Raw genomic sequence first — 523,163 nt, forward strand, 5'->3', positions numbered from 1 at the left:
CCTCTTCCCTGTTTGTGATCAAGCCATACAGGATGATGTCATCAGCAAACTTCAGCAATTTAATAGATGAGTCACTGGGAATGCAGTCATTGGTGTACACAGAACAAAAGAGAGGGGACAGAACACAGCTGTGAGGTGACCCTGCGATTATGGTCAGGGACCCTGACAGATGTTCACCCATCTTCACTGTATGATTAGTAGTCCACATTCATACTGAGGAGTTTGCTGAGGAGAAGCTCTGATCTTTTGCACAGATGAGTTATGGTGAATGGTAAACAAAACCTTTTATGTACACATTTGAAACTTTATTCACAATTTTTTTATACAGAGGAACAAAGGAAATGAAAAAGGTTTGGGGCTCTAGCCTGGAGACCCCCGTTTAATGTGAGGTATCACAAAATATTTTTTTTTTAAAAGAAAGTACAGTAGTTTGTTTTTCCTCAAAATGGAGTTTTGGCACTCTCTTGTGGGTGATTTGAAGAATGTCAAGACCATATTGTTAGCGTAAGCTCATCTGGTCAGAAAAGATGAACAGAATATTTTCTGAAGGAATACAGAATGGCCTCTCTGTGTGTTTATTGTGGTGCAGGGACTAGGGGTATTGCGGTTTTGCAATGATTTATACCAACACATTTACACTGCTCATCACAAGTGGAAAATGTACTAAAGAAATCTGCACAAGCGGAAATATTGCTAAGTAGACAAAAATTTACTCAGGCAAAAGTGTCTGACATGGAAACTACTGAAGTAAAAGAAAAAAGTAGACAAGGAAAAACTGCTCAAGTAAAAGTTGTGGCCACCACGGGATGCTTCAGCTGCAAACCCCAACACAGACAGACTCTATGCAGTCTCTGTAACACACACACTTTATTTCCAAGTGGGGAAGCACTTTTCCATCATTCCCTACAGCAGCACAGTAAGCCAACACTTTCTTTCCTTCTTCCTTTACTCTTCCTCTTCCTCCCCATCCTCCTCCTCTGCCAAGCATTGTCCCGTCCCTCCCGACTCTGGCTTCTCGAGTGTAGTGAGGCAGCTCCTTTTATGTTACACCTGGGAGAACTTCAGGTTGCTCATCAGTGTTATCTGGAAGTACTCCCAGGTGAGGTGTAAACCCAAAGTAGAGCTCTGCAGCTCCCCCTGGCAGCCCCCTTAGAATACACAACAGGGCTGTGCCAAACTGCAACTCCCATGGACCCTGCGTAAATCCAAGGTGCCACTGCAACCAAGGGGGGGGGTCTGCTATCTAAAGCTCTGGGGGAGGCAGTGCCCTGTGCACGTCTGCTCCCCCGGTCCTTTCAGCCTCCTGGCTGGGAAAAGGCTGTCAGCCGTCCAACACAAAGTACAATTTAGTTACTATAGAAAAAAATCAATTTGCAAATATTCACAAATCATGCTGTGCATTAGAAAGCATAAACAAATATGCATAGTAATAAGATAGATGGACAAAAAGTGTGTAAATAGTGTACTGTACTTTAAATGGTAATTACGTAAAATAAAAAATTGGCTGCAAATTTATGAAATACAAAACATTCCTAGAAAATCTGAAAAAAGCACATGGCAGCCTTGTACACTTCATTTAATCAGTTGTGCAGCACATTGTACTCCCCTCTACTGGAATGAGATTTAAAGTTATGGAAGCAGGCCATGTGTTTTTACTAATAGAATTTTACAAGAATAATTAAAATATGAATTTAATGAGGCTGCCATGTTTTTTATTTATCCATCCATCCATCCATTTTCCAACCCGCTGAATCCGAACACAGGGTCACGGGGGTCTGCTGGAGCCAATCCCAGCCAACACAGGGCACAAGGCAGGGAACCAATCCTGGGCAGGGTGCCAACCCACCGCAGGACACACACAAACACACCCACACACCAAGCACACACTAGGGCCAATTTAGAATCGCCAATCCACCTAACCTGCATGTCTTTGGACTGTGGGAGGAAACCGGAGCGCCCGGAGGAAACCCACGCAGACACGGGGAGAACATGCAAACTCCATGCAGGGAGGACCCGGGAAGCGAACCCAGGTCCCCAGATCTCCCAACTGCGAGGCAGCAGCGCTACCGACTGCGCCACCGTGCCGTGTACCTTAGCAGAACTAAGCAGAAAATCTTACACACAAAACTGCAACTGTCAGTTTTTTTTATTAAATGTCAAAAGTGGCTGAATTCTCAAACATAGACCAAAAATGACAGAAAAATCTAGTGTCATCTGAATTTGCACATATAAAAACGTTTTGATTTTTAAACTGAAATCCAAATAAACAGCACAGCAGCCGGAGTGGTTTCAAACTGTATTTATTATTGTCTGCTTCTTGGAAACTGAGCCCTTCATCAACTGCAAATCTCATATACTCCCCACCCGGAATTAATTTTAAAGTTATGAAAACATGTCAATATATTTTTATTACTACATGTGCACTATACTAATTACAATTTGAAATTAATAAGGATGCTATATTATTTAGCTTATTAAAAAGTTATTGGCCACACTCGTCTTCCCCTATTACAATACCGGTGCACATCACTGAAGAAACATATATTTCATATATATAAACATAAGAAATTTGTCCTGGAAACATTTTGGATAATTTTAAGCGAGACAGATGTGCTCGATATATAATTTTTAGTTGAATAATTGTATGCTTTGCACATATGGAGCTCAAGTGAATTCTCTGCATTGCTACCTTCCACTCCTTTTCTGATATGTTGAGGGAGAGATTCTTTTCCCATTGTCCTCTTGGATCTTTGAAAGGGAGGGACTGTAAAATGGTTTTATATATTGCAGAGATTCTGTCTAAGTCCTTGAAACTGATGAGTATTGCTTCCAGCATAGAGGAAGGTGGGAGATGAGGGAAATCAGGCAGGTTATGTTTAACAAAGTTTCTAATTTGAAGATAGTGAAAGAAATGTGTTGCTGGAAAGTTACATTTAGAATGTAATTGTTCATAGGATGCAAAGACGTTGTCTATGTACAGATCTCTAAGTGATTTAATCCCAAATGTTTTCCAGATATTAAAAACTGCAAATGTTTGTGATGGTTGAAAAAGGTGGTTCTCGTGCAGTGGTGCCACCGATAAAAGATTCTCCATCTTAAATTGTTTCCTACATTGGTTCTATATTCTGAGTGAGTGAAGCACATTTGGGTTATTAGTATATTGGCAGTAATTTGCATTTATTGGGGCGCAAAGCAAGGAATATAAAGATGAACTGCAGGATTCTACAGTATTTCTATTGCAGACCAAGCCTGCATATGTTCATCTATTTGTGTCAATGTCCAGGTTTTTATATGTTGTATGTTTGCTGCCCAGTAGTAAAATTGAAAGTTAGGCAGAGCCATGCCACCTTCTGCCTTTGGCCTTTGTAGGGTTGCTCTTTGGATACGTGGATGTCTTGAATTCCAAATAAATGTGGTTATGGTTGAATCTAATTTCTTAAAGAACAATTTATTGATGTATATTGGAATATTTTGAAATAAAAAGAGAAACTTAGGGAGGATATTCATCTTAATAATGTTAATTCTTCCAGCTAAAGTGAGATGAAGGGTTGACCATCTATGCAAGTCTTGCTTGATTTTTTCAATACAGACAGCAAAATTTTGTTGATAAAGAAGCTATATGTTTACTTGTGATGTTTACCCCTAGATATTTGAACTGATCTGCGATGATAAAAGGGAAGGTGTCCAGTCTAATATTAATTCTGAGACCAGAAATCTTTTGGAATTCTGTTAGTGCTGTTAGGACCTTAGGCACAGTATTTTGTGGGTCTGATATATACAGTACCATATCATCTGCATATAAAGAAATTGTCTGTTCAAGTCCTTCTCTGATAATCCCCTTCATCTCATAAGCATTTTGAAAGTGAACTGCCAGTGGCTCAATGGCGATTGCAAAAAGTGGTGGTGACAAGGGGCATCCTTGTCTGGTACCACATTCTAGTTTAAAGTAGTCTGAATTGATGTTATTAATACAAACTGAATCTTCTGTATTGGTATACAGTAGTTTAATCCCAGCACAAATGTTTGGGCCAAACCCAAATTTCTCCTATGTATTGAAAAAGTAGTTCCATTCAATCATATCAAATGCTTTTTCTGCATCCAAGGAAAATACAATCTCTGGGATATTTGACTTTGAGTATATTACATTAAACAGGAGTCGAAGATTGGACGCTAAATGTCGGCCTTTAATAAATCCAGTTTGATCTTGTGATATTACTGAAGGCAGCACTTTCTCCATCCTTCTAGCTAGGACTTTGGAGAGTATTTTAACATCATTATTCAGAAGTGAAATTGGTCTGTATGATGCACATTGTAATGCATCCTTATTTTGTTTAGGAAAGACGGTGATTGATGCTTGACAAAAAGTTTGAGGTAGAATTTTATTGTCTCTAGCTTCTGTTAATGTTGCTAATAGAAGGGGAGCTAGCTGAGTGGAGAACTTCTTATTAAATTCGCCAGGGTAGCCATCGGGGCCTGCTGCTTTCCCACTCTGAAGTGTCTTTATAGCATCTAGTAATTCTGGTAGTTTTATTTTAATTGGCCACCGGGATATCCAGATGTTGAACAAATAATTGAACTTTGTAATGACCCGCCTTGGAAATGTAATGAAGTAGGGTCGTTGTTGAATAAATATACACTTTTTAAAAGAGTACAGTTAAGATTTAAACATACTTTAAAAAGTACAATTCCCTATAAAATCTACTCAAGTATAGTAATGAAAGTTAGTGTAATTCCTTACTTTCTACCTTAGTTACTCATACTCACAAGATTAAAGAATAAAGCTAAACAAATCTAGCCTTCAGAGCCACACATACAATAAGGTATAATATTTTCTCTGTACTTTAAACAAAACTTTATGCACTTACTGGGGAGGTGTATTGCTATGTTACAATACTATGTACAACCACTTTAACACTACTCAATTAAATTATAAAACCCTATGGCCATTCAAATTATATTTTATTTATGCTGCTGAATTATATGCATATAGCCTTATGCTTGCATAAATTGTACCTGCTTCAAGTCCTGGCCAACTTGGGAGGCTTACTCTTGTATGCTATCTTTATGTTTTTTGGTATTTTTATGCTGAATAATATCTCTGCTTCCCCCAGAAAAGATCTACCACCACATCTTTGGCATATCAGTTTGTTGTTCTTGGAACCAAACACATAATTTTTTCAGAAATTTAAATCTCTATGAAATTCTTCATTAAATGCTCACAAAGATGTAATCATATTGGCCATCGGCCACTCAGATTTTATTTTATTTATGCTGCTGAATGATATGTGAACAGCCCTAGGGTTGAATAAAATGAAACCAATTGAACATCTGAATTTTCACCATCTCAAATCAGTCACAAGTTCTCTCCTTGACATACCCCAATTTACTTATTGTGCCATTAAACATGACTCACCACTACATCTTACAGCATTTACATAGACTCTCCAGGTACTTCTATTAGGATCTCATTTGTGATCTTCATTTCTGCATTTAACACAAGCATACCAGATCTTCTACATAGCAAACTTCTCAGTATGAATGTGGACTGTGCCACATGTCTCTGGATCCCTGACTTTGTAAGGAACAGATTTCAGACAGTGAAGATGGGGCACTATCAATCTGGGCCCTGGACTCTGAACACAGGTTCCCCTCAGGGCTGTGTTTTATATTCTTTCGTTTTCTCTCTGTACGCTTATGGTAGCTCCTCCAGTGATTCATCTGTTAAAACTTATCAGCAGGCCAGTTGGTGCGCATTCAACAGTCTTAACTTGAATTCCCTGAAAACAATGGAAATGTTTGTGGACTTTATGAGACACTCCTCTCCTCCTACACCCTAGTTATAAATGGTGTAATTCTGAATAGGATGGAATCGTTTGTATTTTTGGCACAAGTATCATTCATAGTCTGAGCTTGGATATAAACATAACTGTTCTTATCAGAAAACTTCTTCAGTGTTGTTTCTTTATCCATCAAATTAAAAACTTTACCTTGTTTTAGTTAGTGCTGGTATAGTTTTGCAGAGCTGCTATTTAAAGCATCCTTACTTTCTCTATAACAGTCTGGCCTGGCAATGCTCACTTGAAATGTAAACTTCAGCATGTTGTTTAAACAGCAGAAAAGACTGTAGACCCGAAACTGCACTTCACTGAGGTCCTGTATACATCATAGGCCAGGAAACTTGCTGGAAATACTATAAAGAAAGACTATACTCACATGGGTTTCCATCTTCTTCAGTTGTTTACCATCAAAGAAACATGATCACTGAATCACTGAAAGCAAAAACTATGGAACATATAAACAGTTTCTTTCCTACTGCAGTCACTATGTTTAAACATAGTCTCTTATTCATCTCTGTCCTTTCCGATATCTAAATTCCTCCATACCATCTAAATCATGTCTATTTTAAGACTTACTTGATATTTAATGGGTGGAAGTGCAATTTGATTTTTCTATATTGTTTTATATATTTGTGTTTTCTGCAATATAGTTTTATTTTTATTACTACCGTATTTAATGTGTGGGTTTCCTCCGGGCACTCCAGTTTCCTCCCACGGTCCAAAGACATGGTGGATTGGCAATTCTAAATTGGCCCTAGTGTGTGCTTGGTGTGTTTGTGTGTGTCCTGCGGTGGGTTGGCACCCTGCCCGGGATTGGTTCCTGCCTTGTGCCCTGTGTTGGCTGGGATTGGCTCCAGCAGACCCCCGTGACCCTGTGTTCGGATTCAACAGGTTGGAAAATGGATGGATATAATGTTGTGTTTTTAATTGCATTTTTCTTGTTGTATGTACAGTATGTATGAATGTAACACCAGGAGAAAGGTCCTAGAGACTATGTTGGCTGAAATTAATAAATAAACCTGCTAACCTGGTGACGGATTACGCATGTGGCTAAAGCAAGCTGTCTCAGAAGTAAGTAGCTTGATATTGAATTTCAGAGGTTCAGAATTGATGTGATTGGTGATTTTTATGGACAAAACTCTAAATCACCAAAGTACTGTGAGGACACTGACAAGCACTGATGTCATAGTCCCACCTGTTCTGGACTGACTATGATATAAACACTACCATCACAGAATGCTAGCATCATTCCAATTATCTGCACTTGTAGAAGTCACACTTACATATAACTTATTGCCTTGATTTACCATTGGCAAATAAACATGCTCCAACTCCTTATTATCTCCTGTTTATTCATTTAAACTCTGCTAGTATGAACTTCAGGGTTGCAACTGAATATACATCTGATATTCAAATATACACTATGGCTATAAAAACCAGTGATGGGACTGCCCATTTCTCCTTACTAACATGCCTCTTTAGTTACTTTTGTTCCTTTCCTTTTTTTCTTAATTAAATATTTTTGTCTCTCTTCCCAAACAAAGAGTGTAATGTGTTTCTTCCACAGTAAATACTTGTAATCAACAATTTGACTTGTTTTTGGTTCAAATCCATTTGGTTTAAGAAAACTGTTTTAAGATTGAGTAATTGAAAAAGTTCATTAACTCACTTTACTAAACTTAATTTAACGTAACTAATATTGCTTGGGTTAGATTACCTACTATAGCTACATTTACCCTAAATTACCAAAATTCTGCAGCTCCAGCTTGTAAATGGGATTCAGCAAAAGCCTGACGCATCAAAATGATTCCACAGGCAAAATATCTTCATTTTTAAAAGTTTTAGTTAAGATTCAAAGTAAAACAGGTCACACAAAAAAGAAAAAAGAAAATAGCAAAAAATAGAAAAGTTCTTATTTAAGTGAGGTTCTGTTCAAAGCTTATAAAACTTGCTACATTTCCAGTCTTTACTAATCACTTCTAAATGTTTCTGAACCATTGAAGAACAGTCAGAAAATTTCATGCTTATCCTATTTCTATGTTGAAAATGGGTCTTTTAAGTTCCTGTGCACTGGGACCTATTCAAAACAACACCTGACTCAATTAACTCAGTTATACTAAGAAAGTTCTATTTCATACTACGTTACAGGGTGAAAAGACTATACCATTGTCTATGACTATGTAAGAAATTTATATTCTATTTAAATTAAACAAACACTGATATGGTTTTATCTCAAAACTTTAACTTTCTAAGACTGGCTCTTACAACTACAATGAACTAAATGTGAGTTACTTATTTATATGAAATGTTTACACAAAAATGACTTACAATCTTCCAAAAAAATCACACTTTGAGTGTATTGGGCCTGGTCTGTAAATCTGTCCTGGCAACACGTGGGTTTCTCTGTTTTTCACAGTCTCTATCCCTCTTCCTGTTTATAGCTGAAAACATAAAATTCCCTGGAGAAATCCTAAAAATATCTGCCCCTCTAGCCTCACTGATTCAGATTCTGGTCCTTCCTTTTCACTTTCCATCCTATCTACAGGAGAACATTCTTTATATTTTTTATTTATAGATCAAAAACTCATTCAAAAAATACAATCCAATCAAAAAAAAAGTAGAATAAAGTCAGCAATCAGACCCCATCTGACTTAGAGAGTGATATGACAAGAAAATCTCATCTAAAGTGTCATTTCATAAAGAAAAAACAGCAAATAAAATAAAATGCTTCATCACAGGTGTTTTCTTTAGAATTATATTAATAAATTCTTGACAAATTTTGAACAGAACCTCATAAAGAAAATTAGATTTTGTCCACTTATACAGTAAAAGTGTTAACCACTATAATTCTGTGTTCCCTATGCTCAATTTTAGACAAAACATTGCTTTTAAAAACACAGAGAAGTCTCATTTAGGCATTCTATGATTTTATGTTACAATCTGTCAAAGTAGTTGGTCCCTGTCTCAAGATACTATGGCAAAAAACTGCCCTCACTTTGCATAGCTGGGCTCTTTGTGACCATTGTTTAATCTCATTATTAAAATGTATGTTTATATTGACAGTGTGATTGTCTATGATGTTTTTCTACTTAGTATTTAAGGCACTTTAAATGACGGTGTTTCTCATTTACTTAAATGGGCTGTGTACCTAATAGGTTTTAATTATTTGCAGCTGTAAAAGTAACTTGATCTGTCTCCTTTTTTTCTTCAAATGTCAAATTAATTTATTGAGAATGGCCTTGGCCATTGGATATGCTTATCTTCACCCTTTCTCTACACAAGGGAGGATCCTTTATCTTGTGTATATGATTAACTGCAACAGCTTTGTATATCTGAGATTTTTAAAAGCATTACACTGTCCTTGGATCTCCTATATATTCAGTCTGAATAAAGACTGATTTGCTGTGCTAAACCATAAATTAGTTATTGGCCTCTACACCATCAAACAGTTTACAGTGATGCACTAACCACGGTGAAATGTACATTTGAAGACAAAGAGACAGATGTACAGGATACTCTTGAAAATAATGGTTCTTTAATGACATTTTATGGTTCTTTACTGGGTTGTGTGGTTCCTCATAGACCCATTTCTTAACAAAGCACCATTTCATTATGGGAAGGGTTCCTTGCATATGAAGTTGGTTCTTTGGGCTTTGAAAAAGTTCCTAATATATGGAAAAAGTTGAAATCTTTAATGTACGGTAGGCTGCCTAGCAGGACACTAATAGACTAAGAAAATCTGAAATTAGCCTGTGGTCTTGTATGGAGCGAGAGTCCTTTGCAAACCACCACCCTTTGGTATTTCACAAATTTGTTACCATCTATCCATGGTGTTTTACTGTATGATTCCTGTGATTAATCTAAATAAAAAAAGATTCTACCTAGAACCTTCATGTGGATGGATCATTTGGAAAACAAAAATTGGTTTCCCTTTGGAGTCACTCTGAAGAACCACTCTGGCTCCTTTACTTTTAAGAGCGTACACTGTGGTGGTAGACCCAATTTTGCAGAGCAATATGTTATTCAATGAAGCACGATTAGCATGTAAGCCTCACTTAAATGAAGACACAGAGCTTATCTGAGCCAGTTTCGGTTCCACCAAAGAGGATTAGGGAAAGTCATGCACGGTAACTGAGGCAACTAAACTTCATGTCTTAACCTGGTCCATACCAGGATGAAAGTGAAACTTAGCGTAAAGTCATAGATTGGGAGTTCATGAAATTCCTGTTTTTTTGACCACCATCATGAGTTATTTTTGTTTAAGAACCTTAAGTAAATGGAGAAGGCTGGGTTGGCTCCCCAAAATTTAAATGCGTATCAGCCTTTCATTCCATCGGATGACCACAATATACTGTATATAGAAATTCTGAAATATGCTCTTTGTACATAATTTTTATTTGCTGCCAGATGTGCTTGATATTGCTGATAAATACCTGTTTTAAGAGTTTCTTGTATGATCAGTACTGTGCAAAAGTTTTAGGCAGGTGTGAAAAAATGCTGTAAACAAAGAATGCTTCAAAAATGGAAGTGTTAATCATTTATTTTCATCAATCAACAAAATGCAGTGAATGAACAAAAGAGAAATCTAAATCAAATCAATATTTGGTGTGACCACCCTTTGCCTTCAAAACAGCATCAATTCTTCTAGGTACACTTGCATACAACTCAGCTGGTAGGTTGTTCCAAACATCTGGGAGAACTAACCACAGATCTTCTGTAGATGTAGGCTTCCTCACATCCTTCTGTCTCTTCATGTAATCCCAGACACACTCGATGATGTTGAGATCAGGGCTCTGTGGGGGCCATACCATCACTTCCAGGACTTCTTGTTCTTCTTTACGCTGAAGATAGTTCTTAATAACTTTGGCTGTATGTTTGGGATCGTTGTCCTGCTGCAGAATAAATTTGGCGCCAGTCATATGCCTCCCTGATGGTAGTGCATGATGGATAAGTATCTGCCTGTATTTCTGAGCATTGAGAACACCATTAATCCTGACCAAATCTCCCACTCCATTTGCAGAAATGCAGCCCCAAATGTTTAAGGAACCTCCACCATGCTTCACTGTTGCCTACAGACACTCATTATTGTACTGCTCTCCAGCCCTTCGACGAACAAACTGCCTTCTGCTACAACCAAATATTTCAAATTTTGACTCATCAGTCCAGAGCACCTGCTGCCATTTTTCTGCACCCCAGTTCCTATGTTTTCGTGCATACTTGAGTCGCTTGGCCTTGTTTCCACGATGGAGCTGTGGCTTTTTGGCTGCAACTCTTCCATGAAGACCACTTCTGGCCAGACTTCTCCGGACAGTAGATGGGTGTACCTGGGTCCCACTGGTTTTTGCCAGTTCTGAGCTGATGGCACTGCTGGACATCTTCCGATTTCGAAGGGTAATAAGCTTAATGTGTCTTTCATCTGCTGCACTAAGTTTCCTTGGCCGACCACTGCGTCTACGATCCTCAGCGTTGCCAGTTTCTTTGTGCTTCTTAAAAAGAGCTTGAACAGCACATCTTGAAACCCCAGTCTGCTTTGAAATCTTTGTCTGGGAGAGACCTTGCTGATGCAGTAGAACTACCTTGTGTCTTGTTGCTGTGCTCAATCTTGCCATGACATGAAACTGTCTTCCACAACCTCACCTTGGTAGCAGAGTTTGGCTGTTCCTCACCCAGTTTTAAGCCTCCTACACAGCTGTTTCTGTTTCAGTTAATGACTGTGTTTCAACCTACGTGTGACATTGATGATCATTAGCACCTGTTTGGTAGAATTGTTTGATCAAACACCTGACTAGAATCCTACAAAATCCCTGACTTTGTGCAAGTGTACCTGTAAGAATTGATGCTGGTTTGAAGGCAAAAGGTAGTAACACTAAATATTCATTTGATTTAGATTTTTTTTTTGTTCGCTCACTTTGCATTTTGTAAATTGATAACAATAAACAATCATTATTTATATTTCTGAAAGCATTCTTTGTTTACAGCATTTTTTCACACCTGCCTAAAACTTTTGCATAATACTGATGTTTACAAATTAATATTTACATTTTTATGTGAATAATGCTATTAATAGTTAATTATGCAATGCATAAATTCAGAACCATAATGTTAGGCATTTGTCTAGCTTCCCTTGTAGCTTCTCTAGCTTTCTTAATAGCAGATAAATTTTCTTTTTGTGCTATTATTGATCAAGAATTATTTCATGATCAACCGGTGAAAGGACCATCGCTGCCACTGTTACATATTCTTCTATTTTATGACAATTAAATAAAACATAACTTTCCAAAGCTATCCCATAATACACCATACAACGCAACAGTCATGCTTAAAATCACAAGTACCCAATTGGTTGATTTTTCAAAATTCTCTATGCTCTTTGAGCCCTGAAAGACATTACTGACAATCAGTTCTTAAATCTTGTAAGTGCATGCATAATCATGGATTGCCAAAGACTAACTTGAATTAAGGAGAAACACTTGGCATTCAAGAAACCAACGGAGTTTCGATTGGAAAATGAAGCTTATTCAAGCTAGGACTCCAGAGCCAAGTCTCAATTTCTTTGGAAATGCTTCATGTAATACCCTCTAAGGTCATTAATGGCAGAAGATAAAATTGCTGAAAATTAGGTAAAGGAAATGGAAAGAGAGGAAGTACAGGGAAGAATTTAAGAGGATACATGTGTGTGAATGAGAGGAAGGTCAGTGGAATGGTGAGGATGCAGGGAGTAGAGTTGGCGAAGGTGGATGAGTTTAAATACTTGGGATCAACAGTACAGAGTAATGGGGATTGTGGAAGAGAGGTGAAAAAGAGAGTGCAGACAGGGTGGAATGGGTGCAGAAGAGTGTCAGGAGTAATTTGTGACAGACGGATATCAGCAAGAGTGAAAGGGAAGGTCTACAGGACAGTAGTGAGACCAGCTATGTTATATGGGCTGGAGACGGTGGCACTGACCAGAAAGCAGGAGAACGAGCTGGAGGTGGCAGAGTTAAAGATGCTAAGATTTTCATTGGGTGTGACAAGGATGGATAGGATTAGAAATGAGGACATTAGAGGGTCAGCTCAAGTTGGATGGCTGGGAGATAACGTCAGAGAGGCGAGATTGTGTTGGTTTGGACATTTGCAGAAGAGAGATGCTGGTGTATTGGGAAAAAGGATGCTAAGAATTGAGCTGCCAGGAAAGAGGAAAAGAGGACGGCCTAAGATAAGGTTTATGGATGTAGTGAGAGAAGACATGCAGGTGACGGGTGTGACGAAGCAAGATGTAGAGGACAACCCCTAACAGAGCATCTGTAAGACGAAGAAGAAGACGAACTGGTATTAGTAGAATATTTAAGTTTTTAATTTTGTCACAGAAAACATGAAGGAGTTTTTTACATCCTGCAATGGAACAGTTCGGAATTAATATGACTTGGGCCACTTTGTTAATGTTTGTTGATCTAGGAGATTTTTTCTGCTGCCTTGTGGATTCTTGGAGGATTTATGTATCAGGGAATATTAATACATGAATGTTTTGCATTAATAGTTTACCTACAAATCTTTTTTGTTTTATATTTTTGAGTGTGTCAGCATTTTGTAGCTTCAATATTCTGTGACTATGTTGCTAAGATGTGATTAACTGTTGCTAAGGATTGCCATCCAGAAGGCACTATGCACCATACCACAGATGCTTCCCAGCATCTAAGATTCTGGGTCCAATAGTCAAATGGTTTTGCTATCACTGAGATACAGAAAAATTTATGAAAAAAGATCAGAAGGATGAAATGTGGTCAAAAATATGTGCAAGAGTTCCATCCATCCATCCATTTTCCAACCCACTGAATCTGAACTCAGGGTCATGGGGGTCTGCTGGAGCCAATCCAGGGCACAAGGCAGGAACCAATCCCGGGCAGGGTACCAACCCACCGCAGGACACACACAAACACACACTAGGGCCAATTTAGAATCGCCAATCCACCTAACCTGCATGTCTTTGGACTGTGGGATGAAACCGGAGTGCCCGGAGGAAACCCACGCAGACACGGGGAGAACATGCAAACTCCACACAGGGAGGACCCGGGAAGCGAACCCAGGTCTCCTAACTGAAAGGCAGCAGCGCTACCCACTGTGCCACCATGCCACCCTATGCAAGAGTTTGAAAATTTAAAAGTCTAATCAATTTTGCATCAGTCCTAATCGCTAATCTGATAATCCCTCAAGATGGCAACAACCATACCAAAAGAAAAATGGCATCAGGGAACAATTTGAAAAAGTATGAAACGTTCAAATTATAATTAAAAAAAAATCTAATAATGGTAAATTTGAATTCTTTGGGGTTAAAAACAAAACCAAAGTATTCCTTGCATGAAAGGACTAAAGAAAACTGAGTAAAAATTAAAGAAAGGAAGCCAATCATAAAACAAACAAGTTTAGTGTGAGCCCTCAGAGATGAACGCCTTTTGAATTTTGATTTACAGAAGTTCTCGTTTCAGCTTCTGTAACAGTCTTGCCTCTAGGTTTTGATGGCTTTATACTATCCGACACTTGTATTGTTTCACATCTAGATTCTGTTGGCAGCTTCAGATAATTACAGCATTTACATCTATATTTAGATGTTAGCATACTTTCTGATTATTATACAGTTTCAAGTGTAGATTTTGTTGATTTTGCAATGTCCCTTCTGGTTTCAACTTCTACCACTTCTCATTTTGGCATTAATCATTTCCTCACACTTTGGCTTTGACTTATTCGTCCCTGGTTTAAAGACTCAAGCCTTATTTTAAGTGTGTGTACTCATAGTATTAAATGTCACTTGGTTTTCAGCTCTTAGTAATACAAAGTTTGACTGTTCACTGTTAGCTTTGCTGTTAGATTTTGTAACAGTACATCTTTTGTTCATCAACTTCTGTCCATTCATCTTTTGGCTGTATCCACGGTTTTATTGCTTTGACATCGACAATAGTTTCTCTGTCTTTGTGAGTAAACACACATCTCCCATTGTGGTTACCATGCCTCTGCGGGTGGCCACTTTCCCTTTGGCCATCAGGTAATTCAGTAGTCAGCTGGAACTAAAAAAATCAGGTGATCTTTATCTAGAGTACATGTAGTCCAGTAGATTATCTTGGATTATGTGCCTTGATAATGTAATCCCATATATTTACTAACATTACTGTTTCATCTGCCACAAATCTTTGATTTGATCAAAGATCTGATATTATCTCTACTAAAATCATGTTCTTCTGCGGTGGGTTGGCACCCTGCCCTGGATTGGTTCCCTGCCTTGTGCCCTTTGTTCGCTGGGATTGGCTCCAGCAGACCCCCATGACCCTGTGTTCGGATTCAGCGGGTTGGAAAATGGATGGATGGATGGATGGAAATCATGTTCTTTAAAACAGCATACTTTTCAATTATGAAAATCCACTTTCTACAGAAATCAATATAGGTGGACAAAGATTTTTAAGTTATGCTGATGGAGAAAAATGAAACAAAACATCTTTTATTACATTGCTTTCTAACCTTGAAGATACTTTATATATAGCTTTTCAAAATACATGGATCAAAAAAGATGCAAAAAAATGCTTATCGTTGTCTACTTATAACGTTTATACTTTAAAAATGTCTGCTTTTTTAATTCCAGAGTTCTCAAATATAATGTGGTGTTTCAAATTTGCTTTAGTACTTAACCCAGCATGTCTTATCACATAGTTGTTTTTCTGGGAACTTTAATATGCCTGAACTGTGCAAATGTGATCATTAATGTTCAAAATATATGCAAGGTGCCCTTCCACTACCCTGCTCAGGTTAAAACAGTATGGTATGATCTGGTATATATGCAAGGCAATGTCTGTATTTCCGAACGCACACTAAATTTTATCTTCTAAAATTATTTTATAAAGATTAGTAGGACTGAATCACAGTCAACTGAATTTACCACAGGTGGACTCCAATTAAGCTGCAGAAACATCTCAAGGATGACCAGGGGAAACAGGATGCACCTGAGTTCAATTTCGAGCTTCACGGCAAAGGCTGTGAATACTTATGTACATGTGCTTTCTCAGTTTTTTTATTTTTAATAAATTTGCAAAAATCTCAAGTAAACTTTTTTCACATTGTCATTATAGGGTGTTGTGTGCAGAATTCTGAGGAAAAAATGAATTTAATCCATTTTGGAATAAGGCTGTAACATAACAAAATGTGGAAAAAGTGATGCGCTGTGAATACTTTCTGGATGCACTATATATGTGAAATTGCTGAAGCTCAGCAGAGAGATTAGTGTTCAAGTCCTCTGGGTAAGCATCAATTAGCTTTTGAGAATACTGAGAGTACCTTTTGATATATATGGGGAAAATAACTACAATGTATATATTGAAACCTTTTTGGTTATGTTAAATATAATGATTACAGAAATGTCTCTTTTTGCTTACCTGTGTTGTATATCTATATATTGTCACGCACAAGCGCATGGGGAGCAGTTTAAGGACCCAACACGCACCTCGACAAGTTGTGCCAGGGGACAACAGCAGCGTACTAACCTCTCTCTTCTTATTTTCTCAGAAAGAACGAGGCACCGGCGCCGTAATACCACCTGGACGATCAAAAGAGTCGCAGCTCTTCCGGGTTCCTTTCTTCACTCTGGTCCCCATTTGATAACGTCAACCACCCATCCATCACCACGGTATTCCCTGAATCCCACTGTTTAATTTCCAGTCCGTCTACCTATCCTTCTGTGTCTTATGAGTTTTGGAAAAACAATTGATCAATTTGTGTTACAGTATATGGGGTTAAAAACCCCAAACCTTTATGCTTGTCTTTGCTTGTTTATTACAGTGACGTAGTCGGCAGGATCTTAATACAGTCCTCACAACGTTGGCATACAAGCTCCAGGCCGTTATGATGGACCAGGCGGTCACGAAGACGGAGCTCGCCGAAACCAAGAGGTGGTTGGCGGTGGCGGAAGCGGTAAAGCCAGAGCCCACATGGCTTCCACCACCTCCTATCGTCCTTCTCACAGAAGTGGATGATATTGAGTCGTACCTGTCCATCTTTGAGAGGACGGTGACTCGGAACCAATGGCCACGAATGGAGTGGGTATTCATCTTGGCACCATATCTGAAGGGCCCTGCGCAGCGGGCCTATCATGATCTTCCCGAGGAGATAGCCGCCCAATATGACCTTCTGAAAGCCAAAATATAGAAGCACTACGGCGTAAACTCCGGCCAGCAGGTGAGGGTATGGCGGCATTGGAAATTCGACCCTGACCGCCTGGCCAGAGCCCAGGCGTTCGAGTTCTGGGGCAAGCTCGGTTAGGGGTGGGGCATATGCTTCCCACCTGTCCCTTCAACGTTGAGCTGATGGACTGCAGCTGGGCAAAGGGAGAGAGGTACTGTGCTCTTTCGAACCCTCTGGCAGTCACATATATGGGAGTGGTGTTGTTAAATGGGCACTCGGTTGTGGCATTGTTTGTCTCCGGGAGTAACATCACCATTGTTGCTCGCTGTTATGTTCTACCGCGACTCTGGGTCGCTCAAAGAATGAGCGTAACTTGTGTGCATGGGCAGACCAGATCTTACAGGTCCGCAAAAAGTGTGTTATAACCTGGGAGGGGAGTTCTAAAAACTGCTCATCGCTGTACTGCCCAAGCCCCCCTATCCAGTTATACTGGGACAAGACTGGTTGGAAAGTAAATGCGGTAGAGCTGTCACCACTCCTACACCTAAGTTGGGTCTGGTTATGGAGGGTCAAGGGACTCTCCCAGCTGCTCTCACGCCATGCTCCTCAGCAACTAATGATGACGTGCGTGGAAGGCCCGGGGGAGCTCTCTTCGGCGGTGGACCTCAACCCGAAAGTTCAACCGGGCGGAGTTTCGGGGCAGATGAACGCTACCCCGGACCAGACACCTGACCCGCTCGCCAGCATAGACTATCAGTTTCGGTCTACGCCGGCGTCATTTAAAAGAGAGCAGTGGACTAATGATTCCCTGAAGTTTGCCTGGAATGCCATTGTGTCTGCAGACGACATATCGTCAGTAGATTCCACACCACCGGGACCCTACTTTGTTTTGGAAAATGAACTGTTGTATCAAGTTGTGGACCACGAAGGTGAGGTACGGAAGTTGTTGTTATGCAAGCCGCCCAATATGACCTCCTGAAGGCCGAAATATACAACTCTATACCCAGAAGTGGTTCCCCTGCGAGCTGCTAATACAAAGAATTTCGCATGGGAATTAGTAGGGCTTTTTTCACGAGTGGGCATACCTAAAGAAGACCTTATGGACCAAGGTACACCCTTTACATCGGATACGTTCAGGAAGGTTTCCAAGTTGCTCCGTATTAAGCATCTCAAAACGTCCGTCTATCATCCACAGACGGATGGACTGGTGGAAAGGTTAAACCAGACACTTAAGTAGATGCTCCGCAAGGTAGTCAGCGCGGACGGTAGGAACTGGGATCAATTTTTACCCCTAGTGCCTTTCACTTATCGAGAAGTGCCACAAGCCTCCACAGGGTTTTCCCCTTTTGAGCTTCTGTATGGGGGCCAACCCCGGGGCATTTTGGACATACTAAAAGAAGGTTGGGAAGGGGAGGCACTTCCCTCCACTAACATATTAGAATATATCACGCAGTTACTTGATAGATTAGATAAAATTCGGTCTCTGCTTAAAGAACACATGTCCAGGGCTCAAGCAGCACAGGCCTGGAATTACAACATAAACTCCTCCCTGTGTGAATTTCAGCCAGGAGATTGTGTAATGGTGAATGTGTCCACTTCCCTCTCAAAATTGCTGGCCCATTGGCAAAGCCCATATGAGGTTAAAGAGAGCAAAGGGCTCGTTGACTATTTGGTGAGCCAACCAAACCGGCGACCAAGCGAGAGGGTCTATCATATTAACTTACTGAAGCCGTGGAAGGACAAGGAAGAACGCCCTCCTTCCGGCCCCACCCTCTCCCTTTTCTCAGAAAAAAACAAACTTAACCTCGGCTACAATTTGACTTCCCACCAGCAACGGGAGCTCGAAAATGCGATCCTGTCTGTCCCGGAAGTGGTCAGTGAATCACCAGGCAGACCTCACTGATTCAGCATGACATCATGACGGACCCAGGGGTGGTAATCAGGGAACGGCCCTATCGTCTCCCAGAGACAAAACATGCTGAGGTGAAGCTAGAGGTTCAACGAATGTTGGACATGAAAATCATTGAGGAAAGCCATAGCCCCTGGTCCAGTCCTATCGTCCTCGTGTCTAAACCAGACAGGTCGTGGAGATTCTGTAATGACTTTAGGCATCTTAATCAGGTCTCCAAATTCGATGCCTATCCCATGCCCCAAGTAGACGAGCTCCTCGAGAGGCTGGGGAATGCCCATTATTTGACAACTCTTGACATGAGGAAGGGTTACTGGCAAATTCCCTTAACGGCATCTGCAAGAGAAAAAAATGCATTTAGCACCCCTAGTGGACACTGGCAGTACAAGGTACTTCCATTTGGTCTGCACGGGGCACAAGCAACTTTCCAACGTCTGGTAAACAGAGTGCTACGGCCCCACCAGTCCTATTGTGCTGCCTACCTTGATGACGTAGTCATCTTTTCCAGCACCTGGGAGGAACATGTATTGCAGGTTTACGCTGTCCTCCTGACGCTAGCGAAAGCTGGGCTGCGCATCAATCCCCGGAAGTGGCCATCAAGCGTGAGCGGTAACTCACCTATTGTACTACCCGCTGGGCCGGGAGTTCACCCTGGTAACGAACCATGCCACTCTCCAGTGGATGGCCCTTCACAGGGACTTGAACCCTTGGGTTACCAGGTGGTTTTTGGACTAGCAGCAGTACAAGTTCACCGTAACTTATCGCTGGGGTAACCTCCAAGTAAACGCTGATGCCCTCTCACGGGTTCAGGCCCTCTCACGGTTCGGGCCGCTCGACCCAATGGGTCTGGGCTGAAGGGGGGGTCATGTCACACACAAGTGCATGGGGAGCAGATTTTAGAACCCAACACGCACCTCGACAAGTTGTGCCAGGGGACAACAGCAGCGTACTAACCTCTCTTATTTTCTCAGAAAGAACGCGGCATCGCCGCCGTAATACCGCCCGTACGACCAAAAGAGCCGGAGCACTTCCAGGTTCATCTCTACCCTCTAGTCCCCATTTGATGACATCGACCACCCATCCATCACCACAGTTTTCCCAGCATCCCACTGTTTAATTTCTGGTCCGAACCTATAAGTTGTCCGTCTACCTATCCTTTTGTGTCTCTTGAGTTTTGGAAAAACAATTAACCAATTTCTGTTACAGTATACGGGGCTAAAAACCCCAAACCTTTATGCATGTCTTTGCTTGTTTATTACAATATATAAAAACCAAATACCACTGACACACTCATCACAAAATCTCCCAAACCATGAGGACTTGGGACTTGAAATTTGGGATGTAGGTTACCCTTGGCCCATAGGTCCTTGCTAAGAAACAGTTTTAAAAATTTCGTGGTCCAAGCGCAAAATTTCTTATAGTTTTTTAGACCTGTTTGAATGTCTGTCCGCTTAACGAATTTAGATCGTTTTTTTTTTTTTCTATAATTTGCTTGAACATTCCGTTGATTTTGCGACTTCATCATTACGCTAAGTATCATAGTTCGCTTGTGGTACCAATTTATTAGCGTGAATCTGAGAGAGACTCCTCAGGCTGCGGGGAGGGGGGGCGGGACCCTCCTGACTCACGTGTCTGCCTTGGGACATAACCTTAACTCCGCTTAGTTAGCAAATGAGAAAACTACTTAACAGATTTAGATTTTTTTTTCACTATAATTTGCTTGAATGTTCTGGTTGATTTTGCGACTTCTTTCATTGCACTAAGAATCATAGTTCGCTTGCAGGAGCGATATAGTCACGCTAATCTGAGACAGAGGTGGGCAGGGTCCTCCTCACTGTCCTGTTTCACTAATTTGCGGGTGAAGCCGAGAGGGATGGCTAGTATCATATAAGGAAAAGTTCAGTTTAAGCAAAGTTTTTTTGCAAAGATTAAAAAGTCCAAATATGGGATATAAAAGAGGAAAATGCATCAGATTAGATCTGGAGATGAGATGAGATCAATTCAGTTCAGATGAGAATGGTGTGATCCAGAGAAGGATTGTACAGTAGAATGCTCAATTCTTGTTCATGTTTTATTTGAATAAAGGAAAACAACACCTGTTGTTAATCTGAATTTGTGCAAAGATACAACACCTTTCAGTTTCAGTAGGTGAAGTGACATTTTTCGACACATCACAGAAAAGAATGTCCATCTGTTATTTCTTTGTACATCTATCCTTAATTCTCATCTGCTTTTTCAGTTTGTCAATAAACTGTGTAAAAGGTAGTGATACAAAATGTATCTCTAACATTCAGATTTACTGTTCTTCTGATTCATTTCCAATTTGGGTACCTTCTAAGTCATACGTTGGCAAGTTTGAGGGCATTGTAGTCAATAATCATTAGTATTTCAACAGACAAGGACAATTACAACAAACTCAGCTAAAGTTGAGTGTAGCAATGAAAGATTTCAGGGCTTGGTAGCAAGGGGAAAAATCTCTACAGTGACCCCCCTGCCACCCCAAACCGATGCTCTAAGCTTGTGTCTTATTTGGCTTAATTAGTAATCCAGGACTATGCAACTGCCATTTAAGATCCCAGATATCAGTCTCAAGACTCTTCAGCAGCTGCTCAGAAGAGCATAGCAAGTCTAATTTAGGTCTCCAGAGCATTCATCGCTTTACTACACGGTCCCCAGTGGCTTCAGGTTTTCATTCTAACCCTTTTCTTAATTAGTGCACTGTTTTTGCTGCTAATTAACGTCTTTTGAATTCATTTTAATGGACTTGTTTTTTTTAGGATTTGTTCCTCTGAATTGCTTCATTTTTTTTTCGTAAATGGCATCCAAAAAGAAATGAAATGTGAAGTGAGTGATCTAACAGAAGACCATCTAAGTCAGGGCCCGAAACTCCAACCCATTTCACTCCAACCAGTTGCTTAATTAGCTGCAGAGTCTTGTTAATTAAACACGCTCTTTAATTGCTTGTTGCTGCTCTCATTGTGAAATAGCAGACATTTCCTAAATTGTTGATTTTTTCTTTTCAAAGAGCACTGCTAAAATGTTTTGAGGACCTGAGCAGATCAAACCTTTCTTTATTTTCAGATAGTGTATGATGGACAATGTTGGTCATGTTTTGCTGGTCCTGTTTTGATTCATTTTGTATCTCATTATTGTTTGGCTGCTAATTAAGGAAAAAGAAAAAAATAAGGGGTCTGAGTCTTCAGGATCAAGTCAAATAAAATTATTTCAAAAGAAGTAAATTAGGAGCAAAAACGGGTCACTAATTAAGAAAAGGGTTAGAATGAAAACCTGTAGTCACTGCGGTCCTCAAGGACGGGAATTGGGAAACCCTGCATTACTAGGTTGGACTGTCTGACTTTTCTTTGTTCCAATTCTCACACCGGCTAATAATGTTGGTGATTTATCCCCATCTATCCATCTTCTCAACCTGCGTGTCCAGGTAGGGCCGGATTTTCCTATAGGCTAACTAGGCTTCAGCCTAGGGCCTCAAGATCAAGAGGGGCCTACATTCAAATTGTTAGCAAAATTAAAATTACACTATTCTAAAAACAGTGAACACTAAAACACTGAACTGAAAATAAGGAGAAATTCTACGCATATGACTAATAAACAAACATAAAAATGTATTGGTTAATCACAGTAATGATGTATTTTATTATCTCTCATGTAATTTACAAACTTAAAAATGGAAGGTGAAAGGGCCTCATAAGTGGAATAGCCTAGGGCCTCTTTTCATATAAATTCGGCCCTGTGTCCAGGGCAGGATTATGTGAAAGCTGGATCCCATCCCAGGAAGATATGCAGGTTAGGTGAATTGGCATTGTGAAATTGGCCTTAGTGAGTGTGTGTGTGTGTGTGTGTGTGTGCGCTAACCCTGAGATGGACCCATCCCCAATCCTGATTCAACTTGTCAGTGCTGTTACAATATGCTTTTACTGTATTATGAATAATTGATAAAATACATATTTGTTCTTTCTGCATTAGTAATCTCTAAAACCGTTGTAAAAATGATGGCATGCAAAAATTAAAAAAAAAAAAAAAAAACTCCAGTCCTGTTTTTTTCGTTTAATCCTTGCTGTCTCGGCACTACGTTTTTTTCTTCTTTTACTTTTGGTGTCAACTGTAAAACGGTTAAATGCAATGAGCGGGTTACAAAAATAGATGGCCAGATAGATAGTTTCAATTTCATGCGCTTAGGAGTTTTGCCATTTGGGGAAAGAGTCGCCTTATTTTCCCCGATACCTTGGACGAAGCGGGGTTATACCACATGAGGAGGGGATCTGAAAGCTTGTGCACAACAGCTCGTTTGGCCCAGAAACGTCACTGGCCCACCAGGAAATCTAACGGTGTTCCCGGTGGCCATTCCGCCTATGGACGTGAATTTTGCTAGTATGAATTCAGCTTAGATGCCAAAGCAATATTTGCCCTCGCACGTCTGTCTGTGCCGTGATGATGACGTCACGGCAGTATTTGACAGGCGAGGGGCGGAGTCGTCCTCCACTTGTGTGATGCACAAGGCTGCATAACAGTCCCGCAAGTAGATCCTCTGAGGTTGGGAATTTTCAATTTTCTTGGAACTGTGTCCTTGACCTGAAGTGATGGGAGCCGTTCTTGGTGCCACTTTGATGAGCTGGGTAAGCGAATTTGTTAAAAGTTGATATGGAAGTTGTTACTGTGTTTGGAAGCGAGTTAGAGGGCGATTTACGTACAATTCGGTCCCCAAACTTTCAAACTGCGCCCATCTCGTAATAATTTTTGGCTTCGCGGCGCACCCTTTCTTCAGGCTTTCATATAACCCGAACCGATATTATGCTTGTAAGTGCGCTTGAGCGACGTGTCGAATTACACCATAAGAAATGAAACCGATTAGCGGTGACGGCAAATCGAAACTTGGAACTGTGGGCTTCGTGCTGCCCACTTCCGAATCCGTCGCTTTGTTAAAAACAACTTGCTAAAATCAAATTTTATTTGAAATCTGAAAGCAACAGAGTAATTTCTTTTAATAATATTGTGTTTATTGTGGTATCTTCGTGTAGTAATATGATTTCATGTATAAAACGACGGTTTAGTGAAAAAGTGCATTAGGTACTAAAAAAAATCTAACGTATGATGGGAATGGTAATTTCAAAGATTTAGAGTCTTTCTTTTTTCAAGCTGTGACCTTGAAGCTGTAGCTTAAGTATTAAGTTGTTTACTGTCCGAAGGCTTACTACGGAGGTTTTTTTTCCATTGCACGTCTTAATAATGCCGAAGACTTGGGAGCAAGGGTCTTTGCCGGCTGTTGTCTTAACGACAAAGATTTTAATGTTCAGATGTCAGCCACAAAAATGAGCAGGGCATATATTTTGTAATTTTAGTTAGTCTTTTGCAAGTGCTAAAAATGAAACACATAGAATAATTCAGTGGTAAATGATGATAACGTAAAATTAATAGTTGGGTGCCATGGTGGCACAGTTGTTAACAACATTGCCTCACATCGCCAGAGTCTTTGCAGTGGCTATATTGAGTTTGCCTGCTGTGCCCGTCTCTGTTGGATTTTTTTTTTCTCCTAGTACTGCAGTTTTCCTCCCACATCTGAAAGATATGCATATTTGATACATTTCCTGAGTTTGACATCCTGCGTGCATTGGAGATTCATGCCTTGCACCTGATGCTGCATGGATAGGTTTCAAGCCCCCATAATTTTAAACTGGATTAAAAGTCTTCGATATTGGGGGTGTGAGGTTGACTGTGATTTTAATCTGGTCTGGTGCTTGGATGTGTTTTCAGTTTGATTGCCATTCCACCATAGACTGATTTCTGCATTGCACTTAATATGCAAATCAAAGTACAGAATGGCAATGACATCATGAAATGTAAAAGTGCTTATGTTGAAAAAGGACAACAACCTAGACTCAGCCTCCATATTACAATTTTTAAACAGTCGTTCATTTGATAGATTTATTTATGTATGTATTTTTGTTTATTTTACATCTGGCCTGGATGAAGGTACAGTAATCCTGAAATGCATCGGTGTAAGAGTCCAGGGAGAAAAGTTTTTAAGACTTCATTTTTAAAAGTTTTATATTGACATGGGGACCTGACACCTAGGCATATTGAAATACAGCATTTATATAGAATTATGAACAATTACCTGTGCAATTTGTTGTCTGGGTGTGAAATCTAAAATTCCTGATTGTCTCACAGGCAGGAAATGTTTGGCTATTTCTGGACAACCGAAGGAAAAAAAAATTTCTCTAATGGATCGATCCTGTGTCCCTGAGGCCCAGAAAATGATCAAACTTAAATTTATCCATCCATCCATTTTTCCAACCCGCTATATTCCTAACTACAGGGTCACAGGGGTCTGCTGGAGCCAATCCAAGCCAACACAGGGCACAAGGCAGGAACCAATCCTGGGCAGGGTGCCAACCCACCGCAGGACACACACACAAACACACCAAGCACACGCTAGGGCCAATTTAGAATCGCCAATCCACCTAACCTGCATGTCTTTGGACTGTGGGAGGAAATTGGAGCGCCCGGAGGAAACCCACGCAGACACGGGGAGAACATGCAAACTCCACGCAGGGTAGACCCGGGAAGCGAACCCAGGTCCCCAGATCTCCCAACTGCGAGGCAGCAGTGATACCCACTGCGCCACCGTGCCACCCACTTAAATTTATTTGTGAAAAAAATAAAAAATAAAAACCAATGATTTTTCACATGTAATGGATGGGAAGGTCTGCCCTAGTTCCATTCTGTGGCAGTTGCAGAATAAGACAGATAGTAGCTTGTCTGTTTGCAAGTCCGCAGCATTGTGGCTGTAGTCCCAACTTTTTTTTTTATCTTATGATTTTTAAACAAAATATATGCAGAAGAATAAATCTAATTCACTATTCTACATACAGTGCATCCGGAAAGTATTCACAGCGCATCACTTTTTCCACATTTTGTTATGTTACAACCTTATTCCAAAATAGATTAAATTCATTTTTTTCCTCAGAATTCTACACACAACACCCCATAATGACAACATGAAAAAAGTTTACTTGAGATTTTTGCAAATTTATTAAAAATAAAAAAACTGAGAAAGCACATGTACATAAGTATTCACAGCCTTTGCCATGAAGCTCAAAACTGAGCTCAGGTGCAAACAGGGACACACTTGGGGGGTCTGCTGGAGCCAATCCCAGTCAACACAGGGCGCAAGGCAGGAACAAACCCTGGGCAGGGCTCCAGCCCACCACAGTGCTTTAAACATGCATTTTGTTATTTCAATTTACATAGGTAAGGCTGTACTGTAAAATAAGGATTTATGTATATAGTCGTTGACATTTTTACATTTATACCATCATTAGTTTCATACCTAGTTTCATTTCAAGCAGCTCAGTCTCACTGCACCACAAGAGCTGTTTGTCTGAAGATCGAGAGGGTGACATGCTGCCATGAGAGTAAACAGCAAGGCGAAAGGTTTTAGAACTGGTCTACCATCCATTGTATTCGGCATTGTTCGATTGCTGTCAAGTAGGACAGATGAACTGTCTGTTCTTATAGAAGGTCATGGCACATTCAAATACAGTGGCATTTTTTTGTTTTACGGAGAGATGGATTAAACCTGATATATCTGATACTGTTTTAATAAAATGGAAATCTGAAATGAAGTAATAATAATCTTAAAATGAAGTTTGATTTCACAAAAGTATTGTTATGGTTGGGACACATCTTTAAAAAAAAAAAAAAAAAAAAAAGAGCGGTGAGATGTGAAAAATGAGAGCATCCAGTGGTGGATATTTGAAATTTCAATTAATTTGACTTGACGAGTAAATATTACTCTTCAGAATTGTTACAGCTAATGTCTCCCCCATATACAGTTGTAAACATACTGTACAAATCTCACAACAGAAAATGTCACAGACTTAACAAAATTATTTTTGTTTCTTTTTTTCTGGCTAACCTGTTATGAAAGTGTAATGTTACAAATGAGTTTGCGTAAATTAAAACATCCTGAATTATCTTGGTATTTGGTCAGTTGTATGGCAATAATATAATAGTGTTTGATGTTTTATATTTGGTGGTTATTTTTAAATTACTTGAACAGCTTATTATGATAAATAAGGTAGTACTGTACGTGATGATCAAGTCATTCTTTATAATCCCTATGCCAAAATTCCCCCTTACTCAATTCAATGTTGTTGTACACTGGGGTGGAAAATCCCTTTCTTTGTCACACATTAAATTCAAGATAGGCTGTAAGATGCGTGAACTCCTCTTGGTGAACAGATACACCCCTTACCTGCACAGAATAAACCACCCTTTTCTGGAAGAGAGCCAGGACCTCAGATTTTTGAAGTGGTAATTTTCTTCCCAGCTGTATGCACTCATCTGTACAAAAGGGTTTGAAACAAAAAAGCAAGAGTCTGAAGCCAAGAGAACTGTATAATCTGTAAACCACAGAGATGCAACACTTAGGTGCTCAAATGGGATGCCATTCAAATTTGGCTGCGCCTTGATGTTTATCCCATGAAAATTATGAACCAGGAGAGAAGTCAAGATATACCCTTGATATTAATTACTGTATATACTCGCGTATAAATCGGGTCTTGAAACCCGAAAAATCGATCATAAAATTAGACCCCAAATTATACACCCGTTCAAAAATACGACACTTGAGGTTTTTTTTTTTTTTTTTACATCTTCTTGCCTCCTTCAATCTCGCATCAGTTTCTCAGATGCATCGAATTTTTTTGCAACAGCGCAGTTACCAATTTCTTTCGCTACAATGATGTTTAGTATAGCAACACAATTTTTGGCCTAATAATACAGGGACCAAATGTCATGCAGAAGTGTCCCTCAAACCCCATGAACTTGGAGCATCTTCCAAAATATACCATTGTGTAACATGGCCATTAACTATTTCCACAAAGCATATGCAGACAAGATTGGCAAATCACATCAATCCTTCAAATATCTGTGCATGGGCAAAGCGATGGTCTAGTGTTCCAAAGGCAAGATAAAATTCATATTGTCTGACGGCTAAACCTCAGATTCAGGAGAGCAGACTGTCTTTTCCAGTACCCTGACGTAGGCTTTCTCAAGTGTAGTTAGGAGTGTGCATTCCATGCAACACTGAAGATGCAAAGTAACCAAAACACCCCCATAATATTCAGGGTTTTTTGTTCAGATTACATTCATTGCTTTGTCTTTGTCACTGCAGAGTTTTGTTTAAACTTAAATGATCTCATTCACATGGCCAAATATTCTCTCTCTGTCTCCTTCTCAATTTGTTCCTTCTACCTTACAGGAATATCTCGGGTTGACATCAGTGTTCTGTACAAGTTAAATTTTACGATACTCAATACCTTTTGTATACCACAGCACAGAAATCCCATTCAACGGCTTTTTATTAAAGTACAGTCTTTCTGTAATATAACAAAAAATACTGTGTTCTGCGCCACATTTTGTTACATGTTACTGTTATCTGTTCAACTGTACATCCCCTTTGTCTTATCATTTATGAAAACACCTGATAGTCACGTCCCACACTCACAGTGGTGTTAAAAACGTCCATGAAGCTCATGTAAATCATATAGATCCCATAAGGCAGGGGTAGGCAACGTCGGACCTGGTGAGCCGCAGTGGCTACAGGTTTTCATTCCAACCCAATTGCTTAATTAGAAACCAATCATTGCCAATCTCAGACCTTATTTAATTTTATGGCTTGTTAGTCTGTGCAATGTAAGGCTCTTATATCGTAGATTTTTTTCCTTTCCAAGGATATCATCCAAATGATATGAAGCCTAAAACAGATCATTTTCAGTCTGTCAGTGTTTTATTAAATCAAACAGTGCATGACGAACACACAAAGATGTAATTGGAAAAAAGCTAGCTGGAGAACTGCTGGCTGCTTTGTCTTTTACATCTTATTGCTAATAAGGAGCAATTAAAACACTGAATGCAGCAGTTTAAGATTGAAATAAGCAATTAAGGTTGGAGAACCTTAACAAGCGAGACCACTAAAAGGAAGCATCAAAATGTCACTTAAGCAATATGTGCTTCATCAGCAATAATTGAGTTCTCGTTAAGGAACTGGGTTGGAACAAAAACCTGCACATACTGCGGCTCACCAGGACCGACGTTGCCTACCCCTGCCATAAGGAATATTTCAATACAATGCACCCCTTTTGGCTCATGTAGTCACCCCCTTTATCTCTTGTTTCAGTCGCATCCAAAACATATCTTTAAGCTATATAAACCTCTGGGTTTGGTTCGTTGTAGTACACAGCAATCTGAATCTTTGTCTACAACAGGGGTGGGCAGATTCAGTCCTGGAGGGCCGCAGTGGTTGCAGGTTTTTGTTCCAACCCAGTTGCTTAATTAAAAACCAATCCTTGCCAATTATTTAATTAACTCTGCCATGTCAGGTCATTCTCATATCCTAGATTTATTTTCCTTTCTAAGGATATCATCCAAATGATTTGAAGTCTAAAACAGATGAGTAATTCTCAGTGCTTCACTTTTTTCTCTTCACTTTCCTTCCAAGTATTTAATTAAACCAAATAGTGCATGATAAATACACACAGGTGTAAATGAAAACAAGCTAAATGGAGAAACGCTGATCTCTGTTGTCATTTGCATGGTATTGCTAATTAGGAGCAATTAAAAACCAAGAATACAGCTGCTTAAGACTAAAATAAGCAGTAAAGGTTCAAAATCTTAACGAGTGAGACAACTAAAGTGAAGCTGAAGTGTTACTTGAGCAATAAGGGCTTATTATTAAGCAATTGCGTTGGAGCAAAAACCTGCAGCCACTGCGGCCCTCCAGGACTGAATCTGCCCACCCCTGGTCTACACATATCTCTTGTCACGATCTGGCCCTGGAAATCACTCGCCTTCTAAGTGTCTTGTATCTTAAAGCTTTATTGTTTTATGTATACTGTCTGCTATGCACTGCTTTGTACATCATTACTTCTTAATTTGTTTTTGGTTGTACACCTGCTGCACAATGACATGGAGTGGGCAGAAACAACAGGTAATTCCAGCTTTAAAATACTGTTACTTCCATGAAATAGTTACCCAACTATAGTGTAGATAAACAGGTATTGACTTTTATAATTATCACAATACAAGGCAGGGCTTAAACTTTAACGTGTTTCTGAGCTGGAGATCCCCACTGTATAACAACAAATCCATCCATCCATCCATTTTCCAACCCGCTGAATCCGAACACTGGGTCACAGGGGTCTACTGGAGCCAATCCCAGCCAAAACAGGGCACAAGGCAGGAACCAATCCCGGGCAGGGTGCCAACCCACCACAGGACACACACAAACACGAAGCACACACTAGGGCCAATTTAGAATCGCCAATCCACCTAACCTGCATGTCTTTGGACTGTGGGAGGAAACCGGAGCGCCCAGAGGAAACCCACGCAGACACGGGGGAGAACATGCAAACTCCACGCAGGGAGGACCTGGGAAGCGAACCCAGGTCCCCAGGTCTCCCAACTGTGAGGCAGTAGCGCTACCCACTGCGCCACCCTACATGAATCATTTAATTCAGAAATCCTGTTTAAGCATCTTTTGTTCTGTTGTTTTCAAGGTGTCATAAGTGAGTGCTCAGACTTTGTTAGATAGATAGATAGATAGATAGATAGATAGATAGATAGATAGATAGATAGATAGATAGATAGATAGATAGATACTTTATTAATCCCAATGGGAAATGCCTGTCTAAAAATCCAGAATTTCAAAATTACTTGTGCTGTCATTACCTGTACTCGATGAATTTAACTGTGACGCAGCATTACACTCTTCAATGTACCATTCAAATACATGATGAAAGTTTTCACTTATTGGTTATACTCATGAATGTTAGTTTGCCTTTAAAAGCCAAATGAAAGACACAAATTCATTGCAGATTCTTATTTAGCAATAAAGTATGCTGTTTAGCGATTATGCCTTTCTGTTAACACAGTACATGTCGTAATAATGGGAAGATATGCCTTGTCCTTCAAAGCATTGAAACTGTAAATAAATTTTATTTTGGTATTAACAATTGGAGAAACTTGTGTCACTGGTGTAAACAAGCCAAGTAGCCACTTTGTTTGAATCTTCCTCGCTGTCTGCTAACTACAGTTATTTGCACTGGAAGCACACCGGATCTCATGGTTCTATATGCCTAACTATTGGATGCATGTGAGTCTCGCCCAGCGTGATCCAGAACTGTGTACCCCAGTTAGAAAATAAATGGATGCTTTGACTGATGGACATCTGTAGAAGTGCTCATTACAATCAGAGGATGAATGGCAATTCTCATTTCATTTATTGTGGCTGTGTAGAACACTATTTAAAAGCGATTAATCATATTATCTTTTGATCTCCAACTACAAATGTGTAACAATAGAAGTTAAACGATTACACTTATTTGATCTGCAATATTATTTCGCTTTCAAAGTGCACAAATACCTGTGTCTGAATTAATTCCATAACAGGATAAAAGTAGCCGTAATGCAAGCCTTTATGCATGCAGTTTTTACTGTTTTTTTTTTTTTTTTTCTGCACTCACGTGTTGAAATTCTCTTATGAAAACAGAAAAGCATTTACAGACATAACCTCAGCTTTCATTCTTTTCGACATGTGTTAATGTGTTGCTGTATCATCTCCACAGTCAGAAATTTTTATGTGTGATTTTTACTTCATTTTTATTGTGTGTTATTTTGCCTTCTGGAGTAACTAGTCCACTTGCAGTCATGCATGAATGTAGTTTTGATCTTCTTGGTATAACAGATACTGGGGAAAAAAAGCTTATATCATTGATGTTTTTTGGAACTTTGGTACCAACTTAGTATTGAAATATCTGTTCTTGTAACATCGCTGGTGTTTTTCCAATCTTGTTGAGAAGAACCTGAGCAACACTCCACATATCCTGCCTTAATCTTTATTCTCCATGGCCTCTCCATACTCCACAAATACATCAGCCCACACTTTGACCACTAATGTGGGTGCCACTTTTTTGTTTTGCCAGTACTACTCACTCAAATCTAGAAACTCTGCTTGCCAATAATGCATAGAATGACTGTTTCATAAAGTTGACAATTTCCCTTCATGCTTGTGTCCTTTTTTTCTCATATGGGTCCTCCAGGTTTGTCCCACAGGCACTCGATGAATTGCTAGCTCAGCATCAAATGGTGATCAGTGGAGGGGTTGGTACCTCTGTTTGGCCATGTGGCCGCATCATTACAATTACCATGTGGATCATTGAACTTTGGCACCAAGTTACTGATACTAGGTACATGTACACTTACAAACTTGCGCGGGAACATAGTGCTCTTTATGGACAATCCATAACTAGCATAAAAGTCTAATAACAATTTACTACTTGGATTCAGAATAGGTAGGCTGTTTCTCTTCAGGTATTTCTGCTATTCCATACATGAGTGTTGAAGTTTCCAGGTAACACTATAGAGTTGGTAGATGGTACCCTTTCAAGCACTGAAACAAGAGTAACTTCAGAGTACATGAGTGACTACTCTTGATGTAGAAGTTCTGGATCCATAGCTAATGCTGTGTATGGAGGAGAGTCCATATATTGTACAGGTGCTGGTCATAAAATTAGAATATCATGACAAAGTTGATTTATTTCAGTAATTCCATTCGAAAAGTGAAACTTGTATATTTGATTCATTCATTACACACAGACTGATGTATTTCAAATGTTTATTTCTTTTAATGTTGATGATTATAACTGACAACTAATGAAAGTCCCAAATTCAGTATCTCGGAAAATTAGAATATCAATTAAGACCAATGCAAAAAAAGGATTTTTAGAAATGTTGGCCAACTGAAAGGTATGAACATGAAAAGTTTGAGCATGTACAGCACTCAATATTTAGTTGGGGCTCCTTTGGCAAGGATTACTGCAGCAATGCGGCATGGCATGGAGTTGATCAGTCTGTGGCACTGCTCAGGTGTTATGAGAGCCCATGTTGCTCTGATAGTGGCCTTCAGCTCTTCTGAATTGTTGGGTCTGGCGTATTGCATCTTCCTCTTCACAATACCCCATAGATTTTCTATGGGGTTAAGGTCAGGCGAGTTTGCTGGCCAATCAAGAACAGGGATACCATGGTCTTTAAACCAGGTACTGGTAGCTTTGGCACTGTGTGCAGGTGCCAGGTCCTGTTGGAAAATGAAATCTACATCTCCATAAAGTTCATTAGCAGCATGAAGTGCTCTAAAACTTCCTGGTAGACGGCTGCATTGACCTTGGACCTCAGAAAACACAATGGACCAACACCAGCAGATGACATGGCACCTCAAACCATCACTGACTGTGGAAACTTTACACTGGACCTCACGCAACGTGGATTCTGTGCCTCTCCTCTCTTCCTCCAGACTCTGGGACCTTGATTTCCAAAGGAAATGCAAAATTTACTTTCATCAGAGACATAACTTTGGACCACTCAGCAGCAGTCCAAAGGCGAGACGCTTCTGATGCCGTCTCTTGTTCAAGAGTGACTTGACACAAGGAATGCGACAGCTGAAACCCATGTCTTGCATACGTCTGTGTGTGGTGGTTCTTGAAGCACTGACTCCAGCTGCGGTCCACTCTTTGTGAATCTCCCCCACATTTTTAAATGGGTTTTGTTTCACAATCCTTTCCAGGGTGCGGTTATCCCTATTGCTTGTACACTTTTTTCTACCACATCTTGTCCTTCCCTTCGCCTCTCTATTAATGTGCTTGGACACAGAGCTCTGTGAACAGCCAGCCTCTTTAGCAATGACCTTTTGTGTCTTGCCCTCCTTGTGCAAGGTATCAATGGTCGTCTTTTGGACAACTGTCAAGTCAGCAGTCTTCCCCATGATTGTGTAGCCTACAGAACTAGACTGAGAGACCATTTAAAGGCTTTTGCAGGTGTTTTGAGTTAATTAGCTGATTAGAGTGTGGCACCAGGTGTCTTCAATATTGAACCTTTTCACAATATTCTAATTTTCTGAGATACTGAATTTGGGACTTTCATTAGTTGTCAGTTATAATCATCAACATTAAAAGAAATAAACATTTGAAATACATCAGTCTGTGTGTAATGAATGAATCTAATATACAAGTTTCACTTTTTGAATGGAATTACTGAAATAAATCAACTTTGTCATGATATTCTAATTTTATGACCAGCACCTGTATATCTAAAGACATCCTTTGTTGCCAGAGAAGTTCAATTCTGTGTGACAAAAGCCAGTTTCTGTTGTCAAGATCAGTTACGTTTGGCTCTGCCACAGCACAGCCTGTCACCTGACTGTCGTTGAACTTCACACTTTGCTTTGTGGGCGGCATGAACCCACATTATGACTCCACACAGTTTTCTTTGGCTGAGACTGACTGGGTTTTGTGAGTCATTCAACCACCAGGTGCTCGCCAGTGAAAATAACCTTGAGGCCTAACTACATGAGTGGGTCTTAGATAACCTTGTTCTGGGTGAGTATTTCCACCATTTAATTAGAATATTCTTGAGGGTTAGTTAGGAATTGTCCTTTGTCTGACCTATGATTGCAAATCCCACCTCCACCACCCCAATGACCAGTGTAAAAACCTGGTGCTGATCCTACTAATTTCAATAATTTTCGCCCCATTTCTAACTTGCCCTTTATCTCCAAAATTCTTGAAAAAATAGTAGCTATCCAACTTCATACCCATTTATCTCACAATAATCTATATGAAAAGTTCCAGTCTGGTTTTCGCCCCCTTCATAGTACAGAAACGGCACTTGTTAAAATTACTAATGACCTCCTTATGGCTGCTGATTCTGGTCTAATCACTATTCTCATCCTCCTTGATCTGAGTGCGGCCTTTGATACTATTTGTCATACCACTCTCCTTAATAGATTATCTCTGATTGGCATTACCCACACTCCACTTGATTGGTTTAGATCCTACCTCTTAGGCCGCACTCAGTTCATACAACTTAAAACCTTCACATCCCAACCCACCGCTGTTACTTCTGGTGTGCCCCAGGGCTCTGTCCTGGGGCCTCTTCTTTTTATTATTTACCTTCTTCCCCTTGGCAATATTTTTCGCAAATATAACATTAATTTTCACTGTTATGCTGATGACACCCAGCTCTACCTTGCTGGTAATCCCACCTCCTCTTTTCCACCACCCTCGCTTATTGACTGCATTGCTGAAATTAAATCCTGGTTTTCTTCGAATTTTCTTAAATTAAACAGTGACAAATCTGAGATTCTCCTCATTGGTTCAAAATCATCTTTATCCCAAAACCAATAATCTTTCTCTTATTATTGATAACTCTGTTGTTTCCCCATCATCTCAGGTCAAGAGTCTGGGTGTCATCCTCGACAGTACTCTATCTTTCCAATCTCACATTAATAACATCACCCGGTCTGCTTACTTCCACCTACGTAATATTAATCGTATTCGCCCCTCCCTCACTCCTCATACTACTGCCATTCTTGTTCATAGTCTTGTCACTTCCCGGCTGGACTACTGCAATTCACTCCTCTTTGGTCTCCCGAATAAATCTCTTCATAAGCTTCAGTTAGTCCAGAATTCTGCAGCACGTATCATCACTCAAATCCCATCTATTCACCATATTACTCCGGTCTTGCAGCAGCTTCATTGGCTCCCGATTAAGTTTCGTATTGATTTTAAGATTCTACTATTAACATTTAAGGCCATCCATAACCTCGCCCCTCCAAATCTGTCTGACCTTCTTCATGTTGCCATTCCATCCCGTAATCTTAGATCCTCTTCCTCCACCCATCTGACTGTCCCTCCCGCCCGTCTAACCACCATGGGGAGCAGAGCTTTCAGTCGTTCTGCTCCCAAGCTCTGGAATTCATTGCCTGCGGATCTCCGAAATATCAAATCATATTCATCCTTCAAATGTAAACTTAAAACGCATCTGTTTAAAATGGCTTTTTTCTTTTTCATCCTGATTATAATGGTTTTGTTTGGTTTTAATTTCTAGATTTTCTGATGTTTTAAGTTTTTTATAATTGTGTCTTTTATTTAATTATTTATTTATTTATTGTTGTTCGGTGTCCTTGAGCTCCCTGAAAGGCGCCTTGTATAAATAAAATGTATTATTATTATTATTATTATTAGTCTTTAACAGGAACACGTATCTATAGACAACATTTCTCTAAGGATGATTAAGGGGCACAAGTCCTGCCACCATGCATAGGTTACCAGCTTAGAAGGATTTGACTGGGTTTGTGCTTGGATGGCAGGCCGCCTGGAAATGCAGAGTACAGTTGACATTTAGCCCTTCAAAACTTTTATTCAGTCGCAGCTGGCAAAAACCTTGGCAGAAAACTTTTGTTTTTGCAGTACACTGAGATAAAAGTTGAGAGCAAAACCATTATCTAATTTTCCATACTTCCTATACCCAAGTAAATGTTTTGGGAGGATAACGGATTTAAATAAAAAATACATGAGAAATATTTTGTGGTCTTATTATTATAGATTAACTAGACTAGACTTAAGACTCTTGTTAGAGCCATTTGCCAGTTATTTAGGTCATGTTAAGTTAATAGAAGTATTGTCTTAGTTATGTTAAATGTTTGCCTGTAAATTAGTGCATTGTATATGTGAGGTTCTTATAACCCCCACAAGCTGAATTGAAATGCAATATTCTAACTATTCCTTGTCCCCCCTGATTACTGATTAGTCTCAGTTAGTAACCTGCCTTGCCCTGGGTAAGGCATGGAGGGCACACGGTTTCAAACTGGGCCTTAACGTGCTCAGTTGTATGTGCAAAGCCATACGTTTAGAACGTACTGAATGTGAATTAAAGCATAGAGAAATAACTCATCCAATTGAAGTTTAACAAGAAGAAACATTTTTCTTTTTTGCCTTTTATTCTACATGTGTAATAACTTTTCACTATTCTTGTATGGACTGTTTGCTTTGAAATTTCACTAAACCTTTTGGTGTTTGGGTCATGCTTGATTCTGCCTTACTCACCAGCAGCTACAACTCTGAAACAGAGACTATTGAGTATTTTCAGTTAGTTAAAAATGAATAAAACTAAATATAAACTTTTATAGCTAACCAATTTAATGATGTGACATTCTGTCATCTATTTTTTTTTTTTTTTGAGAAGTGGTAATGGTTAGCAGTGCTGACTCACAGTTCCAGAGAGCTGGGTTTAAATAACCCTCTCTATTAAGCTTACCTTGTGGGTTTTACTCAGGCACTCAGGCTTCCTCCTTCATTCTAAAGATGTACATGTTAAGTGAGGCATGTGTTTGTGTAGGTATATATGTGTGTGTTTGTGTTCTCTACAATCATCATTCATCTTGTCAAAGGCAGGTTTACTGCTTTGTCCCCAGTGTCACTGGGATTCCGGGAATTCTAGTGGACGGACTAGATAGATAGATAGATAGATAGATAGATAGATACTTTATTAATCCCAGGGGGAAATTCACAAAAAATAGGGACGCAGACTTATGGCCAACAGTTCGATGTCCCTGCAGCAAGTGGAGATTTTGACGTTAACATGTCCAGAGTTACACCACCGTGTACCAACATAGAGAGCGAGTCCTCCTCCTTTGTGCTTCCCACAGGTACTTGCGTCTCTGTCCGCTCTAACGGTGCTAAACCCGGGTAGCTCCACATTAGCATCTGGGATGGTGTTAGTTAGCCACGTTTCGCAGAAACACAACAAACTACATTCTCTGTAGGTTCTGACATTTTTCACCAGCGCAGCCAGTTCGTCGATCTTATTGAGATTGAGTTCACATTCCCAAGAATAACAGAAGGCACCGAAGGCTTGAAAACGCCACTTTCTCGCAAGCCGCTTCATTTTTAGCTTAGTGCCGGCTCTGCTGCCACGATACCGCCTTCTTACCTCGTCAGGTAAATAGGGAACCACACCGGCACTGGCACTTGTTCTCAGCGCTCGAAGTTGAGTACTTGAATAGGCGAGTCTCGGCGTGTAAAAATCCATGCCCATGTTGTAAAAGTAAGTGTATTTGTATAGTTAGGATGAATACTTTTAAAATGCACAAGATCTTTTTGTTAGCTTGTGGAATACAACATTTTAATTTTCCAAAATTTTAATTTTACTTGTTTACTGTAGCATCAGTGTATTTCATTCTGGAATTTTGCAGTGTTTGTAGGCTTACTCTGTCGATAAGAGAGACTTTGCAGAAAAAAAAATTGTGTTATTTCCTAGTTCAAGATAAATATCTACCAATGGGTTATTCGTTAGGTCAAGTGTGTTAATAGTGAAAAGTCCTAATATATGAGCATACCGGCAATGGACCATGCCACTTGGCAGTTCTGAATTGGGTAATGTAATGAGTATGGGAATGTGTTCTGTGATGAACTGGCAATCTTCTTGCATTTTGTACCTGCCTTGGATGCAGTACTCTCTGTACAGGTTTGGACTATGTGGAGTTAAATACCTGGCTTCTTCTTACTGGTTTTTAGCGCAGGTCACGGCAGAGAATGGATAATTAACTTCTATCACTTTTATATTAACCTCCATATCGGTATTTTTAACTCCAGGAAAAACAACTCAAAAACTAAAGTTTTTAGCAGGAAAAAAATTCCATGTAGCGCCAACATAAATACCATAGGAAAGGTATGTCTAGTGGTCACTGCTGCAGTGATGGAGATTTAGTACATGTCTATCATGTGACATGTTTTGAAACGGTCAACAACACATAGCCCAATGTTAAATTTGGAACAGTAGAAGCATGTTTTTATTGCATTCTTATTTTTTTCTATTGCTTCATCATGAGAAAGAAGAATGATGGTGATTGATCCACACAATTGATGGGCTACTTGCGTTATTGTAGGCTACTACAGTGCAAGGCTTAGTGACTCATATTTCCCCTGACAAGAACAACAATTCTTACATTGTAAACAGGACTTCATTGCAATCATTTAGCTTTCAGCACCTACTTGCAGTGAACATTCAGGCAACCAAATCTACCAGGAATATAACAACAGTTTTGAGGTATACCGGTACTGATAAGTATCAATAAACCCAAGTTTTAAAGTAGTGTGATACCAGAATTTGATAAATTTTGTACTGGAAGTAAATGGCAGTTTTCAAATAGCTAACGCTTAGTCATTTATAATCTACCAGTAACGGCGCACTGCACTTGACTTGAGTATTTCTAGTTTTCTTCCTCTTTCTCTGCACGTTTAGCATTCGTTTGCTCAGAGGTTGATGTGCTTGCTACTTCCTGAGCAGATCTTCTTTTAGCGGCCCACTTCTTCTCCTCTTTCGTCAGCATCTTTTTGCATTAAAACTGATTAAGTCAGTGTTTGTGTTGCAGTTACTTAGTACGTTTTCTTTAATTTGTCACTTAAGTCTTCAATCTGCCTCAGGAATGATTTAAGATATGAAGAGGTAGGGAAAGTGGCAGCGAAGGTGGTAGTGATGAGAACGGCGCCTGTATGAATGCCCTGCACGGCCACCCTGCTGGCCGCTGCCGAGAGTTGATTCTACAATAAAATTTAAATAAAAAGAGGAATAACCTTGAAGGTCAATTATCACCCCATATGTGGACAGTAGAGGTCACGTAGTATATGTTTACCAGATTTCAGGTCAGTAGGTCAAACGGTTTGCGAGCTACAGGTGATTTAAAATCCTGGACAGACAAACGGACATCCATGGTAGTATATTATAGATAAAGATAGTGGATTGTCCGCAGCGCTGGTAACATTACAGCATGTGGTGTGAGCTCCCATGTCTCAGGGTGATGCTGCTGATATCTTTCTTTCTTGACTTAAAATTCTATTTCTTTTCCTTTCACAAGAGAGCTATGTGTGTGTTCATCCTTGTAGTTATGTCATCTGGAGGGTATTCCACAAGCAAGCATAGCGAGTTTGCCTTCCTTAAATCGAGAAACCAGGCTTGTCCTCACAGGTGGCGCAGTGGTAGTGCTGCTGCTTTGCAGTAAGGAGACTGTGGAAGATTGTGGGTTCGCTTCCCGGTTCCTCCCTGTGTGGATAGCGCTTTGAGCACTGAGAAAAGCGCTATATAAATGTAATGAATTATTATTATTATTTTATCCAAGCTGGTTTTAGTTCTACCAAAGAGAATTAGCCAAGGCAACTGAGCATCTTCTCTTGGCCTTCTCTCTTCTCAGTTGCTGGCTAAAGGTGAAGCTTTGTGTAGTATAGAAGATTGAGAGCTCATTGATGTGAAACAAAAGCTTGAAGAAATATTCCAACACACGCTTTTTTTTAAACCATATTTGATGTTACTAAATTCTCAATTAAAATAATCTTCCCTGCTCATTACACAATGGTAAAAGTATTATAACCTAAACTATTCGTCTCTCTCTCTCCTCTCTGTCTCTCTCTCCTCTCTCTCGTTCCCTGTCTCTGTCTCTCTCTTCCCCTCTGTCTCTCTCTTCTCCTCTCTCTCTCTCTCCTCTCTCTCTCTCTCTCTCTCTCTCTCTCTCTCTCCTCTCCTCTCCTCTCTCTCTCTCTCTCTCTATATATATATATATATATATATATATATATATATAATATTGTTGTGATTCTGAATTACCTCTTGAACCCTCAGGTACCACTCCAAACACCAGGTAAAAGTCCAAGACTTCTTTATTTTCTTATAATACAGTGCCCCAAGCACCCTCCACTCCACACTACTCGTATAAACAATAAACACTATCACAAATACCAATCCTCCTCTCCCAGACACTTCGCCACCCTACCTCCCAGCTCAGCTCAGTGTCTGGGCTTTCCCAGAGTCCTCTTATACCCCCTGACCCGGAGGTGTTCCTGCCCAACAGTCCACAAATCCTTATTACTTCCGGGTCAGGGTAAAAGTCCTTTTCTTCAACCTGGAAGTACATCATCTCTCCTGTTCACGTGACTAGGACATACTTCCAGGTTATAGGGCACATATGAGTCCATGAGCCTCCCTACAGCGACTCCCGGTGGTCCCCAAGGTATCCAGCAGGGCCCCTATAGGGTTGAGCTTCCAAGCTCAGTTCCTGTGGTCCCCAAAGCCACCAGGGCGGTCACCCCCTCGTGGTCTGGAGGAGGCGTAATCCCTCCTTCTGTCCTTCCGGGCATCCCGGCTGGGTTCCACACCCAGCCGCCTGTGACAATAAATATATATATATATATTTATTTATATGGCCGGCAGTTTATCCCAGCCAATACCCCCAAATCGCTAGATGGAGCTCTCCCTGCAACATGGAGGGGCCCCGAATTCCAGCAGGTCATCATGGATGTTGGAGTTGTTCTTCACAGCCCTGCTGGATACCGTGGGGGCCGCCGGGGCCGCTGCAGGGAGGTCCAACGTCCTGTACTTTCTGTATAGCCCGGAAGTACTTCCCAGTCACGGGAACAGAAGAAATGATGTACTTCCAGGCTGAAGAAAAGAAGAGTTTTGATCTGATCTGGAAGTGCTAGGAAGTCACGTGGACTGAGGAACAGAAGCACTTCCGGGTCAAGGAGTTTAAAAGGACTGTGGGAGGTCCCAGCAGTGAGCCGAGTTGGGAGGAAGGGTGACTGACATGCTGGGAAAAGAGGATTTGTTTATTGATTAGGAATTGTGTAGTATTGATTATTGGGTATTGTGGAGTGTAGGTGCTTTGTGCACATTGTTATTATAATAAACTAGCAAAATACCCGCGCTTCGCAGCGGAGAAGTAGTGTGTTAAAGAGGTTATGAAAAGTAAAGGAAGCATTTTAAAAATAACGTAACATGATTGTCAAGGTAATTGTGTTGTCATTGTTATGAGTGTTGCTGTCATATATATATATACATATACATATACACTGTGAGAGATTAAGGCCTCCGTGAGCCCTTGAACCCTCTGAGCAGACGTCAGACACCATATAAACGTCCAAATATCACGTTTATTTAGACTTATATGTGCACCTAGCACCCTATATACTACAACACTCATATATAACTAATCAATAATCAATACAATACACAATACCACCACTCCCAGACACGTTGCCACCCTACCTCCCATCTCAGCTCGGCGTACTGGGCTTTCCCATAGTTCTTTATACTCCCTGACCCGGAAGGGGTTCCTGGCACAACCCACAAGTCCGTATTCCTTCCGGGTCAGGGTAAACAGTCGTTTTCTTTAACCCGGAAGTACATCGTTTCCTCCTGTCCTGGGATTATGACGTACTTCCGGATCATAGGGCATATAAGAGTCCCCGGGTTTCCCTACAGCGACTCCTGGTGGTCCCCAAGGCATCCAGCAGGGCTGCGCATAAAAACTACATAGTCCATGAGTCCCTGCTGGAACTCGGGGCATGTCCATGCTGCAGGGAAAGCTCCACCTGGCGGCCTGGGGGTATTGGCCGGAATGCCAAGCCGGCCACATATCACAACACATATAATATATATATATATACAGGTACTTGTCGACATACGACCGCGATTGGTTCCGACTGACTGGTTGTAAGTTGATCTGGACGTAAGTCGGCCTATGTTAATTTAAGGTAAGAATATTAGACTGGGTAATAATATTGTAATCATCTTAAAGTAATATTTTATCAACATTTTCTTACTTTCTAAGACAAACACAGCATACTACAGTACAATTTGTTTAATATGTGGAAAACGTACAAAACAAGAAATACTGTACTGTACATTTAATTCCTGGCACCACTGGTGCTTGGCTGCGGGTTGTCGATATCGCCTTCATCAGATCAGGCGAGGCTGCGGACGGGGTGATGGGAGGAGTTGCTCTTTTCATAAACATAGTGAGCTTCGTCTGAATTGTTTGTTTTTTTTTCTTCATAAATTTCGCAATAAGGACGAAATGTGTTGCGTGCCATCCGTTCAATCCTCGCAAATCGTTCAATATTTGGGTCCATTTTTTCAAAATGAGCGAGGAGTTTATTCAGTAGAGATAAATCTTCTGACAATCCCTTTGTGGTGAACATTCTTTGTGGCACCTCCTCCTCTTCGTCTTCGTCTTACTCCAATTCTCTTGTTTCTTCTTCCGCCACTCTTTCTTCTTCCAATTCTATCAGCTCTTCATTCATAAGTTCACCTGATTCCCGGTCTAGCAACTCCTCGACATCTTCCATTTCACATGCCAATGAAAGGTCTTTTGACAGTTTCACTATTTCTTCACGAATCTCATCAAGTTCTTGTTCACTGTTAAATCCAGCAAAAGTATTTACATAACGCTTAACACACTTCTTCCATATGCCATTCATACACTGTGAGTCGACATTTCTTGCGGGGAGGGCTTCTGTTTTCTCTGATCTGAGTTCACCTCTGTTATAGCGCGTCTTTATTTGAAAAGAGCAGTGTCATATCGGGGCGAGTGTGAACGCTAACTTTGACAAGCACTATAAATTTACAGCGGTTGTTACAGACGTAAATCAAATGTATGTTTTTATTGTATAATATTAACAATTACAGCAGCTCTCTACTCAAAGCGGTAAACTCGAGAAGCTGCTAGCATCGAACCCAGAAGCTCTTGATTGGGAGTCAGCAGTTGTGTGTGGGAACTGTTAACATTTGAATGTGATGATTGTATATAAAACTTGTGCACGAACGAGACTGGGATAACTGTGGATGTGGATGTGAGTGGTGTGTGTGACTGAGAATGACTGGTGTGAAGCCTGAAGTCCAAATATCAAATAAACACTTTTACAAGTACAAGTATAACAGAACAAGTGCGCTTTTATTCAAGAAGAAAAAAGAAAGCAGGTTGCGGTAAGCAGTTGATGCGACTGCTTGCGTAGTGCAATCCTAAGAACTGCCCAATCAAGAGCTTCTGGGTTTGATGCTGGCAGCTTCTCAAGTTTGCCGTTTTGAGTAGAAAGCTGCTATTAGTGTTAATATTATAGGGTTATATGTTAGGGTTATATTATTATCGAAAATTGCCAAAACAACAAGACACAAACACACGTGGGGCAACACTGCTGCATATATTTTTACTGCTGCGTAGCGAGATTTGAGAGTGCGGGAAACTGGCGCTGCCAACAGCTGGCGGGGGAAACAGTCAAACGCGTCGTAAAGTCGAACAGTCGTAACTTGCATAGGTCGTATGTCGACGAGTACCTGTGTATATATATATATATATATATATATATATATATATATATATATATATACATATACACACATATTTATATATACATATACATACACACATATACTATATATATATATATATATATACACACACACATATATATTATATATATATATATATATATATATATATATATATATACATATATTATATATACATATACACATATATTTTATATATATACATATTTTATATAATACTAGCAAAATACCCGCGCTTCGCAGCGGAGAAGTAGTGTGTTAAAGAGGTTATGTAAACATATATATACATATACATATATACACATATCTACATATACATATATATACATATATACATATATATATATATATATATATATATATATATATATATATACACACATGTCAACATATATATATACACATACATAAACACACATACATAAACACACACATATACATCCATCCATCCATCCATCCTGTTCATATATACATATATACATACATACATACATAGTGCGTAATAACACGGGCTGTGATTGTTACATGGGAGGGAGACGACAAATCACAGCTTCCCGCTTTCTAATCGGGCCTGTGATTGGTGCTTTGACTGATGCCTAAATCCCACAGTATGTCCCCTTAGGAGAGGCGTTAGGCAAGTGTAATTGAATAGCGGTGCTGCAAGTTTAGCTTTACACCTGTTTTTAAGGCTTATTGACTGAAAGGGGCTTTCATGAAAAAACTTAGGGCTTTGCTACAGGATACACCCTCCACAAGTTAAGGAAGTAAAAATAAAGGTATATATTTCTGTTTTATTTAAACCTTTTAAGTTTGTATGCGGGCGGCATGGTGGCGCAGTGAAAGGTGCCAGTTAGGAGACCCGGATTCGCTTCCCTGCGTGGAGTTTGAATGTTCTCCCCATGTCTGTCTGGGTTTCCTCCGGGTACTCCGGTTTCCTCCCACAGTCCAAAGACATGCAGGTTAGGTGCATTGGCGATTCTAAATTGTCCCTGGTGTGTGGGTGTGTGACATTGCCCGGGGTTTGTTTCCTGCCTTGTGCCCTGTGTTGGCAGGGATTGGCTGCTGTATTTAGGATATAGCGGGTTGCATAATGGATGGATGGATATCTGTATGCATAGCCCTATTTGCCCGTTTTCGTTTTTTTCCTTTCTTCAGTAATATTTCAGCAAACCCGGAGCTTGTCAGTTCAAATCCTGGTACTGACACCACTGTGTGACCCTGAGGAAGTCACTTCACCTGCCTGTGCTGCAGAAAACAAAAGTAATGTAACAAATTGTACCTCAGATGTTGCAAGTTGCTGGAATAAAGGCATAAGTAAAATAGATAAATATGTATTATACACATAGGAACTATTAATTTATTTTCAGTTAAGTCATCTGCAGCAAACCTTTATAAATGAGGGTTTCTCCTTTTTAGATAGTGCAAACTGTTTCTTCTTCATTGACGTTTTCTCTTGGAGAGCTTTTTTCATTTCATTGAAAATGAAAGCAGCAGCTGCCAAAATATGTAGCTTTCTTATTAATTTTTCAACATTGTGTAAAATAAATTTATAAAGTAACATAAAAGGTTTAAATACTGGTTATCCTTTTACACTAAAATATTACTAAAGAGATACAAAAAAAATTTAAATGCATATGTTCTTTTTCTTTAAGGAGATTAAATATTACTGAAGAAAGAAAAAAAAAACTAAAACAGCCAAATGGGGCTATGCATATGAACTTAAAAGGTTTAAATAAAACAGAAATATATACTTTTATTTTTACTTCCTTAACTTGTGGAGGGTGTATCCTGTAGCAAAGCCCTAACTTTTTTCGTGAAAGCCTGTTTCAGTCAATAAGTCTTAAAAACAGGTGTAAAGATATTGACAATAAGCTACGCAAACCTACCAAGACATGGAATCGTTTAAATCAAGTATCATTACATCTTCCTTTCTTAAAGAGAAGTAAGGCAGTACTTATAAGCTTACATATATATATATATAGACATACATACATATATATATGTATATCTATATCTATATATATCTATATCTCTATATGTATATCTATATATAGCAAAATACCCGCGCTTCGCAGCAGAGAAGTAGTGTGTTAAAGAGGTTATGAAAAAAAAAAGGAAACATTTTAAAAATAACGTAACATGATTGTCAATGTAATTGTGTTGTCATTGTTATGAGTGTTGCTGTCTTTTATATATATAATATACACACACACACACACATAAACATATATATGCAAATCTACATATACACATATCTACATATATATATATACATATACACATCCACATATATATACATATATATACACATATCAACATATATATACACACATACATAAACACACACATATACATACACACACACACATATATATATATACATACATATATATATACATATATACTGTAACAGATATAGCGCTTGTCCACCTCTTGAACCCTCAGGTACCACTCTTCAGACCAGGTGAAAGTACAACAATATTTTATTTTATTATTGTACAGTGCACAAAGCACTCCACACACCACACTATTCATATAACCAATAACTCTTCAATAAACACAATCCTCCACTCCCAGACACTTCGCCCTCCTACCTCCCAGCTCAGCTCAGTGTTCTGGGCTTCCCAGAGTCCTTTTATAGCTCCTGACCCGGAAGTGGTTCTAAGCACAACCCACAAGTCCATTTCCTTCCGGGTCAGGGCAAACAGTCCTCTTCTTTATCCCGGGAGCACGCCACTTCCTCCAGTCACGTGACTGATACGCACTCCTGGGTTATAGGGCATGCCAGAGCCCACTAGCCCCCCTACAGCGACTCCTGGCGGCCCCCAAGGTATCCAGCAGGGCTGGGTCACAACACTACAAAGTCCATGAGGCCCTGCTGGAACTCGGGGCACAAATATGCTGTCCGGAGGGCTCCTCCTAGCGGCCTGGGGGTGGCGACCGGAGTCCATAGCCGGTCGTCTGTCACAATACATATATATATACACACACAGACACATATATACATATATATATAAATATTTACATATCTACACATATACACATCTAGATATATATACACATATATATACATATGTACATATATATATGTAATTGTGTTGTCATTGTTATGAGTGTTGCTGTCATATATATATCTATATATATATATATATATATATATATATATATATATATATATATATACATATATATATATATAGCAAAATACCTGCGCTTCGCAGCGGAGAAGTAGTGTGTTAAAGAGGTTATGTAACTATATATATACATAAACATATATACATATATATATACATATCTACATATACACATATCTACATATACATACGTATATACACATATACACATCCACATAAACATATATATATACATATACAAATTTACATATCTACATATATATTTATAAATATAGACATACATATATACATACATACATTCACACATATATATATATATATATATATATATATATATATATATATATATATCTATACTAATTAATAAAAGGCAAAGCCCTCACTGACTGACTGACTGACTGACTCACTCATCACTAATTGTCCAACTTCCCGTGTAGGTGGAAGGCTAAAATTTGGCAGGCTGATTCCTTACAGCTTACTTACAAAAGTTAGGCAGGTTTCATTTCGAAATTCAACGCGTAATGGTCATAACTGGAACCTCATTTTTGACAATATACTGTAATGGACGGCAGCTTGATGGCCGTGGGAGGCGGAGTTGAGTGTCACGTCATCACGCCTCCCACGTAATCACGTGAAAAGACTGAACTCAGTACGGAGAAATGAAGGAAGAGCCGCAAACAGCGAAGAACAAAAAATTAATTAAACAATTGAGAAGGGAGCGAGTGAAGCATACAAGCATCTTCATAAGGGAAACAAAGCACGGTGTAAAACGTAAGTTTAAATTAAGTTTATTGAAACGCTCCCGTTGCAGATTGCAATAACATATTCGCGAGATAAAAGAATGCAGTAGGGAGAAATGAAGGAAGAGCCGCAAACAGCGAAGAACAAAAAATTCATTAAACAATTGAGAAGGGAGCGAAACAATAAGAAGCCAGCGAGTGAAGCATACAAGCATGTTCATAAGGGAAACAAAGCACGGTGTAAAACGTAAGTTTAAATTAAGTTTATAGAAACGCTCCCGCTGCGGATTGCAATAACATATTCGCGAGATAAAAGTTTAATGAGAAGACACGAGGTATAAACGAACCACACGCCGTAGCGCAACGTTAGGGGCAACAGTTTCAACCATTCTATGATCTGCTTCTCGCAACTGAAAGACGGCACATGGCGGATGTTAGCTGACTTGCTGACCGCAACGTTAGGGGCTTCAACTCTGGCGCTGACGATAGAGATTCGATTCCCGAGAGGGGATGAAGTGAGTGTGTATGCCTGATGAGCCCAGAATTAGGGAGAAACACGTGTCGCATACTCTTTGCATTATTTGAAAGTAAACTATTAAAACCATTCTATGATCAGCTTCTGGGAACAGAAAGAGGGCACGTGGCGGATGTAAGGCGACTTCCTGACCAACCACAAGCGTTACCTGGCAGGTAACCACCCATACAGTCAGATTGTGATTCAGAAAACGAATGCCATGAATGCAATTACCACGATCTACATACTGTCAATTAAACGAAACATACGCCGTAGCGCGACAGCTGTGAAAAGCGAGGTTCAGAAAAAAACAGATCCTTAACAAATTGTTATTGGTATACTGTATTTTCGATCCGTTTAAAAAGGTTTTCTTTTCTTAAAAAATGAAAAGCAGTACTTCGCCGCAACGAAGTGCGAGAATTTGGCTATATATATCTGCTTCTCACAATTAAAAGAGGGCACGTGGCGGATTTTAGACGACTTCATGACCAAACATAACTGTTACCTGCCAGGTGGGGTTACCACTTTTAATACAAAAAAATAAGGGACGCATACTGCAGCAGGTGCCACATCCCAGTGCCAACACTTTGCAGACTCTACTTAAAAGACCCGCCCTCCTCACTGGACAGTTAAAAAGACCAATCAAACTAACGATGACGTCAAGTATTACCCAATCAAAAGTATGAAAGGAGGCATCTTCATAAAATGTGTGTGGGATGATTTGCATGAGACGCTGCTTTAAAAAAAATGATAAAAAAAATACGGGATAAATCCCGTCCCGTATTGATTCAAAATGGGACGCGCAATTTCATTCTGAAATACGGGACGATTCCGTATTTTAAAGGACGGGTGGCAACCCTACAGTGCCAAGTAACCACCCATACAATCAGATTGTGATTCAGACTAGGAATGCAATGAATGTAATTACCCCGATCTACATACAAGGCGAAAGTCTTGCAACATTCAAAGATGATGGTTTGGGATAAGTACACCATAGAACATAAAAGAGCTTATGAAGCCTTGAACCGATAAGAGCAAGATCTCAGAGATCGTAAAAAAAATAGGAGGTAATGTCGTTTTACTCGCTGTAGATTTTAGTCAAACATTACCAGTTATTCCACGAGGGAGACCAGCAGATGAACTCAACGCGTTTTTAAAATCCATGCTTCTCCCACGCTCGGTTATATGTTGCGTGTTCTCGGGTGGGTACACCAAAAAATGTATACATTTAAGCATGTAATGGGCAAACAAAAAATGAGGTATACCCGAAGGCACTGCAGTAGTACTTAATGTAACTTTACTTCTTAAATGTTAATGTTTTACTGTTTAATAATTTATACGCTTCTTATATGTTGTTCAAATTCTTTTATCAAAATACCAGTGACAGCGCAATGCACGATAACATGGAGTGAATACACCATACGCATCCGCCCACGGCCGCACTGGTGTGCGCAGATAGGAGTTGATTCTACAATAAAATAAAATAAAGAAAAAAACCCAGGATTGTTTCCTGCCTTGTGCCCTGTGTTGGCTGGGATTGGCTCCAGCAGACCCCCGTGACCCTGTGTTCGGATTCAGCGGGTTGGAAAATAGATGGATGGATGGATGGATGGATTTTACTGCTTAATAATTTATATTTATATGAAATGTGCTTCTTATATATTACTTCATATTCTCATATGATAATAATGTTAATGTTGTTTATATTGATTTCTATGTTATTGAAACTGCATGTATGTGTGTATATGTATGTATGTATATATATATATATATATGATATATCTGTATATGTGTGTATATATATATATATATATATATATATATGTATATATATGTGGATGTGTATATGTGTATATATATATGTAGATATGTGTATATATATGTATATGTATATATATGTTTATGTGTGTGTGTGTGTGTGTATATTATATATATAAAAGACAGCAACACTCATAACAATGAAAACAAAATTACATTGACAATCATGTTACGTTTTTTTTAAAATGTTTCCTTTTCTTTTTCATAACCTCTTTAACACACTACTTCTCTGCTGCGAAGCGCGGGTATTTTGCTATTTATCTATATATATAAATGAGAGTTGGGATCCGAGAGACTGTGTTTGTGTGTTTGTGGAGGGATGGAGAGTTAAGGCGGGTGTTGGAGTCACGTGATCATCTCCCCTCCCATTCACCTCATTTCATTCACTTCATTTCGCTCCAAGCTGAGCTCCGCAGCTGGCGCGGTCTTGCTATTCTTCATTTGCTTTTCACATGGCCAAGTATACGTTGCATGCTCAAGAGTAAGCTCAGCGCACAACTTGGTCATATTACAACCGGAGGGGTGAACTGACAACATGGTATACAAAGAGATCCTTAACAAATAATTATTTGTATAATTTCCCTCAGTTTATTATTTAAAATTTTAAAGCAGTACTTCGCCGCTGCGAAGCGCGGGCATTTTGCTATATATATATATATATACATATATATATATATATATATATATATATATATATATATATATATATGTATATATAATATGTATGTGAATGTATGTATGTATGTATATATGTATGTCTATATATATATATATATATATATATATATATATATATATATATATATATATATATATATATATATATATATATATATATTTATATAAATATATATATATATATATATATATATATATATATATATGTATATATATATATATATATATATATATATGTATATATATATATATATATATATATATATATATATATATATATGTTTATATGTATATATATATATATATATATATATATATATATATATATATATATACAGTGATCCCTCGCTATATCGCGCTTCGCCTTTCGCGGCTTCACTCCATCGCGGATTTTATATGTAAGCATATTTAAATATATATCGCGGATTTTTCGCTGCTTCGCGGGTTTCTGCGGACAATAGGTCTTTTAATTTCTGGTACATGCTTCCTCAGTTGGTTTGCCCAGTTGATTTCATTGGCAGATGGCTGAGAAGCTATCCAGCTTACTTTCTCTCTTCCTCTCTCTCTCTCTTGCGCTGACGTAGGGGGGTGTGAGCAGGGGGGCTGTGTGCAGCTGCTTCCTGAAGGACAGGCTGCACGGAGCTTCGCATACTTAAAAGCTCAAAGGGCACGTATTGATTTTCTGTGGCTCTCTCTCTCTCTCTTCCTGCTCCTGACAGAGGGGGTGTGAGCTGCCGCCTTCAACAGCTTTGTACCGGCGGTGCTTCGCATACTTAAAAGCCAAAAAGCCCTATTGATTTTTTTTTTGACTGCTTCCTTTGCACTCCTTTGAAAAGGAAGATATGTTTGCATTCTTTTAATTGTGAGACAGAACTGTCATCTCTGTCTTGTCAAGGAGCACAGTTTAAACTTTTGAAAAAGAGACAGATGTTTGTTTGCAGTGTTTGAATAACGTTCCTGTCTCTCTACAACCTCCTGTGTTTCTGGGCAAATCTGTGACCCAAGCATGACAATATAAAAATCACCATATAAACATATGGTTTCTACTTCGCGGATTTTCCTATTTCGCGGGTGGCTCTGGAACGCAACCCTCGCGATGGAGGAGGGATTACTGTATATATATATATATATATGTAGATATGTAAATTTGTATATGTGTATATATATATATATAGGTATATGTAGATATGTGTATATGTAGATATGTATATATATGTATATATGTTTATGTATATATACGGTTACATAACCTCTTTAACACACTACTTCTCCGTTGCAAAGCGCGGGTATTTTGCTATATGTATATATATATATGTGTCTGTATGTGTATATATATATATACATATATTATATATATATATATATATATATATATATATATATATATATATATATATATATATATATATATATATATATATATATATATATATGTGTATGTGTGTATATGTATGTGTATATATATGTTGATATATGTATATATATGTGGATGTCTATATGTATATATATATATATGTATATATGTTGATATGTGTATATGTAGATATGTATATAAGTATATATGTTTATGTATATATATGTTTACATAACCTCTTTAACACACTACTTCTCCGCTGCGAAGCGCGGGTATTTTGCTAGTATATATATATATCTATATCCGAAGCCGTGCAAGCACACTCTTGAGAATGCAACGTATAGTTGTACAGAAGAAAAGCAATCTTGCCTCAAATGAATGGCAACCTTTTGTAGGTCTATGAACTTAATTTAAACTTTAGGTTTACATGGTGCTTTCTTTCCGAAGTACCTGCACTCATGAATATGTCTGTATGTGTCAGTCGGTCAAATCCACACGCTACGCACCGGCAAAGTACCGCTTTTAAATTTTTATTAAGAAGAAAATAAAACCTTTTTAAATTGAGGGAAAATATACTAATAACAGTTTGTTAAGGATCTGTTTTGTTGTGAAGCTGCCTTTACTCGAGTGATCACTTCGACCTGACTTGGTGGCCATCTATAAGCGTTACCTGGTAGGTAACCACCCATACAATCAGATTGTGAATCAGACTACGAATGCCGTGAATGTAATTACACACTCACTGCACTTGCTTACGGTAATCGAACCTCGGACGTCAGCGCTAGAGGGGCTTAGCAGCGGTGAAGTATTGCTTTTAAATTTTAATTAAGAACAAAAGAAAACCTCAGAGGTTCGATTCCCATAAGGGAGTGAAGTGAGTGGCCGGTTACCTACCAGGTAACGCTTATGGTTGGACAGCAAGTGACGTAACATCAGCCACGGTGCCTTCAGTTGTGAGAAGCAGATCATAGAATGATTGAAAATAGTTTTGCATTTACCTTTTTAGTAAAAGGCGAGCTTTTAAGCCTGAGAAATCACCCCGTAAATGCACATGTTTAATTGCACATGTGTTAATATGTATGCTTACACAGTATTAAAAGACAGTCAAAAATTAACGTCATTTACCTTCATTCCCGCGTTTGACTCGTGCTGTAAGTCTCTTCCTTGTTTTTAGTTCACGTGATTACGTAGGAGGCGTGATGACGCGATACGTGACTCTGCCTCCTCCATTAGAGTATATGGACAAAAAACATGTTCCAGTTATGACCATTACACGTAGAATTTCGAAATGAAACCTGCCTAACTTTTGTAAGTAAGCTGTAAGGAATGAGCCTGCCAAATTTCAGCCTTCCACCTACACGGGAAGTTCGAGAATTAGTGATGAGTCAGTCAGTCAGTCAGTCAGTCAGTCAGTGAGTCAATGAGGGCTTTACCTTTTATTAATATGTATAGATATACATATACACACATACATGCAGTTACAATAACATAGAAATCAATATAAACAACATTAACATCATTATCATATGAGAATATGAAGTAATACATAAGAAGCACATTTCATATAAATATCAATTATTAAACAGTAAAATCTTCTTCTATAATTTGCTACCGTGGCTATTTGTTTGTCTGTCCAGGATTTTAAATCACTTGTAGCTCGCCAACCGTTTCACGTATTGACTTGAAATCTGGTACACGTATAGTACGTCACGTCTGCTATCCGCTTTATGGGTGATGATTGTTTTACTCTTTTTATCCGAAAAAAGCAAGATCTCAGAGATCGTAAAAAAAAAAAAAAATAGGAGGTAATGTCGTTTTACTCGCTGTAGATTTTAGTCAAACATTACCAGTTATTCCATGAGGGAGACCAGCAGATGAAGTCAACGCATGTTTAAAATCCATGCTTCTCCCACGGTCGGTTATATGTCGCGTGTTCTCGGGTAGGTACACCAAAAAATGTATACATTTAAGCATGTAATGGGCAAACAAAAAATGAGGTATACCCGAAGGCACTGCAGTAGTACTCAATGTAACTTTACTTCTTAAATGCTAATGTTTTACTGTTTAATAATTTATACGCTTCTTATATGTTGCACGATAACATGGAGTGAATACACCATACGCATCTGCCCACGGCCGCCCTGGTGTGCGCAGATAGGAGTTGATTCTACAATAAAATATAATAAAGATAAAAAGAGTAATACAATCATCACCCATAAAGCAGATAGTAGACGTGACGTACTATATATGTGTGCCAGATTTCAAGTCAATAGGTGAAACGGTTTGCGAGCTACAAGTGATTTAAAATCCTGGACAGACAAACGAATAGCCACGGTAGCAAATTATAGAAGATTTTATTTTATATTGTTCTTATACAGTATTTAATTATTTGGATCTAACTGCACAGTAATAACTTTGTTTGATTTACTTTATAATAGCATAGGCATGAACAAAATATACAGATTATTGCAAGAAACGCGTATAAACATTAACACAAGAAAACCAATTTTCTGATTGTACTTAGGTCGTTTAGGAGTAGGTGCTTTAACTACATTAGTAGATGTGCCATAAAAAAAAAAAACAGTTAAAAAGAGCATATTGAAACATTTTTATTTTTAAGTTTTGTACAGCAAACAAACCATGGCAAGTACAAGCATTTAAGCAACTTCACAATTTTTGTGCAAGAAAAAAGTCTATCAACTGCTTCTGGCTTTAGATGCTCTGTGGCAGTTCACTTTATTGCCACCTGTGCTAATGTGCTAAGCGAGATACTCCAGGCATTGGTATACAAACCCTGGAGTGGTTTACATGAGATCTGAATGTGAACTGACTTGAGACCGATTTAGCTGCATGAAATACTGTGCATTATGGGTGATTTTTTGTGAGCCACGGTAGACACGCTCTGTCTGCCGTTTTGTAATTGGGGAATTTCATTCATGGAGCAGTTGACCACATTATTTTATTTATTTATTTTTTTTAATTTTAAATTTACTTGTGATCGGGTCAACCAGAACACATACAGTGGTGGCAAGAAACTAACAGCAGTGCCCTGTGAGACCACTGATCAGGCATCCTAATCTTACTACATGAATACACCATGTGCACAGGTAGGTTGCCCCCACAATGTGCACATAATCAAGCATTCCAAAATAAACATTAATAACAAATATGTGCAAGAGTAAGATGGTAAATGTGTGATTTGCGATAAACTAATTTGAGGTTATGTTCATATTGTGCCTTCTGGTGAGTAAATATGCAACTTCATGCAGTTAAATGAAAATTACGTGACAAGTCTACCATTATCAAAGTGAAGCACATCAGGGTATGCTAAGCTTTTATTCTGTTGTACAATTGGCTATTTGAAATGTTTCCTCGAGCGCATAAACTTAGTAACACATTATTTTCAAATAGTCTTCTAGTTAATAATAATTATGGAAAATACAGCTGTGCACAAATACCCGCCATGATATTTTTTCACAAGGGAAAAAATTATTTCTGCTCAATGAAAGGAGTCCACAATACACCCATGACATGTTTATTGATATGTTTGGTTTGCTTGAAAATTTACTGTGTGAAATTAAATTAAATTAACTGGAAATTGAAACAAAGTAACAACGCACCCCCAGATTTGAAACAAATCAAACGGACTGTGAGTGTGAAAATGCCTTTTAGTTTATCTGACTTATAGCTTGGTTGTCAGTATTTAAAAAATGACTCGACTTGCTTATTACTTACAACTTGACTTACACTTTGAGATAAATGACTTACAGAGTCTCTTGTTATAGCACCACAACTATCCATCCATCCATTTTCCAACCTGCTGAATCCGAACACAGGGTCACGGGGGTCTGCTGGAGCCATTCCCAGCCAACACAGGGCACAAGGCAGGAACCAATCCTGGGCAGGGTGCCATCCCACCGCAGGGCACACACAAACACACCCACACACCATGCACACACTAGGGCCAATTTAGAATTGCCAATCCACCTAACCAGCATGTCTTTGGACTGTGGGAGGAAACTGGAGCGCCCGGAGGAAACCCACGCAGACACGGGGAGAACATGCAAACTCCACGCAGGGAGGACCCGGGAAGCAAACCCAGGTCCCCAGGTCTCCCAACTGCGAGGCAGCAGCGCTACCCACTGCGCCACCGTGCTGCCCGCACCACAACTATTATTTTCCAAATTGCATTCTTTTAATTTACATTCCATTACTATAGTGTTCTCTACTTGAGTCACATCAATTAGTATCTAAACATCTTAGCCATTTAACATGATCTAAGTGACATCAGAGATAACATTACCGTGGAGATCTGGCTCTCGCAAATCCTCGTGACTTTTCATTGTTTTATGGGAGATTAGAAAATAACAAACATTAAACCAGCTAAACACTGCCAAAGTTGCACAGTGAAATCTACAGCTGGCATGTCATTACATTTTTATGATGTTAGGTGCCTTGTTTTATTTCAAATCTTTTATTTCTATTTCTTTTACCATGAGAAGTCAATCAAAATGACACCTATTACTGGCTAAGTAAAAAGATTACAATGTGCAAACTTTCGAGCAGGCAACTCAGTCCCCTTCTGTATTACATGTTGCCTGAAGAAGTGGCCTGAGTTGCCTCCTTGAAAGCTTGCATATTGTAATCTTTTTACTTAGCCAATAAAAGGTGTCATTTTGCTTGACTTCTCACTCCATTCATAATGGCTAACACAGTACAACACCCTAGTATTATTTTTACCTTAAATTAACTGTATATTCTTTTGTTTAATTGGGATGGTTGTGGTTAAATGAAGAACAGGACACAAGAAAGGTAGTAGTGAATTAGAGCCGGTTTGTATTATAACACAAAAAAGAGCAGGAATGCAGGGAAGATGGAGCCTAACCTTACAAGAATCGGATGCAAAGCAGGAACAATCCCTGGACAGGATGCCATCCCATCGTAGGGTAAACACACTCAGACTTACACTAGGGCCATTTTAACAAAACCAGTTCACTTAATCTGCATGTTTTTGGACTGTGTTATTAATTTAAAGAAACAGAGATTTGAAAGTGGAAGCCACCGCTACACTGGGAGAGTCTTGAAAGTCTCTGCATAAGGATGATAGCAGGTTGTGGAGTTAAAATTGGTTTCCTGAAGCTGTGAGGGATCCTCATTAAAAAGTTCCCAATCTCCGAAGTACAAGTATCTGCCGTGCCAATAGTGCAGCTGCAAGGGAGTCACAATTCTCTGGAATTTCTGAGTACATTTACTCTGTAAATGGAGTATGTCATTGCTGGTCAATGAATTAATGTTGATTAATGGTTGTTTTTTTATGTCATTATTATGCCTCTTCCTGGACTGCAGGGTACAATGACATAATCAAAAACTGTGGCATGTTTAAGAATAAGCCTGACATACTGGACATAACCTAGGCTCATATGAGTTGTGTATTAATCTAGACCCAGCGAGGACTAATAGATTTACTTTCTACTCGAGTGACTTCCCTCTGCCACATTTGCACTGCACTATTACCTGCTTCATTCTTCTTTGTTGCGTGCTAACTGACCAAACTTAAATATAGAAATACTAGGGGGCTTTGCCCCCTGCTCGCTTCGCTCACCAACCCTTGGGCAGCGCTACACGCTAGCCTCTTTGTGGTTCTGCCACTTGCGTATGGGGATGCGGATGTACAATTTAAACTGATTGTTATTTTCATGGGAATTGGTACATATGCATAATAGAACTAACTATTTTACATTACAGTGAGTAATCAACCTATTTTAAAAAATAGTAAAACGTAATAATTTGAAAGTAAATTGTTTTATGTTACGTTAGAGTTACTTATTGAGTAATATGATTTGGTTCTATTTGGATTTGAAATTAACACGGAAATACTTTTTAAACTTTCACTTTCACTGTAAAACTTCAGTAAAAACAATTTTTTGAATTACATTTTGCATTGAATTTTGATTCTGTGTTTGGACTTGCATCATGACAACGCAACGTATAACTGCTTGAATTTTTGATTGAATTTCGTTTCTTTCTCTCTATTAAATAAAATGACTTTTTCGAATGTTTGGCTTTGTGATTTGCTAATTGTCTTTGCAAAAGCTATTTTAACAGGAAACTGTTAATGTTTTAATTCAAATGGCATATCAAGATCTCCTTTGTTGTCTAATGTTATCCATGGGAGATGTACTACATTACCTTTCTTGGATGCATCCTTCTTTCAACAATAATTCAGGTGGTGGAAGACCAGACGGTTTTAATGGTTGTAGATATTCTTCGGGATATTGCAAGTTGATGTTTTCATCTTCCGGTCGATCACCACCAACTGTTTCAGCATAGTCTATCGATACGCTTTTAACCAAATTGCCGTGTAACCAATCAACATTTTTGGCGTTAATTTGTTTGACTTCATCATTTCTCTGTGCTGATTGCCCTTGTTCTCGTTTTTTCTGTTGATAACCCTTCGGAATGAAATTCTTCAATAAGATTTGGACATAATAAATCTTCTTTTATTGGGAACTTAAAGTGAGGAAAATGTAAAAATTTATAAGAGCTGAGAGAGCAGGAACTGTGTCTGATAAAAGCATTCACACAAATGAGATGGCCGTGTGTGTGGTTGAATATGGTTGAGAAGAGGGCGTGACCTGAAAAAATCTCACGGCCAAAGTCTTGTCTAGCGGGACTTGAAATTATTTCTTTGAAAATGTCTTGTCTCAGGATTTCCTTTTATAATAGAGAGACATACATCTTGTGACATGTAAAGCACAGTTGCCTTTATCAGAACAAAGTTTGACTTGGAATCAAGCACATGTGTTTAGTTGAAGGCAGATGAAACATGTTATTTGTAATTTCCAGCCTCCAAAGTACTCCTACTTTCTCGGGGGTAGAGCTGCTGAGAAATGCCATAATCCTTCATCACCCCACAGGAAATGATGACAAATAAGATTAAGATGCACTTTCTTATTGTGTCTCACATGGAATGAGTATTTCCCCAGTAAGCTCTCAGTTGCCAGAGTTTGAAAACCAGAATTCAATTTTTGTAGAAAAAAAATGTTCTTCCCTGTGACGGACTGACGTCCTGTCCAAGTATCCCTGCCTTGCACGGGATGCTTGCTGGGATAGGCTTCAGCTTTCCTGTGACCCTGTTCTAGCTAAGCAGCTTTAGAAAATTTGGCATTTTGAAGAAACTATTAATCATATTTTCTCACTGCAGAGTTGTGGAACAGCTGACGCATATCCAGGCAATCATCGGGTGCGAAGCAGTAACAATCCCTGGACAGGGTGGGCACACATACACACCAAAGCACACAATAGGGCCAATTCAATTTTACCAGTTCATCTAACCTGCATGTTTTTGGACTGTGGGAGGAAATCGGAACACCCAGAGGAAGCCCATGCTGACCCACATGCAAACTCCACACAGGGAGCACAAGGGATTCCTTACTACGAGGCAGGTCACCAGCCAGGGTTTGCCAGAGATGTTTATTGAAAAGGATTTCCATTCCTGCAGTAGACTGACACCCTGTGCAGAGATTGCTGCCTTGTGCATGATTCTTGCTGGAATAGGCCCTGGCTTTCTCTTGACTGTGTTCGAGATAAAGAGGGTTTAGAAGATGGATGAAAGGATTTCCTTCCCTTAATGTGCAAATCATCTGAGACTTCAACATTGATGAGGAAAAATCTTGAAAAAATGAGGAAGCAGGGCTTTTCACATCCAAATGTTGTGCAGGAGTTTCTTGGAAAGACTCACACCCCAGTGCACACACACCTACCGTATTGGCATTACTGGTGTAGGCAAATAGATGAATATCCTAGATCATTTTGCTTTATGGACATGTGAAATATAAATTGGGTGTGTGGAGTCTCTCTTGGGGTATACAGTAATGTAAGCACCCGCTGCATGCTGAGTAATATTTCCCCTGTTATTTGTAACAACCCCACTTTTTGATAAATTGCCTGGTTCTGAACAACTCAGTATTCCACCCACCCATTTATTTCTTGAACCACCACAAATCTGTTTTATGGGTGCAGAGAGCGTGACCGAATTGGCGTTGAGTGAAGAAGCAGGAGCATACCCCCAAACCAAAAAAAAAAAAAAAATCCCCAAGAGAAAACTAGATGTTGAAAGTCCTCAAATGAATTCAGTCCCATTAAGAGAAACACCAGTAAAACTAAAGTTTTACTTTTAAACATAACTCCTTTTCTGTGTCACTTACTTGGTTATGCAACAAATTCACTATTACTGGTCAGCATTGTGACTGATGTGGCACACGTGCGAGTTTTTGGCAGCAATGTGCAAAAGTAAAATTGAGTCCTAAGGATTATTTGTTTGTTTGTGAAGCGGAGGCAGAGTGGTGTCTCACTTGGGTTTAATTTCTACTGAATGCTTTTAGGAAGGGAGTGGGAGGGTTGTATAAACTTGCAAAGAAAATTCTTTGTATCGCCACAGCAAGTGTTAGTAGTGATCCCAACATTGGCACAGCAGGTTGTGCTCTAGGATCAACACATAGTCGTTTCAGTCCTTAGTACAGTGGACTAATTTTACTTTTTCACATTGCTGCCAAAACTCAGGTACGTGCCACCTCACTGCTAAAATGAAAGTGAATTTACTGTAAACCATTAAATTTACTCCACCATAGGTAACTTTAATTTGTTTAAGTCAAAACATGCATGCTGTTGAGTTGTTTCCAGCCTTGTAGCCATGTGTTGGTCCCCCATGAGCCCAAATTGAATTCAGCAGGTTTGAGGCTGAATATTAATTGTATGTAACTGACCAAACTGTTAAAAATTACAAAAGAAAACTTGGGTGGATATATATTCAAATATGGTATGTTACTATTTTAAAGTGTATACCAAGTCTGATTTCTTAATTTTCTCTTCACAACTTACCATATAAGATTTGGTTTAGTTTGATTTTTATGACCCAAAAAGGCCCACACAGAGGGCACAGCAATCTGACTTTGTCAACAGCGAGTGTGCTTGTGGCAGTTAAGCAACAGGTCTGTCAACAAGTAATCATCTCACTGATGCTATGATCCTAGCAGATATTTGCTGCTATTCACTGCATAGGAGGGAGAGTAAGGTGACAATGGCTCAGATGCTTAAAACCTGCTGTAAAATGTTCAATTCTCGTCATTAAGTGCCAGTCAGTGGCTCAACCATGAGGACATTTTCATAAAGCTCAGTTGGTTGTCTTGGCAGATTTTTACCTTTCCACAGGGAAGGCTTTGCAAATTTTACAGCCCATTGCCCTGCTGGAGGTGCATGATCGCTAAAGCTGCACAGCAGTAAAGATAATTAAGATGGTGAATATTAAAACAATAGTATGATATTATAATCTACAAGTATACATTTTAATTGATTTGATACTTAATCAAAGTAAAATCACATCATGTGGCCTTGTGCTCCTGCCACATCTTTTTTTCACCTAGCTTTAGTGGAGCATACTGTATGTATCACTGCTTTTTCTGTTTCATACAACACAATGCAAAATGAGCTTCACACTCAAGCTTGAAATGATCAGCTGGGTCAAAACTTGAGAAAGGGGAACTTGAACCAAAGGTATAGGGGGAAGGAGCACAGGCTTCAGTCATGGCAGTCAACTTTTTGAGTGCATACCTAGTTTGTTCCATTCCAAATAAAATACGCTACTCTGGGTTATGTAAATCACCATTGCCTTTACCAGAATGAACCGTGACTTAGAGTCTAGCTGCAAACACAGTGGTGTTCAATGAAAATGCATTCTATTAAAAACAATAAATTGTTACTTCTTATCCAGCATGACATGTTCCTAAACATTTGAAATACTAAGCTTTATAATTTAGATTATACGAGAGACTTTCAAAACGTTGCCGCTCTTTATTTTAACTCGAATTTCAAAAACAAATGACATCACTTTCTACATAGTTACCTTCCATTGCTATGCAATTTTCCCAGCGTCGTACCAACTTTTTAATGCCCAATTACTACTCCCCCCTCCTTCACTGTTTCCAACGGAAATATAAATGTGCGGAAACTTTTTGCACACCCCTCGTATTATTTTAATGATGAAATGGTAATTTGTCACCCTCCATCTGACTTCCAACTTTCCGTTCTCTTAATCCTCCCTCTTTCTAACTCCACCAACATCTCCCTAGTTTAATGAGTGTAGCTCTTATTCTGTTTATCATGCTTGCTTGACATGCCCTGTCTCTGCCAAGTACTTTCCTAGTGCTCTCAATCATTATTTCAGCTTGAAAGTTTACATTTACCATCTGGAAGAGGGGAGTTTATCTTTTAGTCCCTCGTTACATACCTAACCTTTTGACTTGTACAATATTGGTGGTTTCTAGCTTCCTCAGAAGAATAAAAAATATATAGACATAAGCCTTTAAAGTTTAACCTTTACAATACCAGTGCTCAGTGATACAATACTTGTCTTCTTATGCGCTTGTAATTTCTTTTGAATACGTACAGTTTATCAATTTTATCAATATATTTTTCTATACAATTTATATGGAGAAGCAGGAAGCAAGGAAAGGGAAAGCCTAGAGCCCAGTGTCAAAGAACAATACAAACCAGCATATCATATGCAAAACATAATGGAATTTATTTACTTCATTTAATGATTGTGAAAAAATAACATTATGTAAATATATACACAAAGAATTTACAAATTACCACCAGGCTGGCCAGGTGGTAAAACTTGTATGTATAAATCATTAGAAAGCAGCTATAAGACACACACATACACATACAGGCAAAGCATAGGAAGTGGTCAGACTAATAACACTCCCCAACGTGGCGATTGATTTTCTAATCCAACTCTGCATTTAAAATGTGCGCTGCTTTGCACACACGCTTTCAAAATGATGTATTTTGCTTAAGTTTATTCATGCCACTGGGTTCGAAAGTGCCATTTGCTGGTGAAAGGGGTGCACATTGAGAGAACGTAGAGATGCCCGAGTCTTTCAAGCTGGCAGCGCTACTCGACAGACCGCACTTTTTCAAATATCTAGTATGTATGTGTGAACCAGCTGAATAGTCCAAAGAGGAAGGCTCCTCTTATCAATTTACAAAGGGAGGCACGTGATTGTGCGACATAATAGCAAGGTGTATATGACTTAAGATTTTTCTTTCACAAAAAATATTGTTGAAAATTTACAGTGTAAGATGTAAGATTATTTTGTAGTGTTGACAATTTGACAGTGTTTAGGGGGTAAAAAAAATCAAGTTAAAAAGAAAAGTCTTGAATTATTTAAAAAAAAACAAAACACTGAACTATGTACACATGCCAGTTAGAATTTCACAGTATTCCGTATATAGATTTTGTTTGCAATTTATGAATATTCAAACAACTAAATATTCCAAATTTTAAATGTGCATTTCGTAGTATGTTTAAGTGTTCCATAAATGTTACAAAAATGTATTATTTGTATTTCCACAAACTGACATTAAGATAAGAGGTTTGCTCTTGTAAGTGTTGAATATATAACATGTAATCTTTCAGCATATTATAATACACAATTTTAGATACTGTATCTGGGTGTCACGACAGGGTTTTGAACAGGGTTAAAAAGGTGGCATTTTTGATCTGGGATTGTTAAAGATATTGTTGTTATTGATCTGAATGTTAGATTATTGCAATACTCATTTGAGGTCATATCACCCAGCCCTATGAAAAATTATACAAATATTTAATGGTAGTTAATGTTGATTTTTAGTATCAATATAATACTGAGAATCTGTGCTAATTTAAAAAATAAAAGTTTTGTTTTTAGAAAGGTCAGTGTGTCAGGAAAACAGAATTAACTACAGCTCTGTGTAACAGATACTTTCATGGTTGAGTATCAGGACCTTGCAGATGTTAAAGAATTCTGTAGAGCTCCCTCAATTTGTAAAATCTGTTGGAATGATGTAACAGTCTTGTCTTAAAAGATACAGAAACACGGCCATTTCTGGCTGAGCACTTAACCCTTCAAACTGAGTAATTACACACTCGGAAGAGCTACATTTATTTATTTATATATATATATATATATATATATATATATATATATATATATATATATATATATAATATATATATATATATATAATATAAATATATAAATACTGTATAGAGAAAAGCAGGTTCAACCTACGTTATAAATGGCTTATTTATAAAAGGAAGAATATAACTGCGGGAAAGATTTGAGGTTTGCCTCTGCTTGCCTGAAAAATTGTCTAATAAGGTTATTACCCTAAGAGTGAATTTCAGTTTCTGCTTCTAGTAATGTTTCCACAGATGTTTGTCTGCACTGTAGTGTCCTTGATGCAAGATATTCAATTAGACCAATGCTGTCTTGGCCCTGTTGTTATAATACAACAGCATTTCTAATTGAGCCCCAAAAAATGAAAAGAGAAATTGTAGCTATTGCCTTTCTGGGATAGTGTTGAGATTCAGTAACAGTGGTGCCTTCAATCACCATTTTTAGTATCTCCAACTTTACTGCCCCTGCTACTTCCAAAGCACATTTAGACCTTATGAGGAAATTTCAAGGTGTAAGCAGTAGTTCTCTGGGTCAAAAAACCAAAGATGATGCAGAAAGATGCACTCAAAATCTATCCAGTCATGACTCCTTTAGCGGATATCTATTTATATAATTTCCTGTTTGTTTAACTTGGGTGGTAGCAGCGTTTCAGAGCATGGGGGAAGAAAATCTTGTTACACTTTCTTTTTCACAATTTAAAATAACATGTAACTTAACAGTCTTGTTAGTTTTGCATGAACAAATGGATGAACAGCATGCCATTTCTCATTTTCATTCTGTCTTCTGAATTGACATGTTTCTTTGTAAAAACTGTGTGCTGCAAAAAGAAAAAAGTTATAATTTCATTGATTTGTCGTAACCTAGCTCCAACTTTAACCACCTTTGAAGATGAGGCATAATCAACAAAATCATATATACAGTATATATAATATATATATATATATATATATATATATATATATATGGTTGAATTAGTTTACTGTCAAATAATGCAAAGAGTACACAACACGTGTTTCGCCCTAATTCTGGGCTCATCAGGCGTACACACATTAATGCCACAAGCGTTACCTGGTAGGTAACCACCCATATAATCAGATTGTGACACAGACTACGAATGCCGTGAATGTAATTACCCCGATCTACATGCTGTCAAATAAACGAACCACACACCGTGGCGCAACGTTAGGGGCATCGCCTCTGGCGCTGACGTCCGAGGTTCGATTCCCGAGAGGGAGTGCATTAGAGTGTGTACGACTGATGAGCCCAGAATTAGGGCGAAACACGTGTCGCGTACTCTTTGCATTATTTGACAGTAAACTATTTCAACCATTCTATGATCTGCTTCTCACAACTGAGGGCACCGTGGCGGATGTTAGCAGGCTTGCTGGCCAACCACAAGCGTTACCTGGTAGGTAACCACCCATATAATCAGATTGTGACACAGACTACGAATGCTGTGAATATATATATATATATATATATATATAAATTTTATTATTATTTTTTTTTTTACTAAATTTTTTTTTACATTCATGGTGATTTGATTGCTGAAGGTCATTCCAAGCATTTGCTTGACTTTGATATGTTTTGATATATTTTTTTTTTCTTCGCATACTGTATAGTTTAATAGAGCTAGTGTGTTTAATTTCATATCATGTAATTTGCAAAACCACTGTCCTTAAAATCTTGTTGTTTTCAATTGTATACATTTACATTTACATTTACATCATTTAGCAGACGCTCTTATCCAGAGCGACTTACAACAGTATACTAGTCTGCAGGGTAGAAGGGTGCAATAGGTTATATCTGAACCGGAGGGGCACCAGTATACTGAAGAGATGTATGAGTAGGTTAGTCGAGGATTGTTTAGAGAATGGTGGGGGGGTTATGGGGACCGTGTTTAGGACAGGCCAGATTTAGAGCTATACATGGAGGAACAAACAACAGTGTAGAAAGAAAAATGCATAGTAATGTAAATTCTAACCCAACGCTTAAATGTAGAAGGAGTAACACATTAAAAATGGCTTGCCTTAATGCTAGAAGTATCAAAAAATAAAGCAAATGAGTTGGAGTTGTATGTATCAGAGCATAACATAAAGGGATACACACTTTTTAGGAAAGATAGACAGAACCAAAAAGGAGGTGGGGTTGCTGTTTTCCTCTTCAGTTGGACGATGAGCCCCATCTTAGTGAGGACATGTGGCTTTGCCTGGAAAGCATTAGGGAAAGAGGCCTTATTTTAGGAGTGTGTTATAGACCACCCAATGCAGACAGTAATTTTAACACACATCTCTTTAGGAATATTAAAAAGGCAAGTTTACAGGGGGATATTATAGTTATGGGGGACTTTAATTATCAGAATACCAGTAACGGCGTACTGCACAATAACGTGCAGTGAATACACTTGTCTTATAGGTTTCATCCTCTTTCTCTGTAGGTTTAGCATTTGTTTGCTCTGATGTTGATGTGTTTGCTGCTTCGTCAGCAGCTCTTGTTTTCTCCACTCTAGCGGCCCGCTTCTTCTCTTCTTCACGGTAAAACTGATTAAGTAAGTTTTTGTGTTGCAGTTACTTAGATATGAATAAGTAGCGGAAGTGATGGCGAAGGTGGTAGGGTGTGCGCTGCCGAGAGTTGATTTAAGTCAAGTCAAGTTGGGGAGCATGCACTGATACAAGGCATTGCCGCATCCACTACACAACTCGGGATCCCGGTTTGCAACCCCCCAGGCAGAGTCCAGTCCCAACCTCCGGAAATGACCCTCTATCTGCCGCAGCCAGGTGTTACGTGGGCGACCACTTGGTCTGGTCCAGCCACTCGGGTCCCCAACAATGAGGATCTCACCCTTGGCGGGGAAACGCGCCACATGGCCGTAGTGCTGTAACTGACACTCCCTCACAATGTAGGTAATGTGCCTCATTTTGGACTCCATGAGCAACCCCTCATTTGATACAAAGTCAAACCAACGAACGGTACCCAAGGATTTTCTGGAGAGACACAGTATCAAAGGAGTCCAGTCTTCGTCTCACGTCACTGGATAGCGTCCATGTCTCACAACCATATAACAAGATAGGAAGCACCAGGACTCTAAAGACTTGGACCTTTGTCCTTTTGCATAGATATCGGTAGCGCCATACACCCCTTTCCAGCGATCTCATGACCCCCCCCCCCATGCTCTCCCAGTCCGTCTACTGACTTCATAAGAAGAGTCCCCAGAGACATGAATGTCACTGCCAAGGTAAGTAAGCCTCTCAACAAGATCAGCACTCTCTCTGCAAACACATACTGCTGATGGCTGTGCCCAAGAGATCATTAAAGGCCTGGAACTTGCTTTTTATCCAGGTCACTCGCAAGCCCAGGCACTCAGACTCCTCGTTCAGCCTCTCGAGCACCCCGATCAGAGCCTCCATTGACCCCGCGAAGATCACAGCATCGTCGGCAAAGTCGAGATCCGTGAACCTTTCTTCACCAACAGATGTCCCACAACCGCTGGACCCCACGACCTTGCCCAACACCTAGTCCATACAAGCATTGAACAGAGTAGGAGCAAGAACACACCCCTGACGAACCCCAAAATCAACTGGGAAAAATACAGAGGTCCTGCCTCCACTCTGTACAGCACTCACAGTACCAGTGTACAGGCCGGCCATGATATCCAGTAACCTCAAGGGGTTCCCGCGAATCCTCAGGTTGTCCCACAGAGCAGCTCGAGTTGAACTCTTTGCGAAAATCAACAAAGGCTGCAAAGAAACTGACGATTATTTGCGTTTGCGCTCCATGAGAACCCTCAGTGTCAGCATGCGGTCGATGATAGACTTCTTCAGTGTAAAACCAGACTGTTCCTGTCGCTGTCAGATCCTATTGAGGACGACCCTAGCAAGGACCTTACCCGGCACTGAGAGCAGTGTTAATCCACCTGTAGTTGCTGCAGTCCAGGCAATCGCCCTTCCCTTTCCAGATAGGGACGACAAGTCTCGTTTTCCAGTCAGTTGGGATGATGCCAGTCTCCCAAATGGAAGCACAGATTGCTTGCAATGCCAGGAGGACAGACTTGCCACCAGCCTGGAGAAGTTCATTCCGGATACCACAGATCCCTGCAGCCTTTCTCCCCCTCAGATGGTTCACCACCTGTGTAATCTCAGTGAGATTGGGTGGTTCACAGCTAATTTGAGGATCAGCCTTAAGAACCTTGGACCCAGAGAAATCCTACCCGCAGGATCAGCTTTGAACAACTGCTCAAAGTAGCCAGCCCAGCGGGTCACAACTGCAGTGTCATCAGTAAGGACCATTCCATCAGTTGCCCTGACTGCGACTCTCCAAGGAACAGATTCAGATGTGCGTAATGCTTCGATTCCTCTGTAAGCAGGACGTGGGTTGCTAGACCACAGATGGTGTGTCACTTGCTCACAGATTCCTCTAACAAACGCTTCTTTATCTGCCCTCAGAGCCCTCGCAGCCATCCCTCTCAGTTCCCGGTACAGACCAGAGTTGCCATTGAGCCGTGCGCTGCGACTCCTCTCAATGATATCCAGGGTGCCCTGCGAGATGAAACACCTCCTTCTGGGAACACTGGTAACACCAACACAACCCTCAGCAACCTTCAGTTGATTCTACAATAAAATAAAATAAAAATAAAAAGAGTCATAAAAATTATCACCCCAAAAGCAGACAGTAGAGGTCACGTAGTATATGTGTACCAAATTTAAGGTCAATAGTTCAGATGGTTTGCGAGCTACAGGTGATTTTTAAATCCTGGACAGACAAACGAACAGCTATGGTAGCGTATTATATAAGATGATTAACTGATAACCTTGTAAATAGCGGAGCATTAGAGCAGACGTTTTTAGAAGTAACCAGTGAGTGTTTCATGACACAGTACAGTATGTTAAAGCAACAATGTGGGGTGAAGCTTGTCTGGATTTAGTATTTTTTATTAATCAGGACAGAATTGAGGGTGTAGAGGTGATTGAACCACTAGTATCAAGTGACAATAATATAATGCAATTCTCAGTGTTTTGTAAGAGTGCGGATGCGAAGACTAAAATTTTTAAGTTTAGCTTTGGTAGGGCAATTTTGAGCAGATGCTGCAGAGTCTAAGGAGGATAGACTTTGATAAACTTTTAAGTGTGGAAACAGTTGAGGAAAAGTGGAACAGCGTTAAAAATGTTTTTCATATAATGTAGGACAGGTACATACCTAAATTTGGAATTAATAGGTAATTTAAAAAAACTCCACAGTGGGTTAATAAAGAGTTAAAAAAGAAGCTGCAAAGGAAAAAACAGCTGTATAAGGCATATATGATTAATAACTCCAAAGTGAATCATAAGGCTTATGAGAACATGAGGGTAACCATTAAGAAAGATATATTAGGGAGGCTAAAAGACTGTTGGAGAGGAATATAGCAGATACGATGACCTGAAGAGATACTTTCAGTGTTTTTGTAGTAAGAGAACAGTCAAGGAGGAGGTGAAGTGCATCAGGAATGGTAAAGGAGAATTAAAAGATAGACAGTGAAATAGCAGACGCTCTGAACTTGCATTTTTTTTAGGTTTTCACAAGTGAGGAAAGTGGATAACCTCCCAGACGTAAATGGGACTATTAAGGAGGTTCTGAGTGATTTAGAAATTGTAGAGGGAGAAGAGCTTCTCAGATTAAATCGGCTGAAATCAAACAAATCACCAGGACCAGATAATATTTACCCTTGAGTTCTTAAGGAGGCTAGCGAGTACAGATATAAACCTTTTACACATATTTTTAAGAAGTCACTGTGCACTGGATAGATTCTGAAGGATTGGAAAATGGCAAATATTATCCAGTTATATAAAAAAGGTGACTGGCAGAATTGTTAAGGATAAGATTGAGCAGCCCATGGCATGTACGGGAGTTTTTTCTGAATGGTCAGCATGAGTTCAGAAGAGGGAGGTCGTGTTTTATCAACATTCTGGAATTCTATGAGGAAGCAACAAAAGAATATGATCAAAGTGGAGCATATGATATTATTTATCTTGACTTTCAGAAAGCATTTGGTAAGGTGCCACATGAGAGGTTGGGCATCAAACTAAAAAGTGGAAGTTTATGGTGATGTTTGTAGATGGGTGCAGAATTGGCTCAGACACAGGAAGCAGAGGCTGATGGTGCGAGGAACCTTATTAGAATTGGCTGATGTTAAGAGTGGTGCTCCACACAGGTCAGTGCTAGGGCTGCTGGTATTTTTAATATATATGAATGATTTAGATAGGAATATACGTAACAAGCTAATTAAGTTTGCAGATGATACCAAGATAGGTGGATTGGTAGATAATTTGAAATCCTTTAAATCATTACAGAAGGACTTGGACAGCATACAGGCTTGGGCAGATTTTGTGGTAGATGAAATTTCAAGTGAGTAAATCTAAAGTATTACACATAGGAAGAAAAATGTTAGGTTTGAATACACAATGGGAGGTCTGAAAATTGAGAGCACACCTTAAGAGAAGGATTTAGGAGTCATAGTGGACTCTATGCTATCAACTTCCAGACAGTGTTCAGAAGCCATTAAGAAGGCAAACTGAATTTTAGTTTATATACCACGATGTGTGGTACAAGTCACAGGAGGTTCTAACGCAAGTTTTATAATGCATTGGTAAGGCCTCCTCTGGAGTACTGTGTGCAGTTTTAATCTCCAGGCTACAAAAAGGTCATAGCGGCACCAGGAAAGGTCCAGAGAAGAGCAACTACATTCATTCCAGGGCTGCAGGGGATGAATTATGAAGAAAGATTAAAAAAGCTGAGCCTTTTCAGTTTAAGCAAAAGAAAATTAGGTGAAATGATTGAAGTGTTTAAAATTATGAAGGGAATTAGTACAGCGGATCGAGACTGTTATTTTAAATTGACTTCACCAAGAACACAGTTGGAAACCTGTTAAAGGTAAATTTCACACAAAGGAAGGAAGTTTTCTTTACATAGAGAACCATAGACACTTGGGATAAGCTACCAAGTAGTGTGGTAGACAGTAAGACTTTAGGGACTTTCAAAACTATACTTGATGTTTTTTTAAAAGAATCAAGTGCATAGGACTGTTGAGCTTTGTTGGACTGAATGGCCTGTTCTGGTCTAGATTCTTCTAATGTTCTATTTTGGTAACAGTCTTGCAACTAGGACTGTAACTTCAGTTAATACATTTTTTCAGTTTTAAAAAGCACTGTTATTTTCAGGTGTACAGTGCTATTCTTCATCATCCACTATAAACACCTTCAAACAAGGATGTCTATTTATGTTTGACAAATATATAATGATTGTTATTAACTGCACCATAAAGGTCTTATTGATAATTACTTACAAGGAAGAACAGAAAGCTAGCTGAATGACTATGAAAACTAAATACAGTTACAAGTGCTTTAATTAATGTGAACTGTATTATTTTGCTATAAACAAGCATTACATTTAAGCTTTGATGTTTGACCTAGTTTTGCCCTGAGCTCTGCTGTGCTACCATGTACAAGGCTAACCAGATAAATTTCTAGCTCCAGCATGGAAGAGAGATTTTGGCCTCATAGCCTGGTTTATTAGTAACTCACAAGGACAATAAAAGTTAGCTGGAAGAAATTACATCATACTGTATTCAGTTAAGAGTGTTTAAAAAGGTAATCAGCAGCTGTTAAAGGAGTCATTGCTTTATTTGCAATGTATGGCTTCATGCATGAAATAAAGGCTCTCATTCCACTATGACAATGGCTTGTTACATTTATGTTTGACAATAGCAATGCAAAAACTGTTATATTTCCAAATAACTGGTCTCTTCTTAGTAGCTGTGCTGCTTGCTGCACAGTGTGGCTTCTCTGAAACCGTCCATAACTGCCCAGTTCTATCCTGAACTAGCTATGGATTCTTTCCCCAATTTGTATTCATATAATAATAATAATAGTAGGCATTTTATTTCTAAGATCACAACCACAATATCTAAATTGATCCGCAGCCTACCTTTCTTTTTCCCATCACCAAAATTCAAAAGACAGAGATTAAGTTTTGAATATAATAATGTATATGAAAGATTTCATGAGCCAAAATAGATTCAGAAACTAAAGCCTTAGATGAAGCATTTACCTTTAAAACAGTGCCATTGCTGCCTCCATCTTCGTCCATTACATTTTTTCTGTCCGTTACTTCTTAGAATTAGTTTTATTTGCATATTTTAGTGATATGTACATTTGATCTAAATATATCAGAGAACATCATCAAGAGAAAAATAACATTAAGATCAAAAAATAAATAGATAAAATTAAAAACAGATGCAAATTATTTCTTTTCAAGTAATTCCATATTATTTTAATAAAATGTGGTTAAAATTTCCTAAGTTTGAACATAAAGTTCAACGGCCTAAAATTCTTCATTTGGTGTGTTAAGATTTTGATCAGCAATTAAGTAAATACAGTAGATGAAAACAGTGTTACACAAATATTCTTTGAACAAACATTCTTATCTGCATACATTTTCTTTTAAGGTATCTATCTTGGAGAGGCAAAATAGTGCACCATACAACTGCAGAATCCTATACAGTAGAAGAGTGTCCACAATGGGACGGACTGTGAGATGATCAAATCTGGTGATAATTACAAACAAGCTGGATATCATCGAGCTTTTAACACAAAATTAGTGCATTTTGTATAACTAAAGCTTACCTTTAGCAAATGCATTTTAATTTATGTATAGCATATTGCAAAAGATACTGTCACTTGTGTATCAAAAGTCTTGAGAGGTTAGCTCTAATCAGAGTTAAACACCCTGGTTATAACTTTGTTTTTGTAGTAAACAGTACTAATTAATCAAAATCCATAGGTAACAGTGTAAAAGTCAAATTAGTACTACAAATTTACTTCAAGTGCCAGATAGCCCACTGTCTGACAAAGCATTTACCATATATTAACAATAAAACCAACTTTATAATGTTACTAGCAAAATACCCACGCTTCGCAGCGGAGAAGTAGTGTGTTAAAGAGGTTATGTAAACATATATATACATAAACATATATACTTATATATACATATCTACATATATACATATATATATATATATATATATATATATATATATATATACACATCCACATATATATACATATATCAACATATATATACACATACATATACACACATACATACATACACACATATATATATATATATATATATATATATATATATATACATATATATATACATATATACATATACATATATACATATCTACATACATACACATATCTATCTATCTATCTATCTATCTATCTATCTATCTATCTATCTATCTATCTATCTATCTATCTATCTATATATATATATATATATATATATATATATATATATATATATATATATATATATATATATATATATAGTTGTTTCTATAACTGCTTAAACCAACAAGTAGTATATTTTTTCTTTGCCTCCACTTGGCATTCGCTGATATTCTGTATTCCCCGTGCTTTTGCCATTGTCTTTTCACGGAACGCTAAACTTAAGGGAATATTTTTATTGATGTATATTGATTTGCATATTCAAAGAGGCGTAATTCTGGGATGGAGTCTGGGAGGGGCGGCAGGCACGTGCGCGAGTGTTACATTTCACGCAGACCGGGATTTATGTAGCTGAAGTGCGTGGAAGTTGGCTTAAGCACAGTTTTCTGCATCTGAATTTTTTTGTGTGTATGCACATTTCGACTTTTGTCCATACACCATGTTTTAGTGTGAATTCTGCACATAGCGTTATACATGAAGCCCCAGGTGTCTCCACCATTAACCACATGGGTGCTAAAGTCGCCCAGCACAATTATGGTGTCTGCAGCAGGGAACTTTTCCAGGATCTCCTCAAGGCACTCCAGGAAGGTCTGGTACTCTGATCTTCCATTTGGTGCATAAGCACCTATGGCAGTCAGATTCTTCCCCTCTGCATCCTCCAGCTGCCCAGAGGCAGCTGTCTTGTTCTAACACCTAACATGGTGTCAATCAGGCAGGGGCTCAGCGACCCAAGAGTCAGTGTGTCTTTGTTCCAGTCCGCCAAGACCTCTTCTTTTGACCGCTGCACACCTGTGCGGGTGGGCCATCAGGAGGGCAGTCTCACATCGCTCTTTCTGACAGTGCCCAACTGGACTCCATGGTAGGCTCAGCCACCAGGCTGTTGCCCATGGACACTCCTTCCAGGTGGAAGTAATCCCATAATGGGGCAGGGTGCTCTTTTTAAATTTGTGCATCTGGATCATTAGGGGCATTTGGATCACACATTGTTTGACCCCTCACCTGGGACCAATTTGCCTTAGGAGGCCATACCAGGAACTTCTGCTCAGAACATATCTTCCAGGGTCACAGGGGAAAACGAACCTCTCTACAATGATAAGGTGGTGATTTCCAGAGAGGTTCAAAGAAGATTGAATGAACAGAAATGAATCAGAGCAAAAAAAAAACAAAAACTGAAGCCCAATAACAACTCAAATATCTCACATTTGTTTGTTGTTTAAGTACTTGTAATTTGCATTGAAATAGTACAGCTTGAAGATGAAAAACCAGTCTCCCATCAACTTTCAAATCTAGATAATAGTATCACCACCACAACACTGGCTTCCTTTAAACTTGAAGATGTACAAATGTCTTCGAGGCTTATGTGCTCAAAGTAACTGAGGAAAATGCAATAATTCATAGAAGAGGAACAGTTAATGGCTTACAGGTAGAACAAGAAATGATTGGGCCTCTGACTGAAACAGTAGACATATTAAAAGCAGCCCCTGAAGAGGATATTCAGAGCCACACTATCAGATAATAATAAGCCCTATCTTGGAGCTCAGTGCACACAATAACCAAACCACAAGCTATAACCTCTGCCCTATGTGCTTTTAGCCTCATCTTTTATTTTTGTAAATGGTTATGTTTTGGTTGCTGTGCTTTTTTTTTCTCTTTTCATTCTGTCTAACCAAGTGGTCCTCTCTTCTAAGGAGAATTTTCTTAATAAAGCTGGATTTTTCATATATATTGTACTGCAAGTTTTTACAATAAAAAATGTTACCAGCACACAACTAATCTGATAGGAATCTTTTAGCCACAGATTAGCAAAATTCAAACATTTATAAGTCCTGTAAATGTAACAGCTGTAAATGTTACAATGTTCAGGCTTTTCTTGAGTTTAAATGCAGATACGTAAAGCAAAGTAAAACAATGTTTTATGCCATCTATCCATACATTTCTAGAACCAACTTAATCCATTTCAGAGTCTCAGGGGGTCCAGAGCTTATCCTATCAGTCAATCACAAGACAGGAATTAGTCATTGTGGTTAGTGCTGCAGCCTCATGGATAACATGCCCTCAGTTACGAATTCTTGCCTAGTCACTGTGGATGGTTTTTATAAATTTTGCATGTTTCCCTTCATCATCACCTACAGGTTAGGTAAAGTAGCCAATGAGTGAATCCTACAATAGACTGGCACCCTATTAGGGCTTGTTCCTGCCTTATTCTAAATGCTGCTGAGATAGGCTTCCAGTTCTCTGCACCTCTGCATTATGCGGGTTTAATAATATCACATGTTACATTGTCATTTTTAAATTAAATGTTGGAATAATGAAATTAAATGGTCCTTGTAACTGAGCGTTGCACTGTACTATATATTTGCTTGTTGATTAGAGGGATTTAGTCTTTTTCTGCTCCTCACCTTCTTGGCTTAAACATATATTTGCACATGACAGCTTCATTTCAGCTTGCTCAATTATGTTTTATTTCTTATTTATACATGTAAAAAATATGTATTTTTTTTCTATGTACTGCAAGAGATAACACTAATATGCCTACGTAACATAGTTGTCAAAAGGCAACTATGTCTTAGCCTTCAGCATTAACGAAAAATGTGATAACTTTTGCCATATTTTTGTTTTTTTGCATGTTTTAAATTTGCATTTCATTTACTTTAAAAGCAATAAATGAAAACAAACAAACTGAAATTTTCTTAGTTTGTTATATTCTTTGTTATTTAATCTATCAGTAGTAATATTATATATATGTGTGTATTTACATGTGCATGTGTGTATGTATATATAAGTATATCTATCTAGACAATTTTGCATCCCGTGAGACAACATTTAAAACAAGTTCACAGACATCTAACCAAGCAGTTGTTGGAATGCTTTTGGCAGACAGACATCATGTTCACCCAGCTCTTAAAACAACGACAAGCAGGAAGCTAGCAGATGATCCGACTGCTTCTCCTTAGCATACGTTCAGCCCCCCTTAATACCCCCTCCCCCTTTCAGAACGTGAGCGGCAGAGACATGAGATGGCAAAAGGACAGCTGCTGTACAGGCTTTGAAATGATTGATGTGCAGCGTGACAAAAAGAACATGCAGCTCGCAACTCGCAACAGCAGCAGAAAGATGGCAGATGATCCGATGGCATCTCCTTAGTGTGCATTCAGCCGCCCCCCTTCACAACACGAGCAGCATTATACGTCCTGCGAGAAAGATTTAATCACACCCGGGGCCGGAAATAAAGGACAAGTATTGTATTTACAAAAGTTTTATAGTAAAAGTGAAAAAAGCATATGTAACAATTCCCATAAAAATAACAATCTCTTTAAATTGTATATCCGGTAAACCAAACCCCGGGGTGGGCGAGCGAAGCAAGCAGGGGGCGGACCCCCCTAGACTATCTATCTGTGGGCAAAAGTAAGTATACAGTTATGAGTACATGAAGCACAGTTTATTCTTGTTTTAGTATTTATTAATTAGTTATTATTTGTTTATGACATTCTTTTAAGTTAATAAAGCTATTGTTATATCATGACCTGCATGTTTTTTCCATATGAACAACTGTAAACCTACTTTTGCCCAACCCCTGTATATATGTTCTGCAGGAATTAAAGTAAATTAAGCCTTGCAAGTAGAAGCAAACAATTTGCACAGGTGTTCCAACTTCTGTTGATTACTTGAAAACCCTCTGTGTGTCTTAAAGCAGAGTTGTAACAGACTGTGTTACTGCACTCTTGGAAGTACTAGTTGGACAATATTACATTGCAGAAATTTGTAAATTCCAGTGATAATGGCAAGAAAACAGCAATTAACAAATTAAATGAGACAGAACATTATTACTCTTGTAAGCCTTTCATTTAGAGAAATTTAAAAAAAAAAATCAAAAGTGTCAGTAAGTACGGTGTCCTACACAATCCAGAGGCAATTTGAAACTGGAAGAAATTCTAGTAGAAAGACCCAAAGTCATAACCCAGTTAGGAGATAAGTTTCTGAGGATCACCAGCTTGCTTGATAGGCACCTCACAGCTCAACAGCTTCAAGCACAGCTTAACAGTGGTCGAAAAAAGCAAGTGTTAGTTTCTACTGCAAGTTTGACAGGGTGAGCGGCAGTAAGAAAGCCATTTCTTAAAGGACAAAATAGGGCCTTGAAATACCAGCTGTGGACTACTGCAGACTGAAGGAAAGTTTTATGGACCGATAAAGCAAAATTTGAAGATCATGCAGGGTGTTTGTACGCCATCAAGTTAGAGAAAGGATAGTTCCTCAATGTGTGATACCAGCTGTCAAACATGGAGAAGTGTGATGGTCTGGGGTTCTTTTGCGGCAGAGTTGGTGACTTGTACGGAGTGATTGGCATTCTGAATCAAAAGGGTTACCACAGTTTGGCTGTTCTATCAGCAAAAGGTGGCTACTTTGAATCAAAAATCTGAATACAATTTTGTACACTTAATGATTCCATAACTGATTTTTTTATTTGCCATTGTTATTTGTTCCATGCCTTGATTTCATGAAACATTAAGACATTAAACTAGATACATTTTTGGGGTGTGAGTATGCCTGTTTACTTAACTTAAAAATAAAAAGTAAATGTGTTTCAAACATACTCATTAAGGTTTATTATAATGTATAACAATACATATTTTTAAGTTAAAATTATTTTGAATTGGATTTACTTCCATCATTAAATGTAAGCACACAGAGAGCAGATAGCAGGTTTTTTTACATACGTCTTTTTGTAATTCTGCAGGTGCCATGTTTGTGCTGCAGTGCCACATGCTTGCAGTGCAGCTGTTGCCCTAACATCAAAAATTCAACTGTGACTCGCCTTATATATGCTTCTCTTGTACTTCTTGGGACCATTCTTTCTGGCATTTTGCTTGCACCGGGTATGGAGAAACAACTTAAAAAGGTGAGTTAACTATCTGTGGCACAGTGTAACACATGGAGATGCAATTTCCAGCAATATAATGTGACTGTCATAGTTCGGAAAACACATTGAAGTCAGTCTGTGAACATTTTTAAAGTTTGAACACTACACCCATTAATCTTTACAACTCTATTTTTAATTTCCTTTGTGATTAAGTTGCTAAGGCAGAGTATTATACTTTATCTTTGCTTCTGTTGTTTTTATTGAGTTAGTTCGGTTCACAATGTAATTTGTTACATTTGTGCTGATTCAAACAACCTGAAACAAAAATACACCTTTTATTAATCTAAAAGAGGTTGACTCTTAGCAACAATTTACTCAGTGATGGTCCTCATAGACATTACTGTATTTACCACTGCTTTTAATAACATACAATAAATCATTTCTTGAAGCCAGGCTTATATACTTGTTTAAGCTGATAAACATCTTAAACCTAGACCTCTTTGAACAATCCATGGACAGCACATAGCATGTAAAAGAAGTGTTTGACTTAAATGTGGACAGGGAATTTGGTGTAGGAATATGTGGGTTGATGTACTACTATTTGTGGAAAAGTACAAGAAATGTATTGTCTTATGTATGTAACAATAAAATGCATTGTTTTTACTTCAATGCTGATGGTGTGCCATAAAAATTAGTACTGCTGCAAACATTTCAATTCAAGGTGCAAAACGAAAAAAACATTCAGATTCTTCTTCTCAACGTAATGATGATAGATTTCATTTTCATTTTCCAACCAGCTATATCCTAACACAGGGTCACGGTTGTCTGCTGGAGCCAATCCCAACCAGCACAGGGCGCAAGGCAGGAACAAATCCCAGCCCACCACAGGGCGCGCACACACGGCACCCAGCACACACTAAGGACAATTTAGGATCGCCAAGGCACTTAACCTGCATGTCTTTGGACTGTGGGAGGAAACCGGAGCACCTGGAGGAAACCCACAACGACACGGGGAGAACATGCAAACTCCACACAGGGAGAACCTGGGAAGCAAACCCAGGTCTCCTTACTGCGAGGCAGCAGCGCTACCACTGCGCCACTGTGCCACCCTAATGATAGATTGCAATTGCAAAATGTATTAATGTTCTGTACTTATTTTCCATCACCTCTTCCACATAGAATATATGTAAACGTAAATCGAGTGTGTGTATGTTTATACATGTGCAGTATGTACAAGGAACATTCAAAAAGTTTCCGTGCTTTGTTTTTAACTCTATTTATTAAGAATTTCAAACATTTTTCTACATAGTTGCTTTCCTTTGTGACGCAATTTTTCCAGTCACATGATACTCTCAGACACCACCAACTACTACTCCTCCCGCCTTCAACTGTTTCCCACAAAAATATGAAAGTGCGGAAACTTTTTGAACATCCCTCATTTGCACAATATATGTTAACATACAGAGAGGAAGAAAAAGATGTATATTCACAGTGATCAAAAAGTGTTTTAGTGGTTAACTTATACTGCTGGTTACATGGTGTAGGATGTATTTATGTTAGAAAACAAAGAATAAAGGATCATACATATGTCAAAAGATGTTTATTAAACAATAACTCATGAAAAACAAAATTTGTATTAGAAAAGTAAATTAAAAACTAAGGTATGTAAATAAAAAGTACTCATTTTTGAGTGATGTAAAGGCAGTTTAATTAAAATGGAATGACCCAAGTTAAATTTTATATTGTATATATGAAAAACCTCTAAGCTTATATTGTCAGATAGCTAGCCCAAGCGAACAAGTTGTATCTAGGCTAAATGTTTGTTTTTCTAGTTTTGCAAAAAATAATGGTAGCATTATCAATTTTAATGTGTTGAGACCCTTGCTCATCTAACATATGTTTTAATTTCAAAGAGCTGAAAAGATTATAAAAGTTTTTATCAATAGTTTATATTACAATACAATTTATGGCGTAATACTTTTTTTTTTTCTTCTTCTTCTTCTTCTTTTTAACCAATAGATCCCTGGCTTCTGTGAACGGGACTATGGGATTGTAGACTGCGAAATCTTCTTAGGCTATGAAGCTGTGTACCGGGTTTGCTTTGGGTTGACAGCTTTCTTTGCTCTCTTTGCTGTACTAATGATCAATGTAAAAACTAGCTTAGCTTTAAGAGCTTATTTACATAATGGGTAAGTTCCTTTTTTTTTCAAATATTTAGTATTTACTGTATACTTTATTTAGTATTTACTGTACAAGATAAATTATAAATGTAGTGCATGGCACCTTTTTTTCTTCTGACTTCATCAGGTACATCCTAATATATTAAGATTTGTTCTGTAAACTCTAAAGAAAATTTTTGCTATATGTGATTTGTTAAAATCATTAAAAGAAATTTTGATCAGTAAAATATTCAACACAGGCACTAAATGTTACTACTGTAGTATATGGATATATTTACCTAATAAATACCTTTTAGCCACATAATGTCAATTCAGTCTCTGACTGTTGTGTACTGTGCTATAGTTGAGGTGTGCAGTCTGTATTTGTGAATTAGTGCTTCATACTTCTTTCTGTTTTCTCCTTTTCTAAATCAAACATCAATATACACATGAAATGCAAGGATAAGAATAATTGTCACACTGGAAAAAAATCGAAAACACCACCTGCCTATGCTGCCAACTGTGCCTTTCTCCCTCCGTTTAGCCTTTTGTCCTGTTCAGTTAATGACATTATACTTATTATTACTGAAAACACCTTCTGCCATAATTCGTGAATTATGTCTAGGGACAGTGCAGCTCTTATTCTCCACCAGGAATCACAGGCTAGAATTTCTTTTAGCAGCTCCTGGTTGTTGTCCCTTTAATTTCTGCATTTCCAGACTAATAGGAGGCTTTGAAATGAAGAAAGTGAGGAAAGATGGGTAGAGTTGATTGTATACCAAGAATGAAATGAAGTAATCCATCACTAGAAATAATTACTTTCAAGTAGTCAAGGTAGCAGCGAGAGGGGCAAACCATTACCATTTACTCTTGGTACTTTAATACATTGTAAATAGTAGGGCTGAAGTGATGGATTTTCTGTCCACATTGTCAATGGGGTCCAAACATTGGCAGAAATTTCATCAAAGTGCCAAACTGCGGCTGTCGTTTTTATTTAAATCTTGTGTGCGTCACAAGTAGACTTTATTTTCATCTCATGTGCAACGTTGTAGCAGTACTGATGAAAGGATTACACTTCCCATTAGGCACTGGAGGTGTGCTGAGCGATACTTGAGGAGAGAGAGCCTGAAAGTTTGAATGGGATGAGTGCAGCCATATTTGTAGCGCCATGCCCATAGTTTCTCTCTGTACATAGCTCTTTTAGAATCTTAATATCCTTGAAGTGACTGATGGTTGTTGTCCCATTTAAAGCATCCCCTGAAGCTGGTTAGTTGTATTATGAAATGCCAGTTAGTACGGTGGGTGCCTGATCCCCAGCATAATGCAGCTTGATAGTGATGTTACACAATTTTTTGCGGCATTTAATTTGTACTCATGATAAGAAAGGCAAAATATGCGTTATAGTCAACAACAACAAAACAGAACAAAGTAGTTTTTTTTTTTTTTTCTATAACACACACAGAGCCTCTTTTTTATTTAGAAGATGGTGGAAAGAAAACTGAGGATGCCATGTTTGAATTACTAACTTCTACAGTTTTCTATTGGAGGACATTTATTCAAATCCATTTTATGATGTAGTGGATCTAATTTTAGAGTTTAGTGCCAATATGGCAGCCAAATTTGTCACAATTTCCAATGATCTTGGAATGAATCACCTTTGAATCATCATCATAATAATATTACCGAATGCCACTATTTGTTCTGAGCTGCAGAAATGTCTGTGAGACAACGTTACTAACTCTGTCATTCCAGGTTAAAATACTTGCGGCTCATTAAGCCCCCCTCATTATTGACACTTGCTGAGGTACACATGTAAAACAGCTAATTATTCATAATTCCCAAGCATTTCTTCATGTCCTCTGAGGTCCAAGAGAAAGGTATCGTACATCTGCAGTGTTTTGAAATAACAATGTGAACTTCTAAGACATCGCACAGTCCTAGGATGCAGTCAGCAGGATCTAGAAATGGCCTCTCCACTAGGGCCTCCTTTTGTACTTAGGTGTAGGCATGGACATCTCGAGGAAAGGAATACAGAAGGAAGGGCAGCTTCTATCATGGAATAAAAAGAGCTAGCTAATCTTGTAAGGGAAATACAATATTTATGCATATTCTCAGAATGTGAGTGCATGTACATTTCTTTCTCACAGTAAGCAGAGCTTACCAAGGCCACATTCCAGACATTCTAGCAGGCATCAAAACAATAAAGACATCAAAACAAAGTAAGGCCTTGGGTCTTTACAGTCCAGTACCTGGACAGTGTTCAGTCATGTTTTTTTATTAATGTTACTGTTCACTAAGCTGGCTAATTTAAGATGGTATGCATGATGAAAGTGCTTCATGCACAGACCTTTGCATATGTCCTGAATTATCTTTCCTGCAATACAGTATGTGATTGTCTACTATTAGTCAAATGCAGGGGAATACCATATTCTGGAATAATTCTCTTATAAAGGACTTTTATAATAGTCACTAAGCCAGATTCAGTGCATTTAGAAAGCATATCGGTTATTACTAAGATATGCTTATATGTAAATACTGTATCTGTTTGAATAAAGTACATGCACAAAATATTCCCTCAGTTTATTGTATATACTGAAGTTTGTGTTACCGACATTGTATTGATGACAAATCACCCATTATTAACACAAATCTGTAGTCACTTGTAAAAAGCCAGGTGCAAACCAGGTTTTTCCAGACAGTACTATTATTTCTCATTTAGAAAAGTGCAAATACTTGAATGAAAGCAGGGTTTACCATTGAAGGATGGACAGGAGAACTACTAAGCTGCCATCCCAGGGCTGCCATAGTCAGGTGAGAGGAATTAAAAACAAACAGAGGAGGACAACATCTGAAAAAGCATTATGCTTGTTATCGGTTAAGGAGAACAGCAAGAATGTAACATCCAAAATATTTACAAGAAGGTAATAATGAATGAAAATGAATATGGTCTTTCAAAACTATATATGATGTAGGGCTGGGTGATATGGCAAATAAAACCTTGATTTTTTTTAAAAAAAATTTTTAACTTATGGACGATTTCAATATTTATTTAAACACTATCCTCAGTACCTTTCAAAGACAGTGAGAAAGAAGAAAAACATTATTAACTGTAATGATTATAAGTAGTTACCATTATTGGGGTGCCTCTCCCTTCACTACAGGACATATTTTACAAATGCAGTGTCCGCAAGGCCTGCAGCATTGTGCAGGACCCCTTACACCCCTCACATGGACTTTTCACACTTCTGCCATCCAAGAGAAGATACTGCAGCATCAAAGCCAGATCTGCAAGGATGCAGGAGAGTTTTTAACCCTCAAGCTGTTAGACTCCTTAACACCAGGCTGCACCCTGGGACCTTCCACACGGCCTTAACCACCGCTAAAAACAGAACTTTTATACATGCGAGCCACTTTCCTGCAAAGACGAGTGTGTATGTAGTAAAGAACTGAAAATCTCATACTGACCTTTAAGTATTTTGACACTCTTGTTATCCTTCTGCTGTGAAACATTCTGACCTGTCATTGTTTACACACGTCTTAAACAACTATTATCATACACTGATAATTTCTGTATTATCTATAATTTATTATATTACATATCTTACACATCAATATTGCTGCTACTTCTTTGCCCTATCTTTGCACAATGTCTTGTCTTGTTTGTGTTTTAACTTTTAATTTTTAAATTTTAATTCTATTTTTAATTTATTTATTGCACGTCATGTTGTTACACTGTGGACCCAGAGCTTCGTAATTTCGTCTATCTGTATACTTGTATGGTTGAGACAGATGAGATGGTTGAGATGACAATATAGTTCACTTCGACTTTGACTGTATTTTGTATTAATCATGCTGCAGAGAGCTCTATGATTTATTACTTCTATATGAATTTGTTCTTCATTTAGGTAGAAAAAGAATTAAGCTTGTGCACAGAATTATGTGATTAACTTGCATTCTTTTATTAGAAAATTCTGACCTCTTGATAGTAACAGAACACCCTGTGATATTATAAATCAATGTGATCATTTTCTGAATTCTTGCTTAAAAATATGAGAAAACATGTCACTTATGAATTAATAAATAAGGATTATTAATCTAACCAAACAAATATAATCTAATGAAGATATTAAAGCTATAAGAATGTAATCTCACTTTAACTAATGTAATGAGCTATAAGAAACTGCTTAAATTGGTCTTGTATGTTGTGGACGAAAAAGGCACACTGAAAAACAGGCAGATAATATTTCTCAATTCTCGTGTTTATTCATTCGGAGTCACAGTAAGTAGAGATTCAAAAGAGCATAACTTATTGCCGCAAAGCTCAATTGAACCCTGATCAAAAGCCAGGAGGGGTTTTTTATACTTCAGCATCTCATGATTAATAAGACAGAAAGAACATCCTTATCAAAACAGTAAAGTTAAACAATATGTCTGTTGAGCTAAGCATTATCTGTGTTCTCAAAGCTAAGCACAGGAGAGACGCCTTTGCATAAACTACATGTACTTTCTGCGGCCTTGTGACCTTGTCCCTGAAACATTCACTCTGAGAAAGGGAAAACAAGAAACAGCTTAGATTTTATTCATGTGGACACTATTTCTCCTGAACCCTGGAATAACATTTTTTTGTTAGTTCATAAGCCAAAGCGTCTCTCACTGGCAAGTTAGAAAAATAGTTATTATAAAAATTCTAATTTACTAAACACACAAAATACATGGTGCTGAGGAGAACATTCTTCTTCTACAATGTGTATACTGAGAAGGGTGTATTTCTTAGGAATGTGAGTGCCTGATAACTCTTTATTTTGGTATACTCCTGTATGTAATAAATCAGGATGTAACCGTAACTTACAGCAATCTAGGTATGACCTCAAAATGAACTGCTGTTTTTTTTTTCTCTCTTTGGCTAGTGAACAACCTAGGTAAAAAAGAGAGGAATTTTTTTCTTTTTAAGCAGTCTGTCTGATCCCAAATCAGTTGCACTGAGCTTGGTTGGGCAGTCTCTCAGTCTCATTAACTCACCAAGAATAAAGAAATTGCTTTTTATTTTAAATTGGTTTTAGTCACCCATTGTTTTGTCCGACTTCAGCGTCCACAACAGCTAATATAAAAATTTGTTAATTCATGCACTGCATGTACCTTCAGCGCCCTTGCTCTGTATTTGCATGTCTCTGAACCTGTCCTCACCAGTGTGCTTCCTTTCTTGAACACGGTCCTGTACAGCCTGCTTCTCAGACTCTGTCATTATTTATGAGGTGCCTTTCTCATTTCCTATCCGGTTTTATAATTTCCTTCTTTAATGGTGACTCTCGGCATGTGCCTTTTACTCCTCCTCATACAACCAATCAGCATCAACAATTTGGGAAAGAGGTGTATCACTTCTAAACATTTCTTTATTCACATTTAGTCAGTATGGTGGAGTGGTAACTGATACAGCGAATGTACAGTATGCTTTAGGTCTCCCTGAAAAAGTGTTCTCATATGTTGTCTAAAATTGTTTTCTTTTTATACATGTTAAATTAAGCAAGTGTAGTCTTGAATTGAAATGCAACACACACGGATCTGCCCCTAAGCAAATTGATATGAATTAAAATGAAATATGCTTTTGTATTGTATTTTAAACTGAAACGAATATTGTGTGTCATAGTGGAGGAAAAAAAAATCGATCATTTTGTTGATGTGTTTTTAATTATGACACAATAAAACCATGCCAAAATTAAATGGTTAAATGGTCACTTACAGTATATATGTATTGCATTTCAACATAGTTAACACGTTGGATTGCATTTTATCCATCCATCCATCCATCCATCCATTATCCAACCAGCTATATCCTAACTACAGGGTTACGGGGGTCTGCTGGAGCCAATCCCAGCCAACACAGGGCTCAAGGCAGGAAAACCCCGGGCAGGGCGCTAGCCCACCGCAGCGCAAACACACACACACCCACACACCAAGAACACACTAGGGACAATTTAGAATCGCCTGTGCACCTAACCTGCATGTCTTTGGACTGTGGGAGGAAACCCACACAGACACGGGAAGAACATACAAACTCCATGCAGGGAGGACCCGGGAAGCAAACCTGGCTCTCCTAACTGTGAGGCAGCAGTGCTACCCACTGCGCCACCGTGCCGCCCATTGCGTTTAATTTTGGCATAAATAATCATCCATACCAGACAAGCTCTGTCTCTAACATAATCACGCTGTCTAACATAACATGAGGAACGTGCCTTAAGCAGGGCAAGCTGTCAGCTGGGGACAGGCTTTACCTGCTTTTTCACACTAGTTTCATTCTGCTGGGATTTGCTGTTTTAAGTGCAAAAATAAATTGGATGTGCTGCCAACTTTAACTGCTATTGTCTTTTTGTAAAAAAAAAAAAAAAAATAGCATTTTACATTAGTTTGTTCGAGGTCAATGTTTCATATCCAAACCAATTTTAGAGAATCAATGCTAGAGCTAGCTCATTCATAAGAGAAGCACCACTTCTTAAATTCTTTCCATAATGTTTTGACTGTACACACATGACCAGCTGATTAAACTAAAGTGTTTCCTCGATTGTTTAAACATACCATTTCGTAATAAAAAAAAAAACAACAAAAATGTGATTGTCATATTTGAACATTGCTGTAATATAGTATTTCAAATGAAATAATTGAATCAAAAAATGCCCTAGATGGCATCATATAAGCAACAGAGGAGTGGTCCCAGAACTAAATTTTGAAGGGGGTACCGTGTTTAACAACAAAGTATGAGTATTGTCTTCAAAGTTCCTCATAATTTGAAAATTATTTAATAAACATGAAGTAAAAGTTAAAAACAAACAGTGCCCCATTATAGACCAAATAAAGTATCAGGGCAGTATAGGTAATGAGCAGTAGTACCAAAAACTCCATTTAAGTCTGAAAGCATCCTAACAGTGTCTATTCATTTATAACCCAAGCAAAAGCAGTTTCTGTGTTGTGACCAGTGTGAAAGACAGACTGAAATTTATTATAAGGACTGTATTTTTTAAATAAGATTTCATTTATAAGATTAAAGTTTTCCTATAACTCTAGATGGAGCAGCTTAACATTGGTACGTGATTCTTATTAAAATAGTAATGGATACCTACCATGAAGGAATTAGGAACAAAGCCATTTCAATAAGATATATACAGAGTCCCAATAAAAAGTAATCGCCTCCTTGGAACTTTTCCTATTTTATTATTATGCAACATTGAAACAGGTGTCTGCAAAGTGATCTAAATTAATTTCAAATGCAAAAAACAAAATAACTAATCATAGAAGTATCCATCCCTTTTAAAATGATACACCTAAATCATCAGTAGGGCTGCCAAGTAGTTTTAGAAGTCACAGAATTAGTTAATTGGTGGTCACCTTTCTGTAGACACGGTGTGACACCATGTTGAACTCTTACTTGTCTAAATGCAATCAAATGTTGCTATGGAACATTTACTGGAAGGCAAACCATTCTGATGTCTCTTACTGCGACAGTATTTAAAAACCCTGCTATGTTCCCAAGATCATCTGAATTTCTAAAAGCAATGATAATTTATATTTTTTGCTTTGTACTTACAGTTCTCCGTTTTATGGCCTTGTGCTCCTTTTGACTTGCATTCCTCAATTTTTATTTTGGCTTTGTTGTCTCTCTGAGGTCTGTCTTTCTGATTACTGGCTTATGTCAGTTTCCTGACTATACACTTTCCTTCCCCTTTTCACTGTCCTTTTCTTTTCTGACACTAATTTTTTCTGGCAGTATACAGTTTTTGGCCACAGGTCATAAGGTTACTGAACAGCCACTCGTAATGAATATTGTAAGAAACATTGTTAACATTGTTTCAGAGTGTGTATGTGTGTGTGTTTGTGTATGGTCATGTGAAAAAGAAAGTACACCCTCATAATTATATGGTTTTATGTATTAGAACATAATAAAAGAACATCTGGTCCTTACCAGGTTCTAAAATTATTTAAATCTAACCTCAGGTGTAAAACAAACACACAACAGATTCCACCATGTCATTATTTATTAAACATAAATTAAAGCAAAATGGAGAAGCCATGTATGGAAAACTAAATGCATCCTGTGATTCAATAGCTTACAGTAATAACTTGTAATCGTTTTCTGTATGACTATTATCTCTCACAGGAGGAATTGTTGTGGAGGAATTTTGTCCCACTCTTCTTTACAGTGTTGCTTCAGTTCATTGACATTAGTGGGCATTTGTTTATGCACAGCTTTGTTATGGTCCTTCCATAGCATTTCAATCAGATTGAGATCTAGACTTGACTGGGCCACTGCAACACCTTGTTTTGTTTTCTTCTTCAGCCATTCTGTTGTAGATTTGCTAGTGTTGAGGATCTTTATCCTGTTGCATGACCCAGTTTCAGCGAAGCTTTAGCTGTCAGACAGATGGCCTCATATTTGACTTCAGAATACTTTAGTATACAGAGGGGTTTGTGGTCGACTCAATGACTGCAAGGTGCCCAGGTCCTGTAATTGCAATACAAGCCCAAATCTTTACGTCTCTGCCTGACATTTGGTATGAAGTGGTTGTTTTGATATGCTGTATTTGGTCTTCGCCAAACATGGCACTGTGCATCATGGCCAGACATCTCCACTTTTGTCTCATCTGTCCAAAAGACATTGTTCCAGAAGTCTTGTGGTTTGTTCAGATGCAACTTTTCAAAACTAAGCCATGCTGCTATGTTCTTTTTAGAGAGAAGAGGCTTTCTCCTGGCAACCCTTCCAAACATGCCATACTTGCTCAGCATTTTTCTAACTGTACTGTCATGAATGGTAGCTCTTGGGTTTTTTGCAATTTCACTGAGCATTGCACGGTCTGACCCAGTAACGTAGCCAAAGGTGGGTGTGGATGAGCGATCGCCCACCTGCCCAATCAATTTTTCAGTTTATCCTCATTCGCCCACCTAGTTTCATATATGCCCATTCACCAACAAATGTATGCCTATGCTACTGTTCTGGCCTTAGGATTAATTTGTTGAGCTGTCCACTCCTGGGAAGATTGTGAATGTTTTCCACTGTGAATAGTCTTTCTCACTGTAGAATAATGCATTTCTAAATGTTTGGAAATGGCCTTATAACCCTTCCCAGATTGATGGGCAGCAACAATTGCTTCTCTGAGATGATTGCTGATGGACTTCCTCCTTGGCATTGTGTTAACAAACACCTGAATTCTCCAAACCAGCAAACTGCCAAAACCTCTGCTTTTATTGAGGTGGTCACACTTGCCGATGAACAACTAAAGTGCATTTGATTAGCAGCACCTGGCTGCTACTTACTCTCTTAAGTCCTATGGAAGCAGTAAGGGTGTACTTAATTTTTTTAAAACACTGCTTAGTTTTTGGTAAGTAAATGACACAATGTAATATGTCCTTTGTTGTTGTTCATCTGAGGTTGCATTTATCTAATTTTAAGACCTGTCAAGTACCAGATTTTCTTTTATTATGTCATGATACGTAAAAACTTTGAATTGAAAGAGGGTGTAATTTCTTTTTCAATATATATATATATATATATATATATATATAATATAATATAATATAATATAATACACAGTACTGTGCAAAAGTTTTAGGCAGGTGTGAGAAAATGCTGTAAACAAAGAATTCTTTCAGAAATATAAATGATTTATTGTTATCAATTTACAAAATGCAAAGTGAGCGAACAAAAGAAAAATCTAAATCAAATCAATATTTGATGTTACTTCTTTTTGCCTTCAAACCAGCATCAATTCTTATAGGTACACTTGCACAAAGTCAGGGATTTTGTAGGATTCTAGTCAGGTGTATGATCAACCAATTCTACCAAACAGGTGCTAATGATCATCAATGTCACACGTAAGTTGAAACACAGTCATTAACTGAAACAGAAACAGCTGTGTAGGAGGCTTAAAACTGGGTGAGGAACAGCCAAACTCTGCTACCAAGGTGAGGCTGTGTAAGACAGTGTCATGTCATGGTAAGATTGAGCACAGCAACAAGACACAAGGTAGTTCTACTGCATCAGCAAGGTCTCTTCCAGACAAAGATTTCAAAGCAGACTGGGGTTTCAAGATGTGCTGTTCAAGCTCTTTTGAAGAAGCACAAAGAAACGGGCAACGTTGAGGATTGTAGATGCAGTGGTCGGCCAAGATGAAAGACACATCAAGCTTATTACCCTTTGAAATCGGAAGATGTCCAGCAGTGCCATCAGCTCAGAACTGGCAGAAACCAGTGGGACCCAGGTACACCCATCTACTGTCCGGAGAAGTCTGGCCAGAAGTGGTCTTCATGGAAGAGTTGCAGCCAAAAAGCCATACCTCCGACGTGGAAACAAGGCCAAGCGACTCAAGTATGCATGAAAACATAGGAACTGGGGTGCAGAAAAATGGCAGCAGGTGCTCTGGACTGATGAGTCAAAATTTGAAATATTTGGCTGTAGCAGAAGGCAGTTTGTTCGTCGAAGGGCTGGAGAGCGGTACAATAATGAGTGTCTGCAGGCAACAGTGAAGCATGGTGGAGGTTCTTTGAACGTTTGGGGCTGCATTTCTGTAAATGGAGTTGGAGATTTGGTCAGGATTAATGGTGTTCTCAATGCTGAGAAATACAGGCAGATACTTATCCATCATGCAATACCATCAGGGAGGCATATGATTGGCCCCAAATTTATTCTACAGCAGGACAACGACCCCAAACATACAGCCAAAGTCATTAAGAACTGTCTTCAGCGTAAAGAAGAACAAGAAGTCCTGGAAGTGATGGTATGGCCCCCACAGAGCCCTGATCTCAACATCATCGAGTGTGTCTGGGATTACATGAAGAGACAGAAGGATGTGAGGAAGCCTACATCCACAGAAAATCTGTGGTTAATTCTCCAAGATGTTTGGAACAACCTACCAGCCGAGTTCCTTCAAAAACTGTGCAAGTGTACCTAGAAGAATTGATGCGGTTTTGAAGGCAAAGGGTGATCACACCAAATATTGATTTGATTTAGATTTTTCTTTTGTTCATTCACTGCATTTTATTGATTGATGAAAATAAATGATTAACACTTCCATTTTTGAAAGCATTCTTTGTTTACAGCATTTTTTTACACCTGCCTAAAACTTCTGCACAGTACTGTATATATTTACAATAATATATAGAGAGAGATAGATAGATATATTTGTGTGTGTGTGTCTTGTTGGTATTTTACAATTTTCAATGTTCCCGAGACATGCAAGTAAGAATTTTATTTTGTTATACATGTGGTGCTTGCACATGACATCAGTCTAAAAAATCCATAATAGTTTGGCATTGATTTGCTTGTAGACTCCTTTACAGAGGCCATTATTACATATTTATTATAGATATCTGATGTAGATTTAAATTCTGAAGAATTATGGTTGATGTTTTAAATTTATCTTTTTTGTCTTCAGTCTTATGAGTGAGTGTAATCTTAAATCTTGTCTTAAAAACATAACGTTTCATAAAAGTAATATAAATAAACAAAGTCTGGCTTAAGACTGAGTTATAACACATATTATAATATTCACAAATATTTTCCTGGTCATGAAACAGGCACCTGAGAGTGAAGAATATACTAGCAATTGACTTTACTCGTCTTACTAGTTCAACAAACATGTTTTTAGCTGCTCACTTTGGCTGATGTGAATTCCATAATAAGTGTCCAGTCATAGAGTTAATTTCACTTAATTTCACCAGCCTAAGAGGTGACAGGAATGTTTTAATCGTGAAAACAAATGGAAGCAGTGCCATTCTGTGCTACATTATAAAACTCGTTGTTACCAGAGAGAGATTTTTTCTCGCTTAGTGCATTGTTGTATTTTTCTTTTTTACTCTGTCCTTGTTATGCATTTGGAAATGAAAGTTTTGTCTTAGAAGATAATATATTTCAGTGTGATCAAAACTATATAGCCTAATTTTCTTGCAAATTTTTTGTAGATATTCAATTTCATAAGTGCGAGATAGAGTTTTCTATTCTGAGTTTCTGAACTTTATTAATACTGAAATATAGAGACCATTATGACCTTCATAGGACTGATTATTGGTAATTTATTTTTCAGGTTCTGGTGTATTAAGATTGCTGCAGTTATTAGCCTGTTAGTAGGTGCTTTTTTCATCCCAGATGGACATTTTACTCAAGGTACATTTCTTAACACTTAACTGTCTAACTTGCAAAAACTGAAGTCACTGAATAATGATGGGTTATGGAGATATAAAGAACTGTATTGTGTACTGTATACTATATACTATCTTTTCCAATAAATATACTGCTGACAGAGTATGCTTTTGTGGCTGCCTTGACTTTAAAAGAAATGGGCAAGATAAAAATTAATTACTGTATTGTAATTATTGAATCTGTGTGTTGAAATTGACTTAACCATGTGTACTAGACTTAAAACCATAAAAATACAAGTACATGTGTAATGTAAGTAATTGTATTTGTTTAAATTTCCATTGCTCTTTTTCCAAACAGATTCTTTATTTACACATAGCTTCCACAGGATATATTTATATTTTGGGTGGGGTGTTGTGAATCCTAGAATGCCAAATAAGATATTTAACAAAATGGGTCAAATATTCCCTTTTTTCTTTTTGATAGCCAATACTTTAATGCATATAGCTGGCTTATTTTATAAATACATTTCATTAATATCACATTGTTTAAACACTAACAAAAGAATGTTTTCATCTATAAATATACATATTTGTCCCGTTTGGTCGCAATCTTAATATACTGCAATGACATACAGTACATAGGAAATACACTGCATAAAAAAAGTTTACTGTGTTAGCAAACAGGTGTAGTAAATTTTGTTAATGACTTTTATCAAGAGCTTTCCAAACAGTGTTAGCTCTACATTACCACACCATATTAGTTGAATTTTAGTTATTTTTTTCTTTGGTGAAATAAAAAATATTAAAATTAATTATGTAAATGCACTTTTGTCTTCCTAGTTTGGTTTGGTTTTGGCGTAGCTGGTGCTGTCTTATATATCTTAATTCAGTTGTACTTCTTGGTGACCTTTGCTCACAACTTGAATACATCCTGGGTTCAGAAAGTGGAAGATGGAAATTCTAAGCTTTGGAAAGCAGGTATGTACCTGAGTATTGAAGTTCACAAAAGAGAGTATAAATTATGAATTTGGCAAGTGCAAAAGTCTGATCACCTTTTCAGAGGATTCATTACATTTTAAGGTCTCAAATCTTAATTGACATGTTAGCCTTTGAAATGAAAACCGATGAAGAACATTCCATATTTGAAAACATACTCAGACTACACTTACCTCTCAAATATTGAACCTGTTATCAGCCACTCTGGTTTCTACAAGAACCTGACTGAGAACTTAAAAATAAAAACAACTGTCTCTTACAGACCAAGAGATAACCATAGTAAGTTATCTGGCATCTACCAGCTTGGAATTTCTATTTTAAAAGCATCAATAAGAAACTGGTTAATAAGGGACTGTTGAAGCCATAGCAAGATCTGGAATACCCAGAAACAACTCCCTGATAGAAATAGTCTTAATCTAGTCAGATGGATTCTGCCTCACACATTTATCACTGCAGAAGAGCAAAATAAGTGATTGCATTCACCCATAGGTAAGCATTGTAAGTAAGTATTCACCCCTGTCAAGTCAGTATTTAGTAGGTACACCTTTTATGCCAATAGGTCTCTGTCAGCTTTACACATCTGGACACTGCAGATTTTCCTCATTCTTCTTTACAAAACTTACATGGGAATCGTGGGTGAACGGGCTTTTCAAGTGCAGCTACAAATTCTCATTTGGGTTGAGATCTGGACTCAGCCTCTCCTGAATATTAACATTGTTGTTTTGAAGCCATTCTTTATAGCTTCGGCTTTATGCTTGGGTCGTTGTCTTGCTGAAAAAGACACATTTTCTCAGAAGGTTACAAATTTCTATCTTACTGCACCAGGTTTTCTTCCTGAATTTCTTTATATTTTACTGCATTAATTTTACACGGTACCCTCATAAGTCTTCCAGGGCCTACTGCTGAGAGGCATCCCCACAGTATGATTACTGCCACCACCATACTTCACTGTGGGAATGGTGTGTTTTTGATAATGTGTGTTTGACTTGTGCCATACATGGCACTTAGCCTGATGGACAGATAACTCAGTTTTGTTCTCAACAAGTACATAGAACCTTGTTACAGATGACTTTAGATTCTTCCATGTGATTTCTGGCAAACACTAGCCAAAATGCCATGTGCTTTTTTTATGAGTGGCTTTCTCTTTGCCACTCTTCCATAAAGCTGTGACTTTGAAGCATCTGGGCTTCACGCCATCAGATTTCTCTTAGGTCTCTTGGTGGCTTCCCTCACTTCTTCTTCTTATACTGTCACTCAGTTGTTGTGGATAGTCTGCTTTAGGCAGACTTACAGCTGTGTTTTAGAATGCTATAAATATATAAATGTATTCTTAGGAAGCAGATATTCTTAAAAGGTAAAGCAGGATGGTTCTCAACCTTTATAATGGGGACTATTTATGGTGCTTAGAATCAATGTCAGAGGCTACAGTCTAGCAAAAGTTCCAGCATATTTTAAAGCAGATGGACAAAAATCAGTATAAGGTCCCTTTGTTATATGGTGATCTTATGGCACTCTTGGATACGTTCAAGCCAGCTGCATCCTTAAGAATATCATTGCTTATTTAAAACAATTTATAAAACCTTGTGAGCCTACGAGTACAAGATGCTAAAGGGTTATAGAAGTGCCATACTCTTCTCATGATTTATTTAACCTGATTCCAAGGTATACAGGTTGTCACTGACGGCCGGGGTCCTTGTCCGGATGGGACGCCTCTTCATGGGAGCAAGCATGGATAGAACAGTACCTCCCCCGGGGCGTTAGATGGCAGCCTTCATGGGTTGCAGTGGTGCCTCGGATTTCCGTAGGGCTTCATAGTAGTTGGAATTATGTACAGCCATGTTGGGATTCAGGGGTGCTGCAACAGCAGCTGAGCCCTCTTGGGTGGGTTTTCTGCCACACCTCGAAGTGCTGCCAGAAGTAGGTCAACAAGCACCTGGAGCACTTCTGGGGGCATTATAAAAGAAGCCAGCAGTCACCACTCCAGGAGCCAGAGTCGGAAGGAGGGAAACAAAGCTTGCCAGAGAGGAGTGGTGGAGAAAAGGAAGAGAAAAGAATTACTATTGTGTGGTATTGTACTTGCAGGACTGTGCTCTGCCTGTGGGAAACGGGGAAGGCATGTTCACATGTCTGACCTTTTAGCTTATAAAATATTGGTGGTTTCCAGCTTTCACAGGATAATAAAAAATATATATAGGCATAAGCCTTTTCAATCATAACTCTAATATTTCTAATGCATAGTGAAATACAATACTTATTTTCTCATATTGTTATAATTCTTTTCTCATGCGTGTATATTATCAATTTTAAGAATACACTTTTCTATATGGGTACCAGAAACAATTATGTACATAAAATAATTCTCCTTCCAGGAATAATCATACATTATATATTAGAACTCTGAAATCAGGGTGTCTGCCACCTACTGTATTTTATTTCCCTTAAATCCCTTCTGCAACGTCATCATTGTAGCCTTTTAAACAGAGACTGAAGGTGATGGTTCTGACTTCTGATTATTAGCCAAGAGGAGTTTCCACCAAAGAAACCATATATTAATGTGCTCATTTTAAATTCTGTTAGTCATTGTGATAAACCTTATTTATAGTAATAAAAATTTTAAATTGTTTGCTGTCTTTGGTAGCTGAGAATATATTTCAGGACAGTTCCCTTTCTAACACTAAATGAAAAATTTATTTTTTGATTCCAGTATTAATATGTGTGACGATGATATGCTATGGCATCTCCATTGCTGGAGTTGTGGTTCTGTGGATATATTACACCACTCCAGAAGGTTGCATCCGAAATAAGTGCTTCATCGTCTTCAACTTCATTTTTTGCATTGCAGCATCTATCATCTCAGTTTTACCTAAAGTGCAGGTAATTTTTAGATTATATATATTCCAACTGTATTCTGAAATGATTACATAATATAAAATCATAGGTGTTGTCTGTCTGTCTCACACCCCAGGCTTTTGAAGCTTGATTTTGGTCTAAATCAACATCTTACACTGTGATACACACGACCTGACCCATTAATTGAGCAATCAGGGCACAACAGGATTAAAATGGGGCTTTTATTCAAATTCATTGCTGGCACAGCCTCTACAGTACATTTCTGGGTATGTGGTCTGACAGGATATGCACTGCAACACATCCTGCTGATGTGCAACATACTGTACATGTGTTATCTTTGACAGTAACCTCTCTTTTGAGAAACAAGTTAATTCTGTAGTCAAGAGTTGCTTTTTCCAGCTTCGTCTATTAGGTAAGATCAAGCCCTTTTTATCTTCTAGGGATCTTGAGAAAGCTACTCATGCTTTTATCTTTTCTCGCCTTGATTTCTGCAACTCGCTGTATTCTGGGATTAGCAAATCCCTGATACGCAGGTTACAGTTGGTCCAGAATGCTGCCGCTCGCTTTCTGGTTGGGGCAAGAAAGTATGACTCTGTTTCTCCAATATTAGCTTCTTTACACTGGCTGCCTGTCAGTTTTTGAATTGATTTTAAAAACTTGTTGCTAGTTTTTAAATCTTTACATGGGCTTGCTCCTGCCTATTTATCTGAATTGTGTGTTTTACACCAGCCATCTAGAGTGCTTAGATCTTCTGGTCAGTTGTCTCTTGTTGTCCCTCGTACCAAGTGTAAAAACTAAGGAGGACAGGGCTTTTGCAGCTGCTGCTCCTCGCCTGTGGAACTCTTTACCTCATCACATAAAGGAGTCGTCTACAATTGAACTGTTTAAAACAATATTAAAGACTCATTTCTATTCACTTGCATTCCGTGACCTTCAGTAATACTGATGGTTTCCTCATTGTGATTATGTAACATTACTTCTATTTATTTAATTCATTTATTTTATTTCTATTTGTTATTCATGTCAATTGTGTGTTTTTCTTTAATTCTATTATTGTAAAGCACTTTGGCCACAGCATTCCGATGTTTTAAATGTGCTATACAGGTGCTGGTCGTAAAATTAGAATATTATGACAAAGTTGATTTATTTCAGTAATTCCATTCAAAAAGTGAAACTTGTATATTAGATTCACTCATTACACACAGACTGATGTATTTCAAATGTTTCTTTCTTTTAATGTTGATGATTATAACTGACAACTAATAAAAGTCCCAAATTCAGTATCTTGAAAAATTAGAATATTGTGAAAAGGTTCAATATTGAAGACACCTGGTGCCACACTCTAATCATCTAATTAACTCAAAACACCTGCAAAAGCCTTTAAATGGTCTCTCAGTCTAGTTCTGTAGGCTACACAATCATGGGGAAGACTGCTGACTTGACAGTTGTCCAAAAGACGACCATTGACACCTTACACAAGGAGGGCAAGACACAAAAGGTCATTGCTAAAGAGGCTGGCTGTTCACAGAGCTCTGTGTCCAAGCACATTAATAGAGAGGCGAAGGGAAGGACAAGATGTGGTAGAAAAAAGTGTACAAGCAATAGGGATAACGGCACCCTGGAGAGGATTGTGAAACAAAACCTATTCAAAAATGTGGGGGAGATTCACAAAGAGTGGACTGCAGCTGGAGTCAGTGCTTCAAGAACCACCACACACAGACGTATGCAAGACATGGGTTTCAACTGTTGCATTCCTTGTGTCAAGCCACTCTTGAACAAGAGACAGCGTCAGAAGCGTCTCGTCTCGCCTGGGCTAAAGACAAAAAGGACTGGACTGCTGCTTTCTGATGAAAGTAAATTTTGCATTTCCTTTGGAAATCAAGGTCCCAGAGTCTGGAGGAAGAGAGGAGAGGCACAGAATCCACGTTGCGTGAGGTCCAGTGTAAAGTTTCCACAGTCAGTGATGGTTTGGGGTGCCATGTCATCTGCTGGTGTTGGTCCATTGTGTTTTCTGAGGTCCAAGGTCAACACAGCCGTCTACCAGGAAGTTTTAGAGCACTTCATGCTTCCTGCTGCTGACGAAATTTATGGAGATGCAGATTTCATTTTCCAACAGGACCTGGCACCTGCACACAGTGCCAAAGCTACCAGTACCTGGTTTAAGGAATATGGTATCTCTGTTCTTGATTGGCCAGCAAACTCGCCTGACCTTAACCCCATAGAAAATCTATGGGGTATTGTGAAGAGGAAGATGCAATACGCCATACCTAACAATTCAGAAGAGCTGAAGGCCACTATCAGAGCAACATGGGCTCTCATAATACCTGAGCAGTGCCACAGACTGATCAACTCCATGCCACGCTGCATTGCTGCAGTAATCCAGGCCAAAGGAGCCCCAACTAAATATTGAGTGTTGTACATGCTCATACTTTTCATGTTCATACCTTTCAGTTGGCCAACATTTCTAAAAATCCTTTTTTTGCATTGGTCTTAATTGATATTCTAATTTTCCGAGATACTGAATTTGGGACTTTCATTAGTTGTCAGTTATAATCATCAACATTAAAAGAAATAAACATTTGAAATACATCAGTCTGTGTGTAATGAATGAATCTAATATACAAGTTTCAGTTTTTGAATGGAATTACTGAAATAAATCAACTTTGTCATGATATTCAAATTTTATGACCAGCACCTGTATAAATAAAGTTGACATTAACAATGACAACCCAGATGCTCACAGCACTGATAGAAGACACTACTGCTGCGAGGCGTTATGCATAGCTTATACCAGTACATACATCTAACTGATCACACCCCAGGTCTGACACAAAGGCAACCTATGAATTCTAGGTGTGGCCCACAGCCACAATTTAAAGGTTCAACACAAGATGCACATCCCCACACACAACTGACAGGAAAGGCCAATGGTACACAAAATGCAACAATGCTGACACATCAACTACAGCCAAGTGATCCTGCTTCATGTCTGATACAAAAGCAACCTCTGCAACAGAACTCCATTGCACACATCTTAACAGAGTGCCTGGGAATGCTGTGTTTTGTAAGAGGTGCCTGCATCACCTGCTTAAACATGCATTCACACCACATACCTGACATTAAAAGAAATGGGCTGACACTGATGGAGAACTGCGTAACACAGGCTAGCTGATCTTCTTCATCGTTCTTGGCATTGAACATGGAACTTGGGGGACCACACAGGCCCATGCCCAAGCTATTATCCTATGGTGATGTGCCAGCAATTTCAGCGAAACTGATTCTGCAGGAGAACTTAGAATTTCAGTTTGCAAAATGAATTACTAAACTATTCCATTTCTTGGTTAGTCAAATTCATGAAATTCATCCAAGAAGAAAGTTATTTAAGATGCATAAAATCCACCTACCCAAAGTTGTTCTACTGTTGTTTGTTTTAATCTGGACCGTTTTCTGAAAAATGTATGCGTCCAAAAGTGGCTTATGCAGTGTTACCAATTCCTTACAGAGCTGTATCATTCTCTCTATCAAAAAAAAAAACCTCCTTTCGGTGAGCTTCTCTATTTCAGAATTGCATGCTAAACGCAGCATAACCAAAAGGACCATCAGCTGTTTTGCTTATCACTACTTGATGTTCTATTTGACATAATCCACAAAACGCATAATGCACTTGGTCAATTTCTGAATAATTATACTACTGGTTTTTTTTTTTTTTTTTTTTAATCCATGCACATAGTTATATTTTTGAAAGCACCTGCATAACACCATTAAGTTCTTTAAATCAATCAACAAGCCCGCATTACACACCTTTTGAAATAGGAAAAAATACAAAAGCACGTTTTCAAAATAGAAAAAAAAAAATCAATGAACCTAACTAACAATGGAACAGAATGAACAGCGATTTCCCATAATCCACTTGATCATTATGCTCATGGACATTCCCTTTTATTTCAGGACCATTTTGTCTGCGAGTTCAACTAGTCCAGGCATAAAATATCTAAAAATGTACATTTCTTAGTGTTCCCCCATTTTTATGCACAAGTGTGGTTTGCAGTGGATATTCGGGATGAGTTCTGGCATTGGGTATAATTTTACTGGAATATGATCCGTCTCTCTGCAACCCTGAATTAAATAAGCATGTTCATTAAAATAATAAATTGATGAAAAGATGTTTATTTAAAAAGAGAGATTTTTCTCCAACATGCTGTTCCAGCTCACTAAAAAGACAATATATTACAAATATTATTGGGTTAATATATAACAGGAATACAGACTACTGTATAATCTAGTGTGCACTAAATAAGAACACCCAATAGTCAAATGAAATGCAGTACTGAATCATATTAAGGAAAGCATTTCATAAACAGGAATGTACAGAAGCAGTTGTATTAGTAACATTTAGAGTTGTGAGGTTACAGGATTTTTCTTCTTAAGTTAAAAAGAGTGTTTAGGTTTGTTTCTTCTGATCAAAAGTCAAATTAAAAACTATTTCAAACAAGTTGTGAGACATATTTTTATCAAAAGAAGAAATGCATTCAGGTCTACAAATTATTTATAGTTGCTTTGTATATGGTGTATTCTGCATAGTTTTAAGTGACTGAACCATCACACTTCTAACCTCTCCAAGAGAGACTATATCCATTTATTTTAAATGTACTTAATCTATTTCAGGTTTGCAAGGTTGAAAAGAGGCTGTCTCTCTGAAACACTGAGCTCCATAGTGTGACTCGTAAAGTTCACTCATGAAAGTTTTTTTTTTTTAAATTAGCCAACACTAATTTATTGATAAGGAAATAAAATTATATTTACAGCTGGAATGTGGCTACGCATCTTTTGGAAATTTAAAGTTACATTAAATACAGTAGTAACAAGGGTGTTAATCTAGATTGTTAAAATTGAATGTCAAAATTCATACTTGACCCATATTAAAACCAATGTTGGCAGTAATTTATTAAATGTAAATGCTTAGATTACAGTTAATTTGAACTTCAATATGTTGTTTGCTTCATTTTTTTGTGTTCTCATATTATAATGAGAGCAACATCTTTTGCAATAGCCATGTATGCCTGTCCACATGAAACAACCCAGACCCCATTGATCAATTTTGTTGAAATGTTGCACATATCTTCAAAATCATTTGTGAATATAGTTCAATTTTTTGTTGATATATCTCAAAACAGGTAGCGCTCTGCAAAGTTTTGAAATTTGAACATCTCCAATTGAAAGTCATTGGCAAATATGTAAACTCGCCTACCTTAAAACAGAGAAATATTCTGCGGGACTTGAACTACAAATTGTTTTACTCTTTTCGAGTTTACTTTGGTAGCAGTTACACAACTGGGGTATCAGCATTTCACTCCTCTCAATGCTTCAAGTCATAACAGGTAAATTTAAATTATCTTCCTAACCGTAAAAATTTATAAACTGCTAGCAAGAAAAACAAAAAGTTATCTAGATATGAATGAAGTTCAATGTGGCATGTCAGCCATTAGGCGCAGATTAAATAAACATTTATTCAGTATTTATCTCACAATAAACCGCCAGATGTCCCGTTGAGAGGCAGAGTCCCGATTTCAGGGTATGCGTCCTGATAAATAATTGAAAAGTACCAGCGCCGCAAGCATTGCTCAGCCAAGGCCAACATTGTCGCAGTATATTTAGAACAGCATTCACAAGACTCTAAGGTGATCCAACTCTTCGATGAAATGTACTGTACTTGTAACAGCATGGTTGAAACTCTGAGGAGAACCGTTTGATTAGAAACTTATGTTAAATTTTGAACAGCATTATAAGGAGGACCAAGAAGCAGACAAAAAGGAAAGCACAGGCATTTATTTGGTTCCACTTCAAACATTGTGGAATCGTATGTATGTATTTGTGAAAGGGTTTTTTCCCCCCGTTTCCTGATCTCTCCCTAATAATGATGAGACAAAGCTGGCATTAAGTAAATGTGGATGAGCTTTATGCTTGGGTACATATGCTACACAATGGTCTCAGTTTCTGGCTTTGATGGTAAATTATAGTGTGACCAGATTTTCAGAGTGCCATATTCACCCGATATCCATAATGGTCAGTCAATGTAATAAAGGTTACCTTTCACTTATGTTATACACTAATATTTATCATAGCTGAATAGCTTTTCAAATCTCATTTCATGAACATTACCTTGGGCAGACATGCTCAAGCCAAAAAGAAATTACTGTTTTTGTTTGTTGTTTTTATTTAGGTGGTTAATTGGCAATTGCAAGTTGCCACTGTTTGTAAACATGAGATTTGTGTGTTTGTATGTTTAAGTGTGTGTAGTATGTTTAAGTGTGTGTATTAGTGAGAGAGTCCTAGTCTATTTTCAGCTTTTTGCCCAATCCTAGTGAGACAGCCTTTGGCCCTCACAACCCTGAAATAGACTGAAATGTTTCTAGAACCTATCTACCAAACTCAGTCCATTGAGGGCTACGTTGCCTGCACAGCCCTCAAGCACACCTGTATATTATGCTATGTGTATATTTTAGAATTTATTATCTGTTTTGCTTTCCCACGGTTTTACTATATATTGCATTCATTACATGACAGTTAATGAATATGTACAACAACAACAACAACATTTATTTATATAGCACATTTTCATACAAAAAGTAGCTCAAAGTGCTTTACATAATGAAGAAAAGAAAAATAAAAGACAAAATAAGAAATTAAAATAAGGCAACATTAGTTAACACAGAAAAGGAGTAAGGTCCAATGGCCAAGGTGGACAGAAAAAAAAAAAAAAAAAAACTCCAGAAAGCTGGAGAAAAAAATAAAATCTGTAGGGGTTCCAGGCCACGAGACTGCCCAGTCCCCTCTGGGCATTCTACCTAACATAAATGAAATAGTCCTCTTTGTAGTTGGGGTTCTCACGGAGTCACTTGATGCTGATGGTCATACAGACTTCTGGCTTTTAATCCATCCATCATTTTTGGAACATCATGGTACTTTGAGTAGATGGTGGTGGCGCAAGCCACCATGAAAAGGACACCGGAAAAGGAAACAGAAGAGAGAGTAGGGGTTAGTACAGATTTTAGAGCCACCATGAATGGTTATTATAATGAATTGGATATACAGAGTATCAGGATTAAATTACAGTGAAGTTATGAGAAGGCCATGTTAAAGTAATGTGTTTTCAGCAGTTTTTTAAAAGTGCTCCACTGTATTAGCCTGGCGAATTCCTACTGGTAAGCTATTCCAGATTTTAGGTACATAACAGCAGAAGGCCGCCTCACCACTTCTTTTAAGTTTTACTCTTGGAATTCTAAGGAGACACTCATTTGAGGATCTGAGGTTGTGATTTGGAATATAAGACGACAGACATTCCGATATATAGGATGGGGCGAGATTATTTAAGGCTTTATAAACCATAAGCAAAATTTTAAAGTCAATCCTGAATGACACAGGTAACCAGTGTAGTGACATCAAAACTGGAGAGATGTGCTCGGATTTTCTTTTCCTGGTAAGGATTCTAGCAGCTGCATTCTGCACTAGTTGCAAACGATTTATGTTTTTTTTGGGTATTCCTGAGAGGATTGCGTTACAGTAATCTAGTCGACTGAAAACAAACGCGTGAAGTAATTTCTCTGCATCTTTCAATGATATAAGAGGTCTAAGTTTTGCTATGTTTCTTAAGTGAAAAAATGCTGTCCTAGTGATCTGATTAATATGCGATTTAAAATTTAGATTACAGTCAACAGTTACAATGTGACAGTGTCCTTCAGTAATGTAGATCAATGCTTATGATACATGTGACTATTATAATAAGAAGGCCAATTGTTTTTAATGATTATACAGTTAGGTCCATAAATATTTGGACAGAGACAACTTTTTTCTAATTTTGGTTCTGTTCATTACCACAATGAATTTTAAATGAAACAACTCAGATGCAGTTGAAGTGCAGACTTTCAGCTTTAATTCAGTGGGGTGAACAAAACGATTGCATAAAAATGTGAGGCAACTAAAGCATTTTTTGAACACAATCCCTTCATTTCAGGGGCTCAAAAGTAATTGGACAATTGACTCAAAGGCTATTTCATGGGCAGGTGTGGGCAAGTCCGTCGTTATGTCATTATCAATTAAGCAGATAAAAGGCCTGGAGTTGATTTGAGGTGTGGTGCTTGCATGTGGAAGATTTTGCTGTGAACAGACAACATGCGGTCAAAGGAGCTCTCCATGCGGGTGAAAGAAGCCATCCTTAAGCTGCGAAAACAGAAAAAACCCATCTGAGAAACTGCTACAATATTACGAGTGGCAAAATCTACAGTTTGGTACATCCTGAGAAAGAAAGCAAGCACTGGTGAACTCAGCAACACAAAAAGACCTGGACGTCCACGGAAGACAATAGTTGTGGATGATCGCAGAATCATTTCCATGGTGAAGAGAAACCCCTTCACAACAGCTAACCAAGTGAACAACACTCTCCAGGGGGTATGCGTATCGATATCCAAGTCTACCATAAAGAGAAGACTGCATGAAAGTAAATACAGAGGGTGCACTGCAAGGTGCAAGCCACTCATAAGCCTCAAGAATAGAAAGGCTAGATTGGACTTTGCTAAAGAACATCTAAAAATGCCAGCACAGTTCTGGAAAAACATTCTTTGGACAGATGAAACCAAGATCAACCTCTACCAGAATGACGGCAAGAAAAAAGTATGGAGAAAGCGTGGAACAGCTTATTATCCAAAGCATACCACATCATCTATAAAACACGGTGTAGGCAGTGTGATGGCTTGGGCGTGCATGGCTGCCAGTGGCACTGGGACACTAGTGTTTATTGATGATGTGACACAGGACAGAAGCAGCCGAATGAATTCTGCCGTGTTCAGAGACATGTCTGCTCAAATCCAGCTAAATGCAATCAAATTGATTGGGCGGCTTTTCATGATACAGATGGACAATGACCCAAAGCAACCCAGGAGTTTATTAAAGCAAAGAAGTGGAAAATTCTTGAATGGCCAAGTCAGTCCCCTGATCTTAACCCAACTGAGCAGGCATTTCACTTGTTGAAGACTAAACTTCAGACAGAAAGGCCCACAAACAAACAGCAACTGAAAGCCGCTGCAGTAAAGGCCTGGCAGAGCATTAAAAAGGAGGAAACCCAGCATCTGGTGATGTCCATGAGTTCAAGGCTTCAGGCTGTCATTGCCAGCAAAGGGTTTTCGACCAAGTATTAGAAATTAACATTTTATTGCCAGTTATTTAATTTGTCCAATTACTTTTGAGCCCCTGAAATGAAGGGATTGTGTTAAAAAAATGCTTTAGTTGCCTCACATTTTTATGCAATCGTTTTGTTCACCCCACTGAATTAAAGCTGAATGTCTGCACTTCAACTGCATCTGAGTTGTTTCATTTAAAATTCATTGTGGTAATGTACAGAACCAAAATTAGAAAAAAAGATGTGTCTGTCCAAATATCTATGGACCTAACTGTATGTTAAACTACTCTTTACAGGAAAAACAATCTTATTCTGGTTTACTGCAGTCCTCTTTCATCACCATGTATACAGTGTATCTCACCTGGTCTGCCATGACAAATGAACCAGGTAAGTACTTTTTTGCTTAAACATAAAATATTTGAAAAACTTAAAAATACCTGCCACAACCACATTTCTCCATTGGAAACAATGTACTGATCATAACAATCATTTAAAAAACACTTTAGAAATTAGGCAAACAGGCTAGATTGTATGATGCCAATTCTTATTTTTCTTAAATTAACAACAGTTTGTGTGTCTTTCACAAAGTACCTAAATTCTGTCTATATGTATTTTTTTTTCTTTCAATTATACAGATAAAAGATGTAATCCAAGTTTGCTTAGCATTATAGGACAGTCACCTTCTACTATGCCAGCAAATTCCACCCAAGAAGATAATGATATCAAGAAACCTTCACTTCACTGGATGGATTCTCAAAACATCACAGGAGTTGTCATCTTTGTGTTGTGCATTGTCTACTCAGCGTAAGAATATAACACTTTAAGAATACTATGAAAATGAAATTGATCAATAGTGTCAAATTTTCAACTATATTTTTTGAATGTATAAATACAATATATCACTGTCATTTACTCTATATGCACTATTAGCTGTAAACACAAGATATCTGAGATATTTGTGCATAGCACACTTTCATACAGCATGTAGCCCATAGATTTAAGATTCTTTATTTGTCACATACACAGTTATGCAATTACAACATTTAGTGAAATGTGCCCTGAATTGGCAATGAGACTGTGCAATGAAGTTAACAAATAGATAATTAAGTTAAATTTAAATTAAAAAAATTAGTTAAAGAAAATTTAAAGGGTATAACTAAGGTGAGACAATAAAGTTTATAACCAAAGCATTACAATTTTAAACAAGATCTGAGCTGTGTGCAAATGTAACAGAATAGAAGTGCAGTGTACCAGTTTGCTGGTTAAAATAGACTTAAATGACATGGCGGTAGCTAAGAAACAATGAGGTAGAGAATTCACTTTGTGTTCATGAACAGTTGAAAAAATTTATGGTGGCATGTCCAGTTTAAGAAATCTTATGGCCTGTGGATTAAAGCTCCTTCAGAGCCTTTCCGTTCTGGCCATAATACTCCTAAAACTGTTTGCCTGATTTCAGCATGTTGGACAGATAGTTACTGGGATGAAATGAGTTTCTGATGATCCTAGTTGCTCTGGTCCTGCATCTCCTAGTATATGCTGCAAAGATGGTAGATTATATTTGGTGCAGCGTTCCACTACCCGGTTCATTCTCTGTAAGTCCTTAATGTTCCGTATATAGCTGTTCCCAAACCAGGAGGTGATGCTTTGAGTCAAGACACTTTCTGCAACACCAGAGTCAGAAGTACTTAGGATCACTGGAGGAATCCATAACGTCCTCAACTGTCTAAGATGGTAAAGACACTGCCTTGTCTTTTTGGGTTGGGCTTGAGTATGATCAGTCCATGTCAAATCCCCTGTTGTCCGAATGGCCATATATTTGATGCTCATCCTCTCCACTGCGATCGCGTTGATGTTGGGTGGGGGTTGGGTCGGGGGGAGGGGTGTAGGACCGTTGCTGTCTGCTACTGAAGTCCACCACCAACTCCTTGATTTTGTTGACATTCATTTGGTGGCAGTTCTTCTGACACCGTGATACCAAGTTCTCCACTTCCTCCATGTATGCTGTGTCATTATGGTTTGAGATGAAGCCCAACACCACTGTGTCATCAGTGCATTTGACGATGGAAATGGAAGCATGTGTGGCCACGCTGTTGTGAATATAGAGGGTGTAGAGCAGAGGGCCGAGTACACAGCCTTGTGGCACTCTCATATTGAGTGTGATGATGCTGGAGGCATCTCACCACCTGTGGTCTCCCAGTGAGAAAGATGAAAACCCAGGCACACAGGCAGCTGTTCAGTCCCAGGTCTCTCAGCTTAGTCAACAGTCTATGGGGGACCATTGTATTGAAAACTGAACTGTAATCAATGAACAGCAATCTCACATAATTCCCCTGCTTTATGTCCATGTGGCTGAGAATGGTATACAGGATGTGGAAGATGGCATCCTCCGTTGATCTATTGGAACGGTAGGTAAATTGGAGTGGGTCTGTGGAGCTGGAGATGTATACTGCAATTAACCTTTCATGACTACCAAGGTCAGTGCAACAGGTCGGTAGTCATTCAGGCACAAAGGTTTGTTGTTCTTTGGTACCAGTACAATAGTGACCTTTTAAAGCATGTAAGGATCATAGACTGAGCCAGAGGCATGTTGAAGATGGAGGTGAAGGCTCCAGTCTGCTGGTCGACGAAGCAGGCACCCATAAATGCTGTACAGCCCTGGCACTTTCCTGATGTTGACCTGCTGCACAGTCCTGCGTATGTTGTGCTCTGCTATGGTGATGATGTCACCACACTCTGTCAGCAGGTTGTGGCTGTCACTAACTTTGAATAATGTTAACGTTAATCTTCCAAGGGGTGGAATTGAAGAGTCGCATAGTTTGGGGGAGGAACGATCTCCTCAGTCTGTCAGTGGAGCAGGACAGTGACAGCAGTCTTTCACTGAAGCTGCTCTTCTGTCTAGAGATGACACTGTTTAGTGGATGCATTGGATTCTCCATAATTGATAGGAGCCTTTTGAGCGCCCGTTGCTCTGCCACGGATGTCAAGCTGTCTAGCTCTGTGCCTACAATAGAGCCTGCTTTCCTCACCAGTTTGTCCAGGCGTGAGGCGTCCTTCTTCTTAATGCTGCCTCCCCAGCACACCACGGCGTAGAAGAGGGCACTCGCCACAACCGTCTGATAGAACATCTACAGCATCTTATTGCAGATGTTGAAGGACGCCAGTCTTCTAAGGAAGTATAGCCAGCTCTGTCCTCTCTTGCACAGAGAATCAATATTGGCAGTCCAGTCCAATTTATCATCCAGCTGCACTCCTAGGTATTTATAGGTCAGTACCCTCTGCACACAGTCACCTCTGATGATCACAGGGTCCAGGAGGGGTCTAGGCCTCCTAAAATTCACCACCAGCTCCTTGGTTTTGCTGGTGTTCAGGTGTAGGTGGTTTGAGTCGCACCATTTAACAAAGTCATTGATTAGGTCCCTATACTCCTCCTCCAGCCCATTCCTGATGCAGCCCACGATAGCAGTGTCGTCAGCGAACTTTTGCACGTGGCAGGACTCCAAGTTGTATTGGAAGTCCGATGTATATAGGCTGAACAGGACCAGAGAAAGTACAGTCCCCTGTGGCGCTCCTGTGTTGCTGACCACAATGTCAGACGTGCAGTTCCCAAGACGCACATACTGAGGTCTGTTTGTAAGATAGTCCACGATCCATGCCTCCAGGTATGAATCTACTCCCATCTCTGTCAGCTTGTCCCTAAGGAGCAGAGGTTGGATGGTGTTGAAGGCGCTAGAGAAGTCCAGAAACATAATTCTTACAGGAACACTGCTCCCTATCCAAGTGGGAGAGGGATTGGTGTAGCATATAGATGATGGCATCCTCCGCTCCCACCTTCTCCTGATATGCAAACTGCAGAGGGTCGAGGGCATGTTGAACCTGTGGCCTCAGGTGGTGAAGCAGCAGCCTCTCCATGGTCTTCATCACATGTGACGTCAGAGCAACAGGCCGGAAGTCGTTCAGGTCACTATGACATGATACCTTTGGGACTGGGGTGATACAAGATGTTTTCCAAAGTCTTGGGACACTCCCCTGTTCCAGGTGCAGGTTGAAGATGCGCTGTAGAGGACACCCCAGCTCCAGAGCACAGGCCTTCAGCAGTCGTGGCGATACCTCATGTGGACCCGCTGCTTTGCTGCCATGAAGTTTCCTCAGCTCTCTGCTCATCTGCGCTGTTGTAATTGTGGGTGGGGATGTCTCTCCTATGCTGGTATCAGTAGAAGGATGGGTGGAGGGTGCAGTACTCTGAGGTGAGAGTGGGTTAGGGTGATCAAACCTGTTAAAGAAGTTGTTCATTTGGTTTGCTCTTCCCACGTCTCTCTCGATGGTGGCACCCCGCTTCGAGCTACAGCCAGTGATGATCTACATCCCATCCCACACTTCCTTCATGCTGTTATTCTGCAACTTCTGCTCCAGCTTTCTCCTGTACTGCTCCTTCGCCACCCTGAGCTGGACTTGGAGTTCCTTCTGCACGTGCTTGAGCTCATGCTGATCAAACTTTTAAAGGCCCTTTTCTTCTGGTTCAAAAGGCCCTTGATGTCACTTGTAATCCATGGCTTGTTGTTAGCATAGCAGCGCACTGTTCTTACTGGAACTACAATGTCCATACAGAAGTTGATGTAGTCAGTAGTGCAGTCAACAACCTCCTCAATGTTCTCACTATAAGATCCCTGCAGGATATCCCAGTCCGTAGTTTCAAAGCAGTCTCTCAGAGCCTGCTCTGCCTGAGGGGACCACTTCCTGAATGAGCGTGTGGTTGTAGGTAGGACCCTCACTCTTGGTTTGTAGTGAGGCTGAAGCAGAACCAGGTTATGATCTGCTTTCCCAAGCGCAGGCAACGGGGTGGCGCTGTATGCATCTTTAACGTTTGCATACAGTAAATTAATAGTCTTATTTCCCCGGGTGTTACAGTCCACATACTGGGAGAAGGCAGGTAATGTTTTGTCCAGCGTCACATGGTTAAAATCTCCAGCGATTAGCACAAGTGCCTCAGGGTGCTGCGTTTGTAACTTGGCGAGTGACATCATCCATTCTGCTGTTGCTATCTCCATGTCCGCCCTAGGAGTTTGTTGGCAAACACAGAGTTGTCACTCTAAGCCACTTTGGATTTGCTTTTAAAGTCTGTAAATGTGTGCAGTCCATGTCACATTCGGCACATGGTGCCTTGGTGGAAGAACGACTCCATGTGCTCCCGGTACCAGTGTTTTGTGTTCTTTACAGTATGCCATATGAAGCAGCTTTGTAAGCACTCATATCGCCAGTGGCAAGTCCTGCTTCATACACAGCGGTAGGGGTGTTCACTACATTATGGCTAGTTCCATCAACCCCCAGTTTTTGGTTAGTAAAAGTCTTTATTATTACCATAGGGATGATGTCGTTTTTCAAGCATGCTAACAAAGTTGACAACTACTTCTGCAAATTCATTGACGTCATCTGCGCATGACTGGAACATGTCCCAGTCTATGCCATTGAGCGCGTCCTGTAGCATGGCTTCTGATTGTACAGATCTGTGCTTTACTTCCCTTGTGACTTGGGCTTCCTGACAAAATCTTTGCTTACATTCTGACATGAGGAAAACGGCATTATGATCTGATCTTCCATATGAAACATTTTTTTTTTATATTTTTATGGAAAGACCTGCTAAAGACAGAGAATATTACTGGGCTGTTCTAAGTACAAAGTCTTAATAAGGTTTGAGAAACCTGTATCCTGAAAGCCATGAGGTGCAATCAGAAATGTTTTAAATACACTGTACTTAGGGGAAATGTAGAAATTAGCCCACTAGCAAAGAATGGAAAATCATTGTGACATGACACACTTGGTGTCTCCTACTGTTTTTCACTGACGAAAGAGCGAGCTAGAAATGGGCTTAGTCTGAATTAAAGAGTGAAAAAATCAGATATTGGGGAACGGTCACAATACCCTCTCTAAACAGCGTACATTTCATGACTAATTTTTAAGATATTAGTGATAAGAGCATATTGTTTTGACAGCCTTTGGTGGTGGTTTTATAAAGATAATCAAGTACAAACACACAGTATTTTTTTAAATTTGAAATTGTCAAGAGTGATTCATGGACAATATTGATTTAAAGTTAGGAGCTGCATGTTAACATTCAATTACTTTTTATTATTGCAGTTTCTGGTCTACATACTTGTTTAAACTTTCACTGTTAAATTCCAAAAACATTATATATGCAACTAGTAATATTGGCTGAATATTTGGTCCTTGACATATATCAGTATCATAGCAGTAATCTATATATATAAAAGTCAATGTGTGTGTGTGTATGTATGTAGGTATGTTCCAGCATCACTTCTGAATGGCTGGAGCGATTTTCATGAAACTTGGTACACGTTTCTCATTGGTCGACTAAAAATACTGTAGGGTGAAATCAACCCTAACCCACCCCCTTCTGGGTAGGGAGGGGGGTGATCTTGCAGTCCTATATGCATGTTATCATCCAGTTGACACTTGGAACGACCACCAGAGGGTGAACTGGAGGTGACGGCCAGCATTTGTTTATTTGTTTAGCGCCCCCGTCGCTTTAGAAATTAGAGTTGGCCGGGGCCGAGCGTCAACTGGATGATAACATACATACAAGACCGCAAGACAAGCACATTAGTGAGTCTTCATTGTTTGTTAATTTATTTTTATTTTTCAAGTTGGGTGTTTTTTAATTATATTTTTCTTAAATAATTAAAAAAAAAACTCCGGGTATTTCAGCTATGCTAGTACTCCGTAAATTGAAAGATGTCTCTAAAGAACATTTAGAAAAGATCATATCAAAGCCTGGCATTTCTCCCTTTATCTATATATATATATATATATATATATATATATATATATATATATATATATATATAAAATATTTTTTGCATTTGAAATGGAAATTATGTATGACCACGTGATATGGAAATTGCGTATGAAACGGAAATTACGTATGACCACACAATATGGAAATTACCTATGACCACAGAACATATTACAATACAGGAACTAGCCAGGCGTATTCTGACAGAGAAGTTTTATTTATTCGTCCACGTGACTGTCGCTGAAACTGCCACATTGTAACTTTTTTTTAGTTGGCAGTACTTGATAGTAGAAGAGATGAGGAAAACAGCTTTGTGTCTTTCTACTTTTTAACTGCGCCGAGCTGTAAACAATGTGAAGACGAGACCGCCTTCAGCTGCGAGGGGTCGTGAGAACAAAGTGGATGCTGGGAGGCGCGGAATGTCGGGCTGCTCCGCCGAGTCGAGAGCTTCGCAGTTTCGCGCAGCGTCCTCTCTTCTCGCACTGTTTGTGACATTTCAAGTGCCCCGTCGGCTCCTGGGTGTGTGGAAATCTTTGCAAATTAGTGTAATCTGCGCCATCAAAGCAGGACTCTGTTTGTAAATTGCCCTGCACAACTACTTACTGTCCCTTACGGTAAGTTCGGGTCACTAAAACCCCACAACATTCAAGGTTCCTTTTGTGATTAATTAAATTAACAAGTAAATCACAGGCATGTAGTTCAAGGTTGTCCGGAAAAAATTTGGACGATCACATAGAAAATGTAATTTCTATACCACATCGGTCGTGTAGCGCCTTTCACAAGGGATCTACTACTTACCTGTTGTGTTATAGCGCCTTTAAAATGTAGTTTACCCGAAACCACTCCAGTAGTACTCAATGTATCTTTACTTCTTAAATGTTAATGTTTTACTGTTTAATAACTTATAGACTACATTTTATTTTTTTCCCTTGTACTCAGTGAGCGAAGCCACTGGGTAATCAACTAGTCAAAAATAAAAAAAGAATTCTGACTTTACCAAGTAAGTCTGAACCATGATCAAAAAAAATTAGTGTCAGTCATATACTGTAAGAGGCATGATCGACTCAAAATGAATTTCTAATAAAAAGAAAAGAATTTCAAGATAAAATAATGGAAATGTCAGTATCACTTAATAATAATAACAACACTGGTCTACAAAAAACATTTTTTGTTTGCTTCTGGGAACTTCAGAGCATCTCTTTATTAAGTTTTTTACACTGATTTCATAAATGAAATCGGAATTAAGCTAGCACATCACATTTTTCAGATACACATCATTGCTGTTTTGACACTTTTGAATACCAATATAATATATCAACACAATATCTAGAGTTTGAACTCTGTCCCACCAAAATTGTTTGAATGTGTTTATTCTGAAAACAAACCAGAAGACGATACCAGAGACACTTTAAAACATGTTTCTGTCAATTTACCTCGAGGTCAGTGTTCTCAAAATTGTCTGAGGCAATTGCTTTTGCTGTTGTACTGCATATCCATCTCTCTTTCCATGAACCAACAGTAGTCACCCATCATGCTCGGAGTACATTTTCCTTGATATCGGTTTTCCATCACCTTTGTATCTTGATGAAATCTTTCCCTATGATCATCTCAGACATCGCTTAGATTTGGTGGAAAAAAGTCGAGATGAGAATGTAAAAAATGCGTCTTCAGTGACATTCTGGCTCCCATAAGCTAACGTACTTTCAGCATATTCTCCACAAGCTCAGTATAATTCTCTGCTCTGTGACAGTCAAGAACATTCTGGACAACGTGCACAAATGAGGGTGCTGATTCAGTTGGCTTCAGTTTTCCTTTGAAACTCATCGTCAAGCACCAGTTCACGGATTTCAGGGCCAACAAAAACACCTTCCTTAATTTTGGCTTCACTTTTCTCGAGACCAAACTTATTTCTTAAATGCTGAAGGCATCACCTTTACTGTCCAGTCACCCTAGTTGTCCAAGACCTGGAACATCATAACTAAAAAATGGTACGTGCTGGACGAAAACGGTTTTCAGATTTGGAGTCAGCAAGTGAAACCTGTTAAAGTAAATGTGAAAGAATTACCAGTGTAATAATAATAATTCAGAAAACGGAAGACCATAATAAACAGTTAAAATAAAATTTTAGCATAAAGGAAGGCTGTATGATTTAAGTCACATTAAAAATACAATGCATTTGTTTAACTCATTCGTTATCACATTTTTTTCTTTGTCAAATTGTCATTGTTTGCTGAATCATCCTCCTTTTCTGCATACTGTCTTTCTTTCATTTTATGCTATTAACTGCTTCTACTGGAAAATTCTTTGAAGAATCTGTTTATGAATACGCAATCTTTGGTGCTTATTTTTATTAAACTCACTTCTGATATCATACTCAAGCTTTACGTTGTTCTTTTTCATCATTCCTAAGTTGTATATTTTAGGTATGCATTAGCATCATTATTATTTATTTGACTGATTTGTGCTGGCTTGTATTATTGATGTATGAGGTACACTTGACTTCTTCAGTAGACTGCGCAAAGTAAATAAGGCCAATCACAATAACATTATTGGGACTGTAAAGTGCACATTCTAGAATTAGCACTTTTTGGATAATCCTGTCCAGTATTCATGAAATTACATTAAAAACAGTCCTCTCCAATTCTGTTTAAGCTAAAGTTAGTAGACACTACATGTTCTTTAGTGCAGTGTACATCAGAAGCTCAGTAAAGAGGACTGCAGTTTGGAGCAGTATTTTTTTTTTTGTCCATGTCTTTAGTTGTGAATGATGCTAGATAAATGCTATTAATAGATTTGACCATTATAGTTATATAAAAGTAATGCTTAGTTTAGATATCTACGGCTACCCAGACATGCTGATCAAAATTTAAAAAGCTAACATTAATGAGTACTTTGTTGATTCTGTGTTGTACATTATCAATTGATAGTATGTGGTGTTAAGGTTTATGAATGAAGATCATCATGTAAAAACTAAAATATAAAATTATGTCATTTCAAGTAAAAAAAACTTAAATTCCGGTTTGAAATATGACATTCTTGTTAAAATGCTTTTTTATATAATACTTATGATTCTTTTATTTAATTTTTTTCTCAACAGCATTAAATCATCAAACAATTCTCAAATCAGCAAGCTGACAATCTTTGCTTCTGAAACAGTCATCCTAAACGACACCTCAGTAGAAGCTCAAGGCTTGGGAAGTAGAGATGATCCAAAGCGAGTTGAGGACAATGAAAAGCAAGGTGTTCAGTACAGCTACACAGCCTTCCATATTATGATGTGTCTGGCATCCCTTTACATAATGATGACCATAACCAACTGGTACAGGTTAGTACTGTTGTTGTGCACAGTGTGCATATTTTAAGTTGTCAATACAGAGATATTGTTCTGCCTTGACTCTAAAAGCATCTAATGTCATTTTTTTTTAAAGACAACATTGTTTCATATATAATGCAGTGTTTATTATTTTTAAATTGTTCTTATTGGATGACAAAACATCATGAAACACAGAAAAGTGCTGCTTTTATTATTTCTGTTAAATTGGTCATATCTGCTAGACACATTAATTGTGCATTTTTGTTGAATTTTATTAACCTTCTGCTATTTTCGCAAACTACTAAAATTGTATATATCTCAGGGGGTGTGGGAATCATGCCTTTTGTTTAAAAATCCTTAGTTAAGTAAAAACATCCTGCTTCTCATTCAAGACAAACAATAAAATAATAGTAGTAATAAGTTTTCATTATTGCCAGCTTTTTCCAATTATGAGGTGAATGTAAAAATAAAAATACATTATTCATCTATACTTTGAAACCAGCTAGGAGTTGAAACCATATTAACTTTTAGTCTCTCTCACAGTCAGCAAGGTGAATCATTCTTTAATGAAACACTTTATATAGTCTTGATAACTAAACTGAGTCGTCACATTTACTCTATTCAGTGTATCTTGTTAGGATGGGGCCATTTTAAGGTTGTAAATGGACGAGTAGTCTGAGGAAAGTGCAGATTTCTCTCCTCTTGCATATTACCCTGGTAAAACACCTGCCCAGCTCAAGATCACAAAACACAGCGAGGGTGGTGAAGGCACTGCAGAAAATAACCAGCACCCAGCTTCAGTCTGTTCAGAACATACAGGTGCTGGTCATAAAATTAGAATATCATGACAAAGTTGATTTATTTAAGTAATTCCATTCAAAAAGTGAAACTTGTATATTAGATTCATTCATTACACACAGACTGATGTATTTCAAATGTTTATTTCTTTTAATGTTGATGATTATAACTGACAACTAATGAAAGTCCCAAATTCAGTATCTCGGAAAATTAGAATATCAATTAAGACCAATGCAAAAAAAGGATTTTTAGAAATGTTGGCCAACTGAAAGGTATGAACATGAAAAGTATGAGCATGTACAGCACTCAATATTTAGTTGGGGCTCCTCTGGCCTGGATTACTGCAGCAATGCGGCGTGGCATGGAGTCGATCAGTCTGTGGCACTGCTCAGGTGTTATGAGAGCCCATGTTGCTCTGATAGTGGCCTTCAGCTCTTCTGAATTGTTGGGTCTTGCGAATTGCATCTTCCTCTTCACAATACCCCATAGATTTTCTATGGGGTTAAGGTCAGGCGAGTTTGCTGGCCAATCAAGAACAGGGATACCATGGTCCTTAAACCAGGTATTGGTAGCTTTGGCACTATGTGCAGGTGCCAGGTCCTGTTGGAAAATGAAATCTGCATCTCCATAAAGTTCGTCAGCAGCAGGAAGCATGAAGTGCTCTAAAACTTCCTGGTAGATGGCTGCGTTGACCTTGGACCTCAGAAAACACAATGGACCAACACCAGCAGATGACATGGCACCCCAAACCATCACTGACTGTGGAAACTTTACACTGGACCTCACGCAACGTGGATTCTGTGCCTCTCCTCTCTTCCTCCAAACTCTGGGACCTTGATTTCCAAAGGAAATACAAAATTTACTTTCATCAGAGAACATAACTTTGGACCACTCAGTAGCAGTCCAGTCCTTTTTGTCTTTAGCCCAGGCGAGACGCTTCTGATGCTGTCTCTTGTTCAAGAGTGGCTTGACACAAGGAATGCGACAGCTGAAACCCATGTCTTGCATACGTCTGTGCGTGGTGGTTCTTGAAGCACTGACTCCAGCTGCAGTCCACTCTTTGTGAATCTCCCCCACATTTTTGAATGGGTTTTGTTTCACAATCCTCTCCAGGGTGCGGTTATCCTTATTGCTTGTACACTTTTTTCTACCACATCTTGTCCTTCCCTTCGCCTCTCTATTAATGTGCTTGGACACAGAGCTCTGTGAACAGCCAGCCTCTTTAGCAATGACCTTTTGTGTCTTGCCCTCCTTGTGCAAGGTGTCAATGGTCATCTTTTGGACAACTGTCAAGTCAGCAGTCTTCCCCATGATTGTGTAGCCTACAGAACTAGACTGAGAGACCATTTAAAGGCTTTTGCAGGTGTTTTGAGTTAATTAGCTGATTAGAGTGTGGCACCAGGTGTCTTCAATATTGAACCTTTTCACAATATTCTAATTTTCCGAGATACTGAATTTTGGACTTTCATTAGTTGTCAGTTATAATCATCAACATTAAAAGAAATAAACATTTGAAATACATCAGTCTGTGTGTAATGAATGAATCTAATATACACGTTTCACTTTTTGAATGGAATTACTGAAATCAACTTTGTCATGATATTCTAATTTTATGACCAGCACCTGTATATAACACATGCTGCCTTAGAAAGGCAAATGGTATTATTCGTATTATTAAAGCACACAGCCATCCTGTCTTTTGTAAAACAGTGCAGAACCTTTGGTACACCGACAGTATCTATTCATGGGTCATAAGGTTACTGAAAACCCCGTCATAATAATAATAAAAAAAAAATGATGCTGCATATATTGTGTATATGTATGTATGTGTACCGCTCTCAGCTCCGGCACGATTATAATAATTAAATAATCCGGGGCGCGAGTGACCAACACTACTTTCTACTACACCACTTCAAATTATAGAGACACACCAGCAGGAGCAGGATAAAGTTGAAATGATTATTGATAGACAATACAAATTATCACCGGGACAACAACAACAACAGAAAACCTTATATGTATAATATCGCGCTGCAGCGCTCCCCCTCCCCGCACAAAATCACAACACAAACCCTAGAAAACATACATTACTAATTAGGACTTTAGCAGATGGAAAACACAAAAAAAAGAACAATGAATTTATAGTTTTTTAAAGTCTTATCTGAACCGTAGCGTTGAGCTCCGTCTAGCGTGGGGAAATGAGGCGCCGACCATATATCATATTCCGGGAAAAGTATTTGATTAACAGTTCCTAGTGCTGGTCCGTCAAGTCCTCTCCCGTATGTCGAAAGAAAAAATTATTTGGCTTTCAATGAACCCGGGTTCACCTGACAATATCCACGAGTGTTAATCCTTTCCCTTGTGCCTTTTCCTGTTATGGCTTCCTCCTCCTCTCTCCTTGCCCTCTTCTTTTTTCCCGCCACCTATTTACAAACGGATAGCTCCTCCCCGTACAGTCTGTTGGCCCTCCAAGCCAGGAGCTCCCCTCCCTCTGTATCAAGGGCTGGCCTTGCACATAAAGGCGAACCACTAAAACAGGTATGGGAAAAGGTACAAACTTACAGGTACATAACACATATTCCGGTCGACCGTTACATATGTATGTATGTATGTATGGTCTTGGAAGGGGGTGGGTGGGCGAGTGAACCGAGCAGGGATATATAATAGAGTGACAAACTCCACAAAGAGACATAGCAAGGTTTGGGGCAGCCACCCGTATATTTGGTTCCCAGGCTGCAAATTGCAAATAAATGATAGCACTGATGTGCGCAAAACCGAGTCCAAAACAGAGCTGAGGGAATAGGGAAAAGGTGGAGGCTTTTAAAGGGGATGACAGGAAGTGAGGTCAAAGGGGTCAGGCTCATAAGGGTCTCTAACCATAGGCTCGAGCCCTCACAGGGGTCCGGAGCCGGAATTGTCTTCTTCCATACGCTCAGACCCGGAAGTGACGTCAACAGGGCAAGGTGGAATCTCCCGTGAATGGTCTGCAGAAAAGGGAGTAAAAGAGTCGGTGCACTCTGCCACATCCCGGTCTGATTCGGAATTGCCCTTACTCAAGCCCTTTAGCTGCCTCCCATGCGCACATGTGTGACAAGATATATATATTTATATTTATAATATTGTAAATGCTAGGGGTCACTGTTGCCTCATTAACCCCAACAGACAGATGCTGTGGACACTGAGTAAAATTCCCAAGAAGTATTTTTAATATTCTTCCTTCTTAGCGACAGTGCCTTAAGCACCACAGCCACAAATAAACAGAAGTAAATCATACAATAAACACAATTCTCTCTCTAACTCTCCTCCATACCTCTCAGCAAGCTTTGTCCACCTCCACCCGACTCTGGCTCCCTTGCTGGGTTTACAGCAGTCCTTTTTATAGTCTTTGAGCCGGAAGTGCTTCTGTCCTTCCGAACACGTGACTTGCTTAGCACTTCCAGGTCTAATGAAGAAATGGATGTTTTCTTCAGCCTGGAAGTACTTCAGGGCTTCTGTCCTTGTGACTTGGGAGTACTTCCAGGCTATGGATGAGGCATGGCTCCTCCGGTCCTCTCACACAGCTCATCCTGGCGGCACCCACTGTACCCAACAGGGTTGAGAAACCAAACTCCAAGTCCCAGCGTGCTCTGCAGGAATCCGGGGCACCGCTACACTCCAGGGGAGCTGCCATCTAGTGTTTTGGGGGAGGCAGTGTCCAACAGTAGCTGCCCTCCCCCATCCTTCCATCCTTTGGGCATCCCGACTAGGTTAAGCTGCCGGATGTCCATCACAAAATAAAATATCCATATATATATATAAATTATATAACCAGTCAGAACACCTCAGTTTTTCTTCAGACTTAATTAGTTGAAATGCAATGAATGACCTAAAATGGTGAAAAGGTAAGCAGTAAACTGTTAGAGGATTAAATTTAAAGTTTAGGGTTAGCAAAACCTGAAAAAATGACATTTCAGAATATTACAAATGGGCCTTCGTCAGGGAACAACTAATAGGGTACAACCTACAGCTGTTCTGCAGCAATTAAACTAAATTAAGCCTAACAAGTTGAAGCAAACAGTTTGCACAGGTGTCCCAACTTCTGTTAATTTCTTAAAAACCCTCCATCTGTCTTAAAGAAGAGTTGAAACAGACGCTCATTCTTTGCATTTCACCTGATTAAATTTGAAGAAAAACTTTTGGTGTTCTAAAACTTTTTACCGGTAGTGTACTTAGAAGTAGGTTTATAATTAGTGTTCATAAGAAAAAAGACATGCAGGTTTTGATTATTACAAGAGCTTTATTAACTTAAAAGAATACTACAGTGGCACAGTGTACTTGGGTATAATCTCAGAAGTGCTCAATTTGCCAGCCTTCATTATTTACACATTCTCGTAGTCTACTTGCTACACTCAAGCACACTTTGGCACAGAGTTCTTTGAAGACAAATAAGAAGACAAATAATGCACATAAATAATAACAATAATTAATAAATAAATAACTACAAGAATAAACTCTGTGCTTCACATACTAATAACTGTAAATCTACTTTTGCCCACCCCTGTATATTTACAGTACCCTTTATTCTGTTTGAGACAAAGACACACAGATTTACCCCTCTGCTCCACAGTTTAAAATTACAAATCCAACAGTTTTAAAGTGCACATTGAAAACTTTCATTTAAGGGTATTAACACTTTTTGTCTGTGGTGGGTTGGCACCCTGCCCGGAATTGGTTTCTGCCTTGTGCCCTGTGTTGGCTGGGATTGGCTCCAGCAGACCCCTGCGACCCTGTGCTTGGATTCAGCGGGTTGGAAAATGGATGGCTGGATGGAACACTTTTTGTACATGGTCCCCACATTTCATGGCACCATAATGTTTGGGAAACAGCAATGGCAAATATATTAAAGAATCATTTTTAGTACTTTGTTGCATATTCCTTGTGTGAAGTCAGCAATTCATAGACATCACCAGTGATACTCTGCCATGGCTCTGATGCAGCCATCTTCATCTCCTGCATGTTTTGGGGTCTTGTCCCCTTAAATTTTGTCTTCAGTATATTGGAAGGCATGCTGACATGGATTTTAATCCGGTGACTGGCTTGGTCATTCAAGAAGTTTCCATTTTTTAGCTTTTTCAAAAATCAATATGTACTTTTGCAGCTGGCATTGTGTAAATCTAATTGAGGGGGTCCTTTGAGTCAAGTCGTGTGAGGCATTGCAGTGGATGCAGGGCATCCCCTACACCAGTCGACCAAGGCATTCTCCGCATCTGGATATACTAGCAAGATTGTCGTTCAACTGTTATTGTTTATCTCTTACAATAACATGAGATGTAGATGTGGCATACAAGAAAGTCAGAGAGAGACTGAGAGGTGGCTACAGTATGCATTTGATGTTAAGTTTCAGTCAAAGGCTGCAACTTGGGCCTAAAGCTGGAGCTACATGTGAAGTTGTTAATTAAGTTAATCTGCTAAACAGCAAGGGAAGTAAAATCTGACCACTTAAAGTTGCTGGTCTGAGTTTTTCTGAGGCCTCTTTACCAGGTTACCTTTTTTGTTTCTCAGTATTTTATTTCATGACACCATTTTTCCACATTATACCATTACCGGAAAGCAGAAAAACCACATCAGTATTTTAAAGAGTGCAACATGTATACAAAATTCACCATTTTAGTTAGGCTGGCCTCATTGCCATTACAGATGCCAAGGTCACTTGCTTGAATAACAAATGACAAATGGACAAATGTATGAAAAGCAATATAAGAAAGATGAATGGAATGTTCATTAAGTAAATGGATAAAACTCTGCTGCCTGTTTTAACGACATAGTAAAGTGTGTGGCTTGTCCACTAAGATGAACTTTCTTTAGCTTCCATATCATTTTCTGGAATAAGCTTTATGGAGGAGGCTATAAGAGGAAGAAAACATAATCCACATACCAGCTCCCCAATTTGTATGTTCAAGTAATGCAAAGCACATGTTTTTGTACTAAAATAATCCAGAATGATCAGTGCAGGTCATAAATAGGAAATTAAAGACTGAATTGAATTGAAGACAGGACTCTTGACCAATGAATGAGGGGAGGAGATGGGTCATCAATTAAAAGTTTTGTTTTTTTTCTCCGTTTGTCTTTAGTTTCTGATTTAAGGATCACAGATTGAATTTGTTAGCCTTGGATTGCCTTTTTAGGCAAACCCTTTTTCCTCCTGTTTTGCCTTTTATTTAATAATTTCTTTGGATTTAAAGAACATAGTCAGTCCAGAAGGTTTTGCAATTTTTCACTCCTTTTGAAGTGCATTTTTGTGTTTTGGGACATTTAATGGTATTACTTTTAAAGCAAGTGCCATATTTTGTGCGTATGCTGGTCTGAATGCTTGCCTATTGAGTTTGGGGTCTGGGGTGTTTGTGTTTTTTGAGGATGACCAGTGAAGACTTAGTAAGGTTTTCATTTATTTTGAGGCTTGTTTTTGCCATTTTGTGTTGTTGTGTCACACCATCAGTCATCTAAGGAGCTGGAGGTTTTTACTTTGTTTCCCGCCAATATTCTCCATTAAAGAGGGCTATGGTATGTTGTTTCCTTACCTGGAACCTTTCCTTAGCTAAATTGCACACTCCACCCAGGATCTGTTTCTCACTTGTGCTTCTCTTTCTGCCTGTTGTCTTTCTAGGATATCAGGATCACATACTGTAAAGGGGATATACAGGGCCGGATTTTCCTATAGGCTAACTAGGCTTCAGCCTAGGGCCTCAAGATCAAGAGGGGCCTACATTCAAATTGTTAGCAAAATTTTATTATCTCTCATGTAATTTACAAACTTAAAAATGGAAGGTGAAAGGGCCTCATAAGTGGAATAGCCTAGGGCCTCTTTTCATATAAATCCAGCCCTGGGGATATACCGATCAGCCATAACATTAAAAGTGAATAACTTAAGTGAATAATATTGATTATTTCATTACAATGGCACCTGTCAAGGCAACAGTCAGTTCTTGAAGGTGATGTGTTGGAAACAGAAACATGGGCATACATAAGGATCTGAGTAACTATGACAAGGGTCAAATTGTGATGGCTAGACCACTGGGTTAGAGCATTTCCAAAATGGCAGGTCTTCTGGGATGTTCCTGATATGCAGTGGTTAGTACCTACCAAGAGCTACTGTAGCACAAATTATTTTAAAAAACTCAGTGCTGGCCATGATAGAATGGTGTCAGAACACACAGAGCGCACAGCTTGCTGTGAATGGGGCTGCATAGCCACAGACTGGTCAGTGTGCCCATACTGATCCCTGTCCACCACTGAAAGCATCTACAATGGGCAGAGAACTGGACCCTGGAGCAATGGAAGATGTGGTCAATCACATTTTCTTTTAGATCACATGGATGGCTAGCTGCATGTATATCGTTTTACCTGGGGAAGAGATGGTAGCAGGATGCGCCATGAGAAGATCACAAGTCGATGGAGGCAGTGTGATGCTCTGGGCAAAGTTCTGCTGGGAAACCTTGCTTGCTGGCATTCATGTGGATGTTGCTGTGACACATAACAAAACCTAAAGATTGTTGCAGACCACATAACACACCTTCAGGACAACGGTATTTCTTGAAGAGTTCAAACTGTTAACTTAGCCTCCAAATTCCCCAAGTATCAATCTAATCAAGCAATTGTGGGATTTCCTAGGAAAAAAAGTCCAATCCATGGAGGCCCCACCTCATATCAAACAGGACTTGTATATGCTGTTATCGTCTTGGTGCCAGATACCACAGGACACCTTCAGAGGTCTTGCGGAGTTATACCACCGAAACAGCTCTGATCCATCCAGACATGGACGTGCGGCCTACACAATATCAGGCAGGTGGTTTAAATATAATGACTGATTTCTCTACATTTGCTGAACCTGGGTGTCTCTCTGGCTGCTTTGAATCATCCTATTAGTGACCCAAATCCTGCCCATCCTGCCAGCCAGGAGCCCCTTACATACAATTCATAAGTTGATAGAATTACATAATAAATAGATATACATAATAAATTTGAAAAGGAATGAAAAAAACTGAAGCTAGAAATTTAATTTTTGTGGGCTTTTCCTTAAGGAACAGACAAAGTCAAAGTCCTGTTGACCTAGACCAGGGGTGGGCAAATTCATTCCTGGAGGGCCGCAGTAGCTGCAGGTTTTTGTTCCAACCCAATTGCTTAATAAGAAGCAGTTATTGCTCTAGAAACACTAATGCTTCATTTTAGTTATCTCCCTCGTTAAGATTATGAACCCTTATTGCTTATTTAAGTCTTAAACAGCTGCATTCTCGGTTTTTAATTGCTCCTTATTAGCAATAAGCTGTAAATGACAAAAGAAACCAGCAGTTATCCATTTTGCTTGTTACCCTTTACACCTGTGTGTATTTATCGTGCACTATTTGGTTTATTGAAATACTTGGAAGGAAAGAGAAGAGAAAAAAGTGAAGGATTGAGGATTACCCATCCGTTTTACACTTCAGAGTATTTGGATGATATCCTTAGAATGGAAAATAAAATCTAGAATATGAGAATGACTTGACATAGCAGAGTTAAAGCACTAACAAGCCATGAAATGTAATTATTGGCAAGGATTGTTTTCTAATTAAGCAACTGGGTTGGAACAAAAACCCGCAGCCACTGCGGCCCTCCAGGAATGACTTTGCCCACCCCTGACCTAGACCAGTGTTTCCCAAACTCGGTCCTGGGGACCCCCTGTGGCTGAAGGTTTTTGTTCCACCAAGCTTCTGTTTTTAATTGAACTCCTGGGCTAATTAAGTGAACTGATATTTCCCAAGTTCTGTGTTTAGGGAAAAATATAGAAATTAGAAAACAAAGTTTGCTAAAAAAAAAAAATATTAAAATGTACCAAGCAGTTATATAGGAAAAATGTATATTCATCTTGATTTTCATTCTACTTTTCTAGGTGTTCTAATTGTTTAATTAATCCATTATTGACTAATTAGTTGGTCTGACGCTAAAGTAGTTGCAGCCTTTGATTATCCAGTGTTGTTTGCCTGGGTGTCTGCTCTGCTCGCTTTAAATTGTCATTATTAAGATACAACAAATGTGGAAAAACTGCACAGAGAGAGTCTATAGCAAAAGCAGAAATATTTATAAATGTCTTTATAAATGTAAAAATCATGCTGCTGTGCTTTTCTGAATGTCAAATAAAAGAAAAAAAAATCCTAGCTAATCAAATGAGCTTAGGGCTATCAGGTGTTGTCACTGATTTGGAATCTGGTTGGAACAAAAAACTGCAGCCACTGTGTGCCCCCAGGACCGAGGTTGGGAAACACTGACCTAGACCATCGGGCCCTTTCTGGACGTTAAACACAGTCGAGTACAATTAAAGACATCTCTATGCACACAAGTATACTGTAGGACAGGGGTGTCAAACTCCAGGCCTGGAGGGCCGCAGTGGCTGCAGGTTTTCATTCTAACCCTTTTCCTAATCAGTGACCAGTTTTCACTGCTAATTAACTTCTTTCACATTAATTTTAATAGCCCTGTTTATAAGAATTCAGTCCTCTGAATTTATTCCTTTCTTCATTAAATGGCAGCCAAACAGAAATGAGATGTGAAACGAGCCAACAGATGACCAGCTAAACTGGGATTTCAAACTCCAACCAATCTTTTAATGACAGGCTGATTCTTGCTGTTAATTAAACTCGTTATTTAATTCCATGGCCTGTTGCTTCTCTTATTCTGCCACAGCAGACATTTCTAAAACTGTTGATTTTTCTGTTTTTTCTAAGAACGTCGTCAAAATGTTTTGCTGACCTGAGAGTTTAACCTTACTGAGACCATCACCTTTATTTTCAGAAATTGTGTGATTGGCACAGCTGGTCATGTGGCGGCTTGTTTCGTGTCTCATTATTGTTTGGCTGCTAATTAAAGAAAAAGTGACAACTAAGGGGCCTGATTCATGCTAATTAAAACTAAGGCAACAGAAGTTAATTAGCAGCAAAAACTGGTCACTAATGAAGAAGATGGTTAGAATGAAAACCTGCAGCCACTGCAGCCCTCGAGGACTGGAGTTCAACACCCATGCTGTAGGAAGTCTGATTCCTGTCAATGCGTGGTACTGTTGAGATGGACAACTGTCTTTTGCATCCCTATAATAGAAAAGATTGATTACTATGTTATTAGAGTAAGTGCATTAGAACCTTAAAGCTACTACTGTAACATGGTACTGTAGAGGTGCACATTATTTTAAAGATGAAAACAATTTGCCTACCTGATATCCCAGGTTGAAGACCTACTGAGCTGTGTGGACAGTTCACTCATCAAAAGACACTTTAGAATGAATGGCATAGAAATGCAGACAATAGGTTGTGAAAAACGAAATCAATTTCATGTTATAGTGAAAGCTTAAAATTTAAGGTGTAAAACGCTGCATTTAGAAAGCAGAACACAATAGCATTTTATGATTTACCAATACTGCAGGGTTAATTTTTAATTAATCCACATCTCTCTCACCTGCGGTGGGTTGGCGCTGTGAGCGCTGAAGTCGAAATCAACAACGGGAGTCTAAAACCATCCATCCATCCATTTTCCAACCCGCTGAATCCGAACACAGGGTCACGGGGGTCTGCTGGAGCCAATCCCAGCCAACACAGGGCACAAGGCAGGAAACAATCCTGGGCAGGGTGCCAACCCACTGCAGGACACACACAAACACACCCACACACCAAGCACACACTAGGGCCAATGTAGAATCACCAATCCACCTAACCTGCATGTCTTTGGACTGTGGGAGGAAACCGGAGCGCCCGGAGGAAACCCACGCAGACACGGGGAGAACATGCAAACTCCACGTAGGGAGGACCCGGGAAGCGAAGAGTCTAAAACCAATTTTTAATAAAAAACAATTTCTTTATTCTTTTGTTCTTTATTCTTGGTGAGTAAAAAACCTGTGAGACTGCCCTGTTGGAGAATGTGGGCAGACTGCAAAAGAAAAAAGTGTTTTCCCTTTTATCACCTAGCTTGTTCATTTAGCTAAAGAGAGAACAGAAAAAAAAACATAACAGTTCATTTTGAGGTCATCCATAGATTAGGGAACATCTTAAATTTATGACATAGGAGTACAGAAAAACAAACAGCAGTACCAGGCACCTACATTATCTAAAGAATGTGCCCGTCTTAGTACAAACCCATTTTAAGCAGTTTTCTTAAAGTTCATTGCATTAGTTATAAAGAGATTACATTCTTTTAATTTTAATATCTTCATTAGATTATATTTGTTTGATTAGATTAATAATTCTTATTTATTAATTCATAAGTAACTTGTTTTCTTATAATATTAAACAAGAGCAAAGAAAGATCACATTGAATTATAATATCACAGGGTGTTCTGTTAATATCAAGAGGTTAGCACTTTCACACAGAAAAATTAAATCAGTCTCATATTCTGTGTATAAACATAATTCATTTCCTACCTAAATGCAGATAAAATCATATAGAATTATAAAATCATATAGTTCTCTGCAGCATGATTAATACAAAATTCAGTCATTGGTATTTTGTGAGTTAAATACTTATAATCATCTGCGGTGGGCTGGCTCTCTGCCCGGGGTCTGCTTCCTGCCTTGTGCCCTGTGTTGGCTGGGATTGGCTCCAGCAGACCCCCGCAACCCTGCAGTTAGGATATAGTAGGTTGGATAATGGATGGATAGATGGATACTTATAAACATTACAGTTAATAATGTTTTTTCTGTGTTCTCAGCGCCCTGCCCAGGGATTTGTTCCTGCCTTGTGCCCTGTGTTTGCTGAGATTGGCTCCAACAGACCCCCCGTGACCCTGTGTTAGGATATAGCAGGATGGACAATGACTGACTGACTGACTGACTGCCATCTCTCTCAATGTTGCAGTCACTGCCTTAGCAGTCCTTTTCTCTACCATTCAGTCAGCATTTTTCAATTTCATTTTCAAAAAAAGTCTACTCAGTATCTAGTTTTGTGGTACACCATCTGTCATTAGGTATTTAGGTCATGTTTGGGTGCGTCATAGACCATCTGTTTATTTGTAGCTGATCTTAAGCAGAAGGCACTTCAGTGCTCAAATTAAAAAAAAAAAAAAAAACATAGCGCTTCCTGAATTGGAGGAATTGCAAAGTTATAAACTGTGAAACCGTAAAAAGGAATGGTCTATTGTACATCACAGACTAGTCTATAATTCTCAGGAGTAGTTGGGATTTCATTTGATTTATTCAATGAAGTTCTGGCATTGGCCACAATGAAGGAATGAAGTACAGTGCTGTGCGTTAATTATACTGTAGATGGTGCTGTTCATTCGAAATGGTTAATAAACAACCTCACTGGAAGTAGAGATTAAAAGAGCGGCCGTAGAATTTTATTATAGAAATGCAGCAGGTCATTTGTTGTTCTGTTGAAATAAAAATTTATTAAAGTGATATGCGTAAAAGGTGATGATGTTTCTCGTGTCCTGGAACCCCTACAGATTTTATTTTTTTCTCCAGCAGCCGTCTGGAGTTTTTTTTGTTTGTTTTTTCTGTCCCCCCTGGCCATCCTTACTCTTTTTCTATGTTAACTAATGTTGTCTTATTTTAAATTTCTTATTTTGTCTTTTATTTTTCTTCATTATGTAAAGCACTTTGAGCTACTTTTTTGTATGAAAATGTGCTATATAAATAAATGTTGTTGTTGATGATCTACTAGTATGTGATTTTTGTATGCACAGTCTTTTATTAGTAAAGACATCAGTTCTGCCATTGCTATTAAAATTTGGTGAAATTGTGTTTTATTATTTGTCAAATCAGCTATTATTCTAAATAATTTATTGTTTCTGTTAATTTGCCAAGTTAATCAATGTGGGTCTTGTTGAGGAATTTCTTATTCAGCACTGCTTTGTACTTTCTGTTTATGACTCTTATGTTTTAGTCATTGTGGAACTCATTTAGCTCCAATCTGAATTTGTACCATATATTTCTGAGGCATTCATGATTTTGATTAGTTTTACTGGTGACATCATTTCAGCGTCATCTTGGATGATACTTTGCCACACTGGCACCACTGTTTTGTGCACAGGTTTATGGCTGAGACCATGTTGTTGTTGGCAGTGGTGCCCTGTTACTGTTTACATGTTCCCATTCCCGAAGATCAAGAGATCTGTATTTAGGGCAGATACACAGTTGTTCTTGCATCAGGTTGTTGGATTGTAGTTTAGATCTCTCACTTTACAATCCTTTATTTTCCTTTTGGTGTTTCAAGTAGCGTGTGTTTGTGTGTGTCCTGTGGTGGGTTGGCACCCTGTCCGGGATTGGTTCCTGCCTTGTGCCCCGTGTTGGCTGGGATTGGCTCCAGCAGACCCCCGTGACCCTGTGTTCGGATTCAGCGGGTTGGAAAATGGATGGATGTTTCAAGTAGCTTCAAAATGTTAGGAGGAAGAAATTTATTTTTTGTGGATTTTATTTCTGACTAGCTGAAGCACCTGGGGCTACCTGGGTATATTTATATAATGAGTTAGGGTAAGAAAGCAAATATTTGTGTTTTTTAAATGTTGACACTCTTGTCATTGCTGGCTGAAATGCAAGTTTCCCATCGGTCATCTCTACTACCTCTCTATCAGTTTCTCTGCTCTCATGTATTGAAATTTGTTCTTTTTCTGTATGGCTGGATTTCATAATTGAGGTAACTCCTTGCTAGGTTGGGACAATGAATTCCACTTCTTTGTATTTCCTGGTGTAGTTTCAGGAATAGATGGTTAATCCCATACTACTGAACTTCATTGTTTGATTGTTAAGATGGGCAAAACTGTTTTTTGTGTTGTTCCCCAATCCATGATGAAACATTTGAAACACCATAAATCTTGTATGTTAAGTCTTGTTAATCTCTACATATACAAGGCAAAGCCCTCACTGACTCATCACTAATTCTCCCACTTTAGATATAGGTAGGAAGCTGAAATTTTGCGTGCTCATTCCTTGCAGTGTACTTACAAAAGTTAGGTATGTTTCATGTGCTATTGCAACACCCCCGCGTGTACCCCCTAAACTGTATATATAGATAGGGGAACCCCCTCCTCACTATTTCTGTGACTTTCAATATACATAGGAAGCCCAAATTTCCCATGCTCATCCTTTACACTGTATATATACTATATACCTTGACGTATATGTAATCGATTGCATTACATGCGATACTGGGAGTGGTTTCCATTTTCTCCCAGACGCATTTTGACGCAGTGCGCCACGTTCCTCAACGTATCGGCAAACATCTTTGGGGGGAATAGCAATTTCACGTTGAATGTTTTCCTTCAAATCTTCCACAGTGCGAGGCTTGTTCCGATAGACTTTTCCTTTGAGCATACCCCAAAGGAAGAAATCAGGTGGTGTCAGATCTGGCAACCGTGGTGGCCAAAAGCCCCTTTGAAACTACCCTATTGCTGTAGAAGAACTCAATTTCTGCCGTGCTCCTTGCCGACGTCTGAAACATTGCTCCATCTTGCTGGAAGTAACCTTCCATTAACTCATGATCATCCAGTTGATTCTGACATCGCTTAAACGAACTGTTGACCCAATAGGTTCGCACCATGAAGATACATTGCTCAGTACTGTACACCACTATCCTAATGAGACGTCGAGTAACTGTGTGAAGGGGTACAGGTGGTATGCACCCAGAACTGGCAAACAGAGGTTAAACGTTGTAACGGCTGTCCAGCACCTACCTCATTGCTCTGACGCAGGGGCATTCCCACTTGATCGAAGCTCCATATACTGAGGAACACATTGCACATTGTTTCATTCAGATTGCTTCGTCTTAGCGAGAGTTATTACAGAATATTTGGGGCCTCTTTTGAGTGAATCACCCTGTATTATGAAGCTATCACCTTTCACTTGAATTACTTTGTTTTTGAGGAGCTACTATTATATAAGGTCTGTTTACCACACAGCGAAAGTATTAATCTGGTACTTGGTGCTCTATGCCAAAAGAATTTTCCTAGTGAATACAACTAATAAAACATAATCAAATAAAATGTTTTCATTAAAATTATTTGTTTCTTAGGATTGTGCACTAAAGGACATGCCAATTTGAAAATGTGCCATTCTTGAATCTCACGATAGCTTGCTTTGATTAAGGATGGTTGGTCCATGAGAAGACTGGAAAAATGAAGTGTGCTGCATCACATTGAGCTTTTTCTTGTAGTGTGACACATTTAAACAAAAGTTTATTATGAATTGTTTACCAATGTCGTTTGTCTAAATACATATTGCTTTTTTTTTTCAATTTACAGCCCTTCTGCCAACTACACGACGATGACCAGTAAGGAGCCTGTAGTGTGGTTGAAGATAGCATCAAGTTGGCTGTGCCTGCTTCTTTATATATGGACAATGATTGCACCGCTTGTGATCCCCACTCGGGATTTCAGCTAGATCTGCTTTCTTTTTGCCTGCTTTGCCTAAACAAAACTACCATACAAGGTATATGCCAAAGGCAATCTGACCAAATTTTCCTACATTTCTAATATGTTTTTACACAGCTCTGCCATTCATATAAATACCAAATGCATTTTACTGACTTTCATACCTTCTATCAAAACGATCCTGTAGTCCATTTTCTGCAGTTTTCTCGCTTCACTTACCACAGGGAAATGCCTGGCTCAACCTGCAAAATTAATTAATCTGTGACTCTCCGCCCTACATGTGTGTCAGTTGTCATTTAGTCAAAATCACATTTAACATTTAGTAAAAAAATAATGCAGAAACAGCAGACCAGCAATCTGTTATTTATTCTGAAACAATTGTGACAGCCTTGAAAACATGTTAGCTCCGTCATACTAGACCAGTGTATCCCACCTCGGGCTTGTCCTTTACCTGCTCTGCTGCCTTTATAATTTTGAGCAACCTTTCAAATGATGAACAGGAGAGCCAGTGGTCGCCATGTGCAGCTCCATTTGGTCAGGATTAGGAGAAGAACATCTTTGGGACAAAAAAATAAGTCATTAGTGTGTCATATTCTTAGAAAAACTGGAGGACTCATTTACCAGTGTAGAGCCATCTCACCTTTCTTAAAAAAAGGCTAAAGTCAGTTTGATGTAGATCAACGTAACAGCTTTATTTAAGGACAGCATCAGACACCATGGCGGTCTTGATAACCATTCTGAGCAATCAATTAAAAGCATTTTTTACACATAACAGGCCCTAAGAAAAATTATTTTTTTAAAAAATTCTCAAAATCAAACTGAAATTTACTAGACTACCTCATTAGTGGATCAAATAAAATAAGGATCCATTTGTTTATGTCTAACCTCGGACTGACCTATCTTAATTAACTGGAACATTCTCACCTTGTACTGGCCAATCTGTCTTAGCTGGAGAGCTGGTTGCGTGCACTTCTTAGCAGTAAACAATTCCATAAATCAGAGGTCAGCAACCTATGGCACTCATGTGGCATGCGGAATGATTTTCAATGGCACCAGAATTGAAATACAGTGATCCCTCGCTATATCGCGCTTCGCCTTTCGCGGCTTCACTCCATCGCGGATTTTATATGTAAGCATATTTAAATATATATCGCGGATTTTTCGCTGCTTCGCGGGTTTCTGCGGACAATGGGTCTTTTAATTTCTGGTACATGCTTCCTCAGTTGGTTTGCCCAGTTGATTTCATACAAGGGACGCTATTGGCAGATGGCTGAGAAGCTACCCGACTTACTTTTCTCTTTCTCTCGCTTGCGCTGACGTAGGGGGGTGTGAGCAGGGGGGCTGTGTGCAGCTGCTTCCTGAAGGACGTGCTGCACGGAGCTTCGCATACTTAAAAGCTCAAAGGGCACGTATTGATTTTTTATCTCTCTCTCTATCTCTCTCTAACTCTCTCTCTGCTCCTGACAGAGGGGGTGTGAGCTGCCGCCTTCAACAGCTTTGTACCGGCGGTGCTTCGCATACTTAAAAGCCAAAAAGCCCTATTGATTTTTTTTTTTGACTGCTTGCTTTGCACTCCTTTGAAAAGGAAGATATGTTTGCATTCTTTTAATTGTGAGACGGAACTGTCATCTCTGTCTTGTCATGGAGCACAGTTTAAACTTTTGAAAAAGAGACAAATGTTTGTTTGCAGTGTTTGAATAACGTTCCTGTCTCTCTACAACCTCCTGTGTTTCTGCGCAAATCTGTGACCCAAGCATGACAATATAAAAATAACCATATAAACATATGGTTTCTACTTCGCGGATTTTCCTATTTCGCGGGTGGCTCTGGAACGCAACCCCCGCGATGGAGGAGGGATTACTGTATAGTAAAAAAATTATATTTCAATTACAGCGCACACATTCACGTCCTCACCTACATTTTGCGTATGTGACTCACATGTAAAGGGAAACCATGTGTTCAGTGCAGGCCGTGGTACGTTAAAATGTGTACGTTATGCTGTGAGGGTGTTGTGTGTCGTACGTCAAGTGTACAAAGACATTATCAGACTAAACATTAGTCCACATTTAAAAACTCGGATGAGAAAAGTGAGGCTATAAAAAGGGTTATTTCTGGTTTTAAGAAACAAACTGCTTATTTTAGTCAAATAATTGGAACCAAAAATAAAGCCACCGAATGTAGTAATAAAAAAATTTGACAAAACATTCTTTTGACGTATGATCCTATGTATTTTAAAATATTGAATGACCAATAATATAAGTTCCGGTTATAATGGGCTTCAAAAGTATAAATACCCATTATAACCTGACCAGTTTTTATACTATATAAAACAAAGTGGTAGAATTATGTCAGCATGCTTAATATTGTAATATAGGTTAGCCCTGACACCACTGAAAGGTTACCGACCCCTGCCATAAATCATTGTATCCTTAGTATCCTTATTTTTCTTGACATAATGTAAGTCAATTTTAACTTTTTTAATTTAAGGCAGTTGCAGGAATAATAATAAAAAAAACACATTTTCCTCCACACTAACAAGAACTAATGCTACTGCACATTGGTATACAGTATGTGTTTAAAATCATTGTAAAAGCCCAGGGTGTAAGAAAAAGAGAGACATTGACTGTGTAATGCTATTAGTAACTGGCCATTAAAGACAGTTGGTTTTCTCTGTAGCTCCACACACCTCACTCAGGGTCAGAGGCAACTCGTCTGCCATACTTTCCCCCCAGCTCTGAGAGCTGACCCCAAAACAGATTCCCAACACCAGGCATTACACCCTGGTGCATGAACTCTTAACAGTGGGAATACGTGTCAGAAGACCCGTATCTGAAGCACCATTTTCAGCTCTCTCAGGAGCTGCTTCTATTGCCAGCTTCTCCAGGTATCTTCACCCCACCTGATAGTTATATATAAACATCTACCCGTGTGTGTCTGTCTGTCTGTCTGTCTGGCCCAGAAGTGTGAGGCTACAGCATGAAGCTCAAAGAAAGCAACTCTGTTGCCAAAGTGAAACCACCGAGGAAAGACAGAAGCTCGCTTAGCCGCTTATAGACAATGGAGGCGAGCACGTTGGCAAAACGAAACCACCAAGCAAAGAGAACCTTAACCACTAATGCACAACCGATGCGACTGATTGAAGTGCCAGAATCCATGGTTTCTAGGAGCCCAGGATTTTTACAGCATGGGTTTACACAGCTAGTTATTTAACAATATTTCAGAAAAAAACACGTTTGGGACATTGTGACCTGGATATCCGACACTAGGAATTTTCAATATGACTAATCTGAGACTTTTTCCACAATGGTTTGATATTTTCTGCTGTTCTATTTGGATCACCATTTATGCTTCACGTGTCGTAAAATTTGTTTTCTTCATTCTTCCTGAAAACATGACATTGAATTTTTTCTCAACAATCACTACAAACAACACAGGGTGATTAAAAGGTAGAAAAATCAATCCACATAAGATATAAACTACAGAAGCATGTTTAACGTTTTCTGTCAGCTAGCCAAGTGCAATTGATGTTTGCAAGTTGCAAGAAATTTCTTTACAGTTGAGGAAAACTTTCCACAATCAGCTTCTCACAATTTCTAATCTTTGTGATTCAAATGACACATACTGACATTTTTGTGTGATAGATGCACTAACAGACATTATGTAAATGTTGTGTTTTACACCAGTGGCTATTGGCCGTGTTCACTGTTTGATTTCTGACTATTTCTCATAAATATGCTGGACATGAATTTCAGATTGGATATTCTAATCAGCCATAGTTATCAACACAGATGATTATTTTAAAAGTGGCACTTTAATATACTTCAGTATATTGTTTCACATTTCATTCACTAGAGCAGTTTTCAATAATCCAAAGATGATGCCTTACAGAGAATCTCTAATTTCAGCAATTATCACATGTGCTTTAATGATAACACCTTACCACAGTAAAGACAAAAACATTTTGTGAATTTATTTTCAGAGAGCACTGCTTTGAATATAAGAAAATATTGATGAAGACTAAGCAGATTATTGTGAAAAAGAAATGTGGAATTTGTGTACCAAAGGACCAATACTTTTTGAGCCCTGCACTGTATATTTACACAAGTTAATTGCTAAATGCCACCTTTTATATTTATATGAAATGTTACAAAAATAACAATTTATTAAAAAAAATTTGAAAATGAAAATGCTGTTTGTTTTTTATACCTTCTTTTAAAAAAAATTACATAAATGATTGTTGTAAATGGGTAGCAGAGTATTTTATAGAATAGTCAGGTTTTCCTTCCACAGATTAGGCTCATTAGGATTCCAAAATGGCCTTTGCAGTGGACTTGTGCCTTGTCCAGAGGTGTTCCTGCCCAATGCCCACTACTGCTTGGTTGACACCAGAATTCCAAATTACAGTTTTTCTCAATCGCTTGACACACACTATTACCAAACTTATTAAATGAAAATCCCAGACCATACTGCCATCTACCAAAATGCAAACTCATTTCCAGAAACTATAAACACTCTTCCCCCTCAGATTCGTTTCACTTCTTGTGTAAAACCTTACACACAAATCCCTTCAATAAAATCTACTCAAGTTAGCAAAGCTGGAACGCATTTAGTACACAAATCCCAAGATGCAAACACAAAGTCAAAATTGTTCACACACCAATTTTCACGAAGTACTCTTTAATTCAAAAACTGACTAAAACACATTGTGGCCATGAAACCTAAATATATAACACAATATTGGCTTTGGTTTTATTGCAACCTTCTTCTATTCAGTTATAATACTGTAATAGTGTTCAACATTTAAGCATGTCACACTTGGGAATGCACAAACTGCACTGAGTGAACTTCGACGTAATTTTGGCAAAACTGAGTTAACGAACTTCAACACATTGGCAAGTTCAGCAAAAATTGCTGAAATCAATGGGTAAGGAAAAACTGAACCATTTTTGGGAGGGTTATAATGGTGCAAAGATCTTTTAAGTGTCCCTGAGAGCTAAGGACCAATTATTGTGGGCAGAAATGTGATGTGAGCCGTGAGGCAGAAATGCTAACTATTACCCCACTGTGTCTCAAACAACAAGACGCAGATTGAACAATAACCCCTATGGTATTTTTAATTCACATAAAAATTACTTTTACACACTAATAAGTAGTGAGAAGTCAAGCAAAATGGCACCTTTTATTGGCTAACTAAAAAGATTACAACATGCAAGCTTTTGAGGCAAAACAGGCCCCCCTTCAGGCAAGACGTAATCAATCAAGTGTAATGATTACATCTTGAATGAAGAAGGGGCCTGAGTTGCCTCGAAAGCCTGCATATTGTAATGTTTCTAGTTAGCCAATAAAAGGTGTCATTTTGCTTGACTTCTCATTACATTCATAATGGATAACACGGTACAATAACCTAGTAGTACAATCAAATAAGTAAAAATACAGCTCATGGTATTAAGCATAATGAAAAAATAGCCTTAAACTTAAACTTGCGTTTGCATGCTGTGACCTGGCCCTGCTTTTTCACTTGCTAATGAATGTCAAGGACAGTGTGTACTGTGAAAAAAACAAGCAGGCCATTGTTTTAGAAATGCAGCTAATTAAGATTTCAACCTTGAGAAATGTTTATACATAAAGTGCCTTTAGTTTTGAGTGGCCTGGTGTTCCACATATGGGTCTTTCAGACTTAAAAAGGCCATATGCACACTCTTCTGGATTCTGCATCAGCCAGCTGCTGCACTTGCGGCATTAGTATCAAAGCTAACTTGCTATGACATTCTTCCACCCAATCGTTTCAAGATGTGCCCAGACTTACAGTAAACAACATAATTTGCCTTATTCAAACACTGTGCCAAACTTCAGGAGCTAAAAAGGAGAGGGGCTTCAAACTATACGTTTCAAGCTACATCCACAATTATGAAGGTATGATCCAGACATTTTAAAAACTTGTGTCTACTATGAACTTAGATGGGACAAATATGTCATTACATTAAGCTTCTTTATAAAAAAATCAGAATTTCAAGAACTAGTCATTAAACCTTACAGGCGAATAAGTACTGTATGGAAGCTTAATACTGCATCTGGAGAAGTTACATCAGCCAGGGATGAATCACCTAAAGAATGAGCTGGCATTACATCATCAATAGCTGTAGGAGCACCTATAAAAACAGCAACTCTGCACAGTCACATGCACATTTCTGCTGCTGGAGTATGTGAACTTCCCCTTGGGATTAATAAAGTATCTATCTATCTATCTATCTATTTCCAGCTGGTGTGGCAAAAGGCAAGCAGTCCTATTAAGGATAGCGAGTCACCTCAAAGAGCCATGCAAAGAGCAGAGAATCCATCCATTGCGGCACTCGGTGCTGATGCTACAATACATAATAATATGAGCCTGCTGAACATCTTACCTTATAGAAAAAGCGAATGTCTCCATCTGTGCCTGCAAAATGGTGAATACCTAACTGCTATGTCATTGGAAGGGTCTCAATTTGTTTCCTCAGCTAGAGGATCTCCTCTCCGACAGACATGTTTTCGTCAGGCACTAGGTCGACAGCTGCTGGATGCGGAGCCGAAGCGTTGTTGTGGTCCTCAAGAATTTTATCATCTTCCTTCTCGCCCGGTGTGTCATCTTCTGTATTATGTTATTTTCACCACCATCTGTACAATTTGAGCCATTACTGGAAGATGTCCACATTTTTCCAGTCTCTTGCATAGAAGGAAGATGGCTTTGCTCATAAGTATACTCGTATAAATGATGCAGCAGAAAATGAGATGGAAGGAGCTTCTTGTGTGTCTGCTGTACGATTCCTGTGAAGCTACATTACCTATACGAGCTCATCCTCCGCTTGGCCATGTTACATAAGCACTGTCACCACATCAACAAGAAGACATGACAAACAAAAACTATTATAATGATCAATTCATAAATTTTATTTTCTTTTAAACATTCAAAAACTGGAAATCACTTTTAAAAAAATGTTATTGCATTATGAATATTCCTGCTGAAACAGAATACAAAAAAAAAAAAATGAATACCCAGACAATGGCTCATGGTGTGGCAGTTTTCACAACAGGACTTTTAAGTTCAGCAGCGTCTTTAGGGTTTTGTAAGTAAATGATGTTTAGTTCTTCATACGTAATCTTTAAGAAACATTTAAGTTAATGCACACAGGACATTTCTGCAGACACAGCTGTAGACTTTCATTGGGTGCTAATTTGAAATTCAGGTTGGGGTCCTGTTTATTTATGTGCTAAATAAAAGTGTAAGTCAATGGCTCTCAGGTTCAGGCCAGTGGACCACTATGGCTGCAGGTGACCACCATCAACCAATGTTCTGCTTTTAACTGGACGTATGCCACTGGAGAATGGAGGTCAAGTTTTTGTTTGAATAGGTGTCTATGGTGACCAATACTGGACGACAACAGATGGTATTAAAAATGTCCATAAAAAAAAACAAAAAATCTTCCGTTTCTCACGTAAATCCAATGCACGTGTCAAGTCATTCGGTCATATGGGCACCACTTTTCCAAATGTGATTTTTTGCTAAAATATTATTAAAAGAGGTAACTGCGGAAGGGATTCTTAAATCAATGAATGAGGGCCGGAGACAGGTCCCTCAACATCAAAGCACAATTCTTTGTGAAGACTTTCTGTTTGTGAACTACTTCCTTTGCCTGAAGTTATTCATTGAACAACATTTTAGCAAAAACCGCATGTGCTTTGCATGTTATGTGCATACAAGTAGATGATGTGACATGTGGATTATAACAAGTGTTCTGAAGTCTGGATTGCCAGGGCAGCTCTTTTGGGTTTAGGGCTTCCCACCCAGACATACAGTGATCCCTCGCTATATCGCGCTTCGCCTTTCGCGGATTTTATATGTAAGCATATTTAAATATATATCGCGGATTTCTGTGGACAATGGGTCTTTTAATTTCTGGTACATGCTTCCTCAGTTGGTTTGCCCAGTTGATTTCATACAAGGGACGCTATTGGCAGATGGCTGAGAAGCTACCCAACTTACTTTTCTCTTTCTCTTGCGCTGACTTTCTCTGATCCTGATGTAGGGGGATTGAGCAGGGGGGCTGTTCGCGCACCTAGACGATAGGGACGCTAGTCTAAAAATGCTAAAAGATTATCTTCATGTTGCTACCTTCTGTGCAGCTGCTTCCTGAAGCGACATGCTGCACGGTGCTTCGCATACTTAAAAGCTCAAAGGGCACGTATTGATTTTTGATGTTTGTTTTTCTCTCTCTCTCTCTCTCTCTCCCTGCTCCTGACGGAGGGGGGTGTGAGCTGCCGCCTTCAACAGCTTTGTGCCGCGGTGCTTCGCATACTTAAAAGCCAAACAGCCCTATTGATTTGTTTGCTTTCCTCTCTATCTTTCTGACAGTCTCTGCTCCTGACGCACACTCCTTTGAAAAGGAAGATATGTTTGCATTCTTTTAATTGTGAGACAGAACTGTCATCTCTGTCTTGTCATGGAGCACAGTTTAAACTTTTGAAAAAGAGACAAATGTTTGTTTGCAGTGTTTGAATAACGTTCCTGTCTCTCTACAACCTCCCGTGTTTCTGCGCAAATCTGTGACCCAAGCATGACAATATAAAAATAACCATATAAACAAATGCTTTCTACTTCGCGGATTTTCTTATTTCGCGGGTGGCTCTGGAATGCAACCCCCACGATGGAGGAGGGATTAATGTATTCTGAGTTGGGATTTTGCTGCCATTATTTATTAAGCAAATAAGCTAATTTTGTTATTTTCCTACTGATATTTTTGTGGTTTGATGACAAAAGTAACATACCTAAGAGATTTAATACTAAAAAATATAAAAAACTAATAATTACAGGGATAGCAGATCATATGAAATTATGGTGTATTTTAACTTTGTTTCAAGTTAAAAACATATAAAATACAAGGGTCCTCTGATGCAACGACGAAACTACATTCATGTACTAGGGCACAGCCCTTGGGTGAACTGGCGCCCTTCCAAGACAGGTTGCTGCCTTGTCATCAGGATAGGTGCGGGCCTATTGCATGCCAGACGCTTGCTATTTTGTTTCAAATGCCTTCATTTACTAACATGGGAGCACAGGTTAAGTAAAACCTCGCTTTGCTTAGAGGAATTAGAAAAGCTAAAGCCAAAGATTCCGCGTGGAAAGATGCACGAGGAATCATACTAAAAACTGGCTCACAGGATACATTAGAACGTAAAACTTGAAGCTGTAAGCCAATCATTTGGTTATATTCAGCAGGGCTATTGCCACTATAAAGTTTGTCAACTCCTATTAAAATTCAATTTTTTTTTTTTTTTAAGAAAAACATTTAATCAAAATTGGTAACTGCATTTACAAATTAATGAATTGATATCCACCGTTTATGTACTGTATAGTTTAAAAGAACAATATTTAAAACAGAGTGGAATAGGAAAGGAAATACTAGCACTGAGGTGTACATGAACATGAACTACAAAGGCCGTGAGGTTATTCAGAAAGGCAAGTATAAGGAGAGGCTCCAATATCTGGGTACAAAGTTAGCCTATGAAAAGGCCTATCGCCAGGACAATGTCAGAGAGGCCCTCTCCTCAACTATATAAAAGTAAGAAATCAAGTCATTTGGTTCAACTCATATGGGTTAGAGACAAGTGACCTCCTGTGACTCCATAAGGAGTGCTATAGGACTATAAAACCCTATCAAATGTTTTGGATTCCTAATGGAAAAAATAAGATCAAAAATGGCATCTGCAGACCTCTTTCACCATGGCTGCTGTCCACTTTCATTGCTTGCATCATATTGCTGAGCTATGATATAAAAGACACCACACCACCCGACAAACTGTAGATTTTTATAAAGGGGTATACTTTGTTCAGACAAGTGTAAAATATTAATTTCTGCTGTAACAAAAATATGTTCATCAACGCCCAACCATCAAAATAACAGGATCCTTGCCATAAAAGTGGAGGTATGACAGTTTGGGACTGTCTTGCTCATGGACCTGCACTAAAGGAATCCACATTTAAGCAATACAGTAATCCCTCGCTATATCGCGCTTCGCCTTTCACGGCTTCACTCCATCGCGGATTTTATATGCAAGCATATTTAAATATATATCGCGGATTTTTTGCTGGTTCGCGGATTTCTGCGGACAATGGGTCTTTTAATTTCTGGTACATGCTTCCTCAGTTGGTTTGCCCAGTTGATTTCATACAAGGGACGCTATTGGCAGATGGCTGAGAAGCTACCCAACTTACTTTTCTCTTTCTCTTGCGCTGACTTTCTCTGATCCTGATGTAGGGGGATTGAGCAGGGGGGCTGTTCGCGCACCTAGACGATAGGGACGCTAGTCTAAAAATGCTAAAAGATTATCTTCATGTTGCTACCTTCTGTGCAGCTGCTTCCTGAAGCGACATGCTGCACGGTGCTTCGCATACTTAAAAGCTCAAAGGGCACGTATTGATTTTTGATGTTTGTTTTTCTCTCTCTCTCTCTCTCTCTCCCTGCTCCTGACGGAGGGGGTGTGAGCTGCCGCCTTCAACAGCTTTGTGCCGCGGTGCTTCGCATACTTAAAAGCCAAACAGCCCTATTGATTTGTTTGCTTTCCTCTCTATCTTTCTGACAGTCTCTGCTCCTGACGCACACTCCTTTGAAAAGGAAGATATGTTTGCATTCTTTTAATTGTGAGACAGAACTGTCATCTCTGTCTTGTCATGGAGCACAGTTTAAACTTTTGAAAAAGAGACAAATGTTTGTTTGCAGTGTTTGAATAACGTTCCTGTCTCTCTACAACCTCCCGTGTTTCTGCGCAAATCTGTGACCCAAGCATGACAATATAAAAATAACCATATAAACAAATGCTTTCTACTTCGCGGATTTTCTTATTTCGCGGGTGGCTCTGGAATGCAACCCCCACGATGGAGGAGGGATTAATGTATTCTGAGTTGGGATTTTGCTGCCATTATTTATTAAGCAAATAAGCTAATTTTGTTATTTTCCTACTGATATTTTTGTGGTTTGATGACAAAAGTAACATACCTAAGAGATTTAATACTAAAAAATATAAAAAACTAATAATTACAGGGATAGCAGATCATATGAAATTATGGTGAATTTTAACTTTGTTTCAAGTTAAAAACATATAAAATACAAGGGTCCTCTGATGCAACGACGAAACTACATTCATGTACTAGGGCACAGCCCTTGGGTGAACTGGCGCCCTTCCAAGACAGGTTGCTGCCTTGTCATCAGGATAGGTGCGGGCCTATTGCATGCCAGACGCTTGCTATTTTGTTTCAAATGCCTTCATTTACTAACATGGGAGCACAGGTTAAGTAAAACCTCGCTTTGCTTAGAGGAATTAGAAAAGCTAAAGCCAAAGATTCCGCGTGGAAAGATGCACGAGGAATCATACTAAAAACTGGCTCACAGGATACATTAGAACGTAAAACTTGAGGCTGTAAGCCAATCATTTGGTTATATTCAGCAGGGCTATTGCCACTATAAAGTTTGTCAACTCCTATTAAAATTCAATTTTTTTTTTTTTTTTAAGAAAAACATTTAATCAAAATTGGTAACTGCATTTACAAATTAATGAATTGATATCCACCGTTTATGTACTGTATAGTTTAAAAGAACAATATTTAAAACAGAGTGGAATAGGAAAGGAAATACTAGCACTGAGGTGTACATGAACATGAACTACAAAGGCCGTGAGGTTATTCAGAAAGGCAAGTATAAGGAGAGGCTCCAATATCTGGGTACAAAGTTAGCCTATGAAAAGGCCTATCGCCAGGACAATGTCAGAGAGGCCCTCTCCTCAACTATATAAAAGTAAGAAATCAAGTCATTTGGTTCAACTCATATGGGTTAGAGACAAGTGACCTCCTGTGACTCCATAAGGAGTGCTATAGGACTATAAAACCCTATCAAATGTTTTGGATTCCTAATGGAAAAAATAAGATCAAAAATGGCATCTGCAGACCTCTTTCACCATGGCTGCTGTCCACTTTCATTGCTTGCATCATATTGCTGAGCTATGATATAAAAGACACCACACCACCCGACAAACTGTAGATTTTTATAAAGGGGTATACTTTGTTCAGACAAGTGTAAAATATTAATTTCTGCTGTAACAAAAATATGTTCATCAACGCCCAACCATCAAAATAACAGGATCCTTGCCATAAAAGTGGAGGTATGACAGTTTGGGACTGTCTTGCTCATGGACCTGCACTAAAGGAATCCACATTTAAGCAATACAGTAATCCCTCGCTATATCGCGCTTCGCCTTTCACGGCTTCACTCCATCGCGGATTTTATATGCAAGCATATTTAAATATATATCGCGGATTTTTTGCTGGTTCGCGGATTTCTGCGGACAATGGGTCTTTTAATTTCTGGTACATGCTTCCTCAGTTGGTTTGCCCAGTTGATTTCATACAAGGGACGCTATTGGCAGATGGCTGAGAAGCTACCCAACTCACTTTTCTCTCTCTCTCTCTTGCGCTGACTTTCTCTGATCCTGACGCAGGGGGATTGAGCAGGGGGGCTGTTCGCACACCTAGACAATACGGACGCTCATCTAAAAATGCTGAACGATTATCTTTGCATTGCTACCTTCTGTGCAGCTGCTTCCTGAAGCGACATGCTGCACGGTGCTTCGCATACTTAAAAGCTCGAAGGGCACGTATTGATTTTTGATTGAAAAACAAACTCTGTCTCTCTCTATCTATCTCTCTCTCTGCTCCTGACGGAGGGGGTGTGAGCTGCCACCTTCAACAGCTTTGTGCCGCGGTGCTTTGCATACTTAAAAGCCAAACAGCCCTATTGATTTGTTTGCTTTTCTCTATCTTTCTGACAGTCACTGCTCCTGACGCGCACTCCTTTGAAGAGGAAGATATGTTTGCATTCTTTTAATTGTGAGACGGAACTGTCATCTCTGTCTTGTCATGGAGCACAGTTTAAACTTTTGAAAAAGAGACAAATGTTTGTTTGCAGTGTTTGAATAACGTTCCTGTCTCTCTACAACCTCCTGTGTTTCTGCGCAAATCTGTGACCCAAGCATGACAATATAAAAATAACCATATAAACATATGGTTTCTACTTCGCGGATTTTCTTATTTCGCGGGTGGCTCTGGAACGCAACCCCCACGATGGAGGAGGGATTACTGTATTGCAAAATGTTTTGATACGGTAAACATTGCATCTAAGCATTCCAAGTATGGCAAAAATATATATCAATCAGGTCTTTTAGCACAATAATGATCACAAATATTCCACCAAATATTAAAATATTAGATCAATTGTGATGACAACAGGTACTGAGTCTATTCTGCCAGGTCATCCAAAATAGCATCAAGTCGAGATCTGAAAGTCACTAAAGTCCTACTTTTCACCACAGTACTTGCTAATTTATTCCACGTGTCTAGGACTCTTTGAATGAATGAAAACTAACATTTGCATGACTATCAAATAATAGATTAACAAGAAGCAGATGCACAAGTTTGATTAGTGGCTCGAGGACACCCTGTTTTCTGCCATAGATGCTAAGGGGTGCATTGTACTAGCACTCATTAAATGAAAACCTTCAGCAGCTTTTGTGCAGGACTTAACTATAACTCACCTATATCATTTTTTCTATTGCAGGTATTAGTTCCTGTAAAAAAAAATAAATGAAATTTATTTTCTTTTATAAAAATGAGGACTAGTTTGATTAAACAAGGATTTCACAGTGAAAATTCAACTCTTGAAAAAAATAAAAAAAAAACCATCGCAGGGTACAATTTAAGGTTAGAAATTATCCCTGAATAATAAACAATGGTTACAGCTAATTAATCACATATGATATTGTTGAACTCTAGTGATAGCAATATACAAGAACAATGAATGAGACAATTGTGCTTAATTAATAAACAGCCAACCAAAGCAAACTAATGAAATAAAGATAATACATAAAATTACAAAAGTATAAAGGTAAACAAAGTGCCTACAAAGCAGAACTGTCCACATAAGAGTATATGAATAAAGTACACACAAAACTCTTGATGGTGATCAAAATTGTCAAGGTCCAATTACCATTGTCCAAGATATGGTTATATAAAATAACCAACAATAAAGAAATTCCAGAGGTTTGAGTGATGTTCCCGCAGAGGTGTTTCTTATTGATCGTGTACATGTCCCCAAGCATTTGTAGGATAACACAGAGTTCAGAATAACATGTGAGAACCTCAGCACACATACACAGAACAGAGTGGTTATTACCCAGTGTAGGAGATCCAAAGCATGGACGCAGCATCACTTGCAGAGAGAAGAGTCCTATTTATAGTATTAGAAAGGCAACAAAGATATGATTACGATGTCTGAAGTCAAATGCCCGCTTTCACAACCTATCACAGCATTAAAATGCTGGAGCTTCTTGTGCACACTGCAATAACATGAGACAGTTCAGAATTACATTAAGGATAATGAAATCATAATCATTCCAACATTTGTACAGAATACTTTAATATGCAAACTACTTAAATGTAAAAAAAACAAAAAACACAACATTATATTGTCACACACACAAGCATACAGTAGTCTGTCCATTTCAGGGTTTGATGCCAGTTGTACAATGGCTGTTACAGCAGCCTGATACGTTTTCACTTCTGTCCTCAGCCAGGAAGACACCAACCACGAGGTCACCCAAGACCCCCTTCCTCCACTCCTTCCAGTATCTAATAGCATCACTACACCCCACCACGATCAGCTGTGTCAAAGAGCTTCACAGGTCACACAGACCAGCAAGCTTCCGTTTTTGTTATTTTGTTTTGCCAGATTTAAAAAAACAATACTCCATCATTTAATGATCCAACATTCTCAACAACTTATCTTTGGTTAGCAAATTACGATTATATACAATCATGTGGTAAATTAAGTATAATTACTTACTAAATTACGAATGTTTTTTCTTTTTTAATATGTGTGGACATAAAGATTTTATCTTTACTTAAGTGGTATTTTTAGATAAAAGGTGATACAATTGGATCACAGGTCCAGTGATGAAGTTGTGGGGTTCTTTTACAATCTTGTGCTCTACTCTCAGGCTGAACTCACTGTGCCTGGAGAAGTTGGCAGTTGTTTGAAGCTTTCTCTAATTATAGATAATCTTCTGGACCCTGCAAGGGTTGATTTCCAGTTGTTTGGAGATCCATTTAAATCCTTTCCCAGACTCAAAGGTGCATGAAGCCTTCTTTCTCTTTCCATGTCGGCATGGAAGTAACCCACACTTAAATAACAAGCAGCAAACTAAACTAAATATCTGGGGTTTAAATAAGACGGGTTCAGGCAAAATCTTCCCTAAAAGATGTTCTAATCATATTACTAGATTCTAATTTTGGGTATTTGAGGTAATGATGAATATAGGGGGTATGCTTATTTTTAACACATGTGAAATTTGCATTTATAGATAAAACTTTATTTGTCCCCGGGTTTATTTTATTTATACACTGGACTACAAAATATATATGTGAGAGATTTGTTATCTCACCTTTATCTAAGATACTGTTTAAATGAAGAGTAAACCTTGATACATCCACATATGTTAAAAAAGACAAAACATCCATCCATCCATCCATTTTCCAACCCGCTGAATCCTAACTACAGGGTCACGGGGGTCTGCTGGAGCCAATCCCAGCCAACACAGGGCACAAGGCAGGAAACAATCCTGGGCAGGGTGCTAACCCACCACAGGACAAACACAAACACACCAAGCACACACTAGGGCCAATTTAGAATCGCCAATCCACCTAACCTGCATGTCTTTGGACTGTGGGAGGAAACCCACGCAGACACGGGGAGAACATGCAAACTCCATGCAGGGAGGACCCGGGAAGCGAACCCAGGTCCCCAGATCTCCCAACTGCGAGGCAGCAGCGCTACCCACTGCGCCACCGTGCCGCCCAAGACAAAACATCTTAATGAGAATACTTAATTTTTCAAATGACAATATGCTACTGTATATAAAAAGAATGGTCCTTTTTTGAAAAAAGAAAAAAAAAAAAACTTAACTCTGGTAGTTTCGGTTTATACTGAGTGAACACACACACACACACACACACACACACACACACACACACACACAAATAGCAGAATATGGTGGAATAAAACTATAACAGTAAACTACTTGACATTTTGCAGGGTCTAACTGTACTAGTTTAAAAAATGCTTTGTAAGAAAAGCAAAATGCCCATCACTTAAACAGCGCAACAATGGTAAATTTTACTGTGCAAAAATAAGAGTCCTAGCTTATAAAAGCCCATTACATGTTCTAAAAATTTTTAATGAATGTTTAGATGGTATTTAGTATTGTGACTTATTTACACTACTAATCTGTGCCTTATTATTTTTAATGAAACCAATGCATACACTTTCACAAGTTAATTTGTTGTTGAATTTGCTTAATCTCTCTCTCTCTCTTTTATAAACCACTAAAAATAACGTGATGTGCAAATCAATGCAATATACAAATCTGAACTTCACCTAATCCATACAAGTTCTGTGACTTATCTCTTACTTATAAAAAAAAGAAATAGTGCTTAAAGAGAGTCCTTAAATACTGGGACAATTTACCTAATGTTTATTCATCTTTTCTTTTAAGCATTGCCAATTTGTATACCATGCGGCCCAAAACTCCCAGTTAAAAAAAACAATTACCAATACCCTTCACTGGTTTTATCTGGGTATATGAGATTCAAGTGAGTCACCGCAAAATATGAACACTTTTGAGAACAGCACAAAATAAAGCTGGGCTGTTAGTAACAGTAATATAGCTGTGACCTTAATCCCCTGTAAGAATCCTCAGAATGAGATTGGGTAGGTTCCCCTTCAAAAATGAACGGGTCATTGGAATCGGTGTTCCCAAGTGGGAATGACTGGCAGAACTCGGCAACAAACTCCTCTTCTGAACTCAGCAAGGTACTCCACCATTCTGAAGGATCTAGTTTTCCAGCTGTGCCACCATACTCTTCGGGAAGAATGTCCCGGGGAAGCCTTTGGTGAAGAGAGATTAGGTCTGAACCATGAAGAATAAACTGTAAAGAACACAGAGAAGGGATGTATTATGAGTAAAACCTGAATATGTACATTGCTATTCTTGGGTTAATAATTTCTTCTGAATGTTACAACATATGTAAACATTAAAGATTATGCGAAAAAAAAAGTGTCTCATACAATAAATATGTAACTAAACTCCTGCAATTCTTGATATTTTATCTAGTATATGCAGTACTGGGCAGAAGATGAAGAATAACTCTGTATTGTACATCAGTTAAATAAAAGGCACAAATACAAACATGCATACCAGGCCAAAACAAAAATCAAAAATTAATGTACACACTAAAATTATACATTGTCGGAATTCAGGAAGAAACTGCATTACACAGAGGACACTCACACAGACACTATATATGCACAGAGATTTGACCCTAGGAACTCACACTGGCACTAATTACTGTTTTTCTGTCCACAAGCAAAAGCTAAATATAAAATGTGGAGGGTTGAACCTTGTAGATGTATTTGTTACATATCATTAATGTGTACTTCTGAATTTACTCCAAGTATGCAAATAATTAGAACTTAAATGAAGAACTCAAATTCAGGTTTAAAAGACAGCTTTTGGGCGGCACGGTGGCACAGTGGGTAGCGCTGCTGCCTCGCAGTTGGGAGACCTGAGGACCTGGGTTCACTTCCCGGGTCCTCCCTGCGTGGAGTTTGCATGTTCTCCCCGTGTCTACGTGGGTTTCCTCCGGGCGCTCCGGTTTCCTCCCACATTCCAAAGACATGCAGGTTAGGTGGATTGGCGATTCTAAATTGGCCCTAGTGTGTGCTTGGTGTGTGGGTGTGTTTGTGTGTGTCCTGCGGTGGGTTGACACCCTGCCCGGGATTGGTTCCTGCCTTGTGCCCTGTGTTGGCTGGGATTGGCTCCAGCAGACCCCCGTGACCCTGTGTTCGGATTCAGCGGGTTGGACAATGGATGGATGGATGGAAGACAGCTTTTTTTATATGTTTTTTATGTTTAATTTAAGTTTAATCAGATGAAGCCGCCCTCATAAATATTTAGCATTTTCTCAATTTAATGTATTAAGGTGTTTATAGATTTTAACTTTATTACATTTCCTAAGTGAAAAACTCAAATTCAGGTTTAAAAGGCAGCTTTTTAAATTTTTAATTTAAACAGATGAAGCAGTTATCTCATAAATATATTTTTTTTTCAACTTAATGCATTAAGGTGTTAACAGATTTTAACTTTATTACATTTCCTTTTATTTACTAAACTGTGACCGCATTAACATGGTCAAAATCTAAAGAAGTGAAAAATGCTGTGCACTGCAACACAAAGCCATAATGTCAAGTTACATCACTTCCACGGGCACATGATGAAAACATTAAATTATGATGACATACTGCATACTAAATACTGCAGTGTGTAAATTCAAAAAATCAATACTGTATATTATTACTTTATATGGAAACTAAAAACACATTGTAATCCTTAAAATTGAACTTATTTGACTTACTTCCTAGAAGCTTTCCTTTGTATTCATGGAGATAACAAGGCAATCAACCTTGATTTTTATATAGTTCAATAGAGGAAAACCATCACAAAGTACTCAGTACAACTGCTTATGTTTTTTAAATTGTCAGAGATGGGAAATGAGCCATCAACCTTGTGACGTAGAGCACAGCTACTTTTTCAATGTGCAACACAAATGGACAAACAATCCGACGCTGCTCTAGGAAAAAAAAACTGACCAAACCAAAGAGACCAGTTTACTGCATAGAAACTGCCATGTGATCAAATGATGTCAACTTACCCTCTGAGCCATCTTTTCTTTCAGAAATGGCTTAATAATGGCAAATACTCCCTTGAATATTCTAGGCTCATTAATAACATTTACAGCTTTTATTCGAATTGGAAATCCATCCTGAAATATAAGAAACTAGTAAAATGGACAAGAATATGATATGGTTTAAAACTTTTGTTTTTTATATTTTATAAAAATTTATCGTTTACTTTTAATATATTTATGTAATTTATAACATACAGACCAATTAAGCTTTTTTTCTTCATTTCATTTAAGGAAATATACACAAGATAAATAAATAAACAGTTTTTCACTACCAAAATGGATGCATAGCCGTCATTTTCTGATATCTGATATAAACCTACAAAGCTGCACTTGGCTGTCCAACAGAAAGCTTCTTTTATATAAATACAAGAAAAACAGCTCTAAGCTACTTTTTACATTTATAAACTACTAGCCAACCCGCGGCGTAGCATACGTCACATAATTATTTATTGATGGGTGCACACTTCCTGAACGACACAGTTGTCCAAATGGGGTGGGTTTGAGGATACGACTGTGAGTGAATGAAAAGATGGAACTCTTTGATTCCACCTTAGAATTTGTTGTGCGACTGTCGTCATCAGTTTCATCGTCAATGAAGCCAAGCCATAACTCTCCCAACACCATGTTTAACTGATGAGGTGGTCTGCTTTGGATCTTGGGACAGTTACTTTCTGTCTCCACACTTTGCTCTTCCCATCATTCTGATGAGATTCATCTTTGTCTCATCTGTCCACAAGATTTTTTTCCAGAATTCTTTAAACCCCTTTTTCACAAATTGTAATCTGACCATCCTGTTTTTGTGGCTAACTAGTGGTTTGCATCTTGCAGTGTGGCCTCTGTATTTCTGTTCATCAAGTTTTTTGTTGGTAGTCGTCACATCTTCCTCTTGAATACTGTGTCATATCTGTCGGACAGGTGTTTGGGGCTTTTTCTTTACCATAGTTAGGATTCTTCTGTCAGCAGCAATGGAGGTCTTTTGTGGCCTACCAGTTCCTTTGTGATTACTGAGCTCACCAGTGTGTTCTTTCTTCTTAATATTATTCCAGACTGCTGACTTAAGTCTTACCTAAGGTTTTACCAGAGTCTTGAATGGTTTAATCCTTGTTTTTAAGCCTCATAATGGGTTATTTGACTTTCATTGGCACAGCTCTTGTCCTCATGTTGAACAATGGCAACTACAGACTCCAAAGGATAGAAGCACACAAAGGTTTCTTATGCCTGCACTAATGAAGCAATGAAACACACCTGAGTAATCACAAACATCTGTGACGCCAATTGTCCCAAACATTATGGTGCCGACATGTGGGAACCATATATAATATGTGTTATAATTTCCACATGGTGTTAAATGTTTGGAAATAACCTGAAATAAAAGTCTGCAACACACACTTTAATCATCTCTGAATTGTGTGATTTGCAATTTTAAACTGTGGAGCAGAGGGGTAAACCAAGGAAAAATGTGTCTTTGTCGCAAACATTATGGAGGGCGCTGTATATTCAAAACAGTCCTGTTCATTTGAAATAATAATCAGAATATTTGGCTGTCCATGTTTTTTCTTTACATACGGTCTTTATTGTGAAACCAGCAAATTGCACAACAACACTACTGATTCCCATGCACCACACAGAAACACATATTTGAGGCAAAAAGCATTTAAGGAAATTTTAAAGCATGACTTACCTGGAGAATGCCTACCACTTTTTTGGCTAGAAAAGGCCCCAGATGGGATGCTTGTGATAGACCAACACCATTGTAATCTGCAAGAATAACAATCCCATTGACCTGAGTCTCTTCTGACTGAATTAATTTCTCCAAAGTCAAGTACATAGCACGAATATTATCTACAAATGGGTAATCATTTGGTCTCCACTTTCCTGCAAAAAGCAAGCAGAATTTTAGAACGTAGGTAAGTACAATTCAAAGCCTTAGGCTTTGTATACTAATATAACAATTTTAATTTGTAAAGCAGTCCACACAAAATGCGTCTCTGTACACACGTTCAAGTCGGCTTAATCCAGTTCAAGATTCTGGGGACAGCACTAGACAAGGTACCAGTCTATTGCAGGGCACACATAAGCATAACCAAATTCACTCAGACAATAAGAATTTTTTAATTACCATGACAATATTAAAAAAATGTTACAAAAATGGCCAACATCTGAGAATATAAAGGCATTTTTAAAAATATAAATTCTTTAGCATAGTGGTTGTCAACCTTTATATATACTAGGGGGCTCTGGGCCTTGCTCGCCCACCCCCGGGTTTGGTTTACCGGATATACAATTTAAAGAGATTGTTATTTTCATAGGAATTGTTACATATGCATTATTTTCACTTTTACTTTAAAACTTTTGTAAAAACAATATCTGTCCTTTATTTCCAGCCTTGGGCGTGGTTAAATCTTTCTCGCAGGACGTATAACGCTGCTTGTGTTGTGAAGGGAGGTGGCTGAACACACGCTAAGGAGAAGTGGTTGTATCATCTGCTGGTTTTCTGCTGCTAGTGAGCTGCGTGTTTTGTTTGTCACGCTGCGCGTCGATCATTTACAAGCCTGTACAGCAGCTGTCCTTTTACCACTTCGCATCTCTGCCGCTCGCGTTGTGAAGGGGGGGGCTTAACACACGCTAAGGAGAAGCGGTCGGATCATCTGCTGGCTCGCTGAGAGTTCTGCTTGTCGTTGTTTTAAGAGCTGGGAGCACATAAAGTGTGTCTGCCAAAAGCATTCCAACAACTGCTAGGTTAGATGTCGGTGAACTTGTTTTAAATGTTGTCTCACTGCCTTGTCTCACGTGACGTTATAGTGTCTCTCGCAGGACGTCAGATTGTCTTCTGAGAAGATCATGCCTCGTCTCCCTAGTCTCTCTCCCAAGATTTTTTTTTTTTATAATAGAGAGATATGCATACTAGTCCTGTTACACTGCCTGTGGTTTTTAAAATGCAACACAAAGTTAACAGACCATTTAAATAATAACCAATATATTTTTATTAAAGCTATTTCTACTAGTGCCTGAATTTTTTAATCACAACATAAAATGAGTAGACATTATTTATGGATAAATAGTAACCAATAATTACCAAGGTTCAAAACTTGTCATTGCAGATATTTTCTATATAACAACAAAGCTGCTTATTATTCACTGGGAATTATGAAAATGTAATCACCCCCTTACTGTACTTACTTAAAGAGCAGACCAAGTTAATTAATAGCTAGAGTCAGATAACTGAACACAGATACACCCAATTACAGCCAGCTCTATTGAATCTTAACCTCGCCTATTTTTATCCTTAACCATGACAGTGAAGTTGTCACCCGAAGGTTTCTAGATGAACACACTGCCTTGGTCAAAGGAAATTGCAGAAGAGATGAGGAAATTTACCAATGAGGAAAGATACAGTATTACAAGGTCATGTCTAAGGATATGGGGACTTCACTGCACCAAAGTAGGAGCCATTATCACCAAATGGAGAACATCTGGTAAAGTGGTGAATCTTCCCAGGAAAGGCTGACTTGCCTAAATTACCCCAAATGCATGGTGACAACTCATTCAAGAAGTCAAAGGATCTCTGAAAAACACATAGAACTGTAGGTCTGTCTAGCCTCAGCCAAGTTCAGTGCTCATGACTCTATGGTAAGAAAAACATTGAGTGAAAAATTGATTCATGGGAGAGTAGCAAGGTGTGACTCTCTGTTATCCAAAAATAAAATTGTGTTCGTCTTGTATTTGCAAAGACCAACCTGGATGATACACAAGCATCTTTATATATAATACACTACCATGGCTGTCCGTTTGTCGGTCCAGGATTTTAAATCACCTGTAGCTCGCAAACCGTTTCACCTATTGCCCCAAGTGCAGGAGTTCAAGTATCTTGGGGTCTTGTTCACGAGTGAAGGGAAGAATAGAGCGGGAGATCAAAAGGCGGATCGGTGCGGTGATGGTGAAAAAGGAGCTGAGCCACAAGGCAAAGTGCTCAATTTACCAGTCGATCTACGTTCCTACCCTCACCTATGGTCATGAGCTATGGGTAGTGACCGAAAGAACGAGATTACGAATACAAGCGGCTGAAATGAGTTTCCTCTGTAGGGTGTCTGGATTTTCCATTAAAGATAGGGTGAGAAGCTCAGTCATCCAGGAGGGGCTCAGAGTAAAGCCGCTGCTCCTCCGCATCGAGAGGAGTCACATGAGGTGGCTCGGGCATCTAATCAGGATGCCTCCAGGATGCCTCCCTGGTAAGGTGTTCCGGGCACGTCTAACTGGGAGGAGGCCCCGGGGAAGACCCAGGACATGCTGGAGGGACTATGTCTCTCGGCTGGCCTGGGAACACCTTGGGATTCTCCCGGAAGAGCTAGAAGAAGTGGCCAGGGAGAGGGAAGTCTGGGCATCTCTGCTCAAGCTGCTGCCCCCGCAACCCAATCTCGGACAAGCAGAAGAGGATGGATGGATGGATGGATGGATGAAGATGCTGACGAAAGAAGGGAAGAAGCGGGCCGCTAGAGTGGAGGAAATAAGAGCTGCTCAGGAAGCAGCAAGTGCATCAACCTCTGAGCAACCAAATGCTAAACGTTCAGAGAAAGAGTATGAAAACTATGAATGAACAAGTTAGGTGTGTTCACTGCACATTTATCGTGCACTGCGCCGTTATTGGTTATCAAATAATTCTCAATGGACAGACAAGTCTAAAGAATGTCTGGCATAAAACTAAGACAGCATGCAACAGCAAGTATATCATACAGTAAATAGCATGAATGAGTACACCACTTCTGAAACCGAACCCTAATTAATCCAGTTATCTCTTCACAAGTAAAAACTTTGGATTCCTATAATATGATGGTAGTGTGTCAGCAACACTGGTTTATCAGTTATCAATGAAACCAAACATACCAATACTGATTAGAAAAGTATGACTTTTTTTGCAATGATAAAAGGCTATGTTGTTAAAAAAATAAATAAAATTGGTTTGTTAAGGCTAGTTAGGGGTAGCCAGTTCACCTTAAGAGTTTTACTTTTCCCATCGAATGACTCCTAGATTATTGCCTATAGACTTAAAAAGGTAAATTATTTCAGTACACAAAAGAGGACAAGGGTACAATAACATTAGAATATCACCCTTATTAAGCCAAATACAATAGCAAAAGTGATGCAGAAATTCAAAAAGTATGGATTTGTATCAAACACCCTGACATTTTCCAGGCCATCGTTTTCCTAACAGAGAAAAAAAGCCTCAGAGCTGGCAAAATGTTATGTAAAGCCAAACAGGAGTGACTGTTTTGCATACAGTAAGACTCGCACTCCTCAGAGGTGGATGGTTGTTGTACATGCAGGAAACCACTGTTGATACCAAAGCACAAGGCAGCCTGTTTCAGCCTTTGCAAAGAAACCTATTAAGTAAGGTAAAGGCTTTTAAGAACCTATTCCACAGTCTTTTTAGACCAAAATCAATGTTTTTGGATGTGATAATTGTCCAAAATGTATGGCATTGTGTTTGAGGTGTATAGTAAGAAGTTTATGGTTCTCATAAGTGAAGCATCACAGTGGCAGAGTTCTTGCATAGGGATGTTTGAGTCCTGAAGGTGTGGAAGAAATGTGCTTCATTGAAAGCATCATGATTTCATAAACATATTGCAAAATCTTTAAAGAAAAGATGCCGTCCTCTCTCAAAACCTTGGTTAATGGCCAATTTTTCAACATGACAATGAACCCAATCATTCTTACAAGGCCACTGCCAAATTCTTAAGGAAGCACAAAGTGAACATGCTGGACTTACCCGACATTAACCCCACTGAGCACTTGTGGAAAATTTTGAAAACACAAGTTCTGTAGAATTCCCCATTAAAACTCTAAGCACTCAAGGAGCTCATTCTCCAGGAATGGAACAGGATAAACATGGAATTATGATGTAAACTTGTATATTCAATGCTATGAAGGATCAATGCTGTACTAAAAAGTAATTTAATGCAAACTAAGTACTATAACACTACATATTAGTAGAATTTTACTTAAGGATATACTCATTTTTCTGCGGTGGGTTGGCACCCTGCCCGGGATTGGTTCCCTGCCTTGTGCCCTGTGTTGGCTGGGATTGGCTCCAGCGGACCCCCGTGGCCCTGTGTTCGGATTCTGCGGGTTGGAAAATGGATGGATGGATATACTCATTTTTACCATTCTTGATTTATGCAAAGCTGTCTAATTTACTTATTATATTGATATTGAGGACATAACTTTTGGTGTTATTTAAATTTTGCAGGGAATTATAATGGTCCGTTTCTGACAGAGATATATTTCTATGTTCAGAGTAAGGTGTACTCATTTATGTTGTGTACTGTCTCTACAGTGAAGCATGAGGATAGTAGCTTGATGGACTATCTTAAAGACAGACCTCAGTATGTGCGTCTTGGGAACTGCACGTCTGACATTGTGGTCAGCAACACAGGAGCGCCACAGGGGACTGTACTTTCTCCGGTCCTGTTCAGCCTATATACATCGGACTTCCAAAACAACTCGGAGTCCTGCCACGTGCAAAAGTTCGCTGATACACTGCTATCGTGGGCTGCATCAGGAGTGGGCTGGAGGAGGAGTATAGGGACCTAATCAATGACTTTGTTAAATGGTGCGACTCAAACCACCTACACCTGAACACCAGCAAAACCAAGGAGCTGGTGGTGGATTTTAGGAGGCCCAGACCCCTCATGGACCCTGTGATCATCAGAGGTGACTGTGTGCAGATGGTGCAGACCTATAAATATCTGGGAGTGCAGCTGGATGATAAATTAGACTGGACTGCCAATACTGATGCGCTGTGCAAGAAAGGACAGAGCCGGTTATACTTTCTTAGAAGGCTGGCGTCCTTCAACATCTGCAATAAGATGCTGCAGATGTTCTATCAGACGGTTGTGGCGAGCACCCTCTCCTACGCGGTGGTGTGCTGGGGAGGCAGCATTAAGAAGAAAGACGCCTCACGCCTGAACAAACTGGTGAGGAAGGCAAGCTCTATTGTAGGCACGGAGCTGGACAGTTTAACATCTGTGGCAGAGCGATGGGCGCTCAGCAGGCTCCTATCAATTATGGAGAATCCACTGCATCCACTAAATAGTATCATCTCCAGACAGAAGAGCAGCTTCAGCGACAGACTGCTGTCACTGTCCTGCTCCACTGACAGACTGAGGAGATCGTTCCTCCCCCAAACTATGCGACTCTTCAATTCCACCCAGGGGGGTAAACGTTAACATTTAACATTATACAAAGATATTGTCTGTTTTTTACCAGCATTATTATCAATCTTTAATTTAATATTGTTTATTGTATCAGTATGCTGCTGCTGGAGAATGTGAATTTCCCCTTGGGATTAATAAAGTATCTATCTGTCTATCTGATGTGTAGGAATGCTTTGCTTCCTCAGGGCCTGGAAGACTTGCAGTTACTGAGAGAACCATGAATTCTGCACTTCCAACAGTCCACAATTTGATAGAGCAGAACACAGACACAAAATACAACATCACATTGTGTCTACTACTGTCTATAACTGAATGGCTCTGAAGAAACAAAATGAAAGTTTCAGAGTGGCCTAGTCAAAATCCTGACTTGAACCCAATTAAGATAGTGTGGTAGGACATGAATAAAAGCATGTCACGTTCACAAAAATACCAAGGATTTTTTTTTAAGTTGCAAGCGAAACAAGAAAAAAAAAAAGGTCTGACGGCCATAATACTACCCTACGGTGTTCCCCGAGTACTCTTGTTTTTATTTTATTTTGTCTGTATGGGTTTGAACATGTCCTTTTTAATCTGAATATTCAAACCTTGTTTTTTAGCTAATTTGACAGCCCTAGTACATGTAGGGCAAGAGGTATTACATTAAATACATTTTAAAAATACATTTTAAAAATATTTGATACTGCCTGTCTTCAACAGGTAACGTAATAAAGATGAATGCTGTATACAGCCATGGATCAAGTGTCACAGACATCACTAAATACTGCAGATTAAATGTATAGGTGATCAGCAGCCTTTACATTAAAAACGAGCTGGTCTATATTCTACCTGAAAGGTTTATAAAACCACTTAATCTTATTTTCAATTACTGTTCAAAATATTTAAAAAACAAATCAGTATAATTTTAATTAATAAATGGCTAATTTACATAAGCCCATTCATCTCTTTGAAAAGTGCAGCTACATGAATCAGACTTTGTTGGCAGTGTAAAGAGGTACTCTGGCTGAACACTAAACTCTCACTTTCCTTCTTTATAAAGGCTGTATATAGGAATACATAAACACCAATCAGTCACAACATTAAAACCACCAGCCTAATACAGTGCATCCCGCCGCCCGTGTGCTGCAAAACAACATTGACACATCGGGACATGGACTCAACAAGACTTTAGGACTAGACCCTTTAAGTTGTGAGGTGGAGTTCCACTGATTGGACTTGTTTTACCAATACATCCCACAGATGCTGGATTAGATTGACTGCTTGTCATGTTCTTCAAACCATTTCTGAACAATGTCTGCACATTGCTCTGCTGAAAGAAGCCACTGGCATCAGGTAATACCATTATCATAAAGAAGTGTACATGGTCTAACACAATATTTCGGTAGGTGGTATGAGTCAAAGTAATATCCACATGAATGCCAGGACTCATGCTTCTCAGCAGAACATTACTCAGAGCGGCACACTGCCTAGGCCAGCATGCACCCTTCCCATTGTGCATCCTGCTGCCATCTCTTCCTCAGATATAAACAGCACACGCACATCCTGCCATCTACATGATCAAAACAAAAAGGAGATTCATCAGAACAGGCCACGTTCTTCCATTGCTCCATTCAAGACAGGCCATTCCGGAGATGCTCCGACCCAGTTGTCTAGCAATAACAATTTGGACTTGGCAAAATCACTCAGATTCTCATACTTGCCCATCTCTCCTGCTTCCAACACATCACCTTCAAGAACTGACCATTCACTTGTTTCCTATTACAGTATATCCTATTTCTTGACGGATGCCATTGTTAAGAGATAATCAATGTTACTCACTTCACCTGTCAGTGGTTTTAACTTTGTGGTTTACTGGTATATTTGCACATTTACATAGCTAAAATATATTTACTGGGATGAACAAACCACATTATTGATCCAGAATTCCTTTTTTCTCCATTTAATGAAATATTTCCTTTGCGTGAATTAAATCTACTGATGCCATTAATTAACAGACACATTTAGCACTGCAGGCATTTTCAACACCTGCTATAATTAAGGTACTCAATGTTTTTGACCAAGTGAACCTAACAAACAGAATTGTGAGGAATCTACAAACAGCACATACTTAACATATCAGGGTGTACAGTGCATCCGGAAAGTATTCATAGCGCATCACTTTTTCCACATTTTGTTATGTTACAGCCTCATTCCAAAATGGATTAAATTCATTTTTTTCCTCAGAATTCTACACACAACACCCCATAATGACAATGTGAAAAAAGTTTACTTGAGGTTTTTGCAAATTTATTAAAAATAAAAAAATTGAGAAAGCACATGTTCATAAGTATTCACAGCCTTTGCAGTGAAGCTCGAAATTGAGCTCAGGTGCATCCTGTTTCCCCTGATCATCCTTGAGATGTTTCTACAACTTAATTGGAACTCACCTGTGGTAAATTCAGTTGACTGGACATGATCTGGAAAGGCACACATCTGTCTCTATAAGGTCCCACAGTTGACAGTTCATGTCAGAGCACAAACCAAGCATGAAGTCAAAGGAATTGTCTGAAGACCTCCGAGACAGGATTGTCTCGAGGCACATATCTGGGGAAGGTTACAGAAACATTTCTGCTGCTTTGAAGGTCCCAATGAGCACAGTGGCCTCCATCATCCGTAAGTGGAAGAAGTTTGAAACCACCAGGACTCTTCCTAGAGCTGGCCGGCCATCTAAACTGAGTGATCGGGGGAGAAGGGCCTTAGTCAGGGAGGTGACCAAGAACCCGATGGTCACTCTGTCAGAGCTCCAGAGGTCCTCTGTGGAGAGAGGAGAACCTTCCAGAAGGACAACCATCTCTGCAGCAATCCACCAATCAGGCCTGTATGGTAGAGTGGCCAGACGGAAGCCACTCCTTAGAAAAAGGCATATGGCAGCCTGCCTGGAGTTTGCCAAAAGGCACCTGAAGGACTCTCAGACCATGAAAAAGAAAATTCTCTGGACTGTTGAGACAAAGATTGAACTCTTTGGTGTGAATGCCAGGCGTCACGTTTGGAGGAAACCAGGCACCATCCTTAAAGTGAAGCATGGTGGTGGCAACATCATGCTGTGGGGATGTTTTTCAGTGGCAGGAACTGGAAGACTAGTTAGGATAAAGGGAAAGATGACTGCAGCAATGTACAGAGACATCCTGGATGAAAACCTGCTCCAGAGCGCTCTTGACCTCAGACTGGGGCGACGGTTCATCTTTCAGCAGGACAACGACCCTAAGCACACAGCCAAGATATCAAAGGAGTGGCTTCAGGACAACTCTGTGAATGTCCTTGAGTGGCCCAGCCAGAGCCCAGAAATGAATACGATTGAACATCTCTGGAGAGATCTTAAAATGGCTGTGCACCGACGCTTCCCATCCAACCTGATGGAGCTTGAGAGGTGCTGCAAAAAGGAATGGGCGAAACTGGCCAAGGATAGGTGTGCCAAGCTGGTGGCATCATATTCAACAAGACTTGAGGCTGGAATTGCTGCCAAAGGTGCATCGACAAAGTATTGAGCAAAGGCTGTGAATACTTATGAACATGGGATTTCTCAGTTTTTTTATTTTTAATAAATTTGCAAAAACCTCAAGTAAACTTTTTTCACGTTGTCATTATGGGGAGTTGTGTGCAGAATTCTGAGGAAAAAAATTGAATTTAATCCATTTTGGAATAAGCCTGTAACATAACAAAAGGTGGAAAAAGTGATGCGCTGTGAATACTTTCTGGATGCACTGTAAGACGAGTCAGCAAGGGCTGGATGGTTGATAGGCTACAACTTCATAAACAATTTTTCTTTGACAATATTTTCTCAGGGGCGGCACGGTGGTGCAGTGGGTAGCGCTGCTGCCTCGCAGGTGGGAGACCTGGGGACCTGGGTTCACTTCCCGGGTCCTCCCTGCGTGGAGTTTGCATGTTCTCCCCGTGTCTGCGTGGGTTTCCTCCGGGCGCTTCGGTTTCCTCCCACAGTCCAAAGACATGCAGGTTAGGTGGATTGGCGATTCTAAATTGGCCCTAGTGTGTGCTTGGTGTGTGGGTGTGTTTGTGTGTGTCCTGCGGTGGGTTGGCACCCTGCCCGGGATTGGTTCCTGCCTTGTGCCCTGTGTTGGCTGGGATTGGCTCCAGCAGACCCCCGTGACCCTGTGTTCGGATTCAGCGGGTTGGAAAATGGATGGATGGATGGATGGATATTTTTTCAGTCTCTGTGATAGTACAAATTTAGCTTATACCATATATAAGCAACAGGTGTGGCAAGTCTATATTATGTAAAATATCAAGCAGAGAATGGCTTCTTTGTTCATTTTGGTTACTTGTGTTTTCCTACACTGAATACTTCAGCCAAGCCAAACATTGATGAGGTACACAGATCCTGTAGTGGAAAGAAATTAGTTAGTTACACTGACATACTAAAAACAGTTTAGCCAGATATCTTTCTGAGATGCAGTATAAACTAATTTTTCTGCCATCTTCTGTGAGCAGCCATTGCTTGGTGTTGCCCATATTCTCGTTCAAAATGACCTAATGAAACAAAACTGTTAATACTTGGCTTTTACTCAGTTTACAGCCCATATAATCCCAGAATGAAACATACAGTAGATGTGCCTGTCTGCCAATTATTCATAAAAGAATTGTTGACTAATCTTAACTAAATAAAGTTAATTATTTCTTGCTGTCAACATTTAGAATTATGTTGTGAACGGTGCATTTCATATATCGAAAAATAAATGTTTTGTGAACCCTAGAAATATCAGCAGCTTCTAATACTAACAGTATAGTATAATAAAACATAATACAATGAGATTTGTAAAGACTAGAAGTGTCCAACATTTTGCAACTAAAACAAAAATAAATTATCCAATTAATTTCTTTTAGCCACAGATTAGAAGTTTATAATAACTAAGTAGCTAAAGCACCACATTGCTTGGCATGCTCCATTTACTTCCAGCACACGAAGTAAAAGCTTCAGACCTTTCAGAAATGCTTATTGTAATTAATTGAGGTTAAATTGCATCAATTGATTGAAATACAATTAAGCACTTAATTACCCTTGAATATTTTTAACAAAAGACCAATAAAAAGTTACCTGGTCGAAGACACAAAACAAATCGGCCATCAGGATCAGGCTGTGAAAGGACTGTTAAGAAGCCAGAATCCAATACATGTTTCACATTTGATGGTCTAAGATTTTGGAACACTTCAGGCCAACTGCGGCGGCTTGCATAATAATTCACAAGAAGTTTCAGAGATCTGTCATAATCAAACTTTCTGGCACGAAGAAATCGCAAAAGGAAAGAATCATCAATGCGAGTTCTAAGATGTGGGTGTTCTTTAAGGATCATGTCACGTAGAGCCTGAACATCTCGAAGTCTCCATTCTGGTTTTTCTTGGAGCTCCTCTCTTGCTTTGGCAATGAGCTCGGGTGTTAATGTACATGTGTAGTTATTTCTAGATGAGGAAAAGTCGTGGCTTTCCATGGCAGGATCTCTAAATAGTCCATTATTAGTCAAGCATTGTTCTTCTTCCATCAGCTTATTTTTCTACAACAGAAAAGATAGATTAGATATATTCTGAAAATTAACCATTGTATTAGTAATGAGCTTTTACGATATTAGTCATCTTCTTCCATATCATTCATGGTGGCTTCCAAATCCGTACTAACCCCTACTTTCTTTGCTGTTCTTTTCCTGGTTTTCTGTGGTGGCGATCTGCACCACTACCACCTGATCAAAGCACCATGTGGTCCCTGCATTGATGGATTAAAGGCCAGAAGTCCACACGACCATCATCATCAAGCTCTTCCATGTGAAGCCTGAAAACCATGAGGACTGATTGAGGTCATTTATAGGTATAGGTAGAATGCCTAGGGGCTGGGTGGTCTTGTGGCCTCGGAACCCCTGCAGATTTTGTGTTTTTTTTTTCTCCAGCCGTCTGGAGTTTTTTTTTTTTTTTTGTCCTTCCTGGCCATCAGACCTTACTTTTATTCTATGTTAATTAGTGTTCCATAATTTTTCTTTTTATATTTTGTCTTCTTTTCTCTTTCTTCATCCTGTAAAGCACTTTGAGCTACATCATTTGTATGAAAATGTGCTATATAAATAAACTAGACAAAGAGCCCGTTCAGACAAACGTAAGATGAAACGGGCACAAGTTTGTGTCAGCAGTGTATGAAGAACAAATGATAAGTAACGAAGAAGTTGTTTTGTAATGATTGTAGTCCGCTTTACTCATTACTGTACAGGCTTGTACTGTTAGTTGATGAATTTTCCTGGCCTATAGTATAATACTGAATGATGAATGTTCCAGTACAATATGGAATAGTAATAAGTATAAGCACCACAAACCTGATATCGGTGTATTGAATGAATGCATAATTGAATCAGAATGCGTAATTAGGCCTCAAGCTGTAGTCGAAATCACCTTTCAGGCCTCTAGAGCTTTAATCGAAGTCGTCTTTCTCTTTGAATTTTTGCGGCCGTAAATCCGCTGCCTGCCGCAATGTTGGGGTTGGATGTCGGTCTTGTAAGGTTTTTCGGGCAGCTGCGCAGAAGGCGACTGCACATTCGGTATCGGACGTGCGCAGAAGGCGACTGAGCATTCGGCTTTGGATGGACGTGAGTGTATGAGTGAGTGAGTGAGTGAGTGAGTGAAGAGGCAGGCGAATTATGTATTAAGATATTGTTATTGTACCTAAACAAATGTTTAATCTAGCATATGTACAGTTATACATAAGTATATTTACAGACACTTTTTGAAAGTTTGAAAACCTATACTATACTTCTTTAAATATTACATTTTTACTATAAAACTAGTCTATTAGCATTGTCATATTTCTAAACGTTTTACTATTGAACAATTATACATATAACATTTAGAAGAACTGATGCATGCAAAAAAAACAAACAAGGGTAGGTTTGTGTGCAAAATGTTGTGAATCCCTAGCTTCATTACACATTTTACGGATTACTTTATATTTCAGCTACAACAAAAGCAGTGAAAACAACTGGTAAACAATTAAAGCATAGAGAAAAATGCCCTGTAAAAGTGTGAAGATTTTATTTATTTTATTGGAAAAAATCACATGTAAAGAATAAAAATTTGCCAGCAGACATTTCTCTGCTAAATACTGAAATATGCTGCTTGCATAGACATTCAGATTCCTGCACAGCTATAAGTTTTCACAAGCTCTAAAGATGACATAATTTACCTTCCCGTTTGTCCCTATATGTCCATCATGGAAGAATTTACGATCACTGGATTAAAAATGCCAGTCTATTTAGAACATACTTGTCATACATTCAACCTAAAAGTAAAAAAGAATAAAAATAAAGGCAAAAGTAAATAAAAAATGTAAACCTTACAAAAACATACACATTTTTATCAAACTGTTTAGAGACTCCTTCAATTACCTTTATTTCACAATCCAAGGAAAGGGAATATGCATCATGCTGCACACATAATGTTAAAAAAATGGAAAAATCTATCAAAACTTAGCATTCAGCCCAGCAGTAGAAACTACTGAGATGCCATCAGTCACCTTGAAAGACCTACAGAATTCAGAGGCCAAGAAGGGAGAAAATATTCACCAGTAAACTATGTCAATAGCACCAAAACAGACTGCATTACTCAAAAAGAATTGTTCAGTTGCCCATCTTTAATTTCAACACAAACCATGAGAATAAATCAAAACTATATTTAAGCTAAAATTTAGAGAAATTTTGAGGGGAAGATTCAAAATTCTATGTTCTATATCAGGAAAAAAAAAAACCTATTTAGGAAAAAAATGTATTAGCAATAACATGATATGGGGATGTATCTTATCAACAGACTATGCAAGAATTTCAATGGAGCTTAAGTTAGTCTGTTGTTCTTTTTTAAGCTTGGGAGAAGAGCAACCCTTCAACAGTCCTAAAAGGAACAATGGAGTGATTCAAAAACAAAACTGAGAATGCCCTTCAGTGACCCAGTAAAAGTCCATACCTTAAACCCTGCAAGCACAATATGAACATAATGCTGTACACGCATTGTTATAAAAACTTGAATGAACAGAACAAAGCCAGAAAAAAGAGGGGAAAAAAGAATCTATGCATCTAACACAAATGACTTAAACAATTATTACAGCAAATGGCGGCTCAATCAAATATCATGCGATATCCAAATAGTTATAGCAAAAGCAAACCTCAGCCTTTAAGCACAAGTATCCAACATCAAGTAACTATTTTTTTTCTTTCTTTAATCTCACCAGCTTGGAACTAAACAAATAAATGAGCATCATTTATACTCAAGTGACAACTGAAACTTCTTAAAATGTCTAAATAGCTCTATAAATCAGTGTGTATTTTACACAAACATTTTTCTGGACAAATGATCTAACATTCACATGCAACTGCTACAATTAACCATTAAAAATGAATTACTAACTTTCTACATATGTTGAATGTTCAGTTTTTCTTACCGTTAAATACTTCACATTACAATGGATTACACCAAGCTTTGAGTTTTCGCATGTCTGCCTACCTAGTCTTGTATTACTTTCTAGCTTTGACATGCCCTGGTGTGTTTGTGTGTGTCCTGTGGTGGGTTGGCACCCTGCCCGGGATTGGTTCCTGCCTTGTGCCCTGTGTTGGCTGGGATTGGCTCCAGCAGACCCCCGTGACCCTGTAGTTAGGATTCAGTGGGTTGGAAAATGGATGGATGGACTTGCCTAGAATGAATGTTCTTTTGTAACTTTCTTTTGAAAATTTCATATGTGGGACCTTACAGAGAGGCAATATCAAATAAATTAATTTGAAAACTAAGACCAAAATGGGCAACTTGTTAAGGTTATATACAAATATCAGAGCAAATCTAGACTTGGGTTCATAACGCAGATATACATTTTTCTACTCTGAACATTGCTTCCTGCCTTTTCTTCAATGTTGCCAGGATGGGATCCTGCCCCACACAACCGTGAAACAGATTAAACAGGCTGGAGAATGCAAAGTTATTTTACAATTGCAATATACTTCCATAACATAAAGCACCATGGGATAGTGGCTATCAAAATAAGAGTAATATGAAGATTACCAATTGTCTGCCAACAGTTAAAATTTAAAATCTTTTCCACATTTTTTACTGAGGCTAAGCTGTTATTACATGGAATTATTACCCTTTTCCACGCTCACTGTAGTATATTTCTACTATCAATCCTACAACAGAAGTAAACATAGCAACATTACTAATACATCATTCTGTGCAATTCCTTTGGTGGACACAACAAGCTGGACGTGCTCTAATCAAATGTTAATGTTTTAAATGTAAACCTGCATTACAACAGAGCAGATCTCATTACATGTTACTGTCACATACGAGTGTATTATTGACAGCAGCAGCTCTCTTATCACCCAAGCCAGAATTTCTCAAGTGTGTATGGGGGGAGGGGGGGTTGTGGTTTATTATTAATATTTACATTTTATGTCAGATTCTCTTAAGTGACACACTAAAATTGCATGTGACAAATTAAATTTTATGCGAAAATTTTCATGCTAGTTTACAGGTATCTGTGTTTTCTTGTGGGTTTTCTTCAATACGTTTCAGCAAAGCACCTTCAAACACTCTGCTGCAGAAGTCTTTATTAATGTATCATTTTACTATTTTTTAACTTGGGACATTGTTTTATGCCACACTCTGACTGATGTAACGTTGTATTTTGGGTAATATGTGAATATCCTACCCTTTGGATAACTTTGTACTACAAGATACTGAACATCAGATGTTTTCAAATACCACCCTCCATGTCCAGTGTTTTCTTCTAAAAGAAAAATTGCGAAATCTAGCGTGAAAAATACTATGTTTAAATGTTTGCTATTTCATGCTGTTTATAAAACACAAGACAGCACTATCAAAATTGCTCCATCTAATCCCAGTCTGTAGGAGCCTAACCCAGCAGCATCAGGAATACACGCGAATGTTTGGCCCACCCTAGAATCACCAATCAACTTAACACATATGTCCTGGGCCTGTGTTGTGGAAAAAAAAAACATGCAGACATGTGGGGGAACGCGTAAAAAAATCGTATTTATACCACGAGACATTAAGGGCAATACTGCCTTACAGATCATGCCTTGTTTCTCAAGATGCTTATTCAAGCCCTAGCCATTTCCTTTTGAATTCTTTCTCTTCCATTATGTACAGTAAAAATGTTTTCTTCGGACTGTTGGCTTAAAAGCAAATTGTTTTTTAAAAGTTATATCGAGATATTTCTGGACAGGTTTAATTAATGCAGTTAATTTTTTCAGTTCTTCCCATCGGTCTCCAAATGAGACGACTACAAGGTGAACGTCAACTTTGTCATAGTATGACTCTGAACAATATAGAATTCCAATAAGCAACGACTTGCAACTCTCAAGTTATTTACTGCTTCACCAAAAGTCTAATGATTAATACAGCCCATCGAGTTTGTTGCAGTGCCAGATTACCACCTTTGCGACAAGGTCTTGCCTGTCACTGCTTTTTGTCACTGCGTAAATATGCACAACATCGCAAAACGTACAACAAGGGGTGTATTACTCAAAACGGCCCGAAAATGTGTCAGACACGTTAACCATTTCAAAAAACATAAACCAAGGTTGTCATCAGAAGTACCGGCTCGTACGAGGTGTACGCCCATCAACGCGATTAAAGTCACCAGGTACTGCTGAGCAATGACTCGGGCCCGGCTTTGCTCGATCATTTGAATCTGTTTGAGAGCAGATTTAAAAAATGTAATTCTGAAAAGATATTCATTTACACAAACGAACCTAGAATTCCACACAATAATAATACTGTTGTGATCAACAAAAAATTAAGAGTACTTACCTACAACTTAAACCCACCTATACAAATCATACTATGTAAGTTAGTCCTGAATTATGTCGAAAAACATTATCGAAAATGGATAACAAAGCAATCGGTTAAAAATATGAAGTTGTTTATTGAGGTTGTTCTCACTGCCATTTCAGCTGCACCTTTAAAACCACTTTCAAAAATTACCTCGACATCCTAGTGCCGACCACAGACACTTGCAAAGATTCCACAACACTGGACTATCCTTCTTACTTCCGGGTTGGGAGGCAGAGAATATGAGTGTGACGTCGACGGTCACGTGCTATAGAGTGACGTGAGTAAGAAAGTCAAGAGAGAGGTGTGGTTAGGCACGACTTCAATGAAAATGATTGCGGTGCTCCTCCTACATAGTTAATTTTTTGAGTAGCCTTATAGTAATTCCTATACAAAGTGGGGGGAACCGAAGTCACTGGCAAGATTTTCTGTCAATCATCATTTTACCCAACAATTCATTGAAGGAGCCGCTCATCAATCATTTCAACATAACCAAATGTTTTCTTTGCCGTGTTGCCAGGTTAGTGGTTTTCCACTCAATCTGTCAATTTTTGATCGGGGTCCATGAGGAAAAATTGTCTTTTTTTATCAAAAATAACCAGGTATTTCTAGCTATTTTTGAAACCCCTTTCATCATTCTAGCGTTGCGTTTTTCCGTATACAGTACTTCTATATCTCTACAGGAGGTGGCGCTGACTCCAATGCCATGCAACGTACTGTACAGTAATCTTGTCGATCTTCACAACCCTGACCAATAACTAGGAATTAAAAATAAGTTCAAGTTTCTATTTGGCAAGACTGTGCCTATTCTATCACCACTCCCTTCTAAAAACCTGAGCTATTCTATCTCTCACAAATCTCTGAGGGGGACTCGCCGTCCGATTTTCGATCCGTTAATTCATTTACGTCAGCTGCTGGGCTGTTTTCTTGGCGCTACAAGGCAGATTTTAAGCTGTCTTTGGGCTGGAATATTTTTTCAGGACCTGATAAACCCTCGCGTTTTAGTCAACCAGAGCATTCCACCTTTGCAATCAGCACAACCGTGACTTAAAATTGGTAGTTAAAAATAAATCTTACTGGCAACCTTGTTTTGGTTAAACATATACAGTAAAATACATACCATATACCCCATATTTTATACACAATTATATTTCCTCAAAAATCTATCTGTCTATCTATCTATTATATAGTGCCTTTCATATCTATCTATCTATCTATCTATCTATCTATCTATCTATCTATCTATCTATCTATCTATCTATCTATCTATCTATCTATCTATCTACACAAGCAATTTCCATATATTTTATAAAATAGTATTTCATTATTAACGTTTTGAAGTGGTATGATGTTTACATTTACAATGTTTAGAAATCTTTCTGGTTTTGGTATAGCTTTAAATACTTAACTCTCTTTTATTGTTTTCCTATTATTTTCATCATTTTTCTGTGTACATTATTCTCCCTTAATAACAATTTTAAAACAAGCAGAGCAGACACCCAGGCACAAACAACACTGAATGATAAAAGGAGGCAACTTCCTCAATGTCAGACCCACTAATTAGTAAATAATAGATTAAACAACCAGAACGACTGGGATAGGAGAAGTAAAATCAGGATGAAAATGTTGTTAAAAAGCAGACAAAAATTTACAGTATCTGCATATAACTGCCTAGTATATTTTAATAAAAAAAATACTAAATTTAGCTTTGTAATTTGTACATTGATCTCATTAGACAGAAACTGTGAAAGAATAATTCACATTATTAGGCTAGGAGTCAAAAGAAAACCAGAAGATTGTTGAAATAAAAACCTGCAGCCACAGTGGATCCCCAGGACCGAGTTTAGGAACCACTGATATAGGAAAAGCTGGGGTCACTGCTGGAAGAGGTGTGGTGAGGCTATCAGGGGGTGCTTACCCTGTGGCCTGTGAGAGGATCCCAATGCCCCAGTTTAGTGACGGGAACACTGTATTGTAAAAATGATGCCATTCTTTGGATGAGAAGTAAATGTAAAGTCATTTAAGATTCCTAGGTATCTTTTAAAATGAGTAGGGCTTATCCCAATGTCCTGGCTAAATTGCCAACCATAGCCTGGCCAATCTGGCCCTCTAATATTCCCCTGTCCCTAATTTGCTAACTACCTCTCTCACCCCTTCGCCACCTAATAGGTAATGTGTGGTGTCTGTAGCAGTACAATAATGGCTGCCATCACTTCATCCATATGAGTGCATCAAGTGGCTTCCCACTGTCTATGTAAAGCTCTTGGAATAGTAAGAACATTTTTTGTTTTCTTTAAACTGCAAACCTATTTAAATAGCTATTAATTATTACTAAGAATAATAGCTGATTTCTTTATGTTTTGACAATGAAAATGTTTTTAAAAATATCTCATGCTGCACATTTAAGAAAATAAAACTGTTCATATATTTTTGGATTGGTGGCACATGGAGTATAGTCAATAACTAAGATTCAGATTACATTTCAATGCACAGTTCAATGTCTTTGCTTAGTAACCTCCCAACACCAGAAATTTAGGTGTTCACTTTTAGCTCTTAATGTTTAATCTTTTGGGTCTTCAGTTATTTGATAAACCTATGGGCTTACATGGAACATTGAAAACAGAACACGGTAACTGTAGAATTGTTACAAATAAATGCAAAAATTCAGAGAAAATCAACATCGGGAAGCAAAGAGTTTGAGGATGGAACACATACAAAAGTGAACAAGAGCACTGACACTATACAAGAATTAAGTTTGCTTGTAAAAGTGTGAGCTTGAAAGACTAGCATGGCAAAAAAGAAGTGAAGGACAGACAGAGTTACTATCAATATTAGTATAGCAAATGTTAAGGCTACAAATTTTTGTTTTTCTTAAATTAGCCCTTATTTCTCCATTACAGTAATTCTAAAACTCATTACTATCTCCACCTTCAGGATCCAGTTCAAACCAGTACAAAATGGCATAAGTGGTTATTGTTGTTGTTCTTCTTCTTTCGGCTGCTCCTGTTAGGGGTTGCCACAACGGATCATCTTCTTCCATATCGTTCTGTCCTCTGCATCTTGTTCTGTTACTGTGAACCCATCACCTGCATGTCCTCTCTCACCACATCCATAAACCTTCACTTAGGCCTTCCTCTTTTCCTCTTCCCCTCTTCCCTGGCAGCTCTACCCTTAGCATCCTTCTCCCAATATACCCATCATCACTCCTCTGCACATGTCCAAACCAATGGAATCTCGCCTCTCTGACTTTGTCTCCCAATCGTCCAACTTGAGCTGACCCTCTAATGTACTCATTTCTAATCCTATCCATCCTCGTCGCACCCAGTTCAAATCTTAACATCTTTAACTTTGCTACCTCCAGCTCTGTCTCCTGCTTTCTGGTCAGTGCCACCGTCTCCAAACCATATAACATAGCTGGTCTCACTACCGTCCTGTAGACCTTCCCTTTTACTCTTGCTGATACCCGTCTGTCACAAATTACTCCTGACACTCTTTTCCACCCATTCCACCCTGCCTGCACTCTCTTCTTCACCTCTCTTCCACAATCCCTGTTACTCTGTACTGTTGATCCCAAGTATTTAAACTCATCCACCTTTGCCAACTCTACTCCCTGCATCCTCACCATTCCACTGACCTCCCTCTTATTTACACACATGTATTCTGTCTTGTTCCTACTGACCTTCATTCCTCTCCTCTCTAGAGCATATCTCCACCTCTCCAGGGTCTCCTCAAACTGCTCACTACTATCGCAACAGATCACAATGTCATCAGCAAACATCATAGTCCACGGGTACACTTGTCTAATCTCGTCTGTCAACCTGTCTGTCAGCATTGCAAATAAAAAAGGGCTCAGAGCCGATCCCTGATGTAATCCCACCTCCAACTTGAATGCATCCGTCACTCCTACCGCAGACCTCACCACTGTCACACTTCCCTCGTACATATCCTGTACAACTCTTATGTATTTCTCTGCCACTCCCGACTTCCTCATACAATACCACAGCTCCTCTCGAGGCACCCTGTCATATGCTTTCTCCAGGTCCACAAAGACGCAATGCAACTCCTTCTGGCCTTCTCTAAACTTCTCCATCAACATCCTCAGAGCAAACATTGCATCTGTGGTGTTCTTTCTTGGCATGAAACCATACTGCTGCTCACTAATCATCACCTCACTTCTTAACCTAGCTTCCACTACTCTTTCCCATAACTTCATGCTGTGGCTCATCAATTTTATTCCCCTGTAGTTACTGCAGTCCTGCACATCCCCCTTATTCTTAAATATCGGCACCACTACACTTCTTCTCCACTCCTCAGGCATCCTCTCACTTTCCAAGATTCCATTAAACAATCTGGTTTAAAAACTCCACTGCCATCTCTCCTAAACACCTCCATGCTTCCATAGGTATTTCATCTGGACCAACGGCCTTTCCATTTTTCATTCTCTTCATAGCTGTCCTTACTTCCTCCTTGCTAATCCATTGCACTTCCTGATTCACTATCTCCACATCATCCAACCTCTTCTCTCTCTCGTTCTCTTCATTCATCAGCCTCTCAAAGTACTCTTTCCATCTGCTCAACACACTCTCCTCACTTGTGAGTACGTTTCCATCTTTATCCTTTATCACCCTAACCTGCTGCACATCTTTCCCAGCTCGGTCCCTCTGTCTAGCCAATCGGTACAGGTCCTTTTCTCCCTCCTTAGTGTCCAAACTCTCATACAACTCATCATACGCCTTTTCTTTAGCCTTCGCCACCTCTCTCTTCATCTTGCGCCTGATCTCCTTGTATCCTTGTCTACTTTCTGCATCTCTCTTACTATCCCACTTCTTCTTTGCCATCCTCTTCCTCTGTATACTCTTGTGTATTTCCTCATTCCACCACCAGGTTTCCTTTTCCTCCTTCCTCTTTCTAGATGTCACGCCAAGCACCCTTCTTGCTGTCACCCTTACTACATCTGCTGTAGTTTCCCAGCTGTCTGGTAATTCTTCACTGCCACCCAGTGCCTGTCTCACCTCCTCCCTAAACTCAACCTTGCAGTCTTATTTTTCAGCTTCCACCATTTGATCCTTGGCTCTGCCCTCACTCTCTTCCTCTCTTTGATCTCCAACGTCATCCTACAGACCACCATCCTATGCTGCTTAACTTCACTTTCCCCTGGCACCACTTTGCAGTCTTCAATCTCCTTCAGATCAACTCTTCTGCATAGGTTGTAATCTACCTGTGTGCATTTTCCTCCACTCTTGTATGTCACCCTATGTTCCTCCCTCTTTTTAAAATACGTATTCACCACAGCCATGTCCATCCTTTTGGCAAAATCCGCTATGCTCTGACCTTCTTCATTCCTCTCCTTGACACTATACCTACCCATCACCTCCTCGTTTCCACTGTTCCCTTCACCAACATGCCCATTGAAATCCGCTCCAATCACCACTTTCTGTCCCATGGGTACACTGCTTATCACTTCATCCAACTCACTCCAAAAATCTTCTTTCTCACCCATTGCACACCCAACTTGCGGTGCATATGCACTAACAACGTTCATCATCACATCTCCAATTTCCAGCTTCATAATCATTACTCTGCCTGACACTCTTTTCACCTCCAAAACACTCTTGACATACTGTTCCTTCAGAATAACTCCTACCCCATTTCTCCTCCCATCCACACCATGATAAAACAATTTGAATCCACCTCCAATCCACCTGGCCTTACTCCCCTTCTATTTAGTCTCTTGCACGCACAATATATCAACCTTCCTTCTCTCCATAATATCTGCTAACTCTCTCCCCTTACCAGTCATACTGCCAACATTCAAAATTCCTACCGTCAGTTCCACTCTCTTTACTTTCCTCCTCTCCTCCTGCCTCCGGACACGACTACCCCCTCTTCTTCTCCTTCTTCTTCTTCGGTTATTGGTTATGGTTATTGTTACAGCATCCAAATAGTCCACATCTATTCTTTATTCCTCATTTTAACAAAACAACAAGTCATTTAATTACCAAGCTAGACTCATGGTTTTATTATATTGCAATTATAATTTTTTTAGACAAAAAGTTAGTATAAATAAATAGTTGATGTGACAGAGACATTTTGTAAAATGCTAAAAAAAAAGGCAACTTTATATTGACCAGTGTGGACGAAAAAGGCACACTGGAAAGCAGACAGATAATATTTTCTCAATTCACTTTATTTATTCATTCGGAGTCGCAGTAAGTAGAGATTCAAAAGAGTATAACTTATTGCCGCAAAGCTCAATTGAACCCTGATCAAAAGCCAGGAGGGGTTTTTTATACTTCAGCATCTCATGATTAATAAGACAGAAAGAACATCCTTATCAAAACAGTAAAGTTAAACAATATGTCTGTTGAGCTAAGCATTATCTGTGTTTTGGAAGCTAAGCACAGGAGAGACGCCTTGCATAAACTTCATGTACTTTCTGCAGCCTTGTGACCTTGTCCCTGAAACATTCACTCTGAGAAAGGGAAAAACAAGAAACAGCTTACATTTTATTCATGTGGACACTATTTCTCCTGAACCCTGGAATAACATATTTTTGTTAGTTCATAAGCCAAAGTGTCTCTCACTGGCAAGTTACAAAATAGTTAGTTATTATAAAGATTCTAATTTACTAAACACACAAAATACATGGTGCTGAGGAGAACATTCTTCTTCTACACCAGTTACAACCAATATGAATTTTACAGTAGTTTCCTTAAAGCATTATGTAAGGTACAACTTGAAAACCTGTTTAAATACCCATTTTGTAATTATTTTTGATTTGTAATAAACTTTAAATATCGTCTAATTTGTCTTGGTAGTTCATAGTTTCTCAAAAACTATGGACTTACGTTAGGTGACATTTGACATTAACACAATAAGTAGAGCAAGGTTAATTATTATTTTGTTAATTAACAAGTCTTGCTAACCAGACATAATTCTTTTCCCCAACATATCCTTTTCAAAATATGCAACAGAATGTTTTTACAGAACAACACAAGATAAGAATTGTGAAAGGTGAATAAAAAGTATTGATCCTGGTTTTCTAAACAGCCAAAGATGAGCTCCCAAGTACTAAAATATATGAATTACAAGTTTTCAGCATCTGATGGGCAATGTCTTTCCAGCTGGGCAGATAAGTGTCTGATGGATAAAGGATCAATTTGTCCAGAGTTTGGAGAGGAGTGCAGGTAGGCTGAAGAGGCTACTTTGAAGCTTTCGGGTAGACAATGGAGTAAGACAGTGTTTGAGATTGGACCAAGAAAGAGAGTGCCAACAGAGTCAGCATTCAAAAGGGTGTGTTTTTTTTTTTACAGAATCTCCTGAAGCTGAAAGAATGGGTGCTGGTTAGGATCTTTAAGGTACCGTTTGGTTTTATTAAATAAACTGTTCTTTTCAAAGCTAAAATCACCTCTGGTGTTGTGTGTACCCGCCTGTCATTCCTCCTCATGTGAAATGCCATAGTATATTGTTTGTTTGTTTCACGTCAAATTAAGATTATTGTTATGTATACATAGTAAAATGAAATACAATACAAAACAATAAAAAATAAGTAAATAAATTAAAAGTATACAAAGCATTCAAATATATACTGTATATTTTTTAGAGTAATCATCAAGGGGGTGCAAGAGACGGAGAATGGTTTCAGCCACCTTATGCCAGACCACTGGTGTGGCCCTGAAAAGAACTATTGGTTGCTTCAGTGCACCTCTACTATGCCACCAGGTCTTCAGCAGCACCATGTGTTCCCTGCTGCTTCATCTCTATAATACTGTATATAAAATCCAGAGTTTGTCTGTCTGTATGTCTGTCCACTTTTCACGAGAGAGCTACTTAACGGATTTAGATTTAGATTCTGGTTGATATTGCGACTTCTCTCATCGCATTAAGTATCATAGTTCACTTGCAGAAGTAATTTTTTTGCACTCATCCGAGACAGAGGCTGTGGGCCGAACGGGGTGGGGGGAAGCGTGACGTTAGGAGTGGAGAACCGGACGGGGCCCTCCTCACTCACGCACCACTCTCCATTTCATTTGGTCTACCTCTTACCACGTTTTGGAGCATACCTTGCCTCCGTTTAGCTAGCGATACCTGTTTGTTTATTGATTTTTAAAGTTTATCCTGTTTCACTACTACGCAGGCAGAACCACGGGGCACAGCTAGTATATACAGGGTGAGTCAAAATTATGTTAATACTAATGGATTATTTTAATCTCGAACACACCTTTCACAGGTTGATGGATAGGCCGTGTTAGAGCATTGCCATAGCCTTCACACTCCCCCGATTTGATACCCTGTGATTTCTGGTTATGGGGTATGGTGAAGGAGTGCGTGTATAGCAGGAAAGTTTGTGATGTCAATGACCTGAAGGACAGAATATGGACTGTGGTATCATCTTTTCCCAGCGAAATGTGTGTCCAGGCTTTAATTGGTACTGTTGCTTATTGGTTTTTGTGTGTTGAACATGATGGCGAACAGGTTGAAACATTCCTGTAAATCATCTTACACATATGAAGTATGTTTAATGAATAAATTGTTTCCGCCATTCAAATATTAACATAATTTTGACCCCTCCTGTATATATATAGTCACACATATGTGCTTAGGAGATCATTTCAGAGCTTATCAACTTATAATTCCAACCCGACCCACAGGTTGGTGCTGCCTTTAAAGGCTTCTCCTCTCCTTCCCCCCGCAGATCTAGAAAGCAACAAGTCAAGGGCAAATGGCATCACTTATGATTCTGAGGCTCCTGGACATGCCGCCTCTTACTCACCGCCTTCATAACTGGCACCACCACCATTTTTCTTCTGTCTAATGATGGACTCATGTCTGGAAAGATGTGTCGCACATCACACATTAAATTCATTTGTTTTATTTTGTCTTATAATATACAGGATTTGCCTGAGGCTGCCCCAAATCTTCATCTTTGTGCTGTGCTTCATTTACAGTATATACACAGTATAGCAGACTTGTCTCCTTCTTCCCTCACAGACCAGAGAAGTCACCCCTTGAGAGCACCAAACCGAAAGAAGCCCCTTCACCTTCTGGTCCACAGCATATAAAGGCAGAGCAGCCACAGAGGATGGTATCGAATTTTGATATGGACCTGGCTTCTGTGATGATTCCAGCCTGATACACTTTTTTTTTTCAATGTCCATCTAGGAGGATCAATCTTTATTTAGAACTACCTATGAAAGAACTTAATTATCATTGTTTTTTGGCAGTTTTGTTTTAATCACACAATTAATCCCAGTTGGTATCCCAAACATCTTATCTTGTCCTGCATTATATTTTTTCCCTGGTAACAATATATATGTTTGCTGTATATTGTGAGTGCCATAGAGGACAGACAGGAATTCTAGGCTGGACAACAGCATGATATCTTACCATGATGGAAGGTGCCAGAGGATCAACAAGCAGAAGCTGGAGGCCGGGAACAGTTCCATCCCCTATATGTTAGGTGGCAGTAGTTCACTGGAAGCGTTCTAGCTTAAACACCTGCAGGCGTTCATGGGAATTGGAGTCTGGAAGTGAAGTTCTGTCGGGGTCCCTGAGTGGCACTATTGGGTGCTGCCAGGGAAGGACTGCCCTGGTTCCCAAACAACCTGGAAGTGCTTCCTACTTGTCATGCCTAATCACTGGAAAACTTTCCGGGTCCATCATAAAAAGAACCTACAGCCTTACCTCAAGAAATCAAAGTCAGATGGCAGCAGGCAATACTCAACTGGAGCTGGAAGGAAAGGAAAGGATTTAATTGGTTTTGTGTATATGTATGTTATATATATTGTGATAGAAACCGGGGGCGTCAGCGAGCCCCAAATCCCCGAACACAAACACACATCCACAAAGTTACAAAAGCACAATTAATTTCTCTCCACAATACCTCTCCTCATAATTTCTCTCACCATTGCATTGCCCTCCTCCAGTCAAGTGTTGCTCCACATCCTCCCAGCTCCGACTTGCTTGGACAAGGGAGTGCGGTCCCTTTTATTTAGGACCCGAGAGTACTTCCGGTGGCAGGGCGACTGCCCGATTCCAGTACTTCAAAGTCATGCAGAAGTCCCATAAATTGGGGAGTGCATCTCCTGACAGCACCCCCGGCAACACCCATTGTCCCCAGCACGGCTGTGTTGCTGGACTACATCTCCCAGCATTCCCTGCTGATTTCCAGCTGAGCACAGATACGGATGGCTGCTGGCAACTCATGTCCTAGGGGAATAAATTCCCATGTTGCATCTTTCACAACTGATGGGCTGTCCATTCATCCCTTCTGGCCATCTCTCCTGGGTCTGGCTCCTTCCTCTTCCCTTGGCCAGGGTGCCTTTCTGTTCAGAGCCCCCTGTCCGGGTAAGGAACTATCTCCTTTTCTGGTTGGGATGCCCGTCTAACCCTTGTGACACTGACAATAAATACAGTATGTATATATGGGTAAAAAACATTCCTGAATCTGGTGTGAGGGTCAGTGGTCCAGTATCATATACCAGATAGGAAAAGTAAGAAAAGTGGCTTTGTAAGATGGCTGAGGTTTTTAGTAATCCTATTTGTCTTTCTAAGGCAGTGAAAGTTGTACGTGTCCTGAACAGAAGGCATCTCGGTGCCAGTAATATTCAGTGTTGCCTTTACCAGGATGTTATGCTGCCTGTGAGGATGGACTCTACTCTGCACCTGTAGAAGTTTGTGACAACAGATGGAGAAATGCAAACTACCCTTAGACATCTGAGGAAGTAGAGGTGCTGGTGAACCTTTTTGGCAAAAGATAAAATGTCTCATGCTCACCACAGTTTATCAGTTATAGTCACTCCCAGAGATTTAAAACTGCTCACTCTTTCAACAGCATCATCTCCCCTATAGACAGAAATGTAGTCTGCCTTCCTATTTCTGAAGTCTATGAACAGCTCGTTGGTTTTGCAGACTTTAAGGGTGAGATTGTTGCAATGGCACCACTGAGTCAGCAGTGTAAGCTGTCTCTTGATTTTCGGTGGTCAGGCCTATAATGTTGGTGTCATCTGCAGATTTAATGATGGAGTTTAAGCTTTGTCTGTCCACACCATCAGAGGTAAAGAAGATGTACAAAAGGAGGCCCAGCACACTACCGTGTGATGTGCCTGTGTTGAAGGTCAGCATGGAGGATGTGATGATGTCAGTCCACACATACTAAGATCTGTTGATTAAGAAATCCAAAATCGAAATGCAGAGGGGTGTGCTGAGTTCTAAATTTAGGAGTTTGGTGGCCTGCTTTCATGGTACAACAATGTTAAATGTTGAGCTGTTATCTTTAAAACGTACTCTGGCATAACAGTTTGTATTATTCTTTGAATGTGTATAAAGTGCAAGAGATATGGCATTCTCTGTGAAGTGGTTGTAACAATATGTAAACAGCAGGTGATCATGATAATCTGGAATGTTGTTTTTAATGTGTTCCAGCACCAGTCTCTAAAATAACTTCATCAAGATTGGAATGAGTGCAACTGGTCTGTTGTCAGTTAAACAGTTTGTAGCAATCGCCCGATACGGGAACGTGATTCCTACACTTCACCACCCGAGAGGGAAGTGGACAATATTTGAAGGTTAAAATAGCATTACCATATTTGGTCCTCGGCCCCTCTTGTCCCTATGTGCACCCTGAAATAACTGGTAAAAACAAATCAGAAGAAAGTGGGACTGGTAAATATATTGAAATCTGCTGATTACATTTATTTGCCCGGTGCCTGAGTGCTCATTTGTGAACCCCCTTCCCCAGACGCCCTCCCCAGCGGCCAAATCCTAACCCCCGGTTTTATACAGACAATAAAGAAAAATAAAAAAAAAACTGTTCTCAGAGAAAGCAAAAAGAAAGGTTTAATGTAGTCCATATATACGGAGAAGAAACCTGCAGTTCAGTTCCTACCGTAGGATGGCATGAGGAAACACAACAGTACTCTGGCGAAAACAGCTTCTCCGCTGGCTATCATGAAGAAACTCACTCACGAGTCCGACTCACTAAACGGGAGCACCCGGAGAACACCAGACCTTGGCCTCTTCTCCGGGATTCATCACACTGATTATTACTTCGGGGTGGCCACCCACAAACAGCAGACGTTCCTGGGTGTAGTCAGATCCTGATCATTCTTAAAGCGTAGATAGTCGTCACCTTGCATTCAGCCCTTTCCTTCCTTTTTTCTCCTCCTTTCCTCAATCCACCATTCCCCTTAAAAACAAAAGTTTCCCGCCGAAACATCTTTTCCCCGCTTGGTTGTCATATGGTAACATGACGCTGGCAAATGGCAGCTGGAATGTTTACAGGGCAGGGTCCTCCCAGCACTGGGTCGTCCTCACAAGTGCCTGAAAGGCTATCCGTAAACACCCTCCCAGCCACATTATAAAGTGACGGACAGTCCAGAAGGCCAACTCGAATGACAAGTTATGTAGCCTTGCTGCAACTTCACTTTTGTTTTCTTAGACACAATGATGTTGTCCTTTTAAAGCAGGTAGAGACCACAGATTGAAATATTTAAGATGTCACGGAACACATCAGTTAAGCGTTTGCTGCAGGGTTTGGAAACACACCTTTAAATTCCATCTGGATTGAATGCCTTATAAACAATAATATGTTTAAAAGTTTTCTTTATGTCATGTACCGAAGCAGAGAAGGATCACTAATGTGATGCTGCAAGCAATCGAATGGCGGGCTGCTTGTTGTCACAATCAAAATGGAAATAGAAACATTAAATTGGTCTGGAAGGAAAAGTAAAGATAATATCTGATTAGGTTTCACTTTGTAGTCAATAAGCATCACTAAACCCTGCCCTCAGAATCTCTAGGTAATGTATCCAGACTGGGAGAAAATGAAGGATCGTTTCATATAGTAACTTTGGATAAAACTTGGATACACCAGTATGACCTAGAGTCCAAACAACAATTAAAACACTGGGGGTAGGGTAATTCTCCAACACTAGAGATGAGATTGTACCCTATATTGATTATACATGGACCTCACAAGGTCCACATAACTGATCGAAATAACATTATTTCCTTTGGTGTTTATGCCAGTTAGTCTGAGAAGAACTGTTGGCTGTCTCTCTACCTCCTCATTTTGGTTCACTCAAAATGAAAGGTTGTAAATAGACTGCCCTGAGAAACTGTGGATTCAAATAGATGCCACACCCACCTGTTCTTCAGAGCTTGCCTCATGTGGCTACCTCCATGGGACACACTATGCTAATGACCAAGCCAGCTACAGAAAATCTTTGCAAATATTATAACCAACATTATGATCATGGGGATTATTGTTAAAAATGAAAATGTATTTAGTTTGACTGTGATTCTTTTAATAGCTGACGCTCAAATTTTGTGCTTACCCTTCATAACTTCCATCACTGTTCAGGTTTAGTAATCGTAGTAGGAGTAGTAGCATTTTCAGAAGACCGGAGCAATTTGTTATCTTCAGAGTACTTCACAAAATTCAGAAACCCCTGCTTTATACTAAGTAGGTTCACAGGGAAGCTGTAGCCTATTTTGGCAAGCACAAGGATAAGGACAGTCCCTTGACAAGACGCTAGTCCATCAATTGTTGCAAATATAAAGGGTCTTCAGACTTAATTTAGATAGATAGATAGATAGATAGATAGATAGATAGATAGATAGATAGATAGATAGATAGATAGATAGATAGATAGATAGATAGATAGATAGATAGATAGATAGATAGATAGATAGATAGATAGATTTGAAAGGCACTATATGATAGATAGATAGATAGATAGATAGATAGATAGATAGATAGATAGATAGATAGATAGATAGATAGATAGATAGATAGATAGATAGATAGATAGATAGATAGATAGAACTTTTCTTGCCCTCAGGCTTTTTACAGTAGCACTTTAAATACAGTAAATAAATAAACACCAACACTTTGGTCTGAGCAGAAATCAGAATGACTGTAAAGGATGAAAATTAAAAAGAAAGAAAAGTTCTAACTGGCTGTCACAATCACACTGAGGCATTATGCAGACGTATTGCTGTTGGTATAAAGGAGCCCCCAGTAGTGTTTCTTCACGCACTCCTGCTGAATTATTTGTTGGCTGAAAGTCCTCAGAGTTAGTGTGTCAGAGAGAGGATGGGCAACATTGTACATAATGGCACTCAGTTTTGTTTTAATTCTGTCCTTTGCTACTACCTCCAGGGGGTCTAGAGTGAGTCCTATAATTGAGATTGCCCTTTTAATTAGTTTGTTGATTCCTTGAGATCTATTGAAGTGATGTTACCAGCCCAGCACACCACAGTGTTGAAAATCATACTGGCCATCACTGAGTTATAGAAGAAAAAAGAGCCTGCTCTGTCCTTTCTTATACAGTTCCTCTGTGTTAGAAGACCAGTCCAACCTGTCATTGATGTGGACCCCAGGTACCTGTAGGAGAGGGCCACCTCTATGTCCACTCCTTGAATAGTGACTGGATATAGAGGCACTTTGCTGCAGACAAAGTCAATAACCAGTGCTTTGGTTTTTCTGATGTTAAGATGCAGGCAATTCTCTTTGCACCAAGAAACAAAGTTCTCCACCTGACTCCTCTCTTCTGTCTCATCCCCTTTATCTATGCACCCCATAAGTGCAGAATCATCTGAGAATTTCTGCGGGAGACATGACCTGCTGTAATATTTAAAGTCTGAGGTCTACAGAGTAAAGAGAAAAAGAGACAGGACTGTTCCTTGTGGTGCTCCAGTGTTGCTCACATTCATACCAGAAACACAGTCTTCAAGTTTGACATTTTTCGCACAGAATTTGCTGAGTTTACTTGTTCACTTAATTCTTCTCTGAAAAGTCTCAGTGTGGCTGGCTTAGACAAATATTTTTTTCTCCGCATGCAATGATAAGCTTTGGGAGGCTAGTGTGACATCACAAAGCTATAGCAGCCAATGTTTGATTGGAATGTCACCACCTGATCTGCACTACCAGGACAATTTGTGTAGCGCTTGTGTCACACTTTTACTTATGTGTACCATAAGAGTACTCCGCCTCACCCTTTAAGGCTCTGCATGATCTGCTTGAATAACTTACGGTGCATACTGTACATGTATGCGTGCTGTCACTAACCAATTGGTACTCCAGCTAGATTTGTGCCCTACCTGTGTTTAAAAACATTTTCATTTGAGGAATAAATTAGATAACCATAATGAGAATATTATGAAAATACTTTGTTCTGCATAGATTCATTGAACATTGTGCCTTCACTGCTGGATTAAGCATGTTATGCTCCTCACTACAGACAGACGAAACAATGCAGCACTGGCTGTCATTCATTTTGTCATTTTTCTTTGGCCAAATATTTCTGTTCAGCGCCCAAACTCTTTATCATTGTTGCTTGATTTCTTTACAATGTATTCATTCATTTTCCAAATTCAATTTTTCTAATATGGGAGATGTATGATGTTGGATTCTAGCTGGACAACATCAGTTTTAAGGTGCAGGAACCAACATTGTGCAGGATTCTGGTGCATCACAGGAATTTATTCAATTTCCCAAGTGGCCTCTTTTAATACACGGGCAAAGGGGGGGAGAAGCCTAAATAGCAGGAACTAAATCTGGATGGGAAGCTTCATCGGGCATCACAATACATTATGCTTATCAGTCCATTCTTTCATTTGTTTGTTCACTCATTTTCCAAGTACAGTTATTTTTGCAAAGAAGGTGCAAGATGGGCAGCACAGTGGTGCAGTGGGTAGCGCTGCTGCCTCGCAGTTGGGAGACCCGTCTGGATTCACTTCCCGGGTCCTCCCTGTGTGGAGTTTGCATGTTCTCCCCGTGTCTGCGTGGGTTTCCTCCGGGCGCTCCAGTTTCCTCCCACAGTCCGAAGACATGCAGGTTAGGTGGATTGGCGATTCTAAATTGGCCCTAGTGTGTGTGTTTGTGTGTGTCCTGCGGTGGGTTGGCACCCTGCCCGGGATTGGTTCCTGCCTTGTGCCCTGTGTTGGTTGGGATTGGCTCCAGCAGACCCTCGTGACCCTGTGTTCGGATTCAGCGGGTTGGAAAATGGATGGATGGAGGTGCAAGATGTTGGAGTCATCAAGTACAAGGTAGCTAAATCTGGATATGGAGCCAGTCTGCTCAAACAATGTATGATTGTTCATTCATTAAGGAAACACAGACACTTTTTTTAAAAAGTGTTAAAAAGGACTGTTCTTTTATTACATAATTTGAATCATTACATTTTTATTGTACTTTTAGAAGAGTTTAATTAACATTTATTAAACCTTACTTCTTGGTAAAATTGTTCAAGCAAGTTTTCTATATGAACTGAAACTGCTTGAGAAAAGAAAGCATTTATGATTATTTAAAAAATAATAATAATAATATAAAAAGTATTCTCCCTTTCGAGAAACTTGCTGTTCTGGATAATGGCAATATTGGACAGTTGTTATTAACAGTTGAACACAAACAAAATGGAAAAGGCAGATTTGCATTATACAAGTATAATATTACTTTATACTCTAGAATCTGTTGGATTAAAGCTGATGTGAAGTATAAAAAAAACTAAACTTTTTAGTAGGTTTACTTGCAGTTTTCCTTGACATCATTACAATTTTTAAAAAGAGCTTTCATTTGAGATATGTTCACAAGTGTTACTTTCCCTTTTACTAGGAAAAGTGATATAATACAATATACCTTTGAAAGTCTTGGAAATCTAAGACTTTCTATTTTTTTCCAATTACATCCATTCAAGCTTTTGCTTTAACAATTTAAAGTCTCATAAAAAAGTTCATTTCATACTATCAATGTGAGCTCCTGAGTTATGATTCTGCAGTAGGAACAGATAAATATTTTTTCTTTAGTATTTTTACAAAATGTCTCTTGTCACATAAATTATTTATACAACTTTTTTTGTCTAACTTAAAAAAATACTGATTATATTTGCCATGTTTATGCAAGCACAGGTCCAGTTTGGTAGTTAAATCACTTCTTGTTTAGTTATGGCAGAATGAGGAATAGATGTGGACTGTTTCGGTACAGTAGCAATGACCCCTTGTGTCATTTTGTATTGGTCTGAGCTGGATCCTGTAGGTGGAGATGGTAATGGAGTTTCAGGTGTAGCTGAAAAAGAGAAAAAGGGCTGGTTAATGAAATACAAAAATTTGACATGGGGGAGGATTGAGAAAACCTGATACTGTTATAAATTTTATTAGGAAATTTAATGTTCAGTGTTCAAAATTTTCCTTCTATACCCTCCATCCTATGCCCCCCCCCCCCCCCCCCCCAAATTAATGCCCGGGTGCTCACAGTGCCAACTTAGCAGCCTTATTGAGACTCAACACTCAAAACTACTCCTCCATTCAAACAGTTTCCCCCTGATGTCATAATCAAATCGAATCAAATCAAAATCTTTATTGTCATTGTAGCAATGAGACATTGTACAACAAAATTAAGGTGCAATTTTCCAATGCAAAAATAAAATAAAAACAAAACACAATTACTCAAGTTAAAACTAAAATTATCCATTCATACATACGTCATATTGCACTTGTCCCATAGCCAATGTTGACTTAGGGCTGTATTGTAAACATGAGAGTGTATTGTATTGTAAACATGAAGGTGCACATAGCAACATTCAGCATGGTGATGGCTGAAGGATGGAAACTGTTTCTCAGTCTATTTGTCTTAGTCTTTATGGATCTGAAACGTCTGCCTGAAGGCAGGCGTTCAAACAATGCATGCCCTGGGTGTGATGGGTCCTGAAGAATTTTCTTGATGTTCCCGAGACAACAGGAACAATGTAGTTCTTCTAGTAAGGGGAGAAAACAGCCGACTATCCACTGGGCAACCTTAATGATCCTGTGGAGCTCTTTCCTCTGTGCTACTGTGCAGCTGGAGAACCACGCACAGAGAAAGTAGGCCAGGATACTCTCTTAAGGACACCAGCAGTTTTTCAGAGATGTTGTTCTTCCTGAGAATCCTCATGAAGTAGAGTCTCTTTTGGGCTTTCTTCACTACCTCAGCAGTGTGTGTTCCCCAGGTCAAGTCTTCCCTAATGGTGACTCCCAAGAAGCGGAAGTCTGAGACCCTCTCCACACAGTCCCCGTTGATGATGAGTGGCTGGATGTTGTCTGTGTTCTTCCTGAAGTCCACGATGAGCTCCTTGGTCTTGGCTATATTTAGGAGCAAGTTGTTATTCCTACACCACGTTGTCAGCCACTCCACCTCATCCCTGTAAACAGACTCATCCCCCCCCAGAGATGAATGATGAGCCCTACTACAGTGGTATCATCAGCGAACTTAAAAATTGTGTTACTGTAGTGGGCAGGAATGCAATCGTGGGTGTAGAGGGTATAGAGCAGGTGGCTCAGCACACAGCCCTGTGGGGAGCCAGTGCTGAGGCTGATGGGTGTGGAGAAGTAGGGGCTCCTCTAACCCTCTACGTGCGATCACTCAAGAAGTCCTTGATCCAAAGGCAGGTGGAGTGTGGAAGTCCTATGTCTGACAGTTTGGTCACCAGTCTGAGGGGTAAGATGGTATTAAAGGCAGAGCTGAAGTCTATGAAGAGCAGCCGTGTGTAGCTACCCTGCTGCTCCAGATGGGACAGAACAACATGGAGAACAGTGGCCACAGCGTCCTCTGTAGACCTGTCTGCTCTGTAGGCAAACTGGTGCGGATCAAGCATGGGAGGAATGAATGACATGATGTGGTTCCTGATGAGCTTCTTGAAGCACTTCATAACCACAGGGGTCAGTGCAACTGGCCTGTAGTCATTAAGACTGGTGATGGTCTGTTTCTTGGCCAGAGGCACTATGACAGAGGATTTCATGCAGGATGGCACAGTGGACTGAGACAGAGACTGGTTGAATATCCTGGTGAAGACCCCAGCCAGTTGGTCTGCACAGTCTTTCAGATGCCTTCAGGTCCAGCTGCCTTCCGTGGGTTGACATCTCGCAGTGTGCATCTCATCTTGTGCTCCCCCACTGTAAAGATGGGGCTGTTGTTGGTTTCTGGATTGGGTCTGGCTGTCTCTGGTGGTTCCACTTCAAACCGGGCAAAGTAGTGGTTCAGTTCCTCAGTCAGTGATAAATCACCTCCCACAGCTCCGGGACTGGTCCTGTAGTTGGTCATATGCTGGACACCCATCCACACTTGCCTGCCGTTGTTGCTGTCCAGGTGTTCCCCGATCTTCCTTTTATAATCTAACTTGGCCTCTCGGATACCCCTCTTTAGGCTGGCATGGGCTGTGCTGTAGAGGACCTTGTCACCAGACTTAAAGGCAGTGTTCCTCTCTTTCATCAGCCTGCGGACTTCCCTGGTCATCCAGGTCTTCTGATTGGGGTAGACCATTGGGGTATGTTTATCCACTGTGACAATGTCTGTGCAGTTCTTAATATAACACAGTACGCTGTCACTAAACACTTCAAGGTCTGGGTGTTCAAAGATGTCCCATTTGGTCCTACTGAAACAGTCCTGCAGCTGCTGAGAGGCTCCATCTGGCCAAGATTTAACTGTCCTTGTGCTGTTAGGGGCAATTTTCCTGATTGGGATGTATGCCGGAATTAAAAACAGTGACGTGTGGTCAGAGTGGCCCAGGTGAGGTAGTGGTGTAGCCCTGTAGCCCTGTTTAATGTTTGTGTAGACTTTATCCAAAGTGTTAGCTCCTCTGGTGGCACACTTGACATGCTGATGGAATTTAGGGAGCACAGGTTTTAAATCCACATTGTTAAAGTCTCCAGCAAGAATATACACAGCATCAGCTCTTATCTATAATATGTTAAATCATTGGAATTTGTGTGTGCTGTGTGCATTATGATGTGGAGAGGAGGGATGGGAGCTGCTTGATGGGAGGCTTGCAAAGTTCAAAATGTTTGTTCTGTCACTGTTTCATCCTCACACTTTTACAAGCAGACTCTAATGTTATTACTCTTGTTTGCTCTTATATGTTTTCCATACTCAAAATGTTTACTTGTCAAAATTGGTTGTCCCAGATTTATTTAATTTGTCTAAAACAATTCCATATTTAGCTTGTTCTGTTTCCAATGTCCTCTGTGAGCCCAGAGATTTGTGAAATATGTGAAAACCGAAAGGATTAAACATAAGAGCTCAATGTGAAGACCCCAATTTCTCGTGTGTGAAGTTGCCTAGCAAAGGAACTGAAATCCAACTGCATTTTAGACTCTGGCTCTACTTTATGAGTCACCAAGTCAAAATATACTAACAATTTTATTTTTAAACTGTGCAGCATAAGCTATTTTTAAAAGTGTTCTCATTAAAAAAAAATAGAAAAAAATAACGGTTGTCCCTGATAATAATGAAGAGATGAAGACTCACAGATCTTTTTGGATAAAAAAAAGTAAAGAACATAGTGTAACACTAAGCATTTCGGTAAAAGACTCAAACCTGAGGCATTGAAATGATCAGCTTTCCTAAACTACTTAATCTTACATAATTAAAACATTAATAATGGAAGACTATTCTTTTATAATACCTATGAAAATGATAGATAGATAGATAGATAGATAGATAGATAGATAGATAGATAGATAGATAGATAGATAGATAGATAGATAGATAGATAGATAGATAGATAGATAGATAGATAGATAGATAGATAGATAGATAGATAGATATTCAAGTTACAGCATATATCTTTCTGAGTATAAAATTATTTATCCTAACAAAGTGTGCATTAATTTATAAAATACTTACATATTTGTCCATTATGAATCTGGGCTGGCATGGTGTTGGTTACTATAACATTACTGCTCAAATGCTCTTGTACCAGATGAGGATGCAATGTGTGTGGGGTGTGAGGAGCTTCATTTGCTGTACCTTTGGAAGAAATCAGAGGAGATTTAAATTAATATGGACATAGTTACTGTATAAACACAGTACCATATTGCATAACCTAACGATTCTAAAGCAATATTCCTAACAATATGGAGCCTGTGCATTTTCACCATGTTGTTTAATCAATTTACTCCAGTTTCCTCCCTTATGTAAAACACGTGTAGGTAAGGTAAATTGGCCACTTTGGTAGTATAGTATCTGTCTCTCGGTAGTCACACAAAATGAGACAGATGCCACTTGTGGTTGTTTAGTGTGTTAGTTTAGATGGCTGAGGAATTAGAACTTGAGACAGTGCAGGAAATACGTGTGAATGTGGGTATGTGTGAGAGTGTTCCCTGCAGTGGACTAGAATCACACCCATGGGCTCTTGCCTTGTGATTAATTGTAACTATGTGTGAAACTATCTCGTTCAGACACTTGATTGTTTTTTAGTCTGTTCATTTAATTCATTCCACAATAAGTTTCTGCTCTTCAAAATGTTTTTTGTATTCTACAAGATAAGAGTTTCAATGTAATATTAAAATATCAACTGCTTATCATGTTATTCTTTCCACACTGTGTGGGTATAGCAGGTCCACGGCTCAGAAGAAAAGCCCAGATTTTAAATAAATAATGGCCGCAGCTTAAAGAGGGGGCATGGTAGTGTGGCCAGAGCGGTTCTCAGATGCTACGTGATGTGGATGTTTCCTCGCTTAAGTGCACAGGTGGGGAATTGTCCGTATCCGTAATTGATGCCGGGAGCTGCTAATCACTGCACATGTGCCACGTCCCCATTATAAATAGGCGAACCACGAGTGCGGACGGAAGAGGAAAAAAATCAGAAAGTGAATGGAGGTTAGTGGAAGAAGAAAAAGGAAGCTGGAAGCCCGTGTGTGCAAGCATGAATGAGCGAGCAGGTGAAGGCAGGCTCGCTAGAGAGAGCAGACAGCTGAGAGAAGAGCCCCTCGGGAGTGTTAAGCCGACACTCTGGGGCAGCTAGAAGTGGTCACTCCTGCTGAGCGCTTTGGAGGAGCAGGAGTTACCGGAAGGTGGTTGGCTCACCGCAAAAGGTAGCGGGAGTCAGTAGGCTTGGGAGGTAGCAGCCCCAGCATGAGCGTCCTGGTCACTGGGGAACCCAAGTCATAGTCTAGAGAGTCCTATGGAGCCAGGGACTGCCAGGGTACAGACTAGAAGGAGAAGGTCAGCTGCAGGTAGGGCAACTCCCCTGGTGCAGAGCCCGGATGGGAGAAGCAGGGGAGCCGCCCGGTAGAAGAAGGCACCGGGCTTTATTTTAAAGGACTGCTTCCAGCCGTAGTATTTTAACTTCGGTTTTATGGATTTATTCATTGGATTTTAACCTCCACCTTTTCACTGGTTTTTAATGGATTATTTATTTATTGACTTTTTGAATCACTACACTATTTATTTTGAACACTGTTTTTGGCTCTGTTATTTAAGAAAAGCATTTGCACCTTTTTGCGCCATCCTCTTGCTTTGTTGTGTCCTCACTGTCCAGCTCATCAGGTTACATTACCAACGGTGTCGGGTTCAAAAGCTCCCATAAGGGAGATAGGAGTATGGAGTAAGAACCTGCATCGTCACACACTGATAAAATCATGAATTGTCACATTTCTATTCTGCACTAATAGACTCCTGACTCCAAAGCATTGTATGAAGCATGCATACATGCTGAAAATAATAAAATACTCCACACCCACACTGAGAACTGAATGTCCACACATTCACATTCCACAAAGTTAGAAAATGACTACAAAACGTCGAATCTAGGGTGATCTATAACCTTAAATTTTGTGATGTTTTTCTGACTCCTTGCCATTCAAAAATTAATGAATCGGCTTGAAGATATTAAGCTGGATTCAGAAAGAACTCAGACCCGTTCACTTTCTGCACACTTTGTTGTGTTATTGATTTAATTTTCAATAGAAATTGCTATGTTTGCCAAGCAATCTACACTTAATAATCCATAATGACAAAGTGAAAACATTTTCAGAAAAGTTTGCAAATTTATTAAAAATCAAAAACTGAAATATCTCATTAGTCAAACCTCATTGCTGCAGATTGGTGAAGCAATTTTAAAATTGTATTGTACGATCAAACAGATTATATTTGGCCATCAAAGACAGTTTGACTAAAGCACGGCCAATGACCTAGATGTAAAATCCTGCTGCTCCCTTAACCAGGGCCAATGACCGATACATAAAGTCTTCCCCCCAACCCCACAGATAGCTGGGTGTGCTCTTCTATCTATTCATTAACCAGACACCAACAACTTCACAGACAGCAACTATATGATAACCTTTGTCCCGAAAAGTTAATGAATAGCTTAACTTCAATCAGCGGAGTTGATGACTTTTCTACTAAGCAATTGGGTTATATTATAAGTAAGCTTCAAATTTTCAAAATATGTTTTGTGTAAGGCTAAATATCTAGAAATTCAATGCTGCATATTCATAGCTGACGTGTAATACTTTTGCTTAATTAATATTTAAATTAGTCAGGAATTGAGGCACAGAAGGTGGAGTCAAGCAAACTCCTGTTATATTTCAGTGGCAAAAGGGTTAAACAATCCAAAAAAAAAAAAAAAAAGTTCAAGCAGATTATAAATTTATTTCATTTCTCATAATTTCAAGACCAGAATGTAAATGATGATTAATATTAACTGTTACTAATGGTTATAAAAATATTATTTAGTTTAAGTGAAATTCCACTGTGGTGGGTTGGCGCCCTGCCTGGGATTGGTTCCCTGCCTTGTGCCCTGTGTTGGCTGGGATTGGCTCCAGCAGACCCCCGTGACCCTGTGTTCGGATTCAGCGGGTTGGAAAATGAATGGATGGATGGATGAAATTCCATTTGCTCCTTTTATGTACCTGTATCTTAGCCTAAACAGTCTTTATTATGTTAAAAGGTGGAGGCTGAACTGTTAAAAATGTATTTGTTTACAGAGATAAGCTGCTTCTTTTTTAAAAAATAAAAAGAAAGACAGGTGCAGACTTAAGAACTTTATTTTAATTGTGCATAGAATAACAAGTATATGACTCTCATAACAAAAGAGAATTTATTATTTCTGCATGTGTACTGTAGTAGAAATCCCCATAAACGTTTTGGTTTTTTACCAGCTAATATCTAAAATTATGATATATACTATAATATTTTCATCTTATAATTTTACAGTGTAAAACTTGACTTTTTAAGTTTGGTGACTGTAACGCGTGCTTATAAAATGATCAGCAAATGCTTCTACGAAACTAAGTTTGCAGCTTGGTTGCACACCTACAGCAGTAGACGCTCTGTGGCTGCTCCAACCTGTAGGACCATAGCATTGTATCACAGTATAATTAACAAAAGAGTATTTTTAAATAATAAATTGTGACATTGTGTCATGGAAATATTATAGTATTGTAGCAGTGAACTGATTGCCCTGAAGATGAGAATAAGTAGATGCCTGATTGACACACAGAGTGCTGCACATACAGTAAGACGAGCCTTGGGATGTTTGCGCTACAATCTACAAGACCAGAAAGATTCAAGAATGCAGCTAGAGATTTTCAGAGGAGAGAATAAATAGCAGCCCCCTTACAGACAAGGATGTCTTTTAGAGGATTGCAAGAACAGTCCTTGACTATGGGAAGGCACATACGCAGGGCTAACTTGAAATTCACCTAACCTGCTTGTCTTTAGGATTTGGAGAAAAGCTGGAGTACTTGGAAGCATTAGAAGGGTAACCAAACATAGCAGCACTAACCACTGTGTTGGTATGAAATGAATATATTACTAAATTTTTCAATCAAGAATAATTTAAGCAAGGACAGAAATAATAATGACTTTATCCATTTTTCAAACCTGCCCTGGAGAGATGATAGCATACCTGGATCTCAGAGTGGGCCTGTTAGGCCCAGGCCCAGAGGTATAAAGTACAGGGGGCCCTCACGAAAATTAAAATAAACTAAATATTTGAAGTTACTCTCTATAATGGCCATAAAGAGTCAAGTTACTCATAACTTGAATTTTGATGATATTGTGACTGAATCTACAAGGAAAAAAACAGGACAGAGGTCTCTGAAAGATAAAACTTCTGTAGTTGTCTTTTCTGGTGTATTTAGGCCTGATAACAGACTGTACTGGTTTATTGGTTAGAATATTATTTCGATGGCTATAAGGTTATTACTCATAGGTCAGGTACACCTCACTGCTGCCACAGCACAGAATGTTTAGAACACGGCTTGTGAGTGCCAGCAGTTTTATGTCACACATCAGCAAAATCCGTTGCTGGACCATTGGTTTGACTTTAGAGAGTACAGTCTCCGTATGAGCAAACTAATGACTGCGATTTTTGTGATCACGTGTGGAAAAGATGAAAATGATGATCACTTTATTTCTCAATTTATGTGGTTGTGGGGTTTTACTGTATTTGTATTTTACTATTGAATATAAGCCTAATAGGAGATGGTACTTTCTTCAATTGCCAGTTTATCATATTTAGGCCCAGGATCTATGAAGCAGCAATGCCAAGAACTGGGAAAACATGCAGCTAAAATGACCAAAATAACAACAGTCAGTGCACATAAAACTTCAGAATGTAATCATTACTAACTCTAATATAATACACATTCAAATTTTCACATCCCAGCAATTATGCTATTCAGAAAATGCAATGAATACAAGTTTTGTCATTTCAGGTTTGGTCTCAGAGTTCTCTCACTGTCTCTCTCTTTCTCTCGCTCTTATCTATTTATTTATAATAATAATACATTTTATTTATATAGTGCCTTTCCCATATTCGTCTATCTATCTATTGAATGCAGTGTCTCTTGTGTCTGTCTAAGGTATAAGAAACTTGATAACTAACCCTGACTTGTTTTAAATTTGAACTTGCCCAGAATTCTTTGTTCATCATATGTGCTGCTCCTACCTCCTAGTAACATCTCTTGCAGCAAGTTGTCAATTTTGGCCATTCCGAAGAGCTTTACGAATTGAATTTGTTCAATCATCTGCCAAGTAATACTCTGCAAAGTTGGCAGCAGAAGGAGAAGCTCCCCAAACCTTCCCCGTGAATCATATTGCCGGTCATTGATATAGTCCTCAAGGCTGACTTGCACTTGGTACCGCATACGTTTGATTTTCGCTGGGTCACTGAGACCTTTGGCATCTATAATAGAGCAAAAAAGAAAAAAAAAGGTTATTGTATACCTAATCACCATGCTGTTAAGAAACTTTCTATCCTTGGTCATTAAAATGATATACATTTAAATATTACATTTCTGATGAAGGAAAACAAAAACAACAATGTATTGTGATTTAGATTTGGTAAATTTATGTGACAGCTCCCAGCAGTAGAATGGCAGATTAAGTTTCTAAGGGTATTACAGACGGAACTCTATGATATAAGGAAGAAACAACAGGTGGGTTTAGAAAATGGACGGATGGATGGACGGAAGGTGGGTCATTTGAGATACTAAGAGTAATTTAATGGAGGCATCCTAACCTAATCTTCAGATAAGATGGTTGTGCAGGATTCTAATTCTAGTACAGCAATGGAGGATTTAAGAGTCTCAAAAGAGCACCTGCAAGCTTGGTCCTTCAGATGACAAGTTATTGTAGTGAGAGCAACAAGCAACTGAATATATACGTATGTAATCCATAAGTCAGTCAGTCTATCTATCTATCTATCTATCTATCTATCTATCTATCTATCTATCTATCTATCTATCTATCTATCTATCTATCTATCTATCTATCTATCTATCTATCTATCTATCTATCTATCTATCTATCTATCTATCTATCTATCTATCTATCTATCTATCTATCTATCTATCTATCTGAGTCCAGTTAATCCATGGCATGGTTGCCACAGGCCATACCTCTGTATGTGGCATTGTGCACAGTGCAGGACACACCTCTGTCCATTAAAGAGGACATTCATGCACACTCCCAAACAGATGTGGTGCCAATTTAAAATCATTGGGATGTGAGAGTAAACCAGAGTGCCTGCAGAAAAGCCACATAGACACAGGGAGAATCTGGGACCGCCACATAGACAGCGATTTAGACATTGATTTAGTTGGACTTTGAACCTGTGACTGTCCTTTATTTAATCTGTCTTCTATAATATTTAAGCAACACCCCATCTGTAGCATTTATCAGCCAGAGATACTTCTGTTGTTATTGTTGTTACAACAGACACCTAGATCATGAGAATGGGTGTATGATTTACTGTAAGCTAAAAAGAATTTATTCAGAATATAAGAGGTAATTATAGTTATAACATGGCAATAATTTCACTTTGACCCATGATGCAGTCTTCTTCAATTAGATTCATCAAACCATTCTAAATTGCTATAAATTTATGGTAGTGGATCTGATAACAAATGAATGGATATTAAATACTGCACTGAAATTATTTAATTGACTCATCATGTGTTATTGGGATGGGAAGACATCTTCTCTTGAGATGAAGTTGTGCTGATGAATGTCAGGCTACAGCTCCTGTATATACTCTATGATCATGTTTACTAACACCAGTAATAAATTAAATTATTGTTCTTTAGCTCAGTTATTGTGAACTGTTGTTAGAATGGACTTCTTTCTGAGGGATTAAATGCTAGAGATTATTGATGTTCAAAGTTATGTACACCTAATTTTGTGAGAACCTTAAAATGAGACACTAGATGGCAGTGTAGGACTGTAATGTAATGTTATTTACCTTGAAAGTAATTCAGTAACAAGAACGGAGGCTGCCAGTGATATCTTCAATTTCGTAAAAGGTTAAAGAAAATCAATGAAGCCAAAACTTTGAGGTTACCCTTTTAATTATATCCATTGCTTGTTTAAGGTTGAACTAAACAAATACAGAAAAAAAAAAAAAAAAAACAATCCTCGCATACTAATATAAAGAGACTTGTTTAGGGATAAGAAAATTGAATTGAATTGAAATGAATGGAAGGAATGAACTTCATTCAGAAAATGGATTAATTCATCCGTCCTTCTTGTAGCAAGAAAAGTTTCTTTTCCATCTATTAACTGAACTCCTCCATCTATTCAGGTCAGCACCTAAACCAAATCACATAGCTTTTAAATGTTACTCACTTCTCCCCTTTATCCATGATGTCTAAAGCATACACTGTCTTGGAAAAGAAAGTGGCATTTTTAAAGACTACAACCATCCTGCACAGACACTTTCCCTTTCCTCCATTCTGGCAAACCGTACACATTATTACTTACACCAATAGAAACGGGAGCTGCTTTTATCCTTAGGCTATAAGGTTACTCAAAAGTCACTCATAATGACCAACCCAAAGTATGAAGGTTAGCATGTACAGCGAGTTCAGCTGCAAAATTTGTCTTTTTTTTTCACATTGAATATTAGCATTCAAATCATTTTCAACATATTTTGCTTAAGTTACTCAGTATGATTACAGGGTTTCCAGATGACACACATCACTATATGTTGTCTCCTGCTGAAACCTTTTAGGGTGTTAGCTTTGTTTTAGCACAGAGCAAGTGAATAATACATTTGTCAAACAATTTTAGAAACAAAACCACTGAAAAAGCCTGTCGAACCTTTAATTCTTCAGGTGTCTGTTATCTACCATAAACAATCTGCTTTAAATATTTACATTTAAAATTCTCCACTGTTGTATATGCAAAAAAAAAAAAAAATTAGTATATACCTGGGTCAAAGAAAACAATAGCTTTTAGGCAAGCATATTCATTATCATCTATCTGTAGCTCTTGGAATGGCAGCACTAATTCATCAAGGATTCTTACTGTCACCCGGCCAACTTCTAACTCTGGGCAGTTGCGTGGAATGATGTGGTCATTTCCTTTGAGGGGAAAAAAACAAACAAACAAACAAATAACAAAAGCCCAAATCTGGAATGTGTCTACTTAGTACGTAATGCTTGCTGATCCTGAGTTAGCTCCTCAATGTTTTTTCCATAACATTTTTTTCATTACAAATTATTACTTTATTTAAAGACACAAGTGAAAAAAAACGTTTTTCTTTTCAGATCTTCAGTTTATCTTACCTAATAAAAGAATATCCTTGAACAACATAGACCTCTTTGTGGCACCAAGCAATAAATGTTCCCCAGCATGAGCACGTAATAAAGCCACCTGTAATGCATAAAAACAACCTGGTTATGCTATTATCATATTATGATTGTGTGGGGGTGAAAACTGTTTATTGTACTCTTTTTTTTTTGTAACATGCAAAATTCCATTGAGTTTTATTCACGGCATATGCTGATCAGCTGCTTTTGTCTGCTTGAGTTTGTGCTGCAATGTATATCCCATTGACAAGATGACTGGGGGGCTATTACGAAGGTATCACAATTTTACTGTATATAAACATGTTTCCACTGCACATACACAGAACATCTCTAAAAAATAAAGACAAACAAACACAGCCTTCAAAGACACTCCTAAAACAAGGTACTTTGTTACTGGTGTACTTTAAACCAGGGTCCCCAACCACCGGTCCGCGGCCCACTACCAGTCTGCAGCCATCTGACAGCCGGGCCGCGAGAGAACTGCCGGCAACGGCGACTCACTCAGACTTTTCAGAACGCTTGGTGGGCGGGGCTTTGCAGCGGCGCAGAGAGAGGAGAGAGACCGAGGTGAGAGACTATTACAACAAAGTATTGTTACGGTCCCGACAGTTTCCCCATATGACATGAGTCTATAGAAATCACGTTACTACGAAGTACATTCAACAGATGCTTTCATTACAACGAAGTGACCTTGAAATGCTTGAACGAATCATCCACAGAGCAGTTAGATCTGTGGTCACAGCTCAGATGTGCACGTTTGCACAACGATCCCCAAACAGAAACATTGTAAAAAAATCTCTTTCTTCGAACTTTCCTCGTACTGTTTTTTTTTTTTTGCTGTTTTTGTTGTCTGTGGTTTTCATTGATTCCTTTTGCTTATTGCTTGTCAACATTTGAAAAACATCCATTGGAATTTAACTCATTGTCACCCTCCTATAGAAACGGCAGACACGAAAAAAAGATTGCAGTGTTAATGTTTGTGATGTGCAATCTGTTGGATTGGCAAATGTAAAGCATATGTCTTTGTTATATGCAAAAAAAGAAGAAAAATCTCAGATTGCAAACGTATGCAAACTGCTTAATAACTTTAATAATAATAGAAATGTTATGTAAATTGTGTATAAAACTGCCCCCTCCCAACCAACCCCCCCCGACCGGTCCGTGGAAAAATTTGCATCTAATAAAGTGGTCCTTGCTGTTAAAAAGGTTGGGGACCACTGCTTTAAACAACGCCTTATACACTTGCTTTGGGGGTACTGGTATGTTACAATGCCACTTTGAAACTGCTTGCATATGATAACTCAATTATAGTAAATTACAAATCCCTAAAGAGTCCCTCAGATTTTATTTTGTTTACGCTGCTGCTGCATGATATGCAAATAGCTCCACATTTGTATAAAGTATATCTGCTTCAAGTCCTGGCCTGCCTGGAATGCTTACTTTTTTTTTGGTCTTTTTGTTTTTTGGCATTGATAGGCTGAGAAATACTTCTGCATCCTCCACAAGAAATAGAACATCTACCTCCACATGTTAGGAATATCTGTTTGTTGTTCTCAGAAACAAATACATCTTTGTTTCAGAAATTTAAACTCTCTCTGTAGTTCTGCGTTAAACAAGCACAAACGAGTAGTCATATTGACGGACGAAGCACGTGGCTAAAGCAGGCCATCACAAGATCCCTGATGTCATATTTGTGCAGTTCATAAGCTTCACTGCATTAATACAGAGTATCTGATTGCTCTGATGTTGCCTGTTGTAAACAGAATTGTTAGGAAGTTCACTCCTAAGTGCTATATCTACAATGACTTCTACTGGTCTGTCGATGAAATGAGAAATGTCATGTTTCAACTATATATATAAAAAAATACTTTTTAAAAACCACTCTTATGTTAAGTTAAAAAGTGTACTAAAATGTAAAAAATAAGTCTCTCACACATCACTCGTAAAATAAAAGGTGAGCGCTTTTGCTAAGATTTTAAGAAGCGTGGGCACATTACACACTTCTTAAAATCTTAGCAAAAGCGTCCACCTTTTATTTTACAAGTGATGTGTGAGATACTTATTTTTTACTTTTTAGTACACTTTTTAACTTAATCAAAGCGTGATTTTTAAAAAAGCATTTTTTCATATATATTATTTTCAACTTTTTAGTCTTGGGTTTGTTTTAGTATAATTTTGTAATCAATATTTTAACACTTCCTTTAATATTTCTATCCGTTACTAGCGCCATCTATTGGTGTAATCTTTAACTATTCTTCATATGAACATTTAATTTCTTAATTAGCATGGATTAATTGATCAATTAGTGAAACTGATTATTGATTCATATATTGTCATCGAAAGTGAGTAAGTATGCAAAATTTCAAGTCATTTGCACAATAGGAAGTGGGTTAAATATTGATTACAAGATTTGTACCCGACAACAAACAGGCGAAGTTAAAATAATCGTGGTAATAATAATAATAATAATAAAAATATGGGACAAAACAGGATTTTAGAAAAATTAATCCTGGACACTAGAAATGGGCAAGAAATACATGATTGCATGATGTCTGTTACCCTTACCCGTGTGAGCACTGTGTGAGCATGAGCAAGTCACTTTACCTGCCTGTGCTCCAACTGGAAAACAAAAATGAAATGTAACCAATTATATGATAAATGTTGTAAGTTACCTTGGATAAAGGCGTGAGCCAAATAAATAAATGTGCATGTAAGCGTCACTTTCTTACTATCCTAGTATCCTAATACATAACATTTATTGACTACTGGATGGCAGTGGCAATGGCAGACATATTGTAGCTCTAGGCTGGCGTAGTACAGTGGAAGGGTGAGCACCGTCTGTGAAAAGGGCGGTTCAGTGGAAATTTTTATATGAGCACCAGGCAAACCACCAAAAGGTCTTGAATATTCATCCTGGGTGCTTACTGGCAACAGATGAGCCCCCCAAGGGGCAGCCGTCCCACTGCTACTAATAAACAAGAGCAGTTAGCCTAGTAACTCTTGTGGGAGCCTTGCATTTTAATGAGTTAGGATTCAGGAGTGCAGTGTTTTTAGGGATCACCGCAGTGTGCTGTGACTGTACAGTGCCACGTAGATTCATCCTTAACCCTGAAGCAATTCAGATAATGACCCAGAAGTAACTACAGTGTGGGTTGAAAGGCAAGGTGACCTGAGCAGGATGAAACAAAAGCTACAAGATGGAGGTGACTGGAGAATGTCAATGAAAAGTCACTCGGGCACATTTGGCTGGCAAGTGCTTTCTATTAATTTTTTTGAAATTGTATGTTTTTTTTTCATCCCTCCTTCATGTTTTGTATAATCATATGTTTTATTTGGAGATAATTTGGAACTCCACTGATATTTTTATATAGGGGATGCTTCTGTTAATTAAGTAACTTTATTTTGATGCTCGTTATCAGGATCTAATGTGCTCAAAGGCAAAACGTCTAAAGGCTCTGCACCATTTAATAATAATTGATTGTTTCATCAAAATTAGTTTTTGCTTACATTTTACTCACGCATATGTCCAAATATTTAGTGTATTGTTTAAATTGTCAGATGCTTGTAATGCATGTAAGACATTCTGTATGCAGTAGTTTGTCAATTAATAATTTAGATACACTGCTGTTGCATTTTGGAAGTGGTATTAACTTTGGGTTGTGGCAGGCTTTATCAGAAGCATGAGTACAAGAATATGATGATTCCATTTAAGAACTACAATACTAAGTAAACAGCCATTTCAAGAATTAGTTTAATTCAAAGAGCAAAACGGTGTCACAGCCAAGGTTACATATAATGCATTCCCAGCCTGGTAACTCATGTGTGATGTTTGCTTGTTCTCCCTTTCTTTGTATTGCTTTATTCTATAAGTATTGTATTTTCATTCTCCCAGTATATAAATATAGGGAAAGTATTGTGACAGGGCCAGACTTTTGACTACACGTTTCACCACTTTCTCCGTGTGTCTGGATGTGAATATGAGGATATCTTAACTCAAAAATGAATCACTCCATCCAAATGAAACTTGGTAAATTTATTAGGATTGTGAAATACAAGAGGCCGACTGATTTCGATTGCTCCAGTAGATTTGGTCTAAAGTGGCGATGTATAATAGATGAAGGAAAATCTATTTATTCAAAAATTCACAATTCTTCCATTTCCATTATAAATTACTGGCATGTGAAAATTACAACTTTATGTGAGGAAATCATGTATTGATTTAATGCCACATCTCTGTCTGAGTGACTGTGCCATACGATCAACTGGCACCCCATCCTGGGCCTGGTCCTTGCCTTGCTCCCCAAGCTGCTTCTTATTCTTTGGCCCCATGACCCTGAACTGAATGGATGGATGGATGCACTTACAGATTCATCAGGCCAGATTTTAGATTACATTATCTAGAAATCAGTTACCAGTCCTGCCTAATGGGTGTTAATGATTCAATGGTTTCTGACTTCTTTAAGTTTTAAGACTGATGAAATGTTGTGCCAAGCGGAAAGAAAAAATTAACCAAAAGTTAAAGAATGGTTTGGAGAATTACGAAGAAACAAGTCAGCCTTTTAAATACACAGAAAAGAGCAAAATCATAAACAAGTTTTAGTTTATATGGAGCCGCACTATAATAAAGTACCATCCAAAGCACAGAGATCAAATGCACTTGTTTTGATGCTTTTTTTTCTTTACAATTGGCATATTACGATTACACCATACTGACTCCCAAGTAGAATCCTATAAGCTTGCCTTTAACATTTCCTTTAAAAATTCCTTAATAAAAAGTAAATCTATTTTGTGAAGACAGAAATACTTTTAAAATACAATTTAACAATCAATTATGCTTTATTATGGGATTCACTTGTAAAATAATTCCTTTACAGCACTTCATTCTCCTCACCCTTGATTAACTGTGCAGCACAGCAGGCACCTAAACCATAATGGTGAACGTACTAAATGACCCTCAAATAAGCAAATTAAGCACATAATGTGCTCTACCCCTTGCTTCAGTTTTAATGAAAGACTAAGCTCATCAAATGTTCTTGATCTGTTTAGTTGTGACTACTAACATTACCACTTATATATAGTATAGTAAAATGATTTTGTCCTTTTATAATTTGGCATATCACACAACAGAATTTGCTCCGTCTTTATAAGTATTTAGCCTACCTGATCATCTAAAGGCAGCTCACAAAATGCAGGGATGTATTTTGCCCACTCTACCAAGACAAGTAATTGCTGTTTCATTGATTCACAGACATCAATGATGCTGGCGATCTTTTTTGCTCGAATGTCTCCATTTAGCACTGGAACCGGAGAAGAGATCTGCAATAACAAAAAATATGAAATTGTGATCTAATATACCTAAATCCATTCCAAAATGTCAGTGCATAATAAACAAAAAGATTACACATTTTTAACTGATTCAAAACAAAATGAAAAGTAAAAAAAATATAAGAGTAGAAATTAATTTTCCATAAGCCACTGCCAATAAAGGCAGATAATAATGTACATAATTACTAAAGTTGGGCTTGAAATAAAATAAAAACACCACAACAGCATAACACTGACAGATCTTAAGTGTATAAGTGTCTGTATGTGTGTGCTTTACTTGATTGATTTACAACTGTTATTCAAAAACTACAGTTGGCCTTTTCCAGCTGCTATTCTGACTGGAACAGGCAGTTAAGAATGTGGATGGCTGAATAATTGCAGGTTCGTTAGTAGTTCAGCATTGAGTCTTTCACAAACGATTAAGTCGATTTTCAGAATTTTTGCAGTACCTGTCTTGACAGAACTTCTGCCTGGATAAGCACATTGATTGATGGCAAACCACTGTCTTCATAACTAGATCTTCTGGTGCTTATTCTGTCTCGTTCATTTTGAACAGCTGTAAGAAAAAGCCAGTATGCAATTAGTATTCTTGCCAAGAAGGAAGTTCTTGTACATTCCTTGTGTGCATTATTATAAATATTTTATAAATACAGTGGATTTTCATAGTATAGAACATACTAGGAATACTGAATACTGAACCTGAGACTATCCTGCCAGGTGCAGGGCATAGGACAGGAATCCACCTTGGCATGATTATGAACATGCCAGGAATATCCCACCCTGGGGCCAGTTGAGACTCACTAATTAACTTAATATGAATGTGTTTGGAATATGTGAGGAAACCAAATAAAAGTCCTTATGGACACAGAATAACATGCAGAGCTGAACAAACAGTCACAGGATCTAAATCCAGTCTGCTTAATCTGTTATACAGTAAAGCTTATCATTGTACCACTGTGCCACCCCAGGAAATTTCAGATTCAAATTTATAAGTTCTCTATCAAAAATAATTAGTGTATTATGCAAAAGAAGCTGAATGGATAAATAAATATTTAGTGACAGCAAAGTGAGAGAAACAACAGAAAGGAAAGGAAAAGAACAAGCAGAAAGGAAAATATGGCTACCACTCTGTGCCTCACTAAACTGATTTGGGACCCTGCATACAAAATAGAGTGGCATCAACCAGTGGCCTACTATGCAATAATACTGTGCTTCAAGCACCAAAGCACTTTCCCAACAATTTGCAAAAAATGCTCTGTTTCTCAAAGCGTTCTTTGGCCACACTAACTCTCTTCCAGTTAAGCACTTCACATAACTCATCACCAAAACCTGCAGTAGTGGTTCTCAAGTTCAACCCTGTTGGCCTAATGTGGCTGCAGGTTTTTATCAATAAGAACCTTTTGCTGTTAATATGACTCCAATATTGGACTGCAAAGCAAACTTTTATTTCCCAAGTTTTATCATTTTGGTATAAATCCAGAAATTAAAAAGCTGTGTTTTCTAAACTTTAATTGGGATATAGCAAGTCTTTATGTATGTTACAAGGAAATATTTTAGCATTTTTTGTCTTATCTTTTAAGATCATTATGATCATCGACATGCTTTTTATTTTTTCCTTTCTAGATGCTCTGGTTAAAAACTCATAATTTACTAATTAGCACAACCAAGGTAGCTGCTGGCCATGCTTACTTTGCTCTTTGTCGTTTGCTATTTATTAAGTTAAAATTACAGTAGCATACATTACAGAAAAGATACATAAATTAATATGAACAATGCAAAACAGAGTTATGCTTTTAAAGTTTGGCAAAAATACAAATATTTCTAAACTTCATAAATGTGAAAATCTCACTCTACTGTGCTTTTCTGAATACAGAATAGGAGAAAAAATTGAGCTAACTAAACATTTAGATCAGGGGTAGGCAACGTCAGTCCTGGAGTGCCACAGTATGTGCAGGTTTTTGTTCCAACCCAGTTTCTTAACGAGAACTCAATTATTGCTGATGAAGCACATATTGCTTAAGTGACATTTTAATGCTTCATTTTAGTGGTCTCGCTTGTTAAGGTTCTCCAACCTTAATTGCTTATTTCAATCTTAAACTGCTGCATTCAGTGTTTTAATTGCTCCTTATTAGCAATAAGATGTAAAACAGGGGTAGGCAATGTCGGTCCTGGTGAGCCGCAGTGGCTACAGGTTTTCATTCCAACCCAATTGCTTAATTAGAAACAATCATTGCCAATCTCAGACCTTATTTTATTTTATGGCTTGTTAGTCTGTGCATTGTAAGGCTTTTATATCGTAGATTTTTTTTCCTTTCCAAGGATATCATCCAAATGATTTGAAGCCTAAAACAGATCTTTTTCAGTCTGTCACATTTTCTATTAAGTGTTTTACAGATGTAATTGGAAAAAAGCTAGCTGGAGAACTGCTGGCTGCTTTGTCTTTTACATCTTATTGCTAATAAGGAGCAATTAAAACACTGAATGCAGCAGTTTAAGATTGAAATAAGCAATTAAGGTTGGAGAACCTTAACAAGCGAGACCACTAAAATTAAGCATTAAAATGTCACTTAAGCAATATGTGCTTCATCAGCAATAATTGAGTTCTCGTTAAGGAAACTGGGTTGGAACAAAAACCTGCACATACTGCGGCTCACCAGGACCGACATTGCCTACCCCTGATTTAGATAGCCCCTCCCCCCCCCCCACCCCCCCCCCCCCCCCAGGACTGAAGCCGAGAACCACTACTCTACCCTCAGTACATGAAAGGCAAAAAGGAAATCCCATGAATCCCCAAAATGACTAGAGTGAAACTTAAGAAGCATATTAACAAATTACCAAAAGCAGAAAACATTTATTAAAATTAACAAAATTTCACAAATGGAGTGAAAAGCAACATTCAAAAAAGACAAATACCAAGATATATAATATTCTAAAAGTAGTGACACAAAATGGTGAAAGGGGGTGCAGGCCAACAAAATACACAAAAAGGCCAGACAAGGGCCTCACTTTTCAGCCCAAGTAGGCCTTACCCTGGGCAGCCTGGCCCTAAATTAAACAGGCAGACATCAAGGTCTGCATGCGCTCAAAATAGGGATTAGGCTTTAAAAGTTGAAAAAATATGTTTTAAATTTTTGAAATCTACAAATCTACCACAAATCCTTTGGTTTAAACAACAACAATAAACTACTGTATCTTTAAAAATAAAGAATTAGTTTTATGTCTATCATAAACAGAACAAAAACTGAAAAAGTCAAAATATGGGCAAAAAGGATTTACTTAAAAAGGCAATCCAAGGCAAACATATTCACAATCCTACAGCAAAATTCAATAAACAGTAGCAAAAATTCACAGATCCCAAAAAAAGCCAGTAAAATTCTTGTGCTAATCCTTACTTCACCAGCCTCAATGAATCTCTGATGGACTCAACTCCACCACCTGAAAATAAAGGCAGCAGGTGTTCCCTCAGTAATGACATTATGGTGGCCCCTTCCCCTGTCACTCTATTTTAATGGAACAGGATACATAACTAAACACATTTTTTTTTTTTGTTCTTTATTTCGCCTTATACAATTTCATTAAAAATACAATAAGTTGTCATATCGCAGCAAGTGTTCTTTCTGTAGCTGGGGCTCAAATGCTTGTTTTGTGTTTTTGTTTTATATGTTTGATTAATTTTTATGTGTTACTGTTTCTTTGATTTATAATGTGTGGTATTCTTTCTGTTTTACATATCTGTATCTAAGCCTGTATTGTCCATGTATTTTGCAGGTGGTTCCCAAGAGTCGGAGGCCCCTGCAAATCATCACCTGGAACTGTCCTCACACTATAAATATGGAGGGTCTTCTACAGTTTCTGACAATTAATTTCAAATGTGCCTAGGAGTGTTTAGATAGATAGATAGATAGATACTTTATTAATCCCAATATGTTTAGTGGGTTACTGTGACTTTTCTGTGCTTGAGCTTTTTTGGATATTTTGAATATGTGATCTTCAGAGATTCATAATGTAACAAAACATTTTGTGAGAACAAACTTTTAATTTTTTTAAGATCTAACTGGGGTTTGATGGGAAATACCCCAGAGTGGGTATTTTTGGAAGTGGTTTTGGTACTTTCATGCTTTAGGACTCCTAGTTCATGACACAAATAATCAAAACAATATAAATGTTTAACACAATTTCAAAAACATGATTAATAGCATAATTTACAAAATCACATATAACAAACATCTAATAAATCTAAAACGTGAAATTATATTTAACATGTAAAACATAAAATTAAATTTGATACTGTAACACATAAAAGGCTAAAATACAAATATTAACAAGAGAAGGCCAAGGAATATAAAAACAACAACATTTATTTCTATAGCACGTTTTCATACAAATGATGTAGCTCAAAGTGCTTTACAAGATGAAGAAAGAAAAATATATATAAAAATAAAATTAGGCAATATTAATTAACAAAGAATAAAATAAGGTCAGATGGCCAAGGAGGACAGAAAAAACAAACAATAAAACTCCACAGGGCTGGAGAAAAAAACAAAATCTGCAGGGGTCCCAAGGCCATGAGACCACCCAGCCCCCACTGTTGTTGTTGTTGAATATAAAAAGCCAAAATACAAAAACTATCAAGAGCAAAAGGCTGAGAAATAAAATAAAGGAAAATATGAGACCTTTAAATGAATATGAAGCCAAACAATACAAAAGGTCAAAATACAAAAAATACTATGATTAGCAAAATACCATTATACAACAAAATGATATAAAAAGCTCAAAGTAATTCAACAGGCCAAACAACACTTTAAGCCCATGGTTTACAAAAAGGTTAAACAAGGAGCAATTTAAAAAAAATCAAACAACAAATACTAATTTTCCAGTAATGCAAATCAGAATTTTTAGAGAAGACATGGATACAAAACAACTCATTCACATGTGTACAAAAAAAACCTTAAGTATTGGCTTAGGTGGCAGCTGAAGGCCTGCAGCATTGAGAGGCCCTGGTCCCTTGGGCTCCACATAGCAAGGAGAAAGTAAGAAACAAAAAAAAAACACAAAACTTAATCCAAAGAAAGGAAATTACAAACTGATTTGCGCAAATGAAGATACATAGCCAGAAACAATTAAATAATATGAAACAAAATGATTTACAGCGACAAAGAGAATACACTGAAAATAACAAGCAAGACCATAACACTTGGGGTTACTTCTGGGTCAATTCCTCTGCAACAGGATACTCTCTGAAAGTCCTGAGTCCTGGCACCATCTCTCCAGAACTCATTCTAGCAAATCTGGACATTCCTTCACTCCTGATTCTCAATCTATATGTTCATGACATGGCACCCCTAGTTTCTAATTTTCTGTTTGTTCTCCTGAACAGAACATAAGACTCCACTAATCACATATCAGGGACCCACGTAGTTTGTTTCAATCAATATCTCAACCCTGGCTTAAGTATATTTTCTTTTTGTTGGGCATTTTTGTTTATTAATTATTTTTCATATTATGTTAGAAATTTATCTCAGCATTTAACTATGTATTGTATTGTATGTATACAGTATTTTGTATGTGACAAATAAAATGTGACTTAAAATTTTTTTTATACTTTATGTTTTAAGTATTGTTTTGTTCAATAATGTTGTAGTAGTTTTACATATTGTGTTTGTATTAATGTATTTGAACACTTAACCTGTGTCTTGTGGGTGATACTGCAGGGATGGGGCCATCATTATGGCTTTATTTGAAGCACAACCTTCTCACTTCATATATAATCCTGGCAGAGAGTGGAACACTTTAGTTTGCCATTACTGTTCCTGTGGTAAAGTTTCTCTTTAAGTATTGGAGTTTCTGATTTTTGATTTTTGTGGCTCTGTTACTTGAATAAGGATTTGGATTTTAGACTGTGTGGCGAGTGGCTGGGGGCGGTACCCAGCTGGGATGCCTGGAAGGACCGGAAGAAGGGATTACACCTCCTCCGCACCACGAGGGGGCAGCCGCCCTGGTTGGTATGGGGACCACGGGAACAGAGCATGGAAGTTCAACCCTATAGGGGCCCGTGGTCACTGCCAGGGGGCGCCCAGATGCCTGAAAAGCCCTGAACATCAGCACTTCCACCAGGATTACCAGGGACACCTGGAGTGCTTCCGGGTGCTCAGCCGGCACTTCCACCATACCAGGAAGTGCCAGCAGAAGTTCATCAAGGGGCACTTGGAGCATATCCGGGGCAGCATAAGAGGGGCCACCTCCCTCCATTCGTCGGCTGGAGTCGGGTGGAAGAGGACAGAGCTCGGAGGAGAGTAGTGGAGGCGGTGAAGAGAGAGGCATTTGTGAGAGGCCTGGACTGAGGGTGCTTGGTGCAGGGGCACTGGGCTGTGCAGTGTTGTAAATAATAATAATGTATAATAAACGTGTGTGTGGTTTGAAACCATCGGTGTCTGCCTGTCTGTGTCCGGGCTGTTTCCCACAACTGTCAATGTTTATTTATGGGTTGCCTTTGGGCACATCCTTTGCTTCTTATTGCTTTTTTGTGTGCCTTTTTGAAAATATTTATGGTTTGCAAATAAATCGTCCTCATTTTTAAGAAATTACTGTTTGGTTGTATTGAAACCAGAGGTTTTTAACAGCCTTCCATCATTCCTTCTAATCTTTTTATGGAGCAACCTTAACATTGTTTTCCATTAGTGTATCTCTGTTTAAAGAGAGGCACCGCCAAATATTTGTCTGGGGCAACTTTCCTGTTTTTCAAGTCATCCCCCATAACCTCTTTCTTATCTTAAAGTAGTAATGGGACAGCAATGATGGGCTGACATCCTGACTGGGATAGATTATCAATTATCTTGCTGGAATGGTTAGTGTTCCGTTTACGTGGTTGGGATAACATAATGGAAGGACACAGGGCCATTTGCTCCCCCAGTATGCCAGATGGCAGCATCCCTCTGCTGTGCCTCTTATGTGCACACCTGTAGGACTCGCCGTGAGTTCTAAGAACAGCCCTGCTGGGCTCCTTGGGTACCGCCAGGGGGAGCTGCCAGGAGAGAGCTTTAATCATGGCACTGGAAGTACTTCTGAGTGTGGCGTAAAAGAAGCTTCTCTGCCCACCGCTCCAATGAGCTGGATTGGGAGAAGAGGAGGAGGAGGAAATTAGCTGCCTGGGAAGAATTGTAAGAATAAGAAGAATTGTGCCTTTGTAGAGGAAACCTGGTTGTCACAAGTTATCTCTCTATTATAAAAAAATCCTGTGGGAGGGAATGACTAGGAAACGATACGTAATCTTCATGTTAAAGTCATGGAAGACAAATAAAAGACCCGCAAGAAGCACGGCCAGCAAAAAAAATCAGTAGTGTAAAGGCACGCAGCACACACAGATACAGGGGTCTCAGTGAATATAAAGCGTATAAAGGACAATACGTTGTAAATGAAACGTCAACGACTAAAAGATCGCATTAGCGCAAACAAAAGGAAATTAATCATCAGGACCAGGTGTAATTGAAAAAATAGCAGGACAAAGCGAGGTCAGAAATAAAAGGCAAAGAGCAGAAAACAACGTCTTTTCGCATTCGCATCATTCAATGCACAAAACGTAGATTTACACAATAATGGACCATATGCTATGAGAATCTGTGGTACCGCAACAGTTAAAGCAACAACAAGTTTAATTTCAAAGAAAACACAATTGAGTCAGGTGTATATTTATGATCGCGGAGAAGCGATCACAACGCGAGCAGCAGAGACACGAAGTGGCAAAAAGGACAGCGGCTGTGCAGGCTTTAAAATGATCGAAGGCCAGTCGTGCTGCCCCCCCCCCCCCTTCAAAACACAAGCAGCGTTATATGTCCTGCAAGAAAGAGATTTAACCATGCCCGGGGCTGGAAATAAAGGACAAGTATTGGTTTTACAATGTCACGCGAGACAAGGCAGTGAGCCATCATTTAAAACAAGTCCACAGACATTTAACCTAGCAGTTGTTGGATTGCCTTTGGCAGACACTCATCATGTTCTCCCAGCTCTTAAAACAGCGACATGCGACAAGCAGAACAGGTAGCTCATAAGCAGCAAAAAGACAGCAGACAATCTGACGGCATATCCTTAGTGTGCGTTCAGCCGCCCCCCCCTTCACAATGCGAGCAGCATTATGCATCTGGCAAGAAAGAGATGTAAAAGAGATTATACACGCCGCGAGCAGCAGAGACACGAAGTGGCAAAAACGGACAGCGGCTGTGCAGGCTTTAAAATGATCGAAGGGCAGTCGTGCTGCCCCAAACCCCCCCCCCCCCCCCTTCAAAACGCATAGAAAGCGTTATACGTCCTGCAAGAAAGAGATTTAACCATGCCCGGGGCTGGAAATAATAGAAAAGTATCGTTTTTACAAAAGTTTTTAAAGTAAAAGTGAAAATAATGCATATGTAACAATCCCCATGACAATAACAATCTCTTTAAATTGTATATCCAGTAAACCAAACACGGGGGTGAGCGAGCAAAGCGAGCACGGGGCAGAGCCCCCTAGTATTACTAAAATAAAACTCTTCTGAACCTGTGATTGGCGTGGCTGTGGATCTGGAGCATCCCCTACTGGAGACAGTGCCCACAGAATAATTACTACATTTCCCTCAATGTATGACAGTTCTCTTTTGGCTGTCATCATGGTTACAGCTGGTCCTCTCTTGTATGTGAATGTGTACTGAATGTGTATGTCGCCCAACCATATTCACACTTGGGTGGTATGACAGCTCAGTAGTAGAGCTGCTATTTCACAGTAACAACAACAACAACATTTATTTATATAGCTCATTTTCATACAAAAAGTAGCTCAAAGTGCTTTACATAATGAAGAAAATAAAAATAAAAGACAAAATAAGAAATTAAAATAAGACAACATTAGTTAACATAGAAAAGGAGTAAGGTTCGATGGTCAGGGTGGACAGAAAAAACAAAAAAAAAACTCCAGAAGGCTGGAGAAAAAAATAAAATCTGTAGGGGTTCCAGGCCACGAGACCGCCCAGTCCCCTTTGGGCATTCTACCTAACATAAATGAAATAGTCCTCTTTGTAGTTAGGGTTCTCACGGAGTCACTTGATGCTGATGGTCATACAGACTTCTGGCTTTTAATCCATCCATCATTGTTGGAACATCATGGTGCTTTGAGTAGATGGTAGTGGCGCAAGCCACCACCAAAAGGACACCAGAAAAGGAAACAGAAAAGAGAACAAGGCATGTGTCCTGGGTCCATGCATGTTCCCCTGTGTCTGTGTGAGTTTCCTGTACAGAGACATGCAGATTAGGTGAACTGGTGATGCTGAATTGGCACTAGCGTGAGTGTGTTTGGTGCGTAGTGATATGTGTGTATTCACCCTGTGATGGAATGGTGCCCTGTCCAGGATTTGTTCCTGTCTTGTGCCCTATGCTAGCAGGAATTGGCTCCTGCCCATACAACAACACTGGTCAGAATTAGAAAATAACATGACATTTTACAATATATTAGGAGAATGTTTGAAATGCAGTTATAAAAAAAAGACTTCTATAACTGCATTTATACATTGAGATACTTTGCAAATTCATTATCCTAAAAATCAGTTACATGAACACACACACACACATAATTCCAGCATACTGTCTGCATTAAAAGTGGCAAAAATAAACAAGCACTTCAGATTTAAGAAAAAACGGCCACACCAGCCCCTCAGAACAAAAACAGTTACTCTAACCCCGAAAACTGCCTTCCAAGGTTAGAACATTTTTATCAGCAAAGATGCACTGTTTAATCACACAGTGATGCTTTAGAAATGTTTGCTCAGCAGAAGCAGGCCATATACCCCAAAGCAGTTTCTATTTAACATTAACAGATTTTGGCATGCCTTCCAAGGCAGCATAGGTATCTATATCAGTATGACTCCTGTGCTTTTCTGCTCGCTTTAATCTTCGCTTATCAGGAGGTGACTTGTAATCACTTATAATAAAACATTTTCTATCTTATAACAGTATTGAAGTCCAATTCCCCAGGTAGTACACTGAGACACGCAAGGGTACTTACAGCGTTATAATACAACTCTCTTTGAGACCTAGTTATGCATTTCAACATATTTTGGAATTTTTATTACAAAACTTCTGGTTTTCACAAAATGGCAAATGTTCTAGGTCAATGTATTTCACATTGGCAGACAATAACCTGTACTTGTTTTTCTTTTACTTACCTGCAATGAACTAGTAGAGTTAGTTCATATCTGGCGAGAGTTAGAGTTAGTTCATACCATAGGCAAGTTTGTATTAAATTAAACAGGGTAGGAATGCAGATGAATGGTTAGAAGGAGGGTTACAATAGTAGATGAATGAATGAATGAATGAATAAATGAATGGGTGGGTGGGTGGGTATGTAGCTAAATGTCTTATATTTATGCAAATATGTGAAGTGATGCTGCCTTTGAAGTTCACTGGTTACCTTCAGAGTGTTTCTTTTTTGTGTCCTTTTAACAGCTCATTCAGGGTTACTTTAGCAAATCACAGCATATGAGGTAAGACACAAAAATAACTGGATTAGCAAAAAAAGATATATTTATTGATGAATTACAGCATTCTAAACATTGTCACCTTCTATATACTCCCCTTCCCGATCTCTTCACTGCTCCATACATATCTTCCATTGACTGAAACAGTGCTGGAAGTCTTCTTGCTTGAGGCTCATCAACAGTCTTCACTTCATCCATTGACGAAAAATGTGTTCCCTTCACTTTTGATTTTAGGAAACAAGTAAATGTCACAGGGAGCTAAATAGGGAGGATGATCGAGGACAGGAATGTTCTTGTCAGTCAAAAACTGCTTTGTGGAAAAAGCATTGTGTGCAGGATCGTTGTCTTGTCTCGCTGTTCGATTTTTTCACGTGACATTATTGCGGCAACTCGTGTAGCGATTGTTGTGCAAATACTGACTGGGCTATTCACAGGATATACCTAGCCGGTCGGCAGTTTGAGAGGGAGTGTAGGAGGGCATATAGTTCTATGATTCACGTCCAGCTGGCCTCCAGACGGTTTTCCAGGAAAGCCCCAAGCCCAGTCCAGTTATTTTTGTGTCACACTTCGTACATACATTTCAGCTTGGATGCTTTGATTTCTAAAGTCCTGTGACGAAACAACTCAGGATCCTGGTTGGCAACCCCCCCCAGGCAGACCGCAGTCCAGTCCAACCCTCTATCTGCCGCAGCCAGGTGTTACGTGGACATCCCCTTGGCCTGGTCCAGCCACTTGGCTCCTCAATAATGAGGATCCTGTGAGCCGGATCACCATTGGGGAATCGCGCCACATGGCCATAGTGCCGTAACTGACGCTCCCTCAGAATGCAGGTAATGTGCCTCATTCTGGACTCCGTGACACAAAGTCAAACCAGCAGTACCCAAGGATTCTTTGAAGAGACACAGTACCAACAATTTGATGATATGAAGGAAAGAGATGGATTCCCCTGTGATGCTGACATAACATTCACTGTCACAGCACATCAACTACAAGTGTTGAATTTCAGTGTCTGATGTTATTTTTTGATTATAGCACAAAACAGAGCTAATCAACTAGTACCCCATGGACCATATGCTGCCCACAAGGCTTCTTTCCACAGAGCAGCAGTGAAACTATAGGATGTTCTCTCTCTCTAAAAAATCCCAGTTTCCAGCATTACTTTCTCTTCCACTCCTCCAATCATAAAAGCTCTTGAATGGCACAATAATGACTGTTAGAAAGGGGAAGCAAACCCCTGTAAGCCATGCCCATTTTGTTCACCAAATTTCCAGGGCAAAGTCAACCTACATAAAGAGAAGGAAAAAGTTTGCATTCTTAATGTCCCCACAAGAAGAAGGTTGAATGACCCTGGCACACAATTTTAAGATGGCTTAATACAGAATGAAGCCATGAAAGCAATATAACACAATGTGCCACACCAAATTCCTTTATAAATCTCAAATAGGCTTAAAAACTATGTATGCATGCATTTAGCTACTCCCCCTCACTGCATGTCAATAACCATATGGCATAAAAATGCCTTTTTTGAATATTCATGAAATATTACCATATAAATTTACCTATGTTTCTGTATGACCTCTATGGAAGAATGGAGGAAAAAAAGGCAGAAAATGAAACTTAAGTGAAAGTGAACTTGAGGTATTACTCAGGTTTATGCTGGTCTCTCTGCAGGAATCACAAAGAAAAGAAAAAACAAGAGTTGGAGCAGCTGAGTGGAAAGAACAATAGCATTATGCTATCATGTAGTGGCCAGACCACTGCCAGTGCAGAGTGTGAATTAATGAAGACTGTATGTGCAGAACTGTGAGATATTAAGAATATTCTTATTAAAGTTATAAAAAAATAAAATACTGTAAGTTTTCCAAGTAAATGTCAATGTTGCAATATAATCCCGTTACAGGTTAATTTAATATACAACACCCAAACGTCTGTATATTGCCATTTCATTGATCTTCTGATGTCCTTCATGCTTCTGCACTGTGTTGTATGGTACAGCACCAGCCAGCACAATGCAGCACATTTTGCAGGACCTTACAGTATTGTGTCATCCGTTGAGTCCAAACACCGCCGTTTAACCTTTAATGAACCAAAGATTTGTTCTTTATTCAATTGTGTACAGGAGTGCCTTATATCTCCTCTCTTGTGGTGTACCCACTGTCACCTGAATGAAAGATTTTACAAGTTGCTTGTAATGTAGCAAACTTAATTGCAATCCTATCAATCAGACTTACTTACCAAGAAACATGACTCTGAAACGTGTTGTCCACACTACTGTTTGATAAAATAAAGGAAACGTGATTTGAGACATGTAAAATCTTTAGTCAGACACATTTGAGCATCACATATTAGTTGTATATAAATTGAATGAAAGTTCATTCAGTATAAGAAAGCAAATTAATTCTGCAAAAATGCTGTTTTTCCAACAGGTGTGCAGTCAATTGCACCAATTACATTAGGAAAAGCAGCAACCACCTCAAATTGCCTTTTGATGTCGGCTTGCTCAACCTGATGGTAAGGATATTGAATGTATCTGGGTAACATCTTAATTGTACCATCCATACAGATGGCATGACATGGCTCAGGGATAAATACCAGATTCCTGATCCATCAGCCTGTTCACAATGAAAAGCTCCCATCACCAAATACTTTGCAGTTGTTAAAATCTATAACGGAACAGGGGCTGAGTGATTTGTACATGTTGGTCTCTGTAATGTAGGCTACAATTCAGCACACAACTCCAAGAGGACCGATCTAGGAAGTTTAAATCAGCTTATAAGTCAGTCATCATTATGCACCAAAAAAGTCATCATTTTTGACAGGCTAAAGCAGGGGTCCTCCATCACAATCCTGGAGGGCCACAGTGGCTGCAGGTTTTCCTTCCAACTAATTTCCTAATTAGAGGATGGTCCTTGCTGACAATGAAACTTGGGATTTAACTGTTTGGCTTATTAGTGCTTTCATTCATCTATGTGACGTTTTAATTGCACTGTAGAGTTTCCTTCTCTGAGAACAGTATCCAAGTGTTTTGTGGACAAGAAAAGATTTAAAATTAATTCTCCTTCCAATTCACCTATAAATAGACCTATAAATACCTGGGAGTGCAGCTGGGTGATAAATTAGACTGGACTGCCAATACTGATGCTCTGTGTAAGAAAGGACAGAGCCGGTTATACTTCCTTAGAAGGCTGGCGTCCTTCAACATCTGCAATAAGATGCTGCAGATGTTCTATCAGACGGTTGTGGTGAGCGCCCTCTTCTACGCGGTGGTGTGCTGGGGAGGCAGCATTAAGAAGAAAGACGCCTCACGCCTGAACAAACTGGTGAGGAAGGCAGGCTCTGTTGTTGGCATGGAGCTGGACAGCTTGACATCTGTGGCAGAGTGACGGGCGCTCAGCAGGCTCCTATCAATTATGGAGAATCCACTGCATCCACTGAACAGGATCATCTCCAGACAGAAGAGCAGCTTCAGTGACAGACTGCTGTCACCGTCCTGCTCCACTGATAGACTGAGAAGATCGTTGCTCCCCCAAACTATGTGACTCTTCAATTCCACCCGGGGGTAAACATTAACATTATACAAAGATGTTGTCTGTTTTTTACCTGCATTATTATCAATCTTTAATTTAATATTGTTTTTTGTATCAGTATGCTGCTGCTGGAGTATGTGAATTTCCCCTTGGGATTAATAAAGTATCTATCTATCTATCTATCTATCTATCTATCTATCTATCTATCTATCTATCTATCTATCTATCTATCTATCTATCTATCTATCTATCTATCTATCTATCTATCTATCTATCTATCTATCTATCTATCTATCTCTAAACATTTTTAACACTGATTCTTCATGGTGCATACACACGTTTAAAAGGAAGCATATTAGCTGGAGAGCTGCTGGTTTATTGGTTATCTGCTTTTCATTTTGAAATGATGCCTGGTTAAAAAACAGGCAACAATTAAAACTTAAACTAAAATAGGCAATTAAAGGTTCAGAATTGTAACAGGCAAGATAACTATAATTAAGCCCATATACTTTAGTAGTAAATAAATGGGTTCTAATTAAGAAGCGAAAACCTGCAGCCATTGCGGGCCTCCAGGACTGTAATTGAGGACCTCTAATCTACAAATTAACTAACATTTTTCTTTGATGAATAAAAGTGCTAACACATCATATAGTTAAATCCCAAGTTTCATTATCAGCAAGGACTGAGTTCTAATTAAGAAACTGGCTGGAATGAAAACCTGTAGCCACTGTGGCCCTCCAGGACTGTGATTGAGGACCCCTGGGCTAAAGCAACCTGAAAACTTGCTGTCATTGGCGATATCCTCCAAAAGAGGTAATGCTGCTATTGTCACGTATGTCGTTCAAAATACACGGTACACCCTTTTAATAGACAAAATAGATAGACTACACCTTAAAAACAACTAATATTCCACACATGCATTTGCTTTTATTTCCAACACTGAAAAAAGCTGTATTGAAAGAACACATTGTGGTATAGCGGGTCCCCAGCTTTTAAAAAAAAAAAGGGCCAGGTTTTAAATCCGTATAGCTGTGTCATTCTCTGTGGGCGCGATTGCACGAGGTAATGAGGTAGTTGGAGTGAGTCGCACCTGCATGTGTGGGTGCGATCATTCTCAATTGCTTCATTGGCTTCCTGCGGCATGTGATTAAGGCGCTGTGCTCACGGAGACGGGGCTATATATACGGGTCGGCAGCAGGAATGGATTGATAGATGGATCGGGGAGAAAGAAAGCAAGCAGGAGGTTAAAGGACATGAATGGTGGTTTTGGAAGTACAATCTAGCCACCTGTAAGGAGGAGACAGCACGAGCTGGGGCCCTACGAAGAAGCGTCAGGTTGTGGCGCTCTAGGGACTAGTTCGCCCCACTGAATGTTCTATTGGAGTGGGGTGAGCATGGCAGGTGTCCTCCCGAGGGATCTGAGGAGCGACTACATGAGAGCGAAGGATGAAGGGAGGAGAGCCGACCTCGAACGGTCTGGCAGTGATGTCCTTATGGAAGCCAAGATGGAGGTTGGCTGAAAGGAGCTCGTGGCTGTTGGTTCTCCGCCAGCTGCGGAAGTTATGGGTGAGCCGGGGAGAAAGAGAGACTGCATTTTTAACCTCTGATTTTAAAAGATTTATTTATTGTTTTTATCCCACTGAACACTTGTTTTTATGGATTATTTATTGGAACTGAGGAGCACTGCACTAACTGTTTTTGTTTATTGATTTTTAATAAAAGCACCTTTGAACTGATTGCACTATCCCCTGGCTTCATTTGAGAATTGTCCTCATTTGTCAGCTCATCTTGGTGACATTACCGATGGTGCCAGGTTCTGGGCTCCCATAAGGATGATGGGAGCGTAGAGTGGACCCCCATCATCACACACATCAATAACTTGTGATGTAATTAGTTGAAGAACACCAGAATGTGACATTGAAATGTGCAATGAAATGAGATTTTCTGTTCACTTTTTTTGTCCTGCTGCCTGAAGTCACTAAAACAACAGCAACAAAAAAGTCTATGTAAGACTTATAGACAGTTGAAGCTTTAAGCCAGTGTCCACACAAAGTTCATGTTTTATAAATCCAAACTGTTATGTAAGAAATGGCCTTAGCACATTTCTGAGCATAATTAAGTTTGTACGTGAGGCCCTAGGGCCTCATTTGCAGCCAATATAGTGTTTGTTCATTATTCCATGTAGTTTGTGATTGGATGGTGTTCCATGTGAGGCTATCAGAAAAGCTCAGGCTCCCTGGAACTCAGTAATTGACAATACAGATGGATTTGTGTCTAATATACAATTATAGGTTTTTCTGATGTAGTCAAGTGTGCTTAGTAAAAGTTAGACCTCTTATAACATTGCAAGATGCTGAAAAATTAGTTCACGCTTTTGTTTTCAGTCGGCTAGATTACTGTAACGCACTCCTCTCAGGACTACCCAAACAAGACATAAATCGAATCCAACTAGTGCAGAATGCAGCTGCTAGAATCTTAACTCGGAAACGAAAATCCAAGCACATCACCCCAGTTTTGATGTCACTACACTGGTTACCTGTGTCATTTAGGAATGACTTTATGATTTACAAAGCCTTAAATAATCTCGCTCCATCTTATATTTCGGAATGTCTTACACCTTACACTCCATATCGTAATCTTAGATCTTCAAATGAGTGTCTGCTTATTATTCCAAGAGCTAAACTTAAAAGAAGTGGTGAGGCGGCCTTCTGCTGTTATACACCTAAAGTCTGGAATAGCCTGCCAATAGGAATTCGCCAGGCTAATATAGTGGAGCACTTTAAAACACTGCTGAAAACACATTACTTTAACATGGCTTTCTCATAACTTCATCTTAGTTAAATCCTGATGCTCTGTATATTCAATTAATTATCATTATTATTCATGGTGGCTCCAAAATCCGTACTAACCCCTACTTTCTCTTCTGTTCTTTTTCTAGTTTTCTGTGGTGGCGATCTGCACCACCACCACCTGATCAAAGCACCGTGATGTCCCTACATTGATGGATTAAAGGCCAGAAGTACACATGACCATCATCATCAAATTCTTCCATGAGAACCCTGAATACCATGAGGACTGATTGAGGTCATTTATGTTAGGTAGAATGCCTAGAGGGGGGCTGGCCAGTGTCGTGGCCTGGAACCCCTGCAGATTTTATTTTTTTCTCCAGCCGTCTGGAGTTTTTTTTTCGTTTTTTCTGTCCTCCTTGGCCATCGGACCTTACTTTTATTCAATGTTAATTAGTGTTCCCTAATTTTAATTATTTATTTTGTCTTTTTTCTCTTTCTTCATCATGTAAAGCACTTTGAGCTACATTGTTTGTATGAAAATGAGCTATAGAAATAAATGTTGTTGTTGTAGTAGAGAACCTTCTTTACAATATTGCATTGTTTATATGAATGGCCGTTATGAGAGTTGTTATCATTAAAAAAAAAACTATAATTCTTTCTTCAACCTGCTAAGTCCAATTCAGAGTCATAGGGGGCTGGCTCCATTCCCAGCAGCACTGGGAGCAAGAAAGAAATTGGCCACATTCAGGGCACAAGGCTGATTCACCCATTCACACTCATTCTGAGACCAATTTGGAGTTGCGAATTTATCTAACCTATACATCTTTGGAGATGAGGGTAGAAAACAAGATTAGTAAAAAGAAAACCCACAAAGGTGTGAGGAAAATATGGAAACTCCACACAGACAATGGGACACTGGATGCATCTGAAGTACTGCATGCACTTCTGATTATCACAGCACAAACAAGAAATAGCAGCTCTGGGAGATATGAAGATGAGAGCAAACACGTACATTCAGACCTAAAGGGAATGTCCTACCCTGACAGGTTAAGTTAGTTAAACTCCTTTTGCCAAATCAAGGTCTTGAAATTTTTTTTTAACTGGTGACATGTTGCATGCTGACTATGAATGTACTGTAGGTAGGAGTTTCACTGCACTCTGTTCACATGATAGTTCTTCTACTACTATTACTAAAGTAGGTCCAGCAGAGTTCTTTTGATTAAATGGTGAGTCAAACACTGTGGACATTAAGGAGAAATGTGTTTAAGGCTGGAAGCACATTTTCACTCAAAGAGTCGTGGGAACCTGAAAGAAACTACTGAGTCATGACAATTTATAAAAAAGTACCTGGATTAATATCTGGACAGCTGGTGTAGCTATTAAGTAAACAAACAAGCTTACAGATTGAATGACCTGCTCTTGTTTGACAAAGTTCTAACATTTTGATACTAATATGATGCACTTGTGTGCTACTGTACTGGTGGAGGTGAAAAAATATTACCAGAGGTTTAAAAAAAACAGGTGTACAGAACGCAGTCGTGAAACAGGCAAAGATCAGAACTAAGAGGACAATAATTTGTCAAAAACACATGAACCACGAATAAAAGTCAAAAAGTCAAGAAGAATACTTTATTAAACTATGTCACACACGTGTGCTTAGGAGGCATTCTAAGGGCTTAACTGAGGGCAGAAAACGAGGGCAGGGATTGACAAAGAGCACTGACCTTTCTTCTCCCTCTTCTGCAGATCATCTGAACATAAAGCTCCTCCAGTTCCTGCACTCCCTTCCTAGCCACACCTCCTTCTGACCTCACTTCTGGCTTGAACCCTCACAGACCCGCCTCTCCAACTATAAAAGCCTAGCACCTTCTCTTCCTATCCTGTACCTATTTGGATGCTGACCCAGAAAGTTCTCTGGAGCTAATAATTTTTTAGCTTAAAATTGTCTACAATATACAGGGTGGATCCCCAGCTCTTTTTCTGTCTTTTCTCATGCTTTACACCAGGAAAGCAAAACCTAAAGAATGGATGCGCTAAAGATTTATTACTATCTGCAATCTTGGATGAGAAATGGTTATCTAGGACAACCTTATATTCCTTTGACCCGCTAAACATACAATTTTGGGGAAACAAGATAAGAAATGGCAGTGCCCATGAATAATAATAAATGACACAAATAAATAAATAATACAGAATTCAAAATAACTGTAGCATAATGAAGCTACACAAAAAAGCAATCTCCATAAGCAAAAAACCCTAAATGGGTGAGAACAGATATACACAAAAAAGGTCAAGAAAATACCAAATAGGAAACAACATCATGACAGCTATCCACTGTGCTGTCCTTGCTGTCATTGTGTGTCTTGAAAATATCAGTTCCACCCACTAAGTACAGCAGAGAGCTATAAGTATATATTCACAGTCACTTCTTCATTACTTTGGCAGCAATGCTTCATGATGTAGACAAAAAGAATAGAGTGATCAGAAACAGTGTCCAGTTTGTGAAACAATGTCGATGCATTGCCCTTAGAACTGCATCATAATGCAATAGGTTTTTGATCTATTTACTCTCTTTCTCTCATCTTTCATAATCTCTAGTATCACCAGGTGTTCCTGCACACCTCATAAATTTCTATGCATTCCTGTGGTTCTTCATTCTTTAGGGAGAATTGAATTCCATTTGTGAAACATGGAATATGCCATGGGCTTGTCAAAGAAACATCAAGGAAGGATGGTGCCCATCTGATGACCCCCAGTGATGTACCAATCCTGCCCTCATGCTCCAATCTGATTATTAATACTAAGAAGAGTACCGTTCTGCCAGAGATTGAAACATCAAGTCTTATAAATTTAAAAAGACTTCTCATGGCAGATGAAATTCATTGTAAATAAAGGTATGTTATTACACATAGGATGTTAAAATGTTAGTTTTGAACAACCAATGGGGTATTTAAAAGTTGAACTTATGCCTTATAAAACAATATAAGACGTGCTAGTGGACTATTCTCTGTCCACATCTAGACTGTATAGTAGCCATTAAGAAGGCTAATAGGATATTGGATTACAAGGCACAATGTTTTGAAGGCAAATCAAGGGAAGGTGTTCTTAAGGTATACAATGCACTTTTGAAGCCTCATCTACATTATAATGCTGTGTAGTTGTGGTGTGGCGCATGGGGTGAGATGACGAGGCAATTACCTCAGATTGCACTTTGGTCAGAATGGCATTTTCATATCAGAGAATTTTTTTTCACATTACAAAATAATAACACATGTATAATATGAACAACAAAACTTATATGCAGTACGTACCAACTGCCTCATTTATAAATTGCCTTTAGAAATTGTAAGAAATATTCTGATTATAAAAGTTTCCGTTCACAGCAGTCTCAGGACGGTGCATGCATATCTTGAAGCTCTATGTCTGAAACTGATACTGCAGTTCATTTTCCTGATTTTTAAATATCCTGTTTTGTTGGTATTGATTGTCATTTTGTGAAATTTTGGTAATCTATTAAATGTCATTAAGGCTTCAGTCACAGGTATAATGTCTCTTAAATGTCTCTCAAGGTTTGCAACATGCATGCCTAGTTAAAAAGCGCAAGTAACCTTTAACTTGCAGGACAGAATTTGGAAACTGCACATGTATTTAGAGTAGCATAAGTGGCACAGATGAGATTTTTTGATATTCAATATTGCCATTAAAAAAAACAATAAAAACAGATACTTGGGTCAAACAGAAGAAGAATTTATACATTTGTATTTTTTCAGTGTTCATTTTGTGTGTTTTATTTTTAAGCTAATCTCTTTTCTTGTTTTCCATCTCTTTTTTCAAAATAATATTTATTATTTTGTCCATTGTTCAAGAGGTTTCTTGATAGATGTGTTTAAAATTAAAACTGAAATGAGTACAATGCATTCAACCTGTTACTTTAAACAGAGAAAATGGTGGAACAGAGGCTGGTTAAGGGTTAAATTTCATACAATATTTGGAAGAATTGCTTCACACAAATAATTCTACACATATTGAAGAAATTAAAAAGTTATAAGGTAGACAAGTAGTATTTTGGGGGCTGTTACAGCTTGACTGTTTGATTTTTTGTAAAAGTCAGCTACAGTATACTGGGCTGAATGGCCTGTTCAACACTGCTCCCATGCTCACCTTGTATGGCCCTGCCACTTTCATGTGACATATTGTCCTGGCTATACTTTTCACCATGACCAGCGTCCCTATTACATGTAAGTGAGTATTCTTCTCTAGTATTTACATTGCAGAGGTTTGCTCTATAGTTGATGTTAAGGCTGACATATTCAGAAATTAGGAAAGAGCTAAGTAATCAATTTGTGACTGCTCTCTCTAAGTGAGAATAGCAGTATATCAGAGTATGTTATCATTTGCAGATGTGTCTAAGAAATAAAATTATCTCTATAGAGTAATCGGTGAATTAATAAGAACGAATGCACAAAATCTGAAAGTCTAGAAAATGATTAAAAAATGATATATTGCTAGTTATGTAAGCCTGTGCTGTAAAAAGCCTGGGTTCCTAGAAACTATTGAAATCGTCAGAAAAAAAATTGAAACGTAGAGATGTCAGGTAAATGAAAATAACTACTCTGGGCATCTCTCTCCTAGGAGGATTAATTTTGCCGATGTGCTTGCATCGCTTGTGCATTAACGGCTAAGTGACTTTGTCTTTCTTTGGAGGTTTCGTTTTGCAGATGTGCTCGCCTCGCTTGTGTATTAGCGGCGGGAGAAAAAGTAAAAGGGATACCGCTTTGCCGATGTTAGCGGTTGTGGGAGATGGCCGGCTGTTCATCCCGGCCAATACCCCCAGGCCGCTAGATGGAGCCCTCCCTGTAGCATGGAAGTGCCCCGAAGACCAGCAGGGAATTATGGACAATGGAGTTTTTATTCCCAACCCTGCTGGACACCATGGGGCCCACCAGAGCACGCTGAAGGGAGGCTCAAGGACTTATATGTGCCCTATAACCCGGAAGCACGTCATAATCATATGACCAGAGGGAACAACGTGTTTCCGGGTTGAAGAGAATGACTTTTTATCAGACCCGGAAGTGATAAGAAATCACATGGACTGTGGGATGGGAAACACTTCCGGGTCAGGGAATATAAAAGGACTCTGAGAAAGCCAGACATTGAGCTGAGCTGGGAGGTAGGGTGGTGAAGTGTCTGGGAGAGGAGGATTGGTATTGTGATTGTAGAGAAAAGTGTGTATTGATTATATGAGTAGTGTGGAGTGGAGGGTGCTTAGTGCACGTTATTATTATATAATAAATAATAATTGTACTTTTACCTGGTGTTTTGAGTGGTACCTGAGGGTTCAACGGAGCACTAATACGCTCTACTGCTACACGGTTAAGCGACTATGTCTTTCTTCTGAGGTTTCGTTTTGTTGACATGCTCACCTCACTTGTGTTATTAGTATCTAAGCGAGTTTTCTGTTTCCTCGGTTGTACAGCCCTTACCCCAACTCCACCTCTCACTTCCGGGCCGGGCAGACACACACACTTCCACGTGTAGACATTTATATATAAGATAAATTATTGGGTATAGAACAATTTGCTAGGGATCATCCAGGTGATCAAAATACGTTCAGAAGTGGCAAACCATGAACAGCAGTGCCCTGTGTGATCAAATTTTCAAATACTCTTCTGATTATCATATAATTAGCATTCTGTTCACAGAGGTGTGTTTGGTAAACAAACCATTATTGCAAATGCGGTGGCGCACAAACACAGCTGGTGTTGATCCTCGATGATGACTTTTCCTGGAAAAAACTGTTTTTGCCCAATAGATAGATAGATAGATAGATAATAGCAGAAGTCCATGACATGCCCATGCAGCGTTTATTCTTATGCTCTTGTTTGTGTAAGTTTTCCATGTGAAATGCAACTGAACCAACTGGAGATTGAGACAAAATAAAGAATCATCTCCTGGTTCAGCACAAAGCAATGGACTATGCATGCCAAAACACTTTAACTGCTGTAGCAGGAAAGCTGGCATCCTGGCCAGAAAAGAGTAGAATCCACTACCCAGATGAGAGGCCAGCACGACAACACACACAAATTGGCTGACGGATAAATAACTCTACTCAGCTGTTGTAAATTAATGGATGGATCAGTAATAGCCAAGAGATGGGAGCAGTTCAAACCCCCATACAATAGGTGGCAGTGTTCCTCACATAGGTAACCACAGTTGGGATGCTTGGGAGTTGGAGTCCGGAAGTGCAAACTTGTCAGAGTACATGGGTATCATTAGAGGGTGCTGTTGGGGGAAGACCTCTCTATTTTTTCAATGACCTGGAAGCACTTCCCACAAGACATGATGTGTGACCAGAAGCATTCCCGGATCAGACATAAAAGGGCTCCGCTGCCTAAATTCAGTTGATTCAGAGCTGGAAGGATGGGAGGCTTCACTCAACTAGAGGAGAAGGAGGACAAATTGATTTATATAGCGTATTCTTGTGTATTGTGGCTAATAACTGGTGAGAAGATTGTGTAAAGGGGCTTTTGTGGAAGAAATATCAGTTATTTTATTCATTATTTTATTCTGTGTTATTGTGGTTTGGGGTTCTCTGGTGCCCCCTTGTAGTTACAGAACAGACATGCATGATCATTAGCTGCACATCTGTCTGCTTGATTAGACGTTTGTCCAGGTCACTTGCTTACTGAATATGAAAATACCACTAAATCTCTTCCATTGGTCTCCATTTATGTTTCTTGTAACTTCTGACAACAGTACATCCAAAAGTAACCTGAATTCCAGACTCACATCCTGAGGTCTGCTCCAAGGACTTTTTTGGGACCATTTTAAAAATAAGAGATTTCTACCTGCAACATCACAGATGTATGGAGCCTGTAGTTCTGTTATATTTTTATGTAACAAGTCCAAAAATACACATTTGAAAGTATAGCATGCAACTCCATCAGTCTTATGACCCTTAACCTGATTCCTTCCAGAAAATTCCTTTCTTGAGCACCTGCTACAATGCATTCTATAGTTTTAATGTCCAGAAGTTGTGCTTGCTTGGTGTAGGTCATTTATAAGGCTACTTGTGCAGAAGCAAATAAAAGAGCCGCCTTTCTTTTCTTTGTTGTTATTATTTTTGCATCTGTTTATTTTGGCTTCTAATGATCAGCTTAGGTGAGTTTTTCTATAATGAACTATAGTTGGGTTATGGGGGGCACAGCATCATTCAACACCCCTTTGTTTTTCTGGTAAATGTACTTTGAAATGAAAACTAATCATAAAAAATAAGACTATACAGTATGTATAGTGGTTAGAATAATCTCATCATTCCTTACGTATATTGTAAAAGGCAACTAAAGGAGGTTGTCATCAGCAAGGGCATCCCACCATAGAACCTTCTGTTTCCATGCCACCAAAACTGGTGAGGCAACTGGACAGCCTTGGTAAACCTAGAAAATGGCTATTAAACTTACAAGAGAGAGAGAATATGAGGTAGGGGATGTTGTCTGGTGGCCCACAATGTTACAATGTTTTTACCTGCATTATTATTAATCTTTAATTTAATATTGTTTTTTGTATCAGTAAGGTGCTGCTGGAGTATGTGAATTTCCCCTTGGGATTAATAAAGTATCTATCTATCTATCTATCTATCTATCTATCTATCTATCTATCTATCTATCTATCTATCTATCTATCTATCTATCTATCTATCTATCTATCTATCTATCTATCTATCTATCTATCTATCTATCTATCTATCTATCTATCTATCTATCTATAACAAGCAAGAGTCCAACAATTATTGTAAGGAAGGAGAATAATAACCAGGGGATGAATTACGTGAGCCATGAATATGGATGGCAGTGTGACCCAAGGTCATAGCCAAAGCAGACAAAAGATTAAAACACAAAGGCAAGACAGAAAGCAGTAGGTGAAGACAGAAAGGATTCCAACCCACTGACACAAAACCTGCCACTAGGGCCTACTTGTTTTGAAGCGAACTATTGCTAATAAGAGTTCAAGGATTGTATCTAACCTAGAGATAAAGTGCCATGGAACTGTGGCCATAATTATTGTTACTTTCAACGACATAAGTGACGCGGCAATCACACATGATGCATCCTAGTGTGTCGTGTAAAAACAAGAAATGAGATGTAAACAAAAAATAAACTTTCTTAAAAATATATTAAAAAGACCCAAAAACCTCCAAAGCAGAATCTACAAAAAAATTAAAAATATATGTGAAAAAATCTTCATCATTACACACAGTTTAAACAATCTAGATAACCACACCCATTTAGACCAGAAATGTTGAGAATGATCCTGCTAATCCCAGAAAGCAGTTGCTTGCACAAAGAGAGAAGCATAAAGACAAATCTTCCCATGTTTAAGTGCTAATAGCCTCCAATGCCCCACAGGCCCTTTTCAATATTGGAAGGTTTTGGAAGGTTTGCAAAAGGATAAAATTATGTTCAATACTTAGTTACCCACTTAGATATTAACTCGTATCACTAGCATAGATCCATTGTGCAAACGGCTCATTATTGGGCACCTCCTCTATCTTTTCCACTGTTGTTACCAAGCCAGGAAACATGCCATACAGGTAGTTAAACAAATACATAATTTGAAGGAACAGATTTAGATTGGCTTCAAACAAAAAAAAAAAAATCAGACATTGTGGCTCTGCAGAATCTAATCCTGTATTGAGAAATAAGTAACCATATTCTCAAGATGATGTTATTGCAGTGAGCTAATTCCATTGCCTCCTGCCTACTCTGTCAGAGAAAATGCTGACTCATATCTAAAACTGGAATGTTCTTAAATTGGAGTGCATTTGTCCTTGGCAAGATTATGATAGAATATCTAATCTAAACTTCAATTTTCTTGATTGCACTAAATATGGGCAAGTATACAATAATAAAAAGTAATGGGATGGTTTAAATCAGAAGTACTTTGCTAGAGAAGCTAGTTGCTACAGGCTTTTGTGGGAAATATGTTTCCCACCTGGCTGTGAATCGATAACTTTGAGAAAAGTTTTTTTTTGGAAAAGTGCTAATTGAGAATCAGTCAAATGCAGCCATACAATAACAATTACCCCACTCAAACAAAAAATTTGCATTATATAAAAAGAAAAAATAAAATAAAAAACCTTGTGATGCTTCTCCACCTCCAAACTGACCCTGTTCCTTCGAGGTATATACACACTTGTTGTTGAAGATCAAGATGCCTGATTTGACTAAAGAAAAGAAAAGAGGTGCTGCTAGCCCAGGTGACCCCACGTCCCATGGAATACAGGTTCAGTTACCAACAAGGATGACCTCATAGTTGGTGCTGTACCACCTGATAACGTTGGTCCCATGTGACCCATTAATCCTAGCTGCTCAAAGTGCTCTAATTGGGTTAGATTGAAAAAAGACGCCATCCATGCATTAAGAAAAAGAGAGTCTATGGTTTGCAATGGGTAGCCAGAACTGATTTGACAGCACCAAAGGGTAAATGACTTTTGTTGCACATAATTGAAACAGAGGGGTGTAAAGTGTAGCAACAAAAATATCTGAGATAATAGAGGTAGATCCATAAAAAAGTCAAAAGACGTAAAGGTAGCAACATTTCCTAAATATATGAAGGAGGGGATCTGAGGCCAGCCCCATATCGAATGGTCTTCTAGGGGTCAGGTATAGCCTGTCTACTAATTTGAACTGCACATTTTGAAGAACTGGAAATATTTTTGGAGAAGGAGGGTCATGAAAATGATAGACCTATAGGAAAATCATTTTGCTGAATACATAGATCTGCGGTGGGTTGGCACCCTGCCCGGGATTGGTTCCTGCCTTGTGCCCTGTGTTGGCTGGGATTGGCTCCAGCAGACCCCCGTGACCCTGTGTTCGGATTCAGCGGGTTGGAAAATGGATGGATGAATACATAGATGTAATGAGCAGGGGACTGTGGGAGGTTAAATTTGAGAAATGTTAGCCATGTTTAATTTTCTTAATTATTTTCTTCCAGTTAACTATTTTCCAATATATAGACGTCTCGTCTTGAATTTCAAAGCTTAAATTTCATAAGAATGATACTGATATCATGTAGATTTTAGTGTCAAAGTGGGAAAATTGAGAAGAGATGGGGAAAACTAGATAAATGATAGGCTAGAGGGTCAAGTAAGCTGATTTAACGATTTTTAGTGGGATTCTAACCTTTCACTAATGGCAACAGTGCGTAAAGAGTTTAGAGCATCACCATGATATTAGTGACATTAATGTGTCACCAGACAAGGCAAGAGACGATTAAGGACTATATGAAGACACACTGTCAACACCTACAGTGGAGACTGGAAGGCATCTCTGCAGAAGAGGATCCTCTGGAAGACCCCCAGACAAACTGACAGATTCAGATAGATACTGGAGGGCAGAGACCACAGTACATACTTTGTACTTAAGCATCATTTCTTCGGAGCTGTAGGTGACAGGTTTTGGTCATTAGCAAAATGAACACTGACAGTATAAGAGGTGCCTTGGGGACATGGGTCATTTTGAAGGGTGGGTTTACCTGAACACTGTCTATGTAGGGTTTGAACAATATCCTATGCACATGTACATCAGTTTATTCAATGGGATCCAGTTTCTTCCAATACCCCAAATAAGTGGGTGGTTTATTATTTGGAAACCTTAAATTGGCCTAGCATGAAAATCTCACAATGGGCTGGTGTTTTTTAACTTGTGCCCAATTCTGTAGTGATGCACTCTAGCAGTCCCAGACATTTTTTGAAATAAGACGATTGGGAAAATGAATGAATAAGTGAGTTTATGCTAAGAAGCTTAAGTAAGTTAATAAGAACACTGGTAAATGCTCTTCTTCAGCATACATTGCCATTTGTACCTGTGTCTGCTTCAGTTTTTGTTGATTGTCACTATTTGCAAACAATTAAGGAAGAAAACAGCTGTATAAATGGTGAACTATTAAAAAAAGCAAGTTAGAAAATATACATATAGTGTAATATTTGTGTACGTTCAGCAAATTAGGCAACTGTTTCATACTGAGTATTTTGAATTTTTTCTTTTTTATTTAGGGATGGTTATAAATGTCCATCTATTCATTTACCTAACCCACTTTTCCAGAGGAGGTTTATAGGGAAGCTGGAGCTTATCAGAGCAAACATTGGGTTCACTCACAATTACAGCATTTACCTGTTTAACTTCAATAACCCAATTACTCACAGAAACCTAATTTCCAAAATGCCATGTAAAACCTCATTCTGATTAGAGAAGTTGGGTTATTGGCCTCTGAGAAATCTGATTAACAGAGGTAGATTTCACCATGAACAATCTGATTATGTGGCCATGTAAACCCATAACCGGGTTACTGTTAAAGATTTTGTAGTCTGTACACATCCGTAGCACTCAGTCAGCCTGGACATGTATTTGCTTTCCACACACTTTCAGCAGACAAGAAGCGTCCACAAAATACATTTCCTGAGGCAAACTTCACTTGGCTGAAAAAATCTGTCTCAAAATTTCAGAAATCGCTAAATTTATGTCAATGAGTTGAACGTACAGTGCTAAACTCAGCAGCACAGTAACAACAGCAGTAGGGTAGCACACTAACAGTAACATCCGTTACATAGTGCGATCACTCTCTAAAGTAATGACTAACCTAACGTATATCTTACTGAAATAAAAATACTCGCTTTGTTGTTATTCCAGCATCACTAAGTGTTAGGCAAGAAGCACACATACTGGTCCTTTGCAGGGCTCAATCACATAGCCAAGCAAAAAAGAATTTGCCACATGCAATCCAGTAAAAGAAACCAATAAATAAATTGTCAATTTGACTAAACATATTTACAAATCATAAGAAAATCATCACAAGCATTATGCTCATTTTCAGATTCACAGTGGCTGATGATGACATTTAACTCTTTTTTGTGCACTTTAATGACGTCGGAGGGTTTTGCCAAAGGAGAATGTATATAAATGTGGATTATTCAGGAACCAGGTTTCTGCCTTAATTGGAGTTATTCACCTTAACCTGATTACGTGTGTGAATGAAAATGCACTCATTTACACCTAACATGAAAAGACTAAAATTCTGTGGGAGATCATCTGTACCCGAAACATCTGCCTGTCACCTTACAAATCAATGCACAGCAATGCTGAAAGCTGCCCAAAGCTCTCATTCCACCAAGCAAATTCAGAAATGGTGTCAGAGTTTAAAGTTCATGTAAAATCATCAGCTTCATATGTTTCAATTTGACTAGAACAAGAACCTGTAAAGCTATCAATGGTCATTACTGAACAACTGTCATAATTATAGCATCACAAATCACTTCCTTTTGCATACACCTTCCTTTCCCAAAGCTCATATTTGACTCGCTCTGCTGCTGCAAGTGCTGTTGGATAGCTGCTCTCCAGTGCACTTCACTGGAGATGCATTTACTTGGGAATAACAGTCTGCAGTTAAGAGGACTGGATTATCCAGCCTAGTGGAAGGACTATTACTTTGAAAAACAAAGAATGCATATTTTTTCATGCAACTTGGGTAATTTAAGGACCCCTGTAGCCTACAGGGCCCTGTAATGCAACCCAGGTTAGCCTATGCAGAAGTCCGACCATGCTTGGCAACTATAATTTGCCTTGGTATGAGTTAGTGTAACTGTATGCATAAAAGTGTCCAATGTTTGTCCTGGTATCTGGTGCATGCTGATTCACTGCATTGAGCAACTAAGATAGATTAAAACCAAATTCAAGAAATGAATTGAAAGTAAGAAAGTGATTTCCAATAGGGAAAAGTTCCCCATAAATGATTTTAGTAAGCATACTACATCTAAGTTAGTAAAATTCGAGGACTGTATAATATAAATGTGAATTTCCCCCTGGGATTAATAAAGTATCTATCTATCTATCTATCTATCTATCTATCTATCTATCTATCTATCTATCTATCTATCTATCTATCTATCTATCTATCTATCTATCTATCTATCTATCTATCTATCTATCTATCTATCTATCTATCTATCTATCTATCTATCTATCTATCTATCTAAAGTTTACAGGCCTTGCAGACAATTACAAAGAATGATCTTCATGCTCTTGCCCTGTTACCACTCTGTGTTGGAATAGGCAAGTATGGAAAATGAAAGAGTGAACGTTTCATGAAAGTGAGCACATAGAAACACAGTAGGCAATATTGGCAATACCAGCAGTTTCACAATGAAATGTATGATTTGAGCATTATGTATTGGTTTGTCTACTTCATGTTTTAGCTTTGTCTCCACACATCACATTCCAAAGTCTACCAAATTAGGTAGCAAGATGAAGAAGACAAATACAAAGATACTCCAGCTGAGGAATAAGGAACTTCTCATAGACAAAAACATTACAAATATTGCTTTATTTAACTGAATTTATTCAAGCAACTTGAGGTGAAGTATAAGTGATGCTGTACAAAATTTGCAAATACTCCGGTGGACAGTATTTACTCTTATATATCAAAGGGAAAGAATCTCTATATACGGTATAAAAGTCAATGTATGTGTGTGTGTATGTATGTATGTTCCAGCATCACTTCTGAACGGCTGGAGTGATTTTCATGAAACATGGTACACATGTTTCTCATTGATCGACTATAAATACTGTAGGGTGAAATCAACCCTAACTCACCCCCTTCTGGGTAGGGTGGATCTTGCAGTCATGTATGTACAGTGCATCCGGAAAGTATTCACAGCGCATCACTTTTTCCACATTTTGTTATGTTACAGCCTTATTCCAAAATGGATTAAATTCATTTTTTTCCTCAGAATTCTACACACAACACCCCATAAAGACAATGTGAAAAAAGTTTACTTTTTTACAAATTTATTAAAAATAAAAAAATTGAGAAAGCACATGTACATAAGTATTCACAGCCTTTGCCATGGAGCTCAAAATTGAGCTCAGATGCATCCTGTTTCCCCTGATCATCCTTGAGATGTTTCTCCAGATTAATTGGAGTCCATCTGTGGTAAATTCAGTTGATTGGACATGATTTGGAAAGGCACACACCTGTCTATATAAGGTCCCACAGTTGACAGTTCATGTCAGAGCACAAACCAAGCATGAAGTCAAAGGAATTGTCTGTAGACCTTCGAGACAGGATTGTCTTGAGGCACAAATCTGGGGAAGGTTACAGAAAAATTTCTGATGCTTTGAAGGTCCCAGTGAGCACAGTGGCCTCCATCATCTGTAAGTGGAAGAAGTTCGAAACAACCAGGACTCTTCCTAGAGCTGGCCGGCCATCTAAACTGAGCGATCGGGGGAGAAGAGCCTTAGTCAGGGATGTGACCAACAACCCGATGGTCACTCTGTCAGATCTCCAGAGGTCCTCTGTGGAGAGAGGAGAACCTTCCAGAAGGACAACCATCTCTGCAGCAATCCACCAATCAGGCCTGTATGGTAGAGTGGCCAGACGGAAGCCACTCCTTAGTAAAAGGCACATGGCAGCCCGCCTGGAGTTTGCCAAAAGGCACCTGAAGGACTCTCAGACCATGAGAAAGACAATTCTCTGGTCTGATGAGACAATGATTGAACTCTTTGGTGTGAATGCCAGGCGTCACATTTGGAGGAAATCAGGCACCGCTCATCACCAGGCCAATACCATCCCTAAAGTGAAGCATGGTGGTGGCAGCATCATGCTGTGAGGATGTTTTTCAGTGGCAGGGACTGGGAGACTAGTCAGGATAAAGGGAAAGATGACTGCAGCAATGTACAGAGACATCCTGGATGAAAACCTGCTCCAGAGCGCTCTTGACCTCAGACTGGGGTGACAGTTCATCTTTCAGCAGGACAACGACCCTAAGCACACAGCCAAGATATCAAAGGAGTGGCTTCAGGACAACTCTGTGAATGTCCTTGAGTGGCCCAGCCAGAGCCCAGACTTGAATCCGATTGAACATCTCTGGAGAGATCTTAAAATGGCTGTGCACCGACGCTTCCCATCCAAACTGATGGAGTTTGAGAGGTGCTGCAAAGAGGAATGGGCGAAACTGGCCAAAGATAGGTGTGCCAAGCTTGTGGCATCATATTCAAAAAGACTTGAGGCTGTAATTGCTGCCAAAGGTGCATCGACAAAGTATTGAGCAAAGGCTGTGAATACTTATGTACATGGGATTTCTCAGTTTTTTTATTTTTAATAAATTTTCAAAAACCTCACGTAAACTTTTTTCACGTTGTCATTATGGGGTGTTGTGTGTAGAATTCTGAGGAAAAAAATGAATTTAATCCATTTTGGAATAAGGCTGTAACATAATAAAATGTTGAAAAAGTGATGTGCTGTGAATACTTTCTGGATGCACTGTATGTTATCATCCAGTTGATACCCAGAATGACCACCAGAGGGCGAACTGCAGGGGACTGCCAGCATTCTTTATGTTTGAGCACCACCGCACTCCCCTGTTGCTTTAGAAATTAAATAGAGTTGGCCGGTTCTGAGTGTCAACTGGATGATAACATACATACAAGACCGCAAGACAAGCACATTAGTGAGTCTTCATTGTTTGTTAATTTACTTTTATTTTTAAAATTGTGGGGGTTTTTTTAATTATATTTTTCTCAAACAATTTAAAAAAAAAAAACCTTTATTTTCCTCCTGGGTAACACCAGATATTTCAGCTTTGCTAGTAAGACATGATGCTTACCTTCTTTTTTCATGCCGGCCCGAAAGCATTTCTTCAGTCGACAGTACCGACACTGGTTTCTCTTGTCTTTGTCCACAATACATTGTCGATTAAACCTAAAACATTGAGAAAAAATCCCTTAGATTACATTGCTGTTTCAAGGACTCTTAAAAATATTTACACAGAAATCTAATCCTAGCCTTAACCTTTACTGAAGCATCACTCATTTTATATAGTATTTCACAAATAGGGTTTTGAAAAAGAAAAAAAAAACAATATATATTTCTGTAACGGCACATGCTTCTATGTGCATTTTTGCGTTATTTTGTTTTTTCCAGAATGAAGAAATTTTATTATGGAAATTTTAATTTATTTTAAAATGTTTTTACATAGTTTAATTTTGATTTTGTTTGGCCATTTTTTTTTTGCTTATGTGACCAGGAGGACTAGTCCCGTGACGTGACATTATCGCTCTCCTTGCATCAGAGGTAGTGACAGTACAAAGATGGCAGCATTTATGTATTTTAGCACCCCACAGTTGGATAAACAAATAAAAGACTTCAGAGTAGTTAGGTTTTAAACAAGTAGCCCAAGTAGTAGGTTTCATTTTGGTTTCTGAATTCCCTTTGTGCCCTTGACTTTCGATTCTCTGGTTGGCCTTTGTGTCTTGTTTGCTTACTCTTTCTGAATGTTCTGGATTTGACCTTGTATTTAGCCACACATTTTCATCTCCTGGTAAACTATTCTGTTTTCACAATAATAACTGGAGATAAATGTCTCACTACATAAGTATATACAGTATAACAATAATAGAGTGTCAGAACAACTAGAGAAACAACAGCAGCTTAACTACCATTTTCAAAGGAACAGACATGCATAAAAAAACTAATAAAGCTCAGTAAGCCTGGCCCTTTTATGCATCTAGAGCCCTTCTTGTGGGGAAGAGTAAATTGAGATATTGTCACCTCATGCTTTGGCTTTGGATGTCCAAGGACGCCATCCCTCAAACTTCAAGGCTAGGCCTTCAGATCCCTGACTGGGCCCAGTACGTTTAAGCAACAGATCTTTTTGCTTGGAATAACTTTGATATCCTTGTCATTGAGAGTTATTGCACCAAACATTTAAGACTACACCATCCCATCCACATACAATAAACAGCCTATGGTAGTTATGGCATACCAAAATACTGTATGTGGTATCAGATAACAAGCCCCAATATATGAAATCTGATATGAATATTGTGGAAGACATGGGGTGCTCTCATGATATCTCTCAACCCAGAATAAAACAGAGAGGCCAAAGTTAAACAAAATAATTCATAAATTTTTGTAACAATAATATAAACAAGGTAAGGGTGAACAGAGAGAGAAACTAAAAGTATTAATAAAGTAGATAACAATAAACCTGTTGTTTTCAGGCCCTATCTACTCAAGCTAATTCCCTGCCTGTTTAGCGTGGTGGCCGATCCACCATCACCATATTGCTATTATAGGTTGTGGGTAGAAAAATCCAGGGTGAAATGTTGGAAAGAAATATCTCAGACAGGGAGTTAATGGACCAATGGAATTAACAAAAGAATTTTCACTTTAATAACAAGCAAAAGTAAGATGTGAATCAAAAAATCATTAAGTAAAAAAAGGAGCCAAAGTTGACAGTAAGTAAATTGCCTTTCTCTAATCAAAATATATCACATAACCCTTTATTTTTTAATCCAAATGTTTTGGATACTGAATAATGTGAAATCCTATTTTATATTATTATCTTTTTGTAAAGGCACCACACACAATGCAACGTCATGTCAAATGTCTATCAACCAGCACCAGTGCCGCAAACAGTTTAGTTATGTCCATGCAGACATGTTGATTCATGTGTAAAATAATTTTTTTCTGAAAAGTAACAATTTTCAAAAATGAAAATAATAAGTAAATAGAACCATTAACCAAAAATCTACTAAGGACCTAAGAAATAAACTTAATAAAGTAATATCAACACATATAAATAGTTCTACAGTAAAATAATGTCAAAAGGGGGAGAAAAAATTAATAATTTACCTAGGAAACAGCAAGTGAACTAATAGAGGGTGTAATTCATGTCTTTATTAAAATGTATTTAAATTCAAGAGGCAAATATATTACTGACACTGATTTGTTAAAGAAAAACAAAACTCTCAGGCTGCATGTCATTTTACTGGCAGGGTTTTAAAAAATGCAATCAAGTTTTTTATTAAAATTGGGCAGGACAGTGGTTAGTTAGCACAACTCCCTAATCGTTCATTGTTTTAAATCCAAGCCCAGTTATTATCCCTCCAGGGGGATTGCATACTCTTTTCAATTCTGCTTGGGATTTTTCTTTAAGTTATTGTGTTTTTTCTCCCACAACACAAACGATCTTCATCTTAGGTAAAATTGTCTAAATTCATGCTATCTGTGTTCTTCAAAGGATTGTCACACCATCCAGGTTTGGTTTGTGCTATGTACTCATTGCTGCTGGGATAGACTCAGGCTGAACTGTGTTAAGAGTGTTCAGCAATGGATTAGTGTAGACAGATGGCTTAAAGGACTAGTACACCTTATCGACTTTTTATATACAGTGGTGTGAAAAACTATTTGCCCCCTTCCTGATTTCTTATTCTTTTGCATGTTTGTCACACAAAATGTTTCTGATCATCAAACACATTTAACCATTAGTCAAATATAACACAAGTAAACACAAAATGCAGTTTGTAAATGGTGGTTTTTATTATTTAGGGAGAAAAAAAAATCCAAACCTACATGGCCCTGTGTGAAAAAGTAATTGCCCCCTGAACCTAATAACTGGTTGGACCACCCTTAGCAGCAATAACTGCAATCAAGCGTTTGCGATAACTTGCAATGAGTCTTTTACAGCGCTCTGGAGGAATTTTGGCCCACTCATCTTTGCAAAATTGTTGTAATTCAGCTTTATTTGAGGGTTTTCTAGCATGAACCGCCTTTTTAAGGTCATGCCATAGCATCTCAATTGGATTCAGGTCAGGACTTTGACTAGGCCACTCCAAAGTCTTCATTTTGTTTTTCTTCAGCCATTCACAGGTTGATTTGCTAGTGTGTTTTGGGTCATTGTCCTGTTGCAGCACCCAAGATCGCTTCAGCTTGAGTTGACGAACAGATGGCCGGACATTCTCCTTCAGGATTTTTTGGTAGACAATAGAATTCATGGTTCCATCTATCACAGCAAGCCTTCCAGGTCCTGAAGCAGCAAAACAACCCCAGACCATCACACTACCACCACCATATTTTACTGTTGGTATGATGTTCTTTCTCTGAAATGCTGTGTTCCTTTTACGCCAGATGTAACGGGACATTTGCCTTCCAAAAAGTTCAACTTTTGACTCATCAGTCCACAAGGTATTTTCCCAAAAGTCTTGGCAATCATTGAGATGTTTCTTAGCAAAATTGAGACGAGCCCTAATGTTCTTTTTGCTTAACAGTGGTTTGCGTCTTGGAAATCTGCCATGCAGGCCGTTTTTGCCCAGTCTCTTTCTTATGGTGGAGTCGTGAACACTGACCTTAATTGAGGCAAGTGAGGCCTGCAGTTCTTTAGACGTTGTCCTGGGGTCTTTTGTGACCTCTCGGATGAGTCGTCTCTGCGCTCTTGGGGTAATTTTGGTCGGCTGGCCACTCCTTGGAAGGTTCACCACTGTTCCATGTTTTTGCCATTTGTGGATAATGGCTCTCACTGTGGTTCGCTGGAGTCCCAAAGCTTTAGAAATGGCTTTATAACCTTTACCAGACTGATAGATCTCAATTACTTCTGTTCTCATTTGTTCCTGAATTTCTTTGGATCTTGGCATGATGTCTAGCTTTTGAGGTGCTTTTGGTCTACTTCTCTGTGTCAGGCAGCTCCAATTTAAGTGATTTCTTGATTGAAACAGGTGTGGCAGTAATCAGGCCTGGGGGTGGCTACGGAAATTGAACTCAGGTGTGATACACCACAGTTAGGTTATTTTTTAACAATTACTTTTTCACACAGGGCCATGTAGGTTTGGATTTTTTTTCTCCCTAAATAATAAACACCATCATTTAAAAACTGCATTTTGTGTTTACTTGTGTTATATTTGACTAATGGTTAAATGTGTTTGATGATCAGAAACATTTTGTGTGACAAACATGCAAAAGAATAAGAAATCAGGAAGAGGGCAAATAGTTTTTCACACCACTGTATACAATAATCTAAAGTCAGTAAAGAAATATTCTAAAGAACAGCCAACACAGAAATGTATTTCTTCCTAAATTACTAGAAGTGTTCATTTCACTTCTTACAGGAGCAGCAAATGCATTTAGCTGAGCATACAGTCTTTGACGGCTTGCAGCTTTTTAGACAAAATACAGTTAGGGCCGGCATCAAGGAAAAATCTACAGTCTGTGTCTGAAATTATTGCGGATTGGTGACATTTCAGTTAAAACCGAGCCGTTGAAACTACCTAAATGAAACTTTACTTTCACTTTCAGGCCCAGGAAACACTGAAGTAATACATTAAGAGGGAAAAGGCAGGGATGGTTTTTAAATAGAGATCGGGAGTGTAAACGTAAGTCACAAAATAAGCAAAGGTCAAAACTGTGAATCTTTTCTATCTGTTATTGCTGCAAAATCAATTAACAAAGACGTAGTCAAAAAAATGTTATTTATTTATTTTTTCTTTTGTGGATGTATGGTGGGTCAGCCATTCATTAACTACATAAAGGCTAACAAGAAGAAAATAGGAAAAGTTTTTTAAAGAAAGAGTCTCATATCGAAATATGAGGATGACTGTCACAGAAAAATGGAATTAGGGAGAGCCCTGAATTCACCTTTGGGCAGAACAGTCATGATGAACATTTGGAGGTTTCTGTTCAGTTACTGGGATGGGCAACCCTGTTACCAAGAAAGTTGGGTAATGGTAGAAAGACAGAGTTCAGCAAGGACACAAAAGAGAAAAGAAAATTAGCCCTTTTAATGTACCTGATTCCCCAAAAAGAAATTAGATAGGAGCAAATAAGAAATAAAGACAGAGTTTTGGACTTAGATGATAACTTGTAGCATTGCCCAGGATATTAAACAGCAGTGTTCAGGAATGCCTAACCCTTTAACACACTCACATACTACATAACTCAATACATACATATATATATATGGTTGAAATAGTTTACTGTCAAATAAATGCAAAGAGTACGCGACACGTGTTTCGCCCTCATTCTGGGCTCATCAGGTGTACACACTCCACTGCACTCCCTCTCGGGAATCGAACTTCAGACATCAGCGTCAGAGGCGATGCCCCTAACGTTGTGCCACGGCGTGTGGTTTGTTTGGTGGCGGATGTTAGCAGATTGCTGGCCAACCACAAGCGTTACCTGGTAGGTAACCACCCATACAATCAGATTGTGACACAGACTACGAATGCCGTGAATATATATATATATATATGGAGTGCTCTCAGACAAACTCAGAGGGGGAATACAAACTTCACAAAGTCAATGACTAGGGCTAGGGTTAAGATTACCCGCCATCATAGTGTCCCTGTTGCACCATTCCTTGGCTAATCAATTATCAAGTTTAAAAACTACAAAGAAAGAGAAAGGGAGGCAGAGGAGGTTAGATGAGAGGGCACCTTTTGTACTGTACTTTAAAGTGGGCACATATTTTTATATATGTTGACTTCATTTGGCATCTGGGTAGGAGTGTTGTAAATGCCCTTTTTTTGACATCAACTGTTACAATGTAACTTTCCAAGATAATTAAATGTCGGTGTATTTATAATGGAATATACTGTATTTATGAAAAAAACATTCTTGTCCGAAGTGACTTGCAAATGATAATACACTGGCTGGAGAACTATAAGAGTACTAAATCATCGATCCAGCCCTCTTATTTTAAACTCTCCTAATCAAATTCAGGGTCACAGGCGGGCAATAACCAAAGCTGGATTCGGCACAAGTCCATCTCAAAGCACTCCCACCCATGGGTGCATTATGCTTGTCAGGGACCCAGAACAGCACTGTCCTGATGGGCCGCATTTCAGCCTCATAACCATTTAACTAAATTGTAACTAACATAACTTTATAACTGCGGTGGGTTGGCACCCTGCCCTGGATTGCTTCCTGCCTTGTGCCCTGTGTTGGCTGGGATTGGCTCCAGCAGACCCCCGTGACCCTGTGTTCGGATTCAGCGGGTTGGAAAATGGATGGATGGATAACTTTATAAATGTGTATTTTGTACCATTTCAAGCCAAATACAAGTAGTACTAGGGTGCTGTACCGTGTTAGCCATTATGAATGTAGAGAAAAGCCAAGCAAAATGACACCTTTTATTGGCTAACTAGAAAGATTACAATATGCAAGCTTTCGAGGCAACTCAGGCCCCTTCTTCAGGCAAGATGATTACATCTTGCCTGAAGAAGGGGCCTGAGTTGCCTCGAAAGCTTGCATATTGTAATCTTTCTAGTAAGCCAAATACAAAAAATTTGCAAATACTTTGTGTATTTTTATACCCATCCATCCATTATCCAACCCGCTATATCCTAACACAGGGTCACGGGAGTCTGCTGGAGCCAATCCCAGCCAACACAGGGCGCAAGGCAGGATACAAACCCCGGGCAGGGCGCCAGCCCACCACATGGCACACACACACATACCCACACACCAAGCACACACTGGGGCCAATTTAGAATCGCTAATGCACCTAACCTGCATGTCTTTGGACAGTGGGAGGAAACCGGAGCACCCGGAGAAAACCTACACGGGGAGAACATGCAAACTCCACACAGAGAGGACCCGGGATGCAAAAGATTTTAAGTGCATATTTTGTAACAATTATGAACAAACAAATTCATATAAAGCAAATATAATAAATAACAGGCCCTACCTAACTCAAGTAAGTTCTACAGATTCCACTTTCAAGCTTTTGCAGCTGCAAAGTCATTAATTATACTTGTAAAATTCACTTAACATACAAGCTCCCATTTGATGTGCAGGATCTGGTACATTGTTGAGCGTAAGTCATTTTAATCAGTTTTAGTTAATTGAAATAATGCTTAGCCAGTTATGAATGAAACATGAAGTTTTGATTCATATACAGGTTTGTGAAACGCTAAACGCTAAAATTAATTTCTCAAATGATTTTGGAATTGTGAAACATAAAACTCAGTTTTGGGGGGTTAAAGCTTTGTTTTTGGGTGGAAAGTAAGAAATTCTATCCCCTTAAGCCTTGTTCTGTGTTTATCTGTGTTCTTTTCTGCAGTTGTGTAAAGTATGTAACCCATACCACATTGGCAAAATCAATTTTGTTTTTGTCTCTTCTTCACATTAGTGGTGCAGTATGTCTGTTAAATTTGAGACATGCTACATATTTTCCACATGAAGAAACACTAAGTTACACCATCATGCACATAAGTGTGTTGTCTCCACAGAAAATTTCAGTACCAAGAAAGTCGGCAATGCCAACCACCCTCCATTGTGACCACCTTATCCTAGTTGAGGATATGCACACCTTTGGTGTTTTTTTTTTATGTTGGTAAGATTTGAACTGAGACCTCTGTAACTGTGAGACCACCCTGTCACCGTGCAGCCCTCAGTTTTAAGTGACAGTGTAAGAGCTCCCTTATGCTCACCTGCAGGAGTACATGTGGTTTTTTCTGACACTCCTTCGAAAGAAGCCCTTGCACCCATCACAACTGGAGGCACCATAATGCTTCCCTGTTGCGCGGTCCCCACAAATGGCACACAAAGAGCCTGTACCCAGGAGACTGGAGTTATTCATATTAGAACTTTCTGTGGGTGAGGAATCTGGAAGTAAAAAAAGAACAAAATTTGGGTAATTCATCTTATATTATTTTGAACAAGAGATAAAACATTTAGTTAAAATGTAGAATTATGGACACCAAGACCTGAGGAAGTTCATTGTTTACTGTGACTTAACTAAAAATGTTTAAAGGTGTTTAAGCCTGCTACTCCAAAATGCTCAAGCTCAACGGAAATCCGAAACATCTTTAATTTGCAATAATTTTGAAGTGTACATAAATATTTATTCTGTACAGTGTCTTTTTACAGCAAACACTACTGTAACCCTAGGCATATCACTAGCACAAAGCTATGGCAGAACAGTTTAGATCCAATTGGTGGATAGGTTTGTCACATGACTCTGGCAGAAGTAAAGAGTGAGGCACTGAGGCTTGAAACACATGGAGGAATATTTGAGAAATAAATACATGTAAAATATGACAATAAATAAATACATACATACAGAGTGATATGTGAGCATAAATAGTTAAAAGTTTCATGAAATATGTATGTGGTTGACTTTTTCATGTATTTATTTATTACTTCATTTAGTTAGCTCAGTGGTGCTGCATTCAACATGAAATGCACAATGAAATGAAAAACTCTGATTTTCACCCGTCAAAATTGAGATAGTGGGCTCTAAAGTAGAGTAAAGCAGACATAAATCTTTGACAACCTAGAGCCATATTTACAGCAGGCACTTGAGATGCAAACTCCCAATGATGAATTCAGAACATCTCAAATGAACATAGCTGGTTCATGCAGTAATTCTGGAAACTTTTCCTGCACTAATATCTTCCATAGATGCCCACAGTCGCAGCTCTTCAGTGACAATTCACCAATCATAAGACAGCTCTCATTAGATCCTACCCTCTAAACTTTGATGGATGAAGTTGACACTTTTAATTTTACTGTGCGTTTCATGTTGCATGCAATGTCACTGAAATAAATAAGAAAGTAGGATGGAATGACACCTTTTAGGGGGCCTTAGCTGCCTCAAAAGCTTGCATTTGTAATCTATTTAGTTAGCCAATAAAAGGTGTCATTTCACCCTACTTTCTCCTGTATCAATCTATGGCTAACACAGTAGATTAGATAGATAGATAGATAGATAGATAGATAGATAGATAGATAGATAGATAGATAGATAGATAGATAGATAGATAGATAGATAGATACTTTATTAATCCCAATGGGAAATTCACAATACAATACAATACACAGTACAACACTCTACTGCTATGAAATAAATAAGTGAAGAAATAATTACATAAGTGCATATTGTTCAGAAGTGGGTCCCAAGTGGAGAGAATTATTTGCTGACTAAGCTCAAGTTACAGGACACTGCAAGGTTAAGCTGGCCCAGATGTGAGACATCAGTCATTTTGTCTGAATGTTTTTCTTATTTTGTCTTCATTAAATGGAGTATGTAGTTAGTCCTCAACCCTTTATGATCACCTCGATTGCAGGGACTAGCACCCACCAGAATACTATCCTAACATTAATAGAAATTCATTTAAATTTACTTTTAATTTGCAATTATGTTTTAAACATGTTCTTGACGTTTACTACTTTCAAGATTTCACTTTATGTTAATTCATAGCAAGTTTTACTTTATGTCACTCAATTAAACCAAACTTTACTGTAAATATAGCACTTTTAGATTGTTGCACCTATTTTATCTACAAAAGCTGTTACAAATTCTTGGTACATGGAAAGAAAAAGTTTAAAATTTGCACATGAAAGCATCTAAAAAGACAATATGAATAAATTTAATTGCGTAAGCAGAGAGCACATGATATCAATTGCTGTTCTTTCAGGGCTGTTGTGTCTGCCAACTTTCAGCTATATCATTAATCAGAAAACTTGCTCCTTTTTGTCCAAAGACACTCAGACTGAGGAGCACAACAAGGGGGCAGTAAAAGCAGACATTCTAAAGGAGCACCAGACCAGAAAGATATCTGGTTAGTAAAAGATGAACAAGAAAAAGTAGCTGAGGACAAACTATTATCTTATTGAATTGATCAAGCAGAACACAGTCAACCACTTTAAAGATAGATGAGGACATGCAGGGAGCTCTGAGGCTTAGAATCTTGGGTGATCTTTGACCAATGTTGTTTGTCCCAATACTTACACCTAAAACAACTCCAAGAAAAGATTTAAGGGCTTGTAAGTTGCTTTGGAGTATTAAGTCCAAAGTCAAGTGTTGAGTTATGCAAAGGTTCACTGGCATGGAGGGACAAGGTCAGGCATATTGAGGGAACACTTCCTATCTGGTCTACACTTATCTACACTGGTTACCTGTGTCATTCAGGATTGACTTTAAAATTCTGCTCATGGTTTATAAAGCCTTAAATAATCTCGCCTCATCTTATATATCGGAATGTCTGATGTCTTATATTCCAAATCGTAACCTCAGATCCTCAACTGAGTGTCTCCTTAGAATTCCGAGAGCAAAACTTAAAAGAAGTGGCGAGGCGGCCTTCTGCTGTTATGAACCTAACATCTGGAATAGCCTGCCAGTAGGAATTCGCCAGGCTAATACAGTGGAGCACTTTAAAAAAACTGCTGAAAACACATTATTTTAACATGGCCTTCTCATAACTTCACTGTAATTTAAATCCTGATACTCTGTATATCCAATTCATTATAATAACTATTCATGGTGGCTCTAAAATCTGTACTAACCCCTACTCTCTCTTCTGTTTCCTTTTCCGGTGTCCTTTTGGTGGTGGCTACCCAAAGCACCGTGATGTTCCAACAATGATGGATGGATTAAAAGCCAGAAGTCTGTATGACCATCAGCATCAAGTGACTCTGTGAGAACCCCAACTACAAAGAGGACTATTTCATTTATGTTAATTAGAATGCCCAGAGGGGACTGGGCGGTCTCGTGGCCTGGAACCCCTACAGATTTTATTTTTTTCTCCAGCTTTCTGGAGTTTTTTTTTTTTGTTTTTTCTGTCCATCCTGGCCATCGGACCTTACTCCTTTCTATGTTAACTAATGTTGTCTTATTTTAATTTCTTATTTTGTCTTTTATTTTTCTTTTCTTCATTATGTAAAGCACTTTGAGCTACTTTTTGTATGAAAATGTGCTATATAAATAAATGTTGTTGTTGTTGTTATCTATCTGTTGTTGTTGTTATCTATCTATCTATCTATCTATCTATCTATCTATCTATCTATCTATCTATCTATCTATCTATCTATCTATCTATCCATCCATCCATCCATCCATCCATCCATCCATCCATCCATCTATCTATCTATCTATCTATCTATCTATCTATCTATCTATCTATCTATCTATCTATCTATCTATCTATCTATCTATCTGTCTATCTGTCTATCTATCTATCTATCTATCTATCTATCTATCTATCTATCTATCTATCTATCTATCTATCTATCTATCTTGTGAATTTCCCATTGGGATTAATAAAGTATCTATCTATCTATCTATCTATCTATCTATCTATCTATCTATCTATCTATCTATCTATCTATCTATCTATCTATCTATCTACAGTAGATGTACTTTATAAGTTGTGGCATAAAGTTTTGAGTATGAACTTCAAAGAAGTATTAAAGTATTTTTTATGTTTTATATCATCTATAGCATCCGTAAGCTTAGCTTTAAATATAAAAAAAATCACTACTCTAAAGAAAAAAGAAAAAATCATCATCATTTTCATATTAGAAGAATGGGTGTCGGATATATATACATCTGTAAATGTGCACAGCCCTGTGAGCCTGTTAATTGGAATTCAGGTATATAAAAACATAAAACTTTATTTAACTTGACATTCCTGGCATTAGGCTGATGCACAGATAAATATAAACTATGAAATGTAAGCTTTCAAGGTAACTCAGGCCCTTTCTTCAGGCAAGATGTAAGAAGGGGCCTGAGTTGCCTCGAAAGCTTGCATATTGTAATCTTTTTAGTTAGCCAATAAAAGGTGTCATTTTGCTTGGCTTTACACTCCATTCGTAATGGCTAACACGGTACAACACACTAGTACTACAAACTATGAAATGTGAAGGAGCAATTTTCCTGAATTGTTTACGTCCAGCTGCCCTTATAAACCCCATAATTGATTTCAAGCTCATGGAGGCCTGAGGCTTTCCTAGCAGCAATGTAGGAGTCTGGGGAGTGTTAGATGTGTGCTGCATGCAGAACATTCACAAACCCACTTAACCCAATTCAGGGATAAAGGAGACTGGAGCGTCTCAGCCGTATCCAGCAAAAAGCATGAACCTTTGTTCAGTTTAGGGCTACAGTTGGCCAGAATGTATCCCTGTAGTGCTGAGCATAGAGCCAGAAGTAACATTAGACAGATCACCACTCCACAGCAGGACACACGCTTACACACATTTAATCACACTGGGTCAGTTCAGTGCCTCCATTAAACTCTAACTCACATGTCTTTATGAAGAAAAACCCACAAAAGCAATGGCAGAATGTGTAAAACCCCTGGAGAATGGACGACCTGGCAGTGAGGTAGTTTTTATTAAACTGTGGGCCCCACGTTAACAGCAGTAGGACACATGCTAAGCATAATGTAAGACCTGTTCTAACAGACAGACAGAATGTTTTAGACCAGTGACACACAGAGAAGGCAAAAGGGCATGAAAATTGTGCCAAGGTTTAAATGAGATTTAAAACCACAGGTGAATACCCATCACCTAAATAACCTATAAATAACTTAATGGTAAAATTTAAAATCCAGAGTCTAACTCAATCATACAATGCACAATAAATCTGGCACATTATCCCTTTTCATACAAACCAATACCTTCTCATATACAGTAGCTCAAAAAGTAATTTTTGATCATTTGCACAGCAAAAAAAGTTCACTTTCAACAGCCATTTTCATAGAAGGACACAGATGCCTGACACAGTTGATTTAATACTAACCAAGGTCATGGCCTCAAGTCTGGGGGGTCAGAACAGAACTTTCACAATGTGTTTTACAAAAGTAAGTTTACCCGGTTGCACAATGGTGTAGACAGACTGTGTCGGCTTAAAAAACAGTGGAAAAAAACCACTCCAGAAGGACAATTTAAATTAACACTGCTTTAAAGATGTCCTACACATTCTTAAAGTTTCCTCCATGCATTAGAAAATTTCCATCCTTTGTGCTGCCTAAGCCCAAAAAGCAAAGATGTGCAGAAAACATAGAGACAGACATACAGCCATTTAACAAATTTTGACAATTGTCAATCAACCTAACAATGAGTATCGTTTTCTTTTTATATGTTTAAGTGAGAACAATAGTTTTTCTCATGTGATTTAAAGTCCAAAGGCATTGCAGATGCCCAGTGGCAGAGAACAGCATGAAGCTTGAATTTGAATAACTTCATGTTACAAAATAAAAGTCAGACAAGGCATTGTAGTGTCAAATGGATGTAATATTTGTCAGTTGGTTGTACCTATTTCTAAAAAAGAGTAACCCCAACATTTTTTCCATCATATGTCTTAGGAGAACTTCTTTTCATGGGACAATACAGTTAGGAATATACAGTTAGGTCCATAAATATTTGGACAGGGACAACTTTTTTCTAATTTTGGTTCTGTATATTACCCCAATGAATTTTAAATGAAACAACTCAGATGTAGTTGAAGTGCAGACGTTCACCCCACTGAATTAAAGCTGAAAGTCTGCACTTCAACTGCATCCGACTTGTTTCATCTAAAATTCATTGGGGTAATATACAGAAGCATAATTAGAAAAAAGTTGTCTCTGTCCAAATATTTATGGACCTAACTGTATTTTCATTTTGTTTAGTTACTTACAAGTACACCCATCATGTTAATTTTCTTCACTTTCAGATTTTTGTATATTTTTGTCTTAGAATCAAGCCAGATCTTAATGTGTGTGCCCTTATGATTACCACAGGACATCTAAGTGAACCCTGACACAAAAGTGGAGTGTCATTGTATCTGTTTGGTATGTGGAGTAAATCAAACACGTGGTCTAAATTAGGCCAAGCTGGGGCAATTAATAATCAGCTTTGAATGAAAATACATAAGAGAAGTAAATATTCTGTGTGGTGGGCACGGGTCGAAAATGTAAGCACAAACAATTACCACTTGGTTGATATTCAATCAGAGGCACTAGGAACCCTGGACCAATATCAGGAAAGAAAAAAAAAGGAAATTGGTGGGTGGAATGGGAACAGGTAATGCTCAGCCTTAATGCCAGGTGGCAAGCATCTCAATATAATAGAATTATTTGCATTTTCACCTTGAAACCCATGTACATTTAGTTTTTTTTCTCCCACCTTTCTAAAGTTTTTTTTTTGTTTGTTTTGTTTTGTTTTTCTGTCCCCCTGGCCATCACACCTTATCATGGTACTCTTTAGAGACTTTAAAAAACAATTCAGTCTATAAGGACTCCACTTCTTCATCCCCACCAGGAGGCACTCTCTTGGAGTACTTTTAGCCACAGGCTCATTCCACCACGGTGTGCTAAGAAGTGCCTCTGGGGGTCTTTACTGCCCACTGCTGTCAGGCAATTCAATGTTTCCTGCCAACATACTCTGTAAGTTCATCTTGAAATTTTTGCTTAAAATTCATCCATCCATCCATTTTCCAACCCGCTGAATCCGAACACAGGGTCACGGGGGTCTGCTGGAGCCAATCCCAGCCAACACAGGGCACAAGGCAGGAACCAATCCCGGGCAGGGTGCCAACCCACCGCAGGACACACACAAACACACCAAGCACACATTAGGGCCAATTTAGAATCGCCTATCCACCTAACCTGCATGTCTTTGGACTGTGGGAGGAAACCGGAGCGCCCGGAGAAAACCCATGCAGACATGGAGAGAACATGCAAACTCCACGCAGGGAGGACCCGGGAAGCGAACCCGGGTCCCCAGGTCTCCCAACTGCGAGGCAGCAGCGCTACCCACTGCGCCACCGTGCCGCCCTAAAATTCATTCATTCGTTTATTTATTTATTTATTTTTAATTTATTAATTTATTAAACTCTTCAATAATTATTTATCCTACGAGTCTGTGTCCTTGTTTTTTATGTTTGCACTGCTGTATGCATGGAAATTTACCCTTGGGATTAATAAAGTTTATCTGATCTAATCTAATCTAATTACATATATCTCTATATATATGAAATCCAACGTCTGTCTGTCTGTCCACTTTTCACAAGAGAACTGCTTAATGGATTTAGATTGGGCTTTTTTCTATACTTTGCTTGAACATTCCGGTTGATATTGTGACTTCTCTCATCACGCTAAGTATCATAGTTCGCTTGCCATACTGATTTATTTGCGCGAATCCAAGAGAGATGCACTGGACCGAGGGGATGGGAACGAGGCCCTCCTCAATCACACGCCAGCCTCGTGGCGTATCTTACATCCACTTAGCTAGCGAACGAGAGAACTACTTAACAGATTTCGATTGTTTTTTTTTTCTAGAATTTGCTTGAACATTCTGGTTGTTTTTGTGACTTCTCCCATCGTGCTAAATATCATAGTTTACTTGCAGGAGCTATATATTTGCTGTAATCTGAGACAGAGGCTGCGGGCCGAGGGAAGGTGGAAGAGTGACGTCAGGAGTAGGCAGGCAGGCAGTGCCCGCCTCGCTGTCCTCTTTCACCACTGCAGTATGTGGGCAGAGCCACGAGGGACATCTAGTCTTAAATAAGTGTACAATAGTTAATTTTATGTTATTTATTCATTTTTATCTCTCTATTATAAAAAAGAATCTTGCAACGAGATGTGATCTTTGGAAGAGAGATCTTTTGAAGAGATACAGAGAGACACTTTCACTTTCTGCAACACGGACAAGTCACGTCATACTTACAACCTTTGGAAGCAAGTCCCGTGATATACATGCAGAGCAGGTTAGAGATAATGGAAGTAGGAAAATTCGAAAGACTCAAAAAAATAATATTAAAGATCGCATTACTGGAACGGAAAATATTATTAAGTGAAATAACGGAACAGCGAAAAGAGATCGTAGACAAGGCAGTGAGACAAAAGGACAGGTGCTTTTAAACATTGGAAGCACCGCATGAAATGCAGATCACGCGGCACAGCATCAGCAGCAAGCCAGCAACTGATCGAGCAAAGAGGAGGTTAAAAAAACATTGTATTTGTTTCCCATTGTATCACCGTTTAAGAGGGGTTTCGGAGGAGCGGCCGTGTCTCCTCTTGACAATGGTGAATAGCGCTAGCAGGTTGGGGGGAAGAGTCTTACATAGTTTTAAATAATTTTTCTTAGTAATTATTTTCTTGACATCTTGTAAAGCATTTGGAACTATATTCTGTGTATAAAAATGTGCTATAGAAATGAATGTTGCTACTGTTTTTGTACAGGCCACAGATAAGGTGACAGAAACACCTCCTGGCCACTGGAGGACAAGTGACCAATTAATCTTTAGGCCATCTTGATCTTCTGTTAAAGGAAAAGGGATAATGCAAGGACAAACATCTTCAGGATACTACAGGACACCCATCCTGGTATAAAGATACACTGTGCTGTGATGTTTCCTATGTGAATGGGCAACCCAGGATTTGCCTGTAATGTTCAACAATTTAAGACCCCTTGAATTTACAGAAGTTCAGGGGTTTCTAAGATGTTAGCATTGAGTGGTGTACTTCACTTGGAAGTGACATATCCCCTTTATATACACCCAAGGTACTGTACGTGCAACTCTCTAATAAACCCATGACCTCACAGCGAGACTCAAAATTGAAATTATGGAAAAAAGTTTTGGAAAACCTGTCACACTGTTATAAATCAATCAGTGTCCATTATTGGGTTTGCTAGAAAAAAAGACTGAAATATGAAATCTGAGGAAAAATTTTGCTAGAGTGTTCCCTTCCGTTTCAGCCTTGACATGGCGTGCTTCTGCCAGCCCTACTCTGAACTAACTAGAGCTTCAGTGTCGGTCTGTGGTGGGGTGGTGTTAATGACGTTTACGTTAGCATAAGCTGACTCTGTAATGGAGAAAGGAAAACAAAGTTCTCTGCTGGAAAAAATTTAATTTGCTTTTAAAAGGTTCAAAAAGAACAATATAAATGTGCCAAAATGTTACAATTTATTCAAGGCTTTTCTTTTTTTGCTAAACTTTTATATTCTTCAGGTCTTTCTCTAGGTTTCTAGGCATGTGGGAACATGCTAAATTTTATTAGGTTGACTCCACAGTAATCTTATTTTACTTTCAGTTTCATTTTTAAAGTGTTACTTTTTTAATATTTTATATTTTTGTTGTTCCCACTCAGATATTGTCTTTCATGGGCACCACCATCTTGATTCTTGGAATAATCATTTCATTTTTAGCAACAGCCCCCATAGCCACCATGAGACAACCAGAAGTCATGATGTAAGGCATCATTAGGTCACCAGGACCAGGTTGTCCAAGATTGTGGATTCAAAATAAAATTCTCAGTGTGTATAATTTGAATTGAAAGGCTAGAGTTAAGACCTTTTGTAACTAATTTCAGATTCAGAGTTTTGGATAGTGCTAGGGATTTGGTGCACAGTTCAGTGCCTTTTGGGTTAAGAAGTATTGACCTGGTTTTAAGTTATGCATTTAGCTCTTACAAAGCATTTTTGTTTATTTTCATTTGGGTTTTCTTTTTATTTTTAACTCTTGTTTGTTTGACTTTGAGTTTCATTTCTCATTCTCCTGATCCCAACTTTTTCAGACATTTCTTCTTCTGTTGTTGATGGATGTGGCACACTTATTTTTCATCTGCTGTGTGTTTGTCATGTCTTTTTTAGATTAAAAAAAAAAAAAACTTTGCTAAACATCATGAATATTTCTTGTCACTTGTGTTCCTGACTTTGCTTTTGTCCTTCTAACTTTTGATTTTCATCCTGCTCTTTGGCTTTGTTTTGGCACTCATCAATCTCTCGGTTTTGACAAATTTCTGTTTCTAGTCTCTCCTCCAGTTTGCATCTTAAAACTTTTGCTGGTTTCCAGACAGAACAGTAATGAATAATTCTCTGTAATACCAGTTAGAATTATGAAGTAATGTGGCTTTCAATTGTAGGTTAAGCATTCGTGTGTGATGTTATTTTCCTACTTAAAATATGCACATCTGAATTGAGGGCACTCTTTATAGCAAATTGTATATTCAATAGTACTAGAATTTGTACAATGATAAGATTTTTGTATTAGGCCAACAAGAAAACACTAACAGGACCTCTCGATTACCACAATGTATTTTGCACACTCTATATACTCTTCTCAGCAGATGTTAAGCAAGTGAAGGGTTGTAAGTGTAGTAGGAACAAACATTCAGGTGGCAGAAGAAAGAGAGGTAAGACAGTGAGAATGAGAATGTGAATGTGAAGGGGGCAGTCCAGTGCTGCTACAATGTTAGAAATGTTCTTTTTTTTGTGTACACTTCAACTCTTTTTTTGTATCCAATAAAATACATTCTGACATCATATTTCATTCCTCTTGGGACGTTTCCAAACTGATCACATCTGGTCTATTTATTGCAATTGTGTCCTATAAAATATTATGAACTTTTCTCTCATCCTTATTGTAAAAGCATTTCCTGACAGATTCCCAAATGCGTCACACCCTATTCCTAGAAATCACAAAGGGAAAACGTCCTTAATAACAATGAATATAAGAAAGATTACAAACTATTTCTAAGATTGGATAACCTATCAAAAGCCACTCTACAAACAAAGCATGGAAGAATCAATGAAAGTGCAAATCCCTGCCAAACAATAGTCTTGGATCAGCAAGCCTATGGCTAAAGTTAAGCTTCACCACTATACCATTAGAAAAAAACGCTTTGTGGAAATAAAACTGACAGGAACCACTAAGAAGGATATACCAATGTTTGCCAAAAAGTACTTGACTGGTTGGTAAGCAGTGCTCTACTGACAAATAAATGGAATGTTTCAGGCTATTTGAAAACTGTTTGGATGAAAAATAATTAGTAAACTAAATAAGAACCGTCAGACACCTGTCGTGTGTAACGACAGCACTTTGCTAAATGATCCACCATCACTGAAAATTTACATGCCTTCTGCCTTCTGTCTGAAAATTCTAAAGGTGACATGTCTATCAGATAAAGCTGACACAAATACATCATATAGCAAAATGACAATCTAAAACATACAACATATTGTCCATTAGACAGGCCCAGATTGTTAGGATGTAAATATTGTTTGTAGCATTTGATTTATTTCTTATTTTACTTATTTATGTTTTTTTTTAATTTAATGTGATTGCTGTCAATATTGCTGTGATGCTGTTGAGTTGATGCTTACATGCTTAGCCATGATCATAAATACTGTAAAAACATTATTCTATATTAAGGACATACTCATTCATTAATGAGACCAATCCAGCTTCTTGGGTTTCCGGCATTAGGTTTTGGTTTTGATCTGATGACGTGTGGTCTACAGGACTGTTTGTTTAGTATATAGCAGCTGTGCTGCATCTGACTACTCTTCTCAATTCCCTTTAAAAATCTTTGCCTTAAAGTTGTGCAGATCATTTGCTTTGTTACCTTGAAGATGAAATTGTCTTGACATCGAGATATTTTCCATGATCTGCAGTGAGCAGAAAAACCTTCAACTACTAATTGCAATGATGATGAATACATTTTATATACATATATTTTTTATTATTTTATGGTTTTTACTTTGTACATTCTGTTTTGAAAGTTTTCTAATTATTTTGCTTTATTTCGTTTGTTTTTTGTTCCAGTCTCGTTTTATTTACATGAAGTGGTAGGATGTGTCATGTGCAGGGCCGGATTTATATGAAAAGAGGCCCTAGGCTATTCCACTTATGAGGCCCTTTCACCTTCCATTTTTAAGTTTGTAAATTACATGAGAGATAATAACATTTTGCTAACAATTTGAATGTAGGCCCCTCTTGATCTTGAGGCCCTAGGCTGAAGCCTAGTTAGCCTATAGGAAAATCCGGCCCTGGTCATGTGACCGTGATTGTTGCATTAATTACGTCATAGGATGTTTTCTCCAGCAGGGGGTGCTTGCTCCGTGGGAATGTGAACTACTTTAGAAATGCAGGACACATTTGAACTGGTATATATATACAGTGGAACCTCTAGATACGAGTTTAATTCGTTCCAGCACTGAGCTTGTATAGCGAATTTCTCGTATCTAGAACAAACTTCCCCATTGAAAATAATGGAAATCCAGTTAATCCGTTCCGCACCCCAAAAATATTAACATAAAAATCAATTTTCCTAACAAATAACACTGATAAATAACATATACTGTAGTCTACCTTTAATAAATAACACTGGTAAATAATATAACTGATTATTAAAAGAATCAAAACAGGTGTCCAAAGTGCAGTAGAGCATTCAATAAATCTTTAAATAAATAATCCTTAAAACAGTTGTGAAGTGGAGGTTTAAAATACACAAGAATAACAATCCTTCAACACGACGTTAAAACGTCAACAGGAAGCAGTCTTTAAAAAACAGATGACAATCCCCGGTGCTTCTTCTCTGTTAGCCTCAGCATCTCATCTGCTTCTCCCATGCGGGCTCTGCAACAGGCGAGACACTTAATGCAGCTGACCTTCTCTACACCGTCCTACTTCAGCTGTTTGGCTCGCCTGTTCAGCTACACGCGAGCCTGCACTCGCTCGCTCTCCCACACCGACTTCCTACTGCTGCTGCTTCCTGCCTCCTCCTGCAACCTCCGTTCGTTCTCTCTCCTCTTCTCTCCTCTCCTCTCCTCTCCCCTCCTCTCCTCTCCTCTCTTTTCTTTTACTTCTTCTCCCCCTTAACCGGCTCGCGCTTCTCTATATATGCGGGGAGGACATGGCAGCTGTAGCCCATCAGCCACAGGAACAATCATGGATGTGGGCAGTTTCCCACCTGTGCACTTAGGTGAGCAATGCAGACACCGCAGATCGCCCTGCGGCTCGCTACTGCTACCACGCCCCCTCGCTAAGCCGCGAGCTATACCCACAGCCTGGCTCGTGGCTCGTTACACGAGCCAATGCTCGTATTTAGATCTGAATTTTTCGCTCATACTTTCCTCTTATCTTGAATTTCTCGTATACAGAGGTGATCGTATCTCAAGGTTCCACTGTATATATATATATATATACTGTACATATATATATATGATTGAAATAGTTTTTTACTGTCAAATAATGCAAAGAGTATGCAACACGTGTTTTGCCCTAATTCTGGGCTCATCAGGCGTACACACTCACTGCACACCCCTCTTGGGGAATCGAACCTCGGCGCTAGAGGAAAAGCCTCTAACATTGCGCCACAGCATGTGGTTCGTTCATTTGACAGCATGTAGATCGGGGTAATTACATTCATGGCATTCGTAGTCTAAATCACAATCTGATTGCATGGGTGGTTACCTACCAGGTAACGCTTGTGGTTGGTCAGCAAGTGGGTTAACATCCGCCACGGTGCCCTCTTTCAGTTGCGAGAAGCAGATCATAGAATGGTGGAAATAGGGCGAAACATGTGTCATGTACTCTTTGCATTATTTGACAGTAAAAAACTATTTTCAACCATTCTATGATCTGCTTCTCGCAACTGAAAGAGGGCACCATGGTGGATGTTTGCCGACTTGCTGACCAATCACAAACGTTACCTGGTAGGTAACCACCCATACAATCAGATTGTGATTCAGACTACGAATGCCATGAATATATATATATATATATATATCCCTTCAGTAACTATGGCAGAAAATATCAGACGAGAAAAATATGGTACAGGATATAATGTATATATTTATATTTGTTTACATTTGTGATGGTATACATTTGATGTCGGTTCTGTGGCACTTTTTCTTTTGGTTGGATAAATTCTCTGAACGTCTTCCTAGAGATAATTAGCTTCAAAATAAGTAGGCCATAGTGTCAGACTTTGTTATGGTTTATTGAACTACTACCTTCTGTCTTGCCTTTTTTGTTTTAGTTGTCTGATCATTTTCCTGTTTTGGTCTCGAACTGGTCTCATTCTCATTACAATTCTTGAGTCATTTAATAATTTCCTGCTTATAAGCAATAATCCTTGATCTATGTGTTCATCATGACATTAAACATCAGAAGCAGTTTAACATTAACTGAGGGGCTGAAATGTGTTCACAGCAATATGTCACGTTTAACTGCAAGCATTGTAGTTACAGGTGGTGCAACCAGAACCTGCAACCAAAGAGGGAGATTACCTTGGATGCTGGATGACTTTCCATTGCAAAATAAATAATATTATTCTTGAAACTTCAAAGTTGAAAATTCAAAGTGGAGGTGGGATTACATCAGGGATTGGCTCTGAGCCCTTTCTTATATGCAATGGTGATGGACAGGACAGGAGTCCCCATGTTTGCTGATGATATTGTGTTCTGTAACGAGAGTAGGGAGCAGATTGAGGAGACCCTGGAGAGGTGGAGATATGCTTGAGAGAGGAGAGGAATGAAGGTCAGTAGGAATAAGACAGAATACATGTGTGTGAATGAGAGGGAGGTCAGTGGAATGGTTAGGATGCAGGGAGTAGAGTTGGTGAAGGTGGATGAGTTCAGGAGTACAGAGTAACAGGCAGTGTGGAAGAGAAGTGAAGAAGAGAGTGCAGGCAGGGTGGAATGGGTGGAGAAGAGTGTCAGGAGTGATTTATGACAGACGGAAATCATCAAGAGAGAAAGTAAAGGTCTACAGGACAGTAGTGAGACCAGCTATGTTATATGGGCTGGAGACGGTGGCACTGACCAGAAAGCAGGAGACAGAGCTGGAGGTTGGAGAGTTAAAGATGCTAGGATTTGCATTGGGTGTGATGAGGACGGATAGGATTAGGAACGAGTACATTAGAGGGTCAGCTCAAGTTGAACGGTTGGGAGACAAAGTCAGAGATGCTAAGGACAGAGGTGCCAGGCAAAAGGAAAAGAGGAAGGCCTAAGAGAAGTTTTATGGATGTGGTGAGATAGGACATACAGGTGATGGGTGTAACAGAGCAAGATGAAGATGACAGGAAGTGATGGAAAAAGATGATCCTCTATGGCAACCCCTAATGGGAGCAGTGGAAAGTAGAAGAAGATTCTCGAAACTGAATGTTATATGTTCATTTAAGTATTGTATATCTATTAGTAAAATCTGAAGATTTGATAAATCATCAAAGTCAAAAATTTAAAAAACAAATTTGAGAAAAGTTGAATATTATTTCTTTAATGACATGTTGAACAGATGTGTAAATACTAATTTTGGCTCAAATAGACATCATCATTTATACTGGATGTCAAGTAATGGAAGCTGATTTCAGTACTTGTTGTCCATCAATTGAAAATTAAAGCTGCCACATTTTTAGTGTTCATTGATTAAGTCAACGTTACCGCAGCTGCAAAGTGGGATTTCTTTTGAAATCCCCACCCAGTCCCTATTCAGACAGTGTCTGCATATTCACCTCATTAAGAATTAAGGTTTTGGCAATTCTGTATTGGCTAAAACTAAATCACTGTGTCAGTAATGCTCTGATGTCCCAACCAGGACTGGCTGTTTTCTTGCACCACTTGCTGCCATGATAAGCTGCGTCTCTCTGCAAACCTATAATACATAAAGATGGAGTTCAGATTATGAGTGGAAACTATTTTAATAATTACACATTTGTCATGTTTATAACCATCTTTTTTTCTCCAAAAATCAGCCAGACAAAAAAATTTAAAAGGTGATATGACACGCAGTATGAGATTTGAACTGTAAGGTAAAAAAGACGTCAAAAGACGGGAGGTGTTTGAGAGGTGACTCATGGGAAACTCCTGCAAATGATATGTTCAACTAACAATGGAGTGCTAAAAAGGACCGAGGAAGGAAGAACTTTTATACAACTGGAGAGGGCTTTACTTTCAAGGTGGGTCAATACCAAACAATTCTGGATACCTTACTATAAGGAAAGAAGTCAAAAGGAAAGCTAAGAATGATGATGGATTACATTGTACAGCAGAAGAGACAGGGGCAACTAAATCTGAAAGCAATGGACCAAAAAGGCTGGTGCTACTAGAAACCAGAGCCTAAATGCATATAGAAGGTACCACTACAGTTAAAGAGAGTAAAATATGTGCTTGTTTAATTAAATAATAGAGTCTTAAAAGGGTCCATCAAAGGCAAAGCAGAAATTCTGTAATAAACAAAACTGGAAAAAACTCGATATATCCTACAGGTCCTGACGACACAGGCTATGGGCCCTAACTATCAAATGGTGTGGCAAGCCTAGAGTCTTAGACACCATAAAAACACCCCATTCACCCCCAACTCTGTATCTTTCTCTATCTCTGATCACAGGTGAGAGATACAGAGTAGCAGAACAACTACAAGAACACTGGGACACAATTGGAAACTTAAGTGCATATTTGACACAAATGTTAGAATTTTCCTCCATGCAAAGAACCATAGACACAGTGAATAAATTACAGATGAGCTGCAGTGGAGAGCAGAACTTTAGGAACTTTCAAATCTCAAGTTGATGTTATTTTGAACAATCTAGGTGAATCGCGTGGATGAATATGTTGGATTGAATGGCCTGTTTTCATCACAGTTGTTCTAATTTTCTATTGTTCAATCTCTGTGTATACACAGAGGGGTCACAAGAATCTGTCAGTTCAGACTATATATGCTGTCTGAATTTGGTAAAGTGTATGCCTGTGTACCCTGTGTTATCCTGGTGAAGGTGCTACAAGAATGGAGTTGTGGAGTAGCAGCTCAGGTCTTTTGCTTGACATTAAGTGTGAGCACTGAACTCTACTAAGACTGTGATTGTCTGCTATTAAAGTTTTGATTTTCATGGACAGGTTATCAAGGTGCATCTAAGAACTGGAACCTTGTAGCTCTGCTGTTTGCAGATAACGTTATCCTCATGGTCTCACAAGACTGTGACCTGTAGTGCTTATTTGAAAGAATGCAACCCTGTTAGCAACCCTGTTATGGTTCTCTCCTTGAAGTGATTGGCTTGTACCCTAAAGGTGAATGGTGAACAGCTGTCACATACAGAGGAGTTTAAGTACTTCAGAGTCATCTTCACAAATGGGAGCAGAGGTAACTGTGAGATTGACCAATGCAATTAATTTGTCCTGTGGCGGTTTAACAGATGTTGCACAGAACTGTGGTGGTGAAGTTAAATCTTGTGACAAAGCTTTTGATTTACTAGACAGTCTGCATCCTGACTTTCACTTGCAGTGCCTATGAAAAGTTTTTACCTTCTTTTGCATTTTTAAATGTGATTGTTATACAACTTTGAATTACAGTGGAATAAATCTGGCTTTTTGACATTGATCAACAGATAAAGACTATTTCAAAATAGTCTAAATTAAATACAAATATAAAGCACAAAATTATCAATTGCATTAAGTAATTCATATACTTTAGTATGACACCAGTCATCACTGGTGCAGCCCACATGGTTTTACAAATCACAGAATTAATTAAATGGAGATCATTGGTCTGGGGTTTCAGCTGACTGTCATATAAATGCACTTGAATGTGCCAGGGCCAGTCTGTGGTGAGACCGTATAGTGGCCCACCCAAGACAATGAAGACACAAGGATGCTCCATGAAAGTCCAAGAAAATGCAATTGAAAAGCACAATGTAGGGCACAGAGTGGATTTAGGACATTTATGTTATATTACGTAAGATGCAGTAAAAGAATCATACACTGAAGCATGTTTTTGCTAATAAAATACATAAACCACAAAAGCAGCTGATAATCGGTGTCTGATTGCTAAAGAAGCCAATATGCAAGGCATTTAAGTAAAATGTATTTACTTGTAACTGTATCTTTAGAAATGACCAGCAAATTTTAAAATCAAGTACAATTGTCTGGTTTATATGAAATAATAATACATGTGGGGATCTTCAAAAAGATGACAGGGTCAGGTTGGCATTACAGTACTTAGGATTTTAGTATTGTCCTTTAGTCAGTTTTAGAAATGAAACTGGCCAGATATGAAAGTCTAAACTTTCTCTACACGCCACAGGCTGTGATAATGCAACAACTTACATTTTCACATCCACTAATCTATTATACAAATCCATCTTAATCCATTTTTTAAGTGAAGGGGAGCTGGTGCCTAGGCAGAAACCAACCCTAAAGAGGGTGCTAGTGAACTTCAGCGCATACTCATACCCTATCTTCATCATACTGCACATGGACAATTTAGTAAAGCAAATTAACCTAACACACTGACTTGAGATTCAAGAGGAAAAATAGGAATACCCTGAGGATAAATAACACAGACACGGAGAAAACACGCAGGTAATGACCAGAATTCAAACCTGGGACTGAATTTTGTATGTGAAATAGAAATATAAGTGAAGTCTGTGATGGTCTTAGGAGGCACGCTCTATCTATCTATCTATCTATCTATCTATCTATCTATCTATCTATCTATCTATCTATCTATCTATCTATCTATCTATCTATCTATCTATCTATCTATCTATCTATCTATCTATTAGGATCCAGCCTTGAATCAAATGCCAACCTATCAATGGACACATTCACACACATCCTCAACCCTCATTCATTCTAGGCCAGTATGGAGTTGCCAACCAACCTAATTTACACATCTTTGATATTTATCTATCTGAAAAAAAAAACAAATTCCAACTCAAAATTACAAAGTGGCCAAGTTCCAACCCCATATTCAAGCTTTAGATGTGAAGCAGCAGCAGTTCTATCTATATATCTATCTATTTATCTAACTATCTATGGAGGTAAAGAGCAGGGGCATAACAGAAACAATCAAAAAACCTCTTGATCTTACTAGGTGTAAAAAACAAAAAGTTCATACAGTATGACCCACTCACCGCTGCCCATTGCAAGCACTTGCATGTTTTCAAACTCCAGAGTCGTATATGCAGGGTCTAAGGCTTCGCTGTAATCTGGCATGTCCATGTCAATCAGGGCCTTTGAGAGACGCATTATCCCGTCGGCACACTCAGTTTGGAGCGGTCTCTTATGGAGGCGACTGTAGTCAGTTGCTTCAGGTGTCTCTTTTTCACTCTCTCTGGACCTGACTGTGCGGACAGGCTGTCCACTGAATTCTGACTCAGGAGATCAGCTGGTTCTTAGGCCTATAATCTTTAGAGGTGGAGGGATCTGCTTGTTAATATTTAACCCTGCCTCAGTTTGGTACATCAGCTTGTTTTTGAGAGATAGCAGAACTGAGTTTTTTTTTTGATGTTTATTGTTTTAATGACATGTAGTTCAGTAATGCCTTGTTTGCTGATATCAGCTACTGAATGTTTAATATTTGTCAAAGTAATCCAACTTTTTGAACAAACAGGGACAGTGCTTACAAATTCATCCCGCCTTGTTCCTTTTTCCACAAAAGCACACCAGCCAAAGCAGATACATTGAATGTTGGATAAGCTTTCCGGGGATGTTAAATGTAGCACTAATTTTACTTTTTGATGGCCTACCTTCTGAGCATTTTGTCCAATACACAACTGTCCAGCAACATCCATCTATTTTCCAACCCGCTGAATCCGAACACAGGGTCACGGGGGTCTGCTGGAGCCAATCCCAGCCAACACAGGGCACAAGGCAGGAACCAATCCACAACCACTTTGTAATAGATTTTTACAGATTTTTCAGGTTTGTTTGCTTGATTTAAATCCAATAATAATATGAAAAGTCTTTAAAAACTGTCAGATTACCTTCAGAGGCTTTTAAGTTTATATTCGTAGTATATGTTATTTTCATCGTTTAGATTTCTTTTATTAAAGTTTACTAGCCATGAAGTTGATAAGTTCACTCACACTGTGACCAGTCTCAAGATGTAAGTTTTGAAAAAAAAAAAAGAAAAAACTTACACACACAAAACTATTATTAGCCAAAAACAAGTGGTGCCATGGTTAGAGCTGATTCAAGAACTCAGCATCGTGGGTTAAAATCCTCCATGTTAACTCTGTGGACTTTGCATGTTTTACTTTAACTTGAGTGGATTCTGATTCTGGTGATTCCAAACTGGCTGCTTTGTGATTGTGTGTGTGTGTGTGGGTGTGTGTGTGTGTGTGTGCGTGTGCGTGTGTGTGTGTGTGGGTGTGTGTGCGTGTGTGTGCGTGTGCGTGTGTGTGTGCTCTGCAATGGACTGGCACACTGTTTCCTGCCTTGTACTAAGTGCTTCTAGGATAGTCTTGTGACCTTAACTGAATTTCGTGTGTTTCAGAATGATATGATAAGTTGGTGCAAAGGCCAGAAACAAACATTTCCTGGGAAATAAATTGAATCAGTCACTCTAAAATGTGTGTGGTTAGCAATGGACTGTCCAGGAATGATCCAGTAAGGAAAGGAAGTGATCTAGTCCCAGAGATCCTGAAATGTATTAATGAGGTTTGAGAATTCATGCATGCATTCAGCAATGTGTAAAACTGTCAGACAGCTACAGCTTCATTGATCCCACTCAGGATTTAGTGAGCTTAGAAAATATCATGCTGTGGTATAGTATGGTGTTAATTTCTGCATTGCTTGATTAAAAAAACAAAAAGAATGATTTCATTAATACAAAGGAAGCACAAAAGGGAATGACTATAGGGAAAGCACAAAATATCAAAGTAAACAAAACATAAATCTATCAGACATTTGTCCACCAGACCATACATTGTCAGTCAGAGGGGGAAAGCGTGCCCTTCCATTTTTCTCCCTCTTTCTCTGCCTTTTTTAATAGATAGATAGATAGATAGATAGATAGATAGATAGATAGATAGATAGATAGATAGATAGATAGATAGATAGATAGATAGATAGATAGATAGATAGATAGATAGATAGATAGTGTTCCCCTTAATATGCCTGGCCTTGTTCCTCCATGCAAGTGAACCTTTGCATAACTCACCACTTGATTTTGGACTTAATACTCCAAAGCAACTTACAAGCCCTTAAATCTTTTCTTGGAGTTGCTTTAGGTGTAAGAATTAGGACAAATACCATTGGACAAAGAACACCCAAGATTCTAAGTCTCAGAATATTATAGATAGATAGATAGATAGATGCCCTCAGGGTGGCACGGTGGCGCAGTGGGTAGCGCTGCTGCCTCGCAGTTGGGAGATCTGGGGACCCGGGTTCACTTCCCGGGTCCACCCTGCGTGGAGTTTGCATGTTCTCCCCGTGTCTCTGTGGGTTTCCTCCAGGCGCTCCGGTTTCCTCCCACAGTCCAAAGACATGCAGGTTAGGTGGATTGGTGATTCTAAATTGACCCTAATGTGTGCTGGGTGTGTTTGTGTGTGTCCTGTGGTGGGTTGGCACCCTGCCCAGGATTGGTTCCTGCCTTGTGCCCTGTGTTGGCTGGGATTGGCTCCAGCAGACCCCTGTGACCCTGTGTTCGGATTCAGCAGGTTGGAAAATGGATGGATGGATGGATAGATGTTCTCATCTATCTTTAAAGTGGTTGACTACGTTCTGCTTGATCAATTCAATAAGATGACAGTTTGTCCAACTGCCGCAGCTATCTACTTTGCAGCTTGGTGGTTTCTTGTTCATCTCCTGCTAACTAAATATCTTATTGTCCTGGTGCTCCTTTAGAATTTCTGCTTTTACTGCCTCTTGGTTGTGCCCCTCAGTCTGAGTGTCTTTCTCTGTAATGAAGTGGAGTAAAAGTTGAATAAAAAGGAGCAAGTTTTCTTATTAATGATATAGCTGAAAGTTCGCAGACACAACAGCCCTCAAAGAACAGTAATTGATATCATGTGCTTTCTGCTTATGCAATTATATTTATTCATATTGTCTTTTTAGCTGCTTTCACATGAAAATTTTAAAGTTTTTCTTTCCATGTACCAAGAATTTGTAATGGCTTTTGTAGATAAAATAGGTGCCACAATCTAAAAGTGCTATATTTACAGTAAAGTTTGGCTTTAATGAATGACATAAAAAAAAAACTTGCTATGAATTAACATGAACTCACATTTTGAAAGTATTATATGTCAAGAACATGTTTAATAGATAATTGCAAATTGAAAGTAAATTTAAATTAATTTCTATTAAGGGAAGCATAGTATTCTGGCGGGTGCTGCTTCCTGCTCCTCTTCTTTGTGTAGGTTTATCTCCAGGTATGCTGATTTTCCTTCCACAGCACCAAACAGGTTTTGGTTAGGTTAGGTTTGGTGTTGATGAGTGTGTGAGTGGGCCTTGCAAAGGCTTTCTCCTGTCTTCTGCCCAGTGTTGCTGTGTATGGCTTCAACTTCTCTAAAACCCTGAATTAGATAAAGCAAGGGTTGCATGCACAGTTGTATGTTTGGATATTCATTTCTATTGAGGTAAGCACTTCAAGTATAAACAAATCTAGTCAAGCAGGGCAGTTAATGATGTCTCAGTTTGTTCGTTGACACAGTCACACCATGTTGCCCTTTAGTGGTCACACACACTTAGCCTGGCTAATTGTCCCTTCCCATCCAATCTACACCACCCAGCAGTTGCTTAAAATGCCTGAAAATGAGGAGGCAAATGTAGCGTCCAAAATCGCCTCATTGTTTTTTGAATAAGGGTCCAATTAGGCGAGGCAAGCACTCAACAGTTATTTTACACACACTTAAAATGGATTTACTGTCTCACAACTTTCTTTTAATTACTGTGAAAACCAAACTGAGAGTAGAAGTGTATGTGTACATCCAGATTATCAGAATAAAATGAGGGTAAAATTTGTAATCTCATAAACATAACACTAAAAAGCTGAAATCAGCTCTGATGTAGGATCATGTGGATTAAGAAATTATGAATGATTTGTTAAAGGTGTGTTTCCAATTTTGAATATGCAATAATTTAGCCTTGATGAGTACACAGTTACTTCAGGGTGTTTTCTGTGTCTAATTCCTAAATGACTGCACCTCAGGTGACCATTCCATAAAATGGCAGATGTTTTCTGATGACGCTGGCCTGATCAGCCTGATCCTTTTGCTATGGAGTGATTCTTTATTTTTTCTTTATGGGCTTTTTTGGTATATTTTACTGTGGATTTTGCAACCTATTTGGGGTTTTGATATGTGTTGATTACAAATCCATGAACAGTTTTTGAATATAATTGTAACTGTAATTATTATTTAAATCAATTATAAATATTTTTGTACCGTTTTAGGTTGCACAAATGCTGCAATTTGTTAATTTTTTCTTTGGAGATGTTTGGAGGTAGGCAGCATGTGAAATCATTAATCTATTTTTCATCGGAAATTACAGATCTTTCTTTATAAAACTGTACCTGTTAATAGTCTTCAAGCTAGATTTCCCTAATTCATGTTTGCTTCACATTATGGTTTCTAGTTTCTCCCAGTAACAACCTCTATTTTTGTTTTCAACTAAGTCTCTTTTTCTAGTAACATGGAACAACACCCTAGTACTGTTCCTTACATATTGAATTCTACCTGAGTACAACAGGGTTGAAGTTCTGTTTCAGTATGTGGGGAAGGATGAATCTGATGATCCATAAAATTTTAATTCACAACTGTCCTTAAGCGTAGATGGTTATTAACTCATGCACATATTCCAATTGTTTTTTGTGCATTGATACACCTTTTTAACATACATTTATGCTCATCGGTTCATGCATTTTTCCTAAGTTAATTCTGCATTCATCTGTCTATTATTTTGTAATTAAATAAAGGTCTCTAATGAAAAAGAAAAAATTTAAATAATTTTCTAATACTTGCAGACATTTTGTTGAACTATGTGATATGTGTTGTGTTTGTACTGGTAGTACGATGCCCACTTTATTATGCTCTTCATGATGATTGCAGTCTTAAGATGGGGATTTACTTAACATGGGATATACAGGTGGCAGGATGAGAAATCATCACAGTGAGAAAACAATGTCTGGTTTCGCTGTGTTGTGAGTTGAGGTAAGAAAGAAATTTTTGCATTCTGATGCTGTCGTAAGGTGCAAAAAAAAAAAAAAGACGGCAACAGTGACACAGATGATGTTATATGAGACCTTTAAATGTATCGCGTCATTACAAAGGGGAATATTCAACGCTTGTATTACCTATGCAAGAAATGGATGAAGAAAAGCACCATGAATACATTCACATGCTAGCATTTAAGTTTGATAAGTTGCTTCACCGCATCGAACCATAAATCAAACATCAAAGCACACACATTGATTCTGTTGGAGCTGCGATACAGCTTTCCATCACACTGCGTTATCTTGCAACTAACTGAATCCCCACTTCTTTTCTCAGACATTTTCAGCTTTGCTCTAATTTATCTGTCTAAAATTTGCTTTCTTTTAGTTTTGCAGATTTCCACATCCACTTTCAAAGAGCTGGCGATTTGATACCAGTTGTTCTGACAGGCATGTCTGCCACTATGGAGACGTTGATAGTAAATAATGAAGCTAGCATCACGTTGAACCAAGTGTGCCCGACAGATTTTTCCTGGTATTGCAACTGGCACACAAATCGTGTTAATTTCTGATTATGTGCTCATAGGACGCATCAAAAGAGAGCAGGAAATGCGTGGCAGCCATGATGTGTGCACGTAAGCATTCTGAGAGTCAAGTATAAATCCAGCTTTACAGGTGCTTCGGAGATAGAGTCAATTTTGTGTACATTCCTACCTGTGTATATTCAGATGCATTTGAAGAAGATAGGAAGACTCGATCGCCTGGGAACAGTTAGGGTGGGTTTTCTGTGCTTACATCTATAATAATAATAATTCTTTACATTTATATAGCACTTTTCTCACTACTCAAAGCGCACTCCACACAGGGAGGACCCAGGAAGCGAACCCACAGTCTCCTTACTGCAAAGCAGCAGCACTACCACTGTGCCACCTGCGTGGTACATAATGCTGCATTTTCAGGAGTCTTTGTACGGGAAATATGCTGAATGTAATATTTAAAAAAATGAACAGTGGCCTTAGAATATACATTAATTGATTTTATGGACTGTTGCAAAAGTGCCTTTTGAGGGTCAGATATTCAAGAATTTACTAGAACAAATCATCTGGTACCATAGCTCACCATTTGTTTTTGTGCATTAAACATTCAGTAAAGAAAGTAATTTTTTTATGATCCAGAACCCTAAAATGCATCACAACTACCCCCAATGCTCTAAGATCATGTAAATAAAGCCTACTACTGAAAATCAATGGAAAATTCATATAATGAGATGAAGGCTTACGTAAAAAGAAAAATAATAAAAACTAAAAGCAATTTTTAAGCCCGACAGCCACACACGGCTTTTAGGTAATGGTTGGCACATCCATTGTTCCAAGCACTAGCTCAAAAATAAGCATTAACTCTACACTATGAGTAATTTATGTTCCTTTTTTTGCGATTTTCCTAAAAAAAAACCTAACCAGAAGCAAGGACATTAATGCAATAAATTAGTATTTTTAAAATTACAATAGAGAAGATTCTCCAAACACCAGCTGCACCTCACTCTCTCCAGATTATGTGCAGTATAATCATTCACACTTGTGGAAACCAAGGACAGAGATATGACAGACATAGCTGACCTAAGAGAAGAAGAAGACTTACAAAAAGGGAGAGATTACAGATTAAGGTTTAGAGTGCGCTAACATGAATACATTTGAATACACTGTTTTCATTATAAAAATGTTTTGTCTATACTAGCATTTTTATATGGTTTTTGGAGAAGTTTAGCATCCACACTGAAACATGAGAAATGTTTCTTATTGGATATATGTGGATTATCACCTTTTATTAACTATTAACCACCTACACCTGAACACCAGCAAAACCAAGGAGCTGGTGGTGGATTTTAGGAGGCCCAGACCCCTAATGGACCCCGTGATCATCAGAGGTGACTGTGTACAGACCTATAAATACCTGGGAGTGCAGCTGGATGATAAATTAGACTGGACTGCCAATACTAAGATGTTGCAGATGTTCTATCAGACGGTTGTGACGAGCGCCCTCTTCTACGCAGTGGTGTGCTGGGGAGGCAGCATTAAGAAGAAAGACGCCTCTCGCCTGGACAAACTGGTGAGGAAGGCATGCTCTATTGTAGACACGGAGCTGGACAGTTTGAAATCTGTGGCAGAGCGACGGGCGCTGAGCAGGCACCTATCAATTATGGAAAATCCACTGCATCCACTAAACAGTGTCATCTCCAGACAGAGGAGCTGCTTCAGCGACAGACTGCTGTCACCGTCCTGCTCCTCTGATAGACTGAGAAGATCGTTTCTGCCCCAAACTATGCGACTCTTCAATTCCTCCCGGGGGGGTAAACGTTAACATTTAACATTATACAAAGATATTGTCTGTTTTTACATGCATTATTATCAATCTTTAATTTAATATAGTTTTTTTTATCAGTAAGGTGCTGCTGGAGTATGTGAATTTCCCCTTGGGATTAATAAAGTATCTATCTATCTATCTATCTATCTATCTATCTATCTATCTATCTATCTATCTATCTATCTATCTATCTATCTATCTATCTATCTATCTATCTATCTATCTATCTATCTATCTATCTATCTATCTATCTATCTATCTATCTATCTATCTATCTATCTATCTATCTATCTATCTATCTATCTATCTATCAGACAAAAGTGCTGTGTGTGTAGTTAAGGAGCAAATCCAAAGTGAAGCAAAATGCTGAAAGAACAAAGAAGAAACAAACTGAACTGCTTTGTGAGGACAGACGATAAAGTTCAACTGCTTTTCAAGGTTACAAACAATTATAAAATTGATAAAATCTTGCAAAATATACAGTGCACTAAAAGTCCTGTTGAAATAAATAGAGAGAACATTTGAGCATTTCAAGACACATTACCTGTGAAAGGACAATCTGGACAGTAAAGAATATAACACGGGGGCCAAAGCTGACGTCAGTGTCTGATCACATGACAGTATTGTCAGCAATTTCCCATTCACACTGTTATATGAGACCTGTCATTTTCAAATTTACACACATTTGAAAATATTTTCAGTGGTTGTTTTCAGTGTGGAGGGAAGGTAACAAAAATTAAAAAGATGTAATTTCAAAGGTATTCATTTTAGTGTGGATCTAGATCTCAGACTAGGATCTAGGCACCAAACATCAGCTCCCAATCTGCTGTGTAGCACCTTGCCATTTACATATACAGGAGCCAAATGACCTAAAAATCCTCACTACAGAAAGCTCAAGCAAAAATTGATTAAAGTAAGAGGTGTGATGAATGGCCAGGTCCCATGCTGTGTATGTTCAGCCATGGACAGCTCAGTACCTCCCCCGGGGTACTTGGTGGCAGCCTCCCTGGCCAACGCTGATTCCCCAACCTCCCGCAGGGCTCCATGGGAGATGGAGTCCTCCACAGCTTGGCTGGGGCCCAAGGTGGCCGCTAGGGGGGGGTTTCTGTCTACTTCCAACAGCCCGGCTGGAAGAATCTACAGCCTCACCCGGAAGTGCAATTAGGACCAGGTGGTCAAGCACCTGGAACGCTTCCGGGTGGGTTATAAAAAGGGCCAGCCACCACCACTCGAGAGCCAGAGTCCGGAGGAGCAGGACTAAGCCTGAGGAGGAGTGGTGGTGCCAGAAGAAGGGTTGTTGTGATTACTGTGAGTGTTTTGGGACTGTGTGGGGCCTGTGGGATACGGGGAAGGCGTGCCCCATGGCTGAATAGAAATAAAAATCTGTTTATTTAAGTACGTGCCTCTGCGTCAGTCTGTGCCGGGTCAGGCGCTATATAGCGCCTTTCACAGAGGTTTTCCAAAAATTAAAGGAAAACCTCTATTGCTGGATTGATTTGAACTAGAACTTCAATAGCGTAAAATGCTCTAGTTGACTTTTCATTGTGCAGAAATCGTTAAATCAGCATACAGAATGCTAACTTATATAGTACATTGTCTGCATACGAGTCAAGAGCATATTGGATTAAGGTGTACAACGGGCTTAATGTAAAGTCAACGCAAAGTGCCTGAGGACTATCACGAGTGAGAGATGAAAGGACAGCAAGAAAATATAGTCAAAAAGACCAGAAACAAGAACAAGGGCAAAACCAAGAAACAAACAAAAGAAACAAACAAACTTAGCACTAGGGTTCACTTGAATTAGAAATTAACTATCACTGAAGAGAATGAGAGTATTTTTGTATCCACCTTAGGATAACGCAGTATGCATCTGCCATCCTATTTATTATGCTATGATTATGGTCACATGATCACAGCAAACAGTTTAATAAATATGGGAAAACACTTTTTTATTACACAAAAAAACACAAAACAAATGACAGATTAATATTCTGGATCCATCACAGCCCCAAATAATTTAAAAATATCCAAAGGATGGTGGCTAGACTGATTCCAACATGATTGGAGGAGCTACAAGGAAAGACTATAGGAGCTGCATGGTGCTTAACAGGACACATGCCAGAACTGCTTATAATCATGACAAGACTCAGTGTGGTTAATGCCAGCCAGTCCTTATTATTTTCAAGAAGGCTGGGGTTACAGAGAAAGCTGAGCTAGTGAAGGTTCCTTCATACCGAAAATTGTAACGTAAATTAGTTACCTAGTAATTTAAGTAAAAGAAGGAATCTGAGCCATTTAAATCCATTTTGGAAAACTCTATGCGATTAGTGTCTGAGTCGCTCGTGTGCTCATTTGACCTTCCCAGGTTGTTAAAGGCAGAGTCATTATTTGGAAAAGCCCTTTGCAGATCAATTAAGTTATCATCAGACAATGAATTATGCCTGCATTATGTGCTTCAAGAATGTAAATATAATAAAAGTGTGTGTAAAACAAAGACAAATAGCTGCTTCATCAATCACCCATCCATCCATCTATCCATTTTCACCGTGTTACAAATAATAGACCTTTATTTTATACTGGAGATTATATGGGGAAAGTTATCCTAAAATGCTTTCCAAAACAAATAACTTAAAAAATTTATGAAATGTAGTCAACATAACAGAGCCAGAGAGTTGAGTCAATAGGACAAACACTCAGTGAAGAATATAAAAGTGCTGCACCTTTAGGCACGTCACTTTTATAACAGGGTATATAGAGGGTTCATTTCTTTCTGGCTGCTCTATCATTAAAGAGAGAAAATGGCAGTTCATGTTAAGTCTTTGCTGATATTATAATTCATCTATATCTCCAGTTCGCTAAACCACCCTTTGTCATTCCACTGTTGTGGTCAGGTAGAGGCTATCCCTGCAGTACTGGGCAAAAAGTAGGTACCAGTGTTGGATGGGATACTTATTATACATGCTGCCCAACTCCCTCAGACTGAGCCAATTAAGAATCAGCAATCAGTCCTGGACTGGACCCTTCAGTTCATTCTCACTTATTATGGCGCCAGAGAATGAACAAGTTTTACATGTTGGTTGGGCATTCAATTAAGAATTTTTGCTACATTCTGTATGCGTGACAACAATACTTCTACTACTACGGCTGCAATCAAACTCATTCTCTCTAGGCCAAAGTAGAAGCATCATTTTAATTAACCTAGAGATCTTTAAGGAGTAAAAAGTAACAATGCACGATGAATAAAAGTTAATGTTCTGACATTAAACCAAGATCCTCGCAGGCACAAGAAAGACAGCAGCGCATTAGTGTGCTGTTCCATAACATAATATAGCATAATATTTCCTCAGACCCAGTAAACCCAATTCAGGATTGAAAGGAGACACAGGAGTTTATCCTATCAGCAGTGAGTGCAAGGCAGTAATCAGCACCAGAAGTGGAATCAGTCCTTTACAGATCCATAACACTAATAATAAGAATGATAATTCCCCAGCATCCTAAAGATTTCCAGATTACCTTCATCAGTTTAGTGCATGTGAGAATGTTCTTCCCACCCAGGGTTGGTTTCTGCACAGGCTTCACTCCAGTGGGTCTAATAAATGACATGATTTTAACAGACCTGCTTAATAAAAGGGGAAGCATCAGGTACACAGAAGCAACCAACCCTATGTGAGATGCCAGTCCATCACATAGTCCATTTGCACATATACAGTTACTATAAAATGAATTCACCCCCTCAGAAGTTGGATTTAATTTGGATTTTTTGACACTGACAAACAGAAAAAGACACTTTAATGTCAAAGAGAAAACAGCTCTCTACTGAGTGATCTAAATTAATTACAAATAGAAAACACAAACTCATTGATTGCATAAATGTTCACCGTCTTGACTCAGTATGTAATAGATGCCCCTTTGTCATCCGTGACAGCCCTGAGTCTACCTCTTGAGTTTACACCTCTAAACTCTGCCTTATTTTCCAATTCGCCTTTGCAAATCCATTCAGGCTCTGTCAGGTTGCATGGACATCCTGAGTGAACTGTCAATTTCAAGATTCTGAGTTTGATTGAGATCTGGACTCTGATTTGGCCATTCTTGGACAATAACATTGCTGTTTTGAAGCCATGTGCAGAATTGGCTTTATGCTTGGGGTTGTTGCCATGCTAGAAAAGAAATCCGTGCCCAAGGTGCAGGTTTCTTGCAAACTGCCTCAGTTTTTTTTTTTCCAGACTTTCCTCATATTTGGTAGCATTTATTATACCTTCTTCCAGCTGACTTCAGAGTCTCCCATGTGCCTTCTGTCGAGATGTACTGTGCATTTTAAATCTTGGTGTCATTTTTGATTCCTCCCTCACTTATTCTGCCCACATAAATCACATTAAGAAACTTTCTTACTTTCACCTCCGTAACATATCCCGTGTTCGCTCCTTCCTCTCCTTCTCTAATGCTGAGAAACTTGTCCATGCTTTTATCACACCCCGCATCGATTATTGTAATTCCCTACTGGCAGGTGCCCCTTCTAATCTTATATCACAGCTCCAGCTTATTCAAAACTCAGCTGCAAGAGTCCTTACTCGAACCAGCAGCAGCGAGCACATCACACCCATCCTGCTCCATCTTCACTGGCTCCCTGTGTCCTACACAATCGAATATAAAATCCTACTAATAACCTACAAAGCTTTAAATAACCTCGCACCAAACTACATCAGTGACCTTCTCCATCACTATGTGCCTGCCCGCCCACTAAGGTCCTCTGATTCTGGCAATCTTGTTGTACCCCACACTAATCTACACTCCATGGATGACAGGGCCTTCAGCTGTATAGCGCCCAGACTCTGGAATGACCTACCGAAATTAATCAGGTCAGCTGACTCCATGAATTCTTTTAAAAAAACAACTCAAAACTCATCTGTTCAGGAAGGCTTTTAGCTCTACTTGACTTTATTACCTTTCTCTCAGTTTACTTCTCTGTCAAGATGCTCATGTAACCTGTATGTGTGTGCGAGACCATCAATTATGTTGTCTGTTTTTTTTTTCAGAATTTTCTGTCTTAATCTTCTTTATTTATTTATCTGGTTTGTACAATGCTATATACGGTATATTCTGCCGTTCTTTATTATATTCTGCTTGAGCATGGGAAAGGCGCTATATAAATAAAATGTATTACAATGGCTTTTGCTTTGCCACTCTCCCATAAAGCTGTGACTGGTGAAGCAACTATGCAACAGTTATTGTCTGCTTAGCCTCTCCAATGTCATTCACAGTAGCTTGTGACTTCTTAGAGTTCTCATAGAACTCTTGGTGGCCTCCCTCACCAGTCTTCTTCTTGCATGGTCACTCAGTTTTTGTGGACAACCTGCTCTAAAAGATTTACAGCCGTGCCATACCCTTTCTATTTCTTAATGATTGGTTGAACGGGATGTTCAGTAATTTTCTTATTTCCATCCCCTAACTTCTGTTTTTCAAACATCTTTTCTCAGAGTTGTTTGGGATGTTTTTTTGTCCTTATTTTGTTTTCATTGCTACAATCTGAACCTTCCAGATGCAGTGAAGTGTATTTAAATTACAATCTATTGAAACCCCTTAATTACAGACAGGAACTAATTAAGTGACATCTAAAACCAATTGGCTGCACCAGTGATGATTTACGGGTGTCAAACTTATGCAGTTATTTTGGATTTTATATTTGTAATTAAGTTAGATCACTTTTCAAAGACCTTTGTTCTCTTTGATATTAAAGAGTTTGTTTCTCTTGTTCGGTGTCATTAAAAGCCTAATTAGGTTAATTGTAATTCAATGTTGTACAACCATAAAATGTAAAATCTTCCAAGTGGTTGAATACTTCTTACAGGCACTTTACTGACACAGTGGCAAATTAGAATGGTCTGATAACCTAATATGTACATCTTCAGGGTGTGGGAGGAAAACAAGAATATCTGTGGAAATCCACCCAGACAGAAGATGAACAAGTCAATTATAAGAACTAAAAAAGCATCCTGTTAAATGTTGGATTCTTGTGCCTGATGCTACCTTGATAATTTCCGGCCAATGTATTTCTAAAGTGGGTCAGAATGTTCATCAATTAATTATATTCAAAAATCGAGTCCCAACCAGGCTTGGTTCTTGCTCTGCAAGTCTTGGTGCTGAGGGTCTGCTCTGGTCTTGTTGTCAAAATAAGTGGGCTTGGATCACTAATACCTGTGAGAGTGCAATCCATAAGACCATTTATAGGTTAAATAAATTAGACAAGAAATTACACAGATTGCTAACGCACAAATGCGTCATTATTTTCAGTGATTTAAACAGGGTTAATGAAGCTTGACCGTCATTGCTGTGTGGCTGATATTGATTTCACCCAACTCAATAGAGAGCGCACTCAGTCATAAAATAAGGTCATATCCACAGCAGAACGGACACTAAAATGAAATCAAAATTCCTAAAAAATAATGTAATTAGAAGGTTCCAGGAGCCCAAACCAGTTTAGTAATGGAAATAAAAAAGTGTTACCAGGATAGACTCTGACCCCGTAAAATGGATAAAATGGGTTCAGTAGTGGATGGACATCTTCCCTTTCTCTTGTCTTTCGTAATACGTGACAGCAATTTATTTGAAAATGCATTCAATTTCCTTGAAAGAGTAGCAGTGATTGTTCAAAAATACAGGGTGGCACAGGGAAACAGGAAATTTTCAATTGACATTCAATGCATGAATAAATACATTACAAAATACATTTAATGATGAAATGTATTGTACAGGATATGTAATTAATGATGGTAATCAATATTCATTTTATGTTTTGAAGAAAACATCATGAAGGCATTGTCCATTTCTCTGTACACATTCTGACAGCCTGTTGTGGAAATTCTGCATCCCTCAATGTAACATGGCTAGAAGAATGCCAGCAGTTTCTTCTTCAATCCTCCTTTTTAGTTCAGCAATAGTTGCAGGACATGTGTGGTACACTTGGCTTTTAAGATGTCCTCACAGAAAAAAATCACAAACAGTGAGATCTGGGGATCTCGGAGGCCATGGAATGTCACCGTTGCATGAAATGGCACACCTTCCTAACAATTGTCGAATAGCTACCATCGATTGTCGGGCAGTATGTGAAGTGGCTCCACCTGGGGACTTCTTTTTTAAGGCTGACCCCAATTTCTTTGAAATTACGTACCCATGTTGTAATCGCATGAGCAGACGGGACACGATCATGATGTCCTAACTGGTAATGGCGCTGAAATTCCTTTGCACAGCAGTCACACTATCATCATTCTTATAAAAGGCTTTCACAGTGAATGGTCGTTACGCACCACTCCACTGCTCCATTATAACTAATGGCAAGGGGTTCTAAACAAGGTCACATTGGTCCCAAACAACTGCAGACGCCCCAGGGTCGCCAACATCTTGTTCCAAAATTTCCCATTTACCTGTTCCAACCCTGCATTTCCCAAAAGAGTGAAAAATGTATTTCAAAACTTTCAATTAATTTTCAATGGTTTAAATATTTTTTATTGGTTTCTAATCCCAGATATGCTTCTTTTATACTGACAAAAATTTGAATGGTTGCTGCTTATCCATTGCAATCGATGAGTTAGAGGACCCGATGACATAATGACATTCGTCAAATCTCCACAATAGCATCATACAGTACTTAGCAGTATTATGGTGAAAGCAATTGTGGGATAGTGGAGGAAAAAGAGTGCAAACAGAGAAAAACGCACACAGACATGGAAAGAACATGAAAATCTCACTCTGATGGTGCTAACAATAGAACAAAGCTTTAGGTAACTATAAATTGTCCTAGCATTGGTGAGTTGATGGGCATTAATGTGCTATTCTCTTCTAATGTGATGAGAGACAGTATATTTTTTATGGAAAGGACCAGGCGATACACTAAGTTAAAAAACAAGCTGAGGTCAAAAACTGAGAGTCACCAGATCTATCAATGGATCGAGCAGGGGAATAAATTTAAAAGTCACGAACAACAGCAAAAGATTCAAAATCCAGGAAATAAGAAATAAAGATCGCAAAACCAGATAGGTTTGTTACCCACAAACTCAAATGCAAAATGGCTGTTGAGATGACCTTTTAACCAAATGACCCCTCAAAGGATCCACATCATGACGACACAATATAGAAAATGGCAGTGCATAATGAAAAACAAAATGGCATTGAGGTAAAAAGTGAATAAGTTGTAAGTTCCTCAAAAATTAATTAAACGTTCTGAAAAAAGTGATAAAATTTGCCAATCACAGCACATTTGATGAATAAACAACTTATCATATATTATTTCTGGCCTTGTGCCCAAAGCTGCTGGAAAATAATCTGATTTCCCTAAACCACTGAATTTTATTATGGGTAAGACAAAAATTAACTCATAATAACCTATTTGGTGAGAAAAAAATCTTTAAGGCTATCCAAGACATTTCTTCACTTTACATTCCCAGACATGGTATCTTAACATAACGTGGTAGATTTTTAACAAGTGAATGAAAGTGTGGGATTTGCACATTCTCCCAGTGACTGAAAGGATTTTCGTCCTAAATGTGTGCATGTTTGGCTGGTTCTAAATTTGCCAAGGGTTATAGTGTGTGTGTGTGTGTGTGTGTGAACAGGCGCTGTGACAGACTGCTACCCCATCACAAGTCTGCTACCTGCCTTGTGCCCAGTGCTTCCAGGATAGGCCCCAGCCACACATGGCCCATAAGTGAATTAATCAGGCTTAGGAATGTTATATTACATTAAAATGCATCCAGACAGCAATCAGATTTTTTTGTGTTTAGAAAAAACTGTCCAGTCACCCACCCCACCAACTCTAAAACAGTGCAAGGCACTCTCATTGCAACATAGACAGATTCCCTGCTGATTTAGGATTTGACTGCGCTGGGCAATATTTAAGCTTTCATATCGTTCAACTTACAATGGAAATCTTCCCTGGTAATTGCTGCTTTTGATCATTAGGGGTTCATTAATTCAAAGGCAGCTGAGGATGACCCTTTTTAACCCTTTCTCTGCCAAACTCACCCAGCTGTATCAAGTGACTGTCGCGGGAAGTTTATTCGATGAACATAGAAGGACTCAGGCTGTCACTCATTTAAAGGAAATTACTTCATTATTACTTCCTTCCCTGAGTGAGTGTGGGCCGCTAACACAATAACTTAGTAGTATAAAGGCAGACTATACTATTAGAAGGTGTTTTTTTTTTAGATAGACAAGACTCATGTGCGCCCTGATTTTTATTTATTTATCAATTAAAGAGATTACCAACCAAAAAAGATGAAATATTAATGTTTTCATGTACATACAACCTACACATTACTATCTGTTAGTTCAAATCATTTGCTGTACCAGCTTGCTTCTGAATGGTTGAAAAATCAAAATTGTGGGCCCAAAAATGGGAACATTCCAGGATCCAATGATGAGAGACCCACTCCAGTCACAAATACCTAACAGATGAAACAATAGGGACTGTGAGAGGAGTGCTTGAAGGCAGCATGGAGATGCCTCACACATCCCATAACCTCCAACTCAACTTCCAGCCCAGTTGTGCAATGTGGATGTAGTTTCTGTGTCTAATTAATTTTCTTTCGGTACACCCACATCTCATAGGCGCTAGACCAAGGACTCAGTGAGGCTGTTAAAATAGCCATGAATTTGTACCGGAGCAGTTATTGTCTGTCTTGTGCCTGACCATACCAGGATAGGCCTCCACAACTTTGAATTGGGCCAGGGGTTCAGAAAGTGAATGCGTGGATATGTGACGGTGGGCATTTGTGTGAACTTGATTGCATAAGTTTCTTAGGTTTCTGGCTTGAATTCTAGTGGGTTTCAAAAACTAGTACAGTCTATTATACACCATGTACAGTCGACCCTTGATATACGACCGGCCTGACATGCGAACAACTTGCTTTACGACCAAAATTTTTGCTTTGAATTACGACCAACATCTCGCGTTACAACCCGAATGTGGTCACGTTTATCCGCTTGTACGATACATGTGTTTGTGGACGTAATTTCGGTCAGTGCAGTGATTTATATAATTTATTTCGATAATTGCTAAGGAAGGAAGCGAAGGTAACGAAGGTAAAGAAAGCGATCACAATCGAAACAAAGAAGGAAATTGTTTGGAAATATGAGAGTGGCGTTTGTGTGACTGATCTCGCTAATATGTACAGCATGTCAAAATCCACCATCTCGACAATTTTATAAAGAAAAGATTTGTATAAGGAAACTCCTTCCAAACAATAACCACCTTCCATTTCATTCTCCTCCTCCTTCCTTCCTGCAAGCCAAAGATGTCAACTTAAATGGTGAGTACAGTATGAAATTGTTGTTTCTGGTAGGCTAGGCACTTTTTATAACTCTTTGGTTAATACATTAGAAAAATTATTGGTGTTGTTGGTAAATTATGTACATTATACAACCCTTTTCTATTAAAAAAAGTTAAGTAAGTGTTGCTGTGGGCAGTTCGGAACACATTAAGGGCATTTCCAGTATTTCTTATGGGAAAAATAGTCTTGACTTACAACCAACTTGAGTTACAACCAGCCGAATTGAGTTCGTAAGTCAAGGGTCCACTGTATGAGGAAAGGAGGAGGAGAAGGTTAGGAGCATGTGCTGATACAGTGCACCCACAACATGAGAAACCAACTCTTTATCCCAGATTAGGACCCGAGTGCAGCCATGCAACGTGTGACACCTCAGCACCACACTACTTCAGATGGAGTGGAACAGTGTGAGGTTTTTTATGGTGGCTGGAGTGCCAATTCTGCCACCAACCCCCCAGTCCACCACTTAACAAAACTTGGGGGTCACAGGGTGCAGCAAACCTTGAAATGCTGGTCCAACACAAGGTTTATCTGATAATATGTGGCAAATTTAGAATTGCCAATTAACTTAGTGCACCCAGAGGGAAAACACACACAGGGAAAAAATACAAAACACAATTAAATTAATTTCACTTTTTGTATAACTATTTTGCTTGAGTAGTACCTCAAAACACATACTATATTTACAACTATAATACACTAACAGTAAATTATTAGATCGATCTATCTATCTATCTATCTATCTATCTATCTATCTATCTATCTATCTATCTATCTATCTATCTATCTATCTATCTATCTATCTATCTATCTATCTATCTATCTATCTATCTATCTATCTATTAAATTACACATTTAAATAAAATAACCAGGGGTGCTGTACAATGGTTGACCCTGTGCTCTGACCTCCAAAGGTCATGCGAAAAGACAATTTCCCTTTGGGAATTAATAAAGTATATCAAATCAAACTCAAATCAAAATAATGTGCATATTATATTAAGGATACAGTGAAACAGGATTGGTGTCATTAATAAAAAAAAAAAAATCATGAGAATAAGTGTCCTGTTTAACATTATAATTGAGATATAGGTAGCAGGAAATTAAAGCAAATATCTCCACTTAACATTATTCCTGAAGTTAACATTCGAAACCCAGGAATCAGGAGCTGAATGGCAACAGAACTAACACGTGCATCAGTGTGTCATCTCATTTGATTAACAGGCCACACAAACAATGTAAGAATGTACTAGAAGAGATCAGGGTGGTAGATCAGGGATTAGGGTTGCTGTCTGACAACATGTTCTGAGTGAGTCCTTTCCATGTCCTGTGTCACCCTGATGCACCAATGGGTAATGGTAAAACTTTATGAGATTTATATACAGCACTGTGCAAAAGTCTTAAGGGTACTTCAGATAGTTCATAGTATTTGTCTCGTATTTTATGTCTTCAGGTCTAGTATGTCAATAGAAAAAGAGTGTATACTGCATCAGCAAAGTCTCTCCCAAACAGAAACTTCGAATCAGGCGTGTGTTTTCATATGTGCTGTCAAGACTTTGTGTTAAGATTTAGTTTTGGATTGTTGTAGTTCTGAATTTATTTTTACTTTCTTTATTTTCCGGTGGATGTTTACAATATCACAGAATTCATTTCTGCACTTTAATTTCACATATGAGCAACACTGACATATGTCATAATACTGTATACAATTTTTCTGAGGTCTTCACATGTGAGGAAGTGTATAACCTCCCAGAGGCGAATGGAACTACAAAGAAGGTACTGAGTGATTTGGAAATTGTAGAGGGAGAAATACTGCTCAGATTAAATAGGCTGAAATCAAAACAAATCACCAGGACCAGATAATATTTACCCTCAAGTTCTTAAGGAGGTTAATGAGTACATATATAAACCCTTGACGCATATTTTTAGGAAGTCACTGCACACTGAACAACTGGAAAATGGCAAATATTATTCTGTTATATAAAAATGTTGACTTGGCAGATCCAAGAAACTATAGGCCAGTAAGCTCTCCCAACACTCAGAAGAGACTGCTGCATACCCAACACCCATTGAGCACATTATATTTCTTATTTGGCCTGGGAACACTTTGCCCAAAGAAGATGGAAACTAATGTTAAAGTTAGGGAATCCTGATATACACAGTCTGCGACCACCGTGATCCTGACCAGGATTTGTGTACTGAGAATGAGAAGAAAAGTGGTAGGTTTTGCTGACACTATTTCTTTCTTCATTTGTATTTTCTTTTTTTTCCAAATTGATGAACACTATAATGGTATTTGATGGATGTTAAGGTGTTTTGGGACAGCTTTATCCCAAAAAATCTCCAGCACAAACCTTCATTGATGAATTAGGACACAATTAAAACTCAATACTAAATCACTGAAACCTGAGATTAGGCGACTTGAGATATAAATTCATTTCAGAGTGAAGTTTAGAATTATGCAGCCACTATACATTTCACGTTTTGTCCTGGGTTTTCATTTTAACCTCATAGTTCTGCTTTAGAAGCTGCTATTCATTATTTTTGGTACAGTAGATTGTCTTCTACGTCTTCACTATCATAAACATAAAAGTAGTACTCAATAGCGTTTAGCAAAATTTATTATTAGTATGGAATAGTAGGGAATACCACTTGATTAATAAATGCATGTCACTGAAAAGTCTTTATTCCTAAAGAAACCACGTACACAAAAATAAAAGTATTAGTTTTTGGATAATTTGAAATCATCTTAAAAAGACATGCTAATTTTATCAAATTTCACAGTCTTGCTTTATCCTTGCATTAGGTGCCAAATCATTACTTTTATGCAAGTCTTGACTTTATTGTCTGAGACTCTCTTGTGAAACTTCCTTGAGACATTGATGTTTGCTTAAGCAAAATTCTCACCAGTAAAACTATTGGCTTAAAATGTCTAAAAATAGACATTGAGGAATGACAAGTAATACTATGGACAGATATCTTATCAGCTCTCCCATTAGGCCTTCTATCTCCTTTTCATTTTCAAAGAATCCTTAGGAACAGCAATATAAAATGACAATAAAACATAATCTACAAGGTTAAGGCTTTCATCCAGGAACAGGCTAAACATTATACATTCATTATACAAATTAAACTATGTGAACTCACGGTACACATGTTCTACACACACTGTTCACAAATACTGTATATGGGTTGTGCCCATAAGTGGTGGGCTGCCTAGGATATTTAACTTCAAATCATAAAATTGTCAGTTCACTGCTGCCATTGGCTCACTGTGTGACCCTAAGAAATCTACATTCACTCTACCTATAAAAAGAAGACATTTCAATGTACCTTGATCTTTAAACTATCCTATTTAAATATACTGTATTTGCCCAATATATTTTAATAGTAACAATAAAAGAGTATATACACACACACACATATATATATACGAGGGGGGACCCAAAAATAACCGGAATTTTGTTGTTGTTAGGTTGGTACTTGTAGTACGTGGTTGGGCCGCTAGGGCGATCTAGTTACACTCCTCACAAGTCAGTCTGCCAAGTGCCATCAGTCTGGAAGGTTGTGCTTGTGTTCAGTGAATTTTTTTGTAAAAGTAGGTTGCGCAACAGTGTGAGAAGGAAATGCCCTGATTTGTGGGAGTTGGGCAATTGGTTCTTTCATCATGACAACGCTCCATCTCACACTGCTCTCAGCATTCGCCAATTTTTGGCAAGAAACGGTATGACAACCCTGAACCACCCACCCTACTCACCGGATTTAGCTCCGTGTGATTTCTTTTTGTTCCCTCAGATGAAAAAGGACTTGAAAGGAAGGCGTTTTGCTGACGTCGAAGAGGTAAAACAAGAAACAACCAGAGTATTAATGGGCATTACTTCAGACGAATTTATGTTTTGAACAATGGAACAAACGGTTAGATAAGTGTATTTCCACCAATGAAGAGTACTTTGAAGGAGACTAATTGTAGTTTGTACAGAAAATTAAATTAAACACGTTTTAAAAATATTTCCGGTTATTTTTGGGTCCCCCCTCATATATATATATATATATAGCATTCATAGTCTGAATCACAATCTGATTGTATGGGTGGTTACCTACCAGGTAATGCATGTGGTTGGTCTGCAAGTCGGCAAACATCTGCCACGCCCTCTGACTCTGACGTCCGAGGTTCGATCCCTGCGAGAGGATGCAGTAAGTGTGTACACCTGATGAGTCCAAATAAAGGCGAAACATGTGTCACGTACTCTTTGCATTATTTGACAGTAAACTATGCAACATTCTATGATCTGCTTCTTGCAACTGAGAGGGCACTGTGGCGGATGTTTTCCGACTTGTAGACCAACCACAAGCGTTACCTGGTAGGTAACCACTCATACAATCAGATTGTGATTCAGACTACGAATGCTATGAATGTAATTAACCCGCTCTCCAGGCTGTCAAATAAACGAACCACATGCCGTGGCGCAACGTAAAGAGGCTTCGCCTCTGACGCTGACGTCCGAGGTTTGATACCCAAGAGGGGTGCAGTGAGTGTGTACGCCTGATAAGCACAAAATAAGGGCGAAACACATGTCGCATACTCTTTGCATTATTTGACAGTAAACTATGTAACATTCTATGAACCTGCTTCTCGCAACTGAGAGGGCATGGCAGATGTTTGCCGACTTGCAGACCAACCACATGCGTTACCTGGTAGGTAAACACCCATACAATCGGATCGTGATTCAGACTACGAATACTATGAATGTAATTACTCCGATCTCCAGGCTGTCAAATAAATTAACCACACACTGTGGCGCAACGTAAAGGGGCATTGCCGTTGACATCCCAGGTTCGATCCCCGCAAGGGGATGCAGTGGAGTGTGTACGCCTGATGAGCCCAAATAAGGGCGAAACACGTGTCGCGTACTCTTTGCATTATTTGACAGTAAACTATGTAACATATATATATATATATATATATATTCACGGCATTCGTAGTCTGTGTCACAATCTGATTGTATGGGTGGTCACCTACCAGGTAATGCTTGTGGTTGGCCAGCAATCTGCTAACATCCGTCACGGTGCCCTCAGTTTGTGAGGAGCAGATCATAGAATGGTTGAAATAGTTTACTGTCAAATAAATGCAAAGAGTACACGACACGTGTTTCGCCCTCATTCTGGGCTCATCAGGTGTACACACTCCACTGCACTCCCTCTCGGGAATCGAACCTCGAACGTCAGCGTCAGAGGCGATGCCCCTAACGTTGCACCATGGCGTGTGGTAACCATTCTATGATCTGCTCCTCACAAACTGAGGGCACCGTGGTGAATGTTAGCAGATTGCTGGCCAACTACAAGCGTTACCTGGTAGGTAACCACCCATACAATCAGATTGTGACACAGACTACGAATGCCGTGAATGTAATTACCCCGATCTACATGCTGTCAAATAAACGAACCACACGCCGTGGCGCAACGTTAGGGGCATCGCCTCTGACGCTGACATCCGAGGTTCGATTCCCGAGAGGGAGTGTAGTGGAGTGTGTACACCTGATGAGCCCAGAATGAGGGCGAAACACGTGTCGTGTACTCTTTGCATTTATTTGACAGTAAACTATTTCAACCATATATATATATATATATATATATATATATACAGTATATGTTATACAACATCTACCAAATAATACAAAGAGTACATGACACATGTTTCACCCTTTTTGGGGCTCTTCAGGTGTACGCACTTTTGCATCCCCTTATAGGGATTGAACCTTGGACATCAGCACCTGAAAGAAAGCCATTGATGCTGCTCCACGGCAGCTGTTTTGCTTATTTGGCAGCGTGAAGATCGGAGTATTACATTCTTTTTTAAGTCTGAATTACAATCTGATTATTAGGTGGTTACCTATCAGATAACGTTTGTGGTTGGTCAGCCAGTCAGCAAACATCTGCCATGCCCTCTTCAGTTAAATATCTACAGAAATGATTTATTTTGACTTTGGAAATGTATTGTTACAGCATAAGAGTTCACATTACAAGTATTGAATGGATAAATATGTGTACAGACCTTTTGTCATGCAGAAAATAATAGCAAGAAGGAATTTAATCAGGAGCCAAAAGAAGTAACATGAGTCAGAAGCCAAGACAATTTTGTAAACAAATAAGGAAACCAATCGATCATCAACCCTGAAACAAAACTCTATAAACTTAGTCATAAAATCAAATCAAAGTTTAATAACCAGAGGAACTTTAATAATACACTTGCAAAGCTCTTTAGCTTTTGTCCAAATCTTGCTTTGTCCAAGAAATGCACATTTAAATTCTTTCCTTAGTAATGCTGGGGTTTGGGGTCAGTGAAAAGGGGCCATAAAAGAAAGAAAGATTAGGAGATGCTGGGAAGTGGGAAGGCAGCACCCCATACCAGTGGCATTTAATCAGGCCAAAAGACTCACATATTTATTATTCTACTATCCTGTTTTTGTGTTACACTTTATTAACCTGCTCAATTTTGTATTTTGCTGTTGCCTTTGATTACAATAAAATATATATATATATGTGAGTCTATATAATAGAAGTACAGTGCCAAATAAAGGTTTTCACTCTCTTGAAAGAGTTCACATTTTATTATTATACAACACTGAATTAAAGTGGAATAAATCTGACATCGATGAACAGAAAAATAATCTTTAATGTCAAAGTAAAAACTTTCTCTTCATAATGATCTAAGCTGAAATCTCCAAGGGGACGAATACTTTTTATAGGCATTATCTTATATATATATATAAACATCTCCACGTGGAAGTGTGTGTGTCTGTCTGTCTGGCCCGGAAGTGCAAGGCTACAGCATGAAACTGAAAGAAAGCGACTCTATAGCCAAAGTGAAACCGTCAAGAAAAGAGAAACTCGCTTAGCTGCTAATACAAAAGAGAGGCAAGCACATCGGCAAAACAAAACTTCAGAGGAGAGAGAAACTTGATTAGACACTGATAGACAATGGAGGCGAGCAAGTCTGCAAAACGAGGAGAGAGAAACTTGCTTAGCCACTAATACATGCGATGCGATTGATTGATTGATTGATTGATTGATTGATTGATTGATGGATTGATTGATTGATTGAACGACCAGAATCCATGGTTTCTAGGAGCCTGGGCTTTTTACAACACGGGCTTACATAGCTAGTATATTAATAAACAACATGGTTTTTGACATTTTCAGTTCACACTTCCACTTTCCCACTCTAACCAGGAAAATGACAGAGTTTATTGGTTGTGAACCTGCAGAACTGGGTAGAGACAACACTCTGTGAATCAGAGTAATCAATTAGAACAATAAATTCATTATGTATTCAAAGAAATAATTGAAAGTGATCAACTGTGCTGTGCACTGTATTTGTACACTAGTCAGTGCTGGTCATTATTGAATTAGTATCTTATCTTTATAGACTTTTCATAGGGGAAGGGGAACCCTCAATGAAGGAATAAGCCTCACCTATTAAAAACAGTTGGAGCTGACAGTCCTTTCCTTGGTCGAATTAAACCTGCAGTGGATTCAGAAAGTATTCAGTCCCCTTCAATGCTAAAATCATTTTAATTAATTTTTTCCTCACATCAAGCAACACTCAATATCCCAGAATGACAAAGTGAAAACAGGATTTTTTAATCTTTTGAAAATTTATTGAAAATAAATAACTGAAACTGCAACTAGTTGTAGGCTTAGCTAAACGCATGGCTAACAAATGGCACACAATAATCATCTTATCCCATTACTGAGGGAGAGAAAAAAACTATTTTGGCAACAGCAAGAAAAAGGCAGTTATCAACCCCAGGATTGAATTGCAGTTTACACACAGTAATCATCTCTATTAAGATACCAATGCATAGCTCATATATGAGGGGAACCCAGAATAATGCAAAATATTGAGACAGAGGCCCAACCTAAGAACCTGAACCCTAGTCCTGAAGCTGTGTTTCTGCACTGCTAAGAACTAGACTTCCCACTTAGATACAAAACAAATTGGTCAAAACTCTTGTCAATATTTTCAATACATCGAGAGGAATATCACAAACATTTTATTTTAAAAAACCTAGCTTAGATTTAAGGAAAAATGGGACATGTCTCAGTCTGGCCAAAATACCAGTCGCTCACCATTAGAGATGAGCATAACAATTCATGCCAAATTGGATTTGCAGTGAAATTCAGTCCTTTACGTTGCAAAAAAAATATTACACAATTATGTTTTGCTTCAAGAAAAAAACACATTTATTTCCTATCCGGAAGTATTCACATGTATTAATTCAACATGTGTCTGCCTGTCATTTACTATTTAAGAGTCAGTATAAAGATATGCTGTCACATGTAGACATTTTGTTGAGCCTCCATTTTGTCAATTGTTATGATAGCACTCTTGGTGATCCGAAATACAGAAAAGAAACTAGAAAATCCAAGGTGTTTGGAGAGTGCAAGTTCTCAACATGAAAAGGCAGTTGGCGGCTAATGATGGGTACTTGGGAGTGCCAATTTGGAGCTGCCAATTAACCTAACCTCCATATCCTTGGGAGGAAGACAGAAGTAAATACAAGGAGAATATGCAGGCTCCACAACCAGCAACAACTAGTTGGGATATTCAAACCCAGCTAAATAAAAGCCAATATCATGCTTCGATCTGTAGCTTTAAAATGTGCATGAGTCCTTTTGATTCTTAGAAGCTTGTGGAAAGATAAGGCAGTTTAAACTCTTGTTATGTGAAAAGTAGAAAGAATAAATATATTCTATGCAGTTTTTAAAGGTTGTACAGTGTATAAAGGGCTGTATATTAAGTCTACTTTCTGTTCTGTATAGTACCGTACGTTGTGACGTGTGAGTCCATGTCTTGCACCCCAAAACACGAAGCTGAGTCTCAGTACTTTAGTAAAGCTAGCTTTATTCAGCTTGAAACAGGAACAGCACGCGGTTATTTATTGTCGCGGGATCTATCACTCGTCTATACACAGACACAGCAGTCAGGCAGGATCGTGGCCAGGTTAGTAATACTGTTCCCTGCATTTATAATGTTCCTTGCATCACCCATCGATGGCAGATGGTGCTCATAGTGTGACCGTGATCTTTTCGGATTTGTTTTCGCAGCGAACCGCCACAGCGGTGGGAGCCCGCAGTTGCCCCGGCATCCGACAGGCTATCTTCCATAGAAGCGGCAATCGCACTTTGGGACGCTCTTCGGCATGTCATCCCGTTGGGGGGAGCCCCAAACAAGTTTAGAAACCTTACAACTTAAACACAAACATTAATACATAAATTACATTGAGCTTTTTTAGAAGTATGAAGATATTACACAATTTGTGTACCTCAGCTATTAAGGCTGACAAAGAACCAAACCATCCATCCATCCATCCATTATCCAACCTGCCATATCCTAACTACAGGGTCATGGGGGTCTGCTGGAGCCAATCCCAGCCAACACAGGGTGCAAGGCAGGAAACAAACCCCGGGCAGGGCGCCAGCCCACCGCAGGGCACACACACACACACCAAGCACAATTTAGGATTGCCAATGCACCTAACCTGCATGTCTTTGGACTGTGGGAGGAAACCCACGCAGACACGGGGGGAACATGCAAACTCCACGCAGGGAGGACCAAGAACCAAACCAGAGCTGGGATATATAAAGTGGAAATGGTATCCAATAAACTACAATGTATGAGTTCAGATTGAGGTCTCATATATCATATCTGCAAATGTCCACTAGTCAGTCTGTCTGGTCAGTGATAGCATATTGATGTAGCTATGTGACACACAATGGAAAGAAATTCTCTGAAAAAGTATATTCATTATCTAGCAAAGATAAACACTGCCAGTTAAGTCAAACGGCACTGAACTCCGAAAGCCGCAGTCCCAGCCCTAAGTTCCAGCATACCACATGAGCTGTAGTAAAAGTGCTGATCATAAGTCAGCAATTAATGTACTCTGTTCACTGTTGGAAAAAAAATCCAAATCTCTGAAGCTCTCAAAAGCCACGTCATGCAGGCACATTCAGGCACATCTTCTAATTAGAACAGTACGGACAGAAAACACAAAAATGTGAACTAAGTACGATATTAAATAGAGGTTTCTATGGGACATACGCAGAGTTTGGAGAGAAATGATGCAGTCAATAAGATCCAGGTACAAAGAAAGAAACACTTTGAAGTGATCTAACTTAGGACCCCCCAGACAGGAAGGTAGACCTATTACTGTAATTTAGCCACTTCCATGGTTCCAATAGTTGCTGACCCTTCAGAAATTCTTGAACGTCTATTATAAAATAACATAATTTTTGATCCAATTTAGGGTCATGGGCCCAAAGCATACCCCATTTCAGGAAACCAACCCTGGGTGGTCCGTTACAAGGTTCATTCTTGTAGACACACTAATTACTCACAATAAATTGAATTAAGGAAAGTTACTTGAAGTGAATCTCATGAACAGAAATCTTCCATAATAAACACCATTGGGCAAATTAAGGGTGAACTTTTGTTGCCCATCTCAAGCCAGCGCTTCCTGTCTCAAAGTCTGAAGTATGGAAAAATGATGTCTGTTTACTTAAGGTTCAATATACCTCTTTAGACTGGTGTGGTGGTTCAAGCCGTTCAAGCCTCACAGTCCCAGAGTTTTAGGTTCAAATCCCAGCCCCATTGCTCTGTGTTTGGAGACTTTTCTCTGGTATTTTTCATAAATACTTGAATGTAAGGCTAAGTAATGATTCTGAATGGGTGTGGGTATGAGTGTTTAAGTGTGGCTAGCTTTGGTACCCACTTCACCTGACCCTGAACTGAAATGGAATAGGAATGTGTGTTGGTATTGAAGCACAGATGTTATTGAAATGCATCATTGAACATCCACTGTCTATTGAAAGTTTTTCACAGAATCAGGTGAAGTCTAGTGAGCCGTGGAAATGGAAACACAGTTCTAGTTTAAGTTTTACTGTGGATTGTTACAGCTGTGTTTATTGCTAATTAGACAGATTAGCTTTGTCCACAGCTCTATTGTTCCAGAATTTAAACAATTTTAGCCTCTTTTTAGGAGGAACAAGGACCAAAAACTGTAGGCAGTGGAATGGCTAAGGTAAAAAATTTACTGAGATCAATACTCAAATCAAAAATCAAGTGGAAAAAAACACATGAAAAGTATTTTCCGTTGTATATTCTTTAAGAGAACTAATTCCTAACGCTACAAACAGTTGTTCGTCTTGGGAATCCAAAATCATGAATACCAGGAGAAGCACACAGTCTCTTATACTTCTTGGAAGTAACATCATAAAGTTGCTATCCACAAAATGGCTGCCAAATCCAAAAACAATATACAAGATGGTGGCTGCCGCGATATATAAAATGGTGGGTAAAACTGTAGTATAAACAAAATAATGAAATAATAACATTAAAATAATAATAAAGTCACATATATGTGAATTTAAGAAATAAATACCAAAACTCTCAAAAATCATAACAGTTAAAGTCTCTGGTTAGCACTACCATATGAGCTTTCCCCAGTTTTTATGGGTTTCCTTCAACATCCTGAAGGTGCACAGACTAGTTTTGCTGGTGATTCTAGGACTGGCCGAGTATGAGTAAGATGAAGTGTGAAGCTGTCCCCTCATGATAAACTGCCTTCCTGTTCAGAATGAGCCAATTTAGAATCACCCATACAGTAACACACAGAATTTGGGGATTAGTCAGAACATCGAATGAATTGGAGAATTAATGAATCCATTCATTGATTTAAAAACACATTTATCCAGTTTATGGTCACGCAAACCAGGAATCCTACTCCTGAAGCAGTGTGGAACAGTCTTGATGAATGGGACCCCAAACCCACTCAACTAGGGTTTATCTGTATAGGAAAGGGGTATTTTCCATGATATAGGAATAGAACAAGATAAAGGAGGTCTGAAGTCGATATCAAAGAGACCCATTTGTAGAAGTTTGTATTTGAGGACTGCGGTGGGCTGGCGCCCTACCCGGGGTTTGTTTCCTGCCTTGCACCCTGTGTTGGCTGGGATTGGCTCCAGCAGACCCCCATGACCCTGTAGTTAGGATATAGCAGGTTGGATAATGGATGGATGGATGTATTTGAGGGTATGTGGCAAGGACAAGGTGGGGGTTATGGGACTGGCTGATAAATTCTTTAGATTAAATGTCTCCCTTTGGTCTTCCCAATTTTTAATTATTCCTAAAATGTTATTTTAATGTATTGCAAAAATTAACAATAAACACAATTCACAATGCCCTATGCAAAGATGTTTCTTTGTAGCAGATAATATTGTCATTTTATATTTTCAATTTTATTTTTCATTGCAAGTTCACTTTTCCCCTTGTTGTAATTTGACACATGATATAGTATTGTTAATATATTATGGGAGATTATATTTATTCACTAAATGTCCATCAGGATTTATCTTTGAGAGTTGTTTTTAATATTTTGAAAAAGAACCTATTATAATGGAGTCCTCACTTCTCCTGGTACAGACTAATAACTATTTGTGTATTGCAATGCCGTATTAGTGTTGCTGGTAGAGTAAACCATCAGTTTGACTCTTTGAGGGCTGAATATGTTTTCCAGAAAATACAGTTTTCTGAAAAGTACACAAAGCAATGCTTTCACAAAGAAATCAACATAAAACGTCTGTTGCTGTGTGCTGTTTGTCAGGAATGTGCGACAGGCTGGCTGCCATACTGTCTTCACGTGTTGAAGGGGTGGGGGCAGCGGTTGCAGTGCACTGCAATCTGGTTTATACCTCGTCATTGTAAGTGGCTATCCTCTGTGACAAGTGGCCAGGACGGCCCATCTGTATATGTTCCGGGGGAGCAGCTATGGACATCTCACTACCTGCCTCGGGACGCTTGGTGGCAGCCTCCCTGGCTGACGATGGCGCCTCAATTTCCCGCAGGGTTTCCTAGTAGATGGAGTTCTCCACAACCATGTGGGGAGCTGGGGTGGCCGCCAGGGGGTGCTGCATGGAGCCAGGAACCCACCTGGACATCTCTGCAGCCCCACCCAGAAGTGCAATTAGCCACAGGTGATCAAGCACCTGAAGCACTTCCGGGTGGGCTATATAAAGGGCCAGCATCCACCACTCATTAGCCAGAATCGGGAGGAAGAGGACAAGGTTGCCTGGGAGGAGTGGTGGTGCCAAGGTGGGAGAAGAGAAAGGATTGTTGTTGTGTGGAAAGAGTGCTTTTGGGACTGTGTATTGCCTGTGGGTCATGGGGAAGACGTGCGCCCACGGATGAAGAAGAAAATAAAAAGTCCTTGTTTTATATGTGCCTCTGTGTCCTTCTGTGCCGGGTCGGGCAACTGTATAGCGCCTTTTCTACACGCCCCAGGTGAACGTTGCCACAGGTGCTTCAGCTACACAAACCTGTTCAACACCATGATCAGCTGCAGACTGATCAGCTGGTGCCGGTACCTTACATTCGTTTTCGATCACTTGTATCAAAATCAGAGTCCAACAAGTCAGACACCAATTCAGCGATAATATGCAAAATGTCGTCAGCCATGTTTGCCATTGTTTGCTCCTCACTACTCATGCGAGTGCAGGGAATCTCGGTCAAACCAATGAAGCTAACTTTACATCTAGCAAATAGAGTTCAACTAAAATGTAGATGTGGGTTTTGTGACCTTTTACAGTTGATTACCACCGTCAACACCCTCTTTTTGACAAAAGTCGACATCTGCTCTGAAAGGGCTAAATTCCCTTTGCACACAGTTGTTTACATAGTTTTCCATCATGGGAGAAGACAAATTAAAGTTAGCAGTTAATCACACTGGAAATAAAAATGTACCCCATTTAATATCAAACTAATAACTACATAAAAAAAAGGCAGAGCAGAGCCATCCTTCTTAGGAGACGGTGTTCTTTTAATGTGGGTAATGTCTTCCTTTACATGTTCTATAACTCTCTGATGGCTAGAGTCATTTTCTAAACTGGGCTGGTAACATTGCTTCAAAAGAGGCCTACCATATCAACACGCTCATTAAGAAGGCTGGCACTCTGGACTTGCCGGAGATAGTGGTGGAGGAGAGAACGAACACAAAACTGATGGCCTTTATGAACAATACTGCACATCTTCTGTCTTGACACACTAACATTAAATACATTTAGTCAAGCAACTATTCAGAAGAAGTGTGTCAAGAAACACTTGATTCATACCACAATATGCCTCATTGTGACTGCTCTCTTATCATTATGCATACTAGGAGTGTTCTTCTTTTTAGTAATTTTGGTGTGTATTTGAGGGGGGCTTTTATTTTTATTTCTGTTTGTTACAAAACTTCTCCCTTTGGACACATAAAGTACTATCTTTTTATCTATATCAATGGTCAATATTATTGCTAGTGCTGGCAAAATACTGCTTTTTCCATTACAGGGATATGATAAATTGGAGAGCTGCCAATCAGCTTTAGCTTACATGTCTTGGGGATGTGGGAAAAGTTCAGAGTACCTGAAAGAAAGCCATGCAGACACAAGAAAAAAAATGAAGATCACACCAGACCAGGCATTGAACCCAGATTCATGTAGCAGTAAAATAGTTGTGAAAACCTCTTTGCCATCCCACATTTTTTGAAACAATCTTCAGCAAAAAAAGACACCCTAATCAGGTTTTGCTAAGGTAAAATGGTAATTCTTTAAGCGGACCATTTAATGATGTTAGAAATCTAATCTAATGTGTGAAGCCTGGCTGCCACATACATTCACATAACCAGGTTTGGGATCCCCTGCTTTAATAACACTTTGTTAGTCTGAGCAGCTGCTACAAAAATCTGTCACTTTGGCAGCTCTTTGACTTTACCTTAATTCGAGAAACAAAAGAAACCTCTAAAGAGAGAAAACTCCAGTGTTTAATTCTCCTTTGAAATTTCAAATTCCACTTTGTGGACAAAGTCCTGTCTAGCCTCAGAATACAGATCTCCGACCACTGACCAAACTCCATTTCAATGAAACCACTGCCTATTTGTACTTTCTCCTGAAAGTTTTCTTTTCATTTCAGTGGCTGGATCAGTCATGACAAAATGTCACCAATGCTAAAAGGGAAATAATGTATTTAAAAAATGTAAAGCAGCCAGTAGGATGCATTGGAGGCTTCAGACTGTTGAGTGAAAAAGGAAGTTATGGCTTACAAGAACAATGAAGTAAGTTGCATTTTTATTTCCAGTATTTATAGTGCTGATAATGGAAGAGCGCTATGATATTAATATATCTCTCATGTCACAAATCTAGAGGACTCATTCGGGGGTATGGTGTGTCACAGCTGCCTGATAGGCCAGGACCTTTCAGTAGGTAAAATTCAGCTTATGGTTACAACTGGCTACGTGCAGGCTGACCACCAGTGAACTGCATCAGTGAGAAGTGCCATCTCACACCACCTGGTGAAGTTTCTGAAGGATATTAAGAAGTGGAAAATATGCACTGTAACATGCCAATTTAACAATAAATATAATTTATAAAAAATGGTGGGCTGTTAGTATAGGATTGTTCCTACCTTCCCTTAAACAACCCCAGAACTCAGCTGGGTTATTTGGAGAAATAGAATGGGCTGGGTGTCAAGTATATTTAACTGCACAGCATTTATAAAAGTTTTTGCTTACATTTGCTATCCAACTGGATTTTTTGGGGTACTTTGCCCCCAAACTAAAGTTAGTTTTAAATTGGCTGCATGTACATGGGCTTGTGTCGCCCATTTGAGGTTATTTCTTCCTTAAGCTTGAGTTTGCCAGGATAGATGGCAAATTCCCAGATCTTTGAATTGGATTAGATTTGAAAATGGACAGATGTTTTAACATTTATTGCAGACATACTCATAAATCTAAAATACGGATTTCCATAAAAATGGGTTTAAATACAAAATACAGTAGAAAATTTAAGAAAAGCTGATGAAAAGTTAATCTATAAAACTGAAAACCCCTGCTTTATTCACTTATCACATGTGAAGATTTAAGGTAATTAATAAATGATTAGATCTACTGACAATAAGTAATTCATAACATTTTCCCATTAGAAGACAATAGACATGGATTGAACAAAAGCTCAAGAAATTTGACAAACGAAAGTTGGCCATTCAGCCCATCATGCTTGCTTTTAAAACTAATAGTTAAGCTGTCTCAAAATCTTATTCAGATATCTCTTAAAGGTTGTTAACCATGATGCACGAGAACATCTAACCAACAGAACTTGTGTTTCTAAGTCGTTAGGCTTTAGCTAATTATCACATCTTGCACAAACCAGCTTGCCGCCACCTCTAAAAATGTATTGGCTTAACTTTTAATAATGACGACGTTGCAATGATAGGTCTTGGATTTGAATCCTATTTCCAGCTACAGAGGCTTATTCTCCCGATGTTTATAAGGATCTTTCTTTTAGGCGTTCATCCACAAAGATGTGTGCACTAGGGGAATTAGTGATTCTAAAAGGGCCCCAGGTAAGGGAGGCCTAATGTTTTTGTGGTCGGCTCTTGTTCCCACCTAAAATGGATTAAGTGGATCTGAGAAAATAATGTTAATATTTTATAATGGCCACAAGTAATAATAGTAATAATACAATTTATTTATATAATACCTCTTCCATTCAGGGACCCTTAAGTGCTCTACTGATCTGTCCCTTTTTATTAATTAGAGTATAATGCATGCAAATCCTAAGGCTCACATATTGTAGAAATATTTATGTGAATAGTGTAAAAACATAGCTTTAGCTGTACAGTAGCAGAAGAGAACAAACTATGAAATGGATTTCTTCTATTCTGATCATTTTAACAGTTGTATTTTATGACCGAATGATGATTACCCTTTTGGGACACAAGACATGAGAGCCGTTCTATGTAAATAATTGTACAGTAGGAAAAGCTGCAGGAGGTAGAGCGGGACGTTTGTTGAGGTTTGCTGTTTGGCCTGATCTTAAGAGTGTGACAATAGACACAGGATGATGGGATACAGCCAGTGTGAAAGGAAACAACATTTAATGACTTACTCACCTTCTTACTTGACTAATTATAATTCATTATAAATTAGCTATTAATAGTCAATGAAATCTTTATTAAATTTGCCATTAACAGTTGTAATAGTCATTAAAAATTAGAAGACACTTCAAATATGGTCCTGTCATTATTCACTGTTTTATACCATGTTAACGACTGTTAATGCAACTGCTTGTAATGGATGCCTAAACTAAAGTATTACTGATGCTGATGACAAGACAGTTCAGTTGTTCTGTGTTCTCAGGTGTGTCCCTAAAGTGGACTAAGCAGGTTAAGCATTTATCTTCTGCCCTTTCCATCCCCTCTGATGTTTTTGTTTTCCTACTCATTTCATCCCTTTCTCTCCTTTCTACCATTTCTGCTTACTCTTCTTCAAGCGTAAGTCCAATAAAAGCTCAACCATTCCTAATCTTTAGTGTTTTTGTATAGCAGAATGACATTGAGATTTGCAGAGGTATGTGTGAAAGACGTGCAAGTGGATAAGAGATAGGGAGCCTTTATTATAAGCTGAAGCAGATGATGGTAGCATTGCCCCCATGAAACTGGTTTTGATGGTCAGCCCATTGTCCTTGTAGATTTTGTACATTGTCCCCCTCTTCATGTGACTTTTCCTCAGTGTCTGTGGGTTTACCTGCTTATAAAGGTGTAAGTTAAATGAAGTGACAGCTATAAATTGTGAAAAAGTTGATGTATGCATGAGTGTGCCCTACAAAAATCTGGTGCACCATCATCATCTGTTACTGATTTGGGCCAGATGCTGCTAAAATAGCCTCTGGACACCTGTGACCCTAGCTACATTAAGCAGGATTAAAAAGTGGATAGGTGAAGCAAATGAATATGTTGGAATTTCCAGTATCTTGATCTCCTGTAGTCAAAGATTAGCCTGATTTTTCATTGTTTTTAAAATATCTGCATGTTCTGATCTTCCTATAACAAGTTAAGAGTTATGGGGAGATGATGTCTACTGCTGTAGCATTAGATAGAAGGTAGGAAGCAGACCTGGAGATATATATCCATCTGTTCATTTCTGGAGCTCACTTAGTCAATGAGCAGGATAAAGAGAACTCAGCGCTGTTCCAGAAGTAAGCAAACACCCACACTCACTCATTCACTCACACCAAGACACGTTAGAGCCACTAATTAGGCTAACCTGCATTTCTTTGAGAACTGGGAACAAACCAAAGTACCTGCAGAAAGTCCATGTGGATGGTGGAGGAACAGGCAAAATCCAAACAGGATTTGAACCTAAGTTCCTGAGGATGCGTGTGATGGTCACTGCTCCAGTGACCTGCTCCACCATACCAGCCATACCTAACTGTCAGAAACTCTTCAGTTTTAATGAGTAATTATTTAAATCCCTTCACAACATGAATATAGCTATTGCAACAGATTTCTTATCAAATGTAATGTGATTGACAGAATATTGTGGTAAAATTAGGACTGCCTCACTACACTAGAAAAAAATGTAAAAACACTACTTAAGGCAGACCATATAGCAATATTACCTCCACCCACCATTGACCTTTGAGACTGCTGTCAGATGCTTGGAAATGATTTTGAATTTTTTATGTGGTAGCCTTGCAGGGAGGCTGTTTCTAGTATGGATTGCACCACTGGTGTAGATGTTAGATATGATCTTAATATACCTTAAGTTTGATATATTGCCCATGAGAAATAATAAAGACAGCATCACTCAGAAGAAAGTGCCAAGCAACATGGCCATGACAAGTGACTAGAAGTAATCCAGTGATGGGAGTCAAAGGAATGATAGAAACATTTATTATGGGAAAATTGCAGCCTTTAATTTACTTCTTTAGTAGCCCATAATATGGAGGCACAGTGGGTAGCACTGGCATCTCACTGTGCTTGAAGCCCGAGTGGTGTGACCTTAGTGACAGTTTTGCCCATTTTTCTTGTGTTCACATGGGTTTCCTTTACAGATTCCAGTTTCCAGATTGGCTTGATGTAAATAAATGCAAAGAAAAATGTTAAGTGTACCTTACAATCAGATGGCATCTTTGTGTCTGTTGCTTTTAGTCTCTGTTGCTTTGCACAACAATAAAGAACTAAAAATGGACAGATAGATGGATGGATGAGTGAGGTTAAAACCTATGGATGCAGCTGCTAAAATGTTTTTCCATCCACTTTGCCTGAACTACTGTAAAACTTAAATTATTAAACTTTTTGCAATCCCAGAGGTCCTTGTATATTAAATTATTAGTAAATGTGCCTATTTTTCAACATTTGTGAAATAAACACAAGTTTTTAAGTAACTTTTTTGCCTGAGTCGGAACCTTTAGAAATCACTGCAAAACAAAAACTATAAACTCTCCCAAATCTGATGTGCTAGACATTTTTCTTCACATATCTTCTGTTCCTGCTATAAACTCATAAAATCTATGACAGGTCTCTGTACACTAAATAAGTAAACAATTGCATCAATAACCATTTAAGTCAAATCTTTTTGTAAATCAGTCACATCTCTTGATAAAACAGATTAATTATTAACAGGTGCTTTGCTGAGAACACAAGTTAGTGAAGTTTAAAGAGCTGTTTTCTATCTGGATGTCTTTCGGTAGATGTCTGTGTCAGTCGGAATCCTCTCTATTGAAATAAGTTACTTTTCAATTGAATCATTTGCTGTACTGCAGTAAAATTTCTCTCGAGAGGTTTAGAAGTGGATGTTCCACAACCTGAACTCTGTGGGAAAACATTTTGTGAAAACTTTATGTTAACAAAGTGGGAAGCATTTTATACCAGGGAGCAATTTAATGGACAACCCGTTTTTATTAGGTTATTTTTATTTTTACATATTTAATTTGTTTTCAATTTGGCTTTATGTTTTATTTAAACAAGTTAGAATTATTTTGGAGTTAAACACTGTACTGTAGATTCAGAACATGTGCAACTCTATTCAGCTAATTTTTCCTAAGTAACATTGAATCTAAATTTGGAGGATCTTAAAGTCCTACTCTCTACCACACTACTTGGTAATTTATTCCACGTGTCTATGATTGTTACATGAAGAAACATTTTCTAATATTTCCATAAAATTTACCCTTAACAATTTTCTGACTGTGTCCCCATTTTCTTGTTGAAGAATTTATTGCAAAGGAATGGCAGGGATTCACTGTACATGGCATTAAAATGTAATCTCAGAGTATCCTCTACAGTTGTGCTTTATTAAAGGTGACACCAATATTCAATGTTAAGGAGGTTTTAGTGAAGATCTGCATGCTAAGATTAGCTTAACTAAAGAGCGTAAGTCCATTACGTTGGCAATGAAAAAACAATGTCTGCCATTGTTATGTCTTACAAATTTGGGAGGCTAAACAAAAGTGCCCAACCAAAGTCTGCGTGGAGTCAAAACCGTAGATAGATAGATAGATAGATAGATAGATAGATAGATAGATAGATAGATAGATAGATAGATAGATAGATAGATAGATAGATAGATAGATAGATAGATAGACTTATGGGTTACATACATATATATTCAGTTGCTTGTTGCTCTCACTACAATAACTTGTCTTCTGAAGGACCAAGCTTGCAGGTGCTCTTTTGAGACTCTTAAATCCTCCATTGCTGTACTAGAATCAGAATCCTGCACAACCATCTTATCTGAAGATTAGGTTAGGATGCCTCCATTAAATTACTCCTAGTATCTCAAATGAGCCACCTTTCGTCCATCCATTTTCTAAACTCACCTGTTATTTCTTCCTTATATCATAGAGTTCCGTCTGTAATGCCCTTAGAAACTTAATCTGCCATTCTACTGCTGGGAGTAGTAGTCAGCTGTCACATAAATTTACCAAATCTAAATCACAATACATTGTTATTTTGTTTTCCTTCATCAGATAGATAGATGTTATTTCTACCAATAATATGACGGCATTCATGAAAGTAGTGGGGAAACCACAAAAATAACAATAAAAATAAATAACAACTGAAAAACAAAATTAACAAAACTAAAAATTATACAGAATAATTCAGGAAGTGACCAAACATGCCTTTAAAATAAACAAGGCAAAATAAAATGTTAATATTAATTACATTTTCTCTGAAAAACTGGCTCTTGCTGTAATACTGTGGGTAGAGTTTGACCTCAATAGGATGAGAAACTCTTGTGAGCAGATCGAAATACTCTGAGCGCACACTAATTGTGTTGATGGCTATGGAGAAACTGAGCCTCAGAATGAGGATGAGAATGGGGTTATGTCTCATTTTGCCAAACTGGCTGCTTAAGTCAAGTTTGTGGTGGGCATCAGGTAAAATATGGAGCCTGGACAAAACAAATATCAAAATTATGAAAAAGATAAAAGACATAATATACATACAATAATTCATTGTTCTTTTGTTATCCAAAAAAGAGTGAATCAAAACAAGCAGTGCTGAACACTGATATATACTCTCCAGATATGGTGTCAAAAGCCAACACTATTAGAAAAACACAAAAGTCAGGTGAAGTACCATAAAATCCTAAAAACTGGACAAAACAACACTTGAATAAAGCCCTCAGTCTTGTGGCCAGGCATCAGAACCAGATGGAGTGTAGTAAGAAGCAAAAACCCTATGAAATCAGGGACTTGGGCTCTTGACAGCAAAGTAATAAAAAGCGGGAATCCAACTGATTTGGTTGTGCTTGATTTATTTCAATAAATGCTCAATTGTATTACACCCTAGTTGTTGTGAGCATTGAGCGGCACGGTGGTGCAGTGGTAGTGCTGCTGCCTTGCAGTTAGGAGACCTGGGTTCACTTCCCTCCCTGCGTGGAGTTTGCATGTGTGTCTGCGTGGGTTTCCTCTGGGTACTCCACTTTCCTCCCACAGTCCAAAGACATGTAGGTTATGTGCATTGGCGATCCTAAATTGTCCTTGGTGTGTGCTTGGTGTGTGTGTGCCTTGCGGTGGGCTTGCACCCTGCCTGGGAATTGTTCCTGCCTTGCGCCCTGTGTTGGCTGGGATTGGCTCCAGCAGACCCCCATGACCCTGTGTTAGGATATAGCGGGTTGGACAGTGACTGACTGACTGTTTTGAGCGTGTGTTCTTACTTTCTGCATGATTGTTCTTATTGTTAGTCATTTATAAAATGATTTTGTTTACATCATTGTGGTGCCATTTTGTTTAGCAGTTTTATTATGGCTGCTGCAATTTTCTGAGTGTTTCTCATGGCCATAGCATTGTTATTATAAGGGTACAATTGTCACTTCACTGTAAGAAGCCTGTTTAAGATGGCGGAAGACAGCATTTCATATCTAAGTTTTTGGATAAAATCATAAGCAAACAAAAATGCTTCATAGTAGTTATAGTTGGTTGTCTCTTCTCTTTTTGAGCTTTGGGAATTAATTTTGGTATTGCTGCTAGTGTTCTTTAAGACTTTCTGGATGCTGAACACCTATTGATGGATAATTTATATTAATGAAGGCTCCTTATCTACCATTCCATGCAATATGTTGTTTTTTCATATTGGACCTGACATGCCAAATATAATCTTGGCTGCAATACCAACAAATTGTACTAATTTCCAAAGCTTCCATGTTTTACCATGCTCATGAAAAAAGATATCCACATACATTAAAGATAGTACTTCTTGAGCTAGTTGATCTTCTTTAGAGCTGTTCTAGTAGGTGGGCAGATTAGGTTTGACGTTTTGACTAAATCGATGTTCTGTTTATAGCAATCCTCAAGAGCAAAATATCACAGTAAATGCTATGGAGTGCACAGGTAACGCCAGAAGAGTGGCTGTGGATCAGGTTATAGGGCAAATGCAATTTTGAGGTATTTGTTTGAGACTGAACTTGTCATAAACATGATTATTGTTTCACAAGCTGTAAATGTGATTTAGGTTCTTCAATCCAGCTAGGATTTGCAGCTTGGGTTGAGTTTGGTATGCTTTGATCAATGATCAGAAGTAGACTGAGCCATCTGGAGCAGAAGCAGAGCTACGTCTGGATGCTCTTTGTGGATTATAGCTCAGCTTTCAATACAATCATTTCTGACATCCTCATCACCAAACTGGTCACTCTTGGCCTCCCCCCTCTCACATGTGTCTGGATAAAAGACTTTCTTACCAACAGGCTCCAGACTTGGCCCCCACCTCTCCTCCATTCGCACACTGAACACCGGTACCCCACAAGGCTGTGTGCTGAACCCCCTCCTGTACTGTCTCTACACCCACGACTGCAGTCCGGCCCACAACAATAACCTCATCGTCAAGTTTGCTGATGACACCACAGTGGTCGGACTCATCTTAAAGGGAGACGAGGCAGCTTAAAGAGAGGAGGTCCTGAAGTTGGCAGCCTGGTGTTCAAAGAACAATCTGGCTCTGAACACAAGGAAAACCAAGGAGCTCATTGTCGACTTCAGGAGGCACAGTACCGACTTAGCCCCGCTTTACATCAACGGCGAGTGTGTGGAGAGGGTTCATACCTTCCAGTTTCTCGGCATCCTTATCTCCACTGACATCTCCTGGACAGACAACATTATAGCAGTCATCAAGAAGGCTCAGCAGCGGTTACACTTCCTGTGGGTCCTCAGAAAGCACAACCTGGACTCCAACCTGCTACTGACCTTCTACCGCTCATCCATTGATAGCCTGCTGACATACTGTATCACAGTATGGTACGGCAGCTGCACCATGGCAGACAGGGAGAGGCTTCAGAGAGTAGTAAAGGCAGCACAGAAGATCATCGGCTGCCCTCTCCCCTTCCTGATGGACATTTACACCTCCTGCTGCCTCAGCAGAGCAATAAACAGCTCCAACCTTGGCTCTGATCTGTTTGACCTGTTGCCCTCAGGGAGGCGCTACAGGTGCATCACAACAAGGACAAACAGACTCAAGAACAGTTTTTTCCCAAACGCCATAACCATTCTAAACTCACACATGCACTGACTACACAGTATAACCTGGACTTCCTTCTATCCATCAAATGTGCAATATCCAATATCTAAATGGTATTGATAATAACTGTGCAATATCTGTATACTGTATAATATCATTACTCTCAGGGTCCAACATCCACTACTCACTGCACATGATCATCATTATTGTGCAATATTTAAATTATGCGCAATAACCCAATAGTGCAATAGTTATTTATTCTTTCCATATGTATATAGCGTCGCAGAACTTTTGTTTTGCAACTTTTTTTTGCAACTTTTTGCACCATTTGTTTATTTATTTGTTGTGTTCTACATATATGTCTGCACTGGAGGAGCTGCTTTTAATCTAATTGTACATGTTGTGACAGATAGAGGGAGCTGTCGTCCTCTTGAACCCTCTGACTTGACTCCAGACACCAGGTAAAAGTCCAATAATTATATATATTCGGACAATACAGTGCACAAAGCACCCTCCTCTCCACAATACTCATATAATACACAAATAATCAATCTATACAATCCTCCACACTCCCAGACGCGTTGCCACCCTTCCACCCAGCTCAGCTCCACATCTGGGATTTCCCATAGTCCTTTTATAGTCCTTGCCCCGGAAGTGTTTCGCCCTCTCTGTCCACATGACTAGGAACACTTCCGGGTCATATAAAAACTCTTCTTCTTCACCCTGGAAGCACATCATTCTTCCTGTCGCTATGACTACGACGTACGTACGGGTTATAGGGCACATAATAGTCTCTGGACCTTCCTGCATCGTCCCCTGGAGGTTCCCCTGGTATCCAGCAGGGCTGGGATGAAAAACTCCACTGTCCATGATGCCCTGCTGGAACTCGGGGCACCACTATGTTGCATGAAGGGCTCCACCTGGCAGACTGGGGGTATTGGCCAGGATAAAAGGCCGGCCATGTCCCACAATGTGTATAGTGACAATAAAAGACATTCTATTCTATTCCAGCTGACATGTTTTAATTTTTCTGTGATTTTCTGTTGTATTAAAAATAATGTATATGTTTTTCCTAAGAGGTTTTCAAGCCAACAATTTAATTTTGACATTTGGTTTTTGTTGCAAAGCTTCCTTCAAAAGTTACTGTTTTAATATTATTTTCAACATTGTCCTTTGTTTTGTTATAATGGGCTTTTGCGTGGTCCAATTCCATGGCAATCTATTCCATAATACACTGGGAATGTGTGACTGGTGACTTCAGCAGTGGGACCACATAAATGTTACAGTCTCCATTTTTCTTTGAGCTTTGTGGCTTATCATGATTGGACTCTTATGATTTATGTGTCTTTTCTGGGATTTTCATACTCAGATGCTGAAGCTAAAATTGAGGTTCAGCACAAATTTGAGAAACATATTATCTTATTAGCATTATTCTGCAACACTATTTTTATTTTCTTTGGGCGCCACCATTTTATAAATCCTGTTGTCATGATGATGGTCCATGTTGCCAGTGGTGTGAACTTCGGCGTTGTGACTTCAAAGCATCACTTGGTGAACAGTTAAATGGCTATTTTGTGTCTGAGCCTGAGAAAAAAATCATAACAAAACAATAATGTGTGTTTATTTAGTTAATTCTCTTGGTGACGACTTCTGTTCTACATATTTTTCGATTATGACTGAGCTTCATTGACTTCCTGGACATACTTCTTTGTTTTTTTTTTTATTCATCTCTTCTTCTGGTCATCATTTAAAAATTCTCTGCCACCTTTTCAGTATCAGAACAATAAAGGTAACAATAAGCATTTCCCAAATCATGAAGGGATAATAAAAGGGGTAACAAGCAGCCAGGATAACCCACCTGCTACACAAGTCCTGTTCAGGGAGGCCGTCAGCAGCAGCATTGCTTTTTTCTGTTTATTTGTACTTAGCTTTCTCTCTCATATTTGCCCTTCCCCTGTGTGCTGTATTTTTTATTATTTTTTATTTTTAATATATATTTTTTTCCAATAAACTGACTATAACAGCTTCCCATTTCTGGTTAAGGCTTTCCAGAAGATTTTGCAGTGTGTCTGTTGGTGCCCATTCAGCCAAAAGAACATTACTGAGGTCAGCTACTGATGTTGTACAAGAAGACCTGACTCACGACCAGCATTTCAATTCATTGCAAAGGCATTCAATAAGCGTTGTGGTAAGGATTCTGTGCAGGCCATTTGAGTTCATCTATGTTTTTATGGACCTGTCTTTGTGCACAGTAGTACAGTCAAGCTGGGACATACAAGGCCCTTCCTTAAAGTGTTGCCACAAAGTTTAAAGTGCACAATTATTTACACCAGGGGTCTCCAACTCCAGTCCTGGGGCCTCATGTATAAACGTTGCGTACGCACAGAAATGTTGCGTACGAACGTTTCCACGCTCAAATCGCGATGTATAAAACCTAAACTTGGCGTAAAGCTACACACATTTCCACGGTAACTCATACCTTGGCGTACGCAATTTCTCCGCTCGGTTTTGCAGACTGGCGGCACCCAGCGTCAAAGCAGTGCTACTGTTCCTGTGTGATCACCCTTTCTTTCTTAGCTCCACATTCCTGACGCGGCTTTATAAATACACTGAAATTAACTGCATATTGTTTATTAGTGTAATGCATCTGATTGTAATTAACCTGTAGCAATATAATGGGCCAGGGAATAGCCATAGTATTCCAAATACCATAACTGCTTTAGCGTTGTTACGCTCACTGCATCTTCTTCTTCTTTCAGCTGCTCCCGTTAAGGGTTGCCACTGCGGATCATCTTTTTCCATATTACTCTCACTGCACCACTCGGAGTATTTATATCTCTGTATCTGAGTGTGAATCACAGCAGCAGATGATCGGAAAGAGAATTATGGGTATACAGTTTCAAGTACACACTACCTCAGTCACGGCAAAGCGCGTCAAAGCCTTTCCTGTACGGACCTCGCGTTTCAGAAACAGTTCCATCCCAAGAACTACAAACGCACTCAATCAGTCCATCAAGTGCTCCTTGTAGAACTGTTTGTACTTAAAAGTACAATCACCTCACTGTAAACTTGCACTACTGTTATAATATTGCACAACCTGCGCTACTTTATAAAGCGCGTATGATGACAATATCATTTTTAAGATGAAATGCAGCAAAATATGTTGCTTATAGTATACAGATAAAACTTTAACTTCATTTAAATAATCTGTATTGTTAATAATTAAACATGTGAGGACACGGTGCCGCAGCTTATAGCTAGTTCAAGGATAGCTCCTGCCTTGCGCTGTATTCTTGTTGGTGCTGATGTGACACTGGAAGGATAGACGAATAGAATAATTAAACATGTACTACGAAGATATTTCAATGTTCCTTAAAAGTTTTGAAGAATCGGCGTTCTAAGCTTACAAATGGCTTAACGTCTATTATAGAGCTGATTGTGTGGCGATTGGAGAAAGAAAAGTATGGACAGGAATTGGAGGTTAGTACGTTTGAAAGAGACAGTACTTCTGTAATAAATTATTTCATCGAAGGTCGCACATGGTGCAGCAAGCCTCTTGCGTGAGATATGAACAATCACTGCACCACCGTTTTCCCATGTTTAATAACATGCTTTCATTCCTATCATCATGAAAAAGATATCACGTATACATCTCAGTAATTTAATTATTCAGAGAGCTGAAATATCTCGAATGTAATGGATTATGTGTCCTGTCGGAGAAAGAGAAAGAACGGAAGCACGTAGTGATTCACACACATAGAGCACATAGAAGATCAAACACAGAAAAAAGCATTTAACATGCTACTTGAGAAACTAGTAAAATAAACGATTTTAAGATGAAGTTTATGATGTTCTACTTTAATGGCAAAATGACACTCAGACAGTGGGCTACGACTTGCCTTTTCACGGCGACTTTGATATGTGATTTCTTTTTTATTTCGGGCACTGTGCGACTTTGTGAATTTGATCTTTCGAGTTTTTCCGACACTCTGTCACTCGATCAACTTTCTTTTGTTGGTTATACCACTGTTTAAACCAACAAATAGTACGTTTTTCCTTTGCCTCCACTTGGTATTCTCTGAAATTCTTATATTTTCCCCCGTGCTTTTCCCATTGTCTTTTCACAGAAGGCTATTTATATTGATTTGCATATTCAAAGAGGCGTAATTCTGGGAGGAGTTGGGGCGGGACAGAAGGCGCGTGCACGTGCGTTACTTTTCACGCTGATCGGGATTTATGTAGTGGAAGAACGTGAAAGTATGCGTGCGCACAGATTCCTGCATCTGGATTTTTCTGTGCGTACGCACAATCCCGCTTTTGTGCTTACGCCATGTTATAGTGTGAGTTCTATGCACGGCGTTATACATGAGGCCCCTGGAGAGCTACTGTGGCTGCAACTCTTTTTCCTCAATTAGTGACCAGATTTTGCTGCTAATTAACTATTTCCCTTTATTTTAATTGACTTTTCTTGAGACTCTGACCGCTGAATTCATTTTTTTTCCTTAAACGTCAATTTTATGTGAAGTGAGCCAACAGATGAGCAACTAATTTGGGGCCTCAAACTCCAACCAGCTTCAATTCATTCAGTTTCTTAATTTGAAGCCAATTCTCGTTTAATTCCATGGTGCTAATTCTGCCATGGCAGACATTTCCAAAAATGTTTCTTTTTTAAGAGCGCTGTCAAAATGTTTTGTGGACCTGAGCAGATCAACATTACTGAGGAGGCCTTCACCTTTATTTTCAGTTATTGCCTGATGGACGCAGGTTGTTGTTTATGTGTTGGTTCATTTTGTGTCTTAATATTGTTTGGTTGCTAATTAAAGAAAATAGAAATAATTAAGGGGCCTGAGTCTTAAGTTGTGCATCAATTAAAATTAAGGCAAAGAGTTAATTAGCCACAAAATCTGCCCACTAATTAAGAAAAGGGTTAGAATGAAAACTTGCAGCCACAGTAGCTCTCCAGGACTGTATGCCACGGAATTAACAGTACCTTTCACGGGAATCATGGATTCCAGCCCAAAACCTAAGAAACAGCCCCAGGCCATTTAGGCACTATGAAGTGTGGAAGGTAGCATTTTCCTGGTCTGCCAACCTGTGATTCATCCATCAGACTGCTAGAAAGTGCCAGAGAAAATGTTTCCAAGGCTCCAGAGTCTAATGGAGGTGTGCTTTGCACAGCTTCCGCTGATGCTTTGCGTTGCAGATAGTAATGTTGAGTTTGTATGCAGCTGCTCAGCCATGGAAACCTAATTCATGAAGTTCCCAATGCACAGTTGTTGGGCTGATGTTGCCTTCAGAGGCAGTTTGAAACTTAATTGTAGGTGGTGCCCCACTATTTGAGATTTGCATGATCTACAATCCAGTTTTGATGTTGCAAAATCCAGCATCCTGGGTTCCAATCCCTCATCTAGACAGTGTCTATCTGAAGTTTGCATGTTCTCCATGCCAGTGTGGTTTTCCTCTGAGTGGGCCAGTTTTTCTTCTGTACACCCAAAGGCATGCAGATATGCTTGGGTGTTTGAAATTGGGCCCCATGGACTAATTTCCTGTCCAGGACAGTTTCTTACCTTCCAGTGCAGTTGGGATAGACTATACCCTCCGCCACTCTCATTTGGATGAGATGATATAATAGATAGATAGATAGATAGATAGATAGATAGATAGATAGATAGATAGATAGATAGATAGATAGATAGATAGATAGATAGATAGATAGATAGATAGATAGATAGATAGATAGATAGATAGATACTTTATTAATCCCAATGGGAAATTCACAATATATGATATAGGCCTATGATAGCACAAAAGCCAAAAATTACCATTTTCATAGGTAATGCTCAAATTCACAAGTACATCACCAGATAGAGCACCAGTGTTTTTGAACTGAATAGTGAATCAGGGAAGAACAATGGCAAAACAAAATGGACTATTCTCTAAGTCACCTATTGGAAAGACTCCATCAAAGTGAATCCATAGCCCACTTCACATTACACTTCAATACTTCATTCTCATGTTTCCTTGGCAAGACTTTCTAGCCTTGCTATAGTTCTGTGTATTACCATAAATTCACCAACAGAGTAATAGCAATGCTTAACACAATGTCATATATCTATCTTAATAAAAGGATATGTGTGTGTCTGTTTGTGTGTCTGTCCAGTTGATATGTCTCTATCATTGCAAAAGATGGCACATCACAAACATTTGAAGTAATGAAATGCATTGCATTTGTCACTCAGATAGATGGCACATCACAAACATTAATGCTTCTTTTATGCATCCCATACAAATGGCATATAAAGTATCTATCTATCTATCTATCTATCTATCTATCTATCTATCTATCTATCTATCTATCTATCTATCTATCTATCTATCTATCTATCTATCTATCTATCTATCTATCTATCTATCTATCTATCTATCTATCTATCTATCTATCTATCTATCTAACAGAGCCATAGGCATTGCATGGTGCATTGCAAACATTAACCCTGAAGTCTACATTGACCAATTAGATTTCACCCCATCTTAAATGATGGGTAGCACAGATGGTCTCCACTATAAAAGAAAAAAACATAAATATTAGGCATAAGGAGGGTCTGCACGGTCAAGAGCAATACTGCACATGCAAGCCATTGACCATGGAGTCTGCTTGTGGTGTGCAGTTAATTGTACTATAAACCTAATATTTCACTAGACCACTAACCCAAATGTATAATACTTTATCTGCTTCTGAAACATACCAGACAGACATGGTGAAGCACAGTGTAATTTATAGAAGTGCCATATTCTGTACAGAGTTTACAAAGTTCTAAAATTTGTACTTGTTTTCTCTTGCAATTCAAAGTTATGTTGTGAGAGGTTCCATGACAACTCCCCACCTTAGTCAATTCCCCACATTCCCAACTCCCCACAATTACAATTCCCCACATCACAATTCCCCACATTGCAATTCCCCAAATTCACAATTCCCCACGTCCACAACTCCCCACATTGGGATAATATTTATTATAACCATAGACTAATGTACTATATAAGACAGTCCATATAATGATATAAAAGCGTGCCCTCCGTTTCCCCACATCGAGCATTATTTTATTTAAAAACGCTACTTGTTAATAAATATGTAAAAATACATTATCCAAGCATGCATTTTTATATACAATTTGCCTTTTAAAAATTTGAAACAGGTAAGTTGAATTCTATTATTTTTTGAATCTTTCTTAAAACATGCTAAAACGTAACATTTTTGATTTTTATCTTTTTTAAATTACCAAAATTAAAGTTCTCAAAAATAATAGACTCTACTTATGGTGTAAAAATAAAAACACGAAATAAATCAAATAAAATTCTTCTCGCGCCTTACAACGTATCTACGTGCTCCGCGTCGCGCGCACCAAGTTTGCACGTTTGATAGTCTGTAGCGAACTTACCCTAGTCGGGTACTGTACATTTAGTTTAATGATTTTCTTTTATTAGATAAACCTGTACAGTGGAATTATTAGCAAATGGAATAGGACCTTATCTAATTCATTATTTTGTACCAAGCATATTTTGTATTAAACTCATTTGTTCATTTGTGTATATCAGTTACTTGTATTTTGTAATCAGTAATGCATTTCAATAAATTGTCATGAAATAAAACTTTTGGAGATTAATTACTACTATTTGCATTTTAGAATTCCTTCATTATATTATTAATTCAGTGCACTCCATATTATCCCAATGTGGGGAGTTGTGGAAGTGGGGAATTGCAATGTGGGGAATTGCAATGTGGGGAATTGTGATGTGGGGAATTGTAATTGTGGGGAGTTGGGAATGTGGGGAATTGACTGATGTGGGGAATTGTCTGGCCACCGTTGTGGGAATGATTGGTGTCCCTTAATTGGCGTAATATGAGTATCGGTGTATGAGTGGCACACTTGCTTCTCTTCTAGGCCTAATTCCTATGCTGTGCCCATTGCTGCCACAATTTATGCACTGCATCAGTTTTTTATTGGTAAGAATTGATTCAGTCTGTTATGCAGTATATGTTTATTTTATATTAAATCAGAATTGTCCTTTGTCAAGTTCAGGTGCAGTTCAAAGGAGCTGGCGAAAATTGCTTTCCCAGGAGCACACTGAATATCTTATGAAGGCAAGCAGTACAGCTATTAGAAATTACGGTTTATAAAGTTGGACTTTAGTTCTTCTTTTTGTAAAACAACCTTGTAGTTATATATTTCTATTTACAATACATATAATAAAGTTCCTTTAACTTCTTGACATTTCAGGGAATCCTAAAGATAGACCTTTATTATACACAGCTACTGTGTTTTCTTTACTTTCATAAATGTTTTGTGTAGGTGTTACCCTGGATGTCTGTGGTGTTTTGTGCTAATAGACAGATACTTCATGTGGATTTTTGTCACTTTGTTAAATCACGAAAAAATCTTACTGAATGCTGTCTAACACTCCACTTATTGTGTGGAAGTTTGTATAGAAAATTATTCTTCTCAAAAAAGTATTCTTAAAATTGAACATAATGCAGCAACTCCTTATAGTAACACTACCTGTTTATTTATTAAAGTGATAAAATATTAACATATTGTAAACAATTCATTGAGAATATTTTTTGCATGGCTTTAATTTTATAAATCTTTTCACCTAATTCAGAAAGGAATGAGGAGAAATTGCAATTGCAGAGTATTTGAAGACATTTGTTGTGTCAGTACGGCAGAATTTGTTCAGCCGGAAGCTGCAACAGTGCAATGGAGATTATAGTTGAAACACAGGAAAGAAATGTTAACTCTTACTGTCATAACGTTCACAAGCTTCCCCTCTGTTTTTTTTTTAGAAATGTCATCATTGTTTCAATGCAGTGAGAACTTGCCTCTTCACATTGGTAGCTTCTACATTCACACCTCTCTTGGCTTTACTGGTCAAGACTGATTCAGTTATGATTTGTATTAATGGGAAAGCCAGAACTACAACCTTCCCAAAAATCAAAACACTAATAAATAATTAAATAATATTTATCAAGAAGTAATTAAATTAACAAAGATAATGAAAATTAAATTGATAATAAATTACAAAGAACTAGATCTAATACAACAACAGTAATAAATACAAGGGCAGGTTACAATTCCAAAAGACAAATACAAGTTAAAATAAAACATTAGTATGCTCAAGGTGCACTAGGTCAAAATAAAAAGAAATTTAACAAGAAAAACATAATAAACTTTTAGTTAACAATGCCAACTTGTTATTCAAATGCATAATCTTTAGGAACAAGTTAAAGGTCAAAGCCAGAAATACATAACATCACGAATTTAAACATCAAGAGTTTATACTAAAAGCCAAATAAACCACTAAACAGCTTAAAACGTCAAAACCAAGTAATACTAAATAAAGGAAGAAGCATTGTATGGGACTACCTGGAGGGTCCTGTTACTGTTATTACTGGAGCATAATTACAATGCTTGTTCCAGGAGAGTTATTCATCTTTATCTAGAGATGAGCAAAACAGGCAAATTTTGATTTGCATAGAGTTTCACGAAAATTACAACAAAATTAGTTTTCGCAGGTGATTTTGAAATTTGTGAAACATGAAACTCACCTTTTTGGAGTTTTAAAGATGTTTTATTGGTGGAAAACAAGGAATACTGTTCACTATTACCTTGTTCACACTTCCGTGTTTACCTGTGTCCCTTTCTGCAGTTTAATAAAGCATGTGCTGTATTCTGTACCACAGTAGTAAAATCTATTCTATTTATCACTCTCGCTGACATCACAGTGGAGGACAGCACTATTTTTTTTAAATATGGCATACTGCATATTTTCAGTATGAAGACACAGTAAAACACACCAGCGTGCACTTTACTGTGTTTTCGCTGCAGCAAAATCTCACAAAATGGGAAGCCCCCTCCATGACCAAGCAGCAGCCTTATCTTAGTTGGGGATATGCAACTTTCACTAGAGATATTTATTTAAATACGAAATGTCAGATGAGACACATGCAGATGAGACACATGCAGAACCGATGCATGAAAACACTTCCAGACTGGAACTAAATTTCACTGGAAGTAAAGTGCAAAGTGAAATCAGTTTTGCACAAATCATAACAAGAAAATCCCTCCTTAATGAGGTTAAAGACTAAATTTAAGGATGAATGGCTGGACACAGACACTTTTTTATATGGTTTCATCTTCTTCATCTTTCAACAACAACAACATTTATTTGTATAGCACATTTTCATACAAAAAATGTAGCTCAAAGTGCTTTACATAATGAAGAAAAGAAAAATAAAAGACAAAGTAAGAAATTAAAATAAGACAACATTAATTAAGGTCCAATGGCCAGGGAGGACAGAAAAAACAAAAACAAAAAAACTCCAGATGGCTGGAGAAAAAAATAAAATCTGCAGGGGTTCCAGGCCACGACACCGCCCAGTCCCCTCTGGGCATTCTACCTAACAACTTTCGGCTGCTCCCATTAGTAGTCGTCACAGCGGATCATCTTCTTCCATATCTTCCTGTCCTCTGTATCTTGTTATACCCATCACCTGCATGTCCTCTCTCACCACATCCATAAACTTTCTCTTAGGCCTTCCTCTTTTCCTCTTCCCTGACAGCTCTATCCTTAGCATCCTTCTCCCATATATACTCAGCATCTCTCCTCTGCACATGTCCAAACCAATGCACTCTCGCCTCTCTGGCTTTGTCTCTCAACCATCCAACTTGAGCTGACCCTCTAATATCCACATTTCTAATCCTATCCATCCTTGTCACACCCAATGCAAATCTTAGCATCTTTATCTCTGCTACCTCCAGTTCTGTCTCCTGCTTTCTGGTCAGTGCCACCATCTCCAGCCCATATAACATAGTTGGTCTCACTACCGTCCTGTAGACCTTCCCTTTCACTCTTGCTGATATAGTTTTATAATGGGTTAAAAAACCTGGTTACACTGGAAATTTAAGCACTAGATAGATTTTCCATATACAAGCTTGGAAGATTTCACATACACTTTTGAGAAGTATCCTTTTTTTAATCGAAAATGGAGATTTTGTGTGTTTTTCATGCACATCATGGATTATGGTGTTGTCAGAGGCTGACAGATCTACTCCTGCTTAAAGGGGAGCCTTGACAAATGTATCATCAAAGATCTATGGCTGCACTGAGTTTACAGCTTGAATAACACAGCAGAAAAAAAGTAGTGGAGCTCCCAAAAAACACAAGCCAGACAAGCTCTTCACCCATGTCCCATGCCCTGCAGTAGTCCTTCAAACCTGCCTAGGCCCAAAAATTGGACAAAGCAGTCAAAATATCCACAAGAAGACAGAAAGGCAAGAAGAGGAAAAGCATTAAAAAACATCTAACCCAAAAATAAAACCATAAGTTCCTTTAATACTCAGTTATTTCATAAAAGCCAGCAGCCATACCACCTGAACTTCAGAACAGGTAATCAACCTGAAGCCCAGCCAGTACTTGAATGCGAGATCAACTAGGAAAAGCTTAGGTTGCTGCAGCAAGAGGTGTTGGTGAGGTCAGCAGGGGTCCTTATCCTGTGGTCTGTGTGTGTGGATCCCAATGACCCAGCACAGTGATAGGGACACTGTGCTATAAAAGTAGTGTCATGCTTTGGACGAGACATAAAACCTCGGAAATTGCAGAAAAAAAAAACATAGGATGAAAAAAATCAAAGAAATCAAAAAGTTTTTGACTGAAGTAAACAATTCCAATGACAAAACCAAAGGCAGTACCTTAAAAAAATAACAGCTGTGGACAAAGTCTGTAAATCCAATATCTAAAGGAAGCAAAAATCACAAACAAGAATCAAAAACAAGGAAGCAATGACAAAGTTTCCAAGCATAAGCACATTTTATATGTGAGGTCCCAAGAGTCTGCAGTGGGTTGGCACCCTGCCCAGGATTGGTTCCTGCCTTGTGCCCTGTGTTGGCTTGGATTGGCTCCAGCAGAACCCCATGACCCTGTGTTCGGATTCAGCGGGTTGGAAAATGGATGGATGGATGGTCCCAAGAGTCTAACCCAGTGTTTGTCAAACCCAGTACACTGACCAACAAATCAAAATCTTTAAAGCAGAAGGAGAACTCAAAAATGGCAGGATTTGCTCACTAACTTATAGAATTACACCGATCTCGATTAATGCATATGTGGACGTGATCGCTTTTGTATAGCCTCTCCAATGACATCACACATGATGCACACTCAGGCATCTCTGGGTATAACTACAATGGAATCTTACCAACATGACTGTCAGAAAATGGTGGCACCCATAATAAAACAAACATGGCATTGTGGCAAGATGGAAAAATATTTCAACCTTATATTGTGAATATCCCCTTGGGATTAATAAAGTATCTATCTATCTATCTATCTATCTATCTATCTATCTATCTATCTATCTATCTATCTATCTATCTATCTATCTATCTATCTATCTATCTATCTATCTATCTATCTATTGATATCTTTTACAAGAAATCGGGAGTGGTCTCCCCTAGATTTTCTCATATAATCAAATATGGGGATGGATATTTGAGACAATGATTATATTTTTATATTATGTACATTAAAGAACCATCAACAATAAATCAAATCAAATTAATAATATATTGAACAAGTAAAGTTGAATAAATCGGTCTGCCACTGCATGAATTAAAGGTAAAGTACCACTTCCAGGTAATGGAAATAGCCCAAACGTCGGCAGAAATCTACGTTTTGTACCTAATATTTGTATGTAAAATTTAGTTGAGCTAAGTGAAAGCGTACTCAAGTTATTGTGTTTACACACACTCAAGTTCAAAAATGGTATTCTAAAACGTCAAGATTCATCAAAATCTCCAAATGGAATTTTTGGAGGATTCCAATAGTTTCCCTATGCTTCATATACGAGAGTCAGGGAGTTCTAAAACGTCAAGATTCATCAAAATCTTGACAGTGAATCTTTGGACGATTACAATACTTTCTCTGTACTTCGTATAAGAGAAAGTAAAAAACAAATTGAATTCCTTGATTAAAAAAAAACAAAAAAACTGAATGTCTGCATAGTTTGTCAGAAACCCCACAGGAAATCACATTAACAATGTATGAAAAATGGCAATCATAACATCACCAGTCTGATTAATCCTGACAATCAATCAATATGGAACAACGTTATCTTCACTATGACATTGTTCAACAAAAAGAAACAGAATGTTGAATAGAAAACGTTTCTGCACTTCATGAGGCCACCATTGTTCTTCTTTTTCTTGTAGATTCTCTGTTTGTGATTACTGTATGCATTGTACTTCTGGTTTTGTATTCATTGGTTGTCAACTCTTCTGCACACACACAGGAGCCAGGCCTCACAACTTGTGACAAAATCTACCCAGTTTGACTTTGTCACAGCTAGTAGCAGAGCATTGTGACAAAGTTGGTGGGGGTGTCATGTTACACAACTACCATTCAGAGGTGGTGCTATGAATGTCCGAGACGTGGTAGGATTATGTAAATGAAAGCGGCAAATGAAAGTCACTGAGAAAATTCATATAGTGTGACGCGCACTTAATAGTTGCACCTATGGATGGTTGCTCACATTGTAAAGGATTACCAAGGAAGAATAATTTGTTTTCATGTGTGAGAGTCAAGGAAAATGGTCAAATTACAGTTTAAGCCAGAACTATAACTATGTTATGAAATCAAATATTTTTACACAAAATACTCAGAAATTAAAGGAAGGTGTTGAAATTTTGCTATATATTTTTGCCGGTATGGTTTCTGATATTGTGGCTTGTCTTTCACAGTCTGCCAAATGATTTAAAATAACTGATGTGTTTGCTAATGTTAGGATATTTCCCAGATCCACATACTGTATATGTGCTGCTCTAACTCAATTTGTTGGCTTCTACCAAAATAATAGCAGTTTTGGCTGAGATTTCTTGAAATGCAGCAAATTTCCAAAACATTATGACATCACATCTTTATCGTGTCCATCTTCTCTTGTTTTTGTGTCTATCTGTGTATATTACGACTAGAAATTATTGCAGTCCAGTGACTGAACTATTGGCTTAGCTACTCCCATATTTAAATGCATTGAGGATTGCTTCTGTAAAAAACAGGCATGACAAACATAATCTCTTCATTCACAATTTTACCCATTGAATTTCCTAATTGTTAATTAATAGACCTCAGTTAAGTTAAGACCAGCACAAAAGGCCTTGAATAATTCATAATAAAGAAAACACACTTGGACAAGAGCAATTGATTGAAGACAAAATGGTTTCTCATTAGAAATTCATCTATATCATCTGTATAAAGAGATTCAAATCAAAAATGGGTTGCAAACTGACCATTCACTACAATGTGGATTGTTATATTCTTGAATTTAATATTTGCAATATGAATTTACAGAATCCCATCTTGTGTCACCAGGTCATTTTAAACTTACACTTACACAAAATGTAGTTTATTTATAAAGGTGAAATATACAGAGCTTAAGTTGCTACACCACACCCAGATTTTGCTTACAATTTTGTTTTTAATAAAATAAAGTAAAAAATGACAAACATAACTCTATTGTCAGCGGCATTACGCCTGTTTTTACTTCTTTGTGGATTATGGGCCGTTTGCAAGTTCAGTCAGCTGTATTGCTTGTCTTACAGTGCAACCTACTGGCGAGTTTTGAAAGTGCAGCCACTCTATGTTGCTGCAAATGAAAGGTAGTGTCCTATTTTACAAACTGGAATGTGGACATGCTGATTTGATCTGTACAAATAACATAAACATTAAAAAATATCTTTAAAATTTAAGAATATAACATTTTTATTCTCTATCCCCAATTTTGATTAAAAGCATTTGACGAAGCCAACTACAGAAACGAGATGAGCCAACTGGTCCAGTGGTGTAAAGATAACAATCTCTTCCTGAACGTAAGAAAGAACAAAGAGATTGTGGTTGATTTCAGGAGAGGTCATTCACATCACCCCCCACTGACCATCAACGGTGCAGCTGTGGAAAGGGTGAGTAGCACCAAGTTCCTGGGGACATACATCTCCGAGGACCTCTCCTGGTTAGATAACACCACATCACTGGCCAAGAAAACTCATTCCCACCTCTACTTTCTACGCAAACTGAGGAGAGAACAGGTTCTACCCCCCATCATGTGCTCTTTCTACCGGGGCACAATCGAGAGCATCCTCACCAGCTGCATCTCTGTGTGGTATGGAAGCTGCTCTGCCTCCTGTAGGAAGTCCCTGCAACGCATAGTGGATGCGGCCAGTAAGATCGTTGGTGCCCCACTGCCCTCCCTCAAGGGCATTTTCCACACCTATCTCACCCATAGGGCCATCAGCATTGCTGGTGACTCCTCCCACCCCTTTCACTCCCTTTTTAGCCTCCTCCCCTCAGGGAGACCTCTGGTCCAGCTCCACAAGACTGTCTAACAGTTTCATCCACCAAGCTGTCAGGATGCTGAACTCTGTCCACTACCTTCCCCCCTTGCCCCCTGCCCCTGCCTCTGACCGTCACTATCTACCAAGTACCCTACCTCAGCTGGTATTAAATAAACACTCAATATTACATCTGCTGCTAACTGCTGTCTTTTTGTACATCTCATAAGCTACTCTATAATGCACCTTCTCATTTTTTTACTGTAATTGGCTTTTGCAGTAATAACTATTGCACATTGTACACAGGTCTACTTACAAGTTCTAATGTTATTTATCTTATATGTTATACTTTTATACTTTTTATATTTTATTGTACTATGAAGATGAGAGAGAAACAGTAGTTCGATTCTCCTGTATGTTCTGCACATATAGTGAATTGACAATAAAAGGCTATTTGATTTGAAAATGTTACTTCAACAGCAAATACTATGCAATTGTGAACTCTCATTTATTAGAAGTCTCTTATAGTGCAGATGACACTTCTTACTGTATGTGCAAAAAACATGTTACATGTTTTTCTGTTGTGTGGCTTAGCATCATTATAAAATACACCTCTCATAGTATTAATCAATGAATAATAAATAAACACTGGTATATCTTTAGTTTTATAGATTTTGTTAATATTTGGCACTAGATGGCATGGGAACCCAGTGGCATTTGTGGCTGTCTCACCCATCCAGGGGCAAGATTTGGAGTCCCAGCTCACTCCCTGTCTGTGTGTAGTTTGCACATTCTCTCAATGCCTGTGATCTTCAAATAATGTGGACATGTGGGTAGGTTGAATATCTAGTCAGACTATGAGTGTGCCCTTTTGTGGACTGGTTACTGTCCTACTGGGGTAGATGTGCGTCTCAATAATATAATGGTAAATTAGGGTTTGGGAAATGGCTCATAATATGTGTAAAGGGAAAATGCATTAGATAAAAGTGTATTAAATTTTAGGCTCCTAAAAATGTGACAATTGTCTGAAGGCCTGAGTAACTAAATATCTGCAGTGTTTGCAGTAAAGTACACAAGGTGTACTCGAGTATCAGTCATGGCTTCCAAGCAAGATGTGTCATTCAGGTGACAATGCTAGAACCCCTTCTATCCATCAAGCCAGGAATTCATTTTCTAACTCGCTTATCCAGTTCTGGGTCACAAGCAATAATAGTCATAGTGCTCCCAATTTAGAATCACCAGTTATCCTAACATGCACATCTTTGGGATGTGGAAGGAAAGACAAAAACAATGATACAAATAAAGGGGGGATGTACAACAGTGGTATGCATGCATAAGTTAAGTGTGCTGGCAAGGTGACAGCCATCTTATTTGAGTTCAGGGATGTTAACATGCAAGACCATCATATTGTGAAAGTATTATCCAACATGCCTTTAAAGTATTAAGACCTTGGATTTAAAAAAAAGAATAAAAAACAAGGTCTGACTAAAAATAATGCAATCGCACGTCACAGCAAAAAATCAAATCAAAGTACTAGAAAACTGTACTCCCTCCGAGAAAAGTTAGCAAGACAGAGAAAGAAAGAAAGTATTGTTCAATGACCACAAAACATGAGAGCAAGTATCAAAATGTTTAAAAAAGTTCAAAAACCTCTGCTGTCAAAGGCAAATCACTAACCAAAATAAGAAGTCAAAGATATAAATGCGACTCAAATAGCAATATTTATCCACTAACTAGGTCCAAAAACATGGACTTTTCCCATAGTGTGCCGCCTTCTTAAATATGAAATGACTTGTGATATCACCCAATGACAACTTCTAGTCTTTTGTCATGACTTCAACTGCAGTTTAATTTTATTAATAGTTTAACCTTTAAAAGTAATTAAAGTCACATTTGGGGGTTTGGGAGGCCAAGGAGCACAATGAATTTGTTTATTTTTTTATTTAAATACATTCTTAATATTGATTAAAAAACATAGATTTTGCATCATGCAATTCAGGTTAAATATGTTTGGCTGCAGCACCGTTATGTTTGTGACTGGCATTGTGGAAAAATACATATTTCTTTTTTTTTGTGCATTCTGTTTGGTCTTGTTGCCAAGCATTTCTTAGTCAAGATCAGCAAGAAAGTGTACAGCAATAACATCACCTGATCAAGGGTATAAAGGTCAAGAAGTTCCTGGTTGTCCAAGTTTGTGGATGCAACAAAGACCAGACTAGCGTTCTCATTAGTATTTCACTGTGACATTTGACAAAGAGTTCTTTTGTTAATTGATTTTGACTTTCATGTTAAGTTTTAGCTCTGATTATTTGAAATTATTTTGTTTTTCAAAAACTTTCCTACATCCTTAGAATTTCAATTTTTCTTTCATACCCTTTATTATCAATTATACTACTTATCAGCAAGAGTGAAAGGGAAGGTCTACAGGACGGTAGTGAGACCAGCTATGTTATATGGGTTGGAGACGGTGGCACTGACCACAAAGCAGGAGACAGAGCTGGAGGTGGCAGAGTTAAAGATGCTAAGAGTTGCATTGGGTGTGACGAGGATGGATAGGATTAGAAATGAATACATTAGAGGGTCACCCCAGGTTGGACGGGTGGGAGACAAAGTCAGAGAGGCGAGATTACGTTGGTTCGGACATGTGCAGAGGAATGATGCTGGCATATTGGGAAAAGGATGTTAAAGATAAAGCTGCCAGGCAAGAGGAAAAGAGGAAGTCCTAAGAGGAGGTTTATGGATGTGGTGAGAGAGGACATGCAAGTGATGGGTGTAACAGAACAAGATGCAGAGGACAGGAAGATATGGAAGAAGATGATCTGCTGTGGCAAACACCAATAGGAGCAGCCAAAACAAGAAGAAGAAGACCCTTCACTTGTTTGTTGTCTTCCCATTGTTGAACTTTGAGTGTTAATAACTAAGATCTGCATCCTGATTTCATTCTTATTTAAATACTGCTGTCTCCCACCTACAGTAAATCAGTACAGACACATGATAGCAATTACCTAAGCAACAATCAAAAATATCACTACTGAGATGGGAAAACAGACAATATAATGGAGTTCTTGAAATACTAAAAGAAAAAGATGATACAAATAAATAACAAGTCTAAAATGAAAAAGAAATCACAAAGCCCAAAAACAAAATTATGTATGTATTAACAAACTTACAATCATAACACAAGCAAAACTGAATTGAGAACCAAAATTCAGAACACTGTGCCCATCTTCTAAATGTGTTGTGTGCCGAAACATCCCATGCTCAGCAACCAGCAACACTTCCAAACACAACTTGACTATGACCATAAGATGGTACCACAAAATGGTGTCAGGGGAAGCTATAAGCAATAATAATAATAAAAGTAATAATAATGTGCATAACGCTCATAACATTAAATGCAGAAATTAAGACAAAGGCATTGCAACTTCATTTTGTATTCGTATAGCACTTTGGTTACATTGTTCTAAAACTTTTTAACAAGCACTAAGACATCACAAAGAATTGACAGTTCAATGCTTTTTTGTTTCCTTATTTATTATTTTGTTTAAATTAGGCTTCTCCCAAGCTTTGTAATGTTGCTGTGAAATTCCCTGCTGTAATGTCGGCAAAGATAAATTTTAAAGGAACTAATTTAAGTGTTCTGTCCAGCTTTATACCTGATAGTATCCTTGTCTTCTTCTTTTCTACTCTTATTCATCCAAGCTGATTGCATTCACTCTCTCATTTGCTCTTTCTCCTACAAAATGTTTTCTACACCTCATTTTTTTCCTTGCTCTCTCCAGTCGAAAACTGACCCTCAAGACCTCACCATAGAAGGTCACTGCAGGTGTAAGTGGACATTCCCTTTCAATCTAGTTGTTATGTGTCTGTGTGTCACTGCAATAGTTTTTTGCCTTCAGTCACTCTGGAATATTTACTTGTTACAATCAATCTGCTGGCTGATGTTTATGTTTTAAGGGCGACTGGGAATGGCTGTTAAACAACCACCATGTACCACGCCATCTGACTTTCTTTTGTATATAACTTTTACCAGGGCCGGATTTATATGAAAAGAGGCCCTAGGCTATTCCACTTATGAGGCCCTTTCACCTTCCATTTTTAAGTTTGTAAATTACATGAGAGATAATAAAATTTTGCTAACAATTTGAATGTAGGCCCCTCTTGATCTTGAGGCCCTAGGCTGAAGCCTAGTTAGCCTATAGGAAAATCCGGCCCTGACTTTTACTATTGTTCCACTCCTTCTGGTTGTTGTGACCACACCCTTCACTCTTTCTGTTTCTAGACACTTCCTCATTTAATGTGTCTATCTAGCTTAACTAATATCAGTCTCTGTGCAGAACTGTCACTTTAATCCCCATTTATGTCTGAAAACATGAATTAAAATACTGCCGATTTGGTGATTTTAACTAATAGTGACTGTTGAGCAAAGTTTTGACCTCTAAAGGTCAAGCAAAGAAGTCCTCATTCTGAAACGTTTTAAAAATGCTATGATTAGTAGGCAGAGTCAAAGGAAGGAGACCAAGAACCTATCGAAACATTTGACTTCAATAGTTTAATAATCAAATTAAATTAAGCTAATTGTGTGATTAAGAACAAAAATGCATAACAGAAAATAACAATAAGAGACCTGGAAATCAAAAAATTAATAACAATAAAGCCTAGCAAAAACCTTCCACAAATACTTTCCTAATATGCTTACAAAAAGACATAAAGGCCCTGAATTATGAGATCCAAAAATTTCAAAACTAAAATCAAAGATAATCTTCGGCAAGAGAACAAAAGATTAGCCAAAAGAATTAGAACATTAGAACAATTGTGGCCTGGACAGGTCTTTAAGCCTAACAAATTCATCCATCCTATTCAGTGAGATTTTTCAAAATAACTGCAGGGTTTGGATATCCCCAAAGACATATTGTCCATATCATGACTTGGTTCTTTGTGAGAAGAAAAACTTTCTAACATTTGAGTGATATTTGCACTGAACAAGTTTTCAACTGTGCCCCCATGTTCTTGGTGAACTTATTTTAAAGTACTGACCTGGATCCACTCTACTAATTCCCTTCGTATTTTTAAAGACTTTGATCAGGTCACCTCTTAATCTCTGTTTGCTTAATCTGAAAAGGTTCAGTTCTTTGTGGTAATCTCCCTTCATAACCTCATACATTTTAGTCCTGGAATCAGCCTGGTTCCTCTCCACTGGATTTTCTCCAACATTGTTACGTCTTCTTTGTAATATGAAAACAAAAACTCTACACAGTACTCTAAATTAAGACCCCCCCCCCAATGCATTTGAGTACAAACACAGCCTTCCTTGACACATTCTTCACACCTTGTGATATATAAGGTAACATCCTGTTATCCTTCCTGATCTCTTCTGTAAACTGTCTTGATGTAAATAAAGATGAAAGATCAGACTTCATTAAAGTAAGCTGCAGACATTTAGAACAAAACTCAATACACCATTACTAAACAGAGACAAGAAAACCCTTAATGGCAGCTCACCTAAGTAACTGTGTGGCCATTTTCGCTTTTTTAAGTTTAGAGGAACTGAATTAACAAATACAAAATGACTATAGACCAGTGTCATTTATGTCCCACACCGTGGGGACCTTTAAGAAGCTGGTCCTGGACAATATGAGTCCTCATGTGGTAGACCACCTGCACCTTCAGTTTGGGGGTAAACTCAGATATACGCATGTGGATGAGCCTGTGTTGTCCTGGATAATGGACTATCTGTCAGCAAGACTGCAGTTTGTGAGACTTAAGGACTGTGTTTCTGATACGGATGTGAGCAACACTGGAGCACCACAAGAAGCAGTCCATTTTGTCTTTTGGTGCAAAGAGAATTATCTGTAGTGTAACACTATCATAACCAAGGAACTGGTTATTGACTTTCACCGCACTAAAGATCCTCTGTGTCCAGTCACTTTTCAGAGAGGAGATGTAGAGGTGGTGTACTTCTTCAAGTACTTGCGGATCCACATCAATGACAGGCTGGACTGGTCTCAGAACACAGAGAACTACATAGGAAAGGGCAGAGGAGGCTCTTTTTTCATAGGGGACTACATTCCTTATCTTCTACAAGTCTGTGACGGCCAGTGCGATTTTCTGTGCTGTGGTGTGGTGTGGTGTGCTGGTAACATCACTTCAAGAGAGTCCCACCGAATCAACTATTTAAAAAGGCAAGCTCAGTTATAGGACTCACTCTGGACCCCTTGAAAGGGGTGGCAAAGGAGTGCCATTATGAACAATGTTGCACGTCCTCTTTCACCAATCATTCAGCAAAAGTTTATGCCAACAGCAATACACTTGCTTTATGCCTCACTCAAGAGTGTTAGTGCCAAATCCCCCTTGGGGACAAATAAAATATCTATCTATCTATCTATCTATCTATCTATCTATCTATCTATCTATCTATCTATCTATCTATCTATCTATCTATCTATCTATCTATCTATCTATCTATCTATCTATCTATCTATCTATCTATCTATCTATATCTATCTAATTAGTTCCTGCTAATGTTGTTCAGTTGTCCTTTTGGTTCTTGTGTTTTGAATTTTTATTTTTGGATTTTCTTATTTGTTTCCTGCCTTGCGCCCTGTGTTGGCTGGGATTGGCTCCAGCAGACCCCTGTGACCCTGTAGTTAGGATACAGCAGGTTGGATAATGGATGGATGGATGGATGGATTTTGTTATTATTAATTTCGGGAGTTTTTTCTCTTTTAGTCCTTTTTGAGACAGCTTTCTGTATTTTGCTTATTTTACTTTGAACCTTTTTGTTAAAAAACCTTTTATTATCAGATAAAGTGTATTTTTAATTTATTTAATTTTTGGTCATCTTTTAAATATTATGTTGTAAATATTGTAGACTTTGCATTTGTTTCCTTTTATGTTGTACAATTTGATCAATATCATTTTGTTTATTGATAATTTTGTGTTTATGAGTAATGTTAGTTTTATGGTGTTTAGCTCTTTAAATTATGTTACTTGTAGTCTACATATTAAGCCTAAGTGCAAGGACAGCTGAAAGTTCAACCCTAGTGGTATTTAAGAAAAAGCAGCAGATGAAATAGTCAATTAAGCATTGCTTCTGTTCCTGTCTTTTGATTTGTGTTTTTTATGATTTTTTGGACTGTCTGGTGTTGACTCCTTGCTATTGTTAAAAATTACTGTTTCTGTTTTGTGTTTTCTGCTTCAGCTTTTATTATTGAATTATTTAAATAAAGTAATTAATTATTAAAGGAACTGTTTCTTACTTTTTGGGCCAGAGGTCTGTCATTTTTTTCCCCCTTCAGTTTGGGGTTAGGCTCATCAGCATATTCAGACCTGGCATTTTCTTTTTTTATGCGGATGGAAAGGTGACAGTACTTTATGCTTTGTTTTTGCCTTTTTTGAAATGTTGTGAAGTATGTCAAATGGAAAAGCACCCATTCCGGTAAATTGTGTATTCAGATTCATTTTTTGCTTTGCTCTGGTTGATTTGCTCCTTTGTGCTCTCATTTTATTTCTGCATTTTTCCATTTTTAAGAATATAAATTAATTTTGTTAAATGTGTTCTTCTTTTGTATTTAGGCTTTGTTTTGTCTTGGTAGAGTAATAGATTACTCTGCTTTCCTCTTTTGTATTATTAATTTGTAGCCTTTATGAGATTTAAGGCATTCTGACAGACTTACCACTGTTTATAAGGTATTGTGCCATATACTTCTCCCCACCTTCCCTTCTACATGTATACAATTTAAGTTACAATTTAAACAATGTATTATTTATAATATTCATAAATAATAACAATATGCAAAGTACATTTGAATACTGGCAACCATACAACCTGATAAATGGTGATGTATAGTGTGGAATAAGCACTCCTTAGCGCCCCTTGAACCCTCAGATGACAAGTCAGACACCTGATACAAGTCCAATATTTGTATTTTTTATTGTAATAATGTGCCCTAAGCACCTCCACTCCACAACACTTCAATAATAAATCAATAATTATATACAATACCAACTCCTCTACTCCTCCCAGCACCTCTGTCTTACTCCCTCCCAACTCTGGCTCGGTGCTGCTGGGGTTACCCATAGTCCCTTTATACCTCTTGACCTGGAAGTGTTTCTGTCCCTCAGTCCATGTGACTCTTAACACTTCTGGGTCAGGTGAAAACTCCTTTTCTTCAACCCGGAAGTACATTATTGCTTCTGTCCCCTCGACTGGGAAGTACTTCCGGGATATAAGGCAAACAGAAGTTCCTGGGCCTCCCTGGAGTGTCCCCTGGCAGTCCCCATGGTATCCAGCAGAGCTTTGAAGGGAAACTCCAAGGTCCATGATGCCCTGCTGGAATACAGGGCATCTCCACATTGCAGGGAGGGCTCCACCTGGCAACGTGGGGGTATTGGTCGGGATAAGCTGCTGGCCATAGTCCACAATAGTTACAGGCAGCACACAGACTTGTTAGTTACTTAAAATGTCTCTAGTTAAGGCATCATTTTGTGGTCAGCTTTCTTCAGAACAGGCCGAATGCCTGTCTCAATATGGCTGCCGAGCTGTGCTCTTCATTGTGTTGTCCTTTTCAGTTCATGGTGTGAGATGGTCATTAATCAGTTTGGTAAGAGAGAGAGAGTGAGGTGAAGCAAGCAAATTTATAGATTTTCTGTCCAACCGCTAGAGCCAATAGGGCATTGTGGTACTTAAAAGCTTTTGATACGAGACAGTTCAAAACTGTCCAAACAGCCAGACCAATGGGGCAGAGAACATCTTCTCATCTGCCACCCACCAAAACCATTTGTTAAAGTAAAGCTTGGCAGTTAGTCAGCCTGGCTTTCCTGTGGGGACTGACAGAGAGACTTTAGCAGAGAAATATTAGCCAAACGTGTTTGAGGCACTTCACCCAACCCTGTCGTAAAATTACAAAGAGACTCATTCCAAAAGGGGCGAAGGGATTCTTAAACCATCAAACCATTGCTCTTATTATCAATAATGTAATACTAATATTACATTGCTTTGTCTAAGTTACAAATAAAGACATTCAAAATATTTATCAACTTGTATGCAAAGTTTCACATCACAACAGGCTACTAGCTGTGCTATCCATCTAAGATGGGTTGAAGTCAAAGTAATCAAGTGGATCTCGGCATTAACATTTGCAGTACGCCACCTATTGGAATGTAGTAATAAAATGTATTTTGTTTGTCATTTCAACAGATGGCAAATCACAAACATTTGTAGTATTTGTACTACCGTTTCCTTCCATGGACAAAACACCTGTTCAATATTGTGTCTTGTAGACTCATCAACAGAAATGCTATGATTCCTTCAAGCCTTTAGGTATTTCTCTAGGGTTCTTTTTTAGCTCACTGGGTATTCTGTGCAGTGCCTTTTGAGTAGTCTTTTCTGAATTCCCACTTCTAGGGAGAGCAGCCACATAACTTAATCATCTCCTTTTAATACACAATTTGTCTAGATTTGGACTGATGAATATCTAGACTCTTTGAAATGACTTAGTAACTCTTTCCAGCTTTATGCAAATCAATAATTCTTGATCATAATAATAATAATAATAATAATAATAATTCATTACATTTATATAGTGCTTTTCTCAGTACCCAAAGCAATCAGAAGATGCTTCCTGTGAATAGTAAACTCAAAATGTTTGAGTAGCTCTAAATCACACCTGAAATCTCATTTCATTGATTGGACTCGTGCTTTTCTAGCTCCTGATTCCAGTTAGTTTTGTTGATGTCGTCAGCCTAAGGGTTCAACTACTTTTTCCAACCTACACTGTGAATGTTTAAATGATGCTTTCAATATGTACAAGAATCAGACGATAAGTTGTGCACTATTAGTTAAACCAGACTGCGTTTGTTCATTACTGTAATTTATATGAAGATCAGACCATATTTTGTAAATTATACATAAATAAAGTGGGATGAGAATCAGCACCTCCAAATCCGAGACCATGGTCCTCAGCCGGAAAAGGGTGGAGTGCCCTCTCAGGGTTGGTAGCGAGATCCTGCCACAAGTGGAGGAGTTCAAATATCTCGGGGTCTTGTTCACAAGTGAGGGAAGAATGGAGCGTGAGATCGACAGGCGGATCGGTGCGGCATCCGCAGTAATGCGGGCGTTGCATCGGTCTGTCCTGGTGAAAAAGGAGCTGAGCCGCAAGGCGAAGCTCTCAATTTACCAGTCGATCTATGTTCCTACCCTCACCTATGGTCATGAGCTATGGGTAGTGACCGAAAGAACGAGATCGCGAATACAAGCGGCTGAAATGAGTTTCCTCCGCAGGGTGTCTGGGCTTTCCCTTAAAGATAGGGTGAGAAGCTCAGTCATCCAGGAGGGGCTCAGAGTAGAGCCGCTGCTCCTCCGCATCGAGAGGAGTCAGATGAGGTGGCTCGGGCATCTGATCAGGATGCCTCCTGGACGCCTCCCTGGTGAGGTGTTCTGGGCACGTCTAACTGGGAGGAGGCCCCGGGGAAGACCCAGGGCACGTTGGAGGGACTATGTCTCCCGGCTGGCCTGGGAACGCCTTGGGAATCTCCTGGAAGAGCTAGAAGAAGTGGCCGGGGAGAGGGAAGTCTGGGCATCTCTGCTCAAGCTGCTGCCCCCGCGACCCGACCTCGGATAAGCAGGAGACAATGGATGGATGGATAAAGTGATTTCCAAAGGTGCAAATGCTTTTCACTTCCACATGAGGGCTTATTGACTGTCACGCAAAAATGTATCCACATCAGTTTGATTTTGTTATAATGAATCTCAGGGCAGTGTGAGTCTGTGATGATGTGGGTTCAGCTCCATGCTCCCATCGGCTATTAGGGAACCCTTGAACCCAACACCGTCAGTAATGTCACCGATGAGCTAGACAGTGAGGCAATAACAATGAGCAAGGGGATGGTTCAAAAGTGCAAAGTGCTTTTATTAAAAGACAATCAAATTTTGAAACAAAGTGCTGTGCAATTCAAAAGTCTTCATTAAATAAATAATCCAGAAAAACATTTGTGAAAACGTGGAGGTTAAAAACAAATAGAAAAATCTTCTAAAAACAACGAGGTAAAATGTCACAGGAAGTAATATGTTAAAACCAAAAAGCCCGGTGTCTTCTGTTACCATGGCGGCTCCCCTGCTACACCCATCTGGGTTGCTCTACAGGAGAGTCGCCTACCTGCAGGAACAGCTGCCCTTCAATCAGGTCTGGTAGCCCTCCGTTCCTTGGTTTCGTCGGGCTCCCAACCGGACCGAGACTTTGGTCCATTCCTCAGCGGCCAAGGTGCTCACACTGAGGCTAAACCAGTCCAAAGCCTCATCGAGTCCCGCTCCTAGCAACGGCCAAGTCGATACCTCTACTGGTCACTCCAGCTACTTAGTCGCTCAGCTGGAGAGACCGCTTCCTTCAGCCCCACTGAGTGTCGGCCAAACACTCCCCTCATGGGCTCTCTTCCCAGCTGCTTGCTTTCTTCCACGCGAGCCTGCTCTTGCTTGCCCATTCGCTCGCACCGGCGCGCTCTCTCTCTTGCTTGCTTCCTGCTTTCCTCTGCCACCTCCCATTCTCTTTCCTTTCTTTTCTTTTTTCCCTCGTTCTTTTACTTCTCTCCCCCTAACCGTCTCGGTCTTCTCTATATATGCAGAGAGGACAAAGCAGCTGCAGCCCATTAGCCACAGGAACAATCACGGATGTGGGTAGTCCCTCACCTGTGCACTTAGGTGAGAAACGCCCACACCGCAGATCGCCCTGCGGCTCGCTACAGTTACCATGCCCCCTCGCTAAGCCGCGAGCGTGGTGATTATTTATTTAATTGGCCTTTGCTGGAAGAGCTGTGGACCCATAACACCACAGAGTCTCTTTACAGTTTACAGAAAGCAGGTAATCGAAATGACTCACTTAGGGTCACACAGCGAGTCTGAGGTGGAAACTGAACTAGCAACCTGGTGGTTTATAGGCCAGTGCTTTAGTTGCTACATCATACACATATTACTTAGACCCCTTGAATTTTGCTTGTGAAGATTATCCCATTTTTTGATCCGTTTTTTAGTTTTCTTGTGTTACTGTTCTGTATTGGGTTAAAGTTATGTGTATTTTATTTATTTTTTATTTGGAGGTACAGTATTTCTTGTGAATTTATGTTATTTATGTTGGTTTTAATGTGAAGTGATATTTGTGTACTATCCATTCAAAAGTAGTTCTGTTCCTTGCTCTTTGTGGGTGGAGCCTTAGGAGGCGGTGCAACTCTGACATCACTGCTGATGTCTCCTCCCACTGGCTTAATAAGTGGCCTCAAGGAAAGGAGTCAGCAGCAGTGCATTCTCGTGTGAAGAAGTTTATAGTGAGTATTTTTTTTGTGTGTGGATTTTCTGGTTTAAGGATTATTTCTACTCTGTCATGTTTGTTTGCTCTAATATTAGGTATTGGAACCTACTTGCTTTGGATTGCCTTTTTAGGCACATCCTTTTTACTATTTTCAGCATCCTGTTTCAATAAATAAAACCTCAATTTACAAAGATTACAGTTTGGAATTGTCTTTACAAGATGGGAGTTTGTATGGGTTTTCTCTCTTGTAAGACATTTTTATATATCATAGCTTTCATTTCTAGGGAAGCTGGTCTAAAGTAAGCATTTTCAGGGCTGGCATGTGAAGGTTCTGACCTGCCTTTTGTGGAGCTTTTTAGAGGCCTCACATTATCTGCCATGTTTGGAGCTCCAAATCTTAACAGCTACCAGTCAGCAAAGGTTTCATTTTAGCTGACGGCTGAGTTAAATTCTTTTCTTTACCCTTAAAGAATTTTTAAAAGTCAGGATGTGCAGTAGCTTTTAATGCAGTACTATACAAGGGCTAACTGAAAAGTAATGAGACTGATTTCTTTATTCAGAGTTGGATGACTCTACAGGCTTAGAATATTTTTCTTTTCTGAAGTAGCATCCTTTGCATTGAAAACATTTTTACATTTCAAAAATGATTCAAAAACAAGTAACAGACTGTTTTGCAACATCACTTGGTGTTTTTCATTTCATCATCTGAGATGAATTTCTTTCCATGTAGATGTTTATTGAACATTAGGAATGACCAGAAATCACACCGTGCTAAATCTGGGTTATATGGAGGGTGTGCTAGTGCAGTCCTACCAGTTTTAGTCAGTTCTGCCAATGCAACAGAAGCAACATGTGGCTGGGCATTGTCATGGAGCAAAAAAACACTGTTTCCTGAGTAAATCTGTGAAATGTCTAGATACCCATCTGGAGCACATACAACACATTTTCAGTTTCTCTGCTACAATGTGTTGAGTATGTTAGAAAGAAATGTCAAGTAAAACCGAACGTGTGTGTAAATGAGCCTTCTTTCTTCTTACAAAAGTTCATTAGCCTTAGCAATGTTGACAACCGTAACTGTGGTAGGGTGGCCTCCCCGAATGTGCTTTGTCATTGACTCACGTGTTGCTGAACTTAAAGTGCTTCCACCACTGAATTACAGCTAAGTATTACATCGCTGTATGTTTGCCGTAAGATTTCAGATTTTTCATTACCGCTCTTTCCAAGCTTCATGCAAAATTCAATCAATCACACACCTCTGCCCGTACTCTCACAGGAATATTTTCTTCATCTGCCATGACAATGCATACAAGGTGCAATGACGCTGCAACAGAACGCTGAAGAATGTGGTGGTCCAACTGCATGTTCGCATAGGGCAACGTATGCTGTTCACAAACACCTGCACAACTTTCCCATATCTATCCCCATGAAAGAGAAACAGAAACAGTCTTACTTTTCACCCCTCGTATTTATGACTGTTGCACAACTGGCAGTGTGCCTAAGCCAAACCCTTCCCTTTACTGTTACAAGTTTGTGACAGGAAGCAAAAATCATATACATGAACAAAACATGACACCGAACTTAAGCAGCCATAGGCAGAAACAAATTAAGGAAATAATATATGGTGCTCACAAGATCTAACAAGTCATGATTTTAGCCAGAAAAATGAGCTTAAACAGTGTGGGAACCAGCTTTGACACAGACAGGCAGACACCGATGGTTCAAAACACCACACGTTTATTATACATTTCTACTATTTACAAAAGTAGTGCCCCTGCACCACATACCCTCAAGTCTGGGTCTCCTTCAATGCCTCTCTCTTCACCGCCTCCACTCCTATCCTCCGAGCTCTGTCCTCTTCCACCCGACTCCAGCTGAAGAATGGAGGGAGACGGCCCCTTTTATGTTGCCCTGGATATGCTCCAGGTGCCCCTTGATGAACTTCCGGTGGCACTTCCTGGTGTGGCGGAAGTGCTGACATCCAGGGCTTCCTAGGCATCTGGGTGCCCCCTGGCGGTGACCACAGGCCCCTATACGGTTGAGCTTCCATGCTCTGTTCCCGTGGTCCCCATACCAACCAGGGCAGCTGCCCTCTCATGGTCCGGAGGAGGTGTAGTCCCTCTTCCGATCCTACCAGGTGTCCCGGCTGGGTACCGTCCCCAGCTGCTCGCCACAACATTAAGGTTTATACTTAAATCAACAAGAGCTTGTTTCCTTACTTGACCAGGTATAAGTACCTGCCAAAACCAACTAGCACCTAATGAGGGAAAGGCCAGCACAGTGCTATAATAATAAACCACAAAAAAGACATACTTAAATGTACTGAACAAAAGGCTGCAGAGCCACAAAACAACAAAGGAATAGCTCTAAAAACAATAAACCAAGTGAATAACTACATTGGCAGCATCTGTGAATCAGAAAAACAAGCAATGTTACTGTTCTGCAACGGAATAAAACAAGGCATAGAAAAAAATGATAATGCATGATTGAAGAGCTAGCTGTTCAGGTGGACTGTAGCATAGGTAAAACCCACCGTCTTTTTAAAGCAGATACTTCCCCCTTCAACATTTGCTGGCAAAAAAGCATCAGTAGATGTATTAAAATCAAAACCACTGATGCAACATCAATTACCAGGAATTCAAAATGTCCTAATACCAAAACCAGAACACGATCCAGAATCAAAGTCAAAAATGAGTTGTTAATATTTGAAGCTGGAAACGCCCTAAATAAATCGTCAATTCTCTCACCAGCCAGTGCAACCTCCAGGACTCTGTCCCCAGCAACCATTCAGCCCATCATAGCAATGAAAATACAGCATATGGCCCCTATGGTAAAAACAAAATATTGTAGCAAAACCAAAACATCCACACCCACTTTATCCTGAGCAAATCGGGCAAGATAGGACCAATTCTTGGACAAGGTGTCAGTCTATTGCAGGGTGAACATACAGACACACTCACACAATTTAAGTTGAGCCATAACAGTTAACTTCCAGTGCTGTCGTGACAGGAGTCTTTTTATTTTCCCTGACCACAATGCAAGATGGCCGGTCAGACCAAATAATATGAAAAAAACAAACAAACCCAACCCAAAAATGTGCACACAACAGCACAAAACACCCTGAACTTGGCAGAGAATTAGACAGGTGACAGTATGTAGTTCCTGTAGTCCTTCTTGTCCTATTCACTGCTCAGAATAAGGGAGAACATGAATCTGGCTTAGCACGTACACTTTTGCCATTACTGCATCACAAGCTAACTGAGCAGATTCATGCTTCTGATAAGAATACCCCTTAAGGGTATTACCACTTGACTATACTTGGCAAAGCCCACAGGCAGGAGACCTTGGAGAAGATCCAGAGATTATGTATCAAAAGTGGCTTCTGAACTCTAGGCTAACCTACAGGAACAATTGCTGAGATTACAACAGGCCTCAAATACCATTTTTAATGTTGTTTCTTTGATCCAAATTGGGGAAACTGCACAAAAGCGAACAAATAAAGAGCAAGCAGGGGTCGCATGGCAATAAATGCTCCCATCTTCAAGACCTGAATGTCTAAATATTTTTGGGGTACTCTGGTTTCAACTCCCAGCTCTTAAAGATGTTCATTTATTGTTAATTTATTGATTTTTCTTATACAGGTATAATTGTGTTTTGGGTGTCTCAAACAAAGCTTGTTACACCTATCAGCTTTGGTAGCTTTTCACTACAAACTTGAAATGGAAAAAGAATTCTTTAAAAGCTCATCAGACGACAAAGCTAATTGAACTTGTGAGGAGGATGAGTGGGTGTGTGTTGTGCCCGTTCTGAAGGCTTAGTGCTCGATAAAATGTCATATTTATCTACCTCCATCTTTTTGTGTATCTCTGTCTCTGTACTTTTGTGTGCTAGCCTATCCAAGATTAAGAGTGATTAAGCATGCAGTGTATCTCTTGTGAGGGATGGCCGGCCTGTTACCCTGGCCAATACCCCCAGGCCGCCAGATGGAGCTGTCCCTGTGGCATGGAAGTGCCCCGAATACCAGCAGGGAATCATGGACGATGGAGTTTTCCTTTATAGCCCTGCTGGATACCACAGGGGCCAACAGATGACGCTGCAGGGAGGCCCAGATATAACCCTATAGGGAAGTCCTATAACCCGGAAGTACGTCGTAAGCAAGGCGACAAAGGAAATGACATGCTTCTGGGATGAAGAAAAGGATTTTTATCTGACCCGGAAGTGATAAGGAATCACATGGACTGTAGGGTTGGAACCACTTCCGGGTCAGGGAATATAAAAGGACGATGGGAAATCCCAAACGTTGAGCTGAGCTGGGTGGAAGGGTGGCAACGCGTCTGGGAGTGTGGAGGAGTGATTATTGTTTATTGATTAGTTATTGATTTAGGAGATTTATGGAGAGGTGGTGTTTTGTGCACATTATTATTATAATAAATATTCATCTTTGGATTTTACCTGGTGTCTGACATGTGGTCTGAGGGTTAAAGGGGTCACAGAGACCATAAACTGTCTTACTCTATATGCTGTTTTCACTAAGCAAATTTACAAAAACTTGAAAAATAATCAAAGTAAAAAAACCCAGAAACAAACAGAAGTAGAAAATAAACTAAAATAAAAAAAAAAATCTGGCCATGCTACCTCCTGGACAGCTGAGGCCCTATTTAAACTGACCTCTGTGCTCTAAATGCAATAGTTCACTGGCAGGGTGTAGCCCTTACATTCCACGTTTATACTGACTGCCCAGAAGACATTGAAAATATGTGTATAGGATTGGGAAATGGACATAAAATTAAAATTTAGTCCAGAATTAAAAAACAAGAAAGCAAAAAGAAATGTGCACCTAAGCCAAAGCACAATCATAGTCAAATAAACTTGCATAAGCCCCTTGTCTTAAATTCAAAAACACCCACTGGACTCCTTTACTGTATCTTTTACAGAATCTTAGATAACTAACAGTGGTGTCAAACTGTTTTAAATACTGTCGCTCTCAGTGACGCCATACTGATGCCATTTCCTGTAGCCAACCCTTACCCAGCCCATCATCACATCCAGATAACCAGAATTCAGAATGGCGCTGCATGTCTAAAAGCAAAGATGGCAAAATGAGAAACTATAAGCAATCACATTTTAAACAATTAATAAATATTAGCAAAAATAAAGTAAAATAATAAACTCTATCACACGACTATAACATACAAAATTAAACTATCAAACACAAACATTTATTGAAGGAAAAAAAAAACCTCTTGTCATATTCTACATTTATGGCAAACCTGAAATCACTTCCTGAGTCCTGAATGCCTTTTGGAAGCTCTAGATCAGTGATTCTTAACCTTTTTGGAGTCACAGACCCCTTTAAGAATCTGATGAAAGCTATGGACCCCCTTCCCCAGATATATTCACATAAACACAACTTTACATGCAATGAATATAATGTACTTTATTTATCAAGATTTGATTGTTTCATACATATATGACATACACAAAATATTTTTAAAATTTAAAGTAAACAATCTAAAAAAAGTAATGGCCATTCATTATAATTATGAAATACAATCCTCTTGTGCAAATTAAACAGATCTACTACTACAATGTTTTCTACTACCATTACTACTACCTCTACTCTAAATCAACAGAATATAAATGTTATTTTTTATCCGACCCTCACGGACCCCCTGAAACCCATCCATGGACCCCCTAGGGGGTCCACGAACCTCAGGTTAAGAACCCCTGCTCTAGATATTTCCCTGACTGTTTGGAGATGTCCTTACTCCTCTCAAGCCCAATTTCTAATTAAAGGTCCAGGCATCTTTAATAGATCCCATATTATATTCACTCTGTAATGCACAGTGGTGAACTCCCTGCTGTCATATAACGTTTTCAGTCCTTCTCCTTGCCTTTTACTATTTACCCCAACCACTCTTTCATTCTTGAAGTCACAAAGTAGTTACTTTTAGGATGCTACTTATATAAGGTGTGTCAACTCCCACAGTTCCTGTTTACTCACATGGACAACAAGAGGAGTGCCACAGTGTCCAGTGGTGGAGCCCTTTTTAAAGTCTGGACCGTTGTTGGGCTTGTCATGTGCATAGGCAGTCCTAAGACTTTCTGCCCTGACAATCCCTTGACATCTTAGAAACCTGTTACCATAGTACTATCCCATTCATACCATATGACATGAAATAAATTTCAAATTGACCATTTTAAACCTATTTCTTTAAAAAATAGAAACTGGTAGTGCGAAGCTGAATATTATAGTAATTCTTCTGGATACAGACATATCATAGAAAATATTAAACACTGTATAACATTTCCAAATGTACAGAATAAAGATAATAATTCAGTACCTGGAATAAGAAGATGAAGAAGGCCATCACAGCTTCTCATGCTACTTGAACTATTCAAAACAAAAGTACAGGAGCTGTTCCTGCACACACATTTCAGTTTGCTTCAAATAGCGCTTAGGTCCAGATTAAGAAACCATACCCAGGATAAATGGTGGTAAAGCAGCAGAGTGTGGCAGCAGGGATAATCCTTTAATTCCTGTCACAATGAGATTTCATTTAGGAGCTAAAATGAACAGTCTAATAGGACCCAGTGTGTGTAGTCCAGACGTGGAGGTTAACTCTTAGTGGAGCCAGCTGCCCCTAGAAAGACAGGACTCAACTAGAAGGAAATACTTGGATGTCCTACGTTCATTGTGCTCATTTCAAAGTTTGAAACATCACACTGCTGACATTTGTACCAGTACATTATATTTGATGATTTGGTTCATTTGAAAATATCATAGAATACAACAAAGCATCAGATTCGTGTATCTAACAACTTATCCACTTTTTTAACTGTTAGCACAAGGTGATCCAACAATATCGGTCATCAGGTTTGCTGGTAAAGCTTAGCCTGAGCAAAAGTTAACAACTGTTCCTAGTAATGATAACACTCTGTGCTGGAAGGAGATTTGTGTTTAGCATTATCAGCAGGATGCTGAGACACTTTCAGTTTTTTGTTTAATGTAGTTATTCCCTCCTAACACTTTAAATGGAAATACACTATCTTGTATTCTTTGTTTGCCTACTTCAATGCCAAAGTACCTTTCATTAAACGAAAAGCTGTCACCCATCACCTTCAAACAACATTTGTAATACAGACTTAAATCATTCACGTGTCCACTCATGCCAATGAATCGAAGCAAATTAAACATAACTCATCAAAACTGGGAAACCACAGGGAGCAGAGCAAGAGATAAAAATGTTGGAAGTTGCAAGCAACTTTATAGTTTCCATTCCCTAATTTATTAATCTGGCTAATTATGGTGTAGCTGGTAAGAAACATTCAATGATTTTTTAAAATGTACTTCTCATTTATTTATCAAAATTGTATGTAAAACATACATTGTCCAAAACCATCCTGTGCTTATGCATTGAATAGTGGAATTCATCAAGATAGTTTGTTAGAATGCTATTTGTAGGAAGAGAGATTCAAACATTAAAGAGATGATTCGATGTTTCATGTCACTCTTTATGTTCTTGTACATTTTCACTGATGTAAATTCCATCCATTCATTATCAATTCCATCTAATCCAGTCCAGGACTGTGGGAATGTGAGCCTATCAGGGGCAAGGAAGCAACCAGCCCTAAAAACAGTCCTAGTCATGCAGGGCGAATTTTGAGTCTGCAGTTAATTTAACATGCGCATCTCCGGGTTGCAAAAGAAAAATCAAAGTATGTGAAGTAAAATTCACAGACAACAACTACATTCAATTCAAGGTCACAAGGGGCCAAACTCATCCCAGCAGGACTGAGTTCAAGGCTGGACTATGGTCCATCACAGGGTAATAAAGTATAATTTACCAAACTATTGAATCCAAAGTATTTCTCTCTAAAAGAGTGTGTGACTCAGGTATGGTACATCTACTATATCTTTTTCTTGTTACGAGTACTCTTGACTTTTGGACAAATTACCGCTGAGCTCTCTGACCACGATTCTGGCTACACTTCCTAGCTTTGTTATTTAATTATCATATTCCTAGTTATGACCCCTGTGTGAATTCTGACTTCTCCGTGCCACCTACCAATTCCATTTTCTCTCAAAACTGTTGTCGCCTTGTACAAACAGTACACTGTTTGTGAGGACATGAAATGGAGAAGGGCAGAGACCTGGACGAGTTTTTGACAGTGACATTAAATGGCACGATTCTTTAACAAATAATAAATTTTTTAAATTCTAAAATATTTTCTACTGCCAACCTTCTGCATTACTAGTAACGCTTCTCCTTCACCTCTTCATTGTTTTATCTGCATTTTATGTTGTATATGTAGATTTTTTAGGTAAGAAACACAAAAGTTGTAAGGTCAGATTGTTCCACTCAGTAATAGAGTTGATCGGCACCAAAGTGTTTTTCTCCGTGAATTTGCTAGGCTTGCTAGTTACCATGTTCAACAAACATTTCCCTGAAAATTCACCATGTAGCTGGCTTAGACAAGTATTCTTTCCCATTGCACCATGATGCTGCTAGGCCAGCATGACATCACAGAAGTGTACCCCCCATGTTGGATGGAGACGTCACTACCCAATCTGTGCTACTTGCCTAATTTGTGTCACATATGCCTACTATAAGCGTAATTCACCTCACACTTTACAGCACCACCCGATCTATTTTGCTCCTGCATGAATGTGTGGTGTCACTACCCGATTGGTAGTTCAGATAGATTTACACCCCACATGCACTTTTAAAAACCAAAATATAATTAGAGGATAATGAAAATACTTAATTTTTCTGAATAGATTTATTGCATGTTGTTTCATCACTGCTGGATTAAGTGTAGTTAGGATAGTGACCTGGACAACCCCCATCCCTTGCATCAAAATGCTCCGTGGATGTTAGTTGTAGTTATTGGAGCTCAGGAAATGCTGAGAGAGATACAGTAAAGGTCTTGGAGTATCGTGTACTTGGAGTATAATATTTATCTCAGAGGGGCATGGTGGCACAGTGGTCACAGCTCAGGCCACAATATTTGTTCCAGCATAATTGTCAGATGTTTCTTTAGACCTCGGGGACACTTAAGAAGGCCATTATAATCCACTCAAAAGTAGTTCAACTTTCCTTTCCATGTTAACTTCATTGCATTTCGCAGAATGACCTGAAATTCACAAACATTTCTGTGCTGCCATCAAACACCAGGTGAAACTAATTCAGCAGGGTTCACTCATCTCTACTTACTAATCATACTGCCAGTGGTGTTTCCTCCGCATTGCATGTTAGGGTATTTGACAATTCCAAATCAACCCTGTGTGTATGGAGATTAGTACGTGCAAGTAAGAATTTCACTGTACTCTGTATATGCAACATTATTGATCTCATAACAATTTCAAATTTTGTATATAGGTTCATATTTGGGATTAATAAAGTATCTATCTATCTATCTATCTATCTATCTATCTATCTATCTATCTATCTATCTATCTATCTATCTATCTATTTAAACAGCTTACAAGGTTCTTCTTCTTTGTTAAGTAAGGTTTACACCACAGTATGAAAGTAAAAGGTCTTTAGTTAGCCAATGGCCATAATTTTACCGAATTTTATAATCTGATTTTCCTTTACACTTAAGTTGCACTTAAGTCTAAACAGTTCAATTCAGATAAAAAGCAAAACTGACTAAAATAACATTCTCAAACCCACTTAATCCAATTTAGGGTCACAGGGAGCTTTACCACTGGGCACAAAGCTGGATTCTGTTATGGAAGGATCAAGTCCATCTCAAACATACACACAGGGTTGATTTGGAATTGTCAAATACCATAACATGCAATGTGAAGGTAACACCAGAGGAACACCAAAGGAAAATGTACTGAAGTACAGAGAGAAGGGACACACAGCACTTAGACAATGTATTGAGTTAATAAAAATGAATCGTTATCCACCTATCATCTTTGCAAGTGCTGTGTCCAAGACAGGAGCTATCATTACTAAGGCTCACATGTATCACTTAATAAAAAATGTAAATACGTACCTTTTCAAACTCACTTAATCCAATTCAAGCTCATAGTGATACTGAAACCTATGCTGGTAACACTGGGCACAAGGCAGGAAGTAATTCTAAATGGCATATCTGTGTACCACTAAGCTCTTAAGCCAATTTAGAGCCTCAATTAAACCTTAACAGCATATATGTGCAGATATTCAAGGGAAACTGCAGTACCTTCAGAAAAACTCACACAGACACAGGGAGAACATGTGAATTCCACATGGACAACAACTGAGGGCAGGATGCTGAATCGGAGAGGCGGCAGTGCTAAGAGTAAAGAGTTCAAACAAAATGTGTACAAAAAAGGCCACATAATAAATGAAGATTTGGTCAATGTTATTTGCTTCTTACTCTTGAACACTGCTAGTTGTCTACTAAATGCATCTTTAGTGGAAAGTCCAACAGACTCCTGTAATAGTGAAGGTCAGTCAGGTGCATATTAATGCCTGCATGTTTTCATAACACCTTTTCACATTGCCATACTACATTATGACATCTCTGAGTCTTTATTATTACAACTGCTTTTAAAAGTAAAAACATATTGACCACTGTGTCTGCCTGGGCAGGGTTGCCAACCAGGATTCCGTGTTGCTTCGTCGTGTGGTAGGTGCGGCTTTGGCTGTACCAGTGCATTCTCCCCAACCTGGTCTGACCTGACCTGCTACTGACTGAGTCTTAAATTGCTGTGTCTTTTCTTTCCTTAGTGTATGTGAACCACTGGAAGAATAGCTGCATCCCCAGAATAACACTTCTAAGGATCCACACACATCAAATGAGCCAATAAAAGGATGGATGTGAAAAACTGGAGAGCCAAAAAGATAAAAGAGAGGCTTGGAATTGCAGAAAGGAGACTGCAGACCAACATGCTTCACTGGATCAGCTCTGTATCAGATGTGTATGCTAGAAATTGGAATACCAACTGTCAGAATTCATTAACGTTTCTTACAAGGGTGCTAAGTTACATCATCCTGGTTAAAGTTTGTATTCCTTCTTCTGCAAGCAGGGACTTAACAGTAGAAATGATTCACTCTGTTCCCAAAACTCTGATGATGAATAATCAATAATCATTCTGACCCCTGGGAAAGGTGGTAACTTCAACCAGGGAAACTGTGGAAGGAACAATGCCAAACTTCCATTCATGGACACAACTCTGTGGACCTGCTTTATTTAAATGTTAAATGCTTTTAAATGTAAACCTGTGGCACAATTGGGCAGATCTGACCATATCTTACTTCCAACTACAAGCCTATTATCCATCCATCCATCCATTTTCCAACCCGCTGAATCCAAACACAGGGTCACGGGGGTCTGCTGGAGCCAATCCCAGCCAACACAGGGCACAAGGCAGGAATCAATCCTGGGCAGGGTGCCAACCCACCGCAGACAAGCCTATTATTAGACGGCAATAGACCTCCTATTATTATCCAGGACAGAAGATCTTGTGTGCGTGTGTGTGTCTGTGTGTGTGTGTGTTAGTTGTTTTACATAATATTTATCTTTTTCTACTGCCGCTGTAAAGTCTTAAGAAATTAAAAACAGTAAACAATAAGATAAGTAGTACAAGTATTACTCATCCATCTACACTGCCATTTACAACTGCTCTGTAAATATACCAATACACTGTGGCTAAAAGGGTAATTTTTGAGCAGACCCCACATTAAAAATGATACAAATGAAGTCCAGTTAAACAAAAATGGCAACATTAAACAAACATACATATACAAATAAAAGAATGAGTTTACAACAAAAACCCTAAGCCTCCCTGGTCCAAGCTATTACAAATAAAGGACTCTGTGCTGTGGGATGTCTGATTCAATTTCCAACGCCATCCTTCCTACCTTATCCATCTTTCACTCCAACTATTCTGGCCTTCCTTACTTTACCAGCTGGGGCTTTTATATCATTCTCTGGGATCCCTTCCCATTCAAAGTCCTGAAACACTTTTGGGGTCTGCAATTCCTTAAAGCAGTGGTTCCCATACTCGGTTCTGGGTACCCACTATGGCTGCAGGTCTTTGTTTCAACCAGAATCACAATCAGTGATCATAACTGATCTCATTTAATTAACTGGTCTTTTGTTTTTTCTCTCCTCTTATTTTACATTCAAAACAGCAGAACAGTGTGATTTTTACATTTATAAGACGTTTTTCCTATTGCTTTAAATGATGAACTCTCTTTTGTTTTTTTTCTATTACTTTGCTTTTTTTTTTGTGTAGTTTACTCACTTCTATTGTGCACTAATAATGACAATTAAAAACAGAATAGTCACTTTATTAAACAATAGTGAATTATGAAAGGCTGAAACTACTTCAGTGTCAGACACGCCAATTAGTAAATAATGGAGCAAATAACCAGAACACCTGGAAAAGCAGAATTACAATCAGGATAAAAATATTGTTACAAAAGTAGAAAAAAAACTATATTATCCTCATATGACTGCTTAGTTCACTTTAGTAAAAATTTACAAAACTTAGCTTTGTAATTTCTTCATTGATTGAGAAATTACATCTCACTTACTTAGGCTAGGATTGCATTAAAAACAGAAACTGGTTGGATTAAAAACCTGCAGCCACAGTGGGCTCCAGGACTGAGTTTGAATAGATAGATAGATAGATAGATAGATAGATAGATAGATAGATAGATAGATAGATAGATAGATAGATAGATAGATAGATAGATAGATAGATACTTTATTAATCCCAAGGGGAAATTCACATACTCCAGCAGCAGCATATTGATAAAAAACAATATACCACTACCCTAAAGAATTACCAAAGAAATATGCCTTATAATCCAACAGGAAAATGGAAGGGAAAAAATAAAACAACTGTTAAAAGTTGGCAGTGTATTCATTTGAAAAAATATTAATCACTTTCCTCCCTTATTACCCAAAGGAGTCAGCATTGGATCCTTTGGTTTTTATTTTATGTCTGCTTCCTATGTGGTTTATTATGCATCTCTATGATGTCAGCTTTCACCGTTTTGCAGATGATACCCAACTATACATTTCGACTAAACTTTCTGAAGAGTTTCCTTCCTCTTGTTTGATTCGTTGTCTTTATGATATAAAACGTGGATGACACGCCACCTTCTGAAATTCAACAGGGAGAACACAATTCTTAAGGGCTCAAAATCCATTCCATTACAAGATGGTAGGGTTAATGTCTGGATTGATGGTTCTACAATACCATTTTGAATGTAGGTTAAAAGTTTACTTATTATCTTTGACAATATTTTTATATCTTATGTGAATTCTGTACTTTCTTATTGTCATTTTTGGTTTCTTGATCAGTTTCTTTTTTATTTTATGCTTCAACTGAAATACTGATTTATGGATTCATTGCTTCTGTCATGGTTCAGCGAGGCTTATTACCTTGGCTGAAGTTTATTTATTTAATTATTTATTCCATTGTTATTTATTAAGCTTTCTTATATCTGTTTTCTATTTTCTTTCATTTAAAATGCTGTTCTCTGATCTTACTTTCTTAAATGATTTAATGTATAAATATTATGTTCCTATGTGTGAATGGATGCTCTACTATATTCTTTGTATTTTATGGCTGCTACCCCAAGAGGCGGGGCCACCTTGACATCACCTTCCTCTGGCGGTTTAGGTCAGAGCTGAGAGAGCTCAGGTGCGGTGCATTGAAATTCTTCTGGATTCTCTGTACGTATTGTATTTCATTGCCAGATTTTCCGGTTTTCATTTTCTTTCTGATCAGCTTATTGGAATTCTTTTTCTGGGCTACATATTTTGACCTGTTTTCTCAGGATTGCCTTTATGCGACTCCTTATTGCTTCTTTGTGAGCCTTTTGCCATTTTTTTTTTGTTTTGAATAAATATTTGTTTATTTTATAAAGATTTCCTTTGTAATTGTTTCTTCAATCAAAGATTTTTTTTATACGAGGGATGTTCAAAAAGTTTGTGCACTTTTTTTTTAAACTCTGTTCATTAAGAATTTGAAAAACAATTTACATCACTTTTGTACATAGTCACCTTTGTTTGTGATGCAGTTTTCCCAGCGTCGTACCAACTTTTTAATGTCCAATTACTACTCTTCCTGCCTTCACCGTTTCCAACTAAAATATAAAAGTGCAGAAACTTTTTGACTGTCCCTCGTAGTTTCCTTTAATTGAAGGACACTTTTGATATTTTGGACATTAAAGTTTATTTCTGATGCTTAAAACCCTTTTGAGCCTACAAGACTGAGGCAGGTTGTTGGAGCTGGGATTAAGCCTCTTCGGGTGAGGCCTACTTCTTTCGGAGGCTTCACATCCTTATTTTTTGTTTGGTCCCAGCTCCATTTCAGAACAACTTTAAGATTACATTATTGCAGTGCTCATTTGTTTTTTATTCCTAATAAGATTCTTACAACTTGGTAAACTTATTTCAATTGACTCAGAATTCAGCAGCTCATTTATTTAGGTATGCTATGATCACGTTCCAAATGTTTTTGACAAAATGTATTGGATGCTAGTTAAATATTGGATCAATGATGAGATTCTGTTACTTACATATAAAGCTCTCCATAATTTAGCTAAAGTCAACTCTTTGCATTTTCTTAAAAGATAATGGGCAGATTCTCAGACACCTTTTACTGCTGAGAAGAAACTGACGCCAGTGAGTAGAACATTCAAGACTTTCACTGGCTTTCTCGAAATGAGTGACACTTACAAATGTGCATGAGAACTGGAGTAAGCTCACAGTCAATGAGGTTAGCTGAGACATTCGCACAGTTGAATCTCTACGTCAGATGGAAATCTACCATTTTTAATTATAGCCATCTGCTCAAGACATATATAAAATATTTCACAGTAGAGACAAGGACACATCACAGAGGAAAAAGAAAGGCAAAGAAATACTTAAAATTTATTTACAAAGTAATAAGGAAGAAATTGTAAAACATTTTGTTAAAAAATAGGACATTTACATCCCAATCTTCTGCTAAAAGGTAAAGCAGAAGACAGTACTCCCTGTCATATTCTTTTTACAATATTATGAGATACACCAGGAATGAGTACTTCCTAAATAATATACTCAGTTACCAGTGGTTGCAATGCCCTGACAGCCAAAGCAACCTAGTGTAGAATCATATTTTACAGATAAACTTAATTTAATTAATGTACTGATTATATATTTACAAATTTAAATTTTGGATGTTCATTGTGTTTTAAGAACTGCCTGATTTAACTTAACAATGGCACATTCTGTTGTGATAAGCTGTGTGAGGGATACGGGAGAATAGGGAACATAGAAAATGAAAAATAGATCTTTTTTGGGCAGTAGGGTGAATATTGGAGATGATTCGGTAAAATCTGAATTAGTTTCATCCACCTATTTAAATATTGCTCTTTAGTATGTTTTTTAACTAGCTAACGTAAATTTAAACATCACAATAGCAAATGTTACAACCCTAACAGGGTGACTGGTTGACAAACCAAATTTTAAAAGCTTGCTACAAAAACAGCTTTAAAGAGTCAGTGAGGAACAAAATATCCTAACTTATTTTGGAATTCATTAATCCACTAAAACGATATAATAATGTTTGAATTTGTATTTTTAATATTGATCTCAGTACTTTTCAGTTACTATAAAGAAAATGTCAGAAAGTAAATTTAGTTACATGCACATGTTAAGATGAATCAGGTAGCCCCTGATAATGTCATTCTTCACAAATCCACTTCCTGTTACACTAGAAGATCCCCATGTCAATCACAGATTAAATTCAAGCCCTACATTTTATTTTGATATTTATGAATGTCAATACTAGTTTACTTACATGATACTCTATAAATACCTGACGACAATTCATGATTATATGTTTACATGAGTTTACATGATTAGCCTAAACACTTGACGACTACAAAAATACAGTGGAACCTCTAGATACGAGTTTAATTCGTTCCAGCACTGAGCTTGTATAGCGAATTTCTCGTATCTAGAACAAACTTCCCCATTGAAAATAATGGAAATCCAGTTAATCCGTTCCGCACCCCAAAAATATTAACATAGAAGTCAATTTTCCTAACAAATAACACTGATAAATAATATATACTGTAGTCTACCTTTAATAAATAACACTGGTAAATAATATAACTGATTATTAAAAGAATCAAAACAGGTGTCCAAAGTGCAGTACAGCATTCAATAAATCTTTAAATAAATAATCCTTAAAACAGTTGTGAAGTGGAGGTTTAAAACACACAAGAATAATGTTGTGTTAAAGGATTGTTAAAACGTCAACAGGAAGCAGTCTTTAAAAAACAGATGACAATCCCCGGTGCTTCTTCTCTGTTAGCTTCAGCGTCTCATCTGCTTCTCCCATGCGGGCTCTGCAACAGGCGAGACACTCTTAATGCAGCTGACCTTCTCTACACCGTCCTGCTCCAGCTGTTTGGCTCGCCTGTTCAGCTCACTGTTCAGCTACACGCGAGCCTGCACTCGCTCGCTCTCCCGCACCGACTTCCTACTGCTGCTGCTTCCTGCCTCCTCCTGCAACCGCTGTTCTGTTCTGTTCTCTGTTCTCTCTTCTCTCCTCTCCGCTCCGCTCCTCTCCTCTCTTTTCTTTTACTTCTTCTCCCCCTTAACCGTCTCGCGCTTCTCTATATATGCGGGGAGGACATGGCAGCTGCAGCCCATCAGCCACAGGAACAATCATGGATGTGGGCAGTTTCCCACCTGTGCACTTAGGTGAGAAACGCAGACACCGCAGATCGCCCTGCGGCTCGCTACTGCTACCACGCCCCCTCGCTAAGCCGCGAGCTATACCCACAGCCTGGCTCGTGGTTCGTTACACGAGCCAATGCTCGTATTTAGATCTGAATTTTTCGCTCATACTTTCCTCTTATCTTGAATTTCTCGTATACAGAGGTGATCGTATCTCGAGGGTCCACTGTATTTAAAAAATGTGGTTACTATTAGTATTTATATTTTTTAATTTATATAACAGAAAAGGCACTATATTATCTCTCTATATATAAAGTCCAATTTCTGTCTATCTATCTATATTTCTGTCCGCTTTTCACGAGAGAACTACTTAACGGATTTAGATTTGGTTTTTTTCTATAATTTGCTTGAACATTCCAGTTGATTTTGCGACCTCTCATCACGATAAGTATCCAAGTTCGCTTGCGGTACCAATTTATTTGTGCAAATCCAAGAGAAACGGTGGGGCCCTCCTCACTCACTCCAGTCTCGGGGTGTATCTTACATCCACTTAGCTAGCAAACGAGAGAACTACTTAACGGATTTAGATCGGGTTTTTTTCTAGAATTTGCTTGAACATTCCGGGTTATTTTGCACTAAGAATCATAGTTCGCTTGCTGAAGTGATATATTCGTGGTAATCCGAGACAGAGACTGTGGGGCGAGGGGAGGGGGAAGTGTGTCATCAGGAGTGGGGAGTCGGTCTACCTCTGTGTTTTGGAGTGTACTTTGCCTTTGCTTAGCCAGCGATACCTTTTTGTTTATTGATTTTTAATGTTTGATCTGTTTCACTACAATGTGGGCAGAGCCCCAGGGGTCAGCTAGTCATTTATATTACAGATGTACTTTATTAAACTGAGTGGAATTTTCATTTTTGCCATTGTGTTGAATTAAGTATCGAGTATCATTTAATTTGAGATGTATTGGTATCGAATACAAAAATTCCTGTATATTGACATCCCTAAACTAGAGTGAAAGTAAACATTTTAGAATGCGCCAGTTTTTTCTACATCCTCTGAAAGATTCTTTGCAGGAGGTCAGGTAATATTACATGTGATTTAAATAGTTGAGCTAAAGGCCAAAAGAGCAAATCTAAGAATCGGAGAAGAGACTGCATACTGGAGCAGGGACCCCAAGGAGTAAGACAGGAAGAGGAACATCTTGATTTGTTCCTGTGAGTGTTTGTTGTTTTGGATACATTCCTTATGGTCCAGACAGCAGGGAAATTTCTTAGGTCTGTATGTTTGCCTGTCTTGAATAAATAATAATTATGCCTACAGAATAGAACAGAATTGCTAGCACTATGTGATGTCTCTGTTTCTATCGTCTCAGTGTTTGTTGCAATTTTTAGAAGGATAATAAATTCAAAATACCCTGTTGTAATAATAATAATAATGGTAAAATTGTTTAACAAAGTCCCTGAGGGTGGGCTTCTGTTTGGTTCTCTACTCTACCAACCATATGTCTGCTGCCCGGTTAGTGTTTCCCGCTAGCAGAAGTTCTTGGGTGGGGTTTGAGGCAAGCAATGTGTCTAGAAAGGGCCAGGGGTAGAGTCCAAAAGAAACTTTGAGTATTAAACATCTATTCATTAATAAACAAAGACTACTCAAATAAATAATCCCATAACTGATTTAAAATAAATTTTATTACCTTGAAATTGAAACTTGGCTCAAGCTAGTCATACACCTCTTCCTTCTGAAGGATACAAATATGCCAAGTCAAGTAAGCTCTGAACACAGTGGTGGTGTCATCTGCCTCTTAAACAAAGCTCTCAATCATTTAAAATTCCTTTGTTTTGTAAAGTGATGTTTATAGGGATTTAATCTGATATTCCATATTTATTGTGTATTAGCAAATGTGTTGTTATGGACTATTCTAATTCAGTTGAGCAAGTTTAATATAACAACACAGTATTAGGTGAATTTCATAAAAATATTACAAAGAACTTGCTGGATATAATATTTCTCTCACTCCCAAATGTGTGGGCCTTAAACAGGTCTAACAGTTTGCAGCAACATTACTCTGAATCTAATTACTGCCCTGTGTGCCATGTCTTTGAAAGTCACTTCCTAAGGATTAAAAGATAATTTGAAATAATATTTAGTTTTAATAGGAGGAAGAGGTAAGAGCTTGAGTACTTGAAGTGTTCTTAAGCTTTCACCCATTCATTCGTAAGAAAAATGAAAGGTCAAATTATTTAAGCAAGAGTCAGAATAATGATAAATTAAATAGACTGACTACGCTCAGTCATTTTTCTCAGATAACAAGAGTTTAATTGTACTGATGAACTCCATTAAGTCATCAGTGGATAACAGATCCTACATCCACTATGAGGCCTAGCCCTATCATGTCCCAAGATTTGGTCAGATGATATAAATTTGATTGTTTGACTGTGGTCATGCCAAGGATTATTTTTCATTTTAATGCTGTATTTTCAATTAATGAATAAACATCACTCTTAAGTTTTATTGACATATGTTGCATGTTATTGTTCTGGCACAAATCAAAACAAACAAAACAAAAGGGGGCTGAATTTCTTCAACTGTCCACATGGCACTAACCAAGAAAAGTTAAACAATTACATTTCTTTCATTGACTTTTGTTTGGACTATAATATTATCATCATACAAAATCTATGGACTAAACATCTGTGCTATGACTTCCTGACTGAATACAGATCTAGGGCGGCACGGTGGCGCAGTGGTAGCACTGCTGCCTCGCAGTTAGGAGACCCAGGTTTGCTTCCCGGGTCCTCCTTGCGTGGAGTTTGCATGTTCTCCCCGTGTCTGCGTGGGTTTCCTCCGGGCGCTCCGGTTTTCTCCCACAGTCCAAACACATGCAGGTCAGGTGGATTGGTGATTCTAAATTGGCCCTAGTGTGTGCTTGGTGTGTGGGTGTGTTTGTGTGTGTCCTGCGGTAGGTTGGCACCCTGCCCGGGATTGGTTCCTGCCTTGTGCCCTGTGATAGGATTCAGCGGGTTGGAAAATGGATGGATGGATGGATGAATACAGATCTAACAATTTTATTATGAACCTAGAGATCACCACAGTTTTGTGCTCAACCTGCTGTTCTCCTTCTATATTCAGACCACATGCAATGAATTTGTAATGCACAAGATGACCAAAAAAAATGACCAAAACCAGACCAGGACCTGCACTGATCTGCCCAGAAATGGGCTCACCCTAGGCAGCCTGACACTAAACTCTACTGGCAGGCTTCAAGGCCTGTTCGCACCCAAAATGGAACACAGGTTTTACAAGTTCAAAAATACTTTTAAATCTCCAAAATGCACATAAATGCTCTTCAAGAAAGAAGGAAACCACAAACATCTGGCTTTTAGGATAACAAAGAAACAAGTATCTTTTTAAATAAAGAAGTTGAGGCTAACAAGTCCAAATTGTAATCCAGAGAACAGTACTCTACAAACAAAGTACAAATCCGCAATAACCAGAAAAATACAATAATACTCACAGCTGAAATGAATTTCACAACAATCATAATGAAGTTTTGTTGGAACCTTCTGCTAACCACAATATCAAGGCTGAACATGGTGCCATAGTAGTGAAGCCGCAGTGGCCCTGCCTTCCACAAAATACAAGGGGTAATGGTTAAGGGTTCACATTCACAATACATAATGATATTAACAACAACTACATAATAACAAACAAGCAAAATGTACTTAAGCCAGGGAACAAACCCTGGCTGAAACACGACAATGTATCAAAATATAGTCATCACTTCATTTGTTTACATGAAAGTCATTGGCCAGTCTGCAAGAACATTAAGCTTCTTAGGGAACTCTGTAAAAAAACAACAGCTCAACACCAGCAAAATAAAAGAACCCGTTATTGATTTCATAAACACTTGGTGGGGATTCCCCACCTTTAAAAATTAGCAGTGCTACTTTAGAAACAATGAGCAGCTTTAAAGTCTTAGTAGATCATCACTTATGGTGTCACAGCAACAGTTCTTTTGCTGAGGAGACTTCATTTTTGTGGAGGCTCTCATGTCATCACTAGCTTTGACGGGTACACAGCGGAGAATATAGTGATTGACTGTGTCACAGTCCTGTACGGTTAGGGCACAAAGGCAAATCAAAACTGCCCTGAAGTGGTTAGTTAAAAATGAACCATGTTCCCACCCAGACAGGGCACTGTGATGACTGAAGTGATGATTTTTTATTACCTCAGACGTCCAACACCCCAACAGCAAACTGGTTGGCCTTCTACCAGCCAACAAGAAGTATGATAGCGTTTCATGACAAACCAAGTATTTTTTACTTGTAGGCCAAATTCACATTAATTCACCTGCTTGTCTTATCGCTAAAGTCATTTCTTTTAGGCGCCTGTACTACCAATTTGCTGCTATTAAGCATTCTGAACATCAGTTACATGCACTGTCAGGTTCTTGCTTGTTCTGGTTGGTTACATCTTGGTACGCACGTGGGAGTAGGAGGGCTTTGTATGGACCAAGTTAAGGTAATTCCACGCCAGGCCAGGGGGTGGCGGGGTGCACTAAATCTTCTCTTGTTGTCTCTACAGACCAGCCGCGGGAAAACCTATCTGACTTAACATTAAAGATGTCACTTCTGCTTCTGGCACCCAGGAAGACCTCACTTCTGCTTCCAGGACCCAGAAAGACGGCACTTCCGGTCCTGGCACCCAAAAAGACATCACTTCCAGTTCCAACCCATAAGATGACGTCAAAAGAAGGTCACTTTCGGTTCCCATACGTCAATTCCAGGTTAGCCACTTTAAACCGCCATCTTTCCAAACCTTAGTCAATTCATGTCTGCACTCTAAACTAGTCACTTGTCTGGAAAACCTAACCCATTACAGCCAGGGGTATTATACGGGTAGCTGCTCCAAACCTTTTCAAGTGTGTTGGGTCTGATCATTTTTACAACTTGAAATGTGTATGTTTTAATTTGGTACTGTTTATTATTTATTTACTATTTTGAGCAACAGGTACACTCCCAAAATGACCCTGAAACCAGATAATGCCAGGGAAGGCCTAGAACTATGATGAAAAACTGCTGATTAACAAAATAATCAAGGGAGGAGAAATACTAGAAGAATTAAAGTAACAAAATAAAGAGGAAAAAAGAAAAATATAGGCCACCTATTGGGCCTGGTTCACGCAGGTTTGTACAATGAAGTACCTCATGCACTTGTCCACCTTTAAGCGTTAGAAAAATCGTCATGCACACTTTCTGTACCTTTTCCACTACCTTTCTTGACAATCATCCTGAACTTGTCCTATTATTAGGCCAAGCAACGACAAGGTGGTCTGGAGACTCCAATGAGTGTCATTATTGTACAGTGGTGTGAAAAACTATTTGCCCCCTTCCTGATTTCTTATTCTTTTGCATGTTTGTCACACAAAATGTTTCTGATCATCAAACACATTTAACCATTAGTCAAATATAACACAAGTAAACACAAAATGCAGTTTTTAAATGATGGTTTTTATTATTTAGGGAGAAAAAAAATCCAAACCTACATGGCCCTGTGTGAAAAAGTAATTGCCCCCTTGTTAAAAAATAACCTAACTGTGGTGTATCACACCTGAGGTCAATTTCCGTAGCCACCCCCAGGCCTGATTACTGCCACACCTGTTTCAATCAAGAAATCACTTAAATAGGAGCTGCCTGACACAGAGAAGTAGACCAAAAGCACCTCAAAAGCTAGACATCATGCCAAGATCCAAAGAAATTCAGGAACAAATGAGAACAGAAGTAATTGAGATCTATCAGTCTGGTAAAGGTTATAAAGCCATTTCTAAAGCTTTGGGACTCCAGCGAACCACAGTGAGAGCCATTATCCACAAATGGCAAAAACATGGAACAGTGGTGAACCTTCCCAGGAGTGGCCGGCCGACCAAAATTACCCCAAGAGCGCAGAGACGACTCATCCGAGAGGTCACAAAAGACCCCAGGACAACGTCTAAAGAACTGCAGGCCTCACTTGCCTCAATTAAGGTCAATGTTCACGACTCCACCATAAGAAAGAGACTGGGCAAAAGCGGCCTGCATGGCAGATTTCCAAGACGCAAACCACTGTTAAGCAAAAAGAACATTAGGGCTCGTCTCAATTTTGCTAAGAAACATCTCAATGATTGCCAAGACTTTTGGGAAAATACCTTGTGGACTGATGAGTCAAAAGTTGAACTTTTTGGAAGGCAAATGTCCCGTTACATCTGGCGTAAAAGGAACACAGCATTTCAGAAAAAGAACATCATACCAACAGTAAAATATGGTGGTGGTAGTGTGATGGTCTGGGGTTGTTTTTCTGCTTCAGGACCTGGAAGGCTTGCTGTGATAGATGGAACCATGAATTCTACTGTCTACCAAAAAAATCCTGAAGGAGAATGTCCGGCCATCTGTTCGTCAACTCAAGCTGAAGCGATCTTGGGTGCTGCAACAGGACAATGACCCAAAACACACCAGCAAATCCACCTCTGAATGGCTGAAGATAAACAAAATGAAGACTTTGGAGTGGCCTAGTCAAAGTCCTGACCTGAATCCAATTGAGATGCTATGGCATGACCTTAAAAAGGCGGTTCATGCTAGAAAACCCTCAAATAAAGCTGAATTACAACACTTTTGCAAAGATGAGTGGGCCAAAATTCCTCCAGAGCGCTGTAAAAGACTCATTGCAAGTTATTGCAAACGCTTGATTGCAGTTATTGCTGCTAAGGGTGGCCCAACCAGTTATTAGGTTCAGGGGGCAATTACTTTTTCACACAGGGCCATGTAGGTTTGGATTTTTTTTTCTCCCTAAATAATAAAAACCACCATTTACAAACTGCATTTTGTGTTTACTTGTGTTATATTTGACTAATGGTTAAATGTGTTTGATGATCAGAAACATTTTGTGTGACAAACATGCAAAAGAATAAGAAATCAGGAAGGGGGCAAATAGTTTTTCACACCACTGTATATTGTATATCTTGTAATTATTTTATTTTACCTGATATCTTAAAAATATTTGGTTCAAATCTTCTGTAAAATAGAGCCGTCCATCCATTTATTCCACTTGTAAGATCCCATGGCACTGCAGACTATCCTATGAGCATTGAGTGCAATCAAAAACCAACTCTGGATGGAAGTCACCATCATTCAATCATACTGGGTCAATTCAAGGAAATTGGTTAACCTAACTGTCACATCTTATTGACAAATGACAAACTGCATTACATGTCAAAAGCCCAGTATAATATGGAAGAACAAGTTTAAAACCCACACAGACGGTGATAAAGCTAGGATCTGAATTGTGATGCCTGTAACTGTAAGCCATCAACACAGAACACTTTCTAACACATTGACTGCTGGACCATTTATTACCAGGACACTGCAGTCTAGGTCACTGCATGTATGACAAATAATGAACTCTATCAAAATTCTTAAAGAAATGTATTAGAAAGTTACAGGTTTTTTTCAACAGGAAACTGTTAATTACAGTATTTTGACCAGCAACATGACAAAAAAATCTCCATTTGAATGAGAGACCTCAAAGCACTTTGCAAACAGCAGGCTTAGAAGAATGCATCCCATAAATATAACACATTTCATTGCAATGTCCATACTTGTTGCACACAACACATTTGGTAATTTGTGACTGTTTGCACTTAGTGGGTGGCAGAATGTCCATGTAGTGCTGTTGACGTTCATGACAAGTCAGACGCCTTGTGATGAAGAAACACCATCAGAGCAACTATCCACATCAGTGCCAGAGCCTGCAGATTCCAAATTGTTCTCCATCACTGTCTTTATCATCAAAATAGTCATCTTGCAACAAATCACGTTGTTTTAGAACATCAGCAGCTTTATACCTTTTACACAATGACATAACTACAGACTGTATATTTATAGCACTATTTTCTGCAAGCTGCTGAGCCTAAAAAAAAATTAAAATTGAATGGCTATCCACTATATGGCAGCACCATGGTAGATAACTGGGTTGAGGCAGCAAAGCTCAGCAGCAAGCTGGCTGCGTCTATAGTGGCTATATACTGAGATATGAGTTCCTGTATACTTTATGTCGCGTCTTGATAGGTTTAGTGAATTACAAATTAACTTGCATCTCGCAGTCAAAGTGTTAACTGTGTTGTGCTATATAAATTGGTTATTCAGATTCTAATTTTTCATAACACAGTGAAGGGAACAGGATTTAATCCGAGACACTGACATAAATACTCAAAAGAACGATTTAGAATGACCCATCAACTTAACATATTTTAGAAAATCAAATAATCCTGGAGTGGCTTGACATAAAAAAAATAAATAAATAACAAAAGCATACAGACATAGGCAGAATGTACAAAACCCAGATTTAAACCTAATACTTTAAAGATGTGATCCATCTCATGTGCTGTCCTTATTAATAATAAAAACATCTGCATGTTCTCCCCGTGTCTGCGTGGGTTTCCTCCAGGCACGCCGGTTTCCTCCCACAGTCCAAAGACATGTAGGTTAGGTGGACTGGCGATTCTAAATTGGCCCTAGTGTGTGCTTGGTGTGTTTGTGTGTATCCTACGGTGGGTTGGCACCCTGCCCCGGATTGGTTCCTGCCTTGTGCCCAGTGTTGGCTGGGATTGGCTCCTGCAGACCCCCGTGACCCTGTGTTCGGATTCAGCGGGTTGGAAAATGGATGGATGGATGGATAGAAAGTTACAAGTGCAGTAAATTAATCAGGGTTGTCCAAATTTGACATCCAACTGTGTATAGTAAATAATCATTGTTCTGAAGGGAACATCAAGTGTACTCTTAGTCCATAAAAGTGGTCCTTGAACACTGGGATACCATAATATAACTAGGTGGCGGCATAAATTGAACACAGTAGCACGTACTTTTGTCACTTTAAAATATAATGGTATTATTAATCCCCACATCCCCACCTTTCACTTGCTATATATTGCCTTTGATTCCTGTATGTCTAATCATTTTCATCTGATGATAACACCTGGTAGGTTGTCAAAAGCTTAGGAATAAAAACTATTTTAAGGTACATGACAAATTTTCTCCCTTTGTGGATATCTAGCTACAAATATGTGAACTGTATCACAGACCTTTGCATATCTTATATATAAACGTCTTCGCATGGAAGTGTATTTGTCTTTATGTCTGTCTGGCCCGGAAGTGTGAGGCTACAGCATGAAGCTCAAAGAAATCGACTCTGTCACCAAAGTGAAACCTCTGAGGAAAGAGAAACTTGCTTAGCCGCAAGTGCACAACCAATGTGACTGACTGATTGAAGTGCCAGAATCCATGGTTTCTTGGAGCCCAGGCTTTTTACAGCCAGTGTATAATATACAGTATATATATATATGGGGGGGAGGGAGCTGAACACACGCTAAGAAGATGCGGACGGATCAGCTGCTGGCTCACTGCTGTCGAGCTGCGTGTTCTACTTGTCGCGCTGCACATCGATCATTTAAAAGCCTGTACAGCAGCTGTCCTTTTGTCTCACTGCTTTGTCTAGCGGGATGTTACAGTGTCTCTCGCGGGACGTCAAAGTGTCTTCCGAGAAGATAACGTCTTGAAGTTTTTTTTTATTTTAATATATATATATATATATATATATATATATATATATATATATATATATATATATATATATATATATATATATACACATATATATATATACAGTATATACAAAATATTATCTTAAAAAAACAAATCAGTATATGAGGACTGTTTGTTTATTCCATAATAATCATTCCATTAAATTGGAAATTCTATATGTTTTATTTACAAACTAATGAAGCATGTCTCACTTTCTAGTGAAATGTTGAGAGACTTTTTAACTGTTCTTGAAATGAATACTGTATAGCCTTTGAAATCGAAATATGCACCATCGACACATATTCTACTTTTATAATGCATGAATCACAAGAAAATTAAATTGATATATGAGGAACAAATTAGCTGTATAGTATGGCTCTTTGGGGAGTACAGTGGTGATCAAAGTTCTCTATGTTGCTCGTAGGATCTTAGGAAGTAACTTTGTAAAGTTTGGTTCTGATGCCTCAAAGTCTGTATGGATTTTCTTCCAGGTATTCTGGTTTAAGGAGGTCTTTATTAGGCTGGTCCTGGGTGTTTCTGGTGTCACTTCATAACCACCAGAAAGCACTTCCAGGTCAGCTACATTCCCACAGAGACTCCTGCAAATACCAGAGTTGTCCCTAGTGACCTGTGGGATTATTTCTCTTACTGAGGTTATGTTGGTTCAGCATATTGGCCAGGTAAGGGTAAATGCTCTTCTGTACCTAGATGTCCAACACTATATATATATATATATTGCAATGTACTAGCACCCTTATCTAGGATTGCTTCCTCTTTTCAGTCTAGAATAGCGTTTGGATGTTATTATAGGAATATAATTCTTTTTTAGGCAGATGCCTGCACTCAATTCAAAATACAATACAACAGAGCCCACAATATAGAACAAACCCCTAAGATGTGCAAAAAAAGCTTAGCACTGCACATGATTCACTAGGCATATAATTAAGCAGAGTAAGTCAGTCAGGCAGTCAGTATAAATATACACATCAATATTTTTGCAGCACAGTCTAATCCCGTATGGGGCCTATTCAGTTTTCACACAATTCCCCCAACTTCACATAGTTCATTTCAGCCGTGTAGTAAAATACTATATTTGAACTTTCAGTCAGTAAGACCAAAACACAAAGCAACAGAGCAGAGTTGGAATACATTTGTGCAGCATTTAAAGGTTACGGAAATCACCCTTTTTTTTCTCTGTTCTTAAGAAAAACTAACTTACCATATGGCAGGTCCATGTTTGCATCTACCTGGAAGCTGACATTTACCATATTTCTTCTTTTCTTCTTAAATGCGATAGATGAAACTTTTTTATGCACACCTGGATCTTAAAATATTGCAGACAGTACAATGTTCTTCAGTTAGTGCAGGAAGGTGTTGTTGGTGCAAGGTAAGGCCTGTAATCCTACTGTTATCTTATTGATTCTCCTAATCTGGACAAATGTGGGTGGGAAGGTTAAATAGTAACCAGCCTCTTGTGGAGACCAATCTATATTGCACCTGTGACCATAGTAACTAGAAGATAGAAACTCAAACATGGCTTTATTGCTTTTTTTTTGCTCTATTCTGCTTCTGTTCCTGTCAGATGTATCAATACCTTTGTTTCAAAAACCTTTTTTTTCCTATGTAAAATTTCATGCCTATGTAAAATTTCATGTTCAGTTTACATGAGGAAAAACACATTTTAGGGGATAGAAATGAAATGCATCCTGTAAGCAGCATCCATTTTTTAAAATTATGTCTAAATATTATTTCTCATGTTATAATGACTGAAATGAAGGACATAGTATTAGTGCTGCCACATCACATGCTTTGAAAACGAGGTTCAGATTCGAGCCTGAGAATTATCTGTATTACGTTTGCAAGCTCTTCCTGTGTCTTCGTGGGTTCTTCCCCAGGCCCTCTGGCTTCACCTGCACATCCTAAATAGATGCAGGTCAGGTTCATTTATGAAACTGTGTTGATATAAGTAAGTATGAGTGTAGGATAGATGGCACCCTGTCTAAAATATTCTCCTACCTTTCACCATATGCTGCTAGATGTGTTCCTACTCCCCAAAAGCCTAACACAAATTAAAACACACTAATTAGAAAACAATTTGATTGGAGATAATTATGCAAGCCACTGTCATTTCACTGACCATTATTAATTAGTACAATATTAGGAAAGAGTGATCAGATAGTAGGATTTATTAGAATAATTTATTTACTCCTGTTAAATTTACTTTTAACAACAATGAAAGCAATGACGATTAACACTAGTGAGATATGTAGAATCGTGTTGAATGGAGAAGATTAGAGCAGATGGACTCTTTTGTGTATTTGGGAAGTAGAGTAACAAATGGGGCTGAATGTGTGAGTGAGGAAAAAATTGAGGCTGGCCATGGGCTAAATTGAACAAGTTAAGGAAAAAAATCAGCCAGCACCACCATGAAACAAGATATGTGGTGTTGTGTTGGATGAAAAAGACTTGAGCAGCTTTTGTGTGTTTGGGAGTAGAGTCACAAATGATGCTTACTGAGTGGGTGAGGAGAAGTTGAAGCTTACCAAGGGCAAGGCAGTGATGGTTAAGTTGAAAACGATATGGAAAAACAAATCAACCACGAAGCTGCGATTGATGAAAGCCTTGGTCTGGCTGGTAGCAACATATGGACGTGAGGCCAGGATCATTAAGAAAGAACAACAGAGACACATCCAGGGTTTTGCGAGCAAATATATTAGAAAATTGCTGAGAGTCTTATGGATAAAGCTGTTGATCACTGAACAAGTTTACAAACTGGCTAGTGTGGAAAATGAACTGCTTAATCACATTAAAGCCTACAAACTAAGGAACTTTGGGCATGTGATGAGACAAACGCAATATAACATTGACATAAGTGTGATGACAGGACTTGTGTAAGGGGTCAGAGGGCATGGAAGACTGAGAATATGCTGTGTAATGCATGCGCCTCCAAGGATCACCTTCTGAGGTCAGCACTACCACTCCAGGACACCAGAGGGTGTGATCATTAAATCTCTTATCTGTCTTATTTTCCACAGCTCAGAGAAGACAATCACTGAGGGCAAATCACTGAGGGCAAATGGCCGCGCCCCTTCAGGTATGAGAGATATTAAAGTGATGTGCACTCGAAAGCTGGTGTCTCATTCGGGAGATGAGTTAATTGCATTGCGGAGCTCCGACCCCATGACTGGACCACTCTCCACAGTCTATCATTTTGAAGCCTGCCTGTTATTTTTTTGCAAGTCAATGGGGTGGCCCAGCTGGCACCCCAACATTTTTTTTCGAGACTTCTCTTTCCCTTGACCAATTACAGCAGGTATGACAGCATAATTATGCCATGGCTACAAATGGGTTAAATTGGTTGTGATGTTCATAGGCTTGAGTCCAAAAGAGAACTGACTGTAAAATGAAAAGATGGCGGCTTTAAACACCGAGGAAGTGACGTTATCGGAACCGGAAGTGACGTCTTCTGGATTGGAAGTGACGTCATCCATGGCGTGGTAGTACTAATCTTAAAGTCTTTCAGCTGTCTCCCAATCGCACATGTGTGACAGTGGTAATTGAGGCAGAAGGTGCTGGATGGCACTGACCCATTTGTGGAGTGACATGACATGTTCATCCCTTCCAGAGCCAGTTCTGTATTGTGCACTGTAGTTTCCAAAGGTTTAAGCAACATTAATCTATAACAGTAATCTCTTCCTGCTGCATCTGTATTCAGTGAGGGCTTATGTTTGAGTTAATTGATTTTTGGTTACATTTTAGTGTTATGCAGTTGCATTTGGAGTGAGTGGGTTCAGCAAATTAAACATCTAGATTTGGGAATGTGTTGTTTAATTATTAGGTGTGTTTGCATATAACTGTGATGCAGCGTGTCAGGGATCCATGGCTGTGCAAAGTATTTTAAAAACAGTGAGGCTCATTCTTTGTGGGTGAAGTCAGAAAGTTGAGCGACCCCAGGGTGTTTAATGGGGAAATTGGCAGATTGCTCATTGACATGCAAGCATTCCTCATTGATGCTCCATGGGTTTTTTAAAAAACACCTACACTCGCAAGGATAAAAAGGGTCTGACTAGCAAGAACAGGGTGAAAAAGAGAAATCAAGAAAGGAAGGATCAAGAATGAGTGAAAATGAAAAAATCAAAGAGGGAGGAAGAGAAAGGGTGTCAGGATCAGGTGTTTGAGATGGTGTGGAGAAGAAGAGGCGAGGTGGTCAGGATGTCCCATGGGGAGCGAGAGGAATGTCACTCCAGGTGTTGGGTTGCTCCTGTTCAGCATTAAGAGTAGTGGGATCAGCCGATATCCCCCTGATTCATACTACTTGTGCCAAAGGATGATAGTGAGATGAGGGACCCGGGATTGGTGGGTTTCTACATGGTTGGTTGGGGGCTGAAGTTAATTGGCCATGCTCACTGGTGTCTCAGCCTGCTGAGAAGACCAGGACAGTGAGTAGGCAAGACAAGGTAGAGAGAAAATAAAGAATAAACTCCCAACGAGACTTTTTTTTTCTCTGCACTAACCCACCGCCTTTTATCTGTCTTGACTCCCGGCTCGTGTGCAGTAATTACCACTCCATCGCTGCCTCAATGTTAATTTTCGTATTAAGCAGTTTCATGCATTCACGTGTACATCTTGGATCCAGCATGAGTTAAATTGATGAGTTATGGTAAAACCCACTAAAAGCACTCATAAATTAATCCATTATAACATTCCCAATCTCATCTCACCATAGTAGGTTCAAGTTCAAAGCAAATAATCTTTTTAGCTTACAGACCCGAGGGAGACATGTTGCTCAGGAGTCAGTTAATTATCAGAAAGAGTGGAGGCACCTGGTAATTCTTGCCAACATGTAGTCCATGCACATCATGGAAGAGGGGAATGGATACAGAGCATAACCAGTTTGGACACGCTTCTTGCCTGATAAAATCCATTGACCTGGGCATGTGGCTCCCAACAAGTCCTGGGTACTATAGTGGCTTTTGATTAGCTCATGGAGTTTGCAGAACTGGCAGATGATGGTGCCTCTGACAGATGAGTGGTGTGAATGTACAGGTAGTGGATGAGGCAGACAAGAAAATGCTGACCTGCATGGAAGGAGATTGGAGTGGTGACTGTAGCCAAGGAAAAGATGGTGGTGTCATCCATCAAAGATCTAATGATCCTTTTAAGGTGTGTCTACTAATATGTAGCCCATGTACATCATGGAAGAGGGGAATGGATACAGAGCATAACCAGTTTGGACATGCTTCTTGCCTGGTAAAATCCATTGGCCTGGGCATGTGGCTCCCAACAAGTCCTGGGTAGTATAGTGGCTAGCATTGTTTCAGCACTAGATCCATTATGCCTGTCTCCCAACCACTTCCTTTTATAATGCAATATTTGATCACAATGGTCTTATATTCTGCCTGCAGCATGTGCAATCTTAAATGTGCATACAGCTAATTGCATTTTTGTTATGTTGGCTTGGGTTTAATGCATTTCTGTGGTTAACTCTATTATCTGTGCTTTAGCTCATCTGCTAGACTGTGTTGTGATTTATCTCACAATCAACTAAAGTGGTGTGTGACCTTCAAAAAAATAAACCCAGAAAGCAAACTGGAATTCCACCAGCCTTTTCAGAGGAAGTACATCAAAAGTCAGCCTAGCTTACATTTAAGTTACTGGCTTTGACCTACACCTGGAAAAATATGCTTCACTCTCAAAGTTCAAAAATGTATTCTTTAATATCCTAAAACACACTGAAAATGTCCCACAAGGGAGAGGATCACCGTCAACCACTGGCTCATACAAAATAAGGCCATGAGAAATCCTTATAAAGGAGGATTTATTGTGTGGAAAAAAAGTTCAAATAGCACAATTTATCAAAGAAGGACTCGTGTAAAAGTCAATCTGAGTTCCAAATTGAAATCCATAAGAATAATACAAGTAACAGTAGCAAAATTTCAAGCACCAAAGCGAAAATCAAGGAAAATCACAATACTCACAAGAACTGCCAAAATCTAACAGATTGCATTCAAATGAACCACAAGAACTTACTATTCCAGCCTGCATTTAAAGTCTGGAGGCACCCCCTAACAAATAGGTAAGGGTGGTCCCACCTCTTGGTGTTCCAGCCACAAAATTATAAATATAGCAGAACATTTTTCTCACATATAGATACTGAGCATACATTTTATATGACTAGACCATTTGTAAACATACATAATAATATTCACATAAATGCTAGTAATAATAAATAGACAAAAAGACTTAAAAAAGGAATTTAAACATAAGCCAGGAGAGGAACCTGTTCATAAGGGCACTTACGTCTTGTTATGAACTTTCTCTTCAATCGTGCCTGATTGATTAGAGCATTAGCATTGCTTCCATTCATTTATTTTAAAATCTCTTGACATTAGACTGCAGAAGCAAGGCTGGATTCAGTTTTATATTGAAAGCTGATATTGACTCGTGCCCACCCACAGAAATCCAAATGCCTGGCGAAAGATTTGTCTTTGCAAAAACATGCAATATTTCTGTGAAGTGACACAGTATTATAAGAATAAGTTTAAGTAGTAATACAGTAACACATATCTTTTTTAAAATAACACAGGTATTTTCACTTCAATAAAATAGGTGCTATGTTGGTATACTTGTTACTTAAAATGGCATATTGTGCACAACAATTAATTAATTTGCCATAATATGAACAGAGAAACTTTATATATCAGTCTATGAAGGCTTGTTACAGCATACACAGTAAACAGTAAGACTACAAGGCTTTGCCCACAAGAGTACACCTGGGGATCGGTCTGTCCTTGAGGTTATCACACCAAATTCCTGCATGGAAGGAAAATTGTTTTAGGAGTTTATCTAATGGATGAAATTGAAATTCTGCACATTTTATTTTAGTACTTAAAAATAGTTCATGATGAGTACTTTATAAGTACTGTCATATTTATAATGTAAATTTAAATAAAATTATTCTAATACAGCAAATCAAAGTTCATTTTCGATTACTTATAGTAAGCTAAACAGACTTTTTGTGGTAAAGTAAAAATAAAAAAGACCTGTTTTGCCTGTTGTGTAATAAGATAGTCATGTGATTTATTAAATACAGTGGTTTTAGAAAGTTTTCAGACTCCTTCATATGCTGCACACTTTATTGTGTTGTACATATAATTTTAAATGGATACATTGCATTTTTTGTCCATCAATTTACACTGAATAACTCATAATAACAAAGTAAAAACGTGTTTTCAGAGAGGTTTACAAATTTATTAAAACTCTCTCATTCATATAAATATTCACACCCTTAATTTCAGCTTCCACTCTTCTTACATAAGTCTCTACAAGCTTTGCACAACTGGATTTGAGCAGTTTATCCCGTTCTTCCTGGCATATCCTTTCAAGCTCTGTTAGATTGGATGGGTCATTCCACAGATGTCCTATGGGATTTAAGTCCAGGCCTTGGCTGGGCCACTCAAGGACAGTCAGAGACTTACTCCGAAGCATCTCCAGCATAGTCTTCGCTGCAAGCTTCAGGTCAATGTAGTCCTATCAATTATGGAGAATCCACTGCATCCACTTAATAGTATCATCTCCAGACAGAAGAGCAGCTTCAGCGACAGACTGCTGTCACTGTCCTGCTCCACTGACAGATTGAGGAGATCGTTCCTCCCCCAAACTATGCGACTCTTTAATTCCATCCGGGGGGGTAAACGTTAACATTTAACATTATACATAGTTATTGTCTGTTTTTCACCTGCATTATTATCATTCTTTAATTTAATATTATTTATTGTATCAGTATGCTGCTGCTGAAGAATGTGAATTTCCCATTGGGATTAATAAAGTATCTATCTATCTATCTATCTATCTATCTATCTATCTATCTATCTATCTATCTATCTATCTATCTATCTATCTATCTATCTATCTATCTATCTATCTATCTATCTATCTATCTATCTATCTAAATGTCACCTGTTACCCCAGTTTGCCTGCTTTCATCCTTCCCTCAATTCTGACCAATCTACCTGCCCCTACTGCTGAGAAGAACCCCCATAGCATGATTCTGCCACCACCATTCTTCACTATATGAGTGGTATTAGGCAGGTGATTAGCAGTGTGTGGTCTTTTCCAGACATAGTGCTTGGAGTTCTGCCAGAAGAATGCAATCTCATCAGATTGTAGAATCTCTTCCTCAGGCTCTAAGACACTTTTAAATGCCATCATAAATCTTTTAATCAAAAGTGGCTTCTGTCTAACCACTCTACCATGAACCCCTGACTGGTTCCCCCTTCACAGCAGAGGACTTCTGGAGCTCTCTTAAAGTGACCATTGGGTTATTGGTCACCTCTGTGACCATGACCATTCTTGCCTGGTTACTCAGTTTAAGCCACTAAGAAGGGATGGTTTTAGGCGGGTGATGAACAGTTGCTGGTTTCTACCTAAAGACTTTAGTTTATGTCTCATTAGACCAGAGAATCTTTTACCTGAGGCTGTCAGGTACCTTAAAACTGTCTGCCTTTAACTAAAGAGTGGCTCCCATCCAGCCACCATACCAAAAATATCTGATTGATAGAATGCTGCCAAGTTGGTTATCCTTCTGACAGGTTCTGCTGTCTCAGAAGAGGCTTCTGAAGCTCTGATAAAAAGTGACCATTTGGGTTTGTGTTCACCTCTTTGACCAAGGTTCTGATTGTCTGGTTACTCAGTTAGGCTGGATGGCCAACACTAAGAATAGTCCTGGTGGTTCCAAACTTCTTCATTTTCACAAGTGTAGAGGCTGCTGTGCTCTGGGGAATGCTCAACTCTTCAGAAATAGTTTGACTTTCTTGTCCTGATCTATCCCTCCCCACACTCTGATCATTGTGGTCTACAGAGAGTTCCCAGGACATGCATTGTGAATTGCAGACCTTATATGCACAGGTATGTTCCTTTTTAACTGCCACAGGTGGACTCCGATCAAGTTCTAGAAACATCTCAAAAAGAATTAATGCAAACATGATGCACCTGACCACACTCTTGACTGGCACATTAAAGGGTCTAAATACTTATACAAATGAGAGATTTCAGCTTTTGATTTCTAAACATCTTAAACCTTCCTGAAATCCTGTTTTCACTTTGTCTTTATGGGTTATTTAATGTAGATTGATGGGAAGAAAATACAAATTTTATCTATTTAAAATGAAATCTGCAACACAGTAAAGTGTGCAGAATGTGAAAGGGCCTGAACACTTTCTGAATTCACTGTAAATTTGGTGTATTCATTTTGAGTGCTGTTCTGTTTCCAAGTCCACAATCTTGTATTTTCAAATAAAATACAGCTACAGCAAAACACCTGGCATTACTCACATCAAACTATAAAATATATGCACATACCGCCACCACAATGGATCTAAAATAAAGCAATCGATATGTAATTGAAGTGTAGACTTGCAGTTTTAACTTAAGGGGTGTAACAAAAATATTGTATGAGCCATTTAGAAAAGACAGACATTTTTATACATGGTCCCCCTATTGTGCCCTGCATGTAGGCCCTCCAACCTGCAGGGAAAAACTTGGGGGTTGGTGGCAGAATTGGCAGTCCAGCCACCATACAAAAACTCACATTGGTTCCATTCCATTTGAACTAGTGTGATGATGAGGTGTCACCCATTGCATAGCTGCACTCGGGTCCTAATCTGGGATCCTGAGTTGGTTTCTCATGTGGTGGGTGCGTCAAGGTGCTGTGTTAGTGCGTTCTCCTAAGATCCTCCATCCTCCCCTATTGTCAGGGGCTCAAAAGCATTTGGACAAACTAACATAATAATGAATATAATTATCATTTTCAATATTTGGTTGAAAATCCTTTACAGTTAATGACTGCCTGAAGTCTGAACCCAAGGTCATCTCCAAGTGCTGGGTTTCCACCCTACTGATGCTTTGCCAGGCCTTTACTCCAACTGTCTTCAGGTGCTGCTTGTTCGTTGGACTTTCTGTCATCAGTTTTGTCTTCAGCAAGTGAAATGTCCAGTTGGGTTGAGGTCAGTTGATTGACTTGTCCATTGAAGAATATTCCACGACTTTGCATCGAAAAGCATTTGGTTTGCTCTCACAGTATGTTTTGGCTCATTGTCCATCTGTACTGTAAAGCGTCATTCTATCAGTTTTGTAGCATTTGTCTGAATCTGAGTAGACATTATAGCTTTGTACATCCTATGATTTTTGTCAGTATTGGTATTATCAATAATGACCAATGACTGACTTCCATCGTCAGCCACGCATACCCATGTCATGACACGGCCACCACCATGTTTCACAGATGATGTGGTATTCATCGGATCATGAGCTGTTCCTTCTCTTATCCATACTCTTCTCTAACCATCATTCTGCTACATATTGATCTTAAATACATTTGTCCAATGAAACCTGTTCCAAAACTGGACTGTTGTTTTTTATTTATATATTTTCTGGTTAAGTCTAATCTGTCTTTGCTATGCTTGAGGTTTACCAGTGGTTTGCACTTTGTGGTAAACCCTAAGACTTTCGTGAAGACTTCTCTTGATTGTAGACTTTGGCAATGATAGGCCTACAGAACAGATGATGTTCTTGTTTTGACTAAATGTTGTTTCTTCACCAAGGAAAGTATTCTGCAATTATCCAACACAGTTGTCTTCCATGGCTATCCAGGCCATCTGGTGTTGCTGAGCTCAACAGCACATTCCTTCTCTTTAAGAAGATGGTATTCAAGGCTACATACTATATTAATCTACATACAATTCTAGTATGCCTTATTTTGGGATTCTAGAATTTTATTTTATTTTATTACTGTATATACTTTTAGAGTTTGCTACTAATTTCCATTGTAATTAATGCTGAAAAGGTAGAGTCTGCTTTAATGTGGACACGTGCTGAAACCCAGCCTCTGAGGGTCACAGTCTGAATATTCTTATTTGGTGAGTATTCGTTAATAGTTCAAATTTGAATTAAGTGTAGCACACATTAAGTTAAGCTGCTAAGCCTAAGAGTTTTTTTTCTGAAACACACGCTAAGAAATAGCACTTAGCCTTGCATATGAATTATTATTTATGTAACACATGTTATGAAAGCTGCCTAGCCCCTGAGGTTTTATTAAAGAGCACTCACTACTTAAACTGCCTTAATCTCTGAGGTTATAGATAAATTGCGACAATTAGCCATAGTCATACTGCTTTATAAGGTTACCAGTAACAGCTCACTGCACGATGATGTGCAGTGAATCCACTTGACTTGAGCATTCCTAGTTTTCATCCTCTTTCTCTGTCTCTGTTTAGCATTCATTTGCTCAGAGGTTGATGTGCTTGCTGCTTCCTGAGCAGCTCTTCTTTTCTCCACCCTAATGGCCCGCTTCTTTCGTCGGCATCGTTTCGCATTAAAACTGATTAAGTCAGTGGTTGTGTTGCAATTACTTAGTATGTTTTCTTTAATTTTTCACTTAAGCTAGCACTTAAATCTTCAATCTGCCTCAAGAATGATTTAAGATATGAGGAGGTAGGGGAAGTGACGGCGAAGGTGGTAGGGAATGAGAATGGCGACCATACGCATGTACCGCACTGCCGCCCTGCTGGCCGCTGCAGAGAGTTGATTCTACAATAAAATAAAATTTAAAAATAACCTTGGAGGTCAATCATCACCCCGAAAGCAGACAGTAGACATCACGTAGTATATGTGTACCAAATTTCAGGTCAATAGTTCAAACAGTTTGCGAGCTGCAGGTGATTTAAAAACCTGGACAGACAAACAAACAACCACAGTAGTGTATCCTCTTTAATAAAATCCCTGTGTGCGTCCATGTGTCCGTGTGTGTGTGTGTCTTCTGACGAAGTGCGCATGCGCGGGGCACAGTGCGATGCTTCAAAGGCTGCCTGACGCGTCACACAAGACAGAGAGGGCGGGACCTATAAAATATCGCACAGCCGATCCAATTGGATTTCAGTAAATGAGGTAAGACCTAAAACATAACGCACGAAAAAAAAAAAAATCCAATTGGGTACTGAGACGCGGAGACCAGCTTCCCCAAAGAGGTGGGATTAGTGTTTGTTGTTGTTCAAGTGTTTACTCTGAGGATGTCAGATTTGCGATTAACAAACTTGGCCAGGTAAAGTGTAAAGTGTTTTCCTAAATATACGAATTTTCATGATATTACAATAGGATGATTTTTAAAAGTCGATTTATTTTTACGCACATAAAATCCGTTGCTGGGGAGACGCCATACATACAATAATCAGCTGCACGCCAGCACAGATTAAAATACTTGCTGGAGAGACGTATTACTGTGAGAGAAAATTAAAGACACACAATACAGTGACGCATATTACAGCCACATACAAGCCAGTATTACTGTAACAGAAAATAGATGATCCTTTGCCATTTAATATAGACTGTTCCTACTAATGTTTATGCACTACTACTCTAGTGCCCGTTATTGTAACGGGCTTAATGTCTAGTTATATATAAAGATATAACCTAAAGCTTTGCTGATGATAGTAAGTCAAGGTAAACTCAAATATTACAGTAACCTTGGCAGTCTCAGGGGTATTTTAAACCCCAAGGCATATTTGTTTTCAAGTGCCCAAAAAGAGTCCACCTTTAAGATCTGTGTTATCCTCCTTGGAGATTCGCGCCCCATTCCTATTTCTTACGAAACTGACAAAAGTAACTCATAACTAACTTATAACAAATTTATATCATAAACATAAAATCGGTCTTTTAGACCAAAAGCAATAAATTGGAGTCACATTAATAGTCCATGCTCTTTTTCTATTGTTGGTTAGGAGACATTAGGCTGTAGTGAAACTGGATGAGAAAAAAACTAACATCTGTCTAAACTCATGACCAGGTAAAAACGCTTACACAGGTTGGGGGTCAACTAAAAATACGGAGGAAAGATTTTAATTTGACACTACCATTAATGTAATGAATTACTGATGGGTGAAGGAGCTATAAACGCCACACACTCTTACTTATTGAGATGTATTAGAAAGTGAAAAAAACAAAAATTATAAAATTAAAAAAAAAAGCAAATTAGTTTAAAAAACAGAGAAATATTTTATTCTTAAGATAAATAGTGCAATGTCCATCAGTTGCATCTTCTGATTTACAACTACAAAAGATATAAAATAATAATAATATGTACACTTCATATTCAGTCACAGATACACTTAGTCAAAAGGCAAATATGATATTAAGAATACATCTTTAAAAAAACAATTTAACACATCACAGAAATGCCACTTTTTATTTTCTCTGCCATTACTTGAGGGAAATACGTTATTAAAACTAATTTCTGGCTAAAAAAAAGTAATCAGTGCTCTAATATGTAGCACTAACACTTAATCCAAAGTATATTTACTATATATACTCACGGATAAGTTCTCCCGCGGATAAGTCGGGGACTTGATTTTACCGTATAATTTCTGTTATTTTATGTCAGTCGTGTAAGTCGAATGCGGAAAACTCACACTATTGGTCCAAGAGATTATGATATGCTAACGCCCACCTGAGAGAGTAACCATGGAGCACACGGCCATTTTTTTTCTATGTATTGTGCCTATTTGACCACACGGTAATATCCAAACTATTCTGAAGCGACGTTTGCATCTGTTTTGTGTTTTTTGTATCTCACACCCTCATACACCTTTATCGTAAGAACATCCCTTATCTATGATGGAGCGTTCGATCAGAAGAAAATATGAAGTTGGTTTTAAATGAAAAGTCGTTGAAGTAGTGAAAGAAATTGGTAACTGCGATGCTGCAACAAAATTCGATGCATCTGAGAAACTGATGCGAGATTAGAGGAGGCAAAAAAATTTAAGGGTCGCATTTTTGAATGGGCGTATAAGTCGGGGTCTGATGTTTTGATCGATTTTTCGGGTTTCGATTTTTATGTGAGTATATATGGTATTTCAGCTTCATGTATGTTTAGTTTATAGATTTTGCAATGGAAATAACAGAGAACTCTTTCAGTAAAAATACAAAGACGAGATTAAATAATAACAATGAAATATGTATATACTGTATATGTATGTATATCTGAGATATATTAACTAGGTTATGTTAAATATACATATACATTTACATAACATAATCAAGAAAAAATGTACGGCACCAGAGCAAAAGAAATTGAATAGTAAGTTATTAAAAAAAAATCTTTAAAGGTGGGAAGGTCATCTTTACCTTATAAATATAACTATGTGTTAACTATCATGTCTTCATATGGTCCTTACCCTCTATCTGCCAATCCCTGTAAGAAACGCATTATGATCAAGATCCAGGTGACACCAACTGTGCCTCACAGATCAAGTGTCCTGCCATTTGTATGTTTGGTTAATTGGTGAATCCAAATTAGCTCTGTGAGTGGCATCAGCTTTATGGCCAGTACTACCAGGGTGGGCTCTGGCATCCTGTTACCCTAAAACTGCAATATGTAGGCTTGAGAAGGTTATATGTTATGCTAAGATCCTTCATCTACCCATCATGCCTTACAGCCCTGTTGAAATTAAAAAGGTTGGGTGTGTGCGTGGAGGTGCCCTGTGATAAACGACCATTCTGCCTTGAACCCGGTGCTGCTGGGGAAGCTTCCTACAATCCGAAAAACTGGATACAGTGGGTCAGAAAACAAATTGATAAATGGACAATTAGTGCATTACATACGTTATTAGAAAAACAGTTAATTCACATTCTTCAGTGAAATCCTAGTGATTAACTAGATTATCTTGTTTTTTCAGCCCTTTAATATTTGGCAGAAGGAGAGTACAAATTGTATTTTATAATGCAGTGCTTGCTAAATAAACATCTTTACGCACATTTTTCCATTTAGAGATTTAGTCTCTGATTCTTTTATGGATGCTTCATCTTTTCTCCTCATTAACTGCTGAGGACAAATCAAAACCAGCTCACTTTATTTGACTTTATACCAGAAAAGCATAAATTATTACTACAGGATCCACCATAACTTGGGGGGCAGGCTGAGCATGGACGTCCCATTTTGTATGGGGCTTCTCCGATCCAGTTTCCCCTGAAGACAATAAAACGAAGAGGGCGAGATGTCAGTGACAGATGTCAAAATTATAATTAGACGTTCTGAAGGCAGACTCCTTGACTTACTTAATTGAGTAATTGCACACCAGCAGCACTGCCTGCCGCCATGTGTTTCCCCACACGTTCATATTGGAGCAGGAGTTCATGGCACATCCGATTCTGTTAGAGCTGGCCCACACCATCTGGAATGAGAAGTCAGAACACAAACGGGGCCAAATTTAGGCAACAGTTGGGACACTTTAGCAACAGATGCTTTTTGAGGAGTCATCATCCATGTCATCTTTTTTCTCTGATTTCCTCCGCCATATCTGAATTGTAATATTAATGGCCTTAAAACTAGTGTGATTTGTTTATGATAATTATTCAGAATACTCTGTTTTACTGTACTTATGAATATGAATATTGTGTGGTTTAGTTATTTTTTGTTAATATATTATCCAGTAGTAGCAGGTATGTGCTAGCACGTTGAGTAGGTGAGCAAAAAGTTCAAATAATCTTCACTGTGTCATTGTGGACATAGTATTTTTGCACTCATATAAACAGCTTAATTTTATTGTACCATTTCTATGCATTATTACTGTGTTACCTTGCTTGCATTTCCTTTTCGTTTTTCATTTTTGCTTTTATGTTCATTATTGTTTAATATTAGACTGTGAGGATACATTTCTTGGTCTCTGCCAGAAGAAATAACAATCTTTTTCTTCTTCTTTTGGCTGCTCCCATTAGGGGTTGCCACAGAAGATCATCTTCTTCCATATCTTTCTGTCCTCTGCATCTTGTTCTGTTACACCCATCACCTGCATGTCCTCTCACACCTTCTCTTAGACCTTCCTCTTTTCCTCTTCCCTGGCAGCTCTATCCCTAGCATCCTTCTCCCAATATACCCAGCATCTCTCCTCTGCACATGTCCAAACCAATGCAATCTCACCTCTCTGACGTTGTCTCCCAACTGTCCAACCTGAACTGACCCTCTAATGTCCTCATTTCTAATCCTATCCATCCTCATCACACCCAGTGCAAATCTTAGCATCTTTAACTGTGCTACCTCCAGCTCTGTCTCCTGCTTTCTGGTCAGTGCCACCGTCCCCAACCCATATAAAACAGGTGGTCTCACTACCGTCCTGTAGATAAAGTCCTTTATTTAGAAAACGGGTGTCAGACTCCAGTACTAGGGGGCCTCAGTGGCTGCAGGTTTTCATTCTAACCATCTTCTTACTTAGTGACCAGTTTTTGCTGTTATTTAACTTCTTTTGCTTTAATTTTAATTAACTTGACTCAGGCCCCTTAGTTGTTTCTTTTTTATTAATTAACAACAACAACATTTATTTCTATAGCACATTTTCATACAAAAAGTAGCTCAAAGTGCTTTACATAATGAAGAAAAGAAAAATAAAAGACAAAATAAGAAATTAAAATAAGACAACATTAGTTAACATAGCAAAGGAGTAAGGTCCGATAGCCAGGGTGGACAGAAAAAACAAAAAAAAAAAAACTCCAGAAAGCTGGAGAAAAAAATAAAATCTGCAGAGGTTCCAGGCCACAAGACCACCCAGTCCCCTCTGGGCATTCTACCTAACATAAATGAAACTGTCCTCTTTGTAGTTAGGGTTCTCACGGAGTCACTTGATGCAAATTAATTAAATAAATTAGCAGCCAAAAAATAGTGAGACACAAAATAAGCCACCACATGACCAGCTCACCTGTGCCCATCACACAATATCTGAAAATAAAGAAAGGTGATAGTCTCAGTAAGGCTGATCTCTTAGCTCATCAAAACATTTTGATGACGTTCTTAGAAAAAACAGAAAAACAACAGTTTTGGAAATGTCTGCTGTCGCTGAATGAGAGCAGCAACTGGTCATGTAATTAAATAACGGGCTGAATTAACAGCAAGAATCGGCTTCTCATTAGGAAACTGGTTGGAATGAAATTGGTTGGAGTTTGAAGACCCAATTTAGCTGGTCGTCTGTTGGTTTGTTTTATGTCTTATTGCTGTTTTGGCTGTAATTTAATGAAGAAAAGAATCAATTCAAAGGACTGAATCCTTAAAAACAGGGCTATTAAAATAAAGGGGAAAGGAATTTAATTAGCAATGAAAACTGCTCGCTGATTCGGAAAATGGTTAAAATGAAAACCTGCAGCCACTGAGGCCCTCCAGGCCTGGAGTTTGACACCCCTGATTTAAAATGATTTTCTACCATGAAGGGTGAAGACCCCAGTTAGGCACTGATTAATTTATTGTAACAGAACAAAGAAAACCTTTTATTAATTGCATAACGAATCCCATTTAATTTTTAATCTTGACTTAGAAATCCAGATACCATTGTTTTGAGGCCTTTTCTGATCATTTTACCTAAATCTGTAAATCAACAATCTTAAAGGAAAACTCCACACAAAATAATATTTTTATATATTACTTACCCAATATCGTTTGTTTTGATGGCCAACAAAAATAATTAATTTCCTGTTTTCAATGAGAACGAAGATAACCATTCTATCATAAACGTTGTTATCAATGGAGACCAACACTGGAGCACAGCAAACAATTTAAAAATGTCCATGAAAAAATCTTATTCTACTCGTGTCACACAATCCACATACAAGTCATCTGCTCACAATGGGAAAAACACATGCATTTTATTGCTAAAATATTGTTAAATAAATCCGAAAATCAGAGCAGTGCATGCAGAGCAAAAGTGTTCATATGGGATCAAGTTTTTGAATTGAAGGCCAACCTTTCTTCCTCATTCACTGATCAAGTCTTCAGTTCAAAAACTTGATCCCATGTGAACATGTTTCCTCTGTGTGCACTGCTCTGATTTTATAGAAATATTAATTTAACAATATTTTAGCAAAAAGTTCATACGTTTTGAATGTTGTAAGCATATGACTGGATGACTTGATAACATAACGCGTTGATTAGGTGACGTGAGTAACGTGTGATTTTTTTTTCTCCATGGACATTTATAATATTATTTGGTGTGGTCCAGGATTCATCTCCATAGACATCTATTCTATCAGAAAGTTTGTTATTTATGTTTTCTGTGAAAACACTAGATTAAAACTTTTCTCAGCCATCACTACAAACCACATGAGGTAAACAACATCTAAAAAAATATAATTATGGGTTGAATATTCCTTTAAAATTGTAAAAAGTGTTACCACACCTTGGAAATTGAGACCTCACAACCACTGGAGCCCTGACACTCTGAAGCACAACCCTGGGACTTTCAGATTTCAGCGTTCTGTAATCTTCCACCCCCTGAACTTCTGTAGGCTCCAATGGCACCAAGAGAAGACAAGACTGAGAGCTTCAAGACAACCTCAGGTAACTGTTGTAGTGTTCTCTGTCAACTTTTATTGGTGGTGTCCCAGCAGACCACATTGTGAATTTATATACTAAAAGATACTTTAATTCAAGCTAAGTAGAAACTTGCTGTCTGTGCCATAATTTATTTGTGGTTATTATGTTGCTGTTGTGGTTGTGAGCTGGCACTGACTTTTCCATCATGTATTTCTCAGTCTTGACCCGGGTCCATGCAGACAGATAACGCTCCCTACAGCACTAAAATGGAAACTCTAAAGTGGTCTGGTGAGAGTGAGTGATGTGTGTGAGTGAGTGCGGCCTTTTGTAGACTGGCACCTCATCCACAGATAAGTTCCAAAACAAAAACATTAAACTTTGTTTAAGCAACTCCAGCACAGACAAGTATTGATGGATTAAAGAATTGTTTGTGGAATAGAAAAATTCTCATAAATACATGTATTGCAGGAGTAGAATGGTTAGATATGAACTTTTTGGCATTGACTGCTGGGAAAGTAACAAAACTTCCATAGTATGCCAGTATACAGTATCACAAGGTACACTCACACTGGGCTGGTAAATCAATCAACTCACTGCTGAATCCATTTGTTTTATATACAAACTCATGGGAAGACAAAGCTTATCATATCAACATTTTGAACAACAAAGGAACATCTCAGGAAATCTCACACTGACACAATTATGTGCCACCAAATGCTGTTTTTGAAACATAGGAGGAAATGGAGACCCAGGAGAAATTGTCTCGTATTCTGAAAGCAGATAATTCAACAGATGAATCTCGATGGGATATGTGTCAAATTAATTTTAATATATAAAAGACAGCCAATTTGTGACTCTGCATTTTGATATGTAATTTTGGATCTATTTACCATACTTCAACTATAACAATGCTCTCTGTCAAGAGTCTTCATAGCGATTTTCACAGTCAAGCTCCTGTCCTCAATTGCTACTGGCCTATGATGTCTTTCCCTCTGTCTTTTATGCCAGCATCACTTTAACTAATGTTCCTCATGAACCCTCAGTAAGCTCCCGTCCCAACAATCAGCTATTGCATTATTTCTTTTTCAGTTCCATGGTAGCATTATAATGCATTTTAATGCATTACTTTAAACATGATAGGATATCTGTACCTTCTTTCAGTATACTCTGTTGTCATCATTTATCCAAGAACCACTTGTATTTTTCCATTCACCTTTATGAATACAATGAATGGTCTTTTTTTCCCCAAAAATATAAGCTTGTGATAAAAAAAAGAACTCTCACGATACAATATTCATACATCAGAACTACAGGAGGCATGCAAACATTTTTGAGGAAATATTCCAATAGTGCTTCATTTTTTTAATGTTATCGTGAAAAATGTCACCTGTTACACATATCGCCCACTGTAAACATTTAGACATTACTCCATCAGATTACACAAGCCATGTATAACTGAATTACTTTTAAAATAAAACCACTCGTTAAAACATGTTTTAACAAAACGTTTTAAAATATAATGCCAAAGAGACCCAGGTTCAAAATACCTTTTGCCTTCTCCAAGTACTCTGTTTTTCTCCCGCATTCCAAAGGTAAACTGTTAACCCAAAAACTGGCACAATAACAGCAAGCATGCCCGATAATGAACTGGCATTCTGTTTAGTGTTGGCATTTGATGAGTTTCTGACAGAAAGTGACAAGGTGCTGCATGTTGATTAGCGCATGCAAGTAAGAATGTCGCTCTGTTCTGTACATGTGACAATAATGACCCTACAAATTTTGTCATACAATCGTGCTTAGGGGCATCTTCAGGTTTTTGATTCTACCTTGAATTCCACCCTGAACAGTGGGTTGGCACTATTGCTTACATCTCTCTTTCTCTCTCTCATGTTCCCAGATCCAGTGACCACAGGCTGTAGGACTACTGTCTTCACTTCTGCTATTCCTCCAGATGCCCTGCCTCTTCCACCTGGTGACTATTTAAACCAACAACTCACCATACCTACTCAGTCATAAACTGGCTCCTGACTGTGCAAGGCATTTGCTTCCTGACAGTGCACTGACATTACTCCCTTGTGGTTTTTTTTTGTTTTGTGCCAAAACACCTGACATTAAGTGGGGTTCACAAACTATAAACACTGATAGAGTAGGCTATTGTCTATTTAAATGATTGCATCATTTAAAAAAGCCAGTTTGTGACAATGATTAACTTTTTTGTTATTACCTTATGTTAAGATTGTGCTTAGCCTGAAGTGTTACCAATTTAAGCGATTTGTCTTTATTATCCTCACTCTAATTTGCTTACCTGAGTATAATGAGAGCACACTGACCCACTACACTTATTGGGACAGCTCGGCATACACTCCTGGGGATAAGGATATGAATAATACTGCCGTTCATCATGCCATGACTTGACAAGCTCAGTTATTGACCGATACCTAAAGATAAAAAAACAAAAATGGGGAAAAGAAAAAAATAGGCTCAATTACCATTTCTTTGTAGTACAGTAGATAAAAAAAAATTACCAAAAAAAAAAATAGAAGTGAAGTTGGATATGTGTCATTCAGAACTTATTTCAATATATTTGGACAAAGCCAAAAGCATTGATTTAAATAAAGAAAATGCTTCCCTTCCAAGATTAAACATAAATCTCAGCAAATATAATGTACATACCATAACTCAGAAGAAAAAGCACAGAGAAAAAGCACTGCAAGGTGACATTATGATAGTGATTGAGTGGTTACTGCTGATTGTGTACAAGCTGCATATAAGGGTCTCTTATGCAGCTTACATGGCCTATATATAAATATATATATATATATATATATATATATATATATACTGTATATATATACAGTATATGCAGTCGTTATGAGGATGATTTAGGAGTCGTAGTGGACTTGACACTATCAACTACCAGACAGAAGCCATTAAGAAGGTAACAGAATGTTAGGTTATATAGCGCCCTGATGTGTGGAGTACAAGGCCAAAGGGGTTCTACTCAAGCTTTATAAACACACTGGTGAGGCCTCATCTGGAGTCCTGTGTGCAGTTTTGGTCTTCAGGCTACAAAAAGGACATAACAGCGCTAGATAAGATCCAGAGAAGGGCTACAGGGGATGAATTATGAAGAAAGATTAAAAGAGCTGAGCCTTTTCAGCTTAAGCAAAAAAGGATTAAGCGGTGACATGATTAAAGTGTTTCAAATTATGAAGGGAATTTGTACAGTGAATTGAGACTGTTAATTTAAAATGAGTTCATCAAAAACATGGGGACACAGTTGGAAACTTGTTAAGGGTAAATTTCACACAAATGTTATGAAGATGTTCTTTACACCTAGACACTTGGAATATGTAAGGTAGTGTGGTAGAGACTTTAGTGACTTAAATTTAAACTTGATGTTATTTTAGAAGAATTAAGTGGATAGTACTAGCAAACTTTGTTGGGCTGAATGAGTTGCTTTCATCTAAATTGTTGTAATGTTCTAAATAATATATATACAGCATACATATATATATATATATATATATACATATATATATATATATATATATATATATATATATATATACAGTGCATCCAGAAAGTATTCACAGCGCATCACTTTTTCCACATTTTGTTATGTTACAGCCGTATTCCAAAATGGATTAAATTCATTTTTTTTCCTCAGAATTCTACACACAACACCCCATAATGACCACGTGAAAAAAGTTTACTTGAGGTTTTTGCAAATTTATTTAAAAAAAAAAATTTGAGAAAGCACATATACATAAGTATTCACAGCCTTTGCCATGAAGCTCAAAATTGAGCTCAGGTGCATCCTGTTTCCCCTGATCATCCTTGAGATGTTTCTGCAGCTTAATTGGAGTCCACCTGTGGTAAATTCAGTTGACTGGACATGATTTGGAAAGGCACACACCTGTCTATATAAGGTCCCACAGTTGACAGTTCATGTCAGACCACAAACCAAGCATGAAGTCAAAGGAATTGTCTGTAGACCTCCGAGACCTGTAGACCTGAGCGATCGGGGGAGAAAGGCCTTAGTCAGGGAGGTGACCAAGAACCCAATGGTCACTCTGTCAGAGCTCCAGAGGTCCTCTGTGGAGAGAGGAGAACCTTCCAGAAGGACAACCATCTCTGCAGCAATCCACCAATCAGGCCTGTATGGTAGAGTGGCCAGACGGAAGCCACTCCTTAGTAAAAGGCACATGGCAGCCCGCCTGGAGTTTGCCAAAAGACACCTGAAGGACTCTCAGACCATGAGAAAGAAAATTCTCTGGTCTGATGAGACAAAGATTGAACTCTTTGGTGTGAATGCCAGGCATCACGTTTGGAGGAAACCAGGCACCGCTCATCACCAGGCCGATACCATCCCTACAGTGAAGCATGGTGGTGGCAGCATCATGCTGTGGGGATGTTTTTCAGCAGCAGGGACTGGGAGACTAGTCAGGATAAAGGGAAAGATGACTGCAGCAATGTACAGAGACATCCTGGACGAAAACCTGCTCCAAAGCGCTGTTAACCTCAGACTGGGGCGACGGTTCATCTTTCAGCAGGACAACGACCCTAAGCACACAGCCAAGATATCAAAGGAGTGGCTTCAGGACAACTCTGTGAATGTCCTTGAGTGGCCCAGCCAGAGCCCAGACTTGAATCCGATTGAACATCTCTGGAGAGATCTTAAAATGGCTGTGCACCGACGCTTCCCATCCAACCTGATGGAGCTTGAGAGGTGCTGCAAAGAGGAATGAGTGAAATTGGCCAAGGATAGGTGTGCCAAGCTTGTGGCATCATATTCAAAAAGACTTGAGGCTGTAATTGCTGCCAAAGGTGCATCGACAAAGTATTGAGCAAAGGCTGTGAATACTTATGTACATGTGATTTCTCAGTTTTTTTATTTTTAATAAATTTGCAAAAACCTCAAGTAAACTTTTTTCACGTTGTCATTATGGGGTGTTGTGTGCAGAATTCTGAGGAAAAGAATGAATTTAATCCATTTTGGAATAAGGCTTAACATAACAAAATGTGGAAAAAGTGATGCACTGTATATATATATATATATATATATATATATAGTACTAGTGCCTATAAAAACAGATATAAAACACAAAATCATTATGTTCACCTTCAATAATGTGGCCTACTGTAAATCGTCACTGATTGCAGCTGATTGGTTTTATCAGGTCAATGGTGATCACCTATCTGGGGTTTATAATTGATTTTAGTATAAATACCCCTGTATGTGGAAAAGGCAATGTGTAGTGAGTCAGTATGGTAATCTAACCTACACAATGAAAACTAAAGAACATTCCAAACAACTCTGTGAAAAGATGACTGAAAAGTACAACTCAAGAAATGGAAACAAGAAAATATCCAAGTCACTGGATATCCAGTCATTAAGATATGGAAAGACTATGGCACAGCTGGAAATCTGATAGAGCTGTTCATCTACCAAAACTGAGAGATAGTGCAAAAAGATGACTAGTGAAGGAGGCCACCAAGAGACCTATGAGAACTCTGGGGTGTCAGGGTACAGTGACTGAAATGGCAAAGACTGTACAGACAACAAATGTTACCATGGTGCTTCATTAGCCGCAGCTATATGGGAGAGTGCCAAAGAGAAAGCCATTGCTAATTAAATGCACACATCTCTGCTAGAGGTTGTCAGAAAGCACATGGGGGATTTCTGAAGTCATTAAGACTCTTTGGTAGTGTTTGTTCACATGCCGGTGTGTTTGCGATCCAAGGTGTAGGGTTGGTGTTTGGGGTGGGGGTTCGGATGAATTAAGCACCATCATCAATGTGCATCAGAGCATTAGAAGAGTCAAGCACTTGGTGAATCAAGCACTATTGAGAAATGCAGCTCTAAAGGTCTGATGAGACCACAATTGAGTGTTTTGGCCATTAGACTAAAAGCCAAACATGGCACACAGTGAAACATGGTGGCGGCAGCATTATGCTTTTGAGTTACTTCTCTGCAGCAGGACTTGGAAGGTTTGTGAGGATAAAATTAATGCTGCAAAACGCACAGAAATCCTGATGGAAATACTGATGCAGTCTGTCAGAAACCTGTGCCTTGGGAGAAAATTTGTTTTCCACCAAGACAACTATATAAAGCCAAAGTTACCTAGGACAGGCCTCAAAATAACAATGTGAATGTCCAGGAGTAGCTGAGTCAGAATCCAGATCTAGATACAATTGAGAATTTGTGGTTGAATTTGATCAAGACTGTTCACTCACAATCACCATGACACCTGACAGATCTTGAGCAGTTTGGTAAATAAGAACGCAGATGTGCAATGCTGAGAGACAAAGACCTGTGCACACAGACTACAGGCTGGAATGGCTGTCAAAGGTCTACTAAGTACTGACTTGAAGGGGGTTAATAATTATGCAATCAATTATTTTCTGTTTTATATTTGTAATTAATTTAGATCTATTTCCAGAGGTCTCTTTTCTAGACAGAGTCTTTTTGTGCAGATAAGTGCCAAAAAAATCCAAATTAAATCCACTGTGATTCAATGTTGTAAAACAATGAGACATGAGCACTTCCAAAGGGATAGTTACTTTTATAGCCACTCTATCTATCTATCTATCTATCTATCTATCTATCTATCTATCTATCTATCTATCTATCTATCTATCTATCTATCTATCTATCTATCTATCTATCTATCTATCTATCTATCTATCTATCTATCTACTAGTAGAAAAAGTGGCAGCAGAATACAACTGTCATCATTTCTGGGGTGACTACAAATCTGCCCCTTCCAGCCAGAACACTATAAAAACTCAATGGCATAGGACGTAGCCATCCATTTGGGCACCAGCACTCAGAAGACTAGCACAGCTGAACCAACAGCAATTCTGTTTATTTAAGGTGTCTGAACATCAAGGTAATTAGACATGGTAACCATGCTGGAAAACCAACATTTCTTACATCAGTCTGTTGTGATTTTCTATAAATAAGGTAGACTGTGACCTGTAGAGTCTAATTTCCAGAGAGGAACTCCTTCTACAGAGATGTGATTGAACGGTTTTGAGGAGGATCTATGGAACTGTGAACATACACATGCTGTGAATAATAAGGACACATGGGCAACTTGAACAGCTGTAGGATGATCTTGGAATAATGCTGGCAATAAAAAGTAGATTACATTGGCAAGGACATGTGAAAAGAATGCCAGAAGAAAGGGTAGTGAAAAAGGTTTTCAGGATAGACCAGAAGGAAGACAATGAAGAGGAAGGCATAGGAAAATGAATGTATGATCTGAAATATTGACTAGGAAGAACAAGAGTTAGAAATTTGAAAGTGAAATGGAAAGCAAAAGTTTAGAGAAGCATAATTTGCGAAGGCCTGGGTCTTATATGAATTGTAGCATCAAGGATGATGATGATAATACTAGTAATTACCTTGGAATGGCACGACATGGCATGAAGCAATACAGCAGGCCTGTTTAGTTGGGGGGTTATATTGCCAGGAGGTGGAGCTAGATGGGCAATTATAGCTAATTGAACTTGTAGTGAAAGGTGAGCAGCCCTTTATTAAAGGAGTTGAGGAAAGCAGGAGAAGTCAGGAAGAAGAAGAGGAAAGAAATGGAGGTAGTGGTGGAGTTGGTGGTTCTGTGCCTAGTTGGTGACAAGTACGAACTGGATTAAAAGGATACAGTTAGGAGGCTGCAGTAATGTGATAATAGAAGGGAATAAAGTGTAATTACTAGAAAGTTGATTCAGTTCGTCTAGACATAATTCTTTTCCAGGGAGATACGTTATATCACTCATCCGAGTGACTTCCTCAGTCTCAGTTGACTGCAGGTTTCTCCAACCTTATAAACAGTACCTTTGTATAATGATCGAAACTAGCACTATTGACTAAAAATGGGCTGTGTGATCAATGATATGCAAATTGTCCATTGATCAATGGCCATGAGTACCATTCACAGAGAGTTGGGGAATGGCTGCAATCACAGCATTGCAAGATGGCGAAAAATGTACCCTTAGGCCCCCTCCTCAGTTCAGAGATGGTCGTTCCTTTTTCACGTAAATGGCCTCCTTGACTCCTCGCTCAAACCAGCATTCCTCCCTGTCCAGGATGTGCACATCTTCATCACTGAAAGAGTGACCACTGTCCCGTAGGTGTAAATAGACTGCAGAGTCCTGGCCTGATGAGGTAGCTCTTCTGTGTTGTGCCATCCGCTTCGCCAGTGGTTGTTTGCTGGATTGCAGCCATTCCCCAACTCTCTGTGAATGGTACTCATGGCCATTGATCAATGAACAATTTGCATATCATTGATCACACAGCCCATTGTTAGTCAATGGTGCTAGTTTCGGTCATTATGAAAAGGTACTGTTTATAAGGTTGGAGAAACCTGCAGTCAGCTGAGACTGAGGAAGTCACTCAGATGAGTGATGTAACGTATCTCCCTGGAAAAGAACTATGTCCAGATTAACTGAATCAACTTTCTAGAATTTCCTTAACTGGATTATTGAGCATGGATCAAAACATAAAGTGAAATTACCGTTGCTAGACTTACAGGTACAGGTATGTAAGCACAAAGTTGAAGATTTCACAATTATTTTCTTTCATTGATTGTTGTGCCTTGGGCTGGCACCCCACAAGGGCTGATATAAGGGTATCAGAATATAACAGGAGTTATAAATGCAGTCAAACGTCAAAACCATAACACACTATAACCATGCCAAAGCATCAAAGCCAAAATGAAATCCTAAATCAAAGTCAAAGAGAACAGAAACTGGTTGGATAATTTTACGGCACACAATCAAACCTGCAAATATTTTTTTTAGGTTTTATCTGTAAACACACACAAGTCTCACCAACCACCCATTATACCTAATATGATGTGATGTGTGACTCCAAGCATCACTCATAGAATCCTGAACTGTGTTTATTTTTAAATTATTTTTCAATTCAATTTATTTGTCTTTTCAAGTTTAGACAAGGGGCTATGGCTGCTTTTCATCCCTGTAATGTTATCAACCAATGCATGCACAATGGCAACCTAGCAATAACAAAGTGCCTCCAGAAAATAGACACTCAAAGAGAATAATGCCATGAACAAGAGTGATGGTGAATAACTATCAAAAATAATTACAGAGAAGCAAAACTTAGGATATCAAAAACTACACCAAAATGACCCTGAAACACCAAAGAAAACGGATAACAAGACAGTCAGCACTGGAAGTGGTAGGAGACTTAAACTTTCAGTAATGTCTTGGAATTTCATTAAAAAGAAGAGCATAAGACAGCAGCAGAGCGTACAATATTGTTCTCCTAGAGCTCCTGCGGGCTTTCATAAGGTAAGTTGTGACAGATTAAATCATCTATGACCAGCAGGGTCTGACTAACATCTGCAGATGTGTTTAGAATTCACCTAAATACAAAGAACAATGGCACATAGTCTGAAGATTATTTTCTGTGTAAAGAAGAACCAAAGATTAGCTCTTACAGGAATGCCATGGTAGCACAGTGGTTAGCACTGCTGGGTCACAATCCCAAAGGGCTGTATTCAGATGGCCCAAATAACTACCTATGTGTGCAGCTGACATGTTCGCGTGGTGCTCACACGACATTTCTCTTGGTTATCTGGTTGTTTAAAACATTCCATAGACATCCATGTAATTTTTACTGGACGTAAGTGTGACCTGTGAGCAAAGATGTCATTTAGAAAGGATTCAGGGGCCTCTCTATTATTATGGCCATGTCCAGTATGTAGTAACCAAGATATATGCTTGAAGGTGTCTGTAGTAGAAATAATGGGAAACTGTCATTTTTTATTTCACGTGTATCAAGAAGAAGGGTGGTCTGGTGATGCAGTGGTAGTGCTGCTGCCTTGTAGTAAGGAGACCAAGGTTCGTGTCCCAGGTCCTCCCTGTTTGGAGTCCACATGTTCTTCTCATGTCTGTGTGATTTTCCTTCCACAGTTCAAAAACATGCAGGGTTGGTGAATTTGCAATACTAAATCGTCCCTAGTGAGCGTGTGAACGTTTGCCCTGCAGTGGATTGGCTCCCTGTCCAGGGTTTGTTGATGCCTTGCCCCCTATGCTGGCTGGGATAGGTTCTACGACCCTGGTGTGAGTTAAGCATGTTAGAAAAATGACATGACATGTATCAAGAAGAGCAACTTTATTTTGGTCATTAAGCAAATTGTGAGTCATTAAAAATAATATAATTTATGCAAAATGTAAGACTTAAGCAGATTATCTTCAAGAATGTATTTTGAATTCATCTCCGCAAGTTGCAACTATCAAAATTAGCAAACAAATTCACTGTTAGGAGGCCAAATATTTTTCTGTAACTGCACTTTTTGTTTTCAAGCTATGACTTTTTGCGGTTTCTTGTTTTGTGACTTTAATGTGAAACGTTGCTTTACAGACCTTTACACATAAGCAGCTGTGAATGAGTAGCTAACTATGGCCTGCTCAGAAATCTTACTAATAAAACTTTGGGTGGGATGACAACAAAGAGCAGAACAGCATAAACACCCGGGGTCTCATGTATAACGCCGTGCGTAGAACTCACACTATAACATGGTATAAGCACAAAAGTGGGAATGTGCGTACCCACAGAAAAATCCAGATGCAGGAATCTGTTCGTACGCAAACTACCATGTTCTTCCACTACATAAATCCTGATCAGCGTGAAAGTAACGCACATGCCTGTTGTCCTGCCCCAACTCCTCCCAGAATTATGCCTCTTTGAATATGCAAATCAATATAAATAGCCCTTAAGTTCAGCCTTTTTGTGAAAAGACAATGGAAAAAGCATGGGGGAAAATATAAGAATTTCAGCGAATACCAAGTGGAGGCAAAGGAAAAACGTACTATTTGTTGGTTTAAACAGTGGTATAAACAAGAAAAGGAAGTTGATCGAGTGACCTAGCGTGTCGGAGAAACTCGAAAGCTCAAGTTCACAAAGTCGTACAGTGCCCAAAATAATAAAGAAGTTGCCAGATATCAAAGTAGGCGTGATAAGTCGAGTCGTAGCCCACTGTCTGAGTGTCATCTGAAAGCTTATTAGGGTAGAGAGAAAAAAAATTAGGCACACAGTGGGGAAAAAGCACGAAATGTCAACTTCAATCTCGAAATTTCCACTTTAATCACGTAGTTTATTTTGTCATTAAAGGAGAACATCATAAATTTCATCTTAAAATCGTTTAATTTACTAATTTCTCAAATCCCATCGTAAATAAAGTAGCACGTTACATGCTTTGTTTTGTATTTGATCTTCTATGTGCTCTATGTGTGTGAATCACTATGTGCTTCCGGGTTTTGTCTTCCTCCGACAGGACACAGAATTCAATACTTTCATGATATTACAGCTCTCTGAATAATTAAAATACTGAGATGTATACTTGATATAATTTTCAAAATGATAGGAGTTAAAGCATGTTATTAAACATGGGAACACAGTGGCTCAGTGATTGTGCGCAACCTTCAATGAATTTATTGTAGCAGTGCTGTCTCTTTCAAATGTACTAACCTCTAATTCCTGTCCTTACCTTTCTTTCTCCAAATACCCAATCGCCACACAATCAGCTCTGTAATAGACGTTAAGCCATCTGTAAGCTTAGAACTCCGATTCTTCAAAACGTTTAAGGAACACTGAAATATCTTCGTAGTGTATGTTTAATTATTCAATCCTTCATGGCAGTCCCAGTGAAGCATACAGTGCAAGACAGGAACGAGCGCCAGATCCCTGCTATCGTAGCGACACCATGTCCTTTAATTATTAACAATATAGATTATTTAAATGAAGTTAAAGTTTTATCTGTATAATATAAACATATTTTGCTGCATTTCATCTTAAAAATTATATTGTCATCATATGTAAATACGCGCTTTATAAAGTGGCTCAGGTTGTACAATATTATAACTGTAGTGCAAGTTTACAGTGAGGTGAATGTACTTATAAGTCCAAACAGTTTTACATGGAGCACTTGATGAACTGATTGATTGCGTTTAGAGCTCTTGGGATGAAACTCTTTCTGAACCGCAAGGTCCGTACAGGAAAGGTTTTGAAGTGTTTGCCGTGTGAGAAGCAGTTCAAATAGGAAGCATGGCTGAGGCAGCGTCTGCTTCATGCTGTATACCGATAATTCTCTTTCCGATCAGCTACTCCGAGTGGTGCAGTGAGAGTAATATGGAAAAAGATGATCCGCTGTGGCAACCCCTAACGGGAGCAGCTGAAAGAAGTAAAAGAAGGTGCAGTGACAGTAACAACGCTAAAGCAGTTATGGTATTTGGAATAGTTTGACCATTCTGTGGACCATTATATTGTTACTGGTTAATTACAATCAGATGCATTAAACTAATAAACAATATACGGTTAATTTCAGTGTATTTATAAAGCCGCGCCAGGGATGTGGATCTGAAAAAGAAAGGGTAACCACACAGGAACAGTAGCACTGCTTTGATGCTGGGTGCCACCATTCTGCAAAACCGAGCGGAGAACTTGCGTACGCCAGGGTATGAGGCACCGTGGAAATGTGTGTGGCTTTACACCAAGTTTAGATTTTATACATCACGATTTAAGCGTGGAAACGTACGTATGCAAAATTTCTGTGCGTACGCACCGTTTATACATTAGGCCCCAGTTGGTGGTTTGTCCCTCCTAAGAACTCCACTTGGATGTCAAGCAAACTCAACCCACGTCATCCATGTTTTTCATGATATTAACTAATGATATTTTAAGGTATTTCTACTTTAAATGTTTTAATGAATTTTTTTTTTAATTTAAAAAAAATTTAAAACTACCTCAAAATTGCTGTGAACAACGTCTCCACAGTGTTATAAAGCAAGGATGTGTCTTTAAGGACTAAAGTCCATCTAATCCAAGTAATGGTATTTTCACCTCATATGGGTGTGAAAGCTGGACAATGAATAAGGAAGATCAATGAAGAAATGACGCTTTTGAGTTGTGATGCTGGCGAAGAATGTTGAACATACCATGGACCACCAAAAGAGCAAACAGATTTGTGTTGAAGGAAGTTTAACAAAAATGTTCATTAGAGGCGAGAATGGTGAAACTACAGCTCACATTCTTTGACACACATTGTCAGAAGCAAGCAATCTCTGGAAAGGGATATCATGTTCAGTGAAGTAGAAGGAAAGCAGAAAAGAAGAAGGCCCTGCACAAGGTGGACTGACACAGTGGCTGGAACAATGAGTTCAAACATGTTGTACACAGGGATGCTATGAGTCGGAAAACTGACTCAACAGCACCTAACAGCAACAACAAACTTTAAATTGGCCAAGTCAACTCAAGGCCAATAGTTCTCACAAACAGAGCTGTCACTGAGCTAAGATGGGGACCAGACATGCAGAGAATATTCACTACAGTTTCATCTATTCAAGGTAGCTTTAATTTCCATATTTTTCGAATTATTATCTATTCAGTAATTACTAAATACAGTGGCTTTAGAAAGTATTCAGACCCCTTCACTTTCTGCACATGTTATGGCACATTTATTATTTGCTTTGTTGTTGTTTCTAATTATATTGTGTTTTGTTATTGCATTTTGTTCTTTAAATACACAACTGGTCGTTAACCCCTTAACCACCCTCTGCCGGATATATCCGGCATCGTAGCTTTAATACTCACGCCTTACTGCCGGAATTATCCGGCACATTTGCCTGTGGTTATGTGAATGCCTGGCGCATAGTACAACTGACAGTTTGGCGTGGGTATTATTACTACGTTGTATTTCGACAACTCTGCGCTTGTATTGGCCGATCACGTGATGTGATTCGAAAGTGAAAGCTGTGAATATGGCGAAACGTAAACTGACTTCAAGTGAGGTTTTGCAGGCGATTTTGGACAATAATTCTGATCATGATTGTAGCAGTTCTGAAGAAGATTTTAGCGACAATGATGATCAGCAACGTGCGCTGCATGATACTGTGAATGACGGCGCATCGGATGATGGTGATGAGTGGGTGTATCCCCAGCATCTCAACTGGACTGCTGCCCGAGGTGAACTACCTTTTCTGCATCCGTTTGAGGCAACGTGTGGCTTTACCGTTGATGTAAACAATTACACTGCTGAGCAGTTTTATGAGCTGTTTGTGTCACCTGATTTGATCAGACATTTTGTTCATCAGACAAATCTGTATGCAGCACAGTTTATTGAGAAAAATCCCAATTTACCTCCACATTCCCGTGTTCGTGCTTGGGTAGACACTGATGAAAACGAAATGAAAAAATTCATTGGGATTTTGATGTTGATGGGAATAATCAGAAAACCAGATATTGAGATGTACTGGTCTACAGATCCTATGTATGCAACACCTATTTTTGCAGCTATCATGACACGTAACCGATTCTCTTTGCTGCTGAAATTCTTTCATTTGAATGACAACAGAAATGAGCCAGATAAGAAAGATCCAAACCGCGACTGCTTGTTCAAGCTACGTCCTTTGATTGATCATTTATTTGAAACATTTCAGTTGCCCTACATGCCAGGACCGTCAGTTACAGTTGATGAAAGTTTATTGTTGTGCAAGCCTGAGAAAAGGTACATTTTGTGTTTTATTATGTGTTTGCCCATTTCTAGAACTTGCACAACATTTAGTGGTCAATACTGCTTGAATAAATGTAAAAAATGTAAAAAAGTAAAAAAACGAAAATTGTTCAGATTTCGCCTGGCGTGGGGAATATTTAGGGAGTTGGCGGTTAAAGGGTTAAATCTCACATGTAGTATAAATCAAACTGTAGATGACACTATCCTACAGTAATAAATGCCTTCTCATATCTAAATGTTTTTAATGAAAACCAACAGGAGTGTAGATCTGGGGTCTGCAGAGTCAGTCCTGGAGGGCTGTAGTAGCTGCAAGTATTTGTCTCAACCCAGTTTCTTAATGAGAAGTCAATTCTTGCTGTTAAAACACACTTACTGCTCAAGCAACATTCTTCATTTGTCATTTTAATTGTCGCGCTTTTTAAGATTTCGATTCTTCATTGCTTATTTTAGTCTTAAACATCTGCATTCACTGTTTTTAATTTGTTCCTTGTTTGCAATAGGATGCAATTGACAAAGGAACCAGAAGTTCCTCCATGTAATTTGTTTCAATTAACACCTGCTTGTACACATTGTGAATTATCTGATTTAATAAAATATCTGGAAGGTGTGGTGTTGGTGCAGAACTGTGCAGTAAAGTGGGGGCTTGGTGACAGAGCTCACGCTGAGAAGTAGGCTGAATCTGGGGGCCGCTAGAATCCAGTGGTTGTGAATTTGTGACTGACTACCTGCATTTACCACACTGTGAACTGAGAAGGCTTGTGGTGTGTGAGTATGTTGAGCCCATGACAGAACACTTGGCGTAGTCAGCAGGACTTGCACAGTGGTGGGGTAGAGTGTGGTAGAGTGTGATGCAGGGCTGGGTGACACAGAGCTCAGCCGACATCACCCGGTAAGCATACTGCTCCACTTACAGCTTGTCCTTGTGCCTAGAAATAAGGAAGTTACTCCATAAGCTGACGTTGACACAGAGGCTGATTCTGTGTGGTGTCAGGATTCAGAGGTCACAGGTTTGTGGCTGGCCACCTGCGGTTACCACAATACAAATTTGTAAATTGAGAATGCTCATGATGTGTGTGTGAGCCCATGACAGAACAGGAGGAAACAGAAGATAAAAAAGGTGAAGGACTGAGAATTACTCATCCACTTCAGCCTACAAATCATTTGGATGATGTCCTTCGAAAGGAAAAACATCTGCAATATAAGAATAAACTGATATGGCAAAATGAAAACATCAACATGCTGTAAAATTAAATAAGATCACTTATTGGTAAGGACTAGTTTCTAATTAAAGAATATGGCTAGAAGAAAAGCCTGAAGCCACAACATCACTCCATGACCTTACAGAGTCATAGAGCAGATGAATATACAAACAGAGACATACGATATGCTGCTTCAGCTTACTGTTAACAATTGGCTGATTTCACAGTTACCTTCCTGAGTAAATAGCCAGGTTCTGTCCAACAAACTTCATGAGCTGTGATGGGCCATGGTCCCAAATGCACTGTGATGCCCAGGCTTCGGCGGACTTTGCAAGTCTTTCATCCCATACCTAAAAATAATTGCATGCAAAAAACAAAAGACATTTTTTATTAAATACATATTTTTATCAACCTTTTTTCTCACAAGAAAAAAGTCAACTGTATTGTAGAAGCACAATATCAAAAGAAATGACTAAGCAGAGTGTGTATTGGAGATCATCGCCAAATCCTTGTCCCACAAAAATGAAAAAATTAGCACAACTAATACTTACTGTAACTCATCTTTTTGAGGTTTTTGCGCTGTCTTGTTTGTTTGCATATCAAGTCTACTCATTAGTGGTGAAACAGCCATAATGTTGCTCATACTGTCTAGTTTAAAGATGCACACTTCAAAAATCACACTAATAAAAAATAATATTCAGCACAGCAGCTTGATGGTTAATTCATCTGATTTACTGTGTGGCAAGCGGCTTGGGGCGATAACCCAGCCGCGACACCCAGAAGGACCGGAAGAGGAACTACGCCTCCTCCAGACCACGAGGGGGCAACCGCCCTGGTGGCTATGGGGACCATGGGAAAGGAGCTTGGAAGCTCAACCCTATAGGGGCCCGTGGTCACTGCCAGGGGGCGCCCTGATGCCTGAGGAGCCTTGGCCCTCAGCACTTCCGCTACACCCGGAAGTGGTGGGGGGAAGAAGACCAGGGACACCCGGAGTGCTTCCGGGTGCGCAGCCGGTACTTCCGCCACACCAGGAAGTGCCGGCGGAAGGTCATCAGGAGGCACCTGGAGCACGTCCGGGTGAACATAAAAGGGGCCACCTCCCTCCATTCGGCAGCTGGAGTCGGGTGGAAGAGGATGAAGCCAGGAGGAGAGGAGTGTAGGCGGCCAGAAGGAGAGGCATTGAGGAAAGAGGCCTGGACTGTGGGTGTTTGGTACGGGGTACTGGGTTGTGTGCACTGTAAATAATAGTTGGAGATGAATAAACGTGTGTTGTGGTTGAACCTTCGGTGTCCGCCTCTCTGTGTCTGGGCTGTTCCCCACAATTGTTAAGGTTCAACCAGAGCTGCTGTCCTGGCTTACATTTATTGTTTGTTTAGTCTTTTTGTTATTATTTAAATATATTTTTGAATGTTATGTTATTAATTAGGGCGTGCAGTGGTAGCATTTGTTGCCATGCAGTAAGGAGACAGGGGTTCTTGTCCTGGGTGTTCCCTCCATGGCGCTTGCATGTTCTCCTCATGCCCATGTGGGTTACCTCCTGGTGCTACTGTTACCTCTTGGAGACACAAAAAAAAAGACATGCAAGTTAAGTGAATTGCTGTTGCTAAATCGACCCCAGTTTGGGGTGTGTGTGTGTTCACCCTGTGATAGACTAGTGCCCCAGCCAGGGATTTATCCCGCCTTGTGCCCCATTGACTGCTGGGATAGGTTCCAGTTACCCTGCAACCCTACCCTGAATATGTGGGTTATGGTAATGAATGGATGGATGGATTGATGGATGGATAGATGGATGTTTTTGGTTTTGTCCTACAAACTTCATGTTCTGTGATGGGCCATGGTTTTACTCTGTATAAATTTGCAGATTTAATATAGTCTTATTCATTTATTTTTCTATTGTATCATAGTAAGTTTCTATGCAATGCCTGCCCTGTCTCTTGTAAGTGGAGCCCGAGGAGGCGGGGCCAACTGATTTTGCAGCGGGGAGACTGCAGCCAGCAGTACACATAGTGGAGTTGCTCTTCTTAATGATTGGTACACCCAGGGTTGTTGCCCCTGGCTCAAGCTTATTTATTTGTATTTAGTCTTTTTGTTGATATTTAAATATAAGTTTTCATATTCAGTTTTTGCATAATTCTGTTTTTGTTTTATCTTTGTATTTTTGAAATATTATAACTTTAATTAATGTTATTGTTCTTTAATAAGAAGTGTGCTGTAGTGCGTAAGGCTTTGGACTTGAAACCCTGAGGTTTTGGGTTCAAATCCCACTACTGACACTGTGTGATCATGAGCAAGTCACTTGACATGCCTGTGCTCTAATTGCAAAACCAAAAAGAAATGTAACCAATTGTATCATAAATTTTGTAAGTCACCTTGGATAAAGGTGTCAGTCATATAAGTTAATGTAATTATTTTATTTCAGCTTTGTATTGTATTTAGAATATATAGATTTGTGTTATTTGTCTTCTGCCCTGAAGCTTAAGACTGAGTTTCAAGGGCATGTGAAGCTGATGCAGCAGCACGCGAATCACATCCCCAAGGACTAGCAGCAGCCAAGACTTTGGAATTGCATTTTTTTCTGCAAGTTGGTTTTTGATTCTTTTTATCTCTGTTGGGAATTACCTGTCACTATTATATTCTAAATAGCAAGGATCATATGGCGTACGGCCAGGGTCCATGACTGGCCGGGATGGCCCTTCGTTATATGCTCAGGGGGTGCAGCCCCAGGGTTGGAGCGGTGCCTCGGTTTCCCTCAGGGCTCCATGGGAATTGGAGTTGGGGGCAGCCCTGTTGGGTCCCGCAGGAGCCGTCGGGGGGGGGGGGGGGGGGGGGGGATTGGAACTCCTAAGCCCTTATGGGCAGTGTTTTCACCACACCCGGAAGTGCAGCCGGAACTCGGCAATCAAGCTCCTGGAGCACTTCTGGATGAACTATAAAAGGGGCCAGCAGCCACCACTCGAGGAGCCAGAATCGGGAGGAGGAGGATGAGGTTGCCTGGGAAGAGTGGTGGAGGAAGAAAAAGAGTGCTTTGCTTGGTGTTAACTTGGTATTTGTGCTTGGGACTGTGTTGTGCCTGTGGGGATTACTGGGAAGACATGCCCCACAGGTGAAGAAATATAAATAATTGTTTTATTATACGTGCTTCCCATGTCCATCTGTGCCAGGTTGGGCGCCTATATAGCGCCTTTTCACAATCATTTTTGAGCAGATTAGGGGAAGAAACATGGTTAAAATAAAACAAAGGTCAAAAATTTGGGATCGAAAAATCTCACAAATGACACAGCCAAAATATGAATCAAAATTCTTAGTCAAAAAGAAAAGAAAAGGTCAGAGCTAAAAAATAATTCAACCAAAAATAACGAAGGCTTGAGTACAGTAATCCCTCGGTATATCGTGCTTCGCCTTTCGCGGCTTCACTCCATCGCGGATTTTATATGTAAGCATATTTAAATATATATCGCGGATTTTTCGCTGCTTCGCGGGTTTCTGAGGACAATGGGTCTTTTAATTTCTGGTATATGCTTCCTCAGTTGGTTTGCCCAGTTGATTTCATACAAGGGACGCTATTGGCAGATGGCTGAGAAGCTACCCAACTTACTTTTCTTTATCTCTCTCTTGCGCTGACTATCTGTGATCCTGACGTAGGGGGTGTGAGCAGGGGGGCTGTTCGCACACCTAGACGATACAGACGCTCGTCTAAAAATGCTGAAAGATTATCTTCACGTTGCTACCTTCTGTGTGCAGCTTTTAAGTATGCTGCACGGTGCTTCGCATACTTAAAAGCTCAAAGGGCACGTATTGATTTTTTTTATCTGTCTCTCTCTATCTCTCTCTCTCTCTCTGTGCTCCTGATGGAGGGGGTGTGAGCTGCCGCCTTCAACAGCTTTGTGCCGCGGTGCTTCGCATACTTAAAAGCAAACAGCCCTATTGATTTCTTTGCTCCTTTGAAGAGGAAGATATGTTTGCATTCTTTTAATTGTGAGACTGAACTGTCATCTCTGTCTTGTCATGGAGCACAGTTTAAACTTTTGAAAAAGAGACAAATGTTTGTTTGCAGTGTTTGAATAACGTTCCTGTCTCTCTACAACCTCCTGTGTTTCTGCGCAAATCTGTGACCCAAGCATGACAATATAAAAATAACCATATAAACATATGGTTTCTACTTCGCGGATTTTCTTATTTCGCGGGTGGCTCTGGAACGCAACCCCCGCGATGGAGGAGGGATTACTGTATATCTGAAAACCTATACAGTGGACCCTTGACTTACAAACTCAATTCGTTCGTGAGCGCTGGTTGTAACTCAAGTTGGTTGTAAGTCAAGACTATTTTTCCCGTAAGAAATAATGGAAATGCCCTTAATGTGTTCCGAACCTCCTACAGCAACACTTACTTAACTTTTTTTAATAAAAAAGGATTGTATAATGTGCATAATTTACCAAAAACACCAATAATTTTTCTAATGTACTAACCAACAAGTTATAAAGAGTGCCTAGCCTACCAGAAACAAGAATTTCATACTGTACTCACCATTTAAGTTGACATCTTTGGCTTGCAGGAAGGAAGGAGGAGGAGAATGAAATGGAAGGTGGTTATTGTTTGGAAGGAGCCTCCTTATACAAATCTTTTCTTTGTAAAATTGTCGAGATGGTGGATTTCGACATGCTGTACATATTAGCGAGATCGGTCACGCGAACACCACTCTCATATTTCCGCACAATTTCCTTTTTCATTTCTATTGTAATTGCTTTCTTAACCTTCGTTACCTTCTCTTCCTTCCTTAGCAATTATCGAAAAAAATTATATAAATCACTGCACTGACCGAAATTACGTCCACAAACACATGTATCTGGGCTCCAACTGACGCTTACAAATGCTCTCGGCTGTTTGTTTACAATCGCACAAGCGGATACACGTGACCACATTCGGGCCGTAACGCAAGATGTTGGTCGTAATTCAAAACAAAAATTTTGGTCGTAAAGCAAGTTGTTCACATGTCAGGCCGGTCGTATATCAAGGGTCGACTGTATTAGGAAGTGTGCTGACAGGTGACCTTCTAACCCATCACATAGTCAAAATCAGGGTCACAACCTCAGAGACTCTGTCACTAGTAACCAGGGTTGCATCTTAACGACAGGTAAATAAAAAGGCAACAATCATAAAACAAATAAAATAGACGCTGAAAAAGCAAAATAAAATTTTTAAATCCTAAACTGTAGGTTGTAGAAAGGAATACAAAATAGATCCCTACACTCAGAAAACACCAAAGTAGAGTTTCCATTTATCCAAATACGTAACAGATAATAAGAAAAAAAATACCAAAAAGTCCTTTCATGATAGTTATAGGGTTTTGGCTTTTGGACTGGTTTTGCTCAATTTTAGGTTTACCTATTTAAGTAAACATTTTGTTTCCCCTTCTGGGTATCCTGCCTTTGCTTTCTATTTTCTATGATGTTTGCTGATGACATTGTGATCTGTAGCGATAGTAGGGAGCAGGTTGAGGAGACCCTGGAGAGGTGGAGATATGCTCTAGAGAGGAGAGGAATGAAGGTCAGTAGGAACAAGACAGAATACAAGTGTGTGAATGAGAATTTACTCTAGGGATGTATGCGACAAAATTCTAGTAATTAAATTATTGACAATCTCTATTGGGAGCAAAAATCGTCAAGCATTCTGAATTTTACGGGGACATGGATGTAGGGAGTTCCATGCAAAGCACACTAATTGCTTGGTGGTTAGCAGATAGCCAATTTAATTTAAAGGCCACTGCAGCTGACATCAGAAACTAAAATGGTTAATTACATTTCTTTGGTGGTTACTTTTGTTTCTATGATTTATTGATGTTTAATTTTCATGTATTATTGTTTTTCATCATTCTTATGGTAACACCATGGTCAGGATTGCTTTAGTATTTGAATATATTATTCTTTTAGTTTTGACATGCTTCAATTTTTGATTGTACTTCCACTTTGTACAGAGGTGAGCAAGTGCAGCTCTTGATGTTGGCTCACCTCTGCTATAAAATAGGGTGATGTACACAACAAAGCATCCAGACTTTGAATAACAAAGATAATTAGCACTCAACTAAATAATATGTTTACATTTTTTGGTGCTTGCTGCAGCCCACTTTACTGATTTCAGTGAGAAGTCAGAAAAGAGGTTTGAGAAAAGACCAAAAGAAAAGATGAGGTTAGAATGTGATGGGACAAAGTTGTGAGAGTTTTAAGGATAGAGGTATTTATTAGTTTATTGATTTTAGTGCTTGCTGAGTAGTGAGTTGTGGTAAATTGCAAATGAAGCCTGTGACCGCGTGTGCTGATTACTGTCAGGTGTTGAGCCGCATGGTAAAGAGGACTAGGGTGAGTGAATGAGGAGGAAAAAACCAAAGAGGATGAAGGAATATGAGTAAACCCTCCTGAAGGGCAGGATGGAGGCTGATGTTATTTTTGAGGGACAGTGCCAAGTCACATAAGGTGCAAGTGGTTAATCCTGTTGCTGATTACTTAATGAGCAGTGGAGATGGGATGTTTATTCGAAGAACTCACGAATTGCTCTTTGTGATGGCCGAAGGAGGTACAGAGAGAGAGAATGGGGATCGTAGGCGTTGCAGCAACAAGGAGATTGAGTGAGAGTGAGACACTGGATGCCGTTGCGGTCTTCACCGGAGATATGCAATATGGCAGCTATGCCTAGGTAGTCGGAGTTGCTGGGGACTTTACCAGGGTTCTTATTCAGGATTCCTGAAGAAGGATGGTTTCATAGTTTGGATGGAGAATTCCATTTTATCAATTTTTAACTATTTATTGCGCACTTACAAACACTGTTTATATAAAGAATAATTTCTGACAAGCACTGTTTAGTTTTGTATAATTTATTTATGCTGCTATACAGTAAATAATAAAACACTACGCTGTTTTGCACATGAATGCTTGTATTTGTCTCCTTCCTTGCTACTGATCCATCCTCCATCCATAAACTACCAGATACCCTGAGGAGAGACAATGCCATAGGCTGCTATAATATGGTATCACACATGAAAACAAAGCAGATGGTCAAAACTCAAGATCAATGACAGAAATGACAAAAATCCCCAAAATATTCTCAGAATAAAGCACATATGTTTATGTTATACTACATTATACTTTGTTTTTGTCAAGTACTCAAAAAAGATCAAAAAGATTTGCCTTGCAGGATCTTACTCTCATAAACCCATATTGCCTGTTATTTAGTATATTATATTCATATAGGTAATTTTCTAAAGTATTCTTATAGTTTCCAAAGTTTCTTATTATAATTACCATTTTGCATGGTATAGAAATATGACTTACTGGTCTGCAAATACCTAGATAAATTTTGTCTCCCTTCTTGAAGATTGGAGTCACATTTGCAACTTTCCAATCATCTGGGGTCATGCGTAGAATTCACACAAAAACATGGTGTAAGGACAAAAGTGAAAATGTGCGTACGCACAAAAAAATCCAGATGCATAAATCTGTGCATTCGCCAACTTCCACGTTCTTCCGCTCCATAAATCTCGGTCAGCGTGAAAAGTAACGTATGTGCATGCACCTGCTGCCACTTCCCAAACTCCTCCTAGAATTACGCCTCTTTGAATATGCAAATCAATATAAATAGCCCTTAAGCTCAGCGTTCTGTGAAATGCCAATGGCAAAACCACAGGGGGAAATAAAAGAATTTCAGCAAATACCAAGTGGAGGCAAGGAAAAAACATACTATTTGTTGGTATAAACAGTTGTATAAACAACAAAAGGAAGTTGATCGAGTGACTTAGAGTGTCAGAGAAACTCGAAAGCTCAAGTTCACAAAGTCGCACAGTGCCCGAAATAAAAAAGAAGTTGTCAGATATCAAAGTTGCCATGAAAAGGCGAGTCGTAGCCCACCATCTGAGTATCATATGAAAGCTTATTAGGGTACAGAGAAAACAAAATAGGCACACAGTGGGAAAAAAGCACGAAATGTCATTTTCAAAAACATAAAAATCTTTAGGGAGTCATTTCCAGATTTCCACAACCTATTATTTGTAATTTTCAGTTTGTATATTAACCAATCTCGGATCGCTAGTGTTTTGGTCCATGCTTTTGCCTTTTTTGTTGTTTAATGCCTTAGGTTGCAGCCACCTATATTTATTTTTTCTCTCAATCAGTAACTTATAATTGAGTGGTCACAACAGAGAGGTGACGATACATTAGTCAAAAGTGAGTTACATTAGTAATATACACAAATGATTCTAAGTCTACATCCAGTCTTGTGTCTCCATTCAAGTAAGGCATGACCAAACAATAGGGTACTTGTCATGCTCATAGGTATAAACTCTGTAGTCACTCATATTGTGATCAAAGATGGTTTCCACCCAGCTAGTAATTACCTCCCTGAGATTATGGCAGCAGGCACTTTCATGGGTAAGAACATAAGATATGTGACAATTTAGCTTGTGTGTTTAGCTAATAGCTAATCTGTCTCATCCAAAATACTTTGTAAAGGTTGTAAAGGTTTCTGATTCAAATACATGAGGTTTTCCAGATTCCAACAACTCTGAGTCCTAAATTCACTTCTCAGTACAGTATAAGTCATTACTCAAGAAATGCCTTAAAGGTCCTGAGCTAGGGTTATAACTGATAGACCTTTTCATTTTAATCATTGGTCTACCATGCAGTGAGTGATTTAATCTGTGGCACAACATGCAAAGTGTCATAAAAAGCAACATAAAATATGACCATAAGATGAAGCTTCTGAAAGGGGAAAGAACAGAATGCTGTTGGGGGCATAATATAACATAACATAGATAATGGAAGATTCAGTTTAACCCCCTATAAGTTATAGAAAATGGAATGTTCACAATCTTAACTCTGTGTGACAGTAAAATAGGCCTTAGACTGAAGCTAGACAGCTAGAAAGAAACAGGAATGGTCAGACAGATAGACATTAAGGGCATATAGTTTTCTTTCCATCTGTTGCATAGAATATATAGAAAACCTTAAGGAATATAACCTAGATATTTAAGCAGAATATCATAAAATTCCCTTTTCCCCTTTCTTTTTTGTGTGTATTATCAACTTTTTTCTCTATTTTTTGGTGTGAACTGTTTGCTTTAAATTTCACTAAAGTCTTTAAAAATGAGGTCTGTGGAGTATTTTGTACGACGAGTCATACTAGTGCCGGAATGTCTATCTGGTAACTGCATTTGAACGATTTTGGAAACCTTCGTCAAATTCAGCTACAGTGGCATCGCCTTTATGAATATTTACTTTTTGAATAGTTATTGGACAAGGCAAGAGACAGATGCAAAAATCATATTCTTTGACGTGCAAAACCCCATATTCCTTGTACAACATGTACTTAGATTTCATAGGAAAGGTAAAAAAAAAGAAAGAAAGAAAGAAAACAGCTCTTTTACTGTGATGTTCAGCAGCTGTCCCTGTCCTTGATCTTGTCTTTTGTTTCTAGTGGTGACAAGTGGTGGCTCTGAGACTAAGAATCTGTGCTGGTATCCTGAAGGTTGCCGGTTCGAATCTCCGTCATTGCCAAAAGAGATCCTACTCTGCTGGGCCCTTGAACAAGGCCCTTAACCTTCAATTGCTCCAGGGGCACTGTACAATGGCTGACCCTGCACTCTGACCCCAAGGGGTATGCGAAAACTAACAAATTCCTAATACAAGAAATTGTATAAGGTGAAATAAAGAAAACTAAAAAAACAAAATTACTTGTTCTTGATTGCCTTATTTTCTCATACAGTATTAACATGTTTCCCCCCAAGGAGCAATGTTTAATTTTGATTTTTTATTTCCCTCAGATGCTGCTGCATTTAGAGGTGCAGTCACCTGAGAGAGAGATTTAATGTCAGAATCTTGACGCTGCAATTTGCCTCTGTATTCTCAGTGCAGACAGGATCTTGTGGTTTTGATAGTTTCTTATTACATTGTTCAAATCAACTAGAAGATTAAGTGTTGCTTTTGTTTCCATTGCTATATGGACCCGAGGAGGACAGTGTTTTAATGCGAAAGACCAGAAAGTAACACATAAGTCAGAATTGTGGCGAATTCATATAAGGGAAATCAGACAGATCTCTCTCCCAAGCCCAACGTCTTTTGCCAAGAATAGTAAATCAAAAATTAGTTTTGCTCCTGTAAACTAAGATGGTTTAAGAAGTGATTGCTCTGACCTTTATGGGATCACGTTGATGACATCATCTGTCACGAGCCCGAACCTAGCAATGCCATAGCAGCCTAGGACAAAATGGCGGCACCAAATATTAAATAAAAATATGAAGATGAAAACACTTGTCATATTTAAATTCTGCATATCACAAATGCCCTAAAGTGAAGAAAACTTTCAGAAAGCCATAAATAGAGGGCCAGAAAAATTGAAAACAAACAAGATTATAAGAATCGTGGACAGTTTTTCCCAATTGTGTTTGATATTTCAGGTTTTTCCTAATTTTTACCCTTTTATTTCCTTTTTGGCTTTATCTCAGGTTGGGCTTATTTGTTTTAGCTCAGTTTGGTTTTAGATGTTACATTTGCTTTACGTTTATTTAAACCAGAGTTACTTTTTAATTTGATAATTTTGTTTACCCTACTGAAAACTTTTAATTATTGTAGCAATCATCTTAATCAAAATATTAAAAAATACTTAAAGTCTTGCTTTTGGGCAGGCTTTTCTGGTTTTAGTCCTCCCTCTGAGAATTGACCATAACATTAATCATGTTGTCCAGTTTTCTGCTATCACCCAGAACAATGTAGCATACTAGAATGGTGACATTAAGTTGGTGGGAGTGGATGTGTGTGAGGGACCTTCATCCTTTTCAGAGTTTGTTCCTGCTTCACAAACATGTACTGAAGATAGACTCTGGACTGCATTAAACATGTTCAGAAATAGATGGATATTATGGTTTGCCACACACATGCATGTGGGAGACAACTTCAGGGTTTGTCTACTGGTAATTACACTCTAAGCCAAGGGGTGGCACTGCTTTGTTTCTTCCTCTCTCTGCAGAATGGATGATTGAGAAACAATTAACCTATGATGTCCCTTCCACCTTCCTGAACCCACTCCTTTTACATCTTCTGTCTGAAAAACGGATGCCGCCATCTTGGAATCTCGTCTGAGCGTGATGTCATCACAGCTATTATGTGTATTTTTCTGCAAACTTCTGTTCTCATTTATACAGGATTACCTAGGTGCCCCAGCCCTTTAATTTGTTGTCTCATTTATTCACAGGGTTTAGCAATTTTCTTCATTTGGTGGTTAAATTGAACTGGAAATTCTATCTGCACATCAATCGAAGTAAAAGAAATGTGTATTGCAATGAAGCTGTGTGCCAGCCGCAATAGGCTCGATATGTTTTTATAACTAATCTCCACATCCTAATCAGAAGTGAAATATCAATCCTCTTTATTTAGATTCAGTTAATAACAATTGAGAGACAATCCCTTCAACCCTTGCGTTGGACCACAAAGGCAGTTAATCATCCGAGTGATTTACTGAGAGGAGTGTTGCCCCGCTTTTGGCAAACAAGCAGCTCCTCTACTTTGAATTACACTTTATCTGCTGTCTTTCCTCTACTTCAATTCAAGTTTTGTTATGACTCTGTGTACCTTAAACAATTCCTGTTCAAGTATTCTGGTTTCTTTTTGTTCATTTTGTGTTTTTGATAGTGATGTATTATATTTTGCAATTGTTTTATTGTTGTTATTATTTTTGGTTAGTAATAAAAATAACTGTTCCATTTTTGGTGCGGGGCGGCACGGTGGCGCAGTGGTAGTGCTGCTGACTCGCAGTAAGGAGACCTGGGTTCACTTCCCGGGTCCTCCCTGCATGAAGTTTGCATGTTCTCCCTGTATCTGCACAATCCAAAGACATGCAGGTTATGTGCATTGGTGATCCTAAATTGTCCCGTGGGTGTGTGTGCCGTCGGTGGGTTGGCGCCCTGCCCAGGGTTTGTTTCCTGCCTTGCACCCTGTGTTGGCTGGGATTGGCTCCAGAAGACCCCCCATGACCCTGTAGTTAGGATATAGCAGGTTGGATAATGGATGGATTTTTGTTGCTATTTTGTTTTTTTATGGTCTGTCATTATGTCATGCTTTTGGGTGCTACATAGCACATCTCTGGAAATGACGTAATTAACACAGCGATATAAAAAGCAGCACATCAGACAGATCTTATGTAAAAAACAGCCTTTTGAGTGTGTGTGAGTGTGTGTGGGTGTGCATGTGTGTTGGTATATTCCCGGTTCCTAACTATTTGCTTGAATCGTGGTTTGGTAATGATGAACGATTGGACTGGTCTCTGTTTCTGACTCTGGCTTCTGTTAATGTCTCCTATGCCTGTCATCCCCATTTCTCACTCTGCATTTCCTTGTGCAAGGCATAGCACCTTTTCATTGTGGGTGTGGAGTTTACATCTTCTCCCCACATCTGTATTAGTGTCTCTATGGCACACTATTTTCCCTGCCATTTTCATAAACACACAAGTATGTTAAATGAATTAAAACATCCAAATTGGCTTGAATGGAGCTGTAATGGACGAGTGACCCTTCCAAAGCTGGTCTCTGCTTTGCACATGAAGCTGCCATGATAGGCTCCACTGTATACATCAGTATGGAAAAACATAACCTCAATCTAATTGGGTCACTTGTCCTGCTAAGGTGCTATGGCTCCCTTATTGTGTCTCCGCCTGGTATATCAAAGAACCACAATGGGTGCCACTCAGAATTAACTTGCACCTCCTATTATACTAACATTAAATGAATTCTGCATGTATTAATATTGAATTATTTTTAAAGGTTTTCTGCTTGAGGAACAACAACTTCATGTGCACTTCACTAAAGATTTAGTGAGGCATTCTGATTAACTCAACTTAATATTAGGAGGTTCATACAGTACCTTCAAAACTTTTTTTATGCTGTCTTACATTTGTTGCTCAAATAAAAGTATTTTTTTCCAATACATTTTTTAGTTGCAGAGAATGAAAATGTATTTTCATTATAAAACTTGATTTATGTGTTTTATTAAAGAAGACTGAAATTCTCTTTTTGTAAATAATGGGCATGTAAACGGAGAGTAAGAAAACAGTCTTTTGATGAAAACTTGCCTGTGTACGGTCAGCAGGGCCTTTCCATGCATTGTGTTACATTTGCAGCATCAGCCCTTGCATTTTTTGCATTTTTCATAGTCACTGAGCATAAACAGCAGAAAGAGAAAGTGAGAGACAGATATATGGCTGCACCTATATTTCTTACTGCTTTATATAAGCTTACAGGGAGTGAAAGTTTGAGGTAGCAAGATGTACTTCTTGGCATGGGAATTTAAAATGTTATCTTTATATGTTATACTTCAAATATAGCTAATATCCTAAGAAGCATCTAACTTAGGTTAACTTATGAGTGAGCGAGTGATGGTGCATTCGTGACTGAACTCTACGACTGTCAACTTTATCACATGTGTACACTAATCTATAATACAGTATGTGACAAAATGCATCTTAAAAGCATATTAAGTGGTTTACTTCTTTGCCATGGTGCGATACCGAGTTAATAATTCACCCTTTTCTCTATGGACTAGCATTCCATCCAATGTTGGTATGTTGGCCCCATGACTTTATATTAAATTAAGTGGGTTTAACCGTGTTATCCTATATAAATGTTCAGTGACTATACAATTTTATATTAATTTAAATAAGAACAATAATAGTGCACTTCCCACCCATCAGAAAGCAGCCATCCAACTTCCCCAATTCTCACTAAAACCCACGTAAATGCCTACACCCTTGGAATAAAAGTTTATTTATTGATTACGAAATTAAGAAACTGTTTAATGGGAACCTTTCAGAACATTATCCCATTTTTGGGATTTGAGAGTGGAATTGGGTCTACACTCCTCTCATCTCCTGTGAATCCCCTTGGGATTAATAAAGTATCTATCTATCTATCTATCTATCTATCTATCTATCTATCTATCTATCTATCTATCTATCTATCTATCTATCTATCTATCTATCTATCTATCTATCTATCTATCCTAGCACTGTGGAGTCCTTTCACAGTAAAATCAATTTTAGTTATAAAAATAAAAATATTACCTTATCAATTACTTTTAATTTTTTCACCTATCTTGGAGTCAGTTTTCTACGGAGGCTGAGAGAAGACATGCAATATCGTTATTTTTTTAATTGTTTCCTCGAGATAACAGACTAATTTTATCGAGATCTCGATAAAACAAAAGATCTTGTTTTCTCAAAATTATGAAATAATTGTATCTAACGTTTAATCTTTAGCTCATTGAAGCCACATCCTGTATGAAATGGCAGAATTTAAGAAGGCTTCAGATGTATAGGCGTTGCAATCTAAGTGAGCCTGATGCCAGGAGCAAAGGTTTTAAGTTTTGTTTTTTTCGAGATTGCAATAAAATTATTCCGTTATCTCAAGAAAAAAATTTTTGTTTTCTTGACGATAAAATTAGCCTGATATCTCGAGGAGACAATTTAAAAAAATAATAATATTGCATGTCCTCTCTTGGCTTCCGTAGTTTTCAGGATTATATAGACATTTTGTGATAAATGCAGCCACTGCACAAATGCATTATTGTGAAGCAGTTTATGGGCCAACAGCAGTACACCTTTTTACAAAACACACAACCACACGGCACAAGTTCAACATTTTTTGAGAGATTCATCAGAAGAATGTGCTTTATAACAAAAAATGTCCCAGAAAATGAGTTTGTGGTATAAAGGAAAGTCAAGACCTGTTATAGCAAAAAATTGGATAAAGAAGAAATGGATAAAGATGGATGACTCTAGTTGATTTATATACTATTTAAAATGTTTAAGAATGTATTTTTATATGTATTACATGTAAAGGTTTTATATATTATTAATATTCTCACAAATTCTAATTTATAATAATAAATATATAATAATAAATAATATATAAAACAATGCTTCTTAAGAGCAAATGAAATGGTTGTACTTTAGGGCCTTAATGAATTCCGTTCAATAATTTGCCCTTTTCTTAATTTTCTTCAGTTCTAAGAAATTGAGCCCTTCTAGGCAATAGTGTGCAACAGAGAACCACCAACCCCGGAATGGATACCAGTCTATTTTTTTGGCTCACTCGTGCACCCTGGGCCTTGATGTTGTTGCGCTATGAAAATTGGAACTTTGGGAGAAAATGCATAAGAACACTGGGAGAGCAGTTGCACTGCAGGAAGCCCAGGAGCTACAAGGCAGCAGTACGGCTCCACTGTACAGCCCATGAGTTCAAACCATCCATCCTTCTACCATGAAACGTGATTTACCCACTTCAGCATCAAGGGGTTGGTGAAGTGCATCCCAACTTGACAGGACATAAGACAGAAACAAATTTCCGAATTTGGTATTAATTCTTTGCACAAACTCATAGTCAAGTAAGAGCACAGAACATAAGATATTTGACTAAAGCGAGGAGACCATTCAGTCCATCAAGCTCAATTGCTTGGTTATTAAGCTAAGTTGTTCCAATATCTCTTCCATATACTTCTAAAACAATGTCAAGGTTTCTGCTTCAACAACATGACTCAGTTGCTTGTTCCAGAATCCCATAACTTTTTATGTAAAGAAGGTGATTTATGGAAGACAAAAACAAATTTCCGAATTTGGTATTAATTCTTTACACAAACTCAAACTCAAGTAAGAGCATAGAACATAAGAAATTTGACTAATGAGAGGAGACCATTCAGTCCATCAAGCTCAATTGTTTGCTTATTAAGCTAAGTTGTCCCAATATCTCTTCCAGATACTTCTAAAACAATGTCAAGGTTTCTGCTTCAACATTATGACTGAGTTGTTTGTTCCAGAATCCAACAACTTTTTATGTAAAGAAGGTGATTTATGGATTCATGTAGAATTACCAATTTACCTAACATGAATGTCTGTGGAGTAGCATATGAGCAATGTGAGAACGTGCAAGCATCACAGGGTCAGGGTTCAAATCCAAACCTCTACAGTTTTAAGACAAAAGCACCTCCCAATATGCCAGATGTCATTTCACCTTTCCACAGATTGACATTAGAACATAAGAACATTAGAAATGTTGTGATGAGAACAAACCATTAGCCCAGCTGACTCACCCATCCTATTATTGTCCAAAAAACAGTTGAGACTTGAAGGGCCCTAAATTCTACCCTCCACCACACTACTAAGTAATTTATTTAATGTTTCTATTGTTATTTGCTAGCAAAATAAAAAAATTCTAACATTTATGTGAAATCTACCCTTAACAAGTCTCCAACCATGTCTCCCTATTCTTATTGCATAATTTATTTTAGAGTAACAACTGGGATCTAGCGTACTAATTTCTTTCAGAATATTAAAAACCTTAATCATGACTCCTCTTGTCTTCATGTATTTAATCTGAAAAGGTTCAACTCAATAGTTCTCAGTCTCGGAATCAACCTAGTAACTTTCTACTTTTGTAATATGGAGACCAAAACTACACACAGTACTCCAGGTTAGGCCTCACTAGTGCATTATAAAGCTTAAACATAACCTCCACACGTTGTGACATTTAACCTAACATCTTATTAGCTTTCTTGATCACTTCTGTCCATTGTCTTGATGCTGATAGTGATGAGTCCCCCATAACTCCTAGATTCTTCTCATTAGGTGTATTTTCATATTTCAGACCTCCCACTGTGCATTCAAACCTAACAATTTTACTTTCGGTGTGTAATACTTTACATTTACTTACATTAAATTTCATCTGTCACAAATCTTCCCAAGAGTGTATGCTGTCCATGTTCCGCTTTGACAAATCGGTTGATTCTACCTAGTCTGGTATCATCTGCAATCTTAACCAGCTTATTGATTATATTCTTCTCCAGAAGAAGCAGCAGCCCCAGCATTGACCCCTGAGTATCTCCACTTCTGAAAAAGTTCACTTCACCATTACCCCTCTGCTTCCTGTGTTTGAGTCATTTGTGTACCCATCTCTACACTACACCCTGAATTCCCACTTTTTTGTGGTACCTTCTGAAAATGACATTAAATAATATCATATGTACTTCTCTTATTACATGCTTTGGTTGCTTCCTGAAAGAATTCCAGCATATTAGTATAACACGACCTTCCTCATCTGAACCCATGTTCTTAAAACTCCTATTCTAGACATGCTCTTCTCAGTCATTTCCTTAATAACTGCTCCCGTTAATTTACCTGTGATGCACATTAAATCACTGGGCCTACGTTTACTTGGATCAGCCTGATTACCCCTTTTCAACATTGTTATAAACTTTAATATGATAAATGAAATAGAAATAAACAGATTTGTGTTTAAACATCATAATTACATCCCACTCACCATGTATTCCATGTTAGCAGCTGGTGGGAACACTTGTGAGCGCACACGGTTGTGATACTCCAAGAGTGCTGCCATGTCGAGTGAAGAGATGAAACGCTTACGTCTGCTCTTCGACACAGAAACACTAGGAAAGTCCATGGAGGCTCCCAAGCTGTCTGTGCTGTTCTGATGGTGTGGCTGGAGAACTGTTCCAGTGGGCAGCAGAAAGGAACTACAGCTCTGTATAGTCCATATCAGCAGGCCAGGGAAGAAAAGGGGACCATGTACAGCTAGCATCATTCTGTCAGAGCGCAAAGAACTGGATAGTGGACTGCAGTAAAAGGAAAGAAACACGGGATGAATGAAAGAAGAAGAGAAAGAAGAGACCTGAGTACCCCACACATTTAATGACTAAAGAAAATGCATTGGGACTTTTAGCTTTATGTTCAGTTTTGAAATATTACTTGAGTATAATGAATATGGTTTCACTATGTCTCATTTTAGGTAAAAATGAACAAAAAAATGCTTTCGGTATTTTTGAAAAAGTAATGTATCATTTTGTATTTAATTTTATAGCACATTTGTAACATCCATCCATCCATCCATCCATCCATCCATCCATCCATCCATCCATCCATTATCCAGCCCGCTATATTCTAACTACAGGGTCACGGGGGTCTGCTGGAGCCAATCCCAGCCAACACAGGGCGCAAGGCAGGAAACAAACCCCGGGCAAGGCACCAGCTCACTGCAGGCATTTGTAACATTGAAATATAAAATATATTTGTAATCTGAAGCATAAAGTTGACACCTAGGTACAAATCTTCCCAGTTTATACTTAAAAATTCTTTTTATTCCAAAAAGCTGTTTTAGCCTACTTCTACTGATGACTTGTGACAGTGTGGCTTCATTTATTCTTATTAAGTGCATTTCCACTTAAATTCTCAACATCCCATGCAACAATTACAAATATAGCATGGATAAGAGAAATAACACATAAATACAAAACCACTTCGGGCTGAAACATAAACAGAGAAAAAGCATGAAATACTGTATATACCACTAATTAAGTTTTGCATGCTTTTAAATTAATGAACATTTATAATGGCAATCTATAAATATTTTGTTTAGGTGACAGTTACTGCATAAAATAAATCTGCAACTTTGGAAGCTGCACAAATAACTTTTGCTTTAGAAAATCAATGTCTTTTCTGCAAACCCTACAAACACCTACCTTTATTTCAATATCTATCTATCTATCTATCTATCTATCTATCTATCTATCTATCTATCTATCTATCTATCTATCTATCTATCTATCTATCTATCTATCTATCTATCTATCTATCTATCTATCTATCTATCACATACTGCCTTTCCTATTGATCCATTTATAAACTGTAATTGTCACTTAAGTCATAACCAGTTATGACCCCCACACCTCTGTTCGTATTAGTGCGGTAACCCCAGCTCTTTTCACATTCTACACATACTCAACAACAGCAATCACATTGATTACAGCATGAAACTCCTTTCTTTGCATCACAAATCCAGAGAGATAATAATTGCATTACCTTTCACAAAACTCACAGACAGAGGAAAGAAATTGCTGGGCAGCATTTTATACAGCACATACCTTGATTGTGATCCACAAGCAGTCAGCCTGGGAAATAGGAGGATGAAAGGAGAAAGCAATAGAAAGGGCACAGTCTGAGAATGAGAGAGAGAGAGAGAGAGGGGACGGAAGGGAGGGAGGGAGTGTAAAAGTTCCAGACTTGAAGTAAAGCTTCAGCAAACAACCTTTTTCAGACACATGTGGCAGAGAAGCATATCCTTGCCAATGTCTATAAGCCCTTTGATGCCATATGACGCAGAGGCGCTCGTGTAAACGCTCCCCTCTTGGGAAGTCCTAAGTCTTTGTGAACCTTAATAGGTGATTTGTTTCATTTACTGGCAGTTCAATCGCTTAATATTTTTCTTACTTTAATGTAAATGTATCAAAAATTACTGTTTCATTTGAATAGTTCTTTTCTAGGTAACATCAAGAACTTTTCCAGCATGTATACAACAGTTGCACTTGGAATTCACAATTTATAAAATATTCAAAACAAATGTTACTAACTGCTTCAGTTCAACATGAATAAAACGAATAAGAGTTCAATCAAAGAAAATAATAATAACAAAGATCTGTAAAAGGAAACAAATCAGTGGAAGAAATTTACAACCACCAGTTTCATGCATTGAATCTGTTTAATCCAATTCAGAGTAATAAAAATAACAACGATAATGCCATGATATAAAATTACAAGTAATTTTGACCAGGGACTGTGTAGGTTGAGAATGCATGACCAACTGAATATCATTACATATCATAGGATAGCCAAACGTAACCAGAAAGAAAATGTTATTTTGAACCTCGCAACAGCGCCCCCAATGGTTTGATTTGTGGTGTACTCATTACATCTGTTATGGTTGCATTTTAGAATAATTTGATTAATGATTTGTGTGCAATTAGGGGAAATCACAGCATCCATTTTGATTTCTTTGTAATTTAAAAGAATACTCCACTCAAAAATGATTTTGTTTATATGTTTTTGCACTGTATAATTCCTCACTGTGATCGTGACTACCAATATAGAAGATTTTTCTTTCTTTCTTTCTTTCTTTCTTTCTTTCTTTCTTTCTTTCTTTCTTTCTTTCTTTCTTTCTCTTTCAAAATGTAATTTTTTCTTCCTTTTTATTGATTCTGTATATATATATATATATATATATATATATATATATATATATATATATATATATATATATATATGTGTGTGTGTGTGTGTGTGTGTATCCATTTTCCCCTGAAGAAAAATAAAGTTTTATCCATCTAGCTACAGTATGTTAATCCCATGTTTTCATGCAGAACAGAGGTAATGCTGGACAACAGCAGACAATTCCTATTTCCATAACAGAACCCTCGTTATTTGTGTCGCATAATCCACATTTCAAAGTCATCCAGCTGTATGCTCACAACATCACAACACACATGTACTTTTTTGTAAAGTATTGTTAAATAAACTACTTCTGGTAAACACTCGTGTGAATGAAAGTAGATTGTGCTGAGATGTGAACAAGCATTTGAATTACAGACCTTTCTCCCATTGCTTTATAGATATTTATAGCTGTAAGCCACAACTGGAGTACCTCAGGATTATTCAGCGGCAGTCTAACTTCACTGATTTGTGTATAACAGATATTGACAAGGTTTTATAATTTTATTTGCATTTTATGATGACACAATTTTGTTTTTCTGTCAGTGCCTCAAGTTTCAGCCAAATGTACCAACTGTTCTCATGGTAGTTTTTCCCAGAATTCCTTGGGAGGAGGCTCGCCTGTAACATTGTAATGAAGTAATTGTTTATTAATTATTTACATGTTTCTCTTTTGTCCTTTTTTGATTTGTTTAGGGATTTTCTTTGTCCAGGTGTACAATTCTGTTTTTAGACTTGTGAAATATTGTATGGTTGAAATTCTATATTTTTTCAAGTTTTTGATGCCATTTTGAATTTTGTGGACAAAGGCTTCAGCATTTACTAGGGGCAGGTTTGGAGGCTGCAGTCAACAGGTTAAACTGTCAACCTCTTTTATACTTCCTCCTCTTAGTTTGTGGATACCTAAACCTTTTTTGTGAATTATTTTGTTTCTAAAACTCAATTTTTAAAAAGGGCTTATATTTTGACTTTGATTGTTTTGACTCTTATTTTGGCTTTGGTTAAGGTATGATGGATCTTTTGGCTCTTTGACTCTTTTTTCAGTTATGACTACATCTTTTCTACTGGTTTCTTTTCAAACAACTTTGGCAGTCATCTTCATCAACAGTATAAAGGTTGCCCCATAAATTACTGGGGTATCTGAGTTTGATATATTATCCTGCGAATTGCTATGCTACAAAGCTTTATTTTGAACTTCCTGGTTAACACATCTCTGTTCCTACATATTTTGAAATTGAATTTTTTAATGTCTTTTGTTTCTGGCGCAAAAGTTGACCACTGCCCATACTTTGACTTATACATCCTCAATCATCTTTATTTTTCATTTACTGTGTGTGGGAAATCATTATAACGTGACTCTCTCTGTGCACAAAGAATAAGCTGTTACTGGGCCTTGGCCCCTGACGAATGACTGAGTTGTGGAAGGTGGGTCTTCAATCCAAACTCTTGGGTATATCTAAATGTCTTCCATTTTTTGATTCTGGAAGTGGTTTATTTAACAGTATTTTCCTAAAAATAAATGTGATTGGGATGCTGTGATCCTATGACTGGATGACTTTAAATGTGGATTAGGCAACACAAGTAAGGCCAAGATTTTCTCATGATGGATGTTTTGATATTGTTTGCTGTAGTCCAGCATTGGTCTTCATTCCATCCTGCATGAAAGCATGGGATTAAAAAATTTTCTTTGCCATCACTATAAACTGCATGGGGTAAATAACATCCATCCATTTTCCAACCCGCTGAATCCGAACACAGGGTCACGGGGGTCTGCCGGAGCCAATCCCAGCCAACACAGGGCACAAGGCAGGAACCAATCCCGGGCAGGGTGCCAACCCACCACAGGACACACACAAATACACCCACACACCAAGCACACACAAGGGCCAATTTAGAATCGCCAATCCACCTAACCTGCATGTCTTTGGACTGTGGGAGGAAACCGGAGCGCATGGGGAGAACATGCAAACTCCACGCAGGGAGGACCCGGAAAGCGAACTCAGGTCCCCCGATCTCCCAACTGCGAGGCAGCAGCGCTACCCACTGCGCCACCATGCCGCTGGGGTAAATAACATAAACACAAAAATATTTTCTGGTGGAGTATCCTTTTAAACAATATTATTATAGCAACTAACAAGTATATTTTTGTACTTTTACACTTGCTTTAACAAATAATGTATAAAAACATGTGAACAATTGGGATGAGAACAGGCCATTCAGAACAACAAGCTTGTCTGTCCTATTTGTCTAATTTTTTAAAAGAAACATTGAGTATTACAGGTTTCAAAGTCCTACTTAGTAGTATTATTCCATTCAGGAAAGTGCAAAGTGGCTGGATTGGTACTTATGCAAGAACACTTACTGCAGGTCTTTTACCCCTGACCGACACCCCAAATAATCTACTGGCAAAGGATTATAGAAAGTAACTGATATTAGCAGCAGACCAGGGGCCTCATGTATAACGCCGTGCATAGAATTCACACTATAACATGGCGTATGGACAAAAGTGGAAATGTGCTTATGCACAAAAAAATCCAGATGCATAAATCTGTGTGAACACCAACTTCCACGTTCTTCCGCTACATAAATCCCGGTCAGCGTGAAAAGTAACGCACGTGCACATGCCTGCTGTCCCACCCCAACTCCTCCCAGAATTACGCCTCTTTGAATATGCAAATCAATATAAATAGCCCTTAATCTCAGCCTTCTGTGAAAAGACAATGGCAAAAGCATGGGGGAAAATAGAAGAATTTCAGCGAATATCAAGTGGAGGCAAGGAAAAATGTACTATTTGTTGGTTTAAACAGCGATATAAACAACAAAAAGAAGTTGATCATGTGACATAGAGTGTCAGAGAAACTCGAAAACCCAAGTTCACAAAGTCGCACAGTGACCAAAATAAAAAAGTTGTCACATATCAAAGTCGCCGTGAAAAGGCGAGTCATAGCCCACGGTCTGAGTGTCATCTGAAAGCTTAATAAAAGCGAAATTTCCACTTTAATCATGTAGTTTATTTTGTTATTAAAGTAGAACATCATAAACTTCATCTTAAAATCATTTAATTTACTAGTTTCTCAAATCCCATCGTAATTAAAGTAGCATGTTAAAGGCTTTGTTTTGTATTTGATCTTCTATGTGCTCTATGTTTACTACCTGCTTCATAAATGGGCTTTCTCTTCCTCCGACAGGACACAGAATCCATTACATTCATAATATTACAGCTCTCTAAAAAAATTAAAATACTGAGATGTATACTTGATATCATTTTCATGGTGATAGGAGTTAAAGCATGTTGTTAAACATGGGAACACAGTTTGTCCCCGCCTCCCGCAAGATGCTTGCTGCGCCATGCATCACCTTCAATGAAATACTTTATTGCAACAGTACTGTCTCTTTCAAACGTACTAACCCCCAATTCCTATCCTTCCTTTTCTTTCTCCAAGTAACCAATCACCACACAATCAGCTCTGTAATAGATGTTAAGCCATCTGTAAGCGTAGAACGTCGATTCTTTAAAACTTTTAAGGAACATTGAAATATCTTCATAGTACATGTTTAATTATTCTATCCATCTGTATTTCCACAGTGTCACGCCAGCACCAGCAAGAATACAGCACAAGGCAGGAACAATCCGTGAACGGAGCACCAGCTCCTTGCTAGCGCTGCAGCACCGTGTCCTCACATGTTTAATTATTAACAATATACATTATTTAAATAAAGTTAAAGTTTTATCTGTATAATATAATAAACATATTTTGCTGCATTTCAACTTAAAAATGATATCGTCATCATCTGTAAATATGCACTTTATAAAGTGGTGCAGGTTGTGCAATATTATAACTGTATCGCAAGTTTACAGTGAGGTGATTGTACTTGTAAGTGCAAACAGTTCTACAAGGAGCACTTGATGGACTGATTGAGTGTGTTTATAGTTCTTGGGATGAAACTCTTTCTGAACCGCGAGGTCAGTACAGGAAAGGCTCTGAAGCGTTTGTCGGATTAGAGCAGTTCAAATAGCAAATGGCTGAGACAGCGTGTGCTTGATTCTGTATACCGATAATTCTCTTTCCGGTCAGCTGCTCTGAATGGTGCAGTGAGAGTAACAATGCTAAAGCAGTTATGGTATTTGGAATAGTTTGGCCATTCCGTGGACCATTATATTGTTACAGGTTAATTACAATCTGATGCCTTAAAACTAATAAATAATATGCAGTTAATTTCAGTGTATTTATAAAGCTGCATCAGGGATGTGGATCTGAAAAAGAAAGGGAAACCACACTGGAACAGTAGCCCTGCTTTGACGCTGGGTGCTGCCAGTTTGCAAAACCGAGTGGAGAACTTGTATACGCCAGGATTTGAGCTACGCCAAGTATACGTTTTATACATTGAGATTTGAGCGTGGAAACTGGCTTACGCAACATTTTGTGCTTATGCACAGTTTATACATGTGCAGGTTTTGTGTGTTTCTTTTAAGAATGAAATTTAAAAAGGCTTTTCTGCAATCTGAAATCAAAAAGTTTAAGTGATAATCATGGTCAGATAAGGACTGCAAAATTCAAGAATTCCAGTTTGCCATAATGCTAATATTTAATTTAATTAGCTTTGAGTCCAAAAACAGAGTGTCAGGTTCAAAATGATCAAACTGCACTTCTTCTCTAGTGAAATCTATAATTGCGGACAAAGGCCTTTAGTATCTTCATTGGAGTTTATCAGCAAGTTTCAAGATGTGAATCGTGAAGAAGGTTCTTATCATCCAGGCCAGGTCCCCTAGCAACCATTTATTCACCATAGGAAATTGTAAAATGACAGTGTGACATACCTAACCTCGCTTTAACCCTGAGCATGACTAAGGCTAGGAATTCTATGTAATTGCAGTGAACCCGAGTGAAACTCAGGGTGACCTTTAATTGATTGTGCAGATCAGACACTGTCATTCTGCCCTCTCATGCAAAAGCAACAGAAACAATATGTTACAAGAAAAGTACGCAAAGAAACATGTCGGTACTGTCCTGATTGTGATACCTGGGCTGTGCGTTGGTGATAAATTTGGCTGATCCAGTGTGTTTGCAGTTGAAACTGGTCCTTATTTATTAGTGAGTGTCCTGTAAAAATGCTGTCTAAGCCTGTAGGCCTGTGAAGTGGGAGAATGCGATTTTTTATTTTAGGTTGTAATTGAGACCTTTTGACATTCCAGATTACAAAGGTCAGTGGTTGGTCAGAGAAATACAGCTTCTGAACTTGTGGACACATTTTATAATCTTAAGTAAAAACAGTGCATTATTTCAGCATTTATCTCTAACACTGATTTCATATTTTATTTCTTGGTACAGTTAAGGAGCTTGTCATTATGCTGGCACTTATAATTGTCGGGAATAGAAGAAGAGATATATAATAATTTGCTCACTTTGCCTCAATCCCCCAGTTTTCCTCCCCAAGTGCCAAGAGACAGGGCACACCCAAAACAATAAGATGACAAAGACGAGATGAGATTAATTTGACGTAAGTGGCTCACTGATTCTGAGCTTTGTTAGAACAAAAACCTGTAGCCACAGTGGGCCCCCAGGACTGTGTCTGAGAACTGCTGGTATACATATACATGTCGTACAGCGGAAAAAAATGCTATAAACCACTACATGTGCTGACAAGCAGCAACTACGTTTTGAGTTGCTTTACCAACAAGATGCTAAGACATTTTGCCAGTAAGTTGCCAATACATTATATGTGTGCTAGCAGTAGTTTTTTGATGTATTGCATATGTGTTGGGAGGAAGCTTCTTCCAGGAATTAATTTTAAAAAGTTGCTTACACATTGAATCTACATTGGCAACATGTCACTAAAAGTTTAAGTTTACATTTTAGGAAATGGTTCCCATTCCTGTATTGCCGGGTGGGTGGGTTTCATAAAAATCAAAGTGTATTTCTAGCAAAGTTAAAATTATTACATAAACACAATAGCTTTTTAATATGTTTTAAAAAATCTTATGTGTTAAAATGTAAAATACATTGACAAGCCCTCATTTTTTACTTTTTGACCTAGCTTTTTTTTATTTCATTATATATGGAGTTTTTTTTGGTTTCAGTCACTTTGTAATAAGGCTAATAAGATTAGCTTGGTAGAAACAAAGCACAGAGTAATAAAATTTATAATAACAGAAAGTACCTGAAAACTCTGTTCACATTCTTATCACAAAGGTCCCAGCCTTTATATTAGAAGAATGAGGTGTGAAGAAATATATAATAAATAATAAATACTGCATATATATTGTCACACACATGCGCATGGGAGGTAGCTAAAGGGCTCAAATGAAGGTTATTTCACGCCAGACCAGGGGATGGCAGGGTGCACTGATCCTTTCTCTTTTTCATTGGCAGACCAACCACGGGAAATTTTGCCTGGATTTGATGACGTCACTTCCAGCTCTGGGCCCAATGACACCACTTCCTGTTCCATGCCCAATGATGTCACTTCAATTCTGACCCCGAAGACATCACTTCTGGTTCCGGCCCCAAGGACATCCCTTCCAGTTCCTGCCCCAGTGACATCACTTCCCCTGCCTGACTTTAAAACCGCCACGTTTGCCTGTCTCTTTGTTCTTTTTTTTGGACTAAAGTCTGTACAAAATTAAACCACAACCTTCATCCATTTCAAGTATATGGGCGGCTGTCTCCAAACCTCTTTTTGTATCCTTTTGAGTTCATTCACAATATATTGTGACCAATGGGGGGCCCGTAGCAGCAAACTTTAAACACAGCCTCACCAAAAAAATCCCAGGTTAAAATACATATTTTTATTCAACAAGGTATCTTTAACAGGCTTCTTCTACTTAAAATTACAGCACAGCAAAGCAAACTCTTTCTTTTCTATCTCCTCGACTACTCCTTGGCCATAGTTGTCCAACTCCTCTCCCAACTCCGACCCATCTAGATGAGATCAAGCATCTTCTTTTATCTGTGACAGAGGAGCATTTAGGGTGATAAGGCATAGCCCACTAAACGCACTTCCAGCTCAAATGGAAGTCTCTGAAATTAGGAATTATGAATCCTGGCAGCTCCCCCTGATGGCCCCCATGGAACCCATTATTATTGCCCTATGAGATTACAGTATGCCCTACCAGTGTCCATGAGGGAATCGTGGACCAGGGGTGCTGCCATCTAGCACATTGAAGGAGAAAATATTCACCTGTTCTCCACTGGTCCTTCTGTTCCCCTGGACTACCAATGTAAATGTTCCTGTTCAATCCTTCGCCAGTCAATGTGTGCTGTCCATTACTATATATATATATATATATATATATATATATATATATATATATATATATATATATATATATATATATATATACTGTATATAAAGAAATGTTGAGATACCAGCTGGGTCATCCTGTTTGGTTTCAGATTTATTGACTTTGGAGTGTGGTTCAGTCCCAGGGTAGGAGCTCCATACTGTGAGTAACTCATCTTCTAAATGAGACACCACCTTCCTGGAGCTCCTTTTCTTTTATAGCTCCTGAACAATAAGGGGCGGGGTCAATTGCCTGAAATTGGGGTCTTCTATGATCTGTGGGTAGTAAAAGAGATTTTGCCCCAAGGTGTACCGGGGTGGTAGTGTAGTTCTTACCTCAGGCTAGCCTGGAAGGTAACCCTTGGATGCACCTTCATTACGATATATAATTATTTAATATTATATACTGATATTTAATACTGATAACCAATGATGCGGGAAACTGGAAACTTTTGATTTGCACAGATTTTCACAAAACTGATACCAAAATTAATTTTGCAGGAGATTTCACAATTGCAAAATGCAGAACTTTCAAAAAGAGTTTGGAGTTTCCAATTAATTTTGCGATTCAAAAGCAAAGAATATTAACCCCTAAAGTCTCATTCACATTTCCACCTTTACATCTGTAACTGAATAATGCATGTAATTTGTCGCACACCCGGCAAAGCAAGTTTAATTATGTCTCTCAAGCAGAATAGGAAAGGTGCTATATAACTAAAATGTATTATTAATATTATTATCATCGCAGATTAGAAATGAGTACATTAGAGGGTCAGCTCAAGTTGGACAGTTGGCGGACAAAGTCAGAGAGGCGAGATTGCGTTGGTTTGGACATGTGCAGAGGAGAGATACTGGGTATATTGGGAGAAGGATGCTAAGGATAGAGCTGCCAGAGAAGAGGAAAAGAGGAAGGCCTAAGTGAAGGTGAGAGAGGACATGCAGGTGATGGGTGTAACAGAGCAATATGCAGAGGACAGAAAGATATGGAAGAAGATGATCCACTGTGGCGACCCCTAATGGGAGCAGCTGAAAGAAGAAGAAGAAGAAGAAGATCACCGCAGAGGAGCACAGTGTGTTTTTTTTAATGTGATTTTCCACATGAAGACACACCAATACGCCCATTATGTTTTCTCCACTAGAAAATCTCACTACAGAGGAAAACTGAACCAATGACTGTGCCATTACCGTCCATTCAGCCTTTCATGTTTCTTGATCTCTGCATTAAAGGTTGAGGATGTGCCATGAAGCTTCAAGTTTCTTTTCTGATTCCAATACATACAAGATTGCGATAACCAAGATTGTCATTTCAATTGGCAAAGATGGAGATTGTAATACCAGAACACACAAAATCTCTCAGAAAGGATCAGAATGGAGGAGAGGGAAAGAATTTTTTTAAATACTGTATGACAGGTGGACACATACTGAATTTAAAAAAATGTAAATGCTTCCAGGACTAAGTGCATTGCTTGGTGTGTCAATGACACAAATTTCACTACAAGCACAAAGACAACTTGTTTCTGTGTACGTCCACTCCCCCGGTCCTTCCGCTATGGTGGCTGGGAAAGAGGCCCGGCTGTCTGTCACAATATGTTGCTTTCCCCATGTAGTTTAGTGATGGCTGACGAAAATTCTTAGTTTCATCTTTTCATGGAGAACAGACATAACAAAGTTTCTGATAGACCTACTTCTGTCCCTCATTTATTGGTCAACAGTCCTGTCTTTAATTCAAAAGTGTGATCCTGTATGAAGGGGCTTCCTGTTTGTGGACAACTTAATTTTCCCAGGGCTATTTATTTAATCATGTTTTAGCAAACAAATATATGTGTTTTACATATTGTAAGCATACAGATGGATAATTTGATGTGTGGATTATGTAACATGAGTAACAAGAAAGTTTTCATGGAGGGTTTTAATACTATTTGCTGTTGCTCAGCACTGGTCACCATTGGCCCTTGTTATATCAGAAACTTTGGTATGTCCGTTCTTCACGAAAAGATGAGACTGAAAAAGTTCTCAACCATCGTTACAAATTACATGGGGTAAGTAATATATAGAAAAATATTATTTTTGGGAGAGTATTCCTTTAAATATGCTTAAATATGCTAGATAGTTTCTCTTTCATTGATGTTTTTGTTTGTAAGCTGTCATTACATGACCATTTAAGTTTTCCATTCTGGAATAAAAAGTGTTCATTGTGACCTTAAGATGCTCTGTATATTTTGCTTTCCTTTTACTCATCCTTTCCCTTCTACGTCAGATTTAATAGAGATAAATGTCTGATGTGCTAATAACAGTCTTATGGGTAGGTTTTGATAAAATTGATGGAGGAATGAGTTGTCTTGTTTGAATTTATGTTCTAAGTTAGGGTGTAGGTGCCCCCAATTACAATAATACAGAAGGTAGGGGGTGTTAAAAAAAGTTTGAAATGAATTAATAGTAGTCCTTAGCAAGCATAAAACATAACCCAGTCAGAAGTTTTCCAGGCTTCCCGAATTCTAGGAACTGTTTAAGGATTGTTCATTTGCCAGTTTAATATTCTCAGCTGCTAGACTGTGGCGTGGGCCAAAGTACACGACCTTCTCTGATATAGTGCTTCCCAGCGCCAGATGAAACAGAAATATATTCACAAAGGTCTACCAACCATAGAAAAGGGCTTTTTTCTTCTTTTTAAATCTGATCCAGCATGCTATAGACCTTTAATTTTTAACCCATGATAGTATTTTGAATTAAACTATAAAGCCAAAGACTAGAGCCAACAGATTTTTAACCATAACTTTCATAATGACAATTAAATAAGCCATTCAACATTTGCAATGTGTGAGGAAGGCGTATGGTGACAGAGCTAAGGAGTAGGCCTGTTAGACAGCCATAATGTCACGAGTGAAGAAGGGCAACAGCAGCTTCCTTGAACACAGGCTTTGTGTCAGTTTTCAGTAATTTGTCTGTCCGTCACTGAGCAGACCACAGTGATGTCTTAATTGAAAGACCACGGAAGATCATTTTAATGTGAGAATGAAAATGAAGAATCATTTTGAAGAATTGCAGCCTGAATTCCATGACTGATACAGACTACTTCATAGCAGTCCATATACTTATGTGAGCTAGAGCTGCTGCTCATTCGGGATACTCCAGGACCCTTCTCGATTTTTCATTGTCTGTCCAGTACTTCAAAGAGACAGAGGGAGTACAAAATAATCTTTTGGTCTTCTATAAGAATTCAGCAGAGTCCAGTGGAGCGATTTGTGAGCAAATTTCAGCAAATCTTCAACATTACTAAAAATAATTGTGGACTTCAGAAAATCACGTCCTGCCCACATCCCACTCAGCATCAATGGTTTAGATGTGGAGACTGTTAGGAATACCAAATTCCTCGGTGTGCACATAACTGAGGAACTTACGTGGACACATAACACCTCATCACTAATCAAGAAAGCCCAGCAGAGACTACACTTCCTGAGGCGGCTGAAGCGAGCAAGTCTTCCCCCTTCCATCCTCACCATGTTCTACAGAAGGACCATTGAGAGTGTTCTGACCAGCTGCATCACTGTCTGGTATGGCAACTGCAACATATCCGACCGCAAGAGCCTGCAAAGGATAGTGAAGACAGCAGAGAACATTATTGGGGTGCCTCTCCCTTCACTACAGGACATATTTTACAAATGCAGTGTCCGCAAGGCCTGCAGCATTGTGCAGGACCCCTTACACCACTCACATGGACTTTTCACACTTCTGCCATCCAAGAGAAGATACTGCAGCATCAAAGCCAGATCTGCCAGGCTGCAGGAGAGTTTTTACCCCCAAGCTGTTAGACTCCTTAACACCAGGCTGCCCCCTGGGACCTTCCACACGGCCTCAACCACCGCTAAAAACAGAACTTTTATACATGTGAGCCACTTTCCTGCAAAGATGAGTGTGCATGTAGAGAAGAACTGAAAATCTACTGACCTTTAAGTATTTTGACACTCTTGTTATCCTTCTGCTGTGAAACATTCTGACCTGTCATTGTTTACACGTCTTAAACAACTATTAGCATACACTGATAATTTCGTTATTATCTATATCTATTATTATTATTTATTATATTACATATCTTACACATCAATATTGCTGCTACTTCTTTGTCCTATCTTTGCACAATGTCTTGTCTTGTTTGTGTTTTAACTTTTAATTTTTAAATTTTTAAATTTTAAATTTTAATTCTATTTTTAATTTATTTATTGCACGTCATGTTGTTACACTGTGGACCCTGAGCTTCAAAATTTTGTCTATCTGTATATTTGTATATGGTTGAGATGACAATAAAGTTCACTTTGACTTTGACATTGCTCGTAAAATCAGCCCATATGGGAAACAACTCTGCTCATCAGAAGTTAAAGAAGATCAATCTGAAAATTGTGAAAGTCACTTCAAAATAAATATCATCTTATACATGGTCAAAACAGCTAACCAAGTCCTGAGTGCAATACGAATTGATGTGGTTCTGTTCTGAAGGTCTACATTGAGTTTTCATGCTATGTGAAGAAAGAGAACTTTGTGAGGTTACCTGAGCTCAATAGAGGGAAATATCTAGACAAGTGCCATCTAGCTGGCGTTCTTTGCTACTGTCAGTTTAAAAAATCTCAGAACTGGAGATCACTGGACACCAGATGTTCTAAAATCTTCTGGAAATGTATGGCTGAGAAGCTAATGGTGATCCTGCAGAAGGCAGCAAGACTGCTGCATTGATCGGGTAGTGTTTTTGTTGTTCATGCAAGAGTTAGATTCTTCTGTTCCAAACTTGGAGAAAGAAGACACTTCTCTCTTTGATACATACTCTGTAATGAGCCTGCTGCGAAACCAGCTTATTTCTTGCCAACCTGAGAAGTTTTACATAGCCAAAAACAAGAACATTCTGGGAAATCTCGGTGCAGGGGAACAGGAAATTTTCAAAATCTTGGTTTACACTTTTTGTAACAGAGCAGGTAAAATCTAATATATGCACTGAAAGGAACTGAAACATAATATGGAAATCATATATCCATTTTCTAAACCCACTAATCCAAGTTTAAGGTCACAGGGGGCAGAGAAAGGCCAGGCCACATCAGGAGCATGGCTGGAACTAACCGTGCCAGGCCATACCAGGGATCAAACCCTCAAACAGGACCAACTTTGAGTTATCATCTAACCAAACTTTCATATCTTTGGGATGTGGGAGGAAAACCAAAGTGTCAGGAGGAGAAACCAACAGAGAACTGGAAAACTCAGGGCAAAGACTCAGTGCTCCATTACAGTAATGATGGAATATCCTCTAATTATAGGCCACGTTAGTGGTAGATACCATATGACTTGGTTTTGAATCAACGCTTCTCTTGGATTGAACATGTCCTAATTCTCTGAATGGTATCAGATTGTAGTCTAATTAAATTTCCCAATAGCAGAGTGATGACATGCGTTACAGTTATATTCTTGCAATCACATCACAATTACTGGCTGAACTAAAATGTCATTTCTTGTGTTACTAACATTTACAATTATATATTTTTCTAATCAATCTTTTCAGACTTCAATGACCAAAAAAAAAACTCTTGAAAAAGGATCCTAGGCAAACATCAACAGTGAAGCAATCAACAGCAAACCACACATCGCTAAATAAGTAACATTTAAATGTCATAAATGTCTAGAATATTCCACTTCATATAACATTCGTGGAGGTGAGTGCAGCCCCCCGATTTGCGTCCCCTGCCGAATTTGCACTTATTTCACGCAGGCCCAGAGTACACTGAAGTTTACAGTGCTGTCCCAAATGTATGTTATTTATTTATATATTACATAACAGTTCACTTTACCTTAGGATTTCATTTGGGCTGACTTTGTCAAAGGAGCATTAATGTTAATTATTAAACGTACAATGAATTAGAAACTCAAGGTTCTATACATTAACACTAATTTGTCTACTAAAAAATATAAATACTTTAAAAAAGAATAACTTTCAGTTTTACAACACATTAAAAGAGTAGGATTAACTGCGAGAATGTAATTCTTATTTACAGTAAGAGACATGGATCAAAATAAACCATGATGTGTCTGACAACTTTTATACAGTAATTAAATGTGTGTCATACTTTTGTTCCATGTGATGTACAGCCTCTTGATCAAAGAGATCATAAGGAACTCGATTTACACAGGCATAAAACTCATAAAAGTATCATTTGTTGTAAATATAGCACCTTTTACAACATGCAATTAATTTTTTCCATAATATTTATTTAATGTTCCCATAAAAATGGCAACTGAATTTTTATCTTGTTATCGCAAGTAAGAGAGTTAATTGCAAAATCCAAAAGCTTTCTTTTTGATCACCACGTGCCTTTTTTTAGTGGATGAACACAAAGATGGGAGCGACACAGAGACCCGAGTGGATCGATTGTGTTATACAACAAGCGTCACTGATTCGTAAGCGATCTCGATGCGGCCTCCACACTAGCACTAGCACATGTTACTGTTTATGATACGTGTTTGCAAGAGCTTGAGTGGTTAAGTCTGTTTCAGTTTACATTTTTAGGATTCATTTTTTAATTAAAAATTCTAAAGGTGTCTACTTATTGGTTCATATATATGAAATGGCCCAGGGCTAATCTGAGTCATGTTATTTACTTGTGCACTTTAACCACTGTCAGCTAAAAGGACCAAAAGGAGGTAATTCCATGCCAAGCCATGGGGTGGCGGGGTGGAGTAAACCTCTCTGTTTAATTCCTGCAGACCAAACACAGGAAATTCTGCTTGGATCCAATGATGTCAGATCCAATTCCAGCCTCAATTACATCACTTCCAGCTCCAGCCACAATGACATCACTTCCTGTTCCGGCCCCTCTGACCTGACATAACTTCTGCCAACCTGCCTTAAATAACAGTCAACTTCCGCTTGTGAACTCAGTTCTGTTTTTGACTCAATCTGTACACATCTGTACTACCAATTTTAATTTCTTTACAGCCTTACTCAAGTATGCGGGTGGCTGCCCCAAACATTTTTCCTGTGTCAAGGCATTTCCTTTCACACTACTGAATTAATGTCTACTGTTAAAGGCCGTTTTCCTCATTCCTTATTAAAATATTCAAAGCATGTGTGGGTGTCATCTCTAGAATTTCTAATTTGTACATATTTGCATGGATTTGTAGAATACAAAAGTATAGTAAATAGTAATGGTATTATTTTTCCAATAAGTAGTGAGTAAAGCAATCCATTTACAATATGTGAGGAGTAACAAGTAATTTGTACTGAGTAACTCCCTCAACTCTGTTGGTAACAAGGTTTTGAATTTTTTTTATATTTAGCAAATTATGTCTCGTAAAGGTCTCTAAAGAAATTCAACATTGAAAAAACAAAGGCGCATTGATGGTAATTATTAAATGTGTAATGAATTAGAAAGTCAAGGTTCTATATTTTATCATGCCTAATTGTTTTCGCTTGGTCCCATGGTCTAAGGCTACATCTACATTACTATATTTTTATTAAAAAATGCTGTTTTAAAACAAAAACAATCTCGTTCCATATTAGTGTTTCCCTATCATTTACGAATGTCTGCCTACATTACAATGATAGAGAGTGCATATGACATGCACGTTGGCTTACACTGAGCATTCACACATTTGTAGAGTAATCCTTGAAATGGCAATAGCACTGCTGGCCATGGGCTTTATCACAAAACTGTAGTGACAGGTAAAACATTTGCACATGTATGCAGCATTCAAACTTCACAAAATGCAATGCATACAGGCAAGCAACACAAAATGCTCCATGGAAAACAACTCTTCTTTGTCTGCAAAATCTGTGTTTTTGCCTGTCCACATTGCAGCACCAAGGCTGCATTTTCAGAAGTATACGGCTCTGGAGAGAAATTTCAAAGGTCTCCATTTTCAGGGTTTGAAAATGGCGGGGACAAAAGGTGAAAATAGAGACTAATATTTGTATTTTTAAATGAACAGTGATGTGGATATGGACATTTTCTCTGTTACTTGCTGTGTCACATGCGGACACTTGGGGGGCAGCTTAAGAGCTCTGGTGAGAGTAGTTATCTGCCACACCAGGGGTTGGCAATGTGTGCTAATGCCTTCTGTCTTCCTTCTGCAAAATGAAAGATTGATGGCCATTCCACCACTGACGTCACTTCTTTGTTCAGCCTACTGGACCCTCCCCTTCCTGACTGGATCTCTTATGACTGGAAAGTCGTCCATGTTTGAGTTAGTTCTGCATTGGACTCCCATTGTAAAAGATGTCATTACTAACTTTTTTTTAAAATTTATTTTCATTATATGGGGTCACTGATGTACCCTAAACTTTTTTTGGTGTCTGCTTCTTGTCCTACAGCCGTTTCTCTTCATAACTCTAATCTTTCTAGTTTAAGGATGAATTAATGGCAAATAGTACATAACAATGAAGATATTTAATAAAGTAGCAAATTTTTATGATATTCCTCCAGGATTCCCCTGTATGTTGCTGCATTTGTTTTGCCCTCACAAGTCTTCCAGGGCCTGCTGCAGAGGAGTATCCTCAAAGCCTGATTCTGCCACCATGGTGGAGATGATGTGTTTTTGAATATGTGCAGTGTTAAAACATGGTGTTCAGTATGATGGCTAAAAAAACTCAATTTTTATCTTATAAGACCATAGAAACTTCTTCCAGCTGACTTCAGAGTCTCATATGTATTTGTCATGTGTGTTTTTTGTGATGGTTTCTTTCCCTGTGCAATTCTCCCATAAAGCTGTGACTGGTGAAGCACCCAGGAAACAGTTGTCTCCCCAATTTCATCCACTGTGGCTTGTAATTCCCTCACTCGTCTTCTTTTTGCCCAGTCACTCAGTTTTTCTGGATGGCCTGCTCTATGCAGATTTACTGCTGAGCCATTGCTATGATATGAGTGCACTCCTATAGCAAAGACAGCATAAGGCCACCTAAAGGTTCCTCAAACCAGGCCAGACCTTCTCAGCCTACCTAGAATTGGCCTCACCCCAAACAGTCTGACCTCCCAACTCCACAGGAAGGCTTCAAACTACTTGGGCCCAAAAAGAGAAACCGATTTCCAGAATTCCAAAGATATTATTTAATGTCCCTAAAGCATCTACAACAACAACAACATTTATTTAAATAGCACATTTTCATACAAATGATGTGGCTCAAAGTGCTTTACATAATGAAGAAAGAGAAAAAAAGACAAAAATAAATAAGAAAATAGAATTAGGGAACACTAATTAACATAAAAGTAAGGTCCGATGGCCAGGGAGGACAGAAAAAACAAAAAAAAATTCCAGACAGCTGGAGAAAAAAAATAAAATCTGCAGGAGTTCCAAAGTCACAAGACCACCCAGCTCCCTCTAGGCATTCTACCTAACAGAAATGATCTCAATCAGTCCTCATGGTTTTCAGGGTTCACAAGGAAGAACTTGATGATGACGGTCACGTGGACTTCCAGCCTTCAATCCATCAATGTAGGGGCATCACGGTGCTTTGATCAGGTGGTGGTGGTGCAGAACGCCACCACAGAAAACCAGAAATCTGTCTATCTAAATCTATAAAATGCCCTTCATGGGAAAGTAACCATTAAAAACTTTAGCTAGGAAGGATCAGAACAATCTAGATGAGAACAGGCAATTCAGCCCAACAAAGCTCACCAGTCCTATCCACTTAATTCTTCTAAAAAAACAAGTTTAGTTTTAAAATGAATGTGGATGAAGCCACAATAATCCTTATAAATGAAAATATTCATTTAGAAATAACAAAAAGGGCAGAAGGAAAAAAAGATATTCCTAAAAGGCAATCCAAGGTGTGGAAGCCCCAATACACAATTCCATAGTAGAATCTACAAGAAAGAAGAACATAAATTCAATAAACCAAAAAATCCAGTCCTCACAATTATATGCACTCCCTAGAACTTTAATGGACTGCTGAGGAATCTGCTGTCAGCGTCACAAGAGGATGGTCTTTCAGAAGTGACATCATGGTGGCTCCACCTAATGGGGGCTCGACTCACAAAGTAGAAGGAACATAGTAGAGCAATCCCTTGCACATACTGTAGATATTAAATAAGAAACTATTTGAATGGGATTGTACCTAATTATTGAAAAACAAACAAAAACTAAAGAAATAACACATGAAACATAATAATCAACAAAAAATAAATAAATACAACCCAGGGATTAAACCCTGGCTCTAATATAAAAGCTATACTATATTTCCATTTTTGATGTTTGGCTTTACTGGATATTCAGTGACTTGGATATTTTTTCGTCTCCATCCCCTGAATTGAGGTTTTCCAATCCCCTTTCCAAGACATTGCTTGAAGATTTCCTTCATTGTGTAGATTGGCCCATCATACTGAGTCACCACAAGTTGGACTTTCCACATTCAGGTGAAGTTATACTGCGAGATGGTAGGTAGCACCCCCTGGAAGCACCTCTGGATTCTGACAGGGCACAACTCCATCTCCCATGAAGCCCTGTGGGAGTCCAAGGCACCGCTGCAACCCATGGGGGCTGCTACCTACCATCTCAGGGGAGGTACTGTTCTGACCATGCTTGCTCCCAGAGTCCTTTCAACGAATAGTCGTCCCGGCTTTTGTCTGTTGTCTATGGCAAACTCTAAATTATCACTTGAGCAGCCAGCTGGTTTCACAGGTCTTATGATTTCTTCAATGGACAACACGTGCCTGGGTTTCAGTTGATCGCAAATATAACCACCTGAATGTGGAAAGTCCAACTTGTGGTGACTCAGTATGATGGACCAATCTACACAATGAAGGAAACCTCCAAGCAACGTCATGGAAAGGGGATTGGAAAACCTTAATTCAGGGGATGGAGACGAGAAAATATCCAAGTCACGGAATATCCAGTGAAGCAGTCTATGACAAGGTACCCTATAAAGAGGTGAATACTTAATGGGATCGATCATGTTATGTTTTATATATGTGATTTATTCAGACCGCTGTTTCAGAGATCTGCTTTCACTTTGACCTTAAAGAGTCTTTGTCTGTTGTTCAGAGTCAAAAAAGCTAAAATAAATTCATTGTGATTTATTGATGTATAACAAAAAAATGTGAAAACTTCCAAGGGGGTGAATACACTTCATAGGAACTGTATACCTAATGGTGTATATTTTTCAGTGTGCTTGGATTGACCATTTCACCTCTCCTTAGCTATCTCACTAAAATTCCAAAACTCGCTCCTCTAAAATAGTACATAGAATTTTACAAGAATCCTTCTTACTTTGTCCATGTCCTTTCTCGTATTAGTAATGCATCACAGTCTGATGATTTCTTTTCATGTAGATGTCAGATTCTTGTCATTCCAGCAGAATGTCCAGATCATCATGAAACTAACCTGTATAGATAAAAGAAAGTATCACCAAACATTAAATTGACACTTGGGCTACGTGTCAGAGGCTTTCAGCTGGAAATAGCTCACTCAAACTGGTCTAAATAAACTCCTGGTTGGCAGTGGGAAGAGTAAGGTTTTAGAATGTCATGGTGTATTTGAAGTTGACTGTTCCATTTTTAATCCTTTGACTTTTTATAATGGGAAATTTTGGCAGAGGATCTTAGGATGGTATTTAGAATAATCACTTCTTATGTTTAACAGTAATGGAGTACATCTGTCTTGAACTTGCAGTCAAATGGGATTAAGTGCAATAGTGCCTGACAATGTACAAAGGATCATGATGTACGGTATATTATGCAGTGTACTCAAATATAATTATGGTTATCATCTGTTTAAAAAGGCAGAATTATTAGTCATATAAACGAAAATGGCAACATTTTATTTAAAGAGCTTCTTTTCAGCACTCCCTTTAAAGAGCCTTCCAAGTTGAACTACACAATGAAGTACATAGTGAGTAAACCACAGACAGGGAGACGCAGAACACAGGCTCACCATTGCTCTCTTTCTCCTGTCAGCTAACTAATAAAAGCCAGGAAGTGTGTTGGGAGCGGCAAGGCCATGACCCAGCAAAATAAAATAAAGACATCTGGGGAAAACCATTGTTTTTCTACTTTTATTTCTGGACTCATCCATGCCATTGCAAGGTCTGTACAATAAATATGGAAATATTTTTTTTTCTTTTTTTAAATTTTTATTGAATTTATTATAAGCATATAACATTCCATACAATCAAGTCAAACTTAAAAAAACTAAAATCAAATCAACCCCCACCAATTAGCGAGTTTAGAAATTGGATATACAGTATAATTTCCGTACTATGTTTCAGTTTCAGATTTTACCTGCTCTGTTACAAATAGAGAGGAAGGCCAACAATCAAAGCCAAAGTGTTAAGAGTAGTAAAGAGAAAAAGGAGTCTTTCTCCCTCAATATACAGTCATATGAAAAAGTTTGGGAACCCCTCGCAGCCTGCATAATAATTTACTCTCCTTTCAACAAAAAAGACAGCAGTGGTATGTCTGTCATTTCCTAGGAACATCTGAGTACTGGGGTGTTTTCCGAAGAAAGATTTTTAGTGAAGCAGTATTTAGTTGTATGAAATTAAATCAAATGTAAAAAACTGGCTGCGCAAAAATGTGGGTCCCCTTGTAATTTTGTAATTTGAATGCATGTCACTGCTCAATGCTGATTACTCACAACACCAAATTGGTTGGATTAGCTTGTTAAGCCTTGAACTTCATAGACAGGTGTGTCCAATCATGAGATATAAAGGTATTTAAGGTGGTCAATTACAAGTTGTGCTTCCATTTGACTCTCCTCTGAAGAGTGACAGCATGGGATCCTCAACGCAACTCTCAAAAGATCTGAAAACAAAGATTGTTCAGTCTCATGGTTTAGGGGAAGGCTACAAAAAGCTCTCTCAGAGGTTTAAACTGTCAGTTTCAACTGTAAGGAATGGAATCAGGAAATGGAAGGCCACAGGCACAGTTGCTGTTAAAGAAAATACAGGAGCGGCACAGGCACAGGATTGTGAGAATGGTTACAGACAACCCACAGATCACCTCCAAAGACCTGCAAGAAGATCTTGCTGCAGATGGCGTATCTGTACATCGTTCTACAATTCAGCTCAATTTGCACAAAGAACATCTGTATGGCAGGGTGATGATAAAGAAGCCCTTTCTGCACTCACGCCACAAACAGAGTCGCTTGTTGTATGCAAATGCTCATTTAGACAAGCCAGATTCATTTTGGAACAAAGTGCTTTGGACTGATGAGAGAAAAATGGAGTTATTTGGTGATAGCAAAAAGCGCTTTGCATGATGGAAGAACACCGCATTCCAAGAAAAACACCTGCTACCTACTGTCAAATTTGGTGGAGGTTCCATCATGCTGTGGGGCTGTGTGGCTAGTTCAGGGACTGGGGCCCTTGTTAATGTCGAGGGGGTCGGATTAATTCAACCCAATATCAACAAATTCTTCAGGATAATGTTCAAGCATCAGTCACAAAGTTGAAGTTACACAGGGGTTGGATATTCCAACAAGACAATGACCCAAAACACAGTTCGAAATCTACAAAGGCATTCATGCAAAGGGAGAAGTACAATGTTCTGGAATGGCCGTCACAGTCCCCTGACTTGAATATCATCGAAAATCTATGGGATGATTTGAAGCAGGCTGTCCATGCTCGGCAGCCATCAAATTTAACTGAACTGGAGAGATTTTGTATAGAAGACTGGTCAACAATACCTCCATCCAGAATCCAGACCCTCATCAAAGGCTATAGGAGGCGTCTAGAGGCTGTTAGATTTTCAAAAGGAGGCTCAACGAAGTATTGATGTCATATCTCTGTTGGGGTGCCCAAATTTATGCACCTGTCTAATTTTGTTATGATGCATATTGCATATTTTCTGTTAATCCAATAAACTTAATGTCACTGCTGAAATACTACTGTTTCCAGAAGGCATGTCATATATTAAAAGGAAGTTGCTACTTTGAAAGCTCAGCCAATGAGAAACAAAAATCCAAAGAAGTAAGAGGGGTTCCCAAACATTTTCATATGACTGTAAATGCTTATTCTAAAATGCTATTGATTAGATCCGTCCAGGTTTTAAAAAAAGTTTTGCACAGATCCTCTAAGTGAGAATTAGATTTTTTCCAATTTGAAATAAGATATAACATCAGTTACCCTCTGACTTAAAAGAGGTGAGTTAGGATTGCTGGAAATGGAAATAATAATTAATCAATTTTTGCTCCACTAAGCTTGACTACAAACACATTATCATCAGTTTGCTGATTTTTTTCACTCCACTAGTGGAACTTGTGGAACCTTTGGTCTTCAAAGAAATGGGAATCGAAGGGAGATAAAGCCATAAATAAAATGACAAAGTGGAAGATGATTTTTGAACACTTAGGCACCACATCTCTGTTGAGTATCAATAGAGGCTACCATGGATGGCAAAGATCAGAAGTTGTAGATACTGCATATGTGCTCATCCAGTCCTCAAATAAAAACGAATAAGAAATGTACTCAGAAGTGGTGTAATGAGGGAGTCCAAAAAGAAAGAAGAAAAGAAGAAGAGTCCATGAAAGAATCATCACCAATAATAGTATTTTGCTACATTAAAAAGATTTAAAGAGGTTCATTCAATTCTAAAAATCAAAGATTAGTATTGACTTATTATACGGTGGGTTTGAATAAATGTGTAAGAACAAAAAAAAAATAAAAGTTAGTAATTAGTTTTACTCACTGAAAAGTGATGTCTTCCATTGGTGTCACATTGTAAAAAAGGAGCATGTCCATAAGCTACAATTGTGGTTACATTTTTTCCATCGTGGCCTTTTCTTTTTCTTTTTCTTTTTATTTTGTCGGTGTTTTGTTTACTTCCAAAAACAATTAACAATGGTTCTTGATTTGTATTGTGAAGTTAATGCCGATATTCGGGTGAAGCACAATGTTGGCTTTTTCAAAAATGGAAGGCTGTGCATTTCAGGTTTATTGTCATGTGTGGTGTACACAGTAAAATGAAGTGCACAATTGGTCAAGTATGTGAAGGTGAGCAAATGTCGCTGGGTAGATTTTGTGAAATTAAACATCATAATAGGAAGTTAAAGGCAGCACTACATAAGCCCCTTTTTGGACTTATACATTTCTCCGAAAATGAAAATAAACAGGGGAAATGTGTAAATGCAATTTGGCTAAATACAATCTCCCATGAGTTAGTCTGTCCCCGAAACTTCTAAGTACGCTTATGACCTGCATTTTTATGTTACAGGCACGGTTTGTTCCCTGGCTTATGTTTATTTCTGTTTTATTGTTAATTTTTGTTGTTTTTCAATGTTTGTTTCATGTTCTTTTATGTAATTGTGTGAATATTGTTAAATTAACTCTTTCAGGGCTGATGTCGACTTTTGTCAAAATTCAGGGGTAGAGGACAGTAATTGGCTGTAAACTGCGACAAAACTTGCCCTTAGATTTTAGTTTGACTCTCTTTGCTAGAAGGAAAATTACACAGCTTTGTTCATTCAACCTCAATTCCCTACGCGTGCAAGTGCAGTGAAGAGCAAACAACCTCTAAAATGGCATCGACATCTGGCGAGAGACCAAAGCGAATGTGCAAAGCAAAATATTCCGTGGATATTTTACATAATTTCATTGAATAGGACTCTTACTTGTTGGACTCTGAGTTTAATTCAAGTGATCTGGAGAAGGAGTTCGAAAACGAAAGTATGGTACCAGCATCATCTGATTGGTCTCCAGCTGACCGTGATGCTGATCACTTTCATGTAGCTGATGCGCCTACAGCAGCGTTCACCTGGGAGGTGTGGACGAAGACACCAGACAAGACAGCAGGTGTGGTTATATAGCAGCTTTTATTCTTCAGTGTCACAGTGAGCAGAGTTTCAGAAAAGCAGGCAATCAATATTACATGACAGCATCAGGGCTCTTCTGAACCTCGTCTGTTGGGTGGGGCAAAGTTTTTATACCCCTAGAATGCGTGATTTAATATCATTATGAAATGCAACAGTCGACACTTTTATTTTACACAATCCTTGAGCTCCTTCAACGCCCCTTGTGCAACTTGATTTCTTGGCCCCTTTGTTATGGTGTTCAGATGTAAACTAAGGGAAAACGTGATAAGGCAGTCTCGTGTGGAATGCTTAGACCTTGAGTCCTTTGGACAAATATTTTTCTGTTTGCTCAGCAAAGCATGTTTTTAAAGCTTACTTCTGCTTAACTTCTTAGACAAGGATTAGTACAAGGGAACGAAGAGAACATTCATCTTTCACAGAGGACCACAACGTATTATGACAAGAGGTACAAACCATATTGCGTCACACTGCCACTGCCACCGCTGCCCACCAGCTGTGTTAAGACAGCCAGGCAGCCGACCCACTGTGCATTCCTTCTGACCATCGAGGTGCCCCCGCATAGCCACTGCTGTAAGAGATGCCGAACGTGCGCCAACAGCAGCCATAGCACATAACAATAGACGTTTTATGTTGACTTATGTATGAAACCTTTGCTTTGTGTGCTTTTCAGAAAATTGATTTTTTTGGAAAAAATATTCAGCCCTCAAAGAGTTAATGCATTGTGTATTTAAGTTTGAATCTTTCCCTTGTGTTCAGTGGTTGAATCCCCAAGAGGCGGGTCCACCCTGATGTCCCAGCTGCTGGTACTGCCCTCTGCCTTTATATTCTGGTGGAAAAAATGGTCTCAACAGTACATGGGCCTTTACCCGACCATCACTAGGCTCTGGACTTAATCTAATTCATTATCATTGAAGTGAGATGAAGATGGATGAATTGATGGATTAAAGCAAAACAAACAAACACACAGAAAGGCAACACAATCTGTTTCATTCTGTAACGGCCCTGACAATTTATATCAACCTGGGGAGGAGTCACCACCACTATGACCTGGCTGGCCATTATGTAAATGAGCAGTTTCAAAGCCAGTGGCAGGGCAGCCCAGAAAAATGAGAAGCCTGCAAAGTCACAACAGAATTTCAACTACTACAGCAACAGTTAGTTGTCCTTTTGAGTAAAGCGAGCTACCTAAGAGAGACATGTAAAGAGCAAAGAATCCATTGAGCACTCAGCAGTAGCACTACTTTGGTGTCAGAAGTGAGATGATGATAAGAACTACCATCTGATTTTGCAAAGCACTGAGCCCTGGCGAAACCTACATTGGACTTTCTGGACTCTTTTGAGGAGCTGCTGGAGAGTCTCGATGCCGATTTGGTATACTGTTTGAATCATCAGTACAGGGATGAAGACAGTTGAGAGACTGTGGTATTGCTTTAGATTCTATGTCCCTAATTATGTTGTACTTACCATGTGATTACCTGTTTTGAGAGAATAAAACACAAACAAGAGAAATCAAGTGTTGGGGGAATTCCCCGTATAATTTGGTGAATCCGTTAATTCTTATTTGACTGAAATCGCGTTCAAAGATGTATAAAACGGACATTTGACAATCACATAATTGCTTCATGGTGCTTTTATGGGAACATGACAGAAAATGAAATGACAAACAGGAAATGAATTCTTGACGGATGTGATGATGATCGAGGGCGACGGATCTAACATCAGAATCGGGAGACGGAAATGAAATCAGCAGGAAGGAACCGGAAGTGAAGTCATCACTTGGAACCAGAATTGGAGTCATCTTGTGAAGCCGGAACAGACTTTAACACGTGGGCGCTACGTAAGGCTGTCCCCTACTCACATGTGTGTGACACTGTATAATTGCAGAGTAACTAGGAGTTATTACCTTGTACTTGCTGTGTAATACAGTGTAACTCTATAATTAAGTACTCAATTGTAATTGTTATTCCACAATTTTATAAGTACATATGTATTTAAAGTGTGGAATAACAATTACAATGAGTGCCTAACCACAGCGTTACATTGTTACACAGTAATTACAAGGTACTGTAATAACACCTAATGACTCTGGTATTGTACAGTGAGGCCTGCAGAGGGCACTTCTGCCACCCAAACCCAACACAGACAAACGCAGGACACAAGTGCAAGCACACACTTTTATTTTTTCTTTGGTTGCCCGTGGTAAACGCCTTCCCCCATTTCACAGCATAGTCTCAAAGACACAAAACACAGTCCAGCATCAAATCCTTTTCTTCTTCTTTCTCTTTTCCTCTACTCTTCCTGGCAAGCTTCATCTTCACCCACCCGACTCTGGGTCCTGAAATAGTGGCTGCTGGCTCCTTTTATAAGGCACCTAGAAGTGCTCCATGTGCTCGTTGACCTACTTATGGCAGCTCTTTCCGGTGTGGCGGAAGTACTGCAAACAAGGGCTCCGCTGTTCTCCAGGATCCCCCCATGGGCCCCAGCAGTGTTGAGCTTCCATGCTCCAAACCCGTGGTACTGCGAAGCTGCCCCCCAGTGCTCTGGGGGTGGTAATGGTCTGAATATGTTCTCTCCCCAGATCTTCCATTATAGGGGCTCCCCGGTTGTCTGCCGCAACAACTAATTACATGGTAAGAACAGCATAATTAGGGACACCTAAACTAAAGTGGTGCTGAGAATACCATCTATTCAGCCCAACCAACACTTCTCCATCTGCCAAGATCCATTACTTTTGGTACACGGTCACCGGTGGAGCTTTGGGCTCATGGACCTGGAAAAACGTGTGGCAGATCAACTTGCCAGTGATCCCAGGTGAGGAGTGTGAAACAGGGCCTGTAGTAAAACTGGGAAGGCTAAAGATTTTTGGATTTTTGATTTGATATACTTTGTTAATCCCCAAGGAGGGAAAGAACTTTGGGCTGAGGCAGATCACAGAGGTGTTGAAGGAGAGTCTCAAAGCTGAGATCTAGATGTGGATTGGTATTTATAATGTCAGTTCAGTGAAGGAAAACAACCAGGAGACCAGAACATCTGCAGCTCCAGACAAAGAGGTTCACTTACCCAAATATGATGGACAGATTACTTCCTAGAAATGCAGTGTTTAACACCAATGCTGCACCACATAGCAGTGCAGCACTTATTATCCCTGCTGTGCCACCTAACAGCGAAGCCCTGAAGACCTCTGCTCATGTGCCTTTGTCACCTCACTGCTTCAAAGAATTTGTATGCTATTTCAAGGGACTAGAAGCGGTCTCAGTGGGCAGCAAATGTGACGTGAGGACGATGTAATGGCGCTGTCAAGTTGCATCAGCCTGGGAATGATTGACCCACCATTATAAGCTGCCATTCCATCATGTAAATGAGCAGCTTAAGAGCCAGCTGCAGGAGAGCCTACAAAAATTGCAAGCCTGCAAATTCGCATATAAATTCCGTTCCATGCAGCAACAGCAAGTGGTCTTTTTTGAAGACAGTGAAGTTCTGAAAGAGTGATGTAATGAGAAAACAATTCATTTGTCACACCTCGCCGACAGTACAATACTGATTGGGTTATGTTTGCTATTTCAAAAAAATTCTTAAAAAAAATAAAAATAAAAGAAGTTAAAAGGAAATCTACCTTCAAGTAAGAACAATACAAGGAAAAATGGACCCAGAAAAATACATAACACTTGGAAAATCGACATGGCCCAGTTTTCTGCTACACATTCTGCTTAAGCATCAAATATTATTTGAGTCTGCTAGTCTGAAATTTGATGCTGCCAGATTGCAGAGGTGAGAAAAGTTTTATTATAGCATTTGGTGTCAATTTCTGGGATGTGCACTAACATTTTTAGAAGTTGTCACAACCCGTTGCAAGACACATCTTGGTAAACTGAGAAACTAGAAGTATTTCAGTTGTCAGAAAATGAACGTATTGAACAAATCTCAGCCCATTGCTTTGGAGTCGTGCTTACTGTTGTTTCAACATGAAGTTTTTAAAGCCACCGATGCTTTGATCCAAACCGCCTGCAAGCAAAATAATTTTTAACAACTCTGTGTTGAACTCCTTTGAAAAACTAGTCTTCAGATTTAGAATCGGGCACACTGATGTAAATTCTTTCATGTAGTTATTACTTTTGTCACTAAATATGAAAGATGAGAAAATATAAGAAGTCTACAGAAAAAGGATTCATATGAAACTTGAAATGAGGTACTATATTTATGTACATATAAATGGCTGATCTGAAGTATGTTCTGTTGACCTGGGTCTTAATGATGTTTTAAAAAATTATCATAAATTTCATAAAGTGCAGTAAACCTCCTTCCATCGACATTTAAGTGGGTAAAGAAAATGAAAGATTCATTTTGGGTGAGGCTAACGAAAGAAGTGCAGCACAGCTGCTGTGTCAGCTTGTGGTTTTCTGCCCAGGAAACCATCGAGCGATGGCCTTCTGTACAAGAGGTCTGCCACTGACCATAAATCTAAGACACCATCTTTTGTTATAGCCAAGTAATGAGACATTCATCATGTCAGCATGGTCTGCTGCTTGTTTTTGGAAAGCATAAAATAAATTTGCTAAGTGATGTAGCTCTTGGATGTTCCAGTGATGCATTCGTCTGAACTGTGACAGCAGAATTATGCCCTTGGAGTTTTCTTGGAAGAATTAAAAATGCTTTTTCTGCTGTGTTTACAAGGCTGGCCACAAGTGTTGGTCATGACTAAGGCCTCAAGCAGTGCTGGCTTCACACTTTACGTGCATTTGAGGCTTTGTTGCAGTTGGGTTTATAAATAAATGATAGCACCTTTCCAATTGAACATCATAACTACAAAGTGACATCTAAGAACCTTTAACAAGGTTATAAGACATCGCTCCAGCAGAAGAAGTCATAGGGAAAATTAAAAATATTTCATTTCATTCAAGGCTCTAAGAAGTCTCAACCTTCCTCTGACACAAACCCTAGATGGCATGCCAGTCCATCACGAGGCACACATACATCCACACTCACATTAGGCCACACTAGGGCACACTCACACTAGATGGAGATACCAATTAGCCAAAGGCACACAATTTTGAAATATGACATTAAAATAAAACAGAAAAACACTGCCAGTTGTGCCTTAGAAGCTGCGTTATTGACAATAATGAAAATGACAATGATAATTCATTCTCACTGACCGCACTTCCAGCTGGAGAGAGCACCAGGCATCTTTAAACATGACATACATTAACCTCCTTAGCATTACATTTAAAAGAAAAAAATGTAATAATAATTCTTTGCATTTATATAGCGCTTTTCTCACTACTCAAAGCGCTCAGCAATTGCAGGATAAGGGCCTTGCTGAAGGACCCAACAGAGCAGAGTCTCTTTTGGCATTTATGGGATTCGAACCAGCAACCTTCCGATTGCTAGTGCATATCCCTAGCCTCAGAGCCACCACTCCGTCCTAACATGTTGCATTTTTTGGCTTAATGACATCTTCTTTCCTATTTTTATTAAAGAAATGACATTTTTATTAAATCTCCTCTTTCTACTGTAAAGCATACAAAAAAAAAACTAAAAGTACAAAGTCAGAATTGGAAAAAGTATAATAATAATGATAAAAATAAATAAAAATGAATAATAATAATGCAAGGGATGTTCAAAATGTTTCTGCACTGTTTTTAACTCTATTTATTAAGAATTTCAAAAACAAATGATTTCACTTTTCTACATCGTCACCTTTCTTTGCGATGCAAATTTCCCAGCGTTGTACCAACTTTTTAATGCCCAATTACTACTCCTCCCGCCTTCACGCCTTCCAACGAAAATATAAAAGTGCGGAAACTTTTTGAACGTCCCTTGTAATAATAATATGAAATGAATAGTAATAATGATGATGATGCTAATACCATATATATTGTCAAAATGTGTCTTTTGTGTGGTATAACTTTGAACGGGAAAACTGCTTAAGTATACGATCATTTACACTACACTGTTCAGCATAATGGTTCGTCTCAACAACAGTTCTTTCGATTACATTATCATCAAAAAATAACTCCAAGTAAGTAAGAGGATCTTTGGCTGTCAACGTTCACTTGTATTCCTGGCTGCCCACAAAATGAAAACAAAGTGGTGCTGGTTTATTTGAAGCAGGGTCAACAGAAAACCCAAACGTGATTGAGTGTCAGTTTCGGATTTATCAGAATCTCTTTCAGTTTCACTCCCTGAAGATAGATTCATTTCGTCATCACTGCTAATGAGAGGCTCCTCAGTATCACTGCTCGTATCACTGTCAGCAGCATACAACCCCTGGGCTGCTGAAAAACATTTCTTACGAGTCGCCATTATGAAGCTAGGAGAAGACGTGTTTACATAATTGACGGTAATTCTCGGGTCTAACGTTTACGTGAGACATGTCTATACAGTTACCCGAGTGACACTTGAGACTGAATCTTTTACAGTCATATGAAAAAGTTTGGGACCCCCTCTTAATTCTTTTGGATTTTAGTTTATCATTGGCTGAGCTTTCAAAGTAGCAACTTCCTTTTAATATATGACATGCCTTATGGAAACAGTAGTATTTCAGCAGTGACATTAAGTTTCTTGGATTAACAGAAAATATGCAATATGCATCATAACAAAATTAGACAGGTGCATAAATTTGGGCACCCCAACAGAGATATGACATCAATACTTCGTTGAGCCTCATTTTGTAAATCTATCAACCTCTAGACGCCTCCTATAGCCTTTGATGAGGGTCTGGATTCTGGGTTGAGGTATTTCTGACCATTCTTCCAAACAAAATCTCTCCAGTTCAGTTAAATTTGATGGCTTCCAAGCATGGACAGCCTGCTTCAAATCATCCCGTAGATTTTCGATGATATTCAAGTTGGGGGACTGTGACGGCCATTCCAGAACATTGTACTTCTCCCTCTGCATTAATGCCTTTGTAGATTTCGAACTGTGTTTTGGGTCATTGTCTTGTTGGAATATCCAACCCCTGTGTAACTTCAACTTTGTGACTGATGCTTGAACATTATCCTGAAGAATTTGTTGATATTGAGTTGAATTAATCCGACCCTCGACTTTAACAAGGGCCCCGGTCCCTGAACTGGCCACACAGCCCCACAGCATGATGGAACCTCCACCAAATTTGACAGTACGTAGCAGGTGTTTTTCTTGGAATACGGTGTTCTTCTTCCACCATGCAAATCGCTTTTTGTTATGACCAAATAACTCAATTTGTGTATCATCAGTCCAAAGCACTTTATTCCAAAATGATTCTGGCTTGTCTACATGAGCATTTGCATACAACAAGTGACTGTTTGTGGCATGAGTGCAGAAAGGGCTTCTTTCTCATCACCCTGCCATACAGATGTTCTTTGTGCAAATTGCGCTGAATTGTACAACGATGTACAGATACACCATCTGCAGCAAGATGTTCTTGCAGGTCTTTGGAGGTGATCTGTGAGTTGTCTGTAACCATTCTCACAATCCTGCGCATATGCCGCTCCTGTATTTTTCTTGGCCTGCCAGACCTGCTGGGTTTAACAGCAACTGTGCCTGTGGCCTTCCATTCCATTCCTTACAGTTGAAACTGACAGTTTAAACCTCTGACTGATAGCTTTTTGTAGCCTTCCCCTAAACCATGAGACTGAACAATCTTTGTTTTCAGATCTTTTGAAAGTTGCTTTGAGGATCCCATACTGTCACTCTTCAGAGGAGAGTCAAAGGGAAGCACAACTTGCAATTGACTACCTTAAATACCTTTATATCTCATGATTGGACACACCTATCTATGAAGTTCAAGGCTTAACCAGCTAATCCAACCAAGTTGGTGTTACAAGTAATCAGCATTGAGCAGTGACATGCATTTAAATAAGCAAAATTACAAGGGGACCCACATTTTTGCACAGCCAGTTTTTCACATTTGATTTAATTTCATACAACTAAATACTGCTTCACTAAAAATATTTGTTCGGAAAACACCCCAGTACTCAGATGTTCCTAAGAAATAAAAGACACACCACTGTTATCTTTTTTGTTGAAAGTAGAGTCAATTATTATGCAGGCTGAGAGGGCTTCCCAAACTTTTTCATATGACTGTAGCACTGTTCTCACAGCCTGAGTGATTCTCAGGTCTACGGAGGTTGAAATGAACCTTACGCCACAATGCATCATATGGGCGGCTCGACAAAAACTCATCATGCTGAATGCCCAGGAAGCACAAAAATTACTGAACAGGGTTGATGCCAGATGTCTTACAGCTGGTCTTGTTCTCTTCACAGGAAGGAACTGGACATTCAAGGGCTTGGATAAGTCTCTTATAGTGTGGGGCAAAAGCAATCAATAAGTAAAACTTTGCTGTGATTTATGCTTTAAATGGATACCATGTGTGTTCCTTGAATTTTTATTTCAAAACCTCACTGTAAATTTTACTTTTACACTCATCTGAGCGTGCGACGTACACTTCCCTGTGAGGGAAGCAGTATATCTGAAGATGTCTGGCTGAAAGAAATAGACTGCCAGGAAACTATAGCTCTACACCCTGAAATGGAGTGAGTAATTTGATGAGATGAGAGCAATCCATTAAAGTGGAAATTTCACAATTAAAGTTGACATTTTGTGCTTTTTACCCACTGTGTGATTTTTTTTTTCTCTGTACCCTAATAAGCTTTCAGATGACACTCAGACAGTGGGCTACAACTCACCTTTTCACAGCAACTTTGATATCTGACAACTTTTTTTACTTTGGGCACTGTACGACTTTGTGAACTTGAGCTTTTGAGTTTCTCCGACACGCTATGTCACTCGATCAACTTCCTTTTGTTGTTGATACCACTGTTTAAACCAACAAAGTACGTTTTTCTTTGCCTCCATTTGGTATTCGCTGAAGCTCTTCTATTTTCCCTCGTGCTTTTGCCATTGCCTTTTCACAGAAGGCTGATCTTAAGGGCTATTTATATTGATTTGCATATTCAAAGAGGCGTAATTCTGGGAGGAGTTGGGGCGGGACAACAGGCGCGTGCGGTACTTTTCACGTTGACCGGGATTTATGTAGCGGAAGAACGTGGAAGTTGGCGTTCGCACAGATTTATGCATCTGGATTTTTTTGTGCATAAGCACATTTCCGCTTTTGTGCTTACGCCATGTTATAATGTGAGTTCTACGCACAGCGTTATACATGAGGCCCCTGGTCTGTGCTACTCAATTTAAGATCTATTAACTCAGATTTGTCATTTGAAGGATGTAGTATCAAATGAGTGGACTTAGAGGTGTAGCTCTACCAGAAAATCCTGTAAAGTAGCAGCTCTGGAGTCTTATAGGTACCTTTGGCTCAGCCGTGACTCCAGCATTTGCTCACCAAGGGAGACATATAAAGGGACGGCAGGTGGATGCACCAAACTAACTCACGCTACTGTCAAGAGGGAAAATAGCAAAAAGGTGAGAATTTTCAGTAAAGTGTAAAAGTGAAATAGAAATTTCTGATAAAAGTAGGTGTTTCTATACAGTTTTGGTTATCCAGATAATTAAGTAGTTAGCATCCCACCATGATTAAGGCCGTGTGTAATAAAGCTGGGCAGACTCGTTTTTCATGAATGATTTGGCTGGCGCATCAGTGATGAAGAACAGTAGTTAAACTGGAGAGAATCACATCGGGATAGTTGTGAACAGAAGGGCAGATGCGTTCAGTTGACATGCAGTGAAAAAAGTACAAGAAACTCTGAGTCATCTGACTGTAGATGCCAGTCTAAAATGAGATTTGGAAGTGTAATCTCTTTCAGTCCATCAAGAACTCTGTAAAGGTAGAAACTATGGTCAGGCTGTGGTACATAAACTCTCCTCTTACACCTGAAAAGGCAGTTTTGCAAAAAATAAAATAAAAGTGGCAGAGTGAGCAGTGGAGAAACAATCATCTGGTTAGATGGGTCATCTTCACCTTTCATAAACAGTAAAGGTTTGGTTGGGAGCCTCCATCAGCTGGCAGACAGGTGATGAAAGATGATGAAATATAAAGAGCAGAACGTTGTGCTCATGACTTGCTGGGACATTCCATGCTAGAATTAACTTTCACCTACCCTTATTATTATTCTTCATCTTCCATTTGCTGTAGAAATGAATAATAATCCTGTGTCACATATGTGCAGCTAGAAAGAATTCCACGCCAGGCCGGGGAGTCGCAGGGTGCAGTAGACCTTTCTCGTTTATCCCTGCAGACCAGAAATGGGAAATTCTGCCTGGTCTTGATGATGTCACATCCAGTTTCGCCCCCAATTACCTCACTTCCGTTTCCGGCCCAATGAACTCACTTCCAGTTCTGGCCCGATGACCTCACTTCAGCCAACCTGCCTTAACTATTTTAGGGCTAATTATTCTTTATTCTTTTGTCCCAGGGCTGAATATTTTTCCAAAAAACTCTGAAAAGCACATAAAGCAATGGATTCAGACATGAATCAACATAAAATACTTATTTATGATAAATGTCATGCTGCTTTATGTTCCTTGAGCACCTACATATTTAAATTCACATACTTCTTTTTACATACCGGTTTGTCTCATCACTCATAAGCTGTAAGGCACTTTCTGAAAGGAAAAAAACAGCTTGAAGTAGTTGAGTGGTTGTTTGATAAATTCTAGTTGCCAGCTTGCCTCCCACGAATCTATGCCTGTGTAGTGTAGGCAAACCTTGCCATAAGGTGCATCAGCAACACGAGCTGATGCAGGTACTGGTCTTTGGTTTTTTGATAGCCATATTTTTTGCATCAAAATCGGAGTTCGATAAGTCAGAGTCCGATTCAGCAATAATGCTCAAATCCCATTTGCTTCGCTCTCTTGCTTTCACGCACATGCAGGGATTCAACGTCAAGTCAACGAGTCTAACAGTTCCTCTAGCAAGAGGGTCTAACTGTAACATAATGGTACGTTTTATCAACATTTCCAGGTTTTCTTCACCCACTCCCCTTGAATGTCAACTTTAGTCGACATCCACCCTAAAAGAGTTAAAAGGCCTTCTGTTTTGGACTCAACCTGTACACTTCTGTGCTACCAAACCTCAGTTTCGCAGCCTTATTCAAGTAGAAGGGTGGCTGCCCCAAACCTCTTTTTATGTCAAGGTCTTTCATTTTTTCACCTGTAATTATGACTGTTTAATGTACTTTACTTTTTCCATCACCTTTTGTATTTTTTTTTGTCACTTGCTCAATTTTGTCCTTTGTCACTTGTTTTTCTGCATTCTCCAATCTGACCCACATCTCCTGCAGTAACTGAGGTTTGTGCAGAAGTGATTTGGGTACATGTCACAGTGGGCTCAATCTTATGCAAAACTGAACGTTTTAGTGAGTAGGCTACCATTTTGGACAAAGGCTTGTGTTGCATGGAGTAGGCACGGCATCATAAAGTTCTGAAACCCAGTTAATCCAGTTCTGCGTCTCGAGCCTAACTGGATACCACTGACTGTAAGGCAGTAAAACACTAGCCCGTCACAAAGCCCACTCATGCATGTGAATGAAGTGTTAGCTTTACAAATGGACCAAGTACAATGCTGGGAAATGCACTGTGAGAAAGTCATTGTGATTACAGTGCTGCTTTAAAGCCGCAAAGCCAAAAAAAAAAATGAAACAATCATAACACAACTAAATTTTTATGCTTCGCTTGTAGTAAAGAATTTTCCAGTGTACAATTCAGAACAGGTTGCTCTGGAAAGCCCCCACCAAATCAAGACAGGGTGAATGTTGCTGAAATGGTAAGGATCATCTCTCGGTCTTGGAAATTAAGACACAGACAGGATTCTTAACCACTAGCTTGCTGTTATTCAATGGGGGTCTCCCAGGAGAACATCTCTCGCCCTTTGTTAGCTAAGTTGCTCTCGCTTCACTGGATGTTGTCTCCTCGAGGTGCTGTCACAACATGCAGAAATTTAGAGGGTGGAAGGTTATGGAGGGTAGAGTGCTGAGCAGATGGTTTCTGTACTTCAGAATGTCTAAGGTTCAGCTTTTTTGTAACGTTAAGACAATACTGTATTTGTACAACAAACTAAGCAGTGTTTAACTAGGAGCTTCACTCCCATATTCCTAGAAATCTATGGAAACAAAGCAATTTCTTCATGCTCCACTCCTCAGAGCTCAAGACAGACGGATATGGCACAAGAATGAAAACAAAAAGCAAAAATGTGTAATACAATGAAAACAAGCAATGTAACATAATAATAGATATAAAATAAAACATGTACATAAAAGAATACTATTTCATGTGCAGACTGTTTATAGAAGTTCAAAGCCTATTATAGGTTTATAGGGTTTGTGTGTCTCGGCCTGCGGTGGGTTGGGACCCTGCCCGGGATTGGTTCCTGCCTTGTGCCCTGTGTTGGCTGGGATTGGCTCCAGCAGACCCCCGTGACCCTGTGTTCGGATTCAGCGGGTTGGAAAATGGATGGATGGATGGTGTGTCTCGGCTATTTCGGAATCAATGACTAGTAATTTCTTCAAGCTAAATAAGGGAAAAACAGAAATCTTAGTCGTTAATAAAAATGGAAATAATAAGGGCATTAGAAATAACCATGCCCCCTTAGCATTTAAAGTCAAGGTGGAAGTAAAGAATTTAGGTGTAATTGTGGACTCTGACCTAAACTAAGGTTGCATTTTTCCATTTTAAGGAACATTCTAAAGGTTAGAACAAAGCAAGACGCTTTTGTTTTTAGTCAGCTAGGTTACTCCTAACTAGTCTACTGTCCTAATTGGGGATCCTGAGGTGGGTTGTCATGTGGTGGGTGCTGTCTCACTTCATGCCCCCTACCTTAACCTCAACCTACCTAATTGGCTGCAGTTAGTTCAGAATGCAGCAGCACCAATCCTAGCCAGAAAAAGGAAATCTGAGCACATCTCACCAGTTTTAGCATCATTACATTTGCTCCCTGTGTCCCTTTTTTATTGACTTTACAATACAGTAATCCCATCACGGGGGTTGCGTTCCAGAGCCACCCGCGAAATAAGAAAATCCGCGAAGTAGAAACCATATGTTTATATGGTTATTTTTATATTGTCATGCTTGGGTCACAGATTTGTGCAGAAACACAGGAGGTTGTAGAGAGACAGGAACGTTATTCAAACACTGCAAACAAACATTTGTCTCTTTTTCAAAAGTTTAAACTGTGCTCCATGACAAGACAGAGATGACAGTTCCGTCTCACAATTAAAAGAATGCAAACATATTTTCCTCTTCAAAGGAGTGCGCATCAGGAGCAGAGTCTGTCAGAAAGACAGAGGAAAGCAAACAAATCAATAGGGCTGTTTGGCTTTTAAGTATGCGAAGCACCGCGGCACAAAGCTGTTGAAGGCGGCAGCTCACACCCCCTCCGTCAGGAGCAGACAAAGAGAGAGAGAGAGAGACAGAGTTTGTTTTTCAAGCACAAATCAATACGTGCCCTTCGAGCTTTTAAGTATGCGAAGCACCGTGCAGCATGTCGTTTCAGGAAGCAGCTGCACAAAAGATAGCAACGTGAAGATAATCTTTCAGCCTTTTTAGACGAGCGTCCGTATCGTCTAGGTGTGCGAACAGCCCCCCTGCTCAATCCCCCTACGTCAGGATCAGAGAAAGTCAGCGCAAGAGAGACAGAAAAGTAAGCTGGGTAGCTTCTCAGCCATCTGCCAATAGCGTCCCTTGTATGAAATCAACTGGGCAAACCAACTGAGGAAGCATGTACCAGAAATTAAAAGACCCATTGTCCGCAGAAATGCGCGAACCAGCAAAAAATCCGCGATATATATTTAAATATGCTTACATATAAAATCCGCGATGGAGTGAAGCCGCGAAAGGCGAAGCGCGATATAGCGAGGGATTACTGTACTACTAATGGTGTGCCTTAAATAATCTTGCTCCTTCCTATATTTTGCAGTGCCTGTCCCCCTACACTCCAAGTCATAACCTTAAGATTTTCTAATAGCATAAAATTCCAAGAGCCAAACTTAAAAGAAGTGGTGAAGGTGGCTTTTTGCTATTATACACCAAAAGTCTGAAATATGTTACCAGTTAAGACTAACTGTGTGCAATGTTTGAAGAAAACTCCTAAAATCTCAGTTTTTTTATTTTACTTTTCTGTATTTTCAATTTAGTTCTACTCTTAATAACTTAGTTATGCACAGAATTATTGTTTTCTTCACTTAACGTGTAATCTTCATTAATCTTTACTTTTCCGGTTCTTCCATGGTGGTGACCAACTGATCAAAGTCCTGTGCAACTGCCTGTGATGTCGAAATGAAAGCAGATGCCCCAATTTATTATAAGACCCACTGCGTTGAATCCTCTAAGACGAAGCCTCAGAAAAAAATAAAGAACTACTTAATAACAAGTATATTAGACAGATAGCTCAGTTGGATTAGGTGGTCTTTTGGCCCCAAATCCCTGCAGAGTTTAGTTTTTTCTCCAGCCTAATTGAAGTTTTTTTTTTTTTCTCCACCATGGCCATGTGGTCCTGTCATCTGATTGCCATTTAGAAACTTAAAAAGTAATTCTGGATTTAAGGACTCTACTTTTCTTATTTACATATCTTTATTATGTAAGTGTTGTGATAGTTGCCCGGACACCACCCGTCGGAGACCACATCTTTATAAAACACGCACGTTTATTAAACATTATATAAACAATTCTCACACTCACACACAATGCACTCAGCAATAATCACCACTATTTCAGTCCTTTGCCGCCTCTACTCCTCCAGGGAGCTTCGTCCTTCTCCCACTCCCGACTCTGGCTCACTGACTGCAAGGAGGCGGCCCCTTTTATTCCCACCCGGATGTGCTCCAGGTGGCTGATGATGTCCATCCGGCAGCACTTCCTGGTGTGGCGGAAGTGTTGCCCTTTGAACCGGAAGCACTCCTGGCGTCCCTGGTCGATCCATCCGCCATCTTGACAAGTGTGGCAGAAGTCATCACATCCGGGTCTCCTGAGGCTTAAAGCACCCCCTGGCGGTGGCCACGGTTCCCAATAGTACCAGTCCTCTTTTTCCTTGTCCCGTGGTCCTCTTTTTATCCAGGGCGACTGCCCCTTTGTGCTCCGGAAGCTATTAATGTCGCTTTCCGGTCCCTCCAGGCATCCCGGCCAGGTAATCACCGCAGTCATCTGTGACAGTGTGCATTATTTATCTTTTGTCTACTATACAGTCATTATTATTCTAGCTTTAATTTGTCTTTGTTTGCATGTAACTACTTCTCTGGCATGTTGTTAAGCACTTTAAGCTACAGCCTTTACATGAAAATGTACTATGGACGTAAATGTTGTTGTTGTAAGCAGAGTACAGTGAAAGTCTTACTTGCAAAATGACACCATTCTTCTATCGCCTTCATTAGTGAATACAACTACCTTACCTCGAAATTGCTGTCTTCCTTTCCTGTAAAACGTTTAGCATTAACATTTGTTGATACTTCAAAAACTGCTTTACAAAGTGGGTCTAAATATCATAATCCTCTTATTTATTGTTTTTCCACCACAAGTTGCTGAGCAAATACATTTTTCAATTTTTGAGTACAGTGGAATCTCGGTTTGCGAGCATAATTCGTTCCGGAAACATGCTTGCAGTCCAAAGCACTCGTATATCAAAGTGAATTTCCCCATAAGAAATAATAGAAACTCAGATGATTCGTTCCACAACCCAAAACTATTCATATAAAAATGATTAATACAAAATATAAAGTAAAAATACATAAAACAAATTAACCTGCACTTTACCTTTGAAAAGAATCATGGCTGGTGTGAGTGACTTTCTAAACTCTTGTGGGATTGCACCCAACGGGACGACACGCGGAAGAGCGTCGCAAAGCAATCGCAGTCTCCCAGCGCTATAGCAGTTCGTCGTAAAAGTGATTCCGAAAAAAGATCGCGAACATGCTATAAGCACCTGCCGTCGATGGGTGATACAAGGAACAAGGAACATTATAAATGCGCAGGGCACAGTATTACTTGGCCACAGCCCTGCCTGACTGCTGTGTCTGTGTATAGGGGAGCGGCAGATCCCGCTACAATAAATAACCGCGCCGTTCCTGTTTCAAGCTGAATAAAGCTGGTGTTGCTAAAGTACTGAGACTCAGCTTCATGTTTTTGGGTGCAAGACGGGGACTCGCACATCGCAGCACACACACACACACAGAGTCACAATGCTGTAGTAAACAGTATACACTCGTACGGATGTTGACTATATGAGTGAAGCACGCCAACTCAGACAGAGAATAGGAGACGATTGCCCACAATCCCGCAGTGAGAGAAAGAAAGAAGAACCATCAGCTCAGTTGTGATCACATGACACTCAGCAGACAAAGTGTATACGGACTACTCGTATTGCAAGACCTCGCTCATTTATCAAGTCAAAATTTATTAAAAATTTTAGGTTGTCTTGCAAAACACTCGTAAACCAACTTACTCGCAAACCGAGGTTCCAGGCTTAGATTAACTAGATCAGTTTAAGTTGAATTCACATTTTTATGTGATAGACACACTTGTTACTAGAATATCACACCAGAAAACAGAAAGGGTACACAAACACATACAATGTTTAGTTGATTATCTAAAATACAGGCTTCTCCCGCTTTAAGAAAATTCACACATGCAAACAATTGAGGACGGTTTGCAAATGTACGCCACTGGTGCTAACACCCGACCATCTACTCAGTTGTTCCAAGTACACCTTCCTGTATATGTGCAGAAGAGGGTTGTTATTAATTTGTATGTGGGTATAAATTAATTACTCTGCACTTTTATTTCACTGCAACACCATTTTGTTTTTGTTATGGGTGCTGCCATTTTGTGCAAAGACGTGTGTCCAGTTGTTAGGTAGCTGGAAGTGGAGATCATGTTTAGTGACTTTTTTAACAAATGATGCTTGCAAAAAATCCTCTGTAAATTTACTGTCTGAGTTTGACCTCTACTTCTTGCACAAATTGACGTGTTTCAGGTTTCAGTTTTTTTTGGCTATGATCCTATAATGGTTTCTTGACTTTGATTTTGGTTTACATTTTGAGTTTAGACATTTATTAGGCTTTCATTCCTGGTTTATTTATTTACAGTTCATCTTCCAACCCATTTTGAAATTGTTTCTCAGTGGTCTGCCATTTGTCCTTCTCTTGCCAGAACAGGAATGGGGCTTGATGTTTGGCACAGGGCAGGATGGTTGGTGAAATGCAATCACTATTGAGTTCAGATGCTGTCCTGATCCTGAGGTGTTCTTGTGTGTCCATATGGTGTGTTTCACTCATGTTGTCATTTGTGCTACTCACATGTCTTCTCATAAATAAATAAATAGAAAGGCCACTTCAGATTATGAAGCTCTAAGCTGGGGCTGGGTTTGCTTGGACCTTAATCAGCTTCACAGCTCCAGGAGCCTGGGTTAGTATTTTCGTTAGTGTTACCAACTATCGAGTCTATAAAACTGCATATTAGTGTGCATAAGCAAGTCTGGTGCTCACAGGGTTGGGTCCCGTTTTTCCCCACTCATGCCAGATCCCCATGGCCCTAGAAGCAGGGGGTTCATAAAAAGTAATGAATATACAGTTGACTCAATTTAAGTGCACAGCCTCCGGGTGAGATCGTCACGTATGCTTAAGCGAAGCGTACGCTTAATAGGAGTGCAACATGTCAGTCCTGAAAGTTGACCATTCAGTTACCCTGCCTACTAGCCTAGTCAAATGCAATAAAACATTCATTAAAATAGACTACAGTGAAGAATATAGTGGATACATGTATAATACATAAATACACATTAACTGTTCAGATATACATGTACTGTACCTGTACATCGTCAGCCTTCCCTATTCTTTTTCGTTTTCCGTCCAGATTGCCGTTGTTCTGCCAGTCTTGCAATATCGATTCTTTATTTTTGTAAATCCAAGGAATTTGGCTAGGATGAACGGCATAATGTTTCGCAACAGAGACCTGACTCTCCTTGTTGTCAAGACAGTTTAAGACATCGACATGTTCAGCCACAGACAGCGATTTTTACACACGGGACGACGAAGTTGACACCATAGTCAAAAGTCACGACAGCTAACTTATCACAGTTGTAAGGCTAATCCGTAATGTCATTTTTTGCTAACAGACGTTTATTTAAAGCATTGGCAGTTTTGAGACGGCATTTACATGTACATAAGAACACACTGCTAATCTGACTACAGTGGACGCCTAGTAGCTGCACTGTAAACTGTTAGGCCTCAGTACACTAATGGGATTGGACATCAGCACCTGAACGATCCGCCTTCAGCCGGTCACAAGAGCCGAGCTACTTACAACATCAACGTCATTTGAGTGTGTCAATCAATATCGTTGTTTGACTAGTGGACGTGAAGAGACCGTGCAGTTAACCGGAGTGAATTTGGCTGGAGAGAATAGCAGTGGCATCAATAATGTACGTGCGCTTAAGCAGGTTGTGCGCTTATTGCTAGTGCACTTGTACAAAGTTATTGCCTGTTTACTTGACTTTATACAACTAGGGACTGGGCAAGTCACGTGCAGCTAAGAAGAGTGTACATTGATGGATGACAATTTAATTAAATTTAAAATGAGGAACATGGACTGGGATATCTTTAAGTTAATAGTAAAAGTATAGTTGATAGTATTAGCATCTCATGTAATGTAGAAATTGTTGAGATATTAAAATCATTAGCATCACATTATTTTTATGCAGCACTTATTTGACAGTTTTTTTCTCTCTGTAATTTATTCAGCCTTTCCTGAAAATAAAATGACCTACATACATACAGTGTCAGCTTGAACTTCAGTATTATACTGTGATTTTTTTTTGTAACTACAGTAGCTAGCATTAAAAGTTTTATTAAATGCCGTTTAGTGAACTGAGTGAGCATTGGAAATATGAGTTTCAAATGGGAAGGTTTGAATGAAGTTTGTTTTTCTGACCCCTCAAACAAATATTTGCTCTCAAAGTCACCTCATATTCTTAGACAAAATCAAAGTGTAAATCATAAAAGTGCGGTCTTGAGCTCACACACTTGTGCCACTTTTTTCTCTTATGGCATCTCTTTTTTTACTTTTTAAGTCTAGACATGATGCTCGTATATTAAAAATCCCCTTGCTGTTGTGTAAAGAGGGTGATGTCAAAGAAACTTTTCTCATTCTGTTCCAAGCACCTTCTTTTTTTTTTAAGAGAATATAAAGGTTTTAAAGACATATTTGAAATTGGCACCAGAGTGTTGAAACAACCTTTACTGGCCTCTGGATTCATTGCACCTTTAGAGGAAGACAGCAGTTTGGCAGCAAAACGTGTATCCAGAAAAGAAAAAGAAACTCAGCTGTACATCACATTTAAAAGAATTCTTTAGAAATGCTTTGTATATTTTTTAAAGTCGAGAGAGAGTGTTGTCTTCTTCCAAGCTCCAGCCAGATAACGTCACACGTTAAGCAGCCAAATGAAACAAGCAGTAAATTACTGAAATCCATTTGCGTCTTTTATTAAAAAAAGAAAAAAAAGAAGAAGAAGAAGAAGACAGATGTAGCACCCAGTGCATTGTATAATGAAGTAATCCTGCGCTTGTTGTCTGTCCTCTGGAGTCATTTTAATAAATCAGAGAATATTAAATTTCTTACACGGCCTCCTACAACCTTGATTTGATTGAAACATGTCTGTGAATGTTGAATTGTGTTATAACTGTTTGTTATTCCCAGTTAGCCGGAGTTGTTGTCATAATTTACTACTAGAATATAATTTTTCAAAATTCTGCATTTCTAGGTATTGGATTTTAGGTGTTGGTATATTTTTTGTTGTTACTAGGGGGCTCCACCCCCTGCTCGCTTTGCTCGCCCACCCCTGGATTTGGTTTACCGCATATACAGTAATCCCTCGCTATATCGCGCTTCGCCTTTCGCGGCTTCACTCCATCGCGGATTTTATATGTAAGCATATTTAAATATATATCGCAGATTTTTTGCTGGTTCACGGATTTCTGCGGACAATGGGTCTTTTAATTTCTGGTACATGCTTCCTCAGTTGGTTTGCCCAGTTGATTTCATACAAGGGACGCTATTGGCAGATGGCTGAGAAGGTACCCGGGTTACTTTTCTGTCTCTCTTGCGCTGACTTTCTCTGATCCTGACGTAGGGGGATTGAGCAGGGGGGCTGTTCGCACACCTAGACGATACGGACGCTCGTCTAAAAATGCTGAAAGATTATCTTCACGTTGCTATCTTTTGTGCAGCTGCTTCCTGAAGCGACATGCTGCACGGTGCTTCGCATACTTAAAAGCTCGAAGGGCACGTATTGATTTTTGATTGAAAAACAAACTCTGTCTCTCTCTCTCTCTCTCTCTCTCTCTCTCCCTGCTCCTGACGGAGGGGGTGTGAGCTGCCGCCTTCAACAGCTTTGTGCCGCGGTGCTTCGCATACTTAAAAGCAAAACAGCCCTATTGATTTGTTTGCTTTCCTGTGTCTTTCTGACAGACTCTGCTCCTGATGCGCACTCCTTTGAAGAGGAAGATATGTTTGCATTCTTTTAATTGTGAGACGGAAGTGTCATCTCTGTCATGGAGCACAGTTTAAACTTTTTTGAAAAAGAGACAAATGTTTGTTTGCAGTGTTTGAATAACGTTCCTGTCTCTCTACAACCTCCTGTGTTTCTGCGCAAATCTGTGACCCAAGCATGACAATATAAAAATAACCATATAAACATATGGTTTCTACTTCGCGGATTTTCTTATTTCGCGGGTGGCTCTGGAACGCAACCCCCGCGATGGAGGAGGGATTACTGTACAATTTAAAGAGATTGTTAGTTTCATGGGAATTGTTACATATGCATTATTTTCACTTTTATTTTAAAACAATACTTTATTTCCGGCCCCAGGCGTGGTTGCATCTCTTTCTCGCTGGACATATAATGCTGCTCACGTTGTGAAGAGGGTGCGGCTGAACACACGCTAAGGAGATACCTTCGGATCATCTGCTATCTTTCTGCTGCTGGTGAGCTGCCTGTTTTGCTTGTCTCGCTGCCCGATCATTTCAAAGCCTGTACAGCAGCTGTCCTTTTGCCACTTCGCATCTCTGTCGCTCGTGTTGCGAAGGTTGGCTGAACGCACGCTAAGGAGAAGCAGTCTGATCATCTGCAGGCTTGTTGCTGCTGGCGAGCTGCATGTTTTGCTTGTCACTTGTCATTGTTATAAGAGCTGGGAGCACATGAAGCATGTCTGTCAACAGCAATCCAACAACTGCTAGGATAGATGTCCGTGGACTTATTTTAAATGATGTCTCACTGCCTTGTCTCACGTGACGTTATAAAAACAATTCATGTCCTTTATTTCCGGCCCTGGGTTAAATCTCTTTCTCAGGACGTATAATGCTGCACGCAATGTTATGAACGCATGCTAAGGAGGTGCCGTCGGATCATCTGCTGTCGCGCTGCTATCAGTCTTCCGTGATGTACTCCGCCCTCTCTCAATCGGACCTAACAGTCAATTAAAACAAAAAAGGCTTCAACCTGGCTGGGACGCTACAATACTTTCGAATTGTACTGCTTTCATATTCTGTACCTTTCTCTGCATGTGTATCACACCATCGTTTGTTTGAGCCTTTCGAATTCCACTGCCTTCATAAACTCTCATCTGCCTTTTTTTCTCTCCTACGCTTTTGTGTCTCTTTTCTCCACGCTGCTCTTTCTTCTTTGCTTAACATATTGTCCTTATACGCTTTATATGTGCTGAGAGCACAGGATCTGTGTGTGCTACGCGCCTTTACATGACTGAGTGTTCCGTGCTCTTATTTGATATTGTTTGCGTCTCATAGGTCTTTTAAGTATCTTCTGAGAACTTCCGAGAAGATCACGTCTCGTCGACCTGCTTTTCATTTCCAGGATTTTTTTTATAATAGAGAGATATTGATGTCATCACGCTGCCTTCTTTGCTGTTTGTTGTTTACTGTTTCCACATGCCACCACTGGTCAGTCGTGCTTTTCCTGACATAAGGCACCATACACATAAAGTGCCTATGAAAAGTATTTACCTGCTTGGATGATTTCACATTTAATTATTATAAGACATTGAACTACAGTGGATTTTTGATATTGGTCAACAGAAAGTCTCCTTAATAGAGCATTCGCTCTCTTCAAGTTAGAATTTAGCTGATGTGATAGCCTTGACTCGGTGTGCACAGATCTTTATCAGCTTTGTACATTTGGACACTGCCTCACAGGTGGCACAGTGGTAGTGCTGCTGCTTTGCAGTAAGGAGAGTGTGGAAGATTGGGGGTTCGCTTCCCGGTTCCTCCCTGTGTGGATAGCGCTTTGAGTACTGAGAAAAGCGCTATATAAATGTAATGAATTATTATTATTATTACTGCCATTTTACTCCATTTGCCTGTTGTTGCTCAAACTCGGTCAGGTGTCATGGGGATTGTGAGTGAGCTGCCTTTTTCAGGTCCACCACAGATTCTCAATTAGACTAAGGTCTGTACCTGTATTTCCATTTATTTTGTAAATCCATAAATCCAGGGATGTGCCCTGTGGGGAACAGCCCGGACACAGACAGGTAGACATGGTGGCTTCACCACACACACGTTTATTTACAGCTATTATTTACAATAGTGAGCACAAACCCAGTGCCGCAGCACCAATCACCCCTTAAGTCCTGGCAACACAACACAATGCCTTCACAGTCTCTGGTCCGCCTCCACTCCTCTCCACCGAGCTTCGTCCACTTCCACCCGACTCTTGCCATTGAATGGAGGGAGGCGGCCCCTTTTATACACCCCAGGATGGGCTCCAGGTGCTTCCCGACACTCCCCTGTGTGGCGGAAGTGCCGGCTGCGCAACCGGAAGGACTCCGGGTGTCCCTGCTCCTCTTCCCCCCAGCACTTCTGGGTGTGACGGAAGTGCTGAGGTCCAGGGCTCCCAACGCATTGGGGCGCCCCCTGGCTGTGACCACGGACCCCTACAGGGTTGGGCTTCCAAGCCCTGTACCCGTGGCCCCCAATACAACCAGGGTGGTCGCCCCCTCATGTTCTGGAGGAGGCATAAGCCCTCCTCCGGTCCTCCTGGGCATCCTGGCCGGGCATGAACCCCGTCCGGGTGCCACAGCCCATTCCAGCTAGTATTGTGTAACGAAGGCGCTTTATTGTGCCCGACCCGGCACAGACTCACACTGGAGGTAAACGTATAAAATAAACCAAATATCTATTTTTCTTCACCTGTGGGGCACATCTTCTTCGTAATCCCCACAGGCATAACACAGTCCCAAACAGCAACACAAATATAACACACTCATCTCTGGTACCACCACTCCTCTCCGTCAAGCTTTGCCTCCCTCCTCCTGACTCTGGCTCCTGAGTGGTGGTTGCTGGCTCCTTTTATAGTCCACCCGGAAGTGCTCCAGGTGCTTGATCGCTGAGTTCTGGCTGCACTTCTGGGTGTGACAAATACGCTGCCCATATGGGCTCAGGAGTCCCAGTTACAGAATCCCCTGGCGGTGCGTGCGGGACCCAGCAGAGCTGCATCCAACTCCAATTCCCCTGGACCTCGCGGGAAATCGAGGCACCGCTCCAACCCAGGGGGGCAGCCATCTAGCGTCCAGGGGGAGGTATTGCACTCTCCAGGGCTGCTCCCCCTGAATATGCAATGAAGGGGCGTCCCGGCCGGGCACAGACCATGGCCATCCGCCACAATTGGGCATGAGGCAGAAACAATCCCTGGACGGAGCATCAGCTCATCGCAAGGAATACAAGCACTCACATACACTGGTGTTATTTTAGTGTCACCAAATCTGCATACCTTTGGAAGGAAACCGGAGCACAGTGTGGAAACCCAGCAGGAAAACATGGAAACTCCAGGCAGGGAATACCAGTGACGTGACTCCCTGCGAGACAACAGTGCTACCGCTACGCCACCGTGTCACCCCCATGTGTGTAATTATTAACAGTTTTCATTATTTTAACAAAATTAATGATGTATCTGTAAAATGTAACATACATACTTTAATGCATTTCATCATGAAAATGATATCAAGTATAAATCAAAGGATTCTAAATGTGCAAAGAGTTGGAATATCATACATTTAATGTGTTATGTGTGGTGATTACTTCTGTTACGTCGGGAGGAAGCCCCAGAAAAAAAGACGGCACAAAAGATGGTATGTGAGACTTTTAAAATGTATCGTGTCCTTACGATCGGGAATATGCGACACTTGAATATAAAAGCACCACGAATGCATCTGTATGTCGGCATTTTGCTCCACCACATCGAACCATTCATCAAACACTGAAGCAGGCACATCGATCCCGTAGGATCCTCAAAGCGGCTTTCTGTCACATGTAGATAGTAAACAGAGACTCTGACGTCACATTCCGACTTTTATCACACTGCGCCCCCCCACTTTTTGCTGGTACTGCAACTCGCACATGTGTCGCGTTAATTTCTGAGGACCTGCTCAGAGGATGCGTCAAATGAATGCTGGGAAAACGTGGCAGCCATGATGTGTGCGTGTATGTGTTCTGAGCGTGAAGTATAAACGAGCCCTGAGTCGTACCTCAGAGTAGGACATAAGATGCATTTGTGAAGCATCCGTCACCCACTCTCAGCTAGAAGTGAGAATTCACATCTGAGAATGAATGACGTCACAACTTCACAACACTCTCAGGAGCAAATCCTGATGATGTTTTGTAACTTTGATACTAAAACAAAGGCTGTAACGTAAAAATAGTAATAATAATAATATTCAAAATAGGATAGATAGATAGATAGATAGATAGATAGATAGATAGATAGATAGATAGATAGATAGATAGATAGATAGATAGATAGATAGATAGATAGATAGATAGATAGATAGATAGACACACTATGGTCTAAACACATGCCAGAATAATTAAAAAGAAATTAAATTTAAAAAGGAAGAAAACTTCTGAGGCGTTATGCAGACATATTGCTGTTGGTATAAAGGCGTTTCTTGACACACTTCTGCGTACGTGTGTCACAGAGAGGATGTGTAGCATTGTTCATAATGGCACTTAGTTTTATATTAATACTCTCCTTTGCTATGACCTTCAGGGTTCCACGGTGTGTCCCATATCTGACCTTGCCTTTTAAATTAGCTTGTTGAATCGATGGGCCTCTCTTAGTGATGTTACAAGCCCACCACACTACAGCATAGAAAACTGCACTGACCATCACTGAGTTGTAGAAGATGTGAAGGATCTCACTTCCCCCATTAAAGTAATGCAATCTGTTAAGGAAAAACAGCCTGCTTTGCCATTTGTTATATAGTTCCTTTGTGTTCCGAGACCAGTCCAAGCTGTCATTAATATGGACTCCAAGTACTTGTAGGAGTAGACCACCTCTCCATCCACTCTTTGAATAGTGACCGGACGTAGAGGCTCTTTGGTGTGGCCACATTCAATAACCAGTTCTTTGGTTTTGCTAATGTTAAGATTCAGTCAATTCTCTTTGCACCAAGATACAAAGTTCTTCCCTGTCTCATCCCCTTTACCAATGCACTCTATAAGTGCAGAACCATCTGAGAATTTCTGCCAGTGACATGACCTGCTGTTATATTTATAGTCTCAGGTGTAGAGAGTGAAGAGAAAAGGAGACAGGACTGTTCCCTGTGGTGCTCCAGTGTTGTTCACATCCATATCAGAGACACAGTCCTTGAGTCTATAAATTATGACGATGTGCTAAGCTGTGCGTAATTGTGGCTAATTCCCTACAACATCAAGAATAATATTGTAATGTACATTGAGGTGGGAAGACCGAGACACACACACACACTCAATGACAGTAGAGCCCAATAATGGGCACATTTATTTAACAATAAATGCTCCAGACATTGTTCTAGCCTTGCACCTTATGCTTGCTGGGATACGCTCCTGCTTCCCTGTGACCCTGCTCAGGATAAGGCGGGTTTAAAAAATAGATAAATGGATGACTCACAAACCATTCTTTCAGATGAATCATTGAGGCAATGATCTTTATCCGTGTGCGGATATGCAAGAATGCAGCTTGTTTCACACATGCACGATTAGGGAGCAGCTGACCGGCTCAACGGAGCGCGAGAATACACAGAAAATGGGATTGGAACACAGTACTAACACCTCTCTCTTTTATTTCACAGAAAAACAAACCAATAAACAAACCTTTTTGAAGACCCGCGGATAATTTCACTTCCGTATGTACGACCACCGCTATTTTCTTCCTGTCCCGTTCTGATGACATCACTTCCAGCTCCACTTTACTATGTCAACTCTGGCACTTCCTGGATTTTCCCATCATGCCCATTCTACTTAATTTCCTGTCCGTCCCTGATATAAATCCGGCTATTTCACCAATACGGTTGTCCTTGTTGTGATTCAATGCGCTTTTGAATGTACAAGTCAAAGAAGGGCTATTGGACCCTTCAAATTTTGAGCGTGTTGTCTTATACCTTCACACTTGCTTTAATATTACCTCCAATGGAGTTGTGGGGAAATGAATAAATCTGTATATTAACTCAGGTGTTGTAAGTGCTTTCACAATTTAGTTAAAAAAAGGGAAATGCTTCATTTTGACATACCCAAATCATCAGAATTGCAAAACTGCATTTTACACATGACGTAACACTTTCATTTCAGTTGACAGCACAAGGCCTCTCCATGAAGATAGAGTAATCATGTAAAACATGAAAAATTTGTTACGATTATTATTATGTCTCTATCAAATCAATATCTTTTTATGAATTTATTGTTGTTCAATGTTTCCAAAACGTATCCATCCTTTCCCGGGATGTGTGTTTCAATCTCTAGCCTAAGTGCCATCTTCTGGCCGCTCCTTGAAAGTTAGGACAGCAATCAAGATCTCCTCAATCCTGGTGAAGTTAGGAGTAGTTTCCTAAATTAAGTAAAGTGACACAGTGCTGTTACTAAATTTGCATCACTAGGATAGGTTTGTGCCAGTTTGGACCGGTTTCCTACTCTGAAGTATGGGCGCTGGACTCTGACTCGGCCACTCCAGGGGCCTCATGTATAAACGGTGCATACGCACAGAAATGTTGCGTAAGAACGTTTCCACGTTCAAATCGCAATGTATAAAACCTACACTTGGCGTAAAGCCACGCACTTTTCCACGGTACCTCATACGCTGTCGTACGCAATTTCTCCACTCGGTTTTGCAGACTGGCGGCACCCAGCGTCAAAGCAGTGCTACTGTTCCTGTGTGGTTACCCTTTCTTAGATCCACATCCATCCACGACAGTGGCTCAAGTGCTCCTTGTAGAACTGTTTGTACTTGCAAGTTGCCGTGAGGTAATTGTACTTATGATACAGTTATAATATTGCACATCCTGAGCCACTTTATAAAGCGCGTATTTACGCATGATGACGATATCATTTTTAAGATGAAATGCAGCAAAATATCTTGATTATATTATACAGATAAAACTTTAACTTTAAGTACACGGTGCCGTAACGCTAGCGAGCTTGAGCTTCGTTCACGGTTTGTTCCTGCCTCGCGCTGTTTTCATGCTGTGGCTGGCGCGACACTGGAAGGATGGATGGATAGAATAATTAAACATTACGAAGATATTTCGATGTTCCTTAAACGTTTTGAAGAATCGGCGTTCTAAGCTTACAGATGGCTTAACGTCTATTACAGAGCTGATTGTGTGGCGATTGGGTATTTGAAGAAAGAAAAGTAAGGACAGGAATAGGGGGTTAGTACGTTTGAAAAAGACAGTACTTCTGTAATAAAGCATTCCATTGAAGGTCGTGCATGGCGCAGCAAGCATCTTGCGTAAGGCATGAACAATCACTGCGCCACCGTGTTCCCATGTTTAATAACATGCTTTAACTCATATCATCATGAAAATGATATCACGTATACTTCTCAGTATTTTAATTATTCAGAGAGCTGTAATATTACAAACGTAATGGATTCTGTGTCCTGTCGGAGGAAGAGCACGTAGTGATTCAGGCACATAGAGCACATATAAGATCAAATACAAAACAAAGCATTTAACATGCTACTTTAGTTACGATGGGATTTGAGAAACTAGTAAATTAAACGATTTTAAGATGAAGTGATGTTCTACTTTAATGACAAAATAAATTACGTGATTAAAGTGGAAATTTTGAGATTAAAGTTGACATTTCATGCTTTTTTCACACTGTGTGCCTTTTTTTCACTGTACCTTAATAAGCTTTCATATGACACTCCGTCGGTGGGCTACGACTCGCCTTTTCAAGCTGACTTTGATATGTGACAACTTTTTTATTTCGGGCACTGTGCGACTTTGTGAACTTGAGCTTTCGAGTTTCTCCGATACGCTATGTCACTCGATCAACTTCCTTTTGTTGCTTATATAACTGTTTAAACCAACAAATAGTACGTTTTTCTTTGCCTCCATTTGGTATTCGTTGAAATTCTTCTATTTTTGCTCGTACTTTTGCCATTGCCTTTTCACAGAACACTGGGCTTAAGGGCTATTTATATTTATTTGCATATTCAAAGAGGCGTAATTCTGGGAGGAGTTGGGGCGGGACAGCAGGCGCATGCGTTTATTTCCACGCTGAGCGGGATTTATGTAGCTGAAGAACGCTGAAGTTGGCGAACGCACAGATTCCTGCATCTGGATTTTTCTGTGTGTAAGCACATTTCGGCTTTTGTGCTTACGTCATGTTATAGTGCGAATTCTACGCACGGCGTTATGCATGAGGCCCCAGGACATTAAGATTGTTGTTTTGAAGCCATGGCTATATAGCTCCTTTAGCCTTGCCGTCATTGTCTTATATAGAAACTAGATTTTCTCTCAACGCACAGGTTTCTTGTACAGTATGAGATGTTTTTCAGACATTAAATATGAATTTTACCAATTTGAAAACCTTATTAGTTTTAGACTTTTTTGAATAATGAAGCTCTCCATTATCATAGCCTCACTCACCATCACTGTGTGGGTTCCATGAAGGTGTCTGCCAAGGTGCCAGGTAATTGAAAGTTACAAAATGTTCTCCATTGAAAAGAAGAAGCCAGAGTAGAATGTGTATATCCCTAGACCTGGTATGTCTTCTTAGATAGAAAAGATTCAATTAAAAAGGTTATTGTTGCATTTAAAACAACAGCAATATTTATTCTAATTTAAACTAAATAGCAGTGTGATCAAAAAAGGATTCACACAACTGTAATTTAAACACAAATTCTTTTTCACTGCAAAGCTCCTAGATGTTTGTTTGTTAACTTCAAGTTTTCAATAGGCAGACTGTTAATTCAGTATATTTTTGTAGAATATTATCTACATACCATTATCCGACATATAAAGACACAGCCATAAAGCCAGCATCTGCTTGGCAATGCATGTGGATCAACTTCTATAAAGCTAGAGAACCATGAATCATTCAAATGAAATATTGTGAATTATTTTTCTTTACAGCTGGAACATGATGTAAACGGTACATGGTCCATTGATTTGAACTGGGAGCCTGGCTTATTTCGCACTACGCTGCCAGATAAAATATGAAAACACGAAAGCAAACAGAGCATTTGTGAGTATCAGCTACAGTGGGATTCAGGGTGCAAGCACACCAGCAGGGTGGCACCTTTTAGGAAAATTCCAGAATGTGGGCATCTTTCAATCAGTTATTCCTCGTCAGAGTCCTGCTGGTGAAGTGTCTCCTAACCTCTAAGGGCTCCAATTGTAGGGAAAAGGGAACAATAGGAGCACATAGCAGTCACAAGTGTGTTCAGTTCATGCTTCTCTGGCTCTGCCTGTAAATTTTCCCCCCATTTTTAGGAATTGTTACTCTAACTACATCAACTTCAGCTAAACACATGGTGCTTGGTGTTTCGAAGGTTGAGTGATTAGTAGTCTGTGTAGAGTATACTGGCAGTTAAAGACGAGTGTGTGCTGATAGCACGTTGCTGCACACACCACACAATGAACCACCTGGATTGGGACCCGAATGCAGCGCGTGACACCTCAGCACCACACTGGAACACTGTGACGTGTTTTACGATGGCTGGTGTGCCAATCCTGACAACCACCAACCCACAAGTTTTCCCTGTAATTTGGAGGACCTGCTTGCAGGGCTGGATGTAGATTAACGTCAAACCCAGGACGGAGTAATTGCAGGTTAAGGGCCTAACGGAGTAGAAGACATTGATAAAAAGTCAAAAATTACAGAAAATACGTTTTTGTGTTTATAGTAAAGTATAAATCAACCATAACACTTTTGAGCTTGTCTGCATAAAGTTCAAAAATCCAATTCAATGGCTTAAAGCAAATTTCCATTATAGAAATGTGCATAAATAACACAAAACTGTTGTTTTTTGTGGCTGACTTCATCGACCTCTTTTACATTTTCAGTATTTATGTGCCACCTACTGGTGAAACTGAGAGGAAATTCCTGCTTCCATGACTTTATAACAGCTGAAATTATTTTTAAAAATGGGTTGCGTTAAAATCATCATCAGTACGTTAAAGCATACGTTCTTAAACTATGGAATCCATTTTGGGTTGTGGGTTGACAGGTTCAGAGTTCTGATTCACCGTTGTATTCAATAGGAACGGGTGGTCCAGTCCTAGACACGTGTCGAAGAGAATTAAAGCAAACAGGATGCACCTGATCACAATTTGGAGCGCCACAGCAAAGGATCTTAATATTTGCCGGACTGAGAGATTTCAATTGTTGATTTTTCATAAGTTTACAAACCTTTCTGAAAAGGTATAGATTGATGGACAAAAATGGCAAATGTATCCGTTTAAACCAGTGGTCTCAAACTCTGGTCCTGCAGGGCCCCAAGTGGCTGCCGGTTTTCATTCTGACCCTTTTCTTAATTGGTGACCGCTTTAGCTGCTAATTAACTCCTTTTCCATTCATTTTAATTGACTTGTTGTTTAAGATTTGTTCCCTTGAATTTCTTCATCGTTCCTCTGAATTGCTTCATTTCTTTCCTTAAATGGCACCCAAACAGAAATGAAATGTGAAGTGAGTGAGCCAACAGAAGACCAACTAAGTCAGGGCCTCAAACTCCAACAAATTTCATTCCAACCAGATGCTTACTTAGGCTCTGATTCTCGTTGTTAATTAAACCCGTTCTTTAATTCCATGGCTTATTGCTGCTCTCATTAATAAAAATTCTTTACTATATTCTGTAAGTGCCTTGAGCATGGGAAAGGCACTATATAAAATGTATTATTATTATTATTATTATTAATAATAATAATAGGTTACATTTATTGAGCGCCTTTCACAAACCCAGGGTCGCTTTACATACAGAGAAAAAAAAAATTACACAGACGACAAAAGTTTGTAGAAAGTTTTCATTTGCGATTTAAAAGTGTAGAAACAAGAGACTGAGGAAGAGAGTTCCAGAGTTGAGGGGCTATAGCACTGAAGGACCTGCCTCCCAAGGTGGAGAGTCTGGTGTGTGGGAGCAGTAAGGAGATTACTGCTCGAGGACCTGAGAGAGCGACAAGGAGTGTAAGGAGCTAGGAGCTGAGGGAGGTAGAGGGGGGCAAAGGCAGCATCTTGAATTTAATCCTTGATGGAACCGGTAACCAGTGAAGCTGGGATAGAACAGGGGAGACGTGAGCAAAACGCTTTGTGTGGGTGAGGACTCTGGCTGCAGAGTTATGAATGTACTGTAGCTTCTGTATAGATTTTGCAGGGAGGCGAATGAAGAAGGAATTACAGTAATCAATACGAGACATTATGAAACAATGAACCAGAGTTTGAGCATCAGACAAGGACAGAAATGGACGGAGGTGGGCAATGTTACGGAGATAATAGAATGAAATTTTGGAAAGAGACCTAATGTGTAACTCAAAGTTAAGTGATGAATCAAACTAGACACCAAGATTTCTGACAACAGGAGCAGGTTTGACAAGTGTACCATCAACAGAAATAGAGAAATTGAATGCCTTAGAAAGTTGGGATTTTGGACCTACCAGTAACACTTCAGTTTTATTGGCATTAAGTTTGAGAAAGTTATTTTCCATCCATAGCTTAAGATCAGTGATGCATTCCGTAAGTGTGCTAGGAGGTGAATCTGTAGGGGAGTCTGTACTAAGATATAACTGTATATCATCTACATAACAGTGGAAGTTAAGGCCATGTCTGCGAATAATCTTACCCAAAGGAAGGATAGAAAGTAGAAAAAGTAATGGCCCAAGGACTGAACCCTGAGGGACACCACGCGACACAGGTGAGGTTGAGGATATATATCGGCCGAGTGTTACAAACTGTTGCCTATTAGAAAGATAAGATGTCAGCCATTGAAGGGCTAAGCCAGAGATGCCTACAGCAAAGAGACGTGACAGGAGGATTTCATGGTTAACAGTGTCAAATGCTGCACTTAAGTCGAGGAGGAGGAGAATATTAAGGGAACCGCAATCTGCAGACCGGAGAAGATCATTGACTACACGGAGAAGAGCTGTCTCAGTGCTGTGCTGTGTATGAAAGCCAGACTGAAAAGACTCATAGAGTGTATTATCTACAAGAAAAGCATGGAGTTGTGTAGCAACCACGCGTTCCATCACCTTAGCCAAAAAAGGGAGATTAGAGATAGGGAGGATAACTGGAGGGAGAAGGAGGATCCAGGTCAGGTTTTTTAAGGATTGGGGTAACTGCAGCAGTTTTGAGGGCAGTAGGGACAGAACCTGAACTGAAACATGCATTTACTAATGAGGCAGTAGGACTACTAATTATGGATGAGCATGTCTTAAGCAGAGAAGTGCATTGTGCAACGGCATAAATTTCCAAAATTATTCATTTTATCTTTTCTAAGAGCACTGCTGAAATGTTTTGTGGACCTGGGCAGATCAACATTCCCGGGACCAGCTTTCTTAATTTTCAAATATTATGTGATGGACACCAGTTGTTTTGGCTCATTTTCTATCTCATTATTGTTTGACTGCTAATTAAGGAAAAAGAAACAAGTAAGGGGTCTGACTCTTCAACAGCCAGTCAAATAAAATGAATTCAAAAGATGTTAATTAGCAGCAAAAACAGGCCACTAATTAAGAAAAGGGTTAGAATGAAACCTGCAGCCACTGCGGCCCTCCAAGACAGGAGTTTGAGACCACTGCTTTAAAATTACATCAACACAATAATGTGTGCAGAAAGTAGAAGGGGCCTGAATACTTTGTGAATTTATGCTAAATTTCCTCTTGGGACAAATCATAAAGTGTTATTTATCCATCTTTAGTAAAGTGCAAAATACCTCTCTACTGTAAGCCATCCACATGCATTACCACACACAGTCAGACAGTACAATTGTCTCCACATTTTTAAACTGGAGCCCAGGCAGGTTACGCTACTTGCTGAGAGTCCTACAGCCAGCCAGGGTGAGGACTGAACTGGCAGCTTTCTGGTTTGCAGTCGGATCCCAAAGAAAGAACGGGGTGACAAGCTTTCACATTAAATGTCTGTTATTACAATGTACTTCTACAGTTAATTACACAGTAGTCATCGTGTCATTGTCTGTGCAACTCAAGGAATCGTGTAGATAAAAACACAATCGGATATGAAATAGAATGCTGTGCTCTCCCTTAAGTTATACAGTTTCTCTATTGTAATAATACTTAGTTACACAACAGCTCAAGAAGCAAAATATTCACTTTATTTAAAAATTCCAAACCGTGATATCATTTAATGGGCGGCATGGTGGCGCAGTTGGGAGACCTGGGGACCTGGGTTCACTTCCCGGGTCCTTCCTGCGTGGAGTTTGCATGTTCTCCCCGTGTCTGCGTGGGTTTCCTCCCACAGTCCAAAGACATGCAGGTTAGGTGGATTGGCGATTCTAAATTGGCCCTAGTGTGTGCTTGGTGTGTGGGTGTGTTTGTGTGTGTCCTGCGGTGAGTTGGCACCCTTCCCGGGATTGGTTCCTGTCTTGTGCCCTGTGTTGGCTGGGATTGGCTCCAGCAGACCCCCATGACCCTGTGTTCGGATTCAGAGGGTTGGAAAATGGATGGCATTTAAGTCAAAACGATGCTTCCCTGTAATATAATATAATCACAGCACTGAAGAGTGGCAATGTGTTGCATGTCGGTAACGCACGCAAGTAACAATTGCACTGCACTCTATAAATTTGCTAGTACTACTACTGTACTTCAATGTAATAAGAAACTGGTGAACAACTGGCCAAAGGAGAGGTTTGCATGCACTTATTTACTTGAACACTAGAGGTCACTGTAACTAAACATTCAACCTAAAATGGCTTCTTTCGTGCCTTGAGTTTTTGTTTTTTTTTTTGAGGTGAAAAATTTGGTGTTTTCCAAAAAAAAAAAAAAGGAAAAAGTCTCTATAAATGTTTTGAAATAAAAATAACATTCATTTGTAAATCTAGTGGCCATGCACGTTTTCAAATTACAAGAAACAGTCATTGCTAAAGATGCCTGAATATCTTAAGCTGTGTTATTAGGACAGGGGTCCGTGTCAAAAAGGTCTGAGGAGTGATGTTGTAATGCTGGATCTTTGAACTTTCTTTTTCAGTTTAGACAAGAGGTGAGTTTTTGAGCACAATACAAACACACCACGACTTTAACAAAAGGGATAAAACAGTGGTAATGGCTCGCAGTGCAGGAGGGGGTCCAGATTTTTTTTTTGTTCTTTATTTCACCTTATACAATTTCTTGTATTATATTAGGAATTTATTAGTTTGTGCATACCCCTTGGGGTCAGAGCGCAGGGTCAGCCATTGTACAGCACCCCTGGAGCAATTACAGGTTAAGGGTCTTGCACAAGGGCCCAGCAGAGTAGGATCTCTTTTGGCAGTGATGGGGATTCGAACTGGCAACCTTCTGGATACCAGCACAGATCCTTAGCCTCAGAGCCACCACTCCACCCTTTTGAGACTTGTCTCCTGATCTGGTTGTGTGTGTCGGATTTGCCCACTCTCTCTCTCTCTCTCTCTCATTTGCGCTTCCAATTAGTCCCTCATTCCAAACACGTGTCAGATTACACGACATACAGTATGTGAAGTGGTCTTTCTATAATGCACAATGACAACTTACACCTTTCCAAACAAGAAAAACAGAATTATGACAGCATGCTAGGCTGTGTGTTACCCAAATAATGCAGCACAAATAAAACAAATGGCCAGAAAAGAAAACAACGCAGAACATTCCTGTAAACCCTTAAGTAAAAACACACTATCACTGTCACCCCCATTATGAAGAATTCCCCTGAAGTCTGAAGTGTTGCTGGGTGTCAAACCACATTGTTTTCGCTCCTCTGGGTTTGCATGCAGCTTCCAACAATTTGACATGGAGGGCGACAGCAGTTTGAGGCTACAGACTTCACGTATGGCTTTATCCATTGAATTTTCCCCAGATATTTATTAGACTTGTTTTCCATTTAAATAATTAAAAAAAAGAAGTAAAATGGAATGTGTACTTCATAGGACTTTCAGTGTAAAATATTGCAGACCAATATATATGTGGGATGAAATGGAGGCATTTTATCTTGATATATATATTTTTTTATATTTTTTTATTATTTTTTTTATATATTTTATATATTATTATATATTAATTATATATAATTAATATAATTAAATTATATTTATTTATATTTATTAATTATATATATTTAATTATATTAATAATTAAATATAATTATATATTTTTTTATATATTTTTTATATTTTTTTTATTCCAAATACTGCTAAATCTGTGGCACAAATAGGCATAAAAAACTCAATCATTATTTCTGTTGAGCAGAATCTACTGGAGTGATTGTGCTCAGAATCAACAGGCTATGAGCGTTTTTGCAAGCATTCAAAATGAGTGATTCACATTTCAGTTGTTTTTTTCCACAGACTCACACCCGACACGCTGGCAGACGCTACTTCAAAAAGGTCACAGAGAAAATCAAAGACAAAGTTGGGCACAGTCACAGTCCTGGAGACTTCAGTCAAGTAGCCACCCACTCCCCCCTGGGCAATCCTTAGTAGAATCTTTGCTGGGCCATTGATTCTGAGGACAGTATTTTTCCATCTAATGATGCCAAGGCTCGCAGTGTCTTAAGAGAACAGCTTGGCAGTAAAGCACTGGCACCAAGTGCAACAACAAAACACTGAGAGAGAAACAGAATTGAGGAGGGTTAGTGACGGATTATAATATTACTTATGTTTTTTGTACAGATTACTAACAAACAAAGATTCATTATGCATGGCTAATCAGCAGCTCTAGTCAGGGTATGCTAGACTAGTGAGTTTTCACTTGAAAATCTGGGACTGAAGGGTTATCTTTTTATATAAACAGATAAATCATTCCTAAGATTCAGGGACCTTTAATTAAAAGCTGTTATATTACAGCTAGGGTTCCTCCACTGGCTGGGTCTCAAAGTCTTATTTTATGTGTTTTTTTAAATTTTTATTTTGAGTTGTTGAGGTATGTTAATGTTACTTTGTTTATTGTCTGCTTTGGTTTCTGTGTTGCAAGTGTTTCACTTAAGGCAGCGTTTCTCAACCTTTAAGTATTTGCGACCCGAGTTTTCATAACAGTTTTAATCTCGCCCCCCCTAACTTTTTTTGAAACCCTAATAAAATTTATTCCTATATTTTTTGCTGCTGATACACCGCTACAAGTTTAAAATTTCCCTACCAATAGTGAAATTACGCCACATATGGCAACATTCGCGCCCCCTTTTTTGTTACTTCACGCCCCACAGTTTGAGAACCACTGCCTTAAGGGGCAGGACCACCTGGCAGTCACTGCCAAGAACTGCCCTCCACCCTATAATTCATGGCCTGGAACCCCTGCAGATTTTATTTTTTCTCCAGCCGTCTGGAGTTTTTTTTGTTTTTTTCTGTCCTCCCTGGCCATCGGACCTTACTTTTATTCTATGTTAACTAGTGTTCTCTTATTTTAATTCTTATTTTATATATATATATATATATATATATATATATACTTTCTTCATCATGTAAAGCACTTTGAGCTACATTATTTGTATGAAAATGTGCTATACAGTAATCCCTCCTCCATCGCGGGGTTTGCATTCCAGACCCCCCGCGAAAGGTGAAAATCCGCGAAGTAGGATTTTTATATTGTCATGCTTGGGTCACAGATTTGCACAGAAACACAGGAGGTTGTAGAGAGACAGGAACTTTATTCAAACACTGCAAACAAACATTTGTATCTTTTTCAAAAGTTTAAAGAGATGACAGTTCCGTCTCACAATTAAAAGAATGCAAACATATCTTCCTCTTCAAAGGAGTGCGAGTCAGAGAGAGGGAGAAAAAAAAGCAAACAGTCAAAAATCAATAGGGCTGTTTGGCTTTTAAGTATGCGAAGCACCGCCGGACAAAGCAGCTGCAAGGAAGGGAGCAAGCATTTTTCAGCATTTTTTAGAGGAGCGTCCGTATCCTCTAGGCCAGTGTGCGAACAGCCCCTCTGCTCACACCCCCTCCGTCAGGAGGAGAGAATGTCAGAGCGAGTGACAGAGAGAGAGAAAAACAAACAATCAAAAATCAATACGTGCTGTTTGATCTTTTAAGTATGCGAAGCACCATGCGGGAAGCATATCGCTTGACAAAACAGCCACATGTAAGCCCAGCAAAGAAGGGAGCACTGCGAAGGTAATCTTTCAGCGTTTTTTGAGGAGCGGCCGTGTCCTCTAGGGGTGCGAACAGCCCCCATGCTCACAATATATTTGAGTTTTATTTAATACATAATACGCACTGTGGTTGGGTCGCTTCTCAGCCATCTGCCAATAGCGTCCCTTGTATAAAATCAACTGGGCAAACCAACTGAGGAAGCATGTACCAGAAATTAAAAGACCCATTGTCCGCAGAAATCCGCGAACCAGCAAAATACTGCGATATATATTTAAATATGCTTACATATAAAATCCGCGATAGAGTGAAGCCGCAAAAGTCGAAGCGCGATATAGCGAGGGATTACTGTATAAATAAATAAATGTTGCTGTTATAAATCCAGAGAGTCTTCCAGAGTTCTTGGTGATTCATTTCAAATGCGCTGGGGAGTTAGCAAGTATTACTTGTGTTTTTGCTAAGCTTTGTTATTTTGAGTCATTGGATTATTGGACTATTTTGTTATGTCTTTTGACTTTGCCATTGGATTGTGTATTGAGACTTCTTGTCTTGGATTGCTCTTTCTGACAGTGTGCTGTACAGATCTTCATATTGTTTACAAAGCATTTTTGTCAAAATACATCTTTTATTTTATAAAGAAAAAAATAATAAAAAAAACAAAAAGGTCAAACTGTGTTGAGTTTGGTCTAAAATGTGTAAATCCTTTAAAAACTTAAAAGTTGAATTTTAAGATTATCAGTTTTTCTGAGTATATACAGTCATATGAAAATGTTTGGGAACCCCTCTCAGCCTGCGTAATAATTGACTCTTCTTTCAACAAAAAAAAAATAAAGTGGTATGTCTTTCATTTCCTAGGAACATCTGAGTACTGTGGTGTTTTCCGAACAAAGATTTTTAGTGAAACAGTATTTAGCTGTTTGAAATTAAATCAAATGTGAAAAACTGGCTGTGCAAAAATGTGGGTCCCCTTGTAATTTTGCTGATTTGAATGCCTGTCACTGCTCAATGCTGATTACTTGTAACACCAAATTGGTTGGATGAGCTCGTTAAGCCTTGAACTTCATAGACAGGTGTGTCCAATCATGAGATATAAAGGTATTTAAGGTGGTCAATTGCAAGTTGTGCTTCCCTTTGACTCTCCTCTGAAGAGTGACAGCATGGGATCCTCAAAGCAACTCTCAAAAGATCTGAAAACAAAGATTGTTCAGTCTCCTGGTTTAGGGGAAGGCTACAAAAAGCTATCTCAGAGGTTTAAACGGTCAGTTTCAACTGTAAGGAATGGAATCAGGAAATGGAAGGCCACAGGCACAGTTGCTGTTAAACCCAGCAGGTCTGGCAGGCCAAGAAAAATACAGGAGCGGCATATGTGCAGGATTGTGAGAATGGTTACAGACAACTCACAGATCACCTCCAAAGACCTGCAAGAACATCTTGCTGCAGATGGTGTATCTGTACATTGTTCTACATTTCAGCGCAATTTGCGCAACATCTGTATGGCAGGGTGATGAGGAAGAAGCCCTTTCTGCACTCATGCCACAAACAGAGTCGCTTGTTGTATGCAAATCCTCATTTAGACAAGCCAGATTCTTTTTGGAACAAAGTGCTTTGGACTGATGAGACAGAAATTGAGTTATTTGGTCATAACAAAAAGCGCTTTGCATGGCGGAAGAAGAACACCGCATTCCAAGAAAAACACCTGCTACCTACTGTCAAATTTGGTGGAGGTTCCATCATGCTGTGGGGCTGTGTGGCTAGTTCAGGGACTGGGGCCCTTGTTAATGTCGAGGGTCGGATGAATTCAACCCAAAATTAACAAATTCTTCAGGATAATGTTCAGTCATCAGTCACAAAGTTGAAGTTACGCAGGGGTTGGATATTCCAACAAGACAATGACCCAAAACACAGTTCGAAATCTACAAAGGCATTCATGCAGAGGGAGAAGTACAATGTTCTGGAATGGCCGTCACATATCCCCTGACTTGAATATCATTGAAAATCTATGGGATGATCTGAAGCAGGCTGTCCATACTCAGCAGCCATTAAATTGAACTGAACTGGAGAGATTTTGTATGGAAGAATGGTCAAAAATACCTCCATCCAGAATCCAGACACTCATCAAAGGCTATAGGAGGCGTCTAGAGGCTGTTAGATTTGTAAAAGGAGGCTCAACTAAGTATTGATGGAATATTTCTGTTGGGGTGCCCAAATTTATGCACCTGTCTAATTTTGTTATGATGCATATTTTCTGTTAATCCAATAAACTTAATGTCACTGCTGAAATACTACTGTTTCCATAAGGCATGTCATCTATTAAAAGGAAGTTGCTACTTTGAAAGCTCAGATAAATAAAAATCCAAAGAATTAAGAGTGGTTCCCAAACATTTTCATATGACTGTACTTATTGTATTCCAGCCACCGTACCCGGAGTTGCCCAGATATATTTGTATAATGGGTTAAGGTAAGAAAACAAATTGTCAAGCTTGGGTCACAGAGTTGCACGGGAGACTGGAGAAGGGGTCAGATTTCCAAGGTACAAAATCTTTATTGTTGAACTGGCAGGTAAAAACACAAAACTTCATTCAGAAGGGGTTTGTCAACAGCAGAAAAGCACAAAGGTTGCAGCTGTCAAACGTGGTGGTCTAGCTCCCCTCTCCAGGTTAAAAGACCACAAAGTCCTCCTCATCAAGTGGGCTCAATAGCTTGGAAGCAGCGACTGGAGCAGAAACAATCCGAGGGAGAGAGGATAGGACAGTGAGGCGTTAGGTTGGCTGGGGCTCGGCCTTTTAAAAAAATTCTAAACCTTGTGTGATTTCAGCTGATCTCGCAAAGTGGACGGATAAAAGTGTGTTTGTTTCTCTTTGAAATTCTGTTTAAGAGGGAGTTTCTGAAGGGCAGCTGTGTTTCTTTGCCATAGGTTTACTGTTTAACAGAGAGACAGCTCGCAGTTAAGAGCATAAGAGCATAAGAGCATGCAGCTAGCAGCGCTGTGTGGGAGGAAAAATAGAGCAGGGGAACTACTGAACTTCAAGTGAGTGACGGTCAAAGACATTATGGGGACAGCTAACCAGTGGCGACACCACTCACAATATATTTGTGTTTTTAAAATGTTGCTCCTTTTGTCATTGCTGGCTGAAATGCCAGTGTTACATTCATCATCTCCATTACCTCACCATTAATTTCTCTGCCTTCATCAGTTGAGAATTTGTTCTTTTTTTATATTATTGGATACCATAATTGCTGTAACTCCTTATTAGATTGGATCCATGAATGCTACTTCTTTGTATTTCATTTTACTCTCGTTTTGTCAATAGACGTTTAATCCCAGATTAATAAACTTATTGAATAATTGAATCATTAATTGCATGTAAGTGGGCAAAACTACCAGCTTTTGTGTTGTTCCTTTAATTGAACCCCTACTCATCATGAAACTTTCAAAACTTCATTAATTTCACATGTTAAGTTGGGTTAACTGTAACATATATACAAAATTTTGTGACTATTCTCTCCGTAGCACCAAAAAGCCCTTTATGTCTGGTCATTATTCAGGGATTGGATGTAGAGGTGGTTTATTCCTACAAGTACTTTGGGGTCTACCTTAATGACAGGTTGGACTAGTCTTGGAACACATAGGAACTATATAAGAAAGGACCAAATGGGCCATTTTTCCTTAGGAGACTGTGTTCATTTAATGTGGCAAGTGATATCCTTCACATCTTCTATAACTCTGTGTTAATCAGTGGGATTTTCTATGCTGTGTTGTGCTGGGCTGGTAACATCACTTCAAGAGAGGCCCACTGAATCAACAAACTAATTAAAAGGGCAGGCTTAGTTTTAAGACACACTCTCTGCCCCTCTGGAGGTCGTAGTGAAGGAGAAAATTTAAAGAAAACCGAGCGCCATTATGAACAATGCTGCATATCTTCTCTCTGACACACAAACAGTGGGGACTTTCAGCCAACAAATTATTCAGCATGTCAAGAAAAGCTATGGGGCTCCTTTATACTGTAAGCATTAGTTCATGTTAGGGAGTTTTTAATAAAGTTTATTAATTTATGTAAAAGAGGCTGGAGGAGCAATTAATGAGGGAAGGTAAAGAAGGCAAGAGAAGTGTTCTGCTACGCTACCAAGGTCACTGGAAAGCCAAGAAGAACCAAAGCCGGATTCTGCTAAAGTGAGAATAGTGGACTCCCTTCACCTGCTCTTGCAGCACTGCATCCAGAACATACAGAAATATGTCTGCATAATGCACTGGGACCGGGACAGAAAAGTCAGAACTTTTCTTTCTTTTGAATTTTCTTGCTTTACAGTCATTATAGTGTGTTCAGACCAAAGTGTGGGTGTGTATTTAATTATTTACTTACTTATCTACCCATATAGGTATTTAAAGAGCTTCTGTAAAAACCAAATTTCCCCCTTGTGGACAAATAAAGTTCTATCTATCTATCTTGGAGTAATGTTTGTTTGTTGTGTTGTTGGCCCGCTCATTACCACTCTCCTTAGACTCCTTGATGATATTTAAAATTCCATGAACAATAAGGTAAATGTAAGTTTTAAAAGGCCTTAAAGTCTATATTTTAAGTTGTAGCAACTGTAATATACCTACAAAATTTCAGAAACATCGACTTAGCCGTTTTCAGCTTATTTGCTTCTCCATTACAGCCAGCCTTCCTGGTGACATTTTGGAACCGCACTGGAGCCTGGATTTGAAATTCTCCTCTGTACTTGACAACTTTTACACCTATTTCTAACCTCCCTTTATTAAGTAAAATTATCGAAAGAACAGTTTTTCTGCAGTTAAATGACTAAGGGTTAGGGTTAGAACAAACATAATTGGTTCTAGAACCTTGTTTGTTAAAGCATCTGCTTGTTTAAGCATACATTGAAATACATATATTTAGGAGTAATCTGTTCCAGGCCCTTGTTTACCAGAGCAAAGTTACCATCCAACACAACCATTTAAACAGGAAGAATAAAATACAAAATGAAAATATACCTGAGCCTGTGCTCTGACCTCCAAAAGTCACACTGACAAGACAATTTCCCCTCAGGGATTAATAAAGTATTTCAAATCAAACATGTCAAACTTGTTTTTCATTAATTCACACTTATTGAAGAGTTTCCATCTGTTCCATGATATGATAACATGAACTGCTTAACTTAGAGTTTCTCTTTGCGACCTGAGCACTTTTAATTTCTTCCTTTTTTTTTTTTTTTACACTGATTGTTGATTTAACAATACCACATTCAGCACTTATATCTCTTAGACACATTTTCCTGTTTCTCAATTGGGTATTATTTATTTCTTAAAGCTTAAGTAAATTAGCTTTCTCACTCTATTTTGACAGATTATGGCTAAAATTATTAACAATTATTTTAAAATTATTGTTATTCATTTAAAAAAAGCCTAAAAACCCACTTTTTTAATTTGACTTTTTCATAGCTACATTTTAGTTCTACTTATAATAAACTACATATGCATTGAATTACCATATTCTTTAATGAATTTTCAATCATTGTTATTCTCTACATTTCTCTGCTTTTTTTCTTTTTTTTTTTTTGTGGCCATATTATACACCATCTGATCAAAGATCTGTGCAGCCATCTGTGATGTTTGAATGAAAGCAGATATTCCAACTATCCCTGAGATGCAAATCCCCTAAAGTGAAGCCTAAAACTCAATAAAGAACTACTTAGGAATATTTATGTTTGGTAGAAAGCCTAGTGGGGTCTGATTAGCCTTTTGGCCTTGGAATCCTGTCAGATTTTGTTCTATTCTCCGTCTAATCCAGAGTTTTTTTTTTTTTTTTTATCCTCCTTGGCCATCTCTTTTTATTATCAGAGTCATCTTTATTGATTCTACATATATATATATATATATATATATATATATATATATATATCCACACAATTCAGGTTGGGACTATGAATGCAATGACCGGACCTACTGTTACAGGCTGTACAGTACCACACGGCATGGCGCAGCGTAAAGGGGCTTCGTCTCTGACGCTGACGTCCGAGGTTTGATCCCCGAGAGGGAAGCAGTAGAGTGTGTACGCCTGATGAGCCCAAAATGAGGGGCGAAACACGTGTCGCATACTTTTTGCATTATTTGATAGTAAACTATGCAACATACCATGATCTGCTTCTCACAACTGAAGAGGGCACCGTGGCAGATGTTTGCTGAATAGCAGACCAACCACCAGCCATGATTCTTTTCAAAGGTAAAGTGCAGGTTAATTTGTTTTATGTATTTTTACTTTATATTTTGTATTAATCATTTTTATATGAATAGTTTTGAGTTGTGGAATGAATCATTTGAGTTTCCATTATTTCTTATGGGGAAATTCGCTTTGATATACGAGCACGTTTCCGGAACGAATTATGCTCACAAACCGAGGTTCCACTGTATACTGTATATTATGTGTGTATTACTTATTTAAAGAATGTTATTTATTCAATATTTTTCCTATCTAATTTTAATTTGTTTTTTCTTTGCTTGTACTTCTTTTACGTCTTGTAAAGAACTTTAAGCTACATCCTCTCTATAGAAATGTGCTATAAGAAATGTTGTTGTTGTTGAAGTTGGTTCAGCTTTATTATACATGAAAAACTTCATTAGGATCAACTCAGCCATTTTAGAATAATGCAGAATTTTTAGTATCCCTCCCCAATAACAGTTTTGCAATAATTGAAGCTGGAACAATGGCAACTACATGCAAAATTTCATGAAAATTGGTTGAGCCATTTTTGCGTGCCTGGCAAACAGACAAACAAACAGACAAGGTGTGAACTGAGGGTTGAAATGAGGCCTTTAGTGTGTACAACAGAAATGATAACATCAAACAAAGCCAAAAAATCCAAAAGATCGCCAGGGGGTATTAGAAGTTTACTTACTGTATATAGTGTAAGAAGACGCTATATAGCGCCCAACCCGACACAGATTGGACACGGGAGGCACGTGTAAAATAAAACAAATACTTTTATTTTCTTCGTCTGTGGGCTACGCCTTCCTCATACCCACAGACACAACACAGTTCCAAATAAGGTACACCATTAATCAATCGCATTTTCTCTTCTTTGGCACCACCACCACTCTTCCCCAACAACCTTGTCCTCCTCCACCTGACTCTTGCCGCTGAGTGGTGTTCACTGGCCCCTTTTATAGTCCACCCGGAAGTGCTCCAGGTGCTTGATCACAGAGTTCCGGCTGCACTTCCGGGTGTGATGAATCTGCTACACTGGAGGTAAACGTATAAAATAAACCAAATATTTATTTTTCTTCACCTGTGGGGCACATCTTCTCTCCAAAGGCACAACACAATCCCAAACAGCAACACAAATATAACACACTCCTCTCTGGTACCACCACTCCTCCCGTCAAGCTTTGTCCTCCTCCTACTGACTCTGGCTCCTCAGATGTGGTCGCTGGCTCCTTTTATAGTCCACCCGGAAGTGCTCCAGGTGCTTGATCGCTGAGTTCTGGCTGCACTTCTGGGTGTGACAAATACGCTGCCCACATGGGCTCAGGAGTCCCAAACACAGCACCCCCTGGCGGTGCCTGCAGGACCCAAAAGGGCTGCACCCAACTCCAATTCCCAGGGAACCCTGTGGGAAACCAAGGCACTGCTCCACCCCAGGGGGGGCAGTCATCTAGCGTCCAGGGAGAGGTATTGCAGTGTCCAGGGCTGCTCCCCCTGAATATAGTGTGCAGGGGCGTCCCAGCTGAGCATGGACGCCAGCCGCCTGCCACAATAGATACTGTATAGGAGCAAAAAAAGTAGTAGACCCAAAATAAATAAATCCAACAGGGTCACAAAAAAATAAAATAAAAAATAATAAAAAAAAATTTATTGGACCAGTACAACCTGATATATAAATAATTGTCATCATTTGCACAGTCAGTTCATATTCATATGTTTTGCAGTGATTTTAATGCGTCAGGAGTTATTTTCCTCCTTACTTGGGTCAAATGCATCAGCCAGGGCGCTGTGATCTCCTGAAGCTGATGGCCTTCTAATCTTTGCTTCTGATGATAAAGATCGAATGTTGGAGAATCTTATGTTTTTTTCCTCATTCTGAAAATGATCTGTATGTAATGAGAAAAATAACGTGATACGTATGTCCTTCTATGGAGGTCATTCATTTCACCTGAAGTAGAGTTAAATTATTCTTTATTATAATTGAAAATACATAGGGTCCCTAGCACAGATCCTGAACAAGCACATTAAATAGCTTCGCCGAAGCCACCTGCGGTGTTTTTTTCAGCCACCTACTAAACACCTACTCAGTTCCACAAATATCAAATGGTGAAATAGCTGCTGAAAAAACACACAGACTGTTTTTTTTTTCTTTTTTGAAGTATGGCTCCCTTCTGTTCAGCAGACAGAAATCATCTGATTTCTAAGCGAATCTCACTAATGAGGTCTCAGACAGATGGTAGGGAGCGGGGTGCCAGTCATGAAACAGTGGGCTGAAAGGACCTTGTAATCTTATTCGATAAGAAGTTAGAATGGACAGTCTATACCAGGGGTAGGCAATGTCGGTCCTGGTGAGCCGCAGTATGTGCAGGTTTTTGTTCCAACCCAGTTCCTTAACGAGAACTCAATTATTGCTGATGAAGCACATATTGCTTAAGTGACATTTTAATGCTTCATTTTAGTGGTCTCGCTTGTTAAGGTTCTCCAACCTTAATTGCTTATTTCAATCTTAAACTGCTGCATTCAGTGTTTTAATTGCTCCTTATTAGCAATAAGATGTAAAAGACAAAGCAGCCAGCAGTTCTCCAGCTAGCTTTTTTCCAATTACATCTGTGTGTGTTCATCATGCACGGTTTGATTTAATAAAACACTTAATAGAAAAATGTGACAGACTGAAAATGATCTGTTTTAGGCTTCAAATCATTTGGATGATATCCTTGGAAAGGAAAAAAATCTACGATATAAAATCCTTACATTGCACAGACTAACAAGCCATAAAATTAAATAAGGTCTGAGATTGGCAATGATTGGTTTCTAATTAAGCAATTGGGTTGAATGAAAACCTGTAGCCACTGCGGCTCACCAGGACCGACATTGCCTACCCCTGTTTTACATCTTATTGCTAATAAGGAGCAATTAAAACACTGAATGCAGCAGTTTAAGATTGAAATAAGCAATTAAGGTTGGAGAACCTTAACAAGTGAGACCACTAAAATGAAGCATTAAAATGTCACTTAAGCAATATGTGCTTCATCAGCAATAATTGAGTTCTCGTTAAGGAACTGGGTTGGAACAAAAACCTGCACATACTGTGGCACTCCAGGACCGACGTTGCCTACCCCTGGTCTATACCATGGAAGTGTCTGAACAAAGTGCTTCTGGAGCCCTTTAGGTGTAAGCCTCCAAGCTAGCCATGGGCCGACCAGTCAAAACAGATAGGGGGCTTCACTGAAAGAGCTATCAAACTCCGTTAAAGGTAATACTGAAACCAAATTGGCTTCTGCATCTACTGGACTTCTGACTATTGGGATGTAGTGGCCACTGGAAGGATTAACTGTATACCTGATCCCTAAGAGTGGAACTTTTAAAAGGGTAGAGGTCTACAATTATATATTTTTATTGTGCTTTTGACTGACACTTGTATCCAAAGCAACTTAGAATATCAACATTCATTAAAACTGTAGTCGTTTTTAACAGCTGCAGTGGAGACATCTTAAGTGACTTGCTAAGTGTCACACAGTAAGTTAGAAATGGGAACTGAACTGAGAACACTGCGGTTTGAGACCTTATACCAGGGGTGTCAAACTCCAGGCCTGGAGGGCCGCAGTGGCTGCAGGTTTTCATTCTAACCCTTTTCCTAATCATAAGCCAGTTTTCACTACTAATTAAAATAATTTTTCCCTTTATTATAATAGCCCTGTTTTTAAGGATTCAGTGGTCTTCTTCATTAAATGAGACGTGAAACGAGCCGACAGATAAGCAGCTAAATTGGGGCTTCAAACTCCAACCAATTTCACTCCAATCACTTTCTTAATTAGAAGCCGCTTCTTGCTGTTAATTAAATTCGTTATTTAATTCAATGGCCTGTTGCTGATCTCATTCTGCCACAGCAGACATTTCCAAAACTGTTGATTTTCTGTTTTTTTCTAAGGACATCGTCAAAATGTTTTGGTGACTTGAGAGATCACCCTTACTGAGACCTTTCTTTATTTTCAGATATTGTGTGATGGGCACAGATGAGCTGGTCATGTGGTGGCTCGTTTTGTGCCTCACTATTATTTGGCTGCTAATTAAGGAAAAAGAAACAACGGGGCCTGAGTCAAGTTAATTAAAAATAAAGGCAAAAGAACTTAATTGGCAGCAAAAACTGGTCACTAATTAAGAAGATGGTTAGAATGAAAGCCTGCTGTCACTGCAGCCCTCCAGGACCGGAGTTCGACACTCGTGCCTTATACCTTAGCCACTACATCAGCATATAGCCACCTATAATTATCATTCTTTACTACTTCAGCACTCTGTGGTTTAAAACACATTTCATTTATTTAAGTAAAAACATAGTTATAATACTTACCAATGTAAGGCAAACAGACAGGACCAGTTTAACCACACTAACAAGTGTGAAACCTGTAGCCAAGACACCAAAAGACAGTTCTATCTGCTGGTCTTGACAATGAGCTGAAGAATTGACAGTCAAGTTCAATGTCACCAGAGATGTCTGGCTGTAGAGGGCTGGCGAAGGAGAGGACCACATCAATGGAACTGTGCAGTCTGTACAGAGAGAAGAAAAACAGAAGTCAGTGCCAAATCTGGTAACTAAGTGAGTATGATATTATGAGGAGCTGAAAGATATGAAACATTTTCGTTGTAGTTAAAAACAAATAGTACATCTTCCAGTAATGATTTAGAAAGTTTGAAATATACTCATTGCTATAAGCAAGGTCTGTTTCACATTGCTAAAGCTAAGAAAAGAGCAAATAAATAAATTAAATGATCAAAGCACAGCAGAGAGGGAGAGGGAAGGAGGGGGAGACAGACAGACAGACTGCCACTGTGGTGGAGGCTTTCTTGTGATTAGTAGCTACACTGGTCATTGGGCTGATGGAGCTCTTCTTTAGTGTAACGGCAGAGAAGACTAATGTGCAATCCAGTGGCTTGAGTTGAAGCCCTGCTACACCTGTCTTAAGAACAGTGTGTGTGGAATGGATAGGGCCAAACATTGAGCTCGAGCTCATTGCCAGGACTGAATTTCTGAGCAGAAACAATAAATCATTCCGAACATACACATTGTGATAGAGGACACGGGCTAACAGGCATCCAGGCCAGGTAAGGAACCAGGCCTGATGGGAGATAACTTTTTTTTTTCAATTTAAAGAGGTTCTGCCTGTCCAGGAAGTACTTCCTGGATATAAGGTTGGGGTACTAGAAGTACTCCCAGGTCTGGAATAAAAGAAGCCACTCCACCTCACCCAGGTCCATACATACACACTGTCACACACGTGCGCATGGGAGGCAGCTAAAGGGCTTGAGTGACGGCAGTTCTGAAGCATGCCGGGATGTGGCAGAGTGCACTGACTCTTTTTCTCTCTTGCCTGCAGACCATTCCCGGGAGATTCCACCTGGCTCTCTTGACATCATTTCCGGGACCGAGCCAATGGAAGGAGACCTTACTGGCTCCGGCCCCTCTGACGTCACGTCCGGGCTCGAACCAATGGATAAAGAACATGAGCCTGATCCTTATGACCTCACTTCCTGTTTTCCCCTTTAAAACCCTGCCCTTTTTCCTAATTCCTCAGTCTTGTTCTGGACTCAATTGTATGCACATCAGTGCTGTTATTTGATAAGAAAACGACTTTGCAGCCAGGATACCAGATTATACGGGTGGCTGCCCCAAACCTTTATCTGTGTATGTCTCGTTCTTGTGACAACACAAACACATAAACCAAGGGAGCATTCTACAGGCTCTGTACAAGTAAAACCTGGGGAGACACGAGTGGTGTGACAAACAGGCAAAATTCCATTACAACGAACTGCCAGGGAGCTAAAAAATATTTTGTTGTAATGAAAATTTCATAGTAATGAGATTCTGTATTTGTCACTATAGTGCTTTCTTTCACTTGCGTCCAGGTGTTTGCAATCATTTCAATAGCTTCTTTCACGTTAATTTTAATCTTATGCTTATTAGTTACGCTGACGAAAATTTTTCTCAGCATTTCCTTGCAATAATACACTTTCAGAGTGCAAATGATGCCTCAATCCAATGGCTGAACCATTGCTGTGCAATTGGGTGCAATTCAAAGCAAACATTATCGAAATGTGGAAGCATGTTGTGGGCAGCACAATTATCAGTCAGAGGCCAAATCATCCGTTTCTTCTTCTTCATACTGTGAGGTTTCTGAACTCTTTTGGGATCCTCCCTATCCCCCACCCAACGGGAACGACAGATGCAGTGCATCCCGAAGCGCAATTGCCGTGTCTTTGGAAGATTGTTTGTCTGTTGCCAGGGCAGGGCAACAGCAGGCTCACAGCGCAGAAGTGAAGTGCAAATCCTAAAAGATCGGGGTCGTGCTATAAGTCCCTGTCTTGCACCCCAAAACACGAGGCGTAGTCTCAGTAATTTAGCAAAACCAGCTTTATTCAGCTTGAAACAGGAACAGCAGATCTGCCCCTCTCCTATACACAGACACAGTAGTCAAGCAGGGTTGTGGCCAGGTTAGTGACCAAGTAATACTGTTCTCTGCATTTACATTGTTCCTTGCATCACCCATCGAGATCTTTTCTGTTTGCTTCAGTGCCGAGCCGCATCAGAGCTGTGAGCCTGCCGTTGCTCTGGCAATGGATAAACAGTCTTCCTCAGACACGGTGATCGCACTTTGGAACACTGTTCTGCGTGTTGTCCAGTTCGGGGAAGTCCCAAGAGAGTTTAAGAACCTCACATTTTCTTGAATGAGTGCCGCATTAATAGGAATGTTTCTTGAACGTGCATCACTGAACTCGATGTCTTCAAATGCAGCAGTTCGCATAAGCTTGCAACCCGAGGTTTTTCTTCTTTCAAGAAAGTTGACAGTGTCGATGGCGAAATTCTGAATTCACTGGCAACGTCTTTTTTCTTTTTGCCACACGAGAGAACTACTTAACGAATTTAGATCTGTTTTTTTCTATAATTTGCTTGAATATTCAGGTTGATTTTGTGACATTGCGCTAAGTATCATAGCTTGCTTGCAGTACCGATTTATTTGCACGAATCCGAGAGAGACGCAGAGGGCCAAGCGGGGCCCTCATCACTCACACACCAGCCTCGGGGAGTATCTTACATCTGCTTAGCTAGCGAACGAATGAGAGAACTACTTAATGGATTTAAATCAGACTTTTTTCTAGTATTTGCTTGAACATTCCGGTTGATTTTAAGACTTCTCTCATCGTGCTAAGAATCATAGTTCACTTGCAGGAGAGATATTTGCTCTAATCTGAGACAGAGGCTGCAGGCTGAGGGGAGGGGGAAAAGCATGACATAGGAGTGGGGAGCCAGGCAGGGCCCTCCTCGCTGTCTTGTTTCACTTCTTACAGTGCATCCGGAAAATACTCACAGCGCATCACTTTTTCCACATTTTGTTATGTTACAGCCATATTCCAAAATGGATTAAATTCATTTTTTTCCTCAGAATTCTACACACAACACCCCATAATGACAACGTGAAAAAAGTTTACTTGAGATTTTTTCAAATTCATTAAAAATAAAAAAATTGAGAAAGCACATGTACATAAGTATTTACAGCCTTTGCCATGAAGCTCAAAATTGAGCTCAGATGCCTCCTGTTTCCCCTGATCATCCTTGAGATGTTTCTGCAGCATAATTGGAGTCCACCTGTGGTAAATTCAGTTGACTGGACATGATTTGGAAAGGCACACACCTGTCTATATAAGGTCCCACAGTTGACAGTTCATGTCAGAGCACAAACCAAGCATGAAGTCAAAGGAATTGTCTGTAGACCTCCGAGACAGGATTGTCTCGAGGCACAAACCTGGGAAAGGTTACAGAAACATTTCTGCTGCTTTGAAGGTCCCAATGAGCACAGTGGCCTCCATCATCCGTAAGTGGAAGAAGTTCGAAACCACCAGGACTCTTCCTAGAGCTGGCCGGCCATCTAAACTGAGCGATCGGGGGAGAAGGGGCTTAGTCAGGGAGGTGACCGAGAACCCGATGGTCACACTGTCAGAGCTCCAGAGGTCCTCTGTGGAGAGAGGAGAACCTTCCAGAAGGACAACCATCTCTGCAGCAATCCACCAATCAGGCCTGTATGGTAGAATGGCCAGACGGAAGCCACTCCTTAGTAAAAGGCACATGGCAGCCCGCCTGGAGTTTGCCAAAAGGCACCTGAAGGACTCTCAGACCATGAGAAAGAAAATTCTCTGGTCTGATGAGACAAAGATTGAACTCTTTGGTGTGAATGCCAGGCGTCATGTTTGGAGGAAACCTGGCACCATCCTTACAGTGAAACATGGTGGTGGCAGCATCATGCTGTGGGGATGTTTTTCAGCGGCAGGGACTGGGAGACTAGTCAGGATAAAGGGAAAGATGACTGCAGCAATGTACAGAGACATCCTGGATGAAAACCTGCTCCAGAGCGCTATTGACCTCAGACTGGGGCGACGGTTCATCTTTCAGCAGGACAACGACCCTAAGCACACAGCCAAGATATCAAAGGAGTGGCTTAAGGACAACTCTGTGAATGTCCCTGAGTGGCCCAGCCAGAGCCCAGACTTGAATCCGATTGAACATCTCTGGAGAGATCTTAAAATGGCTGTGCACAGACGCTTCCCATCCAACCTGATGGAGCTTGAGAGGTGCTGCATAGAGGAATGGGCGAAACTGGCCAAGGATAGGTGTGCCAAGCTTGTGGCATCATATTCAACAAGACCTGAGGCTGTAATTGCTGCCAAAGGTGCATCGACAAAGTATTGAGCAAAGACTGTGAATACTTATGTACATCAGATTTCTCAGTTTTTTTATTTTTAATAAATTTGCAAAAACCTCAAGTAAACTTTTTTCACGTTGTCATTATGGGGTGTTGTGTGTAGAATTCTGGGGAAAAAAATGAATTTAATCCATTTTGGAATAAGGCTGTAACATAACAAAATGTGGAAAAAGTGATGCGCTGTGAATACTTTCCACATGCACTGGTGTATACTGTGTGTATATATATATATATATATATATATATATATATATATATATATATATATATATATATATATATATATATATATATATATATATATAGTTGAAATAGTTTACTGTCAAATAATGCAAAGAGTATGCAACACGTGTTTCGCCCTAATTCTGGGCTCATCAGGCGTACACACTCTCCTGCACTCCCTCTCGGGAATCGAACCTCGGACATCAGCGCTAGAGGCGAAGCCCCTAACGTTGCGCCACGGCGTGTGGTTCGTTTATTTGACAGCATTTAGATCGGGGTAATTACATTCACGGCATTCGTAGTCTGAATCACAATCTGATTGTATGGGTGGTTACCTACCAGGTAACACTTGTGGTTGGTCAGCAAGTCGGCTAACATCCACCACGATGCCCCCCACACGCCTTTCAGCAGACAACGACTAGGGAATAGTTCAAATTGTGAAATCTGTTGCTGTTTGGAATCAGTACTAACTACTATAACAATGTGCTGCCTATTTGTTTTTATTTTATTTTTAATTTTGGTTATCTTTATAGGAAGCTTACTATAATCACTTTTCCATTGTCATGCTAATGCCATTATTTTTATAGAAATAACCCTATGGATATCATCATCGAGACCTTTGGTCTTTTGGTTGACAGCTCAACTCAAGTGGACAGTGGTTTCAAAAAGTGAACTATGCTTAAAGGGCAACAGTTCAAGGTCACAAACATAAACTGAACATATACTGTATACACAGAGCAAAGCTGAATAAAAATCAAAGCTAAGAGAAATCAGTTTGTTAGAAGACATACAAAACCTGAAAACTGCAGAAAGCAAACAATTCAGCTCTGAATGAGAGACAACAGAGCAACAAGATGCTGCTTACATACAACTGACTAATTAGAGTCTAAGTGGGCATGCTTCCTAGAAACCAAAAATGAAGAAAGCAAAGACAAAGCACAAGGCATGGCAAACAAAAAACATGAAGACAGGCATTGCCAGTTTATTATGGAAAGAAGTAAAAAAAAAAAGATGATCTTACTTGTAACATTTAAATTGACCAATGATTCTTTGTTAGCTTCTCCAATGTTTGCTGAAAGCATGCATATGTACGTCCCAGAATCTTCAGGCCGAGCGTTAGGAAGAATGAGGGATTCGTTCTGTGAGAGATGTATATCTCTGGCAAATGACTGGTACTTATTGACTTTGTTTCGTATTTGTGTTTTCTGAACAATTCCATTTCTTTGAGAAGCGATAACCTGTAATGGAAGAACTAAAATGAAAATCAGATCAAATAAAGAAGAACTAAAATGAAAATCGGATCAAAATAATTCTTAAGAAGTATTGTTCTAAAACTATGGCATGGCAGAAAGGAATGACACTACATATGCTTTAAATAGGTTTTCTTTAAAACTAATTCATATGGAAACATGGGAAGTCTGTTCTTTGCCCATGACCCAGCAACTGTTTTTTCCTGTTTTTTGACTGCTGAAAATGAGGCTGAGGACATGTACATTCCAGGTTTGATGGATGAGTGGACCAAGAATTGCTTCATTCTCCAATGAATTCTTGGGAGTGTCGCTATAACTGGCAAAGTGGGCATCATACTACCAGAATAACTGCAACACGTCTCATGGCTCAAGAAAATGTGTGCATGTCTCAGAAAATGACTCTAAAAATGACACTAAATAACATGCAGATTAACAGACACATGCAGACGTAGCACATGAAATGTTCTCAGATATGAATTAAACACCTTTATTCCAGTGTCAATAGCACATACTTCACTGGTGGGATTTTCAACATTTTTTTTTTGCAAACTTGGATTTCCACTCACATAAATTCTGTTTGACTGGATCACTACAATAAAGGTCTTCATGGTTATGAAAGAAGTTTGAAATATTTAAACTACTGACTTGTCAAAAATAAATCCTCTCTTCCATAGTCAATGAGTTATATTTCACATGTAATGCAGTTGCATTGCATTTTATACGTGGGACGTTCAAAACGTTTCCGCACTTTCATATTTTCGTTGGAAATGGGAAGTGGAAGGCAAGTGTAGTAATTGGTCGTGTCTGAGAGTGTCATGTGACTGGGAAAATTGCATTGCAAAGGAAGTTGACTATGTAGAAAAGTGATGCAATTTGCTTTTGAAATTCTTAATAAATAGAGTTAAAAAAAAAAGTGTGGTAATGTTTTGAACGTCCATCGCATTATTACACATTGTTTATGTTGATCAAATTGTTTTCTTGTGTGCTTGATGTGGTAAGGTTTACTATTCTGATGTTAATATATTAATGTTGTAAAAGTATGTAAATTATCGGAAACTGTACTCAGTGAGGAACGCTCTACAAAACCAGATGGAATTAAACTTAGGCGTGTCATGGGGTGAATACTTATGCTTTAGTGCTGTATATTTTTAATTTTGCACAGATCTGTTTTCCCTTTGTAATTAAAGGATATTTTTTTTGTTGATCAGTGTCGAAAAAGCCAAATTAAATCCACTGTAATTCATTGTTGTGTAAGAATAAAATGTGAAAACCTCCAAGGAGTAGGTACTGCAGAAAGATTCTGAGGCTCTCCATGTAGTTGGACAGATGAATGTTGATAGATGTTGCTCTAATCACGTGCACAATAAAGGATGCTTTAATGAACAAACTAGTTATACTAAAATTGACTGTTGTGGAGCGGTTGGAGCTGCTGCGTCACATTTCCCAGAAAGTGGTACTGAATAATTTGGTTTCCTCCCGCATTTTAAGGAGTTGAAGGTTAACTTACTTGGACGTTCCTAGTTAGTCCTCTGTAAACGTGTGAGGGCGGATGTTAAGGTGGCCTGTGACAGACAGGTTCCCCTTTTAGATCTGGCTCCCGATGCTGCCAGGAAGGGTTTCGGCTCCAACAATTTTGCATCAGATAAAATTTGCATTACCTTATACCAGTAGATTACTCTGTAGTTGCTGGATTTCTGTACAGCCACACAGGGCAATATAGCGTCAGATCCACATTCTGTAGAGATGACCTCAAAAGGCTGACAATGCACATTCTGGAGCAGGAAGATCAATACTGGATAAAAAAAAAGAAACACTATCTTCTAGTTATCTCTCTTTATGGCATTCAATAAAATTAATAGATAATAAAAGAACTGTAACATTCAAATTTCTATAATGTTGCGGGCAAATTAGAAAAAAATAGAGCACAGAGGTGGCAAGGTAAAGAGATGCAAAAGATTTTGAAGAAGTGTCCAAGAAGAACCCATCATGCAATCTGAGTAGCACACAGTAAATTTGCTAGTGTTAAATGAACTGAGTGTATTAAAAATTGTAGGATTCATATGTGAAATTTTCTGTGTACATCTTTGTTTTCTCCTGTTTTTTTAATTTCATATAATACGATTAAGAGGGGAAAATATGTCATTTATTGGGCTGGTTTTAGTAGATTTCGAGGTATCTTTAGACCTCACAAACTTAATCCACATTCGATATCTATTGGGATATAAGGTCCGTAATGAGATATTGACGAAAATGTAATTCAAAAAATAGTTTTTACTGAAGTTTTACAGTAAAAGTGTAAGTTTAAAAAATATTGGCATGCTAATTTCAAAGCCAAACAGAATGAAATCGTATTATGCAACGAATACCTCTAACGCAACATAAAACATAATTTACTTTCAAATTATTACATTTTACTGTTCTTTAATATGGTTAATTACTCGCTGAAATGTAAAATAGTTAGTCCTATTATGCATATGTAACAATTACCATAAAAATAAAAATCTGTTTAAATTGTACATCCGCATCCCCATACGCGAGCAGCAGAACCGCAATGTGGCTAGCGTGTAGCGCCCGCCTGGGGGTTGGCGAGCGAAGTGAGCAGGCGGCAGAGCCCCCTAGTCTAAATTAAATATGTCTGTCTACGGGCTTCGTCACTGCTTAGTGATCAAATTAAGAGCTAATGATTAGAAGTCGACAGGCTCATCTTTCAGCTTCAATAACAAAGTGTTTTATGGTAATCCTGACTAATAATGTAAATGCATAAAGGTACTGATTTTAAAACACATCTAACAAGTCATTTTAATTTTACATAATATGTGGGCAGTGTTCAAGTGGAAAAAAAAGTTTTTATTTTAGGATATTTAGCATGAGTCGGTGTAATCAAATCAGTATGAGTCATGGCATTTTCTTGCGCAAGATGAACTTTTGAAAGATATTGTTCAGTGAGGCAAATAAGAAAAAAAATATAAGCAGAAGAGCCTAACACAATACATTTGGTATTCAGTTGTGGCTCCATGTGTCTGTTTTGTTTTTCTTGGTTTAATGTGTAATTTCAGTATTTCGGTATCTTGGCCTTTTTCTAAATGTCTGGAAACTGAAACCTTCTGCAAGTGTCATGTCTCAGAATTCTGTCTGAAGTCTGACATGCATTGAGTGAACAGACACCCCATGACCTGGGCCTACAATAATGTTGCCATCTCTCTTGCATGTTATAAAAGAAGGCTGGCATTAGAACTATCATTTCTCTTCCAATAACCCCTAATGTATATGTGAAAGGAAACAGGCCGATCTGGATGAACCCAGAAAATGGTTGCTGCACAGTATGAGGTGACCAGACAGGGAGTTAGGAAAGGGTATTGAGGGTCACAGTGTTGCTGACCACCCTTTCTGATACACACCTCCTCACCCTTACAAATGGCACTGTGCCTGTGAAGCAGTTAGTAACCCCGGACAAGGTGATGAGGCGATTTACAGAACTATTAAATGTTGACAGTATTTACGGATGGAAAGCATAAATAGTTAAAAGCAGATGCACCTTGCTGGGTGTTGGGCGAGTACAAGTGTGACTTGTTTCTACTGCTGTGGCACAGGAGTGCGTGTGGCTTGAGGTTTATCAGAGCGGCATATCAGTCATTGGAGGGGAGAAAGCCATCACCCTGACGCTTCTTAGCCGCATGGTGTGAACTGCCAGCAAAACTGGGACTACATGTGGGTGCACGACAGAGACAGCAGACAGGCCGAAGCAGTGCAGTGGTGATGAGAAATGCGTGCCACGTAATTAGTTGTTCTAATTATGGGGCAGCTGAGCGGAGTGAAGACATCTTTTGGAAAATATTTAAGTTCCAGGGTAGGTATGAGAGAAGTGTGTGTGAGCAGGGAAGCTCGTGGGTAGAAATCTGATTCTAGTAGTGCTGTGCAGAAGGGAATGGTGCATGTCTGAGGGCCTGTGTTTCTGTAGAGTGAGGGGAATCGTGCTGGGCAGTGTGATGGGGCATCACAGACATCCAAAGGGTGTCCACCTTTATTGCATACCCTCCAACAGTAAAGGCTATAAGGTGGTAAAACTACTGGGGAGCAATTTGCTTGACATCACAGTTTCTTTGCAAAAATCTCTTTTTCTAAGAAAACCCAAACCACACCTCACCTAATCGATATTTTTACCCCCAGAGTTGTTTTCTAAGCAGCTCAATTTGGCAGAAAAAAAACACACACTTGTCAATCCTGGTAATCAAGTTAAGTCAGTTAAGTTGGGGAGCATTCACCGGTACATTGTGTTGCCGCACTCACCACACGACGAAACAGCTCGGGATCATGGTTGGCAACACCCCATGCAGACACGCGGTCCAGTCCCACCCTCCGGAAATGGCCCTCTATCTGCCACAGCCAGGTGTTACGTGGGCAACCCCTTGGCCTGGTCCAGCCACTCGGGTCCCCAACAATGAGAATCTTACGAGCTGGATCACCTTCGGGGAATTATGCCACATGCCGTAACTAATGCTCCCTCACAATGCAGGTAATGTGCCTCATTCGGGATTCCATGACCAACCGCTCATTTGACACAGTGAAACAAGCAGTACCCAAGGATTTTCCAGAGAGACACAGTACCAAAGGAGTCCAGTCTTTGTCTCAGGTCACTGGTTAGTGTCCATGTCTCGCAACCATATAGCAAGACAGGAAGCACCAGGACTCTAAAGACTTGGACCTTCGTCCTTTTGCATAGATATCGGGAGCGCCACATACCCCTTTCCAGCGACCTCATGACCCCCCCATGCTCTCCCAATCCGTCTACTGCCTTCATAGGAAGAGTCACTAGAGACATCAACGTCACAGCCAAGGTAAGTAAACCACTCTACAAGGTCGACACTCTCTCTGCAGACAGACACACTGCTAATGGCTGTGCCCAAGAGGTCATTAAAGGCCTGGATCTTGGTTTTAATCCAGGACACTCGCAAGCCCAGACACTCCGACTCCTCACTCAGTCTCTCCATTGACTCCGTGAAGATCACAGCATCATCCTCAAAGTCAAGATCAGTGAATCTTTCTTCGTCAACAGCCGCTGGACCCCATGACCTTGCTCAACACCCAGTCCATACAAGCACTGAACAGAATAGGAGCAAGAGTACACCCCTGATGAACCACAGAATCAACTGGGAAAACCGCAGAGGTTCTGCCTCCACTCTGCACAGCACTCACAGTAATCCTGGTAATATGAGGGCAAAAATGTGCTTTGTCAGCCCTGGCCTAACGTTCAAGACTCTAGACTATAAATATTGAAGATGCCAGTCCTATCCATATCACTGACCAAGTGTGTGACCAAGGTAAAACAAATGCACTGTGGCTTGTAGGCAGAGTGGTACCTCTGTGGCTAAAGGATCTGGGGTTTGTAACTTGAAGTTGGCCCATTTGAATCCCGGTAGTGACAGAAGGAATGCTACTCTGTTGGGCCCTTAGCTGGCAATTGCTCCAGGGGTACTGTACAAAAAGCTCACCCTGCGCTCTGACCCCAAAAACTCTGTGTGTCTCTGGAGAGTAAGTTGGGGTATGTTAAAAATGACAAACTCCTAATATAAGAAATCCTATATAGCCATTAAAGAATTAAAAATCACAAACAAAAAATCATTACAATACCTTTGAATAACGTTAACTATAAGATGGCACTGAATAAAAATCATTACAAGTATAATTTGATGTGTTGCCATGGTGGGGTAACCATTTTGTGCAACTTTGTTTAAAACATTCACGTATGCTACTTATTGCGCCGAGGTTAAAGTGACAGTAACTCGTCTTTGTCCAATTAGAACACTTAGGCTGCTATTACATGAACATTCAACCCAAGTATTTTGGAAGGAGGTGCAGAAAGTCAGTAGAAGACAAATGAAGGTCTGTCTACATGTACAGTAAGTACCTGGAGGGTCTCTACTCTCTTAAAACATGTGGGGTTTTCTTTTAACCCCAACATCGCTGAAGAATGCACTTTGGGGTAATGGCATTGATTGTTAATCCCTTGTGACTCTTTATGTCATCCTGACCAAATTGGGGTCCCGGTTATAACATATCTTGATATTTACTGTGAGCGGCCTTAGTAAAAGGCATCTGATAATAATACTGAATCCAGAATATGGGAATGTCAAGAAAACCTAACAGAGAATCAGTAGCGTGTTAGGCACACCATCGGTGATTACATTTTAATTGTGGCGTGATTTTTATTGTACACAAATTTACCTTACTAATGTTTAAAGGATCTGTGTGTTCTTTTACTTTTAGTTTCAAAAATCACATCACATCATGTAAGCTAGTTATTTAAATTATACTAAATGGTTTACCTATACAGTGGTACCTCGGTATACGTCCTTAATCCATTCCAGATCCTTTGACTTATACCAAATGAATTTTTCCCATAAGAAATAAAGGGAAAATGATTAATCCGTTCCCATGAAAAAAAATCCTATTGTTATTGGCATATTATACATTGAATGGGTTGTATAAAATAATTTAAACACTGCTTAATAGTAAAATACATAAATACAAAAGCAATTAGATGAAATAAATGAAAATTTAACCTCACTTTACTTTTTAATAACTATTTTCACAATCGTAGATACAGTCATTCTCGGCATACGGTATGCAGCAGCCATGTCCCGGATACGCATGGCACCTTCATACTTTTCAACAATCAATTCAAATTTACGCGAAAAAACACAAAATCATGTGTCCTTTTGGGATAAAAACAACAATAAATAAATCAGTTAAAAGGTTAAAAATGCAGTCTCACTCTTCCCGATCACAGCCTACCTGTGCAGGTGCGACTCGCTCCAACTACCTCATTACCTCATCCACGGTTGTGCAATCGTGCCCACGGAAAATGACACGGCTATATGGGATAAAACCTGGCCCTTTTTTTTGAAGCCGCGGACCCGCTATACCACACGTGGTATTCTAGCACGCGAGTCGTATTCCAAACAAAGGTCGTATACCAAGCAAAATTTTTCGCGTACACACAGGACGTATACCAAGTTGGACTTATTCCAAAGCGGACGTATACCAAGGTACCACTGTATATTAGTGCATAGCCTATGGGAGGTTCTTATAACCCCCCACAAGTTGAATTGATTTGGTATATTCTAATTATTTCTTGTCTCTCTGACTACAGATTAGTCTCAGTTTAGTCACCTGCCTTGACGAGATTAAGTCATGGAGGGCAACCGTGCCTTCACGTGCCCAGTACTATGTAACGCAATGAGCTCTATTGAACGTACAGTGCTGTACATTTAAGGCGAAAAAAAGCATCTTTAAGTACAGAAACGACTAGTTAGACAAGAAAAGTTTAGAGAAGAAACATTTATTCCTTTTTTTGCTTTTTATTCTATGTGTGTAACAACCTTTTTCTTTATTCTTGTGTGAACTGTTTGCCTTAAATTTTCACTAAATCTTTTAAAAACAAACTTTTGGACTGAGAGTTTTCTTTTGGCACGTGTTTGGCCCATGCTCAATCCTGCCTTACTCACCAGCAGCTACACATCATATTATACAACATTATCAAGTCCAGTTAAACCAGTTCAGGTTCATGATGCTGGGATCAAGGCAAGTATCAGGATACCAGTTCATCACAGAGCTGAATAGAATCACTAAAAAAACTGACTAGGGTGTGTTTGTTGATGTGGGTGGAAAAATCCAAACAGACAAGAGGAGAATGTGCCAGTGAGTAGGTTCAAGATTCAAACCCAAAGCGCTTGGCACCGTGTCATCTTTCTGCCCGCGTTTTAGCCTTTTGCTTGCCTATCTGTATATACAGTATGTATGTTCATTGTGTGTAGTGGTTTTGTTCAACCACAATAAAATATGCTGTGGTAAGGCATAGGAAAGCAATTTGCAACCACTGTGAACAACAATGTTGCTAATAAAAACACAGAAAAATGTATACTGATATTTTTTAATGATAACACAATGTGACACAGTGGTTAAGACTACAGCCTGAAAGCCCCAGGTATCACAGTTCAGTCATCTGCCTGGTCGGTGTGGGTTTTGCACATTCTTTTAACGTCTCTGTGGGATTTTCTCCAGGTACTACTCCGACTTTCCCCCAGATCTCTAAAATGGGCAGGTTAGGTGTGTTCCTTGATGTTGGCTCCAGCTTGTTTGAAAACTAACCCCACACTCTTCCTGAGGAAATACAACACTGTAGCCTAATATTGATTGCTGCTCCTGAATGTTCCATCATGTCGTAGACATCAATTCCCAGGTAGTGGTTCATCAGAGTGTTAATGGATAAGCTGGAGGCCATCAACCTGAGGGGTCATTGCATTGTACCCCCCCCCCCCCAATTTAACTAAGAGCACCTTGGGAAAGCGGTCATGATGGTGAAGGAGAAGCACATAGTACAGCCGTATTGAAATGGGTCCCGTAATGGTGTCCATGATGGAGAACCAGACTGGGATGGTTACTCATTAGCAGAACTTATACAATCCACTGTGTAATATTCCAAACTCCATTGCCTTACAGTTTTTAAAGTATGTATTAGCCACTCTTACATTAGTGGACCAAATTGCAGTAATTAGAGAAAGCCAACATGAGCACACGGAGGACATGCAAACAACAGAATGAGCTGGAATAACAACCCAGAGTCCTGGAGCCATGAGGCAACAGTGCCAGTGTCCTCAGATTTAAAAACCCCTCTCTACACAAAACATAACTAGTTTCATTTTTAAAAGTGCGATGACAAGAACGTAGATTCAATGCCTGTAAGATATGCAAGACTGCAATTTTTAAATCTTCCAAATAATTTCAAAGTAATATGAACGTTAATATTTATAACCTGAATTTGTCTTTTAAAAAGCCACCAGCAGCTCAGACTATCAGTTTAGGAAGACAAATAAAAACAATCAGGTCAGTAAGACTGCGGTGGGCTGGCGCCCTGCCCGGGGTTTGTTTCCTGCCTTGCGCCCTGTGTTGGCTGGGATTGGCTCTAGCAGACCCCCGTGACCCTATAGTAAGGATATAGCGGGTTGGATAATGGATGGATGGATGGATGTAGGATCACGTTTGCCATTCTTGTGATACAACAGTGTCTTCAATACGGATCACTGAAACTACCACTTTTGCAAGTCACTGATCTTGGAAACACACTTTTTTGCAGTATTCCATGCGCATTATTTATTTTCAGACAAACCTAAAACACAGGGCACCCAATGTGTTCACAGGCCCCTCTAACTCTCACTTTTGTTAAATGCTTGGTGGTGGTGGTGGTGGTGAAACAGCCGAGGGTAGGAAAGGCTGCAGGGATCTGTGGTATCCGGGGTGAAATTCTCCAAGCTGGTGGTAAGGCTGTCCTCCTGGCATTGCAAGAAATCTTTGCTTCCATTTGGGAGACTGGCGTCATCCCAACTGACTGGAAAACGGGACTTGTCATCCCTATCTGGAAAAGGGAAGGGTGATCGCCTGGATTGGAGCAACTACATGGGGATAGTACTGCACTCAGTGCCGGGTAAGGTCACTTGCTCACGTACCAGCGAGTTTTTCCAAGTTCCTTTTGATGGTGTATGAAACTGTAATATTGAAACATTAGCCTTCTTTTCAATTTCCCTAAATGAGTGACCTACAGTTTTATGGGTTATAATGGTTTGTCTTTCTTTGCTAATTTCATTTTTCTCATCATTATGACAGCAATATACGGTGCAATATTATCTAAACAATGCTGCAGTGTGTGCAGCAATACGGTTTGTTCACTCTTTACTTTTCGACAGACAGAGAGTTTATAAATAACCAGCAAAAGTTGGGACACCTGTAGGAATTGCCTGAATCAACTTTTAACCTTTTGCTACAGAAATGCTGTAAATTGTTAACCCATTACTCGTTCCTTAAAAGAGGCTTTTTTGTATAACTGAAAATGACATTCTTTCACTTTTTAACGTTTTATGTTTGTACCATTTCAGGTTATTCACTGGAACTGAACTGCTTAAATGTCAGAAAAAATGTGGTTGTTAGGCTTACATTTCCTTCCTCAGCATAAATCAGAAACTGATGAATTCACAAATGTAACCGCTGTCCATGCAGTTTGCAGGCCATTTTACTTAAAAGCATAATGAGCCTACAGTGAAGATATAGGAAAATAAACTTTACAAAACTTGGAAGTCAACTCTGTCTTCTTTAGGTTATTTTCGAAAATGCATACATACACAAATAAATAAATAAATATCAGTGCAGAGCACAATCCTTCTCTATAGATGACCTCCTCCAACTGACCAACCAATTCTACTGATGATTTCATAAGATGAAGCCCAGCCTCAATTCACACAACAATCAGCCGTTTTTATCAAAGCAGCCTTTTACAGTAAGTGCTTGAGCTCTCCTGTCACTGATAATCAAAGGGCAGCAAGGTGTGTGTATTTCACAACACAGAAAACAATAAAAGCTGCTGCACCAGATTTGATTTTAACATCTGTGCTAAGGCATCGTGCACATCAAGTGTCACCAATTCTTGCCAAGACAGACAATCTGCAAAGAATGGCAGAATATCCACATATCCAGGTATGCAAAATTAAACGAGCGCCAAATTAACATCATTCTGGACCAAATGCCTTTCAGACAGCCTTGGTGTCCCAATCCTTTCTAACCCACTAACAGCTGTGTTTGGTGTTCTTCCAGAGGGGCTTAAAGTGGAGAAGGACAAACAAACTGTGATGGCCTTCACTGCACTATTGGCACGTAGACTTCTCTCGCTCAACTGGAAGAATCCTAACTGTCCTCTTTTCAGTCAGTGGGTAACTGATGTTTTATATTATTTGAAACTGGAAAAAATCAAATTCTCACTTAGAGGATCTGTGCAGAACTTTTTCAAAACCTGGCAGGATCTGATCAATAACATTTTAGAATAAGCTCTTAAAGCACTGAGGAAGCAGATTCTCTCTCCATTTCTTTTTCTTCTCCGTTTATCTTTATCCACTTATTAATTCATCGATTTACTTATTTTTACTAGCTTTAAATTTTACTCTGTTGGCCATGCTCTCTTTCTCAGGGGTAGGGGTTGATTTATTTTCAATCCTATTTTTGTAAAAATTGATCTATTTATACGGAATGTTGTGCGATTACAATAAAATCAACAAAATAAAAAAAAAAAGATAAAAAAAATAATAATATATTTATCCCTAAGGGGAAAGTAAGATTTTACAGAGGCTCCAAAAAACATAACTTCTGGCTTGGATAACAATTCTGTTATTGCGTCTCCAGGCTGTAATCACAGCCAAACGTGCCATCCATTATCCAACCTGCTATATCCCAACTACAAGGTCACGGGTGGTCTGCTGGAGCCAATCCCAGGGCGCAAGGCAGGGAACAAACCCCGGGCAGGGCACCAGCCCATCGCAGGGCGCACACACACACACACCAACCACACACTGGGACAATTTAGAATCACCAATGCACCTAACTTGCATGTCTTTGGACTGTGGGAGGAAACCCACGCAGACACGGGGAGAACATGCAAACTCCACGCAGGGAGGAGTCTCCTAACTGCGAGGCAGCAGCGCTAACCACTGCGCCACCGTGCTGCCCCTGCCTCAACTAAGTACTAGGTAAATGGTATAATTATGTCAATGAGATATTTCAGCAATTATTTTATTTTTTTTTGAAGTTTGCAAAAATTCCTAAAATCCTGTTTTTGCTTTGTCATTCTGAGATATTGTGTGTTGATTGATGAAAATAAATTTCAATGATTTCAGCACAAAACAGCCACATAACACAATGTGAAAAACTAAAGGGGTCTGAATACTTTCTGAAGGTACTGTACATTGATCTCCACTCACTCAGGGGAACATTTAAATTAGAATTTGGAAACTGCTATCATTAGCATTGTTCAAGTATTTTTTTAAAGGGAAAGTCCCAAGAGCAAAAAGAAAAAAAACAAAATCAGAAATGAAAGCTATCATAAAAACTATCAAGGACTGGAAAAGCTAACAGCAATTAACTTGGAAAAAATCAGGCATTTTATTTCACAAGTAAAGATACCTGAATTTCAGAATGTTTGATTAAGCATTTACCTCAAAGAGCAGCCGACAACTCACTCCCTGCATTAAGCTCAACAGTGTGCGCCCATCCCAAGTACGGAATTGTATTATTCTTAATGTCAGCAGAACATTTCATTTAACATTTAAAGTAAACTGACTGTTCCGCAAAAATCTGGGAGGCTGCAATACGTGGGCTGACGCTAGTTAACCTACATGACATTCGAGTGAATTCTGTCAATACAGAATAGAATTTGATTTTTCAATTTATACAAAGCTATCTGTTCTAGAAGTTCTTAACAGCAGCAATGGGAAGGTAATGGTTTCTGAAGCCATTACAGCAAACTAGTGAGTCAGTATACAGTAGGTTTATATTTTTAAATGGTCAATTATTGCCATGTGTGCAGAGTACAATAAATTCATACCTGAATGTGCCAATCAACATTCCGATATTATCTAACAAAAAACAATGGGACAGCAAATTGTTTGTGTTGAAATTATTATGCCCTTCAAGTTTAAGAATCTGCTAAATTTTGCAAATATTTAAAAATTATTAATTCAAAGCACTAATGTAAATTTCAGACCTCAGTATCTTTCTAATTTCATAGAACATTACACTTTATTGTCATGACCTAAATCTTCCTGGGCTTATTAAGTAATTACAACACGGTCCAACAGTAAATAAATAAAAACAGCAATAGCAGGGCATGCTAGAAGATTCATTTGCAAATGATATATTTATTTTTTTTAATCCTCAAGGACTTTTAAAATCAAAAATCAACTTATGCCAATTAGACAGAAAATGATTATTATAAATACCATAATAAAAATAACCTAGCAGGAAAGAGATACAGGCTAAAAATGTATTCAGTATCTTGCCAGTGTTTCTCGCTAAAAAGAACAACTCGTAGTTTTAATTAAAGAGAAGTCTTGAATAAATGTTTAAAAAACTGTTATAGCAATGAACATAAATGGCATGTACTTAAACTGAAGAAAATGAATTTCTATAACTACTTAACACATAATGTAAAATTCAGTTTGTCATTTTTTTGTCACCTTTTTCAGAAAACGTTCTAGAAGCTCACAGAAATGCAGCTACTCACCCTGACATTTTGACAAAGAATAACCTCTCATTGTTATAAATAATCCACTTCCTGTGCCGTGTGCCCCCAGACAAACGTACCATCAGTGGTGCCTTCCTTAAATTTACAAGTTAGAAGACTCACACCCCTCAATAAATTCATGCATGTCGTGCAAACGGAAGACAATTTTCAGACTTCTTTGTAAAACGAAACTTAGACGAACTCACTGTTCTCATAATTTATTAAAAAGTTTCTTGATATTTGGGATTTTTTTTGTTTTTCCCAGGCATGTGGTCCATTTTATAGATTGCATAAATAAAACTTATTTTAAAGATAGATCATCCACAACATACAGTGTAAAAAGTTATTAAAGAGAGCAGCCTAAGGAATGACAGCTGCCACTCTGAAGTCACAGGAGTCTTGGCTTCACAGCTATTAAAGATTTTTTTATTCTATTAAAATGAGTTGAGGATTAGAGATGAAGGCTGATCAAGGGAAGCCATAGTGAGCGGTAGGCATTCACAAGAAAGGGAATGGCAGACGTGCTGTTTGACATTTTGTAGAAAAGATTTGCAACTCTTTATTGATTTATTTTTTAGATTAGTTTTAAAACTTCTGTAAATTGTGAAACTCCCCAAGAAAGAAAACATTTTAGTCTGCTGAGAGAGTGAACACTAGCCACACCATTGTCCACTAACTGCCATACATCTGACAGCCTTGCCAAGAAGCTAAATGTGGCCATTTAGACACACGGGACTTGTAGATATAGTGACAGCGTGATTTTAATGATAGTTCTTTAAACACTGTGGCTGAAATGTAACCCACTCACGTGACTAAGGTCTCAGTAGCTTCACTGCAAGTGGCAACCTTAGCTTACCAGGAACATCACTGCCATCAAGAGCTAACCACACAGTAATGGTCTGTGACTGACTTCAATTCAAATCCATGTGTTCCTAATCCTAAACAAAAAGGACAACACTTATAATTAATATAAACAGACAACACATTTTCACTTAATGTTAAAACAAATACATAATATATAAATCTTTTTTGAGAAATGTATCCTTGCATTACTTTCTACGTTATTAAAGAGAGTAGTCTTATTTAATGTTTAAACAGAGATTATTCTATTAACAGGGTCAAATATCAATTATGAAATCAAACTTTGCACCACTAGTTTAAATAGTGATTGTAGTACATTTTGACAGTTTTCAACTACCCATCCACTTTCCGAGCCTGCTGTATTCATTGAAGGGTTACAGTACATCTCAACACCACTGGGAACAAGGATGGAACCAGCAGTTCATCACAGCTCAGAGATATTTTTAGTAGAAGTAACTCATGCGCCATTTAGGACGGGAGAGTTGTAATATTTGCAAAGATACAAAAAATATCCATGCCTTAAGAAATGAACACACACACACACATACATATACAGATACAGCCATACTTGGATACAATCTCAGATTACCTTAGGGTATGTGAAGCATAATGGCCAGCATCTCTGAGATGAACATCCTGAATTTGCAGTCTGTCAGTTCTCTATTCTCTTTGAAGAAAAGGCAATGAATTGTTTCCTTTTATTAGATTCGTATGATCTATAACTGACAGTAAACAAAAATCTGCCTCTAATTAGAAAGTAAAGTTGCTCATATGGAAGAAGAAAATAGCAATTTGAAAGCAGATGTTGTTTCAATTCACTAAGTGGCACTGACACGAACGCAACTGCACTCATAATGAGACCAAAGTAGAGTTGCCAGTTAATTCAAAATGCATGAAATTGGAATGTGGGAAGAAGGCTGGAATACCCTGAGAAAACCCTCCCGTGACACTGCTAGAAATTGCAAACTCCTAAATGTAAACCAGGGGTCCTCAATCACAGTCCTGGCTGCTGCAACCGAATTGCGTAGCTCTTTTAGGGCAGATGTCGACTTTTGTCGACAGGAGGGGTTGAGGGCGAATGTTGACAAAAGTCGACATCCAGGGATAGAGGGCAACAATTAGCTGTTAGTGGCGACAAAACTCACTTTCACATCACAGGCATTCCCTCTGTACTTGGAGGAATGCTAGACTCGTTGACTCGGCAACTAATCCTTGCGTGTGCGTGAGTTGCGAAATGTAAACAAAGGCAAGATGGCATCGACATGTCACAAGGGAGCAAAGCGAGTGCAGAAAAGAAAACACTCGGCAGACGATGCTTTGCGCATTATCGCGGAGTCGGACTCTGATTTTTCAGAATCGGATTTTATTGACAGTGATCAGGAGATCGAGCAAGAGAGTGAGAAGCCAGCATCAGCTGATCGGACACCAGTCAATGCTGCGCCAGCTGATCCGCTGCCAGTTGAGCGCATTCACGGAGCCGATGCATCTACGGCAAGGTTCACGTGGGAGGAATACCCAGACATTGATCCGTGGGAGCCGAACTGGCTACCGGACTTCACAAGACGGCACGGCTTGCTGTTGGACACGACAGATCACCCGCTGCTAGACTACTTCAGGCTGCTCTCTCCTGATGCTGCTTTTCAGCTACTGTCAGACGAGACAAACAGGTAGGCAGAGAAATTTTTTGAATTGCGGGCTGCGCTTGCATCACATTCTCGTTTTTCAAAGTGGAAACCCACAACAAAAGACGAGATGAAGGGGGTTGTGGCATTACAAATAGAGATGGGACAGAACTGGTGATGTAACTTCAGGGAGCATTGGTCCAAACGTGTTTTGTCCCCTGGTGGCTTTGGACAGCTTATGCAGCATGATGATAGGTACGTGATGCTGCGAAGTTTTATTCACTTCTGTAATAAACAGAAGCAAATCCCATGGGGTGAGCCAGGCTATAACACCATGAATAGAAACAATTTTATCAGCCTGGCCGTGATTTGTCTGTGCATGAATCTATGATAAAATAAAAGGGATGCCTTTTTATCTGCAAATATATGCCAGACAAGCCCACAAAGTATGGCATAAAGGATTTTGTACTGGCAGAAGCAAACACTGGTTTCTGCCTGAAAGTAATTACATATACAGGAAAGTATTTCTTTCAAAGAGAGAACTGTCCCTTGACAAGTCAGGTTGTGCTGGAGCTGCTTCAGGGCTATGAATATTTGGGTCATGTTGTGTACATTTGGACAATTTTTATACATGCCCAGAATTGTTCATGGAGCTACAGAGCAGAGGAATTGGAGGTTGTGGCACAGTGAGGGTGAACAGGAGACACATGGCTTCACAGTTGAAGCCAGACAGGCTGAAGATGAAAAGAGGTGACAATACGGTTTTCATGCGGGCAGAAAACTTGGTGGCAGTGGCATGGCACGATGGCAAACGTGTGACTTGTCTCTCTACAGTACACACTAACAATATATGTGAGAAAGTGCAGCAACAGACAATTGAGAAGTAGGCACCAAAGCAACACATATTGTAAGGAGTGCAATGTGGCAATGACTGAAATTGGCTGCTTTGAGCGAGAGCAGACTTTGCTACGTATGTAAAATGTATGTGATACTGTATGTATGTGAAATCATAGAGTATGCAGGCTCATACAACATGCAAGACAGTAACATTTGTCAAAAGTAAATATTTTTTGTTGATTTGACATGTTAAACAATTGCTTTGTGTTCTTTTTTTAAAAAATGTTAGTTTTTGGAAAAATATTCAGCCCTGGGAGAAAAGAAACAAAAACAAAATTAGCCCTAAAGGAGTTTTAATAAGAAGCACTTATTGCTCAAGTAACACTTCTGCTTCACTTTAGTGGTCTCGCTTGTTAAGATTTTGACCTTCTTGCTTATTTTAGACTTTAACAGCAGTATTATTGGTTTTTAATTGCTCATAATTAGCAATAACATGCAAATGACAAAAGAGACCAGCATTTCTCCATTTAGCTTGTTACCATTTACTCCTGTGTGTATTTATCACGCACTATTGCATTTAATTAAATACTTGGAAGGAAAGTGAAGAGAAAAAAGTGAAGGACTGAGAATTACTCATCCATTTTAGCCGTCAAATCATTTGGATGATATCCTTAGAAAGGGGAAGAAAATCCAGGATATGAGAATTACCTGACATAGCAGAGTTAAAAAACTAAGAAGCCATGACATACAATTATTGGCAAGAATTGCTTTCTAATTAAGCAACCGGGTTAGAACAAAAACTTGCAGCCACTGTGGCCCTCCAGGACTGTGATTGAGGACCCCTAGTATAAACAGTGAGTGGGCCGGGGCTTGAACCCACTGTCCTGGTAGCAGTTCTAACCATGGTGACTGGTACACAATTTCAGATATTAAGGTCTGGTGGGGAATCCATTAGATCACGTTTGACCTGTTAATTATAAAGCTGTTCCTCATATTGCTATTCTATATTCATACCACTTAGTGCAGCCTGACATGCTGTTCTGACTGTATTCTGTATTCTCTTTTAATCGGGTCATTACAAACAGGGTGAGGTTTTAAGATTGATATTACTCCTTAGCTGTTTCACAGCTCACTTTCAGTCAACATTAGGTCAATCACACTGACCTGAATACATGCCTTGTAAACAGGAAATAAGAAAACATGTGTCCTGTCCCACATAATGCACACAATCATACACAGAAAGTGAAACTCAAAATATGCCTTACAGAAAGTGTTTCTGTCTGAACAAACTGTTCAGGTTTTCTATTAGCTTATGAAGCACTTTGATAAAGAATGGCAACTTGATGGCACAAAAAAAAAGGAAGTAATGCAACAGATACTTGAGAAACAGAGAGATGCATGAACCTTCAGAAACCTTAACGCTTACTCATTTCTGCAATGAAACACAAGTGAAAGCATTAAGGAGTGTTTAACTATCATATGTATAATCAGTTAATCTAACGTGCCAGCATTCCCAGCACAATTCGCAGCTTTACATTGTATTACAGTACATCTGTGCAAATTACATTTATAGTACATCAATTTACAGCACAACTTGGTAAGCAAGAACATATTAAAAAATCAATTAATTTACTTATAATTTAAGGCCGGTTCACAAAATGGGCTGACTTAAGTGATTCACCGTTCTGTCTTTCTGATATCCTCTATTTGTGGATGTTTTTAACAATGAATAGCTTCGGATCTTTAGATGGAATGTAAACTGGATACAGTTAACCTGAGAAAACATATGACACAATTTCTAAATTGCCACTTAATATACTTACGTAATAAAGTTATCCAACACCCATATTAACCAAGTGAAAAGGTAACTGCCCAATTAGTTACTTACCCAACCAGCTGACATAAACCTAAGCTGACTGAACACAGCCAGCCCTGTTGAATCTAAACCTCACCATTAATTGAGAGTGAAGTAGTCACTACAAGATTTTGAGAAGATCACTACACCTCAAATCAAAGGAAACTTTAGTTGAGATGAAAAAAAACCTGGTAAACTTATCAAACAATGAGTTACAAAGCCATTTCTAAGGCTTATCTGCACCACAATGAGGGCCATTACCTCCAAATTGAGTATATTTGGAGCATTGGGGAATCTTCCTAGGAAAGGCTGGCCTGGAAAAATTATCCCAAGGGCACGGCGATGATACAACTAAAGAAGTCAAAAAGAATCCCACAAGAGCATCCAAATAGCAGTGCCTCTCTAGCCTCAGTTAAGGTCAGTGTTCATTACCCTACAATTGGGTGGAAAACTCTGCGATCCAAGAATAACATCAGTGCTCACATCATATTAGTTATATAAAAAAAAAAAAAAAAACACCCTTTGGAATAACGTTCGCTGGGCAGGTGAGTCAAAAGTTGAATTCTTTGGTGATAAAGGCCCCACTTTGTCTGACACAAAGCTAGTACAATGTGAAATAGCTAAAATAAAACATGGATGTTTCAGTGTGATGGTGTGGGGATGCTTGGCTGTTTGAGGAATTGGAAGGATTGGCATTGCTGAAATAACCAGGACTTATGGACTTGAGCAAAACATTCTTCACATTCTGAATGCGAGGTACAAGTTAAGTCATATCTCATGGAGCCTGATAAAATGCAAAACACAAGAGAGCTCGTATCTCAGAATACAGCCATTAGGCAGTCGATGCAGCCAGCTTACTATTGAGCTTTGCTGGCGCGTCTCAGTTACCCACTGTAGTGCTGCCATCTAGTGGATAGCCACAGATTTTTTTTTATGGTGGCAACGGCTTGCGGAAAATAATGCTATAAACAGTCTGAAGTTATGTCATAGTGCTATAAATAGACAGTTCATAGTTATGTCATCACGGAAAAGGTATAAAGCTGCTGATGTTCTGAAACAGCTAAATTTATTACAAGATGAATATTTTGCTGATAATGACAATGATTTGAGATAGTGAAAATAAATCGGATGATGTTGGAACCTGTAGGGTTTGGCACATATGTGGACAGGTGCCCCAAGGGTGTTTCCTTCATCATAAGGCATCTGACATGCCACAACTGTCAGGACAGAAGTACAGGGACATTCTGTCGCCTACTAACTGCAAACAGTCACCAACTACCAAATAGGTTGTGTGCAACGAGTGTGGGCAGTGTAAAGAAACACGTTACATTTGCAGCACATGTGCTTCTAAGCCTGTACTTCATTCAAATGGAGACTTTTTATCACATTACTGCTGTAAATAAAGTAGTAACAGTATCTTTAAATTTTGTGACATCATAAAACTGTTGCTTTCTAATACATTTCTTTAAAGTTTTGTTAGAGTATATTATTTTTCACATATGCACAGACCTACAGCATCCTTGTAATAAATCTCCAGCAGTCAGTGTGTTAAGGAGAATATCCAGTTATCTGTCTGTAACTGGGTTATGCAGTAGGACAGTGAACCGAAATACAAAAGGAAGTCTACAACTGAACAGCTCGAAAGAAACAAAATTAGTTGTGGCAGGACTGGAAAGAAGTTGTTCACGCTTGCAAATCTACCTATGTGTCTGAATTAGAACAGTTCTACAAAGAAGAGTGAGCTGAAATTCATCAACTGTGATGTGAAAAACTGAAATCAAATTACAGGAAGCATTTAGTTTCTAAAGGTTCTGCAACCAAATAATGAAACTTTGGGGGCGATTATTTTTTCATTTGGGTGAGATTGGTGTTGGATAACTTTGTTTCTTGAATAAATAACATTATGATTTAAAAACTGTATTGCATGTTCACATATGTTCTGCTTCTCTAATACTGAATTTTGTTTAAAGGTGTACGGCCATTCATTCTATAAAGTATACAAAAACATAGGAAAATTAACAATGGGGAAAAATACTTTTTCACAGATCTGATGTGATGGTTGGGACTACTGGAAACATAAGTAATTTGATCAGGTGTTAGTGAAACTAAAAGCTGAGTTGAAAACCTCTGTAGGAAATGTTACTTCTTGTAAATTCTGTTCATATTCATTTTTACACTGCCAGTGCTGAGGTGGAAAGTTGGTGAAAGGAAATGATGAGATGGTGTGGTCAGGCAGGAGCCCATAATAGCACTTGCAAATACAAATATTAATTCAGCATCAGTAATAAAAAAACAGAAAAGCTGGAGGAAAAAAAGTTATGATTCACAAACAGAAGAACATTTTATTTTTTTAAATTTTGTGCAAAAATGTTTTATTAAATATTACACATGGGTAAAATAATGTATCTTTATACAAACGTACATAAATGTTCTTACATAATATAAAAGGGAAGTAGAATATTTTCTGTGTATATTTACATTATTGTTAAAGATTTAAAATCTTATTAAATATAAAGTACACAAAATACCTTACATATACTACAAGACAGTCACAGCCTTCTGATGAACCTGTGGCATCACTTTAAATTAAATAACAATCAAATTATGGATTTAAGGAACAGTGTATCAATAAGATAACATTTTGCAGATAAAAACAAGCTGTCTAAAAGATGTTTAAAGCTACTCTCATGGTCTCATTTGGTTTCTTCACAGTGTACTAATGAACAGATTGACTGTGGTTGATCGAATATAAGTGATCACAACATTTTTCTCATTTAATAGTATAAAGTTTTGTTAAAAAGTCATCCTCAAAATAAATGCACACCATAATGCATCCTGCCTGATTCTGCCATAACAGTATTATTTATTTGTTTACAGACAAATCGAGACTGATGTTATTAAATGTAAAATTACACAATTGCTCAAACCTATTCATCTCTTTAATGTATTAGCCAATAAGGGTTTGGTTTATAGAATACTTAATACAATACTCTAGTAACAGCATTTTGACATCATTATTTTTGTGTTTTTTCATACTGAGGGATGAAAATAAAACAGCTGCATGTCTTTCACAAAAGCTAAAATCCAATAAAAGTAGAATACTATTAGCACCTAAAAGGACTCACAAATGAGGAATGCCTGCCTCAACAGTATTTATTAAGACTACATAGGTATCTTGTATTAAGAAAAAAACTGAAGTTGTATACTGTAAACCTAATTTATTTAAAACAATGTTTAGGTGTTGTGACTATTTTTAGTCAGCTGGGGAGGTAACTCTACACCCAAGACTTGCCCTTTTACTATCCCAACTCCTTTCACCTCATTTCAAACATTTTAAAAAATTATTGACAATCTTTAGATATGGTATGTATGTTCAGGTATCATTTTGCTAAAAGATTTTTGCTGTTAATAATATGATTATGGTCTTGATGAAATTCCCCTCATTCATTTAAAATTAAATGGTTATGAACATTCAAAAACACACAGCTGCTAAATGCATAGGTAATACCTACAGTAACATACAGTATGGTTGTATATATGATACCTTATTCCATAAGAGGCTTAAAAGTGGTGCACAAAACAGGCAGTGAATGCACCAATTTCTTTATATGATGCTAGGCTCTGGTCTGCTCTTCATCTGTTAAGACAAACAAGCATTCGCGAAGCCTGGAAGTAGTGAGGTCTTCATTCATGTCTCAGTTTTTGTCACTCATGAAAACTGCTGAAAATATAGTAAAAAACAACATTTAATTATTATTGTATAAAACACTATTTACTATAGAAAAGTTAGGAAAATTATGAAAGTTTAATCAGAAAAGAATTTTTCACAATTTAATGGAAATATAGTAGATTTATGTAATGGGGCTGATGCAGATTCTGACCATAATCTAGCTGCAATAAGAGAAGTTAGGAGCATGCACTAATACAGCGCATTGACGCACCCAGCACACGACAAACCAACTCAGGATCCAGATTAGGACACTAGTTCAGATGGAGTGGAACCAGTGTGAGGTTTTTTATGGTGGCTAGAGTGCCAATTCTGCTACCAACCCCCAAGTTTTTCCCTGCTGGTTGAAGGGCCTACATGCAGGGCTGGATGCAGATTAACGTCATACCCAGGATGGAGCAATTGCAGGTTAAGGGCCTTGCTCAACGGCCCAACAGAGGAGAGTCCCTTTTGGCATTTACGGGATTCGAACTGGCAACCTTCCGATTGCCAGTGCAGATCCCTAGTCTCAGAGCCACCACTCCGCCCACTGCAATAAGGCTCAAGAAAATTATATAAAATAAATAAAAAAAAAATGGAGGCGTGAGCAATTATGAGCAGGCAAAAAATACACTAAGAATAGCAGACAATGCAAGAACTAAATGGTGGGAATAACAGTGCACAGAGCTCAATCCTGGGGGAACAGAGGAAAAGTGATTTGATGTATACAAAAGTAGGAGACATCACAAAAATCTTTAGCAATAGTACAAAATATAATAGTAGAACAATAAAAATAAAGAACCACAAACAGAACCAGACAAAGTGAAACAAAGATGGAAAGGAGATACAGAAGTACAGTGTAGGGCCATTAAGCCGCGGGCCAGTAATCCGTGAATTCGCTTAAGCCGCGCAAAAAGCTTGGATCCAAATTTTTTGACACTATGGATCGTACGGACCTAAACATGGCCTCTCAAACACTCGAGACAGGTGTTGACAGCTGTCATTTTGGCATTTCGAATGTCCGTGATTGACATGCTAGGCACTATCGCGGATTAAATATTTAAATGCTGGCTTATAACTTCAAAGAGAAGAGGTATTTATAGAAGATTAGTCTTTTATTTTTCAATACAGTAATCCCTCCTCCATCGCGGGGGTTGCGTTCCAGAGCCACCCGCGAAATAAGAAAATCCGCGAAGTAGAAACCATATGTTTATATGGTTATTTTTATATTGTCATGCTTGGGTCACAGATTTGCGCAGAAACACAGGAGGTTGTAGAGAGACAGGAACGTTATTCAAACACTGCAAACAAACATTTGTCTCTTTTTCAAAAGTTTAAACTGTGCTCCATGACAAGACAGAGATGACAGTTCTGTCTCACAATTAAAAGAAAGCAAACATATCTTCCTCTTCAAAGGAGTGCGCATCAGGAGCAGAGTCTGTCAGAAAGACAGAGGAAAGCAAACAAATCAATAGGGCTGTTTGCTTTTAAGTATGAGAAGCACCGCCGGTACAAAGCTGTTGAAGGCGGCAGCTCACACCCCCTCCGTCAGGAGCAGAGAGAGAGAGAGAGAGAGAGAGAGAGAGAGAGAGAGAAACAAAGTCAAAAATCAATACGTGCCCTTTGAGCTTTTAAGTATGTGAAGCACCGTGCAGCATACTTAAAAGCTGCACACAGAAGGTAGCAACGTGAAGATAATCTTTCAGCATTTTTAGACGAGCGTCCGTATCGTCTAGGTGTGCGAACAGCCCCCCTGCTCACACCCCCTACGTCAGGATCACAGATAGTCAGTGCAAGAGAGAGAGAAAGAAAAGTAAGTTGGGTAGCTTCTCAGCCATCTGCCAATAGCGTCCCTTGTATGAAATCAACTGGGCAAACCAACTGAGGAAGCATGTTCCAGAAATTAAAAGACCCATTGTCCGCAGAAATCCGCGAACCAGCAAAAAATCCGCGATATATATTTAAATATGCTTACATATAAAATCCGCGATAGAGTGAAGCCGCGAAAGGCGAAGCGCGATATAGCGAGGGATCACTGTAAACAACAAAATAACTTACAATGAAATTCAAATATTAATCTGTTTTATCCATGCTGAGTGTCAGCGTTATGGAGGCTGCCATTGTAACCAATTCACACCTTACAATGCTACAAAGTTAATCTGTGTGAGACTACGGTGCTACTTTCAAAATGGCGACTCGCGGGTCAACACGTGAGAAAGGATTGTGATCAAAAAACATTTATTTTTTCATTATTTATTGTAATTTATGCATTATCAAAAATATTTAAGCCGTGGTTAAGCAGTTTGGACCCCAATCACCGCAGCTTAATGGCCCTACACTGTATTATATGATGCTAATCCAACAAAAGAAGAGCTGGAGCTGGAAGAGGTAGTGGAAGTTAACAGAGACAAGATTGGACTAGAATTGATTGGGGATGAAATGGAACATTGGATGGAGAGGTTGGGAGTATGTGCTGATAGAGCGTTGCTGCACCCACCACACGATAAACCACCTGGATTGGGACTTGAGTGCAGTGGGCGACACCTCAGCAAAACACTGGAACAGTGGCTGCAGTGCCAAGTTTACGGGATTCGAACCAGCAACATTCAGATTGCCGGCACAGATCCTTTGCCTCAGAGTCACCACTCAGCCTAACATGGGTTAAAAGAACTGAAAAATGGAAAAAACAAAAGTGGCAGACAACATACCAGCAAGAATGATTAAAAATGGTGAAAAAGGCCAGATTACTTCAGAGAAATGTTGTTTATGCCAATACTGAAAAAAGGCAAATGTAGCAATTTGTGAAGATTATAGAACAGTACGTGTCAAAAGTTGTGTTAAAGTTGATAGCAAAAGACAAAAAAACAAACAAAAAAAATGAAACAATTGGAGAAAACTATATGGTAGAAGATCAGTTTGGATTCAAGAAAGGGGGGGGGGGGGGGGGGGGTGAAGAGACACTATTACAGTCCTGTAATACTGAGTGAAAGATGTCTATAGTATAATAAAGAACTAGATGTCTGTTTTGTAGATCCAGAGAAAGCATTTAGAAAATCTATATATGACCTAGTTATCAAAAATATGAATCATACATGGTTAACAGAGGCATGTCACAAAGGAAGAGCTAATAGTTAGGGATGCTCACTATCACCAATCTTGTTTATACAGTCATGGCCGAAATTATCGGCACCCCTTGAATTTTCTCAGAAAATGCACCATTTCTCCCAGAAAATAGTTGCAATTACAAATGTTTTGGTATACACGTTTATTAATTTATGTGCATTGGAACAACACAAAAAAACAGAGAAAAAAGCAAAATCTGACATCATGTCACACAAGACTCAAAAACTGGGCTGGACAAAATTATTGGCACCCTCAACTTAATATTTGGTTGCACGCCCTTTGGAAAAAATAACTGAAATGAAACGCTTCCTGTAACCATCAACAAGCTTGTTACACCTCTCAACTGGAATTTCCAACTACTCTTCTTTTGCAAACTGCTCAAGGTTTCTCAGATTTGAAGGGCGCCTTCTCCCAACAGCAATTTTGAGATCTCTCCATAAGTGTTCAATCAGATTTAGATCCGGACTCATTGCTGGCCACTTCAGAACTCTCCAGCGCTTTGTCTTCAACCATTTCTGAGTGCTTTTAGAGGTATGTTTGGGGTCATTGTCCTGATGGAACACCCATGACCTCTGATGCAGACCCAGCTTTCTGACACTGGGCCCTACATTGCACCCCAATATCTTTTGGTAGTCTTCAGATTTCATGATGCCTTGCACACAGTCAAGGCATCCAGTGCCAGAGGCAGCAAAACATCCCCAAAACATCTTAGAACCTCCACCATACTTGACTATAGGTACTGTGTTCTTTTCTTCATAGGCCTCATTCCGTTTTCTGTAAACAGTAGAATGATGAGCTTTACCAAAAAGCTCTACCTTGGTCTCATCTGTCCACAAGACGTTCGCCCAGAAGGATTTTGGCTTCCTCAAGTACATTTTGGCAAACTCCAGTCTGGATTTTTTTATGTTTCTGTGTCAGCAGTGGGGTCCTCCTGGCTCTCCTGCCATAGCGTTTCATTTCGTTCAGATGTCGACGGATAGTTCAAGCTGACACTGTTGCACCCTGAGTCTGCAGAACAGCTTGAATATGTTTTGAAGTTGATTGGGGTTGTTTATCCACCATTCGGACTATCCTTCATTGCAGTCTTTTATCAATTTTTCTCTTCCGTCCACGTCCAGGGAGATTAGCTACAGTGCCATGTGTTGTGAACTTCTTGATTATGTTGCACACAGTGGACAAAGGAACATGAAGATCTTTGGAGATGGACTTGTAGCCTTGAGATTGTTGATATTTTTCCACAATTTTTGTTCTCAAGTCCTCAGACAATTCTCTGCTCTTCTTTCTGTTCTCCATGCTTAGTGTGGCACACTCAGACACACAACAGAAAGGTTGAGTCAACTTTTCTCCATTTTAACTGGCTTCAGGTGTGACTGCTATATTGCCAGCACCTGTTTCTTGCCACAGGTGAGTTCAAACAAGCATCATATGCTTGAAATAAAACGATTTACCCACAATTTTGAAAGGATGCCAATAATTTAGTCCGGCCCATTTTTGGAGTTCTGTGTGACATGATGTCAGATTTGGCTTTTTTTTTCTGTTTTTTTGTGTTGGTCCAGTGCACATAAAGGAAATAAACATGTATATACAAAAACATTTGTAACTGCAATAATTTTCTGGGAGAAATGGTGCATTTTTTGGGAAAATTCCAGGGGTGCCGATAATTTCGGTCATGACTGTAAGTTGCAAGGAATAATTTAAGAATCACTAACAAACAACAAGTATGGGGTAAAAATTAGAGGAACATGGATTACATTAGTAAAATTCACAGATGATAAAGCAACAACATCAAGCACCGAAGGAAGACTACAAAAATCCAAAAGCAAATTTGATTACACATGTAGGAAGTGTGGAATGAAGATCAGTATAAAGAAAGCAAAGGTGCATAATAATCGAAAAAACAACAAACACGTTAATAACAAAAATTGGACAACACATTTTAGAAGAAATAGACAGTTTCAAATATTTGGGAAGTAGGCCTATGCGGTAAAGAGATGGAAGGAGTAAAAAAAGAAATAAAATTATGTATAACAAAGGGTAAAGCAGCCTTCAATGAGAAACAAAAAAAATAAACAAAGAGAATGGATAGAACACCGAAGAACAGAATAATAAAAACAGTAATCTGGAGAGTTCCACTTAATGGGCAATGAGGAAAGCATTTGAACTATGGCTATGGAGAAGGGCACAAAAGATCAGTTGAAAGGATAAATTAACTAATTACAACATGCTGGAAAGGATTGCTAAAGAAAGTCTCACAAGTAAGAAGACGACAGCAAAACTGGATGGGACATGTACACTGGGGACTGTTAAAGGTAGTGCTAGACTGTAAACTGGAGGGAAAGAAATCAAGAGGAAGGCCAAGACAGGACATGTTATATAATCCAAAAGATGATAAATCATACCAAGAAATGAAAAGAAAAGCAGAAAACAGAATACAATGATGGAACTGATGATCAAAAGATTGTATATTTATATAGTTATGTGTTGTAGTGACAGAGTATATATATATATATATATATATATATATATATATATATATATATATATATATATATATATATATATATAATTTAAATAATTGAAGGACTACCATTAAATGGTCAAAGATTTGTAATTCAAACACAGGCATATTATATTTAAAATGTCACCTTCTAAACAGCAGAGGGAGGGAAAAATAAACAAAGAAAGAGCAGTAACTAAGAAATATATGCAGATGTGCAGAAATCAAACAACTTTCATGTAAAATAAAAACTGTCAGAAGCAAAACATGAATGTTTAGAAAAAAGTAATTTAAAAAAAAAATATTTATACCTGTTCCATTCAAGCTTGTTTGAGTTTTTGATTATTTAGAGGTCAGTGCTTTTGCTGACGCAGTGTATCTTCGACAGATATGCCCATCAGTTCTTTTAACATTTGATTGTATTGCTGTTTATGGTGGGGTCGAACAAAAACTGTAAAACCTTGGATAAACAAATAAGAAAAAAAATATTAGATGTATATTCCACAACATATAGAAATAATTAAATGCCATTACTGCAAATATTATTAATGAACCATTTTAGATGATTGCTCAAAAGACAAACAAGGCTTGATGGTAATAAAATGGGATTTAATTTAAACTAAGTTGCATAAATAGCAAGTAATCTAATAAATCAGTTAAGTATGAAACTATGTAAAGATAGAATATATTAATTCATAACAGTTCCGAGTGCTGAAAACACACTACTGCATAACGGAGGCTTGGCACTAGTGGAAGATTTTATGTTCTGAGGTCCTACTAGAGAGCACTTTACTTGTTTTGTTGTTCTTTCCTTGTAAGTAAAATACAAACTTGAATGTAGCTATGCAAGTTAAGAAAATGATTAATTTATTACAATTATATAAATTTATTAATAACAGAATTTGTTAATTGCACAAAATATTACTTTATTCTCTATATAAACTTTCCTAACCATCACAATTTCATCTACACAAGCTTTTATGATTAAAAACTGAGTTAATAAGGAAAGCGGCTCAGAGCTTGTGATTTAAGCCAAAAATATGAGACTTCAACTGGATAAGCAAAGGAAGAGTAAGAATTAAATTAGTGTGTAATTTAACACTTATGATTACGTATGGGAGTGTATGTAATTACAAGTAACAACCATAACCTATTTGTGTGTGATGGTAGACTTAAAGACATGACATTATTCGACTACTCTTAACAAAAGACAACCAATTCCTTAATTTCTCCTCTACGGTGTTACTCATAAATGTCACTGTGAGCATAGACTTAAATTCTGACATTTTACTGCCACTTTGGTAAGATTAAAAAGGAATTTCACATGGGAGCATATATTTAGTGTAATGCTGTAAAAAAATAAAAATGAGGAAAAATACTTTTGTATTAATCATGTAGCACACAATGATATCTCAATTATGCCTTAATATATATTCAATATCAATTGATCCAGAAACCTGGAATGTACTAATGATAAATCCTGTTTTAAAAAACTGTAAGGCCTTAGTCAAATATCCAATTACAACGTGTTATTGGATGGTTACCAGCAACAGATGCACTATTTACAAAACCTACAGAAAACATTACTAAATATACAAGGAATGTGGAAATGAATTTAAGCTACATCCATTTAAGCAATAGCACGTTGCTTCTTTTCACTGACAAATACAGACGTTGTGTAAGGTTTTATGGCAAGACTAGGAAAGAAGCATTCCTATTAATGATATAAGCAACATTTGAGGGGAAGAAAAAAAAGATTTTTCATGACTGGGTGCTGTGCTGTATTGTGAGATGAATAACCTTTTCTAGAATCATGATCTTGATGTTGCGAAGAAGCTTCTGGAAGCCTTATGTTGGTTGATATATTTTGGGTAATAACAGTTCATTCTGTACAGAATGGAGAAGTTCAGTTTGAACAGGGATAACAGGAACCATCATGCCTAGGAATGGTGTTATTTCCAAAATGCCTGGTGACTCATGAAGTTGATCTAATGTAAGAAACAGTAGGCAGCCACCACCATGTGGCTACACCATCAATGCAGTGCTAGTATACAGTATATATATATATACATATTAATAAAAGGCAAAGCCCTCACTGACTGACTGACTGACTGACTGACTGACTCACTCATCACTAATTCTCGAACTTCCCGTGTAGGTGGAAGGCTGAAATTTGGCAGGCTTATTCCTTACAGCTTACTTACAAAAGTTAGGCAGGTTTCATTTCGAAATTCTACGCGTAATGGTCATAACTGGAACATATTTTTTGTCCATATACTCTAATGGAGGAGGCGGAGTCACGTATTGCGTCATCACGCCTCCTACGTAATCACGTGAACTAAAAACAAGGAAGAGATTTACAGCACGAGTCAAACGCGGGAACGAAGGTAAATGACGTTAATTTTTGACTGTCTTTTAATACTGTGTAAGCATACATATTAACACGTGCAATTAAACGTGTGCATTTACGGGGTGATTTCTCAGGCTTAAAAGCTCGCTTTTTACTAAAAAGGTAAATGCAAAACTATTTTCAATCATTCTATGATCTGCTTCTCACAACTGAAGGCACCGTGGCTGATGTTACGTCTCTTGCTGTCCAACCATAAGCGTTACCTGGTAGGTAACCGGACACTCTCTTCACTCCCTTTCGGGAATCGAACCTCTGAGGTTTTCTTTTGTTCTTAATTAAAATTTAAAAGCAATACTTCACCGCTGCTAAGCCCCTCTAGCGCTGACGTCCCAGGTTGGATTACCGTAAGCAAGTGCAGTGAGTGTGTAATTACATTCACGGCATTCGTAGTCTGATTCACAATCTGATTGTATGGGTGGTTACCTACGAGGTAACGCTTATACTTGGCCACCAAGTCAGGTCGAAGTGATCACTCGAGTAAAGGCAGCTTCACAAAAAAACAGATCCTTAACAAACTGTTATTAGTATATTTTCCCTCAATTTAAAAACGTTTTATTTTCTTCTTAATAAAAATTTAAAAGCGGTACTTCGCCGGTGCGAAGCGCGTGGATTTGACCGACTGACACATACAGACATATTCATGAGTGCAGGTACTTCGGAAAGAAAGCACCGTGTAAACCTAAAGTTTCAATTAAGTTCATAGACCTACAAAAGGTTGCCATTCATTTGAGGCAAGATTGCTTTTCCTCTGTACAACTATACGTTGCATTCTCAAGAGTGTGCTTGCACGGCTTCGGATATAGATATATATATATATATATATATATATATATGTATGTCTATATATAAATATGTAAGCTTATAAGTACTGCCTTACTTCTCTTTAAGAAAGGAAGATGTAATGATACTTGATTTAAACGATTCCATGTCTTCCTGGGTTTGCGTAGCTTACTGTCAATATCTTTACACCTGTTTTTAACACTTATTTACTGAAACGGGCTTTCACGAAAAAAGTTAGGGCTTTGCTACAGGATACACCCTCCACAAGTTAAGCAAGTAAAAATAAAATATATATTTCTGTTTTATTTAAACCTTTTAAGTTCGTATGCATAGCCCCATTTGGCCGTTTAATTTTTTGTTTTCTTTCTTCAGTAATATTTAATCTCCTTAAAGAAAAAGAACATATCCATTTTACTTTTTTTGTATCTCTTTAGTAATATTTTAGTGTAAAAGGATAACCAGTATTTAAACCTTTTATGTTTCTTTATACATTTATTTTACACAATGTTGAAAAATTAATAAGAAAGCTACATATTTTGGCAGCTGCTGCTTTCATATATGTGTGTATATTATATATATAAAAGACAGCAAAACTCATAACAATGACAACACAATTACATTGACAATCATGTTACGTTATTTTTAAAATGTTTCCTTTTTTTTTTTTCATAACCTCTTTAACACACTACTTCTCCGCTGCGAAGCGCGGGTATTTTGCTAGTATATATATATATAGATAAAAGAGAAGGAAACTGCTTCTTGGCAAAGTGGAATAAATGTTTTTTCTGCTAGAGATTTAATGAACCTGCAGAATATAATCTTGATTATACATATTAGAGGGTTTTTCCCTGACATTTAAAATATACACTCTCTTATATATAGACGCCCCTTTAACACTGGATCCAGGGAAGCAGCCATGGGATGCACTCTACGTCCCCTGGAACGCAAGGTGGCAGCCCTCCTGGGTTACATCGGAGCCACAGGTGTGGGACTTCAGGACTCAGACCTGTTGGGCTCCATGGCCACCACCCGAAGGAGCTGCATGGATTAACGAGCCTCTGTGGGCTAGAATGAAGCCACACCTGGAAGTGCAGCCTAATTAGAACAATTAACACCTGGAGCACTTCCGGGAAGGCTACAAAAAGAGTCTGCAGCCAGTACTCAAGGGGCCAGAGTCGGGAGGAGAGGATGAAGCTTCAAGGAAGGAGTGGTGGTGCCAGAAGGGCAGGAATGTGTGTTGGTAGCAAATGCTTTTTGGACTGTGTATTGCCTGTGGGGTTCACGGGGAAAACGTGTCCCACAGGTGAAGAAAATAAACAAATTGTGTTATTTTATACGTGCCTCTGAGTGTAATCTGTACCGGATTGGGCGCTATATAGCGCCATTGTTACAATGTATATATATTTTGCAAAGTTTTACTGTCAAATAATGCAAAGAGTACGCGATATGTGTTTCGCACTAATTCTGGGCTCATCAGGCATACACACTCACTGCACCCCCTCTCGGGAATCGAACCTCGGACGTCAGCGTCAGAAGCAAAGCCTCTTACGTTGCACCACAGCGTGTGGTTTGTTTATTTGACAGTATGTAGATCGGGGTAATTATATTAATGGCATTCGTTGTCTGAATCACAATCTGATTGTATGGGTGGTTACCTACCAGGTAATGCTTGTGGTTGGTCTGCAAGTCGGCAAACATCCGCCACGGTGCCCTCTTCAATGTAAATTACCCTGATAAATGAACCACATGCCGTGGCGCAACGTAAGAGGCTTCGCCTCTGACGCCCGAGGTTTGATTCCCGAGAGGGGGCGAAACACGTGTCGCATACTCTTTGCATTATTTGACAATAAAACGTTGCAACATTCTATGATCTGTTTCTCGCAACTGAAGAGGGCACCGTGGCGGACGTTTGCCAACTTGCAGACCAACCACAAGCGTTACCTGGTAGGTAACCACCCATACAATCAGATTGTGATTCAGACTACGAATGCCACGGATATAATTATTCATCCAACAAAGTACTTCTGAGCTGGGTCAAGAACTATATAAAGGACTACTGGAGACCCAGCAGGAGATTCATAGTTGGGAGGGAGTGTGACAGAGCTGCAGGGAGGAGAGGAGAATTATTGTGTGTATTGTGTTGTTATTATTGTCTTTGAATGGTGATGGAGGTGCTTCAAGGCACCACTATCAGAAGAGAAGGAATAAAAGATCCCTTTGGTGCTTTTACCTGGTGTCTTGGGTGTTTGTCTATCGGGTTTGAGGAGCGACAGCGCCCTCTAGTGTCACAATATATATATGAATGTGAAGTATTTTCATACATTTCTCAGATCATGAGGCTGAGGTTAAAGAAGTAAAACTGTGTGACTTAACTATTGGGAAATTATTTTGTGAGGCTTAACATCCTTTTATTTTTAAGAGTTGTTAATCTTTTTCTTTTGCTCCCAGAAAAAAAAAGGAGGTAGTAGACCTTGGATGATCAGAATTTGGATGAAAAAAATGCATACAATGTGAATGTGAACACTGCAAATGAAATGTGACAAGCATCTTCCTTTGAAAACAAAAAGGATGCTTTTTGCCACTGGACACAAGGTTGCCAGGTTTTCTTGATCACAAAGAAATAGAAGGTATCCAAACAAACAAAAAATAAAATACAACAGGGCTGCTCTTGAAAATGAAAATGAAAGATTATATAATAATCTGAAAAACTCCTAATGGTACATAATGCATTAAAGACAATGCAATGCTGACTGGAGACATTCAAACCTTTGAATGTATATTTGAGTTTTCGAGCAGTAATACACATTTGAATATAAATGAAATTTAAATATGAAGATGACAGCCCTAGCTTGTATGTGCCAAAGTATTTGATTTTCATATAATAATGCTTATACAATTAATGTAAATGCTTGACTTTTAAAAGAGGCCAATTAATATACACTGTACTTCACAATGACTAGAAAGAATAAAATAAAAAGGCTTCTTTCCACACTATTTGAAAATAGCTAAGTAGAATGTATGCCAAAGCTTAACAAAGATTCAGACAAGCATGCTTAGGCGGCATCTTCAGGGGTACATCTAATTCCACCCTAAACCTGTTGCTCACATCTCTCCCTCTTAAGCTGTCAGATCTATCGACTAGTCGAGAAGACCATTGACGTCACTGCTGCCAATCCTCTGGAAGTCCCGCCCTCTCCACCACGGCAAGTAAACAGGCAAGTCACTGAAAACTGGCAGTTATAAGTGACTCGAGTCTGAACAAGACATCATTTTCCTGATTGTACCTACTTGTTCATTGTCTTTTCACATCTCTTTTTGTAATCTTTACACCTTCAGTCTTTCTAACCACAACCACCCCAAGAAAAAAACCCTACATGAAAGTGGAAAGAGATAAAAGAGGAGTAGAAAAATACTACTGAATAATGTATTACTTACTGTGAAGTAAAGCAAAATCACTAGTTCCTTCAGTAAGAAGTGACACAACCTCAAGAACCATATTGTCATAATTGTCTGTCTTTTTATAGGTCTGAAGAGACGCAAAGAACTGCTGATACTTCTGTGGACCCAATGCTTCCTTTACTTTATCAAGGTAATCTTTTAGCCGGTTGCTCTGATGTTCAGATTTGTCCTTTGAGAGTAAATCGCCCTGCTTGAGAGGTTCTAAAGAAAGCAAAACAATGAATCATAGCAGCTTACTGATGACATTATAATGACAGAGAAAAATAGAACAGGAAAACAGAATAAATAGAAGAAAATATGATTCAATGTTTTCAA

General features: G+C 38.9%; 6 protein-coding genes and 1 long non-coding RNA gene across 17 annotated transcripts in view; 2 read left to right on the forward strand and 5 right to left on the reverse strand.

Moving 5' to 3' along the window:
• The first annotated feature begins 22,644 nt into the window (after positions 1-22,644).
• LOC114659521 (serine incorporator 3-like) lies at positions 22,645-136,048 on the forward strand. 2 transcript variants are annotated; one of them, XM_028812051.2, is made up of 10 exons: positions 22,645-22,689; positions 78,162-78,323; positions 80,304-80,473; positions 92,509-92,588; positions 93,404-93,541; positions 96,264-96,433; positions 105,878-105,968; positions 106,217-106,385; positions 115,487-115,714; positions 131,733-136,048. In XM_028812051.2, exons 1-10 carry the CDS (start codon positions 22,684-22,686, stop codon positions 131,869-131,871), a joined length of 1,353 nt encoding a protein of 450 aa, XP_028667884.2. In that variant the 5' UTR covers positions 22,645-22,683; the 3' UTR covers positions 131,872-136,048. The 2 variants fall into 2 exon arrangements, with proteins under 2 accessions (XP_028667884.2, XP_028667885.1); XM_028812052.2 differs by lacking the exon at positions 22,645-22,689 and adding an exon at positions 23,368-23,519.
• Positions 136,049-146,335: 10,287 nt separating this feature from the next.
• On the reverse strand, positions 146,336-169,074 carry ttpal (tocopherol (alpha) transfer protein-like). 4 transcript variants are annotated; one of them, XM_028812053.2, is made up of 6 exons: positions 168,963-169,074; positions 165,160-165,255; positions 163,039-163,492; positions 152,423-152,616; positions 150,706-150,816; positions 146,336-148,923 (listed from the first exon to the last, which is right to left on the reverse strand). In XM_028812053.2, the coding sequence occupies exons 3-6, from the start codon at positions 163,478-163,480 to the stop codon at positions 148,645-148,647; spliced, it is 1,026 nt and encodes a 341-aa protein (XP_028667886.1). In that variant the 5' UTR covers positions 163,481-163,492; positions 165,160-165,255; positions 168,963-169,074; the 3' UTR covers positions 146,336-148,644. The 4 variants fall into 4 exon arrangements, with proteins under 4 accessions (XP_028667886.1, XP_051788548.1, XP_028667887.1 ...); XM_051932588.1 differs by lacking the exon at positions 168,963-169,074 and adding an exon at positions 168,806-168,956; XM_028812054.2 differs by lacking the exon at positions 168,963-169,074 and adding an exon at positions 168,789-168,956.
• A 15,876-nt stretch (positions 169,075-184,950) lies between these two features.
• Positions 184,951-358,877, reverse strand: hnf4a (hepatocyte nuclear factor 4, alpha). Of its 4 annotated transcripts, none has more exons than XM_051932577.1 (10): positions 358,728-358,877; positions 243,056-243,230; positions 235,456-235,550; positions 203,435-203,541; positions 202,821-202,976; positions 197,637-197,724; positions 197,280-197,432; positions 194,456-194,755; positions 189,469-189,591; positions 184,951-185,877 (listed from the first exon to the last, which is right to left on the reverse strand). In XM_051932577.1, exons 1-10 carry the CDS (start codon positions 358,774-358,776, stop codon positions 185,735-185,737), a joined length of 1,389 nt encoding a protein of 462 aa, XP_051788537.1. In that variant the 5' UTR covers positions 358,777-358,877; the 3' UTR covers positions 184,951-185,734. The 4 variants fall into 4 exon arrangements, with proteins under 4 accessions (XP_051788537.1, XP_028667891.1, XP_028667890.1 ...); XM_028812058.2 differs by lacking the exon at positions 358,728-358,877 and adding an exon at positions 262,022-262,280 and having other exon boundaries at positions 194,483-194,755; XM_028812057.2 differs by lacking the exon at positions 358,728-358,877 and adding an exon at positions 262,022-262,280.
• LOC114659526 (uncharacterized) lies at positions 294,659-365,306 on the forward strand. Its single transcript, XR_003717559.2, has 4 exons — positions 294,659-294,865; positions 341,941-342,131; positions 352,482-352,683; positions 360,544-365,306. It is a non-coding gene; the product is annotated as an uncharacterized LOC114659526 (long non-coding RNA).
• Positions 365,307-372,391: 7,085 nt separating this feature from the next.
• LOC114658451 (peptidase inhibitor R3HDML-like) lies at positions 372,392-410,628 on the reverse strand. Its single transcript, XM_028810522.2, has 6 exons — positions 410,550-410,628; positions 408,935-409,244; positions 391,822-391,940; positions 378,157-378,289; positions 372,614-372,729; positions 372,392-372,524 (listed from the first exon to the last, which is right to left on the reverse strand). The coding sequence occupies exons 2-6, from the start codon at positions 409,211-409,213 to the stop codon at positions 372,392-372,394; spliced, it is 780 nt and encodes a 259-aa protein (XP_028666355.2). The 5' UTR covers positions 409,214-409,244; positions 410,550-410,628.
• Positions 410,629-480,000: 69,372 nt separating this feature from the next.
• LOC114658608 (uncharacterized) lies at positions 480,001-501,836 on the reverse strand. Its single transcript, XM_028810630.2, has 5 exons — positions 501,699-501,836; positions 490,258-490,391; positions 488,371-488,587; positions 482,726-482,922; positions 480,001-480,263 (listed from the first exon to the last, which is right to left on the reverse strand). Exons 1-5 carry the CDS (start codon positions 501,727-501,729, stop codon positions 480,234-480,236), a joined length of 609 nt encoding a protein of 202 aa, XP_028666463.1. The 5' UTR covers positions 501,730-501,836; the 3' UTR covers positions 480,001-480,233.
• A 7,377-nt stretch (positions 501,837-509,213) lies between these two features.
• Positions 509,214-523,163, reverse strand: part of rtel1 (regulator of telomere elongation helicase 1) — a 132,304-nt gene continuing 118,354 nt past the window's right edge. For 2 of the 4 annotated variants that reach the window (XM_028812062.2, XM_028812060.2), the window contains exons 32-34: positions 522,825-523,049; positions 516,511-516,659; positions 509,214-510,594 (exon numbers count right to left, since the gene is read on the reverse strand). In XM_028812062.2, the coding sequence (XP_028667895.2) occupies positions 516,553-516,659; positions 522,825-523,049 (332 nt within the window). In that variant the 3' untranslated portion in view covers positions 509,214-510,594; positions 516,511-516,552. Of the gene's footprint in view, positions 510,595-512,945; positions 513,250-516,510; positions 516,660-522,824; positions 523,050-523,163 lie in introns of those variants that run through there. The other 2 variants (XM_028812061.2, XM_051932530.1) reach the window with 2 other exon arrangements.

This window comes from Erpetoichthys calabaricus, chromosome 10, assembly GCF_900747795.2.
Source record: "Erpetoichthys calabaricus chromosome 10, fErpCal1.3, whole genome shotgun sequence".
In the NCBI taxonomy this organism is placed as follows: domain Eukaryota; kingdom Metazoa; phylum Chordata; class Cladistia; order Polypteriformes; family Polypteridae; genus Erpetoichthys; species Erpetoichthys calabaricus.

What these genes read in the sequence shown, in the direction of transcription:
- LOC114658608 (XM_028810630.2), bottom strand. Translation starts at nt 501,729, where the DNA reads ATGAGAGGTTATTCTTTGTCAAAATGTCAGG. An exon ending in TTCTTTGTCAAAATGTCAGG is followed by an intron (nt 490,392 to 501,698) that starts GTGAGTAGCTGC and finishes TTTTTTATCCAG; the next exon opens with TATTGATCTTCCTGCTCCAG. An exon ending in GAGTAATCTACTGGTATAAG is followed by an intron (nt 488,588 to 490,257) that starts GTAATGCAAATT and finishes CTTCCATTACAG; the next exon opens with GTTATCGCTTCTCAAAGAAA.
- LOC114658451 (XM_028810522.2), bottom strand. Translation starts at nt 409,213, where the DNA reads ATGATGCTAGCTGTACATGGTCCCCTTTTCTTCCCTGGCCTGCTGATA. An exon ending in CTGCTAACATGGAATACATG is followed by an intron (nt 391,941 to 408,934) that starts GTGAGTGGGATG and finishes AATTATTTTTAG; the next exon opens with GTATGGGATGAAAGACTTGC. An exon ending in GTGTGCAATTACTCAATTAA is followed by an intron (nt 372,525 to 372,613) that starts GTAAGTCAAGGA and finishes TATTGTCTTCAG; the next exon opens with GGGAAACTGGATCGGAGAAG.
- LOC114659521 (XM_028812052.2), top strand. Translation starts at nt 23,484, where the DNA reads ATGGGAGCCGTTCTTGGTGCCACTTTGATGAGCTGG. An exon ending in TGCCATGACAAATGAACCAG is followed by an intron (nt 105,969 to 106,216) that starts GTAAGTACTTTT and finishes TCAATTATACAG; the next exon opens with ATAAAAGATGTAATCCAAGT. An exon ending in TTGTGCATTGTCTACTCAGC is followed by an intron (nt 106,386 to 115,486) that starts GTAAGAATATAA and finishes TTTTCTCAACAG; the next exon opens with CATTAAATCATCAAACAATT.
- ttpal (XM_028812053.2), bottom strand. Translation starts at nt 163,480, where the DNA reads ATGGAAGAAGAACAATGCTTGACTAATAATGGACTATTTAGAGATCCT. An exon ending in TGTTTTGTGTCTTCGACCAG is followed by an intron (nt 152,617 to 163,038) that starts GTAACTTTTTAT and finishes TGCTTTTTGCAG; the next exon opens with GAAAGTGGAGACCAAATGAT. An exon ending in AAGAAAAGATGGCTCAGAGG is followed by an intron (nt 148,924 to 150,705) that starts GTAAGTTGACAT and finishes TGTTCTTTACAG; the next exon opens with TTTATTCTTCATGGTTCAGA.
- hnf4a (XM_028812057.2), bottom strand. Translation starts at nt 262,136, where the DNA reads ATGCGTCTCTCAAAGGCCCTGATTGACATGGACATGCCAGATTACAGC. An exon ending in AACCACATGTACTCCTGCAG is followed by an intron (nt 235,551 to 243,055) that starts GTGAGCATAAGG and finishes TCAATGTTTTAG; the next exon opens with GTTTAATCGACAATGTATTG. An exon ending in CAGAAGTTCTGTCAAGACAG is followed by an intron (nt 202,977 to 203,434) that starts GTACTGCAAAAA and finishes TTGTTATTGCAG; the next exon opens with ATCTCTTCTCCGGTTCCAGT.